The following is a 514,174-nucleotide window of genomic DNA, read 5'->3' as shown; positions in this document are numbered from 1 at the left end:
GCATTAATCACAGCAAGATAATTTCGGACATTATGGCTTTATGTGGAGGTGAATTACCCCGCATTAGTAAAAAATTGGACCTATAAAAGGAGCATAGACACGATGTTTTTCTAGAATGTATAAATATACCAATCAACATTAAGTTTCGCATTATTTATCACCATAAAGTCAGTAAGTAATGTTAACGAAACTCTTCCTCACGCCATAATTGAGCAACCATCAAAGTTACATTGAGCATATCTTTCATTTGGCCGGCGAAACGCACGAAGGCGTCTATCGCTTGTGTTCAAGTAAGGCCACGAACCGGAACACGGGGTTACAAATTATCTACCCTGAGCCGTTGTCGAATAGTTTCAATACTTATTCGAACCCCTTCTACGTTTTCTAACTGAGACTTTAAAATTCTTCTAAAATTAAAAGTCTCAAAAAATAATCTTGAGCAGGTCATTAGTCTCCATGTATTCTTGTAATATACGGGAAATGAATGTATGGGATACACCCAACCTTTCATCTATTCTGAAGCAACCCCAACCTTCTTTGACTAAAACAACCCACCCAAGGGGTTCCATTTCTAGATTGTCGTTGCATATTGATTATTAGCAAATATTAAAAGGAAAATGGGGATGGTAAATAAGTTCTAACGAAACGGCGTGCTGCAGGAATAGTTTAAAGTGGTGTACTAATTCATCAGAATCGGTATATTTCAAATAACACACTTTTTAAAAGTCATATACGAGAGTGTTTCAGAGTTAATATAAACAATGTACTATTTACTTAAACAGAAAAATTTATTTACAAATTTATAGGTGCTGCGTTAATTTTTTGAAATATTATTTATGCAAAGAATATCAAAGATTTCTTCTTATAATTATTTCTTCTAATTATTTATATAAATTTATTAGAAACATCTCGTATATGTTAATATTAATTTAAATTCCACCTTATAATGTATATGGCAAATCAACTAATACATTGTATGTAATATAAAATTAGGTCAGACTAGTTTTGTATAGATTACCCGAAGCTAAAAATAATGCAATGAATGTATGTTCGTCCGGTTCGTTCATTGAATAACCATTGTTTAGGGGTTGTTTCTACTTCCACATAAATCGAATAAATGTGTTGTACGATTTTACTCGTGGTTACATTTGCAGGAATACGATAACAACTGAATTACGAGATTATTCCATAATTTGTAATGTTTCAATTTTTTGTATTTCGTTGTTTTGCTACATAATAATTATTAAAAGGCGGCCGAAAAACCCTTTCGGTGACATAAAAGGGGCGACTTACGCATTCTTGAAATTAAATTTTCCCGTAATAAAATACATCTTTATTATATTCGCGCAGCGAAATTAATGGTGGTGTCATTCAAGTGTCAGCACCAGAATACATTTACATTATAGCCGAATGCCAGGAGCCAGACGGCAAAAAATTAAAAGTCCCTTTTTGCATAAAACACGTCGTGTGTGCGAATTTATTTTGCCCGTTCATAATTCCAGCTTTTTACGCCTCCCCCCGGGTCATCCGCAAGTGCATTGTCTCGGGAACGGTTTTTCGGGGGTTGGCAAAATCGATGGTTTTCGATCGAATTTGTAAAACTGTCACACTTCGACGTCTCAGCGGCGTTTATTGTTGGGCACTGCGTTCGTGATTCGCCTGCGGAATGGACGTGACCAGTAACGAACCATCCAGAATAAAAAAATTGTTGCCAAAAAAAAAAACTTTACACGAAAGGCTACTTTAACTAAATTAATGGATTCTTACATTTCAAGAGTTCTAAATTAGAGCCTCTAAATAACAATAAATATTAAAAATAATAAGAAACAAAGTTAGAATTCAATAATTAGAAATAACTAATGTATTATTGTAGGTTTTAATTTATCTATACAATTGTAAATTACAAAAAAAATATTTTTAATAAAAATTCTATTGCGTTTATTTATTAATAAACCTACACCTTAATGCTTCTTCATTAACAATTATAAACTTAATTATTAAACAATCAATTTTAGTGTTTCGAATAAATCCTTGACCATTGTTTGTTAAATTATGTTTAAGCTATATAATTATTTCACTCAGTTACTTCTAATATATTTTATGGTTCCGCATTTATGTGATTTTAATATGCATAACGCCAAAGTTAATGATGTTAAAGTATAGTTTATTTCTGTTGTGATTTCTAGACCCAACAGAAAAATTCACCGTACCGTGTCTTAGGTGAGTGGACGAAAACGGCGTCGCGACGCCATAAAACAATTTCGCCCGGCGCACGGCCAATTATCGCGAGTGAAAACCGACCGGACAAAGTGGCCCATAAATAAGACAAAACGAGATTAGAGGCGACCACACGTTGCCGACGTAATCTTTTGATAAGGGGACGCGCCGTGTGCTTTTTCCCGTACCCCCGTCGCATATCCACTGATAAGCGTCCCCCAGGATAAAACGTGTAATTGTCGGGTTGGACTTTGCTTAATCGGACCGGAGACGGATTCGACGAAAAATTGCAAAGTCCAAAACCTAAACGATTATCTTCGGTATTTTTAACTATTAGTTAATATTGATTGTTTTTAATTCCAACATTCAGATTGTGTCCAAAAACACAGCAAAATTTATGTGCACCTTCTCTGTCTTCGGCTGCGACTTTTTTACGTCCCAAAATTGAACGGCCGCGATTTATTTCGACCCCAAACCCGAAAATGATTTTCTCCCCGTCACGTTCTGCATATAAAACTGTGCCAGACATAAGTTGTTTTGACAGATGACACGTCCTCCCTTCGACGACAAAAAGAAACTCGCAGCAAACGATGCGGTCATATTTCACGCGGGGGGACGGGAAGATTAAGCGCGATGAACAGGGAATTAGTTGGAGCGAAGAAGTCGAGGGTGACAGATTAAATCATTAATGCGACGGAAGGACAACCATGCAATAATCAACGTGGACTATGTGTGGAAATTGTTTCCGAACAAAGGACCACGAGGATTCTATTAATTCTGGTTTTTTGCCACGGGTTATATATACAAGGGAGGATATTTATGAAGGTGGTGCGAGGGCACATTAATAAGACGAAAATAGAAATGGAAAAAGCTTTTTACTTTTTCATTTATTAAAAATTAATGACAAGCAGTTTTTTATGAATTTGCAGGATGTTTATCAACTGTAAATTTATTATTTAAAAATTAGTTTATAATAGGTTAATATTTATATCTCTAAATACAATTGATTTTCTTTATTTCTGTCTTTAAAAATTGATATTTATTAATTAAGATATCATTTTTAATAAACAAGTGTTTATGATTATTGAATAATATAATAAAGAAATTTTAATTTAGTCAATATCTAATAACAAAGTGATGTATTAATTATATATATATATATATATACCGGACGAAAAATGCTCTTCGTGTCTGGATGTTGTAAGAGATGGATGCACGACAAAGAGAGAAAAGTTTTGCCCGGTAGTAAGAATCCCTACTCTCAGAGACAATGCGCTGTGCTGGTGCGCGCCGGCGCACAATGTAAATTAATCTTTGCGAATGCATTTAGTAACTCTCCGTATGCGTAGGGATGTAGTTCGAGTTCTTCGGATGCTCCATTTAAATTCCGTAACTTTGTATAATTTTCAATCTGTAAAATGAAATATTTTTTGAGGGTATATCAAAAACAAAAATAAGTATTCTAAAAATAAACTACTTTTTTGAAAATAAAAATGTATCCCAAAAATTAAATAAAATATACTAAAAACAACGTCTGCGGAGACGAACCGCATGCTAAACGCAGCAAAACCAAATGATCCCCTCCAGTCAGTTCGGCCCGCCCACATAATTGCATGTATATCTTTCCTTTTTGTTTACAAAGGGGTATTGATGTTCCGTCTCAATATGCGAGTAGACACGCTCATCATTTTTGATACGGTATATATAATTTCAGTTAAATTAAAAATATAAATAAGCTACGAAATAATCTTCAATATTTTTCAACAACACTTAATATAATTTTAATTTAATTCAAACGTGAAAAAATAAACATTAAAATTAATCGATTCTTTCATTAGAAACTACACATATAAGGCATAAATAATAAATATTTAGTAATTATAATAAGTATTAATATTTATGTAAATCTAATATGTACATATATTATTTTAGTTGAATATTTATTACTATTTAAAATGTAAATATTTAATGGAAGCACGGCTAAACTAAGAAAGAATTTTCAAATTTGTGTTTGTAACCGGAACCACGGAACTATATAGAAAAAATTGAATTAAATGAATTTTTTGTTAAATTAATTCTTTTCACAAATGTGTATTAAAATTATAAAATTATACATAGAAAACAAATTAAATCAGTTGTAAAAAAAGTTTTCTTATTTTTGTTAATATTTTTGTAGGAACAAAAAAAAATTAAAAACTAACACCGTATTCAAAATTATAAGCTACGATTAAACCATAAATTATCAAAAAATAAAATAATTTATTTTACACATACACATATAAACTAATTAACTAAACTAAAATATATGAGTATTTTAGTTACAGAAATCTAATAAAAATTACTAATGAAAAAAATTGTTGTCTAAACAGTTTTTTATATTTTGACAAACATTTTTATAACTTTTTAATTATTTTTCCACAAAACTTAATATAATTTCAACTTAATTCAAATGGAATAAAATAATCATTAAAATTAATTGATTCTTTCATAAACGGCATAGATAAGAAATATTTCTCTATTATAATAATTATTAATATTTGTTTAAATATAATGTGTACTTCAGTAATATCAATTGATTATTTATTATAATTAAAATATAAATAGTTAATAGAGACTAAGAAAGAATTTTCAAAATAATATTTGAAATATTTATCCACGAAACTAACCAGAAAAAATTAATATGAATAATATGAATTAATTAATATATAAAATTATACATAGAAATCGAATTTATCATTGAAACTTTACCATAAAAATTACCAAACAGAAAAAATTGTATTAAAATAAAATATCATTTTAAATATTAAAGTATTGTAAGAATTAATTATAAATAATAATAATATAGTAAGGACCGACACTCAAAATTAAAAGCTATTATTTAATTATTAAAATTAATAGAAAATAACTAAGAAGAAAAAACTGTTGTTTTTTACTTTTTTATTAATTATAAAAATCCATTTTTTAAAAATTTTTAATAACTAAAAATAACAAAACACATTCAAAATTATAAGCGATAATTAAACCATGCAATTCTTAATTAATTATCAAAATATCATTTTTTTCTTACTATTACTAAAATCTAATAAAAAATAACTAATAAGAACAAGTATTTGTCAAAAAATTTTTTTCAGGAGCGATCATTAAATATATGTTTTCAAAGAATAAAATATATTAAATTTGCTTTATTTAGGCAACTAAAATCAAATCGTAAAGATGTTTGTATTGTGGGTTGCCTAATATTTAGCACATATCCGACACGAAACGTTTTCAAATTACTAAAACAAAATACAGCATAATTTTCGAGCAAGACAGGAAATTGGTTAGAATAATCACAATTCACCGTAAACCTAATAAAGGCAAAACAAATACGGCCGCTAAATTTCCTGCAGTGGGACAAACGTTAACGGTGGAATCAACAGGAATGGCAGCAATGCTAATTAAACAGCGCACATTTTATTACTCAATTTAAATTCATAACGCGGGATAAATAAACGAAACGTCCAGCGTTGTTAATAGCGGGGTTAATTCGGAGTGGATATAATTTATTGTACCGAGGGGGGTCGGCGGACGCCGATAAGGGTAACGGCCGTACCTTATATCGGTTGTTACGGCGGTGATTGATGGAACGCCGAAGATGTTTTAACCGCACGTGCTAAATCCGTCGGATTTCACGATGCAATTGCAATTTGCGGGCGGACCGTGAACCCGGAAACGGCCCGATTGGTATCCCGAGTTCGCGAACTTCGATCATAACTTTTTGGGATTAATTAGTCCCCCGGTCGGTTCGCGATTTATTAACGGTCTATTCGGTTGGCCTACTTACTTTGAATTAGTGTCATAATGCATCTTTTATGGATCCTGTTGGAATTAGAATGTCCCGGGCGATTTTGAAATCGATTCCCGGTTAAAACTGTTAAAATAATAGTGGTGGGCAAAAGTATGGAACAATTTTAAGAAAATTATTATTTTTGATAATCTCGATTTATTGAAAATTCGCTTTAAGATATCGTATAGGACTGATGTTTAGAAGATGGTCAATATTTTTTCTAGTAGTGCATTTCCAATTATTTGCGTTTACATTCTTGACGTTGGACAAAAAAATGAAATTCTTTGTTTACAAGAAACCTAAACGAATTCAGTTTTCGTTAAACATGAAAACTTTCAGTGTCTAAAGATGGATAATAATATATACACTATCGCTCATATGTAGAGCAACAAATTAAAAAACATAATCATTTTACTAAAAGAACAATTCTTTTTAATTTAAATTAATTTTATAATTAATAAGCGTCTAATCATTTCGAACCTCAATTTATATACGGATATCTTTATTTACGTAGTTTTCATACAACATTTTATTTCGGGCAGGGTTGATAAGTAAAGCAACCAAACCCTATATTCAATACAATTGATTTTATAATTAATTTCTGTGCCCAACATCGTTCCTTAAAGCTAAAAATGCCTAGAAGTGTCCATTTAACGATATAAAGTAAATAACAAATTGTACAAAAGTTCCAAATTGCAGTAGATTTAAATTTAAACAAATCGATCATTTCAAGGACGATTTCCAATTTTAACAGAAAGAATACTCTGGAAGAAGTTCCCAAAAGAAGTAGAAAATGCAAGATTAACAGAGCTGTGGACAGGAAAACAAAAACGCTTGTTTCTCGCAACACTTTTATCAGCACATCCCGCATAAATCAAAAAATAAACGAACTCAGTATATTGGTAAGTACCATAAAACGAAGACTAAAAAAAGCTGGTCTCTGGGGTACAAAACCAACAAAGAAGCTCTTCATTTCTGCAAACTACTATTTGCAAGAGAACATGTGAACTGGACAGATGGGTAATGGAAAACAATTTTTTTTCGGATGAAAGTTGGCTCCAATTATTCATAGGTGAGGGGACCCATTAATGAAAAATATAATCCCAGGTACACTAAACCCACACTGACATTCTCTAGAATCATATACTTTCATTTGACGAAGGTAACATTAATTTAAGGTGAACCTTCCAGCATGACAACGATCCGAAACATACGTCTAAGTTAGTTAAAGAATGGTTCGCTTCTCAAAGAGTACGTGTCATGCCTTGACCAGCACAAAACCCAGACCTCAATCCAAAGGATAACTTTTGAAAAGAGTGAATGAACTATTTGTCAAATATTAATAAATACCTAACTAAACCCACTAATAAACAATTATATTGATGTATTGTTTTTATCAAACATACTGCATAACCGACAATAATGTGGATATTTAAACGGACACTTTTATCGAGAAAAATAAAAGTTTCTAAAATTGCTCTACTTATGAGCAATAGTGTATATCAGAAGACTTGAATCAACACAAATTAACCTGGAAAAAGGTTTTCAGTGTAGATGGTTCTAATTGAACTTTGTGATGTTATGTGAAACGAAGCTATTTGGGTGCATAGCTGTGAAATAACCTTATATAAATAAACGTAACCGCCAGAAATCATGTGGTATAAACCCCAAACATGTGGAATTTAGTACAATGGAGTGATGAAACCAAGTTTAAGTTGTCTAGATCAGATAATAGACAATATGGAAGGAAGCCAATTGGAACGAGACAAGATTTTAAACATCAAAAACCAACAGTTAAACACGGTGATGGAACTATCACAGTACGGAGATGGTTATACCACATCTCAGCATCTGGTACTACTCCCATAGTACGAATTGAAGACAAAATGAATCATTTTGTCTATAAAGATATCTTCGAAAATCATAGATTGCTTTTGGTTTTTGGATCAAATGGTGGATGTTCACCACGACATTTTGGAATTAAAAATCCGATAAAAAACACCATCAGCATAGAGGATTTGTGGCAAGTCATACAAGAAGAATAGGCAAACATTCATGTAGAAGTGTGTCGCAATCTTGTCGTTTCGAACAATTATTAAATAAATTGGTTATGCTACCAAATATTAAATAAATAAACTACTTTCAAATTTATTTGATGTATATGATAATTATTCCATACTTATGTCCATGACCATTTTTTATTTAAATGTATTTTAATAGTCTTTTTTACAAATTATCATTCATAACTACATACATACATATAAATATATTCTAAATTCTATTCAAATAAATCTAATAAAATGAAAAATAAATTAAAAATTATTCCATACTTTTTACCATCACTGTATGTAAGTATCGTCGAACTAGATATAACAGTTAAGTTATAACTAATTCGACGAAAAATATGAAAAATGAATATTGGGAAACTGAAATTGTTTTTAAAATATCATCCTTATGCAACTAAGGTTACATACATTGAGAAAAAATTAATATATTTTTATGTTATTTTGATATTTCTTGACAATAATTTAAATTTATAATTATTTTTGAGTAGGTCTGATTAATTTTCAAAAAAATCGGAATAAGGAAAAGAGGCTATAAAAACCAACAAAAATTATGAATTATGATTTATTAGATCATTTGATTTTTATTTTATCAACAGCTGCATTAATTAAATTTAATTATTAATTATATCAATTTTAATAAAATAATATAATAACAATAAGAAAAAATAAATATTAATTATTATAAGTAGTCGAGACTTTTATTGTCATTATTTTAAAATTTAAAATAAAAATAGCAATAATGAAATGAATGAAAAATTATAAAGAAATTTCCAGTTACTATCGAATTCCAGTCCATCATAATGATTAATACTTAAAATAAATTATTATTGATATAGAAAATTACAGGATTTCCTACATCAATAATAATTGATGGCATTTGAAGATCAAGGTCTATGAAAAGAAACAAAAAAGACAATAAATGTGTCAGTGAAATATAATTAATAATAATCAATAATGATCAACATTTATTTTATGCTATTTATGATGAAAATATGTAGTTACATTCAAATTAATTAAATTTAATTATTATTGACATTAACTTTAATGTAAATGTTGTCATAACAAAGAATAAATATGTAGGCAGATGCATTTTGATTTGAATTATTATCATATTAGTAATTTCACATATACATTTAAAAACGAAATTACGTCCAAACTAAACAATTACAATAGTAGTAAATGATGGTCAATTAATGGTATTCAATGCATTTATATGTAATCGCTTGTTGTACCTCCCGCAAGGACACATTTATTGTTAAACAAATAATTAGGTTTGAAAGTTCACTGTCAATTATTTGTTTACCGGTGCATTTGCTATACAAATAAAATTAATGCGTATCGATTCCCGTTTCGCATAAAATTTAACGACCCAAAAAAAAGTATTTTTACTAATTAAACATTTCTCTGTTTACATTAAAAATCATCTTTCTTAATTAGTGGATTAATGGCTGCTTTCTCATCAAACTGAGCGTAAAACTTTTAAAATATTTGCGTTACGCTTTCTTTGCCTCACTTTTATCGGTACCTCCAAATTATTTTTACGGAATTATTGTAATTGGAATTGGGTCAAGTTTATGTGCATGGAATATTTATTTAATTGGTTACCGAAGCAAATTAACTTAGAAATGATCTAATGGGAATCCTTATGATATTCACGGACATGTCAATATTTATTCCCGCCCCATTCCTGCATTATTTTAATCGCGATAAGAACCGGAAGGGAAGAAATTACTTATTACAAAAAAGACGACGCCGTACCGGTTTTAGAACGTAACAATGTGTTCAATTTTACTCTAGTAGGTAAAAAGTGGCTAAACTGTAGCGGAATTAAATTAAACCCCGGATTTCTTGTGCCCGAACACAATAAAACCTGCTAATGAAAATTCTTTGAATTTTATCTCGCAAACAAGGACCACTGTTTGTACGAATTAAACCGGAAAGATTTATGTTTCCGTACGTAATTTTCGAACGACTGCCCCCCTCAAAACGGGAAAACTTTCGACTTTTTTTCCCCACCGGGCTTTGTCCGTGCGGCACTGCAACTCGCGACTATCGCATGGCAAATCGTCGTCGCTTACGTCTTCTATTATTGCGAACGCCATCGTAAACTATTGCACGTTAATTTTTACTACGGCGTCCAACAAACCGTATCAGTGTGTTTGTTCACGGACGCAGTTACACATTTCGCTAACATGTGATAAAACAAACAAATTTCAGGCACGTAGTGTGGTGTGTAAGTAAACGTTCCGCGTTTTGCCAGGCGGTTTTTCATCTTGTGGTGTTATTATGGTTTCGGTGGCGAATGGGATACTCAATAGGCTTGGTAAGTTTTCAAGCAAATATTAGCTATATTTTTTTATTTTTTACGTAGATAATAAGGATAAGATTATAAGTTGCCACAAATGCTGAATTTTATAGTTTTAAAAATCTTCCAAATATATTATGAAAAACTGACCTGTGAAAAGTGTCCGGAGTTCAATTTTTATAAGTCGTCGTTTTTGGCAAACAACATTTGAATATATGAATGTTCCCGCGATACCAACAAAGACTGACATTTGATAAAAGTTTAGAAACTTTTTTGTTTGAATTTATACTATCAGGCTATAAAGATTATTTAGGTACTTTTTTGCCAAAATTAATGCACTTTAAATTTCGGGCAAACTTTTTTTGAAACAAAAATTGTGCTTAAGATCTCTGAAAAAATATAATAAATATATACATTAATAAAACAAACTATTTCTGTTCATGAATGAATAATTAGGTTTCTTGCTTAAAATTTTCCATTTAATTCTTCTAGATTTAAGGCGATTAAATATCAGCAAAAACAAAAATATCATTTATCTGGCTAAGGATAATATAAGATACTATAAAGTAATTAAAATAAATTAATAAAGTTATTAATTTGTTGATCCATTTTAGCATTAGTAATTTAGCTACGCAATGTTCCTTAAATATTTATTAAATGTTTAACAAACATTTAATTGCAATAAAAATTTCCATTCAATAAGATATTGTCTCGTCCCCAATTTATAATTTTGACTGAATTGAGTAGATTTTTTTTCATTTTTTTACTACTTAAACCAGTTATAATTTAAAAAGATTTATCAATAATTTTATAAAATATTAATAATAATAATTACGGAGATTTCCAATAAAATCATGAATTTTCATGATTCATAAATGATGATGAATCGAAAATCTTAATACCAAAATGTTCAGTGTATAAAAAATAAGCCTTTTAAAATCCAATTCATGAAACATTCGATACAAAGATTTTGACACTTTTCAATAAAAAAAAAACGAATTTACGTTATAATAACAATTCAATCTATTTTAAAAAAAATTTAAGATATTATATTATTATAATATTTTATATTTTAATTTTAAGTAGCAACGAACAATTAATTTATTATTACTTTATAAAACGTAATATAAAAATATTTTACCAATATTTGAAATAAATTCAATATCAATATATGGAAAAAATTACTAATTGTTAGCAAAAATATAAGAATATTTTTGTTTTTAATGATGTTAATTTCTTTGAATTAGAGTGAGAAACGTGTAATGTAAAAAATAATGCTTCTTATATTACTTTTATTTATTATAAATAGTAATACATCAGTGTAATAATAAATTATCATTTATTCTAAGTTTTTGATGTTACAGACAGTTTAAATAAGTTAATCTATCATCTTGTCATCTATATTACAAACAGTTGAAAGCTGGACACCCTTATAAAATTTGCATTTTTTATTTATTTTTCAACATTGTTTAAGTTTCTTCTATCTATGGCTATCAAATTTATTAATAATAAGTAATAAAAAATTTATTATTGATTATGAACACGCCTATGAGTCAATGTAAATACTAAAAATCGCGTATCTAAATAATATCAACGATGTTGGCACAAATATTTTCGAATCATTTGCAATAAAATTTCAGATAAATGTTTATATTGAATATTAACAAATCATGTTATTAAAAGGTTTCTTGACAGCTTATTTTTTTAAATTACTATTTTTAGTACATTTTTTGAGACTCACATTTTCACATTTCTTATCAAATTATTATCTTTATCCCTACAGAGAGCTTTCCAGCATTTAAGAAACACCCTGTATACATATTTTACAGATTTTCGATTGAAATAAAATAATTTGTTACATATACTTTTCACCCTGGACTGAATCAATTTGCTTCGAGATATCAAAAATTCGAGTTATCGAATAATTTTTAAGAAAGGTTCTGGATAAATATTTTTCTGCCTTGCCTGGTAGTAAAAATAAAACCCTGAAAACTATATTATAATTTAATAAAATATGAATTTATTGACTTATAAATACTAAACTCTTTTCAAATTATTTAAAAAGATACAAAATATATTGTTAAAAAAGTCACTAGTCAAGTTTGTTGTGTCTGTAACAATGCGGTAACCTTAAACTTTGAAACAACAGACACAAACAACGTCGTTTATTTATATAATATTTTGTTGTTCAATTATCATATTATTAAAATTAGGACAACAATAAGTTAAGTACGATCAGCAAGATAACACATGCACAAATCGAAAAAATCGTGCTGAATCGTTTACTGCACAAAATACCCAACGATTTCTTTTTGTTTGCTATCACATGTTGTGATCTGGGCTAATCATATTAATCTTGTCTTGGAACATCGCACCTCCCTTAAATCTCACCCCGCACGTGCACCGTCACAGTACCGAGAGGGGCGCATAATTCATGCGGAATTCCAGTTTCCAGCGCCCACCAATTATAAAAGCGGCCGGCGCTAAATCAACGGGACAAGCTCCGGGAGATGAGAGAGGGTTAATTACCGGGATGTCACGACGCGACAGATATAAATTGTACGTGTGTCGCTGAAAGAATCGTCCCCGATCGAACAAAAACTTAATATCGATTTCATAACGCTCTTAATGATAAAACATGACAATTTTCTAATTACAAGTAATTAGTTTTAATACAGGAAATGCATTACAAGCTATTTTTTTGTACGAATAGTGAACATGTTCTCATTACAACATAATTACGTTCGGACCGCGTTCTAGTTAGTTTAGCGGAAATTTATTTACAAATATTTGTTTATATCGATAGTGCAGATAAACAGGAATTTAATTAACACGAAACACAATGATCTACAAAGTTTTACTGTAATCGAATTAATAAAATTTATCCCAACATATTAGTTAATTAATTAAAACAGCGATATTTGTCATATTTGTTGAAGCAGGTATTAATTGGTCTCGTTTATTCATAAACATTGACATTGAACTCGGAGATGTTTATTAATGTCATTCAACCTGTCGACGTTTAAAAATAAAAAAGTATAACAAGTTAATAACATTTTTTTCTTCTCATCATTTTGTTTTAATTGTTGTTCAGTTATGTATGACTAATTTGTAATTCTTGCAACAGTTAAATGCAATGCACAATAAATAATACTTAACTTTTTTAATTGTGCTGATTGAACTTTTAGCGGTATCATGTTTATGCATGTGTGAAATTAATAAATAGTAAAAAATACATTTTTTTAAGTTACTGCTGTGAATGTTGATGAAGTAATGTTAAATGTTTAGTTTCCTATAAATAAACATAACAATTTTCTTAAAAAAAAATACCATTAGACAGAAACTTTTCAGTAAATTAAAAATTTACGTTTTATGTTCAAAAAGCAATTAAAACATTTTAGGTACTTGACATTCAATTTAATGAAACTTAACTTTAATCGAAAACTAATAATTAATTAATCGCAAGTTTGTTCCAACTATCGCATTTTGGTGTCTCTGGCAGTTTTAGAAATATCTGCAGGTACATTTCGATAATTAATTTGTTATTAGTTTATAAAATGTAAAATTAGAATAATTCAGTCATATTTGAAGTAAATTTAAAATTATTAATTAATCAATTTTTTATGTCAGTTTTAACTCCTTTGGATTAAAATGAGAAACATTATAGATAAAAAATAATGCTTCTTATTTTACTTTTATTTATTAGCTATATATGTTAAATATTTATTTAATTTTATTTAAATACAGGGATATTCAATAAAATTGTTACAGTTTTCATGATTCATAAATAATGATGATTCCTTTGAATCGAAAATTTGAATACCAAAATGTCCAGTTTCTAAACAAAAAAAAAATAAAATTTACGTAATAATAACAATTCCATAAACTATAATATTTTAAATATTTAAAAAAAATGTTACTACTTGTCATATTTAAAGTAAATTTAAAATTATTTATGGAATACATTCTAAAAATTAATTAACATACTTAAAAAATTAATATATTTTTTGCAACAACAACTTTTTAATAACAACAACTTTTTAATAATTTTAGTTTCTTTGGATTAACGTATAAGATAAAAAATAATACTTCTTATTTCATTTTTATTTATTATCAGTCTTTACTGATAAAGATTTAAATCAAATAAATTAATTTATCGCTGTCATCTATGTGGGCAATTTGAAAGTGGGACACTCTCATAAAATTTGTATTTTTTATTCTTTTAATATTTTTTAAAACCTATTAGGTAATTTTTTAGACATGAAAAATGATGAAATCATACTTTTTTCTTTTAGTTCAGTAGTCTATGAAATAAACTGTCAAAAATAACACAAATTATATTATTTTATAAGAATATTAGAATATTATACTAATAATACCATACTCATTATACTATACTTAAATTAGTACTCTTAAAACATAACTTAAAAGTTCATTGTAAAACTAATTAACTCTATTCGGAAATTAACCCAGAACAATTGTTAAATATAATCACGACAAAAATATATAATAGATTCATTGAATTAAACGGTGAATTGGTAGATGCAAATAAAATATGGATATTTACAGTCTTAGTATAGGTATAATATTGTTAGTATAATATTCAATATTCTTGAAAAATAAGATAATTGGTGTTATTTTTCAAGAATAGTTAGTTAATATGCACAATTTTTTTTATGAAACTTGGCTACATCCATTTCAGAGAGTACATAATCCTGTCCTTAGATTTTCTGTAAAAAATTTTGCATGATTTACTTAATTTTCATGTCTAAAAAATTATCAAATTTGATAAAAACTAGCTGAACCTTTAAAACTGATAATTTAACAAAATTTACAAAAGCATGATTTTTATCCAACGTTTTTGGGTAAAATTTAATTGTTTTTCTCTTGAAATAGGAAAATTGTAATTTTCGGCGTACTTTAAACATTATAAATGTTTAAACGTAACTATTATAATGGGAATCTATTAATTATTCGTAAGTTGGCTTGTACAAAACCATCAAAATATTCCGCAGGTATTATATTATACCGTAATATAATCTAGATATAAATTTCTCATATATCGGTGAACAAGTAATTTTCTCCCGTTTCATTTCCCCATTTTCAAAGGGGTGAATTACTCGGTTAAATGCATAATGGTAAATTACGAAGGTAATTATGACAATTATCCTCTTACACATGTGTTGCAGAAAACAAGATGAGTGGCTGCAAAATTACCTCTGGATTCTGTGATTAAATTGGTTAGTGGAACGATACGTACGCATTATGCTCTGTTAAGAAGTCGAACAACGGTGGATTAATTATTTAATTTGTGTTCGGGTGTTTCCTACATTTAATTTTAAAAAACTATATATAAATTGTGAGTGGTTAGATTTAGACAATTATGTTTTGAAGGACGCACATGTATCGTTATCCTACTTTTCGAAATTATGCAGTCGCGTTTAATTTGCAATTTAAAATCGCTTTGATAAGGACACAAAAGTCAACAATTAAATTATAAAATGTCACGAAGTGTGCATCTTAGTTTTTAGAACAGAAGTAATTATATAATAATAATGGCGGAATAATCGGTCCATAAACTTAACGCACAGTTAGAGATAATTATGTGATACGGTTTAATTTATTCGACCTTTCTCCCACTTAACACAATAACGAATATTGCCTATTCAAATTTAATACGATTTAACACCAACTGATAGAGTTCACTACACAAATACTTTTTACTCGAATCACATACTGGGTTTAAGTAATTGTTGTTTGAGGGTCCATTAGCATAGGTGCGATAATTTTCAGGTGTTTTTTCTGGGTTTTACACATTTCAGTGTAAATTGTGACACTTGTCAAACAAACAAATTAATTTTGTTTTGTCCCATCGAGAATTCTCCAGAAATTGTAATAAAACCTTTCAGAAGGATTAGCAGTACTGAACGATGAAGAGGATCCGTGGAGCACCTTCTCGATAGCCGTGTACCTTCTCATCCCCGTGGTCGCCCTAATAGTTTTATGGGGCAGAAAAGACATCCGATCGCGACTTCTGCTGCAGCTGGACCGAAACTGCATATCAGGTAAATTATAAGCAGGATATTAACGTTTCGGCAATTTCCAACTCGTCTAATATGCAATCACCGGCCAAATTACTATTAAGTCGACACGCCCGTTCATTTCGGACGGTTTATTCAGCTTGTTAATTGGAACGAAATGCTGTTGTTTCTTTAATTAACTCACGGTAGGCAATAATATGTTTGAATTCCTTATTTTTTATTGAAATTTTGTTTCTGGATGCATGGACTTTGTCCGCATCCTTTGTGTCCAGGCAGGCTGAGACGAAAGTGTCTAATGTCCGGAAACACATCAAAGAGATATATCCGGAACAAGCCGACCATTAAAAATTCGAAGTTGCGACCCGATCACCCGAAATAATGCGATATCATACAAGCCAAATAACTATAAACATTTCAGATACACTCCTTTGTGTTTTATGGGATTTGCTACAAACGAACTAAACTACTGCAAAATTCTCCACGTAATAACGTATCAATAGATAAAATGTAAGAGCCAAAATGAAAGTATATTTTTACTATTTAATTATTTTAAGCAAATATTGATGATTTGTCTTTTGTGTTAATATCCAGTAGTGGCCATATTTATAATAATGTTTTAATTAATAACATCTCAAGTCTCTCTGTGAATTTAACTCGATTATTTACTGGCAGTCCTTAGCTTATTATTTGATAGAAGAAAAAAAATATAATTCAGCGTTACCAAAACGAAGAACTAAATATGTTAATCGTTTCCCATATTATTAAAAAAATTTGGAGAAACTGGGCAAAAAATTTGTTGAAGTTCAAAAATTAATAACTGGATAAATCGAATGTCATAAAACAAAATCGTCAAGTGAATTTACTGTGTGAGGATGGTTAGTGGATGGAAGTTCATATGAACCCAGACCTGCAAGAAAAATCATGGTTTCTAATGTTCATGCAATCCAAACTCATCTAATTAAAATTAACCACTCGAAATTTATTTGTGTTTCCGGGAAAGTATCACTACCATAACCAATTAATAATGGACCAATTTCACACTTTCTTTATGCAACATTTATTATAAAACTTAATTATTTAACAAGTGAAATCAAAAATACTTTTTTATACGCTCTATAATCTTTAGTGCTTTTAAATTGCATAAATGATTAATAACAAAAATCAGCCTACCTTTCTGTCCTCATACATATTCCAAAATTTTTCACAGTGTCTTAAACACCATTAAATTAATGTTCCTTTTAGTGTTTTGTCCGTCACTGAGCAAAAGAGAGAAGCTCCTGAAATGGGCCAGTGGAAGACTGCCGGAGAATTGGTCCTCGCATCTGAGGACCCTTTCAGGTGGTATCGGGGAGTTTTGGAACGACGGTTCCCTGTTGTGCACCCTGATAAACACAGCTGTCCCGGGTGCCTGCCCCAACCCCCACAGACACTGGAAGAAGCCACCCATCCATGCCCAGATCGTCGCCCACAAATATCTTGGAGTCGACCAGGTAAAAAAATCTAATCCAACTGAAAAGTGTAATTGAAAATATTATTGTTTTATAGAATTTCACCGATAAAGATTTATCTGGGAAGTTGACCATGATACAGGAGCGAAGATTTATTCAGTATCTATACCAGATTTATATGGCAATGAGCAGCTTGCAATCTGCCAAAGATTTCAGCGATGCAAAATTCTCCCACGAGTACGTAGCCAGAGGAATGGGACTGTACGCTGGCGAAAGATACAGAAAGACCACGTTTTATTTGTACCCCAACAAAAGAACGAGGTTGATTAACCACATCAACATTTCGATTCGAGGACCTTACACAACGTACGGCAAAACTGAGATTAAATATCCATGCATTATACCACACATCAGCATAAACGATTCGAAAAACAAAAAAATGCTTAAAGAATCGCGAAACACTTCTATATTTAGGTCGTTTAATCTTGGAATTGGTCCGTTTTTAAACAAGGAGGCTCTGGAGAACAACAACGACATTCCCATAGACGTGGAATTTGAACAGGATCGAATCAGAGTCTCGTACATACCGAAGAACTTCGGCATGTACGAAATTTTAATATTTTGCGACGGCGAAGTCATACCAGGCACCCCTTACAACATTCACATCGTTAATAGTACAACCGACAAGTGCGACTCGTTTGACGAAGAAACAGACAATAAACAGAAACCTGAAAGAAAAGTAAAACGTTTGCCGAAAATTACGCCTGTACAAGAAAAACCCTCGGTCGATTTTTCCAGCTCTTACGACATTCCCACGCTAACAGTAGAGGAAATTATAGATGTGCCACAAGAAACTGGTAAAATTTTGGACGTAACACCAGAGAAAGTAATGCAATTTTCAGGCAAATCTAAAAACTTCATAAACCAAATTGAAAACAACAACAAACTAAAATCAGCAGTTGACGAAGACAAGTGTGTTAAATCATTCGTGGGCGTGTCTGAAATACAAACAATTCTCGCGTCTGATGCGGATCCTAAAATAAATAATCCCGAGTGTAATAACAGCAAAATTAATTCATCCCAAGAAGACAGTGTAGAAAAAAAAACTGAAACCTCAGCAAATACTTCCCCAATATGTCCCGATCATATTGTCCCCGAAGTACCAAAAAGAAAGTTAACTTTGTCTGAGAAAAGGAAGTCGTTTAGAAAACAAGACTCAGTAGAAGACCTAAACTCCACATTTTCATTTCCAGAAAATGAGTCCAACTCCAAATCGTCGTTGGACGAATGGGAGATACAGGAAGAGAAAAGTTACATGAAAAGAGAAATTTCAACCGCAAGAAGCCTGCCTAACATCTCGTCATCGAGTCCAGAGAATAAGCAGTACTTCTCAAAGAATCGAGCGTTCTGGGAGACCCTCTCGACATCCAGTTCTGGTTCCTTCGTTAACATAACGAGGTGCACGTCAAGAACTCCAACCAAAAGCATTACATTCAAGGAAAACTTGTGCAAGTCCTCGGATGATTTGTCGAAAGATATTATGCAGCATCAGGAAATCAAATCATTCAAGTCCATTGATAATTCGTTGGATTATTGCACCATTTTTTCGATCGAAGAACGCAAACAGTTCCTGCTCAAGAACGAATACGAAAAGGAGAAAATGAAGAGCAGATCTCTTAAAAAACTGAACGTAGACAACAATAAGTACAATAACACGGACGTACTTAACAGTCGCGTTCAAGAGGACGAAAAAAGTAAGTGAACACAAAAACTTTAGTTTTTAGAATACTATTTCTTGTGTTTCAGATCTCTACAACCACAAACATGAGGACGAAGATAAGGCGATACAAATCCGCAACAACAACTTCATTCAAAACGACTTGGAAATTGAACACGAGGGAAAACTCAAGACGCATTTCAAAAAATCGATACAATACTTCAAAAATTTAGAAAAATCTATAACGAAAACGAAACCTAAAGACGAAACAAATCCGGCTCCGAAAGTTAAAAGGCGAACGGGAAGTTTGAAGTTGTCGCAGCAGCTCAGCAAATTTACAGAATTCTTCGGCAAAAGTGAAATCAACGGGGGCTCCACCTATCCCAGAATCGAGGGCATCAATGATGACTTCAAGAAGTCGAGAAAAAGTGTCAAATCCTTATTTGACGTTTATTAAGTAGACATGGTTGTATATTTTTAGAATTTGGTCGTTTTTTATGGATGTATTTTTTATTTATTTAAATTATTGAAATATAATTTTGTTAACAATTATTGTGTCCTTTTTTGATATTTCAAATTTGGCGAAAGAATCAGTAATATTTACAGGAGCACGTAATTATAACAACTTCTTAAAATATGTTAATTTTAATTGAATTGAATTTATTGTTATGTCCTCTATGCAACTGGTCAATTTAATTTAATTCTTGAAAAAAATGGGAATGTTTTTCATTCGTTACACAAAATTAAAGCAACATTTTGCTTTGTAATATTTCATTTGAGATAGTTGAGTGACAGCTATGTAAAATACATGGTGAATTCGCAAAACTACTAATGTGATGGATGAGTCTAAATTTAATTTATTAGACGTCCTTCAGGGGCAATAGCATATAAAAAGTTTCTTGTACCCATAATGAAACACAGTGATGGTTCAGTTGTTGCATTGTTCATCAGATAGGACAAGAATTTGCTTCCAAATCCAAAATTGTGTGGAACTGGTTAAAATATTAAAGTATAGATATTTTATCTTTATATAAAAACATCAGTTGATAACCAAATTGGACATAAAAATTATACAAATTTAAATACTTCACAGTCATTCAAAAAGATTAGAACAATATGTCATATGTTTTAAAATGTTTATCTCTAGAAGATCTGTTGAATAAAATAAAAATTCCTTTCAAAATTATGTCTATCTCAATTTTAGAGAATAAAAAATATTAGTTTATAAAGTAGAAATCAATATTATTTTAATAGTTTATTTTTAATAAAATAATTATGACCATAATATTTAAAATTTTAAAAAGTTACCATAATAATGATCACTACTGTAGGCAAGTGCGCAGTATTTTTTATTTTAATGTGTAGTAAAATGTTTTAAATATTGTTTTACTTGATGTGTTGTTCTATCATGTTGACAGTAGCATGTAACACTGCAATAAAAAATCATTTCAATAAAAAATTTCATATTTAAAGTTAAAAAAACTGTAAGTAAAATAAGAATTTTTTTAAAATATATTAAAAATGTTTAAATAACAATTCCTACCATTTGCAGCTATAAATATATATCCTCAGCATTCCACAGTTAAAGAACACTTTCAGTTTCAGCATCCAGTTTTATTGCGAACCTAAAAATGTTACAAATTAGATTTTTTGTTAAATTTATTGTTTTCTACATATTATATATAATTATGAATAATTTTTATATCTTGTAAAATATACTTTTTCTTATTAAATAGAATATTTAATTAATAGAAATATTCATTAAACATTTACTAATAATCCAACAAACATTTGCACAATCTAATTATTAATATTAAAATGGATCAAACTGTTTTATTCCTATATAATATTGTAGATTTCTGTTTTCATGCATAGTAGTGTCATCGTTGAACCATAGAGGGCGCAACTAATAATCTGAAAAATAAAACGTTCCTTTTAATTTAGTTGCTTCGATTAAAAATGGACACATACGAATTAAATTGTTCAGATTATTTCACAATTCATTGTCTGTTTTGTGATACTTGATCAAATAAATCATTGCGTCCTCTATATTATGGGTTTGACAATATTGTAAGCGCTAAATTTTGTAGAAAACTATCTTAAAAATATATATTTTTTAAAATTTGATTAAATTTTCTCCCACATTCTAAAAAATAATTAGAACACCTAGTACTTATTTTAACTAACCAGTTCCTTTCCTTCTAAAAATACCTAAAACAATCAAAATAACTCAATTTGAGACGCACACTTTTAAAAAATATTTAGCTAAAATACATACATACATTTTCATTATTAAAATTGGCTTCCTTCTAATGAAAATTGATAAATCACAATATTTCATTCAAAATTAAGAATAAGATTTATTTGAAATATGTTTCTAAATGATACAAATATTAATAACAAGCAGTATAATTAAATGATAATCAAATTAAATATAAACAGGACACGATATTTACCTCAACACTTACAATTTGCAAATGAGAATGCCATATTCATTGGTTTAAATAGGTCATCCACAGCCTACTGCAATAATAAGTTTGTTTTCAATCAGGAATCCAATTTAACAGTTGTCGCACCCATTTAACAATCGAAGATTAAAATCAAAGTACATTTTGTGTTTAACTGTTAATTTCTTTGTAGTTTGCTGTAGACATTTGCTAAAATATGAGAATTCGAAAAAACATTTGCTAGTCGTTTTGACAGTTGACGCGGCGCTGTATTAGTTAAGGTCCTTTCACACGCACTGGTATTCTGTGTAGAGCATATTGATTTTTTTAATAATATTAGGGTTTTTATTTAATATTATTATATTTAATTTAAATAATACTCAGGTAATTATTAACGTTTATCTTATTTATGTGTATCTAAAAACATTTTGTCTCTCTTATGTATTTATTTATCTTTAAAATAAAATTAATAATAATGCTGAGAGGAATGTATTTTTTTAAAATAAAATTGAAAGTCGAAATGTTTTATACCTGTTTAAAGTTAGAACTGACTGCCTCATAATTATACAAAATTAATTTAATCCCTCTTTTCAAGTAACCAGAGACGCTTTTAACATTTTTCATTTCAAAACCATTAAGAACGAGAAACGAAGAAGTACGTGATGTTTTAAATAAAACTGAGCAGAATTTTAATTTTATTTACAAGAAGAAATACGATATTTTTTGAAATATTTACTGAAACTTTAGTAGAATGCAAATGATCTCATAGAATTAATTGGACGTCGTTTTTATTTTTGCTATTCCCGCTAATGAAGAATACACAAATGCAGAACAATGAAAATTATTGGGTAATGGAGTAAATAAAACTTCAGCTTAGAATAGGCCACACACACGCTTTATTAAATCATGATAATTTATATTTGGGCAAAAAGTAATACAAGTTATTTGCTTGAGTAATGAAAACGGAAAACATGTTTTTAACTAGAAGTGATTGTCTACTAGGCTTGAAGACTGAAGAAAACATCACTTAACAACATTATATTGTTTCATCTTCTAACAGGCAGCCAGTCACCTACGTCGTCGTTTTGAAACTAAAACAATACATACATTAGGATTAAGTTTCAATAAAATATAAACATAATAAGCTAAGTAAATGTACATTTTTTATAGCATTGCCAAAAATTGATACACAATGAATCAAACCATGTCACTTTATCGCCCACGTAAATAGTAATGACCAACAAAATCTTATTACTATCGCGAATTCTCCAGGTCCAGATTTCCCGCAGGAAAAGCCAATAACTCGGTATTATATTGACAGTGCGTGATTTAGAATAACTGTGTGAACAGTCGGACGACGATAACTCTTCGGGTATTTATACTTGGGGACAATATAGCAAACAAAAGCTGGCGAGTAATAACAAACTTACCTGGCCCTCGTAGTCAACCGGTGCAAAATTGGAATTCGTATCCGTGCGCTTACCGAACCTGAAAACAAATACCTTATTACTTGTTGCGTCTTTCCACGAAATACGGACGAGACATTTCTGTGGGACGAAATCACTGATTCAAACTTAATATGAATGGTGTTGCGATATTTCTCGGATTTATTTATTGTGGAGGCCCATCCAGTTTTGTTTTTAATCAAACGGTCTTTTCTTTGATAAAAAAAAATCGGAACTAAAATGAATTTTTTTATATCTTTTTTACCGCAACACGAAAATACCTTATTGAATTTTATTTATGTGTTTTTGAAATTCTGTATTTTGGTCACATTTTTTTAGTTTATCAGAGTAAATTGTAAATTTAGATTAAAGTTGATATTATTAAACATGTACAAAATGTACTACTTTTTTCCAATAAGTTATTTATTGTGAACTAATATACTGCTTTTTGAAGTAGGTTTTTTAAATTTATAAAATAAAAATATATTTAATATTAAATTTTCAGATTAAGTATTTTAAAATGTTTTGTCTAATGTCTAAATTTTGTATAACTTGATTAAAATTGATATTAATAAATATTTCTCACAATTTTTATGTTTACGTAACAGCATTAAAAGCATTAAGTTTATCAGAATAACATTTTGGAAGTAGGTTTATCATTTCTTATGAAATAAAATATTAAATATTTTTAAATGTTGTAGAAAGTGAAGAAAGAAAATATTTCTATTAACTGTAATTAATTTTGTTATATAATTTTAGTAAGATGTATTAAATTATTAAAAGAAATTTGCCTATGTTGAGCAAATATATTCCAATTCAATATGATGTCCAATCCGTCAAAATCTGAAATGTAAATAGGTTAACGAACACCCTGTATAGTAGAAAAGCCATAATTTAAACTAAAAATCATTATAAGTTACATCTAGACAAAGCATTTATCTTTCGCAACTAACTAATCCTCTTGACACTCTATTAACTGAAACAAAACAGCTAAAAAGCATAATTAATATCAAACAAAAAGGATAGAGTGAAGCAAAATAATTAAATTGAAATAATAATAAATAAAATAAAAACCATGCAAAAATTGGAGTCTCACCTCGGCCTGGCCCTGTCGGCATAGAGTCGATCTAGCTCCTGCAGCCTTAGCATGTTGATGGCACGCTGCACTTTTGGACCCATTTCTGCATCTATGGGTCCGCTGCGCACACTACCTACCACCAGCACGCGTTAGAAAATAACATAACACATGCACATCTACGGCTCAAAACGAAAATTCAAATCAAAACTCAAGCAAGTTCAATTTTTTAATCATTTTAATAAAGTATTTCTAATTCATTTTCTTCTACCACTCTTTAAGGATAATAAAAAGTTTATACAGGGTGTCCAATATATTAATTATTGATTTTTTTGTAAACCGCAACATTTCAACTATTAATAAAACACCAGTAATAAATTCCAGGTTTGCGATCAGAAATCCTTTTGGCAAACATCGGAATAAATATGTATAAACATCTGGAACAAATTATTCTGGCCACGTATTTATCAGATTTAAGACGTCGCTGCATATAAAGCAACTGCGATAGATTCGAGCAGTAAATCAAAGATTTTCTTGGAAATGTAAAATGCTTGTTGCACAAGACCAAGTCTATTTTATTACGCTCCGCGACTACAGACAATTAACTAACGCGTTAATTGGACATTTCAGTCTGTATGTCTGGAATTTAATTCAAATTTATGTGATCCAAAAATACTGTCTAATCAAATTAATTCAATCAGTGGTGCAATTGAACAATTATCCCGGTGGGAAATAAACTATGTAATTGTAAATGATTAAACGGAATTGGGAATATTCACCCTGTAATTATTTTGGCATTATTTAAATCCAGTTCTAATTGATGTCACTAAATAAATTGAAAAACAAAATGTATATCTCCTCACTTAATTAAAAAACGACTTTGAGTGCAACACAATATAAAATCAAACGTATCCTTTTATATCCTGATTGTAACAGATGGCTAAAATATTATTTACAGGAGAAATTAAAACCTACACAAAAAGCAAGAAGTGATATCTGGGTTTTATATTTTAATTTTAAACAAAAATCGTCGATGTGCTAATTAATATTGAGTTACAAAAATGTTCACAGCAATTTGCATATTTTTATTGACTTTTCGTTAAATGAACAGTCTTGAAAAAAATTGTTACATATTTTATTAATCTTAATATTTAATTAATGAGTTAATTCAAAGTAATTGTTGCCAATTAATATTTGTTATGTAATAATTTCGTCCAAGAAAATGGTTAAAATCACTACATGCATTTGTAACTATTTAGTTACGGAAAAAAACTAAAAAATAAAACAGCCACATGCCAGAAAAAAGAAAATTTTTTGGGAGAATAATGATCAACGATTTGGGTGGGATAGTGGTTACCTTGGTCTGGCTATTGCCGAATACATCTGATCGAGTTTCATCAACTCCCTGAACATGTCCTCGTTTCTGGGCCTGGGAGCGGCTTTCACCCAGTTTCCCTCCATCATGGCTATGGCCACAATCATTGCGATCCATCTTATGGCTGTCAACCTCATTTTCACGCTAAAAAAGACATGGAAATCATCTTAAGGTGGGAATAGGCTCAGTAAACATTGTTGAACAACAGTCGAGCAACATTTATGGTGGTCAAGTCTCAATAGTCGAAAGTGTTTTAAATTGACAAACAAACAGAATGCAATATTATGTACACATGGGGGATGTAGTTGCCTTAATGTTGTGCAACATCCTTTGAAGTTAGCAGTGCAACAGTTCGTCAATAGTCTACAAACTGTACAACAAGTACACAATAAACGAGGTCGTAAGTTGTTCAACAATTCTTGAGCATTGTTTGTTAACACTATTCCCACAGAGATAAGGTATTTTAATATTATTTTAAACTTGCAATCAAATTCCTTATTTTTCTTATCAATTTACTATCAAAAAGTTGCCTGAAGTGTGACATCACACTGTAATGCTGCAAAATCAACATAAAATATTATGTTAAATAATAAAAAATAACATAAAAGATAATTTACAGCTTAGGTAACAAACTAAAGAATTTTTAATTTAGTAAACCCATTTAAAATTTATCAAGTTTATAAAATTGGTCATAAAATTTATAAACATCATGGATTAATATTAAAAATAAAAAGTTTCCATCCCTTTCGTTCAAAATTTTATTAAATTTTAATGAATTTTAAAGGTTCTTTTTTCAATATTTCCTAACTTATTTCAAAAAGAAATGAAATTTCCCAGATTTTGTGCACATAAAGAGTTAAAATTTATAGCGCCACTTTGATGTCGACACAGATAAATGAAATGAAACGTTTTGCTCTTTTATTATATAAAAACATAAAAAATAATCTTGAGGATACGAGTTAATTTTTTTTTTTTTTTGAAGATACAGTTTAAAAATAAATACAACGTTTATCGAATCCGTTACAGTGGGAAGTTGAATAGAGGCCCGAAATTTTTTCCCATGTCCTACATATAATAAAATTGTGATTGTAAAGGGGATTTGCTCAGAGCTCATGAATATGATTTAAAGCGGGGAAAATTTTCCGATCCGATTTTAAGCGCTAACACCGAGTTGTTATGCTAACGGCTTAGGACTTACAAAATTATACTTAAAATATTGAAATCCACCGATACGAAAAATGTTCGCGGGACGATTTTATGCAAATTAAATTTTATTAATTTATCCAATGAATTTTTAGTTTTAAAATTTGTGTAAAACCGATTCCGACTTCATGAAACTACTAAGCCAACTGTAAATCTGTTTTGATATGTGGGAATTAGGATTGTGCGAAAGTATTCCGAACCGAATTCAATTTTCCTTCCGCCATTCGGTTGCACATTTTTAAATTCACCGAAACTTTTGCTTGGCAAGTTGCTGCATTGAATGAATTGTAAAAGTTTCACACGTGGGTTTCACGCTGATTATGAAGGGATGTTATATTGGGCGCTAAAGTCCAAAGTACAAAATAAACATTTGCTTATATGATACCAGGTTAGATATGCATAGTTGGGCCAACGGCAAAAAAGCAAGTATTCCTTTAATCTCTTTGATAATTTCATAACATGCATATGCACACGGACACCCATCATGAATATAAATTGGGTTAAGGCCGTATTAATATTCAGATCTGGGAAATATTTCAACGTTGATGATTGAGACTTTGAAATTTAAATTACGTTCCTTCAACTTTCAGTTTTGGCAAAGACGTGTAAAACTAATTGCTAATTACACATGCGCACAGCCCACAATAAAAACCTGAAATGTAAATTGTGTTTATTCACGGGTTTTTTGAAGCGGGGATAATTAACTGATAAAAGTCTACATCCGAAACTAATCCCTTTATAATGGAGTGGAAGAAATTAACTTGATTAAATTTAAGTCTAATGTGTAGCGAAAATTTTATTTAGCTTAATTAATAAAATTAAATTTGAACCTTTTCGCGGTCGGAACTTTTACCTCCTTCACCTTTTAATCTGCTTAAAACGCAGACAATAAAGATTAAAGTTCACAGCTAGTTAAATTTTATTGCGAGTGACTTTAAATTAAATGTTTGAACATTATAATCCTGCGTATCTTTCGGGGGTGGCGATGAAAAAATATATACAGAAGGTGATTATTCATCAAGGAGGTATTTTACTTGGAGGGGGCAGCTAGTTTGCATTTAACCCATTAATATTCAGCTTCACGACCATTTAGTCAAGTGTTTTATGATTTATTAAACGATTTTGTCTTTACTTTTGAATCCAGTTGATGATTTCAAGGTGCTCAAAACTAACAATTAAGCGAAATTAATTAATAGCCGTTAGTTTAATTACAGTTCAAGTTAAATATTAGCCAGTATAACTTTAGCTCATATTTATAAATGTCGTATAAATTTAATCGTTTGCATGGAATAAATTAAATACTTGAAAAATCCAATTTACTATTCATTTCCTTTTGTTCAGCAGAAAATTCTTTTGTAATCATAATGATAATAATGTTTTTGATAAAAATCCAAGAAATACAAAATTAAAATATGCCTTTGTTAGTTTTATGATTTCTTAAGTTTTTTTAAATCTCATATTATTAAAGAATATAATAAACCATTTATTAAAATCTTGGATCACTATTTACATCAGAAACATCTTAAATTTCTACTATTAATAAAGAAATATTTTAATTATGTACAATTTAATTATTTTATATAATCTAACAGTAGTTTATTTTTTCCATTGAAATTTAATGACAGTTAATGTGATAAAACCTCAAAATTAATTAAAAATTTAATTATTAAATGGATTTTCCAATAAAAATCACTAAAATAAGTTTAATAAAAAGAAAATCCACCTTAAATTATACAGAATTTATAGGGAAAATTGACTAAGACAACTATATAGGATAAATTAATCAATTAAAACAATAATGAAAAACTCCCATGTTTATCAACTAAATATAATATAAAACGAAAATCAGAAAAACCACAATGCGTGATTTTACGTTATTTATGCAATATGTCGTTATTAAGCGGCGTCACTTTGAAAGCCTGAACAACTAATAATCCGGAACTATCGGTACTTTATCCACATTAATCGCGTTAGGAAAGTTTACTAGTTTCACATATGTTTAATGTTATTGCTTTTTATAAAAATCACCTCCTACATATTTCTGCATCGTTAACTAATTAGTTAACTAAAACTTTCCTAAATTAAATGCAATCACTACTACATTATTTCTACCTAAATCAAAATAAGTTATATTTAAATACTTTGAAATTAAATTCCACTACTTTTCAATTAATAATCACATACTAAATTTCATAATTTTTGGTGTTTTAATGAAGATTTCATGGTCCATAAGGATTTAGATCTCAACTTTACGCTGGCCAATTGAGAACTTATGATTATACAGGTAGAATAGATTTGGGACTGAAAATCGTAAGGTAATTTGGTGTGCTCAATTCGAACCTGTAACTGTCTTTTCTCTATCAGATCAGAAGTGCGAAATATAAAATATCAATAGAAAAAATGCATTTTGAGTGACCAATTAACTAATTCACAATAATTTTTCAATATTTTAGTAACAATTACATATTATCACTTCCTGTTTCCAAGAAAACAATCTACGATGCTTTTGAAAGATTACCAGGCTGCAAATTCTTTCTCCAATACACATTGTGTAACATCATTCAATAATTTCCTGATCTGAAGACCAACAAGTATACCTTATTTAATTTTAGTATACGATACAAATGTTTAAAAGTTTTTGAAAAGACCTACTCTTATAAGCAGTGGTGGAAGTAGAACTCCATTTGGATAAACTAATGGTTTATTTTAAATGTTTTTTTTTCTGTGAGAATATTCTGTTCTTTGTAGCCACCATGCGGTTTAAAAAGAATTAGACCTAAAGCACAATTTTGACGATAAATTTGAATTCTACGCACTCAAATTATTTGTAAAACATTCTCCTTTTTTCCAGTCAATTTTTTTTTAATTTGTAGGCCAATGTTACCTTTTAATCAACTTTAGACACCTGTTTCGGATTATTATCTTGCATTTCTCATTATTCATTTTACCAATAATTTTATGTAATGGAACTATACCATGCCAGAAAAATGAACTCCAAACCATAACGTTTTCTCTACCATGTTTAAATATTTTTGTAGAGTATTTAGGATACAAACAATTATTTGATGGGCGACGAATGTGTTATTTACTATCTATTGAACTTGCTTCAGTCCAAAATAGTCTTCACTAAAAATTCAGAACAATTAAGTATATTTTTGTATAAACTTTAATTTTGTACGAATATTCTTTTTTGACACAGAAATTGTATGACTCAATTAATTCATTTTATATTTGCATAAGAACAAGAAAGTATTTCATTTGACGATTCTCAACCTTATTGTATTTTCAAATAAGTGTATTGTTTCATATTTGTAATCCAATATTCAATCAAAATCATCTTAATCTTTTAGTAATGTCAGCAATATTTAGACCTTAATTTTTTATGTTAATTATTATTATCCTTTTCTATGGAGAGCAATAATTCTTTTTTCCACTGAAAATTCTACTAAAAATAAATTATTACTATTAAAAGAATGGTTAAACAGTGCCACAAAATGATATATTTGAATGTGTTTTGAGCAACCAAATCATACTTACATATAAAGTTAAAGTAATATCTCCATAGTTTTTAAGATGTGTGACAAAAAAAAGCGAAAAAACGTATGTAATATTGAAATATGTTTCATGAAATATCTTACAAAATGTTTTAAATTGTGTGCTATTTGTCTGGAAACACTGAACATTAATTTTATGAAAAATGAGACTTATTTCAAATAAAAAAATATAATTACTTTGAATTAAAGCTGTCACAATTTTATGAGTTATTTATAGTGTAATTTCAATAAACTGATTTTAAATCCTTAAACAATTAATTTTGATACTGTCAATTTCGGAGTTATATGAATAATTCAGTTGGAGCAAACTTCTGTAAAATTGCCAATAAAACTTTTAAAAAGTAAGCAGCAAATTATTACTTGATAAATTATTGAATTGATCAAGTTCTTTCTGGAAATGTGGAATACCGAACCTAATAAAATAACCAGAGATGTGACCATTTAGCTCCAAGGGGGAACAAATATCATATATGTTAATATACAAAATTTATAAAGTTGTGCACCGTCAACATGTTTACATATTTACCACTTTTTTCTAGTTGTAAAAACATGACAACAAAACATTAATTTAATTTAATTTGTCATTGTAAAAGTGTACAGAACACATTATTCGTGACCTATCGCAAATATCGCATTACGCGCTTTATTTATATTCCATTATAATTTTCCTTCTTATCGTGTAAACGCAAGATACCTGAAAAGTGAAAATTCCACACCGAAACACACGTTTGTTTTATTTTCAGGAGAGTTACCGCCAGAAAAAAAACACGCACTCTCCTAAATACATATAAAATTTTAAAAGTTTCCGCACACAACGTTCGGAGAAGTTTCCCTTTAACGCATCATCTGATTTTAGATCAGGATAAAGGTGTTGCGTTGCTTCATTATGCGTGACGAGCGTGGTCCTCGTTGAACCCGGGACGTTTCGCGTTACGTTGCCGTGCATTAATTCCCACAATTTAAAATCGGGTCTAAAATCTCGCGTCAGCCCGTTTTTAAATCCACTAAAAACTCTGAACGGAACAGGTCGAAATGTTAATCTCCGTTTCACCTTTCAATTTTTGATGTGGCCGACCATAATTTATTTCTTGTTGGAGTTAGGCAAGAAAGTTCAGATCGTCGCAGTAGTTTCTGTTCGCGCGATCAAATATTTAGATTTTGTAATTGGTGTTTGACATTTTACGGTAATTTTGTTTGTGCGTTCGATTTATTTGAAATGTTTCCTGTTCAATCGTTGAAATTATAAGCCCGGATTTGTGTCGTACTGCCTTCCTTTGCGGTATTACCATATTTATGAACTTAAACAAAAATCTAAGAGGGAAATAAAAATGTATGCAACATCGGAACGGAAATTATTAATTTATAGATGCAGTAAATCTGTAGTGAAAGAAGAATCATATGAATAAATATCAGAACTGATATTTAATTTTTAATTGTGTTATTTTGTTTCAAAGAGAATTTGACCTTAATTATTCCTTGTATGAATTAATTGAATGTGTTAATAGTATTTAAAAAGTTTCTAAAAGATTCAGTAATGAAATATCGTCTTGAATATAATTTTCGGGGGTTTACAAGCAGAATAATCCAATTTTACAAAATAGTTAAGGTTGGTGAAAACCCTGCGGGTCCCAAATTTTAATTGTCGTTGTGACGTAACTTTAGAGGTGAGTAGATTTTGTTAAAAAATGTTTTAATGAATAAAAAATATAAAATTGAAATGATTTTTTATAAAATTCCATATATGTAGAATTAAATGCTTTGCAAATATAAAACGGGATTAAAATGAATGAAATACAAATACTAGAAATGTTTGACACAATAAAAGGAAAACAACACGCAATTTTTACGTCCAAAGGTCAATTAAAAAAAACATATGTAAATGCAACATAAACCAAAAGAATAAAAGAATTGTTTTTCGCTGCTATAAAAATGACTTTTATAAAAAAGAGTTGAATAAAATAAAATTTGACAAAAAATCGGTTAATATTACAAATATATTATTACTAAATATATATTCTATAATTAAAATCCAACAACTGCATATAATTAGCTACATAAATTTCATTGGAAATAGAACAGTAATAACATTTCCACTTATCTCAAATTAAAACAGAATTATGATTTTCTAAAACTTTATGAAAATTAAACTTTATCTAACAAATTTGCATCGACTGAAATAACGGTGCTGTGATTTCGTTAATTAATTCTGCTTCAAGTAATTATTTTGCTAATGCACGTAGGATATGGTTTTTATTGATCCATTAAAATTAAATTTGTTCGATTTTTGCGTTTATATTTTTATAATTTTGGAGTGTAATGTTTGTATTGAAATAATATATTTGATGTTTATTTAATTTGGACCTAAATAAATAAACCCGATTATGTTTGTTATTAATAATATATATTGGTTTGATTTGTATTTTATGAAGCGTAATTTATTAGTTTTGGTGGTTAATAAATTTTTGTTTAACAAATTTACATCAAAATTTTATTAAAAAGTTATTTTAATATTACGCAATCCGTTAGAAAAGTTTTTTGACTCAGGTATTTGGAAACGATTAAATTGATCCTGTTAATATTTTTGCTACAAAATGAGTGGATAAGTAAGAAAACTAAATTATTAACGGATTATTAATTAACCCTTGTTCTTTAAATCCCTTTCAGACAAGATTTCGCTTTTACACCGTTAAACTTACCATGAATAATTTATCAAATATATTGTAACAAGTCTCATGTGCATTGAAACTTGTTGAGGTTTCAGCATCCTTCAAAGGTAAGTTGTAATCTCTTAAGCACAATTTATGTCTGAAATGACCCGAGTATTGTCTGTTGTCGGATATTACCTCGAAAATCGAACTCCGTTTTGGATTTACTAGAGTATATGATTATCCGTACACATCAAAGCCCAATATTAAACAAAGTGCTTTTCCTCTGTTCCATAACAAGGATATTTCAAAGAAACCAATCAATTTCTAAATAGTGTCGTTAATTTGGTTGATTTATTCTGCAGATAAAAAGACCTTAAGTATATTAGAAGAAGTATTATAATTGTGGGTGTCACTAAAAATGGTGACGTGGGTTGTTTTAATCAATTACGGGACGTTTGCAAAGTTTCCTGTAATACCTTTATTAATTTTACAACAGTTATTTTAAGTATAATATAAATAAATTATAATATATTTTTATAAAATTTAAAAATATATATATAATAAGTTAAACTGAACTACAAAATTTAAGAAAAAGACTAAGATGATGTTCGCTGCAATTTAATATTTAGTCAAATTAATTTCACATAAATAAAATCAAAAAATACATACAATATTTTTAATGAAAATTGAAAATTCCTACCAAAATAAAATAGAGGTGTTATTTAAAACTTACTTGATGAGGGAATGCAGTTGATGCACCACTACCGAAATATGTGTATTTACCTGTTGAAACTAAGGGAAATGTTTCGATGAGACTGTTTAACGTCAAGAACGGGTCCCTTTATATCAGTGGCGAACGCACGCCGGCGCTCACCATAACGCAGGGGGTGGCGAACGTTGAAACTTTGATAAAACACCGCCTTTATTCCCTAATTTACGGCACTGATAGGTCGCCATGCAAAACTAATTGTCACCCCCGTTGTCCCGGCAAGTTTTCGCTTGTTTAATTATTTGATTGTCCTGCATAATTCTTCGGATCTTAGCAGGAAATTCGTTTTTGTTTCGGGACCATCAATTTTATGGAATCACCTGCTGACTACTATTAGGATTTCGTATGAAGATGTAATAACGAAATAAATAAGCAAATGCTCTCATTTTATGGTAACAATCAAAGGATTTTTTTATTTTATTATGAAGTTGCCATTTACTTAATATACAGGGTGTCTCAAGCTTTAATGAGCAAATAAATAGTTCCGAAGGTATCAAATATTATTTATTTATGAGGTATTAAAATATCTTTCTCAAGTGGATAAATGTTGCCTCAGTAATTATTAGTATTATTTAATTTATTTCGTTAATCTAGAGAACGCAGCTGTCTAGTTTATAATATTACTAATAAAGACAAAAAATAATAAAAAAAAAACACACTAATTTGAGAATATATCGATATCTGGATAAACTATTTATTTATGGACTTGTTTAAAATAATCTTCACTGGACCCTGGAGACGAACAGTTTTTAGTGACGAGTATAAATTTAATGTACATAAACTTATGGTTTTGCCTGTCAGACATCCTGGGGACAAAACTACACAAACAGTTAACAGTACCCACAGTAAAACATATCGGTGGCTCAATTATACCATGGTTTGTTTCAATGCTTCTTATGGAGATTATCTTAGACTGATTTATGTATAGGGATATATTAAACAACAATATGCTTCCATATATTGAAAAAAATATACTCTTAATAAATGTGTTTCAACATATAAATGATCACAAAGACAAATCCAAAATTGTGATGGATTAAATTATAAAATCAAGTCATCGATGTTTTGTTACGCCCGTCCCATACTCCAGACGTTCCCTATAGAAAACATGGGTGATCATATTTCTAACCAAATTCGATATAACAATTTAAATGAAGTCATCACATTACAGTAATTCAAGAAGCTTGAGAGAATATAAATTCCTTTAAAAATTAAAGTTGCTTTATTTATGTCCAGCTCAATTCAGAAAAATATATGTAACATTTTATAGAATAAGTTATTATAATAGTATAAAACAACAATAGTAAATTAATGTTATTTTAATAGTTCACATTAAATAAAAGAGTTATGGTTAAATTATTTAACATTTTAAAAAATTGCTATAATAAAGACGACTACCCTGTTTTAAAAGTTGTAAAGTTAATTAATATTCAATTTATTATTTGTTTTGTTATGTCATTAAAATGAACATTAATTTATAATTTTTCAATGTAAACACAATGTTAATAAACACAATTAATTATGATGCATATTAAATGATTTCATTTGGAATTATTAATATTAACAATAAAATTATAATTATTATGTTTCATATCGATGCGACAATATACAAAATGGAAATTAAAGTATGTAAGTTATCAATAAAACTAACAAACCTGGCGCATCCACCCATTTTGAATACATATTTTGCTGAAATTATCTTAATAATACAGATTATTATTTATCTATTTATTATTACCTTCACGTAATATTACAAATTAGTTTTAAACTAGGTACTTGCATTTTTATATTTCAAATGTACACGTGTATGAAAGTGAGTTTACAAAACTAGAGTGTAGTATAAACGTAGCGCCTATTGAACACCTACTTCAATAGAAACGTCAGAAACATGTAAAATTTCAACACGATTTGATTTATTTTAAAATTCTCTCCACTTTATTACGGTAGTAAATATTTGTAGGATTATAAAATATTTTCACCTGATAAGTTGTATTTGGATACATAAAATCATTTATTTTTATAAAGTAAACGATTACGATTATTAAACATTTTAATTAAAAAAGATCCAAAACCAAATTTCAATATAATATTTAATATTCCAATATAAATTAATGATTGCACTTGAATATTAAACTAACGGAAACTTTTCATCAGATAATCATAAGAAATTTTTATAGAGAAACTACAAGATTGCATCTGTGAACAAGTGTATTCTGCCACGCAATATCCAGTAAACGTGCTGTTTTCTTCTGAACTAACTTAATTATTTAAAAAGTTCAAAAGATAAGTTAAATTACAGAAATTCACCTGCTGCCTTCTTAATTAAAGTTTTTCTACTTGGTCTTCTGCACGAATGCACTCAAGTATGGCAAGAGAATACCAAAGTAAAGAAGTGTCGAGAATCCACATTACATTTTGTTTCGTTTATAAATTTTCCAACTAAATTATACTAAATGCTAGAAAAAATCGATTTTATTATACGCCAGGGGTAAAGGCACCCGATTGCTTTTATGCTAAGTATTCTTCGCACGCCCTTTAAAATTTTATCTCGGATATTATACTTAATTGATTATCTGAATTAAGATGAAAATTGCACAGTAATATTTATTGTGTTTTAAATTTTTATACCAAAGTCCATTAACAAAAGTGTTCACCATAAACGGATTAATTTTTTTCTCACAAAACACAGTAAATTAAAATTATTCTTTTTTTAATTAATTCCTTCGCGATCGCTTATATTCGAAGGATTTTCTTTAATTGTATTTTTGTGTTCCAGCAAGATTTCCTAAGACTTCAGTGTATCATTTTACCTCCAACTTTATATTATCAGTAACTCAATAAGTATTTATTCAACCCCCGCATTTGCATCCTTTCCATGAATGGATAAAAATTGATTTTCTATTGAAATAGGTGCGAATATACTTATAATTCAGATCGTAGAGCAACTTTTCCGTAATAACGCAATGAAAACGAAACTTAGAACCGCCCATTTTGATCTGATTTTAATAACGGTTGAAACTTTGAATGTCAAAAAGCAGACGCCACATAGGAAATATATTTCTGATTGTCTCCAATTTACCAGACCGGCATACAAATCCGACGAACCCATTCCGTAAGTTATTCAGCAATAGATTGATCGCATCACAGTTTCACGATTTATATGTGCAGTTTTTGAATTACGGACTGTCACGTCCGTAGGTCAATGTTAATAACAGCTATTTCTATTAACGGTTTTTGAGGAAATGACACACAGTGAATATTAAAATGTATATTGTGCACTAATAACCAGAAGTATAATTACTTAAAGAATTCAAGTGATGTAAAATATAATAAGTTACAATAAAGTTAAAATAATAAGCTAAAATATCACAAACTATATTCAGTTAATTCGCCCCAAGAAAGTCCAACGCGGAGTTTGACCGGAAAAGGTACGGTCAATTTTACAGCGTTTTCCATGCTATTCTTCACAATTTTTGCGACTTTGTGGATATATTTTGTGGGCACTTCGTAAATAAGTTCATCGTGTAGATGTAAGACTAGATTAGGTTTGAGTTTTGACTTGCAGAATGTTTTGATGAGTTTCTCATCAATTGTTATCATTGCTTTTTTCGCCATATCTGCAGCTGATCCTTGAATAGTTGTGTTAACCGCTTGACGTTCTGCCTGACCTAAAAATAAATAGGAAATGTTAAGACGAGGAAAAAATCGATTTTATGTCACTATACTGATATGTAAATTAAATAGCAAGATAATAAATGCTAATAGAGATTAAACTGTTAATAAAATTAATTTATTTTTTCCTCGATATTCAATAAACAACTTGTAATAGTATTAAACAAAAATATACTCATTGCAAATATTTACATATTTTCAATTTATAACAGACTCAAGTTTAATTTAATTTGCTTCGCCTTAATTATGTGTTGAATATTAAATTTTAAGCATAATGTGAAAGTATAAAGGAATAATTAAATTCAAGAATAAAAGCAAAATTAAAAATTCAATACCTCTCAACACAACGTTGGAATCCTTAATGTGAGCAAGATACCGCCTCCTTCCAGATATAGTTTCAACATATCCATTACGTTTACATTCCTCTATAGTTTTCTGTATGTATACTTGAACACCCGGATACGCATTTTTAAACGACTCCATAAATTCCATAGCATCCTCCTCGGAGATACTCAGTTGTTCCGCCAACGTTTTGTAGCCCATTCCATAAATTATTCCGTAGCAAATGTGTTTGGCGTTCTGCCTTAACTTATCATCCACATCAGATTCACTGACGTTGTACCATTTACTGGCAACGGATTTGAAAACGTCTCCGGGACTGTTCATGATTTTCTTCAAGATTTTATCCTGGGAAAGATGAGCCAACAGTCTCAGTTCTAACTGACACCAATCAGCAGACACCAAACTGCAGTTTTCAGCAGCCGCAAAAGCGGTTCTGCAACTCATCACACAAGTTTCTTTGGTCAAAGGGTTAACTATATCGAAGTTTTTCGGTATGGTCTGTATATTCGGTTCGTGCATGGTTATTCTCCCTGTAGCTGTATGAGTTATGTAACAGCCAAAAAGGCGATCAACTTTCGCAGTTTGAATAAAGGGGTAAATGACTTTGGTCATTGTAAAACTGATTTTCCTCCACTGGATAATGAGACCTGCTACTGGATGGTCGCATTTTTCTAGTACTTCTTTTCGGGTACTTACTTTTTTGCCTTTGTGCATGCCTAGACAAAATATTTACTCACAATGAGTATTTATAAATAATCCTATTACATACCTAAAATTCTGGAAACCTCGATTGGAGATGATAATGAAAATCTTCTTCCGGTCAACGAAAAACATTTCCTCTCAATATTCTCCATCTGTTGCCTTAAATCATCCGCAAGTTTCTGTAATTTGACACGACTTACGCCCATTCCAGCAATTTCCATTTTAGCCAGCAGCAAACAACATTTCATTTCCACCCCTAAAATCACCACAAAATAACAACAATTCGATTTGCCTTTTTTAACTGTACCATAAACGTTCAAAAATTGTGCGCTTTTTTCAAGTAACAAACTTTTTAAAGCGTCCGAAACGTACCAAGTTACTAACGACTCCACACAACATCTTAATTTAGAATGGATGGCGGTACGAACTTCCAAACCTACACTACCTACTCCTTTTCTGGTTCCCAGTAACTTTAACACTGACGCCACTTGCGGATAATATAACATAGCCAAGTTGTCCAAATTTTTCTCAGCCTCCTCAGGCTCTAAAAGCCAATCAGCAATTTTTGGATCCTCCATGTCTCCATAGATATCCAGGTTACAATACTTTTTCAAGCACTTCACTTGTTCCTTGCAATCGAAGATTTTAATGTTGAGGGTTCGGTCTTCGATGACGGTTTTCAAGAGTTGGAGCACTCTTTGTTTCAGATGATTCTCCAAGGATAAATAGTAAACTACGGTGTCTCCCCAGGAAATGGCAATTCCTTCGACTTTTTTAACCTGTATAAAAATAAAACGTTGCTTATGAATATTTGTGCAATTATTTTGAATAGGTTTACCTCTTTGCCATCTTCTTCAGTTTCAGTGCATCCTACAGATAAAGAGAAAGAGCTAACACAAAGAAGGTCGCCACAAAATTTCTCGAACAAGATGTCATTCCCACACACATCGATAATAGAAAATTTCTCAATTGCATCTTCAATATATGTCACGTTAGTTTTGGAACATGATGGTAGGTTGATATTTTTTGTTACAATTTTCTGTTTGGGCATATTTGCATCAGTGACAGCATCATTTAAATTCGTTCTGGATATTTTATTCAAGGGAGACTTGCTTTCATCAAACGACTCGGTAAAAATATCATCAGACATGTTCATGTTATTAGATTCATTTATAAGGGTCTCCAAAGCAGAACAAACATTTTTAATTTCTACCTCCTGTTTATCCGTTTGTGCTGGTGAATTATCTTCTGTGAGACTGTCAGAGCTTAACTGAAGAGTAAAACTTTCATTAAAGACGCTGAATTGAGAAGAATCTGATTCAACATCCTTATAATCACAGATTAAATTCTCCTCTTTGACTTGGCTTTGGTCGACATTATTTTCATGTTGTTGTTCATTAAGATTTTGTTCTTTATCTTCCCCAATGTCATGATTCTCTTTGTCTTGGCTTTTGTCGACATTATTTTCATGTTGTTGTTCATTAAAATTTTGTTCTTTATCTTCCCCTATGTCATGATTCGATGATTCTTGGTGTAAAGTACCATCTATTTTCCTCTGTTCCTGTTCTTTATTATTCAGTTTCTCTGCTTCATTCTGATGCTCCCATTTGGCGTCAGCAAGACCCATCTCCATTTTCAAGTAGTTCCTGGCATCATGAATTAATATTTCGGCAGTTTCGCGTACGGTCAAACCTTCTCTACCACTTATCCAAACATTCTTGATTTTATTTCTCCGCCTAGCTTCGTATTCACTCTCACCTTCACGTTCCTTTTCTCTTTCAAACGGCATAACAGTGTTCAAAGTGTTCTCTATCGTCATAACATCAGAATTCGCCAATTGTATCAAAGTTTCCATACCACCGTTGTACAAGGCCCGAGCGATTTTCCCATTAAGAATAGGCAAACGCATTAGATCCAACAGATCACGACTAACACCGAACTGCAAACGATCTTGGAATTGGGATATGAGTATTTCAACGCTTGTCCAACCCAGCTGTTTGCTAAAAGCGGTAACCATACCAGCAAAAGAAGACGCCGACTGTTGCAAAGACTGCAACATGCCCCTGTTGCAGTTGAACTTCGCGCAAACCTCTCCCAAAGTTTTCTCGTTCACCAAATCCTGCAGGGCCAAAGCCACGAAAAATCTCTTGTGTATCAGAAGTTTGTGATACTGCTTATTGGTTTGGGTTTGGATTTGTCCACGCGTTGCATTTACTAGATATGATTCGCGGACGCCTACGAGTTCTCCCACTCGTTTCATGCTGGCGGGAAGTCTCTCCCACAGTTGGAGGTAGAACATCCAGTCTATGTTGCCCCAGGAATGACACGCGCTGTACGGGGTAACCAAGTAAATTAGGTGCAGCTCAGTTTCCAGTACGAAACACTGTCTGGCTTTCTCCAGTTCGGTGAAAAGGGCGAGTCCTTCATCCGGTGCCATTGATGAAGACAGACAAGCTTTTCCAAGCGATGTGGCAACATACTTTTGTGTACCGTTCTCTGAGGCTTGTAACTTAATAAACTCGTTGTTTCGGAGGAAATTCACAGCCTCTTCTATAGGGTTTTCCAAATGTTCGGATTGCTCTTCGTTTTCAACAGCTAATAAGGTGCAATTTGTAAATAAACTGACGTCTTCTGGAGACGTAGCAACTTTGCTTGTTATAACTTCCAGAATAGCACGTTTCAATTTTCCGGCACCTTCAAGACAACTACATACAGGCTTCAAGTGTGCCTGCATTAGTTCTTTGGCGATTTGATAGTCGTTTTTCTGACAAATCAAAATACTTTCTCCTTTTTCATCCTTTCCCATTCTTCCTGCTCGTCCTATCATCTGTTTGTACGTCAAAACATCTATGGGTTTACCATGGAATGTGGGAGATCTCACAATGACTCGCCTAGCTGGAAGATTCACACCTGAAGACAACGTAGAAGTGGCGATAAGAACTCTAATGGCTCCACTACGAAAGCCTCCTTCAATTATGTCTCTTTCTTCCATGGTAAGACCAGCGTGATGGTAAGCTACTCCAAACGACACAGTTTTTTTGAGTACATCGTCCAAACCAGCAGGACAATACTTTAGTTGTTCCATAACTTCTATAATCATGTTTGGCTTCAATTCATCTCTTAACATGTTGCCTAAATCGGTTTTTGATTTGCCAAGTTTAAGGAACGCAACTGATATTTGTTGAGCCAAACTTTCACACCAGTTTTTCGTCGGACAAAAAATCAGGACTGAACAACTCGTTTTTACAGTTTCTAGGCAAAGTCGCAAAATATTGTCTGTGTCTGCTCCAACGTCTTGTAAAGGTTCAATTTTTCTGATTAATTCGAATTTTGTGTTATAAATTTCGCCAGAAACATGAGCAAGTTCTTCCAGAGGAATCGGACGGAATGTTGTGGTGTATAATTCTGCATCCAACCATTTGGCCAAAGTGCTTAAGTTAGGTAAAGTGGCAGACATTCCGATTATTTGTATTTTAATATCAGGATCGTGCAACGAAATGTATTTTAATTTGGTCAGTAACAATTCTAATAAATATCCTCTGCTGATGTCACCCAATAAATGCATTTCATCTACGATAATCGCCCCGATATCCCCTAACTTTCCTTCTTCCAAAAGTCTGTTAATAAGGCTGTTAGCTTTTTCCATGGTACAAATTGCCATTTGTACCGCTTGAAAACCCCCAGGTGGATTGTAAGAACCCATAAATCCCTCAACTCTGATCCCACTACTTCCCAATATGTCTTGGAAGTAGTACATTTTTTCGCGGACGATGGACACAAACGGCAGGATGAAAATAACCTTTTTCTGTCGTTCAAATATCGTTTTTATGGCCAATATTTCCGAAACTAATGTTTTTCCCGCTGATGTTGGCGCTGAATAAATTAAATTTGAACAGGATTCTATAACTTTTTTGTTGCTCAGACATTCTACTTGCCACTCGAACATGTTTTCTATGTGGCGAGCTTTGTATTTTTCTAAAACGATCTCTGGAAGTCCCCAAGATGATAATTGTATCGGATCACCTTTTAAAAATATTTTTTTTTGGGGGTTATCATTTTCATGACTTTGTTGCGAATTAATGTTTTTCACATTATTATCAATATTAACAATAATATTTGGTGATGTTTTATTATCATTACTTTCTTCAAGTTTTGCATAATCATCTGTGGGTTTTGCAGTCTTAATTTTTAAACAAATTTGGCTTTTATCTTCAACATTATCAATGTTGTCTTTTTCATTATCATCATAATTTGTTTTTTCAATATTTTCATTATCTAAAAAATGCAGTCTTTTATCAGTATATTTTTTTGTTTGTACTTCATCTTTACTTGGTCCTTGGCTTATTTTATCACAACATGTTACTGCAGTTTTAACATTAGGAAAGTTATATTTTTCATTATTTGGCTTTAAAATTTCATCCTCTATAAGTTTTGGACTTTTTACTCTCCTATTTGGTTCATCTTCATTGTCTGATTCGGAATGTTTACGTTTTTCAGAAAGTACATTCTGATTACATTTCAAATTATTAGGATTAGTATTTTTTGTACCTGGTTGACTAGAAAACTTCTCTCGCACTTTCTTATTACAAACCACAAATGTACTATTAACATTATCACAGCACAAAGCACTTAAAATCTCAGCACTTTTGTCCCCAATTCCATCACAAATAACTTTTCCACTTTCACTATCGCTTATTTTGTAATCAACATTTATTTTAACACTGTCCAGTTCGAAGGACTCAGAAAAGTCAATTGAACAAAAATTAATTTCATTACTTTCAGATGAAGAAAAAACCGTATTTATTTGTATTTGATTATTGTTGTCACTGTTTTTGTTTATAACTGTTTGACCAGTCGGTTCCTCTTCAGAAGATTCAGAAGATACTTTCTGCTTGTTAGCTGGTGAATGTTGTGAAGCAAAATCTGTGGTGGAAAAGAAGTCTTCGCTCCACGAATTTTGTTCATTTTTCTTGTTTTGGTCGGGTTGGGTTAAAAAACATGAATCATCCAACAAAATATCTTGTGTGTTATTTTGTGCTTTCTCACTTTCTTTTTTCGATAACAATTGTTCGGTTTCAACAAATGTGAAATTGTCGAATGTGTCGTTCATAAACAATTCATTATTATTCATTATAAAATTCTGTAAAATAGTTTTAAATATATTTAAAATATTAACCTTATTTGTTAAGGTTATGTTTTTGTGTACCTGTTGAGTGATTTCAATATTTAGCAGGTGGCGTCATCTATAACAAAACTATTGTACTAGATGTAGAAAACTAAACTATAAATTGTATAAGGTTTAATCACACATTTGAAATACGAGGGACGTTCAAAAAGTAACTTTTATAATTCATGTCAAATATGTTTGAAAAAAAATAATATGTATAAGTTTTAATATAGTTTAATTGATCAATATCATCATTTTTGCAAACAATTATAAAAATTATTATAATAACAATTTGTGACGTTTACATATATATTTTGAACTGGCTACTCAAAATTTTTCTTATTATAGTGAACTATTGATAACATACACTGTGGCGCTAGTAATTAGCTAACTACGTCAAATTTCTAAGCGTGCATCATTCGCAAGCAGAAACAATGCGCGTCAATATTTTCAAGGTTACTGAAGGAAGAATTTCAATATGAAACATTTTATCAATTTTTACGTGATAAAATCAACAATGGATTCGTCACAAAGTACGAAAGCATTGTTTTGAACATTTATTTTGAAACATTCATATCACATATTTTTAAATTTGCTACAAAACATTAATGAATCTATAGTTTAATTTTAGTCTAGACTGTTACAATATTTTATTGTCGCCTTAATAATTGTGCACGTAATGCGGCATGTTAACATTATTAATGAAGTGAATAAAGATGTTATTGCATATATAAACTTCATTCAAACACAGCATTAAAAGAACCTTATTGTCAAGCAACTAGAAAAAAATAATAATTACCGAATATTCACATAAACACAACACAATTTGCGTAAATCCTCTTTTCTGAAACCACAGGTATTAACGTAAACATAACAAATAAAAAAAATAATTCCACAACAACAACGAACTATTTTTAGAAGTGGGCGAAAGGATAAAAATAAAAAACAAATATATAAAATTTTTCAATGGAGTCATGAATACCACAAATAATGAAGGTTGAATAACACAAAAAATATATTTAATTATAGTTAGTACCTGATAACGTAATTGAAATACTAAGGACGTAGTAACCAAGAACCGTCAATATTTTTCTTAGGACGTTAACGTCTTTAACTTAATTGAATTACGTGTTTACAACTTTTATTACAGTTTAATTTTTTCCCGTTTGTTCCAAGAAAAATTTCATTGTTTATGCAAAAATAAGTATCACGAAAGGGATCAATGTTTAAAAAACATTAATTTCAAGGGTTATCATAATTTTGGGATATATCAAATATAAATATTTTGACTGTGACCAAATTTACGTTTGACATTGTATACATAATTTATCATTTTTATGCAACTAAAGACTAGACGAAAGTAATTAATCAAATAGTTCAATATGGTATTAATTATTACACTTTAAAATACAAAGCGTGTAAGAATTTGTTCAATAATTGTATAATTCCAGAAAAATCTATTGACGATATTCACTTAAGTGCAAGTTTCGATATTATGTTGCAAATGTACAAGGTACAACCAATTTTATTGTTCAAATCAATTTTCAATCAAATGATTAATTTTGTAATGTAAATGATTGTAATGTAAGTACAATTAAAAAAAACTTTTGCAGCATGAATTGCATATATAAATTTTTACTATTAATCTGCAAATTGTTTAAAAATATGTACGATAGTGGTCATTAGTTGAGTAAATTTTTAGTATGTTAAATATTTTAACCATAACTCTTGCGAATATACGACAAGTCTTCAAGTTTCTTAAATTGCTGTAATGGTTTCACTTAAATATGTAAATCGAATAATTCCCCATGTTCTCTATAGGGTCTGCAGATTGGGACGAGCAAAACAAAACATTGGTCTTTTAACCATTTGTGTTTACAATCGTTTTGTTGAGTTGAGAGAGCATTATTTCTTCAATATATGGAAGCAAATATATTGCTATACATAAATCAGTCTGAGAGGGCCTAGACCAGAAGAATTAAAGCATCCCCCTACTGTAATTGTACCCCCACCATGTTTTATTATGGGTATAAAAAAATTTTAGTGTAGTTTTGTTCCTATACGATCTTTAACATAATCACTATAAATTTATGATCCAGTAAATGTGATCCTAAGCAAGTCAAAATTAGGTTTTCACATTTTTTTGTAGGGTTCTTCTTTTCTGAGGCTAAATTTACTTTAACCCCAGTCTTTCAACTAATTTCAGCCAATCCCATTTCCTCCAGGTTGACGATAAGATTGGATTGTTTTTTGACATTCCAATTGTGCAGTTATCTTTTTTTTAACTGAGACATTTCTTTTCGTAGCTATCACTTAACCACTTTCGAGAAATGATTAAATTATTTAGCCGTAAACTCTTAACAGGCTCTTTTTTTCTCCTGTTCTGAAAGACCGTAATGTACAAAGTTGCTATAATTTTGTCCAATGAAAAATAAAAAAGTAAGCATTTTTTTAAAGAATAAAATTAAATTGACCAGTTGCAACAATAACAAAAAAATCAATAAATGTTATAGGTACTGGTATCCTCACATTTTTAATATATTTTAATAAGTTGCAATAATTATGGACACTACTGCTGTATGTTGTAACTAATATAAAGTTAGGTATTTCTTTGTAAACGCACATAAATCTTAATAGTAATGTTAGTCTATATTTAGTAGATCGTTTATGTGTAAACCAAAATTAATCAATGTTTTGAAATATTGCATTTATGTCATAACCATATTATCGAACATTCCTTAATAAATATCACTTTAATATAGCCGAAATTTTCATATTAAATATAAATGAGTTATATTTATACTAATTGTTTATTGTCAATTTAATGATGACGACTTCTCAAAAAAAAAAAACATTTACCAAACTCATTAAAGATGTCTTAATATGCGCATAATTATAATTACGAAATAAAAACACTATTTTAGAAGTGTCAAAGTTGATTTGTTATTGTCCTTTTAAATGAACAACTCAGAAATTACTTTATTTACCAATTTTAATGTGCTGTGTTAGGATTTGGAAAAAACTTTACGACAATAAATATCGTCATATATTTCATGAAAACTGCAATAATTTTGCTTGTACTATTGTCAAAGATTCATAATAAGAAACTTATACATGAACTTAGAAAAAATTAATAATAAAACTCCGAATATACACATACATGGGATATAATTGAATACAGACAAAAATTTATTAGATTTGCACTTGTAAAGAGTATTACAATTTGTCATTGATGAATGTTGCGATAGTAAACAATAAAAAATTCCATAGAAGTTATCTGCAAAAATAAATTTGACAATGGAACAGAGAAAATTCCGAAAGGAACGTAAGGAAAGGGTACCCAAAACATTGCGTCAATAAAGTAAATAAGTCGATGGGACGGTGGGGAGAGATTAATGGTTCTTGAAAATTAACCTCGCGGACGTCAATTATCTGTCGCGCTCCCCACTCGAAAGAAACATGTAAACGTTTACTATATTTAAAAACGCCGGGAACCTGCGGTACTAATCCATTTAACATGTCAACGGTGTATTTCTGCAAATTAATGAGAAGAACATTTACGTGACACTGATCAGTTTTTCGTAGCACCCAACCCAAGAACGGATTGCCGTCACCATGAAGAGCCACTACAAATTCAATTCGCGAACGAGTGAGTATATTTTTTGATTTTCGAAAATTTCACACTGACTTTCGGTTCAGCACGTACACAGAGCCTCTAAGCGAGGCGAACTAATCAAAATTCTTTTCGAGTTGCTGCTAATTATCATTCGAATTGCATACGATCAGATAAATTATTATTTTTTTATGCCACGCCGTGTGGAAACTCATCATCTTGCGATGCAAATGTTGTATTAATTGAGATCTATTTCCTCTCCACATGCACGAATTGGAACTCGTGCAGCTCGTTTTCGTCACCTAGAAACAGAAAATGGTTGAACAATTTAATTAATTCATGCGTCCACACATAATAACTATTGTAACAGTGATAAAACAAAGCGAATAAATAAATCTCAATCTCAATAAATTAATTCATGCGTCCAATATACATAATAACGATATAACAAATGTTGTATTAATTGAAATCTATTTCCTCTTCACATGCACGAATTGGAACTCGTGCACCTAGAAACAGAAAATGGTTGAACAATTTAATTAATTCATGCGTCCAATACACATAATAACGATTGTAACAGTGATAAAACAAAGCGAATAAATAAATCTCAATGTCTTAGTCACGGTCGGTTCTTGGCGTTTCACTTCACTTCTGGATTAACGCCGTGTTTATTATGCGTCGGCTTGATGTGCACAAATATGCGATTTGTGAAAAAATTACTAGTTCAATGACGTTAACTGCGGTTTTTACATAAAATTCTGAACGTACAATAGTACACAACAACAATTGGTTATTCTTACTCGGAAACGTTTGCTAAAACTATACAAATTATTATCTTCTAATTATTAGTTTACTTTTAAATTGCTATATAAATATTTTTATGAATTTATTTACAAAATGAAACACTATTCAATTTATAAGATACAATTACAAGTCAAAATTATATATAATTTCAGTTTAATCATTAGATAATAGTAATATTTAAATTTAAAGAATTTTAAAAATTTTGTATTTTCAAAAATAAACTCTTCTTACTCAAGAGAGCTTAAAATATACAAAAAAAACATTTTTCAATTATTTGAAAATTATACAATTAAAGGTTGAACCATATATAATTTATTTCTATTTAATTATTAGATAATAAATTATTTGTGCGATTCTATAAATTGTGAACTTCAATTTACAATATTTTTGAAAATTATACAATTAAAGGTTAAATCATATACAATTTTAATTTAATCTTTATAAAAAAGATTTGAGCGATTTTAAATATTCTGAACATTCAACAATAAATGAGAATGAGATTCTCAAGTGCGCTTAAAATATACAAAATAAAATATTATTATATTTCGAAATTATACAATTAAAGGCAAAATCATATACAATTTCAATTTAACATTAAAAAATTGTGTGATTCTGAATATTCTCAACAATAAATCAGATTCTTTCTACTCAAGTGTGTATACAAAATCTATTCTATTTGAAAAATTATTCAATTAAAGACTAAATCATATATATATATATATATATATATATATATATATATATATATATATATATATATATATATATATATATATATATATATATATATATACTTTCAATTTAATCATATTTTTAAAAATGTCTATAAAAATAGAACAAAAATATTGAGACCTGAATCATGCAATTTTCTTAAAATTATTAATATTGTATATTTTTATGATTTGCATTCAGTTTTAAAGAGTTTGAAAATTGTAAAATTCAAAATCGTATTTTCAACCTTCGATGAAAAACATTATTTGAATATTTTATTTACAAAATACCCACGTGTACAATTCGAAAAACTAGAATGACATTTTTTTTTCTGTTAAACATTATTTTAAAATGTTTGCACTTGTTTTATTATCAATTTAATAGATTATTTCATGTATTTGATTGTGAGACATAAAAATAATTTCATTAATGACATAATTAGTGCACTGAACAAATATTGAAGTTTGACATCGATTAAGAATTGAATGATAATCATAAATTTAAATGGATTTAATAATAGCAATTCTGACTATTGTAAGAATTGTATTTGTATACGAAAGTCAATTTTAAAATGTTTAAAAAACGTACAATGTAACATTTACTTCAATTGCCATTATATTATTATTTAAAAAAAAAACTAAGTGGCAATTAAAATTCCATTAAAAAACTGATTAAATCGAACAATTTACAAAATTTTCCAGTACTATAGTTTTAATTTGCTAATGATATTAATAAAGGTCTTGATTGTTGCGTCATAAAACGACACGGGATTAAAGTAAGAAAAAAATAAATTTCGAAATTTGAACCCAATTAACAAAAATTAAATTTGCTTATTATAATCATAAAAGTAAATTCGATAATAATTTTCCCACAATTTAATGCGTATTTTGCACTTTAATCTCAATTAATAAAGGATTATTACATTATAGATAATATTTTATCTTTGTTTATATACATCACTGTATATGTAAAGAAAGATATTCTTCGAATATCAGAATAAATTTAAGCAAACCAAATTGTATAATTGCAATATTTCTCAATTTGATAAATCCTTTAATATTAATTAGTATTATTGTTTAATTTGATTAATAACTATGTAATTAGTGAATATTAATGATTACACATTTTTAAACGGCACGATTAATTTAGTTTTAATTAATGATGATAAAAACTTATATGATATACCTACATTCATTAGTTCACATAAAAATATTTTTTTTAATTATCACAAATTACATACAGCTATATTTTTATTTCAATTTAATATAGTTTAATAATAATTTATAATATTTTAAATGTTTGAAATGGTGAACAAATGCATTAATACAATTATATCATTAACAATAACACTTTCTCCGTTTGGTACAAATGTTCAATAAAAAAACCCATTGTGGATAACTGTACCTTTAACTGGTTGACGGTCAATTTCAAGTATATTGGTCAAGGTGCAAGAACTGCATCAAGCTGTGATGTTAAAGAATATGGTAAAACGTTTCCTTAATTCAAACTTAAACAGGTTAATTTACATGTAAACAAGAACCCTCGATTATTTTTATTCCTTGTCCGCGTATCGTTTTTAATTGAGATTTATTCGTTTGTACATTTTTATTTTCGGATTATTTATTATGTAAAGATAAAGTAATGGTTTTAATTTACAATATTGTTATTGATCTGTACAATCAATATATCTTTTATAGCTCTACAAGCGAACACAGTAAATAAAAACTATTTACTAGTTCATTAACACTTATGATAATTTTTAATGTCAATAATTAAGTTTTTCAATTAAAGGTCATCATTGTTGGTTTAATTGAATGAATTATCGTTAATATTGCGTTTTCACATTAAAGGCGTCTAGTAATAATTAAAAGGCTTAAAAAGTAAACAAATTGGCTAGTCAACAAATAATTTCGTGCCTAAATTAAAATAAGATTATGTTCACACTTAGTCAAAAATTAAGTGTCATAGGTCGAACAACAAAGTGTTTGATAAAAAAATGACGACCTTTATCTTGACGAACATGTAAATAATTGAACTATTATAAGAAAAATTTAAAGACATTTTTGACGTAACTTCTATAATTAGGAGCATTTGCGCAAACCCGCATTTTATCAATTTTTTAATTTGGCAATTTCAATGATAAATGCGTGTGGATAATTTATATTTTATTTGTATATCAAAAAAAATATATTTGGAAAAACAAAATTATCAAAGTTTACTTTTTACAAAAAGATAGCGAATCATTTTAAAAATAAATTATTGCAATGTGCGTATTTGCATAAATTCGCAAATTGATATTTTGACATCAAACTCTCAACTATTGCAATATTAGAAATCTCTAATGTTTTAAGTACAGAGTTTCGTTTATGCATTTTTGCCTGATGAGATGGTGAACGTCTGAATTATAATTGTTGCTATTTAATGTTGCTTAATATCGAAAGTTTGCAATATAACTTTGTTTTTCAGGTGTTATATGGCTGACACTATTAGGAGTACTACTGTTAGGTTGCTCGTGGTTCACGTTTGTACACAATCCACTTCACATGATCATGAAAAAGGTGCAATAATAATCCATTTATATTTTAGCACATTAAATTAATGAACATTAAATTTGCAGACTTTAAAACTAAAACAAGGTAACATATTTTTTAAATTGTGGTCCAATCCACCTTACGAAGTGCTAATTAAAGTCCACATTTTCAACGTGACAAATTCGGAACAGTTCCTATCAGGTGAAGATCCCAAACTCAATTTTACGGAAGTAGGCCCGTATTATTACAAGTAATTAAATGCTGAACGCAAAATTTCGAATTATTTACTTATTGTCAAATTACAGGGAAATTTTGACTAATGAAAACGCAACGTTCCATTCGGATGGTACCATTACGTTTTATCCAAGGCGAAAGATTGTGCTGGATCGTGTTCGCTCTGTGGGTGATCCACTAGTTGATAGAATTGTTTCGCCTAACATACCGCTGTTGGTGAGTAAATATGCATGTTTAAATTTGCAATTGCTTTTATTATCGTTGTAAATGGTGATTGTCTTGTTAATTATTAATGTACAGCAGTATTCACTTTATCTTTTATTAGTTTAGTTTTTTATCACATGACGTTTTGTTTACTTAATTTGTTTACAACCTTATTTCAGGGTATACAAGCTTTTCTAAATGACGCGTCGATTTTTACGAATTTCGGATTCAGTTCTTTGGTGGCAACTTTGGGGTCTCCCTCGTTTTTAAATATAACAATCGACGAATATCTGTGGGGCTACGAGGATCGTCTAGTCGAGCTGGCCAACGAATTTATCCCGTCCTGGATCGACTTCGACAAGTTCGGCATCTTAGACAGAGTGAGTACACCGACGAACCCGCCCCTCAGACAAATCTAAAATTTTACGGTTACAGCTGCTGAGCGTGGACAATGGCAATACGGTGAAAATAAGCACGTTTCCGGAATTAGATCCCCACCCGCATGAATTTCTGTCCGAAGAGGATAAAATGAGGCCGTACCACATAGTGGAGTGGAACGGTTCTCCCGGTTTGAGGCATTGGGGTTGGGTGGACCCCGTCGACAATGAAACCGTGCCCGATAATAAGCCTTGCCAGCTCATCGCCGGAGCGTTTGAAGGAACCATCCTGCCTAGTTTCATGCCCGAAAATACCACCATCAAGATCTTCAGGAATGCCTTCTGCAGACCCGTGCCGTTAGTCTACAGTGGACGGGGTAAAAGTAATCAGGGCTTCGACGCTTACAACTTTCGGATTTCTAGCGACTTCCTAGCCACTCCAGAGGAAAATCCGGAAAATGCCTGTTACTGTGTTAAAGGACGTTGTCTCCCTAAGGGTTTGGGACATTTGTCGCCTTGCTATTATGGTATTCCTATAACGATGTCGCCTCCGCACTTCCTCAACTCCGATCCGATGCTTCTGGAGCAAGTCAACGGTTTAAAACCTGACGTGGAATTACACGACAGCATCGCACAGGTCCATCCTATTCTGGGGGTTCCTTTGGAAGGGCACTTAAGGCTACAGATTAATTTAGACGTAGGACAAACAAGACTGAACTCTAGAACTCGACCTTTTAACGGTTTGCACGTTCCGTTGTTTTGGTTGGAATTAACCACTGGCGAGTTTCCAGATATTGTTTACCAGATTATAAACTGGACTTGTCACATTTTACCTGTTGTACAATTGGTGATTGTTTACATGTTGGGTATTCTGGGTGTTTCGTTAATTTCCACTGCAGCTTTGGTCGTTTTATTTTATAGTACACAACAGAAAATTAACAGCAGGGTTAGTTTAAGGAGTGAATATTGTGCTATTCCCACTGTTTTAACTATGAATTCAGATTGTTTTAAAGGAACGAGATGAGTTTTGATGGATTTTATTGTATACGTCTAAGACGTTGTATAGACTGATTGTTAAATATGTATGTGATTATTTATAAATATGTTTTGTATATTTTATATAATTAATAATAAAATTTTATAAAAATATATTGTTTTTTATTTTAAAATACAGGGCATAAAATTTCACCGACAAAGCTTAATTGTAGTTTGAGTTAGAGCAACAAATCAGAACGTTTCGTAAAAATATTCAGCAATGTGTCTCCCCTTTTAATATTATAAGGGTAAAAAAATCAATTATGTAAATATTTAATGCAAATTTAAATTTGCTATTTAATATTTGAAATACTCTACAGAATTTTGGTTTTTCAATTTTATTAATTTGTCAGAATCTTTAAAAAGAAAAGTTTCAAGTACACAATATAGATGCTTTTTAATTCATCAATTAATTGATTGAATAATATTAACAAATACGACAAAATTTATATTTAAAATGTAATCAATAAAAAGTTAATTTCAAACATACACACCTTTTTGTTGAATATTATGTAATTTAATTTAATGAGTTTCTAGAAACGATACATTGAACTACTTGGATGTTAGTTTTCAAATATTTATTGAAGAAACATTCCTGAAAAATCGCAAATCAATGTTTGACTAACAACAAACATTAAACTTGTCTTCCCATTAATTAAATACTAGTTGATATAAATAGTACAATAATTTATTAACAAATACAAATATTTATCATATATGTCATTATCTAACACTTATCAAAAATATCCTTACATCTAAACTTTAAATAGTTATTACAGTACAACGATATTTACAACTAATCATAAATATAATAATTTATACACAACCCTAATCTAAATAGTACAAATATCACAATTCTCAGTCAAACAAATTTCATTATAATATTTGTTTAAATATTTAGTTCTCATTCGCAAACGTACTCGGGTACTAACTGCTCGCAAGTTTCGCATTTGACTTCGCAGCACCAGGCGAATGAACAGTTGCACCTGCTCACAACTTTCCTGACACGTTTGCGTACTTTCAATCCGCAGGATCTACACAGATGTCTGCAACTCCTCTTTTCCGCCAAACTGGTGCCTTTTTCCAATATTCTGGAGCAGGATCGTCCCTTAGTTCCAACCCAGCCGGTCGTCGAGTTCGCTTGACAATAGTCGGGTGATTGTTCCAAGTAAATCAGGCTGTTTTTCTTGTGGGGGTTTTCAATTTCTTGTACCGTGTTGTTGTTTTCCTCATGGGTCAATTGTTGTTCTTTGATGTGCAGGGCTTTGCCGTACTTTTCCTTGAGTTTTGAGGAGATGACATGGAACGGTGCGATTTGCACCCAACAGGTTTGCAAGGAACAACTGCCGGAAACGCCGTGACATCTGCACTTCTTTATCATTGACTCTTGCAAAACTTGTCTGCCGATTTCGTAGTTGTGACTTTTAACAGCGTTTTCTTGGCTGGTTTTGTTGAAGATGTACTTCGTAAACTCGATGCCGTAAGTGGTATCGTCGGAACATCCTCCCCAGGTCCACTCAACTTCTTCAGCATTGATGTGTTGGTTCTTGGCTTTACCAACATGTTCTACGGGCATGTTGCTGTCCAATTTAAGGTTTTGGGGCTTCGGGTTACATTTACAAGCTTTGATTTCACCCCTGGAACAATTCTTGGTGATTGCGTGAGCGATTCCCGAAACCATAATTGCGTTAATGTAAGCAGCCTCTTTAGTCTGGTCCATTGACGAGCTGGAATAAATAAAGTTTTATTATTTTATTACGTGGTCTATTATTTGGCAACGTACCTTTTGAATGCGCTCTCAGGACAGTTCCATTTGTCCCATTTAAATTCCTTTTGACAATGTTCTACGGCCATTTGGGTGCCGATTGCAATGCTCTGGATTAACCGTGAAGAGACGCCCTGGAAATATTAACAGTTGTTATTGGGTAATAATTTACCATAATAATGGTACATTTTCGTTATTGACATCGAACGAATTGCTACCGTGGAAGCAGGTGCTTTTCGCAGAATCCTTAAGAATTTAAAAGATGCTGATCACCGTTGAAAATTGATATGACATGTTCAGCTTCCGTAGCAAATTAGAATTATGAATTTTAGTGTTATGGAATCTTTTGAATTATTTAACAAAGGCATCTAAATCTGGTTAATACCTCCTTTATGGGGTATTTTTAACATTTATAACTGATCAGAAGAATGTCAATTTTTTATGTTAAAAAGAATACAATCACATTAGTTTTTTAATAAATAATTTTTTAATTATTATTTTTAAATAAATAAATTGTAAATAAAAACTGAAATAATTTTTGGTTAAAATAATTAAATCCAAATACTTTTAAGAATATTCCTCAAGTACTTGATTACTTCTTACACAATTATAAGGAATATTTTTTAATTATTATTTTTAAATTAATAAATTTTAAATAAAAACTGAAATAATTTTTGATTTAAATAATTAAATACAAGTACTTGATTAGTTCTTACACAATTGTGGATAAAAAATTTTAAATCTTAATCCCAGTATTTAAATTAATTAATTAAATTAAATAATTTAAATCCAATTTTTTATAAGCTGTTAGTTAAACTTACCGATAATTGAAAAAGATTTTTCATATCAAACATAGCACTTAAATCCAAACTGTGAACACCCGCTATCACAAACACCACAAACCTATAGAGCTCCATTTTTTCGAATTGTTGCTTGTAGGAGCACCGAAGACCGAATGAGCCGAAAATTTTTAATAAAACTCTTATAAGGCGGTTAGGGAATATTAGGTGAGGGCCAGTCGGTGGTGGTACAAAGCAGTCACAAAGGATAGACCGACTGGTCCGAAGGGTGGGACTGAAGAATTCCTAGAAATGATTAAGCATAAAATTATACCCTGTAATCTTCAGGGTCTCAATAAATACTGTTGAAAGCCTCTTGTGCAAAACCGTATAAATCTTTTTACTAAGTAAAAAAGCCGATAGGTACATTATAACATGGATATCAATATACCGCAAACTGGCTTGAATAAAAAGGATTTAGGAGGAGAATGGTGTCTTTTACCTTAAGCCTGAGGAAGGAATTAGATTAATGCATAAGACTTTAAGAAGGTGTTTTGTTCGGGTATTTACTTAATGAAGTACTTTGCTACTGCTGTGGTATTCTGTTTGGTAAAACTTGTTTTGTACGGACACCACAAATATAATCTCTTATTATTTCAAGCTACCGAGAAACTGCCGTTATCTCAAAAGGGCACCTGATCAAATTTTTAGCATCCAATTAACATAACGGATTAGCACATTGCAATTTACTTATTGTGAACTGTCAATCAGTTTCAAAATCTCCTTACTCAGTTGTCACATATTTTAATTGTGTAATTTATTCATAATAACTTTTATCTATCCAAAGCACCAACAATGAGATTGAAAGTAACAGGATATTAAACAAAGAAACATAACTAGTTGTTTAACTTTTATAATTAATATCAAAGTTTACACTTAAAGTAGCTATAATTACAATACTATAACACTTACATAATGAAATACTTTTTTATATCTTACAATTAGATAAATTCCCACGTGACATTAAATTGCTTGATCTCCTCCATGAAATGTGCATATAATAAAGTTAATCTTGCGAACAGTACAATGTTCAAAGAATGGCGTGACTTACAAATTTAAATATAGCTTGCATAAAAAGTGTTGTTATGCAAATCAATATTTTAATCATATATATAAAGAACAAATAGATTCCTAGACGTGAGCTAATAATTAAACATTAATTATTAAAATGCATTCCAATATAAACGACATTTCTGGTTATTTTTAAGGTTTTGGTCGACGAGACGAACATTTCTCTTAATTACACATTCATGGTATGCTGGAGACTTGTTTCAACAATGTTGGTCGTCGACAGTTGCTCAATAAATAAAAAGGTTGCAGGGCGGAACGACAAAACCGACCGGCGGCATCCTCTGCCATAAAGGTGAGACGGCACATCTGAACCTCCAGGTTGTAAACAATATGCGGGGATTAATTGAAGGAAGTGTGGTCGCCGACAAAAGTGTTATAACTATAACTCAATTGTGTTTTTGAATTTACCATTGCGGGGGTACAGGTATTTTTTTTTACTCTTAGGAATTTGTGGTAGTTTTCTCTTGTTGCAATTTATTGTTGGACCACCCAGAATATTATAAAATGTGGTGGTATACATTTAATGTTTAATTAAGTTTCTTTGGAACCAGGGTAAGCGGATCAAGTCGCGTGTCTTCGTTAGGTTTTTGTTATATGAATGATGGCAGACAAGTAACAATTTGTCTCGACACTGTCACTTACTCATCAGCACCATAAAATTTTGTGCCGACAATTAAAAACATAAATAGCCTACATAAATTTAATCCTTCTTCTCGTCTACACAAATGAATTCAACACTTTATTGTCGAACCTTAAATACCATAAAATTTAAATTATATAATATTTTCAATATCATAGTTTTAATCTAAATATATGTACAGCAATCAAAATTAGGTATATCTATCAGGTAGAACTTTTACCGGAAGAACGTGTGATTTTTATCTATATTTTGACATAATAGTAGATAGGAAATTCCTTTACATAACTTTAAATTTAGGTTATTGATAATTTATAACAAGATTAAAGGATTAGGGAGTAAATATTTATACTTACTGATGAATTGGTGCATATTTAGATCAATAAAATGTAGAGTACAATTAGGCACGTCCAGACATTAATATTTTTATGACAGTCACACTACTGGAAAACCCTGAGTATAATAAATATTGAATACCATTTTTGCAAACTTGTTTACTACAAAGCTGTCTATAGACGAGAGTGGAATTGACAATAAAAATCAAACAATAACTACAAAATTATAATCTCCAGACTCTTAAGTGCTTAGAAGTATTTTTTATACCTTTTGTAAGCGCATATTATAGTTAATAAGTTTTCATTTTGCGTTTAGTTTCTTTTTAATTGAAAATTGTATTTTATTAACAACATCATTAATAATAAAAACAAATACTTTCTTTATTCATCCTCACTTATATCTACACAAATAATTTAATTATCCGTACAGTCATACAATTTAGTCCAAACAAAGAGTACACATCACAGTCACCTAAAACTTCTCCTGTTAATATAAGCTCCATACTCTTCGTCGCCGCCGTAACCATAGTGAGCCATGGCGAGATCTCGATGCTGATGAAAGTTGTGTGAGTAAACTCCCCCTTGATCACTTCTCCCCCGGAACATGTTAATAAGCAATAAAATCATGGCGATTCCACCCATCAAAGCGCTTTTCATTAACATAAACTTCAAGCTCATCAACATCATCGGTATCATCGATGTGGAGACCATGAACGGCATCACCATCATAGGGAGGATTTTTGACATCATGTCTTGCTTTTCTTTCTTCTTCCGGAACTCTAAAACATAACATGATCAAGGATCATTTCTCGGCATATGGCAATGTTAACAGTGAAAATCAATTATGGACTTTCCGTTTCTTAACCTGCATTCTTGCTGATGTCCGACACCGAGCAGACATTCAGGTTAGCGCAAAAAATGACCTTAACTGAACTCATGCGAAATCCGCTTCTCGCGAATATCATTGATGAGTTCATGATAAATAGGTTGAATTACACGTTTAGGTGGTTTTATTTTCTTTAATGTGCATTATTACAGGCACGCAATTGTGGCGATTAATTTCTTAATGAAGTTGGTTGTTTCTTCGGATTGAATGTAATATTTTGTCACTGATGTATATCGTTAGATGACAGTAAAAGTTAGTACAGGGATAAAGCTTTAAAATTTAAGTGGTTAAAGATAAGAGTCTAAAGGATATTTATTACCTGACACATAAGTCTATTGTGTTAGTTCTTATCTGCATCATTTCTATATATAATAGATTTTAATACTAATTGTAATCTGTTACTTAACAACCAACAATTTACAGACAGAAAAAAACAATATTCTCATTAATTAAATTAATTAAACAACCGACTTACCTTGTTCTTCCCCACTGACACTGACATCCCTTTCCTCAAGGTCGCCGCTTCGAACACCGGTACTTTCCTGATCCAAAACATCACACTTAACGACCGTGATTTCAATAATCGCAATCACCACAATTAAGTGAACCAGATTCATTGTTACACTTGTCTACTGAGTACGCCGATCACAAAATACATGTTCGAGGAGATCGTCTTTCGATGGAAAATCAGCCCGCGAACCTGACCAAGAATGGATAGCGCGCATGGCTAACCAACACAACTCTGGCTGATGGTCTAGTTAAAGAACGACTGCCTTCGATTATCTTAATCTGAATAAACTACCGTTTTTCGTGGCGCGAATCTCTCGTCCCAATTGGTCCACGCACCATGAACAATTTTTTATCCTCAGAAAGTAGTGTTTATAAACTGTTGAGGCGTTTTAAAAGAAAACCAGAGTTTATACAAAAAATAAATTTATAAATTTATAAAAAAATAGTCAAATAAATGAAGAAATAAGACAAACACTTTGATATCTCTTTTTTATTTTTATTGCAATCAAGATAAAAGATAAATAAATAAATAAATATTAATCATAATAAATAAATAAATAAATAAATAAAAACTGTACAATATTCAAATATTCTTCCACTTCCTTATTCTACAGTTTTAGTCAGTTTGAATTATAGAGATGGGAATTAAAATTGTTATAATAAATTGGAACAAAAATTATCATATTGGAAAGACTAAAAACTTGTACCTCTCAAAAAAATGAGCATTTATAAGATTGTACATTTAAAAAGTAATATGAAATAACTGGGTCACTTTCCAAAATTCTTATATCAAATCGATGGGATGATAATTTTTACCATCTATTCACCAAAGTGGCACAATATATCCACGAATCAGTTTGGAACAGTTGTTTCTCCTATTAATTGATCTGTTGCGTGTAATATTACTATTAAAAAAAATAACTGTATTGTCAAAATAATTCTTCCATCTGGCAGAAAAATTATACATAATGGATAAAGAATTCCAACTTAAAATAACTCCTAAAATAATTGAAATTAAAGTCAACTATTTTGTTATTAATTCAGACCTCTAAATTCAAAGAGTGTCCCACACTGTCAAAATTAAAAAACAGTCTTTTGTTACTACAAAGTCGCAAATAAACAATATTTCTATTTTACCACGATAAAATAGAAACTATTTAAAGAAACCACCGAAAACCAAAACGAAATTATTTGTTTGTTGGTACGTAATAGGAGTACTGCAAACTCTGCTTTCCGTAAACATCAGCTGTGCTGGCTGTGGGTGTTACGACGTCGTTATCACTCCTCTTCCAAGCTGGTTCGTAGTACGAGGGCGCGGAGTAATGAGCGTGATGTCCAATATGTCCAATGTGTCCGGTTGAATACGGTACCGGTACCACATGGGGCTTCTCAGCATGCTGCAAGCGTGCCAAAACGCTGCTCAGTCCGACGACAAGCAACAGGAATCCGATGAATCCGTTAGTAACGACAGCTATTGTCACCAAAATCAGTAAGGTGAAAGCGGCTCCCAATTTGAAGAATATCGCCGGCAATATTATCATGAACCGCTTGACTGCGTGGTGAACCATGGTGCGTGCTGTAAAAATTCGATTGGGGTTACGAATTCGGTTACATTGGAAACTATGTAATTTTGGGTTTCCATCGCAAAACGACCGGTATGATTGAAAAACTTTCTATTCAATACATAAAGGTAATGATGGGAAGTGACCACGAAAGTAAAACTTTGTTAATACGCAGTTTATGATCGTTTATTTAGGCTATGTTTATTGCGGTTTAAAAAAAATTAAACGTACGACTTTCGTTCACCTAAACGGCGAACTATTTCTTTACTGTTATTGTTCTAGTTTTTCTAACAATGATGGAAACTGCGAAAGCGACCTTTTGAGTAATCGATTCAGTACTCACTTGCGTTTTCTGTTCAAGAAGTAATAATAATCGAATTGTGCACCTGTGATCATAATTATCAATAAGATTGACCTCCTTAGTATTAATTACTGAATGAACTCTAGTGTTTTTTTACCGGAAAAATTTATTTATATGTAGAATTGTTGGAAAAGATATCCGGTTGTGGTTCCGGCGATAAAATCGTTTTTTCTATGATCTAGGTCAGTGTTTTAAGAACAGTGTGAATTTTGAATTTCGTCAAAAAAAGAACAATCTACATTTATATATGTTAATAATTAACAAGTTAAATCATAATTAAAATAGATTGTTTGATTTACAGGCAGGATTTTTTCCAGAGAAATTTAATTAAGGTTAATTAACATTTAAGAAAATGAATCTCATTTCATAAAATCTTTGTAATTTAATTGTAATTAGTTTCTGTTTCAAATACTTATCATTCGTCAAAGTCACTTACCATCAAATCGTACTATAATGGTACTTTCTGAGCTTTGTTATTTAAATTATTAGGCTGTGTAGACTTAATTTCAAACATAAAATTCTAAACATGTGATAAACAATGTAATAAATAACGATGTTTTAAAACCCACAAAATGTTTTGATTGTGATCTATTCACGCTCTATATAATTACAGCCTTAACTCACTTTTTTGGTGCACGAAACTTTCTTATATAATAAAATTTTTGTTTTATATTGAAAAAACCAACACAAAATTTGATTTGTTCACCTTCTTCGACGAGTTGTCTTCCAAGGGTGACCCCAGTTCCTTTCTGCTCATCATTTTGTTCCTCCGCAACACTAAAACTGATCACACACCACAACAAACACAAAACACAAAATTTCCAATTCGCTATCATTTTGATTTTTCAAACTCGCGACCTTGCGTCCAGTTCTTAACTAAATGCATTTAACAACGAGTACTTGTATTTGTATTGTCTGATTCAAATAATCAATCAAGAATTTTGTCACGTACCTCAAATACGTTATAGGATTTTTAAAAAAACCGAGAACATCGCTTTTGTGTTGGAATTAGAGCGCCAACGAATTTCGTGTTCCAATTTTTTTTATGTCTATGTAAATTAGTGATTGTTCCGTTTTTGGGGGTTTGTTGCATGTTTCAAATGCAACTACTTATTCGGTTTAATGATGGCATTCAATTTGGTTTCAAAGCCAAACACACCGTCAAATTCCTGAGCAAAGCCACACAAAATAACCTTCTTCAAAACGGGCTTGTCAAATATTATTAATTAAGTTTTGCTGCTAAACGTTTCAATTAACGCTTATGTTAAATTGTTAATTAACTGCTTGTTTAAGAAGTGGTTACTGTTGTCTAACGACCAATTATATAATTTTCTGGTTGCAGCAGTCAGTCAATCCCATACCATAAAATTAACACCGATAACTGCACAGCATGATTAAAATCCAGCAGTAATGACCAAGTTGAACAATACATAAACTCAGTGTTTACCCGTTTGGAAAATTTAGTCAAACAGCATGAACGACTAAACAGTTCGAACGCCTCATCTCATGAAATCTAGGGCACCACCATCAACAAATAAATTGTGCACACTCGCCAATGAGCATCCGTGCAGTATGCACAGCATGCCAGTCTATCTGACGTTTTCCTCCTGGTATTTGCTAATTTTTTTGTGTGTTTTTTGTGTGGCGGTGAAGAGCAAAAGTTGTGAACCTTTAGACAATAGTGCCGGTTGTTCTCAGGATCTCATTAAAAGCAAACTGAGGAAAATGCTGTTGAAAAACTACGACAAAATTAATAGTGCAGTGAAAAACATTACCACATCAAATAACGAAAGTTATGTAATTAATCTAAGTGAAAATCTGAAACTGAACATCCAGCAGGTAAACAACAACACCTACAATATCTCCGTAAGGAGCAAGAACGCCACAGAAGTACTGGCCAGAGGCATGAAGATGTCGATGAAGAAAGTAAAGGATTTGATTCCATATTTGATTATTCCGGGTTTTTTGATGTCCGGAATTCTTCCCTGGATCATGCCGGGAATTAAAATGGCAGTTATGATGGTTGGGATGATGAACCAGATGGCTTTTACCAGTGCCCTGTTTATGTTGGTGCGGAATTATGTATTTAATAGTCGGCAGGACGAACATATAATTTATGTCAATCATGGGTATAAAAACAAAATGAATTATCACAATCATAGATGATAGTAACAAATAGTGTAATTATTGAAAGTGTACAAACAGTATTTAGTTAAATTAATAATATTAATTAAGCATTTTTGACGTTGGAATAAAAAATATTATTTATTAAGATTTATTTTGTGTTTTATTTTCCTAAATCCAAAGATCACATATAATTATCCTTGTACCATCATCACTTTAATTTAAATAATTTCAATTCAATCAATAGATTGTACAATTTAAAACAGAAATCACAATTTCCATAACTGATTAAAACAAATAAATTGGTTTATTGACTGTTTAAGGTAGGTTGTAAATAATTAATATTTAAAAAGGATACAACGGGCAACCTAACTAATCGAACTGACCTAGAACTTGCGTTAATAACTGGTCATTGACGTTAAACTATTCTAGGTCAGGTCAGTTAGGTTGGATTTATTTTTATTTTTTGAATTCAACCACCCATGCATATGTCTCGGATTGTTCTGTATTTTTGACACGGAATCTGATTCATGCAGGAAAACAATTGTCTATTGTTTAATATACTTGTCTCACAATTTTATACATTTAACAATTTTTTATTGTTAGTTGTTTTCGAATTTAAGTATATCAAAAATTAATATTAATAAATACACAATATGATTTATTAACAAATTTCACACAAATATAGTCAATTGTTGATTCGTTTCGAAATAGCATATGTGTTTAAGATTAAATGGATATTTTTTTAAATTAAATAAAATTTTTATAATGAATATTTTAAATTTGAACTTATAAAATTATTATTATTTTCAGTACCATCTAGTAGGTAGAATATTAATCAATCAAAAAACTTGTACCTCCCTTTTGTTGATTTTAAGTCCAGACGATAGATGCCGCAACAATCGCTTTAATTTAAAATGCTTGATTTTTCCTTATTTTTCAAATTTAGTTAGAATTACATATTTTTAATTAAAATAGTAAATAATTTAAATTCCTCAGAATTAAAAAAATAGTGAATTAATTTCTGTGTACCTTAATAATATAATGACAGATGTCGTTAAGGTTATTTTGTTTTGTTTATATTTTGACATTTTTCTACGAATTCATTTATGAGTTCATATTTGTATTTCGTATTTTTGTTGAGCATTGTGTAACATTTATTTTGTCGCAATGGTAATTATGAGTATATGTATTTCCGCTTTATGATAATCTGTAAAATTTGCAGAATTTAATTGACAAAGCTGAAAGAGAAGAACATCGTAAAGATATGGCCGTTATTGAAGAGAACCATACCAGAAGGCGGTCCAGATTCCAAAATCTCCAAAGGTTATTGCACAAAAACAGACAAGAAAGTCAACTTCTAGAAAAAGTTCATCAAAAGGAGGAGGAAATGGTTGCTCATGAACAAAAATACAAATTGGATGAGGCATTAGCTACTGAGCTGGATAAAATAAAAAGGGAGAAACATAAAGATGAAAGTTATAGGTAACAATTGCTAATAAAATATTTAACAAACTTTGTGTAACATTTTATGTATTATTTCAGGAGAAATTTAAGAAATACATCTCATGAATTATTAGAATTGGAACAGGTGTTGAAAAATGCTTATATTCATAAAGAACTGGCTGCACAAATTGAGTATAAACGAGGCGAAAGATTATATGACAAGGTAAACTTTTTATTATGTTACAAAATCATACTAATCATTCACTTTAGCTAAAGGCAAAGCAAGAATTACAATTGATAAATGCAGCTCGCATAAAGGAAGAAGCTGTTCTTAGGACACAAGCTGAGGAACATGTTAAAAAAGCACAAAGCTACAGAAAAGATCTGCAGGACCAAATGATTTATCAAGAGAAAATGAGAAGGAAGAAATATGAGGAATATTTGCAGGAAAAAAAGATGATAGATGCTATTATTGACAGAGTTCATCATGAGGATGAAAAGAATAGGATGGAGAAAAAATGCAGAGAATTAGCAACTAAAGAGGAAATCAAAAATCATATATTAGCTCAGAAGGCTTTTAAAGAGAAAAAAATGAAAGAGATTGATGAGGAGGATCGAAGGAACCAGCAGTTTTTGGTGGAGAAAGAACGTGCAATCGAAAAACTGTAAGTTCTTTTTGTTTAAATTATTTACTTGTTACCCTGTTTCCAATGTTGCATTAATTTAATTTATTACATATATATTCTATGTCCCTATTGAATTAGTGTTAACATTTTATTATTTATTACATAATTTTAAGCATTAATGAAAACTAATAGTTACAGATTGATTGTTGGAAACATTTAGTTTTTATTGTTCCATGCATTTTTACAAAATGATTGAAATGTTCCAAAGTATATTGGTATAGCATTTTTTCTCTTTAGGCGAGCTGAAAAGGAGCAGAAGAAAATGTTAAAGGCGTCCATCGTCGATAATATGTTCGAGAAATTTTTCCTAGACCAGGTAAAATAATTTTAAATTCTATTAGTAAACGTAGTCAGGAATGCTATAACTGATAACCGCGATGGCAGACAGTAACCGAATACTTCCAATAGTGCCGGATTGTTCAAGACCGACTGTTTGTAATCGTTGAAAGAAATTTTTCCGTCTCTGTCGATATCCATCTTTTTGGTAATCACCTCGAGCAAATCCTGAAGAAAATCAGTTCACAAATTAACGAAAAACAAACTTTACCGTCGACCTTGGCGGCTTCTTCCGAATCTTCTTCGCTCTGTCCAACCACGGCGCTTTTAAGCAAGTTAAACATGGTTTCTCTACCAATAATGCCCTCGCCCATCATGTCATAAACCTACAAACAAACAAACTCGTGTCCACGTGTTGAGGTTGAGGTCCATACATACACTGAAACAATAATTGATGTGTTCCTCCAGAGTGCCTCTCAGAAACAGCGACAAAGTCATGATCCACGTCTCCATCGACAGGTATTGAACGGGACCTTTGTCTATCGCCAAGAAGATCCTGTCCATCAAATTATCGTCGGTCATGTCCAGACACATGTGCAAGAAATCACGAAACTGATTCTTGTTGACGCCCTGCTGCTTTTCCGGTCCGTCCTTTTGCAGCTTGTAGTAAATAATGAGCAACGTTTCGACTTCCATCACGTTAAAATGAGATTTTTTGGCGAGGCGCAAGATCTGGACCTGGTGCTTCTTCTTGAATCGGGTCTCCTCCATGGGATCCATGGAGGTGTCCAGAATCGCGCCGAACGTCATGGTGCCCGATTAGCTTTTTGGTTACTGATTTAAATCACGGTGTGAAAAAATTGCTTTGTACTGACACAAAAACGTATAAATATAAATTTGACATTCTGCTAGCTTCCCCAATTGACATCAAGAAATGTCAACTAGTTGCCACGTTACTTAACCCTTTTATTTCTTTTTTTCTACAGACGCAGAAGCGCATGAAAGACGAGGTGATCAAGGATTTGAAGCGTATCGAAATGGAAGATGCGGCGAACCAGAGGAAGTTGAACAACCAGAAAGAGGCGGAAAAAATTAAGGCTGACATGAGAGCGTCTATAATTGAACAGATAAAAGAGCAACATGAGAGGAAGGAACGAGAGGCTGCTTTGGATGATGCTTTAAAACAAAAGGTTTGTATGGGTTTAAATTAACGTGAACTGTTTAGATTGGTTAAAATTATAGATGCTTGAAAAGTTTTTGGAAGACGAAAAACAGGCAAAACTTCAAGAGCAACAAAGGAGGGAGATGTGGATTCAAGTAAGGAAAGATAATGAACAGACAATGAGGGATAAGCGACAGAAACTCGTTGAAGACAGGCAGATTCAAAAGCGATTGCGGGAAGAACAGGAACGTAAAGATATTGAGAGGTAATATGCAAACATATTAGGACCATTAATGTTATTCGTTTTGAATGTTTCAGAGACATAATTGTTAAAGAGGAGAAAATAAACATGCTTAAAGATCACTGGATGAATGTGGGCGAACATGTTCCTAGAAGAATATTGCGACCTGGAGATTTGGACTTTTTAGGTGTGGGAGGAAATTTATAATCTGCCAAAGTAGTGGCGATTATTTTATGAGAAATTAAGACTTTTATTTATTATTGTATATTGTAAAATGAACTGATCTCATAATACAAAATACACTTTTTTTATAAATAAGGAAATTTATTTATTAGTATTTGGAATAACACTTTTTACGATTTAGAGCCTGTTGGTATACAACCCACATTACACAGTAGTTCTTATGAGACCTGAGACTAGGATGTTCTGTGCCTAAGACTGAGAAATATAAGTCTTTACAAAAATGTAACGATTCTTAGCAGAACTTAAATTGTCAAAAATGAAGAACTTCTGCAGGACTGGAGAATGTGAATAAATAAGAGAAATCATTTAATTATGTCAATAAATAATCACATATAATTATAAAAAATGTGTATACATAATTATATTTTTCCTAGTTTGTGATTTTGTTGTAAATAATGTATTATTATTAATTAATTATTATAGACAACAAAAAATTTTCAAAATTATATTTACAAATGCGTTCTGTTATGTCCTACAATCTGTGCACATATATTTTACTATAGTACATATAGTGGTAATCAAAAGTAGGGACTTTATCCGATAATTTTTCATTTCATTAGATTTATTTGAATATATTTCTCTTAGTGAATAAAAATAATTATTTATAAGTAGTTATAAATGCAAATGAGTTTATTAAAAATAATTTGCTTAAAAATACATTTTAATAAAAAAATGCTGATGGATGCAACTATAGAATAATATCACATACACGAAATAAATTTTTAAATTTATTTTTTTAAGATATGGTAGCATATAACCATTTTGTTTAATAACTTCTCAACTTCGCCTCTTTATCGATTTGACAAGATTGCGACAAACTTTCACAGGAATGTTTTTTTTTTGTATAATTTGCCACAAATGCTCTTTGTTAGATTTTTAATTCCAGATGCTGCTATAGGTAGGTATTCAATTGGAATTAAGTCCATGGGCCAAGATTTTTTCACAGCTATATATCCAAATAACCCGCTTCAGATAACCGATGTTTCATAGTTTCATTAGAAACATCTGCATTGAAATTTTGCGATATTTCTCGGTTAATTTGCTTTGATGATTTTGTTGTATTGTTTACCGATATCTGTTTTATGTGTTTTTATTGACATTTGGATTTCTTTTTCGAGGACACCCATCTTTATACGTGATTTCAAATTTATCAAAATTTTTGAAACTGTATCTTGACTAATTCTTAAATTTTGAGAAATTTGGCGTTGAATCAGTCCATCACTATAAAAATCTGCGATTGGTTTTCTCAAGTCTTCACATAAATATTTGAATTTACTCATCTATCATACTGAATGCTTTGATGTTTATCGAAAACTGGATTAATTTCTTGTAAACTTCGAAAGTATTCTATTTTTTTTTTTTACAAAATCAAAAATGTAAACGTAAATAATATTGAAATACACTACTTTACTAGAATATTGGCTACCTTCTAAACATCAGTTCTATTAAGATATCTTAAAGTGATATAAGGGAAACTTACATTAACAAAAAGAATCAATTTTTTAAAATTATTCCATACTTATTACCACTACTGTACACACGTTGAATAATTACAATAATATTTTGGAGAGTTAGAAAAGTTTAATTAGATTAATAAATTTATTTATATTTTTGAAATATATGTGAAATATGTTATGAATTAAAGTATAAAGATTTACTGAAAAAAGTTTGTTATTTATCATTTAAAAGTAATAAAAATTTTTAATATATTTTGTATAATAATAATTTTGCAAATTAGGAAAAATATTTTGGTAATATGAATTTTGTAATATTTTATTATAATGCACATCTTTAGATGAAATCTAATATTTTGTGTCGACCACTATTAATTTCCCATTCCAATTCCAATTTTTTTTTAAATAAAAGTTGCTTTCCGTGTAAAACATGAAACTTCCCACAGTGCTTTCGGCGATACTGCTAAACTCCCCTCCCAGTTTCCTGCAATACCGATGGTCGGGCGCAAAAGTCAGCGCCCCCCAACGCTCAGTTCCCCCTTGAAATGAGCGCATCGCTTTTCGTTCGGCCGCCACATGATCGGAGGCCGAAGGGCGACCGGCGACCGCACCAGCCCCAAAAATGTCCGACGATCAGCTGATCGTCTACCATGTTGACCGGATGGATGAGGAACGGCGGCCGCCGTCTGATCGTCGCACGAGACAACGTGAACTACAAGGTGTGCTAAGCATGCAGGTAGGAGTCGACCTGTCGAGACGCACCAATGAAATCAAACTTGGAATAGCCAATGGCGAATGGGCAATCATGTTTATTACCACGAGCTACACATCCAAGTTCCTCGAGTCTGGCCTCAGCTGGGGGTGTGTATGTGCATAAAAACGGGAGCTGTTTTTTTTTCAAATTCTTGCGTGGTATGTTACTGAATCACCTTTTACTATTCAAACCATTATTTTTTTAGAGTGACTATTGTACCGAGTCGTGTTTGTTTTCCTTGTTGTTGTTGTTGTTTGTTGTTGTTGAACTTGTCGATGTGACTTGTAATAAACGTGACTGACTATTATCGCCGGTGTGCTTGATGGGAAACGTAAACAAACTGGTATTTGGTCTGAGATGGATCGGTTTGAGCGCCGTGAACAATCTGGTCGCAGGAAACAAGCCAAACCTCAGAGAACAGGTAATAATTAACTGACGAAACAACAATTAATTTTACCATAACATTTGTATATATAATTAATAAAACGACACCCCCATTATAAATAAAAAAAGCCCCTTATTAGTTAGATATAATAGATTATTTTCAGGAGGTGCATGTAATTTGTATGTTGTGTAAAGTTACAACAAACAGTTAAAAATGTATTATTTTAATTATTTTTTCCACTACATACACGTATAAATGTCTAAAATAAACGATATGAATAATGAATACTAATGAATATTTAGGTGTTTAATTAAAAACATGCGCAAACCCACCAAAATAAGCAAACCACATTTTAAATACCAGACAATAAATTCCAATATTTAAAAATATAAATCGAATTTATTTGTACCTGATGCAAACCACAAAAAAAGTTAAGTTAATAAATTTATCATAAAAAGTATAGTCTTTTATTTTTATAATTTCACGATTTTATCAAAATTTTTATATTATCGAAAGTCACTTCTAAATAGTGATCCTTGACCTAATTTATTTATTTTTATAATCGATGACCTTCGATTAAAATAATGCGTTACACATATTTTTTGACTTGTGGTAAGTATATTCATAAATAAAATAATCAAACAATTTAAATTACTGACTGCGAATAACAAGTTTAATCTCACCTAAAATTTATAACGGCAAAAGTAAAAATACGACTTGTTTTATTATTCCAATACTTTAGAGGCGATGACAGTGTTCGTTATCCCACCTGAATCTGAAGCCCACTTATGTTTTGACTGCAATTGACCGAGCTCCATACAAAATAAACTGGGAACTTTAAAAATTACCTGCTGACAGTTTTATACAAACATACTGCGGTCGCCCGCTGCGTTAGCCCGATTTCTTGATGAAATCCGTTTTGCAAATATTTATGTCTAAGATTATGCGAGGTATTTGGGATAAATTTATATGCGAATTGAATGCAAATCATGCGATCAATTTAAAGTGTATTTAGTCTAAACATTCCTATAAGGATTTGAAATTATTATTGTACATGACAAGTTTAGCTGGATTGTACCAATTGAAATTATTTTAGATTTGATTCCTTTTTATCAAAATATTCTTACTTATTTAGATAATTGTTTATGTTGGCATATTTAACTTTGATTTATTACCACAGTTTTTATTTTATCTAAACATATGTGACCTTTTTATGCTTAAAAGTGTTTCTGAAATCGTTGTATTAACACGTGTACGTCGCATTAAAATGAAACCGATATTTTTCTTAGTAATTCTGGTAAGTTACATCTGTTTTCATTATTAAATACATATTTATCGAACGAATATTTTCAGATAGTTACCTCAAGTAAGTAAAAATAAATGAATAGTAATTTGTCAAGAAAGTTATTGTGTTTTCAACTTTCAAAATATAATACACAAATCACAGCTTAAACCAAACTTTATTAAGCTTATTTATACCGGTGGATTAGAACTCTTGTTCTGGATCTGGAGGTGACGAAGTCGTGGAAGGCATTTTGGATAACACTTTGATTTTTAATGAATATCTCGTATAGGAAGCTGTAGAAATGTTTGAAGAAGTTACAATCAGGTGGCGAAAGATCTGGTGGGGATGGCGGCATGAGGCAGACTTTCGTAACCCATTCCTTCAACTTTTACTGTTAGTTGTGCGATATGTATGTGAGCATTGTCATAAAGAAGAATTGGGACCTTTGTGGCACACATACGCTGCAATTTCTGGTCGATTTTGTCTATTTGTTGACACCTCACCATCATAATTTTTTCACCAGGATTCAAGAAGCTATGGTTCACACCGGCAGCAGACTACCGATCAGTAACCATAACCTTCTTTTGGTGCCATTTCGTTTTTGGACATTGTATGGGAGCCTAGTTATAGCCAACCAATGATTGTCGTATAGTATTTACTTTTCATTACAAGTCACAGTCCGATCGATAAACTTGTTTACTTTGCCTAAAAGAAGATTGTGTCGTTTAATCTTCATCAAAGCGATTTTGATGATTTTTGTTCAATTTTTGTGGCACCCATTTGTTGTAATTTTTGGACATTCCAATCTATTTTATGTGGTTCGAAATGGTAGTATACGTTACGTCTAATTCAGCAGTAAATTCTCGAAAAGTGGAGCTTAAATTGGCTTCATCTAAGTTCCTTAAGTCGCCAATATCAGATGACCAACTTCTACGCACACCATCTTCAAGGTTCTTGTTATTGAATCGAAATTTTTGTACCTTTTGGTGGTTTCTGGGCCAAATACATCTTTGATGTCATGAGCTGATTAGGTTTGTTTTCCATCCATATTTTATTCAAAGCCTTGAATAGGTGGTTAAATGATTTCAAATAAAAACGAGTTTACACCTTTAAATAGAACGAAACACGTCCTTTAAAACTGTACATCACCTCACATCAACAGACATTTGACCGGAAACTTCATCACTAAGAAACCAAATAAAAAAAAAAAAAACGTAAAATAACTTTCTTGACAATCTAATACAAGTGGATTAGTTATTAAAATTAAAATTTTAGCTTACGCTCAAGATGAATATGACGAAGAGTCGTTACAAAATTTAAAAAAACAAATCAAACAACAGATATACCATAAAATTGCAACCATAAAACAAGCAGTCAAAAACAACGTGCAACTGGAGGCTGAAAACGAAATCGAATCGGTCGCCAATAAGATCGATGAGGCAGAATTGAAACCAAACATTAAAAATATAAAGCAAGAAATTTACAAAAAACTGGAACCAGTTTTCGCTTTACGAGCTGCATTTCGCATGAAGAATGGCGTGGGTGGAACAACCATCACTACTTATGGCGACGGTGAGTCATTTCCTATAAAACATTAATTCAACCAGCAATATTTGGTGGGTTTTAGGAAAAACGTTCGTTTTAAAAGAGAATGAAATGTACACTTGCGACGGAAGTATTGGAGATTTGGATGGATCGTGCTCAGGCCAATTAAGCCGTTTCACACCCGAAGAAGATGGAGATTTCTGCTACGTAAGATCGTATTTAGAAACTGAAGGCAAAGTGTGCCTCTCTGAAAAACCTTTAGAAGGTCTGAAATGCTTCGACAAAGCGTTTAAATCTTTGGAACTGCCCAAGGAGCGATACAACGAAATGTGCAGCTCAATTGTAACGGGAATTAAATACAAATACTTTTCCGATACTAATAATCCCAAACATGTACAAATTCCGAGCGACAACAAACTAATATCTTGCGAGAACAACGAGCCGGGAGTTTGCGAGTTTACCAATCAGAATGTTCCAGAAGCCAGTTCAAATGTTGTTGTAGTCGGGGACAATTAACCTGATGTATAAATATTGACAATATAGATTTAATGACATGATACAATTGTTTGACTTCATTGTTTAACATGTTAGATCTGTAGATTAAATTATGCTAATCATAAATTTGTACTGCGGAAGTTTACCAGCTTGAAATTATTTCGACTTCCTTTAATCTTTTGAGGAATCTTAATGCTCTACCTAAACAACTTTTATAAATTGTGAGAGCAAACATAAACTGCAACGGTGCAGCTGTTCCAGCATTACCGGGCTTAACTCAGATTACTTAAATAAAAATAAACCATTCGTTCACCTGTGTTGAAAATATAATTTTTGTTGCATTTTCCAGCAAAACAAATTTTTGTTGTTGGGTTGTCGAACCGCGAACGAAATGTTCGGAGGTAACACGGAGGGGAGTCGGATTGAGGCAGAGGTGAATTTGATAAATAAACTGGCAGCGTCCGATTATTGCTGACGCCAGTTCGTCGCGTTTTAAATGATTGCTTCGGTGGCCGACTGTTTATGTTATAAACGATTTACTACACTGTAATTTAACCACTTGCCGCTATATTTATGGAGCCTCTCCACTTTTATTCCTTTGTTCGTGTTCTGCCTTCGCCTTATTTAGTTCATCGCTACTTTTGTAACGTGGATCAATTGCTAAGACTTAATATCAGTAAGTATCGGTTGAAAACTAAATGTTACTTGTTACGTGAAGGCATAAAAATCGAATGTGTTTTATGGAGGGGTATTAATTTGGGCAATTATAAAAAAATTAAAAGATTTTTGATCGTATATAGACGGCTTTTAAATTTGCGTTTGGAGTTTTTGCCGCAAAGCAGTCAGCTGCTGACCCGTTCATAATAAATCAACGATGAGCACAACCCCTGACTGTCGGGGCTTCGTACACGTAATTAAACACACACCGAACGTGAGATACACAAAAACACTAATTACTTTTCGACTCTGGCAAATTGCAGGTGTTACAAATGTTGGATATTACTAATTCCTACGATAAAAACCTACCCCTGTAAAACCCCACTGCCAGATCGCCCAACAACGATTAAATTTATTGTCAACATTTTTTACATTTTATTAAGTTAAATTTGTGCATGATTGAACCGAATGGACTTTTGATTGGGGCGATAATTGCACATTCGTAACTAAATAAGACGGCGGCACGTGACGCAAGTTGGTGGAAAGTTGAATTTCCGTTCGTAGCAGTATAAAGAAATACATACTGATATTACAAGATCAACACGTGTGCTTATCTGACTTTGTATTCGGGAAATAAGGCGCGTGACTGCGAAATCTCCGTCATAAATCAGTATCTGCATATGTGAAGTTGAAATGTTGGTAAAACTCCACTCCAACTTTATATTTTATTGCTGAATAATTTCCAAAGTTCCACGGTAACGTTTGACAGTTGATTTAATGTGTATTTTTGCTTTATATTAAATTTGTATGTGTGCGTCTCTGTTTTGATATCCACTGTTATTGAATTTACAAGTTTTATGTATTCATCAATACCATTATTTATTTGGTAGTTTTACGGGTTTTGGCATTTTGTCAATAATACGGTTTAAAATGTTTCCGTCTTGATTCTCCTATTTGATTTTTTCATTATACTATTTTTGGAAACTTAATTAAATGTAGAACATTAAATTCTTGAAAATTTTATAGGTATTTAATGAATTATTCATATTATTTTAACTGTTATTAGTTCCATGATTATTAAAAAAATTATTTATATATTGAAAGTTATAATCTTAATTTTTTGTAATTGATTAGAAGAGTTGTTTAGTGATGATACATACATTCGATTATTTTCATTTGAACAAAAATTTGTTGAAATTTGAATAATAATTTGTGAGATCTAAAATTTTGGAAATTAAATTTTCTGTTTTTCTGTTTTGGTTTGGTATTAATAGAATTATTCTTAATGATTAAAGTTAACAAATTTAAAAACCAGATAATTTCCTCACTAAAGAATTTTAATATTAATTATTATCAGTCTTATATTTGATAATAATTTGTTTCTTAATAATATAAATGAATTTTGTATACACTAGTGGTCATTATCATAGCAACTTAAATATTAAATATGTAAATATTTCAACCATAACTATTTTATTTAATGTAAAATAATGTTTACTACTTTTATTTTATACAGTATTATAAATACTAGTATATTTTTATACTATCAAATGTTATATATTTTATTTAATCTGAACTGTTAAAATAATCTTAATTTACTGTTGTTCTACTATATTCTTATTCTATAAAATGTTATATATATTTTTGAACTGAGCTGGACAAAATATATCAACTTTAATTTTGTAAAGAATTTTTGATAATTAAATCTGTGTTAAGAAACATTAAAACTTGTATAATATCTTTTTTGTTTTATAATTTTTGTCCACCTCACTGGCATAATATCGACTATTTTTTGAATATACGGCAAATCTATATTTGTTCAAGATTCTTGAATTGTTGTGATTAGTTCATTTAAATTTGTAAATATTTTATGTCGAATTAGTTATAAATGTGACCCCCCATATTTTCAATACGGCTGTCGTCTGGAAATTTGGTAAATTTTGATAAAATATCATTGCAAATCAGTTTTAAAGGATATTTAACGTTGTGGAACTGTGTTCCAGTGAATGTTCTCATAAGCAAGTCAAAATTTGACATTTTTTACATTTAGTAACCATCTTCTTAAAGTCCTTAAATTAATTTCAGCATGTCCCAATTCCACCAGGTTCTGTTTAATTTCAGTTGATGATAAGATTGGATTTTGTCATTCAAATTATCCAGTTATCGATTTCCTTTCAAGTTTTTCGAACTTGAATACTTTTTTTAGCTATCGCCTGGTCACTTTTCTTAAATTTCACTTGTTCCTGTTACCCTCGGTTTTGGTAATGCTGAATTATAATTTTTGTCACAGTCTCACTTCAACTAATTATTAAATAATTATAATAAGCAAAAAACAGCTAGTAAATAATCGATTTAAATTCATAGAGAGCAATGAAAGACCACTCCAAGTAGTACGGCTCATATTGTTAATATATTTTAAAGTTTCTATAATTATAGCCACTACTATAACAATTAATTTTAGAATTTTTGCAGATAAAAGAAATTTTCAATAAGATATTAGTATACAATGCGGTATCCATATTTGAGATATATTTTTTGAGAGACAAAACTTGATTTTCCAGCGTTGACATTGTCCATTTAATTGGAACATTTTCCCAAGAGTCTGATTCGAAAAGTGCAGCTTGATTCGCTCCGCGTTGCACCCTTCTAGCCATTTAGTCGCGTTCACCTGTATTAGATTCCTGGCGGTTGAAGTTCAATTAACAGCGACAAAGATTTTAGTATGCAAATTGGCATCAGTGGTTGCCATGGCGATGGCTAGCGTGCTTGGCAGGTGAGGGTCCCCTGTATAATTATTCCATTGTCTTTCCTGATATTGTGCGATATTTATTCCCGTCCAGGTATTATCTAGGGGTTGCGTATATCGAGGATAATCAACCTTTCCAAAGAGATAATCGAAATACGGGTAAAATAAACTCACGGTGTCATATCAACCGTCTCTACGTTTTGATTTCTTCATATTTCGGACATGTTTAATTGAATTTTCCATCAAGGGAGGAAATGTGTAATTTAATTAATCGGTATGATTAATTGGGGACATTGGCACGGAGCGTTTGAGATTTGATGGAAGCCGTAAGGGTTGAGGTAGGCTGTACGAACCGTACCGATCGTAAAACGTGTTAATGCGTGTGGTCGTGGAGTTTTATAAATTTACATGCGACCCGAACAAGTCAAACTGGAAAGTTGCACGGAAGTCTGGCACAGGTTGGGTTCGGGAGTTGGGGCGTTCGGGGCTCGATGATAATGACTCGGTATTTACCCTCGGTAGGTGTGAGAGAACAGGTCACTCCCGTGAGCTATTAGTAGCTATAGCAACTACTCTTTAATTAAGTCGCCCCCGGTCCTGGGACTCATCTCGCAGGACACTAGTTGACCTCAAAGAACTCCTGTCCGACGGTTCGCACCTTCATGTAGTATAACTCAATTACAACTCCCAACTTTTTCTTTTCACCTTTATTATCGCCATTACGTTGCGTCCCAGCTTCGCCAGACGAGTTTCCCTTATTATCAATTTTACTTAATTTTCTGCCGGTAATTATGTACGCCGTAACAATAACCATTGAATTTATCTACAGCTCGCTATTTTAATAATGACCATTATTAGATTAAGGCATCAGAGGGTCGTTTTAAAAGATTAGAAAAGCCGGTTAATGGCCGAAGATGAGGCCAGGTAAGGGTTTCTAATCGAATTTCTTAATTTTATTGCACGTTAAAACTTTATTAAGCTCTTAAAGCTCTAATTTCCAGTTATGAGATTTTTAAGTTGTCATTAGAATTTTCATTTTATTTTTATTAAATAATGGCTTTTTAAGTCAAAAAACTTTACTCATTATTTACCACTAATCTGTCATTGTACTCTTTATCTCTACCAATACACTTCTTTGATTACTGCGAAGAAATATTGAACTATTTTGGCAACTTATTCAAGTGTTACACCTGCAAATAGGTAAAATAATAGAGCAGTTAATTCTCTCGCGACAATTTGCATTGCCGCAGTGCATCTGGCGGCGTTAATCCTCACACACAGGCATTCAGAGAGATTTCTCCCAAATTAAATAATCCATAAAGTGTGAAGTGTTGCGGAACAGTACGCCACTAGGCCTGTTTGCTCGCGGTATCCGCAGTTCCACAGAAAATTAGCTTACTTGTTACCTCGTCGCACCACTTACTAAATTAATCTATTAAATTAACGGAGTGTGTGCGTGGAAGTCGGCTCTGTTCCTGTCACCTACATTACTACAAACACCTGCACTGTTTTCGTCTCCGCCCGTTCTATTCTCGTTTTGACGCATCAATTTCGTTTTGTTTCCGAAAAATTTTTCATCTCAATAAACTATTTCAGTTCGTACCAGCCAGCGGAGTTATTTACGTCCGGCTGATTAAAAAATTGTGCAGATTCGCGTACCGCAATCGGATTCGACGCGAAACGGAAGTTATGATTTGCTAAACAACGGGAGTAAGTCGATGTACGGTAGCAGAAAGCGGTGCAGTGTACGACAATAGGAAGCGGAATGGGGTGGCAATTTACATTTTAAGGAAGTTATTGAGTCGTCTGGTACGGCCGGAGCGACACCGGGCCCATTTGCGACAAGGTGCAATGAGCTGATATGTCGTTGCGAACTCGACCGCAATGCTTGGCTGCATTAAAATATGTGCACCGAGCCAACACAGACCTTGGATGCTGCTTAATAATCAAATTTTGATGTATGAGACGGAGTCGTTCGGTTTTCGACTGCGTCTGATGTTTCAATCGTGTTTATGTTGACAGCAAATCGTAAATAAACCATTTAAATATTTCGAGATTTATAATATAAACTCTGTTGTTATTTAAAACTGCAAAATAAAGTACTCCCTACATTTATAAGGCAAAAAGAATCATGCATAAAGCAAATTTAAATTTTGTTTGAAACATAAAAATATATGCTCATTGAAAAGCTGAATCTTTTGTGGAAATTTCTAGTTCTAACATGAAAAATTAAACTGTTGTAATAATGTTTTAGAATGCAACTAAAATATTTGTATTTATATTGCCTGAAAAATTCAAAATTCTAATTGGAAAATTGTTGGTACACATATTGAGGACCTAATATTAAAAACTAAACCCCAGTTTATAATTCAATTTTTTTAAAGCTAAAACACATTTAAATTTGGGGAGAATTCCAATTGGAAAACAGAATATAAATAACTAAACACTAGTTTATATTTTCTTTTGCTTTCTTCAAGCTTGTAAAAAGTATGATTAATATAAAAAAAACTTTTTCAACGTTAAAACATTAAATTTAGGAAATACTTATGTACGAAAGTTTCAGAGTTATAATTAGAAAACTGAATTGCCGATATACATATTCAGGGCCTAATATCAAAAACTAAACACCAGTTTATATAATTTTTAGTTTATATTTGCTTTTTCTCTTTCCAAGTTTATAAAAAGTATGTGCTTTTTAAAATCTAACACATTTAAATTTGGGAAATATTTTGTATATTTAGGACCTCATATCAATAACTAAACACTAGTTTATATTTACTTTTACTCTCTTCAAGGTTATAAAAAGTATGATTAAGATAAAAAAGTTTTTTCAACGCTAAACACATTTAAATTTAGAAAATATTTTTACGAAACTTTTAGAATACTAATTGAAAAACTGAATTTTTGGTGGACATATTCAGAACCTAATATCAAAAAATGAAGATCAGTTTATAAAAAGCATACATAAAATAAGAAAACTTTTTAAAAGCTAAAACATTGAAATTTGGGAAATATTTTGTATGAACAGTCAGAACTGAATTGTTAGTAGATATTTTTAGGTCTTAATGTCAATAACTAAACATTAGTTTATATTTTATTTTGCTTTCTTCAAGCTTATAAAAAGTTCTAATTAGAAAACTGAAGTGCTGGTATACATATTCAGGACCTAATATCAAAAACTAAACACCAGTTTATAATCCCCTTTTTTTCTCCCCAAGTTTATAAAATGTATGAGATAAAAAAGCTTTTTAAAATAAAACACATTTAAATTGGGTAATTATTTTTTATGAAACTTTCAGAATTCTAACTAGAAAATTAAATTGTTAGTGGATATATTAGGGCTCATATCAATAACTAAACATTAGTTTATATTTGCATTTTTTCTCTCCAAGTTTATAAAAAGTATGTGTGAGATAAAAAAGCTTTTTCAACACTAAAACACATTTAAATTTAGAAAATACCTTTATGACTCTTTCAGAATACTAACTGAAAAACTGAAATGTCAGGAAATGACTGAAATGACATATTCAGGAACCGATATCAAAATCTAAAGACCAGTTTTTGAAAAGTATACTTAAAATAAGAAGACTTTTTAAAAGCTAAAACATATTTAAATTTGGGAAATATTTTTTCAGAATTTTAATTGGTAAACTGAATTGTTGTTGAATATTTTTAGGACCTAATATCAATAACAATATGAAATAAGAAAGCTTTCACAACATTAAAAACTATTTAAATTTAGGCAGAATGTTTGTAGGAAACATTCAGAATACAAATTGGAAAATTAAATTGTTGTTGGACATAAACAGGACCTAATGTCATAAACTAAACACTGATTTATATTTTCTTTTTTTTCCTCAAGGTTATAAAATGTATATACGAGATAGAAAAGCTTTCTTAAGGTTAAAAACTATTTAAATTTATAACATATTTTTGTAAGAAACATTCATAATTGGAAAATTGAATTGTTGTTGGACATATTTAGGACCTAATGTTATAAACTAAACACTAATTTATATATTTTTTTCTCTTAAGGTTATAAAAAGTATATACAAGATAGAAAAGCTTTCTCAACGTTGAAAACTATTTAAATTTAGAAAATATTTTTGTAGGAAATATTCAAAATGCTAATTGGAAAATTGAATTGTTGTTGGATATATTCAGGATCTAATGTCATAAAGTAAACACTAATTTATATATTTTTTTTTCCCTCAAGGTTATAAAAAGTATATACGAGATAGAAAAGCTTTCTCAACGTTAAAAACTATTTAAATTTAGAAAATATTTTTGTAGGAAACATTCAGAATGCTAATTGGAAAATTGAATTGTTGTTGGACATATTCAGGACCTAATGTCATAAACTAAACACTAATTTATAATTTCTTTTTTCTTCAAGGTTCTAAAATGTATATACGAGATAGAAAAGCTTTCTCAACATTAAAAACTATTTAAATTTAAAAAATATTTTTGTAGGAAACATTCAGGATGTTAATTGGAAAATTGAATTGTTAGTTGACATATTCAGGACATAATATCATAAACTAAACACTAGTTTAAATTTTTTTCTCTTCTATGTATATGAGAAGTTATTAAAACTAGATATTTTTTTATAGAAAAATAAGAATAAACATAAAACGAGTTCAACACAAAAAAGGATTTTGTCACAAAGTTAAAAAATATTGTCTTAATTTGGAGTGGAGAAAATTGCTGTTAATTTTACCGTAAACATTTTTTAACCTTGTTCTCTTCTCCATTACCATTTTAATTAGCTTAATGTAACACGGCTGCCAGCACGTGTTTCTGAAATTTAAACAACGGAGAAACACCAGCCGCAAATTAAGTTAACCGAGAGAGAATTATCAACGGTAGACAAGGTGGATAATACGGTCTAATCCGAAGTGATGATTCCGTTCGTTTTAAAATCACACCTTTTGTCTCTTTGATTTTTCTCGTTAGCGTCTTGTTGTCGTAAAAACGTCCGGATGAACCCGTAAAACATTGAAAAAATAATTTTACTACAGAGTAGTAGTAAACCGCTCCAGTTAAATTTATGCGGGAAGCAACAACGAACGAAATCTTAAAGCCGTAAATTAATCGATGTTTAGTATCACATACATTGTAGTTTTACGTCCAGCCCGAATCCAAAATAGATTGCACCTGTGTCTATATTTTCAATTTATAAAACCTCCGGTAGCGGCAATTAAATCGGCTGACATTAAACATATGCGTCGGTGTAAGTTTTATGTCTTTTTGCGGGAGCCATTAGGACACGTAAATCACCGGAGATTATTCAATAATTAAATTTCGTACCGATTTGCCTTCGAAGAAATGCTTATTTTTTTGAAGCGATTAAATCTTATCTGTATTTTTAAGTGAAAATTCGCGCATTGTTCCCAGGCCAACGCTTACAGTCGTTTTCTTTTCACCTTGGGCATCCGGTTTAATTTGCATGCCATTTTCGGTGTGGCAGTCCCACCTGCGATCCTCACTTTTCATTTCGTCCCGCACGGTAATAAGTCAACTCTCCCCGGCGCACTCGTTATACCGTATTTCCCAGGTAACCTGTATCACGATTCTCATGCATAATGCATTAGATGTTTTCCTTATTTTACGTTTATATGAAAATGGTTACTTACTACTATAATTTTCAGAAGTCTTCCCATAAAAAGCGTTCCGCAAGCTTTTACTTTTATCAGTATTTTTTTTTTATAAGTTCATGACGAAATGTGTAATTATAATTTTTTAAATGAAAGAAACAAATAATTTTATAATGTTTTGAATTATCATATAATATATAAAATTAAGGTAATAATTTATACAGAGTGTCTGCTAGAAAAGACGCGTTAATTAATCGTTCTCATTGTGAGGTTGAGAACGTTTATATATATTTTATATTAATTGCCTTGTTTATTTTAAAAAGCAAAGGTAAACAATTTTGTAAAAAATTTAATTTCCACATTTAGATTCTTTAGATTCTTTAGATTCTTTAGATTCTTTAGATTCTTTAGATTCTTTAGATTCTTTAGATTCTTTAGATTCTTTAGATTCTTTAGATTCTTTCTTTAGATTCTTTAGATTCTTTAGATTCTTTAGATTCTTTAGATTCTTTAGATTCTTTAGATTCTTTAGATTCTTTAGATTCTTTAGATTCTTTAGATTCTTTAGATTCTTTAGATTCTTTAGATTCTTTAGATTCTTTAGATTCTTTAGATTCTTTAGATTCTTTAGATTCTTTAGATTCTTTAGATTCTTTAGATTCTTTAGATTCTTTAGATTCTTTAGATTCTTTAGATTCTTTAGATTCTTTAGATTCTTTAGATTCTTTAGATTCTTTAGATTCTTTAGATTCTTTAGATTCTTTAGATTCTTTAGATTCTTTAGATTCTTTAGATTCTTTAGATTCTTTAGATTCTTTAGATTCTTTAGATTCTTTAGATTCTTTAGATTCTTTAGATTCTTTAGATTCTTTAGATTCTTTAGATTCTTTAGATTCTTTAGATTCTTTAGATTCTTTAGATTCTTTAGATTCTTTCTTTAGATTCTTTAGATTCTTTAGATTCTTTAGATTCTTTAGATTCTTTAGATTCTTTAGATTCTTTAGATTCTTTAGATTCTTTAGATTCTTTAGATTCTTTAGATTCTTTAGATTCTTTAGATTCTTTAGATTCTTTAGATTCTTTAGATTCTTTAGATTCTTTAGATTCTTTAGATTCTTTAGATTCTTTAGATTCTTTAGATTCTTTAGATTTTTTAGATTCTTCTTCAAAATTTTAATTTTAAATTAAGTATTAAATTAACTTTAATAAAATTATTAAAAAATTAATGCAAAAATAGAATATACTAATTAATAATAAAATAGATATTCTGTATTTCATAAAATTACAGATATTTTTTATAATTATAAATCTGAATATTCTTCTAAAAATATACTTATTTGAAAATGTTTCTAAAATTAAAGAATATTTCAATTTGAAAATACAAAATTTCAAATATTTCATAAACCAGAAGAAAAAGTAAAAATATAATTTATTCAAATTTCAAACAAATGTAATGTGTGTTTTTAATAAAAACTTTTTCTAATTATAAGTAAAAATGAATCTTGATAAAAAATTCAATTATTATTAAAATTAACAAGCCTGGCCAACACAACGGTTAAACATAGTGAAATATAATGTAAAAATATAAAATCTAACATTTAACAATAAAAAAAGATTTTATGAAATTCATAAAAATTCATAAAAACTAAGAATTTTTTATGTTAAAGATATAAAATTAAAGAATATTTCAAATATTCAAGCCACAAGAAAAAATAAGAAATATAATTTATTAAAATTGCAAATGAATACGACTTTTTTTTTTTAATATATACTTTGTCAAAACATTTTCTGCTTATAAATAATGTGTCAATATGAATATATATAATTTTATATATTTGAAAATCCAGAATCCAGAAAAAATTCTATACAAAGATTTTAAGAAAAAACTATCGAATAATCATAATAAAAAATACAAATACAAATATTTTAAAATATCCATAAAAAATTAAAATATTACAAACACCTTACTTTACAAAATTGTTTTTCAAAATATCAATTTTTATATGAGAAATACAAACTTTAAATGTTTCCAAAATATAAGAAAAATAAATAAGATTTAAATTAACAATTAATAATAAAAATTAAAAAGTATATATTTTGAAATTTATACAAAATTTTGAAATTATTTTATAAATTAATTTTCTAATTTAAATTTTTTGTAACACATTAGTTTAGTAGAATATATTTCTACAGTATTTTGTTAGCGTATTAAATGTCTCGACATGTCTATTAAATAAAACGTTTTCAAACCATAAACTATGGCTAGTAACTCCTGAAACCAGACAAAACCGACAAAGAAAAAAAACAAATTTCCATTAATAGATGCACCCAAGTTGTTCGTAATATCATAAATAAAATAAATGGAAATAACATGAACAGTTATGAGATGTTGAATTCGCGATGTTGGTAGGTAATTTTGCGCGATACAAGTGACAATACATATGAAATATTCTGTGCACACATCCGCAACTAGGACAACTAAAGGTGGTGCCGAGAAAATCAATCTGGCTATCGGCATACGAAATCTACGCGAATCTTGACGTGTAATCTCGCATGAATTGTAAACAGCCTGACTGTGATATTTTCAATATTTACAGTTGCGCAAACTATGGAAGAATAAACGTTTTTCGACGGTTTTCGCGGTGCGGTTAAAGGATTTGTCATCGTAATTCACCGACGTTTTACCGGGTCAATTGTGCAGGTGCATTCTGCTCAACGGCATCTTTTCCACTCCCGTTCCAGTCATAAATATCTAATTTAATGTTGGGATTTATGACTTCGCGAGTTTTACTGCCTAAAACTATATTTAAATGATAAATCTAATTCTAATTGGGTGGTGAGGCACTTAAAGTCGAAATAATTATACCTATAAGAAGTTTGCGCGCTCCTGGAGACTGTTAGTAATCACCTAAATCGCGATAATTATGATGGATGATGGAAATTCGAAATAAGTAAATTTACATTCTGCAATAAGCACAAAATATACTCGTGATCACTCAATTGACATTTTAATGAAGATTTAAACAACGGCATATTTATTGTTCCGTAACAGGAATTCGATATGCAAGTTTATGTAAGTTGTTCCTCTTTGAGCTCACATTCCAGCAGCTTAACTGATACAGGGGAAAGATAGAGGTTAATTAAAACCCATCCACCTCTATTATGCTCCACCTGAACTACACAAAGCGGTGAAACTTATCCTCGACTAGCATTAACATTTTACTTGAGCTGAAGTATCTTTATCGAAACGCATTAAGCATTATGTTAAATTTACCTTTCGAAATTACCAATGTTAATTGTTGCTGCCTTCCGTGGGGGAGAAGACAATCAATATTTGTCGTACACTAAATTTGCCTTTAATAAAGGATAGATAGTTTACAATCAGCAGGATATGAATACCATCCTATTAATTAACTGATTTAATTTGTTTTAATTAAATTAGAATCCCAGACGCTTTTTTATATATTCAAGTAATTTAAGTTTTACGTCTACTGATTTCATTTTTTGTATAATCATAACAATTAGACTAACAATGATAATAATCTATATTCCCCCAAACTTCTTGAATTGCTGCGACGAGTTCATTTAAATTTGTTAAAGAAATGGTCCTTTAACCAATTCGTCACAATTTTGGACTTGGGATAGTTTTCATGTTGAGACAGATTTATTAAGAACATCATTTCTTCAATAACATTAATACGCCAATATAATTCTTTATTATTGGGTTTATTAGGTATTAATATTTGAAAAAAAACAAGGGTCAAAAGTATTTTCCAATCAATTTCATTCCAAAGGTTTTCAATTGGATTGACGTCTGGGCTTTGTGCTGGCCAAAATATTACATGTACTCCTTGAGAAGGGAACCATACTTTAATTAAATTAAACATGTGATTCGGAACGTTAATTGGAAGCATATGATCATCCAGAATATGATAATGAACGAAACGATCCATTATCCAGTCTATCTTAACCAGCGGACCCATGCCAAACCCAGAGAAACATCCCAAACCATAACGCCTCCTCCACCATACTTCACAGTAGGTCTGAGAAGATTAATTTTATTAATTAATTCTTCTCATCCATGAAATGCCATCCGATTTGAATAATTGGAACTGACTTTCATAGGAAAATAAAATAGTTTTCCATTGTCCATGTGTACAGTTTACATGTTCTCTTGTAAAAAGAAGTCTTGCTGCTCTATTTTTTACAGAAATACTTCTTTGCTGATTTTCTACCATAGGGACCTCTTATTTATATTCTTCGATTTATGATACTCACCTTTACATTAAATTCGTTTTTTTCTTGATTTATGGATGATGTGCTTATAAAGGGGTCAGAACATAGTAAGCATTTTTATTTTGCTGTCCGCGACTCTGTTAGTCTTGTGTTTTTTACCATTTTTGAGAACTCCTTCCAGTGTATTCCTTTTGTTAAAATTTTAGATCGACTTCAAAGTGATCGATTTTTTTAAAATTTAAATTAAAATCCTAATTTTCTACTTTTCACCATTCGGGAACTTTTTTACAATTTGTTATTTAATTTGTAACAATAAACTGACACTTCTAGGCATTTTAGTTTTAAGGAATGATTTCGGATACATAAATAAATTATAAAGTCAACTGTATTGAATATAAACAAAAATTATGATATTTGTGATATTTATGGAATAATTTAATCAGATATTTTTATAATTGAGAAAAAATTAAATTAATTAATATTTTGAATAATAAAAGAAATTTGATATATTAATGTTTAGTTTGTCAGAAGTTATAATTCAATGTACGTATATATTTTTTTTCTTGAATATTTTTTAAACTGTTAAGCTTTTCATAATCTCTGAACACTCACCTATTTCCAAATTTTGACCACCTATTTCAGAAACACTTTTATATAAATACATACATAGATTATACTTTATTTTGATGATGAAGGTTGTAAAAATAACAAGCATACAAAATTAAAAAAAATTTATATTTTTACAAATTTATTTTCAAATATGTCAGATTTTATTAAATAAGTAAGAAAAAATAATGATAAAAAATTAGATTATTTATATCGCCGCAGCAAACCTTAAATAATATTGAAAAAACTGTGAAAGAAGAATGTTAAATTTATACAAACAAAAAGTGATTTGAAAGGTAAACATTGTCATTTTAGGAGAATATATACGATTCGATTGTGATTCTCAATAAAAATAACGGTGACAAATGGGCCATTAGAGAAAGTTGTATAAAATAATGTTCCAGAAGGATAATATTTAAGGTAGACCATAACAAAAAACAGAGCCCGAAGGTCCGAACAACCGAAGCTCTTTTTTATCTAAGCATCCCGGTGTTCAGGTGAGCGTAGAACGGCCAAAAACATCGTATAAAGGGGGTCACAATGAATATATATTGTGAGGGTGTACTTTCACCCCATTGCGCCGACCCCAAAGGACGAATATATAAATATATACGCTCGCCAGGCACACTATTGTAAAACGAGTAGACCAAACTAAAGTGAACGTGAATGCGAGAAAAACAGCAAAGGATGAGAACGAGACTCCAATGAGAATGAATGTTTCGCGGAGATGTTCGTTCCGGATAAATACTTTCAAATCACGTCTATCATATGTAAACTAACCTTTTATACGTGGCGCACTACGTGAAATATTTATTATTGCCGGGATTTCCATCTACGAATAAATAAATAAATTTTTACTTACCCCCCTCACTTTGGACTTCCTGCTCCTGCAAACAAATCCACAAAAGTTAATATAACAGAAAAATTAATAACACATCAAATAATTATAGTTTATAGAGTTTACAGTTGGACTGCGTGCAAATTCGAAAATAAATTTTAAAATAAAAGGAAATACTGCGAGTTAATTTTGCGGGTAATGTTGAAGTGAATTAATGATTAAACATTTCATGAGGTCCATATACAAGACTTAAGTGCCTTAAAATCGTCTACCTTAAACTAGTGGTCAATGAGCTTTTATTTTAAAAGGCCTTTTGATGTCGCGCTCGTATTAATATTTTACAAAGCGTCCCCCTAATTATTAACCATTCCTAAAGGACCCACCGAAGGTAAGTCAACCGTACTTTTGTCATTCTTGTTCCACGTCGGCTCCGTTTAATACCGGATAATGAGATATCATTACTTTTGACGGCTTGTTTAAATTCTCATTTATTCAATACATATTTAATAAGGCTTGGATATCGGAGTGTTATCGGATTGTGTACTACCCTACATCTTAATTAACTTCTTCGTTTACAATCTGTATAAGGTCACCCCTATGATTCACTAAAACAACACTAATTTAAACTTTTCAGCTATTTATTTTTTGAATTTGGGCTGTATTGTATCTGTTGGATAATATGTTGTATTAAAAAATTGATTGACACTGTTCTTGTGGAAGCGTGCAATGAATATTTATTTACTTGTTACAAATGTTACTTAATATTTTCTCTAGTCTGTTGCAATCTGAACAAATCGAATTTATTTCAAGATCGGTCCATTAATCCCAAATCATCATTATATTTACAATATTTTGTGGCTTCTGTTACTACTGTGGCATCTTTTGGGCATAGAATCTATCAGTCCCTGCAATGTGTTAACAGGAATTTGGAACCACTATTCCTGTATGGTTTGAAAAAGTTTTTGTTTGCTTTTAGTGTCTTTTGTTCGGATGCAACGAACGCAACGAAATACTTCCTAAAAGTGCTCAATAGGATGTAGATCAGGGGACTGAGACGGCCATTCAAGCACAGTTAAGTTTTATATTAGAAACCAGAAACATTTTCCAGTATGTCCCCTTATCGAAAACGATTCATTTTACTTTCCATTTGAATCAAGGGTTCAACTTTGGATCAAGAAAAGCATCCTCAAACCATAGTGCTTCCGGTACCATGTTTAACTAACAAATTAGATTTGCTTTTGTCACTCCAAAAGACAGTGTTCCTGAAATTCCTGAGTCCATGACAAGTGGTATTTTGTAAACACCAGACGAGACGCTCTGTTTTACTTTGATAGATTTTTTTAACTGCAACCTGGCCATGTAGTCTCGCATCAATAAGGCAATTTTGTGGACCTCGTGACTTGAATCGAATACCATATTCTGAGTAATATTTAATGATTTTGTCAGGTCACATTGCGTTAGGCCAAGTTCAATTTTTTCCTAAATTGAAGTGAAAGTAAACTTGTTTAGGCATTTATATATTGAAACCGAACGAACATGTTAAGAATTTATGTACAACTGACTGCAAAAAAAAGTATACAGTAAAAAGTTATAAATAAAAAAACGATGAGCGAGATATTTTTTCATATTAGACAATAAAATCAAATTTTTTAAAATATTACATACTTTCCACCACTATAAATATATCAGCCTTTTTTCAAAGAGATTTTTAATGATTAATTCTGTGTTATTTAATTAAACATTAACACTTTGTATAATATCCTTTTTGTTTAATAATATTGACCCATCTCCATGACGTAGCCTCCACCATTTTCCAAATATACGACAACTATACATATCTTCGAGCTTCTTGAATTGCTGTGATGAATTCATTTAAATATAACAGCCTTTTTCAAAGTGATTTTTAATGATTAATTCTGTGTTATTTAATTTAACATTAACATTATAATATTAACATAGCCTCTCCACCATTTTTCAAATATACGACAACTATACATATCTCTGAGCTTCTTGAATTATCTGGTATCAATTATCCAGTTATCGATTTTCTTTCAAAATTTTCAAACTCAGACAATTTTTTTCATTACTATTAGTTTCTCTAAATGTTTTAATAATACTGGAAACATTGATTGAATTATTTAGCAGTAAAGTCTAAGCCTCTCTCTCGGTCTTGGTAATGCTGACTTATAATTTTTTACAGTTCCACTTCGATCAATGATTAAATAACTAAATAAGTAAAATAATCGATCTAAATTCACAGAGAGCAATGAACGACCATAAAGTAAAATATTGCTATAATTTTGTCTACTGAAAAATAAAAAAATACACAATTATTTGAAGAATAAAATCAGATGAACCAACTGCATAGTAGACGCAGTAAAAAAACAATAAAATCAATTCAAGTTCATATTTTTAATAGAGTAGTGGTCATAATTATATCAACTTATTAATCAAATCAAATTTTCAGTTCAATAATAAACAAATGTCGCTTCTAAATTAAGCCACAAACAACCATTGTGTGAATATCCTGTAACATTTTCTAAGCATCCACATATTCATATCGGTTTGTGGATTGGGAATAGATTTTGTCTTACGAGGGGGATGATATCGAACCGGACAGCGGTGGATATTTGACGACACTGGTCAATAAAGGCGTCCCCGCTTTTGTACCTTTCGCCATAAAGTCGGATCCGCACAGTTATTCTCTGCGTGTTTGATAAATGTATCCCGACTGCTACGTTCGGAAAAGTTGAAAACGCAACCAAAATAAAAAAAAAAAAACTTCCTTAAAAAAGCCAGCAAGTGTAAGATATTGAGCGCTCATTTTTACTCAGAAAGTCCATTAATAAAAATTTTTGCTTTGGGTTAAAAGAATTAGAACTTTGCAATTTTGCACTTGGAAACTTGCTTAACCTGTAGTCATTTATAAAACGCTAATGGCACCATTTCAAATTATTAATTACAATTATAATTTTAGAGTGGTTATAAATAAACCACCATCCTAGTTCAGTTGCAATAATTGTATTAAACATTGACACCAAGTTAATCTATAAATCAAAAATAATTACTAAGGTCCGTTTTATTTAAACAAATTTATATAAATTGTTGAACTAATTATTGTAGTTGCACGTAAATTATTATCCGAATGGAATGTCAAGTTCTGAAATATATACTACGAAAATTATGGTGATTGAATAACATGTTATTTATCATTTTCAATTGCTGTTATACATTAATTACTAATTAACGTATCTGATATTAAACACGGGAAGAGTAATTAGCGAACGCACCGCCATTTTATTAAACCATTGTTTGTAATAAAAAAACAGCCAATTGAAAAATCTTAGGAGCAATAATTCGTGTGATAGTGGGGTAATTAAACAGTGGTGTGCTAATTCCGTGGATGATATAAATCGGAAATGTTGTCTGGTACGATCATCAATATTTTTGATGGCTGTTTGATCGGACCGGAATCCGTGCGATGCAGTTAATGCGGTGTCAAGTGTTCCCGGGAGTTCGGTGCGGAAATACCACTAACACCCTCCACTGGGAATAGGAGAATTTTGCGCGGCTTTCCATCCCGTCGCTCGATCGCCCACTTTTATATCCCAGAGGTTTTACTTACACTGTTCCTATGAACTGTTCCTATTGGGGATTGCTTTAAAAGTCCACTGTTTTGAGGAGAATTATTTATGATTAATAATATAGTACAGATAAAATTTGAAAGAAATACGTTAAAATTTGGGCACAATTTTGTTATGTTTATTGTTATATTAACATTTTAAGTAATTATATTTGGATTTGATATTCCTATAGAAACACTTAAAAAGGATTAAAAAAAGATATAAAAAATTAAAATTAATCATCCTAAGAAATTAAAAATATCGACATTATTAGAATTAAGCAATTTCATAAAACTAAATATTTTCAATTTTGAAAATTGATAAATATAAACAATGTTCATTAAAAAAATAAGAAACAAATAATCAATTTACTTTAAAAATAAAAAAATAATATCTATTGACACTCCAAGCAAAAATTATATGCATGTTTATGTGGTTTTTTATTAATCAAATATATTACGGGCTGTACAAGATCATGACAAAATATAAATACATTTCAATTGAAATAACAATTAATATACAATCATATTATTTATGGATAGTATTTGTATTTACTTAAATTTCAATGTACTTGATTTTTAACATTATTTTAATTGTTTGCATCATTGTCATCATTAATTTCAACAATACTTAGACATTTTTGTACTTTCAATTATTTCATTTTGTTCTAAAAAAGTAACAATAGGTTTATGGTAACTAAAGTAAGAAATAAAAATGTTTGATTCAAATTTATCTAAGTATCGCGTAAAAAGGGCATCGGTTTTCTTTTTATATTTTGTAGTACTGAGTTTCCGATCACTGGACGTGGTCATTCAAATAATTATTAAACAAAAACACTATTTCAACAATGCACAGTATATACACATTGAACTTTTCAATAAATCCATTCAATTCAAGTGTCTGAGGCTTACAGCACACTGCGCATGCGCCTAACATCAGCATGTCGGTGATGCGAACCCATCAGATTTTCCCCTACCAAAAAATACCCAATGCGAAGTTTTCACTTCAAAAAATAAAAATGATTACATTAAAATAAATTATAATTAATTAAAAAGTTATAAATATTTCAGATAATTCTCATCAAAAACAAATATAATTTTTATAATACACATGTGTTGACAAATTTAAAACAACTTTATAAAGGTCACTGAAACACTGAAAAATTAAATTGTAAATGTAAATTTTTTGGTGAAAAATTTGAGATGATAAAATAAACGATTGACACTCACAACTCATAGCCTTAGCAGTGATCTAATGAGGTATCAATTACGTCCTCATGTATTTCATTTCATGCCACACTTCCACTTGATGCTGAAAGTCCGCCAAACTCTGTGAAGGGAATGCTGAATTCTATCTACTGCCTATGAAGTACCACACGTGTTCAGTACGGAGATCTTGCTGATCATAAGAACACATTGTTATAGGGATATTAAAAAATACTCAAAAGTAATCCTGGAAATATTAGGTCTGTCATTATATTGTTGAGGATTTCATTCCATAAAGATATCTCATTCTTTCCTTTGGAAATAAAGTTTTAATGAGTATTGCAGTTCATTTCCTGAACCACTCGCATATCGTTCATGAGATTCTTCAGATCACGTTCTCCAACAATATCAGACAGTGCTTTGACATCGGTTAATCTGATTGGCAATTTACACAAACAATCCTACTTTTTTAAGCCAATTATTCACTCTCTATAAAACTAACTTAGATCATTAAAATTTGCACTCTTTCGCACTGATGACTTTTTTAAACACAACAAAAGTGAAATGAATATTATTCATATTGTACGAATTGTGCAAAGAAAGTGCAGCACTCTTTGGGAAACAACCTTCGATATTTGATTATTTTTTTCCTCATGTGGACGAGTGTTAACATAATTTTTATTTATTTCATAATTTATATCATTTAGTATATAAATATAATAATATAATATAATTATAATTATAAATATGTATAATGTTAGGTACAGTGGTACCAAAAAATTTGTGTCAATTTTTATTATTAAAAATGTAATAAAATGATTAAATAATAAATTTAAAGTAATTAAAGTTTGTGAAATTTTATTTTTTTATATGCAAAAGCATACAATTAAAACAAAAAACTAATAAAAAATAACATATAAGATTAAAATATATTTAAAAAATTGTACAAAAATGGGCAGCACTTTTTAAGGATCAACCTTCGTTATTAATTTTTTTTCTCCTCGTGTGGTTGAGTATAAACATCAAAGTTTAATTAAATTGGACCATTGGATCAATTTGCTACATTTTTTATGTTACGCAGTATATAAATATAAATTAATTTAAAATAGTAAAAATTAGGTAAAATTATAATATACAATTAAACAAACATACTCCAACTTTTTAAATTTTTAAATTAAACATGAAAGAAAATTATGAATTAATTTTAAAATAATTTGATGTAAAGAAATAATCAAGAAATAACACATAAAATTCAAATAAACTTATCAAAAATAGCTTAAATAGATAGATTAAAATACTCACACAATTTGTACAAAAAAATTCCGCACATTTTGGGGAAATATTGATATTTAATTATTTTTTTAGATTATGAATTTACTTGTTTAGTTTCGATACCATTCAGTATATAAATATAAATTAATTTAACATTTTAAATATTAGATAAAGTTGTACAAAAAGAATGGTAAACATACATTCTGATGTGTCAAATTTTTATATTAAACGTGAAACAAAGTGATCAAAAAAATCAATATAAAACATAATAAATTTATTATAAATAGATTAAATACACTAATTATTAAATATAAAAATTAAAACAAAATCATAGATTGATGAAAATTGTAATAAAAAAGAGAAAAAAAAAAAACAACATGGTTAGAAAGATTTGAATGAAAAATGTTTTTGTTTAACTTTTTGGTTCATTTTAGGGTTGATTTTTAGTTATAAATGTAATATTTGAATACATGTTTGTACTAGTACAACATTTATACATATGTTATTCATTCATAAACGACTTGGGAGTGATATCTTACTGTACATAGTTACAGGATAACGAGAAGAATGAATTAGTTTGCACAACTCCAATTAGAAATTTCGAAAGTGACATGTTTGCAAAACCGTGACCTTCACAAAACATAAATCCCATAAACTGTGAGAACATGCCAAAAGCGCATGCACCAGGACACATAAATCACGTGCAGTCTCGAGTTCGCGGGCGCACGTCGTTTCAAAAACGATTGGCGCAAATTAGACAATTAACTTCCAATTAGCTCATTAACCAATTAAATCACTAGCATACATATTTGCTACATACGTAATTAATGGACGCTGGACGATTGATCGTCGACCCGAACGCGTTTTTCAAGATCGAATTTATAACGCCTCGCAACAAATCACCTTCGGTATCAGTAATTGCTTCCGCGAATAAACCATACTTATCAATTCCACGTGCGAAGTAGTGCAACGTATAAATAAACCGTGTGAGCCGACGGTGGAAGGCTCACGGCGATAAGCCACCTCTGTGGAATTGTTTATCGGTATACCGGATCCATACATAATGTGTTTATCTGCGATGGATGTTCCGTGTACCGAGCGGCCATGTTGCTGCAACACTTGACATGATTAATAGTTGTACTGTTACTGCCATTAGCAGCCCTCGCTCGCGACCGCCACCTCAGGCCCGAACGCTTCTGTGACCGGTGTTCGCCGCTGTTGGACCGCTGTTCCGTGTTCTCCATGACTTTCCTCGTCGCACTCCACGGTTTCGTCAGGTGATAAACCATTAAAACCATGGACGTGATTAATTAATAGTCCCGGCCAACTTTACAAGGAATTCGCACAACTTGCAATATTTATTGTACCAGACGAACAAAGATGCGAACGAATAAAAATTGGGGACATAAAAAACGGTATCGAGTTGACCGCCTGGTGCGGAAAAAGTATGACAGCCGTGGAGGGAGAAAGGAGTGGGATCCTGCGGACATAGGTGAGTTGACACGGCTCTACCTAACTCATAAACGACGCTGGTTGCTATGGCGATCGTCGAGTAGGCGCCATCATAAACACTCATTGTTGTGATGCGGTGCGGGCCGGTAAGTGGCTGCAGGACGGCCGCTAGACAGAGCAGGGGCTCCTTGGACCTTAAATTGGATTTTGTCTAGGTGGAAACGGGGGGGTGAATAGGTGAGTCCGGGGGGGATTCCAGCTCGGGGAAGTGATGAACACAAGATAAAGGAAGAGTAAATGAGAATGGTGTTGGTCGTGATAGATTCGGCTCTGCCAGGTTGAATTGGATGGGGGAGCTAAAGAGGGATACACTAACTACCACAGGTGCTGATGGAAGTGAGATGTTTGTTGGGAATTCGATCACGTGCCGGCACCTTGCACGAAACATTACCGGCGAGACGATTAAATACTGAACGCTCTTTATTGGAAACAATTTGATAAAATTCCCATCCTCGCCAGCTCGATTACTTCCCGTTTTAACACCAATTATTTATCGCCCTCGCCTTATTTAAATTTGCTACATACGACGAACAAGTAAAAAACGAATTTTAAGACTAATTGCGAAGTAGATTTCTTAAATTAGTCTTAATCAGTCGGTTAAGTTTAGATGCGTACAATATGGTAATGGCGCCAGCTTACGTGAAGTGCAAACTGAAAATACGATTTAATCTGGAGCGTGTGCACCTGTTTTATCGCCGTTATTAATCAGAAAATAAATTAGTGTGGAACTGCAACAGCAGTAAATACAGGTTGTAATGCATTTCTAATGTAAATTTTCTCTTAATTTTGCAACGCGCTCAAGTATACCTCACCAGTCATAAATATTATCTAATTAACCGCTTTATTCCTGTCCTTTACCAGGTAGTTGAACATATTTTAAGACGCTATATGCAGACTGTTAATTAGCCTAATTATTTCATCCGCGTTTACTTTCCATACTACATGTGAACTCGTACAATAAATCAATTCCATCGACACACCATAAAGCAATTAAGCTCGGCGAACACCGAACACATATGCCTCCGTAAAAATCGACGAAAACAAATCCGGACCATCAAAACGGTGTAAAGCGAAAGTGAATCATCGATTGACGAGAAAGAATTTTCCCGAATTCTTCCGGATTGGCGGTCATTTAGGGTGGAATGTAGGTGTTCCACGCAGCATCAATTCCTAGTTGAATTTATGAGCGCGAGATGAATCGACGCCGCTTTGTGATTGATTTATTGTGACTTTGATTGATTGCTTTTACCTTAAAAATCCACTTTATTTTACTTCAGTATCTATAACGATGTGCAAGTTTCACTTTGCTGTAAATGTATTTTCCGGGACGTGTTTATTTTAAAGCCCGATCATCACTTTTATGTTTCCCTGTCGCCTTCAATATTTGTCATATTGTGCGCTAGAATATAAAAAAAATTAACAGACTTTTAAGCTCGAAGCATGACATAAAGGATGTGGAAGCTGCACAAAGAATCATTTAGGCGGGAGGACGATCCAATATAGCGACCGTGTCCAGGTTCCATTAAATCGAAACTGTAAGGTAACTAAATTATCGAAGCTGTCTGCTGTCATTGCGCTTAACTCTCTAGTAATTATCTTTCAAATTTGGTCTGGGATCTGGGGATTTGATTGACCCTGTCCTGTAAAGGCACCGGACACCTTTAACTAAAACAATCAACATTTATGATGAATAGCTTTTAAAACTGCTTTTGATAAATTATAAATAGGAATTGAAAGTGCTTTTGTGTTTTGATTAAAATGCATAAACGGTCCCCGGTTGCGCTTAATTGCTGGACTGTCCACTTTGTCCTATGGGGAAAACCTTTCAACACGTATAGCTCGTGCAAGTTTCTCTCTTGGCAAACGGTCAAAGGCATTAGTCACGCCTGGAAGCCGAACTGTTTGAATTATTAAAAAGAAATCACGGCCAAGTCATTCAATCCTTGTTTCGCACACTAGATATTTCAATCACACTTCTTATGTGTCCCGATCGAACGAACAGTTGCTCAATTTGCCAAAAAAATAAAATATAAACTTTGCTCCGAGTTTTCTAAACACAAGTAACACATCAGACATAATAAACTTATCGAATTTCGGCAGCGGGGTTGGAAATTGTGGTTTTGTTTGTTTAAATAATGTAGACAAGCAAGGAAATTGATTAATGGAGTTGAACAGTCGGGGAATTGGATTTAAACGAGGCCGATGAAACGTACTCGGAAAATTAATTTCAAGTGGTCACATCTCATGCATTAAAATGTATTTAAATGTCGGTATCTCCCCCTAGTTTCGGGCAAACTACTTGTAGATATTGTCTTGGAATCCTCGCGCTAAAGTAAATATATGCCGGGGATGGGATTCCAAAAGGAAAGTTTGTGGTAAATTGGCTCAAGTAGTTCAAATACGACAGGATGTGCAGAGTTTGACAAAACGGAAGTTAACCCAACAGAAGTCGCCCAAGACAGACAAGCTTCCAGATTTCTAAGATTTATAAGATGCAATCCACTATAAAGTCTTTAGCCACGGCGACGCGTACAACAATACATTCAAAGAAAACACGCTTGCTAAGTTACATAGGTATATAAGAGATTTAGCTATTGTAAACCGTTGTCTAACCTGGAATAATGAATATGATTTATGGACAGTCTTTGTGCGTTGAATATACAAGTTTCAGTCGGCATCTTCCCTTGTCTCTCCCTGGGCCAATTCCAGCAAGCCGGACGAAATTATTCAGCATCACTTTTTATGAATGCTTAAATAAACGAACAGGTACGCGGGCAAAAACTGAACGCAAACAGTAAAGTGAGCAGTTGGAAATGAATAATATAGACGCAACGTGATCGACATGATTTCGTGCGATTTTATAAATTCTTAATACCCCATTTCGATGAAGTGCTTTTATTGTATCAACAGCCAATATTTATGGAGAGAGCAGGAACGTCTAAACACCTACGTGCGACAAGCTGTATCTGGTCCGTTGTTCGGAATACAGATGATGCATTCAACATTCATAATATGGCGCATGGGTTGCTTTATGTTGCGGTGTGGAAGGCTGCAATATTCGCATTGGATTAGATCGAATACCGGATGAGCCAGGTGCATCGATCACGCCCATTTTCAATGAATAACATTTCGAAAACCTAACACCCACATTTACTCGAGGATCAGACGGATTTCCTTTTTAATAAATGTCAAACAGTTGTAAGTCTACGAAAAATCGCTCATTTGAGTAATAGAACTTTCGACAAAGACGAGTAGACATTCCTGAAAATGTGAAAACCAATTCTGTTTACCATTACGTCAGTCCACCTTAGGGAACGATCTCAATCGTAACTGAAACAGTTACAGAAGAGGACGATCAAAAGAAACCTTGGATTGTTACATGCCGATCTTACCTTTGTTTCACACATTCGCACTTATTGAATTTTTCTCTTTAACCCTTCTTTAACTTATTACATTCAAAAAGTTTACCGTTGAGGTGTGTTGATAAATTTATATTAAGAAAACGAAATAAATTAATCGATTGTGGAGGCTTTTAAGTGCCCATCCATTATATTAAATCTATCATCCGCCACTTTCGAGACAACGTACAAAATAATTTTACCATTCCATTCGGAATGACTGATGAAGCCTTAAACAAATACGTAATTATATTCTTTGGTGCGGTTGTGAGCTGTGGAAGGAAGTTTGTTAATTAATATAAAGTACCTTTATTCATTCACTTATTTACTTAGTAATTCTAAATTGTCTTTAAGTACATTAAATGTTTCCCATTTACAGTTAATGTCTTAGAGGCGAAAGGCAGCGGCAAGCGCACCAACTTAACAGCACACCGGCACAATTAATACCTTCAGCTTTAATTTGTTACCAGCACTTTATTCCGCAGGAATATGTAAACATACTGCGTTACCGTCATGTTTTCAAAATTATAGGCTTGAGGTTTGCAGGGAATTTTAACGGCAATTCAGATTTAGGGAGCAACTTTACCTGCTACGGGGAAATTTCCGGCTCGATGTTGACATTTTAACTGTATCAACGTCTTTACTTAATTGCCCTTAATAAAGAGTAATGAACTAAGGACCTCCCCACGTTTTATGTATCATTCTGCTCAGGCATCAACGTCATCTCCTTAAAATTTACTCCGTTCACAAACAATAGAAATGTTATCATTTAAATTTGAAAAACTGTGCCGGGACGCAAAAAAATGAAAGCTGTCGGGGAAGTTGTCGCAGATAATTTCTTAGGTGGTGCGTTTTATGATAAAATATATGAATCGTGAAAGGGTTGTATAAATCTAAAGGTGAAGTGACATTATCGGGAAATTCGGCCGTCTATTTTGCTACTTCTGGACAGCTTTTGTCGTGTCAGCGAAAAAGGGCAGCGTCGGCCATGCCGATGCAATAAATGGGGAGATATATGGACAGGTGCAATCAGAGTGTTCCTTGGGGAGACACGTCACTGAAAAGAGGGAACACAGACGAAAGCCAAAGGGACCGCAATTTTTAATCAATACTCCTCGCGTCTCCTTTTCCTTTCGCCTCTATTTAATGTTTCGTTTTATTTTCGTCCGTCAGAAAATATTAATGCAACGATTGTTTTATTTTTGTTATAACTTTGTAATGGTGATGTTTTTGATCTTTCAGGTGGGAGGAGCATTTACGCTTTATTTTGTAGAGTGCAGGCGTCGAGAGATAGATTAGCGTTGCTCGGTGAGTACTTAATTAATATTACACTCTTGTTCGGCAAAGGCAATAAATAAGTTAAATTACCTGTCTAGTTTAAGAAAATTTCTACATGAAGGCTGATCTTGATTTATTGCGTCTATTTTTCAATATTTTCCTTTTCTTCGAAATTGCACTAGCAGAATTCCGAGCATCGCACTGAAAAATTACCTTGTTGCAATTAACATAAAGTCTAACTTAATAAACGGTGTTTCGCAACGACAAGCCCCAAACGCAAATGCCAAAGATCGATGTTCGGAAGTGTAACAACAACATAAATTAATGTTTTTTCAAAACTTATTCAGTTTGGGCATTTTTTTTTTGGTTAAATTTATTGATCGAATGCGAACGAATTAAATGGGAATCGTTCGTTTTTTCCTGTTATAAATGCGTGCGTGTATCGCTAACGGAAAAATATTTATAGCATCAGCATTTCACCTTTTAGTGTTTCCTCCGATTGAAAAAGCAATATATCATTCACGTGTTTGAATAACAAGAATGAGCTAAAATAAATAGCCGTCACTCAGGTATGGTGCGAGCACGTGGTTTGTTTTTGTTACGCACGCATCCGATTTAAAACATTAAAAGCCCGAGCGAAAATAAACAAATTATTTTGATTTATGCCGGTCCGAAATGTGGCCCGTTCGAGAGCACCAATTCAATTTGAAACGGTGTCGATAAATGAATATTTTCAATAATTGCCTTTAATTATTATGGCCAGTGATGGCCAGAGAATTATCAGGAAATTTAAAATTAATAACAATTATTTAATTTTAATAATTTAACTCAAGGTGCTAAGTTAAAATTTGAAGGTATAAGTATAGGTTAGGGCTTTTGTGACCATTGTTTCCATATCTATAGTTGTTCCGGTTTATTGGTCGTCGTTTGTTGGAATTATTTCCTAACGTTTCGCTAGCACGAGTGGCTACTATCTTCAGTCTGACTTGGTCCGTGTCACTTTGACATGTACGAATAATGTTGTTGAATTGTTTTATTAAATTTTGATATTTTAATATCTACTTAAATTTTATTGTTCGAAAATTACCAACTAATATTATAGACTCATTTTTTTCACATTATATTTGAAATTTTAGAACTAGTATTATATTTATAATACTATATATAGTATTCAACATTTAAGTAAAATTTAAACTTTACTTGATATAAGAAAGTTCTATTACTATAAAACCATGTTTCAACATTTGGACAGATTTCATAAAAAGATTTAATTCATATTTTGTTCAATCAGTAATATAAACATATACTCCAATATTCATATAGTAATATTGTATTAAATATTTTAGTAAAATTTAAACTTCATTAATTAATAAGAAAATTCTATTATTTTTTGAAATTTGTGGATGTTTTATTAAATTTTGATATTTTAATGTCTATTTAAATTTTATTATTCAAATAATACTAACTAATATTATAGACTCATTTTTTTTCCCCATTATATTTGAAATTTTAAAACTAGTATTATATTTATAATACTATATATAGTATTTAACATTTTAGTAAAATTTAAACTTCATTTGATATATGAAAATTTTATTACTCATAAAACCATGTTTTAAGAAATTTTTTACATATTAAATTAAAATTAAAATGTTACTAAACTTTTTCGACGTGGTAGTTATAGAAATAGTACAAAATTTAAAAATTAAATATTTGGAAAGATTTCATAAAAAGATTTAATTCATATTTTGTCCAATCAGTAGTATAAACATATTCTTCAATATTCGTATACTAATATTGTATTAAATATTTTAGTAAAATTTAAACTTCATTTGAAATAAGAAAATTCAATTATTTTTTGAAATTTGTGGATGTTTTATTAAATTTTCATATTTTAATATTTATTTAAATTTTATTGTTCAAAAATTACCAACTAATATTAAAGACTCATTTTTTTCACATTATACTTGAAATTTTAAAATTAGTATTATATTTATAATATTATATATTGCATTCAACATTTTAGTAAAATTTAAACTTCATTTGAAATAAGAAAATCCTATTATTCATCGAAAAACAATGTTTCAAAGAATATTAATAAATGTTTACAGAATAAATTAAAATTAAAATGTTATTAAAACTTTTTTGATATCGGCCAGCTTTTAGTTTCTATTATTATACTCACTTAAAAATGTAGTATATTCAAATAAATTTTTAGATTTTGTGAACACTATTTAACAATATTTTTAATAGTAAGAATTTATTCTTAGTAAGATTTATATAATTTTATTGAATAACCTACTTTCAGTGGGGTTTCTCCCACTGAAACATTGTACCCCAGAGAAGAGGAAAAATAAGTTGAAAGATCAAAGTTTAAGTATTGTTGACATCCTTAAAACCATAAGATTCTTTCAAAAAATGGTTTACAAAGTTATTAACAAATATTACATAACACACTCAAATAGAAAATACAATAAGAAAACGTCCTAACAAAATAAACAACGTCTTTTATAGACATACCAAATAGAAGAAGCAATAAACAAAATTCTCTATTGTCTTGTAGGCAAGTAATAAATAAATTAATTGAGCCATAGAATATCAGCGTGTCTAGTGGAAAAATCAGACGTTGACTGAATTAATAAAACTTACAAGGATGTATTTCAGTAAAGGAACCATTACAATTAAAAAAGAATATCGGAAAATATTAAAATTTATACAAAAATATATTAATTATCCTCCAGAATTTTGGTTAAAAGTACTTTGGAGTGATGAATCCAAGTTCAACAGTACATAATCAAACTGAAAATAATACATTTGTCATCCTCCAAATAACAGTTTTAATCCTAGATACATTACAGAAAATTTTAAAAATGGTGGAGGAAACGTTATGGTTTGAGGTTCCTTTTCTTGGCATGAAATAGAACCATTACACAAAATTATTGGTAAAATAAACCGTGGATCAATTTACTGACGATAATTTACTAGTTACATAAATTTTTGTTAAAACTTGATGAATTGAAAGTCTCGATTAGTCAGCATAAAGTCCGGACCTAAATTCATTTGTATATATATATATATATATATATATATATATATTTATACATCAAAAACTGTATATGAATAGTTAGTATGTAGAGCAACTTTAGAAATGTTCATTTATCTTGATAAAAGTATATGTTTGATGACAATATGGCAACTGTTTACTAGTGGGTTTGGTTGTATGTCTGAAAGTAGGATTAAAAGTAAAGCAAAAATAAAATAAAACAACATTCCGTACATTTAACCTTTATTTAGTATCTATCTATCATATTCACTATTTTTAATAATTTTTATACATAATTTCATTGATTTCAGTAGATTTTCAATATAAGCCTTTGATACTTCTTTCCACTAATTTTGAACTTCTCCGCAGAGTTTATTCAAATTTGACAGTCTTTTTCAATAGGTTTTTCGATTAATTTTATCCCAACGGTTTTCAAGTGGATTTAGTCTGGTCTTTGTGCTGACCTAGATATTATACATACTCCTCTAGAAGCGAACCATTTCTTAATTAACATAGACACCTTAAGCTCATGTTATCTTTGGCAAATGAAAGTATTTGATTCTCCAGATTGTTACGATAAATAAAACGATCCATTATTCCATCTATCTTATCCAACGGCTCCATACTAAACTCAGAAAAATATCCCCAAACCATAACGTTTCCTCCACCATGCTTCAAATAAAATTGTTTTCCAATGGCCGTTTGACCAGTTTACGTGCTTTCTTGCACAAAGCAGTCTCTCTACCCTATTTTTTGAAGAAATGAGTGGCTTCTTTGCTGATTTTCTACCATAGAGACCAGATTCTTTACGTCTTCGTTTTATGGTACTCATCGACACACTTATTTCTTTATTTATACGGAATGCACTGATAAAAGGGTCGCGGGCAGCAATAATTTTTTATTTGCTGTCCTCGACAATGTTAGTTTTGGAAATTGTCCTCGAAATAATAGATTTGTTTAAATTAATAAAACTAATTTTAATTAAAAAGAATACAATTTAATTATTCTAAATAAAATATTTTGAATATATTTAATTACATTCCTTAAAAACAATAAGTAGTAATATGCATTTTTTGCAAAATAATTTAATTTATTTTATATAATAATATCTCTATGACGAACTTTTATTATTGTTCAAAAAGCATAAATAAGAAGTATAAAATGGAAATTAAATTAGGGAATTTGCTTCCACGAAAAGTGAAAGGTTATCTATCAAAATGCAACCCAGGAAGACCGGATTGTTTCCTCCTGGGCATCGTGGCGACATTACCTGCCATATTTCCATGTGGCGGCGACGATTTATTATTTTCACGACATTTTAACAGAAGGTCCGGATCGATTTTTTCGTATTGATGAGGGTGCACGTCGCATCAACCGTCGTAAGTTTATTTAAACTTTCGAACAATTTGGCTGGCTGATCTCGTGGAAGTCCCCGTCCTTTGAGCACGGCACCGGAAGCGGCCTGGGGGAGAGGACGGAATCAAGTCTGTTATATTTCTCCTGAGGACAGTAATAAATTACCTGGTGTTTTTCGGGTTTTAATATTTCATTTTGTAATAAAAAGTCGATCGGAACTGCGTTCAACTTTCAAACTTTTACGGCCGCCTTAATTTAACACCTCGGGAACCTTACTTAATTAACTGTTGGAACAATGGATATTCCTTTAAAGTAAATTGTTGTTTTTTTAGCATGTGAAAACGTTATTTTTATGTTCGCAGATGGTAATAAATAACCGGAATTGTTGTTACGGAGTTAACACTTCCTCGGTAGCTAAATTATTTTCGGTTGTTACATTTTTAGTGATAATGCTCCAGGTCAGGTACTTTTCGAAATATATGTGGTCTCGATAAATTGCACTCGGACATAAATCCCATCCACAATGGAATTCCACTTGGAGTTTCGAGTGCATGTAGCCCACTATGAAACCACCCCCGGATTTTTAGGGGGAATCCACACATTGGTCTTTTGGCGTAAAAACATGTTTTGTCTAACGAATTCATTAGTGCATTCATTCGTCACTAAACAAAAAATGAATTAAAAATATTATTGTGTGATTTAAACTCGTTGCATCATTTTTGTGTCTTTTTTATTATATATCTGGGAAAATTCTTCTCGCACATAAAAAATAATCTTCGCACCGTTTTCCTTTTATTAATGGCCGACGTAGAACTTTTCTGGGATCAGCCCTATTACATTTACTGCTGGAACTGTACACCTACGGTTCCTGTCAATTAGGTGTGAATTACAGCCCAGTGTCGCGATAAACTTAACTCTGATTATTTTTTCCCTATGAATTTATGCCTTCTTATTAGTCGTGAAAGTAGACGCTCACGTTTATAAAATTTAAGCACCTTTTTCCTTAAATTAAAGAACGTAACTTTATCGCCGTGCAATATGAGAGGTTTATAAGGAGTGTCACATCCATCAAATGCGAAACTGTATCAAAAAATTTTAGTACTTAAGAAGTAATAAAAATGTGAATAATTAAATATTTTTTTACTATCATATCGGTCACATTTTTACGTTTATACATTTCCAGCGAGTCAATAGCCTTCCATTTGCACTTAGGGCAAGACATTTATTACTCTCAATTTTCACTCTCAGCGAGATCACTTTTAGATTCGCAGTAGTAGGTAAGGGGCTTTCCTGGGGCGCACTACGTGAGAACGGATCTGGAGGTGTAAGTGTTCACGCCACCCGCCAACTCGCCAATGGCCACGACACCGGTCAACGTAAATCACTTCGACCCCCAGCAAAAATATTGACTTGTTTATTAGACATTGCCGATCCACTACTAGATAAAAGATGATTTAGTGTCGCAAATAAAGTGATACCTGAACGAGCTTTCGTTCATTGTTATTCGTGTTGGATTCAGAAAGTTATCTTTAATTATCAAAGGGGGGAAAAGTTTGGGTGTCGGCACCGTGAAGTCAGCGAAGGTTACATCATTTACCTTTAGCGGTGAAGTCCTTATCACCTTCATACTCGAATGCGTCTCAGATGCCAGAGCAGTAACTCGATGTTAAAGTTTCTCCATTGCTTTAGGCCCTCAGGTAGAAAGGGCTAATGTATGGCGCAAGGTGAGCAAAGATCGCGTCTCACCCGGGAGATAACATAATTACCGCCGCTCTGGGACCCGCAACTAAATTAGGATCACTGTTATATTCTACCGCAGTCGCGACGCCTTTATGCCAACCTTTAAATACGCTGCTTATCCACGGGCTTTTACATTAAATCTCTAGCTTTATACCTTATCTCATTATTCTTATCTTGCACACCGTAATTGATCCACTTCAACTTTTCCAATCTGAAACGGTGAACAATTATATTTTTTATTATAAAATAAACAATGCAAATATATTAGTGTTGGAAATACTTGGTGAATGTTTAAGTGTTGTCAAACGTCCTAGTTGGATTTAGACCGAGTTAATTGCAACTCATGATAATTTATGCACGTAAAAATTTGTTTATTGCCAAATGAATTAATACAAGGTACATATATCAAAACTAACGAAGCACTTGTGTATCACATTATAAAATTTATTTTGACGGCTCGCCACCCAGAAGGCTGCATTTCACGTGACAAAGCTGCTTCTATTAAAAGATTACGCAGTATCTTACTTAAAGACCAGTACCAGTTCACTCCAATAAAAAACGTTTCATTATACAGTCCCAATAACAAATCGTATAAAGTAATAGATGCTTGTATCGGTGAAAACTTTTTGACAGCGAATTTATTGAGTTCTGTCTAAGAAAATTACGTCCAACATAATCCACTTATAACTTTTACCCCAGGCTAGAATTCTATTTAATTCCAAGGTTCCCCACCTGAACGTGGAAAATGGTAAGAATTCGGTCTCACTGTTTGGAGACTTTAGGTCATGCCGTCGGCCGAGAAGAATTGAAAACCATTACGACTGATGAAAGAAAAGTTTTCACCGAGTTTCCAGTCTCCCCTCGGGCGCAGATCTTTCACTTCCATTTGATTTCTATTTTGTTCTCAGTAATTCATATACCGCCACGCTCACACCAGACCTGTGCCCGAAACGATTTTCCTATTTTAAATTCTTTAGCGTACTCAAAAATTTAGGTGTGCAAATTAGGTATGATACATGACTTCTGTCTGTAGGAAGAAAATAAATGTAGTGATGACGTGATGACACATTTATTTAGATTGATCAAATTGGGATAAGTTGTACCGTATTATTATGACGTATTTCTTAACTCAACATACCAACATAAAACTGAGGAACTGCAATGTTATTTCTAAATATAAACTTTAATAAATTTGTATATTTTTTATTGTGAATCACTATTCTTTACACCCAAAAAAACAGTTCAAAATTTTTAGTGCCAGGTAATTATTTCATTAATTTTAATCATCTGAATAACAATAACAACAAGTAATGCTTACCTGTTAATATTTAAATACTACTGTTTTAACAATCATGCGTTAATAACATCTATTACACCATGGCTTCTAGAACTCAACACCGCAACATTTCCCATCCTCATGTACCTTATATGGGAAATCGCCGATTCCATCCTTATATCCAAAACGAGAATCGTCCTTATAACCAAAATGAGAATCATTCTTATAACCGAAATAGGTTTGTGTCTTATAACCAAAATGGGAATCGATCTTATAACCAAAATAAAAATGGATTTTATAACCAAAATGGAAATGGATTTTATAACCAAAATGGAAATGGATATTATAACCAAAATGGAAATGAATCGTATAACAAAAATGATCATACTCACAAAAAATTAGACATCACCAATGAAAAATACGTTCCCACTTCATTAAACTCTGAGAATATACCGACAACACAACATATTCCAGCGTATGTGCCTACACCAATTGTAAAAAAACTAGAATATAATAAAAATACCCCAACGCATAACGAAAGAGCAACACCCGTGTTCAGGTTTGGTGAAAATCACAATGATGGCCGAAAGTCGGCAAAGATGCCTCCTAACCTAGAGAAGATTAAACTGGAGAAAGAAAAACAATATTTAAACGAATGTTTATCAAAGATGAATAAACGAGATCCAAGAAAACCTAGATTGGAGAGAGAGTTAAATACCACATGCGTCAAACTGTATGATTGCGGAGACATTAAGTGGGTTAAGGCTTTTCCTGGTATGACAAGTTATTGTGCTCAATGTCACAGAGTAATTGAACAATATTTTTCGTTGAAGTATAAGGAAGATAGGTTAATTGATGCTGTGATGATAGCGGGGAAAGTTTATCACATATTTTGTTGTGATAAAAACTGATAATTGTGGTCCTGTAACTGTAAACCAATTTGTAAATAAATGTAAATATAATGAAAAATTTTTTTATTTCTGAACACAAAAAATGAAAATTATATATAAATTTCATAAACATTATTAATTTGAGATATGCTTTCATGTAAACCTATATAGTCTTTACACTGTCATATATTTCGTATGAGATACGGTCCTTCTATGAAGCTGGAGACTTCGCTGAAGAAGTTTTACCAAGCTCTGAGGAATCGTAATTTAATAGAAATGAAACAATTCCTAACTGTGGCATGAAATAAGAGTTGAGAACAAAACCATATATTTTGAAACCAATTACTTTCCAGTAGCATATTTTGTTACTCATTGGGGTGTAACGAATTAGTGACGTTTTTTAAACCAGGTAAATCACAGGTAATTATTCTAATCTTTAAATGCTATTTTTTAACAATTACACTATTACATAGTGAATCGAAATCATAATATCATTCATTAATTAATTAATCATTATTTCCTGGTAAAATTGATTGATAATATAAGATAGAGTCCACTTAAATAGTAGAAAAAATGAGAAGCAAAAACGTATAAATCCGTTTTATACATGTCTAACATGCAGTTAATAATCAACATGTCGAGAGAGTACCCAATAACATTTATTTCATAAATAAGATAGGGTGACATGATTTATTTAAAAAAGTATTTAGTAAGGTTTACTTTACTATTATTTTGTAAATGAATTTACAACTATGGGCCTCTAGAACCTATGGAAGTTTATATATGAGTTTCAAGAAGCTATGGAAACAGATAATTATGTGTCTCTAGAACCTATGGAAGTTGATATATGAGTTTCAAGAAGCTATGGAAACAGATAACATTTATTTTATAAATAAGATTTATTTAAAAATAAGTATTTAGTAAAGAAGGTTTACTTCACTATTATTTTGTATATGAATTTAAAAATACAATTATAAGCCTCTAGAACCAATGGAACAGATGATTATAAATCTCGAGCCTATGGCAATAGATGACTATGAATGTCAAGAACCTATGGAAACAGATAATTATGAATCTCTAGAGTCGGTCTATGAATCTGAAGAACCTATGGAGGAGATAGATGAATTTTTTAATTTTACCGAGATAACAAGTATGGAACATCTGGAAACCTCAATTTAAAAAAAAAAACTGAAGTACGTAATAGGATGATAAGAAGTCTGGCCCTTATAATCTGGAACGGGCTCCAACAGAGCTGAATCTCTGTCTTCGAGGGATCAGTTATAATCTTGAACTTTATATGTAACTCGAAAAATCAACGGGGGTGGGGGGTTGACTTTATTATTTATAAACCGAAAAAACGTTTGAACCACCGTTTAGTCATTCTGGTAGATAATTATGAGTCTCTAGACCTTATGGAAATCTCAAGGAACTATGGAAACAGATAATTATGAATCTTAAGAGTTAATAATAATTTTACTGTAATTACAAATTTTAAGCCTGGCCCCTATAACCTGGAAAGGGGTCCAACAGAGCTTAATCTCCTCTTTTCGGGAGATCAGTTATAAACTTGTAATGAGTTTATATGTAACTCGATAAATGGGAAGATGGTATCGTTTCATCTTATTATTTATAAACTATTTACAGTTGGTGGGCAGGATGCAAGAGTTTTTGAATAACCGTTTACTCTTTTAGAAAACAGATTACTCCATCTCAACTATTCCACTTTTCTAGGAATGTGTGTCTGCGTGGGTAACTGATCTTGACGTCTATTTTTTTCTTCAAATGAAGATCGTCCTGAAAATTTTTTGAAATATGAAAAAAGTCAATTTTTATATATCATCAAACGATATCGATATACAAAATAGTTTTGAATAGATAAGGAGTTTAACTTGCGATTGTTTATTATTTTATGCGAATTGATTGATATATTACTTCTAAAAATACAAACACTAACAAATATACATTTTTTTTTTAAATTTTTGATATTTGTCCAGAGATAAATAGCAATACAGAACATGTTTACAATTAAAGGAATAATAAATTTAATATTTAAATTTGTATTAAAAATAAATTGTTTTATGGCAATTTTGTTTAAAATAATGTATATAATTATATATATATATTAGCATTTTTACAATTTTTAGTATTACTATCATTTCATATATGCAGCAAAAAAAATAAATTCGACAAATTTTATTTATTTATTTTTTTTTATTGATTTTTCTCCCAACAATGTCTCAGAGCATACATAAAATAAAAACTCAAATAAGCCCAAAAGAAATAAATTTAAAAAAAATAATCATCCTTGAATATAATGAAATTAAATTTTGTGGTATATATTCCTTATTTATTAATAACATGATGAGTAAGAATAATCAAAAAGTGTGTGTATCGATGGTGGAGATGCAAGAAGAGCAGATTTAAGCAGTTTGCATCTGGCGTGTTGGCCGAATGTGGATTTGCCGGGCTGCAATAATACGCAGTTAACAATCCGAACGTCGCCAACCTGTGACCATGGCCGCCACTTGAGCGGCGGGGCGGCAAGTGTGCAGTTCGAGCGCCGACATTGCCGGTACCTTTTATTAGACCGGCGTTATATGGCAGTTAGTTGAACAAAGAAAAAATCTCATTTCACACAAGGAGCAGCCTGCCAGATATGATGACGACTGCAGATAAAAGAAAAGTTTCACGTATATGACGGCACGACAATGGACGGATAATAACAGGAACAACAATAGGACGCAATATACCACTCGCAAAACCCAATTGTCTGATACTTAAGTAGGTAGATGAAAGAAAAATAATATGAGATATTGCCAGACGCGACCGGTCACACCTCCAATTATCCAGTTGCGCAACCGTAACATTAACCCTTGAAAAAAAAATCTGATTGAGGAATGTAGTTTGTTCGAGACGATGAAAGGGACGCATCTGTCTTTTTCTTGATTGAATAAATTTAATGTAAAAAGCCGTATAACAAATGTGGAACGGGAATCTGTGGAACGCACATACCTATCTGGCAAAGTGAATGGGATACGGGATAGGTGGTGGCGGGCAGTTTATATGTGTCACCGCTTTGAACAATTCCAGTTGAAAGGAATAAAGAGGATAAATTAAAGCGGGGGAGATTTCCGAATACGGCAAATGATAATAAAACCTACCCTTTTAAGTTTTTATATCTCTCCTTTAGCTTACGTCATTTGCTTTTAACAACTGTGAAACTAATGGATGCCACCATTTCTCTACCTTATTCTCTACCGGTATTGTAAGGTGAACTCGAAACCTGCTACCTAAGCCCATTATTCTTTCCTGAAATCGATTTCACTGCCGGCAATAAAAAGGCTCGCGGATAAAATGCATTTTTGTGTTGAATACTTTTACTCACTTCCCCGTTGTGGCTCCAAAATTCACCTCAAATCATCTATTTTATTCAAACTGCTCCTGTATCTTATTAGATGATTGAAATACGTCCCGAGACATAAATAGTTTGAGATTTATACTTCCCTATTTTGTCAAGCTTTTATTTCCCGATATAACTAATTGAATTAAAAAGAAGGTAAAAAGTTCCATTTATATTAATTCCGGTATGTAAATAAATGAGACAGAGCGAGAAATGAATTTTGATTAACTTGACAGAAAATAAAACGAATATGCATTGTAATAAATATTTGGATTAGATTTAAACAATTTCATTTAATTGGGCAAATATAGTTGCATGATATATTTATCGTTTACATGAGCACAAATACAATATTTAATTGTCATTTAACCTAGTATTTGCTTTAGAGAACACGCAAACTACGTGTGAAGGCTACTTCAATTAAATGTTAATTAAAATTTGTTGATCATACAGAAGTTAGTTAATTAAATTTTATGTTGACAATAAATAAATACGTATATTTACAATGTAAAGTGGATTCATATATTTTTTAGACGAGCGATTTTAATTAATGTCTTGTAATTCAAATCTTTAGTTGATACGCAACAAAAAATCCATTTATATTTTAAATGTAATTGAAATTAATTGGTCTGATAATAAATCATCAATTAATTTATGTTTAATTTATTTTTTATTAACTATTTTTATTTAAATTGATAATTGATCTAATTTTCAGAACTTGAATTTAAGAATGTTGAGAATTTATGAAATATTTGAAATTTATGAAATCTATGAAATCTATGAAATCTATGAAATCTATGAAATCTATGAAATCTATGAAATCTATGAAATCTATGAAATCTATGAAATCTATGAAATCTATGAAATCTATGAAATCTATGAAATCTATGAAATCTATGAAATCTATGAAATCTATGAAATCTATGAAATCTATGAAATCTATGAAATCTATGGAATCTATGAAATCTATGAAATCTATGAAATCTGTGAAATCTATGAAATCTATGAAATCTATGAAATCTTAGAAATCTATGAAATCTATGACATTTATGAAGTCTGTGAAATCTATGAAATCTGTGAACTTTATGAAATCTATGAAATCTATGGAATGTATGAAATCCATGAAATCATGAAATTTATAAAACCTTTGAACTTTATGAAATCTATGGAATCTATGAAATCTATGAAATCAATGAAATCTATGAAATCTATGAAATCTATGAAATCTATGAAATCTATGAAATCTATGAAATCTATGAAATCTATGAAATCTATGAAATCTATGAAATCTATGAAATCTATGAAATCTATGAAATCTATGAAATCTATGAAATCTATGAAATCTATGAAATCTATGAAATCTATAAAATCTATAAAATCTAATCTATGAAATCTATGAAATGTATGAAATCTATGAAATCTATGAAATCTATGAAATCTATGAAATCTATGAAATCTATGAAATCTATGAAATCTATGAAATCTATGAAATCTATGAAATCTATGAAATCTATGAAATCTATGAAATCTATGAAATCTATGAAATCTATGAAATCTATGAAATCTATGAAATCTATGAAATCTATGAAATCTATGAAATCTATGAAATCTATGAAATCTATGAAATCTATGAAATCTATGAAATCTATGAAATCTATGAAATATATGAAATCCATGAAATCTATGAAATTTATAAAATCTATGAAATTATTAAAATATATAAAATCTATTAAATTTACAACTATTCGAAATGTATAATAATATTTTTTAAAGTATTATAAAGCTTAATTTGTACAAAATGTTAATAAGATTTAGTATAATTTTATAGAATAATGAAATTATTATTTTAACACTTTCAAACTTCAACACATTAAAACACTATTTTACTTCAGATTTACCTGCCCAAAATAATAAACCAGCATAAAATCACCCTGTATATATTGAAAATCAGATCACATAACGATTTAGAATGTTATTTTCGGTTCGAGGCAATCACGCTGATTCAGCCACTCGAGAATACCTGAGTGGAACCTGTAAAGTTATTGAAAAGGCACGTTCGGCGTCCATCTTAAATCATGGCCATTGAACAAAAGACACGTCAAAAAGGGAAATTGACGGGGAAGTGGCGCGTGGGCGAGGGGTTCGAAAACGAGCAAGGTAAGCAGTAAGCAGGTAGGAAGGTGGGTTGAGATATGGCGGTTCGCCCACCCCCGATTCACGACAGGTGCGCCGTCGAAAATGGGGGACCGATGTCACGCGTCGTCGACCAGATCGATTTTTCTTTCAGAAAACTGCCCCGGTCCACGGGAAACATTCGACTTTTGACTTTTAATCAGGCAAGGAAACGGACTCCCGCAAACACATACATTTATTCATGTGTTTGATTTCTCTATAAAGTCGTGCGTTCAAACTGTTCCCGTCAATTTATGATTCGTACTTTAAATTTTCGGATTTGCAGCAACTTAAATGAGTAACGCCTGAATTTTATCGCGGGCCGGATTGCTCGAAACCAATAATCCGGTGTCGTCGTAAATCCCCGGAATATAAAAACAAAAAAAAACAATAAACACGGTGAATCCAGCTAGGAAACTGTACACTTGACACGTAATTTAGACGATTCTGCAGAGTATCCACCTTTATGGGGGGGTGTGTCACGGGGGGCGACTGAGAGACGTGCTAAAAAGGGGAGCCTGTAGGTAACAGATGACGACGTTAACCGCCAATATTTACGATCAATTCCCCTACACATTCCCGGTTCAAAACATCGCGTTCCTCCGCACAACACACCTGCAAAAATACGCTAGTTTTCGCTCTTATATAGGTAGATAATGCTTCATAATTCATCTGAAAATTGCTTTCTCCACCATCCCATTCGGCAATAAACCCTCGGCTGAAGCACATTCCCTGTGTTTGCCACCTATAAACCAGACAACGGCACTTTGACCTTTTCCAAAACGCACTCTATTTGCGCGTTCACAAAAATTGTCAAAAAACGCAAATCAATTTCTTAATTTGTGAATAAAATAATAATGGGGCAGGTGATTTACAATAAGTGAAAAGGGAGTTCACAATTGGTAAAAACAAATGAACTAGGGTCACTTGATAAATTACCATTTAACTTCCCCTTTTCCTACTCTTTTACGTGCACAATATATTTCAACTTCCAAAGTATTCTCCAAACAGTAAATGCGTTTCTTGAGTTTTATAAATTGTTACTTATCTTTTGTTAACAAATTTGTATAAAGAGTTATCACAAAATGATTTTTAACGTTGTGAGTGTTCCTTGAAAGACCGAGTAAAAATGGGTGTAAAGCCAAAGAGAAAATTTACGAGAGACATGTGAACAAATCGGCGGTTAAATTTCTCTAATAAAAGATTTTTCCTTTTTCACCCCGAGCACCTGAATATTCATGAATAACTTTCAGTAAATCACTTAGTCGGCCAGAAACAAAGCCACTTTCTTAATTAAATCTATTACCACCCTGAAATATATTCCCTCAAATTGTCAGCTTTTTTTTAAACGGTTCTATTTTTTAGCAAATCAATTTCAATTATTATCAATCATGTAATCGATGTATTTATTAATATATAATTCATGTATTCACCTATCTATATTTAGTGCAGTTGTTAATTATACAGTTTAGCATAAATTTAATGCATTCATTACGATCGCATTTGTACAAACTTAATATGCGTGTCACAGCCAAACAAAATTACCGTAATACCTCCACCTGAATTTCGACAATTCCGACCAAAATATAAATTTATAGGCGACGTATTCCGTCTGGTATTCAAGTAATTCCGTTGTTTTTTTGTTGCTGCATAAGTGACATGCGACGTTCAGGTGTTAGTGCCAGTTTTAGACCACCTTTTGACGTTTTCGCCAAATGTTTTTATGATCATTAAATTACACACACTATAAAACCCATCGGATCGTAAAATCTGGTGACGGGATGTATCATGAACGCGAAGCTAGTATTTTTCAAACTGATTTTCGTCTTTTGATCATTGACATGGAACTGGTAGTGTGCGGCGCCAGTCTTTTGGAGGTATGTCGAAACGACTCCGTAATGGCGAAAAACAGGTGTAAAGGATCTAAACAGCTGTTCGCTCTGCATTCTTTTGCCTCACCTCAACGTTTAATAATCCACACCCACGATCATATACACAGATTTATGTCCAGATAATATTCTGCGGAAAAATATATTACTGTAAAGGCGTATTTTTGTAAATCTCATTCCATTGTCTCAAATGTCGTAATCGAATATACCTATTTATCAATTATTTCTAGTAATTGGAAATGTGTAGGGAATTATTCAAAATAATAATTTTTATTAAAATTAAGGTATATTTATTAGGATTATACAGGGTATATCCTCTAATTGATTAATTAAAAGTTTATTGAAAATGGATAAACGTATTTATCTGAAAATTTTGTAGCAATTATAACTTGTACTATTTTCCTAATTTATTTTGAACAAAATTACATTTCCGACCTTGTCAAATGCTACATCTATGATTATCATTTAAATGATTAATATTTAATTTATAAATATAAAAATTAATTTAATAAAACTTTTTAATTAAATACGAAACAAATGTCATTCATATTACAAAGGAAGTGGAACCTTATTTTTACATTTTTGGTAAAATCCCTGTAAATATTCAATATAACATATGTATAGCAAAATTATTTTATAATAATCAAATTCTTTTTTAATAATCAATTTAATTAAGATTAAGTATACATATGTTCCATTGAAAATAACAATATTATTATTGTTTTAGTATGCACAAAAATAAATGTAAATAATGGGACAATTTTAATAATACGTATTTATAGGATGTTTCTTGGTTAATGCATATACTCAAAATGAACTTTTAAGCATCAAAATTGGTGGTTTTATAGGCTTTAAATTAGACTAAATCTGTCAAAATTTTTGTGAAAAATAACTCAAAAACTAGGTATGGAAATTTTATTTGCAATTACATAAAGATTTAATAATCCAAGAATATACAGGGTGTTTTTTAATATATGTAGATAAAAATTATGTATTATCCTAACCTTGGGAAAATACCTGTTTTGAATAAATATTGCTCAATTTTATGTTTTTCCTGTCTCATCCTTAAAAATATTAATTTTCAGTATTTTTTAAATTAAAATGCAATTTTTAGTATTAAATTTTGGTCTTAATTTATAAATTTTATAAATCATATCTGTTATTAATATTTTAAATGTACAGTAATGGCCAAATTATAACAACTTATAAAAATATGGGATGTACTACTTTTATGCCATACTGTTTATGTTTTGTCAATATAATTATATTCTTTAAATAATTGCGTATTTTTTTATTTTTACTTTATTTATTTATAATTATAGCAATCTTTTAACATTATAGACTTTCATTGATTTCTGTGAATTTAAATCGATTATTTACTTGTGGTATTTTTCTAATTATAATTATTTAATCATTAGTTGAAGTGTAACTGTAAGAAAAATTATAATTCAACGATACCAAGACCGAGAGATGCAAGAAGACATGACTAAGATTTTACGGCTGATACGGATTTTACTGATTCATGTCAGTCATTTCCCGTATTATTAAAAAATTTCGAAAAAGTGGTAGCTACGAAAAAATGTATCTGATCTTGAAAATTTTGAAATATATTATAAAAATATATAATATTGTTTTTCAAATTTTATAATTTGCATTTAATTAGTAATTTTTAATTTTTTATTACCGGTATTTAATTAAATTTCTCAGCAAAACCATTTAAATCAATTACTTAAATAAAGTGATTGTACGATTTTCTCTTGGACGACAAAAGTCTTTGCAAACAAAGTATAAAGCACACCTCGTATCTAAACTTAAAAGCCCGTGAGATCAAACCTATGACGATTGTAATGGATTAAGTGTGTATCTTTTTTGAAAATCTCCAAAATAACACAATCTTGATTCCTTACTTTAAATTAAACTTGTTAACATTTATTAAACTGGCATCTCAAATAAATAATAGCATTTCAATAAAATGTGTAGTTGCATCATCGAACTTAAATATTTGATTAGCTCCACCGTAAATTCAACAATCCGAGAAGTTTACGAGTGGCACACGTGACCCAATTACAGTTTAAATGGAACAGTTGCAAGGCACTCGTGAATACGGTAAAATTATAGATAGGAAATAGAGACTGCGAACATCATTACGCCTCACCCTGAATAGTTCACCTTGATGAGATAACTGTCGTTTTCAATTAGTCCCCGCTTAATTATGTTATATAAGCTTATGAGCTAATTACGCTATTCAGACAGTGTATAAAGTTCCTCGTGGCTTCTTTGATTACAATGTTTAAGGGATCTTTGACGGTTATTTACAGGTAATTCATCGACGAAAATAACCGCAATTTTAACCATAATAATAAATGTACAATGTTTCGGAAATTTTGTAATACCTGCAACGAGTTATAATTCACTTAGCCGCGAATTAAATACGATGATCATAAAACACAGATCAAAGAGACTCACCTTCGTAATTTCTGGCCAGTTGGCAAACAACATTTTCATCTTGAAACCATTACGAATTTATTAAAAGCCAAACAGCGGATTAAGATTAAATCGGTAATAAATAACAAATGGAGGAGGAACGTTAAAAGAGTGCGACTCGTGTTTATAGATTGCATTAAAAACTGTTTGCGTCTTTGCCTTTCACTTTTTCGGATTCTCCGGCGCTCCTTTTAATAGCGGCTTCCTCAAATATTGACGGTGGGGCTTAAAGCGTTTTAGAGCATTCCTTCGACCCCCGCTTGATTAGTTGCATACGTAAAAGATTGTGATGTATAAAGGATCAAAGGTATTATCGTCCTGAATTAATTTGCTTATTAATATTTATAAGATTGTTCGAGATTTATGGTTTAATTTAGTAAATTTTTTCTTCTTCAAAATTGGTGGATGCGGCGGTGTTTCACGGGGTTAAAGGTCATTTTATGGAGGATACGCCTATGGTTTCTGGAAATAAATTCCAAAAGCATCTCTCAACGGCAATATAGACAATAATGGCTAACGCGTACCTTGTATACTCCGTGAGGAAAATAATATTAGCTCACCCTTTAGTATTCCACACCGGCGTTTATTTTATAAAAACAAGGGTCTTTTTAATAATTCTTTGTCGAATTCTTTTTCCCCGCTTACAGATTTATTCATTCCTTGTGCCCGCAAATCCTTATTCACATTGTTCCGTAGTTATAAACAACAAAATATTAACGCCGAAATTGTGATGAGGTGGTAAAATTTGATGGGCGTTTCGCCCCGGTGAGGACGACAGAAATTTATGGTAACGAGGAGCGAAATGTAATTAATTAGACATTCAAGTATCGAAGTCTTTTAGCATTTTTAGTTACACCCTGCCACGAAACAAGTAGTGAATACCTAATCTTGTCAAGGAATTCGTGTTGACGCTATTCAAGGAAATTTTCGACGGTATCTGCTCCAGTTTAATGTGTAATTAGTTTTTCCACCTAGTTCTTTATTCGAATAATGTGGTGGCAACTGTATATACATTTTAAAAAGTTTTTTTTTTAATTTTATTTTAAGGATGTGTTAAGCAATTGAATTTAGAATATAAATTAAATTAATGTAATCTTGAATTTCCGAATTGAAGAACTGAATCTGTATATTGAAAAATTTAAATTTTAAATTAGAATTTAAAAAAATACAATAAAAAATTAAAAAATAATGAAATTTTTTAAAATTAAAATTGATATATTATAAATAAAATTTCCAAATTGAAGAAATAAATTTGTTAAATTGAAATGAAAAAAATATTAAAAAAAATCAATTTATTAAATGTCAATTGAAAAATTTAAATTATATAACATTGAATTCAAAATAAAAATTGATTGAAGATTTTATTTGAAAAACTACACTGAACTACATATTCAATTAATTTAATTCAATTAATAAAAATGTTTTATACGTAATTATTTTTAAAACTTGAATTGAATGAAAAAAGGAATAAATTAAGAAGTGAGAAGGAGGAAACATCAAAATAAATAAATTGACAAGATAATTGTCAGTAAAATTTTGATGTAATGTTTATTAGAAAAATTTGTATATGCAAATAAATTTGGAATAGAAATGGAATAAAATGTTAAATTGGTTAAAACGTATTAAAAATAATAATATTAATAATTATTATCTATAATCAGATTAGTAATTGAATTAATACAAATGTTTATACAAAATTATTAAAAAATTGAATAATTAAATCTGTATATTGAAAAATATAAATTGTTAATTAAAAATAATACATAATAATTTAAATTTCTAAACTTTTAAAATTGAAATGGAAAATTATTAAAATAAAATAAAATAAAATTTATTAAATGGAAATTGAAAATTTTAAAGTTTTCAGAATAACAATAATAATAATAAGGAATTTACTAAATTAAAAATTTGCTAATTAAAATTAATATATAATAATTGAAATTTCCAAACTGAACTGAACTTTTAAAATATTCAAAATAACATAATATGGAATTTATTAAATGAAAATTGAAAATTTTAAAGTTTTCAAAATAATATCTTATTATAAAAATAAATAAAAAATTGGAATTAAAAAAAATGAATTAAAAAATGAAAAAGAAGAAATCAAAATTAATAAATTGAACGATTGGATATATAAAACTGAAATCGAAAGTGTCATTAATTTTTTGATGTGATCGCTATTTTTTTTTAATTTTTTATTGCAAATATAAAATATTTAATCAATTAAAATATATTAAAAAACATAACTATTTATAAACTAATATATAGTTTAACTATTCAAATATTTTTATACAATATTGTTAGAATAATTGAATTTGTAAAATATATATTGGACAACATAAATTGTAAATTAGAACATCGAAACCTTTAAATCAAAAAATAGATATTAATAGATTAAAATAGAGTACAGATTCCGATTAAACATTTAAATAATTGAGATGAAAAATTTAGTTATAATAGATTAATTAAAATTCATAATTTTTTTTTGAAGTATTCTAATTAGATTGTAAATTTGAAAGTAGAAATTTAAATTTCATTTAATACATTCTCTAAACATACACAATTTATAAAATATGAATTATACATGATTTAGTTGAGTTTCTAATAAGATATTTTAATACTACAGTTTGAAATAATTTAAATTGATTAGCTACAACAGTGTAGCTTTAAATAATTTAAATTATAAAATTAAATTGATGTCAAACATTTAAAGTTTTCTAATGGAAATCTACATGATTTAAAATAAAACTTTTTTCACGGCAGAACAAGTGAAATATTTTAACGTAGTACAGTACATTAAATTTGTCTGTGACGTCCATTCACCGAATAAAGGTTTATACAGGGGGTGTGAACATAAATAGACATTGTTATTGAAAAAGTAATGAATGTTGGTTCAAATTGCCCGGAGCGTTTATTGTGCAATCGAACGTCGTCGAAAAATCGCATAACTGGTCGAACGCTTTGTATTCCACGGGTCCAGTGTTATTGTAATTAGTTGTCAGTCGAAACGAACGGGCATTATTAAATAATGCGTTTAGCGAATTATACCGCGTTTAATAACAACAAACAGCGATTTGGGACAAAGCATAATTCGTAATTTATCTATATTATTTGCAAATGCATAAACGTTGAAATGTATCCGAAGTTTGTGATGCCCACACACACACACATTTCGTCTGTGTATAATTCGATCGGCCGCTGTAAAACACGTAGCTTCACGGTCTGACAGAGCGGCGGTGGCGGCGGTGGCGGCGGCGGCGGCGTTGTGGCGGCAGTTTTTGCGAGGCGTCCGCCCTTCCGCCCTTCGGCACCGCAATCGCGTACCTCCAATTTACCTACGCCACGCCGCAAAACATCCATCCATTTAGCAAACTGCGCACATCACATGCATGACAATGCGGAATTATAAATTACATTCGAATTAAACTATGTAATTGCGAAACCGGCGAACACATTCATTATCCGCGACCGACTGTGTATTCTGTTAGGTTACTGGTCCATCCGGCGGCACCGAACCGATGCCTGATGTTTGAGCGAATTTGTTCGTGACTTGTATTGTCGGTTTCATTTTGTATGTATTGTGGACAGTTTTATTTATTCGACAATTACGCCAATCTGATTCTATTAAGCATTATTTTTAATCGTAAAACTCACCCTCTCATTTAATGCAATACAATCAGTTTTCATTCTCATACAAATCATCTCGTTGTCCGAACTACTGTCACTGTTATAAAATCGAACTGGGTTTAAAGTTCAATAGTTTAAAGCAACTATTTTGATATTTTTATTCCTTATCGTTTCAATTAAAAGTTCGGATAAAAGAAAAAGGATTCTGGACGGAGGAAGTTTGTTTCCACGTGGACTTTGACTTTGGAAGTTTGCGGTGTGTTTACTTCACAAATAGAAAACCACACCATAATGCGAAATGATGACAACGCACTCATTTATAACCTCTTTCGTTTAATCGAGGAGCACTTGTCAAACGGTAACCGGGGGCCATTAGGTGCACTGCTCGATTCGTATAACCATTCTCCAGTGTCGGTTCGTCATCAATTAACTATTTTTCATGGTGCTTATATTTTTATAATCAGATAATAAACAAAATTTAGTCGATTTTAGTGGGTTTCCAGCAAATGGAGCATCAAAATATTCTTTTAAAACATTTTAAGGGACAAACAAGTCGAAACAAGTTTTGAAATGTTAAAGACAAAATAACAGAAACGAAGTAGAAGATTTAAACAATACAATTTGGATGAATGATAAAATTTGTTGCTAATATTTTCGAATTTTGAATAAATTAAGAAAATTGTAAGATTTCTTGTAATTATTTTTTTTTTTAATTTTATTGTTTAAAACTGGATCTAACATGTTTAAACAGTTAAAACATATTAAACAATATAATTATCTATAAACTAATTTGTATATCAATTTTTTAAATTGTTTATACAAAATTATTAAGATATATTTTATGGAAATTTTAATGACAGAAAAAACTGTAACCTCAAACAAATTTTAATATTGTAGAACGTTGTTTAGAAAACGCTACAAAAATTTAAAATTTTTTTTACATTGAATGTACTTAATTTTTAGTGACTGTAAAAATTGAAAATTTAAAACTCATCAAATCTCATTGATAGATTGTTTTTCAAATACATTGTTTATAACTAGGGATAAGTTTGGAACAACGATGTCACTTAGAAGACACCGATGTATCGATACTAAAAATTATTATTTTTATAATAAATATTACTTTAATAATTTAGTATTCAATTAATTAATATTATTATTAAAACTTACATTAATTAAACTAGTTAATATTGGAATTATTTTCGTTTTGATTTGTGATTTTTTTATATTTTGATATTTTGAAGAAATTTCCATATTTAATTTACAGACTTTACCGTTTATAAATTATATAACATTTGTCAGTTTATATATTTTTTTATTTTAATTTTGACAATTCAGTTTAATTATTGTAGTATGAAATCTGTGAAACAAATTTATTAATAATATAAATAAAAAGAACAAACCAATATTTCGAGTTCGTAAAAATATACAAAAAACAGTTTGAAGTAGTTTTAGTCAACTTGTTCGTTGAGATTTTGACTAATTATTCTATCTCTCTATCAAAATGACTTTACTGAAATATAAATAAGTAAAGTAAGTAAAATATTGGGAGACATCTCGTTTTTATTTTTACTTATATGATTGTACAGAGTGATTTACCTTAATTTATTCATTAGAAATTTATGGAGAATGGAAAAGGTACTGGCTTGAAATTTTCAAAGCAATTATAACTTGAACAACTTTCCTAATTTATTTTGAAAAAAATTTCCAGTTTCGGCGAAAGTGACATCAACTTTGTTATTTTCAATATCACCCTGTATATTTTAAAATTTTTAAATTGTACATAAAATTACAAATAAAATATCTAAATTCAATAGTTTTGAATTATTAATGTTTTTTCAAAATTTTTTATTGATTTATTTTGATGTCCTAAATAAAATGTCAGTTATGTCATCAATTTTGACGTTATATTTAATTTTGTGCCCTTAACACATCCGAAACATTCAATGCAACATCCTGTATATATTTACACAATTAAATTGAGTGTTAAAAGACCTTTAGATCTTATTCTTTGTTAATATTTATAAGTATTATGACCCGCCACTGGTCGATACACCTAACCTAACTGAGTCCTCCCTTGATTGCTGAGTGACTCACCGGCCATCGAGGGGCGATACCTATTACAGTTACCGGATACTGCAGCATCTGCGTTAGTCCGCAGATCAAAGTAATCAAGATGCACTTGTTTTGAATGAGCGCTGTCATTACGTGCGCACGTTTTGATATACTATCGACACACGGCCGAAACACCACCCCTCAAACTAACCCCCAAAACTATCAACGGTAATATTTTTTAACTGTGGAAAATTGATGTGGTATTTAATCAAGTGGCAAGAATCCAGATGCGTATTTTTTCGTAATAGTAATAAAACTAAATGAGATAATATAAATAAAATTAACTATAAAAAGTATCCTAAAATAATCACCCCTCAAAGTAATTCTCAAATTTTCAACCATAATATTTTTTAACTGTAGATAAATTGATGTGGTATTTAATCAAGTGACAAGAATCCAGGTGTGTATTTTTTATAATAATAATAATGTGTGAAATATAATTAAATGAATAATAATATGAATTATTTAATTTTTTATATTAATAACTACATCTTACTAATTTTACGATTATTTTAAAATTATATTTAACATATCGAAATAAATTTAAAACGTTACTAAAGATTTATTTGCGTATTTGTTTTGCAATTAAATTGTGTTTGTTAGTTTGTTTGAGAAATCGTGTTTTTGATTAATAAGAGAGAATTGGTGTGGCGTTTTCGACAATAATTCATTGTGTGGCACAAGATGGGCACGTTGGGCGTGAACACAGTTCTGGAGCATTGATTTATATTAGCGGGTTCGTCGAGGTATTTTAATGGAGCGTCTCGTCGCACCTCTCGCAACTCCTAATTATGTCCCATCAAGAAATACTTAAACACCGACGCCGAATCACGGCAAATTACCCGCCGAAATATTTTCCACCGCAATCGATACCGCTCCTTCAACTTCAACACTCGCCCAGTCATCGCGTGGATTCCTAATTGAAAAACTGATGAGTTTATTACAATGTCTTCGGTTCGATATCGACTCGTTTGTTTTTATGACGACAGATTTGGCCGCAAAGGCCGAAAATCCATCGGCGGTACATTTAAATATAAAAAGGCGAATCTTGGTGAAGAGCGGTGCTAGCAGGAATCACCCTCCCGGCAAAAACCGTCCACATTGTGAAACGTGACGCATTGTGCACCTTAATCAATGGCCCTAATCTGACTATGCACGCCGAACGACCGGCGACAATGTTGCCGTGGTACGCACACCTTCCCGCTCCTGATGGGATTAACGTCTCGACACATGCCGGAAATTCACCGAATAAATCCGCCCGTTTAAATCCCATTTTATTTTAATTTGTCTTACCAACACCAACCGCCGTTTGTTTGCGTGTAATGCGATTAAATAGGATTTTTTTCGCCTGCGAAAAATCAATGCGGGAACAAATGATTTTCACGTAGAACAACAAGGCGAGGGTGCAATTATGAAAAGTTTCGATTTAATGCGAGAATAAAAACAGAGAAAAAAGAAACGCCGTAACGCGATTATTTGAAAATTATTTAAATTAAAGAAATATTAAATAGAGGGTCTGGCGAATTATGAGGGGACATTAAAAAAGAAAATTTCCCTATGAATGACGAGTAGGTTGGAAATGCCTGGTCGTATTCCACCTGCGAAAATTAAAACCGAATTGCTCATTCACACCAACTGCTCTTCCATTAGGAGCGTCACTCAGGACGTCAGCGACAGAACGTACACCTCACCTTATTCCTTTACAAGGAAAATTTAATTTCCTGAGCGTCTTCTTTGAACGCAAAGTAAAAACATTAGCACCTTAACATGGGGCGCAGTCGAGTTTTTAATGCGGACGTCAAAAACAATGTCCCGTAATAAAATTCTCAAATGAGATTTACCTTTAACTACGCCCCGATTTTTTTTATTCGCCTTTGTCTCTTTCAAGGATAATTGAGTTTGTTCGGTTTGAATTTTTTAATGTGCGTACGTTTGGCAGTACCTGGTAACTCTTTTTGTAACAATTAAATTTTAATGAATGATAAATAGACAACAAAAAACTCAGAGTGCTCTAAAAATTGTGTTGTCCTTAACATTTCTAGTCAATAGTTCCATGAAAAAGTAAGGACATTATTGAATCACCACAGGTCAAAGTGGCTTAACAAATTCAGTAGCAAAATTCAAATTTAAATTTTTCTAATTAACTTATTCATTGCGATAATATCTCAGAATATTAGGTAGTATTATACATTAACACCTTAATTTACACCTTAATTTAATTTAATTTTACATTTAATTTACCATTTAACTTAATTCTCTGTGCCAAAAATTTTATTTATAACATCAGTTGTATGATCATAATTATTTTAAAGATTTAATTTGTTATTAAAACTAATGCATTAGGTATTTGGCATTCTCAGAAAACATTGTCATATAAGTATATGAATTAATATTTTTGTATAAAATTTGGTATGTGAAGAATACTGAATTATTGATATTTCTTGATAAAAAATATATAATCTACCTTTCTCAATTTTATGTCGAATTTGATTATATACGTGGTCCCCCATGTTTTTAATAGGGTTTAAGTCTGGGGGTTGGGAAGGACAAAGCAAAACATCGAATCTTTTGTCTTTTAACCAATTTATCATAATTTTGCAGTTGTGTTTGAAATCATTTTTATGTTGAAACACATTTATTAAGAGCACAATATCTTCAATATATGGAATCAAATTGTTGTTTGATATATCCCTGTATATAAATTAGTCTAAGAGGCTTATGTTAGAATAATTGAAGCATTTCCATACCATAATTAAACAGAGATTATGTTTCACAATAGGAATAACAAACATTTTGTGTAGTGATGTTTAACCATCATTTTTTTATAAATTAAATTTAGACCCGTCACTAAAAACTACTCGTTGTCACTGATCTCTGTTCCAGGGAATATTGAATTCTAAAGAAGTAAAAATCGGACTTTCCCATTATTAGTAGAAACCAGGTTTTTCTTATAAGTCTAGAAACGAACTAACCATCTCCGAACATGAACTAATTTTCCTTCAGATTAATTTTAATTTCTCTCGACTGTATGATTGGACTGTTTTTTGAAATACTAATTATCCTGTTATCGATTTTCTTTCAAGTTTTTCGAACTCAGACAAATTTTTCGTAGCTACCACTTGACTAGTATCTCTAAATTTTTTAATAATAATAATAATAAGGACAAAACTTAACAGTAAAATTGTTGAAGTAAAAAAATAAAATGATTACAAAATTTCCATTCTCCCTTGACAATATTAACCCACAAAAATAAATTCCGATCCCGGGTATTATAAATGTAGTATGTAAATTATGTAAACACGTTTGTTTAATCTAAAAAATTTACTTTCCGTCCCAATTTACTTCGACATCGTATTAATTTTAGTCACGTACCCGTTTTACCTTGATGTATTAGCGATGACAGGGAAATTGACAACAGTTTAGAAAAAGAAGATAAATTATGTCGCGGAAAATTAAAATTTTTTCAACCACAGTTTCAACGTCATGTCTTGTTTCCGAGTTGTCTTTTTAGTATGAAGCGAGGTGGATACGTGTATGAATAAAAAAACGATTTGGGGGTTTCGCTCCCTTGTCCGGGCCGAAAAGTGTTTCAAGGATGAATTTGTGGCGTAGGAAAAATAAATGTATGTATATATTTTGCGGCCGTTAATTACGTTAATAATTAAATTGACAGTTTAAATAACCTGTGGTTCGTTTGACACAATGGTTACACCTAAATTAACTTTATAAATATCCAGCAACCGTAAAGATTTATTTCTTTAGCAGCAAATGTATCATTTCGAGGAGACACATTTTGATTGCTCGTGCCAAGTTTTTAAGTCGGAAAAATAGTTTGGGTTATTTCTTTGGATTCCTCTCATTATTTTAAAGTACTTTTAATTCTGTTAGTTTTCCTCTATTTCCGTGATTTATTATTAAGCGGCACCTCCTGATTTATGTACGGACACTATTAATTTAAAGAAAATAAATTGTTCTGGATGTTTACCAAAGTAAAAATACAGGTCAATATTAATACGTAACAAATTTTAGAACAACAATACACTGGAACAACTATGCAGTTATTAATACATTTTGTTGATTTTTTTATATTTTTAAAACGTTTACTCGGTAATGTCTGAGATATCAAGTTCAAAATTTCAATATTGTGTGCGTGTAAACAATATGAATTCTTAAAAATTATATTTGCCAAAACAAGTAAAGAATATTTTATTTATATTTCCTCATAAATTCACTTAACATATAGCCTGTATTTTTTATTCGACAAATGTTATAATAATATATATAATTTCTTTCTTCGCCCCAAATTTATTTCACTCATAACAATAATAATATTGGGATTACAAAATAGAAATGAAAAAAAAAAAAAAATAATAATATTAATAACAAATCAATATTATATATATTTTTGTTTAGTAGTAAAAATAATAATAAATAATTATTCGCACATTTATAGTATTTTTATTTTTTTAAGTAATCTTGAAAATGATTTGATAAATTATTTTTACAGATTTTTAAAATGAATGGATTTTAATTATTTTAAATATTTAAAATAATAAAATAGGTGGTCAAAATTTGACACGAGTTCTAGTCTAATAATGAATAAATCTTTTCCTAAAGTTTTTCCTGAAGTAAATAATGTCCCTTAATATAAAACACATTTTCAATATTGATACAGTAGCGTAGATTAGGAGGAGTTCCCTATCTATTTTTTACACCACTGAATATTTTTTAAAACTATTAAACTTTTCTAATTATTTGCTCAATTTAGAAAAAAAAAGGTACTCTTGATTAATTTTGATTATTACAGACGTTTTTGAGATATTTATCTTTAAAGAATGTTGCTTAGCTGTTCCCTAATATTGACCACCTATTTTAGAAATACTTTATATAACGTCCTCTCCCCATTTTTCTTCATAATTTATTTGAATATATATATTACATACATACATTTTATTCGCCTTTCTAACTGCTACTTATTTTATTTTTGCTATTTAATGTTTAATACAATTTTGATACTGATATATATTCGAAGAAATTAAACTCTATCTCGTGTAAAATCTTCGGTTCACGTTGCATGTTTGAGATTCATCATGTTTAATTATGCGTTAGAATGAAATGAATTTTATCAAGAAGTTAGACAAAATGATAAATTAAATGAAGGTATCAAAATTAAAGTAAATGTGGTGAAATAATACATAAAAAAATTTTAAATACACTATTTGTAACTCAAAAGGTTAAATTGTAAGTATTTTAAAGTGAAAACTTCTTTAGTCGCGTTGGGCACTTTTTGGTAGGGGAAAATCCTATGGATTCGCGTCACTAACATAGTCATGACTGGCGCACGTGCAGTGTGTTGTGCGCCTTAGACTCTTTTTGGATGGGTGAAATCTCGTGCGTTCGCGTTACCAACATGCTTATGCCAGTATATCTGTAGCTATACAGCTGATGTATAGTGCTGTGTATATCTTATAAGTGAAATTGAAAGGATTTAGTGAAAAATTCAATGTTTATATACTGTGGATTGTTGAAATAGTCTTTGTGTTATTATTTGAATGGCCATGTCCAATGATCGAAAATTCAGTACTACAAAATATAAAACGGCAATCGATGTCGTTTTTACGCGATACTTAGATAAATTTGAATCAAACATTTTCTTTTTTTAATTTAGTTACCATAAGCCTATTGAATTTTTTTAGAACAAAATGAAATAATTGAAAGTACAAAAAGACTAAGTATTGTTGAAATTAATGATGACAATGATGCAAACAATTAAAATAATGTTAAAAATCAAGTACTTTGAAATTTAAGTAATTACAAATAATATCCATAAATAATATGATTGTATATTAATTGTTATTTCAATTGAATTGTATTTATATTTTGTCATGATCTTGTACAGCCTGTAATATATTTGAATAATAAAAAACCACATAAACATGCATATAATTGTTGCTCGGAGTGTCAATAGATGTGAAACCAGATTGATGTTGATAATTTTAATTCAAACATTATGAAATTTCATATTTTAGAAGTAAACGTTTTTACTTCTATCGGCAGTCTCTATAACTACCAATTTTATTTTTTTTTTTTTCATTTTTCAAAATTATACGAAATTATCGTAACGTTTAAATCTAGAGGGTATAAAAATAGATATCAATCTTTTCTACAGTTTCGAGAGCCCAAAATTTGTTTCTCTTGGCATGAATTTGGCTGTAGAATATTGGAAAAATATTGTTGATTATATTCGTAATTATTTTATTGATTAAAAGTTATTTTAAAATTAAATTTTATACACGTAATTCTTTTTTCTGACATCTAATATTATATTGTAATTTATTTTTTTATCTAAAAATGTACAAAAAACACGGAAATGTATCTAGGTAATAATAAAAGGTATTGTATGAAAACATGTCTATTTCAAACAGTATTCATATTCAGATTAACCATACATAAAAAATATTTATAAAATACATACATAAAAAAGCATTTGATTGATATTTAATTTTATTTCTAATCAAATAATTTTATTTCAAGTGACAAATTATAAATTTAACACATAAAGTGTTTTGTAATTATGTTGTGACCATTGTCATTAAGAGAATCATTGTTTAAAAAATGCACATATTCATTTGCACCCTGTATATTCGTGAAGTGTGGGAGGGTTCGCCGGAGCATCGGCCGGTGCACAAATAGGAAGTGTATCCGGCGGAAGCCCAGGCGACCAGTTCCGCTTACCGTTGCCTAGACGTCGCTTATCTTTACTTTGTCGGTCCGACGACAGATAGCCGCAGCATCTCTCCACGTCGATTGCGAACCTCGCTGCCGTTCCTCAACGAAAAACAAACGGGAATACTGATTTATTGTTCTGATTGTTTCCTCTCCACATCCACCCTTCGTCCCGCTCCAATTCTACACATCACAATTTTTTTTTTTCTCGAATCCAAGACTGCTTCGATGTTTTTCGTCTTGAGTAATTTCGTTTCGAGTACAAAAATATCCGGTGACACAATTATAAAATCTTTTTGCACTCTAATTGGAAGAAAATTGTTATGATAATAAAAAGTTTTGGGCATATACATTAAAGCTAATCCGTGGGTTGTGTAAATATTGATGGGGGTCGAAAGTATTTTTATCCCAATCCTATAAGGTTTTCCACATGATTTATACGCAAATAGAAAACAATAACCGTAAAAGTGTAGGTGAACCGTGAATGCAAGAAAAGAATAAAATACAATACCTTTAGTAGAAAAGGGGGACAAAGGGCCGAACCGGTAACACACAGTCGGCCACTGCTGGAATATGTAAGAGGAAGATTTGCATCAATCCCTCGGATGGCTCCGGGCGATGATTCCGGTCTCGTCAGGATCATTCATAAAAGTACCCAGGAATCACTGTTTCAATATAGGTAAGCGATGTAAACAATCAATAGTGCTTGGAGCGAGGTGAGTTTTAAACAAAGCCACTGTTAAAGTGGACCACAGTCTGCATATTCTCCAGCGATTTGAAGAGGGAATCGGTCCGAGTTTCTCTTTGTGTTAAACCTGCTCCGCAATTATTGGCACAGTGAATTTAATTTTTATTTTTCAAAGGGGGGCCGGTTTTATTGTGGGTGAACACAAAAGCAATCGAATCTTGCGTGGGAGGCTCAAGGATTTTATACAATTTCAATCGATATCCATAGTTTGATCGTTTTGAAATATACTGGAGCGTGTAATTAATTAGAAACATCGCCCGATGTTGGCGAGTTGGACGGGGTTCGAGAAAAATTGATGGACGAATTAATATCGCGTCTAATCCCCCGTTGAAGCAGAATTTTTAAACGCGTCCGGGCGAAAACAAAAATCCAGCAAGTCATTTATCTCTAGGTTAAAAATATGAATTCACCTGTCCGAAAGCGTCCATTAAAAGTAAACACATTTAGCGACTAATCCAGGATCACGACTTCATACAGATCGCGGAGGAGTTTCTTATTTGGCCAGAGAAAAATCTCATTTTGATAAACCAGCAGTCATTAATCACCGGTTTTATCCAAACGTGACATGAAAGGATGTTTACTATCACGTTTGGCTTTGACCGGTGCCACAGACTCACCGGTGCACACTGTACAAATTGCGTCGAATTCTAACAAACATATAGGTATTTCTACAATAAATACATATCTTTTGAAATTATCCTTATTTTTCAAAATATATATTTAATATTATGTAACTTTCAAGATTAGACGTGTTTTTTTTTTAAGATTAAGAAATTTTGAAATTTGGTTTTTTACTTCTAGTAGTTCCAGATTACCTATTATTATAATTTACAAAATTTTAAATAATTTAAATTAATGCTTGTTAGATTATAATTTTTTAATTTGAAATTTAAGGAATTTTAAATAAATATTTTTGAATTATATTGTTCTGTTAATATTTTCTTAGATTGATCAAAAGCTATTTATTATATATTTCTTTTTTCTTTGAATTTGTTTATAAATTATGCAATTATTAATAAATTAACATTTTAATATATAAAATTTTAATTTTTTAAAATTAAATATATTTTGAAATTTAATTTTTAGCTTTCAGTTTTTCTAGATTAGTATCTAATTAGACAAAATTTACAAAATTTTGAATATTTTTAATTAATGCTTGATATTTTTTCGATTTCTATTACTTGGAATTTTACGTTTTATATTATTTGTCTTATTATTTTATATTATAAATATTTTTGAATTATGTCGTTCTGTCTATATTTTTTTATGTTTTAATTATACAATTTATTATAATTTTGACGAATTTTGAATTTTTCTTATTAATGTATAATAATTAATATGATCAATTTTTTTAAGTTTTATATATTTAATTTCTTGGTATTTTAGAAATTATTAATAAATTGTATATCTTTATTCACATTTTAATAATAAATTTTATTTTTTTTTTAATTAATTAAAAATATTTTGGAATTTAATTTTTGGGTTTAAGATTTTCTAAATTGCTTATTAGTTACAATTTATAACTTTGAATATTTTTAAGCAGTATTTTTAGGTTTGATATTGTCCCATTTTTATTATCAAGAATTTCAGGATTTTTTGAAATTTGAAATATATATTGAATCATGTCGCTCTGATTATATTTTCTATATTTAGGCAGATGTTTATTTTTTTTTTATATTTATTTCTTGATATTTTTTTAGAAATGGTTAATAAATTATTAAAATTTTTATTTATGTTAATTCTGGAGAAAATAAAAAATATAGATTGATTTATTGATATTTATTTTTTGGAATTTTAGAAATTGTTGATAAATTATAGTTTTTTATTGATGTTTACATTTGAATTTTTTTAATTAATTTTAATTCAATTTAATTAATTCTTATTATTTTTTCGATATTTTACAATTTTGAATAATTAATATAATAATTTTTGAATTATGACGTTCTGTTTATATTTTCTTGACATATCCAATTTAATTGTCATTATTGAAAATTATACCTTTCAGAATTTATTTTTTTATATATTGCAACTAATCCGTTTATTATAATATATTTATGTGATTCATTTTTAATAATTTATAGGTTTTTAATAATTTTTTTAACATAATTTATAAATTTGTTTTTCAAATAATAAATCTATTTTAAAATTTGTCTTAACAAACACTTAAGTCGAATATTATTTTTTTCTTATTTATTATTTTGAATTTTATAGCATTTTGCAATTTTACCTAGTTTTTATTATTGTTAAGTTTATATATTTGTAAACTTTCCATTTATATTAATAATTTTTGTACTTGTTATTTTACATTATTATTTATCTCCTTATTCTTATTAATTTTTGGACTATTATCGTTCTTCTTGAAAATTTAAGGGTTTATTACTATTTTGCTTTTTTTTTTAATTTAATTTTTTTTTGTAAATTATGCTCTTCGGAAATTATGTTTTATAAAAATATTAATAACCGAATTATTAAAATTTATTTATTTAATAATAGATTTTTAACTTTTGTAATATATTTATATTTTTTATATTTATATTTTATATTTTCTCTTTTTACATCTAGAGATAATTATATTTTTTACACGTGTATTTTATGACTTTACTAATCTTTGGTTGATTTTTTAAAAATAACGAATTACTTATATAATTAAATTTTTGTACAAAATTTTGTCCATCGAAAATTTTGTGTAGGGTGCGTCACGACGCGTCGTGCGTAATTCTCCCCAATCTCCACCGGACCCGACTCACCGATCCGCCTCACAGAAACGGACGACGAAGAACCGGAAACGCACCTCCAGGTCCCGTCGCAATATTCCTGAACGAACACGCGTTCCGAATAAAAAATCGCACGCACTACGAACCGCAGATTAAAAGCTTAAGGAATATACAGCCGTGGACATATTGAGGTAACTTTTTGTATTTCGTTCGTGTTTTATATATATCAAGGTGGAAGGAACTGGTTTTTTTCACGTTGCGCCATATGAGTTTCCCTCTGACATATTAGCTTTCTGTCAGGCGATGCGGGGGCGAAAAAGGTTTCGGGATGCTGGGGAATAATGATTCTCGGTTTATTTACATATTCTACACAAAAAAAAACCGGCACGAGGAAAATTTTTTGTTTGTTGGCAAATTAATTGGAAACATCAATTCAAACGAATGAAGAATTAAAAAACATATATTTTGAATTTTCGAATTGATGCGGATTGGTGGTGGATTCGAAGGCCGCAGTTATTTGCGCCCTGGAAAAACACGCGTGTAACCGGGAGTACAGATGATATATTATTTATTAAGTGTACGTTCGGTGAAGACGTAAAATATTTATTGCTTATACTTAGTATGCATAGAAACACCGACAGCAAATAATTCTAAATATAATCGTATGCTCCATGGTTTTGAGTTATTTGTTCCGAATGCTGAAATTTTAACGCCTCGTAAATAGTTTCTAAGTACACACATAGGATGGTTATTTTGCATCTGGGATATTTGTGCACTTAATTTCCGTTCACTACGAACACATTGTATGGAACAAGTCCGCCAAATTGTTCCTGTATATAAACGAACACCAAATCCAACCGCTAACCACTCCATGATGGCGCATTCGGTTTTTTTATTTGTGATCTGCTCATGCAAGAATTTATGTTAGAAAATTGGCAAAACAGCAGTTAAAGCAATGAAATGGAGACACACACGCGTCAATTTTGAACGTAACGGTGAAATGCGTATTAGAGGAGATTAATAAAAGAGAAAATACAATTTGTGCAAATTTGCTTACGGATTATGAGATGTAGTCCCCCGTACCGATAAAATGAACCTGGGGGCTACTTCAAATTACTCCCGTAGCAGCATCCAATTGAATGAAAGTTGTTCAGTGGCGTAGAAACACATTTTAATAAATTGTGTCTAATAGTTTGTAAATTATTTATTTAATTTACTTAATTTCTATTAAAATTAGCAAAATTTATGCTAAACAAACTACACAAAATGTTTCTTATATCCACAGTGAAACATTGTGGCGGTTCAATTATGCTATGAGGATGCTTCAATTCTTCTGGAGTAAGTTTCTTTAGACTAATTTATGTACAAGGATATATTAAACAACAATTTAATTCTATAGATTGAAGAAATGATGTTCTTAATAAATTTGTGTCAACATGAAAACAATCCCAAACACAAATGTAAAATTGTGACAAATTGATTAAAAGACCAAAGCACCATTATGTTGCCCATCACAATCTTCTGTCATCAACTCTATAGAAAATAAAATAACAATTTGACAGTAAATTGGAATTCTACGCACCTAAATTAACTAAAAAACATACTTTTTCCAGTTATTTTTTTTTAATTTGTAGACCCGTGTTAAATTTTATATAGTTCTAATTTTATTTTAATTTATTAGAATTTAATCAATTATTTTACTCTTTTTGTGAACTTTTTGGGAAATATATCAAAGTAAATTAGTTTCAAATTATATTATATTATTATTAGTATTATATTTTATTTTGACATTTTAGAACCATACATATTATTTTGATTATACATAATATATTGTCTTTTTTGAAAATCAAATATATTTATTTTAGGTAAAATAACTTATTTAGGTAAAATTAATTGGTAATTTTTCTCATCCCAAATAACTTACGTAAGTCCAATACATTTTGGAAACACATTCAGATTCCAATCAAGAAAATCAATTTTCTCCACCAATGCCCGAAATCACCGCAGCGCAAAGGTAAAGGGAGCAGGGCTCCACGCCGAGGGGTAGGGGGTGGTTCTTGGCTCACAATTGCAATAATGCGTCGCTGATTGCCGTGGGCGCAACGTCGGTGGTCGTGGGAAACGGTCGCTCCACCTGGCCTCCAGCCCGCAGGACGGCCACGTGGGGACGTCTGGGGCACGTGTCGCGTTCGACGGTAAGTATCGGCGCTGATTGACCCGTGAATCGCCCCGGGGCGGCGGCACAATGCCCGTGATTATCGGCGGTCGTGTGCGGATGCTTGTTTATTTAGGCGCTTTTCACTAGCGGACTTCGTGCGCCGCAGTCAATGATGAATTATAAGCATTTTTAATAAAGGATTTTCGTTTTGTTAGCCCCGCGTTAATTTGGGGCCATTCAAAATATTAATTTGCGAGCGGCGTTTAACGGTTTTGCGTACGCCGGTGGGAATTTACTCGTGATTAACGCATCGGAAAAATCATTACCTACAATTATTGGGATCCTGTTTAGTACAATTTTTATAGCACTCTTATTAGAAAATTATATTATTTCTTTAAAACCTCATTAACAATTTTTGAGAAATAAAAAGCAAATCAATAAAATAAATTTCATATTGTAATTTTCACATATTTATACATTACTAAGTACGATTTATTATTTTGGAATTGACAATTAACAAAATATTTTAACATTCTTTTAGTACTTAGCAATTTTATATTTTAGAATTTGTTTCTACAATGTTTAAAGTATTCGGAATATTTATGAAATTTTTATATTATTGTAGATAATTTAAAATCTCTAACAGCATTTTGCATTTTTTATAAAATATTTTATTTTTTATTTGTTATTGATGTTTCAGAATTTTCGGATTTTAACTAATTTTGAAATTTCTGCGTTATTAAGCTTTATTTATAATTTATTTATTTATTTACTAATATTTGTGATATTTTTAACATTTGTTTTTTTATTGTTATTTTTAACACATTTATTTTTATTAGAATTCGCTATTTAAACTAATTTTATCATTTTTATATTCTATTTTAAACATTATTTTTTATGAGATACGTTAGATTTGATTAATTTGTAAAAATTACTAATTTTGAATTTTGTTTAGTATTCAACAGTTTTTAATTGTTTTTTTTATTTTACAAGTATTTTAGAGTAAAGTTTATTTTTTATCATATGTAATTATTTATAAAAAAAATCATTTTCATTGTTTGTTGCACATTATTTAAAAACTCTTTGAACAAAACAACAAATTATGAATTTTAATTAATTTTACAATTTAAAACATTTGAATTATTTAATAAAATATTTTAATTTTTTATATATTTTTCAGAACACTTAAATTTAAAATAATTTTCAAATTTCGTATTTTTCTTGTATTATTAAGAGTTATTTACAATTTATTGATTTATATTTTAATATTTGTTACATTTTTAACATTTGTTTTTAATTATTATTTTTATACATCAATGATAAATATGAAATTTTAAAAATTTAAGTATTATATATATATATATATATATATATATATATATATATATAAAATTTCAGTTGTATAATAGTAGTAATACTACTACAGACTTTTTTTACAATTCAATACATTTTTATAATTTAATAATTTGCAATTTAAAACATTCGGAATATTTTTGAAAATTTTATAAAAATAAATAATTTGGAATTTTAAATTTATCCATATATTATTTAGATTTATTAAATTTTCCCATTTAAATTAATTTTTGTGATATATGGTATAGATATAGATAGAATTTGAAATTTTTTTTTTTATTTTACAATTTGTATAATATTAATGAAATTTCTATTATTTCCCTTATATTCCAGATTTTTTTTAAATTTGATAATTTAAACTAATTTTTAAATTTTCTATAATTGTTTTGTTTTATTGTTAATTTTTTTACAATTAAAAATATGTATTATCTTTTTGTTATCATATGACATATGTAAAAAATATTTGTGATATTTTTTACATATTTTTTGATAATTATTTAAAAAACAATATATATTTTTTTCATTTTATATTGTAGTTTTTTTAGAAATTGCAAAAACATCAAAATATGAATTTTAATTACAATTTAAATTTTGATAAAATATTTTAATTTTTTTATTTATTATTGATATTTTTCACTTTTATATATAAACCATATTGGTGATATTTTTAATATTTTTATATATTTTATTTTGTAATTTAATTTTGAATTTATTATTGAAAAAAATAAAAAATGAGGAATCTTTTACATTTTATATATTCTTTAATACCATACTTTTACAATTAAAATATTAAATATTAATTAAAATTAATTTTAAATTTATAAAATATTTGCATTTTTTAATAAAATATTTGAATTCTTTTATTTCTTATTCATATTTTTTATACCCTTTAGATTCAAACTAATTTTGAAATTTTATATCATTTTTGTGTTATTAAGAATTATTTAAAATGTATTGTTTTTTAAATATTTGTTATATTTTTGAGGTGTATGTAATTTTTTTAAACAAAACTTTTTATCACTTAAAGGAAAATTGTAAAAATATCTATTGCTGAAGCAATTTCAGTATTTAATATTTATGAAAAGATTTAAATTTTGCGGTCCTTCTTCTAATCAATTTTTCTATATAAATAATGTTATTTCAGTGCAAATAATAAAAACCGCAGTTGGTAAAAAATAGCAAACAAAACAATTCGCATATATGTAATATTTTAATGCAACTAAAGCTATGTTTTAACTCGTAACTTGTGAGCTATCGCGACTCACATTTTATGTCCGTATGAAAATTACGCGAAATTTAATTCAAAAACATTGTAACGTACGTTTTGATTGCACTGGCTCGCATAAAAGCATCAGTAGGTATAATTTTTCAAAAATGCAAACTTTAGATAATCTCGACACGTGTTACATTTTATGTGAAGTTACGATCACATCCAATAGACAGGTATTAAATATTATTGTGGCCGCGTCTTTATAGTGTTGATTTTAAAAGTGGCCGTTGTGCATTTAATGCGAATTATGCGCTCGTTTCGTGCGTCTAGCGAAGCAAACGTTCAAATCGGTTTATTTATTAAACAGGTTCCACGTTTCACTTCAGAATTTATATTTTATATCGCGTTTTCGCTTACTTTATTCTTTTTAACGTGCCGTTGCATCTATTTTATACTTAGGACTGTAAACAAATCTATATGATACCGAACACTTTAGTTTAAAATTATCGATCAGTGTCTTGGAGTGTAACATTTCTCTATAAATATTCAGTAGAACGTTTATGTTTAATGTAAATGCACAAGGAGATCCAGGTGCGACACGTTCCGAATCAAGACGTCGTATTTTTAGAATTTATAAAATATATACGTCTAACCGTAAGTGATCGGATTGAATATTGAGGTGAGCGCCTCACAGGAGTTTTTAGAGCGTCATAACTCCCTTAATTTCAATTACGCATCGCGTAGGTTTTAGTGCAGGCCTAATCTCATTAAGTGTAGCCGGTCGAGTGTTAATAAAACATTTTTTTTCCATTTTGGTGGGCAGCAGAGAATCCCCCCGGTATCTTTTGCGGTCGTTTCCAGTCGGGTGGCCGCTTCATTACCTTGGTCTATCAGCGTTCCGCAGCGCAATGTCTTATCTGGTTGCGGCGCTTACCTTCAGCGCCGCTCGCCCACCTCGGAATTAATCCTGGTGCGTCCACTATTCTGTTCCGGACTGTAATTCCTGATATCACGTCCTGCCAGACCCCCCGGTTCACACTCGGCTGACCGGCGGACTTGCTCGTGTTACGTGCTCGAATAGGTAAGCTCCGGAATGGCGACCGTCACTTTTCGACTCTCGCACAAACTCTATCCTATCCCGCGTCACTCTTATTCAGTTTAATGTTCTCGAAAATTGTTGTTTCTACACACAAATAACTAAAATGTTCTTGTTCTTGTTCTGGAAATTCTAAAAATGTCCATTTAAATATTATATTATTTATTTAATTTTTAAATATTGAGTGAGAATATTTTTCAAACATATCTTTTGTTATTAACTATATTTTTAGACAAAATTATATTATGATGTATATTTTTCTAAACATGACACTGATGGTCTTTCATAATATACTCAAATTAAGTAATATATTACAAGCATAATTAATGATTAGAAACCATTAACAATTCTTATTAATTTGTACCTGAACTAGAAAATAGATTTCTAATTAATTTAATACCTAAAAAGTTTCATAGTTTATTATTATAATGATCTGTTTTTTATATTTTTTTAAAGCTCTTTCCAATTTTCAATATTTAAAAACTTATTACATTATAAATTAAAATAAAATTATTTATATTTTTCTTATAGATTATAATAATAATAATTATTATTATTCAAATATTGTATATTTTTTTAAATGAAAATTATATAAAATATTTAGTTTTTAAAAACCATTTTATACCAATTTTATATATATTTTATTTTTAATCATTTTTACTATATACAATTTTCAATATTTAAAAACTCTTTTATTATATTATAAATTAAAATAAAAATATTTACATTTTTATTATAGATTATAATTGTATTTTATTCAAATATTGTATATATGGTTGTATATTTTTTTAAATAAAACTTATATAAAATATTTAGTTTCTAGAAACGATTTTATACCAATTTTATATATATTTTATTTTTTAATCATGTTTACTATACACAATTTTGAGAATTAAAGTAGTCTCTTTAAATATAAACCAGAATTTATTGAATTGTCAATGTTTTAAAAATTACCATTTACATTTACTTTCAAATATTTTAATTATAAATTTTAATATTTTAAACAATTAGATACTTAGATTATTTATTTTAATTTCATTCATTATTTACATTTTTTGAAATGAACTGGTTCAAATACATAGAATGAAAAACTATTTATCAGTCTTAATTATTCATATTATTTATATCTTTTTAAATATTTTTTAGATATTTTTATATATTAAAATTTATGTAATTTAATAATAATTTTAAAAAAATATTTTAAATTTTTACATTTTAAAATTTTTTAAATTATTATTTTTATATCATAAAATAATTCGTAAATTGACTACTTTTTAAATTTTTTTTTAATAGTAGTAATAATTATTTGAATGTTATTTTAATAATTTTGATTTTTTTAATATAATAAATAATAATAATAATTTTAGAACTTTCAATATTTTTAAAAAATATTAATTAAGTACTATTTATTTTAACATTATTCTGTTTTTTTTAACATTCAGCCTTAAAATTAAATATTTGTTTCAAATACCTTGAGCAAAAAATTATTTATATTTTTTAAATATTTTTATATATTAAAATTTATATAATTTAATAATAATTTTAAAAAAATGTTCAAATATTTTAAATTTTTACATTTTAAAATTTTTTAAATTATTATTTTTATATTATAAAATAATTTGTAAATTGACTACTTTTTAAAATTTTTTTATAATAGTAGTAATAATTATTTGAATGTTGTTATTTTAATAATCTTAGTTTCTTTATATATAATAAATATTAATAATAATTTTTAAAACTCAATATTTTTAAAAAATCCTTTTATATTTAAAATATTTTAATTATAAATTTTGTGCTTTAATTAATATAAATCAAATATTTTAAATTTTTAATCAATCCAATTATTTTGAATTTTTAAATTTCAAAATGTTTTAGATTATTTTTTAAGAAATGTATTAAGATACATATTTTTTATATTATATAAGCCTTTTATAAATATTCTTAAATTAATTAGCATTTTTATAATACACTTCATTATTTGAATCTTGTCCTGTCATTTTTAAACTTTCAGAATTTGTTGTTATAGATGTGTTGTTGTTTTAATATATTTGGTTTCTTTAAATAAAACTATTATTTAGAAATCTTTTGATATATATATATATATATATATATATATATATATATATATATATATATATATATATATATATATATGTATGTTTTATAATTTGGGGTTACGTATTTTTGTAATAAAAATAAATGTAATATTTCCTAAAACATCAAGGATTCTGAATTTTTAAAATAGATTTTATTATTAATATATGATATAATCGCTTTAAATAAATAAAGTAAAATAATTAATTTATATTTTTTCAGTTTTTCACTATTTTTTAGCAAAGTCAAATATTTATATTTGTAACTATTCATATCCTATAAGGTGTTAGTTAATTCTTAGGCAGTGTTATTAAACCCCTGGCAAAGTTTTATACAAACTACGATTGTCTGAACCCTAAACACTAATGATTAACTAAACTGTAACCGTATCAGTATCAACATTTCACTATACTCTATATACTAGTGATTATCCCGACATGTATGTAAGCAAGCAATGGCTCGACCACATCGAAATGGGAAAGTTATGTTGGCGCAGGTTAAACGGATTAAGTACGACCGATGTCGGAATCCACTGATACAGGTCCTGCTGGATTCCGACCTGGTCGAGGGCATGAAGATCATCGGCGCATCTTCGCCAATGGACCGGCGGATTAAGGATTAAACTGGACTGCGACTTGAACGTTTAAACTCTGAGCTCCGGAAACTTTGGCTCGGTGAATCAATGGCCAAAGCCCGGATTAAACTTATGTTATCCTTACCTAAGATACCTTGCTGTTGTATGCCGAATGGATTTATACGCCACTAACGATTTAATTGTATGGCACTCCAACTTTTCCATTAGGGATTTAGTTGGTCGCCGCCGTTGTTTCGTTAATTGAATCCGAACGTTTTTGTTTTGCGTCTAATAAAAATGTCGCGGGCAAGTTGGGACCTATTAAATAATAAAAAAAATTTAACAGAAGAGAAGATTAGAATATTTTTCGGCAAAGTTGCGAGTTGATAATTATAAAAGTTTAGACCCTTGCTAATATTATCCGTGGCGCTTTGAACGCAAAGCCGAAGAGTGGCGTCATCCCATGTACTACCTACTTTGTAATTATTTAATTTGCATGGTAAGTGATAGGTGGGCATCCCGGCCCCGCAAAACTTTTACTTTAACCGGCTTGCCACGGTTAATACACCTACTAACTTATTCTTTCTCATTAATGTGTTCCCCTGTATAGGCGAATTCGAGTTTAAATTAAGTTAGCGTCTTCATTACGATAAGTAAGTTTGAATTTTAAAAAGTTAATCTTGTTTACCGTCCTGTATACGCAGAACTTTCGTCCTTTTAACCTCGAAACATATCCCTTCATCATGATTACGACCTCATTACTAAATGATTATCTAATTGGTTTTTAATGCTGTTAAGCCTCTAATGCATGAACATTATAATAACCGCAAGGGGGACAATGTTTTTTAACATTCATTATCTTTCTACTCACGCTCCTCCGTACTTTATTCATTAAAATTAATTTACAAAACATATTTAATTACTGAATTTTTTACCACTAATCAGGTTATCTTGTAGTAAATTAAAGGTAAAGGTTACAAAATATATTAATAAAGTGGGAAAAATATTTTGGGAGTTCTTTTACAAGTGTATAAAAGGAAAAAGGGGAGAGATGGAAGGAAGGAAAGGTGAATGTATGACGTTTATATCCCACCTATAGAGTGTGCATCGTAATCAATCATCGGTTAACTCTGTACTGTCTGCTTTTTTTGAAACGTTACAAAATTTGTCGGTTTTGAACCTGAATTACTCGATTAAAATAAAGTGAATATTAACGAAACTTTTAATATCTATAATTAGTGTTACCCGTTAATCTAATTTTATTCTTTAAAAAAATAATTTTTTATTTTTCTAAACAAAATTACAGCAACCTTTTACATTATGGTATTTCATTGCTCTCTGTGAATTTATAACGATTATTTACTCTTTTGTTTAGTGCAATTATTTTATCATTGCTCGAAATGACTCAAAACTTGAAAGAAAATCGATAATTGGATAATTCGAATGTCAAAAAACAATCGAATCTTATCGTCAACTGAAATTAAAGCCAACATGAAGGAAATTGGACTTGCTGAAATTATTTAAAGAACTGTGAGGTTAGTGGATGAGGATTCGTTTGAACACAGACCTACAGGAAATATACTGATTTCTACTGTAACACTTGTTACAAGGTTTTGGACTGGAGTAACCAAATATTTTTTCAAGATAATTTGGTGAGCTGAATTCTAATCTGTAACTGTTTTTCTCTATCAGATCAGGTTTGCGAAATATAAAACATTATTGATTTCGTATGTTTTTAATAAAAAATCGTAAATGTATTCAGAAATAAAGAGAATAAACTGTTTTAGAATATCAACTGTTCTCAAAAACAAGAAAGAGAATACTTTCAGGTATTTATAAGAATCTAATAACTGGAAAAGGACTCCTAAAATTAACTTGTAAAGAATATCAGCAATCATAAGAAAACTTTATTTTTCAAATGTTTCACGGTTAGGTTAGGTAAGGTTTAAATAAATTTGAAGACTTTATAACAAAAAAGTGTTTCAAAAAACAATCGAATCTTATCGTCAACTGAAATTAGAACCAACCTGAAGGAAATGAGACTTGCTGAAATTAGTGAAAGGACTGTGAGGTTAGTGGATGAGGATTCGTTTGAACACAGACCTACAGGAAATATACTGATTTCTACTGTAACACTCGTATACAAGGTTTTGGACTGGAGTAACCAAGTAGTGTTTGCAAGGTAATTTTGTGGGCTGTATTCTAATCTGTAACTGTTTTTCTCTATCAGATCAGGTTTGCGAAATATAAAATATCATTGATTTCGTATTTTTTTAATAAAAATCGTAAATGTATTCAGAAATAAAAGGGATAAACTGTTTTAGAAGATCAACTGTTCTCAAAAACAAGAAAGAGAATACTTTCAGATGTTTATAAGAATCTAATAACTGGAAAAGGACTCCTAAAATTAACTTCAGCAGAACATCAGCAATCAGAAAGAAACTTTATTTTTCAAATGTTTTACGGTTAGGTTAGGTAAGGTTTAAATAAATTTGAAGAATCTATAACAAGAAAATGTTTCAAAAAACAATCGAATCTTATCGTCAACTGAAATTAAAGCCAACCTGAAGGAAATGGGACTTGCTGAAATTAATTAAAGGACTGTGAGGACTCGTTTGAACACAGACCTACAGGAAATGTACTGATTTCTACTGTAACACTCGTATACAAAGTTTTGGACTAGAATAACCAAATAATGTTTGCAAGGTAATTTGGTGGGCTTCCTTTTTCCAGTCATTTTTTTAATTTGTCAGTGTAATGTGAAAGTCAAATTTTGATCTGCTCAGGATCACTAATTTATAAAGAAATGATTCTACTTATATAAAACTTCCTGAAGGAACAACATCACACAAAAAGTTGATTGTACGCATGTTCAGTTGAATTCAGAAAAATATATGTAATATAATAATAATATAGAATGAGAAAGTAATAACTTATTTAATATTGTAACAATAATAATAAATTAATATTATTTTAACATTACATATTAAATAATGATTAAAATATTTAATAAAAAAATTTCTATATTAATGACCACTGCTGTACATGCCAATTAAATTTTAAAATTGAAGTGAATGACAATGTTTTATCATTTCAATTAAAGTTCCGATCCTGGCGCGCGGTTGGTCGTGTAAATGCATAATTTATGAACACACTTAAGCCTAACCTACGCACCATCGCCGCACCACCACTTTATTATCCACACCTTGCAATTGATTTTGTCCATTTTATTAAGCACGTCTATTTGTTTATTCCACCGAAATTCAATCAATAATGATTGACAAAACGCCAATAAATAGAGGGAATAAATAAACGTTTGTTATTTTGATTTGTGGCGTGAGTGGCAAGTGCCCCATTTTTCACAGGACTCCGGAGACTACAGGTTAAGTGCACATCTTTTCTCATGAAAGCCCGACTTGATGTTCCTTTCGTAAACAATCACTCATCTTCTAATAAATGTACCACCGAAAATAGAACGTGTTCGACTAAAAGCATTAATGTGCGATGGAGGAAAATGCGCTTTAAAATCCTCTGGACTTTTTAACATCGACTATTAGTTGCGGTATTTTTCTTTGTTGCTAGTTAAATTTAGTTCTGTACGGGGGAGTAATTAAAATGATTGTGCCGTGTTGAAAAATGGTCGATGTTGAGGCAGCAACCCAAGAAGGTCGAGGGAGAATGACAACCGCAGTATGCCGCTTTGACAGTGAACTAATTAAAGTGGGTTTCACGTGGGATCACCTGAAATACCCACTGCGACATAAATAGCCTCCTCAAAGAGTAGGTATTGTGTCTACGGCACGGGAGTCTGCTGAAGTTGAGCAAAACGGCATTCCTGCCATTGTGTTAACAGCTCTATTATTATAACTTACTACAAAGCCCCATTCGTTCGCCACATACATATGGGCTCTACTTTCAAGCTAAAATTACTTATACCTTAATAACTTCTCGGCATAATTGCCCGGAAGCTATTATTACCTGTAATTGAATACAAGACTATAATTAAAACTCTCGCCGTGTACATTGTGTTTACAATGTACGGGGATTTGTATTTTTAGACGTGTGCACTTTGTTTTGAAAAATGTTCGCCAAACCGGAAATTTTCAATCGCCCGCTAAACTGCAGCCTCCAAAACGCAAAAAAATAAACCCCACGCATTCATAAACCAAAGCCAAACAAACGCAACTTTATAATTAGACAATTAATTTAATGACACTTGGCCGACCAGTGGTAATTAAGGCAAGTCACCCCCAAAATAAAAACGGACATTTTCCTGTTTAATTCGAGTTAAATGGACGAATCGCACCGAAATATACAGTTTGGTATTCGTCCGATACGATCAAATGAAACAGTGATTTATACCGATCTGAGATAATGCTGTAAGACACACACAAATTGAGTGGCAATTGATTTTATCTACGCTTCCCGCACATTTGTTGAAATTGAGGATTGCTCCGTGGTCCTTTGGGACCGTGTAATTTTCCAATCCCCCAACTCATATAAGTGCCCGGCTCAACCCTTAACTGAATACCAAAAAAAGATTCAAAACGGAATTAAGAATCTGTTCATTCAAATTTATATTGAGTCACTATCATTTATACTTCTTTCTGTAGTTAAGTCAGGTAATTATTTTTTGTACAAAAATAAAAACTCTTCAGGTGTTCTCGAAACTAAACAATCTAACGAAAGTATAAAGAATGTATTCATTAAGTTGTAATTAAAAAAGTACAATAAAAAGAAAATAATTTATACGTTCAGCTAAGTTAGAAACTTTATTAGAAGGTCAAGAATTCCCAAAAACAAGAAACATCGTTTTTTTTTTTAAATCTAGACAATATTTTCAGATCTTGTCTAAAATTATAATAAGAGAACATATGTAAAGAATTAACAAGAACGTATTAAAAAGACTATCAAGAAAAAGAAGGAAACTTTATTACTATGTCAAGAATTTATAAAAAAGAAAGGCATTATTGTCAGGTATATTCTAAAAATCTAATAGGAAAATATATGTGAAAAATTCTCAAATTTTTTTTATAATGAATATCAAAAAAGAGAAGAAACTTTATTAGAAGGCCAAGTGTTCTCAGAAACAGAAAGAGAATACTTTTAGGTTTTCTAAAAAATCTAGATAATGTTTTCTAGGATTTTCTCTAATATCTAATAAGGGGAAATATGTATAGAATTTTCAAGATTTTATTAAACAGAAAATCAAGAATGAGAAAGAAACTGTAGTAGAAGATTAGGTCAATATTTTATAAAAAAATATAAGACAATATTCATACATTATAAGAATCTAATAACAGAAGATATATAAAGAATTTAGAAGAATGTATTATAAAGATCAGTAAGAAAGAGATTAGAAGGTCAAGTGTTATCAAAAACAAGAAAGAGAAAACATTCAGATGCTTTATAAGAAAGTAAATAATATTTTCAGGTGTTTTTTTAAAAATATAGAATTTTCAATAATTTTTTATAAAGAACATCAAGAAAGAGGAAGAATATTTATTAAAAGGCTAGGTCAAGAATTTATAAAAAATGTAAGGCAATATTTTCGGGAATCTAAGAATCTAATAAGAAAATATATGTAAAGAATTTTCAAGAATTTATTATAAAAAACAACAAGAAAGAGAATAAACTTTATTAGAATGTCAAGTGTTCTTAAAAAGAAGAACTGGAATACTTTGAGATGTTTTTTGAGAATCTAATCAATATTTTTAGAGGTATTGATTATAAAGAATATTAAGTAGTTGAACGAACTTGATTAGAAAGCCAAATCAAAAACTTGTAAAATAAAAAAAGGCAACATTTCCAGGTATTTTCTGCGAATCTAATAAGAGAAGAACGCCAAGACGGAGAATAAACTGATTTAGAATATCAACTGTTCTCAAAAATAAGAAACAGAATACTTTCAGGTTTTTATAAGAATCTAAAAACTGGAAAAAGGACTTCGAAAATTAATCTAAAGGTAATGTTTAAATAAATTTGAAGATTTTATAACAAAAGAGTGTTTCCTTTTTTAGTAATTTTGGTTAATGACTAAACAAAAAAATGTGACGAATAACGTTGTTAATACATGTTTCATCCTTTCTTTGTACATATTAGGTGATCAAAACGTATCCGTCAATATAGAGCTGCGAAAAATTAATAATCCAAATGCATTTTAAAGCATCTGTCATGCGAACGTGCTCACATAATTTATACATCGTGAAAAACATACGAAAACGCTTTCAAGTAAACGTGTATAAAAGTCGTGTTACGTTGAAAGGCTATTTCTGTAACACAGGTACACGCAGATGTTCCGCAAGGCAGGACGCGGACAATGAACAGCGGCAGCAGTAAAATAGTAGCAGACCTCACCCCCTGCACAACAGTCGACTTATACCGTGCGAAACAATTGGCCGGCGCGGGAGAGTCATATGGAGGGTCCATGTAAAGTGCCTGATTACTTTGATAAACGAGCTATTAATCAATGTGCGAGCAAGATGAAAGTCGAATTTGCGTTGCAACCTGAGACGAATTGATTTGTTTCGCATCCCGTGAAACACTCGGCCCCAACACTGACTCTTATTTATGTTAATTCTATTGAAAATATTTATTTTAGTACATGTGTATGATTTAAATCTGATTTCAAATATTTGATAATATATTTCTAAGTATAGTTTTTCATTTAGGACCTTAAAATTCGATTCACGTTAACAGCTGAATCCTTCTTTTTATTCTTTAAAATAAATTGAAAGTTTTTCTTAATATACATTTCAGATTTATTTTCATATTAATTTTTATGATAATTTATTGAAATTTTTAGATATTTTCCGCTTATTAGATTCAAATATGTTATTTATATCTGAAAGTATAAATTGTCTTGAAAGTTATTAGTTCCTTTTCTTCTTTTTAGATTAATTAGGCTTACATTTGTCTTACAATGAAGTCTTGAGTCTTCGTTAAACATTTTCCTCCTGTTAACATATTTGACTTGAAAATATATACAAGAATGTTTAAATAGTATATGGACTAAAAATTAAGTGAACTATTCCAGGACCATAAACATATGAATATTTAAAAAACTTTAATTTTCTTGATATCCTTTGTAATAAATTCTTAAGTGTTCTTTAAACATGTTCCTCCTGTTAATATATTTGATTTAAGAATATATACGAAAATGTTTCAATAGTTTGTGGAATAAAAAATAAGTACCATAAAAATATGAATATTTAAATATCTTTGTTTTTCTTGATATCCTTTGTAATAAATTCTTGAGTGTTCTTTAAACACATTCCTCCTGTTAATCCGTTTGACTTGAAAATATATACAAGAATGTTTCAATAGTTTGTGGACTAAAAATTAAGTAAACTACTGTAGCAAACAAAGAGTAATAACTTATTGAACGACCGATAGATAAGTTATAATAACTAATGAGAATGGTTGATTTTGAGTAAAATAATTGCTGCCAAATAAGTATGTAGAGTATTGTAAATCGAGTAGTAGAGAGCATTAGATACAGACAGGAGTGAATCTATTGATTGGTACGGGGTAGATTGCAATCACTTCTAAATTGGATTGAAGCTGGGGGAGCGCATAGGTACCGGTGACTGGCAGATGGCAGATGAGGGTTACTTGAGGTGGGACACAATGCATATGCATCCAGACAAAGAGCAGTGTTTAATTCTCTTCGCCACCCCAACGCACCGTGCCAGATGTGCCCACGTGAGCGCCCGCCGCCGCCGCCGTCACATTAGGAGTAACGGACAATTCCATTTAGTTTTAGTGGCCATTATGCCCCGCGGCAATGTACTCAGGTGTCGGTCCTTGGTCGGATTAAATCACGCGGCATAGGTGCACCGAACGGGTGGGGTTTCTCCCCATCTATTCCGGTTTATCGCATCACTTCTATTGTTCGATATGTAAACGCGGTTATGCTCAGTTTGGCAATCAATTGAACTATGGACTAGCAACACACTTCTTTTGGGGTGTATTTGTATTAATAATAATCCATGTCTAGCTTTGCCTTTGGAACTGGCACAATCTTTGGAGGAAGCTGAATGTGAAAGTGACTTACATTCAGTTTATGATCAATATATCTCGCCTGATTCATAGAGCAAGACGCACAATGGATGTTTAGCGGTTTCGTGGAGTTAATTAATCATTCTCACCTTTTCATTGAAGTAGGTTTTGCCACTTTGCGAAAGCCGTTTTTTGCTACGACTTTATAGTCTCCCTTCGCAAATTAAGCAATGCCTCACCAATATTCTCATTAATAATTTTAATGATTTCATCTCGTTCGTTATTTCATTAATTATCACTTTTGAGTCATAATCGCCGATAACGTTCATAAATTTTAAGTAAATATTTTTGAATTATTAATTAACATTTCTAAGAATCACTGTACGTTACCAAATTTTACAACACGTATAAAACTTAAAACTATAATTAATAACAATCAAATTCCAATTATCGTACAATCTCTATAGACTCGGCTAAACGTTTTGTTAAAGTTTGCCCTCGTAGGTACATTAACCCCTCTCCCCCATCCAAAATTGAGACGTAATGCAGTAATTATCCCGGCAAATATCAATGTGTATTATATCAACAATTAATGGGATGTGTTCTTAGCGTGTAGACCCGAAGATTACAAGAGGACGATATTCCTACCTAGTTTCGAGCGGGTGCCTAAAAGCCATCACACTGACCACCGAACATCGCTGCTTCCTTCAACTTCTGTGCCATGCTGAAATGGCATTTTATACTGAACTTGGCAGAACCGTACTCAACGGACTGTTTGCGTTTGTTAATTGTTCGTTTGTTTGGAAGTCATTTATAAATTATATACATTTTTTACATTTAATTATTTAATTTTTATACAATTAACAAACATTATAATACTTACTTAAAAAAGTATTATGTTTTTTCATGAAAAATTTTATTAATTATCGACCCAAACAAATAGTTATATACCTCTGATTCAGTTAATATTTTAATACTCAATATACATCATACTAAAATTTAAATTAACATTATTTTCTAATTCGATTTTTAAATATTTTAATTTAATTTTTTATATAATATATTATACATTTTAATTAAATAATTTTTGTATTCTTTAAGTCGCAATGTGTTTTTTATATAGTTTGATGATAAATATATGTTAAGTAAATAATCATTATTTAAAAATATTTTTTTTTCTTCCGATACATTAGAGCTCGTATAGTTTTCCATAAATAAATAAAAATTCTTATTTTTTATATTATTTTATTATTTTTTATATTCATTAGTTTTGTATTATTATAATACATTTTCCAAATTTATTTCTATTTTCCTGTTATTTTACATTTAGAGATTTTTATTTTTTTAGATTTTTTCTATATTTTTAAGTGTGTAAAAGTTATATCAATAAATTCATCCTTGCATAAAAAATTTATATTTTTTCTTCATAAAATTTTATATAAAAACAAAACTAAAAATTGCCTTTTATTTTTTATGTTATTAAGTTATTTTTTGATTATATTATTATAATTATTCCAATTTTCTTTGTATTCAATTAATACATTTTCTACTTATTTCTATTTTCCTATTATTTTACATTTAAAGTTTTTTATTTTTTAGATTTTTGCAATATTTTAAAGTGTATAAAAGTTATATATTTTTTATTATATTTTTATTAAATTATATTATTCCAATTTTCTTTGTATTCAATTAATACATTTTCTATTTATTTCTATTTTCCTATTATTTTACATTTAGAGATTTTTATTTTTTAGATTTTTGCAATATTTAAAGTGTGTAAAAGTTTTATCAATAAATTCATCCAGGCATGAAATAGTATATATTTTTTCTTCATAAAATTTTATATAAAAAGAAAACTAAAAATTCTCTTTTATTTTTTATGTTATTAAGTTATTTTATGATTATATTTTTATTAAATTACATTATTCCAATTTTCTTTGTATTCAATTAATACATTTTCTATATTATTTTTATTTTATTTTTTTCAGTTATATGTTTTATATTTTACAGGTTTTTATTTTTTTATATTTCTGAAATATTATAATATTGTTAAATTATATTAAGAATTCAATAAGTTTTTTGAGATCATTCCTTAACATTTTATTAGTACATTTATGTACTGTGTTATTTTTTTTTTCTAATAATATTTTACATTTTTATTGATAATTATTTTGATATAATATTTTTTATTCAATAAATTTAAATATATTTAATAAATTATTTGAGATATATTGGAAAGAAAATATGACATTTTTTTCCTTTTGAAATGTTTTTTTTTATATTTCACAATTTGGTAGTATACTCTTTATTTTAAAATATAAAAATATTTTTTCTCCAGATACATTGGGTTTTTATAATTTTTTACAAATAGAAAACTCAAAATATTTCTTTTATTTTTTGTGTTTTTATATTGTTATTTATTATTTTTTTATAAATTATTAAATCATTATACTGAATTTTTCCTTTTATTTAATTTTTACTTTATTTATATGTTATTTTTTTTAATTAGATATTTTAAATTTTAGAATGTCAATATCTTTTACTCAATACATTTATTATATTACTTTTTTTTTAGAAATTTTGCTAATGTAATTGTATTAGCAAAATTGCATGTGTATTTAGAATTGTAGAGATATTTTGTTTATGTTTTTGAATAACCTCTCATCTTTGGCATCTGTAATTTCGCTTAGGGTAGAAATTATTTTGTTACATCGACGGGTATTTAAATTTTAAAAAGAGGGCAAAATTAGCGTAATCTTATATTTATAATCAAGATAAAAATATTCATAATGTAAAAAGCTTCGGTTCCGGATCTGCAGATCTTTCGGTGGAAACTCAATAATACTCTGCAGCAGGTGCAAAGGAGAGGTGTCAGCGCCAGGGGTCGCACACCCTTACCTAATAAATGAGGTAATTTCCACACTTCCAGGCACCGCCACAAGGCGTCACTCGCTCACGACGGACCCGCTTATTAGAACTTGTACCTGATGTTAGAACATTGCTGAGATCTTCCCCGGAACCGACGCCACATCCGATTGCCCATTCCGATATAAATTAAACATATTTCCACCACTGGTTTCCACCCACTCTGTCTTTGTCCGTTTCCCAATTTTGATACAGATACAATCCTCCATAATGCCTGGACTGAGAATTGTTAAGAAATACCTTTGCTGATTATGATAGTTCACAAATGCTATCATGTGTACAGTTTTCTCCTAAAAATTGTTATTTAAAATCCATTGCGTCATTGATTAAAAGCAGCACTCTCAAATGTGGCTGATAAGCTTTCATTAACCAAGTGTACGTATCATAGAGATGATTTTACTCTCAAATAGGTTAAAAATACCCATTATTATTGTTGTGTATAGTTGATAAAGGTTGAAGTTAACTTTATGTTTTCTTTTATCATACTCTGTCTCCAATATGTTATTATAGTCGGGGAATATGTTCAGTTTAATTTGTGGTCTTGACCTGTATAGTGTGGTGTGGTGACCTTTTTAACGTGTTTGGTGCGACGGATTTTGTGATTCCCTATTAACCATGAGGTACAAACAGACGACCACCAGAAGGATTGTTAGCAAAGGTGAGGATTTTTTAGGAGTGGTTGCAAATTTAATAGTAAATGCGCCCTCTTAAACTTTTATACGTAATAAAAACATTCGAACCTTATTCGCGATAATTTTATACGTCGCCCGTCAACACAACCATAAAGTTTAATCAACTTAAAGTTAATATCTCGGCGATAATAATTAATTTTATCTTAGGTATATTTTCTCGGCGCCATTAGTTTTTATTCGGCCATCATATTGAAACACAGCAGACTAATGGAGATTTATGTAGGTGATTTCTGGGTTATTATTCAATAAATTACCGCCTGTTATAATGAACAGGCCCCTTAATTAGTGCCGAACCTGATATAGCTACGGACATTGCCCAGTTACGACCACTTGATTAGTTTAATTTGTATCCGAGGATCTGCTCTCGTATCACTTTCCCCCTTCGAAATCGCGCCATGATATTATAGACGGAAATTTTCCAATAATTTATCATTCTGGTCGACACGATTTCTCATGTGTCAAATTTAATAACCTAATGTTTTCTAGGGTATGTTACATGTTAATTTGCATCTAAATGTCAAAATTATATTATTACATATTTACTTGAAGAAAAAACTTTATTCTTAAAATTGAAATATTTTAAAGTTACTTTATTTCATTATTATTTAACTTCATTTCTAAGATCTTATCTGGTTAACGAATATTAATTTTTATCCCAACCTGTTTTTTTTTTTAAATTATGATATATATTAAAATTGATTTGAAAATTGACTTTATAAAATAAGTATGATGATTTAATGTAAAGGTTAAGGAAATAAATAGTTAAGCTTAAGATTTTCAAAAACTAAATTTATTCAAATATAAACAAAAATAATCTGGAAACCGAATACCAAATCATACTTTTATTTTGGATACCAATTACTAATAATAATTCACCGTTAAAATATTAGAAAACCATTTTTTGATTTGAAAACTCTGAATACAATTAATAAAACAGTGCCCAATATAAACTGGTACAAAAAAATATAATTTAATAATTTCAGTAGTTTGGTAAAAGTTAATCATTTTGATTCTCAAATGTGTACTATTTCTTTTAGGTGTGTAACAGCAAATTAATTCTACATAATTTAAACTGGGATAACAAAATAAGACATTTGACAATTACCAATTCACTTCTTGCCAGCAACGCAGATGAACCCCGAAAAATGGGTTTATTATTACAATTCTTGCCGGTCTTGATAATGGAATGAGAATGGTAAACCTGATGGAACAGAATCTTATCACAAGAAAGATATTGATGAGGCCAAACGGTCAATGAAACTGTCTACTGCTTCCAAATTGACTTATTCAAAGACGAGCTTTTTTAGAAAATAGAATAAGCGTTCTGCTTCTTCATAACAATGTAAGACCACCACATTAAAGTTTCAAAATATAGTTCACAATGTAAAATAATACTATATCATCCAAATATTTTCCCAATTTAGTTAAAATTCAGTTAGATTTTTCTTTCATTCTATAATTTCTTTTTGTCGTATGAATAAAGTTGATTATTTTTTGAATAACAAATATTTTAAATAAAGTTATAAGTTTAGAATAAATGTTATTTTAAAGTTAAAAATCAAAAATCGTATAAGCAAAACTAACTAGAACTTATGAATGAAAAATATTTAATTTAATGATATTGTTTGTAAGGTATTAATTATAATTTCTCCTTTATATTTAGAAATACAATAAAATGAACCAAACAAGAGTATTAATAACTTCATATTTGTTCCAGTGTATTATTTTACAAAAATTTGTTACGTATTAATATTGACCTGGATTTTTACTTTGGTAAACATCCAGAACAATTTATTTTTATTAAATTATTAGAGTAGGTACATAAATCAAGAGGAGCTGTTTAATAATAAATCACGTTAATAGCATAAATCTGACAAAATTAAAAGTAATCTAAAATAATAAAAGGAATTCAAGAAATATTCAAATTATTTTTCACACTTCACAACTATGTAAGAATAAATATATATACAGGGTGATTCACCCAACTGATTCATAAGAAATTTATGGAGAACGGAAATGGTATTGATTTGAAACTTTTATAACAATTATAATTTGACTAGAATTAATAATCTTTGGATTATTATTTTTTTAATTTAGACAGATTGATTGTCTAACTAAAATGTCTTTAAAACCATCAATTTTGAAGATGGATGAACTAATGGTAACTCCTTATAGGATGGTCATTAGTTAACGACTATGCCAAATACTTTCAAGCATCAAATTTGGTGGCTTTACAAACATTTTAGTTAGACCATTAAAAAAATGATTAACTCAAAAACTCTTGGGTTAGGTATAAGGCATGCATTAGCATTTTTTGCAATTACATGTAGAATTTAAAAATTCAAAAATATACACTTCCTGCGAAACCGAAAATGAAAATTTGTTTAAAATAAATTGGTTCAAATCAAGTTATAATTGCCATAAAAATTTCGAATCAATACTTTTTCTGTCCTCAATAAATTTATAATGAATAAGTTAGGTGAATCACCCTGTATATAAAAATATTATATTTATTATTAAAAATATTAAATCTTGACCATTTTTATATGATTTGCTTCTGAGTTTGTTACAGTATAATATTATTGTAATAAGTAAAATGAATATAAGTGGAATAAATTAATACTTAAATATTCTACAGTCAAAATAAGGCATTAATATTTACAATTATTACTATTAACAAAGTAAAGTTAGTCATTATTTTGTGGCTGTGCTACAAAATTAATTATTGGATGAATTGTATTAAAGTTGAAACAAACTAGCCGGTATTTAAATAACATGATTAAACTGATTTTTGCTAACAAAATAATTACAGTTTTACATCGAACCGGGTAAATTAATAAAAGTACCTTTGCAATGTTTAACTAATTAAGTGGAATTGTGGTGCGCCGTAATTTGGCTTATTCCCTACGAAATTGGATTTATGACCGACTATTAACTAACTCTAATAAACATGGCAAATAATGAGAAAATTTTATTGGAACCTGACAACAAACAGAAGTAAACCGCATAAAGTATGTATATCCGCCATTTAAACTTAATAGATGTTTAATTCCTTCGTTTTAATTTGATTTCCGCCCACCGGTTTTCCACCCCGCCGACATCGCAACAATATAATTCACATCGAGTGCATAAACAAATAAGAAAATGTTTCGCAGCAGATAGTTCGGCCATAATAGATTTAGTGTAATTGAGGCAATCTTGGTGCGATTCCAGAAGGTGCGCTTCATCCCAGAGTCCCCGATGTCATCAAAGTCGGTTTCTCAGATGCGGCCCGAGTAGTTTAATGTATCCCCACGCGATACCTGAAGTGTATTTTAATTTGTTTGCGGCTGTTATTTAAATTGCCCTATTTATTTTCTGCACAACATTATGTTTACGGTATAGAGTTAGCTTGTAAGTGGAGTCATTTGCAAATTATAATTGGACCGTTACTGTTAATCATCGGGTTCGTTCTTGTGAATAATGCATGACTTGGTGTTTTGTTTAAATCGTGAATGCGACAATGTAAAAATTTAAAAACAAATCGAATCTGGATCGGTGTTTTCGTGAAGGTGTTTAACGACTTTTGGCTCGTCTTATAAAGGCAGTTATCCGTTTATTTTGAAAGTTATTTCTGTATGTTTACCATCAATTGCCCTACTTCAGAATAAAACTACGGGGGACCCCCATAAAATTTTCACCACTTTATGAAGTTTATCGTAGCTAGTTTTCATAAACAATTAATTTGCAGACACCGTGTACATACATTAACCCAAATATTTTAATTCACACGTAGTTAACTCCAGACTTCGCGTATTATATGTGTTTGCATTACCTGTTTATATTTATAATCGGTTTATTAAGCTTTCGGCACCACGAATATTTTCCAGATTTCCGCATTTACATTTAAAAATGATGGTGACTAAGACTTCCCAATGATGAAATTTTTTATTATAACATAAAATTTAAAAAAGGCATTTTAACTATCTGTATGAAAAATACAGGGTGTCCCTGAAAAGTCAAAATACTACCACCAATACTAGTGATGAAAGTTAATAATTTATTTTCAATTTTCTTCATTTTTTATTAATCGACGTTAAAAAATTTGGTAGTGAGTGAGTTTTTATGTATATTGAGATTAATGGGACGAAAAAAATTAATTTCATCATTTCCATATCTTGCTTTAAAATGTTAACTTAATCTTGAATAAGTCACCATAATTTCTCTTCGGCATTTATGGATTTGGAGTAATCTATTGATTTTAGAATACCCCACAAAAATATTGAAAACAAATAGATCTATTTTCACCCCGAAGGATTTAACAAACAAATTTAATTATTCAGTTTGCTATTGAGGGAAAATAATATATAATATATTAATAAGTTTTTAACATTTAACTTCAAAATAACTTCAAAATTTTACAAAGTAATTATCATTATAATTAATAATTTTAGTCAAAGTCTCTATTGACTAAAGAAACTCTCCTTTGAGTTAGTTTCTTATGAACTCAATTTGTAGGTAATCAATGTGTAAAATGTTACCCCAGTCCACCATTCAACGATCAAAGTCTTTCTTGGTTTAAAAATTTTTAAAGCTAGCGTTGTCGCAAAAGTCCTAATTTAATTCGTATAGAATTAAATTTTCAATTTTTTTTAATAAAATCATTCTAATCACTCACCTATTTTCAAACATGTTCTGCCATTTTACTCGAAATATTGCTTAATTTTTTCAATATCAAAAAATTTCTAATGTTTAACTTTAAAATAGCATTAACTTCCTTTAAAATAACTCTGATTCTATCTACAAAATAATCACCATTATATGTTTGTCAAATTTTTTGGCTATGTTCTACAAGCAAATTCACACAGTATTGACCTTCTATTCAGAATTAAACCATTTATACTTTGGAGAAATATCTGGACAATACGGTGGATGAAGAGTACTATTCCATGTATTACATTATGAAGCTTTCTTTGCGATTAATGCGACGGTCAATTTAAAAGCAGTAAACAGTTGCATGGCCTTTTGGGCTCATCAATATCTTTCAGGTGATTAAGAATGAAATGTGAAGATTATAAAAATTGTAATAATAAACCATTTTTTTGTCGCATGAAACAATTAATAAAAGGCTCATTTGCTTTGCATGCAAACTTTAGCTATGTATAATCCATTTTCATTTATGGAGGAAGGATAAGGATTTTGCACGAAATATTACTTAATTTGTTCAGTATCAAGATGACCTTAGTTTTATTCATCTTCAGCATATTTATTGCCATTTTTAAACTAATATCGTGGGCTTCATTCACGTGCCACTTTTGAAGTTTCAAGCTGATTATGGAACTAATAGCAAATTTGCATAAATTATAGCACATTGAAGAAAAATAATGAGTAGTTCAAAATCTTTCAAGTACTATTCAGAAAATTTTAAAATATAATTAAACAAATAATAAATAAATAAGATATTACTTTTACCTAAGAATTTAAAAAAGAAATTTGTATGTCTCACTAAATTTAAATTTTGTGGACACTAATAAACTGCAAAATTAGTTAAAATTAGTATTAGCATGTTTTTTCTACATTTAGAATTTAAAATTTCTATAAATATTTATTTTCAATTCACATAAACTTTATTATTTTGTTCTATAAAATCAAAAAGAAACTTAATAATTGCAAATGTTTGTGTTTTTACTCTAAATGAACTGTTTAATATTTAGCACATAAAAATTATTAAACCGATAATTCAGTTCATTTTTTCATCGAATTGTGAATTTTATAATATTTATAATGTAATTAATTAATAAAATAATTAAATGTTTTATTTTCATAGCGTAATAAAACCGTTACTAATGAGTATTTTTCCTTTACCTATTAACTATTAGAAACGTTTCAGATTTGAGCAGAGGCATTGAAATTAATATGTAAATAGTCGTAAAGGTTAAAATGTTACAGATAACAGTAATACAATTTTGAAATCGTCTCCGTGTTAGACGTTACGTTGTAAAAACAAAGTGTGTATCTAATTTTGAACGAGTGAATTAAATAAATACGATTACAAATTGATTTCAGGCAATCAATTACACCACGCGTCTTTGTACTAATACAATATTAAACGGGAGTGAAATATTGCACGCATTTTTACGTGTTTACACAGATTTACAACTATATTAAAACCACGAATATTCAGCAATAAATCAATGTGTATTATCCAACGTTTACGTACTCTAAAAATACACGAGAGTCGATAGTGAAAGTTTCAAAATACGCATTTACTACTTTGTAGTTAAGCCGTACTAAAATTTAAGTCACCTGCATATTTTTCCCAGCTTGATCCGAGCACAGGTGTGTGTATAGAGATGGAGGACCCATGCCAATAAAAAGTTGCCTTTAAGCCAATAAAACAGAAGTGTAGGAGGACGGGGAATAATGGACCCCGGTAAGAAGAAATCCGAAAGATATATGCACATTCAATTAAAGTGGGTCACCGTGTGTATACCAGAAATAAACTGGCGCTGGATTTAAATAAGTTTTTTACTTTGCTTAATACCTTTCGCGTGAATTTATGACGCCCTTGTTTCGCGGTTCTATTTTCGTGTTAATAAAATTCGATCGGTGCAGAACACACCTAAATTATACACGTATTTAGGTTGACATAACAAATAAAACGGTAAAAGTGTAAAATTAAAATTTCTTGTGTACAATCCGCCGACCGTTTCCGGTCCGAAAATATCCGCGGTGTCGAACACGTTCGAAAAGGTGACACGGCATTTTAAATAAATGTATCGTGGCCGTTTTTAATGCCCGCACATTTCGCGGATTGTTGCGAACTGGCACCGTTTTACAAGGTTAATATGCACATAGAAATTAATTATGTTCGCTGAATATTATTACCGATTGGATTTTGATGTGCATCAATTCCAAGAAGTGGCCGAAAATTTCACAATTACTATTTAAAAACACAAACAGTTTCGTATCTCGTTTATTAAATATTTCTAATTTATCTAAAAATATATGTTTGTGATACCTAATTATTTCTACATTTCTAGGCAATTATGAATATTGTAAAATATTGCAAATACCCGGGGGTCAATTAATCACAAAAACGTTTTCGTAACAATTATCGCTTAATTTAAGTTCTGGATAATAAATTATCAGTTATTAGTGAGCGCCAGTGGTGCTTCCTTTGACCAGATTATTTTTATTTTTTCTCCACTTAAAACATGTGTTGAATTAGCCGATCCAGATTAAAATATCAATGTTTCGAGATAAAGAGACGTGTCCCATTTATTTCCATTGTTAATTCAACTGTAAATAAACGACTCCATAACCCCGCTATTTCTGTTTCAGGTGAGCTTGCCGTCTATTCTTGGCACTACGCCGTTTTTACAATCCCAAAACTCCAAACCCAGAATTGTTTACAACCGTAAAAAATATGTAAGTACCGAGAACACGTGTTTCCTCCGAACGCAAATAGATGATTTTGCGTCTCTAGATCACCTGGATATTGTTCTATTTATAGCTGGGTCTTTGTAAAAGAACCTGGATGGTGTATAAAGAGCGAAAGGTATATTTACGTGCTACAAAAATAATCCGTTGGTCGTTTCTTTGTGCGCGGGAATTTCAGCGGTAAAAACGCGAGAAAAACGGTCTGACAATGTTGAATATGTCGCAGGTAAATGAAACGGTGCCAAAACGTATTCTACCCTGTTTTTTTTTCCTGCGGCTTAATAGATTTGTCTCCGAAGTATAATTGTGTTTACGTGTTCAGAGAACGAAACCTGAAATGTGTTTTGATGAATTTCTTTTTTAATGTTTGAAATGTTTCTTTATGGCAGACGTGCTTTTTAATATTTCAATTATTTCTCTACCCAACAATTTTTACAACATGATTTTTTATGTAAATATTTAAAATTCAATTTCCAAATTTATTTTTACAATTTTTTGGGTATCAAGTTTAGTTGTGTAAATATGTTAAAGACCTTCACTTACCAAGTTTCTGTCTATTCTATAAAGCTTTTTGCATACCTACAAAACAAAAAAGTTACAATTACTACTCATTTATCTGAGTATTAAATAAATTACCATCAAAATATATCGAATGTTTTACTTACTTTTTTTTCCAATATTTTGTGACACCTAAATTAAAAAAAAAATCAAAAATTTTAAACTAAATTATAAAGAAAATCGATCAAAATTTCATATGTATATGAGCAATAGTTGAGTTACATCAATTTTATTCCATTGTTACAATAGATTTGAATGTATAAATTAATTAAAATTTCATTAACAATGTCTAGTTAACTTTACATTCCATCGAAATGATTTTATTACCGTTGTATGCATTGAATTACCCTTTCAACGATCTGGATTGCTCTTCTCTCTAGTCTAAGTGCAATCATAAATTGAAAAATAGAAATATAAAGTTAGTTAGAGGAATGACCAATGTGGGAGAAAAATTAATATATTCAGCGTAATACAAGTCATTCTAATTTGTGTAAAATATATATTAAGTTGAGAAAAAAGTAATAAAACCTTTTTCCAAATATGAAAAAGAAGGAGATTGATCCATGATCAGTTATAGTAGACGAAGGATGAATTAAAATTTGGTATAAAAAATAACAATAAAAAATGTGTAATTTAAAAAATTATTTTTTTTATTATTTTTGTGAAATATATTAACAACTTTAGAAAAAAAATCAGTTTTTAACAGGGTTATAATTTCTTGAAAAATTAAGCGTCGTATTACTGTTTAATAAACTGTTCAATATAAAATGTGAAACCAACATAAAGATATATTTAGTACGGTACCATAACGCAAAAATTTCAAATTCAAAATAATTACAAGAGCAGTTACAAAAAACATGGAATACCCCATATACACTTTTTATTTATTCACTGATTTTTTTGCCTTACATAAACGAATAAAAATTTTTGAATAAAAATTGAATGTTAATAATTTAATTCTTTGTTTAACAAATTGATAATTAAAAAGAGTGTATTTTTGACACTGTTATTAATTATAAATCTTCAAAAAGTTACTGAAAGCTTTTAGAATAAAAAGTATTCTTTTATATACTTGTCAGATATATATATTCAACTAAGTTATTCATTAAAAGTTTAAGCATTTTATTTTAATAAAGTAAATTTGTATAATATATTTGAAACAATAAATAATTTTAATTTTCCCAATCATCAATATATATATATATATATATATATATATATATATATATATATATATTCAAAAAAATACTGAAAGTCATAAACATAAAAGGTATTATTTTTATATATTTGAGACAGATACAGATTCAACCAATTAGCAGTTTATAGAGAAAGGAAAAAGGTATTATTATTATTTTCAAAAATTTTGAGAAATTGGTCTCACTAAAATATTTATAAAGTCACCAATTTTGACGCTAAATAAATCATTTGTGGTATACACGTTAACCGAAGACCAGCCTGAAAAGCGACATTATTAGTACTTCCAAATTTTATACAGGATGTCCGTTATTTACGTTTAAAATTGTGCATCTTTAAAGATCAATAACTCTGTTATTTTCAACGGAACACTGTGTATATTTTAGCATAAATAAATTGAATATTAAAAAAACTTTTCGATTGGTAGAAGCATTCTTTAAACAGAAAACGAATATTAGTAAAGATTTTACCAAAAACCAATGAACGTTATTTTTATATTTCCACCTTGTATAATTATTAAAATTTCTCAAATAAAATTGTACACAACATTGTACCATTATATTTAAAATATTTTTCTTCAATTCAGTAAACTAATTGAAACTGGTCATCAGTTTGTTTTTATAAATATCCCAAAATCAATTAGATTTATTGCTAAACCAATTAGGGCGATTGCTAATTATGACAGTAATCCAGTTTGAGTACCACTCTGGACACAGTTATTTACGTTTGAAACCGTTTTGACGCAAATAAAATAAATCGTCACGTTTCAGGTAATAAATTGTTCGCATGTTCTACCTTAATGAATCATCTTCCTTGACAATAATTAATTAATATTAATATAGAAGTGTCAGATTTTCGTGTTGTACCAGGCTATTAACGTTACCTGCTCAATGTGTATTTATAGCAAAGTTGAGTCGTGTTGGTTTATTTATTGTAGTTTTCGTCCGTTTGAATAAGGGCTATTTATTATATTTAAATTTTTGGGAGGTGCAATTATTTAATACTTTTGCTGACGGATTCATGGCAAAAATTGAGTTAAAAATATGGTGTTGACGTAATTTATGTTTGACAGGAATTTTTCTTTAAACTTTATTTATTGTCAGGTAACATGTAATAAATAAACTTTATTGTGTGTATAAAATAAAAAATAAGCAATAAACATTGTGAGATGATAATTGAAAGGAGGAAAGACAGAGACGGAGAGGAGGAAAAAAATGAAAATTCGTCTAAAAGTATGCATTAGGTAATTGAAAGATTTGGCTCAGGGATTAAGCCACAAATGGAAGTGGAGTAGTAAATAAGAAAGGAATGCGATGTGCAAATTCAATTTAGTCAAAGCCAAGGTAGGATAAAAATCCACGCGAATAAACAAAACCTGCTCCACTTTAAGTTCAAAGCCAATGAAGGCTTTGATTTACCTTTTTGATTACCAGATTCTGTAAAACAGTGAGTTTATTCTAGGGGAACGGTTAGGAGAGCGAGTCAATCTGGCGGGTCCCGCTTCCATAAGCTACATTTATGACGGCATAAAATTAATGCAAATCTCAAGATACACCTTGTTTGTCTGGAAAGGAATAAGTTATAAAATTTCGGGAGACGCCGTTTACCTAGCAAGTCAAACAATTTTCCCCAATCTTGAAATATGCAAAGTGTGAACCACTTAGGGGTTAATATAACAACGCGGCACTTTTAATCGGATTTTCATGTCTACTAATTAAAACACATCAACGTTAAAATACACGGAGCCGGCTGAATCTTTTTAATTGCTAATTATAACTCTGTGTATTTTATAAATTGAGATTCTAATCGGCAATCATGATAATGAATTAATCGGCTGAATTGTGCACAAGAAAATAAACTGCTTTTAATTACTTTCCGTTTTCTAAACTTCTTTGCCGATTGTTCCTCTTTTAAGGTGTCTCCGGATGCCTGACCGAAACTTCTCCATTACGTATTTTATTCATAAGCAATTTCGCTTATTCACACAATTAATTAAACTCTCTGTCGTCTCGCAAATTCTTAATTAACATCAACAACATTTCGCAAGGTTTTAATGCACTTTTGATTAAAAATACCTTGTGTACGTACAAATGAACACAAGTCTGTTTGTTATAGATAACGTGACGCATCCGAGAATTGTTGTTGTGACCTATGGATAGGTACAGACTGATAAAGTAATTAATACTGGTCGTTTCAGCATTAATAATTACTTTGAATTATGTTTTGAACCGTCGACAATAAAACAATAAGTTATGCAGATACCGAACGCAATTAATTCGAAAACGGGACAAAAAGTTTAAACACCCCCGTCAATCCGGACAACAAACGAAGACAGACGTATAATAAATACGAAACTTTACAATACAAAGGGCGGAAACACGGAAACAATCACGAGACTGTTTTACCGGCAGATTGATCAAACACCTGAGACGCTGTCGCACACTCAACTCGAGCCGAAACACATGAGATTGTTCGATTTTTTACTTTTCCATTTGGACACACAATTCCGTCGCCGAATTTATTTACAAACATCGATTTTCGGTTGTGTTCTTTCAATAACCGAAATGAGCTAAATCAAAACAAATTAATTTTAGATGAAATAGTGGTATTTTTACATACTGAAATGTTTTATGTTCGAAACGTGGCCATAGAATGAAACGCGTCCATTTTAATGAGATCCATAAATTCATTGTATTACTGTGTGAAATCCGATTTGATTGTTTTTGATTGTGCATTAGGTGGAAGTCATAAATGGATTTTATTCGGATACCTATACTGTACAGAATCGTGGCGATAAACCGAATGGGCTCGTCTACACAGCGACGATACGCCCAAATCTCATCATTTGCATGTCAGTAAACTAAACGTTGCCTCACAACGTTATGATGCAGTTGTGGCACTAGTAGTAAATTTTAATCCGTCATCCACTGATTGTTAATTCGTTTCCGATTGTATAAATCCGAAAACGTTTTACTTAAATTAATTTTTTTATGTGGAGGCCATAAAAACACGGGAAACTTTTCCCATATCCTCCCCATCGATATATTTTCCTATGCAGAGCAAGATAAGTGAATTCGGAGTTTTAACTGAATATAAATGTTTATAATGTCGATGTCTTCCACCTGTTCTCGTCGAAAATATTGGCTCGCTTTTGTGAAATGGGCCCCTCGAGTTACTTTCACCCCCCGACAATTTATTTTATGGTTAAATAGTCTATAAGATATTCGACCGTGCGTACGAAATGTGCCCGATTTAAACTAGTGCATTAAAATAATATTGTTTCAAAAATGTCCTCAGCTCTAGGAGTTCAATTATTTTTATGGGAGAATGTCCCAACGTTTGTTTTGTTTTGAATAGTTGTTGTGACCTGGAACACTTAACAAAATAAACCTACATAAAGAAAATACGCAATAAATTGTAGATTTCAGTTAACCACTAAAATTTATGACGAGATGATTATACGATCCATTTTTACGACTATAAAAATAACGATTTGTAAATAAGGACGAACGCCAAATTACGTTACAGGTGAAAGAAATAATCGCCGTTTAAAAATAGCCAAATTAAAATTTCCGCTTAATGTCAATGAGCGAAATCGGAGTCTTTCGCACCTGTTTAACCGCCCACGCATAAACTAATAATAAAAACACTTTACGAAATATTATTTATGGCATTGCAGCTAATTGATAGTTCGGTTGATTGTGAGTTAATTCTGGTCGATTTCCTTGTTAACACCATCGGAGTATTTCACAGTTGTCCGGCATAGATTCCCGACTGAAATAAATCAGGATTTATCGGTGTAAAGGACACAAAGCGTAAACTGTTTGATTGGCATAGTTATATTGTCGGACATCTCCCTTTGGCCAGGTTGTTTTTAGCAACGGGGCTTTGCGAATCCGCTTTTCGCTCAGGAAAACAATCGGTCCATTGTTCGAAATCCCTGCGGTGCGAGGCTTTACGAATGTACACTTTGCCAATGTCTAGATTACATTTTAGTTGGATAACATTTAATTACCTTTATGTTTCAATTTATTTCACGAACTATCAATGCCTCGTTTGTGGCGTGTTGAAGCTGAGCCGTCAAAATTTTCGTTCTTATGCAGATTATGGTAATCACTTCATATATACGAATGAACACAGCATTTCAAATTGAGCTCTTCTACATAACCTTTTTTGTCGATGAAAATAATACATTGAACATCTCAAAAAACTTTGAGTTGTGAACATTGGAAGTGAATTATTAATATTAGTAAAAAAATGTTTAATTCTTTAAACAAATTAAATTTTTAATAAGTTGAACATTAGAAAAATTATTAAGAAGATTACAGAAATTTATTTTTGTTTCATTTTTAAGATACATTCAACATTTTAAAATTTTTATAAGAAAATTAATAAATTTTTAACTAATTTTAAAATTTTTCAAAAATATGAAAATGTATAACTCAGAGTTCGATTATCAGTTTTTAATAAGTTGAGTATTATAAATATAAGAAAATTAATAATTTTTAGATGATTAAACATTATATTAGGAAATATTTAAAATGTCTGAAAAAATTTTAAATTTTATAAAAGAATTAAAAAGTAAAACTCAGAGTTGTAATTATCCTTTTTTATAAGTTTAAAATTATAAAAATTATTAAAAAGATTAAGGAATTTTAAATTTTTTTCATTTTTAAACCAAATGAGACAAAATTATTCAAAATTTTTAAATTTTTATAAGAAAATTAATAACTTTGAGAAGTTTAAAAATTATATGAGGAAATATTTATATTTATTTTCACAAACAATGTTAATTTATTTATGAAAAGTTATAAAATAAATGGAAATATTAAAAATTTAATACTCATCAAAATTTATCAATAATATCTGAAGAAATTTGAAATTTTAAAAGGAAATTAAAAAGTAAAACTCCGAGCTGTAATTATCCTTTTTTATAAATTTAAAATTAATTATTAAGATGATTAAGGAATTTTAATTTTTTTTTTTTTTCATTTTTAAAGCAAATAAGACAAAAATATTCAAAATATCTACTTTTATAAGAAAATTAATAACTTTGAGTTTAAAAATTATATGAAAAATGTATAAAAAATAAATGAATATATTAAAAATTTAATAATGTTTAAAATTTTTCAAAAATATCTGAAAAAATTTGAATAAAATATAATTAAAAAGTAAAACTCAGAGTTGTAACAATAATTTAAATTTTCTTCATTTTTATGGTAAAATGGGTAAAAATATTCAAAATTTTTATAAGAAAATTAATAACCTTGAAAAGTTTAAAAGTTATAAGAGAAACCATTCATATTTATTTCCACAAAGTAAATTTTTATATCAGAAGATACATACAAAATAAATGAATATACTAACAAATAATCATTAAAAGTTAAAAATATCTAAAAAAATTTGAAATTTTATAAAAAATTTAAAAAGTAAAAGTCAGTGTTGTGATTATCGATTTTTAATAAAATGAACATCATAAAAATTAAAGAAGAAGATTAAAATATCTGAAAAAAATTGAAATTCTATAAAAAAAATAAAAAGTAAAACTCAGTTTATGATTATCCATTTTTAATAAGATGAACTTTATTTAAATTATTAAGGAGGTTAATTTTTTCATTGATAAGGCAAAATAGACAAAATATTCAAATTTTCTTATAATTTTCATAATAATATTAACAAGTTTATAAATTATATTTATTTGACAAAGTAAATTTTCATATAAAGATTGTCCAAAATTCTATAAAAATTATAACCTAAAATTCACAGTTGTGATTATTCATTATCCAAGTCGAAAAATATAAAAATTATTAGAAAGATTAGATTTATTTTTTTTTTTAATTTTTAAGGTATAAAGGTAAAAATTTTTATAAGTTAAAAAATATAAGAATTTAATTTCACTAACAAAATAAATTTGTATATGAAGATTCAAAGAATATATTAAAATTTTCAATATATCTAAAACTTTGAAATCCTAAAAAAATAATTAAAAGAATGTCAGGTCTATTGGATATTTTGGAATAAAATTTTTGAAATATTAAAGGTTAAAGTAATTATTTGGAGCAAATATCACAAAATACTGAATTTCGATTTAATGAGATTGTTTTAATAGTCTACCTGCTTTATGGAATACAACATAAGTTGTGTAAAAGTTTAGGACCTTGTAATTACAATGTAAAAAAGTAATAATTAAATTTTGTGTAAAACCAAGGGTTGTTAATCAAAGGGGTCCAAAGAGAAATGGTGCAAAACCCAAGATATAAATCCCCGTGTAATTCGCAAATATGTATTTCGATGTCGACGTAAGTTATTTCGGCGTCGCGGCCATAAATCCTGATAATTTAATTGTAGGTTGTGAGAGAAAGGTGCCCGTTTTAGATAACTGGTTGGTGGTATCGTCCATAACACAATCATTTGCCGGAAACTTAAACTACGTCACATCCTTCAGGTCTGCCAACACTATCAATCAAAACTACAGGAGACACAGCACCGTCTTAATCATTGGTAGACAAATTTGAAATGTAGTTTGTCGCGTTTCTACGAAAATAGGTGAATAATTTTAGCGATTTGTCAGGTTACCGCAGCTGAAAAATTAACACTTTCCACGGTCCATCTTTTCCAGCTATATTAAATTCCACACTTCCCTTTTATTTGTACAATTCGATTAATTACGAAAAATAATGTCACCAGTTGTCCTCTTAATTAAATCGTCAATTATATTTCAAGGGGGGCAAATTTATTTTTAATATATTCGTCAAGGAGACGGGAAAAGTTTAGTATGCATCTTCGGAATTTAAACAAAGTCGGAATATTTATAAAGTCGACGGAGCCAAGCTCCCCGAACACTAATTGGAATAATCCACTTCCAATTAATTCTGCGGCAAGTTCGACGCTACCTTCTGCAAGATTAACTTTAGTTCCTCCAGCCTCTTTCAGCCCGGACTGTTCGTCTTCCAAAGGTAATTCGGATTCATGTTTTAATTAACTAATAACATTAATATACGCGGAACCACTTGTTGAAGACAACCGGATTCGTTTAATTACGATCCCCGGAATTGGTGCAGGTGATTTACGACAACGCACAATTCCACTTACATATAATACACATAAAAACATGATATTGAATACTAGGTGGAAGAAGGTTTTATTATGCCCCGGAGAGTAGAAAAAGAGGATTATTCAAATTGCATCTGTAGAACATACCACACAGAAGGTTAAGCAACTAAAAGAAATTTAACAGGAACGTAGTGGAGCATCTGATAAATTCTGAATTTAAATTCCAAATTAACTCGTAATGTAAACAATTTTATAAATCCCGACAACAAAGCTCGAGAGAAATCCAAATGAAGAGGAAGGTATCTGGGCGTGAATTGTTCCAAGATTATACATCATTGAGACAGTAGTCGGTTCTCCCATCTACCTTGCTTTAGAAAGATAACCATAATAATTAAATCCCCTCTTTAAGTAGTGGGGAAGTTAAGGACGCACCGCAGGAATCCGCTACCTATATATATATATATATGACAATGACGGGCGACATTGTTGTGTCAGTCTCTCAAATTCATCTAATCCAGCACACATACATCTTGAATTGCGAGATGACATGATCCTTTAGCTTGCTCGGATGTAAGTTCGCAGGCACAAACTGACTCGTTTTAAATTAAACTTATGTCACTTGTGGCAAATATTAACTTGAATATGTTTTCATACCGAGAAGAAATGACAATATAAATACATGTCACATTAAACTTGCCGCAGGAACGTGGGTTATTCCCTACCGACGGTTTAATTCACTTCGGATAACTTTACTTCCCTCCGCATTCTACCGCGATTATTTTTTTATGAAGGATTTACGAAATGCACAAACATCAATATCAAAATGAAGGTGGATGGATGCAATTGCTTGCGTTTGTTTAGTTCATTAACCTTAATAACAGAACGTTATGAGTTCTTCGTAATTTTATCAGGGCTCCTAAGAGAGAATCTGTAATTGGTATTTCCGTACTAAATTGCGTCGATAACCTTAAACCTGCGTTATCGGTTTGACGTTGACTCGCTTAATTATTATGATTATGAGTCCAACTAAGTAATTGCGTTTAGGTGCTTCAATAGTATTATTTGTTTTCTCAGCAATGATAAACTTTTTAACTGGTTTTAAAATGTTGCACAATAAAATTGCTTAACTTTATCACCAAGGTAAATTAAGCTAAGTCAACTTTTTCTTTATGGCGTTTAGGGAAACCCCCTATGTCACGGTTAGGAGATAACTACTAGTAGTTATGCCCTTGAATTTGTTTACTACCTAGGCTGAAAAATTTTATGTATATTAGTAAAAATATAGATTATCTGTTAATGAATTTAAACAATAAGATAAACAGAGAATTTCTATTTATAACACATAACAGCCATTTGTGTTATTAAAACCGTATTTTCCTTAATTGAAAACGTAAAATATTAATTTTGTAACTATAAATCTTACCATAGAACTAATTTATTAACTTAACGAAAACATTTATCAAACGTAAACAAGCATTATACACAAAGTAGGTTACCATTAGTCCAAAGGTTAATGCGATTGCCAAACAGCCAAACGATAAATATTCTTAGTGAACCTAAATTAGTAAGTTGAACGTAAAGCCTGTTTTAAATATTTACACCGTGCTATAAAGATATTATGGTGGAAATAAGAAGTGTGTAGTACATTACGTTTGCAAATAGGATTACAAAGTAACAAATGAGTCCTCATATAAATTCCGTTGCCATGCTTATTGTTAAAAACTAAGCAAATAAGGCAGCCGGGAATTTCCTTGGAAGTAAAATCAAATAGAGTCCAATTTAGCATTCCCAGGTGGAGTTTTTGTTTCGAATTTATTTTCTGTTCGTCAGTCTCCCTTATAAAGTACGAGAAGCTTTAAAGGTTTTAATTGCAATTAGGTTCTAGAGCAAAGAGTTGGTTTAAGTTAATTTTAAATTACTCTATTTATTCCCAACTAATGAAATGACAGTTTTTTTGTTCTTCATCCAAATGAAAACTTGACTAAATTAATATAAAGAACATAGGGTGGTTCATTAGTACTAATTTTTGGGTAATAAAATATTTAATGCAGTGCATTTTTTTTAACTATAATAAATAATATACCAGACAGGAAGTAGTTCGTTAGTCGAATTTCTGTTGAATGAGTTTCCTCCGTTTTAATGAAGTTATCATTGTTTTTTCGATAATAGGAGTCTCAGCTCTACCTTAAATTTAATTAAGTTCAAATTCTTTAAACAGGTTGACCAAAATTATAACTTTTGTCTTAATGTTATTCAACAATTCGTTTCAGTATAAAGGAAATTAATTTGAGACAGGAAAGCAAAACAAGAAGTGAACAGTCTGAAGCCGAAACGCCGTGATAAACATGTTTAACTTTATTTAATATTGACATCAGGTTGCTGGTTGTAAACTTACCTCAGAACTTCTTGAGGAGGGGAAAAACAAATGTTGCTTGCTCGAACTAATTTATTCGTTTCTATAAGTTGATAAATTCAACAAACATGATAGAGTCAAGTAGAAATAAGTGGTGTGTGTGTGTTGAGGAAATTCTACCGGGAAAACAAGAAAATGAAGGGAATAAATTAACATAAAGTCTCGAGACATTTCCGCTGCCTTTTCCAAGTTTATTCGGAACAGACGAATCTAAACCAAACACTGGGGTGCACACCTACATCATGTAAATGTCGTAGTTGTTCAAATCTACATCTTAATTGGTTGTCATGTTTATTGCCGGCTTTAAACTTGGTTTTAGAGTTTATGTTTGGTTTTATGTTACATTCTATTATTGTGTGCTCAAACGTTCAGGTACCGTCTAATAAAAGACTTTCAATAAAAACTAAAGCCAACTGGTTTGCGAAATTTACAACCATGCCCAATTACCAAAAGTAGTTGGGGATTAACAACGAATTTAAAACGTTTGAACGGTGGCAATATAAATTTTATCAGTGTCGATCCGATTGACATCGAAACATAAAACAGATTCCGAAAATAGATGCACGTCCGACGGACAAGGCAAATAAAACGCGATATTCATCACAACCGAATTGGATATGAATGGAATATCAAAAGCGCCTTATCGCCGATTCCCGCATTGTAGCGACACCCCACGGATATCCTTAGAAGTCGCGCGGTCAATAGATGTCGCCGGCTTCCATCTTTTCCGATTTAAACCTGCTACCCACAGACTCACGACTCGAAAAGTCTCCTCCGGTAATGACTCAACAACTGCTCCCCTCGCTGATCGCTTCAAATGTAGGTAGATGAAGTCACCTGCTAAAGGCCGGATGCGTTAGTTTAGGCCGTTTAACTGAATTTATTTATTCAACGAGACGGGACTAATTATATTTAAATGCAGCAATTCACCTCATTGTATTGTTAACAGACATACATATTCTTGAAACCGGTCGCTTACACTATATTTGTAAGAGTTTTCAAGGTTTACTCATTAAATCCCAAAATTGAAGAGTTCAAGAAACTATTCTATTTCTTCTTAATTGTGGAAGCAATAAGTATTTTGACTCGAGTTAGATTCAATATATTTTCAATAGAAAAAATAAAATTTTAAAAACGATAAAATAAAAAAAATATCTTTATCAATTAATTATATTTATATTATGCTGAACAAATTGATACTTCGTTTGTTTATAATTATTACTGGCTATATTTTCAATAAAAAAATAAATTGTAAAGCAGCAGTTTTATCGTTTAAAATGTGCTACTATAAATACTTAAAATAACATAAGAAAATTGAATTATCTTTTAAAATGTATAACTACAAAAGATAATAATTAAAATACTTTTGTTTTTAATTGTGGATAAGTATTTGGTTAAATTAGATTTTTTTAAGTAAACAAAATAAAATTGTAAAACGAAAAAACTAAAAAAAATATAATTATTGTCTAAGATTTGCCGCCTATCTACAAAATGTAATAAAGAAAATACTTCAATAGTTTCATTAACAAAATAAATTTATAAATATCAAAGAAAAATTTGTTGTTATTATTTAAAATATGTTACTATACACCAAGAGCTGTACTATTTATCTAAATTGTCCTCGAGGTGATCTGAGCTTTAAGCAGGAAGAAGATAAGCAAAAAAAAAATACTATCAACTGATTTTAAATGTAAACACAAAAATTGTATTATTTTGATTAAAAAATGAAAATTTAAAACATGAAAAAGTTGTCATTAGTTTTTAAAATTTCCAACTTATCTACAAAAGATGACAGTTAAAAAATACTTCGTTTGTTTTTAATTGTGAACACAATAAATATTTGATCAAATTATATATCTTTTGAGAAAACAAAAATAAAATCTTAAATCGACAAACAAAAAAGTTCATAATTATTGTCTAAGATTTGCGGTCTATCTATATGTTATATGTTACTATATACGAAAAACTGTATCACTAATTTAAATCCTCGAGGTGATCTCAGCTTTAAGCAGGATAAACAAGGTAAGCCAAAAAAAAAATATATATTAAAAAAGGTATCAAATATTTTTAAATATGAACGGAAAAATTATGTTATTTTTATTAAAAATTAGAAATATAAAAAAATTGTAATTACCTTTTAAAATCTGCAAAAAGAATATAGTTTAAAAAATTTTAATTGTGGACATAATAAATATTTGGTCAAATTTAACTTTTTTGAGAAAACAGAAATAAAATCTTAAAACGACGAACTAAAAAATTTATAATTATTGTCTAAGATTTGCTACCTATCTACAAAATATAATAGAGAAACATTGCAATACTGTCAATAAAAAGAAATAAATTTTAAAACAACAATATAGTACTATATACCATGGGCGGTATCACTAATCTTATTCATTCTCGACGTGATCTGAGCTTTTAGCAGGATAAATAAGGTAAGCTACAAATACTAAAAAAGGTATCAACTGTTTTTAATTGTAAATGCAAAAAATAAATTATTTTGGATATATTAAGTATTTAGAAAAAATAGAATTTTTTGATTACATAAAATGGAAATTTAAAACGACAAACTAAAAAAATATTAATTATTGTCTATCTTTTGTAAGATTTGCCGCCTATCTACAAAATCTAATAGAGAAAATATTTCAATATATTCGATATAAAATTAAAAAAAAATTAAAATGTCAAGAAAAACATTTGTAATTATCGTTTAAAATACATTACAACTATCCTCGAAGGGATCTGAGGTTTTAGCAGGAAAAAAAGATATCAGTTAATTAAAATATGCAAGTGACCTACAAAAAAGATAATATTTAAAATACTTGGTATTCTATCATGGACGTAAAAATATATTGTATGAATTTATATTATTTTAATTAAACGACAAAATATAAAATTCTGAAAGGAATTATGTCAAGTATAATTATAAAAAATTTGGACACTTTTTCAATTTTTTTCAAATTATATTGTTTTAGATAAATAAAATGAAATTTTAAAATGACAAACTATAATATTCATAATTATCGATTACTAGTTAATGCTTACCTACAAAAATTATAGTTAAATATTTAATATTTTGCTTCCTTTTAATTGTGTATATGAGAAATACCCATACTCACTTTAGTTGCAATAAAGTGATAAATTATTTTCCTTTTTCGCTGTATTCAGATTACAGTATCTGTTATTGAACTATTGCAAAACAGTTGCACATTTCCAACACCGGTCAATTGAAGAAAAAACCGATTTGCACTGATGTGCTTTGAGTCTTCAGTGGAGTCGGCCGCGGCTTATACGTTAAGTCAACATTTTTATTATTTTCAATATCTGCTCCACACAGACATCATTATATAGGGAGATAAAGAGGTAGTTAACAAGCGCGATTTGTATTTGATAAATGCCGATAGTCTAGCTCGGAGGTTGGGCGGAACTGATTCTCAGAAGTAAAGAACGTGACACGGTCTTTGATCTTGAGCTCACTCGCTAAGATTAACTAGGGCTGCAAATTGTCCTTTTTAATACGCATCTTTCGTGTACATGCAGCCCAAAATAATTGTTTTTATGGCCTTTATTTTATTGTCTCGCGTTTTATGTCAGCCAGATGAAAAAGTTGCTCGTTAGATATTGTCGCTTTTATGACTGTCAATTTCGTATGAGTTGCCCAGTAAAAAGTTGGAAATTAATTAACTTTTTTGGAGACGCCACTGCTTGGGCCCGTCGCTATCAATAATAATAAAGATCCTTTCTTCTAATTGTTCGTAACTGGAGGTAATGGACCACACCTGTTGTCCCGCATCATGGACGTCTATCTTAACAAAAGCACACTTGATACGTCTGCACCGCTTGTATTAAATTAACCTATGTGTCATATTTTATTAGGTATAATAGGTGTAAGCACGTTTATACCTATGCCCGTATTAACGTTCATTACTGCATACGTGTAACGAAATATTTACTGCGTTCATCAATTTACCCTTGAACTTTCATGAACGGTACACGAACAACTGACAGTTTGGATTTGATAAAATGTAAAATTAGTGCGTTGTGCGGAACGAAAAACACCACGGTGCTGGAAAACAATTTGCCAAGTCAAGGCGTGTTAACTCAATGAAAATCGTAAGTAATAAATTGGCTGATAAAAGGTTTTCACCTAGACGTTTTTTACAAGAAAACTCCATTAAATGGAGCACGTAGGGGTAATGAAAGCATCCCATTTCCTGGATCGAGGATTTGAACGCCAGGCCCACCAGGATCTTTTCTCATTGTCACGCAAAGACACTAAACACCCCCTGATTGAAAAACCTTTTTTTAAAGCGCCACCTTTATTCCGGAAATAATTGCTTCCCCGATAAAAAATCTACATTTGATACCTTTAAGTCAGTTTAAACAACGGGGGCATTGATGAGATTTTTTATTGTTTAATTTTTAAACGAAGACTAATTGCTTCGACGAAACTGAGGCTTTGTGTACGGCTGTGTTGATTGCTAATAGCGAAATTGATGAGAAATTGCCAACTGCGCCCGATTATTTTTTTACGAGTGTAACAATACAGGTTTTTAAGTAATCAAAAAAGCTTCCCGGCGAAACAATAAAGCCCCTTTGTTAACTTTCTGACGGCGAAATGTATTTATGTTTTTGGTGCACCAACAAAAATATTTGTCCCTTATCGGAAATAATAATAATTAACGTTTATATAATGAATCAGTGATTTATTAGAAGGAAACATTCTTATTTCATAATTAAAGGGTAAAGTTTACAATTTTCAGAAATCTTTTGCTTATTCAATATATTTGTTATTTTGATTCAAAGCTCCAATAAGAGTTTCAAAATTTCATATAAAAGTGATGGTACTAATGAGTAATAATTTAAATTTAATTTTCGTAATAATTCTGTCTGTTCATTTTTCAATTAAAATACGTTTTCATAACTCGAAACCATGATTTCTACAAAAAATGGAATTATCAAGTATTCGAGTTTTTAAATAAAATACAAAGATAGAAAGTTATAAGTATGTATTTATTATATAAATAAGCTAGACATTTCAAAAGATACTGCTAAAGTACACTTATCACAGATAACAATTTTAAACCTGTAAATATATAATACAATACAATATTAGGTAAAGTTTATAGTATAATACAATTTTTTTTTCAAAAAAAGTTACAGTCTAGTAAGGAAATATAAGCATCACCATTGTGGGGGTGGTCTTTAATACATTTAATTGGAAAAACTCTTATTAAAATATATTTCCATTTAGAATTTAGGATGCTGTAACCATAAAGTAAATTGTAGAAGTTTCCTGCAATATTCTAACCAATTAATAATTGGTTTTAGAATTATCGATAGAGAAGGAGAAATTCGGCTTATGGAAGGTTGTGCCAAATATTCAATCTGATCAAGTAAAAATTACACAAATTTTCACTTTGGACACCTTAACAAATTTACTTCGAGTTATCAAAAAGTTATCGAAGTTCAACTGTATTTTCAGTAATGGTAAATTTCAAAACTATTACACGTATGAGTGATAAAGGAAGATAATGATGATATGATAAGTTATTAAATACTAGCCACGTCGCCGGCATTAGATCGATTAAAAGGGGATAAGTTCCTGGGGTGGCCGTAGAAGAATTTCATTTGCGATTAATTTAAAGCTGGGCCGTCTTCAAAGACCCAATTTATCCAATTTTAATGGTATTTATAAGTTAAAAGCAACAATGCACTTCAATGGACCGAACGGCGGAGCTTCATAAGCATCGGATAATATGGTTGTTTTTCCGCTTCAGAGGTACAGTATAAGATGATTGGTCCGGCGTATTGGATATATCTGACCGGTAGGATGGCCGACGGCGATCGGAGTAATAACGGACCTTTCGCCGGCTCTGCATACATCAGTCGGACCCTCGTTTTCGACCGCCTGTGGCCTTTGAGGCGACCCTGGGAGACACTTTGCCTAATAAAAATACCGATATGCGGATGGACATAGGTTACACGTATAAAGAAGGTATATTGCGGGACGACAAACCCCCCCAAAAGCCACCCCCCATGAACGACACGTGCATGTTTTTTTCCCAGTTCGCAGTGGGTTATAATGCAGCTTTGTTCAAAATCCGATAGACGATTTAACAGTAAAACGGAATGGACGTCTGCGTAGAATTGAAAGGAGGGTAATAAGTAATGATGGAGAACAATTACTTAGGGGGGCCATCTCCGCAATTGATCAAGGTTATGACTGCAGCGAGATCAGTTTATGTCCGGCATGTACGCGTTACTCTCACGGAGCTTCAATATCCGGCGCCATCTGCGATCTGATGTGCGTCCCCGGCCACTAAGGTGGTCCGGATATTGGCCGGTTTTATTGCTCGGACTGGACAGCGGACGTGAGACGTTCCCTGCATGTTTTTCTTCATATCGTCTCATATCTGAGGTGAACCGACTACATAACCAGCCGGAAACCTGGCTCCAATGAAGAAATAACATTTTATGTTGTTTTTACAGCGGGGTGGATGCCGTTCCACCACCGGTATCGTCCTATAAAATCGCTAAATTAATTTTCCAGATTAATAGGTCTACTACTCTATTTAATTTTATAACCTATTTTACTTTAATGTTTTCTTTATTAATAGGAATCTAGTTAAATCCATGTAAAAATTGTCCTAGATACGGAAAACAAGGATCACATATTGTACCAATGGCATCTACCCTTATATCCATTGCAATAAAAGATGCGATAAAGTATTCCCATATTTAAAAGAACAAAAGCATATTTTTAAAACTTGACACGTCAAAAACAAAAACATTCAACACCCAGAGAAAATATGTTTCATATAGCACTGTGTCAAATTGAAGTAGGGTTGAGAGTGGAGAGAAAAAAAGAAGTAACTTATAAGAAAGAATTTGATAATGTAAATTGTGGGCTTCGGCATTATAGGTATAGCGATACAGCGGAGAGTCTGTGCGAGTGATTGCAGGTCTAGGAGGCTCCCAAAGGGAGACACGTAACACGGATGTTCTACCACCCTTCACAAATCGTCTCCGCAACAAAGCCAATTCAGATTCCCTGCTAATGGCATATTACATTGTTACCTTCCTCGCATCATCCAGCCTCTATTCTTGGCAGACGCACTCAAGTGCCACCATAGTTTACTCTTTCCCACTTCACGCACATCGGGAAATTTTACTTTACAGATACCAATTCACTTCGCCACATCAAAGTATTTTTTAAAACCGCCACTGGAACCATTTGAAGCTATTCCTAGTTACTTTATTTCTTTTAAGTGTTAACTTTTAGGTTTTTATAATAACTGATGTTGGTTTAGTAACAGTCAATAAAGGTAATTGTTCCAGCCCTTGTTTGGCTAGACCAAAAAACTTTATAAAAAATTATCTCCAATCATAGTGGATAAATTGGTGTTATTTAAGTGTGTTTGCGTTTCCCCCGGTGCGTCTAATTGAACTATATCCATCGTGCTATGCGGCCGGTTGTCAGTTAAAGGAATGGCTTCTTCTCTTGTTATGATGGATAACGGTAGGGCATCAATTAAGATTAGGGCCGAACAATACCTATCCAACTGAAACGTTCTCACTGTTCTTACCGGCGCGTCCGACCCGTCATTATGAATGTTCCTCGGCTCTCAACACTTTGCCGAAGGTATTGAATTCGGTACGCGTTTTGATTGATCAGTTTCCTAATAAGAATGAAGACATATTGAACAAAATTAACTCACATTCATCAAAAATAGTGTTTTCAGAAAAACGATTAGATTTCAATTAAATCCACTTCCCTGTATATACGGGACGGTGGGTTTTTGCCAAAAAAAACCGCCAGAGGTGTAATCTAATAACTGGCAATTAGTTAAATGCTACCATTTATCACAGCCGACTCGTTATTATGGTATAATTAAATTTCTATATATAATTCCGTAGGGGTCAGCAAATGGTTTCATTCTCTCTCAACAACTACGACAATTCGCTAAAGTGAACACACATTTCACGTTGAAAATTGTACCGACTGGGGTGACGTTATGACTCATTTTTATTTCATTACGCCGAGAGGAGAATTAATTCAGCACTGGTTACCTTAAATTAAATCTTATTAGGTCGCTAATGGATTTTGTCAATTTAACGCCCGAACGTATGAATAAAAACGGAATTGGTTTTAGCAAATTTATTTGTTTTGTACATATTAAATTGGGTACGGGAGGGTGTTTTTCGAAGAATGCGTTCGGCATAATGCAGAAATCAAGGCGGCAGAACGTAATATTGGCCCCATTTCTAACGAGCCTGATTGAACATACAAGCTGGTAAATGTATTCGGCGAAGCTGTTTTCCTCAATACCTCGACCGTTTGATTAAATTCTGATCGCGATACGTTCCCGATTTCCCGTAGCAGGAATTCGCACCGACTTCCAATATCGTCGCCTTCAGCTACTGTAGGTACTAACCTATCTATGACCGGATGAAATTCAGGAGCTGAAAATAAAAGTAATCTGCCTCTAAATGTGTCAGTGTAAAGTCTTCTTTGTGTCGTTTGACTGCGCCAATAACAATCGGCGATCGCCCGCTGCCACTGCGATACGTGATATATGTGACACGGCAAGGAGAAAATTAGTTTTCGGAGGCGAAGATTGCGCATACCATCCGAACAGGACCCCCTCAACTCTCCCGTGATACACACCCAGATTATATTTATATCGTTAACGATATATGACTTTAATCAAATAATGCCTACAGGAATTTCATTTGCACACACATCCATTTCCACTTCTAAAACTTAACTTAAGTTGGAAAGGAAGTATAGGAAATCATTCTAATAGTAAACTGGTCCAAGATCATTTTGGAAATACAATAATTCTACATTCAATTTATTTATTTTGTGAAAATTAGAAAACCAACTTTTCCATATTAAATTAATACAGATTTGTACACTGAGAGGTCTTTTGAAGTGGATAATTTGAATGTCAATAATCTATGGTATTACATTGCATCAAATTTTTATCAATATAAGTTTTATTAAACAATGTAGTCACATACATAAATTAAAATATATTAACAGCAAACTTTTAAACCAATTATATTACCAAATTCCTAGGAAAATTAATAAAACAAAATTAATTAAAATTTAATAAAAAACTAAATATTAACATTTATATTTTTCCAATAAGTACTTGATCAGTTCCTCCTTGTTCTACAGCTTTCATCATTTTTGACACAAATATATTTTTTATTCATAACTGGCAATTATATCATTAAGAATCTTCTCCAAAATTTGAAGCTGGTGGTTTCGAATGTAGTCTTTGAACACGGTCGATATATGTTTAATTGGATTGTAGTCTGGTGAACGTGAGTGCCATTGCCTCTGAGTAATGTTCCAATTTCAATTTCATAAATCTCACACGGTGGAGTCTGGTATTGCAAAAACTAAATCTGCTTCAAATTCTTTCAAAAATGGATTAATAATTGGTTGAACTATGTCCTGATATCGTTGAGGATTCACAGTTTCTCGGTTTAATATGTGCTACAGAAGCACATCCAAAAACAAAAGTTGGAGCCATATTTTGCTCGTGATATCTCACCATGTTCACGCCATTCCTAGATATGGCTGTCTGAGAAATATAATGTGTACCTAGACTTATCTCTGAACAAACAATTTCGCCATTTGGCTGCAGCCCATAGACGGTGATCGTTCAAGAAAACATGCAATTTAGTCTAATCAGAAAACCTGTCTTTGGTCGTAGGTCATTGTTGACTACCACTATGTCGTATATTGGCATCATCAGTTTGTGAGACACATTAAGGACTACTTCTTGTTGATTCAAATTGTCATGGTGTAAAACTGCAGATGTAGCGATAAAATCTTCAGAAGATTTGGGGTACTTTAAGTTGGTAACCAATAGATAAATTCAAAATGATCCAAAACAACGTTTTTAAATCCACACAATATGTTTTTTTAGAATATAAATTTTATAAGAAATGGAATGTTGTTCATTTTATTTCTATTAAATATATAAAAAGTAAAATAAATTTAATATATTGACACTTTAGAACCGTAAATATTGTAATACCACAGATAAATAATAAAATAGATTTAAAAATATATTGAAAATATTTTTAAATCTATTTTATCTAGAAAATATAATTATCCAATTTAAAAACTGAGTAGATCAATATTTTGTTTTAATAATTTTTTTGATTTTTTATGATGAGTCTCACAGATGTCAAAGCAACACAATGCCAACCCCCGCTAATATGTAAAGCATTATTAAATCAAATACTTTATTCAATTACAGAGTCAGTAAAATGGCAAAGAGTAATGTTAGAGAAAGCTATTTATTAAAATCAGAGTTCACACAGGTCAGATCGCTGAATAAAACGTGCACTTGTACGTTTCTTAAACAGGGGGGGTTAATTCGAGCTATAGAAATTTGTTACGACTTAACTTCTTAGTATTTAAAAGGGATTATGAGGGTTGAGCCGTAAGGGACCTACAAATTTTATATATAAGTAAACGAGTTTACTTGCTCGACTCAAAGCCCAGAAAAGCAAACACCGTCTTCATTGTAATTAATATAGCTCTACACAATTGCACAACAACAACGAGATTTCATTTGAATAAATATATTTGAATACTGAATACGGATAACGTTAAGGAATTACGTTACAAAGATATACTGAAAATCCTTAATTAAGCACTTCATTTACACAAAATCATCATATAAAATAAATTAAATCTAAATAGAACTTTCCTTCGCAGACAAAACTGTGTGCTTCTAATAATTCCACTTTCACAACAAGATTGTCTGCCCGTCCATTTTTACAATTTAATTTAGGGAAATTATTATTAAGTTTTCAAATAAATATTTTAATTTCGGATGTGGAAACTACACTCCTGCGTAACATTAACCTGTTTTTCACATTCATTTTAATAACGCTTAAAATTTACGAACGATACTTGTATTAAGAACTTAATTTTAATTGTCAACGAGGGAGTCTTAAGTCCTCTCCATCGGAGGAGTGACAAAATTGTTATAGCTCAAACATTTCAACTTTGATACAACGCAACATTTAAATTTTTGTAGTATTGAAAATTTGAAAAACTTGAAACCATTGTAGACATTCGAATGGGAACAATATTGATAATAAAACAGTACAAATTGTAACAAAGGGATAGTTTATTAAAATACGTTTGTGCCCGACTTGGATATTTAATAGGAATAAATAACTGGCGGCTAAACAGTTTACAGTGATTTACAACAATGGAGGTCGCTTAAATAACGCGCTGTATAAATCAGCGGAGAGTGTAATGTGATTATTTGTGTTTAATGTGATTTGTTGATCTGACGGCCGTGCACCTCGGCGCTGACAGTCGCGTGCGTCGCATCCGGAGAGCGTCGCGGCGACCTGTCAAATCAGGCGGAACTACAGAATGACAAATGCACTCAGCTGGGCCGCCCATTCGAGTGCAGATTATATAAAATGTAATTGAATCAACCATTGTGATTATACTCATCGCTGAAAGTGATGCATTAGATTCATGCGTCGTCTATTTTGTTATTATTTGGGGTTAACGTTCTAAGAGGGGACCGATGTCGTTCCATACACAATTTACCAAATTTATATCTGTAAACTATCCGATTATATCGGTTACCGTCCACCTACGCCTTACACTATATTACTTACATTTAATTAAATCATCGTGGAACTGCTGAAAATATTTTTCAGCAGACTTCCCAATTTGGAAGAGTTAAGGAACATATTTGAAAGTTCCCTGATTTATCATTCATTTGTTGTTCCTGCTAAAAGTATTAAAAAACTTCAGCCTACAAAAAGACGTATAAAGTAACGTTTGTACATTTGTGAACGCCCCAATATATTATTTTTTATTTGCACGAACGAAAAGCCTCTTATTAGATTAAAACACAGATGTGGAAGAGAGAAAGAAGTGTTTTCAGGTATATTTTTAAATAAGAAAATAAGTAACACGTGTTTGCATATTGCCGAGTTTTTCGTAAAGGGAAACGCCGAGTGGTATTGTGTATCTCTTTGAGCGCGGTTGCGTGCGGCCATAAACTGAGAGCAGTAATTCTGGGAATGGCTATTAGTAATGAAATCTACTCGAAAATAGATCTATTAGTCTGAAACATCAAGGCAGCACGTTCAAATAACACTATAAAATTCTACCTCTAATCTTTTAAGATACCTTATATTCAATGTTGAATGTTAAAATGAAAACAGCTGTTGGTTTATGCTCTGTTCACAAACCAGCCCATGTAACGTACCTATGTTCCGTTATAAATCATCGGAAAAACCTACACAATTTGTTCGCTGATCTAAAATGAAATCGTATAAATACCACACATTTGTTTTCTCAAAAATAATTTAATGAAACGAAAATAGTTCATTCATTCACAAAATATTATAGCTCTAAAGTTGTTTGTCTGTTTATATTTAAAATTATTTTCTCCATTTGATTTTTAACTATAGAAAATTGTTTGCTTTCAATTCGAGAAAAATATTTTAAATAAATACATATCGTACTACCGCCAATTTATAAAAAAAATGATTTTCTTAACTTTTAATTAAATTTGAATTTAAAATTTATTCTTTTCATGGACAAAAAATATTTAGTTACTATTTTTTATTTATAATATATATAAAAAATGTTGATATTTTTGGATAATAAATTTATTATTTATAAATCAGTTTTAATGAATAATGAAGCTGAAACTCAAGAATGGAATAATTCATAAAATTTGTTGTCTGTATTATTTAACAGATGTGTACTCTCTATCGAACTATCGAACAAAATTAAAAATATATCACATACTAACATAAGATATTTGTTTTCACAAATAGTTTAGTGTAATATATAGTATACACTTTTTGGCCCTTTAATATTAAAATTTCTTTGTATTTTTTAATAAATCAATTTTAATGAATAATGCTGAATGATAAAGCTGAAACTGATAAATGGACAATAATATATATAATTCTTGTATTCTAATAAAAAATTATTAAACTATGAAACAAAATAAAAATATATCTGACTATATCAAGTACTAACATAAAGTATTTATTTTCAAAATTAATTTAATACACTATGTATCTGTCTATGTAACATTATTTTTTAATTAGTTTACATAAATATTATTTTCCTAAACAAAAAATACTAATAAATATAAAATATAATATTATATAAGATATTTTTATATTAAGTAAAAAAGAATAATTCTCGTTTCTATTATTTTATATATGTTATATTGTAATATATATATATATATAAAATTTAGTATTTTTGGTTACTAAAATTTTTATATTTCCCTTTTTTATTATTATTATTTTTTATTTGCACACTTGAGATAAAAGTATATGTATCTTTTTTATTTTATAAATTTTAATGAATAAAGCTGAAATTGAAGGATGGTTAAAAATCCACAAATTATTTTTATGAGGTAAAAATAAGATGAATAATTAAAAATAACTTTTTTTATAAAATTGTATATTTTGAAAAAAACTATGGAACAAAATTAGAAATATATGGTACTAAGTTAGGGTATTATTTTTGAACTAGATTAAAAAAATATGGATAAATATAAAATATAATATCATATATGAGATATTAAAGATATTTTTATGATCAAGCAAGAAAGAAATTTTATTTATTTAAAAACTATATAAAAAATCGTGTTTTTTTTTTAATATTTTTTTATTTTGAAACTTCTTTTGTAGGATGGATAATAATCAATAAAAAATATTTTCTGTGTCATTCAACAAAGGTCTGTCTAATATATCATTTTTATAAGGTAAAAATACAAAAATAATTAAAAATAGCATTGTTTAATAAAACTGCTAATTCATTAATCTGTTAAATATTATTAATAAATAGAAAAAAATATTATTTATTGTTTTGATATTTTTGAAAATATCATTTATAATTAATTTTCAGTAAATATTTGTCTGTTGATAAATACAATAATTCTGTACAAAATGTAGACGTCATTTTGCATTATTTTTAATAATTAGTCTCTATTATATTATATTATATTATATTTTCGCATCTAACTAAAATAAGCTTTTATCACTTATGACATTTATTAAAATGAGTAACATTGATAAAAACGACCACAAAAGGTATCAAAAACTGATACAAACATAGAATTATTCATAGTAGAGAATCTCGGTGTACCGCAATTTACCTCATAAAACTAAAAATAATACTTTCAGTAAATGTGATATAAAGTTAAGTTGAGGTGACACGGAATAATGGTGCTTCCCACTTTTGTTTGGTACGAAATTCAGCCAAATATTGTCAAAATTTCATTTGTTATGTTAATAAAGGAAAACTTTTATGTTTCAGCTTCAGTTTTAATCAAATATTTCTTGTACTTTACAAGAACATAAAATTTAAATCGCTTTATATAAATCTTAATTTACATATTCTTTTCTGTGTCACAATGTTTTTGAATTTCCAAGTAGGTTACATGCATTAATCTTACAACAGTAAGTTGTACATTGAAAAACAGATCAGTTATTCAGAAGTGAAAACACCCTTTTCTATAATTTATGATCGCGACAGAAACTTACGTATAAATATAACTAATTAACAGTAGAAGTGTTTGTGTTAGCCCGGTCACATAAACAGGAATCGACAAGAAAGGAGGAAGGACTGTTTGTTTATCATAACTTAAATACCTACCTACATCCTTTTGTCTTTTAATACGTGAAATTTAAATCGATGAAAAAATAAATATCATATGGCAGCTGAACACGGCACGGCTGTTCGGGGGTGCTTTCCTGTTAACCGTGTTTACGTTCAGAAAACAAACCGTCGGTAATAATATTTATTTTCGTGCCGTCTCGGCGCACGACAGGTGTTTAAATTGTTTTAATTTGCGCTTTGCAGTACGGGAAGATCAATAAATTTGTGCAGCGGAGTCGATAAATTGCGTCATAGGTGGAAGGAAGCCGGGTTGGCGCGTCGCCGTCGGAAAAAAAGGCGTCCGTTCGCCACGACGGAGGTCAGGCGGAAAAACGGGCAAAGTTGCCTCATTTGCAGCGACAGGAGGAGCCCTCCTTAATATCGCAGCCAGCCAACTAATCCCGTGTGTTCTTATTCTTTCGACTGCAGACATAAATACACCGTGGCCTACCGGGATAAAAACCACTCTTCCGCTTGGACAACGACACACAAAACAGCCAGGCAATTAGTATCCTATTCTATACAATTAAGGAGTCGCGGCTTTTTCAGGCTTCTTCGCTTCTTTCGCTCGCTCGCCTCGCTCGCCGTTGCCGGTCCAAGAGTGCAGTGGCGTGTGGCGAACCGAACTCCGATTCCACTTTTTTTTTATTACTATTGCTTTTCGTCCGGACCGACCGTCCAGAGAAAAAAAAGTTTCGCTAATCCCAAGTAATTTTGTTGCAGGTAAGCTAGATGGCGACCGCTGGAATTACACGCCCAGTCGCATAAACAAAACGAAAAAATCGCCGACGACCGGTAAAAACCGCGGGAGTCTGACGAGAACGTCGGTGGCAACGGTTGCGTTTGTGGGAAAAACCACCTGTGTCTGTCGCCGCGGAGGCTGACCTTTTGAACTGCAGACGAATCCCGGGGCCCAGACTAATAAATTAAAAACACATGTCGTCACGAAATCACCCGAAATCACCGCGCTCTCGTCATCCCTAAACGGTGAGTAATTAATTCTCGGATGTCGATTGTGTTTTTGAAGCAAATAGTTGATAAGTTTTTATCGTGCTGGCTTTAAACACCTCATGAACTGTGACAGATACAGACAACTTAAAATACTTCTTTGTAACTTCACAAATATTTCATGAGTTTATACTTTTGACGTCAAACACTTATTGAATCCTGAGAGAATAATACTTAAGGTAATAATCAAAAATTGTGGTTGAGTATTCTACAATTTTAATTAGAATTGATTTACAAATTTTAGAAAACTAAAAAGTAAATACTGTTGAAATTTTGTCATTTCGACTTTAAATACCTATTGAATTTTGAGAGAAAACTTCTAAATAATTGATTTATATATTTTAGAGAAGTATTATAGAAGGTTTTTGTGTAATTTTAACGTTAAATGCCGATTGAATTTTGAGAAAAACAGGTGCCTTAAAGAATAGAAATATTTAAAAGTAACACTTAAAGGTGGGCTTTATGGTTTTACTATCTCAATTAAAATTGATCCACAAATTTTTATAAAAATTGACAGCAAATAGTCGATGATTTTTTATCTTTTTGATTTTAAATACTGAATATTGGGAGAAGCAGAAAACTTAAAATTTTTATTTCAAACTCGTTCATATTTTGCTTTGTTTATTTAGTAATTTTAAATAAAATTGATTCACAAATTTTTATAAAAATAGAAAATAAGTAGTCGATGATTTTTTATCTTTTTGCTTTTAAATATCTATTGAATATTGGGAGAAGCAGAAAACTCATTAAAATATTGCTTTGTTTATTTAGTAATTTTAAATAAAATTTTTGTAATTTTGATGTTAAATGCCAATTGAATTTTGAAAGAGACAGTAAACTTAAAATACTTGAAGATACCACTTAAAAATTTGCTTTAATAGTTCCACTATCTTAATTAAAAAAATAAAATAGAAATCAAATAGTCTAGTGTTTATCTTTTAGGTTTTAAATACCTGAGTTTTAGGGGAAGCAGAAATCTTAAAATACTTCTTTGAAACTTTGTTCAGCAATTGTAAATAAAACTGATTTACATAGATTAGAATAATAGAAAACAAACAATTGATGAATTTTTGTAATTTTGATATTAAATGCCAATTGAATTTTGAGAGAAACAGGAAACTTAAAATACTTAAAGATAGTAATACTTAAAAATGTGTTTTAATTGTTCCTCTATCTTTATTATAATCTATTTACAAAATTTTAAAAGAATAGAAAGCATATAGTCCATTATTTTTTTATCATTTTGGATTCAAATACATTTTAAATTTTGAAAACTTAAAATACTTCTTTGAAACACGTTTCAATTTTGCTTTCTTTCTTCAGCAATTATAAATAAAACTGATTTACATATTTTAGAATAATAGACAACAAACAGTCGATGAATTTTTGTAATTTTGATGTTAAATACCAATTGAATTTTGAAAGAGACATGAAACTTAAAATACTTAAAGGTGGCACTTAAAAATGTTCTTTAATAGTTCCACTATCTTAATTAAAAAAATAAAATAGAAATTAAATAGTCGATTATTTTTTATCTATTTGGTTTTAAATACCTACTGAATTGTGGGAGACTTTGTTTATTCAGCAATTGTAAATAAAATTGATTTACATAGTTTAGAATAATTGAAAACAAACAGTTTGATGAATTTTTGTGATTTAATATCAAAACCACAAAATGCCAATCGAATTTTGAGAGAAACAGGAAACTTAAAATACTTAAAGGTATTAATTAACACTTAAATATGTGTTTTAATTATTCCATTATCTTTATTATAATCTATTTGGCTTCAAATACCTTTTAAACTTTGGGAGACACAGAAAACTTAAAATACTTATTTAAAACTCGTTTCAATTTTGCTTTGTTTGTTCAGCAATTATAAATAAAACTGATTTACATATTTTAGAATAAGAGAAAACAAACAATTGATGAATTTTTGTAATTTTGACGTTAAATATCGATTAAGAGAGACAGGACAAAAGAATAGAAAGCATATAGTTTTGATTTTTTATCTTTTTGGCTTTAAATACCTTGAATTTTGGGATAAACAAATAACTTAAAATACTTAATTATTTGTTTAGCAATTTCAAATGAAACGGATTTACATATTTTAGAATAATGAAAAACAAGGGAATAAACTTTTTCTTTAATTATTGCACCATCGAATTAATGTTGATTTAAACATTTAAGAAAAATTGAAGATTTAAGATTTAACATTCAACACCTCTTGTATTTTTAGGAAAATAGAAAAAATGTTTATAACTAAACGAAAACTGTTTGAAAATTTTAGAATGTGAACTTATTATATTTTTGCAGAGTAATTTGAGTTTTTTTTTTCTTTTTCCTGTAGACTTAATATTTGTAATTGAATTGAATAAATAATATAAGGTTGGGACTTTGGAGTTATTTATTATGGAGAAATATTACTCAAATGAAACTAGCAAAAAATAGACAAAGATTTAAAAGAACCGTACCAGCAAATCGAAACGAAAAATTAAAATATAATACTAAAAGGCAAAAACTGGTAACATAAAAATATGTGAATCTTTCAAATGAGAAAAAAATTAGAAAGTTTCCACCTTATCCTTGTACACCAGTGTAATTTGAATTTGATGTTACGCTACTCATTTATTAGTTTTCTGTTGCCTAATGACAAAAAAGTGTGAACCATTCGATATTAACTGAGAGCCGTAGATCAACGTTACCGCTATGACGTGTATACCTCCAGCATCGTGGACGCCACATGTGTTGCACACCTTATTTTTTATTTACCGAATGCTTGAACGTCTCTCATTCATCTTACTTATATGGATTTTTTATGATTAACCTATTCGTTTTCCAACTACAAACATTTGTTAATTAAATAACGCCATCAATTTTGTTAATGACTCAACATTCTTACTAATAATCTGGGCAATTTTCTTGTCCACGTATTATGTGAACTATATCAAACGTATTGGCTTGAGTGTGTTTACGTCACTCAAAGTTGTCACAAGTGATGAAAGCCTAATTAAAAATAACAACTGAGTACAAAGTAGTGTCAATCAATGTTCGCACATTTCGCTACATTAAAAAGGTTCCCAATTGTCAAATTAACAGCGTTAATCGCGTGTGAATTGATCAGTTGCGCCGTTGGTACCAATGACTGGAGGTAGACAAAAAGACAATTTATTCTGAGGAATGACAGAAATGTACCACTAAACACATGTAGCCGGTTAAAAATAGACTCTACTTATGAATTATGGCGCTACTAGATGATTTTATTTATTTACAGGGTCGAACGTATGTTAAATAGTTTTGTTCGTTCGTTTTAACTTAGATTTGCATCGATATTAATTAATTCGGCAGTTTTCGATATAAATAATTATATAGTCGGAATTTATGTGTGGAAGGCAAAACACATTAGACCGATCTCGGTTTGAACGGGAAAATCAAAATGTATGTCGCCGAAGTAGAATAGTAAGAAACATGTGCGATGTAATTTCAATAGCAATTCCTTCGAGTGGATTGTGAATAATTCTATTAAACAGATTCGATGGGGGTAAAATATCGGTAGCGTGTTTAGGATTCGATATATTACCTCCAGTAATAGAGACGTAGAGTAGAGACAGGTCCCTGGCGAAGTTTGCAGAAACCACACAGCGTATTTCACCACAATCCAATTCTGGAACTGCATAAACCAGGACTACCAATTAGGGAGATACATAGCTCACATGGATAAAGGACTACCAACGTTCTGCCCTCTCCACTCTCCACTCTCCAATTCAATACTGGTAATTGCAAATACATACGTTTCCTGCTAATTAAATCATGCCCACGACCACCAGAAAAAAAAAAAAAAATAAGAATGACATCGATTTTTTTGGAAATCTTAAAAAATCTTTTTTAATATTATTTAACCAGTTGGCAAAAAATTGGACAAATCTCGTCTTTCAAAGACTAAGAAAAATAATTTTTTATAAATATTTTAAGGTACATTTGGCTAAGATATTTTTTATTGCCATCTATTGTAAATTCACAAATTCCGTATACTTTTAGATTATTGAATTTTGGAAAAAATGGTTTAATACTTTAAAAATATTCTGATAAAATATTCACTAATCTGAGATGAATTAAATTAAATTAAATTTCACACTTTTTAGATCAATTAAACTTTTGACTTTCCAATCTTTTATAATTTCTTAAGTAATTTCTTACTAAAATTAGAAAGAAGGTTATTAAGAATCGGCTCCACTTATTTTGGCCTATAAAAAATCGAGAAAACAATTCTTTTTCATATTCTACTCTTCAGCTCATTAAAGAACATGTTTTAATCAAGTCAAAAAAATAAGATTAATAAAAATTTTAAATTTAAAAAAATGTTACAGTTTTTGCTTGAAATTATTTTTTTTTAAAAAGTTTGTTAAAAATAGTTCATTTTCAAAAAAAAAAAAAATGTGTATTTTTATAATAAAAAATCAAAAAATCAATATTTTGAAAACAAAAAAAATTGTCGAGAACTCAATTAGTTATAATTTATATTTTGCTAATATTAATTGAAAAATATTAAAAATAAGAACAAAACAAATTTATTGTATTTTTATTATCCATTTATAATTTTTTAGACCTCAGTTTTGATATTGTAAAATTATTTATCAATGTCATTTATAACAATATAATTAGCCTAAATACCTTTATAAACCATAAGACTTTAGTTACAACAAATTTTGAATTATTATACTTAATTATTTTAACTTATTTCTTAACTTTTTCAAATTTTTTCAAATTTTCTTGTTTTTAATGAATAATTTTCTTAATATTAATTGGAAAATTTGTTAATGAACGACAAATAAATTTATTATATTTTTATTATTATAATTTTTTGATTCGGTAAATTCTTATTTGTTAATATCAATTATAATGATATAATAAATATAACTTGATAAAAAATAAGATTTCAAACAAAATAAATTTTATATATGATACTTCATTACTTTATATTTTTTATGTTCTTTAAATTTTTCAGCATTTTTCATTTTTAATGTATTTTTGTTAAAATTTATTGGAAAATATGTGAATGAAGAAACAATTTTATTATTATTTTGAATTTTTAGACCTCCTTTTGGTTCGATAAAGTCTTATTCATTAATATTAATTATAATAATATAATTAATATAATTAAAAATAATATTAAAAAAATAAATTTTATATTATACTTCAATATTTTGTTAATATTTTATTAATATCACATTTTTTTCCCTAATTTTTTCAAAATTTCTTATTTTTAATGAATGTTTTTGTTAAAATTATTTAAAAAATATGATAATGAACAAGAAACTAATTTATTATATTTTTATTATTGACCTTATGTGTTTAGAACAAAACGAACTTAAATTATGATACTTTATTATTTGAAATTTTTTCTTCTCTTTAATTTTTTCATAATTTCTTATTTTTAATGTATGTTTTTGTTAAAATTAATTGAAAAATGCGTTAAAGAACAATACAAATTTATTATATGTTTATAATTTTTTTATATATCTCCTTTTCTTATTAAACAATAATATCAATTATAATAATATAATTAATAAAACTTGATAAGAAATCGTATTTCAAACAAATTTTGTATTATCATTCTTCTTTAATTTAATTATTATGTATTTATTCATTAATTTTTTCATACCTTAATTTAAATTTATTTTAAATTTTTTTATAATTAATTTTAAGAAAAATATTTTTGAAAGTTTTATGGCAGTACATACTTAAAATAAAAATAATAAAATAGCTATTAAAATTAATATTACTTGTAAAAAATGTTAAAAGAATCAATATTTTGTCAAAAACTGTTCCTAGAACATAAATTGTGTCTGTTCAGTTTCTCTTGGATACTTTAAAAACGTCCATACGCAATTGAACGGTCGAGGGTACGGAATATTTTTTAGAAATGCCACTTTGTTAATAAATAATAAAACAAATCTCGCATGATAAACCGTTAGGTTAATTAATATTGAGTAAGTGCAGTAATTAATGAAGTTAACGGGTGTCTAGAACCATATTTTAGGGCGCGCATTGCAACACACACACGCGGATTCCCAGATATACCGAACAACCGAGCAACCGAGCAACCGACTACGGGCAATTAACATTTATAAAGTAAATCCCTTATTGGTAGCTTAAACACGTGTTCCACAAGATATTAAACAATTAATACGCCGCTATTGCGAAGCATAAAGGATGTGCGAGAGAGTATTACTCCACGTTTTTTTTATTCGCCCGCGGGATTTTATTCGGATTTTGGTTACTGAATTAATTGGTTTATTAATGCTACAATGCCGCGAAATTTTACCGGCTGATTTTGCACAAATTCCCCGCAAAACAATCCAATTCAATAAATACGTTTTCATAAATTCCACACGAGGAATTAAATACGCCGCAAAACTGTTTTGTTTGCTCTGTTATTTGTGTTTTTTATTTAATTTCGCCCTAGCCAAAAAATAAATATGGAATACTGACTGTAAATATTTTATTGTCATTAACATATATTTTAATTTAATTTTGTTTGTTTTTCAAAAACGTATAATTGATGACGCCAAATAAAATGTATACTTAATACTATATTTATATTTTGACATATTAAAAATCATTATTGTTGTATTAATTTAACAGCAAATTGTTTCATTATTTCATAATTACTTTACTAAAAATTTATTTTAGTTTAATCACCTAAAATAATAAATAATGTGATCATTCCCACATGATAAACCGCAGTTCTGAGTGTAGTTTCGAACTAGAGTCGGCTTAATATAAAACGTCGTCTGGTGAGACCTGGAAGACACAGTCTCCAGTGGTAAAACATAAGTTAGGCCATAAGAGAAACACATTACACCTCCAGGAATTATTAACATGGTCACCGGATCTTGCAGGTCAAAGAATAAACCGGAGGGTTACTTGGTAATTGGAGGAACGCTGATGCTAACGCGTATATATTTTACTCTAGGGGTTGTACCCCCACTCTTCAAAGAGTTGTGAACTCCACTGCGATTTTACCTTTTTTATGTGGTTGAAGTGAAGAAATTGCAAATGTATCAAGATGACCTGAATCAATAATAATAAGGGGATGGATATTCATAAAGGAAACCGTATTTGATGTGGATACTGATTAATTTTGAGTATAAGGGAATATTATTTACATAAGTTGTCCATTGAGTGTGTATAATTGACAAGGCAGCGTAACAGTTTAGCAATATTGTGGTAATTAATTCGGTTGTCCTCTACAAAGTAAATCGATGTCAATGCACGCCAGGGGGTGGCAATACACAGCGGATACAGAGCACACAAGATACGGCTTGGAGGCGGCTCGAAGCCGGTCCATCGGTTTGTCTGTGTGTCCATCCTTCGGTGGTCCGGAGTCCGGGGCCCGTCTGCATCTGTAACCATGGAAGCGCGTAATGGATTGTTGACGGAGCTGACCGATGCAGGTACAGACGTCGAAGCGCCCACATTTACATATTGCCAGTGTTTGGTTGTGATAGGATGCGAGAATAACGTCCGACGCAAACTTACGTCCAACTTCCGTAGGTAAACTCCCCCAAAATTTGAATATTGATGTCATATCCGTATCGATAAACCACTGAATCAATTATGAGTACGTATCAATTATTCCAACATTTTCTTGGACACTTCTCATTCTCAAAAATTGTAACAACGTCGAATTTTTCTGTCGCAAAGTATTAAAATAAACACACATCCGATGTATATCGAGTTGAATGAATTATATTCCGAAAAAACACTCGAGCAAGAAAAGCATGGACGAAGGAACGGACATCACAATAACATTATCTCCGGCGAGATGGCCATTCTATTCAGGTCGGTCGCCTTCGCGCAACTTTGCTAACTTTTTGAAATAATATTTGGTTTTCCTCACCTTACATTACAATGCCGTCTTTGTATAGCCACTGAGTCCACTGTGCTTTTCAGGCAGCGCAACTGAAACATTGTGGAATATACAAAAATAATATTTTTGTTGGGGGAAACAAGCTTTGCTAAAAATATTAGCCCAATTTGACAAGAAATTGAGTACATGTCAGAATTAATTGAGGGCTAAAATTTTTTAGCTATTTGAAACTGATTTTTAATATTATTAACAGTTACTAATTTGTAATATAATAATAATTATAAATTTTTAAGAAACTTTAATATTTTTAAGAATGTTAAATCATTCACTTATGTACATTATATAATTCTTAGTCTCTTATAATCTCTCCATTTTGAGTTAGTAGTCTTTTTTCCTTATATAACATATTTTCTTAAACAGAAGTTTTCAAATTTATAAAATAGTTTATTATTTTTGACTTCAAATTCTCAAAATTCAACAATTTTTATTTACATTTTTTATTTATTTAAGAATATTCATTTCATTTATATATTTTTTAATTTGATAAAGCGTTTTTTGAGTTAGTATCTTTTCTTATGTGTTACCTTAATCATATGTTTTCAGAAATATAAAATTGTAAATTTCATTAGCTTCAAACTCTTAACACTAAACTAATCTTATTTAGATTTTTCATATTAAGATTTTTAACAATATTCATAATAGATATTATGTATTTTCTTAAACAGTTAATATATATATATTTCTTATGTATTATCTTAATTAATAGTTTTTTAAAAATATTTTTTTAACTTCAAATTCTTAAATGTCTTCAAATTTTATTTAGATTTTTCAAATAATTTAAGATTTTTAAGAATATTAATTATTTTTTTACTTGTAAAATTCTTTTTTTTTGGAAAAATAGTTTTTTTCTAATGTATTTTCTTATATATTTTCTTAATCATAAGTTATTAACCTGTCAAAACCTTTTTAATTATTATTATTATTTTTTCTTATGTATTACTTTAATCGTGATTTTTGAGGATTATAAAACACTTAACAATAAACACATCTTATTTAGTTTTTTTAAATTATTTAAGATTTTTAATTACCAATATTATGTATTTTTTTAATCAGTTAAAATATACTTTTTTGAGAATTTTTGAGTAATTTTTTTTATATATTGTCTTAATTGAAAGTTTTTTCTAGAAATTGCTTCAAATACTTAAAAGTCTACAAATTTTTAAATTTTTCAATATATTTAAGATTTTTAAGAATATTCGTTATTTTTTGACTTGTAAAAATTTTCTTTTTCGGACAAATAATTTTTTTCTAATGTATTATCATAATGATATGTTTTCAAAATTAAAGTTGGTTATTTTTTAGCTTTAAAGTCTTAAAAATCTACTTCAATTAGATTTTTCAAATTATTTAAAATTTATAAGTTATATATTCATTATTGACAGAATATTTTTTTAAATCCGTTAATATCTTCTTTCTTATATATTATCTTAATCAAACATTTTCAGAAATATAAAACTTTTTAGCCTCAAATTCTTAAAAATTTACAAATCTTATTTAGATTTTTCAAATTAGTTTATTATTTATGTTTTATATTTCTCTTTAAATTCGTCAGATTTTTTTAATGTTCTGATAATTTATATTCTTTGGATTTCATTTTTTCATTAAGTTTACATTTTTTATAAATTTAAAAATAATAACTATCTAATTATATAGATTTGATAATATAATTATTCTTAAGTTCAAATAAAAATATATGTGACAAGTCGTTAACTTCATAAAAAGTTTTGATATTTTAATATTTTTTCTAATATTTAAAGCCATATTTACAAAACACGTCTTTAAAAAAAATCTTCATAAATCATTAATCATATTTACATCACGTAAAGTCGCAGCGAGCACAAAGATTTATAGTTTCCACAAACTGGCAAAGTGGAAGGTAAAACAGTCGAATGATTCATTGCCTTGACTGTTCTAAACTTCAGGACTCGACATATTCCCCAGTCACCATCGAAACGACTCACCTGACTCCACCTGTTCTCCTACCCGACCACTTGTTGAGTTCCACCCTCGAAAAGGAGTGGTTTATTTTACCTGTATGTTTACCTTTTCTTTGATATGGTCTTTTTATGTTTAAACGCCATGTTTAATGTCTCGACCGACAAACATTTTGTTTACATTGTGCCAACAGAGAAACAGCTTTTGTACACATGCAAATTTTAATGATTTTGATTAAGCAAAATAAAAGAAACATATTGCACAATACGAAATATATTACGCAGTAATATTCCTAAAGTCAATTTGCCAACATTTGGCCGTTTTTGCCGGGAAACAATTAGGGAAGCAGGTCGAACCGTAACGACAATGGCACAGGTTGAGTTGAGGGTGGGTGGAAGAGCGGAGGGTTGTGAGAATGTCCCCGGCAGGAAGGTGGACGTTTACTTAGCAATGATTGATGATGTCCAAGGTGCGGGGCAAAGGGGACCGAAAGGGTCCGACGCCGAAGGGTCGCACAATCTTAATTTACCGGGAACAAAATTTTTATAGGGCAATCTGAATATTTATTTGCTCGAAGGTTTCCAAAATGTCATTGCTATTAGTCATTTGTTTAAATAACTAGTGTTTTTGTTTTAACGGTTTTAAACAGTGAGACAGGAGTGAGAATAAACACGTGTATTAGTTCGGCGTGGGTCTTCAAACTGGAATAACAAGAAGCCATAATATGTTTCCCGATAACTACTTGGACGTGTTGCCTTTAACCTTTTCGACCTGTCAGACAATATTGCATTTTTCGGTATTCTTGTACAGGAAATGGCGGTGGAATCCTTAGTAGAGGAAACCACCCTCCCACGTCGACACCGTAACATCAACTAATTACCATTAATGTTTTACCTCCCGGCTATTTTTAAAGCAGGCTAAAAATACGTACGGATAACAGGTACTTGAGAATGATTGATGGAGGGTTTAATTGAACTATTAGTATGCGATTTCTTGCGCAATACGTACTTTCTATTTGTAAACCACACCTTTTTAGGGGGTGGGACTCAACAAGTGGCTCGCAAAGGAAAACAGGTGGAGCCAGGTAAATCCCAAGGAGGAATACTTTCATCTAAGGGGGTGTAAACTTGAATCGTGTGCTCGGCAACATCTGCACCACCCCGGTTTCGTATTTTACCATTATTGTCGGTACAAAAGCTGCAAGTCGGGGAGGGTAAGTAACAAATGGCATAATGCGTCAGGTCCATTTGAGATGTATCGGGTTTCGGGACATTGTTTGTCGTCGTGACTCAGGTATGCGCCCGCTCTGACGATGAAATGTGTTTTCCGTTGAGTGAGTGCTTTTGGGGAACCGTGGAAGAATCATCGACTATTTTTGTTTTATAACTATTTCTCGGTCACGTCTTGCTTTATTAAATACTTCAATAATAGCTTCATGCTTTGAAAATTCCTCGAACAAAAATTTCGTGTGATTTCCACCATACATTTTTTTATAGGAAAACAAAGCTATTATCGCGACGTGGCTTTTAGAGCTCTTATCCGTATGTTGTCGTGTTTTGGTAAATAAAGTTTTAAATTTTGATTATATTGGGATGTGTTCGTGGCGTGAGTTTATCGGTGTCGTTTGCTAATATTGGCCCCGTCAATTTACGAGCCAGCGTGAGGAGGCGAGCACGGTTTAATCTAGAAACCGATCCGGCACCTTTAACCGTTCGGCGGATGCGATGTTACGTCACCACCGGTGATTGTTCGAGGAAAAACGTCGACTCCTTTAGTGATATTCTTTTTACACACCGCCGATAAAGGTACATAAAGCGGGCCCGATAACGAAAGCATAATACGGGGGAAATGCATGCGTAATTTGATTTCCTAGCATGATTCTTGGCGGGCATACTGAAAACGCGATAAATCAGATTTCAATTTTTTTTTGTTATTATTTTTCCGCCCCCGGCCCGATCAGATAATAAATACATAATATCGAAGGGTATGGATTGTAAATTATTACGTTCAAGGGAAACATGACGCAAAAACTCAAAATAACCGTACGACTGTCTCATAATGCACGATAAAAATAAATTACCATTCACTTCCCTCATCCCGACCCGATATTCCTATTTATTTGTTCGTCCCGGTTTCTTCTAATATGTATATGTTAATTAATTCGCTTTATATTCAGGATACACAGTTGAATGGGCATCTTTTTTTATACGGCGTTCGCTCTTTTATTTTCCCAATTATTTTTTCCTCGTCTTCATATAAAAACCAAATGAGGTTTCGATTTGAATAATTAATTTTATTGCAACCTTGCTAATTAAATGTCTGCAACTATTCCGGAATTTCAATTCGACCGCACATTGAATTATTATTTATTAGACGCCACAAATATTTATTACACAAAGAAATTTATCAATTTTGAATATTCATTTATGTGGTTAACAATTAACAACAGTATTCAATCTGGATTAATAATTAATTAAAAATTGCTTATAAAAACAAAAGTAAGAACAGATCTTTTATTCATTCCAATTCTTCCAATTCTTCAATGAATTTATTATTTTTTAAATTTAATAAAATAGAAATGTACTTTAGACTACCGGTTTTTTATTTAACTATACAGCCATCGTTAAATATAGTAATTTCCTATTAATTTTTCTATCAAAGTGTCCTCTGTCTTCCTGCAATGTTTCTTTGATTAAACGTGTCATTAATCAATTGGTTACTCTAGAAATTCTTTTCTTACATTTTTCTTTCTATTTTATACTTATCGTCTCACAACTTAAACAGATGCATGAAAAAAACTCCAACCAAACCTAACCTCATCAGCTGTCTTTATTTCAAGATAAAATAACACACAACTTTGACATACTAGATATCTCGGTACCACCAGTATTACTTCAGCACTATCAGACCTACTTATATTTCATTCCTATTGGTTTCATGATTTTATGTCAATTGTGAACTTGTGAATGTTTTAGTTAGAACTGAGTGGTTATCCGATTCATTCTGAAATATTGACGAAATTTTCGTACATAATTTTTTATGATTCCAACTAAAATTGGTGAATTAATCTCTTCAGGGTCGTCTTCACATCACTTGGTTACTCTAGAAATTCTTTGCTTTCATTTTTCTTTATATTTTATACATATCGTCTCACAATTTTAACAGATGCATGAAGAAGATTCCAACCAAACCTAACCTCATCAGCTGTCATTTTTTCAAGATAAAATAACGTACAACTTTGATATACTAGATATCTCGGTACCACCAGTATTACTTCAGCACTATCAGACCTACTTATATTTCATTCCTATTGGTTTCATGATTTTACGTCAATTGTAACCACACGTGAATATTTTAGTTGGAACTGAGTGGTTATCCGATTCATTCTAAAATCGATATTTTTGTACATAAATTGGTGAATTAATCCCTTCTGGATCGTCTTCACAACTTTGCTCAAAATTCTCCTCTTCTTTATTCTTGAATTACTATTTATCAAGCTAAATAATTTTCCGTATTTGCTGTATCGTGAAGGTTCCAATTCCTTCACTCTAATACCTGTAGTCCAGTCGATTTCTTATTTTCAGGTCCAGTGAGTCCTTGACTGGGTTCCAATCTATCCTGCTGGACCAAATTCATCTGTTTTGGTGAATCCCTTTGATTACTAAACCGATGAAAATATACCCAGTATTGGTATGACTCTTCATGAATGTTTCAAAATTTATTGACATTTGTTAAGATATTGATGTGTATTTCGATAAAATTGTGTTAGAATATTCTAATAAGGTTCGTGGTTAAAGTGTGGTTGTGTTCGAATGTTTCATCTCATTATCCACAAATAAAACCTTGGAGGCAGGCAATACGGGAAGTACCTAAGAATCGTTGGATTCGTCAAGCTTTACAACGATAATCATTTTTATTTTTATCGACGACTCCAGTCGTTTACCACCCTTGGGGACAACAGTTGAAACTGTTCTCAACAACATTCAAACTTTTTCTTTGATTTCTAAACTTGAAGCATTTTTAAATCCGCCAAAGATTAATGACGAAATCAAATATAAAACATCATTTTTTTAACATGAGCTAACATTAAACTAAGGAAACCTCTCCTCTTAATTCAGAATTAATCAAGTTCCAAATATGTTGTTGCTCTACATGTGAGGGATAGTGTACATACGTAATAGTTGAATTAATTCAGGTACATACATGCACACAATTTGTAGGACCAAAGTGTGAAATTAGAACGGATGAGTGGTTGACGGTGGCGATGAAATTGCTGTGTATATAAACATGGCGGAGTCAACTTCGCCGCCAGCTGACAGGAGCTTCATTCATCAAACGGCCCAACGCCTATTCATCGCTCACGTTCGACAAACTTTTGATAACGGTTGAAGTATTACAACTCAAATGTCAGATCCACCCCCCAAGGTGCTAATAGTTGCAGAATAATCCGTGTCCGACCAATTTGACCTTTTATGAATTTCGTTCGCCCCCTCAAAAACGAAATTTAATACGGTCTAATCGTAGCATTTTTTTTGTATCGTGCAAGTGGTGCCATGATTGTTTAGTTTGGTGGTCCAAAACAGTTACGTGCAAAATTCAAGTTTACGAAATCCAGATGTGTTTATTATTCTTTTGTTCCTGTTCTCACGGACTCATTACCTCTTTCGAACTTTAAATGCGGAATCTGCAACGCATCTGTCGCCCGTTTAGAAAAACAAGACTCGGCGATATTGTCACGTTTTTGCACTGATCAAATAATTTCCTTTCAACACCGCGCCATGTAATATTGTTTACGGACGATTAATTAGAATGTGGCGCCGATATGGGATTACTCACAAATTAAACATCGATAACAAAATAAATTTTTATAAACATAGGTACGCAGATAAGATGCAAACTTTTTGCCGCGCACAAAAAGTGCCATGAAAGCCGTAAATTAATTTTTTCCACGAGGGGCAAAGACACAAAAATCACGTTGATTGATGATACCTCTTGAGATGGTCTTTGTTGCCGAAATCAGGAAATACAATTAGGTAGATAAATGTAAAAAGTGGAATAATTAAATTGTACAAAGCTCTAAATTTATCATATTAAAAATAAGCGTTAAAACGGTGACGGAAAACGAAAGAAAAACAAAGGGGTTCGGCGTGAGCGCCGATGTGAAGGGTTGTCAGTTGCGCTTCTGAATCGGGACAAAAACAATGAAAGAGTTTTCATTGTTTTAGCAGTGCGCTCTGCCTGCAAGCTACTCCTGCTCCTTCGGTAATCGCTCATCCTGACGTGTCGTTTGATCACCGAATTTAACAATATACCAAGTTTCGCCCCACGCTGTTCTCGTCACCGAACCCTTATTATACATTCTGTTAAGATGTTTTTTCGATCGACCGTTTTTACCACATATTTGTGTTACGTAAATTATGACAACGACCAAAAAAAATTGTTTATTGGCGCGTTATTTACTGGGTCGGACGGTGTAATTTAGAGATGTTGTTATTTGCAATGTGAACCAAATGAAATCATAAAGGCAATAAAATGTCAATGCAAGCAATAAATCGATGTTTACGAGAGAGAAAAAAAGGTCAGTTAAAATCCATACACGGTCGTGGGGAACCATAGTCAGTTCAGGTTACAATGAATAAGTCAACGAAAAGGGGGCGCCGTCTAAATTGCATTTTTTACGTACGTCAACATTCATAAAATATTGTGATTTATCGTTTTCTTAGCGTAACCTTTTTAGATAACAGGAAGCGGAATTTTCGGTGGATTCGTCACACCACTTTTACCGTGTGCTAAATGTCTTATGAAAGAAAGAAATTTACATTTTGGGATTATCGAAAAGTGAGAGAGGTTTAAAGAACTCCGATGATAATTGAGTGATTTCCACTCCGCCGCAATTTGATAAAAGTGCTAAGTGAAAAATTTAAGAGGGCGGAAAGGTAGAAAGTTTTAAACGTACTAATGTACATCTTTTTCCAATTCCCGCGTTGTTAGTTATTGAAAAAAAATCCATTACAATAAATCGTTTGTGGTGACCGAAAACAAAACCAATAGATAACCATCATGGAAAACATTTAAAACGCAGTTTGTTCATCGTACGCAGCGAACAAACCGTCTACTGTTACACACGTCCTAACAAAAAATTAAAAGTAAAACAAAAATAAAAGACCAAGAAACAGACACTATGAGCAATATGAGACTATAACCTAAATAACCTTCAGGCACATATGCCGGGAGCAAAAAACAACGTGCGGAGAGAGGTTTTTTACACTGGCCTCTGGCCGATACGTTATTGGCCGCAAATGCACGTGTATTTTATCTCGGATACTTCTAATGTTATTTTTAATCAGGCAATATGTTTTGCAGCCATTACCGAAACGTATCGGTTCCACCTAGATGTTTTTTTAATATCTATTTCATTCCAATATCAATTTCCAGTGTCCCAAAAATAAAGAGATTGCTCTGGTGCTGGGCTGCAGTTAAAAGGCCAGATCCACAACCAATTAATTCGTTCGTCATCCGAAGACTTAATGTGTCTCGAATTCGCAGAAGGTTTCCATCTTAATATAATTGTTATTACAAGTGGAGGTTAATTGTTGTTGCCGCTCACTAATTACTGTTTATGTACAAATAATGCACATATCTTTCTTATTGCTAACTCTATTAACCTTGGACGTCTAAAAATAGAGCGTCAGAATTCGTTTTGTGATATTCTGTCGCGGTGATCTCATATTACTTAGGTGAAACTTTAAATATTAATTTGAATCTCCCCTTCCATTTCACGCCATCAACTTCTTTTACAGTCATACAAGGATGAAAACACTTGTCACCATCAAAATGTTCATTGTCTACAAGGTGGGTGAAAAAAATTAAGTGTGACACAAAAAGCACCTTCCCATACACTCGATATAAATAGAAGTTTTTTATCCACCTGCAATAATCATTCAAAACTTGGATGACGTCAGTGGAAAGCGTTTCTGTTTCCGTTTCATTTCTTATGCGTGTAATTATGACAGGCAATTAAATTAACCACGTGTTAGTCGTCGATCTCACGGGTACGAACACTATTGCATGTGAATCGAGGTCACTAACACTTCGTCCAAAATGAACTGTTTTAATCATCAAGTGGCTTAATCTTAAGTAATCGTTGTTCGCGAATCCGTACTCAGATGCGTTACAAATTGAAATGTAAATATTGAGTTTACATGGAACAGAGATTGTAAAATTCCAGGTTAAACATGAAAACCGCATATTTATATTAAAACTGTTTCTTTATGCGTTGATAATTACCACATGACTGAAATTGTCCTTATTTGTTCCTGTCCAAAGTTTACCGCAAGCGCATATAATCAAAGCTCTCGTTTGTGTGTTTACATGTTTTTCGGTTAAAAAAAACCACTTGTTTGTGTTGCAATTTTTGCGAACTGATAACAGAATTTATATTAATTTCACCGTACGATATGGTTTGGATAAAGGTTTTTTGTTAAATCAAGTGAGCCCTGAAATTCGGATTTTTTTATAAATTTATTTATTTACTTTAAATGGTAAATAAAAATTAAATAATAGTTTAATTTGTTCAAAAATACATTTTAATCTCAACTATTTCATAAAAAATACAGTTGGCATAATTTATTGTGTAAAAATAACTAATCTACGTAATATTTTCCTGATTCCTGAATCCTCCTCAGGACAGAAATCTTTTCAGGTGATCATTATTATATCTTTTGTAGACTTGATAGTAACCCTATCCTATTTTTAGTCAGGATTTGTGTGCCGTAATTGTAAAAAAGAATTTACATATTTTCAACAGTTTTTAAAATCTTTCAATGGTGAACTGGCAAATCATATAGTTTCTCCATGTTAAAAGCAAAGATTAAACATATGTATAATATAATATATTTATTCTATATTGTAAACGTATATATTTAATCATTGGTATTGGTTTTAGCAATAAAATTTTTAAAGAAGAATACTGATCAACTGACATGTGACGTCGTAGCCATTAAAGAAGTTCTTTTTAGGAAGATCTTCAGGTTTTCTGGAACTAATTTTTGGTGATCTAATCTAATCATAAAACTTGAAACTAATCATGTCAAAATTATATACGATCATTATTATACATACCTTTTATAGACTTCAGAGTCAGCCTAATCCTATTTTTAGTCTATTAAACTTTAAATTAAAAAAAATATTCGCAACATTTGATTTGAGTGTAGTAATAGTATAAAAGAATTTTATTTTAATATTTTCAGCAGTTTTGAAAATCTCTCAATGGTTATACACTATTAAAAAATTGTGAGCTGGTAAATCATGTTGGTTCTCCATAGTCATATCATTATTATACCTTTTATAGACTAGAGAAACCTAATCCTATTTTTAGTCCATTGAACTTCAATTACAGAAAATATTCACTCAACATTTGCTTTTTGTTCAGTAATAGTAAAAAAGAATTCACATTTAAGCAGTTCCAAAATTCTTTCAATGGTTATATATTGTTAAAAAATCATGTTGGTTATCCAGCAAATTTGCAGACTTTTACTGTGTCTGCCGTGCATGATGTCTCTCTCAAAATTCAGTCGGATCAGACAGTGTTCGAAACAATGTTTAATGAAGAATACCAATCAACTGAGATGTGACGTTGTAGCCATTCCAGGTTTTTTGGACATTTTGTCAAATTCCTCCGATTTCTCCGGACACTTCCAAACATATCCGGTTAAATCCGGACGTATGTAAATTCTGCCACATGATAAAAAAACACCTATAGTGTTATTTTGTGTTTCTCGGATTACAGCGTTTGTTTTCAAAAGACTTAAACTTAATTTACAGTAATACCCAGTTAATGTCGTGAAAGAAATCGGAGACAAAGCGCCTGTTAAAAAAAAAACGGCCGCTAATACGATTATTAAGCACTGAAATTTAATAAGCACCTTAGAAAGGAGTGGAAGGAAAATAAGCACGAACCCCCGGGGTACTAAATAAAGGTGTAAACGTGAAAAATATTAAACAGACCGTCGAATACTTAATGAGAGCGAAAAAGAGGGAGAGACGATGTCGTTTGCACACTACCCCGTGCAATTTGCGCAATCTTGATATTATGGGCAGTCATGTATATTTATTTCACACTAAAACTTTTATAAAACCTGCTGCAATTTGACATTAAAACTTAAGTTTGGCGAGGGTGCCTCTGCAAGGTATCATTAAGACATTCCATTATTTCCATCTGCAGCGTTTGACTCCGTTTTATGCTTTTTTAAAACCTCTCCTATACCAATTACTACTTTCTTTCTACCTTTTACGTCACAATACCTAACCCTTATTAAGTTTTACACCTTCTTAATTCCGTCCATAATCTGGCGCCACCGGAGAAATAAAGACGACATTAATTTTTTAGCGGTAATTAAATATAAAATTGAAAGGCTAGTTGAAAATGAACCGATGATACTTTGTCGTAATACCGTCATTATGCAAAGCAGTCTAATGCACGACTAACCTAGGCCTCCTTTTATTTTCTTATTTTTTTTCCTTCATCAAAATCATATGCAAATTACTGACTGAATAGTCGGTGAATATTTTTACAGTGTTTATAATTCCCTTTTTACGATCTCATTACCATAACTGAATGGTCGATGTTTTAACGTGGCGGTTTTTATTTCTATAAAGAAGTTACGATACTTAATATGCAATTCTTAAAAACTCATTTATGAAAAAGTTTTTTACGGCCCCAATTTAAAAGAACGGAAGACAATGTCTTTTGTATCATTCACTTTCATCGGTCCCAACTTCCAGAGTTTGTGCACCGATCAAAATGCGTTTAAAAATTAATTCGTAATTACAAAAGATGCGCTCGCTGTTACTTTTTGAGCGGACGCACCTGTTAAAATACAAACGAAGGGTTTAATGATGATATGAAAATGATGACGGCGCAAAAACAATTGTGGTGGAGTTAAAGTGTTAATCTCGGTATCGGAACGAGGTGTTGATGCCGATATTAAATCTGGATTAGTTCACCTAAAGCTCCATATTGTGTTGATGACGGTCGCTCTTTCCGCATTTTGACTGCGTAAAATTTTAACGCCGCCGATATTTGATTTTGCACCGTCAACTTCGCTATTAATTGGGTACGGGGAAAAATTCCATGTATAATTTTAACTGCACCTTAATTGTGTTTATAAAGAAAATAACTCCCACGGGAGCCGGGAGCTGATTTGCTTAATGCTCCGTCATGTGTAAAGAAAGTATAATACTTCAATTTAGCTGGCTGTCGGCGACATGCATTTTTCCAGCCACTACCTTTTAACAAGACGTCCGTTAAATAAAATTGCGGCGAAACAATTTTGCAGCGAGAAAAAAAATATGTCATTTTTCTATTCGCTTTTTCTTATAAACTCGAGTAAAGTTATTAATACGAACTAACTGGTTATGTCAAACCCAAACATTGGAGTCGTTAAGACTTGCCCTGCGTCAGAATACTAATGAGGAAAAACCGGAGTAGCTCAACTAGCAGTCCGCATTTCTGATTGATATGGCCAGAGAATGATAATAAGACCGGATTAAAGAAGTTGATGCTCTCATCAATGTGCCCAGCCACCGACCAACTCCCCCGCCGATCTAGGTTAAAATCCATCTTCCAACCACCCCCCAATCCAAAACGCACCGATGTACCACTCTTAATTCTTTATCGGAATGTTTTTGGCATTTTTCTCAACCAATTTTTATCACTAAGCTTCATTAACACCTTGTCCTTTGTATAGCTGCAAAAAGGGTTAATTTACAAATTATTTTATTGTTGCATATTAATCAAATTTAAAATATTCACAAGGAAATCTTTGCACTTGCAAGTTTTCCACACAATTCCCGGCTAAAAACGTCTGTGGCTTTTTTGGGAGCGTAGGAATGGGGGATAGGCACCGTTGGCTAATTGCGCTGAACGGAGACCGCAAGAGAAACAATGTTTTCAATTAATGGCGCAAGGAAGGAAGCGGCTGAGGAAAAGGATCGTAAAACGCGAGTGCGCTCTTCATTTTTTACAAAAACTTGCCGTTTAATTTCGACCGAAATTGAAAAATATTAAGAGCGTCATTTTAATTAAAACACTAACCGCTGATGGTTATAGGTACGACACCCTCACGGACGAATTTAAACTTTTGTCATTTCCCTTTAATGCGATTTTGGTTCCTGATGTATTGAACTGTTAAATAAAACTTCCTCTCCACATATTTATGCTTAATTAAAATTAACACACACGAGTCTGGTTTATTTTTTTATTTTTGTTTAGTGCAGTTTCCGATGTCAATTTTACGACTCATAAAACTAAAATTTAGACGGCCTGAGACAGTTGCTCTATCGACATTATTGCTGGACTACTTTATATTACGGAATTCTCGTAAACTTATAAATAAACCTAAAAACCTATACAGATTGTTATATCCTGGCTTCAAAGAGTTAATTTACGGCAGAAATGTGTCAACCAATATCTTTCGAATCGTTTTGTTGTAAAGAAAAGAATAATAAGATTTTTCAGCTTGGGACAATAAAATTGTAACCCGTGACTGTTCCGCGATGGACATCTGAAACTTCGCTCTTGCAACTTCAAACGATCATAGGTGTTAATTTAAAAGCTAATTGCCATCCGGTTTATTGTTCTCAGGAATCATTTTAAAATAGTCCCACTTAAAATAGCTCGTACGGAGTCCTTCTGTAATGAAGATGTATGTTTGTATTACCTACAAACCAGTCAGATAAAGATAAAATGGCACAACAAATATTAATTTTCACATTCAATTTGTTCCAATATCCCCCAACTATCGTAGTGCCCCATTTTGATCCGCACTGTATTTGCTGGAACCCCCGTGTGACATCCTGTATATCCATGCGAAATACGAGTTGTTTTCCTGCAAGCATTCACGCTCGAGTGGACGTGGAAAAGACCGAGAGGCCAAGAGTGAGTTTTCTTTTGGGCGGTTTAACCTCCCGCCGAAAGTTTACAAGTTGGAAGATATATTTCTGAGCGCCGCTGTATAATGACATCGTGTAATTGCCTCTAATTACTTGTAAAATTACCTTTTGGCATAAAAGATGTTGCGGAGCGGATGGGAAGTTTTTCCTCTGGGGTGGGATGGAGGAAATGAACCCGTTCCCGCAAGCAGACGCGGTTATTCGGCGTTCGCTTCAAAAGTAAATACCCCGGTTCCGAATCTTATGTATTATTGTTTAATTACTGCACCCGTAAGAAATATAGAAAGTTGCTAATTAATTTAGGAAACTTTTGCCACTCGGATTAATTTATGTTGTAATAATATCAGTGGGCGATTCGCAGAGCGAAACCCGAATCCGTTTTTGTTTCTTATTAAATACGCTTCAATTTAGAATATGTTCTAATTGTGTGCTTATTTTTTAAACAACCGCTAATGTAGATAGATAAACAATTAAATGGAGACGTTCTGTACACATGTAATGTAACGCCAAAGCTGCTAATGCCAAGGGCGGAGGGTTCGGATTCGATTTTCGAACACGGGTCCTGACATTAATTACCTATATCCGTGTAACAGAGCGATCCAACACAACCTGTCAATTAGACAGCATTAGATCACTCTGATCGTTCCACTGCGCCAAAGTCCGTCTTTGTTCTCCGTTTTGTAATCGTATTGGATTCAATGTTAAGTGGTCGGTCGTTTCAAATTAACATTTTGTGCATTTCGGATTATTTGTTAATTTAGAGGCCGACAATGGGGGGATGGGAACTTATGGCCGAGACGTAATGGTATTTCATAAAATTGCGGGGCCATTGTTATCTAAGAAATTTATTCATTTCAATTTTAATTTTTGGCTCTTAACAGCGTCTATGTTGTATGTCATTAAATAATAGGGTTGTCTGCGTGGAAAATAATGAAACCAACATCATAACATAATTTGAATCCATTTTATTGCGGTGCATTCGTGCTGGGGGTGGTTACGTCTAACCCATAAAGTATTCGGAAAACAAATTTCCCGACATCGGTTTCGGCTCGCGGGGTCATCACTACTTTGATTCGAACGCAGCCTGTTGGATTGCGGCCAATGCTAACCGATCTTGAATACTCACGCTACTTTATTTAATGGCGATTCGTGCCATAATACTTTCTATGTGTCTTTGCAAAGGAGGATACATCAGTTTTTATGCGGCTGTTTGACTTTCTGGATTAAATTATTGTGTTTTCCACACATTTCGATTTAAAAGACAATGGGGAGACATTTTTCAACTTTAATAAAATATTGATCACTCCCAAAGTCAAATTTACAATTTAGAATACCTGTATTAAAACAATAAAATTATTCTATTTATTTTATATTTATTTAAAATTCAATTATGTATTAATAAACCAGTTTATTCCACTTATGGCATAATAAATAAGTTTTAATACTTAATTATAATTCTGGAAGTATCATTTAAAATAACAATAAAATCAATTTTTTATTTTGAAAATATTTTATGTTTTCAATTCTGAATAATAATAGTAATATTTATTTAAAAAATATATTTGACATACAGCAATGGTCATTTCTATGGAAACTTTTTAAAATGTTATATGTTTTTAATCACATCTCTTCTTCTATTTAATATAAACTATTACTCTAATATTAATTTATTGTTGTTGTTTTATGCATTATTACAAAAACTACTATATTCTATAAGAATACATTATTTTGAATTAAGCTTGATATAAATATAACAGCTTAAATTTTGAAACACTTAATGATTAAATCTGTTATTTAACTTAATATTAACAATATGTATAATATATTTTTTATTTTATAATTTTGGCCCTCCGTGGCATATATTAAACTATTATATGCCAAATCTGTATTACTACAAGCTTTTTGAATTGCTGTAATGAGTTTATTTAAATTTATAAAATGTTTATGTCGAATTTGGTTATAAATATTTCCACCTTTGTTTTTGGATTTGTATTTGGAATTGCTTCCTCGTTAAAACACATTTATTAAGAGCACAATTCAAAGGAATAGTTGTTTAATATATCTCTATACATAAATCAGTCAAAGAGGGCCTACACCAGAAGAATTGATGAATCTCTATAGAATATTTGTAGTATGTTTAACATAAGTAGAATAATCATTTAAAGACTCGTCCCCACTGTTTTGTGGTTCAGTAAATGAGATGCTAAGCAAATCAAAATTGAACATTCACATTTTTAATAGAAACCAGGGTCTTTCTTGTAGGAGTCAAACGAACCCTCATCCATTAACCTTAACCACAAGTTCTTGAACTAATTTTACCAAATCCCATCTCCTCCAGGTTAGCTTTAATTCTAGTTTACGATGAGAATAGAATGTTTTTTGACAATTTTTTTTCTAGTTACCACTTGACCAGTTCCACTAAATTTTTAAATAAATTCCTACAATTGTGGCCGCTACTGTATATATATATATATATATATATATATATATATATATATATATATATATATATATATTATAAGCAAAATACTAAGAAAAAAAATATATAGGAAATGGAATTAATTATAATATAATCAGTTTATGAATTCACAAAATAATACATACAATATATATTTCATATAATTTTGTACATAAGAAAAAAACTCATCAATACGTAAAATATCAAAAAAACTTTTTAGGATTCGCTTTTGGGATATATTTTGGGCCCGAACAAAGTTCACTCATAATCTAAAACGAATTTGTATGTATTGGTTTTAATTAAACATGTTTTGGTTTGAATAATTTTATTGGAGAGAGGAAGAAAACATGTTGGGGAGTAATCGAATTTGCGCAACGCTGGCGGATTTATTTGAAACGCAAATGGCGTCCATAAATAATTTATTAGTTCCATAATACATATCGATACACATGTTAAAATCGTGAAAATCAAAAGGGAAAAACCAAAAGATATATGAAACTGAAAAAGATTTTATCAGTGGATTTCTATGAATAGGTAAATCGGTGCGGTGTAGGTATATAAGCTGTCGACCCGTGGGACCACGGTAGTATATAAAAACCAAATAAACCAACCATATGGGACGACATATCACAGAGATAACACATGTGCCCGCTTGGGAGTATGAATGAAATATGAGACCAGGTTAAGAAAGATATCGACTCAGGACCCAGGTGACCTTATACGGTTATCTCCACACGTTACGTATTCCTATCAAATCTAACTGATTTATTGCGACCTTATTTCGTTTTAATGCCCTTTTTCATTTGACATTTCGAAACACTTGTTAATTTATTATTACGATAGTTAATCTTAATATTTTTATTGCTGGCTACACCTTCATAACTTCACTAATCACCTACTCTGACAGCCTCATTAAAATTATCGTGTTCTCACAGAAATTGGTTTTTCTGGGCAGTTGACTGGACTGTTAATGAAATCCAAAACTCGATACACATGTGCTAATGTGGTCCGTAAATGAAGTGCAAACTTGAGGAGACAAATCAAATAGACGATCTGCTCTATAATCCGAGCACTTTATCCTGTGTATTGATTGTGATCAATGGTCGAAAATTAGAATTAGGACAAAAGTAACTAAAACTCTGTAGCTTGTTGACATTTCTATTAGAAACTTGTCTCCTTCAGACCACCGCCCATCAATTAGTGCTCTCAACTGAATCGTTGTCGAACAAATCACCCAAGTTTACACAGACACTACTCTTACTCGTTTACTCTCTCGTTTTACGACTGTTTGCTGTATGATTAAAGTAAATGGGCAAAAACTTCAACTCACCTGTTTCTGTGCGTCTACATGTACAGCAAATCTGTAACAAATTAAAAAAGTACAGTTGATAATCCTTATCTGTTACTTAACAGTGCTAAAACAAACAGAATTATTACGCAACGAAACTTCGTCCAGCAATTCGTAATTCGTCGTCTGCATTTGGATAATTGGCTTAACAATTTCTGAAATTCGTATTCGAGATATACCGACAACAACTTATTTATTCAGTGTTCGATTTGCAAAATAAGAAAGTTAAAGTAACTGATTCTCCTTTGTGCGACGGCGGTATTTCGTCGAGCGCCCGACGAGACTTCTAAATATTATTAATTTAAGAAGAAAAGACGCCTAACTGGAGCGTAAGCAACGGACAACAGGATACAAGCCTTCTGACAGATGAGGGAGCGAGGGGAGAGGGTGAATTAATAAAAGCGGAAAACTGCCGGTGCCGATGGATAAAAACAAACGCTGTTTTTACGTAAAATAATTCTTGTCTGGTTACTATACAGATTTTCTATTGTTCTCCACCGGAGAATGTTTATTTATTAATATCCATTATTAACATGCAAAAAAACTTGCCCTTTGTTCTAGACTTTGTAGGAAGAAAGTGGAATTTGTGTTTCAATACTAAAGAATATATTTTGTTATTTGGTTTTTTGTTAATTTACTTACTTAGTTGAATCTTATTATAAATTGTGTGTATAGCCAATTTTGATGTTGGAAAGTTTATTTTTGTCATTCACGTTAACCAAGGAAAATCTTATGAAGAGCCTTAATTGATACTTCCAAATTTTACACAGGGTGTTCGTCATTTACCATTAATTTTATGCATTTTAAAACAATAATAGCTTAGTTATTTTCAATGGAACACCGTGTTTATTTTTAGCGTAATTAAAATTAATATTAACAGAGATTTTATTAAAAATGTAAAAATATTGTACCGTATTCTGTTAGTAATGTGTCATGAATAGCATTTTTGTTTATGTTTATTTATTAATATCTATTACTAACATGCAAAAAACTTTCCTTTGGTTCAAGATTTTATAGAATTTAGAATTTGTGTCAATAATAAGGAAAATAAATATTAGGTTTTTTGTTAATTTACTTACTTAATTGAATCTTATTATAAATTATGTGTAGAGCCACCAATTTTGATGCAGGGAAGTTAATTTTTGGCATTCAAGTTAACCAAGAACCATCTTATGAAGAGCCATTATTGGCACTGTGTACTATTAGTAATGTCCCATGAATGGTATTTTTGTTTTTGTTTTTTATTTATTAATATACATTATTAACATGCAAAAAACCTTCCCTTGGTTCAAGATTTTACGGAATTTGTGTTTCAATAGTAAGGAATATATTTTTTATTAGTTATTTTTGTTAATTTACATACTCAGTTGAATCTACTTATAAATTGTGTGTGGATCCATCAATTTTGATGCTGAAAAGTTCATTTTTGGCATTCACGTTAACCAAGGACCATCTTATGAAGAGCCATTATTGGTACTCCCAAATTTTTTACAGGGTGGTCGATATTTACATTTAATTTATGCATTTTAAAACATAACTAAGTTATTTTCAATGAAATAGTGTATGTGTTTTAGCATAATTAAAATTAATATTAACAGAGTTTTTATCAAAAATGGACAAATACTGTACTGTGTACTGATAGTAAAGTGCCATGAATGGCATTTTTGTTTATGTTTATTTATTTATATTCTTTAATAACATGCAAGAAACTTGTCCTTTGTTCAAGACTTTATAGAAAGAAAGTGGAATTTGAATTTCAGTAGTAAAGAATACTTTTTTATGTTATTTTTTGTTAATTTATTTACTCAGTTGAATCTTATTATAATTAATTAATATTTAATCTAAATTATGTTTGATTTAAATTCATTTTAATATTATCCAGTTGTAATAAAAAAATAACATTAAAGCAATAAAAATTTTGATTATTTTTGCGGGCTCATTGAGATTTTAATTAAAGTGAAAACACACCCCTCAAACACACAACGGCTCGTTCAGGTTTGCACTTTGTCGAAAACGGAATAACAAACATCGCGAATTGGTACATGGAGTCGTTAAAGAACGAATCTTCTTAAACACACAAAGAACATTTCCATTATAATATTCATTCAGACGATTCAAACAGACCCCGGTAAATTAAATGCATGTTTTATTACCGAAATCTTGGGAGATGAGAATGGATTTCGTGTAATTGTAATATCTTATACCGAAAACTGAATTTTTCCGAAGCGAAGACGAGTTCAAAGAGTGCCTTAGTCACAGTTTATACAGGGAGTTAAGTGCGTAATAAACCTTGACAGTGCCTTTTGTGCACCCCTCACACGTGTTCTTTAACCTTAACAGATAATTCGAAGGCAATAAAATTCCAGAATGCCGCTTTTCTTACCGTCTGTAAACAACCCAGAACAAAGGTCTAGTGGAAGGCTGGCTGCACGTGGACCACACGCTCTCCGCGAGTTTACACGTTCGATTTTTCAGCGGTCGGAAATGCAAAATCGAAGGGTGGCGGTGGTCTTATTTCGATCGAATTTATCGCGGGGGGTCAGACGTGGCGGCAGCCAATGGCGACGGCTTTCACCTGTCCGATCGATTAGAGGAGGAGTCCGCGGGTCCAATGCGCACCTGCGACGGCAGGTACGGAGCCGCGCAACAGAAGATCTCCGTTCCTGGAACGCGACCAATCGGCCGTGGCCCACCTGGAATTTCACCTGCGCCAGGTGCGACGCCCACCTACACGTCGTGGCCAATGCGGCGTCGGTTTCCGAGAGGAAAACCGGAATATTGGATTATGGTGTTTGGTTGGAGGCTGAGGTTTGCTCAGATCTTATTTGTTCATGTCTTACTAACAATTTTTTCATATTCTGAACTAAGTTTTCCAATATTTTTGATACTTTCAATTCTAAAATATAAAATAAAGCTACAGTAACAATTTAAGTTTGTATTAAGTTAAAAAAATGTTTATTTAATTTCTAATATTCTTTTAAAATTTAGCATCAAATTTTGTATAGAATTCTTTTGTATATATATATTCCTTGAAGTGCAGAGCTTAATAAGCTTAAGTTTCTCATTTAAACTTTAACTTAATTTTTGGTTGAACCATATTTGTTTCAATTAATTTTTTTAAACGTTTTTAAATACAAATATAAACAAATAATTTATGTTATTGCTCGAGGAAGACATTATTTTCTAAGTTAAAATTTATTTTCGGTTGATTAACACCCACATCACCATTAATCTCACTTATATATTAAAATAATTTTGTGAAGAAGTGTTACTTTCACCTTCTTACTAAATTATTTATTGAATAAAACCATATTAAAATAATTCCATTAAACACAAAATTAAATGTTAGATAAAACTAATTTTTTATATTGTATAATATTGATCCTTACACTTAAATTAGTTAATAAACAAATAGAATTTATATTTAATTTTGGAATGGTTTAATAATATTATCTAGCAGTTTAAGCGGAATAGTAAAACATCTATCTATCATAAGATAGTCGTGAAAAATAATAATTTAAACATCTGAAAAATGCGATTTTCATATTTCAGTATTTTGCATAGAATTCTTTTATAAGAGTAATTCACATCTTAAATAAAATTATATTTCTCAAAAACGAAGTAAAAGATTTGTAAAAGTGTTCATTTTTGTAAGTCTCTTCAGGTTTTTGTAAAATGAGAATGTATTTAAGATAAAATACTGAATTTTTCTTTTAATTTTTAACAATATTTTTTAATAAACAATTAATTAAAATTGCTTTTTTTCCCTGTTTCCCAAGCTTTTCGTCCCCAAAATGAAAATTTATATGGTGATTGTTTTAGACAGACAGGTGAAAAACTAATAATTGATTTCTCAATTATTTAATTTTGACTATAATATTTATAGATTTATAAATTTATCTTCTATATTCTCTTAATTTTTTTGATCCTGTATACACAGTTTGTAATAATGTCTACTTTTCTCTCATGTTTCCTCAATATTTTCTTTCTTTTCTAAGCACAAAATACATATTTGTTTTTCCTCTATCTTTCCATAATATTTTCGTTTTTTGTAAGATAATAAAACACAGTTTTGTGACACTGAGAATAATATTTTAATCCAGTCTTAAACGACATAATTTTACAATATCTATATAAAAATAACTTATTTATTAAGTGTTTCTTCAAGTTTGTCTTTGTTTAATATGATGAAAATACACATTAAATTAAATTTTTTAAGATTAAAAACTAAAGATTTATAAAAATGTCTATTTTTATATATTTTTTAATGTTTCCTTCTTGTGAAAGTTAACATATACAGTTACTTAAGATTAAATACAACAATTATTTTAATTAAAATTATTTAATTAATTATTGAATGAAAAGACTATGTTATATTTTCCTTTATATTTTCTCAAGATTTGCGTTCTTTTTATAGGGTAAAAACACATAATTGTGTACCATTTTTTAAAGTGAATAATTAATCTTAGATCTCAATAATTTTGAAGAAAAACAATTATAAAAATGTATGTCCTTTCGATTGTGTTTCCTCATAGATTTTTCAATGACTTTTTTTTAAAACTAAAAGATTTACAAACACGACTTTCTTTTCCTGTATATATTTTTGGTTCATTTGTAAGATCAACGACGCCTATTTAAAATTGAAAGCCATATTTTTAAATTGCATAGTTACTCTTAGATTTATCAATGATTATTTTAAACAAGGGAGTTTTTCTTATCTTACTATCTTTAAAATTTCGTTTAGAGCTGTTAAAGGTTTTACTCAAATTTTATTCTGATACAATTATTGTTGGAAGTTTCTCAAATAATCTGATTAATTAAAAAAGTTGTTATCTTTTTTCCTCTACATGTTATTAAATTTTGACTAATAAAAATACATTTAAAGAATGTATTCTCATCATAATTTCTTCAAAATTTCATTTATTTGGAAAAGAGAAAATACATAATATCTTTTAATACTTTTATTCAAGTTTTGTTATGACAATTATTGTTGAAAGTTTCTTAAATGTTTTGATAAATTAAGTAAGTTTTATTTTATCTTTTTTCCCCTATTTGCTGATAAGTTTTGACGAATAAAAATACATAGTAATCCAAAAAGTGTTTCTTCAAAATTTCCTGTATTTTTGAAGGAGAAAATACATAATTGTTTTTAAATAGTTTTGTTCCAATTTTGTTATGATACAATTACTGTTTCTTAAATGACGAATAAAAATATACACTAGAATAAATCTTCAGAAAATCAATATCTTGTGTTAATGTTTGTTTTAATTTTTCTGTAAGATTGAAGGTTTGCTCTTATAAACCAATAAAAGTAATACCCTGCTAATAAAACACCGCGGTGCACTTGACATGATAAGGGGCGCAAAAAGCGTCGTTCCTGTTCCAATCATATCTCCCGTTCTCCAATTTCCCGGAGATCCTGCAGTTCCATTTGTTCTTGCCGGGAACATTGACAAACTGTCCGCAGGACGCCGGGATAAATAATGTGCCGTGGAGATGCACCTATCTACTGTGCAATTCCTAAGACGGATACGGTGTTTTTGTTTTGCGCGGCTTCTTTTCAACATAAGCCATTACTGCGGCATTATGTATATCGTCACGGTACCTTAAATTCCTCGGACGACTGAAACGGTCTATTCTTCCACCCTCCCGTAGCTCGTGGATGACAAAAAAACTGACCGCAATTTATTCCAGACACGTAGAATATTATTTTATTTTTATCCTTGCCTCCGTGACACAAACAATCTATCGGATGGGGTGGAGGAATTTAATAACAAATTCGCTTTTGAGGCCAACCAGGAAATTGCGAACTATTTATGTACATAAACGTTGTCCTGCATCATATGCACTTACTTAGCAACAAACGGCACAAAATATAAAGTAACTAAACTAAAGAAAATCCGTTAAGAGAAAGTAATAAATCTGGGTTATGTTTGTGTTTCTTGCGGATGATAAAGGGAGAAAATAAGTTCGGGGTATAAATATGTAGTCGCGCAGATAAATAACTAAGGTATATGTATTTGTATTTGTAGAAAGGATCCCCCTTTGAAAATCGGTGGTTGCGTATTCGTATCATGGGCCATAGTAAATAACTGTGATTTGTACATGTCCAGCCCCGAACAAATGCCTTTCCTTGAAACGGGGAATGTGCAAAGATTGAGAACGCGAAAACAAAAATGCATACTATTTCCCCGTAGTGGCAGAAGACAATTTTCTGTTCCATTTCCCGCGTCAGTTACGAGACATTGTCCAGGACGTCGAATCTCTGGGAAAAATGCCGGGCTTTAGGTGGGTAATTAGAGTCAATAATAATTAAGGGCCGGAGATAAATCAACGGAAAGAATGAAAGAAGTTTTAATTTAAACGAATACACCCCAACTCTTTTAGAAGCAGTTTTCCTGTTAAATTACAGAGTAAATTAAGAGCGCCCAGATTAAAAATATTCTTACCTAATCGACCAACGAAAAACACATTTTAATTTTAAATTGCCCGCAAAGTGCCCCTTTAAAACGACCGCCGAGCAAAAATTCGACTTTTTTCTTTTCTCCTGCTTGCCCCTTAACAAACATTGTTTACAGCAATTACCAATTTTACAATACACTCGTCTTAAAATAACGTGTTTCCAAACAAACCTAGTTTATATTCAATTTCTGGTATATTTAATAATTTTATTTTTGATGAATATTTTTAAAATGTCAACATTTTACATGTTTAGTTGATTTATATTGTAAGAAATTATATTTATAACTTATTTTTTGTTTAAAAAGACATCAATCTAAAGTTAAAAACTAATTGTGATAAGATTTCTGGCTTTGACTTTATATAAATAATTTATGTTATTTCTTGAGGGAGGCATAATTTTTAAGTTAAATGTTATTTTAGGCTGGTTAACGCTCACTTACTCTTACTTAAACTTAAAAAATTTTTGAAATAAAATAATTAAAAAATTATATTTTTGATTTACTCTTTGTTTAAAGTTATCATGCTCTGAGGTAAAAACTAATTTTGGTAAAGTTTTTTTGAATGTACCACATTTGATTAGTCAATTTTTTCAAACGTTTATAAATACAAGTATAAAATGTTTTTATATAAACAAATAATTTATGTTACTGCTTGACGAAGACATTATTTTCTAAGTTAAAATTTATTTTCGGTTTGTTAACACCCACTGTCACCATTAATCTCACTTACATATTAAAATAATTTTTTGAAGAAGCGTTACTTTCACCTTCTGACACTAAATTATTTATTGAATAAAATCATATTTGATTAATACATTGTTAAAACACTAGACTAAAATAATTCCCTTAAGCACACAGTTAAATCTTAGATAAAACTTTATTATTATGTAAATTTGATCGTTACACTTAAATTAATTAATAAACAAATGGAATTCGTATTTAATTTCGGAATGGTTTAATAATTTTTTCTAGTAGTTTAAGCGGAATAGTAAAACATCCATTTTTATGATAGTCGTGAAAAGTAATAATTTAAACATCTGAAAAATGCGATTTTTATAAGTGTTTTGTGTACATGTTAAAAAGCGCATAAAAGTTAATTGTGTCGAAGTTGAATAATCAGTTTCTGCGCCATGAAGAGAATCGGAAGGTTTAACGATGTTTAAAATTCTGAGACGACCGTATTTTCATATTTTTCTTAGTATTTTACATTTAGTGGGTGCAACGTTTAGTGGAGCATTCGTTATGAATATCCCCTTTGTACGGATTTTGTAGCGTGGGACATTTAAAACTCATAAAATCGTGTTTAGCTTTTTGACTGGCTGAATATAAAGGAGTTTACGGGCCTTAACTCGACGACATCTTTCTAAATTCACCTGAAAATTTTATTTTTATTTATACAAGATATCTTTAAGGATCCACATCAACTGTACACTGTAAAATAATGTTTGAAAAATGAGTTTTGGTTATGAATAGAAGCGTTTGAAGCTTTAAAGATTTACGATCGAGATAAAAATAATTGAATGCCTGATTATGTAAGTAGTTTGAGTCCGATAAAGGTTCGGAATGGTTGAGTGAAAGCAACAATTTAAAACTATGATAAATGTGTTGTTATCCGAAAGTTTTAGCAATGTAAAAGGTTTAGAGTTATAACAGAATGTAAGAAATGTGTATGCTTTTACGTTACGAGTTTGATATTAGTTTTTATACCTAAGTACAAAAACTGTCGGAGAGAAAGGACACTTTAAGTTCTGAAAATGATAAACGCGGGGCTACACGAACTCTGAGATTGTTGATGTTATCGGTAAACTATCCCAATTCAGCACACAGGCGCCCTAAATTGCGATACACAACCCTTGATGTCTGCCCAATTCAACTACGGTGAACAAAAAATAAACAAATTTTAATAAGAAAATTTCAACGCCTAAAGCTCCAAGTCCCATTTATTGGGGCCCCCGCCAATCAGAACGGAATAGACAAACAACCCCGAAGGCTTCTCTCACTGTTTCCATCTTGATACCTTGTTTTTTTGCCTTTTATTTATGCATTCAACAATTTATTTATTTGATTTGGACCATTTGTTAACGTATTTATGCAAATGTGAAATAAAACCGGGTACGTAGAAACATGTGTTTTATTAATGTGTTTTTAATTAATTTCACGTTCGAAACTGGTGCTTATCCAAAGCCACAAACGCAAATGTGACTAAATAGGTATTATCTTATCACGTGGAAAGTAACACGTAAAATAAAACACAGACTGTTATTAATTTACCGGAAAACAATATGATAAGGAACTAATTGGTCATGAACAAAGGAAACCAATTGTAATAAATAAAATAACTTTTATATCATTTCACTTTTGACCAAACAATTTTTTTCCACCGGATGTTTTGTTGATACACATTTATTTTCCCAATTAATAAAATCGTATTTAATTACCGTTGTTGGTCACATCTGAGATGTTGGAACAAGGTGTTTGTTGTCTGCGCTTCAATTTCAAGAACTCTCTCAAACGTATCACTTGTCTGAGAGATTTTAACAGGTCGGGTTAGCAACCGATAAACAAAGGGGTCCATTATTATTAAAAAGGATGTGGCTTTTTTTTAATTTGTTTACTTTCAACGTGGATTAAGGTGTGGGACACGTATTTAATTTTCCACTTCATTCAACTCCCCGCTTATGTTCCTACGACTAATTTTAGTTTGTTACAGTTTACTTTATTTCAAAACACTGGCTTCTTTGTGCCGCACGATGACATATTTATTACACGGCCAATTAGGCTTTTTAAGATAGTGCCCGGGTACATGCCAATTAACCAACGGTTTGTGATGACGTAAATACCATCTTCAAAGTGTTAACAATAAGGTAATTTCAGTGTAGCAATGTTTAATACAAATACTAGATTAGATTAGCAACAGCTGCAAAAGTACTTCCTTCGGTGCCTGAACAACGTGCCACTGTCAGATAAAATGGAAACAGTGGGCGGTGTATTCTTGAACAATAAATTTTGTTTATTTTTCTGGATAATCTGCAATCTTTCAGCGGTAAAAAACAATCAGTAATGTCATCCTACTCAGATGTAAGTGAATGCATTCGTTGCATCGCTGAGAGGAAGTACTTTTGATAAATTCTCCAGGAAACGGACTAGGGTCACTGCAGGTTTGTGGGTTGGACTGTTACTGAGTTCACCGACAGATTACTAAATGTAAACGGCACGATTTTGTCGGTACATCTTTGTTTAATTAAAAGCACATTGAAATTATCTAAAAAAAAAACACATTTATAATCTTGATGGATTTTTATATTGAGTTTTTCTAAAATTACGGTGACAAACATTTTTTGTTTTGGTATTTTATTATTAAAATTTTATCTACTTAATTGATCATTTATTTTAAACATTTAAGTGTATACCTTTTTCACTTTTTATATATTTTACAATTTATTTTATAAATTTACTTAAAAGTTTTATAGTTTATATAGTTTATAGAGTTTATCGAGTTTATCGAGTTTATAGAGTTTATAGTTTATAGAATTTATAGAGTTTTTATAGAGTTTATAGAGTTTATAAAGTTTATAGAGTTTATAGAGTTTATAGAGTTTATAGAGTTTATAGAGTTTATAGAGTTTATAGAGTTTATAGAGTTTATAGAGTTTATAGAGTTTATAGAGTTTATAGAGTTTATAGAGTTTATAGAGTTTATAGAGTTTATAGAATTTATAGAGTTTATAGAGTTTATTGAGTTTATAAAGTTTATAGAGTTCATAGAGTACATACAGTATTGTCTTAATAGAGTAGAATATAGTCTTAATAGAGTTTATAAAATTTACAGAATTTACAGAATTACAGAAGATACAGAATTTACAGAATTTACAGAATTACAGAATTTATAGAATTTCCAGAATTTACAGAATTTACAAAATTTACAGAATTTATAGAATTTACAGAATTTACAGAATTTTCAGAATTTACAGAATTTACAGAATTTACAGAATTTACAGAATTTACAGAATTTACAGAATTTACAGAATTTACAGAATTTACAGAATTTACAGAATTTACAGAATTTACAGAATTTACAGAATTTACAGAATTTACAGAATTTACAGAATTTACAGAATTTACAGAATTTACAGAATTTACAGAATTTACAGAATTTACAGAATTTACAGAATTTACAGAATTTACAGAATATACAGAATTTACAGAATATACAGAATTTATAGAATTTACAGAATTACATATTTTATAGATTTTATAAATTTTGTAATTTTATAGATTTTATAGATTTTATAGATTTTATAGATTTTATAGATTTTATAGATTTTATAGATTTTATAGATTTTATAGATTTTATAGATTTTATAGATTTTATAGATTTTATAGATTTTATAGATTTTATAGATTTTATAGATTTTATAGATTTTATAGATTTTATAGATTTTATAGATTTTATAGATTTTATAGATTTTATAGATTTTATAGATTTTATAGATTTTATAGATTTTATAGATTTTATAGATTTTATAGATTTTATAGATTTTATAGATTTTATAGATTTTATAGATTTTATAGATTTTATAGATTTTATAGATTTTATAGATTTTATAGATTTTATAGATTTTATAGATTTTATAGATTTTATAGATTTTATAGATTTTATAGATTTTATAGATTTTATAGATTTTATAGATTTTATAGATTTTATAGATTTTATAGATTTTATAGATTTTATAGATTTTATAGATTTTATAGATTTTATAGATTTTATAGATTTTATAGATTTTATAGATTTTATAGATTTTATAGATTTTATAGATTTTATAGATTTTATAGATTTTATAGATTTTATAGATTTTATAGATTTTATAGATTTTATAGATTTTATAGATTTTATAGATTTTATAGATTTTATAGATTTTATAGATTTTATAGATTTTATAGATTTTATAGATTTTATAGATTTTATAGATTTTATAGATTTTATAGATTTTATAGATTTTATAGATTTTATAGATTTTATAGATTTTATAGATTTTATAGATTTTATAGATTTTATAGATTTTATAGATTTTATAGATTTTATAGATTTTATAGATTTTATAGATTTTATAGATTTTATAGATTTTATAGATTTTATAGATTTTATAGATTTTATAGATTTTATAGATTTTATAGATTTTATAAATTTTATAGATTTTATAGATTTTATAGATTTTATAGATTTTATAGATTTTATAGATTTTATAGATTTTATAGATTTTACAGATTTTATAGATTTTATATAATTTATGTGACTTTGCAGTGTAAATTTGTGGGGAAAAGCTTGATGATGATTTAAAAATTTAAGAAAAAGTAACATATACAAAGAGATGGAGGTAAACAGTTGTATAGAGAGATGAAAAGGACTAGGGTGTGTACAAAATGAGAATAAAAAAGAGCGTCGACCGGACTGCGGTTTCTCATCCTAAAATTTTGATCGTTGAACTTTTTTAATTAAATTAATTCTTTTGGTGTGTGCACACATAATGTGGTTGTTTCGGACAAATATTCAATAATGGCACAGCGGCGCGGCCGCGGCCCCCTGCTGAGCGGCGCTCACCTAGATCCCTTTCTCTGAAAACATCCGGCTGGTAATTGCATATACATGAGCGAATTTCATATTAATTTCTGATTATACCAAAATGAACGACCACAAAGCTTTTATATTACGATCGCACAAGCCTTAATAAGACCTGTAATCCGTACTCATATGGAAATAATCAGTGATATTACAACGCCTGTTGGCTCAACTGTCCAATCATGCCCTACTATCTGTTTGCTCTGACATTTAGGGCTTTAACATGGAAATTTTTAATGCCGTATTTAGGTTAAATGAAAATTTTTAATTGACCGGATGACACGCGCTGCAAACCTATTGCATTTTGTTTTGTTTCTATCGCCTAACGAGCTTTCTTCTTTCGAACACCGAAACTTTATACGCCAACGTTAGTTTAAATGTTCACATACAATGCTCACCGTTTTTTTTCTTAATACAAGGTGGTTTTTAAGGTTTTTTGTTGAAAATAACTTTAACAGATGACCAAAAGCGATTGTTTTGTTAATCAAAGTCGTGGTAAAGTAACCCTAAACATTGGGAACATCGATTAAAAAATGTATTATTATAAAAGTTAGTTCTCCCTTTTCATATTTAATATTCATCTATAATATCTGTCTATTAACCTTTTTTCCTTATCTTTTCTCCTTAAATGGTTTAAGATATTGATTTGAAAATAAAACTACATCTACAACAAACAAAATATATGTGTATAAGTTCTAAGAGAGCAAAAATCATTTGAATTGTGTTCATTTTTGCATAATAATAAACTTTAGTCATTTTTTAAGTAAGGAGCATACAACTTTTGAATACATTTTTATGTCAGTCCGCAATCTAACAATAACAAGAAGTTAATTCATTTCGAAAGCGCACAGTCATAACCGAAATATTTATATACACTCAAACTTATGAAATCATTGTTGAGGCCTTGCTAGGCAAAACTTGAACCATAATCCATATAAGAAAACTTTCTTATTGCAAACACAAATAAGAAAATGTCGCAATAAATGACGGAGATAGTGGAATTAGGGTGGCCATAAAGGGGGGAAGTTCGACCGCTGCGGAGGTGAATATTCCCGAGTAATTGTTGCCACGATGCAAATATCAGGAAACTGTCCTTCCACTCCATCGCTCAATTCGGAGGCCTAAGCTGAAAAGAAATCGACGATCAATTCGCGCTTTATTATTCATCATCGGCTCGGGCGAGCAAAAACAATTTCGTCCACACACACAGGTTTGGTGGTGATGAATAGTGGTGGTGCGCGTCGGGTAGACAGAAAATGAAAACTGAGTGAAGCGCCGATTACCGCTCAGTAACGGCTATGAGATTTTCATCAAGTATGCAAATGAAGGGGAAAATTACTTTTCCTATATAATCGTCATTATTTCGGCATTGACATCGGACCGCGTGTGATCGCATATTGCCCGTTTTTCAGTCGCCAACCCACGCCGAAAACACCCAACATGCAATATGTATTTTATCTAAACACCGGCTTTAGCATAATGCCCCCGTTTTAATACGCTGCCGGTTTATTAAAACTGACCGAATTACTTAAGTTGTTTATCTGAGTTTATATTTGGCAAAAAACGCACTGCTCCAAGAATAAAATTGCTTGTAATTTCTTGTAAAATGGTTTTCATTATTCTGAAACAACCTCAAATAAAGCACGAAGTTTGACACGTAAAGTATGTGCCCAAACTCTCCTGATGATTTGGGGTTACTGTATAACCGGAACATGAACCCCTTCCAGAATATATCGTATAATCCTTAAATAGGTTCAAATTTCTTCAAAATTACAGTAGTGGTCATAATTATAGCAACTTTTTAAAATATTAAACATTTATGTTAGGCTATAACTCTTTTATATAATGTGAACTGTAAAAATAATATTGAAATGCATTTATTAAGAGCATCATTTCTTCAACATATGGAAGGAAATTGTTATTATCTATATGCCAGTACAAGTTTACACCAAAAGAATTAAAGCACCCTCATAAAATAATTGAACAGCCACGGTGTTTCACTGAGGGCATCACAAACTTTTTGTATAGTCTTATCTCTGTAGAATGTTTAACATGATCAGAACCATCATCATCACTTTTCTTCAGTGTTCTGTGTTTCAGTGAATGTTATCCAAGTCAAAATTGATCATTTCTAGTAGAAACCAGAGTTTTCCTTGTAAATCTGAGGTCAAACAAACCCCCATCCATTAACTACCATCCCACAGTCCTTGAACTAATTTCAGAAGGTTCCATTTCCTCCAGGTTGGCTTTAATTTAAGTTGACGAAAAAATTGGATTGTTTTTTAACATCCAAGTTATCTGATTTTCTTTCAAGTTTTTCAAACTCTCACATTATTTTGTATAGTTTGTATAATTTTGGGCATTGAAAAATAAAAAAGTACAGACTTATTAAAGGAAAAAAAATAATTATTAAAGAAAAAATAATAAACATGAAAGTGGCATCCAATTCAAATAGTACAGCTCATATTTTAAATTTTCATTTTTTCGTTTGTTAAAAACACCTTTTTGTGAATCATTTAATTCAAGATTCACTTGTTATTTTTGAAATTATTTTCAATACGTGATTTTTTTGCACACATCGAAAATCACAATCGCCTGTCGCCGTGATTTGTTTAAAAACGTCGGTAACCTTTGTAGTTTTTATCTGACGTTACTTTGGCAAAGTATCGAACAGGGTGATGTGGGAGGTACAGATCAGCGCAATCTGTTGCGTTCACGACGTTTACCTAATGGTCCCCATATACGATTACGTTGAATATTTTAGTTGGGCCCGGATTACCATAATGACATTACTTTGACGTTGTTATGAGAAACAAAACGTCATACGCTATGATGAATTGGATGCTGGCGCACATTTTTACCCTAATACACATGTTTCGAGGAAATTTATATTTTCAGGGGGTTGTAAACACCGTATTTTACTAGCAAATATTTGTGACACGCCAAAAGAGCAGTTAGATCGCTCTATTTTTTAATTACGCCGAGTTATTAACCTCGGATCAAAAGTCTTTCGGGCAATAAATGACCCGGGCAGCCAAAGATGTAATATCACGTACCGAAATATAAAAGGAAACCTTTTTAACGCTTATTTCGAGACTGGACCAGGATATGAGAGCCAGGTTATTGAAATGTTGACTCTATGCTAATGAAAGAGGCAGGTTTAAGCCAAACCACCCTCTGTTTTCCGACTTGCCCTGGTCATCAAACACAACGGTGGTCAAATGAGTTTTTGAAACACGCCCACATTTTACTAATTGACCTTTAATCTTCTATTCGCTTATTACGATGTTAATACCCCTGGTATTTGTTTCTATTATTTTTTTTGAGCCACAATAAAAATTTACATACCGTGAAATTACAGCCAACGTTTTGAACACTAACCTAATTTACTGTTTATTTTTGATTTCAAGGATGCCCTCACAATTGTTTTTTATCCAATTAAATTCTATAATATTTATTACAATTTAACTACGATAAAAACAACACTGTACTTTGTATCATGTAAATTCAAAGAAGCAGCATTATTCATCTGTGATAAGATTAACAGTGGCCACTGAAGATACGAATGAATAATATTGTTATTAATAAATCACCTCCACTGAAAACACAAAGGTGACTAAAAACTAAACCAAACAATAAACAGTACAGCTGCTACGCAAAATATAAAAAGTGCTCGAAAGGGGACATAATAAAATTCATTTTATTATTTACCCCGAACAAGATCTGTACGACAAACACAACGAAACAGAAACAGTAGTACATGTGGCATGTAAATACAAGTTTAATATTAATAAAGTAGCCGATGTATTAGCTAACATCAGTTGCCTTTGTAAAACATGTCATATTTCTCGATTCTTGGCTCTTTATGAAAGACATATTACATGCAGCTCACAATGTCAACACGGTTCCATCTAGTTTTATAAAAGGCGGGGATGCGAAACCGGGCGATTTTTGGACCCGAAATGAAATGAATCCTCCTCGCTGTATCTCCGTGTTTACGTGAATGTTTTAATGTTTATTACATGTTGAAAGCGTATTTTTTTGTAACATCATAAACTAATTAGTTCAGCAAATAAATTGAGAGAGGTCAGGTCCAATTTTATGTATATTTTATTAGAGAAATCGTAATTTATACAATTATTCATTTTCTATCTAAATCAAAATAACTTCTAGTTGAATTAAATTTTAAATTAAACAGACATTTGAAATTAAATTCCACGACTCTTTATTTAATAATCACAATTCGTCTAATTCTAATGTTTTTTGGTGTTGCAATCGAGACTTCGCGTGTTTCCATAACTTTTCAATTGGATTTAGATCCAGACTTTATGCTGGTCAATTGAGAACTTCAACTTTATTATATTTTAACTAATTTTGAACAAATTCGGATACATGCTTTGGATTATTATCATCTCTCATCTTTGTAGATGTTACCAGTAATTTACTGTAATGGTACTATGCTACACCAAGAAAACGAATCTCAAAACATCACGTTTCCTCCTCCGTGCTCCAAACTTTATGTACTGTTTTTTGGACCTGAACTTATTTGGAAGATGAATTAATTAATTTTTTATTTGCCTTGTAGACAACCAAGGATATTTACTGATTTTTCTAATTCGTCTCTCTATAAAAGGAATTGGTTTTTTCTTGTATTTTCCAATGAGTGTGTTGTTTCTTATTTGTTATTTGCATTATAAACTATTTTTCGAAAGCATCTTAAAGCTTTCAGCAACGTTAGTAATAGTGATAGACCTTGATTTTTCATATTAATTATTATTCCATTTTTCTCTGGTGTACAATTTCCCTTTTTTCTCACTGAAAGTAACATTCACAACTCATTTTCAAATGAGTGTGTTGTTTTTTATTTGTTATTTGCATTGTAAACAATTTTTCGAAAGCATCTTAAAGCTTTCAGCAACGTCAGTAATAGTGATTGATCTTGATTTTCATATTAATTATTATTCCATTTTTCTCTGGTGTGCAATTTCTCTTTTTTCTCTCTGAAAGTAACTTATTCAATAAAATATCGTTTGAAGGTGTTGCTTCTTTGGCTAATCAAATCAGACTTATATGTGCTCTAAAGTAATAACTAAAAATGCAAAAAAACGCATTGAATATTGAAATATATTCGTAAATTTACTAAACAAATTTTAGATTAAATTCTTCTGAGAAATATATTACAAAATGTTTAATTTTAAATTTAATGCTATTTTTTCTTGGTCAATTTAAAAATAAAAGTTTAACAACATTTTAACTTTAATTAATTCTGTAAAAACTACTCTGAAGAAGAAGAATAATAGAATTTTCTTAATTCTTCATGAATTTTCTATTGAATTTTCACTACAAATTTGAAAACTGTCTTTAGGTTTGTATGTGAGAAAAATGAGACTGTGATATTAAATGGTCATTTTTGAATAATTAAATTTAAATAAAAATGTAGTAAATTATTCAAAAATTACAAAAAACTTATACCTCCATATTTTAATTTCATATTCTTAATGTAAATTAGTCATTACAAATATTTGGTTAAAATATAATGAACAAATCATTTCTGAAATGAATAAATTATTAATATTTTTTTCTAATATAAAAATCTAAGTACAAACAAAAATGTAATAAAAAAATAATTTAATTTAATTTAATTAATATTCTAAATATTTATTGAACCTTTCGATTATTGTTTGCCGTATTGCAGTAATGAAAGGAAAAAACCGGAAGTTCATTTGATGGTTCTTCAACCCCTGAATTGCGAACGATGTCCCATAAATGTATCATATCCGAACCCGAATCCCGTACTTCTGTTATATGTAGACCATCTATCAAATGACCATTCACGTAGTCCCCACGACAGAGTGGTATATTGCGGAAAGTAATTCATCACAATAAGAATAAATAAGGAGACAAGAGAGAGCATTAGTCCTTTGTTATCTAATATCCCACGGTGTGTCTTTATTATTCATTTCATATCGCAAAGAAAAATGTTGCTAGCAGCGGAAAAATCCATTGTTTAGTGCACGAAATGGAACGAAACCGTATTTGGAAAACATCAAACTCTAACCCCATTTCGTAGCGTGAAAGAAACAGACGCACTTCCTGTGCGGGACGTTGGGGGGATGGGCGGGAGACCGGCCGGCGGCTACGGTGGCTGGCCGGCCCTCGGTGTCTTCCATTGCAAGTGGCTAATGCAGTTCTTTTCTCTGCAGCCATTCCTCATCTCTTTTGTTCGGTAGAGGTGATAATGACACAGCACCAGTATATCCGGCCAACTTTGCGCCAATGTTGTTTTGAGATGCTTTCAAAGCGCTACGGGTCACTCGTTGATTTAATATAATAGGTATATTGTGGTCGCGGCGCGAGGTAACTTTCGGCTCGCACTTATGTGGCGCCTCCGGTCATTGTTATGCCATTTCACCGGCTCTGCCTTTTTGCCGCCCTTCTTTATGAATTACGCCTCCAATTTTTAACACTGACCAACCATGTAATTTACATTTATCCTTTATTATTAAACTTTTGGCTCCGCGGCGTATCTTAGATATTATGGCCTAAGAGACTCTTTGCACTCGTTCGGCTATTCGGCTACGCTCCGACTAGATTTATATCCCATGCGATCCCGGCTTTTTCTGCAAATAATTCTCTTATTCAGTTTTATGGCATTAAATAAAACGTGATCATTTGTTATTGTCTCTGTAAAAAACTATAACGATGATTAAAATATATTTAGAAAAAAATCAATAAGTCCAGCGACAAAAGTACTTGAATGTTCTTTTATACAAGTATAACAGTATTGTACCTACTTATTTTTATCTGTTACTTTTGGACGGTTTCTTATTATTGTACAATTTCCAATGTTAGATTGTATCTCATACGATCCCCTTTTAAGATGTAATCACAATATACTATGATTACTGTTATGACAATAAAAATTATTTATTATATGGAACTGAACTGAAGAATAACTGTAAAAAATATGTTTTTTTGTGAAAGTTTGAAAGGAATAAAAGACACAAAAAAAATATATTAATAATTCACGTTTTTTGTTAATTATTTAATATTATACAGTGCGACTCACCTAACTTATTCATTAGAAGGCTATGAAGAAATGACTGATAATTTGACTATTTTTCAAATTTATTTTATTTCATTTCCGGTTTCGCCAGAAGTGAATCTTGTTATTTTCAATGGAACACTCTGTATATTTTTGGATTTCTAAATTCTACATAAATTGCAAATAAAATAACTCTACCTAAACCCAAAAGTTTTTGAGTTTTTAAGTTTTTTCCAAAAATTTTCATAAATTTATAGGTCTAAGTAAAAAGTCTGTAAATCCACCGATACTAGAAAGTTCATTTTTGACATACACGTTAACCAAGGACCATCTTATAAGGAACCATAATTAATACATGCAACATACGTACAGGGTGTTCGTTATTTATGTATGTTTTAGCACAAAATTAGCAGTTATAGAGACTGCCGATAGAAGTGAAAACAGACCTTTTAGTATTAAAATTTGAAATTCCATAACGTTTGAATTAAAATTAACAACATCAATCTGATTTTTATATCTATTGACACTCCGAGCAACAATTATATGCATATTTATATGTTTTTTTATTATTCAAATATATTACGGGCTGTCCAAGATCATGACAAAATATAAATACAATTCAATTGAAATAACAATTAATATATAATCATATTATTTATAGATAGTATTTATTTGTATTTACTTAAATTTCAATGTACTTGATTTTTAACATTATTTTAATTGTTTGCATCATTGTCATCATTAATTTCAACAATACTTAGTTTTGTACCTTCAACTATTTCATTTTGTTCTAAAAAAGATACAATAGACTTATGGTAATTAAGGAAACAAATGAAAATGATTCAAATTTATCTAAGTATTGCGTAAAAACAATATCGATTGTCATTGTCATTTTACATTTTGTAGTACTGAGTTTTCGATCATTGGACATGGCCTTTCAAATAATAATCAAACAAAAACGCGGCTAAAAAAGTTTTCAATTCAATTCAATTATATTTAATATTAAAAAACCTTTATATTAGTATAAAGATTTGCTATACTTACATAAACTGAATATTAACAAAGATCTTAATAAAAATGTAATCTTATCAGTACTACTATCAGTACACATAGAAAAATGAGCTTTATCATTACATTTTTGGTAAAATTTCTGTTAATTCATGTATATAGAAATCGAAATATTTTTAATATACTAATATATAATTATACTAAAACATACATAGTGTTCGATTGTTTTAAGATACACAAAATTAAACATAAATAACGAACACCGTTTTGGCATCAAAATTGATGGTTTTAGTTAAAATATCCAAATTTTTAAGGAAAACAAAATGATCAATCAACTATTGGGTTTGATTATAATCATTTTATTTACAATTGTTTGTAGAATTTAAAGTTTTAAAAATATACGTGTCCCATTAAAAATAATAAAGTGATGTCATTTTCACCAAAACTGGATATGTAAAAAGTAGTTCAAATTAAGTTATAAATGCATTTCCAATCAATACCTTTTTCATTCATCATAAACTTGTGATGAATAAGGTATTTCATAAATTATTTTCCAATTTAAAATGTAGTGGAAATATACATTTTATAATAATAATAATAATATAACAGGTGAATAAGATTAAAAAAGCCAATTCTTGTGATTTAATAATAATAAAAAACTTTTTATTTATCTTATAGATTTTGTTTTTTGATATTAAATGGTCAATTAAAATAAATAATAAACTAGTAGCATAATAATTCTGGTGCCTTCTAAACATCAAAATGTAATTTTAGATGGTGTCATGAAAATCTGGACGTATAATCTAATAAAACAATTTCATCCATTTGCTTCAAAATCACAACTAAAATAGTACAACGTAGTGCAAACAACGTTAACTATCATAAATCAAGGACTAATCTAATTTTTGCCTGGTAGGTATCCTAGTAGTTGATGTATCGAGAATAAATAGCGTTCTCACCCTTTTCAGAAAGGGCCCGAAGTGTGGGGACATAATGACAATAATGCGAAATCTAATTACAAAAAATAAATCGCGTACGGGATGCTGAGAATGACAAAGGCCTACGTGGATCGGTCCCCAATAGTATAGTATCTGTGGGAATCAGAACGCAAACACAAATGATTCATTGTGCCGGGGATTTAAGGTCGCGTGCCACTAGAATTAGACTTTAACGGCCACGTGCTCCAAGGTATGCGATTAGTGCGGAACACTGTGACATCAATCAACGGTAAAGTGCAGATAACGAACCGACGCTGCGATTCTCCACACATCTATTCCAATTCCTCCCTTATCGGTGGATGCGATCGGCCAGTTTAATTGTCCGCATACCTCTTTTGCCCGTTTGTCCGTTTTAATCATTCGATTCGATTTACGGCTTATCGAACTTTGATTCCTTGCAAATTATTTTTAATTACGACCTCCTGAAATGGTTATTGCATTATGGACGACGGGTCTCGCTATCGGAAAGTATTCGGCGTGATGGCTGTTGGAATTGGACGTCGTCACGTATCAAGGGAGCAGTCGGCGGCAGTTGGCATACTTGTTTGGGTCATTAGTGTGTCTTGGGACTGGGTGGAAGGATAGATATCGTTATTTATCTTAAGAATGTCTTGCTTCTGTGACCGCAGCTCGGCCGTGATCTGGTGTGTGGTCCTCTGCGGATGTCCCCTCCTTCCTATGTCAACTCTGTTTGCACTTCGACAAGTTCCCCGCAAAACCGGATCTGATATGAGGAATGAAGGGTTGTTTTCGTGGTTTCATCAATTTCGTCTTGGCCTTCTCAGCTCCCTGACTTATCTCTACTTGTTATTGTGCCCATTTCGGTCATAAGATTGTGTGCCTCTCGAAGATTTACTCAAACAAGTTCCCTAATACATTAAATAGATGGGACGGGCTCACTTGAGGCGAATTAAGATTGCGGTATTACTAACTTAACTACACAGATTTCAACTAGCACTAATATCGGGATGAAAACTTACCCCCTGCCGTTACAACAAATTCCTACAAAAACATTAATCATTCGATAAGCAACAATAGTAAAAGTTAGACAAACAACGTATTTCTCTGTGCTAACAAAACGAGGAACAATGGACCACGAGTCCGTTTTAAAAACGCGTCCGCATCAAAGGGTGAAAACAAAAAGGCATGAGAAAAAGTCAGAGGTGTGACATAAAATTATCATAATCATTAATAACCGAATTAATCCCGACCGACTGGCTTTTGTGTCTGTCTGTGTGTCGAATGGATGGTATGGGAGACGTGTGTCCGGCTCGCTCTGCACGTCACCCCATACAAACGTACCTAGGACATCCCGACTGCAAGGTAGGGGAGTCGAAGTTAAAGGGATGTGCACCCCTGTGGAACTAATCGCTGTATAAGTTGTCGGATGGCGAACCGTTTCGTACGTACGGCCTTGAATCAATCAAACGATATTGGAGTTTCAGTGCAGCAACGATAAAAATAAAATATTGCAATCGAGATGCTCTTTGTATGATTCTATAAATATTTATTAGGGGTGGTCAGTTTTTACTGACGAAATTGTGAGTTGAACACAATTAGAATTATCAAGATTTGGAATGATTTGAGTTATTACTATGTTATCATTTGATAAGAGATCCAATAAAAAACAGGATATTGATATTTATGTTACTGATATATTTTTACTGTAAGTTTCTTTCCCCTGTATTATATCTTTTATTTAAACAATAAAATTTATTCTATTATTATCATACAAACATTAAATAAGTTACTTTTTTGTCAATAAATTAATAAAATATAGAGTATATCAGTTTTATTATGAAATAAAAATACAAAAATTAATTTTATTCTAGGTCTTTAGAATAGACAAAATTATGTCTAAAATAAGGAAAAAACAATTTTAAAATAATAGATAAAAAAATTACAAAAAAGAGAAAAAAATCTGTTTTTTGTTTAAACTATATTAGTTTATTAATTATTCATAACTAAATTATTTACTTTTTATAAACGCAGGTGAAAAACATATTCTTACCTATATAATTTGTATAACTTTAACTAAAATAAAAGAAATGATAATACAATATTTTATGTAGAATGAATATTGATTTTAGGTATTTTGTCTTTCAAAAATATACAAAATCATGATTAAAATAAGAAATTTTAATATTTAATAGATTTCAGTTTCTTAACTTAAACATTCTTATGTTTAATTGAAAAATAATTATAAAAGAAATTTTACCAGGAAATAAAAAAAAAATAAAAGAAAAAATAAACCTTTTTATTCCAAAAATGTTTGGAATAAAATGGTTTATTAATAATTAATAATAACTAAAATATTTACTTTTTCTAAACGAAAGAGAAAAAAATATTTTTACCAAAATAAATGTATTTATACCTTTAACTAAAATAAATGAAATGACAATACAATATTTTATGTAGAATGAAAAGATTCAGTTTTTACTAAATATATGAAATTTATTATAAAAAAAGTAAAATAATTTGATTTTAGGTATTTTGTCTTTCAAAAATATACAAAATCATGATTAAAATAAGAAAAAAAAACAATTTTAATATAATAGATTTCTATTAGAATTTTTTCATTGAAAAATAATTATAATAAAAGAAATTTTATCAAGAAAAAGAAAAAAATCAATTTTTTTTTGTTTACAATAACATGGTTTATTAATAATTCATAACTAAATTATTTACTTTTTCTAAACGGGGGAGAAAAATATATTTCTACCTAAATAAATGTATTTATAACTCAACCACGATACAATATTTTATGTAGAATGAAAAAAACAATTTTAATATAATAGCTACAAAATTTTTAATTGAAAAATAAATATAATAAAAGAAATTTTACCAAAAATATAAGAGAAAGTTAAATTTTGAGTAAATTATATTTTATAAAATAAAAAAATATTTTGTTTTTACTGAAATATAAAATAATAAAATGTCAAATTTATTATGAAGTCGAAAATTAATTTTATTTATTAATCATGTCTAAACTAAGGAAAAAACAATATAATATATTTCAGTTTCAGAAATTTTGAAAAATAATCATAATAAAAAGTTTTTTGTTTGGATTAAGGAGGTGCTTTTCATAGTATCTAAAGAATTTTTTTTGCAAACGAAAGTGAAAAATTTATTTTTGCAAATATAAATGTTTTTTAACTAAAACGAAAGAAATGAAAATTAAGTAATATATATTTCGTGAAATATTTTGGTCTAAAATGAAAAATTTCAATTTTTACTGAAATAAAAAATAATTAATAATCAAAATTAAAAATTGAATAATAATTTCCAGACAAGAAAATAGAAAGATACGAATGTGAAAACTGGTGCATTTTATCATTTATTTTTTGAAAACGATTTAATATAAAGTATTTCATTCCATTCCGAACAAAATCGTTAATACTCACTAATGAATAATTGTAATTAAATATTAATTATGTGAAAAAGTTTGCCCGGATAAATGTGTCAATAAATCACTGCGCTTAATAATTTTTTCGTCCGCCAAACAGCCAAAGTGTAACTTCGCAGCGAATCCATCAGGAATTACTTAATGAAATTATGATTTGGGATTAATGGAATGGATAACGTAATAGGAGCGGCAGTTTTTGTTTTGCATTTTAGCAAACTAGCGTAGGAACGGGCGCAACTTGTAGAAACACATTTAGGAAGAACAATCCATCCATCATTGTTGAAGGTAAGTCAGCTATTAATAATTGTATTTATAACGGAGGACCGCATCATTGCTCCCGTTTCTTCAGATGACGCTAATGCGGATGACTCACGGGCATTATCGCACCCTTGGTCGCTGTGTAATTAATCCGCTTACGCTCCAGAGTCGCCCTTTTTTTACGTGAGTAAATTAGCTTTTCCACTGACAATTGACACACGTTCCACACACACACACCGCTGTATTTTGATTGTAGGGACGCCGGATAATCCGACGCATTTCACACTCCGATATAAAAGCGAATTTAAATTAAACGACGCAACTCTAATATCACTTTTTTATCATTATCGACTCTATCGTTCGGACGCAGACTTTTCACCGATCAACCCTTTTATTTATTACTAATTAACTCGGCGTTGTGTCTAATGGTGAACGTTAAAATCAAAATAGTTTTTGTCCGTGGTTCATTTTAATATTTGATCTGGAGGAACCGAAGAGTGGCGGACGATAAATCACAATTAAATCGACTGGGGGATCATGTGCCAGGTTTACTTAGAGCGTTTCGTAACGGTTCAGTTCAGGCGCGTGTATTGTTATTGCTGACAGATTTGTAGGCGCAGGGATGATTTGTGCAACGATATTTGTTTTCCAGTATTTATATTCGGTGCATTTCCACCGGAGTGTTTACCGTTCTAAAAATAATTGCGGCCGCGATTAATCACTGTTTTTCGTTTGATGTATTGTTTTTTCCAAGGGCCATTCTTATGGAATATTATCTGATTTGGTTGTAAATCTTGTAAAAGTCGTATATTATGCCGGATGATATTTTTGTATAAGTATTCGTATAAATCAAAACGTGTTTGTTGTAATTTCCACGAGTTTTAATGCATTCAGTAAATATTAATGTATCTACTGAATACGTAAAATCTGCATCACATTTGTCAAAGCGTTCGTAGATAATGTGCGTAAATCAACTTTTCCCTAATTTCCCATTTTCCTAAGCCACGGTCACAGAACTATCTTTTATTAATGATCTGGGGGGGTTATATTTTTTCTTTGCGTCACATAAATTGCAGAGTAAATCATTGTCGTGTGCGAATCCGTAAATTGTTATTCTTTTCCTGGACGCGCATCGACAGAAGGGGGATCCATTGTTAGTGACTATTGAGTGCAAGATCGTGGAGAATAGGTGAACAATTAAACTTCTATTCTCATGCACGTGGTCCGATAAACATGCATTCGAGCATACGCACTTCGGGGGGTTGAATGCTATCCGTATAAAAACAGGCATAATAATGAGTTCGTTATACTTGGATCCACTAGAGTCTGAGAACATCACCAAACCTTTTTCACCAACCATCACTGCATCAATTTTATTTGTTTTTTTTTTTCTATCAATTATTAATCCATTCATGACCACTATATTTCAAGAGTTTATTTTATATTTATTTATACTAATAAGAAACTATGCTAATAACTAAAATATTTTAATATAAAAGAATTTATATTTTGAAAATTAACTTTTCTTAAAATTATTGATTATAATCAAAATAAATAATAGAAAAAAAATTTAACAAAAAAATAAAATTGCAAAATTGTTTTTTGAAAAATTATTATTAATTAAACAAAAATAAAAATGGAATTTTGAGTAAATTATGATTGATGAAAAAAAATTATTTAAATTGGATTATTTATTATATTTATTCAAGTTTTTTTATAATTTAGTAATTAAAGAGAATGAAAGAAGAAGATGAATGATATTTTATGAAATAAAAAGGAATAAGGTCAGTTTTATGAACCAAGAAACGATTAGGTTTTTTTGATAATCACTACTATCTGAAGTGAAATAAAAAAAATGTTGTTTTCAAATAAAAAAGGGAAAAGCTAGTTTTTGAGAAACAATTTATTACTTTTTTTTGAAAATGGAAAGAAAAAGAATTTGAAGAGTATAATTTATAATTTAAAAAAAATGTTTTATAAAATAAAACGGTTTTTTTGAAAAAATATTAGTAATTAAAGGAGAATTAAAAGAGAATTTTGTATAAATTATAATTGATCAGATTTTAAATAAAAAGGGTAAAAAAGACATTTATTATTTTTTTATATATTAGACTTTGTGAACATTAATAATTAAAATGAGGAGGAAGAAAAGGAGGAAGTAGAAAAAATATAAATCATATGTTTTTGAAATAAATAAATAAAAATAATATTTTATGTAGTAAAATGAAATAAGGTCAATTTTATAAAACAAGAAACAATTTATTAAGTTTTATTTGAAAAAATTATTACTAACTAAAGGACAATAAGAAGAGAATGATTAGGAACAAAAATATATTTTTTATTAATTAAAAAAAAGGAAAAGTTAATTTTTGTGTAACAAAAATTAAATAAAATTATTTGTTAGTTTCTTTTTTTTGAAACTTAATAATTAATATGGCAAAAAAAGAATTATAGTATACAGTATAAATTATATGAAAATTATAAAAATATTTAATAAAATAAAAAAGTCAATTATTTTAAATAAGCTATGATTTATTAGTTTTATTTGAAAAATTATTACTAACTAAAGGGAATTTTGAATATATTGTGATTAGTGAGAAAAATATATAAATAAAATAAAAAGGATGAAGTTATTTATTATTTATTAAGTGATGGAGACAGGAATTTTAAGAATTAAGAAAAAATAACAGTAAATTATGATTGGAGCGTAAAAAAATATGAAGAGTTAATTTTTGTATAATAAGAAAAAGTATGTTTTATGAAATAAAACGAATGTCAGTTTTTAAAATAAAAAACAATTTATAAGGTTTTTTAAAAAAACATTAACTAATGTAAAGGGTAATAAAATAAAATAACTTAGAGTAAATTAATTTTATTGGAGAGAACCAATATATTTTTTTAATTAAAAAGGAAAAGGTATTTTTTGTGTAATAAGAAACGATTTAATTATTGTTTTTTTTTTTTTGAAAATTAATAATTATAGTGATGGAAAGAAAAAGAAGTATGTTTTATGGAATGAAAAAGGAATAAGTTCTGTTTTACGAAACAAGAAACAATTTATTAAGTTTTTTTCAGCGACTAATTAAAATGAAATAAAAAGAGAAAAGTAAATTTCTGTGTAATAAAAAATGACTTATTTATTAATTTTTTTCATAGATTCCTAAATTTTAATAAAATTATTAGATATATTTAATTTAATCGCAAAGATTGTTTATAATTTTTCATGTGGTATTTCACAATTACAAATAAACAATCTGACAATTTTTGTATCTCATAAAATATCTCAATGGACAACATGTTGATAATATATTTGTTTTGATGATCAAGTGAATGCTATCATCGAATGAACGAAGCGAAATAGTTTTATGTGCCACACAATTCCGGTGCCAATTGGCCAGTTATAAAAAAAAAGCCGAGACAAAGAGGTAAGACGACGGGGGGAATTAAAAGACGAAAATATTGGCGAAAGGGAGAGGAGTTTGTTTGTCGTAGTCGCGTCGGTGTCAGCACGTGTTCGGATAACCTGTGGTGCGCGTCAACATTAATTAATTGATCGTATTGTCTGGAAAGCAATTACCTGCGTCCCCGAAACGGTCTCTGTTTTTGCTCCGACGAAATATTTCATCTTTCTGCTTCTGGTCGCTGGACATCCGAACAAAGGCCATACCTTCTCTATAAAAATGTATTTACGCCTTCCTGCACATCAATTAAACCACAACCGGACTCGACGACTGACCATTAATTTTTAATTAAAAAACTGTCCCGCTCCAAAAGCGACTGCTTCCTTTAATACTCTTTTCGTACAGAAAAAAAGTTTGCACGTGAGATGTCCGATCCAATTTTATGGATGAGGATTCTTTCAATTTGTTTTTAACCGTTTCACTCCTCCCTAGCTTCTGTACAATTTCCTCTGCGTCCCAAAGTTTTCCTCAAAATGTTCCAGATTGTGTCATAATTAAAAAAATTCGAACTGCGTAACACTAATTAAGTCCACGAGTATATTTTCCTCGATATAAATACGTTTTAGTAGTTTATTACACTTAAGATAAAGCGAATTTTTAATATACGTTCCAGTTAATTTTAATTAAACATCAACTATGACGTGTTAATTTGACCCCGTATGAAATCATTAAGTGGCCTAACATATTTATTCACCAAACAGATGTACAATCTGCTCTCAATTGGTTTCAAGAATACGTGTGGGTAATTTACAATTTTTAATTGCGATAACGAGTTAAAATATGCTTTAAATTGGGACCTGCATTCATTAATTTGTTGGCTAACAAACGGCATTTGTTAAATAAAATGTTTTTAAATTTTAAATTACGTCTGATACATATCGCTCTATTAATAAGTAGAATCGGAGATAAGTGACGGGTTAAAATGGGAAAATAGGCGCGGAATTAAAACAACCACGGGCCAGTTAATGTAAACTTCCCTATTATTGTAATCTAGTTGTTAAATAAGGTTTATATAAAGTCTTGATGACACGATGGCGTGTTGTTATACGCAACGTGTTGCCAATCTGTTCGACAATTGCAAAAAGATGTCACGTAAAATGGAGGTCAGATATATTGTAAATATCCGTACCATGCTACGCAGACAAAAACCGATGTTTAAATTTAGAGCAAATTTTTAATTTAAAACTTCTATTGACTTTCCACTGTCGAAATTGAAGTAGACCAATTAAGATCAATCAAAAATCGTTTAATAAGACATCAACGTGCAAGGGGATAAAGAATGCGTGCCCGTATGCACTTTCGTCTCCCTCAATCGACGTAGGTAGGGAAAATAATCACGGGACAACAGGAGAGACTGGCAGCTGCAGGTACGAGAATTAATCAGGACCAATTTAGGCATTTGTTCTCGCCCGTATCCGACATGGGGGTGCCACGATCGCGGGGCTCACGTGAAGGTGACGGGAGGGACGCGGATCATCTCACCTCGCGAGTTCGCGTGTGCCGGAATTGGGTTAAGTGGGTCGGGGGTAGATTGGCTTGATAACGTCTAATTTGAACGTCGACCGGCAACAGTTGGCCCCTTTTTGAAAGTTCTTTTCACTGTCTGGATGGCTCTTACATTAGCAGAACAAGAAACGTTTTTTTGTTATTGATTATTAATTGTGTAATGTTTCTCAAATAAATTGAGTTGGGTGAAAAAGATTTAGCAATTGGAAGGAGCTATTTATTATTATATTTTGAGCGTATATTTGCGGTGGAAATACATTGTACCGGGCAAATAAAAGTATAATAAATCACCTTCGCCCCCGCCTTAATTTCATGAAGCAATCAATTTCAGAGGAGCAATAAAAATAATATAAACCTGCAGACGTGGTGTCAATTGCATTTTTATGCTTTATTTCGCGAAAGAGAACAGAAGAACAACACATAAATAAATTTCGTCGGCGTTGGAAAACGCTTCGGAGTTTGATTACAGCACTTTAATTCAATATCGAAGTATGCATAGAATTTATGCTCTTAAATACACCGAAGCGTCTCAAACTTTTAATCAATTTTCTAACATGAAAAAGAATCCCGAAATATTTCGCCCATTCGTTTTAAGTGGGAGCGCGAATATAATATCCGGAGTACGGGCACCAAAGAAAAGGGAAATGCAACTTGTAATCTCATCAGAATTAACAGATACACAGCATAATAATAAGGTGGGATGCTGTCGGACTGGAGATTCATGTTTTACAACTTTTACAACTCGTTAATTGCCGGGGGGCGCAAAGATTTTAACTATTGTTATTCCACTTTCACGTGAAACGATGATTTGTTTCACTTCGATTAATTTAATTAAGCTTTCTTACAAATTTTTATTTAGACTGAAATTATAATTTCTTTGTTGTTAAATCAATTTAGTTCAAGTTTGTTTTGGCTACAAATGAAATATTAAACTTTGTTTCGTTCTGTTGAAACTGATGAAACTTATAATTTTTCCTGAAACAATGAATATTTTGAAATTCAACCTAAATAAAAAAGGCAATTAATAAAATTAGACAAACTAATGGTACCTGATTAATTAATTATATTATAAATACAAATTTCTTAGATTAAGCTAATTTGTCTCATTTGTAAATAAAATAATAAAATAATTATTATACAATTTTCAGTGAAGTTGGTTCAATTCTTTCAAATTTTCTTCTAGTAGACCTAGTTTCCTTGAATATTCTGAAATTATATTTTTTCAATCCATTCAAAAATAAATTAAAAAACAAATATCAATATCAAAATTGGTCAAAGTAGTGGTACTCCATGAATTATGTACCACAAACAAAAATATCGTAGTTAAAGCTTATTTAATCATCTACAAATGAATTTATAAAATAATTATAATAATTTTAGGTGAAACTGGTTAAATTTATTATAATTTTTTTGACGTTTTCTTTGTTAATTCAATTATCATTCTTACAAATTTTTATTTACTGAAAAATACAGTTTTATTGAACATTCCGAAATTATATTTTTTTCCAATTCATTTATAAATAAATGAATGAATAAATAAAACAAGTCAATTAATAAAATTTCTGGTTAATTTAATAAATCATTCTAACAGTTTTTTATTTACTGGACTCAAAATTACAATTTTATTGAAAATTCCGAAATTATATTTTTTTCATTTCTTTAATAAATAAATGAATGAATAAATAAAACACGTCAATTAATAAAATTTCTGGTTAATTTAATAAATCATTCTTACAGATTTTTATTTGGTGGGGTGAAAAATATAGTTTTATTGAAATTTCCGAAATTATATTTCTTTCAAATTGCTTTAAAAATAAATTAATGAATAAATAAAACAAAAGACAATTAATAAAAATAGCCACTTTTGTGGTACTCAATGAGTTTTATCTATAATACAAATGAAATAATAATTAATAATTTTGGGTCAAACTGATTAAAATTTTTATAATTTTTTCAGCATTCCCCGGTTAATTTAACTAATCATCCTTACCAATGTTTAATTAGTGGTCTGAAAAATGCAGTTTTTTTTCAAATTTATGAAGTTATATCACTCCGTTTAAGAATAAATGATTAATAATAAATAAGTTTATCAAACCACGTACACCAACATCTACATGGAGAAATAAATACCATTTGAAAAAAAATATATTTGTTTTTGGTCAATTTTGTTAAAGACACTACAAATCATTGCACACAATGTATTAATTAAACTCTACTTTACACATAAATTTATTCGTTCTTAAATCAATTTAGTCAAACATTAGTTTTATCTACATATGAAATAATAAAATAATTATTCCAATTTACCAAATATTGATGGAATTTCTTGAAATTTTCCTGATATAATGAATATTTTAAAATCCAGCATAAATAAAATAAAAGTGAATTAATAAAAAAACTAATGATGAATAATTTTTTTTTATATATTTCTTAAAATTTTTCATAAATTCACTTTTCAATTTTGTTAAACTTATTACAAATCAAAATAAAAAATAAATCTGTGATCTTCATAATTTACTTAGTTGAATATTATCTTATTAGAACTTCTATGTTACTTTAATCTAGTAAATAATAAAAATAGTTTTTGCCTAAAACGCGACATTTTTTATAATTTAAATATTACGAATTTTTCTAAATTCTGACTGAAAATAAATGATGGATTATAGGATTAATTAAATCAAAGTGGTAGGAGATAACAAAAGAAATAAAATTTGCAAATTAATTCGATTTAATTATAAATATTATCGCAAATAAACAACTTATAATATAAAAAAAATAGAAAAAAAAATAATTTTGAGAAAAAGCCCATTACGAAAATGGGAATAACCGTAAAACTTAATGCAATTCACCGAACGTAATTCGAACCCTCTGTCAGTTTCGGACGAGAGAGCGTAATAAACCTCTTAGTATTAATAATCATAATCCTATCGTGACCATAAATATTTCATATTTATAAATCACATTTAGCAGATCACTGGCCGTATCGCTGACTAATCCATCGGGAAGGGTGAAAGTCGCCGGCACATGTAATATCGATTGAAAATAGTGCGTGGCGACGCGACCTCGACTTGGCCACCCCCACAGATACGGAATGTCACCCGGGGATGCGGCGATGATGTCCTGCACGGTTGACTGGTCGCTGCACCAAGTGGACGCCGTGTCAAACCGCGTGTCACGGCACCCTCATCTACGGGACCAGAATGCCATGGCCCCGAACACGCTCAGATGCGTTACTGTCTATTTGTCCGATCCGTACTAATTAAACACAGGCCCAGAAGGGTTGAAAACAACCGCCGCAAACGCGAATCTACGGGCGATGTCTTGGAAAAAAGCAACAACAAACAAGCGACATGATTTAACATGTTATAGTTTGGGAAAAAGTCATTTCGGTTTGGAAACCGGGATGGATTTAAATTGGTGAATTCAATTTGGCCATGTGGTTTTATGACCGCATGGATATTATTAATTTCATTACGTTTATACATCTATAACCTGGTGATAAAATTTATTACCATTAGAGGGAAATAAGTTTGTGTTCTTTTATATCCGGGGGAATTTCGGTAACAGAGAGCAATCAGTTTTCATGTGTTCACATTAAATGTACGAAATTAAGACGTAGTATAATTTAATGCCACGGATATTTTATTACCTATATAATCAATAAAATTACCAAGTGAATCGAGAGCCGTTTGCTGGACACACGACTTTATCCATTAAGTCGCATTAAGGGCCAGACGTTCAGGAAGGAAGTCTCAATATGCCGATCATCGTGTGCCGGACATGGCTACAGATAGCCCTGCCATGTCATCAATCAGAACCGCTATCTTCGGACCAGGCAACATCAATTATTCTATCGGCCCGTTAACCACCGTCCTACTCAGCGGTGATGGTTTCTTATAGATTTTTTTATAGTTAATAATGGACCCATGTCTTACTTTCCGATCCGAAATTGATAAAACGAAACTTTATTAATAAGGAGTCCGGCTTATCATTTAAGGATAATCGCCCATGTGTTTTCAGCAGCGTCTTTTCTGCAATTTATCCGTGATGGAAAGAAGAATTTTTGAATCCTGAAAATATACACAAATAGGGGTGTGTTAAAGTGTCAGTTGGTCTTTTTGTCGGGGTTGGGCCGTGTCCGAATGCCCGCCGTATAAGCCGGATCCCGTTTGATTATGCGACAACACGCGTGTCGGGAGCCGTTCAAGGATAACCTTATCCTGTCGCGGCCCCGACGAGATACCGATTCCCGTTCACCGGAACGCTTCGGCACGAACGCAATCTCCTTTGATGGTTTAGCACCGAATCCCGACCGCTTTTCACCTTTACTCCCGCTATCAATTTTCTAACAGTCTATTACGTTTACGTTCCAGAACCAATCGGGTAAGAAACGAGTATAAAAGCTTCATTTTTACACAATAAACAACGTTACAGTCTATAAAACGCCAGTATATTTTATTGGCCGGTTTATATTTCTACATAATGGATTTACTTCCGGTAGTTATTTCTATTAATTTGTACTGACATTTTTATTTCCTTCAATAATTTCTTTACATTTTTATACATGTTTTTGAGCTTTTGTAGGACTTATACTTTCTAAGATAAAATAACAATTTTAAATGATGATTGATGATCATGATGAAGCGGTTACAAGAATTAAGAAAAAAATAAAATTCTTTTGAAATCTAATTTTTATTAATAAATTTTGATAATTTTTGTCCTTATAATCTGCTAGATTTATAAAGTTGTATTAAATCTGTGCTTATTTTAACTTTTTGAAGATCTACGTTTTGCTACATTAAAATTTACAAATCAATAGTGCTTATTGTTATAACAATTTTTTAAAATGTTAAATATTTTAGTATAACTCTGTTATTTAATATGCATTTTTTAAATAATATTATTTTACTAGTACTACTACTGTTTAATAAAAACATCTATTTTCTTATTTTATAAAATTGCACACATATATTTTTCAATTAAATAATGGATAATATCCTTTTATATTATTATTTATTATATTTTGGCCCATCTCCGTAGCAAAGCATTGTGCTGAGTTAAATTAAACTGTAAATTTTTATGTTAAATTTGGTCACAAATGTGATCCGCCATATTTTCTATAAGGTTGATGTCTTGAGATTGGGACGGTAAGACAAAATATCAATGCTTTGGTCTTTAAACCAATCTGTCACAACATTCCTTCACTATTTGAAAGCAAATTGTTGTTATTCCCGTAGATAAATCAGTCTAAGGGGTCTAAAACAGAAGAATTGAAGAATCCCCACAGCATAATTGAACCACTACCACCATGTTTCACCGTGGATATAACAAATTTTTAGTATAGCCCTTGTAACATAAGCAGAACTCACTTTTTATACAATATATTAAATGTAGGCTATTCATTAAAAATTATCAAAATTGGACTTTCACAAATTTAATAGATCCCAGGGTTTTTTATCTTGTATGTCTAGGTTCAAACGACCACCTTCTTACAGTCCTACTTTCAGATTGGCTTTAATTTCTGTTGACGATAAGATTGGATTTAGATTTTGACGTTCGAATTGTCTACTTAAAGATTTTCTTTTTCGAACTTAGACAATTTTTTTATAACTACCACCAGTTTCTCTAAACCTTTTAATAATACGAGACACGATTAGTCGTAAACTAAGAAATTTAACTTCGATCAATGATTAGTTATTTTAATAAGCATAAGACTTTTATTAAATAATCGATTTAAATTCATAGAGAGCCATAAAAGACCATAAAGTAAAAAGTTGCTATAATTTTATCCACTGAATAATAGTAACGTACACAATTATTTAAAGAATAAAAGATTGACCAATTGCATAGCAGCCAAAATAATAAAAAAAAAATCTCAGAAAAATAGTAAACTTATATGTTTAACATAGTTTAATAAGTCACTACAATTATGGCCAGAACTGTATACTTGTTTGTCACATAAATATTAGTAAATCTAGAATTTTTTATGATAGATATAATTGCTTCTTGTTATACTCTTATTTTGTAATAATTTTATTTTATTACATCACATATTGTGTAGTATAAATGATTTGAATCTTTTATAAAATATATTTAAGAAAATAAACTTGAAGTTTTGTGCTTGTAAGGATTATACAATAGAATATCCAATAAAGAATCATGCATCAAGTCTATTTGAATGGCAAAAAAACTAATATTTTTGTATTACAATGGTAAGTTTATTGTTGTTCTAGCGCCATTCCTTTCAGCTCTACAATGGTTATTATAATTTGAAGCAAGCTCTAAGGATCCCATATATGCGGAATATATCGTGGTAGCGTGTATTTTGAATATATTTTCTTTTGAGAAAAATGCTATAAATGTGTGTAAAATTTACATGCACGCTAAGAAAAAGTTATTGCCTTGCTCAGAAAATCCTGGACACAGGGAATTTACGTAAAATTCCATGTCGTATACGTATATATAGTCGGGATATAAATAAAAATCTGAATATCAATATTGTTAATGTTTGTAATTCTGGTCCGGCGTTAAACTTTTATTGTTTTATTTTTGTCTCGCAAGTGATCTCGGCGACCATATTTTTTATTATCGACAATTACGACGGATTTAACCGAGTTAATACGTAGATGGCACAAAATCTGTTTACCCTAAGCCACCGAAAATACGCGTCACTCCCGAATGTGATAAACATAAATCGGGGATCTTTGACCGTTTCCATCGGATTCCTTCAAACCGGGCAAAGGTGCGTGGGATAATCGCATTGTGGGTGAGTTGTGGTTATGGACTGGTTCGGATATCTTGGTGCGGCGGCCCGTCCAATATACTTTTATTGAGAGATATTTGCGGCGTGGCGAAGGGTGCGAACCAAACACCCTCCATATTTCATATTTATATGTGCTCTCGCTGATTCACTGCCGTCACATAGGAAAATGCCATTACTTATTCCGAGTGCCCCGCACTCAAATTTCCAAATCATAAAAACAGTTCGACCTGTTAAATGACTGAGGCGACGCATTTTAATTTTAACATGTTCTCCTATTGTTGCAGTGACAGTGATGGAACAGACGGATCAGCCGACGATGTGTCTGGAAGTGCCTGAGTCGGACTGCAACTCGGACCAAAACAACGACTCGGACGAAAATCAGAATCACTTTCTTAAGGCGGAAACGAAAAATTCGGGCGAAAACTCGAGCCGTTTGCGCATACGCAGTCCGTCGCAATTGTACGATTTCATCCGCGAACACACCTCCAACGAAGAAGCTAAAGACGAAGAAAACCACGAGAACATCCAGGCGTATTTGGAGAAGCTCAAGGCTCTTGTCGTCTACAAAGAAAAAGGTAGGAGTTTAATGTGACTGGCTGCGAATTAATTATTGATATAAATAGACAAATAATTGAGGCTTACAATAGAGTTAAATGAGCACTTGTTGGTATGTTAATATTTCAAGCGTACTTGGCCGCCGTTTCATCCATGGTCATCCTTGCTAATTGTACGATACGTTTTGCCAGCATGGATAATTGATGGCGATAAAGTGGGCAGCTATCGGCCGTAACGAGTTCTCTTGCTGAAACCCAATTAAATTTACGAGCGCCAGCACCTATCTTTATAGAAACTGAGTACTGACCGCCTGTTACCCTCAACTTTTATTACAATTCCCTAGAAAATAATTATGTCCTAGTTATATATTATATGGCCGGGGTCCTGCGAGATGAAACTTTTATGTAAACGTACACTTAACCGGCTTGTCAATTAATTGCAGTGGGAATAATTGAGTGAGGGACACTCCAGATTTATTACAAAACACTTATCCATCCATGCGGGGAATTCTTCAAAGACAAAGCATAAAGGCAATTAAAACAAATCGTGTTTGTCTAATAGATCCGATTTAGTTCCAGTAAATTTGACGCGCAGTCTAGTCAGGATATATCAAAGAAACGGATGTAACTTTACATACTGCCAATAAAATGTCGCGAATGTATTCGCAAAAGTAGGCGTTCTAGTAGAATTAGTGGTGCTGTTGGATTGGAGCAATCGAGAATCTGGATTATGGTGTCATAAATTAGGCCCGCGATCCGCGTTTGCATGAGGACCCTTCAGATGCCTCTAACAAACGGTTATGTATTTGGTTGCAATCCAGAGACTATAACCTTATGTTTCATGGCTCGACTTGGCTCAATTGTCGGATGGAAAAAATCCAACAGCTCGCATAAACAACATCTTTCCACAGGATTTCATTTTGAGCTGTTCGTAAAACTGGCAACACGATAAGCCTCGTTGTGTTTTTATCGGATTGTAATAATATTCAATGTTACAGGAAAGGAGAACGTCCAGAAGGTAAAAATGTAAGAAATCGAAGTTGGTGATGGTGTGGTTGTGGGTTGTAGCCAACAATTTAGTTATTAGATAAGTTTTCCCCAATGAAATATGTCGAGAACGATAAATAAATCAATTAGGGCAGATCTACGTGAATAAAATGAACATGTTGAAATTCCATTAATTTTATCTGGCTTGGCGCTTCCGCCCCGGCCTTAATAAGGAATACAAAGTTTATGCCGCTGGTCCACGGGCTAATATGGTTGCAGGAGGAATTCTTAGACCGTGTTGGTGCCTCCGGCCCGTCCCAAGAGGGCTGCGGTCGCAAGAACATCCATTCTGCCTCATATCCGCCCACCGCCACTCGCTAAACTTACACTTTGTTACGTGAAGTTCGCGCTCATGATGTATGTTGCTATTAAATTCAAACATCTTCGGATTGTTGGGAATTGCAATGTATTATCCTCGCCTCGGGACATTTCGGCTCATCTGCACGCTACTCTTACGGTCCTTTTGGCTCACTGTTGCTGGATATTCGAATTTAATGAACGTTCATGAATCACATTCCGGCCTACGTGTCAACCTTGTTAAAACTACGACAATCAGTTGCTCTCCTGAAGAACGACAACTGGGGTGAAATTTCGAACTTTTTCTGAGCCGTCCCCAGCATGTTAATTATGAACGGTGATGTAATTTTCCCAGTAAAAACAAAGTGTACGACTTAATTAGATCATACTCTGTTTCCATTAGACTAATTGATATTTTAAAACAGCCACGGTTATTAATCATTCAAGGACGCATGAAAAAATAATTTATAGTTTGGTAATTTATTAAAGCATGTTTCATGGTATCCGTAAATAGGTCTGAAGCAGTTTTGTTGGCATATTTAGATTAAAGTCCTCGTATTTCATTAGTGGATTTAGATTTTGTGCACTATTTGACGGCGACAAAAATAGTTTCGCGAATAGAGGGGAAACTAGAAAGAGAAGAGGATTATTGATGGCGTCGGATCGAGTAGCTCGGCAAGAAAATGTCCCCGGAAACCTGGAGCGTACAGTTCAGGAAATGCGACAAATGAAATGATAACGTACTCAAGGACTTAGTTGTACATATCACATTGTTTCATCTTTATGTATTTTCAAAGTACGATGTCGAGCAAGCGAAGCTCTCAGCACGTCTTCTGGCACACGTTACTTATTTCCGGATTTTGTCTTTAGCATTAGTACGGTTAACTCTGTCTCGGGATATAAATCAACACTTTGCCCTTGTCTGGGCTTTAAATAAATGTTCATAGAAATATTACTTATGGTGGGTCAAGCGGTTTGTTTACACCAACAGGATTGAATCATATTTTTTACTCATTCCTGCCTCATGACAAGGCCAAAGTAAATTTAATGGGGTTTTTCTTGTTAACATTACAATTATTATAACAAATAAAAACTAACGCACACATATTTCATAATCACAAAGTGATATGGACATTAGAAAAACTTTTTTCCACAGTTCTATTATGTTAACAGTTGTTTACCCGAGCCGGGCAAGTTGTGTAAACACGTAGAAGAACAAAGGAGACGAAACAAAATACAACAAACAAGTAACGTTGTCCACTTACAAGATTAATAAATTATGACCGCAATAACTATACATAAGCAAGCCAAAACTTAGTTTTAATGAACGCCAAGGCTCGCCCATCAATTTCTCAAGTTAACCTGAAGATTGTGGATGTTTAATAAAATGTTTAACATAGTTGATGGCAGTTGCCCCGGGGCCGCTCGAAGATGCTGAGTTCAGTGAGTTCCAACTACGAACAACGCGCCAAGCGAAATGCCTTCGGTGTGCAAGTCCTGGCGAGCGGCTTTCAAAGTTTATGTGGTTGACCCTCCAACTTGGGGTTGCGTCTGGATACATGCAAAGCTCCTCTACCCCCCTTCGGTGCCGGTGGTCATGTCTTAAATCGTTCCGTAATGTTCCCATGCATCCATGGCTCTTGTGAGATCCCGTGTACTTTTCAATAAGGTCAGGTTTTTACTCCATATGGCCCGGATAATCTCATATACGATATTTATTGATGTGTGCCTTGTAGTAAATTGCTTCTGGGACGGACTCCGCTGCAATTTAAAGCTGACCCGACGCTCAAAAATATTCTCTGTTGCACCACCATTGTATTAAAATAGAAATGATAAAACTTCAGGCTTACACCTTCAATAGGACCAGTAGAATCAAGATAATCGGATGAGGATGAAGTTTTAAACCGGTAATAAAGAATTACAGCCGAAAAGAACAAATGGACAAAAATAATGGAGAGATGGAGAAGGTAATGCGGGCAGTTTCTCATTTCTGCTTAGAAAATCCATCGCTATTATTTTAGGACATTTGGCGGTACAACAAACATTTGTTGGCAGGTTACACGGGTATTCCATCACTGCCTGTTTAGCCGGCGCGTAGCATTTGCACGAGGTCCAGCCAACCAGGATCACGGGCGCTTTAATGCACCGCTACCCACAAGGTAAATTATTTGTACGCACAAAAAAAACACGAAAAGCCTCTGTAAACGATGTAGCTGAATAAAGCGTCACGCGCAATTTAAAACATCGCTGACGGTGATTTCAATTACCGGTTGATACTCGTCCAGCCTGTGTTTGTACGGCAAACAACCGTTTATCCGATTTTAATTAGGTCACGGGTCTGACGTTATTAATTATCGCTTTGCAATCTTACTGAGTTTATTTTTAAATAACCGTGCTGGTATTGTTTTCGTTCTGTGTCAAGGAGAAAAAAAAATGAGGAGCAATAATCCACAAGGATACATTACGTGGAGGTATTTTAATTAATTTGTGGAATGCACACCACTGGTCTAAGAAACAGTAAACGTTACCGACCGTTTGTCGGTTCTTGGGTGGAAATTAAACGGTTGAGGAATTTGAGGGCAGTTCAGCCGTAATTTCCTTATGTGCCGGACCTCAGTTCAGTTGGCGGGGCGGAATTCTTGAAGGTGCTCTTCGGATTACGGGCCGACCCCCCATTTACTAAGATGCAGATTAATGTGCATTCATCCGGAGAAGAAATGGGAATCACTATCTCACCGCGGACCCATGTTTGTCCACTCCGGCCCATTACCGGACCAACTTGGCAATGATACTCCTAATAGGCGGAAAATGGTCGACCGTACTGATGCCTTTGCATATCTTCAAACATATTACTAAGATTATTGAAATAATTCCCCTGTCGCCGAATCTACTTCACTTGCTCCTTCACAGTTCGCAACTAATTAAAACTTTCCGCCGGACAGTTTCATTTCCTTTACATATAAATTTCAATAATAAATCTGATTTATGGTCCTCGCTTTATTAGATTAATCCGGTTTTTATTAACAAACTTTCCAAAATTATTCTATTACGCTCCGTATAAATACGAACGTTACAACTCATTTCTCGAAAACGTTAAATCATTAACACCACCTCACCCGTTGTTATTTTTTTTTTTCGGATCAACGAAAACATGCATGGTCTCATCTTGATTTTAATTAAAAACAATTAGGGTGATAAAAACTAACGTTAGATGCGGATCTCGGCAATTGGAAATTTGTCGGAGCCCCCGGACGATGATTAAGTAATGTAATCGTGACTTTTGACCAGCAATCTACATTAGATTATTGGCGAGCGCATTAGTATGCATGCATAGGTCCGGACTGTTCAAACAGCCTCGCACTCCGCAAATCCCGGAATCCGAATGCACAATTTAATTACGTCCTGCAAACTTGGTCCTGACCACTAGGTATTACAAGGAACTATTCGTCGATTTAACGTCTTCAACCTGTTTAAGGAACTTGGCAGGCTAAATGGACGTTTAAAGTTCGACGTTCCTTTGATGTACCAATTAATTATAGCTTTACCGATCGCTGAACTGAACTAAGCACTCGGTTTAATCTCTGCAATCCCGACCAAAAATTGTCTTGCAATTACACAAGCACAAATTGTATGGCTTATAAAGGAAGTGTTGTTGTTTTTTCGTTGCCGTTTTAGCGGTAGTCGTCAGTGGGAAAGAGCGAGAGGGAGTCCAACGTGTTGAGTTAAATTAAACTACAAGGGCATGACACTTAGCGTTGGATAACGGCGACTCATTCTTTATCTTGAATACAAATTATCCTAAAAGGTGGTGGCACATTAATTTACGACGAGTTAAAAGTTAAAGCCGTTCCGCGAACATTTTATAATCGCATCTTATATAAAAATCCGCGCTGGAAGTTTCGCAGGGGCTGTGTAGCCATGCAGGTTACCATGTAAGTGCCATAAATATTGCGGACTTATCTCAATTTACACTCATAATCAGCTTAAGAAAAGTGGGAGCTTTAAAATGTACTCGTCGGATTACGGACCGTGGTTTTTATCTACGCCCGGATCATAACTCATAACACCGTATATCTTGGTTAGCCAGTCTTACGGAGCACTTATTTAACTTAATCCACAAAAGGTGCAACTCATAACTTAGTCTACCATTTAGACTTATCCACCCGAACTTGTCTAACACCAGATTAATCTTACGCTCTCCCGCTTTCATTTAGACACCTACACGCCTTGTCTTCTTTTTTTTTAATATAACTTCTTTTCAGTCTAGCAGACGATAATTACGAGGCTAGGTTGTCAACTACGCATATTGCGTTTATGAGTTGGAAACGGTTTTTAGGGAAATATGTCAACGCGGTAGATAAATGACTTAGATTTCCGCGTGTGCTTACATAAATAAGTAGGGGACTGGAAAAAAGATGAGGAGTCAGTGGATTGCGCGAACAAAGTGTTCACCGTACCAACAACATGAGTCAAGTAATGATTCGTATACATCTACATGAATTATTCATTGCAGCCGTCCGGAATTTATATTAGACCTCGAAAATCATCGCTCGGATTCTTGTATCAATTACACTGGCTGCGAATATCGTTTGAGGTGTATGATCAAAATATTTCGTAAACTTTTTGAGATAATTCAGCAATATTTTAGAACATATTTTAAAGAGTAAAAAGGTGGATTGGCAATTTTGCCATTGTGACTCCGTGTCCATGTCATTAAGCAGCCCCTCTTTAGAGTCATCTGTATGAATAACAATAAAAATCGCTAGCACAACAAAGGCAACAAGAAATAGTTTGAAGTTGTCGTCTCCCTTTTCGTGGGGCGTGCACTAAATATCCGCTATCCGAAACAATCCGCCAACCTTTTATATGTAAAACGAAACTGATATGTTTATGGTGGATTATAAAAGTCCATGACTTGTAAAAATTGTGAGTGACAAGCGCCGGAACGGGGCTGCGAAGGAAATGAAAACAGGAACCGTGGTGCGTGCGTGTCTCTAGTGGGGCTCCCGAATAGAAATAAATGAAGCCTAAAGAGAAAATGATGATGATATGGTGACGTACACATCATACAGAGGTGAACAAGATAAATAGTCACGGCCAAAATAACCCGGGCACAATTTCGAAACTAAGTGCAGTTCAACTAGTTTCGGGTCATTAACGATTTTTATCGGTCGCATTTTCCACTCTTGCTCAATTGATTTCCAACCAAAGACTACTTCTAGAACATGTTTTTGTTGATTTTTTTTATTATAAAAAACTCCACCATAATCGAGAACTAATAAATATTTTATATCATTTAATTGATCATAATATTTTAGTAGTAATACACATCTGAAATATACTAAATTGCTGTTTAATGGATATATAATAAAAAAAATGTAATAATTTATTAAATACCTTTTAAAAAATTTTGTATTTTAAAATGTTTAAAGAGTTTTTTATTTACATTTTTTAATATATCTGAAAAATAATATATATGTAGAATATTTAGCACGGTAATTATTTTTTTTTTTTATTTATCAAGTTTAATAGGAAATTTGACATTATATATATATATATATATATATATATATATATATATATATATATATATATATATATATTAACTTTATATTTATATAATTAATAAATTTCCCTTTTGGAAAATTTCTTACCTTAAATAAGTAACAATTTTTTAAAATAAAATAATACATATTTTTTACGTTTTTTAATTAGTATATTTAATATTTCAGAAAAACAGTTAATTTCATATATTAAATATATTAATATTCTCCAAATATGAAAATTTAACTTTTGTTATATATTTTGGAAGCAACTTTAACAATTTTTTTAAAATAAAATATTTTTACATTTTTTAATTATGCACATTTAACATTCTTATTTATTTAAGAATTTAGTTATTTTTTAATACCCATCAAAGATGAAAATTTAACTTTTGTTATATATTTTCAAAAATATATATTTTTAAAATTATTTAGTATTAGTTATATGTAGTTACTAATATATTAAATATTTTTTACAAAACTTTGTTATTTAAATGTGTTATTTATATTTATAAAAAATATATAAAAAAATAATATAGAATTAATTTAGATACCTTTTTAAAAGTTCTAAAGAATAACCACAAATTGGTTTTCTGAAAAATATTTCTAAAATTTTAAATACTACTTTTTAAAACATTAAATTTTCTTACTTATTTTTATTTTAATAGTTTTACTTTAACTTACATCTGCTAAAAAATGTGAAGAATATTATTAAATATTTTCACTAATGAATAAAATCACTTTTTATAATTAATTAGACCACTATTTAAAATTAACTTTCTAAATACTCTTTTTAGACAGTTTAGTAAGTATTTTTATAATATTTCAAGTTTACAATAAAAGATTCTAAAGATTTTAAATAATATTTTTATTAAAGTATAACATGAATTTTAGTTATTCATTTAGGGACAATCCAAATATGATCTTTTTATATAATGGAACAGTTTAATAAAAAAATTAAAATTAATATGTGACAGAATATTGCAAATATTTTAACCAAAACTGCATATTTTGTGGTAAGCTTTAAAAGAATTAAAGAGTGATAAGTATTTAGTGGTTTTTATTATGTAAAACGGATTCTAGTACATCTGTCGAAATGAATTTTAAGATAAAAATCAAAATCCGAAGGCACTTTTTCGCCGTCAAATATTTACAAATAATTTCGGGTAATCGTTATATAAAGGGCGGGATTATAAAGTCAAATGGTTAAGTGGAAAGCTCTCCACCTAATATATGTAAATGCGCGGGTCTGCATTTGATTTGAATTTATTTAGCTGAATGTAAATGTGTAGAACCAATAAAAGTAACCGTTAATAAGAAGGCATGGCAGGCGGGATGGCGAGTGGGGTCCCGGAGGACGGTGGAGGAGGAGGAGGCGGCCTCGTAAGGAGAGAAGAACCTGGCGGGCCCGTGAGATTAGTGCCTGCTGCATGGTTCAGCCAACGCGAAGAATACGGATTTGAGAATGGCGGCCGAGAGTCGGGCTAAACCGAATCAAAGCCTGAAGTTGAATCGTTTTAATTTTCCTTTACATTTCTCTTTATTCCTTTAGTCGGAACAAGAATTAAGTTTGGCTTTTGTAAATTAAAACAGCAGCTCAGAGTAGTGCGGGAAGGCTGCAGTGGTTTTTAGTCTAATTAATTCTGCTTATAAATTCCGATTCCGGACTCCCTGGCCCCGTGCTCCCCCAATTTCCGCCGCCCATCACCCCGCTCTGTTATTGCTCGCTCGGCCGGTGTGTGCTTGATAAATTCACTTTTCCGCGCTTAAAAACATTAAAGCAAAGACGATTGAAGTTATGAAAGCTCAGAAATTAAATCTAGTAGCCGGACGAGCCCGGCTCAGATTATAGTAAATACAGTCGGAATAATTAGATTACGTACGAATAACTCGCTTTTAATAAGTCGTTATAAATTGGCGGGTGTAATTTCATTAATTGGACCCGCTCACTTTGCCCACTGCGTCACTTGCTGCCTGCCCGTTTGCCTGCCTGTTCTCTTCTTTCCATTACTGCTACGAACTTCTTTTCGACAAACAATTATTTTTTACATTTTCTTCAACGTCTTTAATTAATTTAATACATCTAAATAAGGCATAGATTTGTCCGATGCACAAAAAAAAACAATTTTGAAAAGATTTTAAATATATTTTAGTTATTTTATTTTAATTTTTATTTATTTATTTATTTTAAGCTGCACATACAATTCAACGAAATATTATTATTTTTTAAATACATTAAATTATATTAAATTTTGAAAACTATTGTTTATACTCGTTATATTTATTAATTATTTTTAATTGATTCTTTCTTTGAAAAAGTTTCTTTTATTGTATAATTATTAATATGAAAAAATATATTTAATTAAAATTTTGAATATTACTTTCATTAGATTCTTTTAGAAAACTATTTTATTAATTGCATCATCAAGTTATTACTTATTAGTTATTATAAATTCATTAACTTTTGATGAATTAACATTTCCTATACATATTTTAACATAAATTTAACATTTGTAAATTAAATATTTCGTATACGCTTAAATATTTTTAGTAATATTTTACAAAAATTTGTTTTTAGTTCTTGAATGAGTGTCTGAAACAATACTGAAATACTGAATACTGAAAAATAATGTAATATGAAATGTATGCATAATTTTTATATAATATAGTTTAGTACGAAAATTTAACATTTTTAACTAGTAAATATATATTTGTTAATTTAACATTTTGATTATTTTCTTTTTTTTTCTACAAACTTGGAATTTTAAATTTTATTATATATTTTCGAAAATATATATTTTTAAGAATTTATATTTATATTCAATACCTAATTAATATACCTAATTACATCATCACTGTATTATTTTATTATTATTTATTCGATCATTTTTAATTAACATTTGTTAATACGAGAATTAAACACTTCGTATACACATAAATGTTTTTAGTAATGTTTTATAAAATATTTGATTTTAGTTATTGAATATGTGTCTAAAAAAATACTGAAATACTGAATACTTAAAAATAGTCTAATGTGAAATGTAATGTAATAATGTAATATATGTTAAAGATATTTAATGTATTATACATTTTTTTGCATAATTTAGTTTAGTATGAAAATTTAACATTTTTAAATAGTAAATATATTTTTGTTAATATAACATTTTTACTATTTTCTTTTTTTCACTCTACAAACTCGGAAATTTAACTTTTATTGTATATTTTCGAAAATATATATATTTTTAAGAATTCTGAGCGATTTATGATTCAATAACTAATTAATATTAATTAATTACATCATCAATTTACTATTTATCCGATCATTTTTAATTAACATTTGATAATAAAGGAATTAAACACTTGTTATAAGCATATTTATTTTTAGTAATATTTTTTAAAATATTTATTTTTAGTTCTTCAATGTGTGCCTGAAAAAATATTGAAATACTAAATACTGAATAATAATGTAATGTGAAATGTAATATATGTTGAAGACATTCAACATATTATATTTTTTTTTTGCATAATCTAGTTTAGTACCGAACATTTTTAAATAGTAAATATATTAATTTAACATTTTGACTATTTTCTTTTTTTTTCGGAAATTTAACTTTTATTGTATATTTTCGAAAATATGTATATTTTCAAGAATACTGAAGGATTTATATTCAATAACTAATTAATATGTCTAACTACATTATCAATTTATTATTATTTTATTATTTGTCCGGTCATTTTTAATTAACATTTGTTAATAAGAGAATTAAACATTTCGTATACGCATAAATATTCTAGTTTAAGTTATGAAATATTTGTTTTTAATTCTTGAATGTGTCTGAAAAAATACTGAATACTGGAGAATAATGTTATTTTTATTTACATAATATAATAATAATAATATTTTGAAGAAATTGTATTTAATAACTAATTATATAATTAAACATTTAAAAAAATGCATAGTTTATTTAATACAAATTTATTATTTCTTTGTGTTATGAAGTTTAGGGGAAAATAGGACTATCAACGTTAAAACGTATTTAAAACTAAAAAATAACCAAATAAAAACGAAAGATAGTGTTTTTTGTAAGTTCCTACATCGATCATTGTAGTGAGTTAAATACCGGTACGGTAGCGGATAGTTAGAAAGGCAAGGGCCCATAAAGCTATAACAAATAGCTAATGAAAATGTTTGTGAATGGCAAAGGACACCGGAGACCCTAACAAAGTTGAAGTCATTGAGGTCGAGACAGCGTAGAAACGAAAGAGAATTGCCGCCGTCACCGGTGAGAAATGGGCCCTGCCCCACTAAGGAAAACACACCACACACACACTGCAGGACGGGCAGGTATACCACCGACGTGGGGGTGCGGAGGACGCAACCGCCGGCATCGTGAATTGCTGTCATTAGTCTCCATCCAGCCGGTCGTGGAATCAGTATGGATGCGAGGGGACAAATGAAGAATTATGGATTCCTAACTGCTCGCGAAAGAGCTCCTTAAGTGGAATGGAAATAAACAATTGGCCGACGGACAAAATGCACTACGGATTTCCTCGCATCATATTCAAATCACCATCGCGCACTCCGCTAATACATACAATCTATGCATTACTTTCCGTTTTTGTTTTCTGGCATTCTTGCACAAAACGAGATTTATCTAAATTGACTTTTTCCACATGCAAACCTATTTGTGTACTTGTAAAAATCAAATGTAGACTTAGCGGCCTGCGATTTACGTAAAACTTCCCGAACTTGTTGAGAAAGTTGTGTTTGGGAGTCTGCGAACAAGCCACGGCCGATTACCTATCGGCATCGATGCGTTAAATGCAGTGTATAAGTATGTTGTTTGATAATCGGGCATGAAATAAGCATGTTTCCGAATCCAGGCACGTTCGCAGCGGAAAAAGAAGGCCGAGCAAAGTGCACGACGCGGCGCTTCAAGGCGCCCGGAATAGCGTCGCCACCATAATCCCGCACCACCAGCTAAATTGAAAGTCACATCTACATTTACGCGTATGGACCGAACGGGAGCTTGGCTCACGCATTGCGTTCCCAATTATCATAATACTACCACTCCACCAAATAGCGTGGCAATACAATTTCAATATCAAAAAATATGCTCGTAAATAACAGGATGCAATCTAGCAAACATTGTCGCAGCCGTAAAATATTCAAGACCCATTCAATTCCCAAATAAATAAAATAAACTAGGTGCACGCAAACTTTAGTGAAATCCTTCGGTGGAATTAAAGGTGGGAGTCGACTCAAAGAACGGAGGTAATTTTGTTTATTGGCCAGAGAACGAAATTAATCAGCATCGTTCATCGTTAAACATTGAGACAAACGGCAGTAGGAAGGCCCTGATTGCCGGCGGAGGTGGACAGGAAGTCTTCAATCAGCTCTCACCTAGAGAGGGCAACACTCCTGCTACGTACTTGCACCATTCTAAATGGCACATTATTTACTCAACGTATTATTACACGATAAGAACGTAACTGGTCAATTTAAAGCAAATTACACTTGAATCTCTCATGTAAAAAGCGGACGCTGATCCTTGTAATTTTGCCACGAATTATTCATATTAAAAATAAGCTGACTCAACCGAAAAACCGGAATGACAACGGGAACTTTGTGGGGGGGAAATGGAAAATAGACATCAACCTTAATTTGAGCCAATCAAAATTAGTTGTAAACAGCACCTGAACTCCGTAATCCTCTTAGTTGCCGGACGAGTCATTTTACAAGGGATTAGCCTCTCATATTTACTGACCTCCCGAAAATACTGATAGGGATTAGATAACCTCCGATTCCAACTAGTTAAGCCAATACACAAGCACCAAGTTCGTGCTTTTCCAAATTTTCCTGTGTGCTCGTGTCCAAACCAAACACGCTTCTGCCTTATTTATTCTAACATGTTCACATTAGTAAGTTTAAATTCACTTATTTCTGGAGCCTTATTTCTCAGATTTAAAACTAGTTTTTATTTTTAAATGAGACCATCAAATCCTGAGACAGTGAGTTAAGCGAAACTAATTATTAAAAGACGGGGTTAGCAGGGGACGGAAAGTGGAGGAAGCTGGAAGCATTTTATGTTCGGCATTTCGAGCGATTGAGGCGAACGGGATCGCGGCGAGTTGAATATTTTTTGTCAAGTTTTATAGCCAGGAATAATTCGACGTCTCAACCTTGTCGAGCAATTTTATTATAAGACCGGTCGTCCCTTCGTGGAAGGGCGCAAAGTAGAAGCCATGCCGCGTTCACGGCTCCTCTATAAATAAAAACCGTAAATATGAGTTATGCTGACATTATCACATGCTCCATTTAATTTAAAATCTATTCTAATCGTTTTATTTGTACACAGAGTGCCGGGCTCCTTGTTTTAACACGGATCCCTGCAATTTCCTGACTCCGACTGAATTTTATATTTCTTTTGGGGTGGCTTGTTACAATGTAAAGATCAAGAGGCTGATTCATATGGACTGTAATTGTATGCGTCTATTTTCCTTTTGGATTATACGGCTCCCTGTTTCCCGTTTCGTTCTTTTATCTCGTTTTAACGTCACGCATCGTTTTTTCTATTTGGCAACTCGATCAATTATTTGACAACAAAAAGTAATAAATCATCGGGGATAAAAAATGGTGAAAGTGTTATTATCAATCTAGCACAAAATTCGCGGACGCGATATATCAAGCAAATGATTTCGCTCCGTGAAACGATAATGCCGAAAGTGTTGTTAAAGTTATGGAACACCGGAGCAATGAAGAAACTATAAAAATGACAAACAGTCGGCCGCGATTACAATAAAACGATTCCGTAATTCTGACCCATAAAAAATAAAAGTGACATTCTATTCAAAGTCATTAAATCATTGTAAAGCACTTTCCATTTTCAAACTCGCCTGTTCTACGGCTATTGGAAACCAATCATGTGATTGGGTCGCGTCGCTCCTTTCGAATCATTTAAATTCAGCTCTATCTGAATTATTTATTACTACACGCTTTATGAGGGACGCCGCTGAAATTGAATGAAAAAATAATAAATCCGCTTTTGTTCGGTGGGAATAAGAAAAATCACGGACAATAATTACGTGGCACGGTTTTAATTAAATATATCCGCTCGGATTTCGTTCGACTAAAAATTATTTTCGACTTTCAATTTAAACAAATTGCAAAACTGTCCGAAATTAAATCGTTTCGATTTATTAGTGTTACGACAAAGTGTACAGAGACTATTAATTAGCATATTTTAATTTTACCATCCAATTATGAATTGACACGAGCGCATTTGTGTTGATTGCTGTGGTTACTGCTTTACAGGGGGTAATTTAATGTGTTTGAATTTATGAACTCTACAGTGCAGCAACAACACTTATAATTAGTACATTTTATTTTGTTGCCATTGGCACAATTTATTTAATGTCTAAAAAAAAATTATAAAAATCATCAACAGTTAAATTTTGTAGTTTTATAATTTTAGTTCCCTTAAAAATTTTTTCAATGTAAATTTAATGGGAAAAGCACACAAATTCAAATAAGAAATAAATAATGTAAATTTTTAGAACGGTAATACATATGTTAAATGTAAATAAGACCAATCCAGTTCAGTAGAAAATTATCTCATTATATGCCACTTCTATTTGAGCTGAAGGTCCGCCAAACTCGAAAAAGGGAAAGCTGAGTTTTGAAGTCCGAAAAAATTGCTGGCGATGCTAACAAATTTATATCGGAATATTGGAAATACTCCAAAATCATTTCAATATAAGAATGGGTACGATCCTGATAGAAAACTGAGTTTTGGTGACCGATAGCCTTACCCCATAATACCCCAAACTATAATTCCAATTCTTTCATGTATTATCTACAAAAACTTGTGAATTTCAATCTTTTAACCAAGTTGTCGTTCTATTCACTCTTCATCTTTGTTGATTCTTCGATAAACTCTTCGCAAAATGCTTTTCCTATTCGGTGAACCACCTAAGCTACAGTTCCTAAAAACCACGGTCGCATCGATTGTTTGTCAAAGGGACAAGTAAATTCTAAGACATATTATTTTATTAATTTAATTAGTAATAAATGAATTTGTTATAATAATTATATCAATCCAATTAATAATAGTTTTTATCATTAAATCGAATAAGTAATAATAATATAAATTATAAATATATTGTTTATTAATGAATTAGATCACCACAACAACACATTAGATCCTTGGTATTCATCTAATGAGGTCAATTGTGTCCCTAGGTATCTCATTATATGCCACTTCTATTTGAGCTGAAGGTCCGCCAAACTCGAAGAAGGGAAAGTTGAGTTTTGAAGTCCGAAAATATTGCTGGCAATGCTAACAAATTTATATCGGAATATTGGAAATACTCCAAAATCATTTCAATATAAGAATGGGTACGATCCCGACAGAAAACTGAGTTTTGGTGACCGACAGCCATACCCCATAATACCCCAAACTATAATTCCAATTCTTTCATGTATTATCTACAAAAACTTGTGAATTTCAATCTTTTAACCAAGTTGTCGTTCTATTCACTCTTCATCTTTGTTGATTCTTCGATAAACTCTTCGCAAAATCCTTTTCCTATTCGGTAAACCACCTAAGCTACACTTCCTAAAAACCACGGTCGCATCGATTGTTTGTCAAAGGGACAAGTAAATTCTAAGACATATTATTTTATTAATTTAATTAGTAATAAATGAATTTGTTATAATAATTATATCAATCCTATTAATAATAGTTTTTATCATTAAATCGAATAAGTAATAATAATATAAATTATAAATATATTGTTTATTAATGAATTAGATCACCACAACAACACATTAGATCCTTGGTATTCATCTAATGAGGTCAATTGTGTCCCTAGGTATCTCATTATATGCCACTTCTATTTGAGCTGAAGGTCCGCCAAACTCGAAGAAGGGAAAGTTGAGTTTTGAAGTCCGAAAATATTGCTGGCAATGCTAACAAATTTATATCGGAATATTGGAAATACTCCAAAATCATTTCAATATAAGAATGGGTACGATCCCGACAGAAAACTGAGTTTTGGTGACCGACAGCCATACCCCATAATACCCCAAACTATAATTCCAATTCTTTCATGTATTATCTACAAAAACTTGTGAATTTCAATCTTTTAACCAAGTTGTCGTTCTATTCACTCTTCATCTTTGTTAATTCTTCGATAAACTCTTCGCAAAATCCTTTTCCTATTCGGTAAACCACCTAAGCTACACTTCCTAAAAACCACGGTCGCATCGATTGTTTGTCAAAGGGACAAGTAAATTCTAAGACATATTATTTTATTAATTTAATTAGTAATAAATGAATTTGTTATAATAATTATATCAATCCTATTAATAATAGTTTTTATCATTAAATCGAATAAGTAATAATAATATAAATTATAAATATATTGTTTATTAATGAATTAGATCACCACAATGACTTTCCTTGGTATTCATCTAATGAGATCAGTTCTGTCCCTAGTAATAAATGAATTTGTTATAATAATTATATCAATCCAATTAATAATAGTTTTTATCATTGAATCGAATAAGTAACATATGTATACCAAAAATATATTTATGAATAAACTAAAGACTGACAAAGGAAATGAAAAATATAACTAATTGAATGTCCTATTATAATTGAAAATTTCAAACGAGATAAGTGCCAAAAATAATAGAGATATTCATAAAAAAACTAATCTAATATTTTATTTTTGTTTGAATGAAATTAAAAAAAAAATACAACATACAAAATTAAATTTTAAAATTTATTAAACAAATATTTTCAAAAAATATACCATGCTTAGTATTAGTTTGTAAAAATCTTTATGTTCTCTAAATATTTTTTGTTGATCTAAAATCTTAGGAAAACTGTTACAGGTTGTTGCTGAAATGAAACTTATCATTTTTATTTGTAAATTTTGTCTAATTTATAGTTTTTGAAAAAAAAAATTATGTTGACAAATTTTACTTCAGTACTTGTTAGTTGAAGTAATTATAATGTTTGTGGCCGTCAAATAGTTTAATAACAAACACACTTGTAAAAGTCCGTTAATAAAACATTAGCATGGAATAAGTTGGCGAGGAACTGAATAATGCCTGTGAAATACGGGAACCGCTATTGCAGTTAGCATTTCCACCAAATTAACAGAGTAAACTTCTTAATGAGTTAAGCTCTTACGTTCATATTACTACCTTACATTTTGTAAAATTACACCTTAAGTTGCTATAAAGTATATTAACGTTACTATCTCGGAACGTTTTTGGTCTTAACTATTTTACGTTCCACCTCAACACTGTTCCTAATATTCCATTAATTTCGTTTTATTTGATAACACCCCCGAAATTGTGTTAATGAACTAATTTTTAGTGTTTGCGTGGGGGCGTTTTACTGCCACTACAAGTATTTTAATTATTTATGTTTAATAAATTATTTATTTTGTTTGTAATAATCGGCGAAGCACCGGGTAACTCGAGGAGGACAGAACAGTTCAATTATTCGATTATTACAATTCCAATGGCAGTTAATTCAATGGTTGTGCCACATAATGACGTCAATAAAATTTTACGTTCCTAACTCAAATCAATGCACAGTGAATGACTAAACATTAAAACCTGAAAACCGACCCCGCACTTGATGGCGCTGAGGGAAGATACAGGATAGCCACCCTCCTAAAAACAAAGCTTTTTTATTTCCAACAACCCATGAGTGCATTATTATTGATGCAATAAGCGCTTTACATAACGAGATTACTTGTTGTGTTTAAGTTGATAGTGCACAATCACTTTACAATTAGAATAAACAGTTATTTCCACCCACGCACATGTTTTACTTTAATCTTGTCGCGCTGCTATTTTACGTTGTTTTCAACCACCGCATTATTTGCGCTTAATTGGACGCCACGTGTTTTATAATTATAATAAAGGTAAATTTATTATTAGATCTCGTAAATCACTTGAAAAGTCTTGTATTGTATGTGCCAAATCATTGTTTTTGCCTCCAATTAAAATTTCGCCGACGATTTATTGCAGAAAATCATAAAATGCGGTGTAAAAGTAATTAGGGAAGTTAGCACCTAGTTTTCTTGGTCGTACAGTCACAATAATAACTGTAACTGCGGTACTTATCTGAAAAGCCAGCGTTTGGTGGTTTGTTTAATTTAGCAATCGTGTACGCTAATGTGGCCCGGCAATATTTGCCGAGAGGGTACGTGTAGTTAGAGATACGTGTGAGGTGTTGAAATTTCTCTAAGTAGTGTTGTGTTTGAAGTGCTCTATACCGCTTTCGAGATGTCATTGCTTTAATTATCAACTAAGCAAATTATAACTATTTGGTTTTAGTGTAATAAACGTTAAATTTTAATGCAAAGTGCGGTCTGGCCTCCAGTTTAAGAATTAACCGTGCCACCCTCCTCATTGTTTTAATGTACGCCACAATTAAAATCGCAAATCGAAATAATGGAACGCAAATTATCTGTACGTGCGCACGATAGAGGGTAGGTGTATAAATTTTATGGTTATTTTCACGAAATAAACCGCATAAATTGCCTACTTCATTTCATAAAGCCCGGCGACACTACGGCCTTATGGAACCTGCAATTTCTTCATGATTCATCAACATTTCAGGAGTCTGGGAATGTGACGTAATGTCAGTTGTTCGCTTAATGTCCGGACATCTGGCTCATATTACAGACTTACGTTCTATTTATGCCCGAAACATACGGGAGGTGAATGCGAAATTGATGATTTACCTCGATATGGGCAAATATCTACGCCGTCGACGTTTCTTTAATTAAATTTAGTCTTAAATTAAAGTTAACAAAGTGCGATTCTTTAAAACACATAAAAATTATTTTACGTCTTAGTGGTGTCTCAAAAATGGATGTACGAGTTGAATTTTAATTTAGTGCGGGCTTAATAAACCATGGGTGCATAATAATGCAAAATATTTATAAAATGACTTTCCAATAACATACTAATAACGAAAAACATTGTTGGAGGCAAAAGAGGAATGCCGCCCATTCAAAGTTTAATTACGGGCCTGCGTTCAATAAGGCATACATGAGTGAGTAAAGGTATCTTATTTATTGAAGGGTACATAAAATTCCAGACGGCTGGATATTAAAATATCGATGAAAATATCTCTATTATTTGATCTTAAGCGAGTTCGAATAAAATTCTAATATAACAGACGGAGGTTACCCACGCTCCTTTCGAACAACCCACCTCGGACCAACCGACTACATTTAAGATATTTCATTAATTAATAAAAGGCCCATGCGAACGATCCTCCTCTCTTTCTATGTTAAATTTAATTAGAATTATGCTCGACAAATATTTTTTTTGCCTTATTATATTCTATTACACATTACTTAATATTTTACATCAGTTTAGATTTATAAAAAATGATCAAGAATTTTAGTAGAAATATGTAAATTTTTTATTTTCCCCTCATTAAATTTTGAAAAAGTGTAAAACTTTTGTAACAGATAAAATTTTTAGACGTTCTTTCACAATATTTTACAATTTAAACATTTAAGAAATTCACTTGGAATATTTTTACATTAAAACTGTTTATTTTAAAATATATATTAGATTTTTTGCGTTATCATATTCTATTATACATTTATTATTTTACGTCAGTATATACAGTACAAAAAGAGTTTAATTCATCTGAATCCTGAAAGAGACATCATGTGCAATAAAGGCCGTAAGTCTCCCACTATGGGACAGACTTCTACTGTCTCTGTCATGCATGACGTCTCTCTCTAAATTCAGATGGATCGACCGCTTTTCCTACTGTATCTATATAAGAAAAGAGCATTATGTTAATTTATTTTAGTCTTATTTTTTTCATTTGAATAGAATTTTTGTAGAAATATGTATATGTTAATTTCTCTCTCATTTAATTTTGAAAAATTTTCGTTACAAGTAAAATTTTAAAAATTTTTTAAGATAATTTATAATTTCAAAACCTACAATTTTTTTCTTAATCACAAATTTGTTAAACAAAAAATTATATATTTGAAAAAAAATAAACTATAAATTTATAGGATATTATTTCTAACTGAGAATTCATTTAATGCAATAAATTTCAAAACATTTTATAATTTTAAAAATTTTTACATTTATTACAAATTCCTCCAGACAGTTTGTATTTTTGAAAGAAATATGTTTTATATTAATTTGATTCCTCCAGACAGTTTGTATATTTGAAAGAAATATGTTTTATATTAATTTGATTAAAACACTGATCAAAAATCCATTTTTTTATAAAATAAACAGTAACAGATATTTTTATTTAATTGTAGTAGAAGTTCAAGAAAAAGGTATAAAAGAACATCCACTTTCTCGTGAACACATCAAACATCACAGGAACAGTAAAACGCTGATAAAACACGACGGCATATTGTTGAATTTCGTTTCGGTAGGTGTGTATACAAGTAATTTTATAAAATTAATTAACTCGCGAACGGCAAACAACGAATTGAAGGTGGCCGCCGCCTCCGACGAGCCGGGTTGTTGACGCTGCGATACACACCCGTTACATAAAATTAATATCGCGTTACGGATTTCTTACAGGCCATTTTCGGCTGCGGAACAAAAGCCAAACACTGTCAGGATTGTGTACACAGGAAGGTAATAGGAGCGGAGAGGGCGAGAGATCGACGGCAACCGGGGGCGGCTTCTCCACGGCAATCACTTCTAATCGATGCTCTAATCCATCACACAGGTCGGCTTACGTATGTCTCGTGATCGGGGCCGGATTGTCCGACGGGGTTGTTACACCATGCATTTAACTCGGATCAGATCATTGTCTGGTTCTGTGAGAGTGATTTTTGCCGAACTTCAAACTCCTCTAGGTAATTTAAAAACAAGGGCTGGATATAAGTTAGAGTTATTGCAACGAACATAACGGACACAATAAATACAAGAGCGCTGCGAATAATAACGGTAATGAAAATGATGGCAGAGTACAACACTTGAGTTTAAATAAAACGGGTAAATGATTTTATTGGCAATAGAGACGCATTATGACAATGGTATGTAGCCATCAAGGGTGCAGTTAACTGGTAATTAAATGATGTGCCGGATGTACTTTTAAAAACAGTCCACAATTAAGCACTTCGAGTTATAATAACAACACCCTTCTATTAAAATCTGCACGAAACATAAAGTACGTTTGGGACTCGTCCCTACTTTTGGACGCGGGCGTTTATTGACCCACAGATATGTTCTAAAATAAATTTAATCGACTTACTATAATAGTTAAAGTTTTAATGAATTAAAAATTATTTGCATAAAATGTTATATAAAAAAAATTATTTGTTATAAAAACTTTTCAATTTTATTATAATATTTTGTACAAAAATAATTTTCTTCAAAAATATATAATTTTTTTTTAATAATTAAAATTGGCAGTTATTGAGACTGTCAATAGAAGTAAAAGCTTCGAACTTTTAGTGTTAAAATTTGAAATTTCATAATGTTTGAATTAAAATTATCAACTCAATCTGGTTTTCACATCTATTGACACTCCAAGCAACAATTATATGCATATTTATGAGTTTTTTTATTCAAATATATTACGGGCTGTACAAGATAATGATAAAATATAAATACAAATCAATTGAAATAACAATTAATATACAGTCATATTATTTATGGATAGTATTTCAATGTACTTGATTTTTAACATTATCTTAATTGTTTGCATCATTGTCATCATTAATTTCAACAATAATTAGACTTTTTGAACTTTCAATTATTTCATTTTGCTCTAAAAAAGATACAATAGGCTTATGGTAACTAAAGTAAGAAATGAAAAAGTTTGATTCAAATTTATCTAAGTGTTGCGTAAAAACGGCATCGATTGTCGTTTTATATTTTGTAGTACTGAGTTTTCGATCATTAGACATGGTCATTCAAATAATAATCAAACAAAATCACTATTTCAACAATGCACAGTATATAAACATTGAACTTTTCACTAAATCCATTCAATTTCACTTAGACTTCTAAAAGTATCTCGGTGACGCGAACGCACGAGATTTCACCCATTCAAAAAGTGTCTAAGGCGCACAGCAGACTGCGCGTGCGCCTGTCGTGAGCATGTCGGTGACGCGAACCCATTTCTCTACCAAAAAGTGACCAACGCTGCAAAAGAAGATTTCACTTCAAAAATTGCAGTATTTAAAATTATAAGTATCTTCAATTTATTGCATTAAAAGGATTTGTAATGATATAACATTTTTAAAACAATTTACGGTAAAAGTAAACAATTTCTGGATTTATAAACTTATAAAATATATTGAATATATTGAATTAAATTTTTAAATTTCAATATTATAAGTATGAAAAATTATTTTCTTCAAATACGTCTTTTAAAAGAATTTGTAGTTCACATAAAATTTTCAGGTTTTCAAATTATAATAAATATCTTGAATTTGTTGTATTAAATAATAAGTTTTCAGCTGTTTAAATATTAAATTTCAAAATTTCAGTTAGAATTTATCCAACACAGGCAATTTATAAGTTATATTTATTAATAGCAAATTTTTAAACCATTTTTAATAAAAAATATTTAAAAGAAATTATGGTAAATGTAAAAAAATTAAAAAAACACGTGCAAACATTTCATGAAATGTATGATTAATAATAAAACATTTATGTAGAATCTAGTCTATTTATTTATATTTCGACTCCGTCACGTTTCAAATTTGATCTGAAAACATGAAATCCATAAAAAAAAGTATTACTTCCATTTCCTCAATCCCTACGATTGACCAGAATCGGAATCGCGAGTTGATTGTCCCACTAGGTGTGTCTGAGTCAGATCCGCTGATGAATACGGATCGAGCAGAACGCCTCGGGCCCTTTTGTCGTTGCGGGAATGAGGAGCGATGACGTGGTGGAAATTGGATGTCACTTGGAGGTGTCAGCACAGTGTTTTTCCAGCCGCTGGCGAACGGCTACGCGACGAGCACCAGACAAATCAGCCAGAAACAAATGAGAACGGCCGACTTTCACAGAAAGGAATTGATGAAAGGTGGTTTTTAGCTATTGGACGATTTCACAAACATCGCGCTCAGCCAGGAAATTAATATGCCGTTAAACAAACATAACTGTATTTCAATCTTGCTGAAATAATACTAGCTGAAGAAAGTCAAATAAGTGCGGAGGGATATTAGACGGGCACATCATTCATTTGGATTTCAATTCCTTGGCGTGTCTTTAAAGTGACTCATCTAGCGTTTCACACCGGCTCGTTCGCTGGTCGTTGAAAGCTTAAAAATAACCGAATCCGAACAAAAGCATTGGATGTGATGCGTATAAAATGGCGGTTGGCTGTTTCGATGATGCTGATGATATGGCCAGATAAAACGCATTATCTTTTCATAAGTATCCGTGTGTCAGGGTGTATATTTGATAGAAAATGTAATTAATATCAGCGATAATTAATTACATTTAATTAATTAAATTACTTTAACTGATCTGCAATGAGTTAACATGACACGAACACCTATACAGTGCACGGATGAGAGATACATTTCCACATTAAGCTTTGAAATATACGAGCATAACGATGTCGATGATTTTAATGGGCAATGACATGCACGGTGCGTTTGAATTTCGAATAAAACGTGCTGATTAGTCCGCCATGACCAAATATGGCGTTCGTGGGTGTTTTAATACAGCATTTGTTATTCGAGATCATTTTCATATAGGTTTCCTCTATAATTATTAGTTCAAACAACGTACGTAATTTCAAATGGCCGGTAATAATCAGCGTAGCAACGGAAGCGTGAATGCGCCAGTTTTTAACCGCCACAAATTAAATTATCCTTTAGCCCGGAATGGATTAATTCTCCTGTGACTGTAAAATTTATAAAAAGCAACCGAAAGGTACCGCATATCTGTTTATTAAATTTATTTTCCAACTATTTTCCAAATTCATCTCGTCTACATGCTTTTCGACTTTGTATTTATTAGTTTAAACGGAGTGAAATAATCGGGGAGCGTGAATGCAGTTTTTAGGCCGCAAATGACGAGCGGACTCCAAATTAAATTATCCTTTAACATGCAAAGGACTAATTTTCTTGTGGCCGCAAAACTTTTAAAAGCTCCACGTTTGGAACTATTCAATTGGTTGATGTGTACGTTAACAAGCCGTAACTGATACATATGGCGGTTTTATTCGGGATTTTAATTAAGAAAAATAACGCACCATGGAGTTTGCCTATTCAAAAAGTTTTCCATGTATGATATTCATGCATATATGCTACTCCTATAAAGGATTGTCGTAATTACTAATTTAGTTGAATGGAGGAATGTAAATAATGAAAATGTTGAAGGATCGGAACGTCTTGAATTGATTAAGTTATCGACAGTCCTTTTAATAAGATTTGACATCTCATTTCCGGACTACCTTCTTAAGGGAATGAGAAAATTAAAAGTTACACAAAACATCTCGACGAAAGATCCGAGTCGATTTGCATTAAGGTCGGGGAGTGCGTCCGGAAAATCATTAAAAGAAAATGTTGGAAAGCGCAATCGGCAGGTGATTGAAGTGCTCCTCCGTCATAAAACTTCCCGATCTGGCAAGATAAACAGAGAAGATTGATAAACGAAATAAGTGTTTAATTCCGATAGGAGCGCGACTGTGAATCTAAAATGCAAATTCAGATTTAGGGAAGTGTACTACCTACATTACATTACGAGAGTTCGAAGGCAGAGTTTAAATCTGTTGGACAAACATGGACACACCTAAATCTATAACCATCTGCTCTCAGAGGATTATCGGCGAACAGATCAAAACCAACTTACTGGAATTTAATGTTTAAATGTTGCTTAACACTCCCCGAATGGAATTATTAGGACTCCTGTTCCAGTTACTTATGTCGGGTTATCACTCTAATCCCCGCTTTTAGTAAATTATCTGCTGCTGTTCTGTTTTTATAGATTTGTTTGTCCATTACATCTCCTTCAACAAACTTTCGTAACTTACTTCTTTTCAATTTGTTCATTATTTGTCGTTCCCAAATGGAGTACTTGAGTTATTATTAAACCTGCAAATTACAAACAACCAAAATCTTAGACATGCACATATCTTTTAGTAATGCAATAAATTTAATAGCACAAATAAATATATTAAGTAGATACATAAGATATAGATAAGATTCCCTAAAAATAAATAAAATTTTCAACAATATGTGTTCCCAGTTTATTGTATTTATCTGCAGAATAAAAACATTCCTGCTACATGAACTGATATATTGTATGCAAGTTTCAATTTATTAGATACTGACGTATTCATTTAAATATTTTCTTCTTACAATATATTCGATATTTTCGGAACTAGATTAATCCCTCTTTTTTGCTTCAGTTAATTTTCTTTTTATACATTCTGAAGTTATGATGAATTTTGTTTTCATGGAACAAACACAGGGTAATATTTTAGTATTTCAAAACTGCATCTTACAAACTTCAATCAACAAAGAATAACCACCTGTACTTTTTACTCAGGGGAGCTCTAAATCATATATTTCTAATTTTATTAATAATTCGACAATAAAATCATAATTTACATTTATTTTATTTTGTAATATCAAATTAATATTTAATTATAAACTCTTTTAGCTTTTCAAATTTATATTTCATCAACAAAAAACAACCATGTACTATTTAAACTCAGGAAACTTCGAAATCTTATATTTTCAGTTTTATTAATAATTCGATAACAAAACCGTAATTTTTATTGATTAAATTCTATTATCTGAAATTGATACTGAATCACCAATTCTTTTAACTGTTAAAATTGTACCTCACACAAACACAAATCAACAAAGAACAACAAACTATATTATTTAAATTCAGGAAAGTTTGAAATCTTATATTTTCAGTTTTGTTAATAATTCGATAACAAAGCCGTAATTTATATTGATTAAATTCTATTATCTGAAATTGATTCTGTTAACTGTTAACTGTTAAAATTGTATCTCACACAAACACCAATGAACAAAGAACAACCAACTGTACTCTTTAAATTCAGGAAAGTTTGAAATCTTATATTTTCAGTTTTGTTAATAATTCAATAACAAAACCGTAATTTATATTTATTAAACTCTATTATCTGAAATTGATATTGAATCACCAATTCTTTTAACTGTTAAAATTGTACCACACACACCAATCCACAAAGGGCAATCAACTGTACTCTTTAAATTTAGGAAAGTTCGAAATCTTATATTTTCATTTTTGTTTATAATTCGATAACAAAGCCGTAATTTATATTGATTAAATTCTATTATCTAAAATTAATATTGAATCACCAATTCTTTTAACTGTTAAAATTATACCTCACATAAACACCAATCAACAAAGAACAACAAACTGTACTCTTTAAATTCGGGAAAGTTTGAAATCTTATATTTTCAGTTTGGTTAATAATTCGATAACAAAACCGTAATTTATATTTATTATATTGTCGAATCTCGAATAAATATTGAATCTCAAATTCTTTTAGCTCTTCAAAATTGTACTTCACATACATTAATCAACAAAGAACAACCAAATGTAAGCTTAAATATTTATTTATTAGAAATTAGAGCTGGACTGATTTGAGATTGTCCAAATTAAAAAAAAAAAAAAAAAAAAACAGTGATTAATCAAGAATTTTAAAATGATAGTTTATTTTCGGAACGAAAAAAAGTTGTTTGTCGTGGTGGTAAATAATGGTAAATCATTTTGACGATAAGAGCTTTGTAATCGAACAATATTAAAATCGTAATAGTGATATGCGCAATTTCGCGAAATGAATGGCCAGTAAATTATTCGGACAGATTGAAAAATACCTTGTCCATGGAAATATTTCCTGTGTAGTTTCGTTTTATGTTTTATTTTAGCGATGGTCGCCTGTTTAATTATCATCAAATTGAAAGCGCGCAATATGATCATTTCCAAAGCAACGCCAGAAAATTTATTTGTCAAATCATAAAGGAATGTTTATATTGCAAACAGGATGATGTAATATCACATAGGTATATTTAGTAATGTGCTAATGGGCTATGTTGTGATTAAAATTCTGTTTATTGCTTTAGCTCGTACATTCAGCCATGTTATGGCTCGCATGAGTTTTATGATTTCAAATCTCGTTGAATAGAGGTGTGGAGAGGATAAATAGAATTATTGGCAATCGGTGATATTTTGTTTGTTCAGTCATTCGCACATTTTTGATGCAGATAAACAAAGGTACTGCCTGTGTTTGCCCAAATAAATTAAATTCGTCTCAATTTTATTTAATGATACACATACACGTATGCATGTATAATAGTAATAAATATTATCAGTATAAATCATCAGATAAATATTGTTATTGTCACGGGCACAGATTTATTTTGGCAAATATGTAAATAATGTAAAAACTTCCCGACACAATGTAATTAAACAATAATGTCGATGTAAAATGCCCGCAAATAGTAATCTGATAGATTTTAATCGCGGTCGTGTAGTATTAACATAATTATGAAAAATGTTGTTTTATGTTCAACAGAACTTTCGTATTTATAAATATACAATTAATTTTATTTAATTATTTAATTACACGAAATAAATATAAATTTATTATTTAATAATTATTTTTGTGGCGACTGATGAAATTACATGCTCCAATTAAAAAAAGTCGGAACATTTTAAAAGCCTTTAATCTAATAGATCGAATATTAACAGTATAATTCTTATAAATTCACAACTAATTACATTTTAAAGTGACAGAACGGTCATTTATTATAATATTACATGACATCCGAATGTCTGGTTTCGAAACGCAAACGAACAGGTGCAGATTTCCAGATATTAACCGCAGAATTATACGTATAATGTATTGAATGTCTATTTAAAAATATAACTAGGCGGATACAAGCATGGCCTCATTTTCCACATCACATGCAAATCACACCAGAATTTATTAATTAACGTTGATATCACATTTAATTGTTTTACACACACAACGGTCCAATTTGATTTTCCCATTAAATCACTAGGTATCATTTAAGGTTGTTTATGCACAGATAACAAAAGTGTTTGGAAACTGTTTAGAATATCGCAGACGTATTTGGCAAGTTTTCGGAGGTGGCGTCGATATGCGTCGAATTGGCCGGCGCCGTCAGACGTCGCTATTTCAGCGCCTATCCGGATAACTGTGCCGATTTATTTTTCGATTTGGATTTACTTAACGATTGACGGCAATGTAGATTTATAATTGAAACCATTATTTGAAAAAATCAACAATAATATTTTTCAGGAGTCGTAAAACTAAACATTTTGAAAAAATGAGTATTTTAGAATTTATAAGTGATTTAAAGATTATATATACATTTTATTTAATAAATATAATAATTAAGTTATTTCAAAAACTCTTCATAGAAAAGCTGGGGCAATAAATTAATTTAATACACAGATCATTATTACTATTATTATTAATATTTTGCAGTAAATACAATAGTGACCATAATTATAGCAACATATATTAATATATTAAAAATATGAACTGTATTACTTGCAATGCCAATACCTACATGTTTGTTTATTGCTTTTTCTGTTGTTTTGTCTACTATGCAACTGGTAAATCTAATTTTATGCTTTAAAAAATTTCGTAGTTTTTTATTTTGCAACTATATCAACTTTTTACTTTACTGCTCTCTGTGAATTTAAATCTGTTGGTTGACAACAGTATTTTTCTTATTATAAACATTTCATCATTGGTCGAAAAGAAATTGGAAGGAAAATTATACACCTAATTTTTTTTACACGATATTTTCATTCCTAAAAATTTCGTGTAAAAAAATTGCCTACACATTAAATATATTAAAAAAAGTATACTTTGAAAAAAGAAAATAATATAATATGAGATTCAAGAAAAATTTATAGAATTTTGAAAATCGTGTTTCTTTTTAACTCGTATTAAATCAAATTCGTGTAAAAAGAGAATTATGTGTACTATGGTGACTAAGTCAATCATTCCCTGTATTATTAAAAAAATAGAAAAAGTGGCAAAAAAACTGGCCGAGTTCGAAAAACTTGAAAGAAAAGATAACTGGAATAATTAGAATGTCAAAAAACAATCCAATCTTATCGTCAATGAAAACGATCCCAAACTCAAATCAAAAATTGTGAGTAATTGATTAAAAGAGCAGAACATCGGTATTTTATCTTGTCTGTCCCAATTTTTAAATTAATACGATTATTTTTATAATTGTTTCAATTAAAATATGTGATAATAAACAATTATTGAAAAATAACAAATTTTTTTATTAGAAATACTACATGCAAAATAATTATAGATATCTTTTAAAACCTTAATTATATTTTGCATCATAGAAACTTAACCAAGTAAAAAAAAATGTGATTAAATTTCAGTAAAATTAAGAAAGTATATCAGAAATCCATTACTAAAAAAGGTTTTGTGCTACATTTTTCTTAATGCACAGATAATAAGAAAAACTTAAGCAATTCAATATTACTACCTGGTACTATATTATTAATATTAATTAGCAACAATTTATTTTATCTTATTGACACAGTTTTTAAATTACTACAATTTACAAAAGTTTCAGACCGAAATGGATATGTACAAAACTAATTAATTTATTCTTTTTGTCTATGTAATTTGTAAGTAAAACAAAAAAGGCGGTACCTTAAATATATTAAACACAGTGCTTTTTAATTAACCCGGAGCAGTATTTAAGAAGTTTATAATCCACTTATAAAAATTAAGCGAGATCTGAGGTTCACCTCTTAATTTCTATAATAGGAATTAAAATTTCAAGTTGGAACTAAAAAGTTGCGAAAAAAAAATCCGTGTAGTAGAGAAGTTTGATAAAAGCATGGTCTTGTTTTAAAAACTTTTTTATAGGGTGTGAAGTAACACAGCGAAATGAAAAAACTTAAATGACAATGCACTGTTGAGTGGTTAACAAGATTGGTCTGTTATTAAGATAGCAATCAGTTTTATTCGTGACCATAAAGACGGAACGTAATACATACAGTTTCTTAAGATGTGAAAGATCAGATCCGTACGAGAGAGCATACCGTAACGGGAGGACGTGAAAGGGAACGCAAATGTTATTAAAGCCGTTCACGAATGAAAAACGTTGTTTTTCGAGAGCGTTACTGTTGAATATGACACGATTATGCGTGAGACGAAGAATTCGCCCTTCTCGTCCAATTTTGTGATTACTTGATTCGGAGTGATACGCATTGAATGTTTTTTTCGGAGCGGCCCCCAATAAACCGGAATAAACGGCGGCGGTGGCGAATCTACGGAGCTGTCGAATGAGTTACGATATTGCCGCCAAGGTTAGTGTTTCGGATGATTGTTACATTTCGGATTATTTACCCTCCTCGTATTTGTTGAATGGTGTGTTTTCGCGGCTTTGAATTTTTTATGTCAACAATGCAGGGATGGATCGACCCCGGAATTCACTCCTTACAATTTACGGTGATAATTGTGGGACGTCACTTAAGTAAATTGTTTCAGAAATTGTAAAATGTACTTACCAGGACTTCGGGATACAGTTCCTGCAACAAAGGGAAACAAGTGAATTAATTTACTGATTGATAATTTAATAAATAGTTATATCACGTAAAAAAGTTAGTACGAATCTAAATCTATTAAGTCTCTAAATAATTAATAAAAAGTTAATTTTTTTTTTTAGATTTTTTTATAATTTATGACTGAAAAACTGAGATGTTTTAGACTAAAAAACTATATATATTTTGTCAAATACTCAAATTAAATTATGACCATATTTTTTTAAATAAAAATAACACAAATATTTCATAATTTGACTTAAATTAATAAATATTTTATAAACTTTTATCAAAATTCTGTTAATAATATAATAAATAATTAATTAAATTTAGAAAATGAATTTAAATAAGTAATAAGTATCTAATTAATTCTTTTCTATATTTTTTATTAATAAAAATAAATCTATATTTTATTAAATTTAAAATTCACATTTAAATTAAACCAAAAGTATTTAAAGGTCAATTCTTAAGAATTAAAAAAATTAATTAGTTAAATTTAAATCTAATTTAATTTAAATAATTATTGATTTTTTTAAATTATTCCAAAATAATATGAAAATATTCAATAATTAATTTTTCGTTAATATAATAAAAACTCAGATATTAAAATAAAATAAATTAATACGATTATTCTAATCCAATTTATTGAAAGTTGAAGCATTTTTCTTAAACATTAAAAAAATATGAAAGGATTGAAGTGGTACAAATTTGAGCAATTAAGCATGACTGGATATGGATGTGTGATAGTATTAAAGGAACGTGCTTTGAATTAGAAAGTAAGAATCAGTGCCACTCCTGCTTAGGAATGGGATGTATCTAACCTATGGCGGTAGTTAAAGCTCGGCTCTCAGGAGATTGAAAAAAGCCCATAATTAAGGGCCGCCCTGTTCCTCCGCTCCCGATCGATTTAGATTAATTAATAGGAAACAATCCGGCCATAAATTACGACAAAAGGATTATGGTGTATCACGAGTAAACAACTGTTTCGTCCATCGTATGAACAAACAATCCGATTGGAAAATAAGGAACGGTAATTGTTGCTTTTTCCTGATACGGTCTGTAAAAAAACCATTAAATAGGTGAATGAATTTTGAATGGCCGTAGGGAATGGGGAAAGAATTCGAATCGACAGCTACTCGAAACGGTTATACGGCCATTACAATGTTCTTCCACTATCAAACCGTTCAATTCGCACTTCACAATTTGCAAGGATATTACATAAAACGAACGGTTAGGACTTAATAAAACGTACTCTCACTGCCGCCATATCCACAGAGAGATTAGCCCACGATAAGAATGTGTCCGGAGGAACTACGTTGAGTTCATTGAAATTTTAAACAATTAAAAATACAGTAGTGGTCATAATTGTAGTAACTGATTAAAATATATTAAAAATATGAACTGTACTACTTAAATTGGGTGCCAGTTACTTATAATGTTTATTGCTTTTTATGTTATTATTGTGTCTACTATGCAACTAGTCAATCTAATTTTATTCTTTAAAAATTTGCGTAATTTTTTATTTTTAAATGGATAAAATAGCTGTCTTTTGCTTATTACAATTATTTAATCATTGGTCCAAGTAAAACTGTAAGGAATATTATAATTCAGCGTAACCGAGACAGAGAAGAACAAAAAGAGCTAACTAAGAGTTTACTGCTAAATAAGTCTATCGTTATCCGTATTATTTAAAAAATTTAGGAAAACTCACTAAGAGGTTGCTACGAAAAAATTTGTCTGAGTTTAGAAAGAAAATAGATAACTGGATAATTCGAATGTTACAAAACAACCCATCTTATCATTAACTGACTAACTTATTGAAATTAGTTCAAGAACTGTGAAAAGATTTTGTTTTTGTGGATGGGAATTCGTTTGAATTTAAACCTACAACAAACATCCTGATTTTTACTAAAAATGTGACAGTCCAATTTTGACTTGGTCAGGATCACATTCACTGGGCTACAGAACAGTTATTTTTATGTTAAAGATCTTACAGGGACAAAACTGCACAAAAATTTTGATATACCCACAGTAAAATATGATGGGCTTTCAATTATACTATGGAGATGCTTCAATTCTTCTTTTAGACTGATTTATGTACTGGGATATGTTAAGCATCAATGCTTTGCCTTGCTCATCTCAATGTCCAGACATAAAACCTAAATTCGACATAAAAATTCTACAAATTGAAATTGAACTCATAACTGCAATTCAAAAAACTTGCAGGAATATAATTTTATCGAATATTTGTAAAATGGTTGGATCTGTGCAACGAATATGAACCAAATAATATTACAAAAGGGATATTATTCAAAAGAGTTTATGTTAAATTAAATAACACAGATTTAACTATTAAAATATTCTTTCAAAATTAAAATTGCTATATTTATGTTCAGCTCAAAACAGGAACATATGTAACATTTTATAGAATTAGAATATGATTGAAAGTTTTTATAATACGACAATATATATAACAAGATCAGTAAATTAATATTATTTTAACAGTTTTACGCTGATAAAATTGGCTCAATTTATGCAATCCAAAATGTATCTACAAGAAAATGATAGACTTTCCAGAATATATTTAGCTGATGTAGTAGGATCAATGTTCTTTAGTCATTCTGTTACTTTTTATCATTCCAGATCCAACGTCTACGCGCAGTTAATTTCCTATTTTGTCAAGATGTTTGAGTGGCAATAAAATGGGCAAATTTATATGTCTTGTAATGAATTGCGCTCAGATTGTTTTGTTTCTCCGGCAGAGATTTCAATTTCATTTGTTATACATACGTTTAGGAAAGCGAAAACAAGTCTCTAATTAAAATACAAAATGATTTAATTAGGTCTAAGTTACAAATATACGAAAAAAATATCTATATTATATATATACATCGTAAATACAATGAAAAAGTCTCATAATTATATTCTAATCAGCGAACTAAAAAATAAATTATTATTCAATATTTTAATAATAAAAAACAGTGTAGTAAGTTAATATAAATTTTTGTCTGAGTAAGTAAGTTAATATAAATTTTTGTCTGAAATTAAATGATAAAAGTAAGTTAATTATCGTATTTCCGAATCAAATCAGAAAAGAGACTCGATAAACCGTATAAAACGTGGATTCGTGTCGAATTACTCGAAACTCAAATCCGCAACTGTTATTGTTCAATTTTCCTTGATGGTCGAAAGAAAAAAATCCATAAAATTTTACGCGGTTAATCTCCGTATGTAAAAGTTTCGATAAATCAGCTTTAAATACAAGTTCCGCAAGATAAAATAGCAATTCGGAGTAAGTTACAACACATTTTCTGTTCCCACCGATTTCAATTGTCGATGAATGTTATTTTATTATATCGTTCGAAGAAACTGGCCAGATTTTTTTTATTTTACATATGCAAACAGGATAAATGTTTCCCTCGCGCTCCTGCCGTAGCGTCGATATAGAAAATATGAAAATTTAATAAAAAAAAAGGTTTTTCGGTTTACACAGAGCGGGGAGTAATTACGGCAGTGATAAAACGGTGAGTCGACAAAATTTTACGGCCCCAGCCAGTGGCTTAGGTGGAAGTGAATTGAAAGCAGGCCATAATGAAAGTCACAGCCGTAACATTATAACAGATGGAAAAGGGTAAAACCGAAGGTGGAACTTGATGAAACTGACTTGCGGTCTCCCGTATCACGGCGTCCAAAACCGGGTTTTCAGATAATGATTTCTCCCCGTTCCAGACAATTAACGAGGGTTAAAAGGGATTCAATTGTACAGACTTAACAGGTGTGGGCGGACGAACTAAATGAAATTAAACATGTCGCCAGATTCACTTTGCGTACCACCTTCCACGCACATTCCACATTCCGCAATCAGTCCGCCCGATTTGTTTCGGCTTTTGCACTTTCGGTGGAAGTTTCATTGAAACTGCCCCCGACATTTTCTGGATTGGAACTCCTTAGGTTTATAAGCTGGTGTGTTTTTATTTATTGGTACCTGTTTTGGTTGTTTTCCGCACGGACATAAATCGTGGCGGCACGACATGCGGGTAACTAGCAGTGTCCTTGGTCAAAGATATATGTCTAGGCGATAGCAGGACCTCTTGTATTGATTCAAGTTAAAAGCTGTGTTTACCGACTCCTGTTTTTCGATTTTTCGAGTGTGACGCGAATTTTAACTTGCACTTAATGCACACACTTATAAATTAATTTACAAACAAACAACTATTTAAAATAAGTTTGCGTTATTGATTTAAATGGGAATCGATTATTTGACATTCACGAAGATTTTTGGCAACTGTTGATAATTATGCCATTCGACTTTATTTTAAAACGACTTTAATGCGACTTTGAATTTATCGCAGCGCATGAAATAGGTTAAACAAGCCATTCATATTTTCCAATGAGAGCATATCGAAAAGTCTTCCATAATTACATTTAAATAAAACTCCTGCATATATTAAATCGAATTTCCGCTCAAGTTTAAGTAAACAAATTCATTGAATCAACAATGCTACCGAACGATATCTTACCGGATAATCAGTTGATATAAATTCAATTGCATTTCAGGGTTTTACTAAATCTTTGTGGTTTGGTATTAAATTTCCTTTTCACGTATTTTTATTTGTCAATCAACATTTATTATGAATCGATTTTTATAAACCAGACAGAACAAGTAACAAATCCATCTTAATATGTATAATTTTGTATCTTTTTATAAATTTATTTTAATAATTCATGGTATTTTATTAATTTTTCAGTAATTAAATGAAAATAAATTATTTATCGTCATTACAATAATTATTACTTAAACATTATGAAAATAGAAATATAATTTTTTAACTGTAAAAAACACTGTTTTACAAATTTTAATTTTTGAAATATAAAAATTTTCTCTAATATTTTTTAGGGCAATATGAGTACGTTGAACAAGAATATTTTATATGTATGTATATTTAGGGTCATTTACAAGAAAATGTCAAATTTATATTTTTCAATTCATCAAATTCGATAATATTTTTGTTAGAAAATATATCCAAGTGGATTATCCATCCAATAATACCTAATTTGTTACAAGAATTTTTTGTATTTTTGATTAATTTCATGTTCAATATTTAGTAAGTATTTCAGCAATAAATAATATTTATATTCCTAATTTAAATTTTCAATTCAACTTTATACTATGTACTTTATAAAATCTAAAATCTATTAAAAACATAATAATCTTTTAATTTATTATTAAAATAATATAAAAAAGTAGAATTATTTAAAAGCAAAAAGAACTATCTTTTTTAATAATTAAAAAATAAATTTTCATAATTTAGATCTAAAAGTAAATTTTTAAGAATTATGATAAAAGTAATTTTTCATATAACTGCATATTTTTTAAGTTTTTTAAAGTCATTTAAATAAGAATAATAAATATTTTTTATCAATATTTTAATAAAAACTAGAGAATTATTTATCAAATAAACATATTAAAAAATATACACATCTAATTAGAATCAACAAGTAACAATATTTTAATAATACAAGTTTTAAATCGTATTTTATATCAATTATTACTTCAAGCTAGTAAATTTATATTTTATACTATTATTTTTTATATACACTTTAAAACATATATAAAATATAAAACAAATTGAAAATATGTAAAAGTCTATGTTAATTAGAAACATAATTTTTTTTTATAAATATTTATGATGAAAATAAAAAAAAAATAAAAAAATAATATAAAAAGCATAAATATTAAAAAAAAAATCTTATCAAAGGAACTATACTTTTTCAACACACAATAATAAAAAAAATTATATTTTCATAGATTAGGCCAAAAAGTACATTTTTAAGTATTATAACCAAGACAAATTTTAACCAATGAATAATTGTTGCTGCAACTAAATATTACTTAGTGTTGTTTTTTCAATCTCTTCTAAAAATATTATGTATTAGAAAAACTAAAGGATTTCATACGTTATTCAAATAATTTATATAATATATAATATTTTAATAAAAATTAATGAATAGTAAATTATTTATTAAATAAAAATGTTTAGAAATTTATAATCTAATTAGAAATAATAAGTAACAATATTTTAATAATTAAAGTAAATTTTAAATTATATTTTTTATCAATTATAAGTTCAAGGAAGCATTTCTGAAGATTATTTCTTATACAGTTAAAAATTTAAATAAATAAAACTAAAATAAAATAATGAAAATAAAAAAAATGAGAAATTAGAAAAACAAAACTCCTTACAAAGGAACTATATAATCTTTTACAACAGTTTAATAATAAAAAAAGCATATTTTTATAAATTAAAGAATAAATTTTTCAGGATTATAACCAAAACAAATAACAGACAAAAAAGTAATTTTTTGCTGTAGCTAAACTAAACATTGTATACCTTAAAATTTTATAAATAAACTAGTTTTTCATTAGTTTCTTAATGCGTAGATCTTGTTTTCGAAACACAATCGATTGTACAATAAAAATTAGAAAAAATGTGCAGTTGTGAAAACTTTTCAAAAATACGCACATTCGGTGGTTATTTATTATCAAAATCACGTAATATACTACAGCGTGAGAAACAATGTAAACACTTTTAATTCTATTTACATTAAATATGAAATGCATCTTTGAGTTATCTTAAACATGTTCACCAAGGTATTTTGGCATAAATTTAGATCAAAAACTAAAAGGATGCCGACACCTGTTCACATTCTTATTTATAATAGATATAATTTAAATTTGTTTTACAAACACGCGCTTAAAAATATAGACTTTTATATTTTTATGACGTTATGACATTTTTGGTTGTAAATCGTAAATATTTTATGACTTTATAAAACCTCTTGTTGTCGCTGAAAGTGGACAATTGACCTTGCTACTTATAAACACATGTTAATTTATTATCTGAAAGGGGACTAAAACGGCGTCTAATTAAATAAGATAATTACGGCGGTGGTGGAATTGTTTTGAATATTTGCGTATCATAATCCCGGTGATAATGAGGGCTTTTGAATAAATATAGCGGAGCCGAGTTGTAACAGGCAACCGGGGGCAAGTAAAAGCATCATTATGCGGTTGCTTCCAGAGCAACACTGTACTTGTCTAAGAAAACACCGAGCAAATGTAAGAATGAGAATTTGCATGATAATGTACAATAGCGAAGTGGCTCCTCTCAAGATTTTCTCACAATATGGTGCGGATTATCAAAACAATGCGAGCTTCACAAATTACCGAGTCGAAACAATTTTAACCGGGGAACGTGCTTTCTATTTATCGGTTTGATTTTTCCCTTGTCCGACCACAAACTGTCCAATTCAGAAACTACAACTTTCAACAATTTGTTTGATAACATTTTCTTTATTACAATATTTATTTTTTGAGTTTTACACGCTCCATTTATCTGAGAATTTCCTTCTTTGTGAACTACATGTTTTAAGAGATAAATCGCTTACACATTAATTTGTGAGTAAGCAATAAATATTTATATAAATTAATTTACATTATTATATTTAATTGTATAATAATAATATTTTAATTTTATAGCTTAAATTAAACGTGTTTAATGTAATATAATAAAGATACGATTAATTTTTTTATATTTATATAAATATTATTATTTATGACAAAGTCCTTAAAATCATCCAACAGTTAATTTTTATGTTAAATATTACTTAAAGCTAGAAAGTCAAATAATTATTGTTCTTCCGTGGACTTATTTTAAGAAATAAATTTACGTATTAATGTGTGAATAAAATGATGATAAATTCCTTAAATACAATTTCGACATTGCTGGGTGAATTGAAATCCCCACCCCGCTTTGAGAGTTATATCTCCCCCGTCCATCCCGTCATTAGCATAAAACACGCTTTATAATAAATTGAAGCCTTTAAATAAAATGCATAATTACTTTAACCTACTTGCGGTGCACCGAATCGTGTAATAAAACGAAAAAGTACCTGACGAAATTCAAGTTTAAGTAAAAGCATTTGCATTTTTCTCGTTATTTTCTCTTTCCTTCATTATCTCCTATGTAATTTGTTAAACTACCACTGAAAAATGCGGTTTAAATTACTTAGTCACTCGTTTAAATAATTGGGCCTTTAAACTAATGCATCCCTTTCTTTGTTGCAGGTAAAGCCCGTTTTTCCACCCCCGAAGAATTAAGTGTTGGACTCCGTACACAATTTGTCGTGAGGAAAAAAACAATAAACTCTAACGTTTATCAAATCCATAGACGTGAAAACACGTTTTAATAATTATGCACAGACGCCCACAACTTTTCATTAATCTAACCCCCATCCGTAACGTTGTAGCATGTGAGCAAATAAAACCACAATATGTACGTACAACAATCAATCTAAAATGCCGCATATATTTGAAGTGCGAGCTTAAAAGGTAAACATTCTACGAAATTGAAAGCTTTAATAGGAGTGCACGTCACAATTAAACGCCCACGTGGGGAACGATTTAATCTCGTTTTTCGACTGATAAGAATCCATTCTCTTCAGGAATGTGTGTTTTGGTTAATTTCTCTGCGGTAAAAGTAAAACATAGATTTTTGAAAATGGATCAATTAAATTTGAGCAAATACGAATATTAAATGTTTATTTTGTTATGGAACACATAAAATTTGATTATAAAATACCAAGACAATTTATTTTATTTACATTCGATTAATACAATAACAATTAATTCAAATTAATTTATGTTTAATTATTTATTTTAATTTTCTACAGTAATCGCTTTAAATATTATTATTAACCTGGGAATTTTTATTTAAACTTAAAATCTAATGTTGAAGAATGAATGGTACTCTTTTTAATTATATCTAAATTATATTAGAATTAGAAATATTTCATTATTAAATTAAGAATATTTTTGGTCTTTTAAGTTGTAGCTATAACAAATTGTCATATCCAAAAATTTGTGATTTCAAATTTACAATTTTTATTTTACTGTTAGTTTTATTTAGTTAATAAATTTAAAAAACTAAAAAAATAAATATTGTTTAGCAGTAGTATCAATGTGTTTAATACGTTCTGTTGATCTGTGTTTCAAAATGAATTTAATTCATAAACTACCCTAATAACAAGTCCCAATAAAACAACTAAATTTCTTAACATTTCTCCTTTATACTCACGGTGAAAAACTCTATACGACACATTTACAAAGTTGTCTTATAAAAACTGATTTGATTAATTTGTCTTTGAAAAAATTTTAAACAAATATATTTAAAAAATTATAAATTTTATTTATACCATTAAAAATATGAAATATTTAATTTTAAGTTTTTTTTTGAACATTTATTTTTTTTAATTGAAGGAAGGAAAATTAAATGTCTTCTGAATTTCTATTTGGTAAAAGTGAAGAGTTTTTGGCAAAACTAAGTTTGACTAATATAAATTCATTACAAAAATATTCTTTCCCTAAATTTAACCTGATTTTAACCAGTTTCCTTTTGATAACCAATTTTCACCAAAAGAAGTAAGAGTCTTATTAAAGTTATTTTTAACTAATTTCTGTTTGATAAATTATAAAAGAGCATATTACAAGCATTTGGTAACTATTTCAGATTTCTTTATAGAAAATTCTCATCTTAAATACTCAACTAATTTCGATCGAATTGAAGTTTCCTTTAATTACACATTGGACGACGACGACGACATTGATTTAAATGATGTTATGAGAAAAAAAATAAATTACTGAGATACTTTGCAGCTAATATTAACCAAGTCCCATTTTAAAAGCAAATTTATTTTATATGTGATAGAAGGATTTATATGGAAGAGCCTTTTTAGAGGGAAACAATTTCGTTAAAATTAAGTGCAATTAGCAGAGGAGAAAGAAACAGGAAATGAATAAAATAAGAGTAGAAATTACGATTAAAATCTGTGCCGTAATATGATTTTATTACCTTGGGTAGGAACGCGGGCAAAAGGCAGAGGCAACATCGGCGCCAACAGGAAAAGGGAGAGACTGCCAGCGAATGCAATATAGAAAAATATAGAACATAATAGCAGAAATTTAATTAGAACTAATTAAAGACAGAGCTTCTGCCGAAGCGCAGTTTTAGTTTATTTTTCGTTCGTTCGCTAGGCGTGGTTTTGGCGCCAACTGCATCTTCCCCGAGATAATATACATAGTTAGGTAATTAATACTGCGACCTCGGTTATTTGCATGCTTTCTGATTATTTATGTAAATAAATTGTGGCCGCAGGAACCAACCCCCTCGGGACGCACGGGCAAAGGGAAATTGCTAATTTTCAGTCCGAGTTACCGGCCTGACAATTACATGGCTTGCATGATTAGTGGGAAGGCAGAGATTGAGATCGACCAAAGTCCGCCGTGTTCTACACCATCCGCATCCCAAATTCCGCCGCATCACACTTTCTTCAACCCCACATCCTCTGGCGCATCCTCGACCGACACTCAATCAATTTTTTTTACCTATTTCTCCCACGGAATCGCGCGTTAATTGTAATTCCTGCGGGCTGGAAACGGTTATTACGGCACGATTTGGACCGAAACAGTGGAATTCAGAAAATCGCCGTGGCAAATTGTTTCGTTCACCTGCCGGCATGAAATTAGTGCACGTGGCTACGCTCCGGGCGCGCGGCACAAAGTCCGGGCGTCGCACCGGACTATCTGACCGAATGATTTAGTGGTCTTGGTGGACTGCGACCCGGCCAGATAAGGACTTGGATCACGGCCGGCTCCGACCTGGAATGGCGGAGGTGAAAAAATAATAGCTACATTTTTTACATCGGAGGGTAGATAAAAAACCCATCTCGTAAACATACCATCGGCTTCGAACCGTATATCTTTATAATAAATTATATTTTTATAACTAATATTTTCTTTATGCAGCCATTGGGTTCAACGTGCAAAGGACATGAAACGAAAATTGTGACTTTGATTTAAAACATAAACGAAAATAATAAAGGGATGATTAATGATTAATAATTTGGATGGGCGAATGTATAATTACGTGTACGTGTACACACAATAATAAATCATAATAACTTTTATTTGCCTTCATCAGTGAATATAAATTGTATTTCGTTTAATTTAAATCCAGGAATCCAGAAAACAAATTAATTCCTGTTCCGCGTAAGCTCCCAACAGGATAAACAGGAAAATTCGAGTACGTAAGCAATATCATCCGTATTACACGTGCGGCTTTTGTAGAGGCGCACCCCTGCTTACTTTTGATACGGCAATACACGGATGATTGTTTAATTATGTTTATAAGGATATGTTTACCATAAAAGGAAGTAGCATTTCTTCACTGACGCCGGAAAGACTGTGTTGACAGAACCACCCCTGATTAACCGCCAGAGAATAGATCCGCAAGGGTTAATTCCACTTTCACTTAATTCCAGAAGCGTTTGTGAATTTTAAACAATATTCCCGTTGTCAATATTATCATTTGTGAGTGGCATCTCTTCAATTATGAATATATTACGAGTAGATGTGTGTAGTGGATTCATCAGGCATCGATGTTCCTGCACTGTTTGTTTACACTCGACTCGCCTCAAATTTTCGCCATTCGTTTTCGGCGAGGGGTGGAGACGAATCCCGATTTAATGGATTTCTATCAACAAAAAAATACATCACGAAATAGATGCGTGTATTGTGTAAGTTGCAGTAAATAGGTTAATTACTGGGAAATCAATCAGTGAAACTAATACCGGGATTAAGATTGCAACATAATTAAAATAAATTGGTTTGTTATCGTCATCGGGTCGGATTAAGGAGGTCGGAAGTTAATGAGAAAAGAATAAGATTTTTGCAGGTCGATGCGCGGGAACGAGACGAAGGGACAAGAAGAGGGCGGGCGCTTTAAATTGCCAGAAGTGCATTACTTATGCCGAAGGCAATTAATTTGTCCGAAGATTAGCCATGCATCCTGGTACCTCTCAAGTCGCGGTGCTCCACGACTTCTTTTAATTAAGTTTAATTAACGTTACCAAAGTCCGACGGGGAGCGGGGAGTTCAGCGCCGCCTGATCTATGATGATCTTATTACTGGGGGGACGACGTCCTCTGCGGCGGGAAAGGGTGGATCGGGGATATAAAATGTATATCTCACAGACTGTTACCGGAGAAAACTTGAAATTAAATAATTAAAATGTCGTTTTTCTCTCGCCCGCCGAGAAGAAAGTGTTTCTTTAATGACTTATTACTTAATTTGGCATAATTTTTAAATCGCATTCCGAATGTTTTTTTCCTCCAAAGAAAGATGACATTATAAATCGACTAATTCACTTGGAATTTACTAACACCAATCAATTCCAACTTATACTTTGATGTTAAGGAGTACAAGAACAAAAACAATAGATCTTTATTGTCTCTATTTTTAAACACTGTATATCTTCCTGCAAAACCCGTTTAATCCAGATGGTAAGTCACTGTGAGGACAAGCGATTTATCTTGTAAATTTCAATATTCCCATGCAGCATACAGAAAATAAAGAACACGTCGGAGGTGCATAGTGCACAAACCCAAAAGGTCGTAAAAGTATATTTTACTTAGTTTTCGATCCGGACGGCAGTTCATTAATTTGATCGTCGCAAAACGGGCGACATCTCCCTCGTCCCGTCCGACGTTTTCTCGCCCGGTCCGCGAGAAACACCTTTTTCATGTTCGGTGGCGGAGGCATCGCCGACGAACGGTATGCAAATTGACCATAAAGGATGAGAGGTTTTTATAGGGTCGAACGGCTAAGGCGAGAGAGCACAGACGTGGGCGACGTGGTCTTGCACTGTGTTGCGGTCAGGTCGTCGGTTGTTTCGGGACTTGACTACCTCAGCCACCCATTCCGAAATCACTATCCGAGATAACTTAGTCATTTGAATCGCAAACCGGCCGACGAATTTTAAATCTCCATGCCACCGTTTTACTGCCACAGCCAATCCGGTGAATTGATCGCCTCCTGACTCCACACAAAAACAGCTCCGTTACTTTCTTAATCATAAATATTAAATTTAAGGCGACGGTGTTGTTTTATTTGAGTATGGATTTGGGAGATGTAAGTAGCCCACGCAGCAAATGTGAGTGAGTGGAAGCGTTAGTGTCAAGGCGATAAGATTAGTTCTTTGAGAGTACGGAAAGGACAGATGAGTGAGTTCCCTACATCCGTCCGGAAGTCCATCGGGGACCGAAGCGGACCTTGGAAGGTGATTCCGGCCGAGGCGAATCGACATTGTTTTCCCTTATGTCCGTGGCCAGACAATGAAGCCGAAGTCACCGTCAGAAGGCAGGCAATTCGCGTGGCCTCATCGATGGTATCGCGTCGTCTTCTCCCGGGCTCGGTTTTATAACCTCGCCTTCCTTCGACTATTATTTCCACAATTGTCAGATATCCCGTCCGCTAGTGCAGCACCTTAGTTATCTTGTTTTCGCTCGCGTTTCTCCCAAACGACCGCTGCAGGTCGCCAAGCTCCCCCAGGATCTAATAGCGGTTACGGTTATCGCACTTGTTATAGTTTTCTTCCAACGAAGGTAGTCCATAAACTCGCCTCCAATTTATTCCTGCCAATCCCGAAGACATGTGTCATGCGATGGAAACACTTCGGTCCGAGCCTGCAGTGACCTACGTCTCGACAGATAAGACACTCTCGCGGGACTCCTTATCAATTCTTCCCTATCGGCTCACATTCTCCCGACTCTTTCTTATCACTTTCACCGATCCTATTTCTGTTTTACTTGTGCATACGACAAATGATCTCTATCTCCAGCCTCCGTTTGTTTAATTGCTCGTAAATCTACTTCTACACCCGCAACCATTTCACACATCAAATCGAATTCAGCAACGGCAAATCCAATTTTCTGGTTGTTTTAAATATTGCACGTTTAGTGAATGCAAAGTGCACGGGGAAGTGACGGTATTTTCATTAAGGTTGAGGTGATGAAGCGCAGTCGAAATGGCCGTGGCCATTACGGCCTTCTGTTGAGTGCAGCCTGCCGAGACATTTGCTAACTTAATTTAGAGACGATGTGCAGCGTCCGGAAGCCGGCATACCTTGCCCGTTGTCCACCGGACTAAATAGAATTCCTTAGTCGGGACCGACCAGCTCGTATGTATCAGGGACAACTTATAAATTGCATTAACGGAATTAGTTTTCGTATGTTACCTCCGCATTCCCGCAATAAGGCACAATGTTCCTAAACATTCTTATACGGAATTTTCTAATTGCATCACTCGCAACTTTTAACCCCATCTATTTTTGAATACTTTACGTGTCAGCGTATTGATCGATAGAAGCAATGAAAATTTGGCAACCAATAACCGTTTAATTTTTGTATCGACCTCGGAATGGAGTTTTAGTATGTCGGAGTGCAAAAACTAGCGGAACGACTCAACTTGGATTATACTTAGGTATATAAAGACATTTAGAACGGAGAGATCAGCAGAATCCAACAATAAACGTCAACACTCTAGTTATCATCTTCGAAAATAATAATTTGATATTGAACGAGTTCCGAAGTGGCGATAAATCATCGGGTTTACAGCTCTGGGTTTCGGAGGGGGGAGTTTTATGGTAGGCCATTGTTACCTATAAAAATACCTATTGTGTAGGAAGTTGTTTCGGATGATGAGACAAGAAAAGCACGTGGAGACGGCCGCAAGGCACTGGGAGATGAGGTGCCCGACGAAATGGTTTTATTAGTTTAATGAATCCGAAGCTTACTGTGTGACCTCTTGCTTTAACTGCGACGCTCTGGCGACTGCTTGGGGATACGTGTCCACCGCCATCCCCAGGTTGTGTTTTATGCCCAGCGAATATTACTCCGACCGACTGATTCAGCTTTATTCATCCACCAATGCTATTCCACTACTTTTCATGACTAACACTCAAATCCAACGACGAATCTATATATTTATTTTACAATCTTTTTATTGTACTAAATTTTACCAGCTGTAATATTTAACTAATCAAATTGACTTGATAATACTAATTTACACGGAAAAATAGGTTACATGAAAATGAACTCTACTATGTACAGTCATCAGCAGAATGGCATTACCACCCTAAGGTCGAGTTTCGTTTGCGACCTGAACAAGCGGGCTCGCATAAATTATCCCAAAATTTACATTTATTTGTATTTTAGTAGGTAAGTAACATTTTGTGTGACCATCTTAACGCAATAGTTGTAGAATACTTCTGTAAATTTAAAGTTTTTGGAGTAGATGTATAATTATATTATTATAAATTTATTATTTATAAATTTACATCGTATGATTTACAATATATTTTGTGCATTTATTTTTGATATTAATAGATGAAATAAAATAACTAAATATAAAGCAAAATATATAGTTATTTATTATATAGTTTTATTAAATAAATATATTAATAATATAAATAAAATTAAAAACGTGTGTAGCCGCCATCAGCGGCTATTACGGCTTCAAAACGATCCCTCATTGAATTAACAATATTGTGACAATAGTTCCGTCTTCGCAAACCTTCCCATATGTGGAGGCAATGCTGATACAGGTCTCCAGGCGTTCGTTCGTTGTGGTTCTCCCACATCTGCATCATGAGCCCCCAAAGGTTTTCGATTGGGTTAAGATCCTGTGACCTAGGAGGCCATGGTATTCTGTTTATCTCTCTGTGGGCCGCAAACCACTCTCTCACAATACGAGCTCGATGAATGGGGCAATTGTCGTCAACAAAATTAATTACCTCCATATCATCGGCCGGGTAAAGTGTACGAACGGACGGCAACATAACGTTATTAAGAACGTCCAAATAATGACCAGAATTTGCTCTGGATGGCAGAACAATCTGTTCGCCTGGACCTGCATGAGTTATACGATTTTCTGTTGAATAATTTCGGATCCACCGTCTAACAGTGATTCTCTAAAAATTGTTGAGTTATATATATTTTAAATATGAAACGATATAATTGGAAGTATCTGATGATCATTATACATGTTATATTCCTATTCTCTTAATAAAGTTTTGTATATATTTTACTTACCGAAATACTAAGTTCTCGAGCTATTTGAGATATATTGTATCCTTCATCACTGAGGATTATAATTCTCATACGTGTCTCATCATCTATATTTCTCTGCATTTTAGGATTTGTGGTGAAGCTCGTGTTAAAGAAAACTCTGAACTATGATATATTTTTGTAGATGGTTTAGGTATTTATACATATTGGATTAAATTTTAATACTTGTCGCCATCGTTTTATAGTTAGTTTGATGTCAATTCTGAGTATTGCGTTCAAAAATTTTTGCGAAAAATTCTTATCATAATTCATTTTCGGAATCGGTCAGTCTGAGTTATGTTCCTACTATTCAGATACTCAATTACGAATGGCAGTAGTGGTTGCTAATATAACGTAAAGCGTAAAAAAGTAGCCGCTATATAATTAGAAGGAGTCGTTTTATTCAATTCCCTGAATAGAGTGAAATCATGACCAATGACCGCATAATAATTTATTATCCCAATTGCTTACAACTAAAAAGTATGACTATATTTTAAAATATTTATAATAAATACTAAAAAACAATAGTATTTGAATTCTCAAAAAAGCGAAATAATTTTATACATTTTTATTAGTTTTTATAAATAGGGCTATTTTATTTAATTTATGCCTACCTGAGATAATAATTTGCAAAAACTAAGTTTTTTCAAGATTAAAGAAATATTTCTAAAAATATGAAATACTTATTATATAATCGACAGAAGTAAATATTTTGACCTGGTACCATTGACCCCTTGTTACGTCTACCTGGGTTTTATGGTTATTTTTTTTTTGGGTTCTGGGCGGGGCTTAGCGAGAGCGGGTCGCAAGCGATTTTGTTTGGAAAGTGGTAATGCCATTCTGCTTATGACTGTACTACTGGTATTTACTCTAATATAAATAATAAATATATTAATTAGGAGGAATATAGATAAGCTAAAAGAAACTATTAACACTTTAGAATTCTATAAAAAAATTCTATTAGAAAATTAACTTTTCGTATATTATTATATTAATACTTGAAAATTTTTACATACCAACAAAATTGCACATTTTTTAATGGACAAAATTATAGCAACTTTTTATTTTATGATATTTCATTGGTCTCTGTAAATTGAAATTGATTATTTACTAGTGCTTTACTTATTACTTACTTATTATAATTATTTAATCATTGGTCGAAGTGAAACTGTAAGAAAAATTATAATTCACCGTTACCAAAGCCGAGAAAAACAAATGGCTTAGAGTTTACGACTAAATAAATTAGTTGGGACTCGTATTATTTAAATAAACAGAGAAACTGGCCAAATGGTAATTACTAAAATTTCAAAAAATTTGAAAGAATATCGATAATCGGATAATTCTAATTTCAAAATACAATCAAACCTTATCGTCAGCTGGAACTAAAGCCAACCTTGAAAAAGTAAGACTTGCTGAAATTAATTGAAGGATTGTGAGACGTTTGACCTCAGACCTACAAGAAAAACACCGTTTTCTACTAAAAATTTGAAAGTTTGGATCACATTCTCTGGCACAGAAAAGTGGGGACGAGTTTTTATTGTCGATTGTAAATTTAAATTATAAAAATTGAAAATATTGCTTAAGTTAAACATCGGAGAGGGACAAAACTCTCTCTCACCTTTAGTGAAACATAGTAGTGATTCAATTATTCTGGCATAGGCCTCCTTAGATTGATTTATGTACGGGCCATATATTAAACAACAATTTGCTTCCGTATATTGAAGAAATGATGCTCTTATTAAATGTGTTGAACATGAAGACCCAAATCCTAACTTGATTAAAGGACCAAAGCATCGATGTTTTGTTTTACCTTTCCCAATTTCCAGATATCAACCCCTTTTGAAAGCACAGGATGTTTATAATAAATGATATAAAAAATGTACATGAACTCACTACAGAAATTCAAGAAGCTTGAAGTCCATCTCCGTTGCATATTTGTGGACTTGCCACGGAAATCGACTAAAACAATAAAACAAAAAGGATGTTATACAAAGTGTTAATACAAGTGTTCTAGCTAAAATAATTAACATTTTCAAAAATTACTATAATAGTGACCACTACTGTAAGTACTCCACTTTAAATAAATATACCAATTAGGGGAAATATCAATAAACTATTAAGATTTTTGGATACAATAAAAAAAAATACAAAAAGAAAATTTGATTTTTGTACGTTGTGCCTGAAATTTGTCAAAACCGGGAAAGCAGTGCTCGATTTTTAAACCTAGACACCGACATTGATCAGAAGGGTGGAAAAAAGCGAATCGAAATGTTCAATCGGCCCAAACCGAATCAGCGATGGGAAAATGAAAAACAAATCGCCGAATTGATGATCTGACAAACGAAACAAACAACAGAGGGGGGGGGGGCGCGGGTGTCAATCGGTCGGTCCGCGTGTAATTGTGGCCCCGTAATCGGCCGCAATTCGCCCATCCCCAGGTGATCCTCCGGTCCCGACTTTAATTTACCTGTGTAATGAACTGAACGCCGTCGACTTTGGCCCAAACTCATCCGACCCCGCCGGCCTATTAAATTAATCGGACTCGCGCCATTCTTTCGACGAAATTAAATGGCGAAGTAACAATTGTAAATGTGGCCCCGCGCCCGGCTTAATTCATTCCCACAACAATTTGGAAACTTATGTATATTTACTCGGACGAATTTAAATGGAAATCGTGTTTTTTTTTCTGTGCACCCACCCCACTCCAGAAATTTTAATTACAATCAAACTTCCAAAATATTTTAGGGCAAAACTCGCAAATTATCAATCAATAATGCCCGATCGAATATGATGTAACTTAATTCAAAAAAAAAAAAAAATAAAAAACATTGATGGACATTAATTATGATGCTGTTAAAAAAGTGGTCAAAAGCAAATTGTACAAGGGATAATTTTTTACTTTGATCGCGAATTCGCAAATTTATTATCCGAACAAATACATTCGGTCACTATGAATTCATTCATGACTGTCGGGCGATTTTTAATTTCGATTTTAATCATCGTCGTTGATTATTCCCATTACCATATCAGCATTTATTCAAATATGCGAAGGTAGAAACATCTGTATAACGAGCCACATAAAGGCAAACAGACAACTAATTGGTAATGAAATGGAGGGTACATGTCGATCCCGCATTTTTAATTAATCTTCAAAAATAAATGTGAATTATGCCCGCATGTCAAAGACTAGGACTGTGTCCGTGCAAAATGCAATACACGTGTTTAATTAATTGAAATGGATGAGAAAAGTTGAAAGCCTGTCCTGTGTGAGGAGAAGAAGGGAGTCGTGATATTTTATTTTGTCTTGCAGTTGATAATAAAGAAGGAGAAGGGGGAGAGAAGAGCAAACAACAACTCAAAGTGAGACAATTCCGTCATTTGTAAAAAAGCTATATAAAGGATGAGAAACTATAAAACTCTTGCCTAAAATTAGTACGGGTGCCGGCTCCTTACAAAGAAGACAAATTGTTCGCGAGTTTTATCCTTTTGTTGCGTTATATATGACCCCGGCGTTTCTTTCTTTGCAATTAGCGCCTCGTCTTGAGTAGGTACATTTTTAATTCCTCAATTCAGCTATTATAAACACAACATTAATTATCAATTTGTTGGCAGTTGAAGTCTAACGGCGCCCGCTTGCCATTGTTTCAGACGCGGCATTTTTAATTGAGATTATTGCACCATCTTTATTCAAATGAACATGGCTCCAAACAACGCTCCGTGCTTTCTGGCTTGCCTGCCCCATTAAAAGTGTGCATAATTATAACAACCACTATGGCCATTGTCTCTGGAATTAGTCATTTGTGCGTTTCAAATTGTACCCTTAATCTCCTTGATAACCCCATCATTATATCGTTAAAACGGATTAAAATAAAACACATTTTTATTAGAGCCGAAACTCAGAAGAAAACCGCCCTCCAACATACTTCCATCGCACCGAAAATAATTCGATTAATTCCTCAGAATAATCCTCATAAGATAATTTTCTTGCATTTTCATTTCTCTTGTTTAGTTTCGACTCATTAATTTTTACGGATGGGAAAAATCTAACTCCTGCCGTGTTCGTAAACTACTGAGCGAGTATGAAGTGCCGCTTTTGTTTAAACCTCATAGTATTATTCTTATTACTTTCTACAACCGTAAATTAAAAATTTAAGTTTAGTAAATATGCGGTTAACTCATAATTACCCATAAGTGACGTTTTTGTTTAATATATTATGTCTTAAGAAAAATGAAATGCTTCTTACAAATATTTCAACTATAGTCAAAATATGACTATTTTATAATTAAAGCGATATTAAATAACATTTATAGTTCGGAAAATCAGTTTGTTCTTAAATTGCTGCCCAAAGTGCCTTTATTTAAAATGGATTACTCTGAAATCTGAAGAATATTTTTCTTCCTACTTTTTACAAATTAATGAACCAAAAATTAATTAACAACCGTCAAATTTTGATAAAAGTCATTAATTTTATAGGAGAAAAAGTCTCCTACATTGTTTCCTAACTTTTCCTCACTTCATACGAATGTGAATCATTGAATATGAATTGACACAAAATTAAAGAGTTATCAGACAAATTGAAAAAATATTATTTAAAATAAATTGATCCAAAAACCAACTATCAATTTTTTAGGTATAAAAACTCTTTATTATTGAAATATTGAGAAATTTAGAAGAGATATTTTTTGACTATTTTATAAATATTTTTCTTCTTGGTTTCCTACTAGTAAGAATCAATATAATATTGATAATTAGAAAAATTTTAACAATAACAATAGTTTAACAACTAACACAGGGTTAAGCAGTTGACCAAAATGTGACTAATTCAAAAATAATGTTACCAGATAAATTTTATACGTGAGAAAAACATCTATCATACAGGAAGCAAGAAGTGACGTTTTTGTTTAATATGTCTTAAGAAAATCAATGGTTCCTACAAATATTAACCGATTAAAAATTTACAAATATTTCAACCACCGTCAAAATACGACTTACCTTACCTTTGTCAAATAAATTGAAAAAATATTAATTGCTCCAAAAACCAACTATCAATTTTTGGGTAAAAAACTATTATTGAAACAATGAGAAGTTATAAAGCGACATTTTTGACTATTTATTAAGTATCTTTCTCCTTACTCCCTACAGATGAATGAACCAAAAATTAATTAAAAAAATTAACAGTAAAGAACAGTTTAGAAGATGATGAGATAAAATTAAAGAAAATAAATTGAGAAAATATTGTTTAAAATGAATTGCTCCAAATTCAACTATCAATTTTAGAAAAAATTAAATACATTTTTAAAATATTGAGAAAGTAAAAAATGACATTTTTTACTTGTTTTTAAATTATTCTCGTTTTTACTTCTTAGTAGAATGAATCAATATAATATAATAATTTTGAAAAATTTTAACAATGGTCAAAATATGACTAACACAAGATTAAACAGTTGCCAGAATTAAAATAAGCCATCCTAATCCATAAACTTGAATTCGAAAAAAATTCAACAACAATAGTTATGACTAAACTAGAATATTAAAACGAAGATAAAAAAATGAAAACATGTGTGTTTTAATATTCCTAAACGTATACGTAGTGTTTTTACTGCGAAGGCACCGTTTGGTAAATAGAATAATTACGTAGAAATATTAAGTCGTTTTAATGTTGAAATTATGAACTCTCTGCCAAGTTGGTGTGAAGTCGTGTAAATTTTTATGGTCCCGTGGTCCGTTGTTGCGAACACCGTTTTTGTGTACTTACGTCCAAGTGTACTTTATGACCACTTTGTTTTAGATAATAAACTGGTGGAATGCACATTTCAATAGAGAAACACACACGCCTCGTATATTTGTGTAATTTAATAACTCGAAAGTGATTGCTTTATTTTGGAGGAAAATCATAAATTTAATTAACAACTAGTTTAAATACGAATCGGTTTATATTCACAAACAAATTTACAACTTGTTAAATTATGTAAGTTGTGTTAATGTATCATGTTACGCGGATTTTATTATTACGCTGTACTGCTTTGATATTTCTATTTTTAATGTTTTAATATTTAACGTAAAACGAGCCGGGACAAAATACACGTCGATTTTATCTCACAGGTATGTATTAAACACAGCTCCTCCCACTGAAACTCCACCTGAAACGGTGGGTAAACACGTGATAAGGAAGTAGATACGGAGCTCCTCCAATAAGAACGGACGCGGGGAAAACTCCGTTCAACCTCACGTGAAAATTCAAATTAGCGCACGTTTCCGGGTTAAATTTTTTAAAATTCCTCGAAGGTCCTTTAGGCATTTCCACCGGTTCCAGGTAGCCGATACAGATGGAACGAATCTAGCCGTGGCCGTATTGAATTACACCGTAGTAAAAACATAAAATTATTTCCAAAACGAACACATGTTCCTCTTTCGTAAAATTTATATGAAAATATTGAAATATCGAAAGGCAATGGCTGCCATTCATAAACGTCTGTCAGCTTCGCGGGTTATTTATAATTTTATGGTTATTAGCAATAAAATTTATCCATTAGTTCAAATAATATGAACATAAAATTGCATGTGGCATATCCACTGGTCATGCGTATTAATTGACGGTTTGGCTTGTGAACGAAAACAGGAAATGACATTTCAATGTTAATTTTACTGGGGGTATTCGTCGCTTCACGTCTTGATTTTGATATATCACAAAAAGGTTGGTTATTTGCTCGTCATTAGTCATTGATTCAATATTTCTTAAAGGAAGAACAACGTCTTGGTGGAAATTAAAAAAATACTATTTTATGTTTTGTGGTATACAAAAATCACATTAGATAAAAAAACAAATAATATTTGAAGAGAAATTATAAAAAAATACTAGGGTTTCTACTTTTATAATCAAATAAAAAAGTAGAATTAAGAAGAATCAATAAAGTTAGAGAAAAAATGAAAGCAAATTGTTGTTATTAGAATTAAGAAAAAACAAATATATTATCTTCTTAATTGATGTTTGGGTTTTCATAAATGTTACTTAATAATAATATAATATATGATAATATTTACATAATTACAAAAACAGCAATAAACCTTTGTAACTAAACTATTATAAAAAAATAACAAAACAACCTTATAAAAATATTTTGACAGTTGAAAGTGTTTTTCATTTAAAAGTCGATTAATTTGAAAGAAATATAAATACCATAAACAAAAGTAAGAAGAATTAAAAAGAAGCAATGAATTTTTATAGAGAAATAAAAAATTCTTATCATAATTAAGCAGAATGAAGAGTTACCGTATAAATATTATATTAAAATTTTATGGTTAATTAAATTAAGAAAAAAATATAAATAAAATTCTTAACAATATTTAACAATTATAGAAAAATAATAAAAAATCAATTATTCAATATCAAGAGTTATTCTTTTAAAGGTTACTCAATTTGAAGGAAATATAAATTCATAGAATAAAGTTGAATTAAGAAGAATCAAAAATTTTAAAGAGAATTAAAAAGGTTCGTAATAAAGTAGAATGAAAACCTACTAACAAAATAATAACATTTTATGGCTAATTAAATTAAGAAAAATATTTAAAAAAATGTTAATAAAATTTATTATATTTTAATTTAATATTATATGTATAATAAATGTAGAATTTTTGTAATTAAACTTTTATAAACTCTTTTAAAAGTTATTTAATTTGACAAAATTGAGCAGAATAAAGATTTACCCCATAAATATTATTTTGTATCTAATTAAATTAAGAAGATTAAATTTTAATTTCATATTATATGAATAATTGCAAGGCTTCAAAAATGTAGAAATTTTGTAGCTAAATAATTATAGAGAAATGATAAAATGTCCTTATCAACATCAATTATTATTTGATACAAAACTGTCATGACAGTTTTTCTTTTAAAAGTTATTTAATTTGAAGGAAATATAAATATCATAGACTAAAGTAAAAAGAATTAAAAACAATCAAGATAAATAAAAGTTCTTAACGTATTTATGCAGAATGTAGGGTTACCCCATAAATAATATATTAAAATTTTGTGGCTAACTAAATTAAGAAAAATACAAAAATAAAATTGTTAATAAATGATATTTTATTTTAATTTAATATTATATATATATATATATATATATATATATATATATATATATATATATATATATATATATATATATGCATAATTGAAAGGCATCATAAATAAAGAAATTTTGTAGCTAAACAATTATAGAGAAATTATAAAATATTGTTATAAACATCAATTGTTATTTGATACAAAACTGTCAGTAGAAAAAATATAAATATTATAGGCAAAAGTAAGAAGAATTAAAAAGCAACGAAGATTTTAAAGAGAAATAAAATAGTTCTTAACGTAATTAAGCAGAAAGAAGAGTTACTACATAAATATTATATCAAAATTTTATGGCAAATTAAATTTAAAAAAATATACAAATAAAATTGTTAAATGTTATTATATTTTAAACATCATTTATATATTTGCAAGACTTAATAAATGTAGAAAATTTGTAACTGAACAATTATAGACACAATAAAAAAACCTTATAAAAACCAATTATTATTTAATTATTATTAAAATTATTAAAAGAATGTTTTTCTTAAAAATTAATTTGAGGAAAATATAAATATCATATACTAAAGGAAGAAGAATTAAGAAGAGCAACGAAATTTTTAACAATTTTAGAGAAATGATAAAATATCGCTATAAACATCAATGTTGTTTGATACAAAACTGTCAGTAGAGAAAATATAAATATTATAGACAAAAGTAATAAGAATTAAGAAGCAACGAAGATTTTAAAGAGAAATAAAATAGTTCTTAACGTAATTAAGCAGAATGAAGAATTACTACACAAATGTTATATCAAAATTTTATGGCAAATTAAATTTAAAAAAATTCACAAATTAAATTTTTAAATGTTATTATATTTTAACCACCATTTGTATATTTACAAGGCTTAATAAATGTAGAAAATTTGTAACTAAACAGTTATAAAGACACAATAAAAATCCTTATCAAAACTAATTATTATTTGATTATTATTAAAATTATTAAAAGAATTTTTTCTCTTAAAAATTAATTTATTTGAAAGAAATTGAATATCATAAACTAAAGTAGGAAGAATTAAGAAGAGCAACGAAATTTTTAAAGGAAAACGTAATTTAGTAGAACTAAGACCTACTATACTACTAATATGGTATCCAAATTTTATGACTAATTAAAATAAGAAAATTACAAAAAACGTGTATTTTTATTTAATTATTCGTATAATTCGAATGCTTCATAATTTTTTTAGGAGCTAGTTAATATATATATATATATATATATATATATATATATATATATATATATGTAGACATAACGTCTACAATAGAAATTCTTCATGCATATGAAATTGAAATTTATTTATTCTTAAAAATTAAATTTATATCTTTATAAACAAATTGTCAAAACTAATAAATATACAAAATCTAAGAAAACCAAAAATAGAATTTTTTCGTTACTTTTCGATTGGATGATGAATTACAAAATGGGATAAACGAATAAAAGTTGGTGGAAAAACAGTGTGAAATGGATAAAGATGGTTGATGTTTGAGTGGAAAGAATCGCAACAGGTTTCAATAGTTCGATCTCGATTAAAGAGCATTTGAAAAATGTCGGGAGCTCTGCGGTGTGTAACAGATTGCGGCGGACGGGTTCCGTCGCTTATAACGGTTATTCACGTGTTTGTTTTTTCGCCGAACCTTCATGTTCGACTGTTAAATTAAAAAGTCATAAAACGAAAAATCCAACGTGCCCACCGATTATTCCCCCTTATCTGGCCATGGTCCCGGTTTAATTAATATTTCGACGAAACTTTCCGATAATTTATGACGCATAGTTTTCCGATATTTTCGACACCCTTTTCACAAGCGTTTTCCGACTTCTTTACGGCCGTAAAACTAATTATTTACGACCGGCGTATTATTGACTCCGTAACTCCAATCAAACGAAAATGTTTTCTAATGAACCCGCAGACGGGGATTTTTGCGTTGAATTATTCAGCACGTGCATTAGAATAAAGTAGGAAATAATTTACATGTCCTTTGTCTCCACATCTGGAGAAACAATTACGCGGGAGAAAAGGTGTTTTCGTTAGTCGTATCTTGGTGACATGTTGCATTATATTCCCGAGTTGTTGTCTAACAAGCTCATTCCGTGCCATTGTAACCTATTGTACATCTTAAATTAACTTTAAAATATCCCCGGGTACGACGCGTCGTGACGTCTTGCTCGCTTGGGGTGCCGTAGGTGATTTATTCGCACCGGAGATATCTCTAGACGGTAACTCGATAAACCGAAACGTAAATATGTTATCCACCCGAAAACTTTTCTACTCTGGAATCCACGCTCGTTATAAATAATCTTTTTCTCTCCACATTTACTATTTAAATACACTTTAAACATCACATCATATTAAAACCAATTAGAAATATCTCCGAGATCTAAAACTAAAAAGAACATAAACCAAACAAAAAATGACTTTACTTTTTACTGTAAATAAACAATAGAAACTATGGATTAAATCAACTACCTAATGGCAAAAGCAGAGTTGAATTAAATTGATCAATAGTTTTGACTACATTGTTCAATAAAAACAACTTTAGTATCGTTTTATTGTGAAACTAATGTATATGATGCCACATCGACGTACGAAACTAACTTAATGGCGCACATTAAAAATCAAGAGTTTCTAAAATTACCCCCGCAATAAAAATGCAAACTGCTTTTGAGCTTTAACATTAATATTACCTACGATTCGAGTACTTTTCAAGTTGTTTTTTCATTATTAATGGTTTCTGGCAACTACTACATTTACCTATACAATCATTCAAAAAAATTTATTCAGTTTTTGGTACTTTGCTTTTATTTGGTAATGGTAAAGTTAAATATTTTTGCGATTACAAAACACATATTTTTAAAATTGTAATATAATGCAACTGGATACACTTCTTGAAATAATTAATGAGGCTTGATAAAAAATTGCATTTGGCAAGGAATTAAAGTTAAACCAAAGGTAAAATAACTTTATTTATCATCAGAAGTTGAATGGAAATCTTGTGTAAATCATTCTTACACGTGAATTTAAAGTGCACTCATAAATCAAATGTTTCTTTTATTTTTAGAGATAAAACTATTATGATTTGAAAATATTTTATTAATTTTTTATATTTTATGATTACTTATTTGTCTGTTGAGTTAAATATTTTAATGAGAAACGTTTTAATTTTATTTGATTGTGTGCTGAATGTATATTTATTTGTTCTATTTTAATATTGATTCTAATTTACACTAATATTAAACTGTATTAATTATTACATCCACACACAATGTAAAATTTGACTATTATTAATTTTTAACGAAATTTAATAAAATTATCAAAGAGGGTACAGAAAAATAAAAATATTAAAAATGTAAATAAATAAACATAAAAAATATGAATATAAATATTATTGTGATTGTTTTTCTTCTTGTTGAACATGTTTTTACAGATTTTATTTTTTGATATGTGTATGTTTGTTAATTTCTAATAATATAAACAAAAAAATATCAAATACAGCAACTAAATATATTTTCAATTAAAAAAATTAGTATTATTTTTTCTTATTTTTTTATGAAAATTAATTGTAAACTCTTAATATTTTATATTAGAAATAAAAAAATAAAAATAAAATTTTGTTTATATTTTATAATATATTTTATATATATATATATATATATATATATATATATATATATATATATATATATATGAAGATGTAACGAAATTAACCAAGAAAGAGGATAATAAAAGATTGTGCTAGATGTAGTTTAAGGAAAATATAAAAAACACACTCATAACCAAATCATAGAAATTGAGATTACAGCAAAGAGTTTAAAATACTAAAAGATGGTGAAGGTACTATCCAAAAAACAGTAAGAACAAATAGATATATTGTGCTAACTTTGTACTACCTTCAACATCTCAATCTTCTCAGTTGAACATTTTCTAACTAATTTGGTTCAGCAGATCTTATTTTACTCTGAAAGGTTACTTTTAAAAATTGGGTGTTGCTGCTGTTTTCTGTACATGGAAAAATTCATCCTCTGGTTTATTTAGATTTATAAAAGTAATAAATTTAAACATTTTTCTTCATATTTTCCTGCTTTTAATTATTTTTAACAAAGTTTAAAAGTAGGAATACAGTTTCGCCAGATTTTACTGTTTTTTTTGGAATTCCAATAAATAACTAAAAATATTAATATTAAAAATATCTATATAGACATTATAAGCTCTTGAGAAAAACAACATACATCAATATCAAAATATCCGAATACGATTGAATGATTTAAAAATATTTTTTTATTTTCATGAAATATTGTTTTCAATATCATTTTAAATTTAGTTTTTGAAAAATAATATTTACAGATATCAGTTTCAATTATTTCAAAACAAAATAGTAACATAAATAAAAATATTAATATTGTTTATTAAATTGTGAATTATTAATTTTAACATCATATGTTCAATTATTTTAATATTTAAATCATCTTAGGTCAACTCTATAAAATTATTTTTTGGCAAATACAGTCAAATTCTTATCCATTAATTAAGAAAAAATAACCCTGATTGGTTATTTTACCATTATTTTCTCATTAATATCTATTTCTGAGATTCAAAGTAATAAAAAACAACTTGATCAATTGAAATTAGAATGTTAGAAAGTTAGTATAATCAATTTTGCAATATTAAAATCCGACGTTGGAATAACCAACAGCAGGATTAAAATCCTGAAAGCCAGGAGCGAAATCCGCGGCCCGATCGCCATCTGTCGGCCTTCAGAACGAACGTTCGGGACGTGCAGCCGATTTGTTCTCCAATTTCGCTTTTACTACGTATGACAAAACACCTATAAATAGACAATATAATAATTTCAAATAAACATATATCCGCAACCATTTTGTTATTTTACGTTTTACGCTCGGTTTTCCGAAACGCGACCAATTTTTTCCGCCCGCTTTCCAGCATCTAAAATTAGCGGGCGCAGATGCAATTTGTTTTATTGCCGGTCGGAATTCTCACTTTTGTTACGTCGGAATGGATACGGAAATGTTTATTATTTATCCGTATAATGAAGTACAAGTGGCAGTTTCCGCGAGGAAATACCTGGTTAGACGGCATTAACGCGAATTAAGGGAATTCTTTTTTTTTTTTTTCATTTTACGCAAAACACGGATGTAAATTGACCGGCAATAGGCGATGTTGTTAATTAACACGTGCACGGTTTTTGACCTGTAAGATTCGGCGTGAAATAATCTGCGGGCGAAAATAGAATCCGCGGTTTACGTGTTCAAATTACCATTTTACACTTGTTTCACCTCCGTTGCGTGTCTTTGATCTTCCGGCAGTTTTGAGCGCCTCAAATTAAGGCGGTTATTTATTAATTGATTTTACCGATGAAAGGAGGCATAGAAAATATTTATAGAGTAGATAATCATGTACACAATTCAAAACATGTATTTTCAAAACATCCCAAAAGAAAAAAAAAACTACATTTGTCTTATTTTATAATAAGAAAAATCAAATTTTCATAAAAATTAATTAAATAAATATTTATAGAACCTTCAATATATTAAAAAAAATAAAATTTCAACTTTACAATCTTAAGATTCCTTTATAGAGAACTTAATTGAATTAAAATATTATACAAAATTTTTTTTTCTACTTCAATTTTTTGTTACTAATAATTATTAAAATGCAAAATATATACATAATAAATATTTATTAAGGAAGATAGAATACATTCTCCCAACTATTATATTTAAATATTAAAAAAAATAAATAACTAATAAATCCAATTTCATTAAAGTTTTATAAAAAGAAAAGTAAAATTATTATTTTACACATCTATAACGGACTTTGATCTTCCCGCAATATCAAATTAACAAGATTGTTTATTAATTGATTTTACTATTGAAAGAATTCTTAGAAAAATATATATCTATAGTGCAAATAATCTACACAATTTCATAACTTCATCTATCTAATTTAAAACAATATTGGAGGAATATCCAGATCCAGATTTGCTATTTCCAATAAGATTTATACAATATAATATTTAAATCACAAATATAATTTCAAGAATTATATTTGTGTGTTGTCTAAAAACACTATAAAGAATTTTAAAAATCTAAAATAAATTGTTAATAATTTAAATCTTAGACATCTAGAAATGATTTTTCACATTTTTTAAATATTAAATAGTTTAAAAATATTAAAAAAAGTTTATTTATTATTTACTATTTTATAAAAGTTTTAATAATTTCCTAATTTATATAAAGAAAAAGAAAAAAGAATAAGAAATTCAAATGTTGTAAGAAAAAGAAAGGTAAAAAGGACATAGTTTATATATAAAATCCTAAAAAAAATAAAATTTATTAATTTAATTACTATTTTACAAAAAGTTTAATATTTCCTAATTAATATAATGAAAAAGTCAAAAAAAAAGAAATTCAAAAGTCGCAAGAACAAAAAATAAAAAGAACATATTTTGTATATAAAATCCGAAAAATATTTTTTGTATATTATAAGATAATTAAAGAATCTGATTTATTTTTTTTATATTTCATCTTCATAAACTTTAGTTTTTATATATAAAAAAAAGAAAAAAATAAGAAATTCAAAAGTTTTAAGAAAAAGAAAGGTAAAAAAGACATAGTTTATATATAAAATCTAAAAAAAATTAAAATTTATTAATTTAATTTAAAAAAAAATAATACTATTTTACAAAAAGTTTAATATTTTCTAAATAATATAAAGAAAAATTAAAAAAAAATAAGAAATTCAAAAGTCCCAAGAAAAAAAACAAAAAGAACATATTTTGTATATAAAATCCGAAAAATATTGATTTTTTGTATATTATAAGATAATTAAAGAATATGATTTTTTTTATATTTCATCATCATAAACTTTAGTTTATGAAGATGAAATATAAAGTTAACTGAAAATTTTGCAAAATAATTCCAACAATCGTCGACCAATAAACCCGAACAACTATAGATATGGAACAATGGTTACGAAAGCCTCAACCATTAGGTACTTACCTAATGTACATTTCCAATTAGATGTTTAATATTAGAAAATATATAAATAAACGTTTAACTGAAAGTGTCTCATTAAGAATTATATTTAAATGTTATTAAAATATATTATATAGTAGTAAAATAATTTAAAATAAAAATTATTTGAAAATTAAAGGAATTAAATAGGAATGAGAATTGGATTGGAATCTAGTTATTCCTTAAATTTATATATAAAAAAATATTTAACAATTATAGTAAAATTTTATACAAGTCCGTATTTTACATGTTAAAATTACTACTTTGTAGTTGTTTTACCTCTTTGATCTCTTGGCAATTTCGATTGTTTCAAATTAAGGCAGTTAATTATTTTTTAATCAATTTTACCGATGAAAGATGACATCGAAAGGTATATATTTATAGAATTGATCATCTTGTAACGTTACGTATAAATTAGTTCCCACAGGATAAACGAACACGGAATCGTAAATGGAATTTATCTCTCGTTTAATCAGTCCCCCGCGCGCAACGAAATGTACCGTGCAAAATCAATAAATAGTTGTTTAAAAGTCAACGACAACGGGAACACTGACTCATCCCACGTAGACAATATGAACAAGGTCATTTTTATTGTGCAGTTCGAACGCGGGGCGGACGGGGTCGAACCACCCCTATGACATATCGGACGAGAGAACGGGTCCGGACCCGCATCGTCCCGTCCGTTAATGAATGCGTCCCTTTTGTGCACCTGGGGTAGATTGTTAAGATATCGGTTTCAAAAATCTCGCGACTTCGCCTTCGGACAATTCAATTTCGGACCGGGTTCCCTTTTTCGGGGACAAATTAGATTTATATCGGATTTAAATTGACTTGATGCGATAGTGGGCTGAAGAATAATAGTATTTTTCGGCGTTTGTCGGAATGTAATTGGGGTGGCAACAATGGAAATGAAAATCTTGATAATCGCTTCAATTTTATGCTCACAAACTTCCGAATCTGGCGTTTTTCTTTAAGCAGAATTACTCGTACAAATTTAGACCTTATTTATAAATTTATGAATGATGATCTAAGAAGATGATTTCACCACAAAAAGGGAAATACAGTGAAAAACGTAGACTATTTAACTTCATAATAAGAATTAAGAAAAGCTGGAAAATAGTAAAATTTTAAGTGAATTAAAATTTTTAATAACTAATCACCGAAAAGAAATTAAAATTCAAACAGAAAATTAATTTCAAAATTTATAAATTTATATCAAAAATATTTTTCTTAATATAAAAATTAAATAATCGAATTCTAAAAGTTTCTTAAATATTAAAAATTATAAAAATATAATAAGTTGTAGCTCTACAATCGGAACAACAATATATTTAAATATATTAAATTATATAATTAAATAACTTAGAACAAAAATGTTTTAGAATACAAAAAATATATAATTAATTAATTTTAAAAATCAATTTATATACTAATATAATTTTAACATAAAAAATCTACCTAACCTGAAATGTAAAAAAAAATCTTTAAATACCCAAAAAATTAGTTAAAGATAAAATCCACAAAATATAAATGTTCGTAACTTAATTACTGAAAAAATAAATTATAATATAAAATATATTAATTTTTTTTAATTACACTACATGTAGAAATGTTAATTAATTTAATTTGAAATTTATTATCTAAAGAACACTAGATAATTGAGTAATATAAACATTTTATTTATTTGTTAATGAATTTTTTATATTGGATAATTTTAACAGTTATTATAATTATATAGTTTAATTTTAATAAAAGAAACTGTAATATATACAATAATTCAACAGAATTAAAATTTTTAATAAATAGCTGAAAAAATAAAATATCCATACTTCAATATATTTTGAAGAAAAATTTGTACTTTTATAACAATTTTCGATATAAAAATTAAATAATCGAATTTTAATTTTTTTTAATACTAAAAATTATAATAATACAAAAATTTTTTTTATCCTTAGAACTGTATTAAAATATATTTAAATATTAGAGAACAAAAAATAATAAAATTATTAAATAACTATTCAAAAGTTTTTTATTTAGTATTATAAAATTTTATAAAAATTATGAAATATATAACAAAAATTAAGATAATTGAGTAATTTAAACTTCATATTGATTTGGTTATTAATTTTATATTTTATTGGTTTTTTAATAGTTAAAATTATAATGATATTTTAAAAATCTAAAAATAAAAAACTATAAAATACATATACGTGATCTGATTTAAAAATTCTATTTCAACAAATAAAAAACCTTAATTTATAAATTTCATGAAATTTGTAAAAGTAAATTTAATAAAATATTATTCTTTCTAATTAGATTTTCACATTTAATAAAAAAATATGAAAGTCATTTCGGTCCAATTTATTAATGTCACCATATTTATTTGTCACCTACACATGTACATTTTTTCCAACTGCACTTCAAGTCGTAAAATTAATTCAACGTGTGCTAAACGGAATTAATGAAATCGAAGCCGGGGAAACTTATACGAACAGTCGACTTTGAATGGGACGGTGCGAAGGGGGACAATGACACCGAACAATGGGAAAAAATCTCTCCCCCATATGAAATATAAATATCGGCTTGGATTCTATGCCACATAAATCGCCTTTATGACATATCTACAGGGTTGTCGTATGTGAAAAGGAGGCTAACGTGTAACGGCACACGCGAAATATTATGCATGAATTAAATTATTGTGTCTTTCGCCACTTAAACTTGAAATAATTAATATAAATTGTGATCATTTTGTTGGAGTGATACTTTTCAAGTCAAGTACCATAAAGTATTTAGGTACAAAGTGTCCGTTGTAAATCGTCTGGAGTGCCACATTTTAATATACCTACAACCTGAACCAACAATGGCCGAGAAATAAAAACGTAACATCTTGCAAAACAACAGGAACAGTATATTAGGAGATGTACAATTAAAGCGCAAATGCTCGCCAAATGTGCACAATAGAAAAAGTGGCCATTGAAGGGTGCACACTGTACCTTTGCACCCCCTCGCAGGTCGTTACGGGGGACCTGTTTGCCCTATTCTATCACGTGCGGGAGGTGTTTCTATTATTCCTACCCAATGTTCACACCATCTGCTGACCATTTGGAGCCCCGTACTGTTCTCTACCTTCCTCACAGTTCGTTTTTCGATGGACGAACACATTTTTAATCATTTCAACAAACTACCGAAGCCGTTTATTGATAAACCGAACATTTAAAGTATGTCGTGACTCAATGAAATTCGACACCGACCAGTTGGATCAATTAACCTGGAATACCTTAATGGATTCCAAACATTTCGTCGAGTCTGCATCAAAACAATATGACTGATAAGAAACGAAATTCATAGGCAGGTAATAGATGATAACCTCAGACAATGACATGAGTCAATTTTTATCATCCATTGTACTTTGTGCCTCTAAATTTGCTCAAATTAGTTATTTACCTTGGCTTATTTGTCATTCTTATCGTCGTACTTTTGTTCTGGGGAAAGTAAATTATGATCAAGTTAACGGTATCACAAAGCAAAGTACTACGCAAGGTCAAATTAATACAAACATCAATTGATACCATTCTTCGGCGAAGGTACGACAAACGTCACTAATTAAATAATTAAAATTTCATTTCGGCCACAATGGATGCAAACAACTAATTGAAAAATATTCGTTAACTCTTAATTTATTGACGACAAACAAGCAATTTGGTGAGGCTCAACTCGTGAAATGAGCAAATCGAATATTATAAATGTAGCAATAAATTAAATTTAACTTCCTTAAACTATCTATTTATAAATTTTGCTTTGATATTTTACGCGTTAGGTAACAAATGCGATTTTTAATTCGCCACACAGATCCAGACAGGATTTATAGCACTGATTTTAAAATTTCTTAAATACGTCATTCAATTTATTTCAAAGGAGATTTTTTACGAATTTTTGTCAAATAGTAGTTTATTTATCGTGTTTTAAAAGAAGGTTAATATGTCAGTAACATTTTGATGTGATAACCTGCATGACCTGCACACACGTAAATTAAATCCATAATATCATGTGAGAAATACTTACAAAACCATCCGATTTTAACAAAGGCAATGATAAGTGATAAAACGAGTTTGGAAAACTAACATAATATTGTTGTTGCGATTAGAGGTTTGGGTCAACATAATTTTCGGTAGATTTTCTCGTTAATTCCATTCATTAATATCGCGTGTGTGATTGATAACGCCTAATCGGTCGGGATTTACGATTGGATTTGACACGTATTGCAGGATTAATATGTAAACAATTTAATAATGAAAGAATAGTCTTGAACTAGTCGTCATAAATTTAAAAAAAAAAAAAACTATACAATTTTTAAAAGTAGTTTTCTCTGATATTTTATATATTTTACATAAATTATTGATAAAATAAAAGAATTTGTTCAGAAAATACCGTTTATAAATACATTTATTTAGTTTGATTCAACATTAGATTATGTGTAAATTAAAATTATATTTAAATATTAATATGATGTAATAATGTGTGTACAACTTAATAATAACAAAAAAGTATCTTCAATCTGTAATAATTTAATAATAAATTTAAAAAAAGTATACAATTAGTTTTCCATGAAATTTGGAATATTTTACAAAACATTGTTGACAAAATAAAGTATTTTCGAACATTCTGTTCAGAAGTTTCCGTTTAGAAATAAATTTATTTACTTTGTGAATCAAGTGAAAATGTTATTTTTCCCATAATTTATGTTGCAAAAATTATAAACATGTGTGGTAGTAGTTTGTGAAAAATTATCAAGTGTTATATATAAATTTTATGATAATTTATTTTTCAACTTGTAAAGCAATTTTAAAACATTTGTAAATTAATTAAAAAAAATTCTATTTCTGTTTAAAAACTACGTTTATAAATTAATTACGTAGCACATAATTATTTTAGTAAAAAATAGGTACAAAATATAAAATATTAGGATGTTTAAGTTTGTTTAAATTACCTAAATTGTAAATAAACAAATTAAATATTAATTCAATTATAATTTATTTATCTTGGTTTATGGTTCCTCAAATCTTATCTGAATCTGAAAAATACTTTTTGAAATATAATAATATTAAATTAGTTATTCTAAATATTACTCATAATAATATTACATTTAATTATCTATACAATAAAAAAATATATAAAAAATCTATTAAATTCATGTGTTTTTGATGGATAGAGAATCACGTTCTAATATGAAATAAGATGTTAATTTAAATATTACATATAAATAACAAATGAATTTAATAAAAAAATCATTTAAAGAATTTATATTCTTATATTAAATAATTTATTATTAAGTAATTTTGAATATTTGATATTCTGATAATGTTTAAAGAATTATAAACCAACACGAATAAATTAAAAAATAAGTATATTTAATAGATAAGGTAATTGTTTATAAATATTGTATTTCATAATAACTTATTAATAAAAATTAACTATAAAAAAGTAATCTATTGAAAATATATTCAATCTATTCTATTTAAATGTTGTTAAAATTAGACAACTTACTGAAAACAGAGATATCTATGATCATGCAACGTAAATAATTGAAATAATATTAAAAACTCAAAAAAATCTTCAGAATCTTAAAATTTATATATTTTCATAAAATATAGTAACATTCAGTAGCTATTTTACAGAATCTGGAAGTTTATTGAAATAAAAAATATTGAATTTAATTTGGATAAAGAAGGGTACAATTTTAAAATCTGAAAATTTACACATTTAAAGCAAAAAATGTATAGAAATGAACAAAATACACAAATTTATTAAGTCTACTGAATTCACATATTGACAAATCCAAAAAATTATCTTTAGTTACAAAACAATATTAATAAATCAAATAATAAATTTGCGAATATAAAAAACAATATCTCAACAATTTATATATTATAAACATTTCAGATTATTATTATTATTAAAGTAAATAAAATTATAAAAATAAATACAACTTAAAATTCCATATAAATTTGAAAATATTTAACAGTAAATTATAAAAAATCTACAAATATTATTGAGAAAATAAACACTTAAAAAATTAGAAATTTATAAATAATCTGAATAATAAGTTAATGCAATATGATTTCATTAATGAGTAATAAATAAATAATAATTTGGATAAAGAAAGATGCAAATTTAAAAAGTGAAAATTTACTCATTCAAATCTTAAAACTAACTAAATTCACAAACTTATTAGATATACTGAATCCGCACATTGAAAATATCTCAACAATTTATTTATTATAATTTCATTACATAATTTCATATTATTATTATAGATTAAAGTAAATAAAATTAAAATATATAAAAAATACATGTACATTAAAATTTCACATAAATTTGAAAATATTTAAGAGTAAAATGAAAAAAATCTATAAATATCACTGAGAAAATAAACTTTTAAAAAAATAGAATTTTTTAAGTGGTCTAAAGAATTAATTAAGGCAACACCGTTTCATTAATGAGTAATAAACAAATAAGTAAGTAAATAAATAAAAGATAAATATCGGAGGGGTTGATTCGGTTATGTTTCGGCGTGATTCAAATCCGAAATCGGACCGCACGCGTCAATTTGATATCGGCGGATCAGATTTGGGGGCGGCGATGCAACGGCGAGAGGCGACGCCGACGGTGGGCATCCGTGTAGGTAGAACGGCGTCGCGCGCCGGTAGTGGGGCCGACGTCGCGTTTTAGGGAGGGATGCCCCGATCCACAACACAGTTACGCTCGGCGTCCGGTCCGCGTCTGGTTGATCCCTCAGTGTGAGATGGTGGCGCGTAGTGAGAGCATGTTTGGGTGCTACGACAGCTACTCCTATCGGCTTTGGAGTCTGGCCAATGTATGGAACACCTGTCAACGTGAGTAGTTCTAAACCACACACACACATACCATTGCAATTATTTTGTTCGTGTCTGGTGCAATTTGCGAATTGATTGTACGAAAAGTTCGGGTTGTTTTGGGCCGGTCGCTTCTTCACGCACGTGTCCCACCGCCTTTCGACGCCTTCAGGTTTGATCGTGTCGCGTACTTCGGATGGCTACCTTTACCGTTAACATGCGATCAGGTATTTTTTTTATTTTTCCCACTATTTTATTTGTTATTATTTCTTTTGTTTTTATTTTTTTTTTTTTTCGAACAACCCCCCTCTAGTAGTCGCCTGTTTGAATTTCTAAACTTGTCATTGGACGGACAAACAACTACCTGTTCCATTGCATTGGAACAGGTTACGTGCAACTTTGTAGGCGGTTCTTAACCAACCACTTTTTCATTGGACAGGTACCACCAGTACCTGTTACCAAAACCATTTGAATGTGTTAAGTCAGTTATTAAAATCGACCCCCTCAAATAAACAGTTAATTATGTACTCATCTTATTAGCCAACTTTTATATTATTATTTATATTATTATTATTATTGTACGCGCAGTTTACAGAAGTGTGATTTTCATTCAGAGTCGAGGATCGCACGCGCCTGAAACGTAGGCAACCCGACGCCGTGTGCCACGTAAATATCGTCGTGTTTCAGGGCGCCTATTTTTCATGATTTTTACCCGATTTATCGCACATGTGACTTTTCATGTCGCTGAATAATTATCGCGTGTCGTTGCGATAAAACCTGACTGTGTCACGGATTATTCATTTCAAGATTGAGCTCGTGTTTTTTTTTTCCCGGATAATCTCCTCGAGTTTTTCACCTTATGATGAGTTATAACAATGTTGTTGTAGATTGTGACTCATCAGCACAATCCGATTGTTTGTTGTTACCTTCGTAGTTTGTTATGTGTGTTTGGAAAATTTTCTGAAACGTTGTTTGCTCTGCGTTCAGGTAAATAGCGGGGGTAATTACGATTATTTTATGTCCCGCAATTAATAGTCTACGCCAATCATAAAAATCAATCGTAAAATATACGTTTGGTTCGCCGAAATTCAAAATATTTAGATCATGTTATTAAAATAGTTGTTCCGATGGTTTTCTTGTTTAAAAAGGTAACCAAATAGGAAATGAAATGGTCGATTATATACATATTTATCTAAACTAACTGATAAAAACCCACGGAAATTGTTATACCAATAAAAATTTAACATGACGCATATTATAATATAAAACGTGTATATCAAATTAACAAGGAATTTTATGTACTAATATTTACACGAAATATAAACAAATTATAATAAAATAATTATATGGCTGTCCAAGAATAAAAAAAAACTCAAAATAATCTTAATTGATGTGCTAGAATTAGTAACATTTACGGTAATTAAAAAGAATTTATTTTCATTTTCTAAATTCACCAGAAAAACCTTACATTGACATAAATATTTGCTTATTGTTATTTACTTAAATTGTTTTAAAAAATAGCAGTATTCAAAAATTGTATAAATTTTCAGAAATAAAAAATAATCCTAAATAATGTTTATTAAAAAAAGTCTCTTATATTTTATAAAGTCCTAAACAAATGGCATTTTGAATATTTTATTAATTCAGTGTCTCAATAATAAAAATATACTTTTTATAATATTAATTAGTGTCTAAAATGTATTAAACATTTTCCGTTTATTAAATTAAAGTTGTTTCCGTTCTAAAACGTTTAAATAGAAACGTTTACATTAAAAAAGTTTCCTTCTAATTGTGTAAGTAATTAATTATTTTGTTACTCCAAAAAGTTTAAAATATTAATAATTTTCAAAATAAAAATACCTCAAATAATCTTACTTGATGTTTAAAAAATACTACAAATTGGAACTTTTGTCGTTAATTAAACAACAATCACTTCCATTTTATTCAAGCTTAAACAAAAACGATTATATTGGTCTCTTAATCGTGTTAGTTTATTTTGATCTGAAGCTGTTCCAAAAATAAAAAAATAAACGTTTTCTTAATAAAAGTACCTTAAATAATGTTAATTGGTGATTAAAAAGTGTCAAAATTTGGAACTTTTGCCGTTAATTGAAAGGAAATTGTTTCCGGCCTATAAATACTTAAACAAAAAGTTTAAGGGGAAAAAGTTTCATCTTAATTCTTATAAATTATGGTTTATTTACTCCAAAAATAGCAAATATGTTCAGAAAAAAATATATTAAATAATGTTAATTAAGAACAAAAATTTAAAACTTTTGCGATTTATTGAAAATAAGATTGAAATAGATTCCCTTTAATTGTATAAATATTATTTTTGTACAAAAGTAACTAACACATTAAAAAACATAAATCTGTACTTAACATTTTGTAATATAATTAAAAGTAATCCCCTAAATTAATTTTGTTTCGTTCAATTTTATTTATTTTTCTTTTAAAAATTTCTAATTAAAAATATTAAATAAGTATAAGATGAAATTTAAAAAACTAATGTAAGGTATAATTGTTAAATATTTTTTAAAAATAAAAATATTTTGCTATTATTATTATTATTACAATATTTTAAACTTATTTTCTTTTAATATTCTAATCTAAAATATATAAAATATTAATATGTAATATTAGTAATTTTCATATTATGTTATAAAAATCATTTTTTTAGCTTTGGACATAGTTTTTATGCAATTATCATCTTCTCTCAATATATAAAATATTAAAGGTTATATAATTTTAATATTTATGTATTTATTTGTATGCATTGGACTGAAGTTTATGAAAATTACATTTAAGTACAATATAATAGAGTGATAAATTTGTTTGTATTTAATTAACGTAAATAAATTTTATAATTAGTTTTTAATTTGTCAAATAGTTTTATCTCCGTTCACAGCGAAGTACCGTATAAATAACAGCATCACAAGCTTCATTAAAAATCCATCAAAACCCGTTATTAAATTATTGTTTCTTCATTCTAGTACCGCCAATCCCCAACGATGCCAAAGAGGAAGACTTCAGCCCCGCATCGGACTACTTCATAAAATGCCCCCAGTGCCAAAAGGGCTACCAAACGTTCCAGGCCCTCAAGGAGCACATGAAATCGGCACATTCGGAAACGGCAACGGAAAACGGTGCGATACCGGGCGCCGTGTCCCCCACGCCCTCCCTATCCGGCACCGGCGGACCTTTCGCCTGTTCCCAGTGCACCAGCTCCTTCCCTTCAAAGGACCAACTCGAGAAACACGAACTGCTTCACTCGCCCAACGCGCAAGTTGTAAGTAGATGGTTTTCTGTTTTTTGTTATGATGAATGTCGGATGTTTTCCGTCGGTAGTTTCGGTTTCAGCACGTACGATTCCGCACCTTCGTCTAATCTCATTAAAACCTTGCCGATCATGCACAAGTCTATATTAAACTCGGTTGTATATTTGATGAGGCGCACACTCATAAATTGGCATTCCAAAGTATATTTTAACTAGTCGAGTTTATTTTTTTTATTAACCTATTTGTATTAATAAGGGGCAATTTTTTTACCACAGCTGTGAGGACAAAGCAATTGCTCATCTTATTGCTACCGATGTTACGTAAACACAGCACTTGACTTACGATCTCTGTAACCTTTCCATTAATACGAGTCAAACACTAATCAAGCGAAGAACTTAAAACGCTACCATAATCTCTATTAATACGAACGGATGACATTTGACACCATAAACAATATTGGACGGAGCGCGGGAAGAATCCAGCTCTTAATAAATAACAATAAAAATATTTTACCAAGAATTCATTAGGCGTATTAACCTACAATGTACCGTATAATGAATGGCCCAGCCATAAACGGCTAACGACTCCTATTATTTCATTTAGGCGATCGTTGTCTTAAATGGAGGAAGCTGCGAGACATAGGTGGGCATCCACACACCATTAAACCGTCTCCAATTTTCTGTTAAATTCCCCCTTTTTACTCAGCCCGGTGTGCAACCAAAAACATGTACACAAACAGTACTACCTTCAACATTGCAGTTTGATTGGGCCACCTTGATCTACCTGTTCCCCACCGAAACACCTGTCCGATCCGATAAGTTCGGGGAGTGGCTTAACCAAGCGATGGCTACCCATTACCATAGCACATCTAAAAATAACCCACCTCTTAGTTTTAATCAATCAAACTGGCTTAGGAGAGCACTTGTTTTTTTCACGAAGATAATTCCGAGAGCATCTAATGGATTATTCCGGGACTGGATGCACAAAAGATATCTTGACATGATGACAGGCCCCCCGACAAAAAGACACCACATGTGTGAAGTGCGGAGCGTGTGAAAGAGTTAAGTTACGTGACGCTGTAATGGAGCATCGCAGGAATGTTTTGCCTGTTTTTTTTTTTGCTTTTCGTAACCGCCGCTTTATTTTTGTTACAATTAAATAGTGATGTTGGAAAACGTATGCGTGCGGTATGATCTAAATGGATTTTGTAATGCGGTTAGTCTTCTGGTTCTAATTACTACAAACGCGCAAAACCATCAGTTTTATTAAATATTAAATACTGCAGGTATCATATCAGGATATTAATATTCTGTTATCAGCTAGATTTTCTTGCACCGTAAACGTGTCGAATATAATTCAGTTCCGAGAGCAGAAGTAAACGCGTCCACCTGTTTCTAGTTACTGGAATTTCACTCGGATTAAAACGTTTTTGTTGACCTTAGTTTAAATCAGTGGCGTCATTTCAAACACTCATTGGGATCTTGGACTTCGCACGATCAAAATAGATCGTTGGAAAGTGCGACATTGTAACTTTAGATTGTACAATAGGTAAAAAATATCATGTTACGCGTCTCGTTTTAATATTTTATCATCTTGCAAATATTGCACAAATGTTATTAGATTTATAACAGTTATTTTTTGTTACAGTCTTGTAAGATCTGCCACAAAACGTTCGCCAACGTTTACAGACTGCAGAGGCACATGATTAGTCATGATGAAAGCGCGGTCCTCAGGAAATTTAAATGCACGGAATGTGATAAAGCATTTAAATTTAAACATCACTTAAAGGTAAGTTCTAAAATTATAAACCAAATTATTTTTTCCAACGCACACACGCAAGAACAATGAACTTATATTTAGAAGCTTCCTCCTTCGTTTCACCTTCACGGCTTAATTTGTTTCCCTTTCGGTGCGCGAATTCTCAAATAAACCGTTTCATTTTGTTTCAGGAACACATAAGAATACACAGCGGTGAAAAACCGTTCGAGTGCGGCAACTGCGGAAAACGCTTCTCACATTCCGGCTCGTACTCCAGTCATATGACTTCGAAGAAATGTCTGGTCATGAACCTGAAGCTGGGCAGGACCCGCGCCCCTTCCACAAACTCCTTAATGGACAAAAGCCAAAGGATACCTAAGAGACCGAGCATGAGTTCGATCAACAACAACATACAGAGCAGTCCGAACCACAATTCGTACATGCCCATCCTTCCTAAGTTTTCCGAAGCTGCGGCCGCGGCTTATCTTCAGAGTTCCCTGGCGGCGAATCCCAACATTCCCCCGTTCTATTTGACGCCGCCCAGTTTGCTAGCAGGGCGTCAAGGAGTCAACCCTTATTCGCTACCGCAGGTCGGACATTTGCTAGAATTGTTGCAGTACCAGCAGGGCGCATCGCCGCTTCAGCCCGCTTCTTCGGAGAACAACGAATCTGAAAAGCCTCCTAGTGATGGCAAGAGCAACGAAGATCGATTTGAAGATGGCGAAAATGTCCCGAAATCGAGTTCGTCGAGTTGTGGTGAGTTGGTTATGGATGAGGACGTTGAAAACGACAGACTCAGTCCAGTCAAATCCGAACCTAACCAGCAAGAAAACGGAAACGGCGACTTAGAAGCGGTGAAGAGAATCCTGGAAACGGTTAATGCTACTGTAACCAAGGAACTGTTACAAGAAAACATGCAGAAAGTCAAATCAGAGAATTCGAGTGATAGTCACAGTGTCGAGTCACCTAATTCGCCAAAACAGGAACCATTGAGCTGCTCCACCTGCAAAAAAGTCTTTGACAGCTCGTCGGAACTGGAGGAACACGAATGTGAGGACGTTAGAAGTGAGGGTCTCGCTGCTAAACTGGAAGACGCTTTGACCACAAAATCTGACGATGTTCAAGAAAGTGGGAGTGGTGCAGAAGACCAGGACTATGACAGAATGCAGTATAACACCAACGACGAAATGGACAGTGAATCGATCACGACGACCGATCACGTTTCTGAGGATGGTAGAAAGGTGCGAGTTAGATCGCTAATCTCTGACGAACAGTTGAAGGTACTCAAAGACAACTACAAGCTGAACCCGAGACCGAAGCGAGAGGACTTGGAAAAAATTGCCAACACTATCGGCTTTCCCGTGAGAGTTGTCCAAGTTTGGTTCCAAAACACCAGAGCTAGAGATCGACGCGAGGGACGTATGATTCAAGTACCGTATAGTCCCGCTCCTTCAATAGGACAGCGTTACCCCCAGAACATGATTTCCCCCCAGCCCGTCGCCAGGATGGCTCCCATGTCCATGTCCCCCAACCAGTATATTTCCGAGCAACCTCTGGATTTATCTACGAAAAGAGATTCGGTCTCTAACGAGTCGTCGCCGATCAGTTCGCCCAGACGACCCACGTCAGTACACCACCATTTAGAAGGTAACAACGAGGTGGTAAACTTAAGCAGAAAATCACCCAGAAGTCCGAATCCTTATCAAGCCTACCAAAACCATTACCAAAATTCAAACTCCTCTGAACCGAGACAAAGTCCTTCACCGTTGGACTTCAACAGCAGTCGCTTGGCTCACCTTCTAGCCCAACCAGTCAACAAGTACGGATTGCCCGGCATGGGCTTAGTACCGGTCGATCAACTAATGCAGTTCAGTACCGATTTCTCCAGCCTGTCGCAGTTGCTGACGAATCGGATCTCGAGTCTAAGTCCAGGTTCAGAGAAACGATCGTGGAACGAGAGCATGCAAAGCGAGTCGGTCCACGAGGAGGACTTGTCAGTCAACAAACGTAACAAGGTATCCCAATTCGTCCTCAAGAGCTTAGGCAGCCCAGTACTTGGCAACCAGGAAACTGAAGTTGAAGGTCAATTTAGCTGTGATCAATGTGATAAAGCCTTCTCTAAGCAGAGCTCCCTGGCCCGCCACAAATACGAACACTCAGGTAAATATCCAATTTCAATATGTTTTTACTAGTGACATCAACATTTTAAATAGTTCTTGTAAATTAATATTTATTTTTATTTACAGGACAACGTCCGCACAAATGCGACGAGTGCCCGAAAGCGTTCAAACACAAGCACCACTTGACGGAGCACAAACGCCTTCACAGTGGTGAAAAGCCATTTCAATGTTCCAAATGCCTGAAAAGGTTCTCGCACTCGGGTTCCTACAGTCAACACATGAACCATAGGTATTCCTATTGTAAGCCATACAGAGAGTAAGTGAGATAAATAGTTGAGTCTTGCCAGTAAAGAAATACGTTTGTAAATAGGGTTTAAAGATTATATATATAGAAATATTTATGAGATGTAACCGAATAATTTTATATTGAATGTTCAAATTTTATTTTATTAAAATGAAAAAGACGAAATTGTATACATGACTTTTAGCGCTAATTTTTATTAAATGGGTATTACTCCGCATCTAGCAAAAAACTGTAAGACAATATTTCAAAACTTGCCAGTCTTAGAGTTTATTATATTATTACTAAATTGTGCCAAATTTTGTTGACCTTATTTTTATACATTTTTTTATGTTTTGTTGGATATTTTTTTATTTAGTTTAGATTTGTATATAAATTGTCTGGTACCTGTACAAAAATACTCACTAGTATACATTCGACAGTGCCAGAAATAAATCAATTGTCTTCCACCACTTTCACCCAAATGAGGTGGTGTTCAAGCAGGCAAGGGGCACCTAGGCAATGTTTTTCAAAAAAAATTATGTAGTCGTGTTTCGTGCAATCGAATTGTATTCATAGTGATGCAACCGCAATGTTTTACTTTCAAACAAATCAAAGAGTTCATTACCACATTGTATTAAGTCAGTTTGCTCAGTATGTTACCATTACTTAGTCAGACACATGCATTGATTGTGATTGGAAGATTTTTAAGATATTATTTTTTTATTAATTGCAACGTGTAGATAATGTAAAATAAGTGATTATTGCTTTTTAAGTGCCATAAACCAACGAAGTGTATAAATAGCCCAATGTGTGATTTAGATTATTTGGTTTCGATACATCGAGCAATGTAGATAGTTGGATGCGTGAAAAATCTATGCCAAAAAAAACAAATTGTTTTTGAATCGTTCCGGTAGTTTTAATGTGCAATATTTTAAGATTAAAGGAAGAATATTTAGAGATAAGTTCGAGTTCGTGGTTGGACATGGATTTTTCGGCACGTCTGCCTTTGTTGATTTGACGAAAAGTACAATAAAAGGCGAGCTACAAGCCATATTGCATTTCGAGGTGTTACATGACAATACGTAGATCTGATAGATTCAACAATACAATGAACAAATGGTGCAAGTCCTTACTCACTAATTTTTATAAGCATTTAATTACTAAGTGAAAAAAAGCCATTGGTGATTGTGTTAACCGTTTAATTAAGATGTTTAAAATGTAATTCAATGAATATATTGGTTCGTTGGGCGCCGATTTCGTCGATTCTTTGTATGACAGTTTAATGAGAAAAAAGATGGCGAAATTGGCGTTAAACGGATTTGTTTATAAATCATTCCAAAATTATGTACCTAACCGTTTATTTCCAGTGTGCGAGTTTAATATATAAGAATATTTTGACAATAATGTAGTCATTTGATATAAACTTATTTACTTAGTACTGCTAATGTTAAAAAAATGATGACGTAGCATTTATTATATAGAAATCTCAAGGTATGTGAGAATAAAATTCAAATATTAAATATATTATATATACAATTTATAATATTAATGCATATAAATTTTAATAATTACTTAAGATAATATTCTATGACTTCTGTGTATAGTTATTCTGTAAATATTGAATGTTTACTTACATATTCCTTCTTCTCGTCTGAATAGTTGATTTCGTTTCAGACTTGCATGAATGTTTCTCTATAGGAATAACAGATTTGGACATAAGTTTAATGTATTTTTATTTTTATATTTGTAAATATGTTTTTTACATCAGCATCACTCTGTTGAATGATTTTTTGTTATGTATTTTATCATGGCTAGTATAACCAAAGACTCTGTAATATATTTAGCCATAGCCTTTTATGTTTCTTAATTATTTTATATTATTAACAATATTCTTGTATTTTTTATACATAGTTGGTTGTAAAAATAAAATGCTGATTTATAAAGGACGTCTGTAAATTCTATTATGAAAGTTGGAAAATGTATTTTACTCAATGCAAATAAAATAAAAAAAATGACAACTGATATGATGTGTATTATTTTATACCTCTTTTATTTCATGTAATTTTAACTACCCATGGAGATTGTGTAGACGGGTGAAAGACTAACATTTGTGAGGTTAGGGACGCTAGTTTCCATATTACAACTTTTACTTTATGCCCTTGATTCAAAAAAGTAAGTAAAATCATAAAATACATTATAAATCAACATAATTTAAAATTGAATTATAATATTAGGTAAAGTTGCAGAATCGGTCACTCTAAGGAATATTTGTAGCGCATGCGTCAACTGGATTTGAAATCGTCTGTTTCGGAGATTTTAGACAGCATAGTTGACAGATTTCATTTTTAACGAAATATGTAGAGAAATGATTTTTAGAAAAATATATATGTAATTTATTATGTTTTTCATGTATGACTTATATTATTTATGTGGTTGAATTCGAAAAGAGATAAAATTCAAATCACTTTATTGATTAGTATATTCATTTTTTATTTACTCTATATTGTTTTGGTAGTTTAACTATCTAATTAAAAGTTCTTTATTAAATAATTAGGTAAATTTACAACATTAATATAAAATTAACAAAAAAGATATATTTATATATTTTATAATAAAAAACAAAATCAATTAAAACAAAAAAATCTATTCCACTGGATATACTCCCTAATACAATTTAAAATGCTCATAAACATATTATGATTTTTAAATTTATTTCTCCATATGAATTCGTGAAGGTACGATGGAAACAGATCTTCCGAGGAACAGTCATGGTCTATGTAACTCGAAAAAAATTGTTCAATGCAAATATAGTATAAATTGATTAATAAATTGGAATAAATTAAAAAATAATAAAAATTAAAAACATTTTTAATTAAATACAATACAATTATCTATATAGTAAAATATATTAATTAATTAACGATCCGTATCAATAAATTAAGATTGTACAAAAAAATAATAAATGCAGCACACAAATAATCTATAAAGTAAGATAACTTAAAATATGACTGCTAACAAATTAAAAATAATCTTACTAAAGGAATAAAAGTAAAATATTTTAAAAATGAGAAAGATCTATAAAGTAAAATATATTAAATGAGCATACAAATAAATTAAGAAGGTAATTAGCAGAAGAATAGGAATAATATATTGTTTTTAAAAATGCCATGAGAATATAATCTGTAAAGTATAATATTTTAATAATGAGCAATAATCATCAAATTAGAAGAAATAATATACTTACCAAAAAAATAAAAAGTATAATAATACATAAAAAATGATTCGAATATTTTGACCTTTGCAAACCGACAACACTGCACTTCAAAATGTTCAAGAAGCGCGAAATCAGCGCCTCACGACGCATGCGCTAGATAATGTTCCTTAGAGTGACCGATTCTGCAACTTTACCTAATATTATTATAATAATTAGTAAAAATTAAAAAAAAATTAAAAATGATTAAATTTTACTAAAAACTGAATTTTAAAAATTTTAAAATATGAAATTTTGACAGCTAATGCTTCGCTTCACTTTTGAAAATACTGAAATCTTAATTTAAAACTAATGTGCGCATAAATATATTACATTGTACTTGTTAACTGTAAACTTGACATTTATTAATTCTAATAAACATACTTACTAATTAATTACCTGTATAAAATACATAGTAATCCTTAAAACACGACTAACTGTTGGTGACGCGATTGCCTCCATTTTTATGTATTCCCCCACAATGCATCTTCAACCGACACCTACTGTTAGGCAACCCACGTTACACATCTTAAATCAAATATCAAATAGTGTTGTTCCAATTATAAATTTATTCATGTCTAAAAAATAAAACCACATAAAAATATATAAATATTTATTACATTTAATGAACGTCACAATTTATATAAAACAACAAAAGTCGAATAGTATATATTTATTCATACAATTAAACAACAAATATTACTTAATTTTTAATTGGTAAAAAATAATTTAATTCTAAATAAATAATGAGTAACGATAGTGTAATAGTATTAGTTTCAATGTTAATTTTATTAATACATACAAATCTTATTGATACATAGACTAGTAATGTAATACAAACCTAAAATCTATTCCAAATGACTGACGAATCAACAACACTACGCATTTTAAAATATAACAAACAAATAATTAATAAATCTAAATGAACGGTTCAGACCAATATTTAATAGTACTTGTGCTGTTTCTTTCCAAAGGGTTGTTGCTTCTTATTTTCGACTTCAATTTGACATCTTTAGGCTTCAACATTTTCCGATGGTTGCCCATCAATCGCGACGAATTCAGAATGGACTTCGAACTCAGTCCCGTACATTCCAAAAAGTGTTCGTACGTTGGTTCGTTGATGTGTTTGCCGTTGTCTTCAAGTGATGGTTTGGTAGCTTGGTGTTTTTGTAAAGACAGCTGTTTTTTGAGCAGTTCTATCGAGTTGCGATTAAGCGGTGGTATTAATATGTCGTCTCGAGCCCGTATCAGCTCTACCCTTGTTGCATTTTGAATTTTTGGTGGAGGAGACTCGGCGTTTTCAACTATTGGGTTTTGTAGTGGCGTCGGCTCATCTTTTATGTCGACATCGTCAACATTGTACTCTTCAATTTCGCAATCGTCCAATTTGAACTCCTCGAAATTTTGACTTAGATCATAGTTCTCAAAATTTGGAGTCTCCGGCTCGGTCTTATTAGATGGACTTAAGTGCTTGTCCAAGTTTTGCAAGTTTTCAAAACTGGAAAACAACTTCTTGTCCAATTTGTTTCTCTCTGGCTTCTTCTTAATCTCTGATAAGACCTGTTGATTATTAAAACCTGTTATGATGCTTGAAACCGACGAACCGATCACAATCGATCTCCTCAAATCGTTATTGGTAGATTTAAGTTTGAAAATCTGCGAATTGTTCTTCACGTAGTTGTCATGACTAATTCTCTCCTCCTGTTCATCAACTTCCTCATTCTCGTCAGGTATTATAATCTCAGACACTTGTGGCAACTTTGGAATCTCTGGTTCGTTTTTCTTAGCACTTCTCAAATTAATCGTTGCTGTTGAAACTTCAGACTTGATTGGTGTTTGCTTCGCCATTTGTATGTTGAATTTTTCAACACATTTTTTAATAACTAAATTTGGAATATTATCGTTAACCATAACTGGGTCATAATCGCCCGTTTCTGATGTTGTTGGCGACTTTATTGTTGGTGATTGTTCTATCTTCTCCAATTTATTTCTCACGTCATTGGATGAAGGAGAGTTGATTTCGGCAACAACGTTTATCTTCTTAAACGACTGGTTCACTGGTAAATTTAGTTCAGATATGGAACAATAATCTGGTTCTGAACTAGTATCAGTGAGTTTATCTTTAGTTTCATCTTTCTTAGGTTTTTGCAACTTGTACTTTGAAACAAGATTAGCCGGTTTTGGAGGCAACGCAGGAGGAGTTCTTAATATCTTGGACTTCCTGATTAGCTTCGTTTCCATCACATCCTTTTCCGGCTTGTCCATGTCGATGTAAAAGTGATGTTCAGGTTTTTTACTTCCACCATCATTTTTATCCGAATTGAATGATTCGCTGCACTTGCTTAAAATTTGCTCGTAATCATTGCTGTAGATGCTCTGCGGTGTTTCGTAGAAGTTCGGTGGTTTTTGTACTGGTGTTTCGTAATATCCTTGTGAACCGTTCGTTTCCTGTTTCTCTTTTAAGTTCTGCTCGGTGAGTTGCACGTCTTGATTCGGGAATTTGTCTTCGTCACTGAACTTGACCTTTTTGGTTTTGACTGATTTTCGTTCCATGTTAGGAGACTTCGGAGGCGATGAGAGGTTGTCATTAATATTTTGAAGGAGAATTTGATTCATGCATTCTAAAACTGGATTGTTTCTGTACAAATCTCTGTGTTCTTCATCTTCTTGGTCACTGGCGCTTGCGTACCAGTTATCGTTTGTCTCCCCTTCAGTTTCGAACACTGGAATGCTTTCAGAAATGTTGTTGTACTTTCTTTCAGACATCTCTGATAGATTTTCTTCCAAATCTGGAGTCAGATTGTCATTTTTGTCTAGTTCGTTAGCAGTCACAACAGTTCTGTCTATTACAGTATTATTGCACTCTGACAAAGAAACATTTGGGCTTGATTCTGTACCTTCTATAGAGTTTTGTTTTTTATTAAATATATTTTCGATATTCTCGGAAATTAGGCTGATTTTATCAGTGACACTTTCAGGAGGCAATGATTCCAAATTATCGTAATCATTGCTGGTGTTATCCTCGTTACTTCCAGGACTTTCTGTCTCATTCCGCAACTTCAAAACTTCAAAATACGTCCCGATGCTTTTTCTGTGTTGTACTTTTTTAGATCGTCTTCCGTAAGAGTTCATTCTGTTCTTCTTGTACAGACTTTTCATCGAATCACTTTCAATCTTTCCATCTTCCATCAGATAAGGGCTCTCCGATTTGTCCAAGTTATAACCTTTTTCAGATAAGGTTGCGTAAGTTTCACTGCTACTGTCCAAAGATTCAAAGTTGGAGCTTTGGTAATCCTGGTAATCCGTTCCAACGTATTCTGAACTACTATCCAGGCTCTCCTGCAACGGACTACTCGTGTAATACTGATTGCAATTTTTACAGTATTGATTGGAGAGCAACTTTTTAATGTCATTTTTCTGCTTTTTGATAATGTAATCCTTTTCATTAAGCTGATGACTGATGTACTTCTGCTCCTGTTTTAAGCGCGCCTCAAAAATAAGCAAAGTCCTAAGAACTTTCGCCAACTGGTCGTCCCTCAGCATTTTTTCATTGTAGTACTGCTGCTCCTTTTCTTGCAGTTTCCTTGTGTACTCGGCCACAAGTTGCCTGCACCGTTTTGTTTGTAGTTTCAAAGCCTTTTGAACGATTTCCAATTCTTCCCTCACCGACTCCATCTCCGAATCCGGCGTGGATCTCTGCAATCGGTAAAAAACGTGTTAGTTTTCTGATTGATGTTAATGGAATCTATTGTGAAGTAAAGGTCACGGATTTCAAGCGTGAGATCGATATACTTTCTCTTACAATTAGAAGAAATGGAGACAAGTTTACAACTGATTTGACAACTTGTAAGTTATCCGCGCCCACTTATATTGAGTTTTAATTGCAACAATGTTAAATAGTCGAGATAATGGTGATAAAAACATATGTCGTGTCCGAAAGCAAATTTGAAGAAATTGAAAAAATCGCCTCGGGCATAACACAGATTTAGTTTTTGGGTCACGAATATCAGTGCAACAGAAACTGACATTTTTATCTGGGTAACATCGAAAGTCTATCTAGACATTAGTAAATTATTCATGCTAATCAATTAGTTGATTTTCATATTTAAAACATTAAAAGAAGTAAATACTGGAAAAATGAAAGTGTATTTGTATTCTAAACAGGCTAAATTAATTATTTATATTGTATTGGGCAATCGCATCCACATCTATTTTAAATAATGATTGTGAGGATGTAATTTATATTACTTTCATAATTTTGTTAAGTGGGTTAAGACCTGAATTTTTTGGGATTTTGGACCTATTCACTTCCACTTTTAATGCACCATAAAGTAATAAAACACGTAGGGAAAAAGAAGTTATTGTTTGTGGTGAGGGAGGCGTCTTGTGGGGTACCTTGTGGATGTTGGGTAGGTATGGGACAGCTGAAACAACATTGTTTGGAGGTCAATGGAACAAAACACGCGCCCTTCTCTATTTGGCGCGCCCGTTATCTCCGGAATGCTGTTCTGGTTAATCTCTCATCAGCTTTTTTTACACTATTAAACCATCTTTTTCTTCTACACTCCTCGAACGTTCCTCTGTGACTTCCAATTTTTTCTCAGTTTTCTGAGAGATCGCTAATTATAAACAAAAATATTTACTTCATTATTGGCGAGTCGTTTCGATTCAACGCCAAATTCATGTCAAGGTTGACGATATTCTAGTAAGAAAAAACGTGCAAGAAGTCATTCTCTATTTATAACACGTCTTATTAGATTATGCGTACGTTTTGTGTACTCGCAACGATGACGTACGGGTTTTCCACAATCGATCATGTGGGCGATTTTCCCAATTAATTCGTTTGTGGAGCGCATCGTGGCTAAACAATATTATTTGCCGTTGAAACACAAATTGAGACGGCAATAAGAAGCGTACGAGAGAAATCGATCCGTTTCCTCGTCCCATCGTTAATTGGTTCGATTGTGCATAATGTTGCTTTTGAAAATTGCCCGTGAGTTGATCGTAATGTAGGGCGGTCACAGCTCGGGGGTTTTATGCGGTTCCGATCCATGCAATCGTCACACTTACTGTGAATCTTATTTAATTGAAAATCGGATGCTCGACGACCAATTTTATTGACGTTGCACACTGAAAATAGATGAATTGTTCCTCAACTCTTCATTTTAAACAACGAAGGTGTCAGAAAGAGAAATTCCTTAGAAAACTTGTTCAATTGATCTAAAAAAAATTATTGACTGTAAATAATTGAAAATCGGATGTTCGACGACCAATTTTATTGACGTTCCACACTGAAAATAGATAAATTGCTCGTCAACTCTTCACTATAGATAACGAAGGTGTCAAAAAGAGAAATTCCTTGAAAAACTTGTTCAATTGATCTAAAAAAAATTATGGGTTGTAAATAATTGTGTTGAATGAAAATAGTAAGTCGTCAAAGAATGTTGGTGAGTTACTGACATTAAATAAATGTTAATTGCATCTGCGTGTGGGAATTTCAGTTTTGCACAATTATCTGCTCCTTTCATTGCATTGCTCTGCATTTTTTCCCACTCTTTAAGTCATTGTACAAAATTATATTAATTCACATTAGAACATTGTTTCTGATATTAAAAATCTTTGTATAATAATTGTTTAAGAATACATTTTTATGAACGTTGTTGAAAATAATTTTCTCCTTCAACACAATATGCGTATTACTTCTGACTGTGACCGCAATTTTGTGACAAGCATAATTTATGTATCGCAAATAATGAATATTTATACTTCATTACTTCCACAATGGTGTTTTTTTTTGTATTATCTACTTTTATTATCTCTCGTCTGGCGAACAAAAAACTGGTGAACAAGCAAAATTTTCTAACACTCATTAGTGTATTAGTTATTAATTACATGATTTAGTTTAATTACTATTATTATATATCAGTTTCACCATCATAGATACTTTCAAGCAAGCTATTCGCGAATTTTGCAAACGTTTACCATAAACAGTGCACAAAGCAATTTGATAAGAATGAAGTCACAATACGTGCAGTAACTGTAGATAAATTTATTCTTAGGGAACATTGAACCCACATTATAACCATGACATGAAGGCTAATAAATTGTTTAAAAATGAGGGCTGATAACACTTCACACTGTTTGCTGGCTTAAACCACAATTATGTTCTAACCAATTTTAATTGATGATTCACATAGGAAGAGCAGCTGCAAATCCATTTGATGTTAGTTACAGGAATAAACGACCACGATAATAATTTGAGTCTGGAATAAGAGGAAATGGATTATTAGTGTTAATCTTTATGTGTGCTCACATAAATAAACGGACTTTGAAATGAAATAAAATAAGATTAAAGAAATTGCATGACGTACTTTTTTTATTCAATACCGATAAGAAAGATTGTGTGACTAATTTTCGCGTTTATCTAGTCACAAAGACCAAACAAAAACCTATCGAATTACAAAACAATACGCGACATTTAGTGACACGCAATGCGGAAACAATAAATAAACATTATTCAAAATGTATTGAATTAATCCAGTTACATAAGAACACGAGTTCTATTTCTTCATGTAAAGTGACTCTTCCCAGCCAAGAAAGTGTTTTACACAATCGTCTACCACAATTGGATTGTAACGTTTAACTTATTCATTTCCTTTATAAATGACTAATTTACTTTACTGATTTACGCATTGACAATTACTTAGGAATCACAAAGCGACAGTTTCCGGTCATCTCGAATTGAGTTTGTAACACGCGTGAAATTACTTGTTTACAAACACAATTATTAGTTGTAATGACACTATTAAGGCCGTAAATTATCCGGGGCACAAATCGGGTTTGGTGCTATTAGAAAATTATGTCATGTTGCAACTTGTTAAACGATATTGTGTAAAAATGCAATGGTAAAATTATGATGAGTCAGTTTGAGTCCTTTATGCATATTTATGATAATTCTGCCTCCGTGTCTTACTAAACTTGTTTACAATTCCGTTTCGGTTTGGAATATCCACATGTTGTCGCTGTTTGCGATGATCCAATGTTTTATGAACGTGATACAATTTCATATGTCTGTTATAATGTCTATTTCGGTACTTTTGTTGTAATGTAACTGTCTTAAATTTATAACGCTTTCCCATCATTTTTTCGGTTTAAATTCGTCAAAACTCGAAGAATGCATTTTTTGAACCGTGGGATGTGTCGGTAAATAAACATGGAAGTTTGAACGTAAACATTATTAAAACAAAACAAATATTTATGAAGATCACCGAGGCCGTAAATAGTTTCTATTAAATTGCGCCCTATTACAAAACCATTATTTAATACTATGTTCTCAGCATATTATTTACCGCATGATATGAAATACTCCACTTAATGTTATTAACGAACGCTGAATGCTTGAAATTATGATAATTTGTTGTTACATTTTTTCAGTTCACTGCTGCCTGTTATTTGCAATATTCCAACATGAACATGTGCATATGTATCTTTTTGATTTTGAGCATTAAAAGAATATTCATCAATATATTTCAGTTCTAATTAATGAGGTCAAACTATTTGTATGATAGACATTTATATTGTATGGCCAAATAATTGCTATTGTATGGTCTTTGTATCTAAAAATGGTAAATAAATTTATAATTCAACGTTGCCTAGTTTTTCTAAATAATTATTATAATACTCATTTTTTATTGTTTAGATGTTTTTTATGGTTTTTCCATTTTTATGGAATATGGAAAATAAATTACTATTGGCATGTCGGTTAAACGGAACGGAAATTATTATGGCAAAATGTCTGTCAATACGTATTTATTATCTGTAATTGCGAGAAACTTACCGGAAATTTCGTTAAAAAAAGTTCACAGATACATTTCTTTGAATCAAAATAAATAAATTTGTACTATTTTATTTTGATCAATTAAATATTTATTTATATATAATTTTAAAAAACGTTTCGTTACAAAATAGTTAGCTAACTACGTCTGAAGTTTTATCGATTAGATCATCGATCATTTTGATTAATTATAATCAATTTAATTAGATTTATTAACTATTATGAAACAGTAATTGCTTTATGTTTTTTAAAATATGTTAAAATAAAAATTATTTTAATTTGTTTAATTAATTTGGATAAATTTCTTTTTTATTCAGATGCATATTAAATTTAACTCTGAAAAAATATTATTAATTAAAACAAAAAACTTTTGAATAATAAATTTCATAAATTTTTTTTAAAATGTCATTTTCTATTTTTTAATTAATTGTGGTGATTTTTTTTTAATTTCATTCATCATAAAATAGTTTAATTAATTTTAAAGAACACATTTAAGTTTTTAAATAATTAATTAATTTGTTCTCAAATTATTTATATTTGAGGAAAGATTTAACAATAAAGTTTAATAAAAAATCCAAAAGTTTAATTAAGAATAAATCATTTTAGATTTCCACAGATTCTATGTTATAATTAATGTTATTAAATTATTTATTAATTATATGTTATATATACAGTCGAACTTCGTAAATTCGAACTATAATTAACCAAAAAAAATCGAGTTAGTAAAAATTACATATTATTACACCAATGTACTCCGAGCTATCGAAGTTCGATTATATTAAGAAACAACCTCTTTCAAAGATTTAACAATGACGTTTAATAAAATTTCCAAAAAAATATTTAATTTTAAAAAATTAATATTTCTTCAAATAAAAAGAAATATTTAATTTTAGTTAAAGTCAATAAATCACAAAAATCAATAAATTATTAAATAAGTCATTTATTCCTAATTACATATTTATATTTGAGAAAAGATCTTTTTAAAAAAATTTAGAAATGAATTTCAAAAAAAAAATACAATAGCATATTTAATATTTAAAATTAATATAAATATTGTAAAAAATCAAAAAAAAAAAAAATCATTTGTAATTTTAATAAGAATCAACAAATCATAAAAATCAATCAATTATTAAATAAAATAAGTCACTTAACATTCGCAGTTTCTATGTTATAATTAACTCTATTAAATCTAATTATTAATATTTGAGAAAAGATCATTTTAAAAGATTTAGCAATAAAGTTTTATAAAAGCGACAAAAGAATATGTAATAGTTATTAAAATTGATATAAATATAGTAAAATTGCTGTTTAAATAACAAAATATCTTTAATCTTAATTACAATAAACCACAAAATTCAATAATTTGTTAATTAAAATAGAGCATTTAAGATTTTCACAGTTTCTATATTATAATTATTTATATTTGAGAAAATATTTTTTTTTAAGATTTAAAATGAAATTTAAGAAAACATCCAAAATAATATTTAATAATTAAAAAAACATTTAAAATTTCCACAATTTCTGTGTTATAATTAATTTTACTAAATTGTTTTTTAATTATATATATTTAAGAAAAGACCTTTTTAAAAGACTTGAGAGTGGGTTTAATATTTAAATATTAATATAAACATAAATATTGTAAAATTCTTCAAATTAAAATATATATGTGTTTAATTTAAATATATGTTTAATTACAGTCAATAGACCAAAAAAATCAATAAATTATTAAATAAAATAAGTCATTTAAGATTTCCACAGTTTCTATGTTATAATTAATTTTATTAATTTGTTTTTTAATTGTTATTTATATTTGAAAAAATATTTTTTTAAAATTTTTAGCAATGAAATTTAAGAAAAAATTCAAAAGAATAATACTTAAAAATTAATATAAATATTGTATAATTTTTCTTAAAATTATGTCTAATTTTAATTACAGTCAATAAATTCAAAAATCAATAAATCATTTAACATTTCCACATTTTAATGTTTTAATAAATTTCATTAAATTGTTTTTTAAATCTTTATATCTAAAACAAGATCTTTTTAAAAGATTTAACAATGAAGTTTAACAAAGAAGGAATATTTCTTCAAATTCAAACAAAGTATATCAAAAAATTAATATAAATATTGTAATATTTTTCTTCATTTCATTCATAACATTTTTGTTTAATTATTAGAGTTATTTAATTAGAGTTAAGAACTCACAAAATCTAATAACTTATTAAATAAAATAAGTCAATTAACTCACAATAAATAACGGGGACAAGTTTGACATTCAATCATAGTAAAACAATGTGCCCATCTTCGGCACAAACAGCATCTCCAAAGTCTCCGGTTACCATTTACACAGTCTCGATTTTGATCAAACGCATTCCTTCCGCATAACTGACATTCCGAACATCCGAACCAAGAGGTTATTTACACCCAGTCCGAACCTAATCACGGGTTACCTATTCAAACCGACAATTTTATTTAGTTTTACCTTGTTGTTGAGATCCATGTCCGCGTATATTGTGAACGTCGATTTTTTCTCTTCGGCAGTCAAAGTGCTGCTGCTTATCGTGTTGTACTTCATTTTCGTCATTCAATCAATCAAAATCACCGATCGCACTTCACCAAAAATCACCCCCACACAGACGATGCACGTACGAAATCAAAACGACCATTCCATCTCTCGCATTCAAATCTTATGTATGAGCAAACTGTTGAATGCGTAGCGTAGCTGTTGGAGCCGTGAAATGAACGTACCATGGAATTCCAAGCGAGCGACTACTTTACTGGGTTCGGAGACGTTGCCAAGTCTTTGCGGGACGGTAAAAAGACCCAGCTAGTATGTCATCAGTCTAGCCGTCTGAAGAAGTTATTTTAATTGCGTGGTAATGTGGACAAGTGATTTGTAATTAAAATGGACAAATGACCATGTTGCAATCTCGGTCTTACTTTTACACCATTCGATCCGCCGACGTGATCGTTTCCAACAAATTTTCTTTTTACCATACACTAACTTAAATAATCGGTATCCAAACAAATGTAAACGTAAAGTTGGGCGCCAACGTTAGATTATTATATTTTTTATAAAACGGTGCATATAAATTCATTTTAAATCTGACGATTAAATTAAAATATAATATTCCGGAATGTTCACTTCAGGAAATATTCATCAATCAATTAATGAAACTAGTTTAACAATGATTCAACAATGAAATTAATAAACGATACAGAAAATGGAACAATTTAGTCGTTAATTAAGTGGGTGAAGTCAATTAATACAAATATAGTCAGATAACACAAACTATAGTAATATTTTTCTCATTATTTTGTAATTAATTTTGTTTGTTTTGGTGTAAAATTTAATGAAGTAATTTATTGTAATAAAGCAACAACTAAAATGTTTAAAAGTGAAAAACACCATAAAAATAATTATATTATTTGTTGTCACTTTTATTACGAAATTTTTACAATTTTAACGTTTCTTTATATAGCTCAATTAGTTCTGTTTCAAGTACGATTGTATATAAAAAATATAATAAACATTATTTATAATTACTTATTGTAAAGCTTTAGATTTTAAACAATACGTCGACATTTTAATTGTCCTTTGGATGAAAGTGAGGTAATTCTAAAATTATCACTATTTTAATTGTGAGCGGAATACAAAATGTCTATTAAAAGTAATGTCTTATTATTACTCATTGGAATATTTTTTATTGTCCAGTTTTTTAAATAAATATATTGTTAAATTAATATCTGATAGTTTTACTTTCCTTTGTGCAATATTTTTATGATCATAAAAACATTTATCAATACATAATCGTAAAAATGTTTAAGTGCTCAAACAAATCATAATTGGAAAAAGCATTCCAAACAATAGTTTTAAAGAAAAGGTCTTCGTCAACTAATATTCAAAATAAATTAATTATAACTTGGGATTATATTATTTAGTAGTAAATAAATAATATATTGTCTTATCATTTAACTATTGAATACCCATATAGCCTTTACTTCAAAAATATATCCTAATTTTCCTACAAAAGGCAAAAAATAGTTAACGCTTACCTATACAGAAACAAATCTAGTAGGTACTTTCCTTTGAAAGATCCCACTTACCTTCTTTTGAACAGTTTGCGCGCCAGTTCGCGGTCAGGTATTCCGGTGGGGACGGGGACGTACAGCAACCGCTCACATTGGACTCCAGACACCGGTGCCAAATCTCAAAATCTCACACGAAACCGACAACATTCCGAAAATTCTTCGCTTCCAAAAAAAGTGTTTGTTAATTTATTCACTGCATGTTTAATATTTAATGCGTTACAACGTCCACCAATTACCAGTACCAATTATTTTTAACTAGAAAATATTTAGGTCATTGAGGGCTGGGGTTAAATCACCGTCTTTTATAGTAAGGTAGCCGAACAAAGAAAAGGTATCGGTTAACAGACATTCCCGACCGGTTAATGGTCGCAAAATTCATCCCTCGTGACGCAAGAAACAACCCCCGAGAGGTCGGCCTTGAATGATGTCCCTGATAAATACGGGGTTAGTGACGTAAACGATTATGCAAAATTGAAATTGTGTTGTTGTCTTAATACAATCAGGTGAATAAAGACAGTCACTTCCAAAATATAATCGTGGTGATGACCGCAAAATGATTCATTGTATATTTAACAAAGAAAATTATACAAACCTCAGAATGTCAATATTTATCTTTTATGAAACTACATTATCAATTTTCTTCCGGTTATTTCGTAAAGGTGTTTATATCACAATAGTTTTAAATTTTGTTCCTTAAACGACGATTTACATTCTTATTTTATTACTCTCTCTTTTGACGCAACTTTAAAGACAGCCATAAATTTACGGCAAAAATGTTTAGACTTAAAATTTAGTTACCAAATAGTGGCTATCAAAGAATCTAAAGCAAAATATTTATCTATTCCTTATCTGTTTATAAATAAAGAGGGTACACACTGGTTAAAAACACTTCCTAGTTTTATTAATATTTATTTCCAATAACATTACAATATTTCAACATATAGAACAACAGAATAATAAATATATTCCAAAGAGATTTGAGTAGTTAAACATGAAAAATACGCCAATAAATAAAAATCGAGGCGGTACTCGAAAATGTGAAATGATCCTATGAAAATATCGTGACCCCGATTTTTATAAACCGCACTTTAAAATTTTAATTACGGATAATAGAAAAAATAAATAACATTGAATACATTTTTTATATATAATAGTAATAATTAAAGCTTGAAAAATTTCTGCACATCGATTATGTTAATTGGCATTGCACACTGAGTTGATCCTAATTTCAATAGAAATACCAAGATCTAAACAACAATGTTTGACAATGATTTTTAAAAAGTAACGTTTGTAGTTGACTGTATAAATATAAATAAAAACTACCGTTTTAATTGCTTAATGTTGAATTTAATGCTGTTATCTTATCATATTATTTTAAATTGAACTTTATTCTTAAAAATCACAGTCAAACATAACTGAAGCGAAACACCGTCGGAAGTTTAAAAGGCAATGCTAGTTAAGAGTAGTCCATGACGTACTTGTACCGAATTAGATGGGGCATGCGCTATATGGCCTCGTAAGCCGCATCAATCGGTGAACTCGGACTGCCGTTTAAAAACTCCTCCAACTCGTCCCTGGAAGCCCGCTTCCTTTCGCCGCGACGCGAGTCCTTCTGCTGTCTCTCCTTGTCCTTTTTCTTCTTCTTCTTACGTTCCGTCTGTAAGGAAACCTCAGTTAATAAATATATAGACACATCACAATGTGACTGGATTACTTTTTCCCTGTCCTTCTTCCTCAGCGCGTCCTTCTTGTACGAGCTGGACGTCTGCGTCTCCTCGCTGCCGCTCTGGACGCTACCGTTATTCGAGCCGCTCTGTTTCGAGCTCAGCAACTCCATCTGAACGTTGGACGAAGTCACGCTTGTGCTGTCGTCGTAAGCCGTGCTGTTGCTGTAATCCAGAGTCTGACTGACGACGGACACGTCCTCACCACCTTCGGGAGACCTTCTCCATTTCGTGTCCGCCCCCATCCAGCCGTCGTACGCATCCGAAGTGAGCTCCGAAATTTCCGAATTGATGGTCGAATCGAACTCGTCCATCGTCTGTTTCATGTCGTAGTCTTCCACAGTCTTGTCTTGTTCCATGTCTGTTTGTTCAGTCTTTTTCGCCGGCTTCGGTTTCGGGTATGAGACCATCTCGTCCGGGTCCAAGTCCTCTTGCAGCTCGGACACCAGCGGATTTCCCGTGTCCGTGTCACTGTAAAGATTTGTTTATTACAACTAACAATTATAATAGTTGGAGTTTGTGTAAACTTACGAGTCGGACTCGATTATTGTTTCTTTGACGTTGTTTTGCACGTTGTACTGCACGTCGTCCAAGAAACCGGTCAATTGCCCGCCGTCAGGGCAAAACTCCTCCACCGAAGTAATGGGACTAATCTCGAGTTTCCGTAAGTCGGGAACAAAGTCCGAAACTCCATTATCGACTCCCACTTTGGAAACAAAGCCGCTGCTCATGCTCGAACTCTTTGAAACATAAGGAGTCGGATTGGGCGGTTTCAGGGCCTGATTCAGGTTGCCGTAAGGAATCGGTTGTCCCGCGCCGATTACAATCGGCCCGCTTTGCGATCGCTTTATTTCCGGACCTGCAGCATTGACGTTCGGAGGCGCCGCATTGTTAACTTGCGGTGGTGGAATGTTGGCATGAGAATCGGCAGCTTCGCGCCGTTTTTTCGTTAACGTGTCCAAAAACTTGCTGTAATTCGCGTCGTCCGAGTCGCAGAACAGATCCAGTTCTTGAATCGTGGTGTTCGTTTCGATCTGATTCCGTTCCAGTTGTTTCAACAACGTTTCGCGCTGCAGCTGGAGGAAAGGCAGGTTGAAGAACTTGTGCAGCAGCTTCAGACCAAAGCCGTTTCTCATCGAAGATTCGGAATGGCGCACTTGCGCCGAACGGGTACTAAGCGAGAATTTTAAATGTTATTTACTGACCGTTTAGTTTAAAAAGTATATGAAATAAATTATTAAATCAAAACCAAATTTCTCGTCAAAAGGAAGATCCCAGCAACGGATTTTTTATGAATTACACAAAATATAAAATAAAATAAAAATTATGCCGTTTTGTAACGACATATATTTTATTTTCTTTAGCAAGGAAATTGGTTTTAAAACAAACGGAATAATGTAAAATCCATGATTTGCATTAATCAAAATATTTTGATCATTACAGCCCGAAAAATAACGTAACTTTCCAATTGTTGAGAGGCTACTGTTTAGAAGTCTCTAACTCTATTACTATTTGAGATATTCATTTGAAATTTCAGTATTTTATTTTTGAAAATATGGCTTATCGAAATTTTTCAATTTTTCAAAATTTCACAGTGTGCCACTTAATTTTGGTTAATAACTTTTGACAAAACCTAACAAGGTACAGTTTTAATAATAGATAGTAAGATACTGTTTTGTTTTACCTCAATAAAATATATAAAACATTGTTCTGAATAGGAAAGATGTTAGATCCTTTAAGAATATCTTACTAGGTTTTTTCAACAAAAGGTATTAAAATTTTTATTTCATAGGAGAAGTATGTACAAAATTAATTTCAGAGTATATGAAATTGAAATGTGAATAAATAATTTCTAATATTCATATATTAACTATATATGCATGTCATGTTTTCAATTGAATGCTTTTAATTATCCTATAAATTTCTAATTGGATTATTCAATTTATCAAAAGAAATTATAAACCATTATATTTATCTTTATGGCTACATTCAAAACATAAACTTGCAGATAACAACTATTTTTACTACTAGTTTTACCACAACAACTTCAAAAGATTAAAAAAACATTAAACTGCGACTATAACTTACCCAGCAATAGATTCAATATAAAAAGTGACATGATCAGCAGTAACAGATCGATGATGGGACATATCACAATGGTTGGATAAAATAATGACTGGAATGTGAGGTGGAACTTTGGGCAGTTCCCTCTGAACATAATCAAATGTCCATGTCTTGGTCAAATCGAACATCATGATGACCCCATTAGTTCCCTTGTAGACATCCAAGAATTCTGCATCCAGTGCAGTTTCCTCAGGTATTTCTAGCTGGGTGTTATCCAATTTGAGACCGTCAAAACGTTTTTTCTTTTTTCCGCGATCGACGACATCCCAAACTTCCACTTTAACAATGTCATCAGTTGCCTTGTAATTCCATTGAATTGATGTTACTTGGATCTCATCAGTTGGAATGTACTCTTCCACGAATTTTTTACCTTGCAGACGTTGGAAGAGGCACGTTTTTCCTACGTTTCTGTCGCCTTTTATTATTATTTTCACTGTAAACGTGTTATGTTAATAGATTCCAAAGTATGTTAGTACAACTTACTGTTATATTGGACTCCTTTGGCGAATTTTCTCTGCAAGGACGTGGACATCGCTTGGTGGCTGGTTGGTTTTGAAACCACCGAGGAAGGGCTGTTTGAAGAGTCATTTTTAGTTGTTAATCTTTTAATTGCATTAAACATTTTATTTGGCACCAACACAATCCCATATGTTCCGAACAAGTTTAGAAAAGACGGGTTTTATTTGGTTACAGTCGGTTTTTCGTGATTGAATATTAAAAATGTCGAAGATTCATATTTGTTTAAAGTAAAAAATCAATCAGAATCACATTATTTGCAACAGTTTATCGTTTTCATATTTTGACATTTAAAACAACTTTTAACTATTGCCAACTATAAGTAGGTGTTCTGAATGTCAACTTAGATGCAAATAATAAATACATTTTGCAACTAAAAGCTTCTTAATTATTATTCTTTTACGAACTGTAAAATATGTATTAACTGAATCATTTTATATTCATCAAAATATTTTTAAAAACAGCGACCTCAATCGGTTATTTTTAAAACTTTGGTAACTTTGCCTAACTATTGCAGAAAACTGTAGTCGCTTCTAATATTGTCTTAACAGTATTTAATTAATTACAAAAACTTTTTATCAAAGAATAAACAATTTATCTTTATAATTTATCAACAAGTTTTGTTTATGCACTTAATTAATCATTAATTTTAGCTTATTTCATTGTGACAGTTCTTGTTTTAGCATACAGCTGTTTGACAATTACTGCTGGCAGTTATTTGAGTTGATGTGAATAAACTTTAACTGTAAGTAATATTTTATTTATTTCTGGTAAATAACAATTAGAATAAATAATAATTTGTTAATAATAAGAAACACGCGATAATTTAATTATCATATTTCTAACAGTAAATATCAATCTATTTAAAGATATTTGTTTTGGATTTTATGCCCATGAATCATTTACATATTGTTAATTGAATAAGCAATCTACTTCTTTCCATATGCTTACTATTATTATATATTTATAATTTTATTAATTTTTTTAGTTTTTGGCCTGTTCTTGCAACTTACATTCATTAATTTACTAATTTAACAATATTTTTTAGAAAATGGCTTCATCAAAGCTGTCAAGTAAAGAACAATTAAAAAGAATAATATATTTAAGCAGCCCAAACAACATATACATCTCAGGCAATCCAGAAACATACTCATGGTCAAAATATCCAATAAACTTGGATGTTCTCGATCTAAATGACAAACCAGAGGAATTTTTATCAATTATCGTCTCAACTTCTGATTGTAAATTTATACCCAGACGCGAGACACTATTTTATATCTTGGCCCTGTATGCCGCCAATCCGAAACTTACACCTGAAGTTAAAGAAAAAATTACTGAGGAGGCTTTAAAGATTACCAAGTCAGATGATGATTTTTTCAATTACATTAAGTATTCGACTCAGTTGAGAAACAATGTTACGAAAATTTCGACCAATTTGAGAAAATACATTTGCAAGTATTACAAGAATAAAACTGCAGACAAACTGGCTGATTTTTACAAGGATAGAAGAAAATGTCATGGTTGGTCTCACAAAACGCTGTTCAAACTTTGTCATATCAAAACAGATACAATCGGTATGTTTGAGACAATTTTTTTTTAAACAAATATCTATTATAGATTTCTGTTGCAGAAAAAAGTCTGATTGTTAAATACATTTTGTACAAAGAGGAAAATTTCGACGAAAACATTAATAATGATAAGGCAAAAGAACTAATTCAGGTGATTAAGAATGTTGACACAGTTAGCTCTGCTAAGAATTTGGAGGATGTTCTTCCTATTATTAAAAAGTTGAAGCTAACGCACCAACATTTGTCGCAGGAATTGCAAAAGAAAGCTGAAGTAAGTCATTTTGTAAAACTGGGTCACATATTACAATATAAACTTTCAGGCTTGGAATGCTGTTTTGCCTTTCATGGAGGTACAAGATGTTTTGAAAGTTTTGCCTAGGTTGTACAAGAACGGATTTTTGAAACTCAATTCCGAAACTCACAATAGGGTCGTCGAATGTTTGACCGACCCCAACAGAGTCAGGTCGAGCACCGTTAATCCCGTCGAGGTTTTTATACATCTGAAAAATTTCGAGAAAGGCGGAAAGTAATATTTAAATCCTTGAGTTTGTTTAAAATGACCAATTTCGTACATTTTTTAGGCCAATCGATCCGCAACTCCTTGATCATTTGGTTAAAGATAAGCAGTTAACTGAGGAGCAGCTGTTGAAAGTTAAAACGACGGAACCAAAATGCCAGATTTTAATTGGCACCATCCACAAATGCATGTCGTTGTCTTATCACAATGTAAAGGGGACAGGATTGAAATACCTTCTTACCGTTGACGTTACAAATAAAATGGACTATCCTTGCTTGCATAGCAGGAATATCACCGCTATCGAAGCCACCCTTTCGTTGATCCTCTTCTACTTGAAGACTGAACAAAACGTTACTGTTGCAGTATTTAAAGACAAAGATGTTGTTACAGTTGATTTAAAAACAGGTGTGTCTTTGTAATTATTGTAATGGGTGAATATTGAACGTGTTTTTTCCAGTCGACTCGGTAGCGGATATGCTGAAAAAAATAAAGGACCACGAAAGTACATATCTGGTTCCAACTGCTGGTTTAGATTGGGCCCTCAAAAAGTGCCACCAGTTTGACGTGTTCATCAACTTCATACATCACGTGAATATCGCCAATAAAGTTCCGAAAGAACTACGATCGAACTTCTTTTCCTTCAACAAACCGTTGGAGAAGTATCTTAAAACGGTTAACAAAAACGCAAAGTAAGCACGCCTTCCAGTCGTACTAATTTTGTACTAATAACTTTATTAATTGTTTCCCCAGGGTTATAAACGTAAGTTTTGCCTCACGAAAGCTGGCGACTTCCAACGGTTCACCGCAAATCATCGATGTCGTCGGACTTGACGAAGGTACGCTGAAAGTGTTGCAAAGTTTCACCAATGGAAAGTTTCGCTAAACACTTTCGCAAACACGAAATTTAAAACTGAGATATTTATTGTCCCTAAAAAAAAGTGTTCATTCAAAACGAAAAAAATATTTTTGTTACGGTTTCTACAATAGTAATAATCGCGAATACAGAATTTTGATATTGACTTTTTTAACGGACGCAAAACTAGATTTTAGATACATGTTTATCTAGGTTTAATTAGGTAAAATGTTATTTTTTTTGGTCTCAGTTATTGACACGGCTAATAAATAGACATTTCATTTAGGTTGGTTTGCTCATTCTTGTGAACTTATTTCGAATGTTTCTTTTTGTTTTCTAGTCAACTTGAAATCATCCTGAATTGAAACAATAGTTAAATTATTACCTATTTATTAAGCTGTGTTGTTTTTTAAGCACTCACTTTAAAATGTGCCTTCCAATCTCATGTTTTTCTTAAAGAATTTTTTTTATTTATTTTTAACTTCATGTAATGGGTTGAAGAATTATTTAACTTAATTCTTTTAATTTAATTAATATGCATGATTATTTTTATAATAAAAACAAAGGACGTTTCAAAAAATAATAACTGATTAATTTCTTAAAAACTCTAAAAAAAGACAGCTTTGTTTTTTGAAATTGTCCGAACTATTTTTAAATTCGTGGCTTTAAAAAGTATTTAATTTATTTAATAAAAAAATATTTTTTACTATGATATTTTATGTCTATTGTAGGTAACTATTGTGAAATTTAAAGCTTTACTTTCTTTCGAATCTTATGTTAATTTTTGTAACTTACAATTAGTATAATATTTATTTAGCATTTAATACTTATGCTGATATTTTATGGGATAATAGTTGTTTTGTTCTAGCCTTTTTAGTTAGTAATACACACAATAACACAATGTTTCTAAACCTCAAAAAAGTGTTTTAGAAAAATCACTTAACTCCTTGTTTTTCATTAGTAATAATACTTAAAATGTTAGTTCCCGGATTATTGTTACATGTAGTATTAATTTTTAAAATCAACTGCTTTCTTGTTTGCTTGTTGCACTTTTACTGTGCAAAAGATTAAAACGGATTTTTCAAGACTGTTTTTTGTAATTTCAATAACCCCGTTTTCGTGCAACGAAAAAGCAGTTACTAAATGTTCATTCTTATTTAAATGTGAGCTTTAAATATTATTTCTACATTTTGTCTTTGATAGAAGCATTTGTAAATTCAGTTAATTTTAATGTCAATTTCATTTTGCAATTTCATTTTTGTCCATTTAGAGCTTGAATATTTTATAGATTCGATGTTTTCTGTGATATTTATATTTTTAATTTTTGAACCATCCGTCTTGCTTTTGAGGACTGCCGTTCAAGCTCTAAAATTTTAAATTCATGTCATTTGATTAAAAGTTTCTATACTGAAAATCACATTATTTTATATCACGGTGCTATAAACGTTCAGCACATCTATACAATTAGTACTAGATTAAAAAAATGTCGTTACATAAATCTTTTCTTAGAATATGAACACCCCGCAATATTATACCGATATTTTTTTAATTCAAGTTAGATTAAACTTAGGAAATAATGGTCGAAAAATGCGCTCATTTTTTCGAATAAACTTTGTTCATTGATACCTAAACTACCTTCATCCATGTGATTATTACAATAAAAACACTTTTATCTCAAAGTTACTGTGACTAAAGGCTGTAAACAATTTTTTTGTTAACGGAATATAAAACGGATTTTTTTGTTTTCTATAAAATTTGTGTTGTTTTGCATGCAAATAAAATATTAATATTTGGAATTGATGTTTTAATCAGGTTTACAGGAAAGGAAAATGCAGTTGTTTATTTAATTGTTTATTGATTACATAAATAGTACATTTTTGGACATGAAAAACAACATTTCATTGACATGACAAAGCTTACAATAGAGATAAAATTGACTTGGACTGGAAAAAGTACGCGAAACATTTTCACATTATGAAAATAGTAACAGACATCAGAAAAGCTACATCTGTATAAAAGTAAATTTGTTTAAGTAACGTAACAAGCTTTATTTACAGCAAAAAGTTCATATCAATTCAGAGATCGTCTTTCTAAAAGGAACTAACAAGTTTTTAATATATTAATTATAATTAATATCGTTATATACAGAATAAAACTTAATTTTAGAAGCTATACAATATCATACAGGTCCGTTCGAAAAGGTATCAAGAGATTGTCAATACGTTCACATGGTAACAGTTCGATTAAAATTTTATAAATACTTAAGATTAGATCTATGCAAAATATCACAATTGTACAATTTAAATTGACAGAATTTTGGTACAACTACAAATTATCAATAAAACAACGTAACAACAGTTGCAATAAATATATCAGTTTACAGATCACACAACAAAATAAAAACAACAATAACATCAATACACGCACAAAAATTAAAACACATTTACGGCATTAGGCGTAACTTTGACTATGTTCCAAGGAAATGCCAGTGAGTTTACTGCCTTGCTCCACCCAGTTCTTCAACCTGCCCCGCAACTCCTCCAAACTTTTCGATTTCGCCTTGTTGATCCTCTTGTACTTCACGTCCTTCGGCTTGGTAACCGAACGGTGATTGCTCATCACCCTGTTGTACGTTTTCACTTGATTCGTTTGGTTTTTATTCGGGCTCTCCTCCTGATTCTCCTCGGTTTGACCCTGCTTATCATTGTACGGCCATTGAGGTACCTGACAGACCTGCTCGTCCAAAGACCTCTCCTTCTGACCTCCGCTTTCTTCCGGATGTTCGACGTTCGCGGTGCTTTTGCCACGAGCGAACGCATCACGTTTCTTGTTCGCCTCCGTCTTGTTCTCGTTCTGGTTGTCGTTGTCCGCGTCTTCCTCCACGCTGTACACGGTCTCCAGGATTTCGGGACGGCGCAGGAAACCATTGTTGCGTCTCACCGACGTGTACTTCAAATTCGGATCTATGGCGTCCGATATCGACCTCACGACCGTCACGCTGTCCGGATTCCTGTACTTGGGGATGTGGTACACGTTACTGTCCGAATCGATGTCCTCCATGACTACGGCGCTATCCGAATCGTTCAGGGAGTCTAGATCGGGTAGGGTGTACTCCAGTTCCGTAAGTTCCGATTGCGGTACTTCCAGTCCGTTGTCTATGAGACGGTTTGAAAGAGTTTCAATGATTCGCTGTTGCCTGTGGATTATGTTTTCGCGAATGTTCAGCATGGTTGATATGTCTTTTTGTTTCCTTATCAGTCGCGACTCGAACAGCAGCAGTTTTGAGCTGAGTGCCTTCAGTTGATCGCACTTCTCTCTCTGTAATCTTGACACGAAAACTTCCTGAAAAAGAAATAACACAATGTATAAGTATCGATCGAAAATATGGCAACTTTACAACTACATTTTAATCTTTAATAATATTGTGGGGTAAAGTAAGTTCTGGGCAACAAATGCTGCAGTTGCTCGTTAAAACGTTATTTTTCCTATAATCCTTTGAGAGTTTAAGTTTTCAGTTTTCAATAAAGCTTGTAATTCCTAATCCCCAGCGACGTTGAGATGAAGGCATCAAAACTTAAGTAAAGTATTTAATGCAGTTTATTTTTCTTCATCTCAGGGATTCAATAAACACACCAAATAGATACAACAAATAAGTTATCAAATGTAACAGAATAATATCGCTTCAACTATGGCATATTTCAATTTTACTACTTATATTTGAGGGAATTCTTACCTGCATTTTGTAGGCTCGACGCCAGGCCATGATCTGTTGTGCCTGTGCTCTTGTCTTCTGCCTGAGATCACGCACCAACTTTCTGGCATCCTCGATGTTGTCGACGTCTCCGGTACTAGCTATATCGCCGCTACTGCTCTCCGTTGGTGTCCTGTCCATTTCCAGAACTGTTCTTGCAGAACCCAAACTACCAGATCTGAAACAGACATTATTTTCTATTTTTTTGTGTCTATTATAATTGTAATTAAAACTGCGATAAAATTATTCAATCTTTATTCTATTAATAGTACATTTCAACTGTATAATTAAACTTGATTAGAACGGACAATCATGAATAAGAAAGTTTCGCCCGGAAAATAAATTCGTAATGAATTAATCGAGAACTGTTGAAGTTTTTGCTGAAATCTTAAAAATAAAACTTACTTAATCACTTTGCTTTAAAGGCCAACATTAATATTTTAAAGATGAAAGGTTAAAAAGTCAAACTCATTTCAAGTAAAAAATTCATCATATAAATCTTTCAAAGTACTTAATAATCATTATGTTGAAAAATTATTTCAAATTACAATTTTAAATGTTATTTATGTGCATAATTAATTGGTAAACACGAATACGAAATTTCTTATTGTTTATATAAATTCTGACCATCACAGTAAAGATTTATAATTAATAAAGCATTTTGTGTAGATATTTTTAGTATTATAACAAAAAAATTGATAAGTAAATTCGAGTAAATACTTGAATATTAATCTGTACTTTAACTAACCCCTATTTATTTTTAAAAGGTTAACTAACTGAATATTATCCACTCAATTAAATTTCATTTTCATAAGTGCGATTTGGACACAGTTATGAAAATGCAATTTGCGAAAATGAAAAGGAAACACTATTGCCGGAGAAAGTAAAATAATCATATTTTTAGCGTATAAACTGAATGACTTTTACTTATAATTTCACTTTTTAGTTATTATGCGTTTGCAAATCTGAAACTGATTGTTTTTCAACATTTCCATTGTGTCTATTGTAAATAAACATTAAATTAAAATTCATACATTTTCTCACGAGGTCATAAAATATGTTTTTATTTAAATAATCGCTAACGTTGTGAATATCAGAACTTTTGACATGTTAAAAATGTTACAATAATTTTGGGTGTGATCACTTTTACTTTATTCAATACCCGGAATTGTATCAATTGTTAAACCTTGCCATAATTGAAAAGTAATCAGTCGATTAAATTATAAGTATTATGACGATTACGTAATGGTTATATCACTTTTGCAATCAGCAAACTGATTTATTGACACTATTAATCAATCGACTGCAAAAGAACGGTACAATAATTTATTTTACTGTGGCGCTTCCTTCTTACTTTACTCTTAACAGTATATCTTTCATTTTATTTTAGGTAATATCAATTTTATTAAACTGAATTCAAAAAACGCCTAATTATGCAAGTATTCAGAAGGTGACATTTAATTTTTTGTAGTTATTTTAAGAAGTTTGAAAGAAGTGAAGAATCTTTCCACAGCTGCTACTTGTATACAAATATCTTTGAGCTAGTAGTTAGTAACCATTTAAAAATCTCTTAGCTGTTACTTGTATACAAATAATATTGAGTTAGTAATTAAGTAATCATTTAAAAATCATTATAAAAAATACAAAAATAAATGCTTACAGCGATGTTATTATTTTATAATATAACTATAGTGAGTATGTATTATTAGTAAAAGCTGCTTTGTTACAACAGGAATGTTACTAAACGCATAGTATAGTAAACCGTTGCAATTCCTCTTGTTAACAGTAAAAATGTCATGTACTTTCCATCACCGCAGGAATTTCGTACCCATTTTTTATTCAGCCCACATTTTTTGTCGTGTCGGGAAATGTGACGGACGTTAGAAAATTCCAATAGGTGAATTTTAAACAATAGAAAGATCTCCGAACCTAACTAACCTTTCCCAAAGAGAATGTGGCTCACTTGAGACCGCAACCCACGTACATTTCGCAACACAAACAACACAAGGCACAACTGGACTCCAATAAACCGAAACGCACCATTTTTCCTGCAAATCCTAAACACAGAATCGGATTAATAGAGTCACCTTGAACGACGGACTCAAAACGGACCCGTTTCGGACGCGAAGACCGAGTGGTACGTAAAAATACGGTCCAAAGAGAATCGGTCCGATGACGAGATGCGGATTGTGGTAACGGCCTTGCGGTAATATTGCAAGGTCGCCGGTAGAAAGGCTGTTGGTGTCGGTGTTTTGTTACTCGGCGGGGTTGATGGTCCTCGCGTCGGTTTTAACTTGTTTTTTATCGCTTTTTAAATGGATTACAACAACTGAAATTTATTTAAAACCTATTACATAAAAAAGCCTTCTTGTGTTGGAGCATTAAAAATTGATTTGAATGCTACGTTAAAATGATGCGGAAAAGAGAAAGTAGAAATTTTTACCAAAATCTACGATAAATAAAAATAATAAAATAGGAAAAACTAAAATAACAGCACCAATAAAACATCTGTTACACATTTTAATAAAATTGCGAACGTTGTTTGTATTGGTCGAGTTCCATAAAATTAAGTGGGACATATGATTTTTTAAATTAAAATTGGTTATTCATTGTTTGTATTTGAAAAACCTCATAATATGATAAAATAAACTACACACCAAAATATTCGTTTTATCGAAATGAAATTAGAAATTTCCATAAAATATTTTTAATAACTTTTATGTACATAAACCATTCAGTTTAAACCATGATAAATTGAAACGCACATTAAAATGTGAAATTAACAAAAAACGCGTTTCAACTTTAACATTTAACCGAGTTAGAATCGTAATAATATTTTTCTTGCGTCGTAATTTCTCTTTATAAAATACCAAGGACAATTACCAGGTAAATATCACAAAGGGTTTAGCTTTTTTATCGCATTCAGTGTTACTGTTATTTAAAGTTCACGTCAGCATTACTGGAATAGATCGATGCTTGATGGTTTAACTGAGGGAATTTGTTCATGCACTGTGTTTTTAAAATTATATTTATTTTTATATACAGTAGTGGCCACACTTGTAGCAACTTATTAAAATATGATCTGTACTACTTGATTTGGATGCCAGTTTATTGTTTATTCTGTTATTATTGGCTCTACTGTACAACTGGACAATCTATCCAATGTATCGTCAACTGAAACTAAATCCAACGTGGAGGAAATGAGTCTTGCTGAATTGAGTTTAAGAACTTGAGATGATAAGATGGTTAATGGATGGGAGTTCGCCTATAAGAAAAACCCTAGTTTCTACTAAAAATGTGAAAACATGAAGTATGACGTTTATAACAAAATTCGACATAAAAATTTTATAAATTTTATGTCGAATTTAATTTATCATCAATCATCAGAACAATGAGAACTTAAAGGAATATTACACAAGTCTATGCCACGGAGATGGGTCAATATTATAAAACAAAAATGATACTATACAAAGAGTTCATGTTAAAGTAAATAACACAGGTTTAACCATTAAAAATCCCATTCAAAATAAAAGTTGCTATATTTATGTCCACCACTATTCAGAAAAATATATGTAACATTTTATAAAAAAAGATTAGTTTTTATAATATTATATAAAACAATAATAGTAAATTAATATTATTTTAACATATTTGAAAATACAAATTTTTGAAATTTACAATTTTGTTTAAAAATAATCATCCTAAAAATGCGGTTAATCAATTATTTTTTTTTTTTTTGTTAATTAGAAATTGATGAAAATTATTAAATAATGTCAAAAATACAAATTGAAAATTATTTTTATGTATTGGTTTAGTTTCATTATAGTCGAATTTAATATAAAAATTTCAAAAATATATTAAATGTTGTTTATTTGTATGAGTAACAATTTAAAATTACGTAACATCAATAATTTCTTCCTTAATTAAAATAAGTCAATGTTTGTTAATCGTTAAAATTTATGTAAATTTTACCATTTTAAATATTACAATACAAACAAACAAACATACAAACAATATATTATTATTTTATATTTCATTAAAATACAAAAATTTAATTCGATTTCCCCCACGACATACAGCGCCATCTTTCAGTTGGGGGTGGGGATAAGACATTGTACATTCTGTGTTATCGACCTTACCCGCAACTCGCGTTAGTTGAGCGTCGATCCGCGCAGTGGTCGCTGCGCTTTGTTGTCATAATTTCGTCAAAACCTGGTGCAATAATCGTCAACAATGGCCAGCATAACAATCGAAAAAACAAAATACCAGTGCGCACCAACACCGAAGCGTTTCCATCGCGAGGAATTGTTGAAAAATCACAGCTTATCTGTCAGCAAAGTAGACCTAACCTATTACGGCAACCGAGCGGTACGGACGGATGCCTCGCTCGTACCACCGATCCGCCAGACCGCTTCGATTTTCAAACAACCGGTGACTGTCTACAAATCGCACGACAGCAAAGTGAAAACGGACTACAAGAATGGCAACCAGGAAAAGCCGAAACAGCTGATATGGGAAAAGCGACTGGAAGGTTTGAGAGCATGCGACTTGGACGGCACCGAATTCGAAGCCATGGAGCTGCCGAAGGGGCTCAAAGCCGTGGGACCACACGTAACTGAAGAGACCATCATACAGAGTGTGGCGACCGCCCTGCACGTTTCGGCCACACCGGTGACGGGACAGACCGGATCCAAGAACACGTTGGAAAAGAATCCCGGGGTGTTTTTAGATCCGAAACAACCGTTGGTGCAGTCCGTTAACATATCCGACGAGGACATCAAGAAGCAGGAGGACAGAGTCGCAATCGCCAGGCGAAAACTGCAGGAAGCTTTGAAAGCTTAGATAATTTATTGAGTTAGTTTAAGTTAAGTTTAAGTTATACAAGTATTATTGTGTGAATATTGATTTTTATATAATTGTATAAATAAAACGTTTCTTTGTACAACTTAGTGGTTTTGTATTTTTTAGTCCGTTACATAAAATATTGTGTACCAGTGGCGGCTACTCAGATTATTTATTGACAATGTTAATATTAAAAAATACGTTATTTGTTTTTATTAAAATAGACAATAATTTACATTTCAAACAAAAATAGAGGGGTAATATCTTTTAAAATAGACAAACAAACAAACAATAACAGTTTTATTTTAAATTTCAATGAATATTTTGTGCGCAAGTTCTCCAGAGGCACTTTTAAATGTGCTTCTTCGTGTCAACTTCTTTCATAAGTAAATACTCCCTTATGGTTGATTTATTATTAATTAAATGTGATATTTAAATATTTTAACAAAATACAGGATAATTTCTTGGAGCGATAAATTTAATTGGCTAACGAATTCTATGTTGTTAATTATGCATAAACAAAAATAAATCATTGTTTTTGTTTTACTGTTCCATATACAATGTGCCTCCCGAGCCGCCACTGTTGTGTACAATATTTGCCTTTCAAATATTTAAGTATATTGATTTATTACATTTCTCAGAGTATATTTATTTTAAATTTTTCACAAAACCCTATACTAAAATAACAATTTTCCCCAAAGAACGTTGAAGCGTTTCAATTTCGTCTATCTCGGTTATATATCCACAAACACTCATTCCAGCTCGACATCGTAACATCAAAAGCCTACAACACGAGAATACCGACCGTAAAATATGATCTATGGCGACGTAATTGCACAAGAAAATCCAAACGAAACTGTTAAATGGCAGGATTTTAATCGCACATTACCTCAGTGTGCCGCAAATGGACGCGTTTTAAGTGTCACTAGTCCGACGGGAGCATAAGCAATTAAGGGATGTTTCCCCATTGTAGCCTGCGAGTGGATTTGTCTTAGAAAACGTAATTACGGAATTATGAACAGACTTACTCTTTTAACAATAAACTAACCAATTCGAAACAATACCGAACATTTCGTGTAAAAGCAATTATAACCGGGATAAATAATGCCAAAACTTAATTGTAAATTAACTCCTGACAATTCTCCGACTTCCTCACAAACTCTGGTTAAGTTTTATTTCACGGCAAACTCAATTTGCCATTCCTGACTCGAATTCGAGCTCAATAAACAGTTTAGCTTTAGTTTTAATACCTCTAAACCAAATTAAACAGGGAACGGAAAAGGATCGTTTGAACCTGTCTACTTTAACAAGGCAAATTAATTAAATTTTAATATGTCGAAATGAGTGTTCGGACAAAATACAGTGCATGTTTACCATTAATTACTCACGATGTTTTTTTCACTGATTGAAAAATATGTTGTGATTTCATGATTGAACATCAATACATCTTTTGTCGCATTAAAAAGAAAAAAGTTAAAGTAAAACAAATATTTCTTCTCCCGTCGTGGCACTTAGGTAGATTTATTGTTTTGCATTCCCTCTCCGTCCTGATGAATGCTTTAAAATGGCTCTAGTGTGGCGAAAATCTTGATTAGCAACTCGGTTGAATATTTCGTCTTGCATTTTTATGTGTACCCCAAATACTTAAAGTAAATTTATTCCGAAAATGAAGCCATAAGAATTAGTAGGGAATTAGTTAATAGACTTAAGGAAACCTTATCCCCAGCACTTATCAATATGTAAATCAGTTTAACCAAATTACAAATGCCCAGTTTAGAATTTATTTATTAATCGTATTATTCTACATGGGTTATTTTGCCAACAAACGACCAAACACACATTCGGAAACCTTCAATGTGTTTATTTAAATTTATATGTTTAGTTATTAAACAAGATGGTGTTCATGTTGTTTTAATGATTATAACATAAGTATTAATTACGGGATTCTACAAATCCGCAACCACTAAAATCAATATATTTGTATGTTAATTATTTTGTTTCGCATCTATTTAAATTTAACCACCGGAAACATAGTTTTTAACTTCATGATTTATTTGAATAAATTTAAATAAATAGAATATATATTATATTTTAACATTTTTATATAAAATTTTTTTCGTATTTCTAACTTATATAATATTTAAAACATTTGTTTGGGTATTCAAATACACACACCAGTCGAATGAATAGTTTTCGTTTCGTTGGTATAAAAGTGGCACTTAATGCATTGAAGATGAAAGTAGCCAGAAAACTTTACTAACAATGAAATTAAGCACCATCTTGGGCAATATCCTCGTGAAATATATTTGGAAACAAACGTGTCATTACACTGGGATGAATCAACTATAAGAAAGAGGTTTAATCTAAGAGTTGGATAAATGGATTCCATTTTTATGGACAAAATTATAGCAACTTTTTATTTTATGATCTTTCATTGCTGTCTGTGAAATTAAATCGATTACTTGCTAGCGATATTTTACTTATTATAATTATTTAATCATTGGTGTAAGTGAAACTGGCCAAGTGGTGGCTTCGAATGTCAAAAAACAATCTAATTTTATTATCAGCTGAAATTAAAGCCAATCTGCAAGATATGGCATTTACCGAAATTAATGAGAAGTTGGTTGGTGAATGAGGGTTCGTTTGACCCTAGATCTACAGAATGAACTGTTGTTTTTACCAAACATGAGAAAGTTGAATTCTGATTTGTTTGGGATTAAATTCACTGGACTACAGAACAGTCGGGATAATTTAAAAAAAATGATGGTTCTGCTTATGTTAAATATATTACAGTGATAAAATTCAATTGAATTTTTCTGGCGAGTTCGACTTAGGCTGATCTATAACACAGGGAAAAATAATACAACAATGTTCTTGAATTAATGATGTTCTTAATAACTGTGTTTCAACATGAAAACGATACCGAACGTAAGTCCAAAATTGGTTAAAAGACCAAAGCATCGATATTTTGTTTCAATCTCCAGACATCAATATAGAAAACGTAGGGGATTACATTTAAATGAACTCACCACAACAATTCAAGGAGTTTGTCTTGTGTATTTGGAAAATAGTCAGTGCCACTATACAGTGTTAATGTAAAACTAAATATCACCGATTTAATCATTAAAAATCCCTTCAGTTCATATTAAATAAATGAGTTATGGTTATGTTATGTTTTAAAAGGTTGCTATAATAATGATCACTACTATAAATTAAATGGGAAAAACCAAATTAAACATTTGACAATTTCCAATTATCTCCAAATGAGTTGATTACCACAATTCTTGCCAGTTTGGATATAGATTGGAGCTGGAAAACTTGGAGGAACAGTACTTTAAAAGTTTCAAGAAAAATGTTGATGATTGTATTCATGAAAAACTTAACCAAAGAGCTTTTTTAACCCATAGGAGAGGGTAATAGACTCAAGAATGTTGGAGAGCTATATTTCACCATCCAATTTAGTATATATTTAATGTAGATTAGACCTATAGATTATTATTTTATAGATTTTAACACCTTATGAAAAAGTACCAACTGGTCTAAAGCTTTCATAACATTTAAATAATTTTTTTTGATACCTAATATAAATCCTTATTTTTTAATGTAGATTAGATTACCTATAGATCATTATTTTAAACCTTTTGAAAAAGTACCAACTTGTCTAAAGCTTTCATAACATTTAAATATTTTTTTATTCTAATATAAATCCTTATTTTTTAATGTAGATTAGATTACCTATAGATCATTTATTTAACACCTTTTGAAAAAGTACCAACTCGTCTAAAGCTTTCATAACATTTAAATATTTTTTTTATCCTAATATAAATCCTTATTTTTTAATGTTGATTAGATTACCTACAGATCATTATTTTATAAATTTTAACACCTTTGGAAAAAGTATCAACTGACCTAAAACTTTCATAATATTTTATTTTCCTATGATTTTTTTATGCTGCAAATATTAATAGGATATTTTTTATATTTCGAAACATAAGCATTTAAACCTGGCATTTACATATTTGCCACCATAATAAAAAAAGAAAAACTAGAATAACGCGGAATATATCAAATGTCTCCGAGTCGATACAAACTTGGATACTGCTGTGTTGCCTTTGAATTATAAATACGTATGCCACATCGTGTTCGCCCATGAAAGCCTGCTTTTTTGCTTACATTATTCGTCTGCTTTGTGATACGAATGTTATATACCCTTCAAAAAAAAGACAAAGATCAATATTTACAACTCTATTTCGTCCCACAAAATCAAATACCAATTTTCCACGGCCAGCAAGAAATTAATTATTACGTTAAAAAAAGAGGAGTAAATTTTGACGGGCAACATGGTAAATTTAGAGTTGGCGTAAGTCAGAGATTCGGTTAATTAACAATGCGATCTCAATGAGACCATGTAATTTATTTAGCCCGGAGTGAATTATTTTCCGTGTTACGTTTCCACTTTATACTCTCCCTCGACTTCTGTGTGCACACACGCCAAACGAATACGTTACGGATCCGGACAATCCGGTAGGTATTTTATCGGATTTTCAGTCCCAAAAACAACTCGTTATCGAGTCGATATTTTCGTAATTGCCGTTTTCGTTTCATCTTTGAATTCTAACGAAACACAAAACCATCAAAGTGGAAACACGGGGAGATGATTAATTTTTTTGAATTGGATTTTGCGAACATTTCTTTCCGACTTCGGAACGCATTGAAATGAAACCTTTTGATCTTCCGGTCAAATCGTAACTGGCGGGATCGATACCTTGGAAACGGTATTATTGTAAAACTTGTGATAATACGCGAACGCGATGGTTTATAACTGGATTTTGGCAGGAAATAGAATCCGTTCTTCAAACAAAAACAGGCTAATGTTTTAATTTAGATTTTGATTGATCGATTGAATGACTAGCGGACAAGAAATAAATTTCAAATTGTTAAACAAGCGATTGATTGACAGTTATAAGTAAAACAAAATGCTCAAAGTGAAAAGACTGATATTGTGTTATTAAACATTAATTGAAACGTTTGAACTGGATCCTTAAGAATGTTTATTTAAATTGATTGCACTCGTCTGAGAAATTAATCAAAAACAGACATTTCCAGTTAGTTTAAAAGAAAACTTTTAAACATACTTTAATTAATTTTAACCAGTTGTTTACTTTACACTGGTGTTTCCATCAAATCATACTATGCTCCTTTACCTTGTGCTTTAATTTTCCAGACGAATTTCTGTTAACTACGCTCGATATTACTAAGAGACTAGTTGTCATGACAATATATCCACAACACCAAAACTTGGTACGGTTATAACAAAACATTAGTGTTCTTTGTCTATTAATAATCTATGTTTACTTACTGCTGTTTTCGTTTCAAAAACATCTTGTTTGTGGCGGTGTTTTCCAACGAAAATCAGAATACAAACACACGGAAAAATGTATTGTTTGGCGCGCACATAAACACAAACTGGCGGACTAACGTTGTAATTTTTCGTGTCAGATGGTAGACGAGCAACCCTATACCGGATGTAACTATAGGGGAACTATCGGTTTACTTATTCCAGCACACGTTGTAAACCCACTGACATTGTTCAGGTTCGGAAACTTTGTTAATTAATAGGTGAATTAATTTTAACGAAGCTACAATATCCATAGTTCACGAATAACGTTTATCTTTTTATTTTGACCATGAAACAACGCAAATTACAGAAATGTTGTTCAATTACATTTTTCTGTGTTTTTTTAAATATTTTCTGTGAGCAAATAATATATTGTCATCTAACAAATTAAGATAAATACGGATAATAAGGAGTGTTGGGTAACAAAGCCTAACTAATGATAAACTCTCACAAACACTTAAAATACAACAATCTCACTATCCGTTTTCGGACATCCATTATTTTTCCTTTTGCCACCAATATTATATCAGATTTCTTAAGATATTAAGACCATTTATGAACGCTTTTATGATCTACGATATACAGGGTGATAACTTATTCATCTTAAATACTATATGTAACAGAAAATAAAATTGTGTCCTATATCTAAATCTAATAGTTTTGGAGTTACTAAACCAAAATATTGGTCATAAATTTTACATTTTGCATTTTTGGAATACACGTGAACATAGGACCATCCTATGCAGATACTTTAAAAATAACAAAGTTATTGATTTTTGAAGTGAAAACTTCATTAGTCGCGTTGTGCACTTTTTGGTAGGGGAAAGTCTTATGGGTTCGCGTCACCGACATGTTCATAACAGGCGCACGCGCAGTCTGCTGTGCGCCTTAGACACTTTTTGGATGGGTGAAATATCTTGTAAGTGAAATTGAATGGATTTAGTGAAAAGTTCAATGTTTATATACTGTGCATTGTTGAAATAGTGTTTTTGTTTGATTATTATTTGAATGACTATGTCCAATGATCGAAAACTCAGTACTACAAAATATAAAACGACAATCTATGCCGTTTTTACGCTATAAATTTGAATGAAACATTTTCATTTCCTACTTTAGTTACCATAAGGCTATTGTATCTCTTTTAGAACAAAATATAATAATTGAAAGTATAAAAAGTCTAAGTATTGTTGAAATTAATGATGACAATGATGCAAACGATTAAAATAATGTTAAAAATCAAATACAAATTTAAGTAAATACAAATACTATCCATAAATAATATGATTGTATATTAATTGTTATTTCAATTGAATTGTATTTATATTTTGTCATGATCTTATACACTCTGTAATATATTTGAATAATATAAAAACCATATAAACATGCATATAATTGTTGTTCGGAGTGTCAATAGATGTGAAAACCAGATTGAATTGATAATTTAATTCAAACATTATGAAATTTCAAATTTTAATACTAAAAGTTCTAAGTTTTCACTTCAACTTTAAATTTTTTTTGTGTTGTACAATTTTCTTAAAATTACATCAACTTATTTAAGTTCAAGGAATGTCAAAAAATTCTATCTCTATTCTCTTCTCTATCAGCAGTCTCTATAACTGCCAATTTTAATTTTTTTTTTAATTTCCACAAAATTAAACATAAATAATGACTCTGTATAAATATTGGGGGTACTAATAATGGTTTCTTATCGAATGGTCCTTGGTTAACGTGTATATCATAAAAACTGGTGGCTTTACAGACATTCCAGTTAGGCCATTAATCTGTCAAAATTTCTGGAAAAAATTAATAACTCAAAAACTATTGGGTTTAGGTATACCATATCGTATAACCATTTTTTTGCAATTACATGAAGAATTTAAAAAACTAAAAATATACCGGGTGTTCCATTGAAAATAACAAAATTTGTGATGCATCCGGCGAAATCGGAAACAAAATTTTGTTCAAAATAAATTAGAAAAGTAGTTCAAGGCAAATTATAATTGCTATTAAAAATTCAAGATAATTTACTTTTCCGTTTTCCATAATCTTTTAAAGAATAAGTTAAATGAATCACCCTGTATATACACATATCGTATTCGAAATATTTAAATCTTTAGTGCTTTTTGTTTTCCTTAAACAAGTGGAGAATGGTTATTAAGACATAAAAATATTATCTGTAAATCAACCAATTTTATTTAATGTTTCATATATATTTTTTTAATATTTTAAAATAATTTGCTACATTTGTATAATTTTTGATCTGTAATACCAAATGTTGAACTTGTTTGAATATTTAATTATGTTAAACCCGTAAGTTTCATTATCCCATTACAAGATTATGAGGTCTTCTGACAGGGCTTTTAAAAATCTTTATTTTTGCTTTAATTTATGGTAGAACCTGCAACTTTCCATTCACGTTTTATAATAATTAAGATTGATTATCGCTAAAACTAATTGTTTATATTAGGTTTTTTAATTTAATTTCAAATTTCCTTTAACCAGACTTTATTACCCATCTTAGGGGACCATTTTGCAACTTGTCCATTAAAATTTAGAGGCATTTCAAAATTATTATATTAATTGCCTGTCACAAATAATTTGCAAAAGTCGTATTCTGTAGGCCACTAAAATAAATAATTTAAAACAGGTCCGTTATAAATTGACACACAGTTAATTACATCTACTGAAATCTTTATTCGGCTTTTTTGTAAATTATCTATGTTTTGGTGGTATTAAATTTTGCTGAACAAAATATTTTAAGAGGGTAATAAAATTTAACAAAACTAATGGTGAACTGTACAATTTAAAATATAGGGGAACCAAACACTTCAATTTTTAAGGAGAATAAGAAAACCGTAACTAACATTTTGACGACTTCTAAAATTTATCAGAACAGTTAGAGAATAGACTCTTTAGTGTCTTAATTTTTATGTAATTATTTTGCGCTTCTTATTTATAGGAAATAACGTACCGATTAAACTGTGACGAAAGAAGCAGGTAAAAGCGAAACTGTTACGTTATGATTTCTGTGATGAATGTGTGCATAATTGCGAATTATTAACAAAAAAGAGATAAACCGAGCACATTAAATTTCACTTTGCCCGGCGCCAAAACAGGAAGTAAGGAATGAATGGAGTAAAAGCTTTTTCGCGGATAAAAATTTAATCCCAATTAAATTGTTTTACATTTCTCGCCAACGACGCATCAACATTTAACAAATTCACGGTCACCACAATAAATTTTCTTACCCAAACAGTTTTTCACCTCGGATTTTTTTCTGCGCTTTGATCCTCGTGTTTGTTTTTTCTCCGGGACTTAAGACAAAGTATCGGGGCATCGATTGTGCGTTTTTATTTCGGATAGTTGTACGTGGAATTGACGTGGCGTGTTTAACGTTTTAAACGCATAAATCTATCTTATACAGCTGACCCCCCAGTCAACGATGCATCATTACTGCCGAGGCTCGCATTAATCAAACAACCGTTCGTACATGTAATTTCTCGTTCGGCGAACAGAAATGTGCGCTATTATTCGATGGAAAAATAAATAAAATCAAAATAACAAACGGCCGTACATGAATAGTGTAATTGGATAAAAAAAGATTATGATAATCGATTACGTACGCGGCCATTTTCAGTTAACCGTCTTGTACGAATCGAAAGTAATAAAGATAATTAAATGTTCATTTCCAGTAGTTTCTGATCGTTGCCTCAAGTCGAATGGAGATTAGTCCGGTCCAATTTCGACGCCGATAATTCACGTGAATAAACCTGGGTGATGTTTTTAAATTGAATTAAAATGTTAATTAGAAACAATCTTCGTGGTTAATGGGGTATTCAGACAATGCAGTCCGGCTTCGTATTCTTTAAAATGACACAAGGGGGATTTTATATTAAATTTTCGTCGTCACGTTTTATACATTTGTTACAGCCGAAACTTAAAACAAGAAACAGAAAAACCGGACATAAAAATGTATTGGACATGTGTTGTACATTTGATTTATACGCGACGTCGAATCTTTGAAAGATTATTTGCCAGCAATACATCATCTCGAAGGTGGAGTCCCATTTCAGGAATCGGAGATCAATGAACAGTGGACAGATCTCGTTTCCTGCAACTTTCCTGCTTGTTTTGCCCACCGATAAAATCCTAATTAATAGGTTCGTAATTATCGATACAACGTTTTTTTATATATATATTTCGCGATCGAGTGGTTTAATTGGAGTGGTTAAGCGAGTTGCGCTTTACAGTCTTCTGCTAATTCTTTTTAAGCGGTGAATGCACTGTAAGAATATTATGTTCAGTCAGTGACGTGACAATTTTAAATTATACGCAATTAAATTATTTATTTTTTAACTGGATTGTGATGAATTTAATAAATTCACACACTGAATGTTCATGTAAATTTGTGTATGTTAATTATTCTTTAAGCGTTTTGAACACCAATAAAATTGGAAGGATAAATTAAACTAATCGACATAATAGCCCTGTCTATTAAATGTATTAACCAAATGTTTGGCATTAACAACAATGAGATAACAATAATTACACAAAAACATTGGGAAACTCACAACACAACACAAATGGAAGCGTGGAATAAAAATAATGCAATTAGAATGTAGGGAAACGATAGAAAGCCCAAACAGAAATTTCTAAGAGATTGGTAATTACGTAGCTTAGATTTTGAACGTTGTACCGAAAAATACATTACTCCGACAAACGAAAACGTTGCCAAGCAAAAACGTACAACCTAAACATCGCCGTAGAAACAAGTGATCCATTTACAATTAACGAAGCAAATTGTATAACGTTACATGTTGAAAGTGATACTTAAAGATAATCCTGTTTAATGGCTCCCATAACTTAGTGTGTAATAACTCGTCTCTATATCGAGTTGTATTAATAAGAAATACAATCTAGAATGAGACTTGTTGAGCAGTAAAAAAGATCTTTCTCCATGAAAATTGAGAAGCGCGAATGAAATTTTATACACTTGTTTTGCGTTACAATTTTTATTCGAGCAAGAATAAAAATCCAAGATAAAGTTCAGAGTTTTAATTGGGATTCACTGCTCTTTTAAAACTTTTTATCGAGATTTAGTTTTATATAGTCGGATATAAAATTTCAAATAATTTTTATTAGAATTTATATTATATTTAAACAGAAGTTTACAGAATTTCAGAAATTTCATACGCGTTGCCCGACACAGTAATTTTCTGGGGTAAAATATTTTATGTAAATTTCGGTACGTAAAAGCACATATTGGTCTGTAATAGCAGTCAGTATTTTTTAAGGGAATATACTCATTTTTCTTTAATTATACAGGAAAGTATATAGTATAATTTAGTTGAAAATTTTTTTTCTCATATTTTCTAACTTTCAAACCTTAAAAATCACAGAAAATGAACAAGAAAAATCTTTTATAATTTGACGGTATCGAGGACAAATATTTTGAGCCCATAAACAGTAGTAGGCACTCGATGATTAAAGTGAAATTAAATTAAAAAAATTCGTCTATAATAAATTGTAGCCGTTTTTGTTATCAATATAAAATATTATAATCATACTTTTGTACTGGAAATTTGTTATTTTTTTCCAGCAGGAATCGATTACATTCCCTGTTTTATATAATCATAAAATGATGTAATATAGTATTTTTAAATGTATTTACATAATTATCAACACTTTTGTTTTCGAAAATCCATGAACAACAGCCTTATCAACTTTCTGTATGATCTTAGTAATTTGGGAACGAAATATTTTCTTATAAATAGTTTCTAGTATATCTATCCAGCAAGCCCTCTTTCCAATAATTCTGATAACTGACTTTCACAATAATTAAATTTCGAAGAAAATGTTTATCTTGTTCATCATTTTCTGCTTCTAAATTAGGAGATCATATAATATAGATGGGTGTATAACAAATATTTTTAAGAATTTAGTTTAGTATTTCTAAGTTTTCACAATTTTTACATAATGTCAGCTCTCCTGTTCCCAAAAAAACAATGAACAACAGTCTCATTATCTTTCTGTACATGCTTACGGATTTGAGGACAAATATAGTTTAGTATTTTCAAAAGTCTTCACAATTTTTATATATTTATCAACTCTACTGTTCCCAAAAAACCATGAACAACAGCCTGGTCATCTTTCTGTACGAGCTTACGGAATTGAGGACAAAAGTTTTTCTTATAATTAGTTTCCAGTATAACTATCCAGCAGCCCTCTTCCCAATAATCCTGATAATTTACTTCCACAGTAATTAAATTTCGAAGAAAATGTTCATCTTGTTCATCATTTTCTGCTTCTAAATTAGGAGATCATGTAATGTAAATAGAAGTACAGGAAATATAATTTTCAGAATATAGTTTAGTATTTCTAAGTCTTCACAATTTTTACATATTCATCAACTCTACTGTTCCCAAAAAACAGTGAACAACAGTCTCTTTATCTTTCTATACTTGCTTACGGATTTGAGGACAAACGTTTTTCTTACAATTAGTTTCCAGTATAACTATCCAGCAAGCCCTCAATAATCCTGATAGTTTACATCCACAGTAAATAAATTTCGAAGAAAATGTTCACCTTATTCATCATTTTCAGCTCCTAAATTAGGAGATCATGTAATATAAATAGAAGTACAGGAAATATAATTTTAAGAATATAGTTTAGTATTTCTAAATGTCTTCACAATTTTTACATATTTATCAACTCTACTGTTCCTAAAAAACAATGAACAACAACCTCATTATCTTTCTATACGAGCTTACGGACTTGAAGACAAAAGTTTTTCTTATAATTAGTTTACAGTGTAACTATCCAGCCAGCCCTCTTTCCAATAATCCTGATAACTTACTTTCATAGTAATTAAATTTCGAAGAAACTGTTCATCTTGTTCATCATTTTCTGCTTTTAAATTAGGAGATCATGTAATGTAAATATGAGTATAGGAAATATAATTTTAAGAATATAGTTTTATATTTCTAAAAGTCTCCAGTATAACTATCCAGCAACCCGTCAATAATCCTGATAGTTTACATCCACAGTAAATAAATATCGAAGAAAATGTTTACCTTATTCATCATTTTCAGCTTCTAAATTAGGAGATCATAAGAGAGTAAATAGAAGTACAGGAAATACAATTTTAAGAATATAGTTTAGTATTTCCAAAAGTCTTCACAATTTTTACATATTTATCAACTCTACTGTTCCTAAGAAACAATGAACAACAGCCTCATTATTTTTCTATACGAGCTTACGGACTTGAAGACAAAAGTTTTTCTTATAATTAGTTTCCAGTATCTATCCAGCAACCCTCTTTCCAATCATTTTCAGCTCTTAAATTAGGAGATCATGTAATGTAAATAGAAGTACAGGAAATATAATTTTAAGAATATAGTTTAGTATTTCTAAGTCTCCACTCTGTACGTGCTTACGGAATGACGAAGAAAATATTCATTTTGTTCATCATTTTCTGCTTCTAAATTAGGAGGTCATGTAATGTTGATAGGAGTACAGAAAATATCTTACTATTTTTTTTTTTTTTTGTTAACTCATAAAATTAATGATATAAAGGATCTTTACCCTAAAAAAGTTGTATTCCAGTTTAAGTTCAGAGCCTATTAAAATCCCGGTCTTGCATATTTTTAATGCAAGATTTCCCGCACAAATAAATCTTTTGTGCCCGATGCTCGCATCCGAGCTGCAGCGGGCACTTTTCCGACGGCTAATTTACATTTAAAAGTAATGGCTAAATCACAGGTGAACGGGCTCACGAAGATTGTGCCAAACCTATTTGTTCAGTCCCGGCATAAATATTCAGGACGCACAAAATTTACTAAGAGCCAATTTCGTTCGGGTCCTTCGCACAAATTAAATTTGCGAATCGCAAAAACAGATCGTCGGTCGCGTCGTGTGTATTTTTTTTTTTATTCCACGCGGGCGACAAATTCGTGCGTTTCGGTACACGAAACCGGAAGTTTGCACGTTGAATGCCCACGGGCTGGGACCGTGAGTTTTGTGCTTTTGTTCCAAGAACAATGTACGAGCATTGTTTGCCTTGATTAATAATTTTTTGTTGCGTTTTGTAGCAGTTCCATATTGCACTGAGTAACCCACATTTTCCTTCGTCTGACGATCGTCGACTGACTGATGAAAATTATGAAATTGTACTCGAGGATCTTGAGTGTTTAAATCCGACGTGAGTGGTTTGGATTAAAAGCAATAGATGTGACTGGCAGAGAGCAGAGATTATTTGTTTCAAATCCCGTCAAGTTAAGAAGTAAATAAACGTGAATTCATGGTGGGCATAAAGCAATAACTGTTTGAGCGAACGGAACGGAAAAGGCGACGTCACGAAGCTCGTCGCCAACATATACCTCAGTAACGACGGTCTTATAAAAATAAAAAGGCAAATCGTCTCTCTGACTGCGTTGATTAAGCCAATAAAAAATTCGTCTGTTGGTGATTTGATTTTCATCAATCCTTTGGAGATTTTAACAATTTTTAAAATTTATAGATGTTATGAATTCAAATTTATACTTTTTTTTGTCTTTTTCGAATTATAATGTTTTGATTTTTGAAAACGTAAAATGGTTGATTTGAATGATTTGAAATTTTTATATCAATTATATATGTTATTATTAATATAAATTGATTTGAACTAGTCTACTCTAATTTATTTTGAACAAACTTTGTAATTTTCAATAGAACATGCGGTATATTTTTGTGTTTTTAAATTTTATATATAATTGCAAATAAAATGGCTTTACTATATCCTATATCTAAACTCAATAGTTTTTGAATCATTAATTTTTTCCAAAAATTCAGGCAAATTGATGGTCTAACTAAACTGTCTGTAAAGCCATCAATTTTAATGCTGGAAATTTCATTTCCGGCACACGCGTTAACCAAGGATTATCTTATTAGGAGTCATTATTAGTACTCCCACATTGTATACAGGGTGTTCGATATTTACGTTTAATTTAGTGCGTCTTAAAACATTCGTAGAAATTCCCATAACTTTTTCATTAGATGTTTATGAAGAACGAAAAAAGTATTGGTTTAAAATTTATATAGCAATTAAATTATATAGATATTAATATAACTTGACTTAAACTATTTTTCTGATTTATTTTGAACAAAATTTCATTTCCGGTTGAAGTTCCAACTTAACACTCAGTATTTTTTTGATTTTTAAATTCTATGTTTTATTGCAATTAAAATGGCTATTCCATGTTCTATACCTAAATCTAATAGTTTTTGGGTTATTATTTTTTTTTTCAAAAATTCTGACAGATTGATGCTTTAACTAAAATATCTGCAAAGACACCAATTTTCATGCTGAAAAGTTCATTTTTGGTATAAACTTTAACCAAGGACAATTCTATCAGGAGTCATTACTAGTACTCACAAAATTTTATACAGGGTGTTTATTATTTACGTTCAATTTTATAATCTTAAAACATCAATAACATTGTTACTTTCAATGGAACAATGATTTTAATATAATTAAACTGAATGTTAAAAAACTTTTCAATATCAGCATTCCCTATATATGTTAAAATGAATATTAGTAGAGATTTTAATTATAAATTTGTACAATTCACTGAATTCAATAAATTTTATTTATACATATTATTATATTTTTAATTCGTGATTTTGTATGTTTAAATATTTTAAGAATTTTAAATTTAAAATTTTTGTACCGTTTAAATATTACATATTAATATTACTATAGACTTCAATGATTTCCAACGAATCTCATTAAATTTAAATATTTTTAATTTTAATTATATTTATATAAATATTGTTTTTCATTTATAGAATTATAAATTTTGTGAAACTTATAAATTTAAATATTCTTTTAATTATATTAATAATAAATTTAATTAATGTCAAATTAAACGTACCATAGGAAAAAAAAATTTGAAGTTCTGAGGAAAAGAAGAATGTCAGTTGTAAACTCAAAGATAAATAATAATCACATGCAGAAATATCTAGTAGATGAGGTAGAACTCGCCATTTAACACTTTGAAGCTTCTTTCGAGTCTCCAATGTCACTCCGTTGTCATTAACAAGAAGAACATATTTCCTATTGACTAAAGAAGTTCATCATTAAATAACTTTTTCAAGAATGTCAATTTACAGTAAGTAGTTGCATTAATTGTTTGATACTTTGTTAAGTCATCAATATGTTCATCAAAGTCATTAAAATTTTTCTAGGGTTCTAGGGAAACAAATTTCAGGTTTCAGGATGACACTGACGTTATCCATCTTCAACGTATTCATTATCATGATACAAAAAAGTAAATCACTTTTTCCAGTAGGTAATATTTTATGGATATCTAGATTTAATACATTGAGATTGATATTTTATTTACTTTAAATTTAATAAATACTTTAACTTTAATAAATTGTTATTAACTTAACTGTTATTGATTCATTTAAGATTTAAGAAATTTTATGAGTTGATACTGTTTTTGCTATTTATACTTTATAAAAATTATTCATTTTATAAATCTATAATTTTAATAGTTTCATAATAATAATTATTATTGTAATTAAAAGTTAACCTTGATGGATTATGTGTATTTTATATATTTCTACATTTTATAGAATTTATATGTTTGTAAGTTATTTTATCGATTTAATAGATTTTATAGATTTACAGAATGTTAAATAACTTACTGTTGTTTAAAGACCATCAAGTGTTAACTCAATTTAACTTTTTACAAGTTGAAACTTATTTACCTTATTTTAAAGTGTTACACATCTTCGTTTAATTAAATTTCCAGCCCTCACTTCAATTTCACCGCCGGATTAAAAAGGTGGAACGCCATTTTAATAACATTGTTTAAACTAATAAAAACGAGTCGCAATGTTTGCCGTAAAAACAATTCAACTCTTACGAGCAGTCCAAACAATTACGCCATATTATTTTACTAGAGAAATGTTTATTGTCGTTGAAATTTTCAATGTTTCTACAAAGTTTCAGTGGCTGGAACGCAGCCGCGGGCCCGCCAGATACCGCGGACTCTGCGGGGCCCGTCTTTTCGGTCGATAATTGAAAACTTCGGTGCCGAACCGACCTGAAGGAGTCCCAACAATGCGCCCGTAACCATTTCCCAACCACCAGGAACTGTTCTCCACCAAATCGCGATCAAAAGTTCCAAAGTTTGTGTTTTTTTTCCGGGTTGTTTATCTGTTCTGCTTTCGCCCTTCGCCGACATTTATTGCCATTTGCGATCGTAAAAGTGTGAATCAATTTTCCGGTTCGGCTGTAAAAACACCTGTTTAAATAAATTTGTTGGTGTTTTATTTTACAAGGATTGTTGATTAAATTTCGGGGGCGTTTGATTGAATGACGGAGGGGATTGATTCATTTTCCGGTTAATGCAATAATATTGTCCGTTTTGGTATTGATATCTCGAAGTTTCCTGCTCGATTTAGCCAGAGAATAGCCAGTTAATCGTGGAACTAATTAAACTAAATATTGTTGGTATTTACTAAATACAGTTTCAGTTGTTAATGACAACTGTCCATTAGGACAGTGAATATTCAGGTGACATCGATTCGGATTAAATCTCTGGGGATAATTTATCACATTCAGGATAATATTACATTACAGGGAATCTCAATATTCTCATCATGCTATGTCAATTTTCTCTTATTTTAATTAATTTTGAGGAAATGTTTTTTTGGTTATGAAATAACGTATTGACAGCTTTCTATTATTTAATATAACTGAACTAAATCTTATCAATGATATTACAAATTGTAAATCTAATTTTGTTGATTCTATGATGTATACTATATAAATAGATTTAAAAATATTTTCAATACGTTTTATTTTGATTAGTAAAATTATTTGAATATTTACAGCTTTAGACAGCCAATATTTCACATTTATTTTACTTTTTATATATTTAATACACATAAAAAATGTCATTTTTTGGAAAAAGTTAATTTCCAAATGTGAATACATTTTATTCAGTAACCGAGAATATATGAATGATTGACGATATCGCAACTTATATTCAACCAATTATTATTCCATTTGTTCAAGAATAAGGACCAGACTTTGTTTTTGTAGATAATGCCCCACCTCACCGTGCATACTTTATTCGGATACAGTGGTCCCCTGTGTTTAAAAACAAATTTACATTACATATCATCAGTCTTAAAATTTAGAGAAGTTTACTAATACTTTCAGAGAAGAATTTATTAATTTACTATTTTTTGAGTACACTAAGAAGGGTGGAAGCTATTCGTAGAGCAAGGAGGTCCGACCAAGTATTGAAAAATGTAGAGGGTAATATTCTATTATTGAAGTGAAAACTTCTTTAGTCGGGTTGGACACTTTTTGGTAGGGGAAAATCTTATGGGTTCGCATCACCGACATGCCCATGATTGGCGCACGCGTAGTGTACTGTGCGCCTTAGATATTTTTTGGATGGGTGAAATCTCGTGTGTTCGCGTCACCGACATGTTTATATCAGTATATCTGTAGCTGACGTATAGTGCTGTGTATATCTTATAAGTGAAATTGAATGAATTTAGTGAAAAGTGTTTTTGTTTGATTATTATTTGAATGACCATGACCAATGATCAAAAACTCAGTACTACAAAATATAAAACGACAATCGATGCCGTTTTTACGCGATACTTACTTACTTTAGTTACCATAAGCCTATTGTATCTTTTTTAGAACAAAATGAAATAATTGAAAGTACAAAATGTCTAAATATTGTTGAAATTAATGATGACACTGACGCAAACAATTAAAATAATGTTAAAAATCAAGTACATTGAAATTTAAGTAAATACAAATATTATCCATATGATTGTATATTAATTGTTAATTCAATTGAATTGTATTTACATTTTGTCATGATCTTGTACAGCCCGTAATATATTTGAATAATAAAAAACCACATAAACATGCATATAATTTTTGCTCCGAGTGTCAATAGATATGAAAACCAGATTGATGTTTATAATTTTAATTCAGTTACAATGATGTTTAATTTATTGAGAAGGAAAAAAAGTATGCAATATTTTTAAATATTTATATTTCCTACGAATTTTTATATCTGTTGTAATGGTGTTAAACAAATTCGTTAGTTTGTGTTTACAGTCCGGTATTCTAGTATTGCCACTCATCATTTTCCGTTCAAATCTTTTTATCGGATATATCGACTTGGAAAAAAATATGAAATATTATTTTATTTGCGGACTGTTGTACTTAAATTCTTAACATTTTCGGTCGGTTTCAGCGTAGTTATGCCTAAACACGTTTACTTTTCACTTCAATTTAGGAAAAGAGTAGTTGAACTTTGTGAAAGTGGCCGAACGTAATGTGACATGGCAAAAACATTAAATATTACTCAGAGTGCTGTTTCAAAATTTTGTGTAAATTCCGACATTAAGATGGTGGATAGACGGAATTATAAAAAGGCTCTCCCTCGAAGATCCTCGCAAAACATCAAGACAAATCACGGAGGAAATTTCGACAGAATTTAATCATCTTACTGTTAAGAGTCTATATAGCTGAGTTCCAGTTAAAGACCCGCTGGTATCAAAGAAAAACAGAGTGATATTTCCAAAATCCCAATTGACATGGATTCAGAAAAATGGAATCCTTTAGAGTGACGAAAGTAAATTTAATTTGTTTGGGTCGGATGGTAGAGCATTTGTAAGACGGCCAGTGGGACAACGATACCATTTTAAATATCAAATTCTTACAGTTAAACATGGTGACGGAAGCATTATGGTTTGAGGTTGCTTTTCTCGAACCAAAGTTGGATCCTTGATTCAAGTAGAGGATAAAATGGGTCGTATTCAATACAGGGACATACTGGAAAACACAATGTTTCCATAGATGACACTTCGTTGGATATTTTAATAAAATAATTATCTCAAACACACTTCTAAAATTATTAAAGCGTGATTTCTAACGAAAATATTAACTGTGCTTAAATGACCGTCTCAGTCCCACGATCTAAATCCTATTGAGCATGCAAATCAAGTGTTAAACCGTCATATCTGAACAAAAACCATTAAACTATACAGGAGTAGTAACAACAAATTCTTGTTGGAATATTCCAGGGACTGATAGATTCTCTGCCTAAATGATGACAGACAGAAAAGCCAAAGATTACGCCACAAAATATTGAAATATTGAGTTATTGTTAATTTATTATGAATTTTAATAAAATATATCATACTGTTTTTTCACACCAAATTAATTTTTTATATAAAAAAAAGTAAAAATCTATGAATATAATGATCATTGTAAGTAATGGACCGATCTTCCACTAAATTAGATTTGTTCATATTTCTAACAGATTAGAGAAAACGTTAAGTAACATGTGTAACAAGTAATTAAATATTCCATACTTTTTTCAACCACTGTATGCAGAGGATTACAGATCTCTTAATTTCTATGTTTCTAAATTTTTAAATATCAGAATTTTTTGGATTTTATTTATTATATATAATAATAATTATAATTTCAAAATTTATGGGTCATATTAAAAGATGTGATTTTCTTAAATTTTAGAAATTTTACTAAATTTATAATTATAAATTTCTTATATCGAATCCAAAATTGAAAAATCAATGTTTTGCCTTGACCGAAGCAATTTTCAAATAGTAACTTTACAGAGAACATATAGGATCATAGCCAAATTCGACATAAAAAGTATTTATGTTAAATTAAACGTCATTCATTTAGTCAATAAAAATTCCTGAAATTTAAGTTGAATGATTGTGTCTGGTTCAATTCACGAAAATAAATGTAACATTTTATAAATAAGAAAATATTTGTTTTTAGAGCAACATATGCAAATTAATTTTAATTTAACAGTTCACATTAAACAACATAGTTATGACCATAATAAAAAGTTGCTATAATAATGTCCACTACTGTATGGTTGTATATAATTATTACTCACTTTTTATTTTAATATCTTGTATGTATATTAAAGTTTAAATAATAATAATAATAACAGATTTTAATTGATTAGATGATGATTAGAGGTCTAATTTAAAACAATCAGTGTTTGTTTTTTTTTGGGTTGTTTATATGCAAGTAGGTTATGAACGGATTATCATATTTAACGGATTTCACACTGGCATTACCTTTGAAAAAAAAAACAAAAATTAATCACAATAAAACGAATTACACGCATATGTTGTATTATGCATTTCACACATTCCATTAATTATTGTCTTGGAGATCTGTTCGTGCCATTTTTAGCGACCGGTGCATGTGTTTGTAACAGTTACACATGTCTTATTGTGACAGCGGCAGGAATTCAATAAAACGGGCATAACTGTTCTCCGGTTTTGTAGAGTGTAAAGATAATCATATTGTGTAGACAGCATTGTATTATAATTATGGATAAGTATTTTACAGATGGACGATCCGAGTGCAGGATTCGTGTAATTTGCGGTTTCTGCACAATATTCGATTCCTGCCGCCGCCGAAACTTTCGTCGAAACATTCGCACGGATTAATATCTTTGCGTAATCCGCATTCGATACGCACAAAGATATATTCCAGCGTCCGTATTGTTATATCGTAACATCGCGACAGTTTTTCCCCCCGAACGAGTCGGCAAAGACAAAGAAACTCGGGAGATACACGTATTAATGCGGCAGAAGTGCCTACATCAATTTAAATTTTGCTCCGCCAGTTGGGCAGATAAGAGCGGACTGCGACTCCTTTTAAATTTTCCATGGCGTTTAAATATTTAGGTCGTGTTCTTCGCACACCTGTTTTAACGTTGCGGGGTGAATAACTCTTCGGTTAGTGTTCGTTAAAAATCAAAGACAGTAAATTGCATTTCATCCTGTTAGCCGCTTTCATTTGCGGCGTCGTTCGATAAACCACAGTAGCCGGAGCCTAATCTAAAAATAGAAAGTAAATCCGTTAATTCACTTCGATCGTTTACCTACATTAAACAATAAACAAACCCGCGAACAACATGAAAATGCGCCAGTAATTTAAATTTAATAGGCCATAAAAAATTACGGACTGCATGAATCAATGCAAATTATTCTTGACCTTTCTGTTTTCGTCGAAGGCTTCTTTCTCATTTGATTCATTTCACTTTCACTAGTTAAGCATTCCCTTGACGACGCGATGCGATTGCGGGTCAAATGTCATCGGATAATTCTTTCGCGTTTTACCAACAATGCCACAAACAAATCCGACGCCGAAACAACTGATGTAACGACATAAAATCAGACTGAGGACATTTTCATCATTGAAACACCTGGTTAACTTCAACATGCCAGCTAATTGGATGATCTAGTTACGAAAGCGTACTCCATTAAACATGCAAAAGCTAAATTTTTTACTGCGCACTTAAAAAATGCACCGCAAATTTGTGCGAGTGAGGAATTATCGATGGTTTTATGTTTGGACTGATACATAAGTGGGCGTATTTGCATATTTATTGTGTCGGGTCCGCAAATCGTTTGGCATTAGCGAATCCCTAATTTAAAAGCGCTTGGTCTGCGATTAGGGTTAAAGGTTGGACGTTGTTAATATTTACGCAAGTCTATGCAAATAGAGAACTGTTCAAATATTCCGTTTGTGTCGTTATAAAAGACGCGGATCTGAAAAATTCATCTGGGACCGGCGCATCCGCCATTAAATATGAATAAGGGCCGATCCATTAAACTTTTATGTTTTAAGTAATGACAATAAGATCTGTATTTTCTGTTTTTCTGACTAAAACAAACTAAAAATTACATTATTTAAATGTGTGTCAAAACACTAATCGAACGAAATTTAATACACAAATTGTTTATCCTAATTACAACAAACATTTTACTGTAATTTAAATGTAATTAACTTGAATAACAATTTACAAAATAAATGACAGTAATGTTATATTTATTTGTTGATGGGTATATATATATATATATTTTTATATTTTAAGAAGCACTTTTGGATATGGGTATGGATGGTTAAATCATCTTAATTTGGACACAGTTTGTTTAGATTTCGAAAATAATAAAGATTTTATAACTTACAGTGATGTTATCTATTTTCCAATGCACCGTCACTTTCAGTTCAACTGAAAGTTACTTTAACTAATAACTTATGGAATAATTAACAAAAAAGTCTGTGTATTATTAAAAATGGTAATTATGGTAACGGCAAATTAACGAAAGAATACCCTATCAAAATCTATTAATAGTATTTCTAAATATTATACAGGGTATTTGAAACTTCCGCTTATTTTTTTACTTAAAATTTCTTAACTGCTAAGTGACTAATGACTTTCTGATATCAAAAGGTCGACGCTGGGTTTCATTTACATTAGAAATTTATGTAGAACGGGAAAAGGTATTGATTTGAAATACTATAACTTGACTTGAATTACTTTTTTAATTGTTTTCATAAATATTTCATATCCGCCGGTTTTTTTCTTATTTTTACATTTTTGTTAGAATCTTTTTTAATATTCATATTATGTATAAGAAATTCTTGTACCAATCGAAAGGTTTATTAATAGTCAATTTAATTATACTAAAACGTACATAGGGTTCCATTGATTATTAATATTAATATTTTAAGATTCACAGAATGAAATGTAAATAACGAATACCCTGTATAAAATTTGAAACTACTAATAATGCCTTCTTATAGAATAGTTCATACTTAATATGCATGCCAAAAATGAACTCCAGCATCAAAATTGTTGGCTTTACATCAATAAAAAATTTTTTGAAAAAAATAACTCAAAAACTATTGGGTTTAGATATAGGACTTAGTTTAGTCATTTTATTTAAAATCTTATATAGAATTTAAAATTATATAGGATATAGAAAATACCAAAATTAATGTCATTTTCGCTCATTTCGGAAACCAGACATGAAACTTTGCTTAAAATAAATTAATAATTCAAGTCAATTTATAAGTGCTATAAAAATTTCAAATCAATCAATTCTCTATAAAAGTCTAATGAAAAAGGTGAACCATTCTCTGATATCAAAGGATCGCCGAAGGATTTCATTTTTTATATTTTATATCTAAAATATAAGGGATTATTTACATTAGGAGTTTATGTAGAACGAAAAAAGGTATTGATTTGATTCTTATAGCAGTTGTAACTTGACTTGAATTACTTTTTTAATTGTTTCATCGGAAGAATATCAACTTTGTTATTTTCTGTGAAACACCTTATATTTTTGTGTTATTTTTACATTTTTGGTGGAATTTTTTTTTAATATTCATATGATGTATAAGAAATTCTTGTACTAATCGAAAGGTTTATTAATAGTCAGTTTAATTATGCTAAAACATACATAGTGTTCCATTGATTATTAATATTAATATTTTAAGATCCAAAAATAACTCAAAAATTATTGGGTTTAGATATAGAACTTGGTTTAGTCATTTTATATAAAATCAAATATAGATTTTAAAATTATATAGTATATAGAAAATATCAAAATATGTATTTTTCAATTTATTATTGTTAATTTATGTTGCAGAAATTTACAAAAAAATATTTGTATTGTTTAAAATTTGAAAAAAATTAAATCCTGTTTAGGACACACGTTTTTTTCTTTCAAAGTTTTGATGATATCTCTGTAAATATTCATTTTAAATATACGATATTCTACAACATATAAATAGAGAATAATCTTTGAGTCGACTGATACGAAAATTTTAAAAAATAAGAAATTTATTTACATTTAAAATAAGTATAAAAATTTTAGATTTATATCTCTTTTAACTTCTAACAGAGAACCAGTCTGCATATTTAATAGATTATATATAATTCCTAAATTTTATTTTTTTGTGACTTTATGGATACTATAATTTTTTATATTTTAAGTGTTTTTTTAAAATTTATTATTAAATTATGTAAATGTATTTTTTAAATATTTTATAATCTATTAATATTTTTATATTTTATACCATAATTTTTATAGCTTTTAAACATTTTTATGTGTTATGTGCAATTTATAAATTTAGTATTTATGACAATGTTCAATAATATTAATATTACTTTATTAAAAATATTCAATATTTAATACCGCAATTAACAATAACTGTTAATATAATAATTGCGAAATTATATAAAATTTAAACAAGAGCGAAACACAAATTGAAATAATTCATTCCTACGAACTTAAATATAAAACATATATTACAGATTGGCGTTTCCCCGCTACATAAAGGGTCGCTTCACAATCGTTTTTAATTGCTCCATTCGTAAAATTTAATGCAGTTCGGTTTTAAAGCTTTTAGTGAAATTAAATTTTAAGGCATCCGGCAAGTTCAACTTTTATCCGTCACGCCAATAGGAAACTGTCCTCTAATTTTTGCTAATTGGTCTAACGCCCTCCCCCCCCCCGTTACTAATTTACTCGGTCCGCCTAATTCTGTTATCACTGCTTTGTATTTTATTTTTTTTCGTCGCATCGCTTCGAAATTACATTTCAGCCGGTTTATTCGTCGCAAAAAAAAAGAAACCTTAATCAAGTTAGTACGAGAATCCATCTAAAAATGAATTGTAAAACAATCAAAACAAATAAACGTCGACGAAAACCACTCGGAAAACTTGCATAAATCTCAAATGGAACTTGTTTAATCAGGCCTATAAGTCGGTCCTTAATAATTTAATTAAAAGGGAAATCCGATGTTCCGACGCCGATACCATCGAAACTAAAATTACGCGATGTTTGAACTGCCGAGTCTAATTTCCGTTTGCGCTCGCAGCTGAAAAAAACTTTTGCTTTTGAACATTCGTGAAAGCTTTGACGCGTAAAGGAATGTCCTAATACTTGACGTTTAATTAATTTAAAACACAGATAAAGACGAACACATTTTCAGTATTTTCGCCGTGGCAACGCATTTAAGACGTACCGACGAGTTTTACTTCATTCGGGCTTCTAATAATGCTTTTACTGCCACCATGTACATTTTTTTCTAATACTTTTATGGGCTTTATATGGTAAAATAAGTGTTTGTTCTTGGCTTTTTCGGCATGCGCAAAAGCTAAATTATAAACTAAAGGGAGACGTGAACTTTTATGGGCATCGTAAAAGTGTTACCTTTTTGCCAGAGACGTGAGTATGTTTTCTAATTCCCTCTAAATGTTTCATATTTCGTTGAAATTAGTTTTTTTCCATTTGGTTTCTTAGTGGTGAATATTCCGGTCAAATTTTTGTTGTGTTGATGTGAGGTGATTTGCAGCTTTAACGGCATATATTTCGCTCTAACTAAATGTGTAAACTCGTTTTTATCTCAAGTCATCTGGCCATTTATTCAGAGCTTTGAATAAAGTATGGATAAGAAGCAAATTCGTACAGTTTTCTTGTTCCATTCCATGTAGGGCCAAAAAGCGACTACAACGATGCAATGGCCCAGGTCTCACCAACAAACATACAACAAGTTGGTGGTTCCACAAATTCCGAGATGTAGACGAGAGTCTTGAAGATGATGAGCACAGCAGACGGCCATGTGATGTTGACAACCACCAATTAAGAGCCTTAGTTAAAATCAATTCACGTTCCACTGTTCAAGTGGTTGCTGCAAACGTAGAAAGACCAAAACTCTGGACAAGTGGATGTAGCACGAATTGAACGAAGTCAAAAAAACCACCTTTATGAAGTGTTGTCTATTCTTCTTTTACGAATCGTGAGTATGCTGTTTCACGGTGGTCTGCTGCCTATGTGATCCATTACAGTTTCCTGAATCCTGCTGAAACCATTACGGTGGTGAGGTACTCTCAATAAATTAACGAAGTGCACCAGAAATTGCAGCATATATGTCCGGCATTGATCAACAGAAAGGATCAAATTCTTCATTGTGACGGTGTTCACCCACACGTCACATAACAGACACTGTAGTAGTTGAACGAACTGGAGGACGAAAGTCTTCCTCATTTACCATACTCTCAAATCTTCCGCCAACTGACTCAAACATTTTGATAAGCTTCTACACAAGAAATGCTTTAAAAATTTAATGATGTCCATAATTTCTACAACGACTTCGTCATACTCCACCGGTATAAATAAGCTTGTTCCTCGTTGGCAAAAATGTATTAAATCAAGTGTTTTGTTTAAGCTGAGCTGAGAGGTTGGAAAACGCAATAACTTTCTTAACAACCTAATATTAACCTTAGTTCAGTTCACAATTCGGACGACGTAATCAAGGAACGAGGAATTCATCTGCGAAATGTGATTTAGTCCATTGAACCTAATAATGATATCCAATATGTTATTTTATAACAAGTTTACGTGGAACTAATTTTAAATTATCCTCGCGTTGATCGATCATATATTTAGATAAAAAACTAATTCAATTTATTAATCTTTGCATAAACTAGTGTTATTACAACTGTACAAGAAAATCCATGCATGCGTAATGAATCAATCGACATACTATACGTATAATTTATTTGCCAGTTTAGCATGGAATACCATACAAACATCAACAATCGACCACAATATATTCCTTTGTGAGAGTATCGACCAACTTACTCCAATTATCCGGATAAAGCCAATATTGGCGATATTTTATTCATGGCGTAGCGAAAATCTACTAGTTATTCGCACGGCTCATCAAATAAAAGGTATCAGTTCAAACAGATCGACAGTTAGTTTGGTTTTCGACGCTTTTATACCTCTCAACATGTTATTTAATGTTCACAGCTATAAATGCGAAACAATGGTTTTTTAAATTGCCGGTTATTGTCAATAAAACACGTCGCAAATATTTATACAATAAAATATTTTATTTTCATATTTCTGTAAATTTGTTTTGTTAACTTCGAGTGTGCATATTGAGGTTTGTTCATGAATTTATTCATTTATATATATATTTTTATAATTATTAAAATTAGAAATTTTAGTTTCTTTAATTTATTTATTTTTACAACAATTTTTACAACACTGCATACAATAGCTTTAGAGAATCAACTTAGATTTTTATAGTTTTAGTCAGTTTATGTTTTTTTACAGATATAAAACGTTTCAGTTTACGAAATAAAGATACAGTTAATTTATAGATTGGACAAATTTTATTGATTTTCCAAAACAAAATTATATTTCATGGAATATGCTTATTTTATTAACTATAATTTTATAAAATTTATAGATTTATTAAGTTTTCTTATTTCATATTTTTCTTAATGATCAATTTTTAAATATTATTTAGAATAGTTGTAAAGGATTTATATATGACACGATGTATTGTACAGATTTTGTAAATATTCCAGACTTCCTAGATGTTAATATTTTTTTACTTCTTCACATTTCCACATTTAATTTAAATTTTCTTAATTTTAGGTTTTCTGGGACAAATTTCTAGATTTTATAAATTTATATTGTTATTCAATTTAAAAAATTGTACAGCATTTTATTAATTTCATATAACTAATACTCTTCTTAGAGTAATTTATAATTCTCATAATTATATTATATTATTTTATATTTATTTAGTACACGTTTATGGAGAATGAAAAAAGGTATTGATATACAATTTTTATAGCAATTATAGCACAATTTGTCTTGAAGTATTTTTCTAATTTATTTTGAAAAAAAAATCATTTCTGGGTTATTATTTAATTAATTAGAATTTACCAAAATTGTATTATATTGTTGTTAAATAAAAAGAAGAAATGGGACATCTATGGGACAATATTATTTATTAATACACATAGGAAATTATTAAATTAAGAGAGATTTTTCATTTTTAGTCAAATTTCTGTTAATTTTCATTTTATGTATAGGAAGTATTTTTAATATTCAATTTAATTAGCTAAACATACACGGTGTTCCATTAAAAATAAAGAAGTTATTGATGTTTTAAGATGCACAAAATTAAACGTAAATAAACCCTGTATAAAATTTGGGGCTATTGATAATGGTTCCTTATAGAACATAGAAGCGTCAAACATTTTAGTTAAACCAAAAATCTGTCAAAATTTTTGGAAAAAAAAATTAATAATCAGAAAACTATTGGGTTCAGATATAGTGTACAGTATACAGGGTGTTCCATGGAAAATAACATAGTTGGTTTAATTTTAAAAATAAATTAAAAAAATAGTTGTAATTGCTATAAAAATTTGAAATTAATTTTTATGTGCTCCATAAGCTTCTAATGAATATGTTAGGTTTATCACCCTGTATATAAAATTTATTAACATCGATTTTAAAAAATTTATAAATATTTCAGCCTTGGACATTTTTATATATTTTCTTTATTGTTTCCATATTTTATTGTTTTTTTAATCTCCAGTTTCAAGATAATCATGTTTTGTTTGAACTCATATTTATGGATTTTATAATCTCCAAATTATTAAAATTATTCAAGAGTTAGATTTGATAGATTTTTAAGTTTACGGACTTTAGACTACTTTCTATAATGTTCCAACATAAATATAATTTTATATCTTTTATCTATCTATCGAATATGATACATATTTGATAATGAATTGTACGTATAAACAACAACTTGCAGCTAACACAGAGAGACTTTCGAACGTTCGTTTGTTCGCCAAATCTCATTTGTCCTAGATAATTACAATTGTACGAATTTAAACAGGTTTGTCGGCTGGTCCGAAGGCGATGCCGGCGCACATAAAATTTTCGTCTCGACACAGAACCGACCAGGAATGGAGTTGGATAACGTTGCCGTTGCGTCACGCCGACCACATGAAGGTAGGTCGTGTTTTGTCTTATTATGTAACGCTGCACACACCCGGTATACATAGGTGAGAGATTGCGTTTTCGGAGGCCGAAACGTGGATCGGCCAAAGGAGGAATAACAGTTGAAACGGAATCCGGAGGACATGAAAAGAAATGACGCCGTAAAGCAGCATCATAAACCGCCCCGTGAACGTTCTCGCAAGACGAGATTGTGCAATATAAGTTGGGAGTAATGCAATCTCGGCCATAAGGTGTCAAGTCAGTTTTAAACAATAACGAATTATAATTCGTGACGGCTTTGTTTTCAGTTAAAGCTTTAGATACATTTGTGTATAGTCCTTTGTTATTAAATTATATTTTTCTTAATTAATTAATAATATTATTCACTTATTATATAAATGTTATTATATAATTTAAAAAGTAAAATAAAAATATTTTAGGCATTAAAAGTAATTTTATCGCTTTGTGGATTTCCTTGAATGTTTTTTAAGAATTTAATAGATTTTAAAACATTTGTAGAATAAAATTTTTATAAATTTTAAATTTATATTGTGTTGTGCTTGTCATTTTTTTTTGACAAATAAATATTAATAGTCTACTTATTTGATGTCATATTTTTTAGGAAGAAGTTGCCTAAACAATATAATTATATTTTTCTAATTACAATAAACTATTTATATTTTATATACACTATCGCTTATATGTAGAGCAACAAATTAAAAAATATAATCATTTTATTAAAAAAACAATTCATTTTAATTTAAATTAATTTTATGATTAATAAGTGTCTAAGCATTTCGTACCTCAATTTATATACGGATATCTTTATTTACGTAGTTTTTATACAACATTTTATTTCGGACAGGTTTCATAAGTGAAGCAACCAAACTCTATATTCAATACAATTGATTTTATAATTTATTTCTGTGCCCGACATCGTTCCTCAAAGCTAAAAATGCCTAGAAGTGTCCATTTAACGATACAAATTAAACAACAAATTTTAGAAAAGTTCCGAAATGATGAAAAACAGAGTAAAATTGAAGTAGATTTAAATTTAAACAAATCGAACTTTCTCTAGAATCATATGCTTCCATTTGACGAAGGTAACATCAGTTTAAGGTGAACCTTCCAGCACGACAACGATCCGAAACATACATCTATGTTAGTTAATGAATGGTTCGCTTCTCAAAGAGTACGTGTCATGCCTTGGCCAGCACAAAACCCAGACCTCAATCCAATGGAAAACCTTTGAGAAGGAATTGATCGGAAAATTCCTGCAAAAAGACTGTCAAAAATGAAAGAACTCTACGAAGAAGTTCAAAATAACTTGAAAGAAATTTCGAACGATTATATTGAAAAGCTACCAAAATAATAGATATGCTACTAGATACTAAATAAAAGAAGGCTAAATGCACGTAAAATTGTTTTATTTTAAACTTGCTCTACTTTTGAACCTTGAATATTTTTCGAATATTAATAAATACCTGACTAAACCCACTAATAAACAATTATATTGATGTATTGTGTTTATTAAACTGCATAACTGACAATAATATGAATATTTAAACGTATAAAGACAAATGAAAATTTCTAATGTTGCTATACATATAAGCGATAATCTATATACAGTAGTGGCATATTAAGGTATTAAAATATATTAAAAATATGAGCTGTACTACTTGAATACTACTGCATATGATGTATATTATTTTTTTGTTATTGTTGTGTCTCCTATGCAACTGGTCTATATTTTTAAAAAACTGCGTATTATTTTATTTTTCAGTTCAGTTGTAGGCTTTTCTTAGACTGATTTATGTACAGGGATATATTAAACCAAAATTTGCTTCCATACATTGAAGAAATGATGCTATTAATAAATATGTTTCACTATGAAAATCATCCCAAACACAAATACAAAATTGTAACGGATTATACAAATTTAAATATATTCATCACATCCAAAACACATATTTTAAAATCCCTTTCAAAATTAAAATTGCTATATTTATATCAAACACAATTCAGGAAATTATGTGTAACATTTTACAGAATAAAAATTAGTAATTTTTGTAATACCGTATAACACAACACAGAATATTTAATAATTTAAAAAGTTAAAAACTAAAATAATGACCAATACATTATATAACAAATTTTGTAGTTTAAATTATTTTAAAATTTTCAATAATAAGTAATAATTAAGATGTTAATTATATTAACAATACAGTTATATCCCGAAAACTTTCTTCGATAATTCGCCCCAAGTCAACAGGATTTTTCATATTTAATCATTCAATAGATTTTAAAATTATTATACATTTTACAGGTTTTGTAAATTTAGTTAACTTTTTTATCGATTTTATGTACAAATTTTATAACTTTTATTCATTAATTTTTCTCTTTTATGAATATGTATTTTATTTAATTTTAAAATTTTTCAGTAGTTATAATAATTAAAATGATAATTATATTGAAGTATCTTCCATAAAATAAATTTTCTTGCAAACAAAACTGTAAATTGATTAATAAATTTGCGATAAAATTAACTTTTTATACCATTTTCAGGTTTTGTAACGTTTATTAATTTTAATATATATTTATTTAATTTTAACATTGTTTAGTAAATTACAATAAGTTAGGTGATAATTATATCCAATAAACACATTTACATATTTGATGGTTTATTTTAATTGACAAAAGAATTATTAACAAATTTGTTTAATAATTAGTAATTGTAATTAGTGTTAAGTTATCGATCTTTAAAATCATATAATAAATTATATAGTTCTAGAAATCTTGATTTCTTCGGACACAATCGATAGATTTCAGTTTTGGTATAGTTCCATTTATTGTATTTATTTGTATCAATATTAATTCTTTGATTTAAACGTTTTCCAATAAATAATAATAATTATGGCCATTATTATATTAAAGTACCTTTCTATGAAGTAAATTTTCTCATCAACAAAACGATAATCTGTTATCGATCTTATTTGATAACATATTGACTCTGGGGAATATCTTTTATAGAAAAGTTTCCTCAACAGTCTAACTACATTTATTTATAGAATAAGAAATGAAAGCCGAACATTGGAGAAAAAAGGCGTTCTCGGTAAAATAAGCTGGAAGGGACGAGTTATGGGTCAGACACCTAAAGCGTGGGAATAGTCTCCCGTGGGTTTTCACATCCAGTATAATAACTTTTTATTTTCTTACACACGGTTTATCCAAAGACTATCGATTTATTCGCCTTTGCAGTTTTACATCGATACTTATTCAAATCGGCACGGACATCTGTGTGTGTGTGTGTGTGTGTGTGTGTGTGATTTTTTTCAATTTGCATTTCTAGACCATTTCCTGGTGCATTTTTCATTTTTACGTTGCACGTGACACATGCAGCAATAATAAATTCAATTAATATATGTATGTATAATGGATTCGCACAGTCAAATGAATATTAAATATCATACCTACTTTCACAATGACTGAGACTAGATTATTAATTAATTGGACGCGTGTTTATTGCTTTGATTTCCAAACTAGTTTTGTGGCCGAAGCGGATTCAAATTTGTCTGTGCCTTCGCCAATGCTAATTGATTTTTGCCCATTTATTAATCACCGCCTTCGATTAGCACAAAGCTAAAATTCGCCGCCACGTGATTCCAATTAATCGTCGTAAATAAATAAGCGAACGGTTAAAATTAAAGTCTAATGATGTAAACCACCGCTATTGTTTTGTTGGGTTGCCGTTTTATCGCCGTTTCGAATCTAGTCGACAAAAGAAATTTGCATAACCGGTTGCGTATTATATTTGGACAAATACGCCCACGAAACCAGATCAAGGTTTCGTATCTATGTTTAATAAAGCCATTTTCAACGATCAAACAACTATTAGTTTAACACATTGTTCGGATTGGTGTTTCAACAATAAAATAACACGAAATTTGGCTTGCATGAAATGTCAAGGTTTCAGTTACATATTTTATTTTTTGGACCGTCTGCAGATGTAATTACAAGGGAGGGTTGAACGTGATTCAAAATGTGTTATCAAGGTCGTCATTTTGACCTGCAAATTAAATTATAGTGAATAAGTCGCAGACATGAAGATTAAATTGAACGTTGCAAAATTTTTATGTGTACGTGCAGTAAAAATATCAAGGTTTCAATTAAACTTGAAACTTATTCCTGTATCAGAATAAAAATAAAAGCTGAAAGAATCGCATTTCCCATTGTGAAAAGAAAAAAGGAAAGTGTACTAAAATTAATTATTCCATTTTAATTGGGACATGCTAAACTAATACTTGTAGAAAACGTAATGTGTTGTAATTATTAATATCACAAAAATAATTTTATTATACCATAGTTCCTAGCAAATTCTCATTCATTTGCCCAGGAAAGTTTTTGATGTTGTGAGTGCTTTAAGTACTACATTAAAACCGATTGTTTCTAAGAGTTTATTTCGCTGAGATTTTTATACACGCGCAGATTAAACAACAAGTCAAGGTTTTTTATAAAGAGCTTTTCAGTTTTGTCCTATATATGCCTACTTTTATGTAAACAAGCCTATTAGAATGTGCTTCCAGTTAAAATAATTAATTTCCATCAAATTTTTCACAATTAATAAAGACAATATTAATGTACGAACTTCTCTGGTACGTGTTACTTAATGAGTACGAATAAATATTAAAATAAAACAGAACTAGAATAAAAAAGACACCGTATCCATTAATAACGTGAACGCCAGAGGGAGATAATAGAGATATATTATTCTCATTTCGATAAAGCATTTGGAATTGTTTTCTTGCAGAATTATTTATATAATCCTCTTACTCAAATATGCGTATTGTCTTCTAATTATTCAATTTGTTATTTTTATGGTATTGTTGTTAAACCCATTAATAAGACAATTAAATATGTTAACTGTGGAGCTGATGGGCGTCGATTAAACTGTTGGTAATAAGAAATTTGCACAATGCATTTAGGATGGGAACATTCGCACGATTTTCTTTTCTTTTGGACAAATACGTGATCTTAAGGCTTCACGGGATGAAAGTCATGTGCAATAATCACAATGAATGATTTGTCTTTTGAGACGCATTTTTACATACAGATTTTACAGCTTTCATAAGTTTAAAAGTAGGATTTCAATTCAGGTAATTTATTCATTAAAGTTTATAATGTACGGAAAGGGTATTGATTTGAAATTTTCGTAGCAATTACAACTTGACTTGAACTAATTCATTTTGTACAAAATTCAATTTCCGGTTTCACCGGAAGTGACATTAACTTTGTTATTTACTATGGAACCTTGTATATTTTTGAATTTTTTAATTCTCGATATAATTGCAAATAAAATGGCTAAACCATTACTAATTACTAAAGCCTTTTGATTGGCATAAGCATTCCTTATACATAAAATTAATATTAACAGAAATTTAAAACAAAAAGAAAAACCTGCCATAAATTTATTTTGTACTGATAGTGTGTCATGTATGGCTTTTGTTTTATATTTAATTAAATAATTTTATCAAAATATTTTTAATTTTATTTTTTGTATTTAACATGTTCAATTTTCTTAAATTTAAAAAATAATCAGTACCCTAACATCAGTACAAATAATGAGCCTTATTTTTTACATTTTTATAAAATCGTAATATTCAATTCAATTATGCTAAAAATACATGGTGGTCCATTGAAAATAACAAAGTTAGTATACCAAATGCTCAAAATTAATCGTGAATAACGAACACCCGGTATAAAATTTAGGGGTAGTAATAATTGCTCCTTATAACGATCATTCTTGATTAATATAAATATTAAAATTGGTGGTTTTATAGGTATTTTAGTTAGACATGTCAAAATGTTTAGAAAAAATTGATATCTCCGAAACTATTTAGTTTAGGTATGACATGGTATAACCATTTTATTTGCTATTTCATATAGAATTTAAAAAACCAAAAACATACTTTTTTAAGATTTTGAAGCTTCTTTTGAGTTTCTAATGCGATATGTATAATTGAGATGTCTCTGAGTAATACTGAGTAAATTTTAATTGAATTTAGTCAATATGAGAGCAGTGGACCATTGTATTGATCGTTTGGAATCTTGGAAGGATGTTAATATGTAAAATTACACGCGCAGACTATAATAAAATCATCAAAATCTTACTTCTGATAAAAGTATATATTTCATCAGGTTTTACAGCTTCAATCAATTCTCTAAACCGGTGAGTATGTAACAATACGATCAATAAAGCTTTTTGCACTTGTGTAGAATCATTTGTTCAAAATTTTATTAAAATCCACTGCTTTAGACCACTTTTTAAGGATTGATTCCTTCAATAAGTGGTCTATCGCCAATCATTTTTAAGAGGATTTTGCACGAGATGATGCTCAATTTTATTGTTGTTTTAGATTTTAGGACGACATTGATGTACAAATATTTCTTCACATTTAAAATATTATTTCAAGGGTAAAATTTAATTGGGATATTCTTAAACCTAACAAAGCAAGTACTAGTTAGGCTAAATTGATTACAAAATACCGTATTTTTTCTTAAAGAAGATGAAACTATCTGTGCAGATGTCACAAAAATCCCTATTTTTATCATCCCCTTAAATATTATATTTTTTTAACAAACTGTAAAATTTTGTCATCTTACACAACAAAAATTTACATTTAATACAAAAATATTTTCACATCTAAAATATTATTTCAAAGGTAATATTTAATTGTCTAACAAGGCATGTACATACAAGTGTAAACTAAATTGATTTCAAAATACCATATTTGTTTCCTTAAAAAAATAACTGAATTTTGAAGGTGACACCTAAAGTCTTATTTTTACCATCCTCTTAAATTTTGTGACAGTTTTTTAACACCCTGTAAAATTTTCCCATCTTATAGATTCATATTTTCTGCACAATAAAAGTGTGACTTACTCCAAACACACAGAGATCAGTTCTTTTGTTTTGAACTCATAAAATAAATTTGTATAATTTACAGCACCCACTAAAAAAAGGTTTTAAATATTATATAGGAAAAAGTAAATAGCATAGTTAGAAAGTGTATATATAAAACATTCACACTTTCAAACAAGGTGAGAAAAGCTGCACCCCGCACTTCGCCAAAACGGTATAACAATTACATGGGAATTTCGGGCTCATTTTGGGCTAATTTCGGCCCAAAAGTAAAAATTTTGGGCTCGAAAAATAACCGCTTTTTTTTTCATTTTAAAGTGCGGGGTGTAGCTTTACCGTAAAGCTACACCCCGCACTGAGTTTCAAAGGCTGGGGCTAACGAATCAAAAAAATTTGCATGCAGGAATTTCGGGCTCTTTACGGGCTCACGAATGATCAAAAGAAAAAAAATGTAGCTCAAAAAATAATGGGTGATTTTTAAAATTTTAAGATTTCTACGTACTTGCACTTTTCTCATTGACATTACACGGTTAATTCTGTCGATTCCGAAGTGTTTTTGGTACTGAAATTTCTACTCAAAATTAAAAATCGACAGAATTAACCGTGTAATGTCAATGAGAAAAGTGCAAGTACGTAGAAATCCTAAAATTTCAAAAATCACCCATTATTTTTTGAGCTACATATTTTTTCTTTTGATCATTGGTGAGCCCGTAAAGAGCCCGAAATTCCTGCATATAAAATTTTTTGATTCGATAACCCCACCCCTTGAAACTCAGCGCGGAGTCTAATTTTACGGTAAAGCTGCACCCCGCACATTAAAAATAAAAAAAAAAAACGGTTATCTTTCGAGCCCAAAATTTTTTCTTTTGGGCCGAAATTAACCCTTTTTAGAGCCCGAAATTTCAGTACCAAGAACACTTCGGAATCGACAGAATTAACCCTGTAATGTCAATGAGAAAAGTGCAAGTACGTAGAAATCCTAAAATTTCAAAAATCACCCATTATTTTTTGAGCTACATATTTTTTCTTTTGATCATTGGTGAGCCCATAAAGAGCCCGAAATTCCTGCATATAAAATTTTTTGATTCGATAACCCCACCCCTTGAAACTCAGCGCGGAGTCTAATTTTACGGTAAAGCTGTACCCCGCACATTAAAAATGAAAAAAAAAACGGTTATTTTTCGAGCCCAAAATTTTTTCTTTTGGGCCGAAATTAACCCTTAAAGAGCCCGAAATTTCAGTACCAAGAACACTTCGGAATCGACAGAATTAACCGTGTAATGTCAATGAGAAAAGTGCAAGTACGTAGAAATCTTAAAATTTTAAAAATCACCCATTATTTTTTGAGCTACATTTTTTTTCTTTTGATCATTCGTGAGCCCGTAAAGAGCCCGAAATTCCTGCGTGCAAATTTTTTTGATTCGATAGCCCCAGCCTTTGAAACTCAGTGCGGGGTGTAGCTTTACGGTAAAGCTACACCCCGCACTTTAAAATGAAAAAAAAGCGGTTATTTTTCGAGCCCAAAATTTTTACTTTTGGGCCGAAATTAGCCCAAAATGAGCCCGAAATTCCCATGTAATTGTTATACCGTTTTGGCGAAGTGCGGGGTGCAGCTTTTCTCACCTTTTCAAACAATATATATAGTTTGATAAAAAATGTTAAAACATAAAAATTCAAAAAAATATAGAATCAAAAACGTAAATTATTTTTTACAGTATTTTTAATTTAAACCATTATAACTTTTTAGTTGTAAGGTTTGTAATGTTATTTTATAATATATTTGTAAGTGTCGAAATTTCACTTTTACTTGTTTTACTTGTTAACTTTTGCTTTTTATATTAAAACAAATAATTTATTTATTTAGCTTATGTGATATATATGTTTATACAATTACAATGTATATAGAAAATAAAGAATTTTGGTAAATTAGTTCTATTATATTTTATTACATTTACACAATTACATTTACATAAACTAAACCATAGTTTTTAGTTTTCTAAAAATATCAGCCATTGATTGATAGACAAGTGGAAACATTGCCATAATACAAAAATATTGTGCCAAAATCACATTGAAAAATTGATTGTGACACGTACAAATCTAATTTTTTCTCTGTGCCTCCACCGAGAGTAAAACAGTTTTCCAAGCCGAAAACTTTTTTAATAAAATTGGTCCTATAAGTTTCCGTAACAGACCTACGTCTAAATCAATTATAGGATTAACACAAATATAATAATCGAGGTGAGTAAGACACACAGTTTCTGGCTATATCGCGCACTACTTAATTCATAATAAAATAACTCCACATCCAACTACCGTATCGGTGCTTTCCGACGACAGTTAAAACTCAATCTATCCACAAGACGTGAACAAATCAACAAATAATTATTTACCTCAAGCGTTTCATTTTTCTAATAGAAAACTAGCGTTTGATGTTTGTTTTGCGTTTGTTGGTGTAATCGATCAACGCGAACACGCTCGAAGGAATTATGCCGGGTTAACTAGCGTGAACCATGAATTTTTCATTTGCAATCTTCATGTTACTGGGGTTGGTGCACCCCGTCTGGGAAATCTACTAATTTTACAAAACAAATGTGCACTTTAAATAAACAATTCACGTTCGGGTTTCGAAAGGTTCGTGACGTTTGAGAGAATTAAACGGACCAAGGAATAATATAAATGAGGGGGTTTTCGACGTGACAGTAGTAAATTATAGTCTTGGTTTTAAAGAAGTATTAAACGGCGGGCTGCGTTGAAATAATTGCAAAAATGAAATATTACACATTTATTTCTATTTTAAACTGTTGCAAAATTATAATGGAACTTAATTTGCGCTTAATATTCTACGTTTATCACAATTTTATTAATTTATGCCCCTTTGCCTCTGGTTATTAATATGAATATTCATTTGTTTCAAGACCTAGTGCTTCTGGTAATCTGTTTTTGGTAATTTACATTTTTTCCATCTGCTCAATCAAGTTTTATCGACAGGCGTTTTGGTAATAAAAACCTTGGGCTAAATTGTAAAAAAAAAACAGTTATTACGATGAATAATTATTGTGTAAAAAAGGAAAAATGATCATTTATTAGATAATTATTGACTCAACAACAGCAATTCCAGATTGTTTCAATAATACAAAATAAACCAATGCAATTCATCTATAAATAGATAGTCCGGAAAATATAAATAAGTAACTGGAATTAGTTCTAACAGTAACTGTATTAATAAATAATAATTTATTGCTATTTCTGTGTTTGCAATATTCATGTCAATATGCATATTGATGCATGCATTAATAAAGAAATATATAATTTATATACAAAGGTAACATGTTCAATTTTATTAATTAAATTGAAGGCAAAATCGTTGTCATTAAACAACTCTTTGATACTCTAGTTTTAGTACAAATTAATTCAGAAATACGTTTGACATTTCAGAGCAAATTTAATTAATTCACAAAAAACAGTGCAGCCCATTTGAAAGCGGGACAACCCCATAAAATTTGTTTTTTTGTCCGGTTTTGACAAACTTTTTTTCAATTGTAAAGCATGAAAATATGTACATATAGATAATTTTTTTCTTTTGTTGGAGTAAAACCGACAATTTTCAGTTTTATACTAATTTTTGAAGAATATTTTGTGCGGCACAGTTCTCCTGAGGCACTTTTTAAATGTGCCTCTTCGCGCCAATTCGTTTTTTAAGTTAATCTTGAATGTTTCTAGTTATTTTCAACTTTCGCGCATGCGCTTTAAGGTTGGGCTATTGTTTCAATGCTAACGGAACTGAGGAGTGCCTCTAGCCAATGAGATAACTCCAAATAAGTTCCCGAACATTGCCGATTATTCAGTTTCAAAAACTACTTGATGCATATGTCTCGTGGATTCAGTTCTGGAAAGGTTTTTAATAGTGCATTTCTCATCTTTTATTAGGATATGGCGTCAAGGAAAAATACGAAGGAATTTATTAACATAGGAAGAGTTAAACTGTCCAATTCCTAATTTTAAAATTTTAATAAATACAAGTCAAACAACAGTACAAAATACAGTAGTAAATAATTATTTTGCTGGCAATGTCTTTTATTTTCAAAGGGTAGTGAAGATATTTGGTATAAAAGAAGTTTTTGTGATTAAATAAATCTAACTTGCCGACTAAATTTAAAGATAAAAACACTGATCATTCATCATTGTATGTTGTTAATTATGCATAAATAAAAAATAATTCCTTTTGCTTATCCTTTATATAATATACCTCACCAGGGGTATTTTATCCAGTGTTGTAGTTAGTCAGATTGGCAAGAATGTATTTTCCACAATTTTTACGCTTCAAAAATTACCCATTACGTCTATAAGCACATAAATTCATGCTTTACAATTGAAAATTTATGAGGGTGTCCCGTTTTAAAATGCACCACACTGTATATAAAACAACGGAATTTAAAGTAAACAATCGTTTCAGATAAAGGCCGGTACATGTTCTATTTTTGGACCCCGTCTCCCGGTTTACCGGGAAAGTTAAATCACCTTACTTTCGACAAGACGTCGAGTGTTCCCGAAAACTTGAGAAAATTGGCGCACGGTATATCATTAGTGGGAGTAGGTTTATTGGTTTAATATTTAAATGGCACTTCTGCCGGATGACGATAATAACTTTGCATCCCCCTTGATTTTCTCCGTTCGGCACATTACAAGTGTTGTTGCGCCAAAACAACCATGAATATTTATCCACTGGAGCTTTATTTTTTCCACCGAACCGACGGTTCACGATCCGGCGCGGGGTTGTTGCGATCCGTCACGGCAATTAAAACAATTTTGTGAAATTGTTCGATAAGCGTGAGATACCATTTCTAACGGTTCTTCCCACGAGGCACAAAGAGTCGTTAACAGCGTTCCGAATCGCCGTTTCGTACATCGGATTGTTATTTTGTAAATTGTTTATGCGTTTAACATAATGGACGCACTCTATTCAACATAAATTCTGTGGCAGTAAACAAATAATTCGATGTGTAACGAATTGATGCACAGAAATTTATGATTGCGGTTGTAAATTAATTAATTGCAGATGATAATTAAACATAAATAGATTTAGTTAATTATTTTGGTTAAGTACTTTTATTTATTCGTTCTTTCGAAGTGTTTTAAAATATTTATATAAATTGTTAAGCTGCGTTGATTTTAAATCAATAAAATGTATATGCATACGCAATATTTTAATTAATTAAACTTCAAAGTTTAATCAATTATTTTACTACCTATTCAAGTGATTTAAATTACGAGCACTAAAATGTTAAACAGACTTTGTAACATTTCTTATTTAAAAAATACATTGTTCTATTCATTTATTGTATTGATATAAACATAATATATATATATATATATATATATATATATATATATATAAAAGTTTTCATGGATATTTACTTAATGACATAGCTTAAAACCTTGTTAATTATTTTATTAATGCTAATAAATGTATTATTAAAATAATTAAGTATTAATTTGGACAATATCTAAAATTACAGATTAGTAAGAAAATTTAACATCTTTTATGCCAATTTTAATATATAATAAGTAGCTATAATTATGGTCACCATAATTATAGCTGTACAATTAATGTTTTTTGTTTTTTCTGTTACTGTTGTGTCTACTGATCAACTGGTCAATCTAATATTATTAGAATTAGGAAATTTCGTATATTTTTATTTTTTAATGGACAAAATTATAGCAACTTTTTATTTTATGATCTTTCATTGATCGCTGTGAATTTAAATCAATTATTTACTAGAGGTCGTTTGTTTATTATAATTATTTAATCATTGGTCGAAGTGAAGCTGTAAAAAAATTAATTCAGTATTACCAACACCAAGAAGGAAAAGGAAGACATGACTAAGAGTTTCCGGCTAAATAAGTCAATGGTTTCCCCTATTATTAATAGATTTAGAGAAACTGATCAAGTGATATATGTACAGTACAAAAAGTGTTTGATTCATCTGAATCCTGAAAGAGACATCATGTGCAATAGAGACATCATGGGATAGGCTTCTACTGTCTCTGTCATGCATGATGTTTCTCTCTAAATTCAGACGGGTCAAACGCTTTTCCTACTGTATAGTTGTTTGGGTTTATTGTTTGACGAACTAAATCAGACCTCTAAAGATGTCAGCCCAAGTTTAAAAACTTGAAATAAAATCGATAATCAGATAATTTGAATATAAAAAACAATCTAAACTTATCATCAACTGAAATTAAAGCCATTATGGAGAAAATGGAACTTGCTGAGATTAGTTCAAGGACTATGAGGAGATGGTTAGTGGATGAGGGTTACTTTGACTCCACACTGACCCACATAACGTTGGGGACGAGTCTATATTTAATTTATAATGCTTATGTTAAACATCCTATAGGAACAAAATTACATACAAATTTTGTTATAAATTTAGTAAAACATGTTGGCGGTTCAATTATGTTATGGGGATGCTTCGATTCTTCTAGTGTAGGCCTCCTTAGACTGTTTTATATATAGAGAGACATTAAACAACAGTTTGCTTCCATATATTGAAGAAATGATGCTCTTAATAAATGTGTTTCAACATGAAAACGAACACAAACACCAATTCAAACTTGTAACAACCTTATAGAAAATATGGGGACCAAGTTTATAACCAAATTCGTCATAAACATTTGACCAATTTAATTGCCCTATTACATTTCAAGAAGTTTGAAGGAAGATTGACTTGTTATATATTTGGGAAATGGTTGAGTCTGTGCCACAGAAATGGGCCAAAATTGTAAAAAAAAGGATATTATATAAAGTGATAATGTTAAAATAAATAATACATATTTAATCATTAGAAATCAATTTCAAACTTAAAGTTCCTATATTTATGTCTAACTGAGTTCAGAAAAATATGTGTAATATTTTATAGAATACGAATATAGGAGTTTTTATAATACTGTATAAAACAACAATAATAAATTAATATTATTTTAACAGTTAAACACATTAAATAAAAGAGTTATGGATAAAATATTTAACACTTTTAAACATTGCTATAATAATGATCACTACTGTAAGTAATATTTTAATTAAATAAACTTCGAAGTTTAATGAATTATTTTATTACCTATTAAAGTGATATAAATGATAATCACTAAAATATTGAATAGACTTTGTAACAATTCTTATTTATAAAATTCATTGTTCTATTCATGTACTGACAACTATTGTATTCATATAAAAATAATCTGTTTCAAAAAATTTTCATGAATTTCAATGAAATAGCTTAAAGCTTTGTTAATTATTTTTTATTATATAAATTTGGTAATGTCTAAAAAAGATTATGAATTAAAATTTAAAAATAATTATTACAACAATTTTAATGCATAATATGTATAAAATAAACTGCACAACTATCTTAGTTATATAAAGTCAACATTTTGAATCGTGCATCACAATTATCGAAACCCGAACCAAAACGGCCCGACGAAACGTAACAAAAGAGAAGATCGTTCCTCTCGATCGTGTACAATGTACCAAACAAAAACGAACCTTTCTTTGTGCATGTTGCTCAACTGGAGATTATCTTCACGATCGCAACGAGCTTTTAAAGTATTAGCGGACAGTTTTCCGCATCTCGCACACTACAGTCACCAATTCAATTTTTTTCCTCTCCTGCAACGGTGCAAAAATGACCACGTGCACACGACCCACAGCCAGCTAAATATTCCGTCGTGCGAATTTTCAGCGCGGTTTTTGACAAAAAAAAGACCGCGTTTCTTGTTCCGTTCACCCACTCACATGATAGCAACGGCCAGCAGGAATCGCGCGAGATGTGTCGGCGGCGGAGCGCATCGGTTTTCAGCACGTAACGTTCGCAATAGAACCGACTGACTGCTGAACTCTACAGGTATTAACTCCCACCAACCGATTCGTTCCCTCTTTCTTCGGCGAACGTTGCGCAACAACGGCTCCGTCTCTGTTTAAACGCCGGGCACACGGAGTTAGTAAAACGACTCCGGTTAACGGTACACGGGTTTGTATTTGTTTATATGCATTGACCAGTTTTTGTAATTAATTGAAATTGTTGCAAGTGCTCGGCCGTCATCTGGGCGGATTGTCTTCGCAGAAGGGGAACGCATTCAGTTTCCTTTTTCAGATGAAATGTAAAGCAGGAAATGTGGCCGTCGCCGTTACGGTACATGCGATTCTGGATTCGTGAATCTATTGATGATCCTGCTGCCGCTTCTGCCGCGGCCGCTGCCGTTGCTGCCGATTTTTATGCGGACCGTACATTAACAGCATGTCACGGAACGGTCTTTTTATGTATACGCGATTTGTTATTGTAACATGTCGTTTATTATCGTTTAATTAATGCTTTTGAATCCGACGTTGTTTATTTATATCCAGAGGATTATATTATAAAATCATTTCGATGTATTACTAACAGATATTGTTTATCTAAAAAACACTACCGATTTGTTGTAAATCAGGGCAGATAAAATCTGTCATAGTTTAAAAATAGCATCGATTTTTATCAATACTTTAAAATTTAAAATAATGTTTGTTCACCTGTTTTGCATCTTGCACAATTACGGTCACTTAATACTTTAATTTCAATCAGACACTCCTTTAATTTAAGTTACAGTAAAAGTCCATTAAAAAAATGGTTTCTAGAATAAAACAGAACATTAGTATGCATTACATTTTCCACAAAAACAAGTCGATTGGTTAATTTTTATAATTGACTGATTGTGCAATTAATTGCATAATAAAAGTAACTCGAAGTTTTGATAACTAGAATGAAATTGCTTAGTAATACCGTCAAGAGTGAATATTGTGTGTACTTTATACTTAACAACTTGAATCTCTTGATAATTCGAACAAAATATTTGTCACTAAATTTAATAAGTAGATACTTATAGAAAATCCTTAATTCAATTGTTAACCAATCGATGGATTTTTATAACTTAGAATAGCTAACATTCATCTTAGAGGAGATTTAAAAAAAAAATAAAATTGGCAGTTATAGAGACTGTTGATAGAAGTAAAAACATTTAGTATTAAAATTTGAAATTTCATGTTTGAATTAAAATTATCAACAGCAATCTGGTTTTTTATGTGTTTTTTTATTGTTTAAATATATTACGGGATGTATAAGATCATGACAAAATATAAATACAATTCAATTGAAATAACAATTAATATACAATAATATTATTTATGGATAGTATTTGTATTTACTTTCAAATCAAATTTGTACTTGATTTTTAACATTATTTTAATTGTTTGCATCATTGTCATCATTAATTTCAACAATACTAAGACTTTTTGTACTTTCAATTATTTCATTTGGTTCTAAAAAAGATGCAATAGGCTTATGTTAACTAAAGTAAAAAATGAAAATGTTTGATTCAAATTTATCTGAGTATCGCGTTAAATCGGCATCGATTGTCGTTTTATATATTGAAATACTGAGTTTTCGATCATTGGACATGGCCATTCAAATAATAATCAAACAAAAACACTATTTCAACAATGCACAGTATATAAACATTGAACTTTTCACTAAATTCATTCAATTTCACTTATAAGATCTACACAGCACTATACGTCAGCTGTATAGCTACAGATATACTGCTATAAGCATGTCGGTGACGCGAACGCACGAGATTTCATCCATCCTAAAAGAGTGCTGTGCAACCATCTAAAAAGTATCTAAGGCGCAAAGCACACTGCGCGTGCGCCAGTCATGAGCATATCGGTGACGCGAACCCAAGATTTTCCCCTACCAAAAAGTGCCCAACGCGGCTAAAGAAGTTTTCACTTCAAAAACAAAAGAAAAACTAACCTCATAAGTTAAAGTTAAATTGAAGTTATAGTGTTTTCTCTTCTTCAATGTTTAACTTTATTTTAGTAGATTTGTCCAGAAAAATATGATAAAAAATATGACTTGTTTTGATCCATTTTAGAAATTTAAATATATTTTCTACGTTTTTCTATTGCCACTATTATTAATAATACTTTTTCGGTCACTCGGTGAGTTGTTTTTTTTTTGTTTGGAAATGTCGAATTTTACTACAAGTACATGCCAAAATAATAATTTTTATCAAAAAATCAAATAAATTAGGTTTATAAACTCAATTTCAATTCACCCTGATAAAGTATAGGTTGGGTTAGGGATATACATTAACTTATGGAATTCGTTTACAAATAATCTTTCTTCACGAAGAAAGTTTGTCATATAAGCAAACTGCTTAAAAATTGAACATTCATCACCATACGGTTACGAAGACCATTCTACGACGCAATGAAAGACTTCCGTAGTAACTAGACTTCGAAGCGAATGTTCTAGGATAGCAAATGTCAGACATGGCAGGTACAAGTGGTTATGAGAAATAGATCAGAAACTGTTGGCAGCCTTTGTCCTAACCGGACTATTACTTAGACATAGAACATCAAGGTTGAAGTGTTCTATTTACGGACGAAAAGAGGATAAGATTGGTGACTGATGACCGTTCAATTCGAGTCTAGAGAGAAAGAGGTGCACAATAACGAGTGAAGTGGTTCCATTTGCAGATAGAAATGTCAAGTTTTAGGATGGAATCAAGTGTGGAAGAAGAACAATTGCAAGAATTGCACAATCAATATGACAGGAGGTGGGTTTCAATTTCTTATTTATGGAGGACAATGCTCACATCGAATCAAGTCCGGGAAGCTCTTAAAGAAGATAAAATTGATACAATGGAGTAGCCATCACTTTCCCCAGATTTAAACACAATTGATCATGCATGGGATTAATTATACACAATAATTAAGCACCGTTTAAATCCTCCAATAATTATTCCAGTCATAGGACAAGTTACAGTTGAAGAATTGAATAATATTCTATATTTCACGGTCGTGTAAATGCTTGATTACAAAGCAAGGGTGGAAATACAAGATATTAAACTAAATTGTTGTCTTACATTGTTATCGTTTATGATAATGAAGTTTGTGGTGATGAAGGTATTTTAATACTATTTTTTTAACTTAATTATTCTCTATTTGTTAAATGTTAAAACGATTTAAAGGTTCTTTACATATGTGAAGGTAGTCTAATAATAAGTAGAGTATAAAAACACATATTTTTGTTAATTTCTATTATTATTATTATTATTGAAACCCCATGTATTAACAAAATAATTTACTGCTAAAAGAATGTTATGAATTGAGTACTGTTTAGTCTACTTTAAATATTGTATATAATGTAACACTCAATGTATTAACACAGTATTAAGTGTGAGACAGTTTTACGAGATAATTATAAAAGTTTCCAAACTTCCACAAGATTCTAATTAAACGCAATATTGTATTAAGTCTAACATTGGGCTTAACTTTATGCCTCGATAACTTTACCAATATTAAAAAGTTACAAAATGTTAGTAATAAGAACTTCAAAAACTTTTATTAATTTATTTTACTTCAAAACTCAATTTTTCAATCTCTACACATTTTCTTTGACATCACAAGTAACTTTAATTTAAACAGCGTTCCCAAGTTGAATTTCAAGCAAAACCGAATGCCATTTAAATGTGTGGTTTAAAACAAATAAAAATGTCACACGTGTCTCATTATTCGAAGACGTGAGTGTTGACTCTAACATGAAACACATTTAAACTAAACAAATCCGATCGCACGAAACGGGTCCCTTATTCCTGGCGTGCAAATGCGAACTTTTGATGTACAGACACATGGATTCGAACGTGACGATATCGCGTATCCCGAGGGAAACGTCGCGACGTTTTTGCGTTCGGATCAATGTCGGCGTGTTTGGTTAAATAGGCTTTTGACTCGATGTGATATCGATACATTTATTCTGGGCTCGTATTTTGAAAGGAATCCTTATATATAACATTGTCACAATTTATGATATAATCTTTGAAGTCGGTATAAAGCAACAATTTAAATCTTGTTGAGTCGAAAAATTTAATAAAATCCCATCTTAGGTATTAAGTGATCTTTATTAAATTCCAGATACATCTTTTTCTTTTTTAAAGTATTTCAATTTAACATATTTCTTTCAAAATAATAACATATTTTCGTTTTTGTTGCATTTCGCCGATTGTTACACTTGAATATGAAGTGGGTGTCTGCTTGATGGATGTCTGATAACATTGTCTTGTTATCTGGACACTCGAGTTCGGCACAAAAACCTTTATAAGGAGGTGAGATGGCACGAAACAATTCAATCATTCATAATGTTTAGATTCACCCTTTCAGTTTTGCTGCTTGTCGCAGTGGTTAATTGTCTTCCCACCAAAACCGGATCCAATATCAAGAGGTAAATGTTTCAATGTTCATTATTCATTATTCTCATTTATTTTTGTCCAGGATTCCTTTGAACAAGGGAAAGACCATCAGAAATACACTAAGAGATGTCGGCCTCCACGCTGAAAGCTTGAAGAAACGTTACACTGAGCTCAATGGAAATTTGGAACCACTCACCAACTACCTCGATGTAACTATTAATAGTACACGAAATTTTTAGTTGACTTGTAATTTTTAATATTGTAGGCTCAATACTTTGGACCAATCAGCATTGGAACTCCACCACAAAACTTCTCAGTGATTTTTGATACTGGTTCTTCAAACTTGTGGATTCCTTCAGTCAAATGTGCCATTCTCAACGTTGCCTGTTGTAAGTTGCTCACATTATTAATATTAATTGTTAAAGCAAAGATTTTATTTAAGTAAAAACTAAAAATCCATTTTTATATTCAGTTTTATTTTTATACATATTGTTTTAGTGCTCCACAATAAATACGATTCCAGCAAATCTTCAACTTACGAGGCTAATGGAACCAGTTTCGGTATCGAGTACGGTACTGGCAGTTTGACAGGTTTTCTGTCCACTGATGTCGTTACAGTGAGTAAGATTAGATTATTATTACATAAGATTGCCGGTGAAAATGATATCATTTCATGAATTACTTGATGCACTCACAAAACCGTTTCCATTCTAATTCTAACGTCTAATGAGACACTGAACAATCTTAAAGTACCATTAAAATATGCTGCTCTACAGAAATTTAGATATACTCATTGCAAAAGCATTTATAAATGTTTAGGTAGCTGGTTTGGAAGTTCAAGGACAAACCTTCGCCGAAGCTGTGGAGGAACCGGGAATTACCTTTGTTGCTGCTAAGTTTGATGGAATCCTGGGTTTGGGATATTCGACCATCTCAGTCGATCGTGTCGTCCCAGTTTTCGATAACGCGGTCGCACAAGGTCTCGTCGACGAACCCGTGTTCTCCTTCTATTTGAACAGGTAAAATTTAATTGATTGTTTTATCTGTTTGTTGTACACTTTAAAAGTTATTGTATACGAGAAAGTTAATTTTATGTTTATCTGCATCAAATTATTAGTCTTGTAAACACTTGAATGAATGCTAGTATACTTGAACGATTGTCATTTACGATATCGTTAACCATGGTTGATGATTATACAATTTACAGAGATCCAGAAGCCGAAATTGGCGGAGAAATTGTTTTCGGAGGTACCAACCCTGAACATTACTCCGGTGAAATTAACTGGGTGAACGTTACAAGGAAAGCCTACTGGCAAATTCACGTCAATTCCATTGAAATCGATGGAATCGAATCTGAATTGTGCGTTGACGGTTGCGAAGCTATTGCTGACACTGGTACCAGTCTGATTGCTGGCCCAGTCAAAGAAATTAAACAGATTAACGACAAGATTGGAGCTTTTACTATTGTCAACGGTGAAGCCATTATTGACTGTAACAAAATTCCTGAACTTCCGGCCATTAACATCGAAATCCAAGGCAAGACTTACACTTTGGAAGGATCTGATTATATTCTCAAGGTAACACTTTTTATTCATTTATTAATTTGAAATAAAATTCCTATTGTTTTGTGTATAGATTACTGAGATGGGAGAAACAATGTGCATCAGTGGATTTTTGGGAATGGACGTCCCCGAACCAGCAGGTCCATTGTGGATTCTTGGTGATGTGTTCTTGGGAAGGTACTACTCCGTTTTTGATCTTGGAAACGACCGTGTTGGCTTTGCCGATTCTGTCAACTAATACATATATAATTAAATAAATTAATCTCCTGATTTATTTTTGTGTTTAATTTTATCTTCTCGGTATTTTCCGTTTTACTTAGTGAACCTTAACATTTGGGAGATGTGTCTTGTTTCTTTCACTTTCTTTCTGTTCTGCATTAGACCATTTTTTTTACATTAGTAACCTCCTCACTTGTTGATACAGCTGCAGAGAATCTTTGAGCTTTGGTTTCATGGAAATAAAGGTTATATCCGTCTCTTACCTTTTGGTGATAACTATAAAAATTATCTCTCAAAAACAAGTTTTTGAGAGATAGTGAAGTGTTTAATACTGCATCTTTTATTTATTACGAAGTGTCGCCAACCAGTAAAACACAATATTCTATTAAATAAATGTGTTAAAGAAAATAACCATCCAATTCCTAATTTTGATCCAATTCTTAATTTGGATCCAATTCCTAATTTTGAACCAATACGAGACAAAAAATCGCAGAATCTCACGAACCGCTACTGATAAAAATTTAAAATGTCTACAATCCGAAAATGGTCTGAGTACCCTCTATACTCAAAACTATGAATTATAAAGCGAGTGTAACAGGAATCTGGAAATGTTGTTAAATATCTCTAGTTACATTAAAGATAATTGCGCGCTCTATTGTAAAAACTTTGAATCATTCGCAGATTACTTAATAAAACTTAACCTCAAATTAATATATATTTTTAAGTTGTCCTGTGATTTATATTCAAAAACAACATTAAATATTGTACAATGTTTTTGACAAACGTGCTTTTAAAACGTGTAAAAAGCAAGTAAGTATACTATATTCACAATTAGAAGTTTACTAACTCTTTTATTTGAGGAACATTATGGTACAAATGGAAAGTGTTGTTAGTGGTCACACTTTTAACACGATTCGTGAAAGATTAGCCGACAAATTAGAAATGATCAGATTTGACCCTTATAGTAAGTACATAAATATATATTCTTATAGAATTTTAAACGGTTTCATTTTAGTTCAAATGGAAAGTTTATACAAAGAGAAAAAAAGGGTTCGGAGTATGTAGATAGTTTTAGGTTATATGTTTAGTTTTATTAAATAAATTTTATTTAGGATTTGTTGTTTCTTTTACACCTATTAAATAATAACAAACAAATAGGCCATGGCATGCACTTCCTTGGTTGGCTATTTTTCCACAGCATATTAAATTCCTCCTCTTTAATTTCCAATGTTGGATCTTCCAGAAATCCTGTTTGGCTTAAATGTAGGTTGCACATAAGGTGATCACCAGCTTTTCCTAAATAGTATGTATTTATTTAGATAAATATATTTTTAGATTTCATTTAATTCATATAAGTCATATTACTTACCTTCTTGAATATATTCCGCATCTTGATTTGTGTAGTTATTGATTTGTCTAGTGACATATGGCCCCTTGAAATGTGCATACCAAAATCCGTTTCCAGACTTATCGATAATTGGAATTTTAAAATATCTATCTTTTTTGTCTTCTATATCAATTTCCCTGATTTTATTTTCCTCCCATTCATATAATTCGTCATCTCCAATTGGAAATTCTTCCAAAGGTGGGGCACTTGGTGCATTTATTGAAGAAATCATATATATTTTTTATACTCACAATATTAAAACACCTAATCAGACTAGAAATTAAATTAATATAGATTGAACAATATCTTATCAGATTGATACAAGATATAATTTGATACAATGATCATGAAAGTATCATTCACTTTCAATACAAATTAAATTATGTCTGTAGTATAGATCATGGCCAAAAATACATTTTGTTGTTTTGCATAATGATTTAAATCAGATAAGATAAATCTGTAGTTATGTTAATTAATATTTATATTAGGAAAATTATTTATCTCATCTTTTTATGATTGAATAAAAGTAATAAAGCTCAATGCGACATCATAAATAATTTAATAAACTCAAAATCAATAATACATACAACAAATGCCTATGTAAAACTTTTAAATGATAATACTGTAAAGCTAAAAATTGCAAGTTTAAAACAAAAGCCCCCATAACACATATAAAGAAAAATAAACTAATAAATAAAAACTGATTATTTCTTTCTGTCAGCCGGTCTGATGTACTGCTTGCCACCGTTCCTCTCCCATTCTTTGTTAAACTCATTCTCTAAAATCTCCGCACCACGTTTTCTGGTCAATCCGGTTTCTTCCAAAGAGAGTTCGCACATTTGCATATCATCCGTTCCTAGAAAAACGTTACGTTCATTATCATTATCCAACTTAACCAGTGTTACTAAATCTTACCGGCGACCAAAAGTATGGGAGCTCTTTCCGGATGAAGCTCCATTTGTCGGGCTACATACTGGCCGTCGAAATGCGCATACCACCAACCTTTGCTGCTGCTTTCGACTCCAGGCTTCTGGAATGGAATGCGGAAGTACCGTTGACTGCTGTGATCCAAGACTTGCTTTACTGGCATGCGTGGGGTCTTCGCTGCTGATTCTATCACTGATCGGGGAGCCCTAGCAAATAATTTGTAGAAAAAAACAGGTTTTTAAATGTATAAATTGATTTAAAGTACCTCTCATTATCGTCCATGGTGGTACGTTTGCGGTTCTTCGCTTTCCAAGCGTGATATACCTTCAGACGGCGATGGAACTCATGACGACAAGCCTCCAAAAGTTCTATGTCGCAAGACGTATTTATTGTATCTCTCAGTTCCGAATATTTCCACTTGGATAAGTCGTATTTTCCTTTGTTTTGTTGATTTACAGTTCTAAACACAAAATTCCATGTAAAATGTTAACATAAATAATTTTTCAATTTGTGTAAATTAATTTTGTACAATTTGCTAATAAACAAAGATAAAAGTACCCACAGAAAAGACTTGAACAATTAGGTAACAAAGATGAGCCCAAAGTACCTTTCTCTTAAACAAATTTGCTCAAAGACTGTTTGAAATTAAGTAAAATAGACTGTTTAATTAGATTTATTTGTTCGTGCTAATCTTTATGTACATGTACATTTATTACCCACATAAATATAAATATTGAAAATACCTGTTAAGCTTGAAGAACTGCCTGGACGATTCCACTCCATTCACTCCACTGATTCATGGAAACAAGAAGCATTGACATTGAACTGCCACCACAATATACAATATTTACAACAGCGAACCAGATAAATTTGTAATCAAACATTCGAAAAAAGCAACAAGACTTTCGACATAGACATCGTTTGATCACAAATTTAACCAAGCTCCGAAGAATAATCGACACAAAGTTTATTCTTACTTGCGTGCTACCGGTGGACTGTCCTCTACCTGCCCGTTGCTTTCCTGTGCCAACCTGAGCGCCAATTCGTGGTCCTGCCTTTCTTGATCCAACTGTTCTTGGTATCTTCTTTGTTCCTCTTCCTCTCGTAGGTGTTGTGCCTGTAGTTCAGCTGCCAATTTCTTATCCTGCTCCTCCTAAAAATACATTGAATTTATGGAAAACATAAAATGATTTGTAATAATAATTACTTGTCTCTTGCGTTCCTCTTCTTCTTTCTTTCTCTTAGCCTCTATCTCGGCCTTCTTTCTCCTGTTCTCCTCTTCTTCTCTTAGACGAGCTTCCTCCTCTTCCTTGCGTTTCTTCTCCTTTTCCAATTCCTCTTGGATCTTCTTCAATCTGGCTTGCTCTTCGGCGTTCTTTTGTTCCAACAGTTTCTTTTGCAAGTCTGACATTTGCTTATCCACTTTCGCAACCAGTCCTTTGTAGAGGGCCTCAACAGCAGCCGGTTTAATCTTTTCGTCTTTTTTGATTTGAGCCCTAGCTGTTTGAATTTCGCTTTTTAGTTTATTAATATCATCATTTGTGCCGTCTTTCTTTTTCAATTGGGTAGCTATGTTTTCAATTTTCTTTACATTTTCGTCCAAATTTCCGATGAGACGATAAGTTTTAATCCTTGGTGCGTGTTGCTTTTTCACTAAATATCCTCTGATATTTTTCTGGAGCAACACCAATGATCTGTATTTATGAGCCATCACGTTCTTTACTGTTTAGAAAGCATAAAATTAATAAATAAAATAAAAAAAAATTATAAGTATACTTACTTTTGATTACAGCTAATGCACAGAATTGGGCTTTGGCCCACCTAGACTTCACAAGCCATTTCTTAACAGCTCCAATAATGGATTTCAAGTTCTCGGGATCCGATTTCATGATTTTGTCGAATTCAGCAAACTTTCCTGGCCTAAAGAACACCCTGGTTATGCCGAACTTGTAGTCTTTTTCTTGCAATTTCAAACTATGAAGCATGGCCTAAAAACATACATTACAATTGGTTGTTTCCCTTAAGTTTCTCAGCACTTACTTCACAGAAAGTTTTAGGTGGCAACTGCTTCAATTCCTTCGGCAAAAATTCAGCGTACATGTTGTATAAGTCGGCGAATGGTGTACGACTTGGGTAACCATATTCCATGAGTTCCAGTACTGAAGTCATTCCGGAACACTTCAATTGCATTAAACTTAATCCACCGTCAAATTGTTGGTCCACCATTTTACTGTTCGGCTTCACGCAACGAATGAAATTCGTACCCTGAAAAATTTGCCGTTATAATTTTTTATTACCAATTAATTATTATGAAAAGTACGTTGCTTTGTAGTTTTTCCATAAGTTCTCCTAACTGAGTCTTGAATTTATTTCCTACACTGATAAAAGTCAGTTTGCCTTTAAGAGTACTGGAGTTGGCGAATAGTGTTTGGATGAATTGGTTCTTACTCTCCTGGATGATGCTTTCAAGAGACGCGTGAAGTGCGTCGTTGTTCTTCTCAATAAAATGTTTCTAAAAAGTTAATTCCTGTATTACTACTTCTCTCATTGTATTAACCAATTTTACTTACCGTTTGATAGCAGACAGCTCCGGCGAAATGCCTGATCAAGAAACCTTCATCATCCCTAATAGTTCTATGAATCTTCAATTTGGAAGATCGAGGTAGCGCAAGTCTAAATTGATTTGGCCAGGCTTTGTGCACTTCCGAAGTGAAATGCGTGTAAGATGATTTGGGCAACTTGGATTCTTCATCCAACATTTGCAAAATACCCTTATTTTTAGTCTCAATTAAATCTATGCAGTCTTGATTGTCAACGAAATTAATTTCGGGTACGCTCAGTCCTTCCTTCTTGTACAATTCTTGTTCGTACTTCAGGATTCTTTGATTGAAGAACTGCTGTAGCTTCTCGTTACAGTAATTAATGCAAAACTGTTCGAAGCTGTTAACGGTGAAGAATTCTGAAAATTTACAGTGAAAATGTGCCTCAAGTTATGTCTTGGAAACTTACCAAAACCGGCTATATCCAAAATACCGATGTAATAATTGGATGCTTGGAACGGGATACTTTGGTTCACACGATTTACTATGTAGTCGAATATGTTGCTGTAAATGGCTTTGGCGAGGGCATCACGAGCTGCACAAGCTTCATACAGTTTCAACGGAACCCTTTAATAGTAAAAAAGATATTTAATAAAAACAATTTAATGCTTATGTTCTATCTTACATGATAACAGTTCCTTTAACTCCTCCTCGGCTGCTCTGCATCACCCTGGAAACAAGGGCCTGCTTAAGATCTTCAGGGTCGATGCCTAAAAGCTGAGCGGAGAGTACCAAAGACTTTTCCTTGCTGGCGGCCAACCTGCAGCCACCCCTAGTGTCATCGGGATCGTCTTCGAACTCAACGTTGCCGAGATGGAGAACGGCAGCAACCGTCGAATAAACTTCCAGTCTCTCTGCGTCCGTCAGTCCGATGCGAGCGAGTGCTTCGTCTAAGTTCTTGAAGTCTTCAACGTCGTCCAAGATGATGTCTTTTAGCGGTCCTTCGCTCGTGTGTTCCTTGCTTTTCTGTCCAGGGGAGAGCAATTTTTCCGTCGACGGTTTCGTGAAGTACCTTGTGCAACCTTGCTTTAAATACTGAAAAACGAAAATGTACACAAGAAACAATTAATATTAAACGGTAATTTACGTTGAAGTCGTCCGGTTTGGTGAGCTGCAACTTAGTCCTGACGTTTTCCGGGGCGCCGGCCATCAACATGTAAAAAATGTGATAGCTCCTCTCTTGTTCCTGGACGGAAACGACGCGCGACTTCTCCAGAAGATAATGGGAAATGTATCCGCCAGCCACCTGGAATTTCTTGTTGAAGTGCACCTCGATGAACTTCCCGAATCTGGAGCTGTTGTTGTTCCTGGTAGTTTTAGCGTTACCGAAGGCCTCGAGCACGGGGTTGGCGTCCAGGATCTTCTGTTGCAGGGCACCAGCTTCGGCGCCCCAGGAATCGCACAAGTACTTCAGCAGGTGCTTCGTGGACTCGGTTTTGCCGGCACCTGATTCACCCGATACAATTATAGATTGGGATTGTTTCAGGACTTTCATGTCCCTGAAGGCTTTGTCGGCTATGGCGAATACGTGGGGTGGTTTTTCTCCAAGCGATTTGCCCTGGTAGCTTTTCACTGTCTCCGGGGAATACAGCTGGGGGATTTCTTTGTACGGATTGACCGCAATCAAAATGTTAGCTACGTAGGACTGAAATGACATTATTAGGTGTGTTAAATTGAGCTAGGTTAAAGACTTACATAGATTTGGTTCTTGTAGTATCTTGTACGAATGTTGTTGAGAAGGGTACCTTCGTTCAAAAACATCATTTCACCTATAAATTACACAAAAATTAAAATAATATTTTAGAGGTAGTGTTAGGTCTAAGTTCACGAATATTTCCTTCAGTAAATTATACATCTTATTACTACTATAGACGTAGTTGTTATTAATTAGACTGTATCTCAATAATAGCCATATTCTACGAAACCACGTCGTTTCATTCGGCTAATTACAAGCAAGTAGGTTACCTAACAAGTACTAATTACAGCTTTACAACAGATTTATTTACATAGCAGATTCTAATCTGCACAAGAAAAACTTTAATCGTCATATTTCATGAAATGAAACACTTACAGTTGTCATCGTAGTCTTTCTTCTCGTCGTCCTGCGCCCGATAGATTTCAGAGAACGGTAAAATCCTCTTTGGGTATTTGTTATTTAAGGGAACGACTTCGGCACCTTCTTCGGTCAATTCTGCTATACGACCCAGGACGTAACCCTCGGTGGGGTCCCGAGCCCACACGTACTCATTCATTTTTGAAACTGAAAACAATTAATTAAAATTAATTTGAGCTAAATTATGGGATATAAAATCATTATTGTTAATGAATTACTTTTCCTTGCGTAATTCCTGACATTAAAAAACTAAATAATAGAAATAATATTCTCAGTTATCTGTGTGTGCGAAAGGAAGCCATATGTTGTGAAGGTAAGTAACCGTATAATATTTCACTTAACAAAACTCAATAATTTGTTGACGTTTTAACTTAATAAAATTACTAGAAAAAGTAAGTTGATAAAAATACTTCAATGGGGATATAATTAGTGAAAACACTTGTTTATTACTGTAAACGATGAAACGGTAATTGTGGCAATTAATCACAATTCTGGAAATTAAGTGAAAATTGAGTCAGAAATGCGTTCAACAAAAATTCTCGGAGTAGAATCTAAAAGTGTGCGCAGCCAATAAATATTTAAAATTAAAATTAGACGAATTATAATCCTAATGAATTAGTTTATCATATTGCGCAACGAATAAATAATAACAATTTGCATGGAGCGTAGTATGCATGCACCGTATTTAACCCTAATTCATCTGTACGAATATTAAAACATCATTGTCGGGTAAGTGGGTCGTCGCAGTTATCCGAATTAAATTAACTGTACCCGTGGCAGGTGGTTGTCATAACTTTCGAACTCCGTCAAAAATAAACACGGTCTAGAAGAATAGTACCGTACTGCCATGTACTTGTTGAATACCGTTCGATGTAATTTGTTTCACTACCAAAAGAGACACGTTCCAATCTCATGTATTGACAATTAAATAAGTGCAATAAATGATAGTTGCGAAGGTTTTTAAAACGAATGGAAAATGATTTTTTATGAACGGTTGAGGAGGAGTATAATTGGATTTTCTCAGATAATCGAGGATAATTAGTGCAGCCGGTAAATATAAATGGGTTCATGGCGTTGTGCCCTTGAAACGATATAAATCATTTGTATACAGCGTCGTCCGTCCAAGGTCTAGGTCCCGCTGTTCCTCTAGCCCACATAAATAATACACTCTTCTAAATTGGTCGTGTAACGCCATCGATTTTTGTCACTTTTGCGTGACGGAGACAATAAGAAAAATCAATTCACTCGCAAACCACCTTAAAGTTCACAGCTTTTAAAGTTTCTTTTATGGAAACATTTTCGAAAAATGAATCTTTTATTTCCAATTTTCGGAGGTGCAGCTACATTTTTGAGTATAACTCGTGACCTAATTGGCTAAACAAACATTCAAATTAAAGATGAACATTCTGCAACTTTTATTTATATAGTTTTGAGATCGATGTAGTAGTTCAGATGGCAGCGATTTTAATATCTTAATAAAGAGTTAATAAAAATCCAACATATTATGAAATTATGAATTTTACAGTTATTTTTTAGCAATTTTTATGTTTTTTCTTCTTTTTGTTGAAATTGAAGATACCATTTGGTATAATAAAATTATATTATAATAAATTGAGGATCCATTTTTGTCTATTTTTATTCCCATTCTCGTATAAGAAAGCAAATATAATCTCCTAAAATGGCTGTATCCCAAAAACCATAATACCATTGCTTCATGGCATTTATTTGTTGGAGAAAACTTATTTTACCTAAATTGACTGTAAATAGAGGAAATTAATTTTCAATGATATGTGCAGATCTGAGATATTAAAAAAAAAATACGCATTATTTAAGAATTCTTCAACAAATCGTCAGTTTAAACAAATTCCGCAAGTGACAAGTGTTGTAAATTTTTTGTTTTCAATTTTTTAACTACATTCCCTGAGGAGACACCTTCTTTGAACTTCGCGTATGAAACCTCTTTATCAGGTTATTAACGAAGTTTTTGATGAGTCAACACTTCCAAAAATTGATTGACAGAAAATGTTTCCATTAAAAAATAATTGTGAAATTGTGACTTAGCGTGGAAAAATTTATAGAAAAATCTTAGTGGCAGATTTTTTACCAATTTCTGTACTAGTATAATTTTTGAAATATTGCTCTGTAACAGGTGTAAATGAGTGGTAATTTTATTACTGTAGATGTTAAATCAGTAAAACCCAAGTGTTTTTAAAAGATTCGTTATGACAAGTTAAGGAGAACGATTTTACACAAATATTGATGATGTACGACTATACAATTCCTATTCAATATTAATCACTGACCTTCCGATGATCAGATTTTTCTTACATGATGACAGATTCACTCTTCAGCTAATGTGATGTATCTATTTACACATCTCTCACAAAACCCGAAATATTTGTTAGGTACCTTTGTTATCACGGGAATTTAATTACAAATATACAACAGGAATACAAAAAAGCATATAAAAGTATAAACAAATTTATAATTACAGATTAAATTGGTAAAAAGATTGTGTTTATCAGTCGACAAAGAAAAAATAGTTCAACAAGTAAGAAAGCTTTGGTTTGAATATTACAAAAAATTAGGTATAATCTAACGAAACAAATAGAAAATTTTATATATTCGACTTCCAAGAAGGGGATGAAGTGGACGGTGACTCAAGTCTTTATGGAACAAAACGTCACCAACAAGGCTACTACGTTAATCAATGAAATTAACTGAAAAATTGTACCTTCACACACACACAAATTTATTTAAGTTTCCTTATAATAGAACTTTAATCTAAAAATGTTGACAATATTTAATATACATAAATAAATTAGGAGAAAAAATTGTAATAATTAATAAATCATTCATAATGTAAAAAGACTTGAGCGAGGTATCTAATTACTTTTCATGCAGCAAATTATTAGTGAAGAAATTATAAAATAGCTTACACAAATAGAATAATTAAATTAGATGCAAAACAAGGTGTGAAAAATTCATATATTATATTTGATTTTAAATTTAAGGATATATTTTATTTTAATATATACTATCAATCTATCAAAATTATTGAAAAAAAAATAATAACTTCTAAACTATTGGGTTTAGACATAGAACATGGTATGTCCATTTTATTTGCAATTACATGTAGAATTTAAAATTCCAAAAGTATACAAGGTGTTCCTCTAAAAATAACAATATTATTGAAAATTAAACATAAATAACGAACACTCTGTATAAAATTTTGGAATACTAATAGTGGCAACTTCTAGGATGACCCTTGTTTAAGGTGTATGACAAAAATCAAACATCCAGCATCAAAATTAGTGGCTTTACTGACATTTTAGTTAGTCCATCAATCTGTCAAAATTTTTGGAAAAAAAAATATTAACTACTGGTTTGGATATAGGACATGGTAATTTGTAATTACATGTATAATTTAAAAATTCAAAAATATACGAGGTGTTCTATGGAAAATAGCAAAGTTGGAATACCAAAAAAGCAAAACAAAGCTTAAATCAAATTTATAATTACAGATTAAATTGGTAAAAAGGTTGTACTTCTACGAATATTTAAACAAAATATTCAACAGTCGACAAAGAAAAAATAGTTCAACAAGTTTTGCTTTGAACACTACAAAAAATTCTGTATAATCTGACGAAACAATAGAAAATCAGATGTTTAATATATTCGACTTCTAAGAAGGGGATAACATAATGTCACCAACAAGGCTACTAGATCAATCAATGAAATTAACTGAAAAATTGTACGTTTTATATCCTTCATACACACAAATTTATTTAAGAGTTTTCCTTATTATAGAACTCTAATCTAAAACTTTTGACAGTATTTAATATACATAAACCTATGTACAATTAGGATAAAAAATTTGTAATAATTAGGCTCAATCAATTTATTAATTCTTTCAAATAAAACTTATAAACATCAAAATTCAAATAATGCACTACATTGAATAACAATTAAGAGTTTCTTACACCAAAGATTATTGTATAATATTTATTACTTGATTAATGTGTTGATATCCAAATCAGAAAAGTGGTGACAGTTATTACTTTCCGTTTTGCCTTAAGGTAAAATTTAAATCCATTATAAAAACTAGACAAGAGGTATGTAGGAAATCGTGGATTGTTTTCTTGAATAAGTAATACCAAAAACTGTATATATAAATAATTAATTAACATGTAAAATTCACCTGTTACAACTTAATGAAATCTTTCTGATCAAACCGTGTAATTAGGCAAACAAACCAATTGATCGCATTTATAAGACCAACCTAACGTTTCTCCTTTATTCAAAGAAATTGTTAGCATCTCGACCATGTAAACAATCGCCGGTTATAAAAACAATGCATCGGTGAAATAAATCTTTATTATCGGTGAAAATGGAAATTTAACGTGAATAGTAAACAACCTTATCGCGTCCTACATGTAGACTTCGTTAAAATTGCGGCTTCCTTTTTTAAATTTAATGCTGCGGTTATTTAAAGCGCCGATCAAATCCTTAAATCGCTAAAACCACATCATCGTCACAATGAATCACTCGTCTTTGTTACTGGCGTTTGCAAATAACAGTACTAACGACCTACCTTTCTAACTCCGACCGGTGCAGTTTAGTTGGTCTCCTGAAACAAGCGACGAAATTTAAACATACAATTTACAAGCGGCATTGTAGTAATAGCACTTTCTAGGATTACAAACATCGTAAAAATAATCTAGATCAGCTCGATAAAAATGTAGTAAATTTCACTATTACTGGCGGAATATGTAATTACTTGCGGAAATTATTACTGAAGGAAATCTTAAATTAGCCTACTCGACTAGATGCAAACACCATATGTTGATGTAAAAAACTTATATAAATTAACTTTGTGTTAATAATATTTATTGATAAATTCGTTCTATTTTTAGTAATAACAGAAAATTACAAAAAAGACATATGGCGATTCAAATAACCATTGAACTTGAATATGTGGTTTAGTTAAAAAATATTCATTAATAACCAACAGAGACGTAACAGTTACATGAGTCTTGGCGCATAAAAAAACACGGACGACGAAGCTGTTTTCGGTTCGTAATGCGTTCGTTTTGTACATAAAAAGAAACTTGTTCGCATTGAACTTGATTCGAGAACTTGAAAACGCACAATAATGTGGCTTTTCTGCACATAAAACCGGAGGATCGGGCATCGGACCCAGACAGACACACTTTTCAGTTGCGTGATCCACTTAACAATTAACAGGCAACGGATCGCGAAGATTCCTTTGATTAGCTGCCCAACAATATTTACATTTTGTTAATGAGCACAAATGTATTACTAGGATGTTGGTTATTTTTTGTTATGGGCATGGAAAACTGTTATTATTTAGCCGAGTGTGAATATTTAATAAAAAACTGCGACTGTGCATAAATAGAGTGTGAACTATTCGAGTAAATAACGAAAGTGAAATAAAAATAGGCGTTTTTATGTTTAATGGATTTCTGTGACAACACTGTGAACCGAATTTAATTTTGTACGGATGGATACCATTATCTTATCGGCAAAAATCGATGAAGAAATTAATTAAATAATGCTATTTTCGTCTGCGACCGGAATATGATGGTGACTAGTCAGTTTTTAGACCTTTTGGTGAACACATGTTATTTTACTTACAACCCATTATCGTTATTAAAAGCTCTGCAAGAAATTATGTATGTGTTATGTGGGAACCCCGCCGCCTTTATAATTGGGTCTAGGTGGTTTCACATCATTTCATTGTAAAAAATGATGCAATGAAGTCGTAATTTGGTAAATATTATATTTAGTTGTGCAGATAAATGCCCTAAGGTCGTCCAGTATTAGTAACACCATTGTTCTTGTGGGCTGTACAATTTTACTGGACCATTGTTGACAAACAGTTTCATTGTTTTACGGAACAGTTGCACCGGAACAGTTATACGTCATTTGAAAAATAGTTCTTTTTGTCTGGTCGGTGATTTTTCTGGAATCACGTTTGTGAGGAGAGCAATGCACATTGTGCGAAGAGATCAGTGAACTGCCGATTCAATAGACATTATTCTATTGGCTATTATTATACCTACATCTACATCCACTTGGATGAAACAACAAACGACCAGTCGCTCAAGAAGCAGACAGTTCGCGGAGCACATAAATAGTCCGCTCACGTTTAAGCACCTAAATTCGTTCTTGATGTTTTGCATTTACTTCGGTGTACGGACATATAAGAACAATTGGAAACAACGATTCTATTTAAATATTGTCGTTGTACGTTTTTAACAAGATAAAATTTGATAAAAGCAATAATAATGTATATATGAACACAGATTATATATAAAACAGTAATAATATAAACTTTTTTGAATCACATTTACTGAAGGGATGAAGATGTTGATAGATAGTTGAACACAGTTTTAAACAACTCAAAAGATATGAGCATTACAATGTTGTCTATATTTATAATTAATAAACAGCTATAATTTAAAGTAAGCTGTGTTATTTTCTTTATTCGTAGTATAAAAAGACTGGAGCGAGGTATCTAATTACTTTTCATGCAGCAAATTATTAGTGAGGAAATTATAAAATAGCTTACTCAAATAGAATAATTAAATTAGATCCAAAACAAGATGTGAAAAATTGATATATTATATAATAAGGACATACTGTGTACTATCAATCTAATAAAAATTTCTGGAAAAAAATTAATAACTTCTAAACTATTGGGTTTAGATGTAGAAAATGGTATGTCCATTTTATTTGCAATTATATGTAGAATTTAAAATTTCAAAAATATACAAGGCGTTCTATTGAAAATAGCAAAGTGTATGGTACTTTGGTGGTAATTGAAAATTGTTCAAAATAAATTACAAAAGTAGTCAGGATATATGTGCTATAAAAATTTCAAATCAAAGTTCCCTCTCTCCATAAGTTTCTAATGAATAACCTTGTATAAGAAAATTGAAAAAAAAAAAAAACAAATTTTCATGCCTAAAATTGATGTTATTTTGTTAATGTCGAAATATACGAGAACAAATGAAAAAATATTCTACTTTATCCTTATGTTCATAAAAGATAAAATTTGATAAAATTATTAATAATACAATAGGTTAAAAATATACAAAAAAATACGAATAAAGTGATATAAAAATGTAATAATGCGAACTTTTTAGCATAATACATAAAAATTTGCATAAGAGATGCCAGATAACAGCGGTTTCCAGTTATATATACAAGTTTAGAAAACTATCGCTTATAAATTATGACGACCATAATGTTTACCAGTAATATATTCAAGTCATAAATTAATTAACATTTGTTATAATTTAAAGTACTTCATATTAAAATTACTATTCCATAAGTGTAGTGTAGAAAACACTCGTCGCATAATAACATATAAAATGTAAGATCAATTTACAAGTTAAAGTATTTAAAGAATTTTTCTTCCAATAACATATGGTTCAAATGCCTATAGTGACTAGTAATTAAAGTAAAATTATGGAGTGGACCTTTCCTCTTCTGCCCCCGTTTAAAGCCATTAATCAATTCTAATTGCATCAATCAGTACTCTGTTTATATCAATCTAATCAGATAACAAGTTACCTGTCACAAACACTTTTTAATTCGAGTGCATTTGTCGCAAATTAAAGAACCGCTTTCACCTTTAAAAATCACCTAAATATCCGCGTTTAGAGAACGACTGTTAAAGGTCAGCGTATAGGGACCGAACAGACGTGTAGTTCCGGTTATCCGGACGAACCGGATGCGCTCGGACCTATTTATAATAACGTTAATGTCACCGGAATTGCGGTTTACGAGACTCACTTTCACACACACACATTCATAGACACAGGTAAATCGAAGGGTGATGTTGTATTTATGGAAACCGGGGTGAAAACCGGTATGTGCGAATATTGATTATTTTAATCAAAAAGCTTACCTTGTAGTGATTTCAACGATGTGCTAATAATAATCTAATTCTACCGTCGGCCGTAAGAATTAAATTTAATCTTATCAGATGTGCCACTATTAAAAATATCTATCTAACTTTTTATTATTTGTCCGAGATAAAACGCATCGATGTGGCAGAATGAAAATTCGTGAGTGTGTGATTACATAAATGCTAAAATTTTATGCAACATTTTCTAAGAACAAAGTAATTATTAGAAAATGCAACGTTTCAACTTCCGTCCATTGTAACGACCAGATTTCGTGTTAACAGGTTCTGTACAGAATTCGGCAGATTGTACCATTAGTTTATAAATAGATTTTACAATTTTGAACATTTCGAAACAGTTATATTTTTTAATTGGCTACTCGAATTGATTATGGAAACTATTACAATGGAGCCATCAATTTAACTTCTGATACGTGGATACAAATTTAATTAAAAATAACTTTTGCTAAAAAAGTATGAAGTAATTATAAAAACATCACTTACTTATGTGGTCTATTACTGATTATACAGTGTGGCCCATTTGAGAGTGGGACACACTCACTGTCCGATTTTGACAAACTTTTTTTCAATTGTAAAGCATGAAAATACCATGGGTAATTTTTGGGCGTGGAAATTGAAGAAATCATAGTTGAATTTTAAATTTTCATAATTAATCATCTGCTGAAATTACCCCAGAACAATTGATAAATATAATCATGAACTTATCTAAAGATACAATAAATGAAAGAATTAAACAGTGAATTGATGGAAGTAAATAAAATTGAATATTAAGGCTATTAGTATTATTAACATATAGTTTTATATTTCAATATTCTTGAAAAATAAGATCATTTGTGCTATTTTTGATGGTTTATTCCATAGGCTACTTAATTAAAAAAAATAAATTCATAAAAATAATGTGAATTTTGGTATACCCATATCAGGGGTGCCTAATCCAGAGGAGTAGTTAGATAAAAAATTTGCTAGTATAATTTCTTCAATTTCCATACCTAAAATTTACCCTGTAAGCTTTGGTTTTGTGCCAAAAAACTTTGTCTATAAGTACATATTTTCATGCATTACACTTAAAAAAAAAAGTTTATCAAAATCGAACAAAAAATACAAATTTTACGGGGGTGTTCAGCTTTCAATTGGATCACACTGTATATAATAATAAAACTAACTGATATTATTAATGTGACAGAAAGCTATCCAAAATAATATTTAGAAAAAAATGTTAATAAATATGATAAAAGTTAATAAAATAACAAATCAGACGATTAAATTTTTTATTGTCTTATCTGATATATCTTTATCATCATTATATTTATATACATTTATGAGTTCTAGAAATCTAGAATTTATTGCACTACCATGAAACTGAAACTAAACTGGACATAGTAAGACAGAACGACTTAATCATTACATTAATGAAAAACTTTGTTTGAATTGAGAAGTCGACGAATGGAACAATATTTAATCAAGATTGTCACCCAGTTTTTATTATCATTGTTATCATAATGTAATATATCACAAATTTATCAAATTATAATATAATGATTGATGGTAATTTTCAAGTATGTACTTGCAAATTTAGTCTTATTTCTGGAAATAATAGAGTTAAAGTGGATTTACTGAATCAACAGTAACAAATGTTTATTTTATTATTTTCTAAACTAACAATAAAATGACACATCTAATTAATCTAAAAATAATCTCAGTCATTCATACGGCTTTAAGCAAGTCAAAAATCATTGATAATAACATTTCCACCTACAAAAATCACTGCCGCAAATTTCGATAACACCTGATAAAAAACCATGAAACGTGGCCGCGGGCTTTCAAAATTGCCAGTTTTTCCCTACAAATCCATTCAAATCGGGATGAAGGCAGCGGGAGCGCCGCACACACACACATTCTCCGCTCCCTCCCACGACAATTGCACATGATTGTGGTTTAATCATTTTGACATTTATACCGTGGCGATTTTTTTACCTTGATCATCTGAATAATCGAACCGCCGGCTTTTTAACGTCCCCGACAAATTGCAGTTTTATTCGGTTTTATGTGGCAGATTAAGTTATGTTTTTGGTAGATTGCGGTTTGTTGCTAACCTGTTTCGTAAAATCCGTCGGTCGTCCAAACAAAGCACCAATTAAAAAAACTGACACAACCACCTGCACGAACACCTAGCCCGCTTCTGACAAGCTTTTGAACTCTGTTTATGTCCCACTGCGCAAGATTAGTACGACTTGATGTTTGATGAGGACCGCAATGTAATTATTTAATTTTATTAGATGCGTAAGTTCTAAAAAAACCAAGGGGCGACTTATTTTTGAATTTTTATGATATATTTTCGTATCCGTTACTAAAAATTCCAATAATTATGGAGAATTTCTTCTAGGTGTTATCTGGGTTGCCATTACAGTTGGATATCAACAGGTGGTTGAACCAAGATAAATCCGTTTTATTATTTGATTTTCTCTGCTATAAATGAGTTGAGATTATTATGTATAAACATACAAGAAAAGTAAGTGCTTTTAAAATTTTAGTACTATACAAGTTATTAAAATATATTAAAACTATTATATGGAACTACTTGACTGTATGCCAGTACTACCTTGATGTGTGTGCTATGCATCCGGCCAACTATTATAATTTTATTCTTTAAAAAATTGCGGATTTTTTTATTTTTCTGTGGACAAAATTATAGCAATAATATTTATTATTTATATTAAATAATTATTTGTTAGAGTACTTCTAAAAATGTTTGGTCATTGGTCAAATTGGAAACAGTAATAAAAATTATAATTCAGCTTTATCAAGACCGAGAGAAATACCAAATTCCTACTGCTAAAGATGGTGACAAAAGCGTTATAATTTGACAATGGTTTTCTCGATCCAAAGTTGGTCTCTTAATTTAAGTAGAGGATAAAATGGATCCTTTTCAATACAAGGACATACTGGATAACACCGTGTTTGTTGAGGAAGAGTCACACGTCTAAAATGATTAAAGAATGATTTCTAAAGAAAAAAATAATTTTGCTTGAATGGCCGTTTCAGTACCTCGATCTAAATGCTATTGAGCACATTTGAAAGGTATTAGACCGTCGCATCCTAACAAAAAATATTAGAAGCAAACAAGCACTTCTTCAAACTATACTGGACAGTGGCAAAACAATCTCTTTGACATATTGCCGAGACTGGTGATTCTATGCCTAAAAGATGCCAAAACAGAGATAGAAGCCAAAGGTTACACCACAAAATATTGAAATATTTGAGTTATTGTAAATTTTTTATGAATATTAATAAAATATTCCATTTTTCTCAGACCAAATTGATATTTTATTTAAAAAAAATTGTGAATATAATGATCATTGTGATTAATGGACCGATCTTATGGTAAATTAGATTTGTTCACATTTGTAACAAAAAAATAAATATTACATACTTTTTTCCACTACCAGCTCAATTAAGAAACATTTTATAGAATAAGAATATAATAGTTTGTATAATACATTATAAAACAACAGTTAATATTTAATATAATACAATAATATTAAATATTTAGTTATGACTATAATATTTTTTATATTGGTTATAATAATGTCCGCTTGTGTATGTATCTTCAAATAATTATAATTAAAACTCGTATTAGTTTTGTAATATTTATTTACAAGAGTATTTACAATATTTTACCTACAATTACTTTACATGTATTCATTTATTGAGGTTATTTATTATAAATACTTCTCCTGTCCGCTATTCTCTCAGGAATGATTGTACAGTTTTATGTACATATACATAATGTGAACACTATTTGATATAATATTTAGTTGGTCCAGGATATATGATTCAATAAGTTTAAGGGAAGTTTATAATAGACGAAAGAAAAAAAACGATAATAACGACGAACGTGACACATCAATATGAATATAACAAAAAAGTATAAGAATAATTAATGATAAATGTCAATAATTGCACAAAAACTGCAACTCAACCTCTTTTCGCATTCACCCGTCCTGTCATCCATCCTCAAAACGCATACAAAAGAATGTCCTCAAGTTTGTTTCTGATGCGGAACAATCGCTGTCGGTTGTGTCTTGAAACATTGGAGCAAGAATCCGGTGTAGATCACGAAAGCGACTCCAATGGCGAGCAGCGCGTACATGAATATGTTTAGTTCCGGTTGTCGGAATCTGTTTTTGCGCAGCCATTCCAGAACGTCGGCCTCAGAATGCAGATCGCCTCTGAATATGCTAGGGAAACGTTTCCGGAAGTACACAATTGCTGGGAAATGGGTCACACCCCATTTACGGGCGTATCGGGCGTCCGCCATCTTCACGAATGTTATGTCGAAGTTGTCCGTTTCGCTGTCGATGTTCTCCAGTTTTTCCATTATGATCCTGCTTTCGTCATTGTTCAGTTCGTCTGAAATTAATCCAAAGTCAAATTATAAGTGTCTTATTAGATCGGAAGACTACTTACAGAAAAATACGGTGACGAATTCGTTCTCCTCCAGCAGTTTTTCCAGCATCTTCTTGTTAACTTCCTCGATTTCATTCTTAATTTCGAAGACGTCCTGGCTAGTCAACCAGTCAAGGACGCGGTCGGCTTGAGTTAAATCTCCATCGTAGACCATCGCGGACTTCTTTCTAAAGTACATGAGCGCAGGCAAAGTGTGCAAACCTTGTTCAGCTGCCGCTTCGGCACTGCAAATCTTGACGAAGTCGATTCCGAAGAGATCAGCTTCGCCATCGATTTGTTCCAAGTTTTCTAGGATCTCCTCACACTCCGGACAATCGTCGTCATCTTAAATAATGCATTCAATTATGTATGAATTATTAATAATTAAATAGGATATCTTACAGTAAAACACAGCTAAGAAAGGTGATTCGTTTAAAAGTCTTGCCAACATTCGGTCGTTAACTGACTCGATTTCGTCAGCAAGTTCCCTGTTATCATCGTCAATAAGCCACTCCAAAACGGACTGTTCGTTTTGCATATCGCCTTCAAACAACAACGGATTCCCGTTACGGAAGTAGACCAAAGCAGGGAATGTTTTGATGCTGTATCTCTTCGCCAGTTGAGGATCTTGTATCCTCACCAAATGAATACCGTAAACGTCGCATTCGTCGTCAATTTTCTCCAATTCCTCCAGAATCTGGTCACATACGTGACAGTTCTGCTTGTAGAAGTACACGGCTAAGTATTGACTTTCTTCTACTAAATTTTCAAGCATAACTCTTGTGATAAGTTCAATTCTGTCTTCGGTTCGCTGTTGGATTAACCATTGGAGCACCTCCTCCTCTTCTTCTAAGTCTCCTTCGAACACTCCTCCGGTTCCCGTTTCAAAATACATGAGCACTGGAAAATCTGTGGCACCATATTGTTCTGCGATTCGGATGTCGTTTGTTTTCACGAATTTGATGCCGTGCCTTTCGCAGTCATCGTCTATGTTCTCGAGTTCTTCCAAGATTTTAGAGCACGATTCGCAATCGGTGCCATCTAGAAAAGTTATTGTAAGGTTTAGTTGGGTAAGAACTGGCAAATGTTTAGGGATATATAAATCACAACACAAAGTAAGCAGATTCATAAATAAAAAAATACCTAAAAATTTTAATTAAGCAACATTAAATTATATCTAACCATAAAAACTGTATGAGCACTCTTGAATTGTAATCGGTTACAGACAACTAAATAAGAGAGGAGTAACTAAGAAAATGACACACAGATCTGTAACAAACTACGTAAATTAAAAAAAAATAATCGAGTCCTGCTTCGTCCATGTATGTAGATACTCCTCGCGGGGGTAGGAAACATTACATCTAAATACTACGGGGAAAAGTACCGTTACTTTGAACATCTTCTTCCGACGTCTTCTGTTTTTGACCCTTCCGACCGGGGTGCTGAATTTTTTCGCACAAATCGCAAAATGTCTTGTTCCCTGCATAGATACATCGAATGCAGATTTGTATTTGTTAGCTTTCATAAGCGCTGTTAACTGATCATAACCACAACGATACTTACAAAAGTAAACAGCCAGTGCTTCCTCTTTGTCGATCAATGTTATCAGTTCACTTCCTTCAGTATCTTCTATAATGTCCCCAGATGGATCCTTTTGTGTCAGCAACCAGGACAGTATCAGTTGTTCATCGTACAAGTCTCCAGCATAAATAACAGGTTCTTTTGAGCCACTTTTGAAGAATAGAATAGCAGGCAAGGCAAAAACTCCTAGTTCCTTAGCCATCATTTTATCGTCGATTTTAACAAAGTTGATTCCCGCTGAATCGGCGTCGTCGTCAATGTTCTCTACTTCCGCCAACACCCTTGGACATTGCTTGCAATCTTGGCTATCTACAAAAACATTCTTACGTACAAACCTGAATGAAATTCATCCACCTAACACCTACAAAGAAACACTGCGACGTAATCAGATCTCTGTCTAATCTTCTCAAACATTTTCCTGTTGACTCTTTCAATGTGATCGGTGAGTTCCATGTTCTCCGGATCGGTGAGCCAATCGAGGAGTTCCTCCTCGTCATCGATGTCGCCATCGTAATTAATGGACTTTCCTTTTCTGAAATACGTAACACCTGGTGGGTTTCTGTAGCCGTATTTCTTCGCCATCAGACGGTCCTTCATTTTAACGATTTTTATGCCGTATTCGCTGGCTTCGTCGTCGATCAGTTCTACGTGTCTCAGTATTCTTGGACTATCCGGGCTTTCTTCTTTATCTATAATGTTTCTATTTGTATCAAGGAATTCGGGGTTTGCGGTCCCAAATTCCTTATTAATTTTACTAACAGACAATATGAATGTTTTCCTTTTGAAGTCATAAAATAAAATGAAAGAATCATTCATACTGAATATTAGCAGATTATAAATGATGTGAAATAAAATAGTAAATAAAAAATTTCTTACAGAAAACGACTGCTAAGAATTCCTTAGTGTCGATATATTTAAAGAGCGTCTCCCTATTAATTTCTTCAATACTCTGATCATTTTTTTGATCCGTCATCCACTCCAATACTTCAGTTTCATCGTGCAAATTTCCTGTGGAAATAACTCATATTTGCTAAGATTTCTTGCAGGCACAATTAAAAAAATATATAAATCATTGTATATAATGAAATATAAAAGTTTTGGAATGGCTGAAGATTGAACAGTTTCACTTACCGCTCCATAATTGTCATTTTAATCATTCTTTAATTGGCTGTGTTAAATAAAAATTGAAATGGAAATTATTTTTTTGGGATATAAACAACCGATAATGGTTAAACATCGGGCTGCCGGATGGAAAAAGTCGAGAGTACTGCAAGGCACATCGAACCATATAAACTAAAGAGTAAACAGTAATAAAAACAATTTATTGTATCTTAATAATTTACACGTGTGTGGTGTTATGTACATGCGAGGTGGTGACGGCAGTGAATGTAGCGCTGCGCCTATCTTTTAATGATAACAGAACATCTCCGAATATCAAGTCATGTATGCAAACACGTAGAACCATTTCGTGCGTATTGTGAACGTTCAGGATGTCTGGTTATTATTAAAGAGACTACATTAATTACATATGTACATATCTACATGCACTCGACATATATAGCTACATAAAAGTTAAATGACTATTGTCGGTATTTACAAATCAAGCTACTAACAGTTATAATAATAATAAAAAATGAATATTGTCTACGTAACGTCCAACGAAGGGTGGGTTGCAGAAAATTGCAACGTGAAGAGTTTCGGGGATGGTCGTCGAAAGGATGCGTCAGAAAGAAGAGAGTAAGTTTGGTAGTTACGTAAACAAGAAAGCTTATAAAATAGATAACAGTCAAAAAGGATGACAAAGATATATAATATTTTCGTTTTGATCAATAAACCAATAACTAACACAATAAGTTCACTCGAAAGCCTTAACAACAGCAGACTAGTTTTGGTGATAGTAGAATTGACTGGGATCCCATCGTGTCCGAATAGGTTTACGCTTCACCATGGAAAAAGTGATGGAAAATTGGTTGATTAAATTCCATTACCTACCACCAGGTGATATATTTACCAATCCCCAACAGTCCTCCTTTCTTCCCTTTGCCTTTCTCCTGCTTCGCAGGCAGGTTCTTCTCCTTGGTGAATTTGGTGGGATGGTTGGCTTTTGAAACGGTTTTCATTGGAGACTCTGGTGGAGTCTTTTCTACTTTCTTGGGAGCTGGTTTTGGGGTGGGTTTCGGAGCGGCGGCCACTTGTTTCGACCTGCCGATTTTCGGTTGCAACTTGGCAACTTTACTTCCACGACTTGGGCGACTCGGGCAGCATTGATACGGTTCATAGACGGGACCCGAAGGTTTGCCTCCTTTGCCCCCCATTCCAATGTAGAAACAGCCATCCCCTGCAGCAGGAAACATAATGTCAGAATTCACTCAAACCATAGAAGAATTAGAAACAGAAACGTGATCGGAATTATTAAAGAGAGAGCGTTTAGCTGTTAGTAACTTAAGTGGTACAAATAGAGGAGTGAGTCTGACACTATGTCCTGCATGCAGCGTTGAAGGATAGACATGCACAGACTAGGACACCCACTCCAAGAAGCGACTACACCGTTCCAGTTCTGCCGGGTTTGGGTCTGCTGTATTTACTACCTCAGCCACAGATCAGTCGGCGACTTCAATTCGATAGATCATCTGTCAACTCACAACTCTGCACAGCCAAATATTAAAAATGTACAACGTTTTTCATCATCTCTTTATTTATTTTTTATATTGTGGTTACATTTGGACAGTCTCAAAGAGATACAATAAAAGTGAAATGGATAAAAGGAAGGGGGAAACTATTATTAGTTTTAATTCTCATAAGATTTTGAATTTTTTCTGCTGCCTGTCTTATATCACATAAAAATACCTTCCTTAATTCTAGGTCGTGAAGAGTTGAAAAAATGACAGAAGATTCATCCGAATTGATCCATCACCCAACCGGATCTTGGATCTACCACACCATCTGCCGCTTCTTTACCTGAAACGAATCCTTTGACTAATTGGTCGAATTTGAACTTGTTTACGCCTTTCAGAACTGCATTATTGTCGTCGTCATCGTCGTCGTCGTCGTCGTCATCGTCGTCTTCGTCGGAATCATCTTCGTCGTCATCATCATCATCATCGTCGTCGTCGTCATCATCATCATCATCATCATCATCACTGTCATCATCATCCTCATCATCCTCATCACCTAGGACATTATTGCAACATGCAGCAATCATGCAACGCACTCACCCATACCAGCTAAGCCAATTATGTATTTGTTTAATTTTGTTTTTCTCGACTTTTTACAATATGCCTGACAGATTTTTAGATAGACAAGAAAAGTTACGTGAATTAATTCGATTAGATTAAACTATTAAACTAAATTATTCTTACTTTTCTGTTCAACTAGCCATTCCAGAACTTTGTCCTCGTTACTAAGATTTCCTATAACATGTCACCGATTAATACCCTTAATACCAAACAAATATACATATTAACGATGATTAGTTGGTCATTTCAACATTATATTTAATTAAAAACTGACCAACATTTCATCGAGCAAACATATTAATATACTTACTCCTCGGCAAAATTTTCTATCCTGCTAAGGAAATGAATAAATGCAAACCACTCAAACACACAATCAACGCTTACCATCGTACATAATTGGTACTCCGGTTTCATAGTAGACCAATGCTGGAAAACTGAAGATACCGATTTCAGACGCTAAACGTGCGTCCTTTGACTTCACGAACTGGATACCGTGTTTGTCCGTGTCGTCATCGATGGTCTCCAGTTCCTCCAAAATATCGTCGCATTCGTCGCAGTCATCTGTATAGAATAGAACTGCGAGATGTTCTACGTCATTGATCAAAACCTAAATCAATAAAAAAATAATATTTCGTTCAGACAACAGTGTTTAACCAATTACTTGAAGAGTTTTTCGGTCTACGTTTTCAATAACATCGGGGGCGGAGTCTCTCAAACTCAACACCCAATCCAAAATAGCTTCCTCGTGCATCAAATCACCAGTGTAAATTTCCCTGAATCTGTTCCTGTAGAAGGCCACAGCAGGAAGCGATTGAAGATCGTATTCTTTTTGAATGCCTTCGTCGGAGATCTTGACGAAATCGATGTCCTTGTCTTCACATTCGTCGTCGATGTTCTCCAACTCCATCAGAATCTTTTGAGACCTCTTATCACCTTCTTTATCTACAATAGTTTATTTTTTAGACATGTTTAACGATTAAAATATTAATAAGTTCATACAAAAGTAGACGACGACGTGTTCATTTTCGGACAAGATCTTCTCCAGCATCCTAGCGTTAACCTCTTCAATGCGGTCGGGAATTTCCAAAGTATCTTCATCAGTGAGCCAAGCAAGCACTTCATCTTCATCATTGATATCTCCGGGGTAAACTAGAGGTTCTTTGTTGCGGAAGAACACTAGTTTAGGGAAGCTCTTGATGCCATATTTTTTAGCCAAAACCAAATCTTCGGTGGTGACGAAAATTATACCGTTTTCATCCAATTCGTCATCAATGTTTTCGAGTTCGTCCAAGATATTGTCACATTTTTCACCTTCCTCGCAGTTGCCGCTGAAGTAAACGACCACGTATTCGTGTTCTTGGATCAAATCGTCCAGGATTTCGTCTGTGACTTCCTCGATAGTTGCCGTTTGTTTTTGTTCAATGAGCCATTGGAGGACTTCGTCCTCATTCATCAAATCGCCTTCATAGAGTGATGGAATTTTGTCTTCGAAGTAGATGAGGGTAGGCAAATGATCGATTCCATATTCCTTAGCTTCTGCATCATTGTCAATTCTTACGATTACAATTCCTTCTTTCTCCAAATCATCGTCGATGTTCTCCAATTCATTCAGCACTCTGATGTCTTCTTTATCATCTTTGTCGTAGAACAAAACGGCTAAGTATTTGGTGTCGTCGATAAGTTTGTCCATCATCTCGTCTGTGATATCAGGAATTTCAGAGTGACGTTTTTGATGCATCAACCAGCCGAGTAATTCTTCCTCTTTAGTTAAATCACCTTCGTACAAATGGGGAATTTTGTTCTCGAAGAGCACCAAACTGGGGAGTTGATCAATTCCATATTCTTTAGCCTCATCGTCATTGTCGATTTTCACAAAGACTATATTGTTCTGATCGCACTCGTCGTCAATGTTTTCCAGTTCTGCAATTACCTTTTGACTCTTCTTTTGATCTTTGTCGTCTGAAAAATACATGTGATTATAGATAATTTTAAATAACTAATGATTACAGTGTCGTACAGAATAATACGGCAACAAATGGTTTCTTCTCAAGAATAATATCCAACATTTCGTCAGTGACATCCTCGATTTCATCGCTCTTGAGCTGGTGTTCGAACCACTTGAGTACTTTGTCTTCGTCCTCGAGATTACCCTCATAAAGAGTTGGGATACCACTTTCAAAGTAGACTAAAGAAGGAATCTTTTCAATACCGTATTCTTTAGCTTCGTCATCGTTATCAATCTTAACAAAAACGATTCCGAGCTTATCGCATTCGTCGTCAATATTTTCTAGTTCGTTGAGGACCTTCTGAGATTTCCTGTCATCATCATCATCTAAAACAATTTTATTCGATAGCATCGTGTTATAAAATTAATTAAAAAATGTTCTTACAAAACAGCACGGCCAAAAATTTGGATTCCGCAATAAGTTTGTCGAGCATCTCATCAGTTACGTCCTCGATTTCGTCCTTTTCGAGTTGCTGCACTAGCCACTCCAGCACCTCCTCTTCTTCCTCCAGATCGCCGTCGTAGACGTTGGGAATGCCCTTTTCGAAGTAGACGACCGCCGGCAACGAGTCAAGGCCATATTCATCAGCCGCGGCCGGATCGTCGATTTTGACGAACTGGATTCCGTACTTGTCGCAGTCGTCGTCGATGTCCTCCAGGTCGTCAAGGGTTTGAACGGAGTCTTCTTCATCGTGGTCGTCTATAAAAAAAAGTCCTTGAAGAGGTAATTAACATTTAAGAGATGATTATATTACAGAAGAGGACGGCAAGATGATCTACACTGGTGATAAGAGTTCCGAGTGTTTTCAAGGTCACGTCTTCAATCACGTCGTCTTCATCACCTGTACTTTTATGCTGGACTAACCACTCTAATACATCATCTTCCTTTTGTAGTTCGCCTGAAACATATTTAATTAATATCAAGGTTGTTACCTTGGTGGGTTTGTGAGTAAGTTTGCTTGTTGGCCGGACTCGTAGAGCCCCATAACAATGTTTACTTATAAGTTGGCACAAAAGTTTTCAACACCTACATGTTTGTTAACATTTAAGTCATGCAAAACATCTCAAAAGATAAAATTATATCCATCACGTCACAGTTCCATGATGGTGTGATGAAACATGATACGGAAATAAAATTACCTTCGTATATGATTGGGATTTGATGTCTGTAGTATACGAGGGCTGGCAATGTTCCCAAGTTGTATTCTTCTGCAAGAGCTTCATCGTTGATCTTCACGAATCCGATGCCCAGTTGGTCGGCCTCGTCGTCGATGTTTTCCAATTCTTGAAGGACTTTCGAACATTTTTTACATTCCGGCTTGTCTGTATGAAATAAAACTCGTTAGAATTTAATTCTTCAAGCAATGATAATCAAAAAGCGTATTTAAGCCAGGGATTTAGAAAGATATCTCTATAGGAATGTGTGTAAATTGGATTGCCTATCTTGGGTCTCCTTGAACCAGATATTTTTTTAACCACTAAAGGTTTAAAAGTAAAAACTTTCTGATAACATCTTGTTCAATGTTTCCGAAACAACGGTGCGTTTTGTTCGTGGCACATTTTTTTCTCAACGAAAAATCGTTGCCTAATTGCTGATAAATCGGAGGTATTCCGTTGGAAATATTTTTGGCAGAACGGAGTGGTTCACATGAAATTATTGAGATATATATTTAGCACAGCGCCAGTTATACAAATTTTACAGTTTCATTCATTTGCATTAGCGGTGGAAAATGTACAATTAATAATGGAATTGTTTGGGTAAATATCTTATGCCCAAACAATTTGGATAATACGACTATTTTAATTTATTTTCAAAAATATTTACTACTTGGATAAACTGGAAAAATCTGACTACACAAAAATTTAAGTTATAAAATCCAGTGAAGGAACGGGTAAACAGTGTCTCATTGCTTAACAAATTTTTAGATTTCCAAATTCTTTCAAAGCAATTCCTACATAATTTTATAAGCTTGTTCCAAAAATAGTTTAGGGGATTTGCGAAATGACGTGGAAAGTTTCAACAGTTACAAAAAGATTTTTTGTGTGTTTTCATCGTACGCTACTACCTACAAATTATAAATAGATATTGTCAAAATAAACCGCTCCAAGAATAAAAATATTACTTTGTAATTTCTAAATAAATACACACTTGTTTAGTTAACAATATCCATCAAATAACTTTGGCGAAACATTGTTTGAAAAATTACAAAACTATGTTGAATGCCCAATTTTTCAATCCGGGTTAATTAATTCACAGACGAAATAAACGCAGACAAATTAATTAGTAGGAACATTGACAAGCGAAAGAACGTGCAAGAACATGCAATAAATAATATTGAATGAATCTGATTCAATAATGTTTTAGTTCATTGAGGGGGCTTGAACATTTCACTGAATCATACCACTTTCATTTTTAATAATTGCTTTTCATGGTTATGCAAAGGTTTTTGGCAATGTTGTCAGTTTACAGATAATTGTAAAATGAGTGGACGAAACTTGGCAATGTTTTTCGAAGGATAGTAGTCCTGTGTTACACCAGTAATTGACTGTAATAATTCACTGATATTATTTAATGGTTGCATCTGTTCGAGGCAATTTATTTATAACAAAGGCTTGTAGGCGGCAGGAATTTTGCTTAGAAAAATCCACAGTGAAGTAACTAAGGACAATTCCCGTTTAATTAATTTGATTTTAATTTAGTATAAATTAAAAAGGCACCAATTAACATTCATAAACGTTGTGAATTATGTTTTTTTAAAATGTCTAGAAACATTTTTATATTTATCAGTTAATGAAGCGACTCAATGTCGGAACATAATAATGGTATGTTACGATGTAAACATTTTACTACAAACATTTCCTACGCGTTTCTGAATTTTATTTGATTTATATTTTCGACCTGGTTGTTTATCTAATTTTATTGAAATCGTGCTGAATTAAATAAGTCACTCTGTAAAAATATATAAAGATATGTTAATGTTTTATTTTACATAAATATTCATTTGTATGATTTGATTCAGTGATGATTTAACTGGGGTATATTTGTTGTGTACTTACTAAGTCCTCCCTTGGAACATGTCTCAGCATCTGGACCTGTGGTACAATCACACACTCGATAATGAAGTGGTTAACACATAAAAACATATCTAAAACTATGTTATTACACCGAAATCTATCCACATTGACAACAAAACTATTTGTTTAAATGCTGCACTTCCATAATTATTTATTTTTATACAGTAATTTGAGGAGGTGCATTTCATGTATCCGATTATTGACAAATTGAAAACCAATACGTTTCGGTAGTTCGACATAAATTTGCACCAAACTGGTACTTACAGAAGAGAACTGCCACGAAGTCGGTCTCTTGGACGATCTTGTCTAATATTCTCGCGTTCACTTCTTCAATACGGTCTGGCAGATCCATCGCTTCCAAGCTGGTCAAAAAGTCCAGGACGTTTTCCTCGTCCATCAAGTCCCCTGTAAAACACAATAAACATTCTTGTCATCTTGTACAGGTTATTTTTAGCTTTCAGCAATTATCGAGGATTTTGCTAAATGGATTTGTATTGATTTGCACCATTTTCCAGTGGTCGAGAATAGATTTTAAATGATACCAATGCGTGTATTATCATTTAGAATGACATACAAACATCGTTGGCATCGAATCAAAATTGCTTGGTATAAATAAATTTTATATTTTCTCTTTTTTTCTATTGTTGAATGCGAAGACCAAATATTTGTAAGGTTTCGTTAGTAAGACACGTGTTATTATGTAAATATTAAGATTTTCATTCAATTATGTGTCTAATTAATGGAAGTTTTTGACTAAGTATAATCTATCAATTCCTAAACAAATATATGTAAAACATGGAAACCTACTGTTTAACAATTTTTTTGTAATTTATAAATATTTGTATTAACAACAAGTATATTTATTTAATATTATCTAGATAGATAATTTAATATATGCCTGCTTTTTTTAATCAAACAAGGACACTCATTTTTTTTGGTAATGCTCTTAATATCAAAAATCATTAATAATATATAAAATATTTCTGAGTTAAGAAAAATCGATTAAATATAAAGGTACGTTTTCTAATAATAACAAATATAGATTACTAAAGACAAAAGACATGTGTGCTAATTTGGTCTTAAGCTAAATGAGATATTATGAAGCGCCATTCAGCTAGATAATGTACGGACTCTGAAACTGAAAACTGTGAGTTCTATTAATAAAATCGGTCTATTATAACGTCTAAGCGAGGTCTTCATTTGGATGAGCTCACATTTATATTGACCTACAATCAGTTAAATGAAATTGAAGCTTTATTTTGTTTTTGTTCGCTTTCATTCACTCTACAAGTTATAAATTTATCTTATCTTAATTTACAGTAGTTGAAAAAATCCACTCTTCAAACAGCTCCATCTTTTTATAAACATGTTTCTCAACGTCCAACCAAAATATACATTACAAAACTGAATTCCAAATAAAAAAATTGTATATAGTACTTGGTTAGATGTGATTAGATTATTTAATGCAACCGAAAATAACGTGTCCCAATTCTTGTACCAAAAACCAAAGACAGACGTTTAGAAATAGATTAGACATTGAAAATTTCGTATGGAAATTAATAAAACCGTTCTAAATTTAACTTGGTTTATTTTTTTTAAAAAACAGGTTGTTCATCTCCGTCATGAATCGCTTACCTTCGTAGATGATGGGTTGTTTCTCCCTAAAGTAGGTGAGCGCGGGGAATTTGTTGATGCCATATTGTTTGGCCAGTCGTTTGTCGTTAATCTTGACGAAATCCACTCCGAATGAGTCGGTATCGTCGTCGATCTGCTCCAACTCTTGCAGCACTCGATCGCACGTGGTGCAGCTGCGAGCATCTGTAATCAAATTATTAATTTACCTTTGTTGTACTGTTTATGGTGATGCAGTCAAATGTGAATTATAAATTAGTTTCCAAACTTGATAAAGGAGTTCATTAATAGTCTCTATCAGTTTGTAAATTGGACATGCAGCTTTTGTTAACAAAGTTAACTAACTGCAAGCTTTTGGCATGTTCATAGAAATTTCCGACATACTTAGTAAAAGTAACTTTTATTGATGTGACGACAGGAATATTTGCAAAGTTATATTTAGACTTCGGTGGTATTTAAAAATGTGAAACGTCAAGTCTGATACTAATTTAAGTTACAATATGAGTAATCAGAAATTTTTATAATTATAATAAGCAAAAATATTTTTCAATTTATGTATTTTAATGTAAAAAATATAAAACAAAATAAAAATAATAAAGAATATAACAATGTAATAGGATGCAAACATTTTCTTGTAGGTTAAGATTATGTTGATTGACAATTGACACAATTTATTTTGTTTTAAGATTACGAAAAGAAATGTTTCATTTTATTACATTTATTTTATTTCTTTGATATTCAAAATAATCATTAATAATAATAATAATATTATACTTAAACAAAAAAATTAAATTTGAATAAACAACAATAATTAAAGAAAATTTTTTTTGTTACGTAGAGTTACATTTACTTTAAAATTTATACAAGTTGAATCACTTTTTTTAATTGATTTAACTTAATTGTTTCAATTGAAAATAGGAGATTTTTTTGTAGTACCATTAAACTTGAATCTGTCAATTTTATCCTGCTAATTTGTAACATATTCAATATGTTAATAATATGAGGCATGAAAACAATTAATTTTTTAAACCAAATGTAAAAATATGTCATTATGACTTTATAGTAATCAATTTAGTTTTACAGAGATATTTCATAAATAAAATTTTTTTATTATTAAAGGTTAAAAAAAATGAAAATTGTAGGTGGTCCGTACATATTTATATGCTGATCATAATATCGCATAAATATTTTGAATCAGTTACTTTTAACACCTGTTAAAACCTTCAACAACAATATTTCGCATTTTCACACCTTTAAGCCGGTAAAATGTAAAGCTCAAAATTCTAAAAAACGTTCTACCAATACACATTCACACCGTTAATTATGGGAAGTTAATCAGTGTGTCTTAAAAATAAAACCGGAGGTTGTGTATGTTAGAAACGTGCGCCAGATGTAATGCATGCACGTGTATAATATTTTTTGAAATGCGATCTCCTACGCATGAAGCAATTGGTGTTAAAATAAATAGCGACGTTTTGAAGACCGATTTTTTATACTGAAACTTGGTGATTTTCGCCAGTGGATCGCTTATAATCCGACTGATGCGAAATCGAGGTTAGTTGCTTTCTAAAAATAAAAATATTCTAAAAATTCTGTTTCAAGCGCATTATATAATGGGTTTGTGCTTGTAGTATTTGGGCAAATGCAATCCAGATTTGGACCCTCGAGGTGTTAGAGCGGAGGCAACATGTGGGTATTTAAGGGAGTTTTTTATTTGGACAACCAACGGCCGCCGGTGTCGTTTGGGCCGGACAACTTGTGGAACTATTTTTAAAGACTTCATTATGCTGGTGCTAGATCGCCGTGTTGGAATGGGCGAATATTTATTTTTACAGCACTGTTGCGGGGGCGACTTGACACTGGGTTTTTTTGCGGTGTCGAATGACCGACAAGGGATACGACGGCTGGATGAAGGGGAACGATCGATGCGGCGATCGAACTTATTGACGGACGGGAAACGGATCGGAAACAGGTCGCCGTTGCGATCCAGAATCGGCGGAAACGTGGCGGAATAGAACAAGGCACCACCGCGAGCCAAATCGGGATATGGCATGTTAGAATCCCGGTCGGCTGTGCGACGACACTCAGAACCTTGTGCACTGGGAGTCCGAATCGGAGCGCGGCACTCAAAACACAGTGGTCCCTTCAACGGGGGGGCTGATGGTACTTACACCAGAACACTGCGACGTAGTCCTTCTCGGTTAACACGCGCTCCAGCTGTTTGGCCGTGACCTCTTCGATAACGGATTCCTGTGTTGACGGGGCGCGTTTGGCCGTCGCCAAAGTCACGAGCAGCAGCCACCACCACATGCTGCCGTCCACTGAGTAAAGGCTGGACGTCGCGGCGCGTCCCCACTCCCCCTCCCGCCGGTGCTTGGATGGCTCCCACAACACGACGCTCGACGCCGCCGCGGACGTCCAGATCTGGGACCGCCGTCAGAGCGACCCTCTGGCCTTTGCCGTTTCGGATGGAGCTTCTGCTCCGGTTCCCTCTGATGATCAAAGTCCTTCTTGCACCAGGTCCGCGTTCTGTTCATCTCGTTTCATCAACACCAACACGTTGATATGGATTATCCAGTCGGAAATCGCATAATCGACTGTGAAAATTATCTCTACAATTTATTTTTAAATATTTGTTCTATTTCTACTCAAACCTGAATGTCAAATTTATTAGAAGAAGAAGACTATTTTTATTAATATGGAAATTTAAAATTTTTTTTATACACTTTGTTAGTAACCAATCATATTTTTACTGATTACAATGATTCAAAGTTTATGATTTTTTAATTAAAAAAATAATTCATAATACTAAAAATAATTATCCCTCGCTTGTAACGCAAGATTTAGTGATGTGGAAGGAAAAAATAAATAAAAAAAATAACAAATTTTATCCTACTCTAATAAAGATCCTTTCTTGAGTTTCAGCAAAATAAGAGACACAACATTGGAATTAATATTTCTTAAAGAACTGTAAGAGATAGATTACTACAAGGGGGTCTTCATGCTAGAAGGCCACATTAAAAATAAACTACTATCAGAGAAGAACAGACGAGCCAGAGTTGAGTTTACCAGGTTCCTTTTATACAGCACATTAAATGATTGGAAATCTGGTTTAACCCAAACTTTACCATACTCACTCTTAAACACGGCGACAGGTCGGTAATGGTATAGGGTTGCTTTTTGGTATTTGGAATGGGTCCTCTCCTTTGAATAGAGGGCATCATGGATCGTTTTATATACAGTACGAAAAAAGTTTGATCCATCTGAATCCTGAAAGAGACATTACGTAGAAGAGAAACAGTAAGTCCCCCACTATGTGGCAAACTTTTACTGTCTCTGTCATGCATAATATCTTTCTCTACATTCAGATGGGTCAAACGCTTTTTCTACTGTATAAAAAAATATTGAGGAACAATATGGTATCGTATTCAGATAAAAAATTGCCACTAAAACTTTATTTTCAAGAAGAAAATGACGCGAAGCACACTTCAAAATACAGTACAGCATACAGATAGTACGTATTTTTCAGTTTTTTGTATTTTTTCTTCATATCTTTAAGGTAGCTCAAACAAGCGTGTACTTAGTTTTTGTCACAATTTGTTCAGCAATTTATACTAAACGTTTAACATGCCTAGAGTAGGAAGAAGAAATAATTTTAGCTAATTCAGGGAGTTTGATTGAATAGTGATGGGCCTGCATGAAGCAGGAATTTTGTTTCAAAAAATAATGCGGCATTGGTATTGTAACACTATGTTGGCAGTCATGGAGTGAAGCGCGCAAAAGAGGTACAGCAAGAGGTTCCGGAATGTTTAGAGCTATCTCAGAACCACAAGATTATTGGCCCTAATGGAATTAAACGCGGGGAATGCTGATGAATTTTGGCATTCTATCTGCTTTCCACAGTCTTTTGGCCTACGGATTTATCAGCCTTTTTTTGGACTTATCTCTACCAGCAAACTATACGCGCCAACGTAGAGACTGGTGTATGGAAGGTCAACAGTGAGATGAGGAATGTATTCATATTGTGTTTCGTCATGAATCACGCTTTTGTTTGGGCATGTACGATGGTCATATGTTAGTAAGACGGCCACATGGAAAAAGACGTGATCCGAGCGCAAAGCGATGTGGAGAGTCATGTTCACAACACTATGGTTTTAATGGTAAGGGGTGCTATTGCTTAAGGTAGCAGGTCACCTTTAGTTTTTATTAATGGCAATTAGACGTCAGAGTAATATGTGGATGACGTTTTGTAGTCTTATTTTATTCCCTACATAAAAAAAGATCGGACTAACTTTTCAACGAGGTAATGCCCGTCCACATATTGCCAGAAATATATTAAACTTCCTAGAAACCTCCCATGTGAATTTACCACCCAAACCTTCAGTCCTTTCCTTAGTCGGACATGTGTGGGATACGTTGGGGCGACGCTTAAATCATTTACAGCACCTTCCACGTACGTAATGAACTAACACTTCAGATTCAGTTCGTCTGGGATGAGATACCACGAGAAAATTTCGATAATCTTATTAGATCGATGCCGCGACGCGTTAATGAGTGTCTCAATCAAAGAAGGAGCCCGGCACTATTTAGACTATTTATGCTTTAATATTTTTGTTTAATTTTTAATCAATTATTATTCTTTAATAGGTTAATATTTTCCTAAAAAAAATGGAATAAATCAATTATATCTATGGGTTACGTCTTTTTTTGCACGCAATATAGGTCGAATTATCAAGATATTCGAGTAATCAAAATTCGTGCTATAAAGTAAAATTGCATATAATTTTTAACCTTTAACCTTCGAGTTATCAAAAATGCGAGTTATTGAAGTTCAACTATGTATATAATGTGCTACTTATGGTGGATGAACTTTGCTGATCTTGAATTTTTATTCCTAAGTAATGCATATAAATGATAATGTTGTTTGAAAATAAATAAACAAATTAAATTCTTAGAACACAAAAATCTAATTATTTGCATACATTCTAAAACGATTACAATATTTTAATCTGTTCCTATTCATAAAAATCTAACTGATAAAAATGTTGCCACTAACAACTATGCGTGCACTATTTTACTATCACATAATTCATAATTAAATAAAAATATCAAATAATGAAACCTCTTGTACACACTTTACTTGTAAAATTATACTGATATATATAAAAGTATATATATCAAGTAACAACTACATAAGCTCGTAACAGAAACCTTTCAGTTCTTTAATGTCCTTCCTGAATTACGGACACTAAAATGAGTGAGACGACGAAAAAAGTTGTGGTTGTTGGTGGCGGTTTGGTAACACAATTCATAGTTAAATTGTTAATATACTAATTCAATATATTAAAGGTTGGTGCTGTTAATGCGTGTTTTATGGCTAAAAGAGGGTACGAGGTTCATGTATTTGAACAAAGAGAAGGTGGGTGTATTTTGTATTGTACAATTTCTTTAAAATTAAATTCATCAATTTATTTTAGATATTCGTAAAAACACAAAGGCACAAGGAAAGTCAATAAATTTGGCTCTATCTCATAGAGGTAGAAAGGCCTTAAGAACAATCGGACTGGAAAAAGACGTTTTGGAAATAGCCATTCCAATGAGAGGAAGGCTGTTACACTCTCTAAGTGGGGAAACAAAATCTGTACCGTACGATAACGTATCAAAACAAGTTAGTAAAAGGTTATTTCAAAACTTAGTTTTACTGACCATTCATTTTTAGTGCATTTATTCAATTGGGAGGAATTTCCTCAACAGCAAATTATTACAAGGTATATCTTATAGATATTTCACACCTGATTAGTTTTAAATATGATATTCCGATATGTTTTTAGCTGCTGAAAATTTTCCCAACGTAACACTCTACTTCGAACACAAATTGACCGCCATAAACTTAGACGAAGGAAAAACAACATTTTTAAAGTAATTTTAATTGAGTAACTTCGGTTAATTATGTTTAACATAATTATTTCCAGCACAATTACAGGCGAACTTATTGAAATAACATCAGACTTAGTTGTTGGTGCGGATGGAGCCCACAGTACTGTCAGAAGACACATGGAAAGGAAACCGCTGTTCGAATTCAGCCAAAACTACATCGAACACGGATATTTAGAGCTGTGCGTGCCGAAAGAGCGTGGCCATTTAATGGGCGCCAACCATTTGCACATTTGGCCAAGGGGCGAATTCATGATGATCACCCTCCCCAACCAAGACGGCTCGTGGACCGTTACGCTGTTCATGCCCTTCAGGATTTTCGACGAGCTCAGTGACGCCAAATCCTTGATTCGCTTTTTCAAGAACACCTTCCCCGATTCGATCGATTTGATCGGTGAAACGGAGTTGATCGATGATTTTTTTAAAAGGAAGCCCTCCCACCTGGTGTCCATCAAATGCAACCCTTACCACGTCGGAAGGAAAGTGTTGTTGATAGGAGACGCGGCGCATGCCATGGTGCCGTTTTACGGTCAGGGTATGAACGCCGGTTTCGAGGATTGTACCGTACTGGACAAAATACTGGACGAAAGCGACGGAGACTTCGGTGAAGCTGTTAAGCGGTACAGTGAAATTCGTAAACCGAACGCGCATGCCATATGCGATCTTGCTATGTACAATTATGTGGAGATGAGGGATTTGGTTACGAGACCTTCTTACTTGATTAGGAAATATGTCGATAGTTTGCTGTTTAAATTTATGCCTCAGACTTGGATACCTCTTTACAATTCGGTCAGTTTCAGCGAAATGGAGTATGTTAAGTGTATTGAGAACAGAAAGTGGCAAGATAAGGTAATTTTATTTAAAACTGTTTAAACTGGTCTTAAGTACACTAACTTTTCAGATTATTCATGGAATTATAGCTGGGCAAGTTGCATTATTGGCTCTGTGTGGTTATATTGGATACGAATTAGTATAAAGTTTTTCAAAACATATTTATTATGCATTAAATAATTTATGTATTTTATTCAATATAGTGAAATATTTTGTTATTTTTATAGTTAGTAATACACTTGACCTTAATTTTCTTTAAAGAGAATAATTGTTAAGTAAACGCTTGGTAATCCGTTGTTTTTATTCTAAATCAATAGGTTAAGGGTTGGTGTTATTAGTGATTGTTTTATGGCCAAAAGAGGGTATGAGGTTCACGTGCTTGAATAAAGAGAAAGTAGATGTTAATATTTATTGAAGTGAAAACTTCTTTAGCCACGTTGGGAACTTTTTGGTAGGGCAAAATCTTATGGGTTCGCGTCACCGACATGCTTGGGCAAATCCCAGAACTAGAGAGTGGGTTAGAGCTGTACATTTGAGCATTTTGAAATCAAGTGGTTTCGTTAAAGGCCTCCGGCTAAGCCGGAGATGAGTTTGACGCTAATATCTACTACTGTTTTGAAAATGGAGGGTTCATAGAGGAGAATGTCGTTTGAAAGGCATCTCTATATAGAAATATTCGAAATTTTCAGGATCATCTTTATTTCTGATGTACTTTCAAGGAAAAAAACAGCGCTCAATTCTCTTACCATCTGTTACCAACGCGCTCAATTTCGTCGATACCAAATATCGTGGGGGATAAGTTTAGAAGGTAAATTTCCCAAATAAACATTCAAAATCAGTATTGAAATCAAGTTGTACATATTTTGGTTCCAATTACAATTGAAGGAGGGATGTTTATTAAGCAAAAGTAAAACATACTTGTTTTTTATACCGTCAACAAAAGTGGGTAAACTTTCCTAACAAATAATAATAGATTTAATGTATTTTTAGTGAAAACTTCTTTAGCCGCGTTGGGCACTTTTTTGTAGGGAAATATTATGACATTGACATTGAATACTCATAACCAGCGCAAGCGCAGTGTGCGTTTGAATGGGTGAAATCTCATGCGTTCGCGTCACCGACATGCTTATAGCAGTATATCTGTAGCTATACAGATGACGTATATATCTGTGTGAATCTTATAAGTGAAATTGAATGGATTTAGTGAAAAATTTATTAAAATATGTCCAACGATCGAAAACTCAGTACTACAAAACATAAAACGACTAGCGACGACATTTTAATTTCTTACAAAAAGTCTAAGTATTGTTGAAATTAATGATGACAATGACGCAAACAATTAAAATAATGTTAAAAATAAAGTAGATTGAAATTTAAGTAAATACAAATAATATCCATAAATAATATGATTGTATATTAATTGTTATTTCAATTGAATTGTATTTATATTTTGTCATGATCTTGTATATTTAAATAATAAAAAACCATATAAACATGCACAAAATTGTTGCTCGGAGTGTCAATAAATGTGAAAACCAGATTGATGTTGATAAATTGAATTCTAACATTATGAAATTTCAAATTTTAATACTAAAGTTTTCACTTCTATCAACTTTAATTTTTTTTTGTGTTGTACAATTTCCTTAAAATTACATCAACTTATTTTAGATGTTTAAGTTCAAAGAATGTCAAGGTTTTATCTCACAGAGGTAGAAAAACCTTAAAAGTAATTGGACCAGAAAAAGATATCTTGGAAAAATCTATTCCAATAAAAGAAAGGCTGTTTCACTTTCTTACAGGAGAAACAAAATCTGTACCGATAACGTACGTTAGTAGGAATTTCTTGAACAGCAAACTATTACATGGTACATTTTATACCTCACACCTGATTAGTTCTGAATATGACGTTTCAATATTTTTCTTTGCAGCTGAAAGTTGTCCCTACGTAATATTCTACTTTCACACAACACAAATTGACCGTAAAAAAAGATGAAGAAAAAACAACTACATTATTTTTAACTTTTAATTTTATCAGTACACATGGAAAGAACACATTTATTCTAATTCAGCCAAATCTACATCGAAATGGATATATAGAGCTGTGTTATGTGGAATCTTCTTTAAGGAGAATAATTATTAAATAAATGCTGGATAAAATGTTTTTATCGTTTTCGTAATTTCGTTTTTTTCTCTCTGTGAGAGCTTCGAGGATAATCCCAGGCCTTTCAAGTGGTCATAAACTGTTGAATTTGATAAATTTAACCTCAATCCGATCTCACGTGTTGTTATTCGCCGGTTCGCATCAACTAATGCCTTTATCGCGTCTTAATCAGCTTCAACCGGCCTTCCCGAACGTGGTGTATCTTCGACATCAAAATTACCGGATCAAAATTTAGCGAACCAGTTCTGGCACTGGAGTACTGTCAACACACCTTTTCCATACACATTGGTCAATTTCTTTCTGGCTTGAACATCATTTTTACCCTTTCTGTAGTAAAACAGTAAGATACGTCGAAAATGCTGCTTATCGCTCTCTATATTTAAAAGGACACCAACCAAAAACTAATGCGTAGAATTAATTGGAATTTTTCACACTCAAGCCTTGCTATATGAGCTCTCAATGCATATAAAAATTATACGGCTTAAGTGTGAAGTTGGGTGCAAAAAAGTACAATTAAATCCTCTGTCGGGAAAAAACGAAATGACTTTCCGAACAACCCAATACCATTTATTTTTATTTTATTTAATTATTTTTTACTATTATTTAGTTTTAGGAAGTAATTATCTTTAATTACTAATAACATTTTATGAACAATTAAATTACGTAACTTGCTATAAAATTATAGGTAATACAAATAAAAATGGTTTTTACACTTGTTAATGACTTATTGTGTGTCAATTTATATACGTAGACGTATACATGTAAAACCATTTATTGTAACATATTTACTAATTATATAAAAAGACCTTTCGAACTATTTATTTATGATGATGCTTCTGTTGGTAAATTGAGTTCAAAGTTAAAGAATTACACTCAGTGAAAAAGAAATTGCAACATCAAGAATTTATTTATTTTATTTATTTCAAATTTATTATTGTTTTGATAGATGTTATAGCAATCAGTAAACGATTAAAATTAAGAAACAAAATATAAAAGATTTTAGATTTTTTTAAATAATTTAGTTAATAATATGTTTGTCTACTGAGTTTAAACATTCCCCGACGAGTCTTGGCACTGATTCAATGAGGTGATCTGTTTTCTCTTGGGGTATAATATCCCAAGTTACCTGTGCTTGAAGTCTCCAAAGTCCGTAGGGGTTGGGGTAACTTTCCTAGCTTGTTACTCATCATAACCTAACCATGTTCAATGGGTGAAAGGTCGTGGGATCTGGCTAGCCTCGGCATCATATTCACATAGGTCTCTTCAAAAAAGTTTAAACTAGTCCTGGAAACATGGGGCAGACCATTATATTGCTGAAATATGGGTTCCGCCTCTTGTAGACCAATAATTCAACGTCTTTCAAATTCACTAAGCAGGCGATAAATTGCACGTACTCGCGCTCTAGGTACTTTAACATTACTGAACATCGACAATGGATCCAACCAAACAGTTTAATTTAATATAAATTGTGATAAAAAATAAATTTACATGACATAACATTACATACAAAAGATTATCAAATTTTAATCGTTTACTCCATGCTGTAACATTTATGTTTTACTAAAAGATACTAAATTTGAGTATATTTTTATGTAAATTTAAATATTTTTACATGGTTACATTTAATATAGTCTTTAAATATTATAACGCATGTTAAATTTCGTTAATAAGTTAATGAATAAAATAACACAAATTGTTTCCATTTTCTTATCATTTATTTATTTCGAGGAATAAAAGACAAATCTAATGGATGAGTGGGTGTCATAACAACATGTGATTCGAAGTCCAGTTCAGCTATCGATTTATGCTTTGTAGTCAACTCAAAGTCTCTCACAATTGTGGCGATGACAGTTTTCAAAAGCATGGATGCATATTTCATACCTAAAAATTAATTTTAATTTCCTTTAGATCTGTCATTTATGGACCTTACCAATGCAATTTCTGGGTCCACCAGAGAACGGAAGGAACGTATAATCGGGTCGCTTGGCAACTTCTTCTGGCAAGAAACGGTCCGGGTTGTACTCAAGAGGGTTTGGATAAATGTCGGGGTTTCTGTGCAATTCAAGGAAGCAAATCGACATTGAAGTGTTCGCAGGAATTAGTTTGTCACCTGAAAAATGACCTTACAATTTGTTCATTATTCATTTGTGACTCACCTAATTGTATATCTGCACTTGCTATTCTAGCGATCAAAGGTACAACCGGAAGTAACCTTTGAGACTCTTTGATCGCCATATCGGTATAAACAAATTTGGAAAGATCACTCTGATCTATAATTCCTTCTTTTCCGACAGCATCAATGATCTCCTTGTAAACTCTTTCCTAAAAGATTTATACTTTGGTACTCCATATTTATTTATTTGTTTTTATTGAATTTACCTGAATTTTAGGATGCATTGCAAGTAATAAACATGTGTAAGCTATTGTAAAGGCTGTTGTATCAGCCGCCTGAAACAATAAAAAGTTAAAACTAACGCTTATCATATTTTTTTGTTATTTACAGCTCCCGCAAACAAATTCATTTCTTCCTGTATGTAATCATCAGTTAGACGTTCCTTCTTGGAATTTTCCAAAAGTAGGTCCAAAACTGGGAGCTTGTCAGATGTCAGGAAGTGATCTATAATATCACACATTAATATTGCTTAAATGTTAAAAATATTTTAAAACTTACCATCCTCAGAAACACTTCTTTTATATTTTATTACCTAAAACATCATAATTAATTCATAGTTAATAAGACAAAATAATTATTTTACATTTCTAATAAACGACTTCATATCTTCCATGTTTTTGGCGAGAACTTTAGATTCGGGGAAAAAGGAATAGCAGAAATCGTTCGTTTTGAAAAGCTTTGCCACCCGGTCAAAAGCCAAATGCTGCGTCCTAAAACGTATTCACTTAGTCATACTAATTATAATGAAAATTATTATTCTTACGTTCTAACTGCAGTAACATACTCATGTTCCTTTTCATCAACAAGGATTGTAGATTCTATTCCGATTGTAGCCTCTAAAATTCACCATTACTATTCACATTCATATTTTTATTTTGTAATAGATTACCGCAGAATACATCCAAAGTGAATTTTTCAAATAGATAAGTAAGGTTGTCATATTTTCCATTTTTTAGTATATTGCTCAGAATTTGACTCTTTTCGTAGAACACGTCGACGAACATGTCCAGAATTCCCTGTTTGAAACTTTTGTTTATCAACTTCCTGTGCTTCCTCCATTCCTCCACTAAAACACTTTGTTCATGTATGCGTAAATAATTTTTAGCGTTCATTCATACCTGGTGCCAGAAGAAGAGTGTTTTTGAATATTTCTTGTAGATGTTTATAATCTTCGCTTTTGTTCAACGAATTCGGATGATTCAGTATCACCTTGATTTCTTCAGGAATTGTCGTACAGTACATTCTATGCGGAACATACACAAGAAAGCAACGTCCATACTTTTTGAGCAGCGACAGGACTACCTTTAACAAATCTAAACATCCAAAAATATTATAAGGATTGCTTAAAATGACAAGTTCAACTTACTCTTTCCTAAAAACAGGTACGTCGTTCCAATCACTGGTAAATTTCGAGGTCCGGGAACTTCATAAAATGATTTGTATGGGCCAGATTTTTTCGATAAAGTCACATAATAATAAATTATTAAGGTCAATAAAAATATCACTAATTCAAACATGTTTAGTGAAACTGCGGACTACTTTTTTGTTAGCAAATGAGTACTACATTAACAATAAAGTGCCTTATATATTACATTAAGTTGGTATTGCAATTACATTTAATCTTTGTAATTATGTACATGTATTTCTAGTACATTATTTACAGTCATTGTATCACATTTTTTAATATGTTCTAACCGTTATTACCATAACGCCAACAAACAAATTAAGGAAATTAATTAAAACTTTATTTTTACTACTCTTTTAGGGTTAAGGTTAGTTTTATTGTACATTAGTTGCCTTTATAGGTTTCCTACTAAAGATGAAATTTAATAACAAGTAAAAAGACAATTGAAAAAAATTTATTTCACGTTCTTACATTACATGTCCATTATTATTGCATACAGATTTTTATAATAAAGAAATTTCAATAATTTATCGTGGACATTAATAATATATAATTAATTCTGGGGTAATTTATAAATAATTCTTTAAACTGTTTATTTATATAAAAGCGATAGTTTAATTACCTCTAGGAATAAAAGTTATGTCGAGTGGATGAGTGGTTCTCATCACCATGTGGGACTCCAAGTCCAATTCGTTAACGGACTTATACTTTGTTACCAGTTTGAAATCTCTTACAACAGTGGCAATGACAGTTTTCAAAAGCATGGAAGCGTATTTTAGACCTAAAAATTAAATTTACTTAATACGGTGTGCATCTCCACATCTACCATAACCTTACCAATGCAATTTCTAGGGCCACCGGAAAACGGCAGGAACGAATAATTAGGTCTTTTGGCAACTTCTTCCGGTAAGAAACGATCGGGGTTGTATTCTAGGGGGTTTGGATAAATGTCGGGGTTTCTGTGCAAGTGAAAGAAGGAAATAACGATGCCCGTGTTGGGAGGAATGGTCTTGTCACCTATAAATCCCTTATTGAATTAATTTAGTAATTTAATAAATTGTTTTATATTGACCTAAACGAATTTCATCATTTGCCTGTCTTCCAATTAACGGGACCGATGGAAAAATTCTTTGCGACTCTTTAATTGCCATGTCAGTGTACACCAGTTTAGAAAGATCGTTGCATTCTATTGCTCCATTGTTACCGACGACGTCGATTATTTCATCGTAAACTTTTTCCTAAAATATAAAAACTATTATAGGCATCCAGTTGTAATTTACGTAGGTGAACCTGAATTTTGGGATGCATTGCCAGCAAGCACAAGGTGAAGCCAATGGTGTACGCTGTTGTATCAGTAGCCTATTAATTAAAGATAATAATAATAATAAAGTAAACCGTTAGCACACAATTGGTTCTTACAGCTCCTGCAAACAATGTTATTTCTTTTCGTATATAATGATCTGTTAAATTTTCCTTTTCTGAGTTTTGTAAAAGTAAATCCATAACGGGCAGTTTGCCGGACGCCTGAAAGCTTTCTACAACAGCAAAATTAATTGTGTATCTCAAGTAATAACAGAATTATACCATTATTTGCTTGTTCCCGTTTTGTCTTGATTACCTAAAATAAAATTTTTGATTAACCGCTTTCAAACCAAATAATTTAAAGAATTTACTTGTCTAATAAAATTATTTACGTCGTTCATTTTGTCCGTAAGTTTTTTGGCTTCAGGAAAAAATGAAAATAAGAAATTACTGGTTTTTAGAAGATTACCTATTCGATTAAACGCTATATTTTGAATGCTAAAATGAATTAATAAGTATAAATTTTACAAATTACTCAACCCCTACTCTGTTACAGCAGTAACAAACATATGTTCTTTTTCATCTTCGAGAATCGTCGATTCTATACCAATGGTTGCCTCTAGAATGTTACACTTAAGTTAATATTTCGAAACTTCTACGTTGGCATTTACCGAAAAATACGTCCAAAGTGAACTTCTCAAACAGATAATACAAATCGTTATAAGATCCATTACGTAGTATTTTGCTGAGCGAAATGCTCTTTTTATAAAAGGTGTCTAAAAACATGTCCAGGACCGCCTGATTAAAACCTTTACTTATCAATTTTCTATTTTTCCTCCATTCATTCGTTTTCGCCACTAGTAAAGTATTTTTAAACATTATTAAATTGTCATACTCTCTACTTTTGTCCAACGCGTTTGGATGGTTAAGTATTATCTTCAGTTCTTCAGGAACTGAAGTCATGTACGTCCTGTGAGGAATATACACTATACAACTTGGACCGTAATTTTCCATATAAGCAATTGCAACGTTTAAAACTTCTAAAAATTAAACAAATTTGAAATGTTTTGGATGCGTACGATGTGTACTTACTTTTTGTGAGGAAATAATAGGTCGTTCCTATTATTGGCAATCGTATTGGCCCGGGAAGATTGTAGAATGCTTTGTAGGGGCTTTTATTATATTTACGTTTACGCGTGTAATAAATTGCTACAATCACTACTATAAATAAAATTTCTAACATCTTTAGGTGTCAAAATTTGTGTTGTAGACGTAACAATGTTGCACTTGACTTGCGGTAAAATAAGACCGTGAACTTTACTTTATATGTAATCTCGTTTAGTGATGTAAATCACATATGTAATTACTTTTATTTTTAACATTAATGTATTTTTTACAAGAAAAGACTTTTAGGCGGATTTGCATTTTTATCTCTTGATTAAGAGACTACTTTAATATTAAGTGAATGTTTAATGTATGTACTGTGATGTAACAAACAAAACTAAACCTAATAATTACAAGTGACGATTGTACTTAATTGGTATCACAATTATAGCAGATCGTCAAAATAACATAATAAAACCATTAATGTTTTAAAAAATTTACAAGTGTGTACGACAAGAGATATTTATAAATAAACTACAACTATAATGTATAATGTACTAATATAATATAAATAATTATCTAGGGTGTAAAGTAACATCAAGTGGATGAGCAGTTGTCATTACTATACTGGATATCAGCTTTAAGTCGGACACCGATTTGTGTTTAGTGGTGATCCTGAAATTCCTCACAATGTTTGCAATTGTAGTTTTCAAAAGCATCGACGCATATTTCATTCCTGAAATCAGTTAACAATAAATCATTTATCACATTTTACAATTATTTTAATTACCAATACAGTTCCGTGGACCACCAGAGAAGGGCAAGAAGGAGTATTGAGGTCTTTTAGCGATCTCTTCGGGCAAAAATCTGTCAGGATTATATACCATTGGATCAGGATAAATATTAGGATCTCTGTGCATGTGGAAAAATGATAAAATCACCCCAGTATTAGGAGGAATTACTTTGTCACCTAAAAAAGCTGTATTAATATCTAGTAGATATTCACCAAGCGGTTACCTAAATCCAATTTCTCTTTAATTTTTCTGGCAATCAGTGGAATTGACGGCAGTAACCTTTGGGACTCGTATATCGCCATTTTTGTGTACTTCAGTTTGGGAAGATCAGTATGTAGGATGTCGCCATCTTTTCCCACAACATCGATTATTTCTTGGTATACCCTTTCCTAAGCGATCAATAAATGTAACTAAAGATTTTAAAGAAAATACACTACGTACTTGAATTTCAGGATGCATGCCCAGCAAGCAAAGGGTGTAAGCTGTGGTGTATGCTGTCGTGTCCGTAGCCTGAAACATTCAATTTATGTGTTTTGGTACCTGGTTGTTTTAAGTCAACTTACGGCTGCAGCGAACAAAATCATTTCCTGTTGTATGTAGGTATCCAAGAGTTTTTCCTTTTCAGCACTGTTTAGAAGCAAATCTAAAACTGGCAACCTGTCCGACTCGACTTCTGTCAATTTGCTTTCCCGTTTCTTCTTCATTATCTGATAAAACGAACTTATAAGTACTTAACGTTTAGGAGATTGAACAAGTTACCTCAGCAATGTAGTTGTTTAGTCCGGCCACACAGTTATTTAGTGCCTTTGCGTCAGGAAGAAACGAAAACAAAAAGTCGTTCATCTTGATTAAATTTCCAACCCTTTCGACTGCCAGTTTTTGTGCCCTACAATAAATCACTTCAATAAAATAACATTTGTAAATGGTGCACAACGAACTCGCTTAGGGCCTGGACGAAATAGTTATCGTCCTTGTTCTCAAGTGATGTGGATTTGATTCCGAGGGTGGCGTCTAAAATTATTAATTACTACAGTAGTAAATATTATCAAATACATATTTTTTATAGTTGTACCAGAAAATACGTCAAGAGTGTATTTTTCGAAGAGAGTATATATGTTGTCCTTGTCGTACGATCCCTCCAGTAAAATTTTATTAAGGATGCAGCTTTTTTCATAAAAGGTGATAACAAACATATCTAATATAGTTTGTTTGAAGCTTTTCGATATTAATTTTCTGTGTTTTCTCCATGATTCAACTAAAATTTTCCGGTTGTTCAAAGTTGAAAATCATTAGAAAAGTGTGAAAGAAAATAACTCACCTGGTGCCAAAAGTAAAGTGTTGTGGAAGATCGATTGGAGATGATTATATTCAGCACTCTTCTCCAACGCCGCAGGATGGTTCAAAATAATCTTCATCTCTTCAGGAACCATTGTTATATACGTCCTGTGAGGAATGTAGGCCAAAACTGAAGGTCCATAATTTCTTAGTCCCCAGTCTACAGCTTCCAACACATCTTAAAATAATCACAGTCAGATGTTGTAAATATCGATAAGTTTACTTCGTACTTTTCCCAAGTAATCTATAAGTCGATCCTATAATGGGAAACGGAAAAACTGTGGGTGTTGAATAAAATGGTTTGAAGATCTGTTTGTTTTTTCTTTCGCGTAACCCGTAATAGTAAATTATTACAGCTAGTACGAAGAGAATTAAACCAAACATAATTTATTTGAAACAACCTGAGTTTTCGACCGCTAGACAGGGACTAATTGAAAAATTATTTTTGTTGAGAAATTAGTCGCAAAAGTGTCAATTATATAATAAAATTATTGTGATTATTTATGGAAAACGTCAACGAAAACACGCTAGAACTCTTCCAAAGTATAATTATTTTAACAATTTAATTAGACGCGTGCAAATAATTTTTATCAAATAAACATAATTGTAATTGAATTTGTATATTATAATTATTAATTAATGTTAGAGTGAACCATTGCTTAAAACAATTTCAAAATGTGTCCACATAAAAGAAAAAAGCTACTACGAATTACTGATTTATTTGTTGTTTATCTACATTTATACAACCCGGTATATATAATTTTTTTAGTTATGATCTAGGAGTAAAAGTAAGGTCCAAAGGATGAGTCGTGGACATGACAACGTTTGACACCAATTTCAATTCACTAACACTCTTGTACTTAGACGAAATCTTAAAGTTTCTCACGATGTTCACAATCGCCGTTTTCATTAACATCGACGCATACTTCATGCCTGAAAAATTAATTAATTAACGTTTTAGATAAATTGATTTTATTGCCATGTACCAATGCAATTTCTGGGACCTTGAGAGAATGGCAGAAAAGTGTTCTGCGGTCTTTTGGCGACTTCTTCCGGAAGAAATCTATCCGGATTGAACACCAAAGGATCTGGATAATATTCTGGATTTCGGTGTATGTTAAATATGGATATAATTATCCCTGTGTTTTTTGGTATGACTTTGTCACCTAAAACGTCTTAATGACACCAGTTCCCAATTCGGTTACAATAACATACCTAAAGAAATATCAGCTGTTGTATGCCTTCCAATTATTGGAATACTGGGAAGAATTCGCTGAGTTTCATTCAAAGCCATTTCGGTGTACTTTAGTTTGCTTAAATCGCTGTAAAGAATCTCCTCCTCTTTACCAATTGTTTCAATTATTTCTTTGTATATTTTTTCCTGATAATTTAAAAATCGGTTTCACTCCAAAGGAAAATAGATAACTAAATAAAACTATAAATAAGTTACCTGGATTTCTGGATGCATTCCCAAAAGGCAACAAGCATATGCGATAGTATAAGCAGTGGTGTCAGTTGCCTGAAAAGTTGCATCTTAAAAAATTATGAAACATTGTATGATTTGTTACTTACAGCTCCAGCAAATAAAAACATCTCCTCACTAATATAATTGTCTGTTAGATTTTCCTTTTCGGCGATTTCTAATAGCAAGTCCAAAACGGGCAACCTTGCTGAAGGAGAATAAATATCTAAAAATATAAATTAGTTAAATTTTGTACTTTATTTACTGTTGTAATATAACCTTGTTTAATACCAATTGATCTTTTCTTTTCTATAATCTGAAACAAAATGTATTAACAATAATGAAAATAAAAAAAAATAAATTCTTTACATCTTGAATGTAATTATTCATATCAGTACGACATTTTTTAGCCCTTATACCATCAGGTAAAAAGGAAAATATGAAGTCATTCATCTTGATTATATTGCCTATTCTACTCATCAGAAGAGTCTGAATACTAAAAAAAAAAGAAAATTAATTTGGTTCATTATTAGTATTAAGATTACTAACGTAGTAACACCAACCACGAATCTGTGTTCTTTTTCATCCTTCAGAATTGATGATTCTATTCCCAGAGTAGCCTCTTAAATTTTTAATAGTTAATAAATTACTGTTTATTTGTTTATATAAAGCTAATTACCGGAAAACACATCCAACGTAAATTCTTCTAACAAATAATAAATATTTTTGTAAGCGTCCCTTCGTAAAATATCGTTCAAAAGGCAACTTTTCTTATAAAAAGTTGTAACAAAAGAGTCCAGAATACCTTGCTTGAAACTTCTAGATATCAATTTTCTGTTTACTCTCCATGGATCAGCTAAACATATAAAATCGTTTTAGAATTAAAAAAAAAAAAAATAAGTTTGTGCATGTCGTACCATGTGTCAGTAACAAACTTTTAGCGAAGATCCATCTTAAGTGATTGTACTCTTTGCTTTTGTTCAGTGCGTTGGGATGATTCAGGATGATCTTCACTTCCTCGGGAATTGCAGTTACATAAGTTCTGTGAGGTATGTAAGCCAAAAATGATTGCCCATATTTTTCAATGTTGTATGTCAAAGCCAATAAAATATCTAAAACAACAGATTTACTATATGTACAGTGTGAGTATAAAAGAAACTTACTTCGACCAAATAATAAATAACTGGAACCAAGAACTGGAAATCTTATCGGACTGGGAGTGTTATAGAATGTATCATACGCCTTATTAGTAGTCTTACTCAAAAATCTATAAACTATTACACTTATAATCGCTGTTACTAATACTAGTTCAATAAACATTTTGTCTTCTGAGTTTAATAAAAGTTACCAGTCAACTGAGTTGATTGTATACTGTTAGTAATATATAGCTTTATTACAAATTTAATTGTATTATAAATGACAATTTCTAGTTAAATACCAGTACAGTTCATTAAGTTCTATTTTTTTTATCAATTAGCACATTGTACAAATTGTAAATCTTTAACAGTAAAATTTTAAAGTCTGGACTTAAACAAAATTTCCCAATTATCATTAATGAATGAAATTAGGAAATTTACAACGTAACATTTGAATGTCATCATTTTAAATTAATTGTTATGGTGGTTCCTTCTCTAATGTCATCAATTATTGAATACTGAAGGGCATTGGAGTGTTTGTTATACATAAAAAGAATTGTATAATTGTTAACATATTTAGCATTATTTAGCATAAACATTTAAACAAAAATGTTTCTTGTATTAAATTTTTGCAGCAATTTTAATTGAGTGAATTAGTTAAATATACAACGTAATTTTTGAACACCATCTTTTTAATTAGCCCTCGTAAATTAATTGTTATGAGGGCTCCTTTTCTAATGTCATCATTTATTGAGTACTGAAGGGCGTTGGAGTATTTGTTATACATTAAATGTATTATATAATTATTTCCGCATTAAGTATAAAAATTTAAACAAAACAAAGATGTATCAATTTCGCATTTTTATGCCAAGAGTTTCTTTTTGCGAAAAAAATTTACCAGTGATATTTCGTGTACTAAATTTACACAGCAATTTTAATTAAGTGAATTGGTTAAATTTACAATAACTTTTTAATTAGCCCTAGTAAATTAATTGTTATGGTGAGTCCTTTTTTATGTCATCAATTATTGAGTACAGAAGGGCTTTGGAGTGTTTGTTATACATTAAATGCATTGTATAATTATTTCCGCATTCAGCTTAAAAAATTAAACAAAATAAAAATGTATCAATTTCACATTTTTTGCGCCACGGGTTTCTTTTTCCAAAAAAATTTTACCTGTCATATTTATTGTAATAAATTTCTACAACAATTTAAATTAAGTAAATTGGTTAAATTTACATATTAACTTTTGAACGTCATTTTTTAATTAGCCGTGATATATTAATTGTTATGATGGTTCCTTTTTTAACGTCATCAATTATTGAGTACTGAAGGGGGTTGGACTGTTTGATATACATTAAACGCATTGTATAATTATTTCCGCATTTAATATGAAAATTTAAACAAAACAAAAATGTACCAATTCTACTTCTTTTTTTATCCCAAGGATTTCTATTTACAAAAAAAATTACTACTGATACTTTTTATATTAAATTTCTATCTCGTAATTTTGTTTCAAGTGTTTATTTTGCCATCTTTATTAAAAAAATGAGTTATTTAACGAGTTAAATTTATAAAATATTTTTCTTTTACTTGTGCAAAGTGCTGGTTTTGAATTGTAAAAAAACAATCTTCATATACAAAGTTTATAAAATATACGAGTTTATAAAATATCTGGAACTTTATTTTATATACTCGAAATATTTACTAATTGATTTACAGAGGCAATATAAAAATATTTTTTTGAGAATTCTGACTATATTTTCATTTTGATACGTGTCCCTGTGTTTACTTTATATACGTCAAATTAAAATAATTGTCTTTGTTTTTCGCATATAATTACGTTTGAACGTATACAAAAAGTGTGGAATTAATTAATTACTGTTAAACATTAAGCAATTATAATTAACATCACAAATGATATTACACTAATTATTATATGAATAAAACGCACATTGCAGTGAAAATAACAGAAACTTGTATCATTATTTTATGTAACAATATTGGCAATTAATTACATATACTAATTGTAATTTGTAATTTGATATACATTTACTGTGGAAAAATATTTGGGACACATAACAACTAAAGATCATATATTCAATTCAATTATGAATATGAATTGGTCGATACTAATATTTATCACTAGATATGTAAGGATCGATGCAGTTGGATCAAATTAATTATTTGTGCAAGTTATTTTTTTTAATTAATATATTATTCTACATAATATTTAATCCCAATCATTAATAAAATCTTTAAATTTTAAGAAAAAGTAGATTTCTGTATCAATATTCATATTTTTTTATATATCTACTCTATTATGTTCAAACTTATGTATTCAAAAGTTTTACTCCATTCCATTAATTTAATAATTAATTTAGATTAATCTAAATATTACAATTACACTAAAATGTAAAATGTGTAAAAATTTCTATTAATTTTTATTAATTATAGTTTTTAACAAAAACGATTATTATCTAATATAACTGGTAATAGATATTTCGTTCGACAAATCTTATTTTAAAAATGTTTTTTCAAATTTCGATTATCCTCTCATTTAAATTGTTATAACTTACCACCCTTTTTACCTACACCTGTCCGCTTACTACCTTATTTAGGTGTACTGGGCGAAGCTTATTAATAGCAGATCACATAGGATTTTGTTTGCAAAGCCATTTTGTAGCTGACTGTACAAGGTCAGTTCAAAACCAGATAAGTCTATAGAATAAAAATATTTGTCTAAAAATACCCGACCGAATGTGTATGTGGTGATTTCTTTTTAATTATTTTGAAATGAAGTATCAATATTAAAAAACGTTGACTTTATTAGACAATCAGTTTTTTGTGAATTTTATTGACAAGGAAAGTTGGTCGTTATGTGATTCAGTATTTGCATTTGGTCCTAATCCTATAAAAATGAGTAACGTATTGGATTCTAATCTGGGGGATTGCTCTTACGTTTACAACAGTGGACTTGGATGGACTTTAACCAGAGCTGAATGATCTGCAATAATACTGCATATTTCAAATTAGGTGACTTATCTAAAAATAGTTTACAAAATCCATAAATTAAAAAAACGGTCTCATTTGGCAATTTAATTAAAATTCCACTTTATTTCTTATACACCTTAATCACCTAATCTTTTTTCTGTTTCAAAACTTCTCGGTGATAAAAATGCTATTTAAATCTATTATTATCTATCTATTATTTAAAAAAAAGGTATTTGTACGGGAACAACAAGTAATTTGGATGTAAAAAGCAAAAATGAGTAAATTAGTACTCATTATCTATATAACAGGCCAATTGAAAAGTCCCCGGTCTACCATAGTAAAACACATTTTTTTGGCAAAATTCGATTTTATTATTCATATTATATAATATTCATAGTTGCCTTCGAGGGCGATACAGCGATTATAGCGATCTTCCAACTTTTCGATACTATTTTTGTAGTACCATTTGTCTTTCGCTTCAATTCGCGTTTTCATTGGCGCTAAACATCTTTCCAGCGAGCATTCTTTTGAGGTCTGATAACAGGAAAAAGTCGCTGTGGGCCAGATCTAGCGACTACGGTAGATGCGGAAGCAATTCGAAGCCCCATTAATGCAATTTTGACATTGATTTCATTGATTTGTGACACGGTGCATTGTCTTGATGAAACAGCACTTTTTTCTTCTTCAAATGGAGCCGTTTTTTAACGATTTCATCCTTTAAACGATCCAATAACGCTATATAAAAATCGCTGTTGATGCTCTGGCCCTTTTGGAGGTAATCAATGAATATTATACCTTGCGCATCCCAGAATACTGATGCCATAACCTTGCCAGCTGACTGTTGTGCTTTGCCTCTCTTTGGATTCGGGTCATCGTATGCAGTCCACTCAGCTGACTGTCGATTGGAATCCAGAGTGAAATGATGGAACCATGTTTCATCCATTGTCACATATCGGCGCAAAAATTCAGGTTTATTGCGCTTGAACAGCTTCAAACACTGATCAGAATCATTAACACATTGTTGCTTTTGATCGATTGTAAGCTCGAGCTGCACCCATTTTGCACACAGCTTTCTCATGTACGAATATTCGTGAATGATATGATGTACACGTTCAGATGATATCTTCACAATGTCTTCTATCTCGATCAACTTCACTTTACGGTCATTCAAAATTATTTTGTGAACTTTTTTAATGTTTTCCTCGGTGACAGCCTCTTTTGGGCGTCCACTGCGTTCGCCGTCTTCGGTGCTCATTTGACTACGTTTAAATTTATCATACCAATCAATGATGGTTGATTTTCCTGGTGCAGACCCCGGAAACTCTTCATCAAGACAAGATTTTGCCTCAACTGTATTTTTTCCCTTCAAAAAACAATATTTTTTCAGCACAAGAAATTCATTTTTCCGTCCTTTTTCAAATAACAAAAGTAGCTACACTCACAACGCAATATCTCACAAACTAATGGTCGGACTGCGGTCAAATTTTGACACGTATCCTTTGAATGTTGGTACTAATTGAAAATCATATGGATTTAATACTAGCACCGCCAGCTGTGTGTCAGACTGGGGACTTTTCAATTGGCCTGTTACATACATAATACTGATATAATAATTACACAAAAACTCACTGATACTTAGTGAGGAGAACCTTCTCTTCCAATAACACCAGGCACCACCGGATTATGTAGAGGCAGTGGGTAGAATAGAAAAGGACCGTTAGAGTGGCCCCAAGGATTGCCAGATTTAACTCTTCGGATTTTTAATTCTGGTGATACATTAAATATTTAGTTTATCAAACTCCACCTAAGTTCCATACCAGAAACTCTGTCTGAAAAGATAATTAATCAAAAATGTGTTTGATTAAATAATTTAATTGTCAGATACCAATACTATTTCTGGAACCCATAGAAAACGGCAGAAAAGTGTTCAGTGGTCTTTGGGCAATTATTCCGACACTCTTTTGTCTTCCAATGATTGGATCGGTGGAATGAATTCGCTGAGACTCATTCAGAGCCATATCATTGTATTTGAACCTATTCCCTCTTTGTTCTTGTCTGTCCTGACTAATTCCAATTGAAAGGAGAAAAATATTATATATAAATATTTTTAATGAACACAACACAATTTCATTCTTTTGAATATTAATTCTATTAACATGGTAACTTCAAAACCACGATTTCGTGTTCCCTTTCATCATGATTTTATACCTAAACTAGCCTAAACTTAAATAATAAACAGTTAATAATATATTTGTTCATAAATACATCTAATGTAAATTCCTCTAGCAAATAATAAATATATTTGTAAGTATGTCTTCTTAAAGTATTATTGAAAACGTTGATTCTCTTGTAAAATGTTATAATGTTTTGGTTAAAACTTCAAGGACGATCTTCAAATCTGGAAATACACTTACGTTAGCTATGTTCCATGTAGAATATAAACTAAAATTGGTTCATGTTCGATATGAAAACGAATCAAATATCTAAAACAACAAAATCTTATCTTAATACCAGTAGTACCAATAAGTGGGAGTCTTAATGAACCAGGAAAGTTATAAAATGGTTTTATTGAATAATTTATAACAGATTATACTTAAAATTGTTATCACTTTCAATAACTCAATAAACATTTTGTCTCCTGAATTTAATGAACCACATTTATTAAAAATTACAAGAAATGTAAATAGTGTAAACTAATAATGTTAAGAATTTTTTGTCGTATGCTGAGTTTTACGACAAATCACTTTATTTTGTAACGATGAAGATCACTAATATTTTTGTTAATACTTTGTGGGCAGTGAGGATATTAAATTGCTTGTCTCTGATAGGTAAACCTTCAAACACGGCGACATGATATTTAATTTAGTTGTCGATGGAAATTCATTTCTAGGTATTGTGCAGTGAACAATTATTACCTACATTTTCTATTCATCAACTTTTCCTGATCGCCTGTTAATTTTTCTTTTTCCCTAATTTCCATGTAAGTAACACCAAATCTAGAAGTGGTAACCTTGTAGTAAGATAATATTTTTCTGAAAAAGATTATTTAGTAATATCTTTAATATAATAATTGTTATGAGCCATATTAAAACAATATTATTATACATACCAGTAACGTATTCTTAGTCTTATTATTTTCCCATTAAGTAAAAAGGACAATTTATTTATATAAAAAAACACTGAAAAGAAGAAATTTCATTTTCATTAATTAAAAAAAATAATTAACATTTAATGTTTATTCTTTAAATAGATAATAAAATATTAACAGTTTTGTTTATATCTCTACCCTCTAAGGGGTGTCAGGGTGAATTTTCGATTGGGTCTGGAAAAGCGGTTGTATAACTACACATATACGAATTTAGTTCAACGACGAATAGGGCAGAGGGCGTAAAATTAGTATAAAATTTTATACGAGTACGCTATTAGACCCAGACTTTGGAATCAACGTTAACAGACCCTAAATTTGACAACTATGTATAGGTATGCCAAGCTACTAATTTTACAACATTCTGTTTAGACATCTCCTTTATTTAAAATACTATATTATATATTAATATTTTACAATATTTCTAACTTATAATTTTTTTTCGTTCTGATGATGATGATGATGATGACGACATGATATTATTATTATTATTGTTATTATATTCTTTATTATAAATTTAAATATTAAAATATGTACTCCACAATATGAAAAAGTATTATAAATTTAAAATGCTATAAATCCCAAGTCATTTGAACAAAAATAATGTTTTAAATACTACGAGTACTCTTTTAGTGAAGTGGGTCTAACCATTCGAAACATGAAATCCGATTGTTTGTCTATCTACATGTTATTAGAGTATTTTTTAAATATTTTCAGATATGTTTAGTTTTAAGTTATCTGTTTAATAGAATAATTTGATTTTGACAAATGCGTGCTGGTCTCCAAGAAATTTGAAACAACTTTCTCTAGATGATTGTCAAATGTTAATTGGCACTATATAGAGACATATCCAGGCAGTCGCAAGGCAACTTGCTATAAATTGTATCAGCATCTTTTATGTTTGCCCCATGTATTTTATTTAATTTATATCGAATTAATTAATTAATAATATTAAGATTATTTTTTTTGAGTTAAATTCTTTGATATTTTCAAAATAAATAATGGAAGATTTGTGGAAATTAGGTAATTTCATATTTAATAAATATTGCATAGAACACAAATTAATGGTAGTAGTACTTGATTTCAAGTCAAAATAATTAATATTTTAAATTAAAAAACCCTAGAATAAACGAGTAAGTGCAAAGGTAAAAATTATAATATCTTTGAATCTCATTGAATCAGACATTTTATTTGTATTTTAAGTGCAACACAGTAAGTATAATATTTTTTCTACAAAAAATTTTATGTTTTTAAAATATATATTTTTTAGGTACAGTTAGTTCAGAACAAGGCCTAAAAATTAAATTAAAATATAATAGGTTAGATCAAAAAGCTTGTGAAAAAAATTTATTGAAAAACATCTCTTAAAATAAAACATACAACTGTCATAAAAATAATAGTCACTACTGTTGTAAAAAACAAAAATAAAATATTTAATTAAGTATAACTATAAAATTTTTTCTTATTCTAAAATAATTCTCTTTTCTCGATATGTATAAATAAATATTTTAACTCTAACCCAGTCAACTACTTCAAATAAACTTTTATTCTGTGAAATTCTTATTAGAAAACGCTAGAGCCTTAGTCTTTTGATCGCATGTCCACCCCATACGACCTGATGACTGGGGAACTTTGTTTGCTAAAATTACATGATAATCAAATTTCATTATCAATACGTATTCTATATCTTTACCATTCATTATTTCAATTTTACTCTTCTTATTGTTTTGTTATTCATGTTCTTTGGAATGCTTTTCGATTCACCTTCAGCCAATTAACGATAAATAATTTAATCAAAGAAAAATAAAGATAATAAGTCTTCTTTGTATGTCATATAAATATTGGTATCTGCTCCATTTGCTGTAATTTCATGCCAATTGCAATATTGTTGCTATTTACTTTCTAAATCTGGTACTAGTCAAAAGTTCTGGATTTTTTGCTACAGATTTATGTGCCAACTTCCCAATAATTGCAGATTCGTTCATCCCTTTCTAATTTCAAGTAATAGATCAATATAGGATTGCATTGGTTTTGAGAATAAAATCGGCATGGATTTACTGCCATTTCCAAAGGCAACTGTTTAACATGTATGCTCATAGTTTTTTCAAATTCTTAAAGTGTACTTTCTCTCTCTGGTTAATAATGATATTTTGTCTTTCATAAGTTAAAATATATAAAATTTTGGTTTTTCGTGTTTATTTGCAATAATCATATCACCAATGATTAGCACTTGACAAATGCCAGTTATCAATTTTTCGTGATTTAAATATTGAAATAATATATTTTTGGTTAAAAGACAACTTACAACAGGCTTTGCTGCACTGTTAAATTCTTCGAAAGTGTCATAAGCATCATTTTTGATTGAAGTTTTTTATAAAAAATATAAATATAACAACTTTTACAAAGGATGATAATATATATTAATAATTAAAATTAAACCAACAAATTAGGCAATTAAAATATTTAAAACATTCTTTATTGTTTAAATGCAAAATGTAGCGTTACTTTTTCCTGTTTTTTCGTGAGAGCGACGACGATGCCCTCGACATTGATGTTTAAATTCACTATAATACATTTAAAAGTAAAAATTTTTATATGCAACCAATCCTGAAAAGAGGCAACGTTGTCGGGTTTGGTAGCGTTGGTAAAGTACCTAGGTTTTATACAACGGGCTTGAAAAGTATGTTTACTAGACTGGGTCTCCTAGCGATTATTTAATATAAAAAATTAGTATAAGAGTTTTTTTCTTTCCCCTCTTTTTGCCCCATAAAAGTTATTTTTATTTTATTAATAGTTTAAGTCTTTATACACAAAAATTTCCATTAGAAATGCTGGGTCTGAGGTTGTCTGTTAGATATGTCGGGTTCAACAACGCCTGTTGGATAAATATATATACATATATGTATAGATACCAAAAAATACCGAATGTAAATTTTTCCAGCGAACAATAAATGTAATTGAATTTGTTCGAGTTTTTTTAAAATATAATTAAAATGCAGTTTTGTAATGTAATAATAATCGAGAATACCTTAATTAAACTAACTTAACTATCAACTAAATGAAACATAGATAGATCACTTACTATTTGTTGACAATAAACATTTGGGAAAGAAGAGCCTTAATGATTAATTGTTGAATGTATATTCCAAAAATTATTGTCCAAATTACTTAATATCAAACCCAATAAAACGCCTAAAACATGTATAAAAAATTTATTATATGTATAAACGGCACTTACTTTGATTAAATAGTAAATAACCAAAAAATCAACAATTGAAGCGTTCAACGGAAATGTATAATTATTACTTATAATCACTGTTATTATTGCTAGTTAAATAAATAATTTGTCTGTTAAATTTAACGAAAGTTACCAGTCAACTGAGTTGGTTTTATATTGTTTGTAATACATAGTATTATTATATATTTAATGTTACTCTAAATGACCACTTATTATTAAATACCAGGACAGTTTATTAAGTTCTACCTGTTTTGTTTCGTTTAAAGTAAGTTATCATTCAACTTTGAGTTTCTACTTACTAATTGCGTTATATTTAAGAAGAATCATGAATATGTCAAATTAAAACAATTTCTTTTTTAGCATATACATAATGAATATTGGAATGTTTTATTATTATTAAAAGAAACAATATTAATAATAAATCATTATTTGGTTAAATTATTAATTATAATTTATTATTACTAAGATCCAGCGGTTACAATGTACAATTATACGGTTAGAGTCGGACATTTTAATGTAAGTAATGACATAATTTATATTATTACAAAAATAATATTGTAGAAATAAAACTAGGATAATCATGGTCTAAAATTATATTAATATTGTTAATCCTAACTTATAATATAATATAATATTATATATAAGAGTATCAAAAATTATAAAGCAATTATTTATGCCCCCTACTTTATTTCTCTTAGTTCATTATGTCCCACATATTTTTCTCGTTCAGTGGGAGGGACTTTAACTTTTTTTAAAAATCAAAAAAATGTACGAGACCAAATTAAAGCCACTCGATTATTTTTCACTCTTTCAGGAAGTACGCGAAAAGTTGTAAGTGAACAGTTTCTTGTATGAAAACAAGTAGTATCAAAAACAATTAAAACGTTTCGAGTTCATGGAAGTATGGAGAATCAAAACCTTAGAGCATTAGATCATTGTATAAAAACGCTTAGTAGAAATAATCCAAGAATGTCCGCAACTTAAATTTTAAGAAATTATAGGAGATTATCAATTAGTAAGAAGACAATTCAACGTCGGTTAGTGGGGATAGGGCTGTCAGGAAGACGTCCAGCAAAAAAGACAGATTTTCAAAAAAGAATCGAGAAGTAAGAATTCTTTTGCTCATAGGCATCGGAACTGGACGGACCATAAGTGATGGAAAAAAGTGTTATATTCGAAAAAATCGAGTTTAATATTTTTGTAAGTGATGGTGGACAATTTGTTCATCTCTCTAAAAACAGTAGACTCCATCTAAAATATGTTACAACAACTGTTAAACATGGAGGTGGCAGTGTTATGGTTTCGGGTTGTTTTTCCGCTGAAGGTATTTGTGTATCGTATATTAGACGTCATGCTACCCTATTGTGAATGACCCAAACACACTGCAAAGCTTGTTAAGGAATGGTTTGTTCAACAAAAAATCAATGTTAAAAGTGGCCAGCTCAATCACCCGATCATAAACCAATAGAAATCTTATGGGAGATTGTAGATAAAAAAATTGGAGGAAATTGCATCATAAATAAAGCAAATTTGTTTGAATATATCAAAAATGTTTGGAACAATATAAACGAGTAAATAATTTCCAACCTAATCTCGACTACACCAAAAAAATGTGAGTACGTTATAGCTAATAAGAGATATTGAACAAAATATTAAATGTTAGGTCATTTACGTTGGATTTTGTATTTTTGTGAACTTTTAGACAAATCAAAACAAAACAAAAATAAGAAATTCAAAATATGGATTTTTCGAAAAAAATGTATTTGAGAAAGTTATTGCTTTTAACGAGTTTAACACGCTGTATATTGTTTATTATTTAAACAAAAAGAAACTCGCTCTAATTTTGTCTATACTGTATATATCAAGGGTGCCCAATCTGCGGCTCTTTGAAGGATTATCTGTCGCTCTCGATAAATTTACCCGAGTTCTCTTTTCATTCCAGAATTATCAAAAGAAATTAAATAAATGTGTAATTTTTAATATTTAAATTCAATAGACATATTTTGTACCTTTATTTATATGTTTTCAATAAATATAATATCTGTAAGCTTTTTTAATACCTTTTTTGCATACCTTTTAAATACGTATTTAATTGTTGCTCACCAAACATTCAAATTTTGAAAAATGACTCGGAATATCAAGAAGCTTGGCCACTCCTGGTATATATAATACACCTCGAAAATTATCACTATTATAGTTTTATTAAACCTGAATATATAAAATTACTTAGACATAGTTAATTATTTCTTATTGATAATCCCATTTATAAAACTTTTAAAATCTTTAAGACAAGACAAAGAATGTTGTACTGTATAAGCGATTTCTCCAAATTTGGGAAGTATTCAATGTTTAACTTAACACAGAATTTGTAATGCATAATCAAATTTGTATTATTGCTCCTTTGTCAGTGGTGTCTAAATATCACTTTTTCTGCATAAACAACAGACGGTGAATCTCCAGTCGCATCAGTGTCTTATGCTCTTACAGAATTTCATCGATAATACAAGAATTTGACAACAGAAAATAACACAAATAGGTAATTTTATTTAAATTACTCAAAAGTATTATTTATTAAATATATTAACATTATTATATAGTATTATAGCTGAACAAGTTGTACTTTTTGACTGTGTATTTGTTTTAATATTCTATATTATAAATATAATTATTTTATTTATATTAATTTATCTATTATTGATAGCATGTCGTTTTGTGTATGTTTTATTTGAGTACAAAGTTAACTTTATTTGTTTTTTTATTTTTAATTTTTACTATAATTAAGGTACAATGAATAATTTTAATTTCTTTTAAACTATTTGTAAAAACAATTAATTTGTGTTTGTGAACATATTTTTGGTGTAATTAGTGATTACAAAATTTTAATAAAACAACAAATAAACACACCTATAAAATATTATCTTTGCCACATAGCCTTTACTTTTTCCTAACATATGACCACAAATGGTTTGTATTTCGGGACCAGCTACAAGGGACTACCCACTACTACCAGGACCGATTGTTAACCACACCATAAGCTAAATTTTCTTGTCAGCTTAGCATTCCACAAACAGAAGAAACACAAGTCATTCGATTTGTTCACAGTTTATCGTCCATAAAATAACTTAACCTTGATAATTTTTATTTAAGAAAATAATCATTATAATCAAAAATTTTTAGCCACCGTCGCAATGTAATGGCGGACCTATTTCTAAACATTATCCATGAGATTGTTTAATTTCTTCGTTGATACAAATTTCAAGATGAATTGTTATTCATGTCCAATGCGTTCATTAAATCGACGAAACCAAAATCCTGCGACTTCAACGCTTCTAAATGCACTAATAATGAGACGAGCTTCTATTACTTTAAGCTAATTTTCTATTCAATAATCATAATTATAATCAACAAGTTATTTGTGATTTTTGAACTTATAATGTAAATTTACACGTATTAAAGCACTTAAATATACATTTATTATCCAATAAAATGTAAGGTAGGAAAATAAATAATTTTCATAAATATTACAATATAAACATTTATTCAGTAAATCATTATTCAAAAACGTAAATTACCCTTTTTGATACCCAATATATTCTGTTAATATTGTAATTTTTAATAATAAATGAAATAGTTAAATAAATGTATATAATTTTGCATAATTAAAATTTATTTACAATAAATTGATTTTTGATATTTGTTTAAAACCCGTTTTGCATGTTCCAGATGTTAAAATATCCACTTTAAGGAATAAAAAAGTAAATAATTTACTTTTCCGTAATTTTTTGTTATCATCAATAGTTATCTAACGTCTGTGATGTACAACATATTCAATCTTAATGTTGATTACAAAAAATCATAAATAAATAACAAATTTATTTAACAATTAAATATATAACATGATAATTATGTACATGGAATCACTAAATGCAGAAATAACACCTATTATATTATTTCTAACTTCGTCTTCTCAGGCTTTGAAACATAATTGTGTTTCTGTTCTTCAAACATTTTCGTTAAATGTTCAATAAATGCTGCGTGTACTTCGTCCACCTCTTCTTTTGTCGGATTTACGTTCTTCTTCACCTCAAATGGTGTTCCCACTAAAAAGTAATATTTATTTATTATTAATAAAAAAATAAATACAGCCAAACGTACCAACTGTAGTTACTGATCTCCTTTGCGGTATGATACCGAACGAATATTGGAAGAAGCCACGTCCAATGGGAATAATAGGTGCCATTCCTAAGTACTTCCTCAACCACTCCTGGATCATGTGCAACAGTCCGCCTTCTGGACTGCCAAGTTGAGTGAAGAGATCAGTCTCACCGAATGACAAAACAGGCACTAGAGGTGTCCCGTTCTTGATAGCCAACTTAACAAAACCTTTTCTGTTCTTCAAAATCAAAGTGTATTGTCCAGGTTTGCAGTAATAGGCTTCTGCTGCACCACCCACCATAAGAACCACAATCCTGCCGCCCTCCGGTTGCCTCAAAACATAATCAATAGACTCGGCCGAAGCTGCGATGCCGCCCAAACCTAACGCGAAGTCTCTGAAAAACGGCATGTGGTAGTGTTGTGTCAAAGTAACCACGTAGGGCTCGTGATGCGGGAACATTTCACCGAAACCGCCGATCTCCGTTCCGAACGCGTTGAAAGCACCAGTAGACAGCATGCCGTGTGGAAACGAGCAGAACAAATAGTTTCTAGAGGGATCCAACTTGGCGCCCTCCAGCTTCACCAGTTTCAATGGGAAATAGTCCTTTAAGTACCGCCACCAGGCCATCGAACGCACGAACTTCGACCGTCTGCCGCCTTTTTTCGCCACGTCTTTGTCGAGCAGGATCATCCAGGCGAGGTAGAGGGCTGTCAGCCACCAGAAGCGGGTGTAGACTAGTAAATAAATTGCCAGTCCCGTGCCCACGAACCCGCCGAAAGCCAAGGTGGTGAACCAAGTGGCCGCCGCCAGCGTCTGCAGCCGCCTCTGCATTGGCACGTTGAGCGGTGCGAACTGGATACCCAGGATCTCCATCTAAAAATTTAAATTTCTATTAATATTTAATTCAGATTTTGGTCAAACGAGTTGTGATTTATTTACCTTCTCTTTAACTTTGGTCATTTTAATTGTTATGTGTATAGAGATTCATGCTAAAGTGACAAAACTGATTAAATGACATCGAGTAATTCTAAATAAAATATTTGATAACAGATAAAGCTGCGTTTAAAGTCCACACGCTAGGTGACAGATAATTGTAAGGGTCTGTAAACTTGAATCAGAATGCATTCAATTTGTTGGTGTGTCAGTCAATCAATATCAATACAGATTGAAAGTAAATATTGATCTGACATTAATTTGAAATTGTTTACTTTCATAAATACAATAAATAATACAAATACTCTGTTTTCCACATACCATTTCATTTGCTTCATTTAATTATTGTTCTTATATTTTATGAAATCAAATCAAATTAATATTTAGTGTAGGGTTATAAAAGGACCCTTCTCTACTTAGCTTTAAAAATGTGTAGTTTCGCATATGGGACGTTCTAAGGGGCTACGCCAATTTTTCTTTAAAGTACATAATAATAATAAATTTTATTCGTGTCCAGGAATAACTTTAAATATTTTTCACAAAAATAATTCTTAATATATAGAAAAAGGTTGGTAACTGTTATATAACTTTACTACAGCGGTGTTGGGGAGTGATGAAGTGCTTAAAATTCACCTTACTATTTTTTGTATGTAAAGGTTTTCTAACATTATAATATGAAATTTTAAAAGTTTTTGCCTAAAAATAATGTACTTGTTGAACTTCCATAGCATGCACCGTTTCCAAGCAAAATCAATTTTGAAGTTTCACCTCATAAACTCTAGATCTAATTTAATAATAAATATGTTTATTTCAAACACCCTGTACACAAATATTAAAAAATCAAATATATACATATATATATATATATATATATATATATATATATATATATATATAATAAAACTAAATAAATAAAACAAGACAAATAAAAATTGATATAGTATATTTATTGTTAAAAACTTTTGTAGGATATAGAAGGCTATTGATTCCACGTGCGCATTATTTTAAACTTAAGTAATTTGATAATTAAGTTATTTAGTCAAAGTTATAATAATTTATTGATAAGTAATAAACAAATTAGTGTTTGTCACTCCTTATATATCTTTATGGGAGGTTTTCCATATTGGAAACTTGTGCAACCATTGTACTTTGTGCAACAATGTAATTTATATGCACGCAAATGCATTCGAAGAATTAGCAAAATTTGTGTATACTTAATGCAAAATAAATTTACACACAGACACATTTATATGGTAATAAATTTATGTTTTAAAATAAATTTTGAAAATAGTAAATAACATGCAACAAATATAATTAACCACATTCAATTTTACTTACCCCTATTACTTAAAATGGCAGATGGAAAAAATCACAAATATCGAACTCAACACATAAGCAAAACTGAAAGAAAGAAATGTCAGTACTTGTCAGTAGTTATATATCTGAAACTAATCAGATATTAAAATTAATGACTAAGCCAAGAAGATAACAAATTACTAATAGAAATAACTACTTCATAAAGGACCTTCCGAAAAACATTGGTAATTGTCAAATTCATCAAATTTCTTTACTTTTACAAAAAATAAGTATCAACACATTAATTAAAATATTTTATTTGAATTTATATGATTAAAATGTTTCATTATTTTATCAATATGAATATAATTTGACATTGTTTTATTAAACAATTAATGTAAATGTTCAATGTCCACTTTAAAACAAAGATGATAGCTAATAATAAAATATGACTAATAAAGTTAATTTGATTAAAAACAAACAAAAATTATAAAACTATGTTTGCTGTTAAAAATTCAAACACGCTATACAAGGTCCGAAGTTTCCAAGTGCCTAAAACACAATTATTATAATTTTAGTTAAGATGGCAAATAATTTTTGGCGTGGCCGTTATAAATAGTGTTCATTCAAGTTTTACTAATTTTTTCTCTGGTGATAAACGATTTGGCGTTACATAATGTTCGATTATGTGTCTATGGAAACATTCACGAATTTTAATGTTCAGGAATTTAATTACTGCTGAAATAAGTCACGTACGCCGGTACTTTCACATCTTCACAGTTTATTCTAGTTTTATTTATTGTATTAGAAACTTAACTAATCATCGTGTTTTATGTGTGTTAGGATTAATAAACGAAAGATTAATAGAAATATATAATAAATTTATGATAATGATTTTATGTTTTCCAATGAATCTTGAACGTTTTAAATTATACGGAACAAGTGTAATTAACAACATCCTATTTTACTTACCCCTAATACTTTTAAAGTGATCAATAAATACGAAAGAACTGCGGATGCGGGTCTCAACACATGAGCAAAATTGTAAGGAAGAAATTTTCGTACTTAATTATATACTTCTCAAAGACAAATTATATACATAAAGATTTTAATTATTTGCGTAATCGTCTGGAAATAATTATTCTTCAATTTACGTGCACAATGTTAATTGCAAAATATCTAATATGATTTTGTTAATGAGTTTTGTGTTTAAAATAAGAAGATACTAAGAATAGATAATTATATATTTTAAAGTGTAGTAAAAGTTTAGTTACAAGTTTATCGTTATACCTGTTAAACTACGTAAGAATTCTTTCTTATAACAGTACTTACTGTTTACTGCTAATAAAATAGTATGTTTAATATGAATTAGTTAATGAATGTTCTATTTAAAATAAGAACATAATACGAAGATAAAGAATTATATAGGAGAGTATCTTAATTATTTGCATACTCGTCTGGAAATAATTATTCTTCAATTTACGTGCATGATGTTTTTTGTTAATATGTCTAATATGATTTTGTTAATGAATTTTATATTTAAAATAAGAAGATAATACGAAGATTGATAATTATATATATTAAAGTGTAATAAAAGTATTAATTTAGTTACAAGTTTATAGTTCTACCTGTTGAACTCCGTAAAAATTCTTTCTTATAACAGTACTTTCAAACACGCCTGGAACACATGCATTGAATTCTTATTAATAACGAAAGTCAACACAGGTATATATGCAGGTAAAAAAGTGTGTCCCTAATTAAAAAAATATTTGTTTACAGATAAAACATAACAAAAATTGTACCATCACGTAAATTGCCTACGTAAAACGTTAAATACAATTGATTATACTTTCGCTCTCATTAAATAATTTCTACGTACCTTATCGAGTAAAACCACGTGGTTCACGAATCAAACAAAACACAGACACACTCCTCGGTAACGTTTTAAAACCGACACTAGCTTGACATTATACCAACGTTGGTATTTTCGGCATTGTGATGCGGTAAACTGTTCGGGCCCCACCACCGCTGTAGCAATGAACGCACAAAACCGAATTTAAAACTGTCCCACATCCCACAACGATTTTATCACAAACCGCAACAAATGCGCGTTGTGCCGACGTCGCTCATTGTTGTCTCGTCCGCAAGACGGAAACTAAATTGAATTAGTTTCGCGGCTAAATATAGGAAAATCGCGGCCGATATGGAAATGTGTGTGTGCGTCCTCGGGAAACTGGTTTCCTGTTCGCCAGCTAATGAGGTAAAATGTTGAACCGGCTCGGGAACAATGCCGATTGTGGATTAGGTTTGCATTGGACAGTGGGGTGTTTCGGACTCGATGATCGTAAAATTTTGTTTTTTTTTGCTAAAATTAGATGAGGACCGCATTTAAATCGATTCGACCTCTGGTTTAATTTATTTTTAGATGTCAAATAGAAATATTCATCACAGTATCATCATTGTTTAATATAGATAATGACACTATCTTAATATTTATTTATTTAAGAATGTTATTGTAGTCGAATTTTAATGCCAAATGACAATTTCTATCTTTATAATTAAAATCTACTCAAAAATTAAATTTTAATGACAATTATTTAAAAATTTTATTTAATGTGAACTGTTAAAATAACATCAATTTAGTATTCTTGTTTTATATAAAACTTAACATTAACACTTTGTATATTTTATTTATTTTATAATTATGGTCCAACTTCCTTCAAACTTCTTGAATTACTGTTCAATTAAATTTGTAACATTTTTATATCGAATTTGGTTATAAACGTGATTCACCACGTTTCCTATAGGGTTGTCTGGAGATTGGGTTGAACAAGACAAAACATCATTGCTTTGGTCTTTTAACCAATCCATCACAATTTCGGATTTGTGTTTTTGATTGATATCTTCAATATATGGAAGCAAGTTATTGGTTTAATATACTTACAGCAGCAGAATTAAATCATCCCCATGGCATAATTGAAACGCCACCATGTTTCACTGTCGATATAACAAACTTTTTGTGTAGTTCTGTCCCTGTGGGATGTTTAACATAAGCAGGACCATCATTCTTTTATAAATGAAATTTAGATTCGCTAAATACTAATCGTCTCCACTGTTCTTTGGTCCAGTGAACGTGATCTTAAGCACAACATAATTGGACTTCCTGTCTGGGCTCAAATGAACCATTATCCACTAACCATTTTCTCAAAGTCCTTGAACTAATTTCAGCAAGTACCATTTTCTCCATGTTACCTTTAATTTCAATTGTTGTTTCTCTTGGTCTTGATAAGATTGAATTATAATTTTTCTTACAGTCTCACTTTAACCAATGATTAAATAATTATAATAAACAAAACACCGTTAGTAAATAATTCATTAAAATTCACAGAGACCCATGTATGGGATGAAATGAAATAACACAAGTTATGTTTGAAATAAAATATATATTCAGTTTTTAAATACAATAAAATAATTAACTCAAGAAAATAAACTCTAAAAAAGTGTTGTCAAAATACTATGTCAAATGGGAATGTATTGATAACACTTAATTTTTAAAAAATTATACATGTCTTTTGATTAAAATACTGTTTCATTCATCATCACAAATAAATAAATCCGTAAGTTGTTTAATGGTAACTTTATTGGACTCCCAATTGTCGGAATGAGTCGATGTGGCCTCAAAAAGTTTTTTTTCAATGGTGTCTTTAATATAAAATTTATGTATGTACGTTTCCCTGAAAAAAGTCAACATATAAAATAACACTTTCAACGTGAAACATCTTAATCATACTTAGTTTGGCCAATTCTGTGAACTCTTCCTATAGCCTGCAGTTCATCCGCCGGATTCAATACGGGTTCAATCAGAACGACATGAGTCGCTTCAATGATGTTTAAACCTTTAGAACCTAAACTTAACGGCATTAATAGTACGGTACAAAATTTGGTCTGCAACAAAAATAAGAATTAATAAACCATTTGTAACTATAATTTATACACTTACTTTAAAATGATCGATTTTTTGCTCGAACTTGTAACTATCACAGATTATTTCGTTGGAGATAAAATTAACATCGAATGCTTCTTTTAAACTTCTTAGTACGGGAACCCACGTGGAAAACAGCAAAACCTTCACCTCTGGCGTTTCCTTTTTAATATCGAGCAACAGTTTAACAACCGCTTCAATTTTAGTGGAGAAGTTGCCTCTGATGGTGACCGCATCTTGTTGCGCATCATTTCCGTCCGCCTTTATGTAAGATATATCAGTCAGATTGAGTTTCTTACGACAGATCGAACATTGGAACGATTTGCGTTGAACGTTTCCCAGCAACAGTTGAATGCATTCAATGCAGTACGAGTGACCGCATGATAAAATGCTCCAGTGAACTGTCAGAGGGTTCTTACAAATAGGACAAGGATCCGGACTTTGTCCTTCATATTGTTGTTTTTTTAAAGTTTCTAGATATTTCTTTGTACCTAGATTTTTCTCTAGTTTAACTGTAGCGTCTTGTTCTTCCATACGCAATTTGCTTTCATGGTACGCCATCTAAAAACCCATAATTAGTAATTAATGCAATGTATTAATATGTTAATTAGACCCATACTTCATGCGGGGAAAGTTGATTGAAAGATTTAGTTTTATCTTCAATATCATAATCAAGTTTTTTCAACGTAGCATTCTTCTTACGTTTCATTTTTTTTACTTCTTCGTCCTCTTCGTTTTCGGACTCCTCTTCTTTGAGGGCCATTCTAATTTTACAAATATCCAATTCATCTTGAGCATTGATTTGTTGGTATAAAGCTGTCCAGAACTTACGCATGGCCTACAACATAAAAATACATTAAAATTATCCAAAATGTACATAATGAGCCATTTACTTTAAACTCTTCCTTCAACAACTCAAGCAAATTTAAATGATTCTCTCCGTCAGCCACGATTAGATTACTGGCATTTTTGCTCTTCAAAGAAGGTTGTAGACCTAAAAATTAAAATTTTTACCCATTTTCTCATAATAATCATTAAAAAATTACTTTTTATAATGGCTTCTTCCATGGTTGGTACCCATGTGCCTTTGTTGGTTTCTAAAAATTCTTCCGATTTCATTGTCCTTCCCACCGCGCTGAACAACTTCGATTCGTACTTGACAAAGTGCCTGTTCGCGTCGCAAACGCCGCATTTGCGTTGCTTTCCTTTTTTCTGAGGCCTCAGATGACAATTCATGGCTTGCGAAATTAGTAACTGGTCAATGACAATCTTGACATCCTCGCCGTCCGTTCCGTCAGCCCGGTACAAGGTTTCAATCGCGGCCACCAGCTGCGTCCTCAAGTTGCGCACCGCTTCATCCCACGAGCTCAATATGTAAAGTAAGTCGCCGCCTTCATATCTAAAAGGTGTTAAATAAAATTAATATGCCTCATTTTGAGTGAGAGAATAACTTACTTTAACGTGCATTTAATCATCGCATTGTCACAAGTGCTTTGTATTTTTCCAATCAATTTGTCGTAGTAATCGACGCTGGTTAAGTAATGAATGCCATCGGAATACCATTGTCCGGGTCTCAGAGCGAACTTTGTCTCTAACTGCTCGATTTTCATGTAAATTTCTTGCCATTTAAGAAAACAAGCCTTAGATTCGCCGTTAAACTTTTCAATATACTTTTGCTCGAGCTTCGCACAATCCGTTTTCAACGTCGAGTCGTGCAAAGTGGGCTCAACGTTTGTGACGGTCGGAAGCACCTCCGACAAGTTGTGCATAGCGTGAATCATTTGAAGCGTGTCGACTTGCAGGCCGTTCTCCTCTTTGGAAAAACGGGCGGACAACTGCAGCACTTGTCTGTATTTATCGACGGCTTGGTTCATGTCCCCGTACAGGATGCATATTCCGGCCATGCCGTTCAGCGAGGCGACGATTGTGCGCAGCATCTCTTCGCATTCGGTGCCGTTTTTCTCGATCAGAGCGTCCAGAAGGCCTTTCACCGACGAAATGTTCTTTCTCGTTGCCAGGTATTTGCCCCGGGTCGCATTCGGATGGGAACAAGCTTGTCTCAGTGACAAAAATGGTGCCATTATCTGTAAATAAAGAGTGTTATTTGGGTCCAAAGTGTAAATAATTATAACTTGCTTTGTTTAAGTCTCGTTTCTGGAGGCTTTTTAAAGTGGCGTCAACATCAAAACCCTCAAGGGAAGTAAAGAACAAATCCCTGCTCATTTCATGCTCTTTATTATAGTAGAACTTTTCGACAGCGGAAAATTCCAAAACGTATTCTTTAGTGTGTTGTGGAGGGATGTTGATCTGAAAATCAAATATTTAAGAAAAAAAACATTCACACGCTTAAGTTAACATACTTGATTCAAAACGTTTCGTTTCTCGGTACGCCACATAACTTTGGACAGAAAATTGCACATGGGTTGGCTGTCGCCCTTTTTAAAGGGATTATACAGAATATTGGTCCATGTATCTTCATCATTGAATGGGGTGATGTGCAAATAATTGATCAAACCGTAAATATCTACAAGTAGTTTTTATCGCACAATAAAATTACAGAATTAAATAAATTAGACAAATCGTACCAGAAATATTTTTGGACAAAGGAGTACCAGTTACAGCCCATCGGTAATTAGCCTCCAGCATTCGGCTCATTGATGAGATCATTGATTTGGGAGCGTCTACAGTTTGTGCTTCGTCCAAACACAAACGCCACCATTTAACTCTGATTAATGGACATCCACGTGGTGAATACACCCTCTTGCGTCGGAAGTTTTTATCCTTCAACCCAAATTTTATTTTTATTCACCTTCATAATAAAAATAAAATTTATTATTATATTATTGCATTTAATATATTAATTAGGAACTTTTTTGATTGTTTGTTAATAAAAAGTACAAAGTTGATTAAAACTATTACCAGATTGTTGTTGGTCAAATATATCTCGTTCTGCAGAACATTATAAGTGGTAATGACTACGTCGTACTCCTTCAATTTCACCGGATAGATGGTGGTGTCCCTCGCGTCATCATAAACCAAAATATTAAACTTCCCATCGACGTGCTTCATCATTTCGTTGATCCACTGTTTCTTCAGCGATTTGGGTGTGACGATTAAAGTTCCACCGACATCGAAAATTTCCTCCTCCATCCAGCATTGCGAACACTTGAAGGTACCGAAATGGTCTTCGTAGCCGGTGCACAGTCGATGTTGGAACTTCCCGCAGTTGCCGCACTCAATTTTGCCATCCTCGTTCTGTTCCGAACAGATGCACTGAATCGAGGGCTCCTTTTTTTCCTCCTTTCTGTTGCCGAACAACACGTGCGCGTAGTACTTCTCCAAAGCAACGCGCGTCAGTGATATTTTCTTCTTCGGTGGCGTTTCCGGTTCGGGTTTTGATGTGGAGGCCGCGTCTTTACGAGCGGCCTTCTGCAATGGTGCGAGTCTTTTTTTCTTCTCGTGGTTCGCTTGTATTATGTGGTCGACTGTTGGTTTACTCGGACTAGGAGTGTCGTCGGATTCAGGTGGTTTTTCCATTGGGTTGCACAACATACAAGCGATCACCTCCACGGTTTTGCCCAGGCCCATTTCGTCGGCCAAAATTCCGCCTTTGCTCGAAGGCGTTATTTTAGGCTTATCGTCTTGGACGAAGCCTGAATATTTATCGTAGTAAAGCGTTGTCCCGGATGGCAGTTCAATGGCAGTGAATAATGGATGCAACTCATCTAGAATTTTTGTAAAAAATTAATTTAAATAAAGTGAATTCAAAAGTAACTTACCAGAATCATTATTGTCAATAGTTTCTCTACTCAACATCCATTTGACAGCATCAACTTGATATTCTCTGAGTTTGGGTTTCAATTTTGGATGTTGGACGTTAATGGAATCATTAACATTTATTGCTCTTGATTCTCTTATGCTGTCATAAATCTTATTAAGATCTCCACAATCAATGGGATCACCAGCTAACTCATCTGTGTTGCCTTTGCAGTCTTCATGTGATATGTTATAAAAAATTTTAAACAGTTGTTTGAAACATGAACCAATTTTTCTATTATGTTTTGGCAGTGGCAGTGTTTTAATGTAAATTGATGCTGTTACAGTTTCATCCTTTTGCTTAAACTCAATGGCAAATAACTTCGATGTTACAACATCTAAAACAATAAATTAACAATTGATTTTTATTGTTGCTTAAAATATTCACCTTCAATTAGATCAATGTCATTTGCCTTGCTGACAATGACAGTGTGTTCTGTTTGTTCCAATACAATTGAATTTTGATTTTTGTTGATGGTTACATTCCATTCTTGTGGACACTCATTGTTAAAGCAGTTATTTGTTGGACCAATTTCAAGTTCCCCCAAAATCAATGACTTGTTTTTATCTGTTGGTCCTGAAGTTTTGCATGAAGCCAATTTTGTTGCATGTGACAATCTTTTTTTCTTTTTAAGAACAGGAATGTATCCACTGATGTCGTTTTCGCAAAATCTATCTGTAGATTTTTGTTTTGGGGTACTTTTTGATCTTACCATTTTAAAAAAATTAGTTGCCGGATTTGTTTTTTATCTAAAACATTTAATTTTATTGAAGGGACTGTTCATATATATATATATTGATAATTATATATTGATAATAAAATATTTTACTAAACTTTTGTTATTTGACTAAATATTTAGAATTACGGATAGTTTATTACCTTAACTTGGTGAAATCACCCACTATTAGTTTAGAATAATAATAATAATATTATTATTATAAATAAATTTACCAACAAACTAATTGCCACAAAATCCTACCCTAACAAACACAAACAACACAGTTGTCCGCTGAATTTGAGGTTATGGTAAACAACAGAAGCGTTAGTGTAATCCGCGTTGCCTATAAGTGGATAATATAATTGTTTAAATGCATTGTTTACTTACAAATATGAAATTTATAAGCATTATGTTTAACTAAATTTATTTTACATATTGCCAATAAGCTTTATTTAAGTTATGCATGTAAATATTAAATGTAAAAAATTTTTCGCATGACCTTTTAGTGATGGAAGTGTTAGATTAATCAAACTACACACCGATAAAAATAAAACGACAATAAATGTAACACTCTTATAATAATAAATAACAATTATAAAGAAACATTATATCATAGATATAAAACAATCAATGACCTGGAGGTACCCATCCTCCAAATCCCTTTTCTAACTCCTCTGCGACAGCTAAACATAATCTGTCCTGATTCGGAGCCGCAATCACCTAAAAAATTTTCAAAATACAATTGGTTCAAGTAAAATTCGTTATTTGCTAACTTGTATTCCAACGGGCAATCCATTTTTGTCCAACCCACATGGGACGTGTGTGGCTGGAAGTCCCAAAGTGTTCGCCATCATTACGTACATAATTGAAGCAAGGTGGAAGTAAAACTCGTGATGTTTGGACGCAGTGTTGGTCCATGTGGGGTAGATGAGCACTCCATTTGTTCCAAGTTTTTCCTACGAACGAACAGTTAATATAATTCAAGAGAAAACGAGGATTTTAATTTTTTACAATGAATAGGCGTTTCAGGGCGGCATTTTGGACTGAATGGTCGCTGACGAAGTTGTTATAGATGTGTTGTACGATGTAAAACGTGAGAACATTCAAGGAGTATTTGGAGTGTCCCATGATGCTTTTTAGTAATTCAATGGGAAGTTTACTGTTGTCCCATTTGAGGACGTTGGGAATGTCCTCGATGGCATACAAAACTGAACCGCCAATTTCATTGGAGTCGGCCAGTTCGGCGAATGTGTTGTCCTTTATTATGGTGCAACCGAATTTATCAGACAAATATTTAGCACTTCTTTTCACTGATTTTTTGATTGCTGTTTCCACTGACGCCACAGTCATCATAAAACCAGCATCTTCCATCACATACACGTTGAGATCACCTATGTCTACTGGCTCATCTAGTCTGAGATCATCGCTTTTGTCGCCGACCATAATTTTCAATAATAATTTTAAATCTTTGGCATAACGAGTCATTGGCCCGACCACTAGAAAGTCAGGGTATCTTGGGTCGCTACAAAATGGATAGTGACCTTTTATTGGAGCAATCCCTAAAAATTAAACACATTTAATTAATAACCTGTGCAATATACCACATTCAGAAACTAACTTGGAGTAGGTTTGTGTCCAAAAATGCCATTGAACAATGCAGGCACTCGGATAGATCCGGCAATATCAGAGCCGATACCGATAACAGATGCCCCCGCTCCCAACAACGCACCCTAAAAACAATCCATCAACTCACAATCTCTTAAACAATAACCTGAAACCCTTACCTCCCCTCCGGAAGATCCGGCACTGCTCCTCGAAATGTCATAAGGGTTTCTTGTGACGCCTTTGATCAGATTGAAGCTTTCCCAACTCAAGCATAACTCGGGGGTGTTGGACACCAGAAGTGGGATGGCACCGCTAGCTTTCACCGCAGCCACGCATTCCCCATCCTGGTCCGCCTTGTAACCTTCTCTGGTCAACGAACCAACCGACAGACTCATTCCTGAATTAAATAATCGTGGTTGATCAATGTTTAAACTGACTCTGCAAATTTAGCATTGTTGTGCAATCGATAAAATTGCACCTGATTAGATTTTTGCAACGGGAAACGGTCGGCTGCCTCCAGGATCTCGTTACTAATTATTTTGATTGTGGTAAGACGTTGTATGAGTTTCTAATAGCCAGCACGCAAATGTGCAATAGTTAAACATCTGTTACAAAACGGAGAAATGAGCATTTTCCTTATTTATATTGCACAACAGACTTTACTTTTAAGTATATAGATTTGCAAATAAATAATGGCTTGCACAGATGTCTTTGAATATAAAGAGGTTGCAACTGTATAATTCTTAAATAAATATTCGGTTTAGATTCTTAGAAGTTAAATCAGGCTGTTTTAAGAAATAGTTTAGTGATGTATGTGACTTGAATATCAAAAAAGATCAGATTTGTGATTACAATTTATTTTTCTCTAAATATCAACTAGATTTTCATTTATTAAGGCTCAAAAGTTACTAATTATTTAATCAAACACATGTAACATTTTGAAGCACAATTAAAAGCAATTTAAATTCTTCTTCATACCATTATGGTTAGTTTCCAAACAAAATAGTGGAATAACCTTAAACAGCATTAACAAATAACGTAACTGATCAAATACCTTTCAGCGAGCAACTCTCCTTCACAGTGAATGGGACGCCGAACAACGGTTTTATCTTCTCCAATTCCAAAATGGTTGCATCACTGCAATTTGCAATATAATTGTCCACTTTTCTCGCATCCTCCAATGCTTCTTCGAAACGTTCCTCCACAACTGCATTGATTATTGATTCGACTTCTTTTATCCTTTCTATGTAAGCTTTACACAAGTCAACACTTTTGATCTGTAATTTTAAAAAAATTATGGAGGAATATAGAGATCAATATTTTGTTGTTTTGAATTGTAACAAAATATAATTATAGTTTACGTATACATAATGTTATAATTAATATTAATAATAGCCATCATTTTTTGTATCAATAATAGATGCCTAGTTACAAGGTTAAATTGGCGTGTTCATAAAAGACATAATTACACTATTTTAAGTTTTAATGCGTAAAAATCTTATAGGTGGGAAATTGCAAAATCCTTATGATCCGTCTACTCATATTCAAATGCCACACAAATACGCATGGTATTATCTAATACTTTTACATCGGAAATTATGTAATTGAGATTTATTCTTCGTGTTGGTGAAAGCATTTGCGAATATATTTTGCTTTTATAGAAGGTGTCGTCAATAAACATCGTATTGGACTTGTTTTGAAAGTTTCTATTCTGTAGCTATAGTACTTTGTCCATAAACAATTAAAATTAAATGTGCATGCATGAACATTAATCAATTAGTCTATTTACGTCAATGAATGAATATTTTATTAGTTTACAACGTAAGTTTACAAATAATATTTATTAACGTCTTTTATAATTTATTAATTATACAATTTTGATAAGAAATAGTTGATAGTGCCTTATAAAACCATGCAAAATGTGTAAACAAACTAGGTGAAAGTAGTGTTGTAACACACTGACAAAAGCTAATAAACGGTTGGCTTGTTTTCGTAGATCATACCTTTCTTTCCCTGATTTTTGCGGCCAAATCCGTCGCACTGATAGTTAACAGATCGTTTTTTATCGGCGGCACACTTTTCTTCTTCCCTTTCGAAAAGTAGGCATAAACAGGGTGACTCAGGAAATGCAGGATCCTGAGCAAACCCATAGCGGTATACAGGAATATCTCCATGGTAAAAAGATGTTTGATACCTGAAATATACGGTTTGAGAACATTTTGTACTATTGCACTGATCTGCAGCATTGCGAGTTTGAATTAAAATGATGAAAAATTGTCGGAAATATTCATATTTATCTGAAGTGTTTGTTGATAAGCAATCCAAATCGGACTTACGATTCATTTTGTTATCTTAAGTGTTTTGGTTTTGGTCACTGATTCATTGGAGGTATGGACATACAGTTAAAGAAACTACATTTTGATAAAAATATTAGATGTACAGGGAGTATTAAAACTGTGTGTGTACACACACTGTTTACGTCAATTTGAAAAGCAAACAAAATCCAATTAGATACACGCAAAATTATATTGGGTGGTATTTTTCACAAGGTTATATATACGGAAAATTAAGCAGACATATTTCAAGTTCAATACTATAGAATTTACAATTAGTGGCAGGTTTTAATAAGTATTTTTGTTTATTTATCAATTGACATTGTGTCGGTTCGAGTAAATAAATGACCTGAATTAATTTTGACATGAATTCTGTTGTATTTATTCAAATGACATTTTTGCAATTTTAATAATTCCATTGGTAGCATAACTAATTTGAATAAATTACTTACATATTTATTTTACTTTCATAAGTACTCACTAATGAAAAACTTCTTAATTTTACAATCTACATAACTAAAATAATCAAAATAATTAATTTTGATTTATGTATTTGATTTAAAAAGATGACAAATTTTCAAATGATTTACTTGAGTAATTAGTCTGTTTACTTACTTGTTTCAGTATGTTTTAGTATTATTATATCATTAAACAATAATGCGCATTTATGTCTATTTGTTTTTTAACTTAAACACGTTATAAACATTGTCTAAGTCTATATTTTGATGTTATTAATATAAAGTACTTCCTGTCGCTAAATTATCAAATTTTTAATGTATAATTGTGGATTATTTGAAATTTTGTACGATAATGTTATTTTAATTACGAAAATTTATGGCTCCAATTCATTATATTAGCATAATTAAGAATACATTATTCATTTGTACAATAATAATATATTATTAATTAAGGTATCATTAAAATGTGCGAGTTAAATGTTTACAAATATTCTTTATAGACAATTGTATTTTCCGATTTATTAAAAAATTTAAAACCAAATAATTAACTTTGTAACATTTAAATTTTGTAATTATATATAACAATTTTAATAATTTCATAAAAAATGTGACATAATTAATTAAATTTATTTACTCTCTTTATTTATACCTACATATTATTTACCTTCATGTTATTAAAACATTGAAGTCAATATTTTGATGTAATTAAAATAAAGTACTTCCTGTCATTAAATTATTAATTTTTTATGTATAATCACATGTTACTTGAAATTTTGGACAATAATGTTATTTTAATTATGGAATCTATAGTTCTAAGTGTTAATTTTAAATATAGTATGTATTTTCCAACAAAACTTGAAAAATGTTGTTTTAAACAGTTTATGCATTTGCAAATATTGTCTGAGTATACGTCAATGCTTTTGTCTGTTTTTGGTTTTCACGATCAAGGTGCTTGAAACATTCAACTAATAATCATAGACAAATTTCCTCTTCCTTGAATTTAATCGTTATAGAAAAAAAATTTATATAATTAATTAATTGTTTGTAACATTTCAAATCACTTAATGCCTCATAATTATAATGTTTGGCACGAATTTTGTGCGGCTTTCTTTTGTAATTGGTTTTATTGTATTATAATTTATTTGTGAACGATACTTTTAATACGGTCATAATTTTTATGAATCATTATAAACATTAACCACAAATAATAATATTCTTTAATACCTTTCGTATTGGTTCAAAAATCATTCGATGCTGCAATTAAAATGGTACATAATAATTCCTTGAAATTAACAATTTCTTTTTTATAATCTTAGAAAAAAATCATTAGATAAATTAGTTCTATATTATTATTTATTAACACTAATTATTAATGCTTGATTACTTTGTATTTTATAATATGCTTTTAGTAGCAAGTAAACAAATTAGCAGTAATTAGAATGTTTATAAAATATATTATTCTGAGTATTATTTAACAACATATTCAATTACATTAATAAAAAAAATATTAGGGTAAACATCAAACCTTTTTTTTTAGATTATTATAATTTAACACAATTTAAATAAGTATTAATATATGTAAATAAATATTAAGTATTTGCAACATTTTATTATAAAATTGCATAAAAAATTTGATATTTAAAACTAGGATGAAATATTTTTGACCGAAAATTCAATGGATTTTTTAACAATTTCTTTATTATGTTCCCATTTAAAATATTATATATTTTATTATTGACTTAAAATTACATCCTCAAAGTTTTAACTTACCCTTATTTTTATTAATGGATACGTAGATCCTCTCACTGATAACCTATAATCTATAAATGTTGTCAGTTCAAACACAATACTACACAGTACTAAAACATTGTTACACTGAAAATATTGAATGATTTGATGATTTAAAAAAACAAAATGCGTTCGCGCAACGGACAGTGCAGCGCGAGTAAAGGAGCCGCGCGTGAATCGTAGATCGCGGCAATTTGTGAGAGTTCCTCGCCAACTGAACGACGTACATTTTGCCCACCACCCGAAATCACTTCTTCCGTTCAATGGCACTTAGAAATATCCGCTTTCTTTCCAACAACTTTAAGTGTTGCGAATTGCGCAACAAAAAATATTCCTTAGCTAAATTAAATAATATTAATCCAGTTCAAGTTTGTGACAATTTTAATTTAATTTTTTTTATAGACAAAGGAATGTAATTTTTTAAAATACAATAAGAAGAAAATGTGATTTGATTCAGTAAAAAATGTTATCATGGAAATCAAAAATTTTACAATGACAGTAAATTGCCCTTTGTATGGAAATGCATGTCAGTTTATTTATTTGAATACTAGTAAGCAATGCATTATCAAATAGTGTAATTGAAAAAGTTTATAAGAAATTAAAAATTAAATATTTAAATAGTTTCTTATCTTTCAAATAAATCCTACAATAGTTTATGGTGAGGGTCAAGGAATAGCGAATCGACATTAGTTTCCATAGTTTCACTAGTTGCATACAAATTTTAGTTAAAAATTGAATAAAAAAGTTCCTAGAAATTTATAAATATGAAATTTACGCATTATGTAACCAAATATATTTATCTATTCATTTTCTTCAAGAAATTTTTCCAAAACAAACATGAATTAAATACGTATTGTTGTATATTTTTTTAGAATGCAAAAAATCGTCCCTGAAAAGTTCTGGTTTAGCCCGATTTAATTATTAGTGGAACTTGGTAATGTTTTAATAGAAACCACATAACACTGTAATTAAGATGTGGGGAACTCATTAGCATTTACTCCAACACATGATCTAGCTTAAAGTGGTTAAAAGACGAATATTAATGTGCTTGATTTGCTGGATTAATTTGACAAGGCCGCTTTTTTGTCAGTTTTCATGTAAAAACTTATGTTAAGTTAAGTTTATTGTTAACAGACCAGTTAATGCCCTTTTTATTTGTTCATTAGTTTGTTCGTAGTAGTCGTTAACATAAAAAATTTATTATGAGAGCTTAGAAACTTTTATTGAGTTGTTATTTGTTATTATACCAAATAATTCATTATTTATAATGTTAATGTAAAATAATATTTTGAATTCAATGATTATTATTTACTTTGTAGTTGCAAAATTTTTGTTTAGTAGAAAAATACATTAATCTCTTCAAATCTAATTTTATATAAAATAACAAGGAGTCATTAACAGTAACACCAGGTATCAGGTAAACTTAAGCAACATAATAAGTTAAATTCAGTTAACTACAAGGAATTGAACTTTTTTATTTGATACTTACTTGTTTCAAACTGTTATTGCTTGGGTTCAATAATTATAAAAATGACCTCCATTTTGGTATCGAATATCTTAATCATTAACCTTGAAGGTTGATCTAAGTAATTATTACTGATTGGTTCATTACAGGTGCTTTTTATATATCTTTTTGTTGTTTACTTCAACAATATTTTTGATACAAAAATAATGTAACAAATGACTTGTGTGATGTATTTAATATAAATAACATATCATAATACAAATATAATATAAATTTATAAAATTAGTGTCATGGTAATGATTTTAATGAATAAATATATAAAAATTGAAATTAATTATGTTTAATTTGTAAGTGCACAGTAAAAGATTTATTATTATATAATAATGTTTATTTAATATTTTTATTGTTAATTATAAGTAACCGTGCCTGATTCATCCATTTTAAATTTTCATATAAACTTTAGGCCACTTTGTTCCAATAAATGCACTATCTATAATTTTGTAAATATTTTTTTCTATTTAAGTAAATAATACATTGTATTAACATTGAAACGCCATCGTATATGACTTTTAAAAAGTGTGAAAACGTTTTTAGTTTAGTTTTTTTGTTATTTGAAATATACCGATTCCTGGTAAATTAGAACAATAGTTTAAGGGCGTATTGTGGTCTAGAAATTTGAAAAAATCGATATTTTTCATATTATCAAAGCTTAACCATTTAAGAATTAGATTAGATTAATATTTTTTTTTTATTTTGTCATTTCAGATTACTAGGAGAGTTACAATGGGACCCCCCACTTCAGCAACCTATATCTTATACAATTTTTAATTTTTTCACTTTTTTATGTATTCTTTAAATATTAATATAGATCTTGTAAAATAATGGATAGTAAAAATATTGTTTGTATTTTTCCTATTGCAGTTGAAAAAGTAGCTAAAATTCATGCCTCTAGACCAGAATATATCCTTAAACTATCGCAGTAACTTGTCGTTTTGTTAGAACTCATTTATCATCTCCATTTTCTTTTAAATTTTTCTAATTGTGAATATACAACGGCAATCTAGAAATTTAACTCGCGGTGAGTGTGTCCAAGCGGTAGTTTTAATGGAAGGTTGGAGTTACCGCAGAATAGCTGTTGGTGTATCCCATACATCTATTTCCTGTATGTTACAACGGTACATGGGGACTGGTGACTATACTAGGAGACCAGGTGAGGGTTGAAATCATGCTACAACTCCTATTCAAGATCGTCTTTTGAAATATTTCACTTTGAGACAACAGTTTGTAACTAGAAGAGTTTACACTCTCAGTAAACGTAGAAGGGGTTCGAATAAGTATTGAAACTATTCGACAACGACTTGGGGAAGATAATTTGCAACCTTAACAGTGGATTATTGCAGGACTCGTTTAAATTTTGCTAGAGAATTCTTCAATTGGATAGAAGCAGGTTGAGACGAGTTCTATTTACAGATATATCTATTGGGTTGTTCGGAAAGTAATTTCGTTTTTTCCCGACAGAAGATTTAATTGTATTTTTTTGCACCCAACTTCACACTTAAGCCGTATAATTTTTATATGCATTGAGAGCTCATATAGCAAGGCTTGTGTGTGAACAATTCCAATTAATTCTACGTAGTAGTTTTTGGTTGGTGCCCTTTTAAATATAGAGAGCGATAAGCAGCATTTTCGACATATCTTACTGTTTTACTACAGAAAGGGTAAACATGATGTTCAAGCCAGAAAGAAATTGACCAATGTGTATGGAAAAGGTGTGTTGATAGTACTCCAGTGCCAGAACTGGTTCGCTAAATTTTGATCCGGTAATTTTGATGTCGAAGATACACCATGTTCGGGAAGGCCGGTTGAAGCTGATAAAGACGGGATAAAGGCATTAGTTGATGCGAACCGGCGAATAACATCACGTGAGTTCGGATTGAGGGTAAATTTATCAAATTCAACAGTTTATGACCACTTGAAAGGCCTGGGATTATCCTCGAAGCTCGATGTATGGGTTCCCCATGTTCTCACAGAGAGAAATCTGTGTCGTCGCATTGATGTCTGCGATTCGCTTCTCAAACGTCACGAAAATGATCCGTTTTTGAAGCGCATCATCACTGGAGACGAAAAATGGGTTGTATACAACAACGTCAAACGCAAGAGGTCATGGAGCAAAAAAGGCCGGCTCAAACCATTTCCAAAGCCGATATTCACCAAAAAAAAGGTGATGCTGTCTGTTTGGTGGGATTTTAAAGGAATTGTTTTTTTTTGAGCTTTTACCGGATAACACAACGATTAATTCGGAAGTCTACTGGCATCAGCTGGACAATCTGAATGATGCACTTCAACAGAAAAGGCCAGAACTAATCAACAGAAAAGGTGTAGTGTTTCACCAAGACAACGCGAGACCTCACACAAGTTTGGCCACTCGCCAAAAGCTTTTACAGCTTGAATGGGATATAATGCCACACCCACCATATTCTCCAGAACTGGCACCATCGGATTATTATTTGTTCCGGTCACTCCAAAATTTTTTAGACGGCAAAACCTTCACCTGAAATGAGGAGGTCAAAAACCACCTCGATCAGTTTTTTGCCAGCAAAGACCAAAAATTTTATGAGCGTGGAATTATGCTACTACCAGAAAGATAGCAAAAGGTGTTGGACCAGAACGGCCAATATACAATATAATTTAATGAAGTATTTGTTTATTATACGAAAATTGTCTTTCATTTCCACAAAAAAAAAAACGAAATTACTTTCCGAACAACCCAATACATTTTGCCTGAACTCGTGCGATAGACGCGTTCGTGTATTTCAACGACCAAATGAAAGATAGTCTCAATGGAACTTCGTAAATACCACCTTATTTGGTGGGGGCTCAATTAATTTCTAACAATTATAAATAAAAATCGACTTTTAAATAAAGAGTGTACTATATGCGTTTATTTTTTCCGTTTAATGTAATAGTAATCCATTATTATTGGTGTGGCGTGTTGATTTCTTGGAACACTACATTAGGCGCAAAACCGCAAAATGCTAAAAGCATCGGGAATAAAATCCACTTCTCCGTCTGATGACAATTACTGTACAATCGGTCGGCAACGTGGTAAACCGCTTTTCCACCGACAAGGCAAAAATTTTGTCCCAAAACTCAGCAGCAGGCGGAAAATAATATATATATAGACATTGATATTAAAGTGCTGGCGGTTTTCAAGCCAGCCGCTATTTTTAGCAATTTTGTGGTTTTCCGCCCAATAGAAGCGCGGCAAAATTTCGACTGCGTCTAGTCGGTGAGGAAGCGGTTTACATTTTGCGGTTTGGGCAGGGAAAACAAAAATTTGGGACATTCTTTAGACAGGTTTTCACTTTCAGTAACACGCCCTTACTACAAATTAAACCACAAATTATGTAGTGACCAAGGTCCCATTATACAGCCGCAGTCGCAGGCCATATTGTCCAAATATTAATCATCGTTAACTTAAACAACTCTAAAAATCACCAATATTAAGTTTAAAATGAAAGGGTCTAGAACTAAATTAAAGTCGTAGAAATCTATTCTTCCTTTGGATCCATTCATTCACATACATGATTTGAAAGCCTAAAAAGTACTATTGGTGTTTTTGTGGAATTTGCAGAAGATCGTACTAGAACCGTGGGTTACGGTGGAGGAGACCTGCTTGGGCAGACACTGGGCGAGATCACCGAGTTTCACGCCACTAGACTATTTATTGGTGACTTAATATCCTGCACAAACAGGTATCTGTAGGGACCGGAATCACATTGTAGCATTCTACACATACATTCATAATGCTAACATGCATGATAAATACAGAAATCAAAGGTTAAATTGTATTTTATTTCAAGTAATTATAGTATTATTTGATTTATTAGAATTAAATAATATTAGTTTTTAACTGATTAATGTAATATGTTTAATTCATCAATTTAATCGAAGTATATGTTTTAAACCCTTATTTATTATTTCTTGCAACCATTTGAAATTGTTACATGAATTTTATTATTACAACTAATCTTAATTAAAAAGTTCATCAACCTTCAGCATATAACCGGCGTTTGCTTATTTCATCTCCAATATATATGTCGTAATTAAAAATTGAATTGACATTATTTTACTTCAGTAATCACTTGTATTATGGTTAGTGTTTTTTCTGATTAGTGTCTTTCTTATAGTCGGGTTGCCATATATGTTCAATGTACTCTTTTTTTGACATCACTTAACAAGATATATTTTTGCAATAAGCACTCCATTACTTTCTGACATATTTAAACCCTCTTTCAGTTAAAAAATCCGATTCGGTATGTCATATATCCAAAGATTCTGGAGTGAAAAAAAAAGGAATAAGTATTGATGGAAATTTATCTAAAAAGGTGCTAAGAGTTAGTATTTTTTAAGAACTAATTTATGGATAGACATTGTTAACTTGTTATATTTCACTTTTGGTACAGATTTCTGGAATGAAGTGTTAACTGATGTCGGGGATCGATTGACTTTTATATTAGTACTATTTTATTTATCGACATGGAAACACAATGCAGTCTATTTAAAGCACAATCTATAGTTTGTAATTATGTGAAAAATAAATTATTTTGCAACAAAAGCTATTTTTAATAAGGTTGTTTTGTAGAAAACTTTTAAAAGATGAATTAATTATAAATATTAAAAAACATAATGCTTCTTATTCCGTATACATAAATAATAAATAGATGAACATTGTAAATAAATTATTGTTTAGTTAAACCGATTATTTGGATATAATACTCAACAGTTATTTGTTAAGAAATTAAATATTTTAATATAGCAAATTATAACTAAGTACTCCATATATTATTAATTGTAACAACATTCAATAATCAAAAAATTATAAAAACTAAAACCATTAACTTATTTATTTATAAGTAACTTTATAATATATTCGTATGTGTATTTGTTTCTTTTTTAAACAATATAAATGTTTTATGAAGGCTGCAAAGATTAACATAATGCCTTCTCCATCGAAATAAAACATGAACAATTTACTGAATTTATGCAGATTTTTTAGAATTTTAGAATAATCTACTTGTAGGATGAGTTGCTTTTAATATATCTAATAACATTGATTTTCAAATACATATTTTAGTCAAAAACCATAAAGTAGTTTGTGTTTAGGAATAGATATTCCCAAAACAAAAGATAAACATTTCCTAGTCTTATGGGACTGACACTATAGACAGTTAAAGAACATGTTAATTTTCTATTTTGCCCTTATAAATTATTCTCATGATATAAGATACAGAATAAATATATATCTTAATATTATGCAAATTATATGAACGAGTCGATTTGTTTCTTTTATTCCAGTTGTCTGGGTGGTTTGTACCACAAACTGAATAGATTTAGATGTACTCTTAGATTACCGCCATTTTTTATTTATTTTAGTTTCTACAATATATAATTTCAGAACTTACCAGGATCAAAAGTAAAAAGATTGTATTCTAAAAACAATTTTTAAGTTACTTGTTCAATTAACTTCAGATAATGAAAAAACTTCCAAAATTAGATAAAAATAATTTTAGGTGTATTTATTTTTTCGATTTTAACGATCATTTTATACATTTTTTTGTAATTACAATATTTTGTCTTTTAGAAAAAAATTTTTCTTGAGACAAACAAACATCCGTTGAAGGGCATCACAATTATAAAACTGTTTATGATTTGATTTTTTATACGATCTTCAATTGAGCAGAATTAAAAACAAGGAATAAGTAATCAATAACAATTTTAGGTATTCCAATATACAGGATGTTTCATAACTTATCCGACATTTTTTAACTAGTTATGCACTTCTAAATAATAAGTCGATTACATAAAAAAACTAATATAAACTTTTTTATACAGTGTTTAGTGTTTACTTCTTAATATTTTCAATTATTGTAAACAATTTTTATCTGATTTTTTGTTGTTTCAACCGAAGTATACCGTACTGAAGTACAAAATATCGGTGATCATAACAGCTGTCTATAATCTGCGTCTCCAAGAACAGCAACAAGGAAGAACGTTAGAACTAGTGAAAAGTTTTTTTAGTGTACTGTTTGTTATTCGATTGTGTTATGAAACACCCTGTATATTGTTACGGAATTTAATTAAGTACGGTATAGAAATTTTCATTTACAACTTATTTACATCATTTTTAGTCTGTAATAAAAAAAATGACCTCCAAGAATCTTTGACATTGACCCTGGTGGTAGTCTTGAATAATTATTGTTTAATTGTTTGTCAAATTTTTGTTGTTTACTTCCGAACTGTTTTTCATAATAAATAATGTAACAAAGACTTGTGTAATGTATTTAATATAAACAGTGTACTTCAATACAAAAATAAAAATTACCATAAACAGTAAGTAGTGTATTAAATTTAAAAACTCAGTCTAAATGTTAGTGTATTCAATTAGATGGTGGTTGCCAACCTCCAAAAGCCTTCTCAATTTCTTCCGCAACAGCAAGGCTCAATCTATCACAGTTCGGTGCTGCAGCAACCTAAACAACAATTCGGTAATAAAAAATTACAACAATAAGTATTTAACAAACCTGTAATCCTACAGGTAAACCATCTTCGGTCCTGGAAACAGGACAATTAGTAACGGGAAACCCGAGTCCATTAAACGCTGCACAATAAGCAGGGTTGAACAATTTCCTGTATATGTTATTGTGATAATGCGCCTCCGCAGGAAAAGTGGGACATATTAAAACTCCATCGTCCTTAAGTAGATCCTGCAGTTCGTCCTTCAACTCCTCCAATTTCATGTTCACAACTTTGATGTTGTTGCGCAACAGAACGTCAGAGAACTTTCGCAGGATTCCATAGCAGATTGACGTGAACTGGCAATTCGAACGGAAAGTTAAGAATTTGAAGAGTTCGGAGAATGAACCTTCTCCTTTTCCTTCGAATAAATTATCCACGTCATCGATGTCTAATAGTTTCAAATAGGCTAATTCCCCGGCATAATCCATTAACGGAATATTGATCTGAAAGTACAAACACAAGTGTAAATTTTTTCAATATATAATGAGATATTTAAAGTCGTACTTTTGTGCAATTAATTTTTGATATTGTGTTGAAGTGGTCAATTACTCTAGTCATTGCTTTCTTAACATTGTTGTTGGGTTTGTCGATTACAGGACTGTCCATTTCTTCTATATAATAAATTTTTAATTTCGACAAATCCACCTAAAAATATTAATGTTAACTGTATTTTTTCTTGAATATTATAATTAATTATTTACTGGTTTAAATAAGTCAAGATTCTCTCTAACGTTAGGTTGAGAAATTAGGTGTAACAAAAGCCTTAAGTCGGTGGCGTAACGTGCTAAAGGACCAATGGTAAACGTCTCCTCCCATGCCCCTTCGTCTTTACAACTAGGATAATGTCCCCGGAAAGACACGACGCCGGGCGTCGGCTTGTGACCCCATGTTCCGCAAAAGTGAGCCGGCAACCTCAATGAACCTGCTATATCTGATCCTATTCCTATTAAGGAGGCTCCAGACGCCATCAAACTACACTAAAATAAAAAAAATCATAGATTTTTTGCGATGTTGTTAAGTGTTTTCTTTACTTCTCCTCCAGATGATCCGCCAACAGTTTTGGTGACATCGTAAGGATTCCTTGTGGTACCCCGCAGTTTATTTTTGCTCTCCCAATTCAGGCACAGCTCGGGAATGTTGCTGGTCAGAATAGGTATGGCGCCGGCCGTTCTGGCCAACGCCAAAGCATCTGCGTCTTTCTCAGCCGGAATTACGTCCTTTCGAACCAGCAATCCTGAGGTGTTACGCATTCCCGCCACATCTATGCTTCCTTTCACGGTTAAGGGTACGCCCAACAACGGGTACTTGTTACGCAGATCGGCAACAGTGTGTTTTTTCGTTTTGATTAAGTCGTCCACCGATTTTGCTTCCTCAATTGCAGCATCGAATCTGTCATCGATCACTGCGTTTATTAGTTTATTGACTTCTTTGACTCTTTCTACGTATGCTCGTACTGCCGTTTCACTAGTAATCTAAAAATAAACTATTTTTGAGTATCGGTACCAACATATTTGTAGATTTACTTCTTGGTTCCTGATGAATTCGGCAAGTTCCGTGGCTTTGTACATGAGGATTTTGTTGGTGATTGGTGGGCATATCCGTTTCTTTTTGAAGCTCTTAAAGATGTTCACTGGCAGGATAAATAAATCAGCCAGTCTCAGATACACCCACACGACTATCCTGCTCGCTCTGAATCGGGCGACCATTTTCTGAAAACAATTTGAATTTCAATTACAATTAACAAGAAGGTCTTCACATTTTGTTATATAAAAATATAATAATTGTTTTGATAATTTTTCGCAAAGTTAATTTTTGCTTAGTTCTTACCTTGAACGAATCACCTGAATGTTCATTAGGTTGTCTTGTTTGTGCATTATCAGAAGGTTCAACTACGACCGTCACAGACATAATACTAATTATTAAACGGCAGAGGTAGCTTATATTTACAGGTTGCTTACATCAAAATGATTACAAAGAATTCACAAAAAATATATAAAAATATTTTTATTACCAACACGCGACGATCAAATAAAAATTTCAACAGGTATAATAATGTAGATATGATGTTTTGACCAAGTAAATGTGACTGACAAACATTCATTAGAGGTAGGACATTGCCTTATCGGTAATTGGTAATTTGGTGTAATTACTGTTAAAAGTTATTGAAAACGCATTTGGGAAAATTAACTTTTACTTTATTCAGGGAAATGTTGGTTAATTAATTAATTAATTTCTGGTTAATATCTCATATAAATATACACCTTTAACAACTTTTCTAATTTTTTTTAGAAAATGAATTAGAAAATTGTTTAAAACTAATTAATTTTAGTACATTTATAGATAAAGTACAAACAATAAAAATAATAAACTAAAATTTGTTTACCTTTGTTGAGTTGTTCATGTTACAGTTGAAAAATCGTTCACAATTTTCTATATAACATAACAAACTTCACTTCATACAAACTTCAATTGATAATTTACTGATCAAACAATAATTGCACATTTTTTACATAATATACGTATGACCTGCGCTTTAACGTTCGAACAAAAATTACAGACATTAATACTGATAACCAACCATTTGTAAGTGTAAGATATAAAATCAATATTTTAAAACGGTTTGTACAATTAATTAATATGATTGTTTGTATAACAATTTAAACAAATACTGTACACGTAATTTAATTTAAATATTGAACTCTGTACTTCTTATCTAGTATTAACACACTATAAGCGGGTCGGGTAAAATTACCCGTCTCGAGAACTGTTGATTGTTAGCTGGTCGGTAATTTTTACCTTTTTGAATGTAGTTACTTTAAAAGAGGGGTGAGATAATTTTACTCTATTGGTTTACATACGGAACTGAAAGAATTATCTCTTATTTTTTGTTATAATTCAACAACTTAGTTTGGATCATTTTGCTACCCGCCTATAGTGTGTTAATTTTAATTCATATTTTGATAATTATTATTTTTTAATGTATCTACTAATGTAAATTGGTCATATAAAAAACACTTAGATCTAATCTAAATTTAAATTTGTGTATAAAGGAGCGGGAACATTTTTTGTTTACTAACAATTTACGTGGATAAACCTAGTCAGCAGTTTGTTTTAAAAATGAATAATTAAACATTTGTTAATGCGGGACTATACGAATCTTGTTTTAAATGTATAAATTTATTCATTTGAACTGGTTAAAATAGTTGCTGAATATGCAATTTTTAGTAGATTTTTTGTGGTTTTAAGGAAATTGAAACAAAACGACCTTCATCATAATAAAATGTATTAAAAAAAAGTTAAATTGTTTTTTCTGGGTGTCACGTGTAATGATCTGATAGATATACTTAACCTTGTGGCACATTAAGATGATGAATTATAACTAAAATATGTGGTAAAAATTTTATTGTCTATTAATTTTGTACGCATTTATGTAACAAGTACAATTTATTGTTTTTAAAATTCAAGTTTAATTTGTTGACATATAATTAAATAATTTTAATAAAAACTCATTTGTTAGGAAGTTATAAAATCTAAAATTAAATTATTGGTTAAGCACTAAATACATTTGTACTTACATTATTTATATATTTGTAGTGTATTTTTGCCTTGAAGAAACACACAAAACTGTTTCAGTCAAAAGACTGGATCGAATCCATTTTTATTCTCGTTTTTAAGTTGTTCAAGTTTGCCTTCAGGTATAAAATGGAAATTATTATACTTGTTTAAAATTGGGCTATAACTTTTTTCTTTCTTTCATTTGTAAGTAAGGTAACGTGAACTGACTGATGCAACAAATAAAAATACATTAATACCATTGTATACCTACGCGTGTGAAATTTTAATTCGTGTAAATGTAAGTTAAGCACTGGTAAATAGATGCTGGTTTTTAATATTTATTTATACTAAACAAAATTTAATGAAGTTTATTCCGCGAAATCTATTTATTTATTTTATATTGTTTTATATTATATTAAACATTTAATTTATATAGTATAAAAAGAATTTGATCCATCTGAATCCTGAAGGAGACATCATGGGCAATAGAGACAGTAAGTCTCTCACTATGGGACAGACTTCTACTGTCTCTGTCATGCATGATGCCTCTCTCTAAATTCAGACGGGTCAACCGCTTTTCCTACTGTATGTATATTGGATAGATTTGCGTTTCATATTCATCATTATATTGAAAGCGAGAAATAAGAATTGTATTTTATGTCCAATTTTAACAAACTTCTTTTTTAATGGTAAACCATGAAACTAAACTAAAATCTACAGAGTATTTTTTTGGCATAAAAATTGAAGAAATCATGCTAGCACATTTTTTATAGAAAATTTAACTACACCACTTGATTAAGCGCCCTCTGAAATGGGTAAATACCAATTTTCATAAAAAAGTATGGATATTCATAATTCGGAGAAAATATTATTATCAAGCAGTGTTTGAAATAAACTGGCAAAAAGAACAATAAATTGAAATAAAATTGGAATATAAATTTTATGAAATTTATTTATAATAAAAATATATATTTTAAGCATGTTATTCTGTTAAACATATAATAAATAATCAATCAAAATCTTCATAAATTATTTTAATGTATGTTATAATTCATTTTGATAGTTTGTGTATTAGAAACTGAATACAGACGGGATTAATACATTGTAACCAGGGTTGCATATAGTGGAAGTAGGTTACTAAAAAATAAACAAATTTTATATATTTAAAAAACTAATTTGAACAATGTTCACAAGTTTTTAATAACAACAATACTAAAAATTGCATTAAGTAAGAGTATAAAAATGATAAAAAATATATCACATTTAAGTAATATTAAACATTCATTAAGAAAACAAATAAACATAAACAAATCAATAAAAATATTTATCTATTTATGTAATTACGAAATTGATACATTTAATGAAAATAATAATAATAATAAACAAAGAACATACCATTTTTATAAAAGGCACAATTCTGAACAGAATATCATCTTAAAATGGAACCTGACTTTCTTCTCCGCACACATTTTTTACTTTCAGGTCAAAGAGAAATTCTGTACTAGTTATTGTCACGAACCAACAAATCGATGATCGGAAACCGTTAGTGCGGATAAAACTGTTATCTGGGTTGCCTAATAGTAGGTTCCATGAAATAAAGAAGAATATAAATTTAAATTATTTTGTTTTTTATTCAGATTTACTAATCTACTTCGATTAGAAATTAGAAGATTAATTAAAAGTAATATGTATTAAATGTTGCGGTGTTAAATTAAAATGTTTTTTTAAAGGAACAATGATAATAATGTTGTTAGTAAGTACTATGGTAATAATATATTTTTATTGTTAGTTGTACTAGTTATTTGTTAATAAATTATCCTTTAATAAATAAACCAATCAAACTTAATCTAAACCAAACAAAATTGATTATATACATGATTAAAGTCAGAATTATGGAAACATTCGACCGCGGGAGCGGTTTAACGCCGCCGTCGTTGTCGCCGCTCCCGCATCACGTGTCCGTAGCACTCCTGCAATCCTGATCAAGTCGACGCCTCCACAAGCTATTCCCACGGGAACGGCGGCGCCGTTACGTGAGATGGCAACGGGTTGTGCGGTGGTCACCGTCCGAATCTCGTCCCGCGGGAAACGAAACGAATCAATGTCTTGAAGGGAAAACTTTCCCACATTTCGGGGGATGTTTTATTCGGAAATGTCATTCCGTGATTCCCTAACATATCAAAAACTTCAACCAGTTTGAATCTAAAAAGTATACTGGTTTTTTATTGATTTCTGTGAATTCAAATCAATTATTTACTAGCGGTCTTTTGCTTATTATAATTATATATATTGGTCGTGAAAGTGAAACTGTAAGAAAAATTATAATTTAGCGTTACCAAGACCGAGAGAATCAAGGAGGGATGTCAAAGAGTTTACAGCTAAATAAGTCAATCGTTTTATTGAAAAATTTACAGACAATGTTTAAATGGTAACAAGAAAAAATATTACTAATGTCAAAAAACTTGAAAGAAAATCGATAACTGCTTAATTCGGATGCGTAAAATCAATCCAATATTATCGTCAACTGAAATTCTGGAGAAAATAGGATCTTCTGAAATTATTTCAAGGACTGTAAGAAGATGGTTAGTGGATGGAGGTTTGTTTGACCCCAGAACAACAAGGAAAACTATGATTTCTACTAAAAATGTGAAAGTCCAATTTTGACTTGCTTGAAATTCACTGGGCCACAGAATAGTTGGGTGTAGTTTTTAGTGACGAGTCTAAATTTAATTTATAAAAGTATGATGGTTCTGCTTATGTTAAATATCCTACAGGGAAAAAACTACACAAAAAATTTGATGAAACATGGCAGTTCAATTATATTATGGGGATGCTTCAATTCTTCTGGCGAAGATACCCTTAGATTAATTTATGTATAGGGATATATTAAACAGCAATTTGCTTCCATACATTGAAGAATGGATACTCTTAATAAATGTTCCAACATGAAAACCATCTCAAACACAAATCCAAACTTGTGATGGATTGGTTAAATAATATGTTAAATTAAATAACACAGATTTAGTCATTAAAATCACTTTCAAAATTAATATTGCCTTATTTATGTACAGTCCAATTCAGAAATATATATATATATATATATATATATATATATATATATATATATATATATATATTTCTGAATTGGATCCAATATATATAACATTTTATTGGATAAGAATATATTAGTAGTATAGTAATTATTTTAACAGTTTACATTAAATAAAAGTGTTGTGTCTAAAATATTTAATATGTATTTTTTTAGTTACCACACACTGCTTTCATGTGTTCTAGACTTGTTTCTTTTATATTACTTTGAACAAGCAATTGTGTAAATTAAATAATTTAAACTGTCGCTTATGCCATGCATCGGTAATAAGCAAATAATGAGCATAAAATCGCTTCGAACCATTGTCTATATGGAAAATCGATGTCGTAGCCGTTCGTATAATGGTACAGCCATTGTTTAATGTTCGAGACGTGATCCGGGGGGAGTTCTGTGACACAGTATTGAATCCAGGAGTGAATTAGTCTGGAGTGAGGCTGTGTGGGCGCACTTTTATTGAATATACACCGGAGCCGCAGAAGAAAAACGAATTAAACACTGCGACGCGTGGATTAATTGACGACGACTGTTCACTTATTGACTGTTCAGTTGGGTTAAATGAAAACGATGTTTTCGTAACGTGTTCGTCGAAACAAATGAAATTTTTTGCTCGCGTTAACTTCGAACTGAATATCTGCAAGTTTTGCAATTAAATGGTAATGGTGTTCGTCTACAAACTACGGCACAACAAGAACATTTGATGAAGCCATTCGAAAAAATTTGGAACACTTTAATTCTGGTTTTGGCCTCGTAACTCTCAAGTATGTTGTTTGTGGTAGATAAAAATTTATCGTGTTATTTCGTTGTTGTGCTTATCACAAAAATATTGATAACGAAAAGTGTCGCCTGATTAGAAAATCATATGTCAGGATGGCCGAGCGGTCTAAGGCGCTGCGTTCAGGTCGCAGTCTACTCTGTAGGCGTGGGTTCGAATCCCACTTCTGACACAATCTCTTTTTGAACTGTCAATATTTTCTAATGTCAAGTTAGAGATAAAAATTTCAAAAAGTTAACATGATCAAACTGGAAGTTTTTGAAGGACATGCTTCTTTGGACTACGTACTGATGAAGATTCGCAAACTTTTTAGAGGAAAAAATTGTCTCATCAGAAAAGGATATATCCTATAATAATTAAAATAGAAAATAATAAATTAGATGAGAAAATGCAAATATAAAAAACAATTCCAATAATAAATATAGGCTAAGTTTCAACGAGGATAATCCAGTTTGGCGCGACCGCGGAAACATTGGCGAGCCCTCAACTTTCCGAATCAAAGTTTTCTAATTCAATGAAAGGAAGAAGCGTGGAGTTTCGTTACCGTCTCCCCCGTAATCTGCGGCTCGTCCCCAGGGGAGAACGTGGAGGCGGCGCTAACGATACCAGGATAACAGCAGTGTGTGCAAATAGGACACCGTTCCATGGAAATTGTTCAATCCGTCCTTCCTTCGTCCTCGCGCACATCCGCTTTATAACCTACATATTGAATTCACCCCCGGACCAAATTAGTTGGAGTCAGGGAACAGCGGCGCGACCCTAGTTTTATTTTATAAAATATCCAGTGCTATAGATGCTTGATTTTATTAATTAACCCAGTGGAAGATCAGAAATTGAATTAGAGTTAAATATATACTATTTAAATATATACAGTACAAAAAGAGTTTGATCTATCTAAATCCTGAAAGAGATATCATGTGCAATAGAGACAGTAAGTCCCCCACTATATTTACCATAACCACAGACATGATTATATGTGTTACAATTTGAGGGTAGAACAAGTGTCGAAAAGATGAAAAGAGCAAAGTGGTTGGTCGTATTGATTCCACTGTGCGTTGAAGGCGCCTGTTAGTTGACCGCCCATAGCGTCGCGGCGCCGCGACTTGTTGGATTCCGACACACTTCTCATGTCGTACCGTATTATTACTGTTTGCCGATGCCCCCTCCGCCGCCGCCGTCCCCGCCTGCATTTATATAGCCGCAACTTGCCGATGTCTTTTTGCGCGGCGTCGATACACCGACGACGTCGACGTCTTTCTTTCTCCGCTTCTCTCGGATTTAATTTTCCTTTCGAGGGAGGAAAAATTAAATCTTGTTTTGTTGTTTTAAGACCGGCTGACCTATATTTTAGTTGAGGGACAAAGAACGACGGAGTAATTAGATGGGGATAATGAGGTGGAATCGAGTTTTGTTTAACTCCTTGGGGACGGCTTAATTTATATGACCCTTTCATGGAAAATTGTTTATTAAATCAAACCGCTTAATCAAATTTTACATTTATGTAAATGCCAGCCTTATTTAACATTTAAATATTCATATTTGATTAACTTTGTCTTTTTAGGTAATTTAAAAACCACCAAGGAACCAACCATCAATAGCTGAAACTGGAAAGCTACAAGAGAATACGAGGATCTTCGTGCCTTATATATTCTTAAACAAAGATAATCCACTTTTGTCATTGGCACGTTCATAATTGGAACACCAGGTGTTCTCACCCGTTCCGTAATGACGGTTATGACGACGCGTTGAAGGCAAATCTGGAGAATGGAATAATTATTATTGTCTTGACGCTTACATATCTTTCTTATCTGGCGTACGGCATTGAAAAGAAAAGAAACGCGACATTATAAGCAACAAAGGCGAGCAAAGTAAGGACATATCGACCGAGTTCGTCGTGAACTGAAGACCAACCCCCGCAACTCGCCAAGAAAACCCATAGACATGTTCCAAGATCCGAGACGTACAATAGTTGCGGCGAATATTTAATCCCACCTCAAAACATCCCTGTGTCAGGTAGCCGAGTCTCGAGCACAAACGAATATAATTAAGGGAGGCCCGTCCCTGTTTATTATCATCCACTCGGCTGCTTTTCGCAACTCTATTCAGATTTGGAAGGCTGCCGTTCTGCGAAAGTGGTTTCGGGCAACGCCAGATGGTGTACAAAGCCGGGACTCAAGTCCCGGATTTCCATCCGACACCGTTTCGCAGCGTGAGGGAGACGGGAACGTCGAGCGGCCGCCCCCGGAGTCATCCGAACAGTCGGCACTCTCGAAAAATTGAGTTCGTCGTATTTATTACCGCTGATATCCATTTTGTGTTACGGCGCGATGCGGAGTTTCGCAAAGTGCTTATTTCGGTTTATAAATTGTAGATGTTGCGCTCAAGACCGCCTTTTGTATTTGGTTACAAGTGGGTTTATTATTAATTATATATTACTGTTATATAATATTAGTATTAGTATAATGAATAGAAATATAATATATATTAACAAATCAATTTATTGTATATTGTTTAGGATTAACAAATATTTCTTGTTATCTAGCCAATTTTGATAAGCATGATCCATCCCAGCCTTGATGTTCTCTGTTTCAATAATAGCCTAGACATTTTTAAAGATCTTCTGATCATAATCAACATTGGCTGACAATAACTCCTAAGGCTGTTAAGACTTCCACCTATTTCGAGATATCAATATGCTATATGACAAACCTTTAAAAAAAGTAAATTCATCATCTACTGGTTGCAAGACATTTGAAATTTTATGTAGGAAAAGGTAATGTACGTTTCAAAGTTTATTCAACAAAATAATTGCCATTCTATTTGTTTTTCTTGAGAAGGTTCTAGAAGCAAATTGTCAGAAAAAAATTCTGGCTTCTTCGAACTAAAGGAAGAAGAAAAGATCAACCTCAGTGTTAACCGCCTCTTCAGAATTAAACCATTTATTACACAAAAATAGGACAATGATAATCATGTGGGAGATGAGATAAATATTATTTTGAAGCTTCTTTTGTCTACAATGTGACAAGTAGTCTTGCATTGCAATTAGGAAGTCGAAAAAATTTTCTATTGACTAAAGAAGTTCGCCTTTAAGGAACTTATCCAAACACTTAGTCTATTTGTGTGAAGTAGACAGTTGTACTGATCTTTTGACTTCTTGGTAGATACCTAGTCATATTTTACAAGCTTCAATTGAACCAGCGAGAATTTTTGTAATCAACACATTATTCATGCAATATAAAGTTCATTTGCATTATGTGTAGGGAGAAAATTGGAAATGGAAAATACCTAATTTTATTATCCTCACATAATTTATATGGGATCCATTTGTCCAACTTTTTGATGAAATTTATTGCATGAAGGCTCTTTCTAACGATTGATTAATTATAGTTTAATCATTGGCCTATTTCCCAATTTGTTACACGAGGATTTTCTATGATATATTGTATTGTAGTTCTTCATTGGTGCTGGTTTTCAGCTGACTTTGACTTTGTCTATCTTCTATGTATTCAATTGGACATTTAAAATGACGAAGAATTTATTGGTTTTAGATTTCTTCCTCACAAGAACTTCTTTATTATTTAACTTTTAAGCAAATACGGCTTTCTATATTATTATGATAGACAAAGATGTTTATTATTTCCTCTATCTTTATCCACCAACTTCATAAAAACAACCTAAAAAACTATAATGTGTCCTCCTCCATGCTTCTCAAGAGATTATGTTGTCAAGTAGTATGCTTACATTAAACCTTTCATTAATTGGACTTAGGTTAATCAATTGTAAATAATTTTGTTCCATAAATTTGGTTATTATTGACGTCCTTCCGGTGTGTCATGGCTTCCACATTAAAATTTGTTTGGAAATTAAAATCTTCTGGTACTGGTGGATTAAAGTTAATGCACAATATTAATTATTGATATATTGCAGTGTGTGTTCCATTAGAGCAGTGTCCGATAGTCCGCGCAATTAGTCAATAATTTAATGCTGTTTAATTAATTACGCAGTATCTTTAGCCGAAATTCGCCACCGAATTTCAGTTGGATGGGCTCGTTACAGCATACCGCATTTATCAATCTGTCTTCGGGGCAACAGAATTACAAAACTACACACTGTCACCATTATTTACGCCGTTACGGATTTATTGGGTGTTCATGGAACGGGCGGTTCGGTAATTTTGAAACTGATGTTATGCGTCAAACTGAAGAATCTTAACGTTGGGGTAAGTTGGAGGGAAAAATAGGCGCGATAACAATAGTGTAGAACATATGGTAATAAGTATAAAGGACGCCTTTCCATAATTTAATATTTTACGAGGTCTAAATCGAGCCATCCGGCATTATGCACTAGGTAGAAATGATATCAGGGCCGTATAATTTCGCAATTCAATGTCAAGTGATGAGTTCCGTCATGGCTTTATTATGCGTTCCCGTTTTTATCACATCGTTCTTTATGTCCCCTCATCTTTTGCCCAATTCATTTATGTCACGGCCTATATGGCCGGTTTCGTGTGTCAACGATTTTTTTACTATTATCATATCTCTCACTGGATTTACTAAATTGGGCACGAAATCGAGAAGGCGAGGAAAAAATCCGGCAATTAATCCGAACAGATTATATTCGGTGTTCTTCAATATTGCCCAACTCGACTTCTCACCTCAGGCTCAATTATTAAATGGGCGAAAACACAAAAAAAAAAAACGAAGGTCGAAACAAATTATTTAAATGCGCCGGTGCAAATCCGAAAAAGGAGAAGCTCAAGACATCGGCACATTTACAAGATTAAATTGCCGTGTTCTCTAAAATTAAAGTTAATATCTAAAGTAGACCGTCACGTTTCACGGGGATCCGAACGAACGTCAGGTCGGCAAAAGGGCCCAGGACCGTAACCGTCCGCCCCCGATTCCCCAGCCGATGCTCATTCCGGGATGGAGCGAGATGGCAACAGACAATGGCACCGCGATAGCGTTTAACCAGATACGCGGTCGACACCGTAAACCGTTCTATTAAATAAGTTTTCGGTCAATTTTAATTCCACCAGTCAAGGACGGATTTTTGTTGGCGGATCGGTTTTTGAATCTACTTTTAATTAATTTTATGTCAAGTGCAAGAGAGGAAAGGCATGCAATTTGCGACGCGGCCCAGAATTACTTTTAAGTGTTTCGGTTCGCACCACCAACGTTCATTTGGAAAATTGACAGGCTTTAATAATCTCTTTTTTACTTTTAAACTGTACTAAATAACTTCATATTTATATTGGTAAGATGCAGATTTAACGAACTTATCTATTGGGTGGATCCACCTTGGGAGACAAGGACCCTTCTATCCGCAAGCTTCCCGCGCCCTGCCGCGATTTAGTAGTAAAATATCGAAGGGCAAGTGAAGATTTAGGACATTAAAAACCATACTCGTCCTTTATTACACTCGATTTATGTTTTCGTTTTCCCCTAAGCGGCAGCGGAGTGACGGCGGTTGCGGAGAAAACGGGGGAGAATGTGCTCCCACTCCATCAACGGAGTAATCATGGATACGCACGCGAAATTATACCGAGGGTACGTTTTTCCACTTAGTCACTACGCGATAATGGAGATGAGACGGTCCTGGTCGGGGTTTATACGGTCTACGTGCACCGAACGTAAGGAGAATGCGGGGATGGATAGCTAGCTATAGCTTTGGGGAGGACGATCTTGTTGTAATTTTCGAGGTTGCGGGGCGGAATTGGTCGGGATGCTAAATCTGATTTTCACTCGGAATAAATCATCACTTGACGCGTTCACTTTATTTTGTTTTGAACTGTATAACAGGTAATAATTGTATTTCAACAGTATAAATAATTAAACAAAATACAACTGAAAGAACAAAAAATTACATGTTTTGTAATCTAATGAAAAATTTGACAAGATTAGCAACAAAATAAAAAATAATAATAAAATGTATCTAAAATATATTATCGTCGTTATTGTGTTACAGACGTGGTTTATTTAATTTTTATTTTATCAACACCCTGTATACACAAAATAGTTATTTGTAACAAATTTATTACTAAATTAACTAATTAATTAAATTATAATTAACAAATTAATAATTTTTACATAACTAGATAAACAACGTGTATTTAAAAAGTAATCTTTTAAAATTAATTTTTAAAATATGTAATTTCGTTCAATCTCAATTTATGGTAATGTACATAATTTGTTTATGTTGTCTTTAAAATAAAAATATTAACATCGGGGGTGTAACTCAGTGGTAGAGTGTCTGCTTCGCATGCTGAAAGTCCTGGGTTCAAATCCCAGCTCCTCCAAGTTACTTTTTTACTTTTTTTTACTAAATAAAAACTAAAGGGGATGGTTTTTTCACTATTATTTTTCTTAAATTGTATTTAATATACTTTTTGGGAAATAAAATGTATTCAAATTCTAAAAAATTATGGTTTATGAATTAAAAATTTAGCTTACAGCAACTAAAGCAGCACGTCATAGATACGATGTGTTCTCATGAAGATGTTCTAAGTGATGTAGTCATTTTGGGTTAGTCTCGTTAAAAATGCCTTGAAGATAAACAACGTCTAGGTAGTCCTGAAACTTATTCCAACGAAAATCCTCGTGCAACATGTATGAAAATGGAATCATTAAAATGCGATGAATCAACCATTAGAAATAGACTTTATGCAAAGATTAAGTGAGGATTATAAAATTAAGCGTTTGACAATAGCCAGCCAATTCTCTTCTTGCCCACAATGCGAACGAGCCTTTTATCGACTGAGTTGTACTGTACTGTAATGTATAGTTTACAGCGCGTGGAATTTCACATACTGAATACCTATCAATAGGACAAACTATCAATGTTACAGTCTACTGGATGTAAATTACCCAAGTTTATGAAATACATACTTTCTTAAGGATGTTTTATGAATATTAAACGTATTCTAATCCAATTCAATTAATTGAGATATTTTTTCCTTCGCGATGTAATCCAAATATTTCTCCATGTGCCCATTATTTATTTTTGGCATTGTCCAATTTTGTACGTAAAAACTATTTAATTCAGGACTATGTAATAAATATCTTTGTAGGAAAAAAATTATTAATTGTAAAGACTATTTTGTGGAATAAATGTTAATTTAAGGAAACTTATGTTCAATTTAAAATTTGAAATTGTTATTTTTGGTAATTAATGTATTTAATAATTTGAAAAAAGTACTTTCACACTATTTATTTTGACAGTTCAATTCACCATATAATCGAAATATTTTTTTTTTATGTTTTATTTTTGACATCTAAACTTATACAAAAAGACAGAGATTAATTTTTTCTTCAGTTCCAAGGACCCAGACTTTTTTCTCATGGAATGAAATTATTTGTAAAAATACCTATTAAATATAATAAATATTTTGTTGATTAAAAGTTATTTTAAAGAAAGTTAAATTATTTTTTAGGTAACTAATGTATTAAATAATTCGAGATTCGTACTTTTACACCACTTATTTTGTCAGTCCTAATTCCTAATCCTACAAATTATTTTTATTAATTGGTCGTCAATTATCCAAGTTCAAAAAAAAAAAATTACTCAAATACGATCTCTTTTATCAATAGAAAATGTACTCTGCATATGTATAATAATACATTGAAGACTCAAACGAAGCTTCAAAATGTTAATTGGGATTTACCTCATCAAACATATAATCTTAATATTTCTACGTGAATTTATTATTTATTTTTTGTATTATCCAATTTTTCTACATCAAAAACTATTTATTCAGAAGGTTGATCATTTCTTCAGTACCAAGAACTTTTTTCTCGTGAAATGAATCATGAATGAAAATCAAAAACTTGAATTAATTTTTTCGGTAATGTATTTAATAATTTAAAAAAAGTACTTTCACATATTAGTACTTATCTTTATAAAACTTTTAAATTTATTACAATCTTGCTTTTTTATTAAAAAAAAGAAAAATTTATAAGCTTAATACAAATTTATTTTATTACTTAAAATAATTTTAATCTGTTTTACATATTTTCATCCGCAATTATTTAAAAACATATTTTCTTATAAATATTTATTAAATTATAGCTGTTAAGAAAATATTTCAGATTTATAAAAAAATTCTGTAATCAAGAACGTTGTTAAATGTATTTTTCCTTTCGTTATCAGCGACGTATTTTAATGTGCAAAATTAATATTCCGCGAAGATTTACGATCAACGTCAAAATATTTCATCATCTATGACAAAAGGCCTTCTGGAAAATTAACCGTGTTCTCGCCGTATACGAGTTTGTGTTGATTAGTTTGATTTGCGGACCGCACCATGCTTCAAAACTCGTAAAATATATTTTTAATCTTATAAAATAAATTTTATTAAAACAAGTTAATAATTAAATGAGCACCAGTGTTTATAATTTTTTATTAGTCTTAAAATACATATGTTGATAATTATTATAATTTATCAATTATGCATGACATAAATTATAAATCAAATAATATAAGTATATTATTTATCTTTTAATATATCAAATTTAGGATTAAAAGGAATAAAACATTATTGTGTTAAATCATAAACGTTTACGACAGATGTAAAAATCAAAATCGCCACTTCAGATTAGTGTGCGTTGGAGATTAACCATAAGGGTTGACACTCGTCATGCTTCACAATCGTCCTGAAC

General features: G+C 30.9%; 30 protein-coding genes, 4 long non-coding RNA genes and 2 other non-coding genes across 58 annotated transcripts; 13 read left to right on the top strand and 23 right to left on the bottom strand.

Annotated features, from left to right (window-relative positions):
- The first annotated feature begins 10,203 nt into the window (after positions 1-10,203).
- LOC109607862 (uncharacterized) lies at positions 10,204-20,172 on the top strand. The gene is made up of 5 exons (XM_049964686.1): positions 10,204-10,432; positions 16,324-16,479; positions 17,698-17,945; positions 18,001-19,657; positions 19,710-20,172. The coding sequence occupies exons 1-5, from the start codon at positions 10,396-10,398 to the stop codon at positions 20,075-20,077; spliced, it is 2,466 nt and encodes an 821-aa protein (XP_049820643.1). The 5' UTR covers positions 10,204-10,395; the 3' UTR covers positions 20,078-20,172.
- A 649-nt stretch (positions 20,173-20,821) lies between these two features.
- On the bottom strand, positions 20,822-22,302 carry LOC109599704 (uncharacterized). Of its 2 annotated transcripts, none has more exons than XR_007547511.1 (3): positions 22,077-22,302; positions 21,164-21,245; positions 20,822-21,050 (listed from the first exon to the last, which is right to left on the bottom strand). It is a non-coding gene; the product is annotated as an uncharacterized LOC109599704 (long non-coding RNA). The 2 variants fall into 2 exon arrangements; XR_002191571.2 differs by having other exon boundaries at positions 22,089-22,302.
- Positions 22,303-22,940: 638 nt separating this feature from the next.
- On the bottom strand, positions 22,941-34,307 carry LOC109599702 (uncharacterized). The gene is made up of 5 exons (XM_020015722.2): positions 34,101-34,307; positions 25,945-26,106; positions 24,609-24,719; positions 23,498-23,555; positions 22,941-23,158 (listed from the first exon to the last, which is right to left on the bottom strand). The coding sequence occupies exons 2-5, from the start codon at positions 26,097-26,099 to the stop codon at positions 23,114-23,116; spliced, it is 369 nt and encodes a 122-aa protein (XP_019871281.1). The 5' UTR covers positions 26,100-26,106; positions 34,101-34,307; the 3' UTR covers positions 22,941-23,113.
- A 3,084-nt stretch (positions 34,308-37,391) lies between these two features.
- Positions 37,392-44,828, bottom strand: LOC109599688 (DNA polymerase theta). Of its 3 annotated transcripts, XM_049964675.1 has the most exons (7): positions 44,819-44,828; positions 44,059-44,095; positions 39,691-43,992; positions 39,160-39,631; positions 38,920-39,108; positions 38,144-38,866; positions 37,392-37,804 (listed from the first exon to the last, which is right to left on the bottom strand). In XM_049964675.1, exons 3-7 carry the CDS (start codon positions 43,981-43,983, stop codon positions 37,503-37,505), a joined length of 5,979 nt encoding a protein of 1,992 aa, XP_049820632.1. In that variant the 5' UTR covers positions 43,984-43,992; positions 44,059-44,095; positions 44,819-44,828; the 3' UTR covers positions 37,392-37,502. The 3 variants fall into 3 exon arrangements, with proteins under 3 accessions (XP_049820632.1, XP_049820630.1, XP_049820631.1); XM_049964673.1 differs by having other exon boundaries at positions 38,920-39,631; XM_049964674.1 differs by lacking the exons at positions 44,059-44,095; positions 44,819-44,828 and having other exon boundaries at positions 38,920-39,631; positions 39,691-44,005.
- Positions 44,829-47,435: 2,607 nt separating this feature from the next.
- LOC109599695 (lysosome membrane protein 2) lies at positions 47,436-53,640 on the top strand. Its single transcript, XM_020015715.2, has 6 exons — positions 47,436-47,668; positions 51,614-51,705; positions 51,765-51,928; positions 51,984-52,128; positions 52,296-52,496; positions 52,552-53,640. Exons 1-6 carry the CDS (start codon positions 47,635-47,637, stop codon positions 53,515-53,517), a joined length of 1,602 nt encoding a protein of 533 aa, XP_019871274.2. The 5' UTR covers positions 47,436-47,634; the 3' UTR covers positions 53,518-53,640.
- Positions 53,641-54,282: 642 nt separating this feature from the next.
- Positions 54,283-56,872, bottom strand: LOC109598842 (protein Wnt-8b-like). 2 transcript variants are annotated; one of them, XM_020014760.2, is made up of 3 exons: positions 56,115-56,872; positions 55,312-55,427; positions 54,283-55,255 (listed from the first exon to the last, which is right to left on the bottom strand). In XM_020014760.2, the coding sequence occupies exons 1-3, from the start codon at positions 56,208-56,210 to the stop codon at positions 54,433-54,435; spliced, it is 1,035 nt and encodes a 344-aa protein (XP_019870319.2). In that variant the 5' UTR covers positions 56,211-56,872; the 3' UTR covers positions 54,283-54,432. The 2 variants fall into 2 exon arrangements, with proteins under 2 accessions (XP_019870319.2, XP_049820652.1); XM_049964695.1 differs by lacking the exon at positions 56,115-56,872 and adding an exon at positions 55,480-55,675.
- A 1,663-nt stretch (positions 56,873-58,535) lies between these two features.
- Positions 58,536-59,801, bottom strand: LOC109599703 (uncharacterized). Its single transcript, XM_020015723.2, has 2 exons — positions 59,537-59,801; positions 58,536-58,954 (listed from the first exon to the last, which is right to left on the bottom strand). Exons 1-2 carry the CDS (start codon positions 59,676-59,678, stop codon positions 58,644-58,646), a joined length of 453 nt encoding a protein of 150 aa, XP_019871282.2. The 5' UTR covers positions 59,679-59,801; the 3' UTR covers positions 58,536-58,643.
- Positions 59,802-60,530: 729 nt separating this feature from the next.
- LOC109598841 (uncharacterized) lies at positions 60,531-62,494 on the bottom strand. Its single transcript, XM_020014759.2, has 2 exons — positions 62,201-62,494; positions 60,531-61,147 (listed from the first exon to the last, which is right to left on the bottom strand). Exons 1-2 carry the CDS (start codon positions 62,328-62,330, stop codon positions 60,759-60,761), a joined length of 519 nt encoding a protein of 172 aa, XP_019870318.1. The 5' UTR covers positions 62,331-62,494; the 3' UTR covers positions 60,531-60,758.
- Positions 62,495-64,692: 2,198 nt separating this feature from the next.
- LOC109599693 (calponin homology domain-containing protein DDB_G0272472) lies at positions 64,693-67,752 on the top strand. The gene is made up of 8 exons (XM_020015712.2): positions 64,693-64,791; positions 64,844-65,103; positions 65,164-65,287; positions 65,335-65,729; positions 65,988-66,066; positions 67,013-67,216; positions 67,269-67,453; positions 67,507-67,752. The coding sequence occupies exons 1-8, from the start codon at positions 64,789-64,791 to the stop codon at positions 67,634-67,636; spliced, it is 1,380 nt and encodes a 459-aa protein (XP_019871271.2). The 5' UTR covers positions 64,693-64,788; the 3' UTR covers positions 67,637-67,752.
- LOC109599694 (calaxin) lies at positions 65,890-66,979 on the bottom strand. Its single transcript, XM_020015713.2, has 3 exons — positions 66,465-66,979; positions 66,305-66,412; positions 65,890-66,254 (listed from the first exon to the last, which is right to left on the bottom strand). The coding sequence occupies exons 1-3, from the start codon at positions 66,834-66,836 to the stop codon at positions 66,078-66,080; spliced, it is 657 nt and encodes a 218-aa protein (XP_019871272.1). The 5' UTR covers positions 66,837-66,979; the 3' UTR covers positions 65,890-66,077.
- Positions 67,753-69,645: 1,893 nt separating the features above from the next.
- LOC109598843 (zinc finger protein 1) lies at positions 69,646-329,860 on the top strand. 5 transcript variants are annotated; one of them, XM_049964685.1, is made up of 6 exons: positions 69,646-70,038; positions 70,086-70,301; positions 323,394-323,689; positions 325,326-325,466; positions 325,628-327,596; positions 327,683-329,860. In XM_049964685.1, the coding sequence occupies exons 2-6, from the start codon at positions 70,238-70,240 to the stop codon at positions 327,874-327,876; spliced, it is 2,664 nt and encodes an 887-aa protein (XP_049820642.1). In that variant the 5' UTR covers positions 69,646-70,038; positions 70,086-70,237; the 3' UTR covers positions 327,877-329,860. The 5 variants fall into 5 exon arrangements, with proteins under 5 accessions (XP_049820642.1, XP_049820641.1, XP_049820640.1 ...); XM_049964683.1 differs by lacking the exons at positions 69,646-70,038; positions 70,086-70,301 and adding exons at positions 154,557-154,807; positions 251,613-251,903; XM_049964684.1 differs by having other exon boundaries at positions 69,647-70,301.
- LOC109598837 (uncharacterized) lies at positions 71,463-73,642 on the top strand. Its single transcript, XM_049964696.1, has 4 exons — positions 71,463-71,562; positions 71,619-71,631; positions 72,826-73,122; positions 73,178-73,642. The coding sequence occupies exons 1-4, from the start codon at positions 71,479-71,481 to the stop codon at positions 73,609-73,611; spliced, it is 828 nt and encodes a 275-aa protein (XP_049820653.1). The 5' UTR covers positions 71,463-71,478; the 3' UTR covers positions 73,612-73,642.
- Positions 255,055-290,892, top strand: LOC126264931 (uncharacterized). Its single transcript, XR_007547513.1, has 3 exons — positions 255,055-255,193; positions 255,248-255,385; positions 290,509-290,892. It is a non-coding gene; the product is annotated as an uncharacterized LOC126264931 (long non-coding RNA).
- A 1,887-nt stretch (positions 329,861-331,747) lies between the features above and the next one.
- LOC109598835 (uncharacterized) lies at positions 331,748-341,630 on the bottom strand. The gene is made up of 2 exons (XM_020014752.2): positions 341,406-341,630; positions 331,748-334,785 (listed from the first exon to the last, which is right to left on the bottom strand). The coding sequence occupies exons 1-2, from the start codon at positions 341,505-341,507 to the stop codon at positions 332,008-332,010; spliced, it is 2,880 nt and encodes a 959-aa protein (XP_019870311.1). The 5' UTR covers positions 341,508-341,630; the 3' UTR covers positions 331,748-332,007.
- Positions 341,631-343,908: 2,278 nt separating this feature from the next.
- LOC109598834 (rab-like protein 6) lies at positions 343,909-347,721 on the bottom strand. Its single transcript, XM_020014751.2, has 5 exons — positions 347,347-347,721; positions 346,828-347,296; positions 345,271-345,912; positions 344,730-345,210; positions 343,909-344,672 (listed from the first exon to the last, which is right to left on the bottom strand). Exons 1-5 carry the CDS (start codon positions 347,483-347,485, stop codon positions 344,520-344,522), a joined length of 1,884 nt encoding a protein of 627 aa, XP_019870310.2. The 5' UTR covers positions 347,486-347,721; the 3' UTR covers positions 343,909-344,519.
- A 272-nt stretch (positions 347,722-347,993) lies between these two features.
- On the top strand, positions 347,994-352,113 carry LOC109598836 (RNA-binding protein RO60-like). Its single transcript, XM_020014755.2, has 7 exons — positions 347,994-348,124; positions 348,428-348,953; positions 349,010-349,218; positions 349,268-349,473; positions 349,529-349,869; positions 349,922-350,153; positions 350,215-352,113. Exons 2-7 carry the CDS (start codon positions 348,431-348,433, stop codon positions 350,345-350,347), a joined length of 1,644 nt encoding a protein of 547 aa, XP_019870314.2. The 5' UTR covers positions 347,994-348,124; positions 348,428-348,430; the 3' UTR covers positions 350,348-352,113.
- A 39-nt stretch (positions 352,114-352,152) lies between these two features.
- Positions 352,153-402,765, bottom strand: LOC109598832 (uncharacterized). Of its 3 annotated transcripts, none has more exons than XM_049964693.1 (3): positions 402,459-402,765; positions 354,051-354,246; positions 352,153-353,659 (listed from the first exon to the last, which is right to left on the bottom strand). In XM_049964693.1, exons 1-3 carry the CDS (start codon positions 402,470-402,472, stop codon positions 352,769-352,771), a joined length of 1,101 nt encoding a protein of 366 aa, XP_049820650.1. In that variant the 5' UTR covers positions 402,473-402,765; the 3' UTR covers positions 352,153-352,768. The 3 variants fall into 3 exon arrangements, with proteins under 3 accessions (XP_049820650.1, XP_019870307.1, XP_049820651.1); XM_020014748.2 differs by lacking the exon at positions 402,459-402,765 and adding an exon at positions 364,270-364,371; XM_049964694.1 differs by lacking the exon at positions 402,459-402,765 and adding an exon at positions 356,007-356,199.
- On the top strand, positions 358,233-359,013 carry LOC109604294 (methyl-CpG-binding domain protein 2). The gene has a single exon (XM_020020819.2). The coding sequence runs from the start codon at positions 358,302-358,304 to the stop codon at positions 358,908-358,910; it is 609 nt and encodes a 202-aa protein (XP_019876378.1). The 5' UTR covers positions 358,233-358,301; the 3' UTR covers positions 358,911-359,013.
- A 4,301-nt stretch (positions 402,766-407,066) lies between the features above and the next one.
- Positions 407,067-409,033, top strand: LOC109604296 (lysosomal aspartic protease; the record flags this gene model as incomplete). The annotated part of the gene is made up of 8 exons (XM_020020821.2): positions 407,067-407,113; positions 407,155-407,229; positions 407,280-407,406; positions 407,463-407,586; positions 407,696-407,814; positions 408,017-408,216; positions 408,405-408,774; positions 408,833-409,033. Coding segments are annotated over 8 exons (1,227 nt in total), but the record flags the coding sequence as incomplete, so codon positions are not given.
- Positions 409,034-409,653: 620 nt separating this feature from the next.
- Positions 409,654-410,092, top strand: LOC109604297 (39S ribosomal protein L33, mitochondrial). The gene is made up of 3 exons (XM_020020823.2): positions 409,654-409,788; positions 409,839-409,942; positions 409,994-410,092. The coding sequence occupies exons 1-3, from the start codon at positions 409,748-409,750 to the stop codon at positions 410,041-410,043; spliced, it is 195 nt and encodes a 64-aa protein (XP_019876382.1). The 5' UTR covers positions 409,654-409,747; the 3' UTR covers positions 410,044-410,092.
- LOC126264929 (uncharacterized) lies at positions 410,066-410,729 on the bottom strand. The gene is made up of 2 exons (XR_007547510.1): positions 410,348-410,729; positions 410,066-410,274 (listed from the first exon to the last, which is right to left on the bottom strand). It is a non-coding gene; the product is annotated as an uncharacterized LOC126264929 (long non-coding RNA).
- Positions 410,730-410,905: 176 nt separating this feature from the next.
- LOC109604295 (myosin heavy chain 95F) lies at positions 410,906-426,157 on the bottom strand. 2 transcript variants are annotated; one of them, XM_020020820.2, is made up of 17 exons: positions 426,056-426,157; positions 420,600-420,635; positions 415,964-416,152; positions 415,588-415,661; positions 414,980-415,537; positions 414,518-414,927; positions 414,302-414,459; positions 413,863-414,251; positions 413,613-413,804; positions 413,333-413,557; positions 413,073-413,280; positions 412,500-413,014; positions 412,270-412,445; positions 412,036-412,083; positions 411,558-411,752; positions 411,281-411,498; positions 410,906-411,221 (listed from the first exon to the last, which is right to left on the bottom strand). In XM_020020820.2, the coding sequence occupies exons 3-17, from the start codon at positions 416,142-416,144 to the stop codon at positions 411,070-411,072; spliced, it is 3,699 nt and encodes a 1,232-aa protein (XP_019876379.2). In that variant the 5' UTR covers positions 416,145-416,152; positions 420,600-420,635; positions 426,056-426,157; the 3' UTR covers positions 410,906-411,069. The 2 variants fall into 2 exon arrangements, with proteins under 2 accessions (XP_019876379.2, XP_049820638.1); XM_049964681.1 differs by lacking the exon at positions 412,036-412,083.
- Positions 426,158-427,595: 1,438 nt separating this feature from the next.
- LOC109604293 (uncharacterized) lies at positions 427,596-442,263 on the bottom strand. Of its 5 annotated transcripts, none has more exons than XM_020020818.2 (18): positions 442,109-442,263; positions 439,941-440,123; positions 438,570-438,710; positions 438,288-438,323; positions 436,371-436,553; positions 435,986-436,129; positions 435,616-435,930; positions 435,243-435,557; positions 434,225-435,184; positions 433,887-434,167; positions 433,610-433,832; positions 430,866-430,997; positions 430,355-430,678; positions 429,972-430,298; positions 429,793-429,888; positions 428,811-429,449; positions 428,430-428,753; positions 427,596-428,372 (listed from the first exon to the last, which is right to left on the bottom strand). In XM_020020818.2, the coding sequence occupies exons 1-18, from the start codon at positions 442,245-442,247 to the stop codon at positions 428,002-428,004; spliced, it is 5,133 nt and encodes a 1,710-aa protein (XP_019876377.1). In that variant the 5' UTR covers positions 442,248-442,263; the 3' UTR covers positions 427,596-428,001. The 5 variants fall into 5 exon arrangements, with proteins under 5 accessions (XP_019876377.1, XP_049820634.1, XP_049820636.1 ...); XM_049964677.1 differs by having other exon boundaries at positions 429,799-429,888; XM_049964679.1 differs by lacking the exon at positions 429,793-429,888.
- A 2,874-nt stretch (positions 442,264-445,137) lies between these two features.
- On the top strand, positions 445,138-446,940 carry LOC109603911 (kynurenine 3-monooxygenase). The gene is made up of 7 exons (XM_020020418.2): positions 445,138-445,235; positions 445,287-445,356; positions 445,415-445,605; positions 445,657-445,705; positions 445,769-445,856; positions 445,910-446,720; positions 446,773-446,940. The coding sequence occupies exons 1-7, from the start codon at positions 445,191-445,193 to the stop codon at positions 446,845-446,847; spliced, it is 1,329 nt and encodes a 442-aa protein (XP_019875977.2). The 5' UTR covers positions 445,138-445,190; the 3' UTR covers positions 446,848-446,940.
- Positions 446,941-450,556: 3,616 nt separating this feature from the next.
- Positions 450,557-452,589, bottom strand: LOC109603919 (cytochrome P450 4C1). The gene is made up of 11 exons (XM_020020427.2): positions 452,403-452,589; positions 452,155-452,349; positions 451,926-452,102; positions 451,800-451,872; positions 451,620-451,746; positions 451,535-451,568; positions 451,365-451,480; positions 451,243-451,311; positions 451,020-451,185; positions 450,794-450,973; positions 450,557-450,744 (listed from the first exon to the last, which is right to left on the bottom strand). The coding sequence occupies exons 1-11, from the start codon at positions 452,551-452,553 to the stop codon at positions 450,578-450,580; spliced, it is 1,455 nt and encodes a 484-aa protein (XP_019875986.2). The 5' UTR covers positions 452,554-452,589; the 3' UTR covers positions 450,557-450,577.
- Positions 452,590-452,879: 290 nt separating this feature from the next.
- LOC109603920 (cytochrome P450 4C1) lies at positions 452,880-455,031 on the bottom strand. 2 transcript variants are annotated; one of them, XM_020020428.2, is made up of 10 exons: positions 454,836-455,031; positions 454,415-454,783; positions 454,290-454,362; positions 454,115-454,241; positions 454,026-454,059; positions 453,861-453,976; positions 453,732-453,800; positions 453,514-453,679; positions 453,279-453,458; positions 452,880-453,222 (listed from the first exon to the last, which is right to left on the bottom strand). In XM_020020428.2, exons 1-10 carry the CDS (start codon positions 454,984-454,986, stop codon positions 453,056-453,058), a joined length of 1,452 nt encoding a protein of 483 aa, XP_019875987.1. In that variant the 5' UTR covers positions 454,987-455,031; the 3' UTR covers positions 452,880-453,055. The 2 variants fall into 2 exon arrangements, with proteins under 2 accessions (XP_019875987.1, XP_019875988.1); XM_020020429.2 differs by having other exon boundaries at positions 454,415-454,780; positions 454,836-455,030.
- Positions 455,032-455,193: 162 nt separating this feature from the next.
- LOC126264928 (cytochrome P450 4C1-like) lies at positions 455,194-457,406 on the bottom strand. The gene is made up of 10 exons (XM_049964692.1): positions 457,207-457,406; positions 456,960-457,154; positions 456,714-456,896; positions 456,580-456,652; positions 456,401-456,527; positions 456,205-456,348; positions 456,083-456,151; positions 455,865-456,030; positions 455,638-455,817; positions 455,194-455,583 (listed from the first exon to the last, which is right to left on the bottom strand). Exons 1-10 carry the CDS (start codon positions 457,358-457,360, stop codon positions 455,423-455,425), a joined length of 1,452 nt encoding a protein of 483 aa, XP_049820649.1. The 5' UTR covers positions 457,361-457,406; the 3' UTR covers positions 455,194-455,422.
- Positions 457,407-457,679: 273 nt separating this feature from the next.
- On the bottom strand, positions 457,680-459,837 carry LOC109603912 (cytochrome P450 4C1-like). Its single transcript, NM_001365410.1, has 11 exons — positions 459,602-459,837; positions 459,356-459,550; positions 459,118-459,294; positions 458,988-459,060; positions 458,808-458,934; positions 458,718-458,754; positions 458,549-458,664; positions 458,427-458,495; positions 458,192-458,357; positions 457,963-458,142; positions 457,680-457,909 (listed from the first exon to the last, which is right to left on the bottom strand). The coding sequence occupies exons 1-11, from the start codon at positions 459,756-459,758 to the stop codon at positions 457,746-457,748; spliced, it is 1,461 nt and encodes a 486-aa protein (NP_001352339.1). The 5' UTR covers positions 459,759-459,837; the 3' UTR covers positions 457,680-457,745.
- A 3,338-nt stretch (positions 459,838-463,175) lies between these two features.
- LOC109603913 (histone-lysine N-methyltransferase SETMAR-like) lies at positions 463,176-463,823 on the bottom strand. The gene has a single exon (XM_020020420.1). It carries the CDS (start codon positions 463,821-463,823, stop codon positions 463,176-463,178), a length of 648 nt encoding a protein of 215 aa, XP_019875979.1.
- A 1,007-nt stretch (positions 463,824-464,830) lies between these two features.
- Positions 464,831-465,746, bottom strand: LOC126264930 (uncharacterized). The gene is made up of 3 exons (XR_007547512.1): positions 465,678-465,746; positions 465,488-465,600; positions 464,831-464,966 (listed from the first exon to the last, which is right to left on the bottom strand). It is a non-coding gene; the product is annotated as an uncharacterized LOC126264930 (long non-coding RNA).
- Positions 465,747-472,809: 7,063 nt separating this feature from the next.
- On the bottom strand, positions 472,810-477,363 carry LOC109603917 (2-acylglycerol O-acyltransferase 2-A). Of its 2 annotated transcripts, XM_020020423.2 has the most exons (4): positions 477,216-477,363; positions 475,379-475,441; positions 473,107-473,980; positions 472,810-473,051 (listed from the first exon to the last, which is right to left on the bottom strand). In XM_020020423.2, the coding sequence occupies exons 3-4, from the start codon at positions 473,978-473,980 to the stop codon at positions 472,894-472,896; spliced, it is 1,032 nt and encodes a 343-aa protein (XP_019875982.1). In that variant the 5' UTR covers positions 475,379-475,441; positions 477,216-477,363; the 3' UTR covers positions 472,810-472,893. The 2 variants fall into 2 exon arrangements, with proteins under 2 accessions (XP_019875982.1, XP_019875984.1); XM_020020425.2 differs by lacking the exon at positions 475,379-475,441 and having other exon boundaries at positions 477,216-477,347.
- A 1,487-nt stretch (positions 477,364-478,850) lies between these two features.
- Positions 478,851-484,099, bottom strand: LOC109603915 (E3 ubiquitin-protein ligase SHPRH). The gene is made up of 14 exons (XM_020020421.2): positions 484,015-484,099; positions 483,523-483,884; positions 483,098-483,472; positions 482,238-483,043; positions 481,904-482,099; positions 481,679-481,842; positions 481,455-481,625; positions 480,774-481,402; positions 480,365-480,717; positions 480,212-480,312; positions 479,938-480,156; positions 479,337-479,879; positions 479,127-479,281; positions 478,851-479,070 (listed from the first exon to the last, which is right to left on the bottom strand). Exons 2-14 carry the CDS (start codon positions 483,848-483,850, stop codon positions 478,926-478,928), a joined length of 4,185 nt encoding a protein of 1,394 aa, XP_019875980.2. The 5' UTR covers positions 483,851-483,884; positions 484,015-484,099; the 3' UTR covers positions 478,851-478,925.
- A 315-nt stretch (positions 484,100-484,414) lies between these two features.
- Positions 484,415-490,256, bottom strand: LOC109603918 (fatty-acid amide hydrolase 2-A-like). 3 transcript variants are annotated; one of them, XM_049964691.1, is made up of 8 exons: positions 490,020-490,256; positions 487,462-487,652; positions 486,513-486,735; positions 485,638-485,855; positions 485,472-485,583; positions 484,865-485,412; positions 484,627-484,809; positions 484,415-484,573 (listed from the first exon to the last, which is right to left on the bottom strand). In XM_049964691.1, exons 2-8 carry the CDS (start codon positions 487,630-487,632, stop codon positions 484,481-484,483), a joined length of 1,548 nt encoding a protein of 515 aa, XP_049820648.1. In that variant the 5' UTR covers positions 487,633-487,652; positions 490,020-490,256; the 3' UTR covers positions 484,415-484,480. The 3 variants fall into 3 exon arrangements, with proteins under 3 accessions (XP_049820648.1, XP_019875985.1, XP_049820647.1); XM_020020426.2 differs by lacking the exon at positions 490,020-490,256 and adding an exon at positions 487,795-487,902; XM_049964690.1 differs by lacking the exon at positions 490,020-490,256 and having other exon boundaries at positions 487,462-487,718.
- A 7,576-nt stretch (positions 490,257-497,832) lies between these two features.
- LOC109603916 (fatty-acid amide hydrolase 2-A) lies at positions 497,833-503,162 on the bottom strand. Of its 4 annotated transcripts, none has more exons than XM_049964688.1 (7): positions 503,032-503,162; positions 499,605-499,790; positions 499,113-499,553; positions 498,783-499,058; positions 498,586-498,726; positions 498,087-498,524; positions 497,833-498,035 (listed from the first exon to the last, which is right to left on the bottom strand). In XM_049964688.1, exons 1-7 carry the CDS (start codon positions 503,032-503,034, stop codon positions 497,943-497,945), a joined length of 1,578 nt encoding a protein of 525 aa, XP_049820645.1. In that variant the 5' UTR covers positions 503,035-503,162; the 3' UTR covers positions 497,833-497,942. The 4 variants fall into 4 exon arrangements, with proteins under 4 accessions (XP_049820645.1, XP_049820646.1, XP_049820644.1 ...); XM_049964689.1 differs by lacking the exon at positions 503,032-503,162 and adding an exon at positions 501,657-501,710; XM_049964687.1 differs by lacking the exon at positions 503,032-503,162 and adding an exon at positions 500,465-500,561.
- A 2,444-nt stretch (positions 503,163-505,606) lies between these two features.
- Positions 505,607-505,689, top strand: Trnal-cag (transfer RNA leucine (anticodon CAG)). The gene has a single exon. It is a non-coding gene; the product is annotated as a tRNA-Leu (tRNA).
- A 6,054-nt stretch (positions 505,690-511,743) lies between these two features.
- On the top strand, positions 511,744-511,815 carry Trnaa-cgc (transfer RNA alanine (anticodon CGC)). Its single transcript has one exon. It is a non-coding gene; the product is annotated as a tRNA-Ala (tRNA).
- Positions 511,816-514,174: the final 2,359 nt, after the last annotated feature.

Source organism: Aethina tumida, chromosome 3, assembly GCF_024364675.1.
Source record: "Aethina tumida isolate Nest 87 chromosome 3, icAetTumi1.1, whole genome shotgun sequence".
Taxonomy (NCBI): domain Eukaryota; kingdom Metazoa; phylum Arthropoda; class Insecta; order Coleoptera; family Nitidulidae; genus Aethina; species Aethina tumida.
The sequence above is the reverse complement of the archived record's forward strand: the minus strand, read 5'-3'. Positions and strand labels throughout refer to the sequence as shown.

Excerpts from the sequence above, each read along its gene's own strand:
- LOC109607862 (XM_049964686.1), top strand. The coding sequence starts at position 10,396 with ATGGTTTCGGTGGCGAATGGGATACTCAATAGGCTTG. Across the intron at positions 10,433-16,323 it reads TGGGATACTCAATAGGCTTG|AAGGATTAGCAGTACTGAAC; the intron begins GTAAGTTTTCAA and ends AAAACCTTTCAG. Across the intron at positions 17,946-18,000 it reads AATATCTTGGAGTCGACCAG|AATTTCACCGATAAAGATTT; the intron begins GTAAAAAAATCT and ends ATTGTTTTATAG.
- LOC109599702 (XM_020015722.2), bottom strand. The coding sequence starts at position 26,099 with ATGAGGTTGACAGCCATAAGATGGATCGCAATGATTGTGGCCATAGCC. Across the intron at positions 23,556-24,608 it reads GCCGACAGGGCCAGGCCGAG|GTTCGGTAAGCGCACGGATA; the intron begins GTGAGACTCCAA and ends ATTTGTTTTCAG. Across the intron at positions 23,159-23,497 it reads CGGTTGACTACGAGGGCCAG|TTTCAAAACGACGACGTAGG; the intron begins GTAAGTTTGTTA and ends GTATTGTTTTAG.
- LOC109599688 (XM_049964673.1), bottom strand. The coding sequence starts at position 43,983 with ATGAATAATAATGAATTGTTTATGAACGACACATTCGACAATTTCACA. Across the intron at positions 38,867-38,919 it reads CGAGGTTTCCAGAATTTTAG|GCATGCACAAAGGCAAAAAA; the intron begins GTATGTAATAGG and ends TATTTTGTCTAG. Across the intron at positions 37,805-38,143 it reads TTCCAACGTTGTGTTGAGAG|GTCAGGCAGAACGTCAAGCG; the intron begins GTATTGAATTTT and ends ATTTATTTTTAG.
- LOC109599695 (XM_020015715.2), top strand. The coding sequence starts at position 47,635 with ATGAAGAGCCACTACAAATTCAATTCGCGAACGA. Across the intron at positions 47,669-51,613 it reads CAAATTCAATTCGCGAACGA|GTGTTATATGGCTGACACTA; the intron begins GTGAGTATATTT and ends TTTGTTTTTCAG. Across the intron at positions 52,497-52,551 it reads AGTTCGGCATCTTAGACAGA|CTGCTGAGCGTGGACAATGG; the intron begins GTGAGTACACCG and ends TTACGGTTACAG.
- LOC109598842 (XM_020014760.2), bottom strand. The coding sequence starts at position 56,210 with ATGGAGCTCTATAGGTTTGTGGTGTTTGTGATAGCGGGTGTTCACAGT. Across the intron at positions 55,428-56,114 it reads AAAATCTTTTTCAATTATCG|GGCGTCTCTTCACGGTTAAT; the intron begins GTAAGTTTAACT and ends TAATATTTCCAG. Across the intron at positions 55,256-55,311 it reads CCTGAGAGCGCATTCAAAAG|CTCGTCAATGGACCAGACTA; the intron begins GTACGTTGCCAA and ends TATTTATTCCAG.
- LOC109599703 (XM_020015723.2), bottom strand. The coding sequence starts at position 59,678 with ATGAATCTGGTTCACTTAATTGTGGTGATTGCGATTATTGAAATCACG. Across the intron at positions 58,955-59,536 it reads TGTCAGTGGGGAAGAACAAG|AGTTCCGGAAGAAGAAAGAA; the intron begins GTAAGTCGGTTG and ends GTTATGTTTTAG.
- LOC109598841 (XM_020014759.2), bottom strand. The coding sequence starts at position 62,330 with ATGATAGCGAATTGGAAATTTTGTGTTTTGTGTTTGTTGTGGTGTGTG. Across the intron at positions 61,148-62,200 it reads AAGACAACTCGTCGAAGAAG|CACGCACCATGGTTCACCAC; the intron begins GTGAACAAATCA and ends GAATTTTTACAG.
- LOC109599693 (XM_020015712.2), top strand. Across the intron at positions 65,104-65,163 it reads CATAAAGATGAAAGTTATAG|GAGAAATTTAAGAAATACAT; the intron begins GTAACAATTGCT and ends GTATTATTTCAG. Across the intron at positions 65,288-65,334 it reads GCGAAAGATTATATGACAAG|CTAAAGGCAAAGCAAGAATT; the intron begins GTAAACTTTTTA and ends CATTCACTTTAG.
- LOC109599694 (XM_020015713.2), bottom strand. The coding sequence starts at position 66,836 with ATGACGTTCGGCGCGATTCTGGACACCTCCATGGATCCCATGGAGGAG. Across the intron at positions 66,413-66,464 it reads ACATCAATTATTGTTTCAGT|GTTTATGACATGATGGGCGA; the intron begins GTATGTATGGAC and ends GTTTGTTTGTAG. Across the intron at positions 66,255-66,304 it reads ATTCGGAAGAAGCCGCCAAG|GATTTGCTCGAGGTGATTAC; the intron begins GTCGACGGTAAA and ends GATTTTCTTCAG.
- LOC109598837 (XM_049964696.1), top strand. The coding sequence starts at position 71,479 with ATGCTTAAAAGTGTTTCTGAAATCGTTGTATTAACACGTGTACGTCGC. Across the intron at positions 73,123-73,177 it reads CATCACTACTTATGGCGACG|GAAAAACGTTCGTTTTAAAA; the intron begins GTGAGTCATTTC and ends GGTGGGTTTTAG.
- LOC109598843 (XM_049964683.1), top strand. The coding sequence starts at position 154,765 with ATGAGGTACAAACAGACGACCACCAGAAGGATTGTTAGCAAAG. Across the intron at positions 323,690-325,325 it reads ACTCGCCCAACGCGCAAGTT|TCTTGTAAGATCTGCCACAA; the intron begins GTAAGTAGATGG and ends TTTTTGTTACAG. Across the intron at positions 327,597-327,682 it reads CCACAAATACGAACACTCAG|GACAACGTCCGCACAAATGC; the intron begins GTAAATATCCAA and ends TTTTATTTACAG.
- LOC109598835 (XM_020014752.2), bottom strand. The coding sequence starts at position 341,507 with ATGACGAAAATGAAGTACAACACGATAAGCAGCAGCACTTTGACTGCC. Across the intron at positions 334,786-341,405 it reads ACATGGATCTCAACAACAAG|AGATCCACGCCGGATTCGGA; the intron begins GTAAAACTAAAT and ends TACCGATTGCAG.
- LOC109598834 (XM_020014751.2), bottom strand. The coding sequence starts at position 347,485 with ATGTTTAATGCAATTAAAAGATTAACAACTAAAAATGACTCTTCAAAC. Across the intron at positions 347,297-347,346 it reads CAAAGGAGTCCAATATAACA|TGAAAATAATAATAAAAGGC; the intron begins GTAAGTTGTACT and ends ACACGTTTACAG. Across the intron at positions 345,211-345,270 it reads ACAATAATCGAGTCCGACTC|TGACACGGACACGGGAAATC; the intron begins GTAAGTTTACAC and ends AAATCTTTACAG.
- LOC109598836 (XM_020014755.2), top strand. The coding sequence starts at position 348,431 with ATGGCTTCATCAAAGCTGTCAAGTAAAGAACAATTAAAAAGAATAATA. Across the intron at positions 348,954-349,009 it reads TATCAAAACAGATACAATCG|AAAAAAGTCTGATTGTTAAA; the intron begins GTATGTTTGAGA and ends TTTCTGTTGCAG. Across the intron at positions 349,870-349,921 it reads TACAGTTGATTTAAAAACAG|TCGACTCGGTAGCGGATATG; the intron begins GTGTGTCTTTGT and ends TGTTTTTTCCAG.
- LOC109604294 (XM_020020819.2), top strand. The coding sequence starts at position 358,302 with ATGGCCAGCATAACAATCGAAAAAACAAAATACCAGTGCGCACCAACA.
- LOC109598832 (XM_020014748.2), bottom strand. The coding sequence starts at position 364,292 with ATGTTTTTGAAACGAAAACAGCA. Across the intron at positions 354,247-364,269 it reads TTTTTGAAACGAAAACAGCA|ATCTGGTAGTTTGGGTTCTG; the intron begins GTAAGTAAACAT and ends TGTCTGTTTCAG. Across the intron at positions 353,660-354,050 it reads GTCGAGCCTACAAAATGCAG|GAAGTTTTCGTGTCAAGATT; the intron begins GTAAGAATTCCC and ends TTTCTTTTTCAG.
- LOC109604297 (XM_020020823.2), top strand. The coding sequence starts at position 409,748 with ATGTTTTTGACAAACGTGCTTTTAAAACGTGTAAAAAGCAA. Across the intron at positions 409,789-409,838 it reads TTAAAACGTGTAAAAAGCAA|GAACATTATGGTACAAATGG; the intron begins GTAAGTATACTA and ends CTTTTATTTGAG. Across the intron at positions 409,943-409,993 it reads GATCAGATTTGACCCTTATA|TTCAAATGGAAAGTTTATAC; the intron begins GTAAGTACATAA and ends GTTTCATTTTAG.
- LOC109604295 (XM_020020820.2), bottom strand. The coding sequence starts at position 416,144 with ATGAATGAGTACGTGTGGGCTCGGGACCCCACCGAGGGTTACGTCCTG. Across the intron at positions 413,805-413,862 it reads GAGCTGTCTGCTATCAAACG|AAACATTTTATTGAGAAGAA; the intron begins GTAAGTAAAATT and ends TTAACTTTTTAG. Across the intron at positions 413,281-413,332 it reads CACCTAAAACTTTCTGTGAA|GCCATGCTTCATAGTTTGAA; the intron begins GTAAGTGCTGAG and ends GTATGTTTTTAG.
- LOC109604293 (XM_020020818.2), bottom strand. The coding sequence starts at position 442,247 with ATGTGGTGGTGGCTGCTGCTCGTGACTTTGGCGACGGCCAAACGCGCC. Across the intron at positions 436,554-438,287 it reads ATGTTCCAAGGGAGGACTTA|ACAAGCCGGAATGTAAAAAA; the intron begins GTAAGTACACAA and ends TATTTCATACAG. Across the intron at positions 430,679-430,865 it reads ATTCTTAGCAGTCGTTTTCT|ATAAAGAAGAAAGCCCGGAT; the intron begins GTAAGAAATTTT and ends GAAACATTATAG.
- LOC109603911 (XM_020020418.2), top strand. The coding sequence starts at position 445,191 with ATGAGTGAGACGACGAAAAAAGTTGTGGTTGTTGGTGGCGGTTTG. Across the intron at positions 445,357-445,414 it reads TGTATTTGAACAAAGAGAAG|ATATTCGTAAAAACACAAAG; the intron begins GTGGGTGTATTT and ends AATTTATTTTAG. Across the intron at positions 445,606-445,656 it reads ACGATAACGTATCAAAACAA|TGCATTTATTCAATTGGGAG; the intron begins GTTAGTAAAAGG and ends ATTCATTTTTAG.
- LOC109603919 (XM_020020427.2), bottom strand. The coding sequence starts at position 452,553 with ATGTTTGAATTAGTGATATTTTTATTGACCTTAATAATTTATTATTAT. Across the intron at positions 451,312-451,364 it reads TGAATTTGTTTGCGGGAGCT|GCGGCTGATACAACAGCCTT; the intron begins GTAAATAACAAA and ends TTATTGTTTCAG. Across the intron at positions 450,745-450,793 it reads TGGACCCAGAAATTGCATTG|GTATGAAATATGCATCCATG; the intron begins GTAAGGTCCATA and ends ATTAATTTTTAG.
- LOC109603920 (XM_020020428.2), bottom strand. The coding sequence starts at position 454,986 with ATGTTAGAAATTTTATTTATAGTAGTGATTGTAGCAATTTATTACACG. Across the intron at positions 454,784-454,835 it reads CTATTATTTCCTCACAAAAA|AAGTTTTAAACGTTGCAATT; the intron begins GTAAGTACACAT and ends TTTAATTTTTAG. Across the intron at positions 454,060-454,114 it reads TAAATAATTTTATTAGACAA|GTAATCAAGACAAAACGGGA; the intron begins GTAAATTCTTTA and ends ATTTTATTTTAG.
- LOC126264928 (XM_049964692.1), bottom strand. The coding sequence starts at position 457,360 with ATGTTTGGTTTAATTCTCTTCGTACTAGCTGTAATAATTTACTATTAC. Across the intron at positions 456,528-456,579 it reads TTCGTCCAGGCCCTAAGCGA|GGCACAAAAACTGGCAGTCG; the intron begins GTTCGTTGTGCA and ends GATTTATTGTAG. Across the intron at positions 455,584-455,637 it reads TGGTCCACGGAACTGTATTG|GAATGAAATATGCGTCGATG; the intron begins GTAATTAAAATA and ends AACTGATTTCAG.
- LOC109603912 (NM_001365410.1), bottom strand. The coding sequence starts at position 459,758 with ATGTTTATTGAACTAGTATTAGTAACAGCGATTATAAGTGTAATAGTT. Across the intron at positions 458,935-458,987 it reads TTCGTGGTTGGTGTTACTAC|TATTCAGACTCTTCTGATGA; the intron begins GTTAGTAATCTT and ends TTTTTTTTTTAG. Across the intron at positions 458,665-458,717 it reads ATCAATTGGTATTAAACAAG|ATATTTATTCTCCTTCAGCA; the intron begins GTTATATTACAA and ends TTATATTTTTAG.
- LOC109603913 (XM_020020420.1), bottom strand. The coding sequence starts at position 463,823 with ATGAGCACCGAAGACGGCGAACGCAGTGGACGCCCAAAAGAGGCTGTC.
- LOC109603917 (XM_020020423.2), bottom strand. The coding sequence starts at position 473,980 with ATGGAGATCCTGGGTATCCAGTTCGCACCGCTCAACGTGCCAATGCAG. Across the intron at positions 473,052-473,106 it reads GAGATCAGTAACTACAGTTG|TGGGAACACCATTTGAGGTG; the intron begins GTACGTTTGGCT and ends ATTACTTTTTAG.
- LOC109603915 (XM_020020421.2), bottom strand. The coding sequence starts at position 483,850 with ATGGTAAGATCAAAAAGTACCCCAAAACAAAAATCTACAGATAGATTT. Across the intron at positions 481,626-481,678 it reads AACGAAACGTTTTGAATCAA|ATCAACATCCCTCCACAACA; the intron begins GTATGTTAACTT and ends TTTGATTTTCAG. Across the intron at positions 480,718-480,773 it reads ATGATTAAATGCACGTTAAA|ATATGAAGGCGGCGACTTAC; the intron begins GTAAGTTATTCT and ends AACACCTTTTAG.
- LOC109603918 (XM_049964690.1), bottom strand. The coding sequence starts at position 487,704 with ATGCTGCAGATCAGTGCAATAGTACAAAATGTTCTCAAACCGTATATT. Across the intron at positions 485,584-485,637 it reads CCGGATCTTCCGGAGGGGAG|GGTGCGTTGTTGGGAGCGGG; the intron begins GTAAGGGTTTCA and ends GATTGTTTTTAG. Across the intron at positions 484,810-484,864 it reads CCCTGAAACGCCTATTCATT|GAAAAACTTGGAACAAATGG; the intron begins GTAAAAAATTAA and ends GTTCGTTCGTAG.
- LOC109603916 (XM_020020422.2), bottom strand. The coding sequence starts at position 499,989 with ATGTCTGTGACGGTCGTAGTTGAACCTTCTGATAATGCACAAACAAGA. Across the intron at positions 499,059-499,112 it reads GCGGATCATCTGGAGGAGAA|TGTAGTTTGATGGCGTCTGG; the intron begins GTAAAGAAAACA and ends TTTTTATTTTAG. Across the intron at positions 498,036-498,086 it reads GTTTACCTGTAGGATTACAG|GTTGCTGCAGCACCGAACTG; the intron begins GTTTGTTAAATA and ends ATTGTTGTTTAG.